At 44.5% G+C, this 576,716-nt stretch overlaps 2 protein-coding genes across 3 annotated transcripts; one reads left to right on the top strand and one right to left on the bottom strand.

The window, feature by feature from the left end:
- Positions 1-146,591: 146,591 nt before the first annotated feature.
- Positions 146,592-482,308, top strand: Frmd4a (FERM domain containing 4A). The gene is given in 24 exon segments (XM_028895108.2): positions 146,592-147,597; positions 295,790-295,855; positions 336,080-336,174; positions 346,483-346,575; positions 361,988-362,072; positions 377,909-377,965; positions 379,662-379,684; positions 394,557-394,640; positions 398,625-398,690; positions 399,336-399,393; positions 401,964-402,050; positions 429,039-429,115; positions 433,834-433,972; positions 440,642-440,713; positions 440,715-440,784; positions 454,868-455,001; positions 459,542-459,664; positions 463,117-463,345; positions 465,605-465,661; positions 468,924-469,167; positions 469,859-470,023; positions 471,031-471,914; positions 473,848-473,944; positions 479,164-482,308. Coding segments are annotated over 24 exon segments (3,174 nt in total). The 5' UTR covers positions 146,592-147,531; the 3' UTR covers positions 479,267-482,308.
- A 2,113-nt stretch (positions 482,309-484,421) lies between these two features.
- On the bottom strand, positions 484,422-523,166 carry Prpf18 (pre-mRNA processing factor 18). Of its 2 annotated transcripts, XM_028895085.2 has the most exons (11): positions 522,971-523,166; positions 518,743-518,820; positions 518,603-518,629; positions 516,057-516,161; positions 512,443-512,556; positions 509,396-509,542; positions 507,652-507,720; positions 505,892-506,032; positions 505,667-505,738; positions 503,378-503,533; positions 484,422-491,242 (listed from the first exon to the last, which is right to left on the bottom strand). In XM_028895085.2, exons 1-11 carry the CDS (start codon positions 523,034-523,036, stop codon positions 491,162-491,164), a joined length of 1,056 nt encoding a protein of 351 aa, XP_028750918.1. In that variant the 5' UTR covers positions 523,037-523,166; the 3' UTR covers positions 484,422-491,161. The 2 variants fall into 2 exon arrangements, with proteins under 2 accessions (XP_028750918.1, XP_028750919.1); XM_028895086.2 differs by lacking the exon at positions 518,603-518,629.
- Positions 523,167-576,716: the final 53,550 nt, after the last annotated feature.

The raw sequence follows: 576,716 nt of genomic DNA, 5'->3' as shown, positions 1-576,716 counted from the left end.
ACCATTTGAATGTTATTCTGCATTTAAAATTTTTTATTAAAATGGTGATAACGAATGTGCCAGGGAGGTGGCCTGGTTGGTAAACCGCTTGCTACACAAGCGTGAGGACCTGAATTAGGTCCCGAGAAACCAGATGAAATGGTGGGGTATGAGGTGCATGCATCCATCATCCCAGTGATCTGGAGATAGAGACAGGAGGACACCTGCTTGCTGGCCAGCCAGTGCAGCCAAATCAGCAAACCCCAGGTTCAGTACGACACCATGCATGTCAAAATACAAAGTGGAAAGTGATGGAGGAAGACATGCCATGACATCTGACCCTCATGCACATGCATGCTCACATACACGTGCATACACACAAATATACACCTGTACACACGAAGAAGTGGCAAAGAGCAGCATCATTCACATTCTTATAAGCTGAGAGTGGGCATGGGAAACTCTGACACTTGATGCAATGGCCGGCTACCTTGTCGGTGACCTTCCCTGGGTTATCTGCATGAAGGGGGCTCTGATTTGCCTAATCCATGCAGTTACTACTAATTTTATCATAGAACACAGCCTCCGAAGAAGAGCTAACATCACTCTGGGCGATGTGGTCATGAATATTATCCCCTTCCCGCTGGCAATCATGTAGGAATTGATTGGGCCCAGCGTGACTCCTCCTGGTACAGTGCACACCTGGAGATTTCACTGCATGAAGAGTCAGACTGGATGTTCAGAAATGAGCAAGTTTATTTATTATCTGAAGAGAGAGTTGGATAAATGGGGAACCTTGGGGAAATAATTTTTACAGGTAGTATTCAGCTTCAAACGGCTGTGGGGTCTCTTTGCTATTTCCTGATAGCAGCTAATTTTTTATGCAAAGGAAAAGGGGAGGTATTTTTTTTTTTTTCAGAAAGATTTACTATTTCGTGTCAATATGATTCTCTCCTAGGCATGGTTTTCTTGTTAAATTTCACTGACATCCTGGGCCAGATTCTTGAAAAATGGTTTCTGGTTCTTTTTTTTTTCCCTCTACATTTCTGATTTACAGGATTAAAATAGGTGATGTCTTTAACCCTTTCTGGACCTGTTTGCACAAAGGCAGAAATAAAAATGGCGACATCTAGCCTACATAAAAAGAAATGTCAAGGGAGCAGGGTAGATGATTGTTGATGTTATGGAAGAAGGAGGTAGCACACTATAGTACTAACAGTTTTCATTGTCCTCTTAATGGCCTCCCTTTGAAAGAATAAGGAGGACCAAGTGAGGAAGGGAGGTGATTTACTGCTTCAGGCAAGTGGAGGAGAGCGGCCCTTCTCCACGGCCTTTGTGTAGCTCATGGTTTCTAGCCCCTGGTGTCTGAACAGTCAGAGGCAGTATTGTAGTAAGGCCATAAGAAGTACAAGCAGAACGTCTGTTGGACCAAAGGGAAGCTTTAACATTTTATTTAAGAAGACACAAGAGAATTCCGAAACCCAAGATTTCAGAAACTCTATCTGTTGACTTCCCAGCTGGTAAAAGCCCCTAAAATAGAAATTATCATTTTTTTCTCCTTTTTTTAATTAAGAGATTTTCTATTCATTTTGCATATCCATCACAGATTCCCCTGTCCTCCCTCCTCCCACTCCCCAGCCTTGCCCCCTAACTCACCCCCCCATTCCCACCTCCTCCAAGGCAGGGTCTCCCATGGAGAGTCAGCAGAGCCTGGTACATTCACTATAGGGAGATTTTTGTGGCACCTTCTTCCCATAATGCTTTGTGTAGTCTACTGGAAAAAAGGGGGTTTAATAAATGGTGGATAAATAAGGATGTCATGTAATAGTGGATGAGTTAAGAAATGAATAACACAATGTCACCCATTTGGATTTTGCTTGTTGTTGTCAATAGTAGTTCACTGTAAATTTATAAACTAATCATAACTATGAAAATAAATAATTATTTCTCATTGTAAATATTATGACTGATTTATTTCTGTGTGTTTGTACACACAGACACACATGAATGTACACACGTATGTGAGGGCTTGTATATATGTCTAGAACAAAAGTTTTTGCCACTTAGAAAGTAGTTATTACTAGTTACTTCAGCTAATATTCTACTGTGAATATTTTCCCAGGTAAAATGATGCTAAAGATATGGCTGGATGCATAGTGACATAATAACATTTTCCTCTGGAGCATGAACATTTAAATCTTAATTTAAAAGAGTAACTATGACAATTTCCCTGTATTCAGGTATCTCCAGCCTGCAACCCATGGGCTGTATTCAGATGCATGAGGCCAAAGCCAGCTATCAATATAGCCCAACACATAATTATAAGCTTACTTAAAATATTATGAGATTTATTTTTTTATAATTATTTTTTGGAGCTCACTTGGATGAAGACTTTGTAGATGATAATGTGGTGTGCAATGTCAAAAGATTGGACATACCTGCACAGGATCTTTTAGACCATCTAAGCTGATTTCCCAGACATGGCAAGAAAGGAAAGCCTGTCTTCAGTGTCTTAGTTCTCTTTGACATATTGTCTCAATCTCTCACTTTTTTGGGGGGGGCGGGGCTATGTATTCCCCTTGTCTGTGAGTGTTTGCTTTACTGCAGGTAAGTAAGTTTACTGGTCCTTTGAGGAAACACAAATAGCCAGTTCTCTCTCCTAGTCATCAGAAGGGCAACAGGCAGGGAGAGGAACTTCCAGAAAGTTATGAATGAGAATCAGGATGTCTCCTGGCCAGGTGGTGGTAGTGCATGCCTTTAATCCCAGCACTTGGGAGGCAGAGGCAGGTGGATTTCTGAGTTAAAACTAGAGAATGAGTTCCAGGACAGCCAGAGCTACACACAGAAACTCTGTCTCGAAAAACCAAACAAACAGGCAAAAAGAGAGAGAGAGAGAGAGAGAGAGAGAGAGAGAGAGAGAGAGAGAGAGAGAGAGAGAGAGAATCAACAAAGTGAAGAATCACAGAGCAGGGTGGCTTCACTGAAGTCAAATTATTCCTGTTTGCAAACGGCGTGATCCTGGGTGACAGGAAAGCTAGACTGCTCCAAGAATGTTAAAACTGACCAGCCAGTTCAGTAAGTTTGCACGATATGAAATCAATTTCAAGAACTGGTGGTATTTGCATATATCAATAGCAAAATTACTGTCAAACAACCTTAATGATAGCTATAACAACAATGACAACAACAAAAACATATAAATAAATTTAGCCCAGGAAGTGAATTATATAGACAATGAAAATTACAGAACACCAATGAAAGAAACTACAGATAACATGCAAAATGGAAACACTCCATTTTATAGACTAATTAATATTGTTAACATGCCCATACTATCCAGAGTGATCTACAGTGGCAGTGCAACTCCTAACAGATGCTAATGACATTCTTCACAGAAACAGGAACAGGAAAAAAGCTTCTAAGATTTATATAAAGCCACTAAAGGCTCTGAATAGCCAGGGCATTCCTGAGCAAAACAAAGAAAGCTGGAGGCAGTATAACATCTCAGCCCAAAACACACCACCGAGGACATACACATGGACCAGTGGAGTAGAATAGTGAATGTAGATGAAAGTCCACATAATTATGACCCATCTGTTTTCAACAACAATGACAAACCAGCAAGAATATACACTAGGAAAACAAGTCTTCTCAATAAAGATTCCAAGGAAGACTGACTCTCGGTATGCAGAAGGATAAAGCCAGAGCCCCGTCTCCTGTGCTTTCCAGAAGCACGTATATGCAGAACATTCTGGGACATTGTGTGGGCAAAAAATTTTCTTTCATCCATGACCACCGAGAGCACCAGCTTCCAAAGTAAAAATGGACCAATGAGATGGCTGCCTTCTAAAAACTCCTGTGCAGCAAATGAAATGATCAAGAGTTAAAAAGACAACTTACAGAATGGGGGAATATTTGCAAACCTTTCATCCATCTCCAGAATAATAACCAGAATACACAAGTAACAAAATCTTAGCAGTGATGATAGTAGCCAAGTGAAAATGGGCGGACAACTCCAAGAGATGGTTCTCAAAAGACTTGAAAATGGCCAGTCGAGTATGAGGATGTTCTTAACATCGTGAACCATCAAGGAGACACAAATTAAAACCATGATGAGCAACCACACCCCTCTCTCTATGTGTGTGTGCATGTTTGTGCAGGTGCATGTACATGGATGCACATGTGTGCATGTAGAGGCTAGATTTTAACCTGAGGTGTCATTCTTCAGAAAATGGTGTCTCTCTGGCCAGAGGATTGCTGAGTAAGCTAGGCTGGGGCTGGTCAGGGAGCCCCAGGAATCTGACTCTCTCTAGCTCACTAGTTCTGGGATTACAAATATGTTGTCTTTGCATTTCTGTGTACATTGAATAAGTAAATAAATAACAAAAGCACATCCCCATGCTCCCCTTTTTAAATATGGCGTCTGAGGATTAAACTCGGGTCCTTGTGCTTGCATAGTAAGTGCTTTGCCAGCAGAGCCATTTTCCCAGTCCCAAGAGATCATCTTATCTCAGTTAGAATGACTACTACCAAAAATACAAAGACGGCACTCAGGAGGTAGAGGCACGCGGATCTCTGTGAGTTCAAGGCCAGCCTGGTCTACAGTGAGTTCCAGGACAGCCAGGACTGTTTCACAGAGAAACTCTGTCTTGAAAACCCAAAGAAAAAAAACTTTTTTTTTTAAAATTCTGGCAAGGATGTAGAGAAAGGGGAACTCTCCTACACTGTTAATAGGAATGCAAATTAGTACAACCATTATGGAAAACAGCATGGAGGTTCCTCAAAACATTAAAAATAGAGCTGCCATATGATCTGGCAATCCCACTCCTGGGTAAATATCCAAAGGAGAAAAAATCCAGCATGTCAGAGGAAAATCTACACTCGCGTGGTAATGCAGCACTAGTCACACTAGCCAAATGTAAAACCAACCTAGAACTCTGTCAGTGGATACATAAATGAAAGAAATGGAATCTTATTTGCCATAAAAAGAATAAAATTCTGTCATCTGCTGCAACACGGATGGAACTCAAGGATGTTGTGTTCAGTGACATGTCAGGCCTGAAAGACAAACACTGCGCATTCTCTTCAATGAGGAAACTGAAAGTTGATCTCAAGTCAAGAACAGTGATTTCTAGACCAGGGAATGAGGTAGAGACAGGGGTGATGGAGAGGTGGGCAATAGATTCAGGGGGTGGATTGGATAAGAGGAACAGCGTCTAATGTCTGTAGCACAGAGGTGTGACTATGGTTGGAAATAATTAACAGGTATGAGATATCCATTAAAACAGCTCATAAATTTTGAATGTTCTTAACACAAAGCTATGATAACTCTCTGAGGTACTTAGTGGCGCCAGGATTCTGTTGGTGTGATGAAAATATTTAGAGCTACATAAAAGGTCTTAGTTGTGCACTGTTAATGTGTGGAATGGTTAATGTGAGTGACATGAATTTCACTTCAGTTAAAAAGGGAGAAAATCCAGATGTATATGTAAAACTCAGAATCATCCTATGAGAGCTAAGGTACCTTGTATGGTGTATAGTATGCACCCGTGGTATAGCATGGGAGCTAAGGTACCTTGTGTGGTGTATAGTACCCACCCGTGATATAGCATGGGAGCTAGGGCACCTTGTGTGGTGTATAGTACCCACCCGTGATATAGCATGGGAGCTAAGGTATCTTGTATGGTGTATAGTATGCACCCGTGGTATAGCATTGGAGCTAAGGTACCCATGCAATATGGCATCAGCATGAGGAATAAGGTACCAATGTGGCATAGAGTACATACCTAAGACATCATGAAGGCTTGGGGCAGCTGGGGGTGGCGTAGAGGTAAAGCATAGGTGACAGAAAGAGACAAGTGAATGCAAGAACTGTCAGTGCCCTTGTGAACAATGGAGGTGGGGGTCATGTGAAAGTCCATTCCCTGGAATCATTCTCTGATGGTTTTCTGAAGGTTTTCAATACCTCCTTCTACACACACACACACACACACACACACACACACACACTGCATGTCAGTAATAATCAGAGTCAATCCTGAGTATCCATGGCAGTACCTCCAGCAAATGACTTTACAGAGTAGCCAGAATCAGAGCAGGTGGGGACTCCCCAGGATCTTCATCAAAAGGTTTCTGGCTTCTCTAACATGTGAGGTTAGCTACACACGACCCCAAGCCCTGGGGTTTCAGTTTCTTAAAACCCCATCTTCAAGGAACTACAGATAGAGTAGGAGTTGCCCTAGGTTGTACCAGTCTTGAAATAGGAGGACTTGCAATAAGCATGAGACACAGGTGGTAGGAAGTCACCATTCACAACAGAATTAAGAAAAAACATGAAGTCTTAGAAAGGGAAGAATGCATTTCCCTTTAAGCCAGTGTCCTGATAAGAGGACCTGGAGTTGACCCTAAAATATCACAGTGATATCTCTAAACACATGCTGTTTAAAAAATAAACACCCAAACCAAACCAAACAACAACAACAAAATCACTGCAGACGAAATATTAGTCTGTGACTACGGTGGTGTACACACATCATATTCCGTTTCTCACTAATATGCCGGTTTACCATAACTGAAGAAGAAGGTTTCTATTGTTCATTCAAATGGTGTTAAATTTCTTTCTTTGGAGTCCCAAGCCTTTATAAAGCCTCAGGTGTGAAGAATCCCGTTAGCTCTGGTAGAAGAGGCAAGATAGAAAGAAGCATAAAGAAGGGGCTATGTGACAGTATGGGACAAGCTACACCTCTCTGCACTGGAGTCTGCTTCTAGCTGCCATTATTCTTGCCTGTGTGGCACTAGCATTCAATGCCATCTGTGCCAACCCTTCATTATTCTGTCTACCCCCCAGCTACAGATTCTGCCCATTTCCACAAATGCACAGCACATACTGGAACTCAAAGCCTTTCTCAGAGGTCCCCTTTCTACCCAGCTGTCCACTGACTGCAGCCCGTGCCGTCTTCCAGTCTGGCATCACCTCACCTAGCTCCACAATCCAACTCTTGCCAGCTCAGAATGGCCCTTGTCTCTTCTTTATTTACTAAGTTTTAAGCTCCCAGAAGCCTGGTCCCTGCCATGATCTGCATTCATTCCTCCAGAGCTTCATTTATTCCACAAGTTTTTATTGTACTTTCCGTGTATGATAAGACAGTATAAGGGTTAAAAAGCAGCATAGTCCATTTCTGGTTTCTGAAGTTTTTGTTTGATATAATGAGATCTCTAGACATAAAACCACATAATACAAGTGTTTGGAGCCTCCATGACAGTATCAATGTGAGGCCCATCACTTGGTACATTATTCTTGATTGATGGGCAGATTAATTAAGAAGCAGCCTATCAGAGAAAAAGCAATGTACTGTTTCATCAACTTACAGTCTGTATGTGTTTAAAAGTCATCTACAGTAGAAGCATCCTTTTCATGTTCTTCCCCAGATCATAAGTGCCAGGAATCTTATTCAAACAAAAAAGCAAATTTAGCCATGTTTGGCCCAGAGTGGAATGTCTGAAGACAGTATTTAACTTGACCTAGATATTGACAAGGATAACAGTGTAGTGTAGTCCTTGATGATGAAGTCAGCAAATATAAGTTGTTCTTCTTTATTTCTTTGTGTGGTATGACTATCTGTGTAAATACATTTAATTCACACTGCTGACAAGTGTGGCCTATTGAGGTGATTATCAATGTAATATGACTAAGTCACCCTTCACTGACCCTCGAAGAAGAATGTGATGCAGAGAGGCTTCAAATCTTTCAAGTAGCTGATTGTGTTTTCAAATTGAGTAACCTGAAGGAGAGACAGGCAGAGCTTCCTGGAAACACAGAGGAATATTCACGTTGGTAATGTCGTACTCACAGATGCACTTGAACTTTTTCCTGATACTGTGGAGAGAGCAGGAAGGCTCTTCTCTGGAGAGCTTCATAGAGAAGAAAATAAAAAGTGTGAGGATCCCAGAGCTCTCTTAAGGAGAGGGGTTCAAAGAAGACTCTTTCATGCACAAGGTTGAGGCTGGGTAAAGATAAGCAACGTGGAGGAGCCTAGAACAAAGCAGCACACAAACTTAATGGGTTTCTTTTAGCAGTAATTTTTATGTGGATTTTATTAAATATTTATAATTTTCCCTTAAAACTAAATAGGTTGTACAAATTGCTGTTTCAACAAGCTAATCAATATCTTTTGAGTAAGTTACACGATATGTTTGATATTTGTGAGTATGCATTAAATGTGTAACATGATATATAGTTTGGTAGTGTGTAAAGATTGGAATGTAGTTCAATGGCGCAGCCTTTACTTGCCCAGCATGGACAAGGCTATGAGTTCTCTCCCCAGCATTGAGAAGAATATAGTTAGCTAGGTGAAGTCACTATTTACTGAGGTTTCAGCTCAGTGGTAAGGTAGAGTGTTTGCCTCACATGTGTAAGGCCTTTGGTTCTAACGTTAATACAGAAAAAAAAAGAAATAAATCTGAAAACTCTCTCTCTCTCTCTCTCTCTCTCTCTCTCTCTCTCTCTCTGTGTGTGTGTGTGTGTGTGTGTGTGTATGTGTGTGTGTGTGTATGTGTGTGTGTGTGTGTGTGTGTGTGTTATACTAAGGTAAAGATAATCCTGTTAGCAGTCTTCATAAAAATGGAGAATGAGATACCTCTTACTCCAGACTGAGAAGAGTGGCTTTGTGCAAAGCCTGGAGAAGTCAGTGAATTGGAATCATCTTGGTTGATAAGAGGATGGCAACTTCAGAGACAAAACGCAGGAGGAAAGTAACTACACCTTCCACTGAAATCCTGAGCTGGGCATGAGCACCTGACTAATGAGCTTAAAGTGTGATCATGTAAAAGCAATGGAGATGAAGTGCTGGATGCAGTCGTATCTGGGGCTGCCAAAGGAGAGTCTGGTAGAAGTGGACAGACAACCTAGTGAGAAAGGGATTTTAATTACGGAATCAGAAGGAAACAGGAAGCAAGAATAAAGCAGCATGAAGGAAATGAAGAAAGCATAGAAAAAATTATCCTTACTCATAAGGAGACCCAGCATTTACCAGAGGAGGAGGGGGAGGGGAAGGGGAAGTCAGCCAGTTGAGCTGAAAAACCCCATCTAAATGTGAAAGCGAGGTGTGTGTACTGGAGCTGGGAATATTCATCAATGTGTTAAATGTCACACATTCTAAAAATATGAGATAGATTTCAACAGCCTATAAAGACCGATGATTGGAATCTTGCTTCTATGATGCTATAGCAATTCAGATTGTTCTTAAGTCTCCCTGGCAACAGCCGATACTACTTTTTGTTCTTTTTTGAAGTCACATGACACCTGATGTAACACTTAAAGAGCAGAGAGAGGGGCAGCCAATTATATTTCCTAATTGGTGACACAGACACCGAGGGCTGCTGTGGAAGACTTTCCTCAGCTCCTGTGGATTATAGCTGTCAGAGCCATCGAGATGGCTTAGCAGGTAGACACTGGCCTCCAAACCTGAAGAACTGAGTTCAGTCTCCAAGACTCATGTAATGGAAGGCGAGAACCAGATCCTGCAAGTTATCCTCTGACCTCAGCATGTGTGCTTGGGCATGTATGTGTGAGCATAAACATGTGCCCCCCTCCCCCCACACACACACTGTAAAACAAGTTTCAGAAACAAAGCTATAACTCGTTGGTATGAGCTGGCACTTACCTGGGTGCTAACCTCGGTCTTCATTAGCTACTGCTCTGTATGAATGGTGGTGTGGTTTATGAATTGCATGTCCATTTAAGTAAGATCCTCTCAAGCTTCTACTTGTAACATCTTACTTGTACCACAAATACAGTAGGTTAACCATGAACAGCTTACCATTTGCACCTCAAGGTGCTAAGGATATACTGTCATATCAAGGTGAATGGGACAAGCCACTGAATTTGCCCATTTCTTGCTTTTCCTTCTATGGAATAGAAACAATCACCAATGCTTTTTTTCTTTTCTCAAAGGGGAAGGTCTATAAAGCATTAAGGCAAGTTTTGTCAAATGCTTTTGGGGAGTGTCTGAAAGAAACAACCATCTTAGATTTGCATGTGGATGTACCGAGATGCTACATATCTCAACCTGAAGTCAGGTAGAACATCCGGAAGCTTGCATGCATGAAGAAGTCAGAGAGGAATCTCCCCTGGGTGTTCATTAAGGTTACAAAGAAGGCTTCAATTCACAAAGCTTTTACCATTATCAGGCTGAGAGAGCAAAGATCCATAAACCCACCATGACTTGGTTCATTTTTCAGTGGAGTCAGAAGTTCACAGGCACTAGACTCAAACGATGAGGCTAGCACATGTCACTGCGGGGCACTTGTTACTGTCCCTCCTTATCTTTTCCTTTAGTATGAGAGGATTTCTAGAGAAAAGCAAAGATGGCCCACACATATTTCTCCTCTTCCTCTTCTTTAATTCACCCCACATGCCTGCATTCTGTACTTTGCTGTGGGGTTTAAAAGGTGAGACCGTGATACAGACATCCTCGGATGCTAAGAACATTCTAGCAATGCTATAGCAACAGCGTTGGTTGAAGCTATTAAGCTCTTATCTCCAGGCCACTGGATAGAGAAACAGAAAATACAGAGCTGGAAGGCCTTGTGCTTAAAGGCTGAAATGCAGTTGAAGGTTAAAAGATAATAAGGACACAAAGTAACCTGAACTAAATGCCAACTGTGCAGGATAGATGAACGAATGGGAGCTGGTTACTCAGAGAACGTTGCTGGAAGAGAGTTGATATGCTCTTAGAAGAGACCTAATATTTACTGAGTGCTTATGAAGTAATGGACATTGGGCCCTTTGCCTGCTTTTTCTCATGGATTGAAGGCTGGATTCTTGATAAGATAATGCACATGGAAAGCAATGATTGGTAGCATAGAATCCGGTTGTATAATGCATTTGTCAGGAGCATGGAAATCAGAAAGAGGATGCCAGATGATTCTCAAAGCCCAAATAAGGACTTCAGGTATAAGAAGAAGCCACAAACCATTTTTTTTTGGGGGGGGGATTCTTTGCTCCAAGCCATGGGGTTTAAGAGAGAGATACGCAAGACTGGGGAAAGCAATGTGATTGCTGAAATAATCCAAGCATAGAAGAAGCATAAATCAAGGATAAGGGCAGGGTGAGCTAGAAGAATGATTGCCATGGAGAAACATTTGAATGATATAAGGATGGAGGGCATTAGAGCAGTGCTTCTCAACCTGTGGGGTGTGACCCCTTTGGGGGTTGAACAACCTTTTCACGGGGGTCACATATCAGATACCTGCATATCATATATTTATATTATGTTTCATAAAATTAGCAAAATTATAGTTATGAAGTAGCAATGAAAATAATTTCATGGTTAGGGTCACCACAGTATGAGAAACTGTATTAAAGCACCACAGCACTATAGGAATGTTGAGAGCAATTGCATTAGAGAAAATAAAATTGGATTTGAGTTTTGCTTGTATTGTTTGAAAAGACTATAAGGCAAAGATTTTGCTAAAGAATATTCACAATCTGAGAACTGCCCGATGGGGGCTGCTGGGATGTATCCTCATCACGTTCTTCCCTGGGGAAACTGGGAAATAAAGCTAGCAGATACAGCTCAGTTACTTTTCTCATCGCTGTGACCTGACAGGAAGGAAGGAAGGTTTATTTTGGCTTGCAGTTTGAAAGGATATAGTCCATCATGGTGGGAAAGTCGTGGTGACAGGAAATGAGGTATCTGGTCTCGCTGTATCTGCAGTCAAAAAGCATAGAATGGACAGGAAGTGGCCTGGGCCCTCAAACTTTAAGTCACAGTCCAGTGACACACTTTATCTATCAAGGCTCCACCTCTTGATTGTTCTACAATCTTCCAAAACAGCTGAGGACCCACTTCAAATACATGAACCTCTGGAGAACATTCCACATTTGAATCATGACAACAGGGTCTGCCTCCCCCAACACATGCTATTTCTTCTCCTCTAATGGATCATGAAAGAGAGTGAACTCACAATGTCCACATCTACTAACTTCCAAATCCATCCTTCAGTATTTGTTGAATCCGTTCTATCACTTGCAGCCATGGCTTCAGGCTGTGTTCTTATGCACAGTTGAGGGTGAGGACAAAAATCCATTAGCTATAGGACAGCACAATAGTTTCAGAGCTAGTTCTCTAAATAATTGTACTGTAACTTCATTCTTTTGTTTCAGTACAGAAGACAGGATGTTGAAAGAGACACAACATCTTACTTAACCTTTTGTGGTCTTGGGAAAGTATCAAACTCTCTGGTACTTAACTTAGATGTAAAATGAGTGAGTGGATTAGGTAGCATATAATTGAACTACTATATCCTGTGGTTTTATATCATGTAGATAGGCTTAATGATGTCTTTAAGGAGTAGTGCCACTGCTTTTATGAGAGTAGGCTACATCTTGTTGTAGATAGATGTATTCCTGAAGTGTCAGCTTGTGTCCAGGGCCAGTCATCAGACACTGCAGTCTCGTTGCTGAATCTCCAAACCCAAACCCCAAAACTCTTGGGACTCAGATGAACCAATGCATTCTTGAACGATGCTTTCTTTTATCCTGAGACTACAAATATGGTTAAGAGAAGGCTGCTCAGCCCCTTCGTGGAGGTCACAGGAGTGAGACGGACTATAAAGGTATCAGGATCCGACACCATGGTGTCTCCTTTACCACACTGGTTCTAGCCTGCTCTACCAATCTTCAGTGTTCCACTCACCTCAGGCCTGGGTAGCTGACCCCACATTTACTCCTTTTGTTGCCTTTGAGGCAAGTGGCTCTGGTCTTGCTGCGCTCTTGTCTGATGCCTACACTCTGGCCAAGCCGTCTTCTGTGGAGAGACACTAAATCTGCCTCTGCCTCACTGTCATCAGGACTCTATCTTGCTCTCTGTAGAACCTGGCCACTGTTTGCCCTGCTGGATCCTGCCCACCCTTCAAATAGTCTGGATTCCACATCCCTTCTGGCTAGGTAGGTACCAGTCCTCTCTACTCTTGCCATAATGACTCTCTAGAACTGGCATTGATGCCCTTCCTCAATGGGGTTCCTGATAGGAGAGCTGTTCTGCCATGGATGCCAACTGGCTTCCACTCTGTTCACCTTGGCACCCTCTTGCAGAGAGCCTCCCTGATAGACACTAAAACCCAAGCCATGGCTGTCACCTGTAACACTAACTTTTATCCCAGCTCTCTTTCTCATGCAGTCTACTCCCTCTTCCAAATACTGTACCTATTTTTCCATCAGGAAGCATCTTTGCACTTTTAATGATCTGCTTCTGTTCTTTCATGGATTTCAAGAAGTATGCAGAAGTTAATGATCACTAGAAAACATGCATAGTGTGACAGAATTTGCCAGGGTGCTTGCGGCCTGTCTTTGTTGCAGTATTCTGATCTTCTTAATTCTTTTGTTTCTATTTCCTGAGACAGATCTCAAAGTATAACCTGGGCTGGCCTCAAACTCACGGCGATTTTTCTATCCCTACTTCCTGAGTGTTGTCTTATAGGCCTGTGCTATCCCCCAACTCAGAAGAGTGCTTTATTATTATTTTCACATGTGTATGTGTGTACAGTGTGTCTATGTGTGCATGTATATGCAAGCTCACATATGTGTGGGTACATGTGAATGTGTGGGTCCTTGGGCTTGTGGAAGCCCAAAGTTAACATAGGGAATTTTCCTCAGTTACTCTGCATAAGTAACTTCCTCGGTTACTTATGCATTGAGGCAGGATCTCTTTTTTGTTTGTTTGTTTGTTTGTTTTGTTTTGTTTTGTTTTTTGAGACAGGGTTTCTCTGTGTAGCTTTGTGCCTTTCTGGATCTTGCTCTGTAGACCAGGCTGGCCTCAAACTCACAAATATCCACCTGCCTCTGGCTCCCAAGTGCTGAGATTAAAGGCATGCGCCACCACTGCCCAGGGAGGCAGGATCTTTTAATTGAACCCAGAGCTCACTACTATAGGCCAGTCTAGTTAGGAACTTGCTTCTAGGATCCTTTCTCTCAACCGTTTGAGCACTAGAATTATAGGTGGGCCGCTCTGCCTTCCTGGATTCTGGGGGTCCAAACTCTAGTACTTATGTATATACAGCAAATGCTTTATCCACTGAGCCATCCCCCAAGCTTGCTAGTGGGGACTTTTATTCCCTAAAACCTGTCTCTAAATGTTGAGGTTTAGTGTCTCATCTATCTCTGAAGAATGATGGGGACTAAAGGAAAGAATGGGAGGCATCCATTGCTAAATCCTTTTTCTGGAGTCTCTCAGGAACAAAAGTCTTAGGCAAATGAGTCTTCCTGAATTCTTGAAATAAGCATGCAAATTAGACTGCCACAATGGCATTACACTACACCATATCATGTGCACAACAGGAAAGTAGGATGAAATGCTAATTCTCAGCTAAGTGTTTAGGAAACCTGTCCAGACAAGGGCTGGAGCGCAGGATGATCAACATGTGGAATAACCTTGGGTTTTAACAAAGAAATAGCTAAGTCAAGGCCTCTGGGAACCAGATCCAAAGCATTCCTCTCTCCTGGGCATTGTTTCCTTTTAGTCCAAGCTCTCTGGTTGCATAACTGTCTAAACACATTCTGACATGAAGGGCCATGCTCTGACCTCGCGGAGTGGTCGTGTTTGTTTACGCTCCACTCTTGGCTTGTACCTGCACAGTTGCATCCTGGCAGCCCCTGTCTAAGATGCTGTTATGGAAATCCAGCATTTCCTTTATAAACAGAAAAAGACAAAATGGGCTTTTGTTTCCAAACCTCTTCTCTTTCACTTCTGACATTTAGTTCCTGCACAGTGCACCTGGGATCCTTGAAAGGGAAGTGTCTGGAGCTCCTTCACTGAAAAGCTAAGGGAAGGCTGGCCTGCCAAGCTTGGGCATGCATTGATTGCTGCCGGGGCATAGGGCACCCCTCACGAGACAGGCACAGTGCCTTGCACAAAATACTTCAGACTTGATTAAGCAAGTGAATTATCTTCAATTTAAAATAGTATCCTTTGCACCTTTGAGTAGTAACTTTCCAAGTTTAAAATTTAATAGAATACAAAGTTGACTAAGAAAATTTTGGCATAATCATGGCCACTCAGCAAGCCAGAGATTTTAATAAGAAGGTTGAGGCATAAGAGTTTTTGTGATCTGCTTTTTAAAGGCCCAGTGCCTTTCCCTAAACTATGTCCAGTTAAGTCCTGCTTGGAAACCACACAAAGTTTTAAAATAGAGGGATTTTGCCCTATGGCTACCATCACACTAGTAATTTCTCTTGGTTTTATGATTAATTGCCAACATGTTTAAAATCAATACAATTCTCATCTTTAGTTTGATTCCTTAGGTTAAGGCTGAGGTTCTGAGAGAGGAAAATCCTTTCTTATTAGAAAGAAGGCATAAACATTTCTTTCCTGTGGTTGATGAAAATCCAGTCAGTTCAGTGGCTTCAGGCGCTGGGGCCTTTTTTTTCTGTTCATAGAAAATAACAGGATTGTACTTTCACTTTTAAGGGACACATTTAAATATCAAGGTAAAGATATTTTTCACATAAACAGAATTCATTCCAAGTTCTTGGATAAAAGGGGCCATGATAGTTGGTCTTCATCGACAGCTCTAATAGAGTTAGAATCACATCTCCCCATTTGTCTTTGAAGATGTTTCTAGGGGCTGTAACTAAGACGTGTAACCCTGAATAGTGTGGAATCACTCTGTGAGCTGGAATCCAGGACTAAATCCAAAAGGGCGAAAGGAGAGAGTCCACTAAGCTTGCGCATCTTCTTCCTCAGCTTTCTGAGCTACATAGATGTGAGCAAGCAGCCTTATGCTTGTCTCCACTGTCAGGAGCCACTCAAGATGCCACCCTCCCTCACTATGACAGGTTGTACCCTGAAGGTGCAGCCCAAATAAGCCTTTCCTGTCAGATAGTTGGTCATAACAAAGAGAAAAGCAATTCACCCCAATTCCCATTAATACCCACAATTAATGTCATTTTCTTGACTCAGTAAGAAATCCAATTGCACAATTACTTTCTTTTGTGCCTTCAGTTGAAACTGAGCAAAAAATTTAAGATTTAATAGTAGGGGGCTAGGGAGATGACTGAGCACTTGCTGATCTGGGTTTCGTCCCCAGCATCTACATGGCCACTCACAGCCTGTAACTCTAGTTCCTGGGGTCCAATGCCCTCTCCTAACCTACCTGGGCACCAGTGTGTATGTCCTATACATAAAACTTATGTAGGCTTGTACACCTACACTAAACAAATACTGCTTTAAAAGATTCAGAATTAGTTTGAAAAATTAATTAGATCTTATAAATAGTGCACAGAGAGAGATGTTTATTGTATGGAAAGTCATAATTTAAACCAAATTCCATTAGGTAATCCCAGTAGTTTAATTAAAGACCTTGCAAAATATGATACAGGATTTTTATTTTATTTTAACTTCTAAAATTAAATAACTTAAAAGAAGGAGCTTTTAATATAAAAGAATTTCCTGCAGTTTTTATAAATTAGTGCACAATTTTCAAGAGATTTCTAATGACGGCAAGAGAACCCTATTATTTCCTTCATATATGGCATAAAAATGTTTTCAGGTATTCAATGCAAGGTATGAATTAAGTTTTAAATTAAGAAAAATAGAGTGTCAAACTCTATGACCTGGAGGTCACTCATAAATCAGTACTCCTGAATCTTACTGCTTCCTATTGTTCTGAAATAAGATATTTTCTGCCAGGGCTGGAGAGTTGCCTTGGTGGTTAAGAGCTTCAATTCCCAGAACCCACATATGGCAGCTCACAACCTTCTGTAACCCTAGTTCCAGGGGATCTGATATCCTCTTCTGACCTTCTTAGGCACCAGGTATACACATGGTGGACATATATACATGCAGACCAAACACCCATAACCAAACGCCCATATAAAAAATAAAAAGTACATAAAATAAAATAATAATAAAGTAAAAAGAATTACAGACATTTTCTGCCTCTACTTTTTTCATAGAAGTTGTTCTTAGATCCTCTCTCAGCACCACAACTCCATCCCTCCATCATGACAGCCCTTCAGTCTAACAGAGCAAAGCCATCTTCACAGATGCCAGTGCGGTGTGGCTGTAGCTCAGAGGAAGAGTGTGTGCTTAGCGTTCACGAGGACCTGGATTCGATCTTCCGCACCCCCCTACCACAAAAGACTTGTGCTCTGTGTGAAGCATTAATTTCAGGGCAAATTAACCCCATTCCAGCCTTTGTTTCCACTCTCATTGTTGACCTCCGTCTGTTAGTTTCTGTCCGGCATAATTTGAACCATTTGTCTTAGCCCCTGGCAGCCCTAATCCTTGGAGTTCTTCAGAAACTGCAGTCACTATCCTTCATTTTGGTGGCCTCAGAACGGAGCCTGTGGCTGAACCTGACATGCCATAGTAGGCTCTCCACTCATCCATGTGGCTTGAGGTCAGCTTACAACATCTCAGAACCAAACTTAGGTGAGCCTAGTGGTTAATGGATCGTTTACACATCCCAAGGCTAGGCTAGGCTCATTGGAGAACTAAGTTCTTGTTCTGTTTATACAGCTGGAGGATTCTGAGAAGTTTTCAGAAACCCCAAGTGTGTGGATCCTCTCCATCTTAAGATTGCTACCGCCTTTTTTTTTTTTTTTTTTTTTCTTATCAACCTGGGAGTTTGGATAAAGATGGGGGCAATTTGGCTGTAGTGTTGGGATTGCTTCTTAGCAGGAATAGAAACACAGGTAGGAAAGTGAAACTTGAAAATGATTTATGTAGGCCTGACCATTCCTAAACATTTTGACAGACTTATCAAGAAAAAAAAATACTCTACAGTAATCATTTAGCAATGTATACATGTACTGCTGGAATAGCTCATTTATATCCCTTATTAATTAGCTTTTATTGTCACAGAATATTTGAAAACTTAAGGGAAGAAGGACTTATTTTGGTCCATGATTGGAGAGAATGTCAGTACACATTATCATGAGAGAGCATGGCAGTCTAGGCAGTAGGAGTATATAACAGAGGCTCTTCACATCTTGACTGACCAGGAAATGTAGACCTCAGGTGGGAACATGAAGCAGGCGTCACTCTCAATCCTGTTCCCAACAACTGCCTTCTGCTAGTTCGACAACCAGTTCATCTGCATAATCCTGAGAAGGGCACTTTGCATCCAAAGCATAACCTCCGTCTAACACACACACACACACACACACACACACACACACACACACACACACACACACTGTGTATGTATGTACACATTTTCATTTAACCAAAACAAAAATGTTTTCTTACCTAATGTCCTTCAGCACAAATTCTTGTTTGGGAATTTTGCAGCATCTGCCCCAACAGACACCAAAAGACTCAAACAATGCTCCCTTTCCCATCTTTCCCTGGAGCTGGGTGGAGAAGGCTAAGGAGGCATACCAGCTCCTGGTCTACCAGATGCCATCTCTCGGCTTCCTCTTCCATCATCACTTTCCAAATGTCTTCCGGGAAATCCCTGGAGCAACAGTCTGAGAGGCAACAGCTTCTGGGTTTCTCTGTTCTAACAAAGGCACTTCTATGGGAAGTCTTAAAGGGAAAAAAAAATTATAAATACCTCTTTTCAAAAGCTTCAGAAAAATCACTCTGTCTTTTATGTATTTTCAACAAACATGGGAGTAGATGAAGACCTATTTCCAGCTCAAGTTTTTATGATAACGACAAAAAAAAAAAAAAGCACTTCTATTTTCTCCACCGTGTGGCACTTTTTTTCAGAGAGATGGAAAGCACGGAAGGAAGAAGTCTCCTAGGGCTAGATTCCAATTAACTTCTGTACCAAGTGCTGATAACTTCAGGCAATCACCGTTCTTTAGAAAATGGGGCAAAGAATCCAAACAATCATAAAGGCAAGATGGCTGATCAACCAAGACCCTGCACTATCTCACTGTTTTCCCAGCTGGCCACAGCTCTAGAACATCATGAACAAAACACACTGAGTCCTGTATGAGGTAGTCAGTAACATGGAGGTGTTGGGATGTGTCTAGGGGTGCAGACTTGGCCATTTGGCCATGGAGACTCAGAAAACACTTTCACAAACACGTCGCCCATCGTTCCATACCGTGAGCTTGCCCGGGTCTGGGAGAATAGGAAGAATCTGAGATCTGGAGTTGAAGAACTACCTCTGGGGTTACTATTCTGGATCCACTCTGAATGTGCACTTGTTTACATACGTGAAGAAAAATCTTCATCTTAGTTTTTTGATGCAAGCTCTCACTGAACCTGGACTGATTCAGCTAGATTGTCTGGCCAGCAAGTCCGGGGATCTTTCTGACTCTGCCTGACCAGTACCAAAGTTACAGGTCCATAGCACCACACACAGCTTTTTATGTCGGATCTAGGGATCCGAACTCAGGGCCTCACGCTTACACAGTGAACATCTGACCCATTTGAGCTACATCCCTAGGTATATACTTCAGGAGCTCTGCGGTCTTGAGTTAGCCATTTAACCGATGAGTTGCAAAACAAACACAATGCCCAATGCTGTGTCATGGAGGCTGGGATCAGCTGCTGCTACGGCTAGCCTTGCTCATTTTCGAGTTGTTGGCTTGCTTCTAAGTCTATGGGTTCGACTCTCCCTTTGTGTTCCTCTTGGGATCAGCAGGCCTGCCTGGCTGTTTCTTCCTCATGGACATTCCAAAGCTTTCAGCATATCAGTTATCCTACTAGCTGAAGCAAGCCACAGAGCCACACGGAGAAGTCAAAAGACTGGCACAGTCACATGGCAAACACCATAGGTAAGAAAAAATGCATGGATAGCTGGGACCAAATGATGCTACTTACCACCAGCCTTCATTCTCCCCATCTCTGGTCATTATTGGGTAAGCAGGGAGGGATGAGGTATTTGTGAACAGAAAACCAGATGCCACTTAAAGGATCCCAGTGTAAGCCCTAGAAACATAGTTAAGGTTCAGTAACTACTGCTTTCTTTCACTTCCCCTCTCCACCCTTGTAAAAAGGGAAATTGATACCTGTCATACTGGATTGGATTGTTTATTGCAGTATTCTTTAAAGGGAACATATGAAAGCCCTTCAAAAGAACCTCAACTACTCTATAATTTTCATAAGGTAACAACTTATAGAATGTTTATCCTTATTCAGACACAAATAAATTCAAGTACTTGATTTTACTTCTGCTTTCACTGAGTCCTTTAGCAGGCGGTCAGTGATGGCTTCCCCTGTGACTCACTGCAGTTGGAATTATAAGCCTAAGCACATGCGTGTGGTTTAGGATGAGGGCCAGGGTTCCCAGGAAGGTGATTTGGAGCATATTAGTTAAGTAGCTCATTCAGTGTTACTCAAGGTATCTAGAACTCATCTGGAAAGCTATCATCAACCCTTGATTGCCCTAAAGCCAAAGTGTTAATGAGGATGTTTGTAAATACGAAGTAAGGACAAGGATAAAACCTGAACAATTGTCAGACCTTAATGAATGCAAAACTGTTTATAAAGCCAGGCATTGCAGGCCCCACATAATGAACCTCAATTGTTCAGTGAGCGGTGATCTCCAGAGACTCCGAGAGACATAAAGAAATTAACCTCAAAGATGGCAAGGTTGCTAAGGACAAAGGGTCAGTGTTTTAGCGTGGCAGAGACAGAAGCCTGACCTTCTGAGTGTGACATGCCTAATGGCCCTCATGACATTTACAACTGTTGCTAGTGTGGAGAAGTTTACTTTGAAGTTATTACCTGTCTGTCTGTCTGTCTGTCTGTCTGTCTGTCTCTCTCTCTCTCTCTCTCTCTCTCTCTCTCTCTCTGTGTGTGTGTGTGTGTGTGTGTGTGTGTGTGTGTGTGTGTGTGTGTGTGTTCCATATCCAAATGGAAACAAAGATTGACTCAAAGGACCGGCCATTGGCTAGAAGCTCCTGCACAGGGACATACTCTCTCCTCTGTGGGTTAAGAAGCCCTCCTCTCATAATGGACAGCCCTTTAGCCGATTCCAGCCGAGATTCTCTTTCAAAGCAGCACCCATTTAATTCAGGTTTTTTGCCAGTTTCCACATGTTTAACATTTCCTTGCCTGTTTCTCCTAAGACCAGGTCCACCTCAGATTATCAATATTGCCCTTCTGGAAGGTAGAGTATCTTTTGAAATGTGAGGCTGTAAGCAGAGAGCATCCCAGTTCCAAAACTCTGGCATGGAACTGGGCAAATTGTTACTCCATAGCTAAATATTTTTGAAACATTGGTCATTATCTAGATCATCGGTGTGCACTTATTGCCAGATTGAAGTAGTTTGTAAGTCTACCATAGCTGCTCCCACCTCCCTGGGTGTCCCTCCCCTCATCAAAATATTTAGTCACTTTATGCATTTCACATGAGTAACAGCCACTGATATTTAAAGGGCTTGGGAATGATGGGCAATAACTTGACATTGCATTTTATAAATAACTGCCTCTTTTGGAGAGAGACAAGAACTTTTGCTTGATAAGTGCCCTGGCTTGTGGTAGATTGTTGATGAATATTGGTTTCATGAATAAATAAATGGTTGAGGTACTGAATATTAATGCAGCAACTTAAAATAATAGTTTCTCATGCTTACTTTGCAACCTCCCACTACTAAAGAACAGAAAATAAATATGCTTTTAACACTTTGGATGTCTTAAATTGGTACAGAAAATTTTTTAATGGGATGAGGGGACCATTGTAGCAGGATTAGCCTCACTGTGATGAATATACTTCCATTAAATGTGTGACTTAGCTAAAACTTCTTTGAAGTGTGACTGAGTAGACTGTCTCCCCTAAGAGGGCAGAGTAAGAGTTAGGTGGGTTTTCTAATAACGGAAGATACTCAGCACAGTGTCTGGCACCAAGTTAGTGCTTAGTAGCCACCATCAGAAATGGCAGCAAGAGCAGCAGGGGCATCTGAAGCGCTAAGAAACAGGCTCTGGGTCCTTCACATCCCCAGAGTTTAGTGTTCTCTGTAACCGCACAGACTACAGGAGAAGCATGGTAAATAGAAGCTAACGAGGTAAGCTTGGTGAGTAAATGTTTCCTGTGCAAGTATGAAGACCCAAGACCCTAACACCTGTGCAAAAAAATGTAAGAAAGTCTAGGTACTGGTGGATGAGATTATAAGTCCAGTGCTAGAGAAGTAGCCTGGGCCTTACTGGCCAGCCAACTAGCCTAATAGATGAGCCCTGGGTTAAAGAAGAGAACCTGTCTCAAAAAACAAGGTGTGGAAGGATGGAGGAAGACAGGACATCAGCCCCAGGCCGTCACACATGCGCACATACACACATGAAATAGTGCAAAAGACGACATGGCGAACTGCCCCGGCCTCCAGGGACTTGGAGTGTGAGAAGCAGAGTATGGACAACCAGAAGAGTTGCATGCCTCTTGGAGGTGCTATCTATATATAGGAGTTTCAAAATTCCTTTCCAGAGTCCCTTCCTCTGGCTCTAGGAGGCTGTTCTGGTTCCAAAAACCATGCTTGGAGTCTGTCAGACACCAAGCAGCCCAAAAGAGGATCAGCCTGACTTTCCCTTAACCCACGACGCTGTTCCACCCTGTCTACCCACTTAGAACACTTGGGGAAGACCAGACAGTAACAGGAAGTGGCTATGCCAAAGCTAAAAGGTCAGGGAGAGAACTGGAAGTGCTGGTGAGGGGGTTCAAGGACTAGGAAGGGATGTAAAACAAAGCAGAATGTTCTAGAATAGATTTGTTTAGTGTCTAGTAGCAAGCAATGGATGTAGCATGTTCTAGTCATTGAGGAATCAAACACGATGGAGGTACAGTGTCGCACACTGAGGGAGGGAGTGACAGGGAAATCCAGCAAGGCCATGGTAATGTTCTGGAGAAGTTGGGGAAGTGAACACAGATCTTTTCCATGAATAAAGGAGAGGTAGTTTCTCCCCTGACACCCCCAAAATAAAGCTTGTGGGAAGGTAGAGAACAGGTATGGAGAAGAGAATGTAATTAGAATTAAGGATGGAGGCCAGGGACTGAACTCTTGTGAAGACAAGTCCATTTAGTTTCCTCAGAGAAAGCTGACAGTGATCTCCAAAAAGGAGAAATGCACACAGGTAGTAGTCCTTGAAGTTGAGTGGAGATTGTATGAGCAGATCTGCAATCCCGGTAACATGGGCAGTTTATATACAGAGTGAGGTCACAGGTGGGAGGGTCTAAGTGGTTGGTGGAGTCTTGTGTTACATCTGCTGCAAGACTGTGGGGGCCAAGTCTTAGGCTATACTGTCCCCACTGCATCTTTAGGAACAAGAAGAGGTCTCACTCAGTGCACAGCAGGTCTATTGCAGCTGTTTGAGGAATGACTGAAAAGAATTTATAGGAGACTCCAAATACTGGGATACTGAGTAAGACCAAGTGACATCTAAGGTAGTCATGAAGGAAGTAAGGTCTGGAAGCCCCTGGAAGTGGCAGGACTCTTTTACGTCAGGACAGGGTCTTATACACAGTATATCTTGATGATTTGTTAGGATGTTGAGTCTGGACAAAGAGGTGGGTACTTGGCTAAGTGAGAATGCAGTTTCAGCCTGGGACTTAAAGTTGAACTGCAATACACTGAGCATAGAGAACTCCTGTGTAGACAAAGAGGTCAGTCAGGGGTCAAGAGAGCTGGTATAGAGGTCAGTGGGGGGGGGTCAAGAGAGTTGGTATAGAGGTCAGTCGGGGGTCAAGAGAGTTGCTATAGATTCTGGAAATTCTTTAGCTCAGGGCCTTGAGCATTGGTAGAGGAAAGGTGGGTTAAACAAGGCCAAAGGGTGTCAGTGAAGGAAGAGACAGAGCATGAGAGTCCACCTACATCTTCCTGGGGATAATATGAGGATTGTTTCATCATGAAGATGTGTTGGGAGTTGGGTATAAGAGCAGCTGCTAAGGAGAGGGACAAGTTCCACTCCAGGGCAAGATACAGCTAGTTGGCAATAGCTATAAATCCCCTAGGTGAGTTCACATCTGCTGCATGTATCAAGTGTATGTACGAATGAACATGCCCTCAAGCTCTTGCAAAGACATGAATGTTCTTGGGTACAATGCAGCACTCATGCATTGAGAGACAGGTGTTGAATTCTGACCACACAGCAATCCTTCAAGCCAAAGGTAGCACATCTTTTCAAGTTCATTACATTCCAGTTCAGGTCTTTGGTATGTTTCTTTCATTGTCTGCTTTTTCTAAGAGACTGACAATGCTAAATGAGACAGCTAATCTTGGACAGTACCTCTCTCTCTCTCTCTCTCTCTCTCTCTTTCTCTCGCACACACACACACATGCACACCACAGGTGTGCACACTAAACCCTCACCATACCATAATATTTCATACATGCATGCATAAACACACATGTACATACCCAGATATGTACACATAATCCCCACTACAACATACATACTGCACATACATACTACCCACACCATGCACACACAACTCCTCATAACAAACACACACATAACTGCTATTACAAAACACACTACACATGCACACTATCCACACTATGCACATACACATACACCACACAGACACACGCACAACTCCTTATAGCACACACACACACATATGTAACTCCTAAACAACACAGCACACACACACACACACACACACACACACACACACACACCATACTTGCATGCACATATATACACATGCATATACACACACAGTTTAATGGTCAGCTCTTCAGGAATGGAATACATACATTGGAGAATATGTGTCCAAACATCTGGTCAAACAGCAAAAATTCCAGTTCACTGTCCAGATGTGTCTACACTGGATTTAACAAATCGTTATTTTGAAATATATAAGTGAGATGATTTCTTTCTCTGCTTTCGGAATATGGGCCAGAAAAACCTTCTGAATAGTGGTGTCAATTGGTTCTGTTACTGTCAGGACCCCTTTTTCTAAAACGAGAGATGGATGGGTGGGTGGATGGGTGAATGGATGGATGGATGGATGGATGAATGGATACAGCAATACTCTCACTCCCAGGAGAGCACACTGCCTGCCCAAGCTGGGAGGCTGAGACCATCAGGCGCTCCGTTGCATTTGCCTCCTCTGGTTTGGGTGAGCTGCCCTGTAGTTTGTTCAAACCACTTTTCTTGGCTCAAATACGATACCTAAGACAGAGATCATTTGTCAAGTGAGCATGGTACACGGAGAGCTGTAGGCAGATTATGGAAAGAGAGAGGGAGGAGAGAGAGAGGGAGGAGAGAGCACCAGAAAGAAGAAAGAGAGGGGGAAGAGGGCGAGGAGTGGAACAGACTTCTCCCCGCGCAGCGCTTCTCGGGCACCGGGCACCGGGCATTCAAGTTAGACTGCTCAGGGCGCAGCGGCGACACCCGAGAGAGCGGAGCCGCTGGCGGCTCCGAGCATGGCTCTTTTCATGTGGGATGCTTAAGGACGACACACAGACAGAGTAACTTGCAGAAGAGAGAAACTGGCATGAGGATTCTGCCAAAATGGAAGGGCTCCTATCTCCGATGAGGACCAAGGTAAGGGGGACTAAACCCCGGTTTCTTTGCATGCTCTTTGGCGGTTCAGAAAAGGCTCAGTGAAAGGGAAGATTGTGCGAGCTTTTGTCTCATTTCAGAACTAGGCTGGCGAATGCAACTGGACCTCTCAAAGAATAGCTTTGCCTCCAAGGCAGGGAGATTGCGATCGGCGGGAAGGGGAGAGCAGGGGAGAAGAGAGAGCCATCTGTCAGCGTGGACAATGGGAATCTTAGTAAATGAGTTTGCCTCTCGGTTGATTAGACAGCCATATTTTAGCAGGGTTTCCAATCATTCTTGCTTTGGGACCGGAGCTGCCTTCCCAGCTGTTAGTGTGCTCACAAGGAAGGCAGGAAGTACCGGTTTCTCTGGCTGCGCTGATGCTTCGCGGGATGGGTCCTGCATTTAAGGCAAAGAGCATGCCCAACTCACACCGGAACATCCTCTCGGCTCCTCCTCTGTTTCAGAGCCGGAGGATGGGAAAGCCTCGCTATTGAAAGTAGGTTAATGCATTCTGGAAGCCGTTGTGTTCTCAGAGAACTCGGCGACCTGCACAAGAGATTTCAGAGCAGCGCTAATCAAACACACCTTGAACTTGTTCCTGAAGCGTGTCGAGAAAAAGCTCCCGAGACTGATCCCAGCCTGGAGATGCCGAGCGATTTTTCTCCTTGGCTGGAGTTTGCTTTTTACTTGGAAAGGGCTGCCTTGAACATGGAATTTCCCATAGTACGCTCAGATGGAAAAAAAAAAAAGGGCTGTTAGACACCTACTGAATCCATGCATAACTTTGAATGGATGTTAAAAGTTTTAAATGATGCTAGCATTATTACTTTTCTTAATTAATTTTAAAATTTAGGAGGCAAATAGTTCTTGAAACAGGTAGCTGTGGTGAAACCATAGGATCAGGCTTTGATTTCCCTTGTTTCTTTGGTGTGTGGCTTGTGATTCAAACATAAATAGACTCTTTTGTCAACAAAGTGGTTTTGGTTGTTTTTATTGTTGTTGTTTTCCTTCTAGTTAAAGAGCATGACTGTGACATTTTGAGAGAACACTGGAGTGTTAGAACAGGGGTCTTGTGCATAAAAGCACGACATCATTGGGGGCGGGGTATTCTGAATCTCTGCTGGGTTCACCCATCCTTTGATAACCATCCTTATTAGAAGGACAGCCCCGTGACAGTTGGTTACAAAGATTCTAATTGCAGCCCCTTGGCTGGCTGGCTGGCAGATCTCCTTGGAGACCCCTGTGGTGGCCTGTTGTTCTTCCCTCCCTAGGTGAGGTCAGGTTGCTTGCAGACAGCTCATTCCAAATGCTCCTCTCTGGATGAAGCATGCAGAGATCATGCAGTTTTCATGGCTGCAGAGAAAAATGGCAAATGCGGTTGGCTTCTTATTTCTCTTTATTAACAAGCTGAGATCTGAATGCTTTATGGAATAGCTGTGTAATCTGTTCATTTGGCCAGCTTCTGGAATTACTGCCTCAGACAAACTGTACTCGGATTGACACTCTTGCTGGGGTTGAGCACATCTGTGAATCTGAGCATGTATATATATATAACCCCATGCAAGTCCAACTCTCACAGACTTCAAGGGGAGTTCCCTATGTAAATGAGACAGTGCCCAGACACTCCACAAATCATGCAATGAGCCCATTAAAATGGCATGCTAAGTAAGGTAGGGGGAGAAATGGATGTCTGTGGGTCAGATCGTGCATATATTATGTTTACCAGTTGAATTGACATCATGACTTGTTCTTTGGCCATCATGTTATCTAGTAAGCACTGAAACTAGAGGCTTAGGTCCTTCCAAAGTTCAAACCTAATATTGCTACATACCAAATTGACTCAAGTTCAGATCTTTTAGTTTCTAGGTTACAAGGGATTTGCACGTGTGCTTGAATTGCTCCTGGGAGTTCCCTTTTTATCTCTTTTATTTCTGACTCTGGAAATTGATACCTTCCCATTGAAAGTCAAACTTACATTTGAATTTGCTAAGTTTGGTAACCTTCAGTGAGCCCTGCCAACTGGGGGGGGGGGGACAAGACCTGACTGTGTGAGGCTCAAGAACAAGCCCCCCACCCCCTGAGTCTCAGCTTCCTGAATTGCTGAGTCCTGTGCTGTTGAAATGACCCAGTGGTTTTGTTTTTAATTCACCAGAGACTTACAACACTGACAATGTGTTGCCTTTCTTAAACTTTGATCACACTATGCCCTATTAAGTCTGTTCTGGAATGTTTTCCCTTGTTGATGAGGATTTAGCTTGAAGTTTCTGATTTCCTGGGATCATGGAGGAGCAGACAAAGGATGCCTCCTTCAGCAAAATGTTGGTGTGTTGTGGTTACTTAATAACTTACTGACAATTTAAAGCAAGTGTTGAGATAAACTGGACATCATGCAGTAATTTCATTATGCCATGTAATAGACTTAACCAGCCTAAATCATGGGTGCTTAATGCATTTTTATCTTGGGATTTGCATAATTGGCACATAAATATGCATGAGATTCACTGGAAGTGGCAAAACAGAATGGGCAAAATAGTCGTGCATGCTGAAATTAAGGCCATTTCTAGGAGGACACCTGAGCTTCCCCTGTCTCCTGGGTGGGTGCTTACACTTGACATACCTACAAACAGACAGGGTGGCAGCTGGCTTCCCGTAATCACAGTGATTGTCAAATACACAGGTCTCAAGCACAGCTCTGGCTTTTGGCTGTGTTCACTTGGGTCCACCACTCAGTCTTCCTTTTGTATACTGTAAAGCAATCTAGGAGAGTCATCGGGCTGTTGGGTGTACTTCTGACTGGCCTCCTAGCAGGTGATAGCACAGGATGCAGGAATATAGCGAATGATGTTTGCAGAGGCAAGGTGGGGAGAAAGAAGAGAAACCAACTGATTGGATTGTTTGTCCTATGAAGGAAAATGGAAATAATGTTATACTTTATTGCCCTTGTGTACCTTATAAATGTCTCTCTTCAGTTCTTAACCTTTTCAACTTCCCTCCCTCCCATCTTCTGAGTATGGCTTCCAGTGAATGAGGCAGGGAAACAGCCTGGTGTTCTTCATTTCTCTGGGTTCCTCTTTGCCTGCTGTAAAATCTGGGGTGATAGCCCTGGATAAGACAAGGAAACGCAGCCAAGCCTGGTGTTTGTGAATGCAAGCTGACAACTGTGGAATGGAAAGAGGACGAAGGGGGTGTGGCTTGAGAGGAGGGGAGAGGAGAGAAGAGGGTAGGTGTGGGGCGGGGAGGGAAAAGGAGGTGAAGCTAGGAGAGGGGAGGGGGGAAGAAAAGAATGCAAAAGAGGGGAAGGAAGAGGTGAGAGAGGAAAATGAAAATGGTGAGGGAAGGCCAGAGGAAGGAAGGAAGGGAGAAATGAAGAGAAGAAGAGAGAGTGGGAAAGACAGGGGGACTGGAGGAGGAAGGGGGAGAGAAACTGGAATGACTGGCCAAAGTCCATTACAGCTGTGTTTTGTGAAATGCTTATGAAATAAACAGAAAGTAGGTCCGAGTTAACCCCTCCAGAAAAGATGGGTATTAACTTTGAAAGCGTCACAACTATTTCATGTGCTAACTGAAGTTCTTAAGAATACTTATAGTGCTGCTGCCTTTAATATCTGTTCTGGTTGACAATGACCTAACTCCCCAGGGAGAGTACATTTTGATGTGTCTGGACCTGTCTTATTTCTGCCTCCAAGACAGAAAGACATTGCATCATTTTCTGAATTAAAGTCACTTTTTTTTTTTTTTTAAAGGGATGGCTTCTGATTTGTGGTATAAAATAACATTCTAAAGAATAGCCTCTGGAGTATTGAAAGGGATGTGGAAGCTGAGCTTCTAAAGGAAACAGGTCTGAGGGGCAGAGGATATAACTTAGTGGTAGAGAGAGCTTATGTAGAGAATGATCTGGGCCTAGGTTCAATCCTTGTACACACACATACACACACACACACACACACACACACACACACACACTGAAACTATTGCAAGGGTTATGTATCACTCGTCTAGCTCTCATTCTTCCAGGGATAAATGCTGCATATGGGCTGAAGTTAGCTCCATAAGCTGTCCTCCCCGGGTCATATTACAGTTTTGGAAATGCATTAAGGATATAGATGTGTAGCCGGAAATTTCTCCAGTCCCGCCTTCTCCAGCAGTCCTGACGAATCTCTCCCACCCTTGGTCCCACAGCTACTTTTAAAATAATCACTCAGAGGCTTATATTAATTACAAACTGTATGGCCTATGGCTTTCAGCTTCTGGTTAGTTAACTCTTTCATCTTAAATTAACCCATTCCTATTAATATATATTGTTGCCATGTGACCGTGGCATCACCTGTCTACTGGCATCTTGTTGATCCTTTGGTGTTGGCTGGTGTCTCCCTCAACTCCACCCTTCTCTCTGTCTCTCTGCTTGGATTTCCCACCAGCTGTAAGCTTTCTTGTCATAGGCCAATGCAGCTTTATTTATTATCCAATGGAAGCCACACATATTCACAGCATACAGGAAGAAAGACATCCCACAGCATAGATGTAAGATGGTAAGAATTCTAAAATTACAGACAATATAGACATCAATAAAAGTACAGTCACTCTGTGGCTCTTTGGACTAATTATCAAAGATTGTAAAATACTCAAAGTCATTTCAAATTATGCTAAACCTGCCCAAAACTTCACCAGGCCTCCACGGAGACTAATTCCTTAAATGATCCATTGTATTCCTCACACTTGATGCATCAATTCAGATAAAACATTGGACCCTCTCCTTTAAAGAACCCTATGAATCAGAAAACACAAAGAGCTGGGACATGGTTTAGCCTGTGCAGGATAAAACTGTGAAGACCCTGACAGGCGCTTTCAGCTCTGCTGACTACCACTATGCATAAGATTACATGCAAGCTAATGGCAGCCAGGCTTCATCTTAATGAGGACTGGAATTAAAGAGGACTTACTAGAGCTGAAGGATGACAGGTTTAGGTGAAATTTAAGGAAATGTTTGTTAAGAGCAAAATATTAACCTAAGAAAGGTTGAAATGTTCTTGAAAATAGAGGTCTCTGACGCCAGTCAGGAATTATCCTACCCAAGAACATATAATTCTGGGTGACAAGCCAGGAGGAGTTGATGCAGGCATTCTGTGCCTTTATGGTGCTGTCCATTCTCACCATAAGGCCCGACATGGGTCCTTGTGAAGCATGCATCAGGTCTTCCCACCCAGGGTTACTGTACATTACATGTTGAACTGCTGAACTCAATTCAACAAGCAAGACACAACCCTATTCTTCCCTAGAATGACCCAGTTAAAGGCTCTGTGAATTGTGGAAAAGAAATTGAGGCTATAGAACTACTCATTTGGTTAGATTTTCCTGTGATGGTCAGCCTTCCCTTACCATGACAAAGATCTGAGATGTTTGAACTTGTCAAGAGAAAAGGTTCATTTTAACTCATTGTTTTGGAGATTCTGTGACCTCCTGGACCTACTTCTCTTGGGACTGAAGCAAGGCAACCTGTCATGGTATGGTTAGAGAAGAGCTGTCCACATCATTGCTAGGACAAAAAACAGAAAAAGAGCAGGATCCCATAGTACCCTTGAGGACCTCCCCCAAAGTGAGCTAAAATCTTCCATTAGTCCTGCCTCTTAGAGGTTCCACCACATCCCAGTAGGACCAAATCTGTGACATGGGCCTCTTGGAGACACCCCAGAGCCACACTAATAGAACTTACTAAAGAGGTGATGGGCAGGGTGCTATAGCCCATTCCAGTTAGACCACCTGTATTCAGACCCAGCTGTTACCACCTACAGTGAGACATTTCTGAGTCTCAGTTTCCTTATGTATAAAATAAATGTGTTAATAGAATTTATTTTCATGCATACACCTATGTGAGTTTATGTGTGACATGTGTGTGTAGGTGCCAGCAGAGGCCAGAAAAGGCCATCAGATCCCATGGGGCTGGAGTTACAGGTGGTTGGGAAGTACCCATTGTCCATGCTACAAACTGAACACAGATCCTCTGTAAGAGCAATACACTCTCTTAACTACTGAGCCATCTCTCCAACTCTAGATACTAGGACCTATATCACAGACCACTGTGAGAAGCAAACCCATTCGAAAGCAGTAGGCTTCAGCATACCATGATAAATGTAAGTATTAATAGTAAGAATGCATGAGAAAATAAATAGGTAAATATGCACAGAAGTGCAGATCTCATGTTTGGAACGAGTTGTCCTTGTGAGAATGAGCAGGAAAAGCAGGCGATTTGTCTTCTGTATGATGTAACTGAAATGTAGAGAGAAGGCCTCACCTATCTGCAAGCCCCCTGCCAGGTAGGGTCTTCACCTATCACCTGTCAAGACTCAGCTCCAGGGCCTCAGAGAAAAGCAGTTGTCCTTGAAGCATAAACCAGTGCTCCTTACAATAAACCCTTTCTCAACAAATGATTATGGTGGGTGGGAAGTTTCAACACCGGCAGCGTCAGTGTCAGCCAGGAGATAGCTGATCAATTAACGAATGGCAGCTTTGCCTTTTCATGGTTTCAGTCTTAGAAGGGGAGACATGGGTTATCATGCAGTCTCCCCGAAGTCTCCACCCTGGAAATGAGTTCCCCACCCCCACCCTGAGCCATCTGTCCATCATTTGCCAGCACTCCACTGCCTGGAACCCTCATGAGAGAGTCTGTACCTCACCTGGATTCCCAGGTTCCCCGGGACTTGAGACCAACTTGCTTACTGTGTCCCATCCCACTTCGTTCTCCCTTGACATTTGCCACGAGCAGTTCAGGTTTCACTTAGCCCTGCAAATCACCCAAGAGTACTTTAATGTTTCCAGGCCTCACTTCCGGAGATACTGATTCACTGAATCCAAGGAGGTGGGGCAGAGGAATCTGCATTTTTGTCAAAAGGTTTGAGGGTTCTGGTGTCCTTCCATCCAGTATTAAACACAGCATTGCATAAGCTTTTGCCCTCCAGACACTAGAGGGCGCTATTGTTTCCAGCCGAATCTCTGCCTTTCCTTTCCTGTCCACCAGCCAGAGGACTCAAATTGTTCCTGTTACAGTTCAGAAGTAACTTCCACCTGGTGTGTCTCTGGAGCATGCTCAGTTTGCCTTCTTCCCAGCCTATGCATGCTCTGCAGAAGATCATGTTCATTAACTGCCCTCTGCAATGGACCATGAGCCTCTGGGCTGCCAACCTCACAGTATCTCCTCACTCCCCTCACACACAGAGCACACAGCTTAGCACACAAGGACTGTAAGCCCTTGGTGCATACTTGTTGACAAATAAGTGAGTGTAGAGCTTCTGTGGGTCTTCTAAGGGTCCCCAGGGGTTCCAAACATATCAATGAGCAGCTCTTGTGCCACCAAAATAACTGGTTAGATTAGTCTAGAACTATCTTTAGATAAGGTGGGCAGAATCCAGTGTGGGGTAATAGACACAGAATTTTCTGTGACAGGTTATGCATAGGTTCTTTCCTTCCAAGGTAGTAGTAAGACCCTGAGAGGTACTGAGTGGTTTAATGATTACTAAGATTATGAGATTGGCTGCTGGGGAAACAACAATGACCTTGGGGTGGGGGTGGGGTCACTGTCTGGACTTACATTCAGAACTGCATTCCAAAATGTTGAAAGGCTTTGCTTTTGTTTGCTAAAGCTAAGGGCTATTTCCTTGATAAAGCATAGCTACACTTACTCTAGGCAAATGGTAAAAATTGTTGTCTTGCCCCCCAACTTCTAGTATATCTCTATAGAGAAAGTTTAACAGCTAAAAACAGGAAAGCAGAACAGTGTGTGTGTGTGTGTGTGTGTGTGTGTGTGTGTGTGTGTGGTATCTTTGTATGTCTGAGATAGTTTTGTACTGCTGGGCTGAACCTAGGGCTGCATACATGCTGAGCAAGTACTGGTGCATTGACATGCGTACTCAGCCCTAACAAAACAAAATTAACCAAAATTTTGAAGATAGAAAAATTGTATATGCATATGATATGACAACACATAAATGATTCTTATGGTCACACTAATATATTAATATATAACATATTAATATATCAATGTCTCACATGGCTTTGAGAACTGATGGGGGAAAAATGGATTAACCCAGGGTTCAGAATATCAATAAAGGAAGCGTCAGGATGGAAGGCTTAGACCACTCCAGAAGAGAGAGGAAATGTTAGGAGGCATGAGAGCTACTGAGCTTCAGTAACCAGGCTTATGACAGGCCAATGAAACGCTGTTGGTTCAAGAGATTTCATGAGCTCTCTGGAAAATTTCTAGATAGATCCACGGCCATGGGCTTCCTTAAGAGGAGCCAGGAGGGCCCTGGGGGCCACTCCAGGAACTATCAGACCAAGCTACAAAGAACTTGGGAAAAGCAGGCAGGACCTTCTCCAAGACATGTTCCTCACATGGACCACACATGTGCTATGTAAACTGGCATGTGGACACAGCTCAGCATGGAACCCATCAAAATAGAGAGCAGGAGAAAGGAGGCTTTGTGATTTACCGAAAGATGAAGAGCTGATTTATTTGTAGTAATTCCATCTATCTTCAGGACAGACCCGTTTGCTATATCCCAAGCAGGAGAGAGGCAGCAAAACTGGCGAGTAAGGAAAAGGAAGGGGGGCCATTCTTGCAGCTCACTTATTTATCCATCCAGCAAGGACTTAATAAGTGTTCCTCTTCAGTGATCGGCAATCAACATGTTTCCTTCTGTCAAGGTGGCACAAACTACAGGGAAAGTGTTAACAAAGAGACTACAGCAAAACAAAGCAATGTCCCCTGGAGAACAAAGGGGGACATATGTCCTGGAAGCTGGAAGTGGGAAACAAGAGTTTGTCTCCAAGGCCACATTGCTTCTCAGGAAGTAAGACAGTTTTAATACAAGTGGATGATAGCAACTGGGAAAATTAACCCCCACACTGATATTCAAGGGGAATTATGGTAATGGTAATAACTTCGTGCCTTCAAAGGAATAAAGATGCCTTCAAAAAAATTCTGTTAGGCTCTCAGGGTCTCCTTTATCTTACACAAATAGCATGAACTCAGATCTATCTCAAAAACAGGAAAACTGAAACGCAGGCATTTCTCCAAAGATTTCAAAGCAACATACTGTATGTAATGCTAGCTTAGAAAACACAGGACAAGGCACTGTGGAACCTGACCAAGATGAAAGTTCTTTCTTGAAAAAAAATCCCTTGAGAATAGAATAACCCTCTATTATATTCATAGACATTCTGCTATTCTTTGCTATCTGAAGATTTTTAATTGGAGATAAATATATATATATTTAGTGTGTGTGGTGTGTGTATATCTGTGTGTCTGTGCTGGTTTATTGTTTGAGTCAGGGATCTCACTATGTTGCCTAAACTGACCTTGAGCTCAAATGATCTTCCTGCCTCAGCCTCCTGAGTGACAGAATACAGGTATGCACCACTAAAACTGGTGAAACAACTTTTTTGTTGTTTTTGTTTTCAAGACACAATTTCTCTGTGTAGTTTTGGTACCTGTTTTGGATCTCACTCTGTAGACCAGGCTGGCCTTGAACTCACAGAGATCTGCCTGGCTCTGCCTCCTGAGTGCTGGGATTAAAGGCATGCGCCACCACCGCTGGGCATTGGTGAAACATCTTTTAACTTATATACAACGTTTTCATGTTCCAAGTCATTTTTCAAATATTTTTCAAGCATGTTCTAAGAACATGAAATAAAAATAATTTATAAATTTTAAATCATAAGCATAATTAAAATATTGCACCATACTACTCTGTTCCATTCAGAACATGAGTCATGCCTTTGTCCAGAGTATTCACACAGTATATATCATCCACTTAGTAGGCATCCTGGTTATCAGATCAACTGTCGTTATATTATAATACCTGTATGTAGGGCTAGAGATTGTCAAGTTTCTGACATCCATTGTGTGTCTTAGAGAATATCCCCACAGATAAGAAGGGATTAGTGTACTTTCCAGACTGAGCATATAATGGACAGCTTTTTTTTTTTTTTTTTTTTTTTTGGCATATCTCTTAGGTAGATTTAGAGATTATCACATTTGGTCTAAGCCAAACATACTTCTATGCTGTGGGATGTTCTGTATGTCCTGTGGGAGCCCTTCTTGGGTTCTTTGTGGCGTTACCCAGCAGGTCCGCATAGAGGATGATTAGGACCATGGGCCTGAGTGCAGGTGTTTGAGATGGTCTGCACTTGGCTGTGCTGGGGGATGGTCTGTATGTCAAGTTGTTCTGATTGATCAATAAATAAAACCTGATCGGCTGTGGCTAGGCAGAAAGGATAGGCGGGACTAACAGAGAGGAGAAATAAAAGGACAGGAAGGCAGAAGGACGGACTGCCAGATGCCGCCAGCACAAGAAGCATGTGAAGATGCTGGTAAGCCACGAGCCATGTGGCAAGATATAGATTTCTAGAAATGGGTTACTTTAAGATATAAGAAAAGTTAGCAAGAAGCCTGCCACGGCCATACAGTTTGTATGCAATATAAGTCTCTGTGTTTGCTTGGTTGGGTCTGAGCGGCTGTGGGACTGGCGGGTGACAAGGATTTGTCCTGACTGTGGGCAAGGCAGAAAAAATCAAGCTACACTTCTATCTTGTGCCCTCATACGTATCCCTACCATTAAGTGTAGTTCAGCAAAAGGAGAAGTTCCAAATCATCATTTGCAATGGGGAGCACACATTAACCAAAGGTTATGTTCAGTTTTATAAACTGTATCCCAGGAACATCTGAGGGTTCTAGCAAAAGCAGCAAGGTGCTATTAAAATGTTTTCTAAGCAGAAATAGTTTTTATGTAAAGTAGCTAATTTGATTAAATATTTTATTTACCATGTTTCTAGTATGTAAGTCCATATAAAGAATACAGGCTTGTATAGGTATTCCCAGTATAAGAAATAAAACATTACTGATAAATAAAGAGACCTCTCCCCTTCCCTCCCAGAGGAAGCTACTATCCTGAACTTGATGTTTATCATCTCTTACGTTTATAGATATTTTATTATAAATGTTTGCAATAAAATAATATTATATATGTTTTAGTGCTTTCAAGAAATGGAAGCCTAAGTGTTTGTGTGTGTGTCCCCAGTGCATGAATCTTCTGCAACTTATTCATCTCACTCAATACTCTTGTGTAACAGTCATGAGTGTGGATATATACGTAGCTGAAATCCATTTGTTTTCCCTGCTTGAGTACAATATTGCCACAAATCATAGATTCATTCTCTAGTGGGCAGATGTTTCCATTAAAAAAAAATCACAAACTATACTTCTTTGACTGTACTTAGACACATTCCCTTGAGCACATGAACAAGTCTGTGAGTGTGTACACATGGGAGAGGAATTGCTGGCCTGTGAGGCATAGGCACCCTAACACTGAATTGCTCTCCAAAGACATCGATGGTGAAGATGTGTTCTTTGGTCCCTACATTGACACCTCTCTATTCACTGTTTTGTGGGGGTCCCTCTGTGCACAACTGAGATGATATCAAAAAAGGGAAAAGTGGGGCGGAGGAGACAGCTCAGCGCCTGCTTCACAATCTGAGTTCAGATTCCCAGGACCTACATAAAAGCTGAGCAAAGCAGCATGTAAAAGCAACCCCAGGACTGGGGGTTGCAGATAAAGACGGATCCAGAGGGTTCACTGGTCAGGCAGTCTAGCCAGTATGAGTACTCCTAGTTGAGTAAGAAACCATGACTCTAAATACTAAGTAAATGAATGAATAAGGTAGAGACTGAAAGAGGAAGAACATGTGTAGGCACCTCACCCCGACACACATGTGCACACACTTACAGAAAGTATAAGTACTTCTCTTTATGTACAACACATTTATTGTGCTTGCTTTATTGTGTCCTGAAAGTGAAAGTAATGATGCAGGTTTTACACCCCCCCCCCAAACCTCCATTCACCTCCACTCTTCTGTAACATTGGCTGGCAGAGTCTGTGCTCTCACACCCACTAGCGTGCGTGCTATTGTATGTAGTGTCGACTAGCAGGACCTGATCAGAGGTCACGAGTTTATTTCCTGTATCTGAAACTCAGAACTATGTAAAGAAACACGATAGATTCCATAACCCAAACCAAGCCCACATTTTTTCAGGGTGTCAGAAGATACTCCATCCAGGAAGACACAGTGGCTTATTCTCAGATCTCTTGATTCTTCCTTCTTATGACTTAGGTTCCCATGATTGCTCATTATTTATAGGCACCCCTGCCTGGCTGGGCTCAGGGGTATTACTAAGGTATGATTAATACTGTCTCTCAAGGTGCCTTGAAAAGCATTGGTATTTTATATTTCCAATATGATAATCTTAAAAATATAAAGAGGGCTGGTAACATGGTTTGGTGGGTAAAGGCACTTGCTACCAAGTCTGACAACCTGAGTTCGATCCCTGAGACCCACCTGGAGGAGGGAGAGAACCATCTATGAGTTGTTCTCTGATCTCCATACATGTGTCACCACACGCACACACACACATACACACATACACACACACACACACACACACACACCCCAAATAAAATTTGTATTTAAAAAATTTTAAATATTAAAAAAGGGAGGGTTTTGAGTCAGTTAAGGGCCACTTCATAGATCAATACTAGTCCTGTTGTCTCATCTGCCCTATTTATTAAATGCCAATGAGAAAAGACCAGAGGTTTATCTAATACAAATGACGCTTCTCTGCCAAATGTAGACCAAGAGAATCACACTGCATTATTCAAGAGTTTTCAAGTTTGGTTAGAGAAAATAATGATAGAGGAATTCACCCTCTACCTGAAACGTGATGACACAGGAATACCACATTCAGATGATCGACCAAGTAGAAGCCAGAAATGGATTCGTTTGAGTAGTGGTACCAACCCATCACGGCTGGGCTTCATCAGTGCTATTAGTTTGAATTGTATTCACTTTATGTATTTTTTTATTTGAACTTCATTGAACTGTATAGTTTTATAAGAACTTTAAGTATAAGGAAATTATTTTTAATGGTTATGCATATTTAAGGACCTATAATTAAGATAAAAATAAAATTAATGAACACTAGATGGGCTGGTAATTGGTTGTCTTGGAAGGGATCCACATATTCCTTAAGTGAGATCAATGGATAGAGCTGAGGCCCAGCTGGGGCAATGGGGTATGCCTTTCTAAGTCTCTGCTAGGGCAATCATGAGATAATTTACTCATCAACTTTAAATGCTTATGTGGCCCACTACTTGCCCCCTTCTTCAACAGAGACCCTGTTTTCTTCCATCACCATGTAGCTCTATCACAGCTGAGGAGAAGCTCAAAATTCTAGAAAGCTTTCTGTCTAGAGAAAATACCTCTGCCAGCCTCTCTAGGATCATGTCCAGGCATTTCCCAGACAAATATTTCATATCCAGATCTTTTAATTTTAGGTTATTCAAGTGCTGGTAGAGCTAAGACACCAAGAAGAAGAAGAAGATGGTGATGATGATGATGATGATGATGATGATGATGATGATGATGGATGATAGCAGGAAGCTGTGACCTCCAGTCAGGAAGGAAGGGTTCCAAAGGCAGAAGCCACAGCCATGTGTCTGGAGTCGGAATGAAGTAGGGATGCCGGGCAGGAGTTGAGTCTAGTAGAGAGGCAGCCCAAGAAGAGCAATTAGAAGCAGAGAAAGAGTCTCCCTTCTCACCTCCCTCCAACTTTCTCTCAGCACTGCCTTCTGGCAAAGCCAGATAGCCAAACAGTCTTGGAGTCACACTTCCCTGTGAGAAGAGAGGAACAGACACTAGATAACAACCTCTCCAAGATCCCGTTTTCTGGTCTAATGACCCTCTCCTTCTCTCAGACAGCTCACACTGGAAATGGCTGCTTAGACATACTTCCACACTCTTCACCTGGTAGAACTTTACCCAGTGCCAGGAAAGGCAAATGGCATTCCTGTTCTGTACCAGTTCTGATTGGCTGCTGCTGCTGCCTGGGGCCCTTGTGTGTATAGTTAGAAAGATTGACTGATCAACAGTATCTGTCATGAGTGCAGAGTGGGAGTTTCCATGCTTATATTTGGTATCCACTACCCCACCTTCTGCTCCATCAGAAGAACCATCCAGAAGGAAATACATAGAAGCTAGTTTCTGTATAGAATAGACATGAACTTTACCTATAAACCCAGGTGTGTAAGAATGTCCATTTCTTTATCATTAAAATTAATTAATGGGCATCTTAGTCTTCAACCTGCCTGACAAGGTAATTCAGTGAACCTGCTCTTCTTATAGGGTGTATGGGAAAAGGAAAAAAAATCTTGGTTTTAAGGTTACTATTGCTGTGATGAAACATCATGACCAAAAGCACCTTGAGGAAGAAAGGGTTTATTTCACTCACAGTTCCATAGGACAGTGCCTCATCAAATGCTGTGAGACCAGAACTCACACGGGGCAGGAGCTGAGGCAGAAGCCATGGAGGGGTGCTGCTTACTGGCTTGCTCAGCCTGCTTTCTTATAGAACCTAGGACCTCTGCCCAGGGATGGCACCTCCCACAATGCGCTGGGTCCTCCCCCATTTTTCATTAAATAAGAAAATGCCCTACAGGCTTGTCTAGAACCCAATCTTATAGAGACATTTTGTTTTGATTTGTTTTTCGAGGCAGGGTTTCTCTGTGTAGCTTTGGAGCCTGTCCTGGAACTCGCTTTGAAGACCAGGCTGGCTTCAAACTCACAGAGATCCGCCTGCCCCTGCCTCCCAAGTGCTGGGATTAAAGGCGTGTGCCACCACTGCCCGGTGAGACATTTTCTTAATTGAGGCTCCCTCCTCTCAGATGACATTAGCTTCTGTCAAGTTGACATAAAACTCTCCTTCACAATCTTATGCCACAGTCCTCCAGGGTCACCACTGCGGGCTCAGAGCCGGGCCTGCATACCAGAAGGTGGGTGACTCTCTTCCTCTGCCATCTTTGCAGAGCTCTATGCCCTCTATTCCCAGGAGGGCCGTGCTACCCTCTTCCCTTGGGTCTTGCTTTCTTCCTGGTGAGGTATAGATTCGTGTGACTCCCACCCTCTTTCCAGGCTTTCGGGTGGGGAATCTTTTCTCCCCTCATCAGCATAGAGGTTCCACAGAGGGAATCAGAAGTAAGTATTTGTTCCATTGTATCCTTTTTTTTAATCAGCATAACCAAGGTGCCAGTCAGACATCCTTTTCATTTTTTTATTTGCTTGTTGGTTTCAAATTTTATTTTTCAAAAACAAATATTACATGTCAAATATAAAAATTGACAGCAGCAGAACAGAATGATGATTACCAGAGCCTGGGGGGGGGGTGTTTAAAAGGGAAGCAGTCAGTATAATATTGTATTTTTTTCAAGTATGAGTATAGGGTAAGTTTGATTGGATATTCACATCTGTGTGCATGTGAGAATACAGATGTGCACATGCATGTAGAAATTTGAAGTTGACACTGAGTGTTTTCCTACATCGTTTTCTACCATACTCATACCTTATTTATTGAGGCAGGGTCTCTCAGTTGAACCTAGATTTTAAAGACTTGTTTATTCTGGCTAGCCAGACTTCTTCAAAGATTTAGCTTTTTTTTTATTTAATATTCTGCATGATCCTTAAACTTTGCCAATGGAAGTATGCAACTATGTCCTAGTTTGGCTTCTTATTCCTTTCTTTTCCAGAAAATTCTAGCTTCGCAAGGTATTCCGTAGCTGTCCCTTCTAGCTTCTCCCCATCCCACGACTGCTCTGTGCTTTGCTCAGCAAGCCCTTGAGCCTCTTTTAGGGAAGCCCATTGCTGAGGTAGGAAGTGTCTTGCAAACAACCTCTGCCTTTGGGCAACAGTGAAAACATCCTTCAGCTGAGGAGCACAGGGACCTGAAGTTTTCTTAAGGCAGGGGAAAAGATAAGGAAGAAATAAGGGAATAAACCATTTCCAGAATCCAAGCTTATGGGCTTCCTAAGAGCCATGCCCTGGGGGGCTATGGGTAGAGAAGGAAGGCTGTTCTCATGGTCCAGAGCCCTGCTCTTCCCGCCAGACCTTTCTTCCTCTGCAATTAGCAGAGACCCATCTATGTGAGTCTCTTCTGTATCCTGGTTGTCAGTCAATCCAACAGAAGAAATTAAGGGAGGGTGGGGAGGATTAGAAAGGATTGTTCTGGTTTATGATTGCAGAGTGCTGCTGTCCCTCATAGCAAGGGATGCCTGATGGAGTCACGTGGTCCTAGGTGAGCAGGAACACAAGGCTGAGCAGCTGTTCACACGGTGCCAACCAGGAAGCAGGGAATTCAGCAGAGACAGGGGTGGGGGCGTGACATTCAGAGGCTTGTCCCAGCAGTCTACTTTCCCCGCTACCAGAATCCATCTCCTGAAGGCTCCACAGACTTCAAAATTATACCGCAAGCTGGGGCCCAACCATTCAAATCATGAGCCAAAGGGGGACATTTCAGATTCAAACCATAACACCAGGCAGACTCAGGAGGCACCAGTAAATAGAAATAGCCACAACTTCTTTTATGGAACTTAAAAACTGGGCAGTCAGGAGATTGCCTGATCTTAGCCTCTCAGGAGAGTACACAATTTCTAGCCATGTGACAAATCCAACACGCAGACTGGCAGCTACAATTCTACACTGTGATTTCTCTAGATAAAAGCCCGGCGTCTGCAGATTACATGGTCTTTCCGTGAATGAGGATGGAATTGGTACCCTGCCTTTGTGGAGTAATTTCTAAAAGTGCTGATGTGTTTCTACCTTGTTTCATTAGCCAGCGCTTATTGGAAGAGGAGGTGGAGGGGATAGAAATGTGCAGTTTGGGGGTCCTGCCTGTGAGTGGGTTTCCTAGGAAACCACCTGCGATCAAGTGCGGCGGGCTCTCTGAGACACGGAGGAGGGAGAGATATGAAAGTGAAGGTATATAGAGAAAGAGAAAAATAAATCACTGTCTGAGCCCCCTAGGTCTTTAATTAATGAAGAACACACACTATTTTCAGGGAAATCCCTTGGAACTGCTGATGAGATCAAGACAGGGATGGTAGGGGGCATACAAAAGGGTGCTTCGGCTGCATATGGAAATTATCTAACACAATTTGGTCCCATCAATATGCAAAAAAAAAGCAACACATAAATGAAACAAAAGCGTCAGCCCCATTTCAGCTTGGAACAAACAAATGTGCCTCTAAGAATGAAGGTATCTCCATTTGCTCTCAGCAGGCTGTGGTTTGTTTTACAGTGGTGCCTGGTTTTACCCAGGGTGGTTTCCTCACCTTCATTCCATGATCAAGAGCGTGAACTTGGGGCCTGGAGGAAAGAGAGCTGGCTGGGGTGGGAGTGCCACTTAAGGATGTGACACATGTTCATTTAACTGTCCCCATACACCTGTGATCATCACAGCACCTCTTGCCTCCTTTCTGAGAGTAGGAAATCAAATGCTGATTGAAGTGTGCGGTTTCATTTGCTGTGATAAGATACTCTGGCAAAAGCAGCTTGGGGAAGAAAGAAGAAAGGGATCCTTTTCACTAAAACTCATAATCCACATAATAAGGAAGACGAGGCAGGAGCTTGAAGCAGGTTACCTGATACACACAATCAAAAGAAGCGAGATATGACTGCCCATCCTCTTTATTCTTATACAATCCAGGTCCTAGCCTAGGGAATAGTACTGCTCACAATAGGCTGACTCTCCCTATATCCATCAATAATTAAGACAATCCTCCTCAAGCCAACCTCAACTAGATAATTCCTCATTAAAACTCTCTTCTTGGGTGATTCTATGTTGTATCAAATTGAGGGCAAAAACTCTAAAGTGAGGCTTTAAAAGATTTATTGTTTTGCCTCTAATATAACCAATGTGTATATACAGTACTCAGCATATTACAGGAGATACAGTCACTTGATGGATCTGTAATTTATTTTATTAAAATTCATGTACTTTCATGACATGAGCATTTGGTGCAAGCAAAAGCCCTTGAAAGTGTGTGCTTGGACTGTGAATAGGTAAAGCTTGATGGATGTTAAAGTGTTTACTGTATAGGGCTTAGGTGTGGCTCAGTGGTACAGCACTTGCCTGGAATGTGTGAGTCTCTGGGCTCAATCCCCAGCGTGCAAATAAACAAATAGAATGTGGCTTTTGATTTCTCAAGGTGTTTGTGAGTTCCTGGAAACATCTTCATGAGGATTTGTAGCTTCTGGGCTCCGTTGTGTGAATTCAGTTTGTTTTCAGTTGTGCGTATATAATCACACATTGCGACTCATTTGTAATTACAAGTGTGGAGCCATCTTATACGTCTGGGTATGTATAGAGGAAGTAAAATCTTAAGACCAACCTAATAATTTACAAATTGCATTAACACCCTAAGGTCTTGCCCTGGGTTTTAAAGCTAAGTGTTTCTGGATCAAGAAGTCTTCATAGTAATGGGGGAGGGAGTTGCTTTAAAAATCAGCAAAGAAGGGCTGGAGATGTAGCTCAGTGATAGAGTACTCACATAGCAGATGGAAGGTATTGTGATTGATTCCCACCACTGCAAAATGGTGGTGGTGGTGGTGGTGGTGGTGGTGGTGGTGGTGGTGGTGGTGGTGGTGGTGGTGGTGGTGATAATGATATTAAAAGTTTTCAGTTTTCTCTTGACCCTAAATCCTTCGGAAAGTGTCTTCTCTATGTACTCCTGACATAGGGAAGCTCTGTCTGAGAGCATGGTGGTCCTGTTTCAGTCAAGCCTGGTGACAGATGAAATGATGACTTCTACAAAAGAGACAAAGACAGTAACATGGTTATCGTTTGTACCCAATGAGTCTGGATACTGAAGAACAATGCAAATGCTCTATCTTCTTTTTATATCTGACCCCCTGATGTAGACTCTCAAGTGGTAAGAGAGTTTGAGTGCCTATCAAATGCTTGGTGGGACTGAATTTTCTCCGATACCTTCTGGGTAGCTCTGTATCAACAGCCTAGTGCACATCTACACAGAGAATCTCTCTGGGGGGTGTAGCAGCCAATGCCATAGTGTGTTGCTCTGGGCAAAAATATAAGGTATCATTGTGTGGTAGTTTGAATAAGAATGGACCCCATAGGCTCATATATTGAATGCTTAGTCACTGGAGAGTGATGTTATTGGAAAGATCTAGAAGGATTAGGAGGTGTGGCCTCGTTGGAGTACATGTAGCCTTGTTAGAGGAGGTGTGTCACTAGGGGTCAGCTTTGAGGTTTCAAAAGCCCATGCCAGGCCTAGGCTCTCTCTCTCCACCACTCTGCTTATAGATCAGGATATAGTTCTCAGCTACTGCTCCAGCACTGCCTGCCACCGTGCTCCTCACCATGATGATAATGAACTAAGCCTCTGAAACTATAAGCCCCCAATTAAAAGCTTCCTATTATAAGAGTTGCCTTGGCCATGCTGTCTAATCACGGCAAGAGAACAGTGACCAAGACACACTGGAACTACATTATCTTCAAACACCTCCTGGTAGGAATTATGTTAACCATCATTTCATTAAAGAAAGTAGGGGTGCAGAAACATTGATCAACTAGCTTCCAACCACATAGAAAATGGGTGAGTCAGGATTTGCCCTGAGGCAGTTGTGGTTCTAGAGTCCACAGGTTTCACGAGGCTCTTTAGGATGTCTGGTCTCCCGTTAGATTTTGGCTCCAGCACGTAATAACACTGCTAGTCTTAAGAACAGAGTGAATACCCATCTGGCATAGCTTTGGACTGCCTGACCCATACATGACCCTCTGAATCTTGTTCAATTTCACTCATATATTATTCTCCACCATAGGCTGGCAGTTCTAGAAGACAGCATTCTTGGCCTCCTAAATCTCTAAAATCAGATCCTCTTTCAAAGCACCCCTCTGACCCTGACATTTGTTTATTTCTCATTAATACATGTCATTCTAAAAGGAATTCAAGTAACTACAATAAAAACATGCACACCTATGCTTATTAAAGCAAAATGGAATATTGCAAATGGAAACAGGAAATGAAGCAAATAGATGATTACATATTTGCTGTAATTAAACATTACATTTAGTTATTACTCTGCCATTCACATGTACTGATTGTGTACAGATCTGCATGTTTTTTTCTGACTCACATGCCTGACACGTACTATGTAACTTGGGCAGGACAAAGGTTATTAAGATGGAGATGTGAATGTGTCTCTCACCAAAGTGTAATACATGAGCCAGCAACTGATAATAACTAACTATACTATGTAGAACCAAGAACTGTGTTAGGTTGCTAATGTTATAAATACAGATTCTGGAAGGCAAAAATTCCAGACAGTTCTGGGAGTCCAAATCACTGTATTTCCAAGATTCTAAAATACATCAGTGACATCTTTACTGACCGTGGTCAGGAAGGAGGGGTTAGGGAGAGGTCACAAGGAGGTCAGAAGTAGAGCAGCAGCTGAAAACTGAACAGAAAGTTGATCTGGACAGTTAAATATTTGGGGCAGAGGAGATGACTCCATCATTAAAGTGATCACTGTACAAACTTGGAAGACCTGAGTTCAGCCCCAAACATCCATGTAAGAATCAGGCATGGCGATACATCCTATTATCCAGCACTGAGCAGGCTGAGACAGGAAGATCCCTGGGGCTCACTGGCTGGTTAATTTTTCCTAGTCAGTGAACTCGAAGTGGAGTGAGAGACCCTGCCTCAAAAGGTAAGGTGGAGAAGTAGGGATTAAACAGCATCTCCAGGGTTGTAAGCTGATGATTGGCTGAACTTCGAGTTGAACCTGAGCTTCTTAGATATAGAAAACATGTTTTCAATATTCTACTGTGCTGAGGGGTAGAAACTGACAAAAAAAATATTTGAGGGTATAGTCATCGTCTTTGGATACAAAGTGCAGGATACCTATCAGAGAGTAGACAGAACTTCCTTTTAAAAAGCAAGGTTATTTTTCATCAATAGGATAATAAAGTATACTTAGTGTCCCACAGGGTCTTGAAGGTAAATTTGTGATGATGTTTAGAAGTTTTTCATGACAACCCAACTCAGAAATGAAAGGGCTATCTCAAAAGGCTCAGTGTGTATGACCTCTGCTGCCTGCCCTGTGACCTTTGGCAAATTATCGAACATCTCTGTACCTCAATTTTCTCATTTCTGTGATGGGGACAGCAACAGGACCCACCTAATAGAGTTACTTAGACTTGCCTAATAGAAGGAGGAAGACACTGGATAGCATCCTCTAGCCTACTTGTGCATACACACACACACACACACACACACACACACACACACACACACACACACATTACTCAAGCTAGATATTGCTTTACTAAGTATCATACTGTGAGCTCTGTTCTATTGTATTATATCCTACCATCTCAAATCATTTCAAAAATTCTATTCTGGCTGCTACTTTTACTGCAGGAGATAACTGGTGACAAATTCTAAAGCTAATATTTATCAGGTATCAATTATCTCTTAGGCTGTTCTCACATACCAACCCACATACACTAACAAACATTCACAGGTGCAAGAGCAGAGTCCTGTTTGTAAATTATAGGGACACTCTGTCTCAGATCCACTTTTGAGTACTGATCCTTAAGAGGGTCCTAGACAATGACCAATGAAAACATATGTTCAAAAGATGGTTCAGGAAGGGTCAGCAATAATAGCACCCCTGTTTACATGGAACCAGGCTTTATTACATATACATGAACAGTTTTGTTTTGAAATGGGGTCATGTTTTCCACGCCTGGTTGATCTTAATATAGAGCAGAGAATGGGGTGTTTGATACAAGGAGGGTTAATGAAATGACTCTTCCTAAGTTACTCCAAGCCAGCAATGGAATGGATGGGAATTCTCCCTTCCTGTGGCTTTCTTGCTTCCTTAGCAATTTTACTTTGTGGCTGTTGCCCTCCTTGTGGGTGTCATTGATACTTCCTCCCTCTGTCCTTCTATGCCTGTGTGTATGCTCTGTCTTCCTATTTCTCTATATTTTATATATGTCCATGACAACCCTTCTCCAAGTCAGTCATAAGTTAGCCTTGAAGTGACTTTCATTCATTCCTTTGCTCTGCCAATCAACCACCAACAGTTTCTTTAGGGTAAATGCCTGGGGATGGAGCTTAGTGGCTGAGTGCTTGACTGTTGTACACAAAGCCCTGGGTTCAATCCTCCAGTACTGAAATACAAATACACATCATCGGTGGCATTATTTTGAGCAGAGACCAATTGAGGTTTAGTAATGTTTAATTTGTGGAATGAAAACTATCTATGATGCAAAGAGATAATTACCCACACTGTCCAAAAGACTTGCTTGCCTATAATATAGATTGCAGCAGAGACTAAGAGGAGTGGGGGCATTGGGAAGGAGTTTCTTGGTAAGTAGACCTTTGGCTTCACCTTCACTCTTCTCCCTTCTCTTCTCTCCTCCCTTTCAGAACCGGTTCTCAGAGGAGCCCCCAAAGACAAGTAACTGCGGAATTGTGCTGTAGCTCCAAGACAAAATGACTTATATGTTTTAAAATTAATTTTATGTGCATTGTTGTTTTGTCTGCATGTATTCTGTGCACCATCTGTGTGCAGTGTCTGTAGAGACCAGAAGAGGGTGTTGGGCCCTTTGTGACTGGAGTTACAGACTGTTGTGAATCACCACATGGGTGCTGGGAATGGAACCTGGGTCCTCCGGAAGGGTAGCCAGGACTCTCAACCACGGAACCATCTCTCCAGTCCTATGATTTGCATTTTAATGCAACTTCATGTCAAAAAGTTAAAATTCTAAGAATGGGATTTTAATTAGAAAATTTTAATGAGAAAATTGGGGGACCCTGATTACCTTAAGAGCAGAGGTAGCATCCCCCTCTCCTAACTCATATTACATTGCTCTCCTCTTTAGCATCTCTTTAACCAAGCATTTTATTTCGCCTCTTCTAAAGTCCCACCGCTTTGTCCCATGTCACAAAGAAGATCACATTGTATTAGTAACTTGACATTGCTGTGACAAAACACTGTCAAAGGTAAATTAAGAAGGGAGGCTTTATTTTGTCTTCAGTTTGAGGGGACACAGTCAGTCGTGATGAGGATGGCATGGTAGCAGGAGTCTAATGCAGCTGATCACACGGTGTCCATAGCCGGGAAGCAGAGAAAGATGAACACAGATAAATGCTCAGTTCACTTTCTCTTCTGTACCTTTTTAATCCAGTACAGGGCCCAGCACACATTGACAGCAGGTCTTCCTATCTCAGTTGAATCTCTCTGGAAATACCCCCATAAATACACCCAGAGATTTTTCTCCTGCATGATTATAAATCCATTCAACTTGACAGTCAAGATTAATGATCATGTCTGCAAGTGTGCTCCAGTTAATTTTTATTTTAATTGGAGAAAAACTAGTTAGCCTTCAATTTCTTATCTTAATCATTGTAAGTGTGTATTTAGTGTCGTTAAGAACAGTTGCATCAGGTGTGACCATCACCTTCTTCCATCTATTTAGTGAAACTCAAATCTTTGTACTTATTGAGCAGTATCCCGTGCTGAGTCTCTCCTCCACTTACACCTGGGCAGCCACCTTTCTGCTTTCTACCTTTATGAATTTGACTTCTTCAAGTAGTTCCTCTAAGTGGAATCACACAGTATTTGGTATGTGTCATTTTGTGAATGGTTCATCCCACATAGTATCATGTCCTCAAGACTCATTCACTTAGTAGTATATGCCAGAATTCCCTTCCCTGTCAAGGGTGGATAGTACTCTACTGTATGTCTATAGTGTCTTTGTTTTGCTTATCATTGAGGAACAGTTTGACCGTTTCTGACATTTGGCTATAGAAACAATCCTGTTATGAACACACATATACAAATACCTCTGTGAGCCCTGTTTTCAACTTGGGGAGTGCATGCCTAGTAGTAAAATTGCCAAATCATATGGTGGAAATTCTGTTTTAGATATTTTGGGGGAACCACCATTTATTTCCTATAGCATTTGATATTCCCTCCAACAAGGCACAAGTATTCTAACTTCCCTATATCCTTGTAGCATGGTGTTTTTACTTTTTCCTTTTCTCTCAAAGCCCCCCTAGTGACTGTGAGGCAGTATCTCCTTGTGGTTTTGGTTTGCATCTCTCCAGTGATTCATGATACTGTGTATCTTTTAATATTTGCAATCCACTTGTATATCTTCTTTAGCTAATTGTCTGCTCAAGTCTTCTGTCCATTTTTAATTGAGCTTTGAGTTTTTAAAATGTGTACGTGTGTGTCTTTGTATGGTCTGTGTGTCTACATGTCTCTGTGTGTACATGTACACACACATGCATACATATGTGTGTAGTGGCTGGAAGTCATCACCGAGTGTCTTCCATCACTCTCCAGCTGGAGCTCGCCAGTTTGTCCTGTCTTCATAATGCAGAGGTTTTAGACAGGTGCCACTGTGTGCTTTGTTTTACTTGAGTCCTGGGGATCTGAACTCAGATCCTCGTGATTGTGCAAGCACATTACTGACCAACCAATCTCCCCAGCCTTAGGCTCCACTGTTATTGTACAAATGATGCCCTGGCAGCCAACTGTAGGAAACGATAGGAGTCTATATATTTTAGGAGGCGTGACTTTTAAAAACTATTAAAATCCTACCTGGCCCTAAGTGCTTGTCTTTGCCTACCTGAACTCAATCTGCCTTTGTTGATAAATGAGGACATTAGATTAACATTCTCAAAATCTCTTCCAGGTCATAATTTCCTAGATTCTTAGAAAAATCAAGCATTGCTTTTGGCATATGAATTATCAGGAAATCCTTCAAATCAGGGTAGATTTCCAGATAAGAACGCATAGCTTGGTGCCTTGGTTCCTCTTCATTTTTTTTTTTTTTTTAGGTGTTTGATGGAGTTTTGACAGTATTCACAGTCTAAGAGGCAGTTACCATGAGATTGTACCTTCTACAGGGTCAGCATTTTACTCAGTCAGGTTTGTACTTAAGTCACTTGACAGCTTCCCTTAATAGCAGACCAGCCCGCTCTGCTTAGAAAACCCGTGCTCAACGGTTTACAGCCGATCACCAGCCCGTGTACGTAAATGATGCACACATCTTGAATAACCATTACTGTAGACGGAGAGGAAGCACACTCAAGGGATTCAGGACAAGAAGGCTGGAAAATTCCTGTTTAAAAAAAAAAAAAAAAAAACTTGCCTGTTTGTAGCACTTTTGTTTTAAAAGAAAGCGTTCTTCGTTCATTGTAATGCTTCGATCTGTAATGCTTCATCATAGAGTATTGATCCTAATAAAAACCGGTCACCCCAGCCTTTTTTATGAACCTTCCTTTTTTTTCAACATGATGTGTTAGAACAAATACACATTTTGTGATACTTAAGGGGAAATGAGCTTTTGTTTGTTTGTTTGGTCAATCAACCTTTATTGAATTCAGTTTCTGTGGCAGGGTCCAAAGATATAAGGAACTAGTAGTATATGTGAAACACACACACACACACACACACACACACTTTTTAAACTTGGCAGACCACGTGCTGAAAAACATTGTAGAGAAGAAAGTGGAAGCAACAGTTAAAAAATTCTGGAGAGGAAGGAAGCAATTATGACCTGTGGTTCCAGTCACCCGTGGGTAGGGAGAGGAGAAGGACGGGGGTGGTCACCAAAGGAGGCTTCACAGGACAAGTGACCTGTGAGGCATGGTATAGCTTCAGGGAGAAACAGCCTCTCAAAGGGGAGGGATTGGATGGAGGTGTGAGAAAGGGTGTTTGGGCCCAAAAGGCAGAGCAGGATGAAAATGTTCAGCATGCTTCAAGAGATGTCCCCTTAGGTGAGACTGTCACTTCATGAACCAGTAGCATCAGGGACAGGCAGTGCAGGGGAGCTATTGGTACAGGGGCTGTACAATGCTTCTGCCTCGTTTTCTTATAATGATAAATAGTTGCGGCTGCTATTGCAGCCCCCTCCTCCTCTTCCTTCTCCTCCTTTTCCTTTCCCTCTTCCTCTTCCTCCTCTTCCTCCTCCTTTTCCTCCTCTTATTCTTCCTCCTCCTCTTCCTTCTCTTCTTCCTCCTCCTCTCCCTTCTTCCTCAGCTGCTATAGAACTTAGATGCCACACCCAAAGTAACCATACAATTTGGGCACATACAGACTTCTCTGTCTTCCTTTATATCTTCTGGGTAGAGACTTTTCAAGAAACTTTCTCTACCCATTTTCAGGTCCATAGGCACCCAATAAAATTACCACATATCTTAAGCCCAGAAATCTTGTCTAATCTCCATCTCCTGGCTCCCCCTTGAATCTTCTTTCTCCTTGGCCTTTATATCAGGGTTTGTCCTCTCACTACAAACCTAGCTCCTCAGACTGCACAGTCATTTCCACTCCCATTGCCCTGGGAGGCTGAGACTATGCCATCCAGTGGCAAAGGCTGACAACTCACCTGCCATGTGGCCTGACTCAGGCTTCTGGCCGGACCTCAGCACACCTGGGTCCTTTTTTGTTAACTGAGAAAGAGGATGACAAATTCCTTGTTCCTTTAGAAGTTCAGTCTTGATTTTATATACATACATACACATACATATATATATGCACGCGCGCATGCGTGTGTGTGTGTGTGTGTGTGTATATATATATATATATATATAGAGAGAGAGAGAGAGAGAGAGAGGAGCAACAGCCTCATCCTATGTTTATCTCTATTTTCAAAGACAGTTATGAAAGGATTAAGAAATATGGTGCAATAGTCTTTCCTTCCCTTCTATGGACAAAGAGAGAGAAACTAAACCATAGAAGGACAGTTCTAAGAAAGAAGAAAATCAACTCAGGATAGCTGATGTTAATACCAAGAAGAGAAAGTACCAAGAGGAGACAAGGAGAAGAGTTGATGCTTATTTTCAGATATTAAGGATAAAGGACATGTAAAATTCTACATCTCAGATCTTCAAAATCCTTGCCAGTGTTAATGACACTGATGACATCCATCTTAAAAGCTTATAGTAAGTACCACATAATAACTATAGAATACTCCCTGATAGATGGCAGGTGACTCATCTCCAGTTAAAATAGATTTCTCTCATACTGGCTGTGCATTCTAGGTCTTACATTAAGATGTTTTCCAAAATAGTCATCCAATTTAACATGAATAATAAGAAAAAGGATTTATTTGTTTGAAGCTCTCTTCAGGGGACATTGTTTCTAAATTGTTTGGTATAACACGAAAACACATAAGAGGTCAAGGCAAAGGACTGTGTACAAAAATCATAGAAATGAATATTTCAGGGTTTTCTAGGAGAATTTGACCAATACTGCTGGCCAGGAAGCCAAGAGTAACAATCTCTTGTAAGAAATACTATTTGATAGAATTTTTAGTTTCCATGATCAATTGAGGAGAAAAAACAAAACAAACAAACAAACAAAAACACTGTTCAGTCCACATTTTCAGCCTTTTTTTTGAAGCTGAGTATCGAACCCAGGGCCTTGTGCTTGCTAGGCAAGCACTCTACCACTGAGCTAGATCCCCAACCCCTTCAGCCATTTTAAACACAACCCATTTAAGAAGTAGGATGATGTTATTTATGACATGACAGGCACATCTCTGATTTCCTACCACAGTCACACCTATTCTTTGACTACCAAATTTTAAATTTCCTTTGGCTTTGTCTATTTCTTCCTGTTCCTGCTATTTTTATGTAACAATAACACCAACAGGGTAATAACAAAAATGTTAACAGACAAAAAGCCTAAAGTACTCACTACTCAGAATGGTGACTTTAATTCTTGTGAGCAGGTTAAAATTTCTTGACCTTTGTTTTTTGAATTGGTCCTCTGTCAGAGTTAGAAAGATAATAATGCAGATTGTTAAGTTATTTTGCTATCCTGGCCATCAGACCTTACTACATAACTAGAAATGGATCTTTATATTTGCAGGAAGTTGGATTCAGCTGCCCACTGTGCTGTGAGATCTTTTGCTGAACGTTTTGGTATTATTAACATATGACCATATGGCTAGCCACAATGAAAGTGACCAATCAACGCTCCCGAATGAATGATCAGGTTTATCAGTTTCTTTGTGCATCAGAGCTAGGTGAAAACACAGCAACCCACTTTCCAGTTCAAACTATTCCAAATCTTTTGGACACTCAGTTTATCTGCTGGGTTGCTGAGGTGGTCTTTGTATCTAACAATTGACTTTTTCCCTTTCTTCTCTCTTCTTCTCTCCCTCCTCCTCCTCCCGTGTATGTGTGTGTGTGTGTGTGTGTGTGTGTGTGTCTGTCTGTCTGTCTGTCTGTCTGTCTATCTGTGTCTGTGTCTGTGTATTCATATGGAGGGTACATGCATTTGCATGTAGATGTGGAAGCAGAGGTCAGCCTCAGCTGTCATTCCCCCAGGACACTGTTCATCTTGTTTTTTAAAACAAGGTCTCTCACAGACCTGAAGATCGCCAATATAGCTAGACTGGCTGACCAGCAAGCCCAGAGACCCACTTGTCTCTGTCTCCTTAGTGATGGGATTACCAATGAGTACTTCACACTCAATGTTCTTTTCTTTGTTTTGTTGTTGTTGTGTGTAAATTGAAGCATGCTTGGCAAACACTTTAGCTTCTGAGGTATGTCTATACTCCATAATAGCCTCTTGTCTGGAAGAGCACAAGAGCACACAGGATTTCTTATAGAGTAACTCTGTTCAGAGTATTCTGGAACACCCAGCTCCAAAAACACTTCCTAGAGAAAAAGACACTTAAGGGCTTAAACCCATCTCATGAAATTGAAAGAAAGAAAGGAGGGGGAAAGGTGAGAATGAGCAAAATATTTTCAGATAGAAATAAAATCAGAGGATCAGGAAGCAAAGAGGCAGGCTCCCTTGTGGACTAAGAAGGGGAAATAATACATTCACAACTGATGGCTATGGAAGAGGGATCAAGGTGAGGAATGGGAGAGATCCTCACATAGGGAGAGGCTGTGGAGGGAGGCAATGGTGGGGTGTCTCTCTTCTATGAGAGCAGGTTTTCCTGGACATCACAGTGTGAATTTTTATTGTGCCTCTGTCCAACCTCAATCACTTTAACATTCGTATTAAGCAAACAGTTTCTTGATGTGGAAATCAGTATGCCCTGATAGCTTTCGAGTCACAAAGAAAAATTCAAAATGTAGGTGTCTTAATGGGAAAGGAAGGAAGGAAGGAAGGAAGGGAGGGAGGGAAGGAGGGAGGGAGGGAGGGAGGGAGGGAGGGAGGGAGGGAGGAAGGAAGGTGCCAAATGAACTTGAAGCCTCTGTTCAGTCCAGGGCAACAATGTCTTGCCTCTCTTCATGACTTCAAAACGCTTACATTCCATGGAAGAATTAAAAACCCAGCTCAAAAGGCTTGTGTGAGCACATGTAGACTGTGTATCTCATTTCAGAACTGGAATGCATCCTTCCATAGAGAATAGGGAAGTTATATCTGCAGAGAAGATGGGTTTTAACAGATAAAGGTCCATATATACTCCTTCCATCCCAGTTGATGTAAAACAAAGACCAAAAAAGAGTGTCTTTAAAAAACTGTGTCCTGGTGTGGTGGCTTAGGAAAGTCACAATAGCAGATCTTGATGATCTCACTTAGTGCCTAGCCCTTGTTGCGTAAGAATATTCAGAAGGTGATAGTCACTGAAGGGAGACATGTGAATAATATCAGTCCTGAGAACGTTATCTGACAGGGAGGTAGACAAAATACATGACTCTATAGGATGTTTGAATAATCTTGGTAACCATTCAAGACTTTCCCACACTTTCTCACAACAGTATTCTAATTAATTAGGGACATTTGAAACACACTGGCTCCCAAAGATTAGCTTAAAAATATCAGAAAGCCTTTGACAACCAGAGGAGACAGACCAGTGAGAAGCTCAAGGCCAGCCTTGGTGAGAATAAGGGGCCAGTATCTACAGCTCATCTTTGCCACCACATCTCTGATAGTTTGAAATGTATCCGAAATCTGAATTTTCAATGCTGATGAAGACAGATGTTTTCTTATTTTAAAAATAGTTTCCCATGAAAATTGTATGGAAAGTTAATATTTTATCTATACCTGTATAGTCTGAAATTTTTAATTAGTCTCTTAAAATCTCTTTGATTCCTCCTTTTTGGGGATGTATTTCTTTCTATGTGTGTGAGAGTTTTACCCGTATGTATGTCTAGGTACCACAGTGCTTTGTGGAGGCCAGAGAAGGTGTTGGATCCCCTTGGAACTAGAGTTCTAGACTGTTGTTAGAGTCCATATGGGTGTTGGGAATCAAACCCGTGTCCTCTGGAAAAGCAGTCAACTCTTTTAACTGCTAAGCCATCTCTCCAGCATCCATGACCCCCTTTATATTATTGGACTGGGCTGTGTATCCTTATTCCTGCAACAAAAGTTTATGATCATTGGTTTTTAACCTATATTGAGTCCTCCTCTTTTGTGATTCTTTTGTCTTTTGCCTCGTTTGTTAACTTCCAGACAATGGTATTTTATATTTTCCCCTCCCTCTAAGTCTGTACATCTATCCCTACCTCATTTTTATTTCTATCTCTGATGATCCATGCATCCACCCACCTAGCCATTCACATACTCACACATTTACCTATCTATTCACACATCCATCTATCCATTCATCCATGCATATATGTATATACATATAACCATCTATCTATCATCCATCTACCCACCTAACCAGCCATCCATCCACTCACTTATCCATCTATCTATCTAAAAGATCTCATGTTTGGGATTTAAGGAGATTATCTTTTTGAGCAAGCAGTTTATTGGAAGAGACACCAATGCTACTAGCAGACAGACAGATGACAGTATGGAAGGGACACTGAGGAAAGTTCGAGCCAATGAGGCAAAATAAGAGTTGTTTCTTAATAGACCTCAGAGGAGCCCACAAACATAGGTCTGTGCTTTCTCATCAGGCATCAAGAAAGGGAGAGGCACACGTCTTTTCCGTTGGTAGTTATCACCTATGGCCCTTTGATGTATCTGAATCTGTATGCTCACTTGGGAGCCTATGGTTTCAGGTACTTGGGAATCTGTTAGGAAGTTATAGACTCAACAGCTTGCTCCAGGAAAAGTGTTTCGCAGTAACTGTAATGTGAAGGAGAGAGGGAGAAGAAGGCTGCTGGAGGAATCATGGCCTGAACATCAGTCTAGTCTGAATTCTAATACCATACACCTTTCCCAAGCTTAATTCCCCCAAAGATTTCAATACACATTTTATTTAAAACAAACAAACAGATGAATGAACAGGATAGAAAGAAATAAAGAGGAGTGTACATGGTAAAAGACATGCCAAAATTAACTGAGTCTTCAGGAAAACTTACCAAAATCTCAGTGGCAGTTTTCAAAAGGTAGTTCATATGTGGCTCTAAATAGTCTAGCAGTCAAAGTACATGGAAGAAATTAGCACAAAGTAGACCAGCTACTTCAGGAGCGAGAGTACTAAGAGGTGAACTCAGTCTCCCATTCATCCCCATCTCCCACTTCCAGGACACTTGCTCTGCTCTCCTTTGCCCCCAGCTTTTCCAGTCTGTGTGGTGAACAACACGAAAAGGCTTGTGGAGTGCTCGGGGAACTCCCGCATTGATTGTGGGTTTGAGTTTTGTGCCCCACTGGTCAGGTCAATTGGCTGTGTGGCTGCAGACTAAAGGGTAACCAACAACCAAGCATAGGTCTTCAGCTGGAGCTGTGGAGGAGGGGGCGTTTGGAGCAGGAGTGAAGAGGTTATAATTATGGTTAGAAGAAAAAGGCAGAGGTGTGTGACTTCAACACCATGTTGCCAACAAGGGCAACTTCTTGCCGGCAAAGAAGGGCCTAATGTCTTGGGTCAGTGGACTACAGAAATTGCTCCCATGTAGCCAGTGGTGCTATATCGTCCCTCTGTCTCCTGAGCAAAGATGCTCAACTCCACATTCCCTCTAATCCAAACCTCTCAAAGTAGACTGACAGATGGGCCAGGGTGTCAGCCGAGAGCCCCAAAGATCCGTGAGGAGAGGTGGAGCCAGTAAACCTGGAGACAGCCACAGCCCTCAATGAAGCTGCTTGGGCATCATTTGGATCTGTGTCACAAAGTCACACTTAGCTGCATCTGTCACTAAGGCTGATTATTGAGCCAAGGTGACCCCAGGGAGCCACTACGGAGAGGAGATGGCAGGGTGGTTGGGGCAGTGGTTTAGGTGAACTGGCACAGGCCACCAAAATGTCCCCTGCCCCTCTGCTGCTGTCTCCCTCTCCCATCCTTCCGGTGTTCTTGCTGGTCTTGGTGTTGTAGGTGTAATAATTACAGGGAAGTGTGTGGACTGTGTAACTAACCATTTCCTTTCTTCTGGCAAGAGTTGAAATGGGGATTTTGTGTTGGGATGCAGGACACACGCTGCAGTTGGGAGTGTAGGGCATATCAGGACCAACTGTAGAAGAACATAGAGAAAAAAACAGGAGGAACTCTCCCTGCTGCTGCTAACTCTTTCTGAAAGAAAAGATCCCACCCTCCCCCTCCACAGGACCAGGCATGCAAACCAAGGGTGTTTTGATTTACCTTGGTGTATCAAATTCAGACTGAAGGTTGCATTCTAACTTAGAAAGATTGCATCTCATGTTGGAAAATAGGTCCCCAGTTTAACAGTTTTCAAAGCCAATGGGAGCCAGAAATTAAAGCGTATTGAAGTGAATTATACTGTCTTATTTTCATGTCACACGAATATAAATGTATTTGTGAACGTATGTATTTAGGTAGGTATCAATGCTTAGAGGTAGATTATCCAGGCTATATGCATATATCACTGTTACTTTTATACCACTGTGATCAAACTACCTGGTAGCACCTATTTAAACCAGGAAAGATTTATTTCCACTCACATTTGCAGAGGGTTCAGGCGATTATTGACAGGCTGTATGCACTTGAGCAGGACACCACAGTTACAGGAATGTATGGAGAGGACAGCTGTTCACATCACGGCAGACAAGAAGCAGAAAAATAGCTACAGAAATCATCCAGGGCAAAGGACCAAGCCATAGCGATCAACATTCTCCTGCGAAATTCCACCCCTAAAGCCTCCTGGACCTCCCAGATAGTGCCACCAACTGTGTACCAAGAGTTCAAAGCAGGAGCCTTTGGGGATCATTTCAGAGTCAAATAAACAGAAACAAAACTCTGAAGAAGAAACAATAATAGTCCTAGTGATGCTGGCCTGGAATCTCAGCTGCTGCAGAGGCTGAGGCAGGAGAATCACAAGTACAAACTCTGCCTGGGTTGAAGAGTGAGTTCAAGGTCAGCCTGGGCAAGTTAGTGAAACCCTGTCTCAAGATCAAAAGTAAAAAGAGGACTGAAGATAGAGCTCAGTGGTAGAGTGTTTGCTTAGCACATGCAAGGCACTATGTGCAAGCCTCAGTTCAAACGATATTGGAGAATAGGATAGGGTACAGAAGGGTACAGAAGGGTGGGGTGGGGTAATATAGGGTAGAATAAACAGAACAGAATAGAACAGAACAGAATAGAACAGAACAGGAGTGCAGCAATCTTCACAGAGGAAGTCGTCTTCAGTATGTTGGAGGACAAATGATCCTCATCTATAGGAGAGATAAGAACGGGAGGTTTCTCAGGGCAGGCAGTGGAGAAGAAGTATCGGTCACAGCAAAGCAAGTGTGTTCCCTCCACCTGTGTGCATGGCCAAGGTCTCAGGGAAAAGGAAAGTGGTCTGTAGAGAAGGGAAGGTAGGAGCCAGGTGGCTAGATAGCCAGCATCCATCGGCCAGACCACAAGCCTAAGAGAGTCGGGGGATGCTGTGAGCAAAGACAACCCTTGGGCCGCAGCAGGAGAACAAGGGGTAGGCTGTGCTGTGGAAGGAGCTGAAAGAGTGTTTGCACACAGCTTCAGCCATGAGAAGCCAGCTGCCAGGTGCCTGCAAGATGGAAAATTTGGCAGCATGTAGGCAAGGAGGTTTGCCAACTTCAGCTATCAAAGGCTGGCTTCTTTCTGTTGAGTGTTAATGAAAGCTATTAATATCCAGAGGTCATAGTTCCTCTTCTATACTCGGGACATTTCCCAGGAGCACTGCAAAGAGAAGAGAACAGAAATGTGTCCACCCAGCCAGTGAGACACAGAGCCAGTGACCCAGCAGGACCTGGAGAGTCAGTCCACTGGCATCCGTGTCAGGGTGACTCTTACTCCCAGTAGACAGCCATCTATCCAATGCTCGTTTCCGGGGCCACCTCCTGCCCACCATATAGGCCACCAAGGAATTTTCTTTCCTAGTGGAACGTTGTATAAAGTCAAATTTCTTCCCTGGGAGCAAATTCTCCTCTGGTATTGTCCCAGTTTTAATTGATCAAGTGTAAGCTGTGTTCTACAGTTTGTGTAATAATAATAACGCTCTTGGTATAAATTATTAGTAATTTTAAAGCAGTCAGTGTCTCCTGAGGCTCTCAGAGGGCTGTTTTGTTCTACTTTGTTTTACTGATTTAAATCAAGGGATTAAAGAAAAAACAATGCCTCCTTGCTTTGGTTCACGTTGTTAACGAGATTCACAGTAATGAACCAATTTTCTACAGTTCACCGTGGTGGAGAAAGAGAGAAAAGAAGACAGGCCCTGGGGCTGACCCAATGGGTTGTTACCCAACTCCTGGGCTCAGAGAAGCCATGAGAGGGAGAATAAACACGGCTTTGGTGGGAAGGCATCCCCACCATGGCTGGATACACTCGTCAGGAGACTTTTTCTCAAGTAGAAAACAAAATACATCACATAGCATTAGGTCTCTCCAGGACCAGTTGACTTTCTCTCCAGGCACCCAACAGTTTTTCAAGGTCTTTATCTCATCTGATCTCATGACCCAGTGATGAGGAATGAGGAATACAGGAAGTGAAGTGAGGTTAAAGAGGACAGCAGACAGTGTCATCTGTGAAAGCAATGCTGGGAGATGACCGTGATTGGGAGTGCTTATTATGCATGCAATGCTTTGTAGCCCATACTTCAGAGCTATGCATTTTCTCTCTTTTTACACAGAGCAGACGTATCTGCAGTAGTGTACAGGCCACTGTTTCAAAGACCCAAAAGCTTCTATTGCATATTTGCTAGGCAACAATATGCTGTGCAAAGCCATGTAGAAGCAAGCAAATTTCTTTCACTGTCACAAGAAAAACACACCAAAATTTGCATCAGATTTGAGAACTCTAGACTCTTGGGATATGATGGCAAATGAGGCTTACACTCAGCAATGTCATCTTAAAATGGAAAGGAGAAGCCAAGCCTATCTATAACCATGTATAACGAGAAAGCAAAGTATAGAATGTGATAGGAAAAAATTATGCAAAGTACAAAATTGGAGGTTAATTGAAGAAGGCGTTTAAAAGATTATTTATTTATTTGTGTGTGTGTGTTTGGATGAGTTTATGTGCACCACATGTGTGCAGGTACCCATGGAGGCCAAAAGGGGGTGTTGGAGCCCCCTTTTGGAGCTGCACATGGTTGTGAGCTACCCACGTAGGTACTAAGAACTGAACCCTGGTCTTCTACAAATAAGTGCCCTTGACTTCTGAGCCATTCCTCCAGCCCCAAAGAAGACTTTGTAGAGGAGTTTGAATTGGTTTTTGGAGGCTGGGTTTGATTTCAATTGGAGGAACACAGTGCTGTCCTTAAGCAGAAAATGTCATGAATAGAGATGTGAAGAAAAATGGGACCATTGAAATAACAATGAGTGGTGCTATCAGGATGTTGCAAGGGTAGAAGAGGGTTCCAAGTAACAAGGCTAAAAGGTAATGGATCCCAGAGTGAAGGCCCATGGAGGCAGACAGCCACGCTCATCCCAGTTTCCAGATGGGAAAATAGAGGCACATCCAGGAAATAAGTCCAAATAAGCTTGGCTCCAGGATTCTTTCTCCTCAACCTTTGTCAGCAGTATACTACTGGGGCACAGGCCACGGGTGCACCCAGACAGTTGTGAGTGTAGCAGAACACAAAACCCCAAACTTACTGAAGACATTGCATTTTGTTGCAGGTGTTTGTTTGTTTGTTTGTTTGTTTTTATAACTTGGTTGCTCAGTTTTGAAGCCCAAACTGTATAGATGACAGCATTGGCTTGCAATGTCAAAAAGTTGGACACACATCCTGGTACTAGGGCCTCTCATGGTGACCCTCTAAAACTTCTTTTCTGTGTAGCTTCCCCAGAGCAAGGAAGAGCTGCTCCCTTATGCCTAGGACTAGGAAGGGCTTGGAAACAGTTGCCCTGCCTTTGGTTGGAACCAGCCCTGACTGTGTAACTGGATACATTAATTTATTTATTCCTTTATTTATTTATTTAGTTAGTTTTTTCCAGACAGGGTTTCTCCATGTAGTTTTGGTGCCTGTTCTGGATCTCACTCTTTAGACTAGGCTGTCCTTGAACTCACAGAGATCCGCCTGGCTCTGTCTCCCGAGTGCTGCGATTTAAAGCATGCACCTGGCAACTGTGTACATTTACAATGTATGAATGTATAAAAGAATAACAAAAGAAGTGTGTGACATCGCAAGACTGGGAATGTGAAAGTTTGTCCAGAGTCAAGGCTGGTTGGAGCTAGAGTTTTCCTGCCTGGCCCACAGTCAGGACAAATCTCTCTCACCCGCCAGTCCCACAGCCGCTCAGACCCAACCAAGTAAACACAGAGACTTATTTTGTTTACAAACTGTATGGCCGTGGCAGGCTTCTTACTAACTGTTCTTATAGCTTAAATTAGTCCATTTCCACAAATCTATACCCTGCCATGAGGCTGGTGGCTTACCGGCGTCTTTTCATGCTGCTTGTCAGGGTGGCAGCTGGCAGGCAGTGAGTCCTTCTGCCTTCCTGTTCTTTTATTTCACCTCTCTGTTAGTCCTGCCTATACTTCCTGCCTATCCACAGCCAATCAGGTTTTATTTATTGACCAATCAGAGCAACTTGACATACAGACCATCCCCCAGCACAGCCAAGTGCTGACCATCTCAGACACCTGCACTCAGGCCCATGGTCCTAATCATCCTCTATGCAGACCTGCTGGGTAAAGCCACAAGGAACCTGAGAACGGGCTCCCACAGGACATACAGAACATCCCACAGCACTTCCCCCCCACCCCTTTTTTTTTTCAAAAAGGAAGGTTTTAACCTTAACAAAGTAAAATTACATATAATTTGGGAATTTGGGCGTAGCTTCTCTTACTACTTCCTGCTGGAGGGGGGCACTGTATCTTATGGGGATACAAAGAAAATTTAAGGATTATGGAATAGTCCATGAGGCTGTATCGTCTGAGCTAGTTGCTTTGAAACGATTCTGGATGTTGAATCATCTGGGCCATGATGTCATCGGAGACCTTTCTGGGGGTCTTGGCTGGTCAAACCTGATGTATCTTAATCTGGAACAAATCCATAGCCTTTGGCTTTCTGTGGGAACAAAAGCAGAGTCTCCTTTCCAAAGTAACACATCCTTAGACACAAATTTCGAAATTGAAATACCTTTAAAATATACACATTGATTTAACTGAGCAGTCTTTACAATCAAATGTCTTTCTGCAGTTAAAAATCCCAAAGACAATATAATCCAGACTCTCTGTGTGATATCCATCTTTACATGGCTTATTTTTTATATTACTCTTTCGGAGAGGTAGGACCACCGCAGGAGGAAGGGTAAGGTTTTAGCTCTGAGCTCTGATCTCTTGGCTTTCTTCTTTACATTGGTTCTGTGTTTCTTATTTAAGAAGACGGTTGGTTACATCTATAGCTGGTTAACTACACAGCCCAACAGTAACCCCAAAAGCAAAGTTCCTTCTGTCTCCCCAGTGTGAGGCTCCCCCATGGCAGCTTCCACCTGCAATCTCCCAACCCCCTTGACCTGGCCACCTTCCCCATTCAGCTCTCGTGTTGCTTCTCAAGAGCAGCCCTCCCTGTCCACCTCACCTCCAAGTCAAGTTCACCCTCTGAGGCTCTTCAGGACCGGGGACTGGCTGCTGGTGCTGTGGCACATGCTCAGCTTCTGTGCTCAGCACCACACGCTGTGAGGGACTGAACCCCGTGCGCTGTTGCTCACTATTGGAGGCCAGAAGCTCAAATCTACATCCGAACAATAGTTCCATGAGAGACTCAGGAACCCAAGAACCACAACAAATATGCAGTATGACAGATTTATGCTGGTGTCTTACTCTCTCTGGAGCCTTTTCTTCAAGGCAATGTGTGTGACTTTCTTTCCCGTTGTCCTTCCTGTAACATACACATTTCCTACTGATTGCTTTAGCCCCCAATTCCAGGGGATTGTAAGTACTCACCCACCTTGAAGCATTTCTCTGGCAACAGCTGTTGGCCCGAGAATGGTCCATGACCTAGCATGGTTCAAATAGACTGAGTGGGGGCATAGAAGAGAACTTTCTGGGCCAGATAGTGCCAACCAGACTAGTGGAGACCACTGTGCAGTGAGACATGAATGGAACAGACTGGACAAAATGGAGAGACTCCCTAGAAAGTAGGAAAATCAAACAGGCCTTGGTGATGGTGGGCGTTATATGCAGAAGGCAGAAGAATATTTTCTCAAGGAGATCTAGCTTTCTAGATTTCTGGACACCTGTGTAGATGGATGGAGGTTCCTGTGGCCAGGTTAGGAAACACTGGAAGAAATGAGAATTTCTAAGCAAATCTTTCATGGACCGTTCCACACCCCTCAGTTCATTAATTAAAGTGAGTGGAGACTCATCTCTGCCTTGTGATTGACTCTACAGCAGCACTTCGAATGCTGCTTGTTTGTCCTGCTTATCACAGTCTTGCTTGTGGCAGACTTATTTACTACTGGTCCCCCTTCCTCATCCCCAGCCTGCCAGCTCTGAGATAGCTGGAGCTGTTGTGTGCCCTTGCAGGTGTGGAGGTGAGTGTGTGATTGCATGTTCTGTGGTAAACTGTTGATTTGCCGCAGCAAGTGGTGGGTAAATATTTGCTTGATTTGTTGGGGCTGTAGCATTGTGAAGGCCAGATAGCCACACTTGGCAGGAAGGTTGCATTTGAACCTTGAAACAGGCAAAAGGTTTACCTCATCAGCTCTCCTTACTCTGATGATGCCTTTGTTTGGTGATTGCATGCTTAAAGAGTTCATCCCATAAGCTCTGTGTGTGTGTGTGTGTGTGTGTGTGTGTGTGTGTGTGTGTGTGTGTGTGTTAGTAATCAGGAGGCAAGGATTTTTATCTCCTGAGCCATCTTGCTGGCCCCCAGTGAGATTCTGGGTATAAGAAATCGGACCTGTGCAACCCTCCAACATGTACTTCAACTTCCTAAAGGAGGCTCCTTACCTTTTGTCTTCGGATGAATACACTGTCCCTTTGTCCTTGTTAAGTGGTTAACAATTATTTTGGCAAATTAAAATAGCATTTCCACAACAGTGGAGAAGCAGCGGGCAGGGACACTACTAGTAATTGTTTAATATTGTTATCACATTTGCTTACAAGAAAAGAGAGACAACGCGTCATCAATCAGGAAGGGAATATTCGTAGATGGAAATCATGGTGCATGCTTTGCAGTGTCATGGCAACCAACCCCCATCCCTGGACTTGATTACTTCCATCGCATTCCTGGTCATAGCTGAGCTGTTTCATTAACTGCACTTTCTGCCACCTCATTTGTGCAGGGGAAGCTGGGAAGCGGCCCTGTACACGGCTTCGTGTTCCTTGCTCTGCAAGATGTACATGAGCAGAGGAAGCTCTTCATCTCCTTTCCCTGTCCTCTTCCAAATGCAGCCAGTGATAGCACTCAAAGTCTCCCAGATCCCACTGTGTGCCACCAAGAGAATTACACACAATTGATACAAGGAATCCAGGAAAAGGCGGGTACTCCTGTTAGAGAGACCAGCCCCCCCTTCACATCCTGGTTCCATTGCTTACTACCCATTAAGCCTTAGTTTCCTCCTCTGCAAAGTGGGGATCCACAGAGGCTTTGCAGAGCAATTACAGCTCAGGCAATGTTCACAGGACCTGGCACTGAGAAAAAATGTTCAATAACCAGTCTAGAAATCACAAAAGGGGGTCAGTGAGATGGCTAAGTAGGTAAAGGTACTTGCCACCAAGTCTAACATCCTGAGTTTCATATCTGGAATACACGTTTTAGAAGGAAAGAATCGATTCCTGCAAGTTGTCCTATAACCTACACACATATGCTGTGCATACATGCACACACACATACATGCACATGCATATGCATGATGCACACATATTAAAATGTAGTAACAAAATAAAATCGCAAAAGATCCAGACATGGTGGTACAAACCTGTAATCAGAGTACTTGGGAAGGTTGAGGTAGGAAGATAGCCAAGAATTGAAAATGTGTATATATGGATAGGTAGGTAGGTAGGTAGGTAGGTAGGTAGGTAGGTAGGTAGGTAGGTAGATGGATGGATGGATGGATGGATGGATGGATGGATGGATGGATGGATGGATGGATAGAGAGATAGAGAGATAAGTAAATAGAGAGATAGGTAAATAGAGAGATAGAGAGATAGAGATAGGTAGTTTTGTCCACAAAAGAAGTTTAGGGGAAAGTGGACAGCCCGCATAGATCTCCTGACTCTGGTTTGCTAGACCATACTGCTTGGCTTCATTAAACTTTAATTAATCAGCTAGGGGCCTCTTAGATGAGAAGGTAATGTCTGATCATGAAGCAGCTTCAGAATTCTGTTCCTAGAGAGTAACACTGCACAAGTTTCAAGGGAACACTGGTGTGAGTTTCTGGCCTTTGGGTTAGAGATTTGCCCCAAACCAAGGTCTCCACAGTATATGTAAACGGAGGCTTTTCTTTGTCCTGCCTTGTCCTGCGGCCACTTGTAAATAATCACTCAGAGGCTTGACATTAATTATAAACCATTTGGCCTATTGCTCAGGATTATTACTAATTAGCTCTTACAACTTTAATTAGCCCATTTCTATTAATGACACATGTCTGTGGCATTGCTGGTCTGCCGGCATCTTGCTCCCTGGGAGGTTGCCTGGCTTCCCTCAGACTCCACCCTTCTCCTGTAACTCTGCTTGGATTTCCTACCTGGCTCTATCCTGCCTTGCCATAGGCCAAAGCAGCTTTATTTATTAACCAATGGGAGCAGCACATATCACAACATACAGAAAGACATCCCACATCGGTATGTCTCAATTCTCCTAGAAGAGACAGAGCACAGGTAAAGGGTTGTATTATGAGTTGCAATAAAATGTCCAGTTGAAGTGTATGTTCAGTGTGATTTCAATGTGAATGCCCTCCATAGGCACCTACATTTAAACACTTCCTCTCCAGCTGGTGGTACTGTTTCGAATGAGGTGAAGTCTCATAGGAGGAAGTTGGTCACTGGGGATGGGCTTTGAGGTCCTATAGTTGGGTCCCACTTCCTGTCTGCTCTCTGCTTCCTCTCTGAGGCTCTTGGCTCCTGTGCCTTCCCGACCTCAATGGAGTGTATCCCTTCAGAAACTGTGAGCCAAACACAAGCCTTTCTTCCCTTAAGTTTCTTCTTGTCAGGTGTTTGCTAACAGGAAGGGGAAACATAATTCAAACGCGAGCATGTGTAAGGCTCTGAAGGTGCGCCACAGCGCTATTGAGGGAAAAGCAAAGAAGAGAGACGATGAAAGGAAAAGAGTGCTAATAACTATGTGAAAGAGTGTGGCTTATTCAAATGAATATTAAAACTTTAATATAAACAAGCCTTGGTGACCATCGAGCATACATGCCACTATCACATTGGTGTTTAGAAACAATAATGCCTACTCAGTCCTAAACTTGGCTCCAGGACTACTCAGTTTACTCTTTCCCAGAAACAGGAGCCGCAGACTGGAAGAATCATAAAAGGTTCTGATTGACACATGGGGTTTCTAGTATATGTGCCACTGAGGAAGAGCTCTGTGTAGGACAACATGTAAAAGGGGTCCTCTCAGGCCTCATCAAGAAACAAATTAAAAAGAGCCCAAGGAAGTGTCTCCAGTGATCAACCAGAATACCCACCCCTGCTGGTGAAGTTTCCTGAGTCAAGAGACCTGAGAGCTTCCAGGTTCAAGGAACTGACTTTGCTTTCCTTGATGAAGCCATCCTTCCCAGCTGGTAAGAGAGATGGAATTGGATGCTGAAATGTTCAATCAGAAATCTAAAGATGCTGATGCCAATGAAAACCTTGCGGTAAAGCTAAAATCATGGGTATCCCAGAAACACAACCAACTTGAAGACTCAAAATGCCATGTCAGGATATTCCTGCTGTCTTCCTGCCTTGGGAACTTCTGAGAGTCTTGCAATCTTGGTATTGTTTCATCACAGCAAAAGCCATAAAGAAATCTGCCTGAAGACAGGTTTGCTGTTATTATGTTTTGCAAAAGCTACCTTTGCAGTTATGTGGTATATGGTGCTTTCTATGGATTTTCTTGTTTAATCTCTGAAACTAGGACCTTGATTTACATGCAACAGCTGGAGACAATGGAGTTAAAAGATACTAAGTAACTGAGGCAGAGGTATTAAGAGATAAGCAAGGGTTCAGCTGTGTCTTGGGTTCAGTTCTGGTCTCTCTCCTAATGCCAGCCACTCGCACGCTGTAATAATACAGTGTTTATGGATGATGTAACAGAATTATTTTGTGACAGCAGTAGTCATATATACATTAACTACATCCTTACAGCCATCCTCTAAGGGGATGGTACATTCATCTCCATTTAACTGAAGAAGAAACCGAGGCACTTGTGGGTTAAGTGGCTTGTTCAAGATGATGTAGTTTAAGTGGCTAGCTAGGCTGGGATGGCTCCCAGGTGTACACACTGGTCCTCAGTATGTGGCCTTTGCCCGGAAGTGTTATTTGAGACTTGTTAGACATTCTTGGGATTCTTAGGACCCAACTAGAACAACGGAAACACCCTGTGTTCTCGTGAGATCCACAGGCACCAGTCACACACATAGTGCACAGACAGACGTGCAGATAAAACATCCATACCGTAATTGTTTTTAATTTAAAAGAACCCCAGGGGTCCTATAAAGGCTGAGACCCACTGATACAGGCTTTACAGGGTGCCACACTACCAAGCAAACTGTCCTTTTGTCTCAGGACTTCCCAGATGGGGAGGAAAGGAGAGCTGCCCCGTGCAGGCCTTGTGCCTACCCTCAGTGCGCCAGAGAGGACCTTTAGCCCAGAAGCGCATGCCTCAGCTGGAAGGACTGCGTGCTTGCTAAGCCCCTCGAAGCTACTGTAATAGACAAACCCTCTATCTTAGTGAGTTCATAAAATGGATTCTTTCCCTCATTCATGTAAAATCAATCATCAAGGAAAGCTCTGTTCCCCATCAAACTAGACACGGTCCCCAGGACTCCCTTCATGCTCCACGGCCACCACTAACCAAAAGGAAAGGTGGAAAATACGTGCTCAGGGAGGGCTCCTGAACAGCCAGCCGTCACTGCTACAGTTGACTGGAAATGATTAGCACGCAATTGTTCATTTATCTATTCAATGAATTAATAATTGACTGAATAATGAATAATATCCACTTCTCCAGCCATGCATTCATGTATTCACTCAACAAATATTTATTAATGGTTGAAAGAGGGAGGATCTTGGACTAAGAAAAAGTGCTAATCTGGAGGGGTATACAGAGTGGATATCAATATGCCATGAGAGAGAGAATGAATATAAATATATGACTGTATCAGGCAGGAAGGGAGAAAGCTCCGGGAAGGCTTCCTGGAAGAGATGATAATGAATCCAGCCTCAACATAGGAAAGGAACAGTCCACTTCAAAAGAGAGTGGATGTGAAGATTCCCAACTTAAGACAGTGCAGAATGTGGAAATGATGGAAGAACTCAGGTCAGGAAGCAGAAATGTTGGGAGGCTGGATGGTGGAGAGACAGAAGGATGGGGACACAAAAGAATAAAATTCAAACCTGGCTGATTTGCCTGTCTCCTGGGAGGTGAGTGGAATGGATCCAGGATCTGCCTCATCCTGAGGAAAAGATGCAAATAGTTGTGTCCACGTCACTTTCCTTGGTCAGAAAAAAAAAAATGACACTGTGCTTCCTTTCTTAAATGCCCTTTGTAATCTGTGAGAGAGGAGGTGCAGGCTGCTTTAAATTCACTCCTATTTTACAACCCTGGAACAGCTGTCACCTGCTGTGCCCTGGGGAACTCATTACTTACAGAGGGACATGCAGATTTCACACATTCCCTCAGTCCTGCTTGGCCCTGGGCATTCCGAAAAACAGAGCCTGTGTTTTTCCGAAACTATCATGTAGAGTCCCCTCCTCTGATACGTCCTTTGTAGGGTCTGTGGGACAGGATACAAAAATCTGTCCTTCATAATTATGGAGTGATTAATTATTTAATTAGAGCAGATAACAGCCCAGGCAGTGTCACCTCCTCTCATTTGTTGGGCCCTGAGCCCCCATTCATCACAAGACAGTCTGAACTTGAAAGGGACGGACTGATGCAAAGCGTGCGTCGTAGCAAATTCACCAGTACCCACGGTCTGCTTCAAAAACACCACTGATATATCATCACAGCCAGCACCACCATCAGCAACCTGGGCTTTATCCCCCAGTGAGCATCTTAGGCAGGAGATTCTGTGTGTGTGCATCAAGGAAACGTGCTTCAGTCACTGAAAGGACTCTGTTTTCCTAATAAGTGGTGGCTCTGTCTGCTGCCTACAGGGACAATTTCTTCTATGAGCTTTGTTTGAAAGGATGATGCTCTCCTGTGGCGCTGTCTTCCTCTTTCGTTCGTGATGCTCCTGGCAGATACATTTCCAGCAGTTTTGTTCTCTGAAGTTTGCAGCAGGGCATGAGTCATGCACAGGTGTCTGACATCCTCTGAACTTGGGCGCTCACCTGCCTCAACCTGACTGCGGGCTGCTAGCTTCTAGATCCCTTCGCCCAGCCGTGGGTGTCTTCCTGAACTGCACACTCAGGTGGGAATGAAGCCCTCCTCAACAAAGATCTCCTTCCTTCATGTGAAGAAGCTTCTTGGCACCCCACTGCAGAGACATACCTGGCTGGTTATGGGGAAAGAAAATGTGTTGCAAGGGAGAGTACTCAGGAGACACAGAATGTCCAAGGGAGCCAAAGTTATTGGGATTCAGGATTGTATGGTCAGAGAATATGTGATTCCAAATCCCATGACTGAGCGAGCCCTATGAAGGTGCCACCACTTCTACAGCAGGCGAGATGCTGAGGCTCATACCACTGAGCTATAGCCTCGACCACACTTACCACCCTCACCATTATGACCGTGCTACTATCCAGAGCCTTGTGGTACCCAAGGCCTTACTCATGCCAGCAAGCACTACTATAAACACTCCACCCCTCAGCCAGATCCCAGGCCCCTTGTATTTTTGATACAGGGTCTTAGTATTGACTATCAAACTGATGGTCTTCCTGCCTCCGCCTCCTGAGTGCTGGGATCATGCCTGGCTCCACAGAGCTTCATCTTGAACTCCAGGCCTGAGGCCTTTGTTTCCGATTGAAAGGCCCAGCTCTGAAACCCACACCAAGGAGGAGGAATGTGGAGAAAGCAAGTGAGAACCTTGGAACTCCAGCCTCAGTGATGGGGACAATTGGCCCATCAGGGCTCACCGAGCAGGGAGCTCTCTGGTAGAAGGGAGAGAGCTGCTAGGTGGCTTCTATGGCTTCCCTCTATTGGATAGAGTAGGTTTAAATAGGTCAACACCAGGTACCTTGAAGTATCACCCATGTTTAGGAGACAGCACTTCCTGTCCCTGACAATGGGCAAGCTATCCTTCCCACGGCTTTGCCTTAGCTTCTGAACTACCTTCCCTGACTGCTGGCGGGAACTATAGGCTCTGACACAGAGAACTCCAGGGAAATGGCTTTGGGGTTGTTTCCATGTGGTCGCTATTGAAGCCTCTCTGGTGTTTCTGTTGCATCCTTGTTCTTTTACCTTTCATTTTGCTGCCAAGAATGGCTCTGTTCTTCCTAAAATTGCCAAGAGCACTGTTCTGGAGCTAATGTCAGAAATCCCTGCAATGTTCCTTAAAACCAAGATACCAAGATCTCAGTGCCAGAGCTTCTAGGCTGGTGTGTATTTGATTTAAAACAAGCTAGAAGTTGGGAGTGTACATTATTTGGCAATTTCAGTCTCTCCAAATATTGCCATTTGGCAGGTACTGTACAGTTAGAGACTTGGCGATTTAGGACACCTATTCCTCACTCTAGGCCCTAGAGACTTCCATACTTCCAGAGCCAAAGAGAGACATTCTAGATATATCTGGCTTCCAGTTTACCCTGAATGTTCTCCCACAAGAATGAGGGTGCACTCTAAGGTGAAATCAAGCTGTTGGTGGGTGCCCACATCATTCACGTTGAGTCCAAGCTGCTCTTTGGTCTCTACTTCTAATCTCCCCTCCTACCTGCTCATCACCAAGGCAACCAAGCTCTCTCACTTCTCTAGCTTCTGTCTTTATATGGGCATAGGGCTATCTGGATAGGGCCTTCATCTTTTGGCTCTACCCGGGGAAGTGAAGGTACCAGTTGTCTGATACTACTGAGCTGGAGGAAGGAAGTAGGCTGCTGAATTCTAAGTTAGAATCACAGAGACATCAATGGGTAAGAAAAACTCTTTGTGAACTTCCAGGAAATGGGGCTTCTGTTTGTTGGGGAATAAGGGAGGACAGTGGTCCTAAGAATAAGAAAGCTAGCAGAAGGTTACTTCTGGATTTTACGGAAATATTTATCTCACAGCTAGGGCCACCTCCTCACTAGTGGCTGAAGGGTCTTCCTTCATTGCTTTATTTATTCAGCAGCTATTACTTGAGTGCCCACTCCCCACTGGACTCTGTTCAGGTCCCATCTTGCGATAGACCCTCGCCTTTACCTGAGATCCAGGAAAGGAACCCAGGGCAGTCTGTGCCCTTCAAAAATGTGCAAGAGTTTTCTCGTAAGAATGCATGCATGGATGAATGCCGAGCAACTGGGAAATGGTGCCAGAGTGCTTAGGAGGCTGTGCAATAGCACCTCAAGTGAGGTGGTGGGGAAGTTGAATAGAGGCATCTTAGAGTACTGTGAGCTCCCAGGGGTGAACAAAACACTGGCGAGTACACAGATAAAGCTCAGCCAACAGGACTAAGCCAGCATCCTTCAGGAAAGGACAACCTTTTGTGTCTCTGTTGTCCTCTGTCACTGTGGGGAATAGTCCACAAAGGAAAGGCCTCAATGCAAGCACAGGCCTTGCTAGGTGAGTTTCAGCCTCTAGCATCAGGTCCTTAACTGATTATGTTCTGTGTCACAGGAGTTCTGTCCTAGGGCATTCCCTCTTCGCCACAGAACCATGCTTTCATCCAAAGGCAGACCAAGAAAGGGAGTTCCAGGAGATTTCACACAAAGCCAACACCAACGTAAGACTGTATTACATGCATCTCCCAGGAGCAGTGTAAATTGCTGGGTCACTGGCCATTTCCTCTTTTGCAAAGACAAAGAAGGATTGATGGAGAGTGATGGTATATTATGGCAGGTGCCAGTGCACATCCACCATCTTAGTCATAAAGGGCCAGTAATCTGGGCATGTATTTTTATGAGGGGACACTTGTTTACTGTCTGGTTTCAACACAGCTATAAATAGAGTACCTATGTAATAACGGCGCTGAGTTCCATGGCCCACTGGGCCTCCTCTTCCCCACATGACCCTGGGGAAGAGGCCTTTCTTCAACCCTTTCCTGATCGTGGATGCCAGAACTCCTCGATGTGTAGAATGGGAGCTCAGGGCATGCTGGTACAAGCAAGTGCTAGGCTTATTCTCCATATCTGCTTTCAGTCCCGGTAGGCAGCACAGGCGTCCTAACACTTGATTACATCTGCTCACCCCACCCATCTGACAAGTGTCCAATTGGATCTTAACAGAAGAATGAGCATGCAAACAGCCCTCCTGCCCTGCAAGGTGTGCACTTTTCAATTCAGTCCGAGGTGGAAAAGAAGCTGTGGTCTCGGTTTTCAGGTGTCCCTCACATGCTGCACACGTTTTCCGAGTGAAATGTGTCTTTTTTTTTTTTTTTCTATCAGCTCTGGTTCTTAATAGAACCGTGCAATGAGGCAGGACATGAAATTTTCATAACCAGCCCCTCCATTTACATACACAGAAGCCAAGATAGCCGGAGGAGGAAAACAACGGAGACACATAAGATCTGAAGTGGCTCTGAATATCGCGGCTGTTTGTTCAGTGCTTTGAAATTGATGTGTGTGGATGGCGTGCGCAAACTGTTTCTTCAGCCATTCGCTCAAAGCAATTTATTGAGCACCCATTATGGGCAAAGTTTTTCTTTTGAGAGATGCTAAAGGTGAAAGGTGGGGTAGAGAGGAGAGAGTTGGAGTGTTGTGCCAACATCAAGGAGGGCTAGGAGAGAAAGATCATAGACATAGTCTGTGGCAAGATTGGCAAGGTAGTCACCGTAGGATAGAATTGAGGGGTCTGCTGTTAGAATAAAATATATGACTGATTTCAAAGACAGGGCTGCTCTTGACTTGGAACTTCTCATTGTAGTCTTGGGACCTAGGACAATTTTTAGAATATAGTCAGTGCTCTAAGATGTTTGCTGGCTGGGTGGGTGGATTACCTACACTTCGTAGCTATAGGTAGGCAGTTGTTCCTTTTCATACTCTGTACACAGTCTTTCTAGCTGATTCATTCTCCCATAGTGCTTTAGAGCCAGAAGTTGTTCTTTAGCATTCAGCACACAGGTGGCTGTCATAGATCCCATCCCAACACCAATATGTGCTAATCCCTGTGGCTTATCTGGGGATTTTACAAGCTGTGACACCCAGCATGAGTCTGTGGGACTCTTAAACCCTCTGTGTTGGTTAGTTTTATGTGATCTTGACACAAAGTAGAGTCATGTGGGAATAGGGACTCTCATTCAAGAAATGCCTGCATGAGCTTAACCTATAAGCTGGTCTGCTGAGCATTTTCTTTCTTGCCTATTGATGTGGAAGTTCCCGGACCACTTTGGATAGTGCCACCTCTGGGCATGTGGCCCCGAGTTGTATAACAAACCAAGCTTAAGCTGATCCTCTGGTCATGGATTATCTTCCAAGAAAGCAGGCTGTGCAAACAATGAGGAGCAAGCCAGTAAGCAACATTCCTCCACAGCGTCCACTCCAGTTTCTGTCTCCAGATTATTCCTGTCTTTAGTTCCTGCTGTGACTTCCTTTAGTGATGGACTGTGACGTGGAAGTTTAAGAGGAAATAAACCCATTGCTTCCCAAGGTGTTTTCTCATAGCAAGAGAAAGCAAACTAAGACACTCTCTAAAGGGGGATTAACTCTGGATACTCACATTCTCACATTTCTTCCATGCTTTTTGATATTCATGTGTCTCTAAAATAAAGAAATACACAGGTAAATTGACCCTCCAAAGGCATTTGCCTGTTCTTACTTTTATCTTACTTGGAGAAATGGCTATCTGCCTACCATTTTGGCACAAAATCATCTCTCATTACCAAGTTGCCCAGTGGTTGTCATCTTCTGCCCTTTGGGTATCTACTTCTAAATTCATACTATGAATGAATGAGAACTGAGGAAACTAAAAGAAGTAGTCTTATTCTAATAATTATTTAAAAGTAAGAATAAGTGAGGCATTGATGGCCCATCCTATCGGTTGTAACCATTGGCTTTAGACCAAGGTTTTCCATTATTGACTTCCCTGGTGTTCATATTTTCCTAGTTCCAGACTCTTTTTGAGGTAGGTAGAAATGAGTTCCAGTTATAGCATAATGCATTATTGAGTTGTTCGAACTATCTGAGGTGAGGTTAAGATAGTATTTGACTAAGGCATTCAAGACAGACCTATACAGACCTCAAATGGCTGTCTCCAGGAGAATATATACATAGACAACTAAGAACTTCAAAGGAATGTTTCATTACTGGCTGTTAGTGGTTCCATGTCCTACCAAAGAGCTCTAGGGAGTAAAAGTCAGTCTCCTGCACAGACCCTGTTTGCCCAAATGAAGCAACCTTGAGTGGTGGAGGACCAAAGCACACTCAAAAGTTGTTCTTAAAGCCATCCTCACATCTCAGAAATAGGATAGGTCTAATGTATAGGCCAGAGGTCCTCCATAGAGAAAAGAGCCTATAGGAAATTAAAAACAGGAACTGGAAAGTGATGCACATCTGTGTATGGGAAGCCTGTCCAAGCCACTTTCTTAAATCATTGCTGGAGCATCAAATAAGCAACAATGAATGTGACTTTTTGTAATTTTGCCTTTTTTGCCCTATGGAACTGAGGACCAAACCCAGGGCCTTGTTCTTTCTGCACAAGCACTCCATTACTGAGCTAGATCCCAGTCTTAGGGAGAAACAGAACTTCTAAAGGAAGGTGTACTCAAGTGTGGATTTGCTTGAGCCTTTAAAGGTACCACTGAGATTATGGCTTGGCCACCTACAGGAGCCCCCAGCATCCTGCTGACAGAATAAGCAGAGTACAGAGCAGTGGAATGGCCTTACCCCACCAGGAGGCTGAGAGAATTCATTCCCAAATCATCTGGATGAGAGATAAGCAGTGAGAATGCTTTATTCAATAATAGCAATGTGTGTGTGGGTGGGAATAAAAAAGAAGAGGAGGAGGAGGAGAAGGATGAGGATGGAGAGAACAACATCACACATACATGCACATCCAACTAGAGTTTTACTACTCTTTGTTTGGGATAACTTAGAGAAACAAGCACCAAATCCTTCAAATGAGGCTTTATATATAATTGCATTTTAAAGAATTTTAAATATTAAGAGCGGTGAAATGAAAATTGATTCACTACCCAGAATTATTGGAGCTGGTCTCTACCTAAAGTATGCACTCTAGTCAGCTTTCTCTTGCTGTGATAAACACCTTGGTAAAGAGCAACTTAGGGAGGAAAGGCTTTGTTTCATCTTGCACGTTAAAGTCCATCATCAAGAGAACTCAAGGCGGAAATGTGAGGCAGAGACCGTGGAGAAATGCTGCATACTGGCTTGTTCTCTAGTTCCCTCGACTGCCTTTCTTATACAGCCCAGGCCTACCAGCCTAAAGGATGGTACTGCCCACAGTGGGCCGTGTCCTTGTAGTTCAAAAAGCAATTAAGAAAATGCCTCATGGATGTGACCATGGTCCAATCTAATCCAGACAGTTCTTCCGATGAGGTTTCCAATTCTCAGATGACTCTAGGTTTGTTTTAAGTTGAGAGCTGAAGCTGCCACCTATACATCTGCCATTTAAGGGGACTGGAGAATCCAGGCATGGAAGCACAGAACTGTAATCCCAGCACAGGGAAGAGGGGAAGGGGGATGGCATGTTTAAGGTCAATCTGAGATATTACCACAATACCCTGCCTCAGAAAGGGCAGTGAAATAAGGTTCAAATATACACTAGATTTGCAAGCTGCTCCCCAAGCCAGCGTGGTCACTAGGGGCTACTGTCTTTGTGAGTATTTCACAGTTAGCAAGTACTTAGCTAGAGTTAGTTTTATAGCCTCTGTCTGTCTCCATAATTATAACAGTTATACTCACTGAACAAAGAAGGAGCCGGAAGCATCAAACAAGCCTTTATTTTGAATTTGGAAAGAAATTAAGTTCAATGATTCGCTTCCCATAAGCCAAGGCTAGTGTGAAGATGGTGCGGCCCCCGTGGGCCAATTGTTCTCTCTCAAAAGCTCTTTCCTTCCTTCAGAATTATCTTAAAGCATAGATGTGGCCACACTGAACCACCACAAACTACTCTCCCATCCCCCACTCCCCCATCTCTGTGCTGACCAACTGCACACACCTGCCAGGTTCGCTCTCCCCAAATGCCACATTAATCATGTTTTCTCCAGCTCGCTGATCTTCATAGCTCCTAATTACTTAGCAGATTTCATTCCAAAGCAGACTTGACTGCCCCAGGCTCTCCCTGCTGCGTTCTCACATGGCTGACCTTCCTGTGGGGGCCCCTTCATTCTGGTCCTGTCCTCCAGGCAGGCCAGTCTGCTCACCATTTCTGCACTTATAAACTTCCCAGCACCTAGAATGTGTTCTCATTGTTCCCAAGGCCAGAATTCTCTCTCTGCCCTCCTCTCTTCCAGAATCACAGAGCACCTGCATGGATCAGAGCTGTGAGTGCTCCCCACTCCTCTTCCTGCCCCATGGGATGTCTTTCCTCTTCAGAGCCATACAACTCAACTTGTTGTCATGTATTTGCCAACTAGTCATAGACTCCTGCAACCACTGTGCTATCCATACTGTGTCTTCTCGGGGGTTTTGGAGGCAGGGTCTCACTGTCTAATCTAGACTGGCCTAGAACTTTATATGTAGCCCAAGCTGACCTCCAACCCATGAGCCTCTTGCCTCTACCTCACGAGAGCTGAGTTATAGAGATGTGCCACTGTGATCAGCCTTTGTTTTTAAAACAATGAAATATTCAACTCGGGAAGATTTAAAATTTCTTAGTACTATGATCATCACAATTGCTTTTTTTTCCTCTCCACACTTGGCGTATTTTGCCTGTGGTAGATATGCTCAATAAACATGTCTTGTACTGTGAATGTTCCTTGCATGGATGAATTAATTAATCCATAATTAAGTACTGGATTGATTTTTATTAAAATTCAGTGTCAAAGACTTCTGTACTCTGCAGAGCAGAGCTAGTCGTGATGATTCAGGCTTAGCTATCACTCCAGAGTAGTTGGCTGTGTAAGGGAGAGGAATCCTACGTCATGGCTTTGTCATTGCTGAGACAAAATACCCAACAGACACCCGATCCAGGAGGAAAGGTCTGTTTGCGGCTCACAGTTTCAGAGGGATTTCAGTTATCTGTGGAGCTGATGGCATGGCACCAGAGGCATCACTGTCAAGAGTGGTGGTGTGTGTGGTAGCAACTTCTTCACATAGTACACACCAGGAAATAGAGGGTGTGTGTGTGTGTGTGTGTGTGTGTGTGTGTGTATACGGAAGTGGGGAGGAAAGAGGATTCCGGTGTCCTGGCCTATCACTGTCACTCTGTGGGCTAAGCTTGGTTGTCAACTTCATTCTCCTAGGAAGAAAGAGCCTCAGCTGAGGAATTGCCTCCATCAGATTGGCCTGGGGCATGTCTATAGGTGTTTTCTGATCGCTGATTGGTGTGGGAGCCCAGCCCACTGTGCCTGCTGCTATTGCTAGGCAGACAGTCCTGGGCTGTATTAAAAAGCAGGCTAAGCGGAAGCTCACCAGCAAGCCAGTAGATAGTATTCCTCTCTGGTCTCTGATTCACTTCCTGCCTCAAGGCTCCTCCTTCCTTGAGTTCCTGCCCTGACTTCCCTCGGTGATAGTCTGTGACCTGAAAGTGTGACAGGAAATAAACCCTTCCCTCCCCAAGTTGTTTTTGGTCAGCATGTTTTGTCACAGCATGAGAGATCAAACTAGATCAACAGAGATCACACTCTCTGCCCTATTCCTTTGAGACAGGGTCTCTCAATGAACCTGGGGCCAGGCTGGTAGCCAGCAAGCCCTAGCAGTCCTCTGGTCTCTACTGGCCACAGTGTTGGGTTACAGGTGTGCATGGCATGCTCAGGTTTTCAGTGGATGCTGGGACCTGATTTCAGGTCCTCATGCTTGGACAGCTAAAGGTCTTACCCACTGAGACATCTCTACTGTGTCACAATTTGCCTTTTTAAAAGACAAATTTTAAATTTTAAAAATTTTTAAAATTGCTATTAAAAAAGTAGCAATATCCTTTCTCAACACACACACACACACACACACACACACACACACACACACACACTGCTGCCACCACGGCCAACAACAACAACAAAATAGATACACAATTCAGTTGTCCAAAATGTTCATTTCTGCATTCTCACTTTGAGTCATAAAAAAGAAAGAGCCTTACAAATCACTTCATAATATTTTAGAGACATTCTCATGCAGACACAGCTGGTCCCAAACTTACATAGCCGAGGGTGTCCTTGAACTTCTGATCCTCCTGCCTTCCCCTCCTCAGAGCTAGGATTACAGGTGTCTGGGATTGGAACCCCGGGCTTCCTGTGTCCTGAGCAAGCACTCCACCAACTAGCTCCATCCCAGCCCTCTTTACAATCTGTGAAGTCTCCGGTTTGCTGTTTTCAAGGACAGGACTGTTTCAGTGTTCTATTTCTGTGTTTGAGTATAGGCAACAAGGTTTTTTGATCTTTCTGGTGAATCCTTCCCTTCCTTTTAATGAACCAGTTTCTCTTAAGCCGGATTAAAAGTTCTTGGTGGTCTTTTCTTACAGTCTTCCTTACAGACTTGAAGTCAGGGCTTATGCCGCTTCACGTTTTCCCCACGCACACCTCGATAGTATTTTCAATGACTCACAGTAAAACACTTAGAAATAGGGGAAGGACATTAGTAAGACAGAAATAGTGAAAACTTTGGGGTACTTTTCATTGAAGAGTTTATGCCAGTTATTGATGAATGTTTCTTACGTGTAATCACAAGAAGAAACACATTGTATGTTTGGTTTTCTAGCAGTAGTATAGGTCCTACACATGCTTGAGCACAGTAACTGTAACATATCAAACTTGACTTTCTCTAAAAGAAGCAAATGCTTAGCTGATGGTGATGGCCCAGGTTCTTTGCCATCTCTGAACTCAGGAGACTACAGCAGAAAAATAGAGAACTCAAGGATAAACCTGGGTGACATAGGAAGTTTAATGCCACCCTGAGCGACCTAGTGAGAGCTCCCATCTCCAGGAAGCAGCTGTATTTCTGTTTTCTTTCTGGTAACATTAGGGGTTTTTCTTTTTCTTTGCAATGCTGTTGCTTTCTTTGCATTTTCATGACACAACAAAGCACAGCAGAGATGATGTTATGCTGGGCAGATGGCAGTGGAGGAGAGCAGAGGAATGGTCCCTCTTGGCTGTCCTACAGTGTGCTGTCTCCCCATTGCCTCTTGTGGAGCATCTTCATCTTCTGAAATGCTTTCAACCAATGGCATTTACGGATTCCACATTTTCTACTCCATCTAGGGATTGTTTGCACATTCCCAGGCTGAGAAACTCGATCATTCAAATGTTGAGGAGACTTCTTGCAATGAAGGCAGCGAGCCGGGGATGCAGCTCTGTGACGGAGCTGTTGGTGCCATGCACAAAGTTCTTCCTCCCTCAGAGAGAGGCAGGGCGGCAGTGAGGGCTAACATTCTCATACAGGTAACTCGAGGAGAGGGGGTAGGAGATTGATTATAAACATAAGCAGTAAGCTGCTAAAGTGGATGTGACAGACAGAGAACCAAAGTAGCCCACTCTCTCAGAAAGGCAGAATGTGAGAAGAATTACATGGCCTGCAAAGATCTAGAAAGATCCCATGGCACCCAGGGACTTTGGGTACATAGAGAGAGGTCTCTAGGAATTTTGCTCTTTTTCTTTGGTGGGGACAGAGGGAGGAAAATGCTCGGCATTAAACCCAGGGTCATGCAGATAGATGTTCAGCAGATGCTCTGCCGCTCTGACCTCAGCCTCCTGCCTTCCTGCTGGGTTTGTTTTTCCACCTACAGAGCTGTCTTGTGTGACCAGGCCATCTTCATTTTATTACTGCACTTTAGAAATTTATTGTATTTAATTTTTTGAGCCAACTCGGGGGGCATAACTGTGATCCTTTGTTTCTCTTCCTCATGGTTCTCTGTGGGGAAACAGGGGCTGTGAATGAACATACTCCTTCTACACCAAGCATTTCTCCACACCTCTTTTTGCTAAGCAGGGTGGCCTGATTTGATTATGCTTCCTGAGGAAAAGGTTTACGTTGGGACAGATTCTCATTAGACGTCTCAGTAGACATCTCCTTGGGTGTTCATCCAAGCACTGTTCCCATCTAGATGAGTTCCCAGTCTCAGGGGCTGTACTCAACTAAAGGTTTGAGCCTCAGACCGCACAGCACCTCTCAGGGGTACTGCCCTAGAAGGTACCTGGGACTTCTGGAAACTTTGAACAGATTTTACAGGCAGTATTCACAAAGATCTCTGGCTTGCTAGCCCAGGGTGTACTTCATACCACCAAACACTCTCTAAAAGTTGATACTAATTTATGATGCATAACCTAACACTTGTTTTAAAGGAGGCCTATCTGCAGATCTACTTGAAATATAAGAAAACTGTTCATCTCCCCTAAATAAGAAAAATGTAGAGTTCATCTACATTGAAAAACCACTTCTCACTACCAGAAGTGTAAAAATCAGAAGCCTGGCAATGACCTCTGTTAGTGTCAGGGAAAGGTTAAATCTGTTAAAGTTGCCGGTAGGAATGCAAAAATGGTATGGGCCCTATAGAGGAGCACTTGATAACATATTAATTAATAGCAAACGACATCTGTATTCACTCTTGAGCCCACTTCTAGAGGTCTGTCTCTAAGATAGCCTGGTAGATATATATCTACAAACAACAACAACAACAAATATAAAATTAAAATCTATCGTATGCCCATTGGCAAGTGTCTGAGTAGATAAACTGCAGAGTCTAACCATGCAAAGGAACATATTGTATCTCTACAAAGGAATGAGGGGTTAGCTCAGTTGGAACCTGAGTTCTGCAGGTTCCACATAAAAAGAAATAGGCATGTGCTTGTAATCCCAGTGCTGGGGAAGCGGAGACAGGCAGAACCCTGGGACCCACGGCAGCCAGTCAGCCTACTCAGCAAGTTCCAGATGACAGTGAGAGACCCTGTCTCAAACAATAAGGTGGACAGTGCCAGAGGATTGCAGCCAAGTTTGACTCTGGCCTTCATATGTTCACACAGGCATGCCTACCACAGAGAGAGAGACAGAGACAGAGACAGCGGGGCGGGGGGTGAACAGCTTCTCTTGGTACAATTGAAAGAAGGATACTTTTCTGGAAATGGAAGTGATGAGGAACCCCCAGAAACAAGCAATACGATAATACTCACTAGTCTTGATCCCTAGATTATGGCATGTGCATACCATTTCCAATAAAAGGAATCAACCTCTCTAAGGAAGTGCTCATGCCAAAAGCAAGGAGCCTGTGCATAACTAAGGTTACATCACACAGACCCTGAGGCCAGCTGACTGATTCTCCCTGCCAGAATCAGACATTGGTCACCATTAGGATAATAAGGAATGGAATGGAATGCTTTAGATTTGCCTAAGTACCACATTTTGTGCTTGGAGTAAATTAATAGATCACGTGTAGAAGATGCTAAGGAAACTATTTTGCAAATTTCGAAAATATGAGGGAATTTCTTATAATGGCTGCAGTTCCAACAAATATAGGAAGAGAGATTGATGAAATAGAAATGACATTTGCAACACTGAGAGGGTGAATGGAGTTAGGGAAAAATTCACTAACATAATGACATCACCCAAATGGGTGAATCAGACTTGCATGACCCTAAGTAGAAGGGAACACCACCAGTTATGGAATAGCCTCACCAGGATGTAGAGGAACAGAGGGATGTCTCAAACAAACCCCACCATGGAGCCCCAAAGAATATGAAGTTGAAATGGCAACTGACCTAGTCTGTTCAGCAAGTACACAAGGAAAACAGGAAGAGGCAGAAGGGCTCTCTAGACTAAAAGGGAATCAAGACATACCAGCTGATGATTGTTTATGGACCTTATTTGAATCTTGCTTAAACAAACAGCTTTTAAAAGATGCATACTCAATTGATTCAATTTATGTACCATTAGATAGCATTAAGAAATTATTATCCAATTGCATGAAAAGTGTTACGTTTATTTTCTTTAAGTTCTTATCTTTTAGAGTTATAAACTCCGCTAGGGCACATAGCAATATATGACTTTATATAATACTATTAAATTACCTATTTCTGGTACATCGCTGTCCAGCCATCTTAACCTACACAGAGAGTTTCAGGTGACTGAGAGATCCTGTCTCAAAAAACAAGGTGGACAGTACCTGAGAAGCAGAACAACAGACAGGACCACCATTGTTTCATTGTGGAGGATTGAACATAGGACCGTTTGTATGCTAGGCAAGTATTCTTCCACTAGGCTGTCTCCCCAGCCTCCATCATACATTTTATTGAAGACAATGAAAATACCAATCTAATACTTTGTGAACTTTAACATACGGATGGGGCTCCCTGTGTGAAGATCTGGAATGACCGGAGCTACTCACCAACTACAGTGCGGTGTGGAGCCATGTGAACTGAACCGCTGAGGGTCAACAGGGGCTGACTCCTGGCAATTTCCCATGTGCCGTTCTCAGCATGTGCGAGTCTCAGCACTCTGAGTGCCTGCACTTGGCCAACAGGAACAAGAATAGTCAGAGAAGTCTTGGCAGTTGGACTCCCTCACTTTTTCTTCTAGGTAGGCTGGGTTGATAGCAATTGGAATGAGGGGACCCTGAGCACAGCCACTGTGAATCCTCTGAGGTGGGGGGGTGGATAGAAGGTTCTCTAGAGCTTCTCTGTGTTAGACAGTTTCCTTCATTATCACAATACCTGAGATCATCTCCTCCAGAGCAGAAAATGGTTTATTTTGGCTGATGGTTCCAGAGGCTTCAGTCCATGGTCACTTGGCGCTGTTGTTTTGGGTCTATGGTGGTAGCACAGCTTCTTGTAGCAGGAACTCATGTCAGCCAAGTGTTTACTCCAGTTCACAGCAAGGAACAAGCAGAAGTCTATGACCCTTATCTATATTTGCTTGTTGATAGCTTAACAGGAATTGTCAGCTATCTACAATTCTTACAGGTTTTCTTGGTATTTATTTGAAATTTATCATTTCAATATAGTCTTTATGAAAATTGGAGTGAAAAACAAAAACACTTTCTATCTATTATTGTAGTGATGGTGGTGGTGGGGGACAGATGTAGAAACTGGTGGGGGGAAGAAGAAAAGGAAACCCCCAAATGACACGATCTACCTTAGCTTCTTGAGAAAAATCTCGGTTCTGTAGAACTAGCAGTCAAGAGAAGCTACGACTCGGACAGGCCGCTGGACTCAGCAGTTATGTTCTGGTTAGAGTCTGATTCTGTAAAGGCACTGTATGGGCCAGTTTGGTTTACATATGATAAACTAGTGCTTAGTAGCATTGTTAATCATGGCTCAATGAAGGTAGACTTCCTTTCCTCAATGGACCACAAGAAGGTTACTGGGGGGTCCCTTAGATGCTCTGTAGTAATCAGAGACCCAGACCTCTAAGAAACACTGCTCTACCACCTTCAGTTTATCTCTTCATATCCTCAGATGACAACTTGGGGTCCAAGCATCACATCTGGAGTCCCAGCTGCCGTAAGGAAGACAAGGGTACACCTCTTCTGTTGCAAGATCCTTCTGGTGGCACTGCACTGAGCCAGGCTTAGTTAGAGAACACATGTGAATGGGGCTGAGTGCGTACAATCTTTCTGATGAAACTGATGCACTGTTGACATGACTCTAATGCAGATCACAAGGGCATGAGGGATGATGCGGAAGGCCTCCATCACGGTAACCTCTGTGTATCTGTGTTGACCAACAGAGGTTGTGTTATGAAACCAGTCTGGCATGATACCCAGATGAAACAAACACACAAAACAAAATGCATGTTTGTGTTCCTCCCTCTAGGTATCTTTTTCCTTTATGTGTTAGTGATTTCCTGTGGGCTAGGTTCTGAATTCTAGAAAGTAAAGCTTCAGGAAGTAGCTCTGACAAGTTGCCCCATCTGAAATCTCCTGCGTACATAATCACTGTAGCGGATATAATTGGAGCTAATTTCATATTTCCTGCATATCATATTGGAAAATTGAGCTGTCATATCTATTTAAAAGCTACATGCCCAAATGAGAACACCCAAGCCTTGCTCTTCTCTGCATTAGGATTTCTTTTCTCGTAAACTTCAAGACTAGTACTAGAAGCCAACTTCATCTAATTGAGTAAGCTTTGAAGTTCATATACATTGTGTATAAAATTTAGAAAACTGACAGGGGACAGGCTAAGCAAGGGGGAATCACTTGGAGCTATCTTTGCCCATTACAAATCCCTGCACTCCCAGAGCATTCTAAATTGTGGGTAACAATAAGGCCAGTGTCTTATGATTGTGGGTTCAACTAGGTCTTGCTCATCTGCTTTCTGTGTGCCCTCTCTTACCTGTGTAATCAAAGCGTGGTTAATAAGAAATGATTGGGGACCTGTCAGTCTGTCCCTGGAGAGAAATTAAGCTACATGCTATGAATATATATCCCGGAAGATGGGAACATCAACCGTGGCACCTACCGATCATCTAACTTGTCGACTTCCACATTGTGTTCTCTCCCTATGGGTTTTTCAGAGCTCTTCTGCACCTTGTGTGTTTTCACTTTGGGAGGGAGGGAGGGAGAGAGAGAGAGAAAGAGAGAGAGAGAGAGAGAGAGAGAGAGAGAGAGAGAGAGAGAGAGAGAGAGAGAGAGAGATGATAGATAGATGATAGATAGATAGATAGATAGATAGATAGATAGATAGATAGATAGATAGGATACAGGTGTGTAGGCTAGAGGACAACCTCGGATGTTCCTTGGAAACACCGCCCACATTATTTTTGATATTACTGTCCAGGTGCTTAACTCCTAGGCTGGACTAGCTTGTCAGTCAGCTCCAGAAATCTGCCTGTCTCTATCACCCCAGCACTGGGATTACAAGTATTCATTAAAGACAGTTTTTTTAAAAAAATGTGGATTGTGGGGGTTGAATTCAGAACTCCATGCTTGCAAGTCAAGCTTTTTAAGAATAGAACCATCTTCCAGGCCTGAAATGTTCATCTCACAATCTCTAAATGCATGTCAGTCAGTGGTTGAGACTTAACTCCCTCAAGCCAGCTTGCTTTTCTCACTTAGACTCTACAAATAGCTGAGAGGTTGATTCTCATCAAACATCTTATGGAAAATAAATGGAATGGTCTTGATAGGAAATATCATGACGGAAAGGAAGAGAGTAAGGAAAGATCATACATCTTTGACTTTCCCTGGGAAGGGTACATGGTATTTTTCCTAAGGAGCAATGCTATCATCCCTGGAATTATAGGATGTGCTGTGTTGAGGGAGAGGCCAGACCTAGTAAAGGCAGCCGTTCTTAAGCTTTGGGACGCTGATGTAGGAACAGGTGCACTAGGACAGAACATAAAGTGGAGGGAAGGGCTTCCTCGTCATCTCTTTTCTTACCACTTTACCCTCCCTCCAATGTTCTCTGTGTTTGCTTCTCAGTCCCATTGTTTAAATCCCTCCTCTTCTCTGAAAAGGATTTCTTGAAAGCAATCCATCTGTAAGTTGTAATAGAACATAAATGAATGCCGTTGAGTTTTCAGTCAAAGGTGAGAATTGGAGGAAGGACCTTTTGAGGGGCAGATTGCATAGACATAGTTTACCTTCTCATCAGACTAGCCTTGCAACAAATATCTCTTAAGTAAAAGGCCTGAGAAATGTCTCAGTACAGTTCATTGATGCGGATCAATGAGGCTATTTTCATTGTCTCTGAAAAGGACAGGTGTAAGAACTTCTGAGAGATCCTACAGGCTTCATGAGAGGGACCAGTCACATGTTGCTAACAATGTGTCTTGAGAAATTTCATAATGTTGTGAACATTATAGAATGGATTTATACAAACAAACATAGAAGGTGGGAGTCAGTCATCCAATGAGGGACTCTTAATGCATATCAACAGATGTAGATGACATGTCCAAGGCTGTCGGCAGCATAACACAACACACAATATTACAGTAATTGTTTATAAGTTTAAAGAGTATGCTTTAAATTCATGATACAGAGTAAGCCAACAGCATAGCCATTTCTTGTATACTGTACATAGTTGGATGGGCTGTACACAAACCACATGCATACCTGTGACTAATGTGTCACACTAATAACACCAGAATGACCCAACACCACTGTCAATAAGAAATTTCATCTTCATTAAAATCTTATGGGCCATCACTGTAATCTATCCTCACGCAGCACATGACTACATTAACAAATGGAGGTGGATCCTAAGTGAGAAGCTGTCTAGCTATCACATAGCCCAAAGGTTTTCATACTGTCTTTGCTATTTTTGGAATATTTTAAAATAGGAAAAGCATGGGAATTCCTAAAATAACATCCATAGCAGATCAAGCTATTTCTGCAGAAACCTGATTAAAGGGCTGGAAGTCAGGATACAGAAGGCTTGCAAGAGCTGCTGAAATTTGGGCTGAAGTATAGACATCATGATACCACACATGCTGAAGATTCAGAAACATGGGCTTGAGCTGCTAAAACATGTGTGTGAATTTACCCAGCCAGGAAGGGTAGAGTGAAATCACATCTCACACTCCGCTAGTTCAGAGGGTTCCCACTAAATAGATAAATGATTCATAATCCCAAAGACATTTTTTTCTGACTATTAAAAAAATACTGGAAAGGAAAGTGCTGGTGAGAGGCGGGATAAGATCCACCTAAAGTCTAATCAAGCAAAAATAAATATAGGATCTATTCCTAGCATATGGTAGTCTTCAGTGAGCCTACCTTAAACCATCTGAGACAGATTTGACTTTCTTTGTGTTTCAAATGTCTGGTTTATCCTGAGACCAATGAGTATAGGACATCAAGTGTCTCAGGTGCAAGCTTTTTTCTGCATTGAGACAAATTTCTCTTTTTTGTAAATTAAGAAAAGCTAAATGTATAGTAATCTTCTCTGAAACAGACTTTCTTAAAACTTCTCTAATCTTCAGAACCAATACCTAGCCGGTCCTCAGACGTGAAATAGTGATGAACTTTCCAAGGCATTTTTTCCCTCATATCTAGATCTTATGCTCTGGCCAAGTTCTTAAGACTGGAGGCTCTCATCATTGAGGAAACAAATAACCAAAAGAGACCAATTCTCCCTTCCTCAGCAGCCATTGACTGCCTTTATTTTTTCATCTAGGGATGGGGTCTGGTGGTGTCTTGTCAGCTGGTGTGGTCTTTACAGGTCTCGTAGAGTCAAAGTTTAATGAAAGTTTAAGGGAACAACGTTCCATCCTGTTCAGAAGACACTCTGCCCAACACTCTGCCCAATCCATGGGCTCTTGGCCCCCTCTTCCACAATGTGCCCTGAGACTTAAGTGTAAGAGTTACGTCATAGATGTTCCACTGGGGGCTGAGCACCCCACTTATTCTCTGACATTTTAACCATTTGTATACCAAAGGTTGCTTTAACAGCTTTTCTCAATCTAAATTCAAAGCATAGTTGTAGTGTTCCAGTTTTTCATCTTTATTCCTGTTTCTCCTTAGTCTTCCATTTTATTGATTCATAGGGAATGGCTGTCTCCCCGAGTGTGTATTAGTCTTGTGGGTTGAGACCCAGGGTCTGGTGATGACATAGAAAGGTCTTGATTAGAAGGGACATGTGAGGTGCTTGGTTCATTGGCTCCTGCAGATATGGGTTTGATTCACTGTTCACCATAGAAACAATATGTAGAAATGGATCCAGAAAGTCACACTGGCCCACAGGCTGAAAGTACATTCAAAAGTGCCATATAAAATAATCCAGAGTGATCCCCTGTGATCTCCTTAGGTGCCTGTGTACTGCTCTATTAATAGTTCATGTCCCCATGGATAATTCAAGCATTCCGATTCAATTGACAACTATAAATTACAATACAAATGCCATCAAATCAGTGGATGGCCCAGTGCCAAAATAAGCCACCGTGTTTGTCATGGGGCAGATCTGTTCCCAGTGTGAGAATAATGTCTAGCAGGAAATATTCAGTTCGTTCCATGAAGATGCTTTTAAAACTTCAACTAGCTCCTGGAGCGAGATATACACTTTAGATGGAAGCCAGTGGTGGTGGTGGTGGGGGGGGTGATATGTCATGACAAGCTAAATGGCCAGTGCTGTCCTGAGTAAAAGAATATATCAGTTTCTCTCTCTCTCTCTCTCTCTCTCTCTCTCTCTCTCTCTCTCTCTCTCTCTCTCTCTGTGTCTGTCTGTCTGTCTCTATCTCTCTGTGTATCTCTATCTCTGTCTTTCTTTCTGTCTCTCTGACAGTGTCTCATAACCCAGTCTGATCTCAAACTACATGTGGAAGAGGGAGGTCTTGAACTTCTGGTCCTCCTGCACCACCTCCCAAGTTTGAGGATTACAAGGTACAACACTATGACCCAGTTTATGTGGTACTGTGAATCAAACCCAAGGCATTGTGCAAAGTAATCACTCTACCAACTGAACTAAATCCCCAGATCTCATAAAATTGTTGAAGTCATGGAATTCTTTGATGTTTCTTTCTTTTTTTCTGAACCAAAGCAGCTTTATCAAGCTTTTTAATTTTAAGTCATTAAAACTCACCAATTAAAGGCCACATACATCAATAAGAGACTGAATGTCATCTATCTCTTATTGTCCATACACATATTGCACACACAGACACACATGCATGCATAGTCATAGATATACAGCCATGTACACACACTTAAAAGCATACAAATGCCTTGATACTAGCATGCACAACACACATACAAATACAGCCAGGCATGCATGAGTGCATACAACCATGCATGCACACTTCATGACAGCAGCCATTGCATATCTTCAGTGTTTCCTTCTGTGGGGTAAACTGTGCTGATGCTGTGGCTCCAACCTGAGCAGTTCCCACCAGAGAGGTGCAGGGTGGATGCCGAACACAGCCAAGCTGAGCCATGCAGACAATGGAACTCACTGCATCAGGTCCCTGCCCCAGAGTTTTTTACAGTTTACTTGGGAAGGAGGCAGTATTTCCTTTGAGCATCATATGACCCTGGGTGTAGGCTGGCACTGCATTTAGGAGGAGCTCTGCCTGTTTGTTCACATTGAGGTTGGACTAGCCCAGGACAAACCTAGCGGTGAGGAAGAGTTGCACAAGCCTGCATTTCCATTCTAATTAGCACTCTCTCACTTCAGGAGATCACCGCCCCAGGGAGCCTCATTAGCAGACTTTTGATGTCTCGGGTGTACACAGGAACTTCTACAGTGGCCTGTCTTTCCACACACCCTTTACTCTATAACCCTGAAATCCACAAGGTGTACATATCCTACCATATCCCCCTGTGTTTGGTTCAAGCTGTGGAGCCTGCATGTCAGGCTGGAAGCCCTGCACAGTCTCTCACCAACTACTCAGACAACTCTTTCCAGAACCCTCCACTGGATTATGGCTTTGTTACCTGTCTTCCCTGGCTGGTGGGACTGCATTGTCTCATCAGGATTCTGTTACCAAGAGCCCCTACCCACCCTGCTTCATGACAATTTGACACTGAAGAACATCGCTGGTTAAAGCTTGTGAAGAGCATTTCCTTCCAAGCTATCCTTTCTTTCCCACATAAATTCACTAGGTGGCAGTGAACAGTGAGGGAAAGCGGGCTGCTTTTCAAAGGACAGTCAAAGGCAAGGGGAGTTAAGCATATCTAATCTTGAATTTTAAAGAATCCTTTCAGGAGCCACAGGCTCTGACAGACTTTGCTAATGGAAGCAGCTAGTCTTCATTACATGATAAAATGCCAGACTTTAATGTCAAGCCTCTTCTCAGCTCACTGCTGATCATTTCTAGGCCAGTTGTCTTCATATATTAAAGGTCAGAAATATTTATCTATTGACTATAAACATATTTTATTTACAGAATACGGTGTATACAAGTAGATCTTACTCATTTTGACTTCTCCCATTATATATGATTATGCAAATATATGATTGTGTGTGTGTGTGCGTGAGTGTGTGCATGCACACACAAGCATGTGGCACACTTTTTTAGAAGACAGAGAAGCCTCATTATCACATTAGGGATTTTAGTATTATTGTTCCATAGTTAATTCCTCCAGATGACCATCATTTCAACTAACAGCCCACCTTTCCTCCTACTAAACTTTGCACCATTGTGTCCTCAGCAGGCAAAGCTTAGAGTCTTAAGTGCCTCCTGCATGGAGAAGACATGACATCTCCTAAGACACTGACATCTTGCTGCATGCATTCTCACAGAGCTTTTTTTCATACATGTCCTGGGTTTAAACCTACAGGCACTTTGTTTGGTGGGGAAGAAACTAATTGTAAATCAACTAAGACAGTTTCCCGATGGTCTAAACCTTGTCTGTTCTGAGAGATCGTTTGTACCAGGTTCATTCAGAATGCTGCCACTGTCATCCCACAGCCTCCTCTTTCCTGTGCTTCCCATCCACTAGCTGGTCCTATCCTGAGATTCAGAGGATGCCATGCATGGAGTGGTCTTTCCTGCTAGGCATTTCTGCCCACGTGGCATCTTGTGTGGGTCATATTGTCACCAGGCCCTTGACCTTAGGCAGCAGTTCTCAGCACCATGCTTCTTCTGTGGCTGGCTCTTCCTCCATAACCAGATTATGTCTTTGCGATTCCCATGACCCAAGTCCTGTCTTGGTGAGGAACTATCTCATCTACTTCTGCTCTTGTCACATAACCTCTGTGACACTTAATCTCTGCTAACAGCTTAACTAGATTTAGAATTCCATAAGAGATTGAGGAATACCTCTGGGTACATTTGGAGGCCTTTCCAGAAAGGATTAACTGAGGGTGAACCAACCCAAATACAGATACACTGGCAGAAGGGGAGGGTGTACAAATGGAAAAAGGGGAAGACGAGCCAAGCCCCAGTATTCCCTTTTCTCTTCCTGGTATCTACCAAAAAGTGAAAAACAGCCTCCACCCCATGCTCCTATCACCAGGATGCTTTAACTAAGCACATGGGCCAAGCATATAGATTGGCCCCTCTGAGACCACGGGTCAAAAATAACCTTCTTTTTTAAATTGTTGTTGTCAGGTATTTTGTGACAGTGACAAAAGAAAACAGCTGTGACATACCCTCTAAGGTCTGAAGTTCTACTGTTATCCCAGGCTGGCCCTAAAATCTCACTGTCTGATGGCAGGCTCCCTCCTTCATTGCCAACCACACTCTTGTGGATTCTTGGATATTGTTAATCTCTAAGTCCTTAATAGTGTCTAATACAACACACAAGTCCATGTTGAAGCCACCCAATGAGACTTGCCACTGAAAAGCCATCTTTTCCTGATGTCTGACTCAATGAGCATTGATAAAGATATACCAAGCTCTATGGTAAGAACTGGAGTCAAGCTTACAGCCTTCCTGAAGATCTGTGCTCTACCTTCACAATGTCAGCAGCAGCATCTTTCACAGACATGCCTCCCCTTGGATAGGTTGGCCCAATTCTGTTGCAGCCAAGCCCCTTGCCTAGCTGGGCCCAGGGCGTCAGAGTGTACAGCTCCATCATGACTAATAGTCTTTCCAAAGAAGTCAACAGACAGGTGGGTGTGGCATTTATTCAACAGAGAAAGTGAATCTAAGTACTAAATGGCCATGCACTCACTTTATTGAGGGTCTACATGATCAAGTACCCCCAGCAGAAAAGACATGAGGACCCAGCCTGGCTTGGGGTGTGAGCCACTGAATCACTGCAACTCCACCTGGTTAAGTCACAATAACACAAACTAACATATCAGAAACATAAAAGGAAATGGACTCAGCCTAGCTCAGGTGGTGGAGGTGACAAAGTGATCTTGAGGTGGGGTTGATGAGAATATAAGCTACCCTTTGCTAAGTAGATGAACTCAACCAATGTCAAGTTTCTCTCTATGGAGTGCAAAGTTGAATTTTCTAGGAAAATCTGTGCTCTGGATGTCATGTTAATTATCTTATAAAGGAGTAGACTGGGTTGTTAAAACCACTGGTGATTCCTCTTGGGAACTTAATACACACATAATAAATCTTGCTGATATAGCCAGACAGCAAATGAGAAAAGGCCAAACTTTTCCTAAGGAAAGTGAAGACTCAACAAATCAGCTCAGGAAATAAATGCTAATGTAGACAATGGGATATTTATATATAGCTACTGTCTCCAAAATAGTTGAAGTATTTTTGAGGTTTGTTTTTCCTAATGCTGCACGGGAAATGTTTTTCTATAGTAAACATACATTCATCTGTGTATACTCACACACACACACACACACACACACACACACACACACACACACGTACACACACACACACACATACACACACACACACACACACACACACACACACACACATTCTTTATTCTCTTCTCTTGAAATCCTGCTCACATTTTGAAGTTAAAGCAAGTTTGATGCTGTTTGCTGTCTTGCTCGCTCATGCAGTGAGAGCCTTAGGACAGCCACTTCAATGTTAACTTTAATGGGTGCTTAATTTGGGTCCTTCTCTTTAATGAAATCTGAAACTAGTAGAGTTTGCCTATGAAATGCTCCAGTGGGCCCCTGTGTTTGAACTCGTAGCTAGTGGTGCTGCTTAAGTAGGCTGTGGAGCCTTTAGGAGGTGTGCTGAGTTGGAGGAATCGGCTCCCTGGAGGAGATAGTAGGTTTTGTAGAGTGACAGACAGTGGACTCTCTTCTGAACCAGGCTCTCTGCTTCCTAGTTTGTTGGGATATAACAAGCCTTAAAGTCTTGAACACAGTCTTGTGGCAACCCATAGAGCCCCAGCCACCATGCCTTCGCTGCAGTAATGGACTGTGTCCTCTTTAACTGTGAGCTCAGTAAATTCTTCCTCCCTCAAGTTCTGTCTTGCTTGCTATTCAGTCACAGCAATGAGAAAAGTAATAAGAAAGCTTAGAAATTCACACCAACAAAAGGGTGCATCACAAAGCACTGGACCTAGACCATGGGATATACTAGATGCAGTTCATAAAATTAAAAGATTTTAAGTAGTAGGAAAGCCTCATTGGCAGGGTGGTTCCCATGCTAACTATGGACCCTTGATCCCTAGGCAATTGCTGAAGCTTCAGATGATGCCCTCAATTCTAACCCCATCCCATTTTCCTTGACCAGGTTCTACAATTCCTGCCTGAGTCCTTCTCAGGTCCCTGCAAAGCTGTACCTTCACCATGACCATGCCACCTGCATATCACCAACATGCAGACAGTGGCGTTCTCAAGTTCTCAGCCTCCCACTAGGGAGCGTGTGGCCCTTCCTCCTGGGATTCTGCCCTAGCAGTGAAAACTGTATCAGACAGGTCCCTAAACACCCTACTTTCCACTGCCTACCTTTTCCATTTGTGTGAAGAAAAGCTGTAGGAGGTGTGACTGGTACATGGTCTGTGACTACTACAAATGTCCTTTCTTGGTGAACCTGCAGCTTCCAGGCCTCAGGCAAGGACAAGAACATTGCTTAGACAAGATGCCACCTTGGAGCCTCTTCCCCCATGACTACTCAGAAGGCTTGTCCTCCACAGTCATTCCTAGATCTCTGCTATAAATATTCTCCCTGCAGCCAGCAAAACATTACTATTTTACGCTTACCACGTGTCACGTAGTCACAGCCCCACCACCCACTCCAGAGACATATCTACTCTTCTCTCCCTCCCTGAGAATCTCACGTTTGCTCTCTCGGGATTAAACTAGACATTTATATGGAAGAGTCTATGTCTTACAAAGCAATTAGGAAATTGTGGGCACAGGGGCTGAATCCATGGTCTTAGGAACACAACACAAAACAAGTTTTAGAAAATACCTGAGTAGCTGACCTGTGAGCCCTGGCTCCCTGAAGTAGGCTGGTCCCATCCAATCAATCCACATTGTAGCCAATGGCACACCCCAAGGGGTAAAATAGATATTTTCCCAGCAGTGAAAACATTCCAGTAAAACTCTACCTTTTTTAAAAAAAATGGTTGAAAGGGTGAACTTTTTTTTTTCCATCTACAATAAATAAGGTGTTTTGAGGCCAAGACTGTAGTGAGATAATCACCTTAAAAGCTGCCACCGAAACTAGCATGTTTGAAAACACAGAATGCAGCTGGCCTGTTTCCCAGCATTCTGGGAACGAAGATGGGAGAGAGGGGCTTTGTCCTCCTTTGCAGGTGACAGCACAACCCTGGACTAGCCAGTTCTGGGTGGGAAAACGGGGCTGATAAGTGACCTCCCATGTGCACGCCCGGGGCTGGCTGCCCAGCCCAATGAGGAACAGTGGACAATGAGTGGGAAGCTGGCCCGCAGCCATCACGTTAGACACCCTTCCCTCCCCTGTGGAAATACCCTTCAGAGAGCCAGCACCGGAGCCTGTGGGAAACAGGTGACACTGGGAACAAACTGTGACAGTAAGATCAGCTGTGAGAGCCAGCAGATGCCAAGTGCTAGGGACATCCCAAGGAAGGGGCTTCGATGTGGTGATGATAAGACGGTGGAAGGGATGGGGGCTGGAGAGGTGGCTCAGAGGTTAAGAGCACTGACTGCTCTTCCAGAGGTCCCAAGTTCAATTCCCAGCAACCACATGGTGGCTCACGACCATCTGTAATGAGATCTGGCACCCTCTTCTGTATACATAATAAATAAATAAATCTTTAAAAAAAGACTGTGGAGGGGGAGTGAGCCCCCATGGCCCCCTTTCTCAGTTCGGGTTTCCTTACAGGTCTGTGATAAGACCACAGCTCCACCTTGCCTTTCATGTCACTGCATAGGGTTAGTGTGACCACCGTGACAGCAGCCCCACCCTCAGCCATCCCTGCATTGTGTCTTGATCTTCTATGTGAACCGTGAGAGCTGGAATAGTGATCTTTCCTGTAAGAAGCCTTCCTTCCCCCTTCTCCCATGTGGAAGCTGGTATCTTCACGGGACCTCCTAAAAGCAGACCCTGAACTGAGGGCCAGAGCAGAAAGACGTGCTCAGAGGAAGGCATGTTTCTATGAAGGAAGAGGCCAGGATCAGCTGTGTGAGGTCAGGTGAGGGTAAACTGCATCCCACAATAAGAGAACCTCAAGATTCCGTACTCCAAACAGGAAAGGAACAGGAAGGATGGTGGGATAGGAGTAAGCCCCTCCCCCACATACAGATCTCTCCCTGGGAGCCAAACAGCCCAGCACAAAGACAGCCCTTAGGGGAGATGTGAACACAACACAAAGAGAAGCTAGGGGATGGGCAAGCTGGAAGAGGGGAGCAAGGTGGGATACATACTGAGATGTCTGTGACTTCATAGCCCTGGGTAAATAGATACCTACAAGATGCCTACCTAGAGCCAGGCACATGGGGAATTCAGCAGATTTCTAGTTAAGTCTAACGGCCATCATGTTCACTGCCCAGTGTCTTCTCCTCTAGCCTGCTGGAAACATGGCCAGCCTCACTCTCCATTTTCAGGGTCTTTTCAAACATGCTGGTTTCAGAAGCAGCCTTCAGAGGGACCGTCTCATTCATGGGATCAGTCCTCTGCTCAATGACACTGTCGGGCAGGGGACACAAAGCCAGGCAGAATAGGTAATCTGCTGGTCACAGAATGGATTCTAGGGGGAACTGCCACAGGCTGGGAGGGCAGAACAAGCACGAGAGAGGAGAGATGTATGCATGGTCAGGAGCTAGGGACCAGCACAGAGGACCTCACTGTCAGGAAGCCCCGTGGTGTCCACACACAGCTGAAACCGTTAAAAAGACCGATGCTCTCTACCTCCCTGCACACTATCAGTTTACGAACGTGACAGAAGAAGGTCTTATCTTAGGCATCTGGTCAAGAGTGGCATGGCTGAGCTGGGGAGATGGTTCAGGTAGTAAAGTGCTTGCCATGGGTACGTGAGAACCAGAGATCAGTTTCCAATGCCCGGGGGAAAGGCTGGGCATAAAGCATGTGCCTGTAACCCAACTCTGGGGAGACAGGGATGGGAGGATCATGGAGGCTTGAAAGAAGCCAGTTCAGCCTTTCAGTGAGAAACCCCAAGAGGAAGGTAGAGAATGATGAAGGAGAAGACTCAAACCCCAAAAGGAAGGTAGAGAATGATGAAGGAGAAGACTCAGTGATGACTGTTTGCTTCCACATGCCCATTTACACACATGCATTTGCATCTACCCACATGTGTATGTACTCACACGCACATGTACATAAAGAAATGAGAAAGGGTCACATGGCTTTTGTCACTGTGCTCAGGGATAACATTAGCAATCTGGAACATTCTGTTTGGTGAAGAAAACTTGATTTTTATTAGGATGGAGCTGGAGGTATTTATCTAGAAAAAAAAGGATAAGAAAGATAGTCACAACAGCTATCTGGAGATATGCAAACATTTTCACATGAGAAAAGGGGTGAGGCTGATGAGGGAAGGTCTGCAGGGAGGAAACCGCATTTGAATTCTTGCCCTTCCCTACCATCAAAATGCTCCAAGGATGACTTGTTTTCCTGGAAGCCTGGCAGGATGCAGCCTTCCCTAACACCCACAGTGCTGATCCAAGAGCTGGCAACTGCAGACTCAGGCATCCATCAGAGCACCATTCCTTCCTGTAGGTGGGGAGAGATGTGGTGTAAGTCACAAGGCAGCCCAGAATGGATAAGTAGACAATAGGTAGTCAGACAAACAGTCAGGTGCCAGGTAGGTGATATCTTGATCTGTTTCCTCTTGCTATAGGAGACTACTTGAGGCTGGGTAATTTACAAACAAAAGAGGTTTGTTTACTGGGGCTCATAGTTCTGGTGACTTGGGAACCCAAGAGCCCAAGACTTCTATTTGATTCATGGTGGAAAGCAGAAAGGTCACAGACATGTACTAAAGTGAAGTTATGTAATGTAACTGTAATTCTTGCTTGATAACTGTTTTGTTATATGTAATTTTGCTATGTTGGAGTTGAAACCTTCCTTTTTGGAAAAAAAAGAAAGAGAGAGAGAGAAAGAGAGAAAGAAAGGGGGAAGTCCTGTGGGTATTGCTCTGTAAGCTGTGAATGTGTTGCTCTGATTGGTTGATAAATAAAATGCTGATTGGCCTGTAGCCAGGCAGGAAGCATAGGTGGGACAAGCAGACAAGGAGAATTCTGGGAAGAGGAAGGCTGAGAGGACATGCCAGCCCACCATCCAGGGAGCAGCATGTAACAGGCACACAGGTAAAGCCATGGAACATGTGGCAACATATAGATTAACAGAAATGGGCTGAGTTTAAGTGTAAGAGCTAGTCAATGGTATGCCTGAACTAATGTCCAAACAGTTTTAATTAATATAAGCTTCTAAGTGATTATTTTATAAGTGGCTGCAGGGTCCATGGGACTGAGTAGGACTGGAAAAAACTTCAGCTACAGAGTTACAAAAAGAAGGCAAGGGAGAGCCCAGGAACCTAACTTATGTTTATAACAGCCCATTCTAGTGATAACTGACCCAGGAGAAAGGCACTCAACCAATCACAAGGCTCCAGCCCTATAACCCAAATACCTACCATTGGGCTCCCCCTCTCGGCCTGCCTTACTAGCAGATGTCAGGGTAAGTTTCAGAAGAGAAAAACTATATTAAAGCCAGAGATGGAGAGATGCATGAACAAATGGACAGACATATAGATGGATGCAGAACATGGGGTATAATAGAAATAAATACACAATAGTCGGCAAGAGGACTCAGTGGCTAGAGGCACTTGAATGCAGACCTAAAGACCTGACCTCCATCCCAGATTCATATTCTCTCTCTCTTCTCTCTGAATTAGGTCTTAGCTATAGGTTGTATAGGGTCCAGGGCTAACCAAGGCATACTTCCTACAGACAGAATGGTCAGGCCAATGGGGGGGGGGGTGAGCAGAGCCATGGACACTTATGTAATGTGACTTCCTGAACACCCAGCTGTGATTGGTTTGCCCAGTCTTTGATTTTTTTTTCTTTTCTTCATAGCTTCTATTGTCCTTCCAGACACCAAGGGGACTTTATAAACATAGAGGAATCCTATTTCCCTCCTTGTAAATGGCAAACAACCCCCCACCTCCCCTTTCAGTATCCAACAGAAGCTACAGTAACAGGGGCCTTCAAAGGTAATTCTTAGTCTCAGTTTCTTCTTCCTTTTGAATAATGTGGCCTATGCCGTATTGTTGCTTAGATTAGTTATTGGTGCCAAGTGACTTTGAAATCTATGTGGGGTATAGACAAATTAAATTATGGTCATCCTTGAATGAAAAAGGCTTTCTGATTTGATGCCTGTTTCTAACAGAGGTAAACTGAGGCCCATCCACACAGAATTGCTGTCAATACAAAGAAAGTCAAGGAAGCCCAAGAGGAAAATAGTACCGATGAGTTCACATTGCTTTGTGCTTGTGGGCTGGATTGTGTGCCAACTGCTTCGCCAGCCTGCAGTCTCATGGCTGTCTCTACTCCAACGTTTTGAGCCTGGTATGAGAAAGACAAGTTGTACACTTGTCTCTCACCCCCAAACGGCATGCCCACTCCAAACCAACTGCTCCCAGTTTGCCTTGGATTTCCTCAGGGTTAGTACTAAAATTCCCAAGCCCGGAGGAGCTGCCTAAGTTCCAAGTAAACCAGAATGGTTTATTACTAGCGCGCGCGCGCACACACACACACACACACACACACACACACACTCCATAACCATCTGGAGCCATACAGTCACATCATTCTGAATGGTAGTGGTGGGGACTGCCAAGTCCCACCTAAGAAGTCAAGAAGCTGAGATTAAAATAGAGGAATCCTTTGTTTACCTCTAGAGACAGGGAGAGCCAGGCCTGTGGTTCTTGCATGCTCAGACAGACCAACAATGCCATTTGCTTCCTGGTTTCCTTGGGTTTACTTTTAGAGGTAGGGTCTTGCTATGTAGACCAGGCTAGGCTTAAACTTCCTATTCTCCTTCCTCAGTCTTCCAAGTGCTGGGATCACGGGAGTGTACCACCACCTCAGGCTATAGGTGCTTGTCTCTCTGGGTGCTCACTTGCGGTTTTAAAGAAACATATACATGTAAATAAGCGCTCATGGGGGTCCAGGAGTAAAGGATTTTGAAGATATGCTTTCTTTGCTGTTTTAAGCTATACCTGCTTAGGGAGGACTGAAAACTTCTTTTAAAAAATAGACCTGAAAAAAACATCAATCCATTAACTCCATGTTGAAAGCAGCCACGTACCTATGAGCTGAATATGAAGAGATTTATGGTAAAATCCTTTCTCACCATGGATTCTCCCAAATGCTATTGATTTGAGATAACCCTTTCTTCCCATTATGCAGCATAAAATGTCAATCTGGTGCTGTAACTTGAGCCTAGGTCCTTGCTCATACTGGGACTCACTCTACACTTTTGCCCTCACGCTTTTTGGTGGTTGCTATTTTTGAGACAAGACATTGTTCCATAAGTTGCTTAGGCAGGCAGGTTTTGAATCTGAGATCCTCCTCCTCAGCCCCCACATAGCTGGGATTACAGGTCTGCACTACCAGGTCTTGCTAAGCTGCAAATCATTAAAAACTGATTTCTTTTAAGAATAAGTTTTTCCATAACATGTGTTGAAAATGCATGAAAATTTAATCAACTCCTTCACATCAATGGGCTTGATATTCATATTAACAAATTTTGAGGCACCATTGGAAGCTGACTTATCACAGCTGACCACACGCTCTCTCTACTAAGGAAAACGTGAGCTAGTACAGTGCAAAGATAATTTCGTTTCCAGGATTCAAAACCACAAAGAGCTTTGTGTTTGGCCCTCAGTTAAACAAATAGCTAAATTAATCAGCATTCCCATTGCCCTGTTTACCTAATTAGGTTTTCCTTCTTTGCAAATAGACAGAATAGTATGCCATTTTGATTTATTTCCATGTCTGCCAGTGTAAAATATGAATGTACTACAACACAGGCCGCAGAGGATGAAGGCTTTTGATTTGAAATAGGATGGAGAACTTCAGGAAGACCGAGGCACACTGGATTTGCTGCTGATTATATTAAGGTCGAGGGCAATGGATTTGGAAAGAATAAAACAAAATAAAATAAAAGGGGCCACAGTGCTAATGGAAAGGCCCAACACCCTTACATGCAGGCTGTGGGCCAAAAAAAGTGCAAAATCTCAGAGCTGTGAAATGAATGGATTCCTCTTGCTGCAATGAACAGTTAATGCAAATTCCTCCAAGTTCATGAATCCCATTTGGGACCAGGCAGATGGTCCATCCCCAAAATCATGACTCCACCAATTTCACAGAGAGCAGGTTTTCACAGGACAGTGAGCACAAATGAATAGATGGAGAGAGAGCGATAGCTACCCACAGCTCACTCTGTTCCACTGGCTGGTAGGATTCCGTGCCATTGTGTGAGGCAGTCTGTTTTCCCAGCATACCCAGGGGCACTGAGTTGCAAGGCAAGCTCTCAAAGGGTGAGCTTCTGAGCCCTGTTCAATCTCTCTGCCGTTGCCTTTCTGAGGCTTTCTGATAAGGGAGCCAGCTCCCCACAAAGTGTCAGAGCCTCAAACGGAGAATGCTGAGTGACAAAATGGAGGCTTTGATTGTCTGGAAAGCGCAGCTGCCCAAAGCTACCCTGGGTGCAGGGCTGAGTGTGTGCTGGGTTCCTTCCACACACCATCTGCTTTGGGGCACGGTGGCACTGAGAGGGGACCACAGCACAGTAGCACAGTAGCAGACAAGATCCAGGGGCTTCTCTCTGTCACAGCATCCATCTACTACACCGCTACTTTATCCTATCACGATAAAAGGTTTCTTTTAGTAAGTTTTTCAGAAAATGCTTGGGAATTTCCTGATTTTCAGACAGGTGGAGGGATGACTAATAAAATTTAGGAGAACCAGGCACTTAGCAAGAACTTTTTTATATAGTGTTCCCAGAAGTTTTTATGCCATGCAGATATGGGGGGGGGGGATCAATAGATCAGAAAGTAACTGCCTTTGAAAGGATGGTTTGTGCCAGATATGGTGGCTTGGATCTGTAACTTCAGCACTCTGTAGGTTAGGGCAGCAGGCTTCAAGTTCAAGGCCAGCCTAGGCTATTAGTGAGATCCTATTAGGAAAGGGAAAAATGGAAGGGAATAAAAGGAAAGAAGGAAGTGGGAAGGGAGGGAGGGAGGGAGGAAGAAAGGGAGGAGACAGGGAAGAAAGGAAAAGATGTTTTGTTAGAGTTACCAAGAGGAGGCAGCATGCCACTCTGGATAGGGCTGCATGGGAACAGTAGGTTAGGAGGAAGGAAGGTAAGGAGGTTGAAGGAAGGAGGGTCAAACAGGAACATCTTTGTGGTCATTTTCATGGGAAGTAATGAAAAACAGAGTGACTGTCCCAGCCCAGAACTAGAGGCTTTCAGAATTTGGTGGGTTCCAAGCTACTGGGTGGGCCATTGTTCTCTGATACTCAGCTCTGTGGTTATTTGCAGTAGAGGACAGTATCTCATACTACAAGAGCTGAGAAAGAAGTCAGGTAGAGGTATGGGCCGGAGAGATGGCTCAGAGGCTAAGAGCACTGGCTGTTCTTCCAGAGGTCCTGAGTTCAATTCCCAGCAACCACATGGTGGCTCACAATCATCTGTAATAAGCGGGTAAAATCCCTCTGCACCTGCCTTTATACTTTCTCTCAGGATGACATAAACAGAAGCCACAGCTACAGACATTTATCTGGGGGCAATTTTGCCCGTGTTTGAAGTCCACTGCATACGAACTGCTCCAAGTCCTGGGGCTCAACAGTGTGCTCCTCTGTGTGCACCCTCTTATCAGTGCCAGCTATCCAACACTAGAAGCCTGTTATTGTCCCCCAGAAATTTTGTTGTGTCCCATCCGGCAAGTCACCCATCCTCTCTGAGCCTGGGGAGCCTGAGACTTGCCTTCTAGGAGTACTTCAGTGAGAGAAAGCTGTATTGAATAACTAGCCTTATGTGGTAGGTACCGTTTGTTAGTGTGTAGCTCCTATCTGTTTTTATTGCTGTTGTATGCGTTGTATAATTATACTGTGACATCCCTATGTAATTGAACTTGCTGCTGAATTGTCACTTATCAACACCTGTGAAGATGCATGACCGGCGCTTTAGATGCAAGTTAAGGTCCTTGCTGGGCCAGCCATGCTGCTACCCAATCCTGTCACTCACTGTATAGTGCCACCCCCTTCAAAGGATCTCCATCAATGGCGACTCTTCTGCCTGCATTTCTGTCTATCCAGATAGCTGTTTGCAAAACCCCCAGGTCTTACAGCCACCCAGACCCTGGGTGATGACTTTCATCCAGGCAAGACAAAAGATAAATGTCTTCTGACGTGATATTTGCTTCTAACGGTCCGTTCGTCTTCAGTGTATGCCTGAGCTGAAGGAAGACAGCATCAGAAACCACTTCAGCACAGACCCAAACTGACTACTGTGCTTTCAAAGGTCACAGAGAGGTTGTTAAAAACAAAATTGATAGCTCAAAGGGTCTCTGACAGGGAGAAGCCCCATCAACTTAATGGCACTTATGAATTTATGGGCTATTGTTACTAACTGAGTCATCTTGATACAAAAGCAGCAAGGAGCTATGACTTCATTAGGGTGATCATGGCTGTCTCTGTTTATAGAGCTGATGACGACCTGTAAGTCTGAGTGGCATGCGTCCCCAGAGATCGCCTCCTTCTCCAAAGCTGGGTACCTTCTTTTTCTCAAAATATCTGTCTCGTTCACTCAGCCCATTTATCTCATTGGAATCAGTTCTTTATGGTGATGGTCCAAAACCTGGCCTGGCGGACAGGTAGGAAGACAGCTCCGTGGTTAGGAAGCCCCTGTCCAAGCACTGGCCTGCGCTTCCTTTTCCAATCCATCGTCCAGCAGAGTCTCAGACTGAAGCTGAGCACCCTGCCCCCTCAGCTGCAAAACGAAGGGGCTGAGACTAGTGTACCCGTCCTCTGTGGGGTCATCCCTTTGCCCAGGATTTGAAAGTCCATCTGGCTCAGTAAACGGTTGGCAAAAAGCCCCTTGCCCAGAAGAACATGTCAGCTTAGCCCCATGTAGTAACTTGTCCTAAGGAAAGAGCTAAGCGCCAACGAAAGATGGTTCCCTGCTCGTCAAATTGCTGCTCCCTGGGAGTTGGGGAAAAGATGGTGTGGAGGTGCCAGAGGGCTTCCGTCATCACGGCAGGGTTCCCTTTTTTGAGTAACCTCTAGTTTAGCAACCTATTTGAGGAGTGTGTGTGTGTGTGTGTGTGTGTGTGTGTATGTGTACTTACCTATGGGACACATAAGAGGGGAAGGAGGTGTGCAGGTCTGATATTTCCTTAGATAATAAGTGAATGCTCTTGCTGGGTGAGCCATGGCATCATCACAAATGACTTCATTCAACATATCATAACGTCACAGCCGTCTCTTCCAGACCCAAGCCAGGCTGGCCCAGAGGCCATGCCCCCTGAGTTCTCCCACAAAGCAAAGGAAGCTACTGACAAGTTTGGCCTCTTTCTCCTACTTGAAACAGTCATACTGTATTCTATGCCAAGCCAGCAGGACACGGGAATGATCACATTGCACTCCGCTCCTTGTCAGATGGACAAGAAATACCTTTTACTCTAGAACCTAGGGCCTAGGTCCTCCCTCTTTCCTTTTTACACAAATAAGCTTCTCTACCCTGTCCCCTCCCCACATCTATGTCTTCACATAACTGGAGCTGAGTATGACAAGCGAGCACACCTATAGTGCAGACTGGTTTGAACTTCTCTTTGGACTTTGACAAACTTGCATAACTTCTTGGCGAACCAATTTCTCTGCCTGTCTTACAGATGTCAGGGCATCACCATGCCTGTTATGAAAATGGGAGATGTCCAACTGGCTTTTGGGTTGGAGCACTTGTTCTCTGGCTAGGGGCATTGCTTGGGAGACTTCAGGAGGTGGGAGGAGGTAGGTCACTGGGGACAGGCTCTTAGAGGCACATTTATCTCTGTCCAGTCTTGTCACACTTTGTTTCCTGGTCTGCCATGATATGACCAGCCTGCTCACTTGTCCATCAACACTGTTGTTCCCACTGCCATGCCTCCCCTGTCACTGTGGACTAAAGTCAACTGAAAGCATGAACCAAGGTAAATCTTCCCCCCCACACACCCCGGAGCTGTTTCTGTTAGGTCTTTTGTCATGGAAGCAATAGAAATAACAAAATACCTTAGCAGGTAAAGTCGTTGGAGTGAATGTGAAAACAGATGGCCAATTCTATGTAGTGTGGTGTGTGCAGGAGAGCACCTGTTACACAATAGTATTATTGTGCTTGATAAAGTATTATTGAAAGAGAGGATTTTTCACTCTGGCAATATATCATGTGAAACAGTATCTAAGGGTCTTCTGGGAGTGATGCCAACCATCTCTTTTATCTCAGATGTCTTCGGTTAGGTCCTTGAAACACTGAAGATAAATGTTAGATTTGACACAAGGGTAGATGACTTCAGGATAGCCTTGACTATGGTTCCCATTGGAAGATCAAGATGGTTCCTACCCCTATAGGTCTTTCCCTGAAGACAAAACAGAATGACTCTTTAGGTCCTCCTTACTATTAGAATTCCCAAGATTGGCTCTGAGAATGTTACAGCCTGAGCTGCACTCAGCTTTCAGCGGAGCAGACAGTAGAAGCTGAACCCATGGCCAGCATCTTGTGTTTATTATAAGTACTCGTTTATGAAAGTGGTCTCTTGCGATGAGCTGCTGTCTGCCTCTGATACCTCACAACACAGTCTTGAATTCTTGAGGCCAAAGTAATCATCATGTGGAGTGATGCTGAAATTATTCACTGTTGTGTAATATTATTCACAAATGGAGTCATTTTGTAATACCTTTTTTACCTTCTTTCCCTGCCTCTTCCCTGGTCATGTGTGAGTGAGTGCCCAAGAGCAGTGCCCACATGCCATATAACACACGTATCCTCCAATGTGAAGCAGGGACACTATTCAAGGATTGAGACTATTTGAAAATGAGGCCCTTTATCAGTATTTCAGAAGGCTCAATGTAGCATTTATGGCTCAATTATATATTCCTCTGGGAAATACACATAAAACCTCAATTCAGTCAGGTCCTTTCTCCTTGTGTCTGCTTCTAAAAATTAATGCATTCATGAAACCGTAACAAGAGGCTGCTCCACGTGAAGCATGTCTCACAAGATGCAATGTCAAATTACCGTGTGGTGACGGACCTCTCTGTACTGACATAAGTGACCTGCAGAGAGCAGAGTGAGGGAAAGACCCCACCCAGAGTAGCAGGGTGCAGAAACTGACACTTTGCTGCTTGTGATAATTATGGCTGCAAACAGATACAGTGCAGAATTTAGAAAACACATTCATATATATTATTCCCTAAGAGGCTCATAATAGCTCTGAGAGGCTGGCAAGGTAGGTGTTATTATTGTTCATATTAGTTATTATTTTCTTCATAGTTAATCTTGATTGTTAACTTGACTGGACTTAGAATCACCTGGATTAATAAAGCAACTGCTGAATGTTTGTGTCTATGGAGATGTTTCCGGATTCAATTAACTAAGAATCAACAGCACTGCTCTACTTGTGGACGGCATTATCTTATGGGATGGCAATAGAAAGTGTGGGTAGAAAGCCAGGTAGCTCAGCAGTCTGTCTGCTTCCTGGCTGTCATGAGGGGAGCTGTTTGGCTCCAGCATGTCCTCCCAGCCATGGTGCTTTGAAACGTCTGAAAACGTGAGTCTAGATAAATCTACCCCTTCCTTACGTAGTTTATGCCAGGTATTTAGTCGCAATGATTAAATGCAGTCATGGAAGTAAAGGATCTGACATGTGCCAGGACTGACCAGGTCCTAAGGGACTCTTTCTTCCCCAAACAGTAAAATAATCAGGCAAACAGGGTTCTACCAGAAACAGAAAGGTATATGGAAGAGAACATTGGTTGTAAAGAAATCAGCTGTTTTGCTGTATTTATGTAAATGCAGTTAGAGTTTGTAGCAAGCCTCATCTAGTCTCTGGTGATGCAGAGCCTTGCCTGGCAGTGAGTGCTGTGTCAGCATCAGAAACTGACCCAAGTTTTTGAAGGTTTTAATCCTTGAGGACATCTTTCTTCACCCTATCAAAGAATTTATAGACTGTCAACTAGTTTGGGTTAATTTGCTCCCCTTGCCTGCGGTATTTGGTGTTGTGTAAACTCTGTACTATCCCTCTTAAAGCGTGAATAAGAAGGACGGGGGTGCTTCTTCACATGCAACAACCCATTGCCCAGTCCCGTGCGGTCCATTGTGACGGAATTGTGTTATCTACTTAACTACCACCACGTTCCAGTTGTTGTGTAGCCACAAGGTACCTTGCCACCTAATCCCTCGAGTCTCTCTAGAGCTGTGGGCACTCAAAAAACTTAAGAAAAAAAAAAAAAGGAAATAGTTCTCTAACCAAATGGACATGCAGATAGAACCAGAGCTTGGGCTAGATAGTCCCTGTTCCCTGCATCCACTGGGCATGAACTCTGAATGCGTTAATCCCCAAGGGTGATGTGTCAGAGCACAGAGATCCTGCTGCTCTGCCCAGCAGTTAACAGAATTCCTACCAGCTCAGGTGCCTTTCAACTGTTGGTTTTGATGGTTGTTACTTTGATCACCCGCATAAATCCAATATCCAGCCATCGGCCAGTTGAGAATTCAACCCCAAAGCACTTGTATACTTGTACTTGTACACTCTCGTATCTGATGCTCAGTTGCTGGGGAATTGGAGGGCTGTGCAGCTCAGAGCCTGTTCAGGGAGATTTGAGGGACCTGTAGCATAGGCTTCCTCTGCTCCACTGCTATGTAATTCACTCCATCAACAGAGTGCCCTTTCTAGAATCTTCACCTTTACAACCCGCCTTGATCACCCTTGTAATCCTCTTGTGAGAACTTTATTGGCCCCTCCCCCCCTCTGATGGTAGCATCTGTTTAGTAAATCTTGGCCAAGGTACTGCCCACTCCATCAGCCTTCACGCCTGAGCTTTTTCCAATCAGGCACATCATTCAGGTAATGACTTCATCTCACAGTTATATTTTTGTTTTAGAGACTTTATCCAAAATCCTTTGTGTCTGGTTCCAACCACAAAACCAAACATACAAAGACTGTGGTTGGGGCCAAACAGAATTAATCACCTAGGAACTTGGAGACTGTTACATTTCCTGCAGACAACCCAACAGCTCTAATGTTTTACAGCCTTAAACCTAATGTTTCACACCCAAGAAGCTTCTGAGCATCAGTAGATTCAACCTGTCCATCAGCTCATCCTTAGCAACAAGAACATCCTCACTCCCCCAATCCTTCCCCAGCTAAAGGGACTGCAAAAAGTGCAGCCATCAGCAAAAGCTCCAGGAAGGGGTATGTGAGTGAAAGCCATTGCTTGGCACCAGCATCTGAGCCAAGCAATGGAGGCACCCTGGGTTGCTTTGGCAGCTGAGAAGGATGCGGTTTGCAGAATACCCTCATAGAGCAAGTATTGTTCTTGTTGGTTTTCATTTTTCAGTTCCATGTAATTACTATTTCTTTTATCTCCTTTCTTTGGCATTCTTTTTTTCCCTTCACATATATTGTAAACATATGTGTGCATTTTTCTAGAAATCTGCAGTGCTTGCTGTATTTTACTAAGGCTTTCATTGAAGAAACAAACTTCCTGCCTGAGGTGTCGGGCTGGGGGTTGGGGGAGGTGAAAGCTACTTTGCAGAGTATGTTTTATGACTCGTGTGACCCATGTGTCTCCCTCTCACCTCATTTGCCTTTAAAACTAAACATGTGACAAACTGAGCCATGAAGATCCGGGATCTCGGTGGGGAGTGAGTGCAGACAAAAAGCTTATTACTTTGGTTTCCTCTTTTCTTTAAAAAAAAAAAAAAAAAAAAATGCCTTTCCCAAAATAACTGATAAATGGTCCTTTGTGGGGATGGACAGGGTGCTGCTTCCCCGCTGCTGAACGCCCATTGGACATCTTAGTGAGAGTTAGCGTTGCATCCCAGTTCTAGCCCGTAAGCCTGGATGCCCAGGGTCTCAGAAGGCTAGGAGCTGGAGAAGACAAGCTGATTCCAACAGGAAGTGTTCATCTTTCAATCTTCTAAATTTCTAATCTTCCAAATTAAAATGAAGTCAGAAGGTGAAGGATCTGTGAACACTACATTGTGCTATTGCATAATCACGGGTGCTGTTTTGGTTGATTTTATCCAAGCTCCCCTTTACTTGGCATTTTGTGGATAGAAGTTACAAACTTTTCAGTTACTGAGACCCGCCCCTCTCACCCCACCCCCTTGTGCCTGAACTCAGCCCTGTGACCCTAAATTGCCTTGTGTCTCTAATCGGCTTGGCTGTCAACCTCTCATTGTTTAGCTGATCTCTACTAGATATCCAGAAGAAAGCAGCCTTATTACACATTCATCATAAAGGATGAATGGCTGATTGATTGTATTTTCCCAAGAGAATTTTGATTTAATAGAGTTGTTCACATAAACCAATGTCTACTGGGTAGAATTTCAGGTACCAACATCAACATTTATTGACAGTTTATTAAAAGTTGATCATAGTCCTCGATGCTTTGTGGCAAAGTTGACAGAATTAAATGAGTAACTTTGCAATACAAGGAAAGAACTCTTTCCTAACACCTCATTTTTTTCATAGCCCCTCTCATCCCAGCTACCAGCTCCCACTTCATCCAAGTATCCACTTATGGACACACATGGCCCAATTTTCTCACCAAATCTTATTCTCGTGTGTTCCATACTTAACTTGGAGAAGATGCCAATGAAGTAAAGCATTTTGCACTTAAATGTGGTCCTCTCTGCTCTATTACCACCAAATCCTAAACCGAGTGCACCCAGATCCCTCTCTGCCACCTCCAAAGAGGCAAGCTCAAAGGGCAAGAATCATTTGATGTTTATGGTTTTTTCCTTCCCATCCCCATCTCTTCATTTCCTAATTCAAAAAATGTCTTTTAGCCCAAAGTAGATCTTTCTTCCACACTCAGTTTTCCCTGCGAAGTGCTTTTATATGGTGGAAATTACCTTTTTTTTTTATTGGAATATATGTAGAAAACTGTTTCCATTTTCATTTTTTAGAATAAATTCATCTTTTTTGTTTGTTTGTTTTAAGGCAAGGTTTCCCTGTGTAGTCCTGGCTGTCCTGAAACTCACTGTATAGACCAGGCTGGCCTTGAACTCAGAGATCCACCTACCTCTGCTTCCCAAGTGCTAGAATTAAAGGTGTGTGCCATCATGCCCAGTTAGAATAATTCATCTTACGCTGAGGTTTTTTTTCCCATGTTCTGTGAATAAGTAGGGTTTACACAGGGGCTCTTGTTAAAGTGAACTATGTTCTTGTTTTGTTTTGTTTAATTTTTTGTCTTTAATTTGAAATTGTATTGGTTATTTTATCTTCTGTTTTCTATATTCAAGGCAGTCTTCGCTTTCAAGTGGCCTATATCTTTGTAAAAACATGTTTTTATTTATTATTTGAGAAAATACAAATGTATACAATGTAGTTTGATTATATCCACCATCATTCTTCTCCTACAGTCCTTCTCAGATCCCTCAGCAAGTTTCCCCTCCCAACTTCAGGTCCTTTAAAAAAAAATGCCACTGAGTCCAGTTGGTGCTTCCCTTGTGTGCATAGATGTAGAGTACAGGTGGCCTTCCAGGAACCATCCTCGTGAAGCCAACTCACGCTCTCTGAGTAATCATCAACCGCCATTTGCTCCTCAGCTAGAGGTGAGGCCTCATGGGCTCCTCCCCATCTTTGCTGGAATTTTAACTGGCTTGATCTTGCGCAGATTTTCAGTGGGCAACTATAGCTGCTGTGTGTGAATGAGGGCAACGGCCCTATCATGTCCAGAACTCGCTGCTTTGCAGAAATCCTCCCTGACCCCTGGTTCTTACAGTCATTTCACCACCACCACCCCCTTCTGCCATGTTCCCTAGTCTTGGCTGAAGGGGATGTGATATTGATGCCCATTTAGGACTGTGTACTCTACCATCACTTATTTTTGCACCTTGATCAGTCTCTGTAGTAACCTCATCCCCCACATAAAAAGGCTTCTTTGATGAGGACTTTAAAGTGCACTAATCTTTGGGTGTAAAGGTAGATATTTAGAAGATAGTTGGTGTGGGAGCCCACAGAGGCTATCTAGTGAGACCTTACTCAGGGTCAGAGAATCTGAGCTTGCTTTACTGAGCAGGATTGCATAATGGGATGATTTGGTCATGGATGTGTTTACTAGGTGTTTGGAAGGGTCTACACTTGGCTGTATGGTGTGCTTTGATCTAGCAAGGGGGAGGTCTTTTGCCTCTCCCCTTGGCATATTATAAAAAGCCCTTTTGAATAAACCTAGGGGCTGTTGGATATTGACCCAGGCCCTCTTAAAGCTATCCTGTATCTCTGTCTTTCTCCTTGTCATCTAGGTCTATCTTTCTACCTAATATTTTTTTATTCCTTTCTCCTCTACTCAAGGACCCTTGGATATGTGGAAGCAGGTTGGATCTGGTCTCCCCACAGACTACCACAAGTTGGATGCTGTGTCGTCCATTTAGCAAAGAACTGTAATATGTTCTCCCCTAGGGCCCATGACTTTCCCAGTCACAGAATTCTTGAATGTGGGGTCCCACAGAGGCTCCCTAGTAAAGCCTTACTCAAGTCTGAGCTTGCTATACCCAGCAGGGCTGCATAATAGGATGATTTGGCCATGGGTGTGGTTATCAGGTATCTTGAAGGGTCTACATTTGGTTGTATGCTGTGTTTTGATCTTGAAAGGGGGAGGTCTTTTGCCTCTCCCCTTGCTAGTGTATAACAAGCCCATTAGAAATAAATTTGAGGTAACTGGGTATTGACCCAGGGCCCTTCCAAAGCTATCCTGTGTCTCTGTCTTTCTCGTAGTCGCCATCTATATTTCTATCTAATACTTCCTCATTCCTCACTCCTCCCCCCAAGAACCTGTCAGGTCAGAGCTGGCCTTCCACACTTGAACATGCTTACTGTACCAGGCATGATTTCCATTCTAGTTTAATTTTTAAATTACCTTATAAGTTATGTGTTTCCTGTGGGTTTTCAGACATATTTGGTTTGGGTTGATCCTCTTCTACCCCCTTTTCTCATTGTTCCGTCTTTCATACCTCCTATCCCTTCCAACCACATAGATTCAGGACAGATCATATCACTCTTGAGTTTGCATATGACTGGCCTTTGAGAAACTGGGCTCTGCAGGCCTTCTTGGCAAATGGTCATGTGTAGTAGGGCAATGTCAAGTCACAAACACGAACATGCAAATATACATGGACATAGGCACTTTCCCTAGTAGGAGGTGTCTACAGTATTAGTCAGCTGTGAGAAAATACCAGATACAGTCCTTTGCTGTGAGAAAATACCATGTGGAGTGTCAGTTTTATGGAGAAGAGGAGACTTACTTTGCTCAGGGTTTTGGAGGTTTCAGTCATGGTGCCCTCCATCTGTTGCTTTTGGACCTGCAGTGACACAGGACATCATGATAGGAAGTCTGCAGTGGGGTAAAGCAGCTTACCTCACCAAAGACAGAAGGCAAAGAACTGGGGCAAGTAAAGGACAAGATACAGCCCCCAAGAACACACCCCCCCTTCAACTAAGTCCCACCTCCTGAGTTCCTGTTACCTCACACTAGACCATCAAATTAGTAATCAATCAATGGGTTAATCTATTGGTAAGGCCCCAGCCCCACGTATGGATATAACTGAACTAAGGACCAAACCTTTAGCCTTTGGGAGACTTTCTGGATGCAAACCATGACATTTGCCTTGGGAACATCAGTGACATCAGTTCAAGTTTCTCCCAGAGAATCACTACTGATGATTCACCAGCATGGAATTTGTTTGGAAGTTTTTTGAAACTGACTTAAATTTTGTAAGGGAATGATCTGCGGTGGGGAAGGAAGGATGCCACTAACATTACTGTCATCCTACATTAGTAAATTTAAACACACACAATTAAAATTATATATATATATATGTATGTATATGTATATATATATATATATATACATAATCTTTAGAGAGTTACTTTAACTTTGTGTAAAACTCTTTATAATTGTCTCTGTTTTTCACATGTTGTCAGGGACTAATGAAAAACTCCTTCACAGGACCCTAGTGTGGTATGGGGATCACTGCACCTGGAGCTAGAGAGGACAGTCTATTCAGGGCCCTAGTATAACCTGAAAGCCTCTTCCAAGGAGACAGACATGAAGATTCAAGCTTCTGTGTAGACTCAGGGTGTCTCTGGCTGGGGGACACCTGTGTGGCAAAACTGACTACATTGGTAGAAACTGATCAATGAATTCAGTAGACCATGCCATTGAGTTATTGCAGCTGTCTACACTCAATGCAGAGCTTATTGCTCCTCCGTACATGAATTAATGGTCGAACTCAAATTGCAATTGGTATGACCTAAGTCCATCACTTAGTCTAAGTACTTAACTATGCTCTGAGCATATCACAAAGTGGCCAGATGATACTTTTCCAGAACTGCAGAAACAGGAATCTCTGTCTATACCCCAGATGGGGGAGGACTGGGGTTAGGGTGGAGGCCCTGGAGACTGAGCCTCTGGAGAGAAAGAACAGCAGCAAAGCACTTTGACACTGAGGATAATACACCCACAAATCATTTAAGATGTTTTGAATGACAGGACCGACTAAATGAGACAATTTCCTCCCCTCCTACTACTTAGCCTGGGGTGAGGACAAAACCCATTAACCCTAATAAAATTAATCCCCTAATATGTGAATGAGCACAATGCTACATAGCAGGTCATGATACTATATGTCTGAGAAGTTTGAGCTAATGTGAGCTAATACATACAGACAATAGTAAATATAAGGTATTTTGGTTGCTTTACAATTTAACTAATTTCTATGAGAAAGGATGAAATAGATTCATCACAACCCCCTAAAACTTTTTCAGATTCCCAGCACAGTCCAAGGCTGGGCTAAAATGCAAGTATAATGAACTTCCTATAGGGAAACTGATAACATTTACTAGGTACTAAATAATTAAAGCTTTCCTTAATTACAATATTGTTTTCTACACACCACTTGTATGAAAAAGTGCACAATTAACAGAGAAACAAATAAATGTTAGGAGTCTGATATGTATGATCTTTCTTTAAAAATATTTATTTTATTATTTTCAGTTGTGTGTATATGTAGGGGGGAGCCAGATGGTGCAATAGGTATTGCACCCCTCCAGAGTTGGAATTCCTGAGCTTGTGAGCCACCTCACATGGGTGCTGGGAACCAAACTCACATCCTCTATATGCATGCCCTTAACCAGTGAACCATTCCCCTCTTCCCCATATTATCATTTCTTGTTCATACCTGAGTCATTCATTTATACATTCCCCTTAGATAAGGTGGTATAATCACTCAGAAAGCCATCAGAGAAATGGTACACAGCCCCATCTCCTAGCTGGAGCCAGATCCTCTGCTTTTCACTGGAAATCAAATCAGAAAGGTTGATTTCATAACATTAGCCCCCATTCCTGCTAAGGCATTAGTGCTTATTGGCATCACTCTTCCCTGGCATACTAATACTCTAAAAGATGACCCTAACAAGCACACTGTTGGTTTGGTTAAAATAAACTTGGAATGGTGGGGTGGCATATGGAAAAACATTGTGACAGAGAAGCTATTTGCATGGATAAAACTGTCCTAGTGCACAGTGGGTCTCACTGGGATCATCTGCCCGTTTCTCCTCCAAATACCGACAGCCTACGTGAGCCTCATTCAGCCAGATCCTTGGTCTGAGGGCTCTGAACTGAATTGTACTCCTCCTCTCACCCAGGTGCCCACAGTTGCCTGCCACCCCAGCCAACTGTTAGAGAAAGCGGGCTGAAGCACATAGCTTCCCACCAAACCCTAGAACAGTTCCTCCCTCCTAAGATGAATCTCCTCTTCCTCAGATGCCCAGAGCCATGCAGTTCTGATTCGGTTGAAGTCGTCGGAAAGCATTCTTCATTCTGTGTTGCTCCCAACCCCTGCTGTTACAGTCCACATGCAAAAGATAGATTTGTCAGAAGCCATTGGGCAACCATCATTCTCCACAACACACACACACACACACACACACACACAGAGAGAGAGAGAGAGAGAGAGAGAGAGAGAGAGAGAGAGAGAGAGAGAGAGAGAGAGCGCCACATGTGCACACACGTTCTTCTGGTGATGTCAGCAAGGAGAACTGGGGGCCTAGGACTATGGTCACCTCTGAGGCATTATATGGATAAGAATGTGTTATGACTCCCTCTTCTCATTTATTCGGACCTTGGCTCCATACCAAGGAATACCCAGGGAACAAAGTACCTTCTTGTCTTCCTTCATGACATACTGCTTTTTTGTTTCATAAAGTTAAGCATGGTTAGGCCATTGGTTTTGTAGCTTTGTGAATATGGGTATGTACTTACATGTTTGTGGTGGAGTGTGTGTGTGTGTGTGTGTGTGTGTGTGTGTGTGTGTGTGTGTGTGTTCAGTGCACATGTAAGTGCACTTGAGTGTTGTTTCTCAGATACCCTCTGCCTTGGCTAGTTCAAGGCTTCTCAATTTGACTTCCCTGGATGACCAGCAAAATCCAAGAATCCACATGTCTCCACCATCCAAGGGCTGAGAAGACAAGCACACCACATATAACATACCACAATACCAGGGTTTAAAAAGAAAAAGGTGGGTTCTGAGGATTCAGTGCAGGTCCTCATGCTGATCCCACAAGCTGTTGACTGAGTGAGCCATCTCCCCAGCCCGTATTTAGCATTTGTTTGTGGACATTTCTCTAGTTGTGTCTTCCCTGCTGGTTTAGTTGAAGGACTCAGGTGGATTCCTACCACCTTCTCTGTCTTGGGAATTTCAGTAGAAAATTTCAAGAGCCTATGACTGAGGCCATTGCCCTCAAAGTCCCTCCCACAGCTGGAGGAAAGGCAACCACCTTCCACTTAGAACTCTTGTGACTTGGGAAACTCAACACAGTGGCAGGTGTAGGAAAACAGAGCGCCCAGGAGCCCACTGAGTGGAGGTAGCATCCCCTCTCCTGCAAACTAGGCAACATGAGTGAAAGTGCTTCAAAGCAATGTAGTAGTTCCTATCTGTGTGGCCCCGTTAATATAAGCCACCCCAGCACTGCCGCTTTTCATTCTTAACTTTCCTCTGCTGTCAATTCAATGAATGAACTATCTCCACAGTGTCCAAAATACAGCACAGTTCTCTGAGTCCCGAAGTTCACAGGTCACTGACATCAACAAAGTGCCTTTAAGACTCATGTAAAAAGATTATGCTTGTGATTTTGCTAGAATAAGCCTTTAATATTTTCCAAAGCCTGTCCAGGTGGCTATAGTAGTGTAAGGTGGAGGAATTTGAGGTAGCATTCACATGACGCAGTTTTACAAGGAGAAATATTTCTGATGCTACAGGAAGTGGCCATAACAACAAGTCATTTAAACAGCTCCATGGAAGGAGCTGGGAACACACATTCTTTCAGCTAGGCTGTAGTTAGGGAAGACGCCAATATAAAAACAGCCTGTTTTTAGGGGCTCAATATCTCATCTGTAAACGCTTGTGAGTCATATTTTACAAGGGCAACACACTCAGCCTCTGTTGTTCTGCAGCTCCCAGCCACCTTAGGGGAAGCGAAGTGGAATTCCGTCAGTGAGCGCTTCCTGGCAAAATTGCTTGTGAGCTTTTGATTGCAAAATCGTTATACTTGGCATTGAGTTGAGTAGAGGAAGAACCTGACTTGGTTTTGCAAATCCCTTGGCTGATACAATGCTGCTCTTAAGCTTTTAAACCGCTCAGCTGGGCTCAAAAGTCTCAAGGAAGCTGTAAAATTTCTATTTCAGATTCTTAGTTTCTAGTGTGCTCCGCACTCCTCAGGCGGGATTTTAATGGCATAGATGTAACCGGAGACTCCATTCTCATATTTGGGCTGTGGCGTCTTCTTCACTGAGGCAGATAGATAATCCTAAGAGGTTACAGTACAAAGTCGAGAGGACACACGCCAGATGGGAGTCTGTGAAATCCACATACCTGGTGGTGTGGTGTAAAACAGTGATCCCAGACTAGCCTTGTGTGATTGGATAATATACAGATGGTGAAGAGAGAACCCTGTGTGCCCTATTCAATGAACCCTGCTGGCTTTCTACAGAACTACAGGGAGTGTCTTTAAATGAAGTCTATGTGATTCAAGTATAGGACATAATATTTTTGTTCTTAGCTGTCATTGTTTTTTTGGTTTTTTTTTCTCTTAGGTTGGTAAACAAAATAATGGGCTGCACCATAAGCTCCTCAGACATATGTTTTTGTTTTTTATAAAGATTTCTTTATTTATTATGTATACAGTGTTCTGCTTGCATGCCAGAAGAGGGCACCAGATCTCATTCTAGATGGTTGTGAGCCACCATGTGGTTGCTGGGAATTGAACTCAGGACCTTTGGAAGAGTAGCCAGTGCTCTTAACCTCTGAGCCGTCTCTCCAGCTCATCATACATACTTTGTCTTGTTGATTCTCTTTCTCTGTTTCCCTTCTTCCAGGCCCTGCCAACTCTCTGTCTTTTCTCAAGTTACATAAATTGTGTTATATTCATTTGCCCACCTCCTCAACTCTCCCTAAAGACATCTGGTTCCCTCTCTAGGTTCAAGACACACACACACACACACCCCTCTAAAATATACAATCCACATATGAAAGAAAGCATGCAGTATTTTTTTTAGGTCTGAGATATTTCGCTTAAGATAATTATTTCTAGTTTCATCGACTTTCCTACAAATGTTATCATCTCATTGTTTTCTCGATGGCTAAACAAAAACCCACTGTGTGTATGTAGTCTGTGTCCTATGCTCCATTCATCTGTTGATAGACACTCCTTGACTGTTCACAGCAGTGAACAAGGCTGTGCAGGTGTATCAGAGGAGAAACACAGAGGTCTGTGGGTAGCAGCCAGGAGCAGTACAGCTGTGTCACTTTGTGGGTGAGGTTTACTCTTGATACTTCTATACCAGTCTCTATAGTGGTTCCACTAGTTTGCAGTCCCACTAGTGGAAAGTCGGGGTTCCGCTCTCCCAACATCCTCGCCAGCATTTGCTGTATTTTGTGGTGCAGTAGAAAGAACATTAGCATTGTCACAGTTGAGAACTCTTGAATTTGGGGTACGTCCCTTATACTCCCTGAGCTTTGATTTCCATATCTGTGAAATACCCAGAGATAATAAGATCAACCCAATATCATCACCAAGAGACTGATGACCTCATAAATATAAATGGCATGGAAAACCTCTGCCTTCTCTTAATGAGGCTAATCAGGATTGTTTTGAGACAGGATTTTGGTTTGGATCCCAGGCTCACCTTGAACCCACAATCCTCCGCCACAGCCTCACCAGTGCTAAGATTACCAGCTGTACCTGGCTCTTGACTCTGTTTTGATGAGAAATTGACTCTCATCAATGCCTAGGAGTTACAGAAGCACAACACACACTTAGCATAGCACCCAGGAGACAGCCAGGACCAGTGTGCTGCTCATATCAAAATGAAAAGAACAGATTGATTTTAAAGAATGGAAATATTCATTGACTGCAGAATACATCTCCCTTTCCCATGCATAAAGCATAATCTTTGCTAGTGTTACCATGAAAAATGCTGTCAGAGAAACAAGAAACATGCCTTTCTTCCCCCTCCGCAGTGTTAGTCGTCTAGCTTCTGCAGGCTTCTTACCACTAACCTGAGGATACAGCCTACCCTGAGAAGACCATTGTGGAGACATGGAGTGGACTGAGTCTTTGATGATGAACTCAGTCAACCGTCCCCTGGGTCAATCATAGCTGAACCCTGACTCTGGACTGTGGTTATGTGAGAGGATCATTTCCTCATCGTTTCACATTAGGGATTCTGAAGCTGCCCTCTAAAAGCATCCCAGTAGTATCAGATGACACCTGCTTAGATGCACTTATTAGTTGCTCTTGCAATAGCTGTGACAAAATACTTAACAGAACCACGTTAAAGGAGGGAAGATTTATTTTGCCTCAGGGGATCAGAGGGTTCACTCTGTGGTCACTGGCTCCATGTTTTTGGAGCTCAGCCTTGCAGTGCTTTAATTTTTCACGATGCCAAATTGGAGCATAGTAATAGTCTAGAACCTACCTACTTCCTGGAGTTTTATGTGCTGAGTAAGTAAGTTAATTCATGCAAATGCTCAGAGTCTAGCCTCAAAGGAATAGTGTCACCAGTGTCTGCTACTGCTTAATCCTGGAGGTGGGTTATCACACTGGTTAAAGGCACAGATTCCAGAACCACTCTGCAAGAGTTAGAGTCCTTCTCTCCACATCTACTAATGAGTAATCTCAAGTTGCTACATAGCCTACCATGCCTCTGTCTCCTCATCTACAAAATGTCATCAGCAATAGTAGCACCTGTTTCATAGAACTATAATTATTAAGTCAATTGATGTGTAATACATAAAAAATAAATATAGTCACCTTTTTTTGTTATCCAAGATATTACATCATTTGAGTCCAGACAATTGCCGGGTTGAGCTAGAGAATATGGTGGAGGATGGCAAACGATGATGAGGATTTCCTGGGAGCTTTCCATCAGTGAACCACTCAGTTGAATAGGCAGAGCAATCACAAACCACCATAGACTGAGTGACTTAATCAACTGAAATTTATTTGGCTCAGTTCTAGAGACTGGGGAGTCTCAAGTCAAGGTACCCCATTACATGATTCCTGCTTAGGTTTCTCTTTTTTTAGCTTCAAGATAGTGGCTTGCTCTGTGCTTACATGGTCTTGCTCCATGGGAGAGGAGAAAGAGAAAAGAGCACCCAATAGTTTCCCCTTTTGTAGAGCATGTCTGAGTGAGGGTTTCTGTTTCTGTGGTGAAACACCGTGAGCCTAAACAACTTCAGGGGTAGTGTTTCACTTGTACTTCCGTATCACAGCCTACCATCAAAGGAAGCCACTCTAGGCACTCAAGCAGGGCTTTGGACCTGAAAGCAGAGACTAAAGCAGAAGTTATAGAAGGGTGCTGCTTACTGGCTTACTGCTCGTTGCTTGATCAGCTTCCTTCCTTATAGCACCGAGGACCACCAGCCCAGGTGGCCCCATCCACAACGGTCTGGGCCCTCCTGCATCAGTCACTAATTAAGAAAACGCACCACAGACTTGACCATAGGCCAACCTGGTTGAGGCATTTTTCTTAATTGAGGTTCCTTCTTCCCGAATGACTCTAACTTGTATCAACTTGACTTGAAACTAGCCAGCACAGGGCACTAATCCCATTAGGTCAAGGGTCCCACTCTTCTGATCTTGTTTAACTGTCACTGTTTTCTTAACAGTCCTGTCTCCAAATGCAACCACCCTGGGGGATTCCAATTTCCAAATATGAATTTTAGGAGGACAGTTTAGTCTATACCAGATACCTTCCAGAATTTCTGCCTCTAGCCTCACTCAGCACCCTGTTTCCTTCAAGGGGTAATAGATGGTGAGACATGTAGGATGTCTGCCCATCCCCTTCCAATCTGATTCTGGGAGAAGAGAGAGGACCATGAGAACCTAATTTTCTTTTCCAGTTTTCACCAGACTATACAAAGTGCAAAGTTGCACAAATAGGAACAGATTTTTTTTTTTTTTTTGTAAAAGATACACTTTTTAAAAACATTATTGAGGTAGGGTGGTGGTGGTGCATGCCTTTAATCCCAGCACTTGGGAGACAGAGGCAGGCAGATCTCTGTGAGTTCAAGCCCAGCCTGGTCTACAGAGTGAGATCCAGGACAGCCAGGACTGTCACACAAGGAAACCCTCTCTCAAAAAACAAAAAACAAACAAGCATCATTGAGATACAATCCACATATATAATTCACTTGTTTAAAGGGTTGAAACCAGCCCTTGTTGATGTGTTCAGAGTTGCGCAACAATCACTACAGTTTTAGAACGCTTTCATTATGGAAAGAAATTCCACATCCGCTGATGGGCATTCCCCACTTCTCCACCCCTGACTGATTTCCCCACTCTGGGCTCTCATCCATGACTTTTTTTAACTTTCTGCCTTTATATATTTACCTATTTTGGACATGTACTAAGTAAACAAATCTAGAGTTTCTTTTAAAATACCTTTTATTAATGCCTTGGACTCTCAGTTTTTGCCAATAATTTATTGGCCTAGGCCATGTACCTCAAAAATAAGTGTAGATAAGAGTATATGATAAGAAGTAAAGATTTTGGCCGTGCAGCAGTGACTCACGCCTTCAATCCCAGCACTCGAGAAGCAGAGGCAGGTGGATCTCTGTGAGTTCGAGGCCAGCCTGGTTTACAGAGTGAGATCCAGGACAGGGACCAAAACTACACGAAGAAACCTTGTCTCAAACCCCCTCCAAAGAGTAAAGATTTTGAAATGAAAAGTGTACTCTTAAACAAGATGACAAAGGGTAGTTTATCCTTTAAAAAAGCAAAGGGTAGGGAAGCTCAAATTTCAGATGAACCCTAAACTAATGAATTTTGTGTAAAGTTGATTTCAGATTAAAATAACAAAAGGCCCCTCAGTTGCCTATTCATATGGACTTGGAAAAGAAAGGCTCATGGGAAACAAGCACTTGAAGAGTTATTATGTTTGATAAGAAGAATTCCTTCCTAGCATTGTGCTGCTGCTTCCTTCTGACAATCCTGGACTTTTCTAATCATCCTCCATAAATTCTACCCCTGGGAGGAACCAGAAAATACACACATTTATGCCAGGCTCCACGAAAGGCCTGATGGGGATGAATAGAGGGTTTGATTCATGTGTAAATATTCATTATATCCTTGGCCAAAGCTACTCTTTTATTTCTAGGTGAGATTAATTGATTGATTGACTAAAATAAAATCTATTAGCTTATTCAAGCAAACTGAATTTAATTCCAAAAGAATTGAAATCTCATGAGAGAGTCAAGTGTATAAATACACAGTCCATGGGAAGAGGGGGGGGTTGTCTTCAATGGCCACACTACCCATTGACTTCAACACTTTTATTATATCTTGTTTTATTATGGATTAACTTATTTGTGTGTGTGTGTGTGTGTGTGTGTGTGTGTGTGTGTGTGTGTGTGCATGCCTATGTGGAGATCAGAGGACAACTTTCAGGAGTCAGTTCTTTCCTATCCCGCAGGTCTTGGGATGATTCTCAGGTAGTCAGGCTTGGCAGCAAGCTCCTTACCCACTGAGCCATCTCACAGGCCACTACTCGTTGGCTTTTGTCTTTCTGGATTCCTGTCCCCTTTGTCTTAAAAATTATTGGATTGTTACAACAGTGCAAACTAGCTATCGAGCACGATGCTCACTATTTTTTCTATTTGTCAATATGACATATTCTCATAAATCCAGCTCTAGGGTAGAGAAACTGAGTAGCAACTATATTCAGATGTGCTGAGGAAAGGAAATAAAAACCTTTGTCTGTTGCTCTCATTTAATTAAGAATGTCTGTGTGTTTGTTGGCATTTGAAAAGTCAGGTAGCTGTCTGTTCTCTGTTTCTGTTGCGGCAACCAAGAAACAAATAATTGCAAGTCTAGGAATTTATCGTAATAATATGCATTCCATCACTTCTTCTGACCCAGAAGCAAATACCTTAATTGCAAAGCTCTCTGAGGCCCCTTCTCCTGAGCCTGACTGAAGACAGCTTACAGTTTCTCTCATGTGCTGATTCTTAGCTATGACAAGCCAACGGAGATGTAGAACATGTCAGTCTCCTGACTAAGGCATCAGGGTCTAGTGAAAAGCATAGTCTGCCAGCCAGTAATGCCAAACAGAACCATAAAAATGAACTTGCTACTTGGGGAGATGCCTGCAACAACAGTTCTCAAAATATCCCATCAGCAAAAGCTCTTTAAAAATGTATTCCTTTAGTGTGTGTGTGTGTGTGTGTGTGTGTGTGTGTGTGTGTGTGTGAGAGAGAGAGAGAGAGAGAGAGAGAGAGAGAGAGAGAGAGAGAGAGATGTGGTTCTTTATGCAGGTGTATGCTCATGTGGTCAATGCTATGTATCTCTCTTGATCACTCTCCACCTTATTTTTTGTCTCACCAAACCTGGAGCTCAATAATGCAGCTCTGCTGACTGGCCAACATGTTCCAGGGATCTGCTGGTACCCATCTTCCCCAGCACAAATGCACAGACCTGCTCTGTTGTGCTTGGCTTTTTAGGTGTACTAAGGATCCAAACTGAGTCCTGATGCTCGCATAGCAGGCACTTTGCTGTCCAGTCCAGCTCTACAATCAGTATCTTTTATTTTCTTAATAGACAGAGAGCAAAGAGTCTATCAAGGTTGGTTTTTGTTGTTGTTGTTGTTGTTATTGTTTTGTTTTGTTTTGTTTTTTTCCACTTGAAGACATGGCGAACCAGCAAAGAGCTTAGTGATGCCTTTAAAATGATGCTAACGTGTAAATGAACCATAGCACATGGCCAGGAGGTTCACCTGGGTTCCACGGGCTTTGGGTTTGGGCAGACTGAAAAGGAATTAGTACTTTAGAGCCGGGCGGTGGTGGCGCACGCCTTTAATCCCAGCACTCGGGAGGCAGAGCCAGGCGGATCTCTGTGAGTTCGAGGCCAGCCTGGGCTACCAAGTGAGCTCCAGGAAAGGCGCAAAGCTACGCAGAGAAACCCTGTCTCGAAAAACAAAAAAAAAAAAAAAAAAAAAAAAAAAAAAAAAAGGAATTAGTACTTTAGAACTTAATATTTGTGACTTAAGATATTAAGGAGAATTATTGGAAGGAAAATTAGTGTGTATCTTCCTGAATCCAGAGGTGAGGCAGAGCAGTGGCTGGGGCAGGAGAGATGACCTCTCTAGGGTCACCAACAACAGAGGAGAGGCAGCCAAGCCAGAGAATTAAATAAACACAGCCACGGCCGAAGGACCTGAGTGTTTTACTGCAGACAGACCTTTTTGATGCTGTAACAACCTGGACATTCAAAACAAGTGTTCTCTTGCTTACAAGGCCCTGATAGGTGACTCCTAGGCCATAGGGGTGACAATTATAACTAGAAGTAAGCCCTCCAGGAAAGGAGTGGGGGGAGAAAGGGATTTGCCTAAATTGGAAGAAGATAATGAGGCAAAGGATTATGGGGAATGTTCTAAGAAAATAGTGACATGAAAAAGAAGACCATTCTGACTTCTGGTTGGGGAATTAGCAGGACTGGGCTCTGCTGGTAACAAGACGGTATGACAGACAGGGCTACGGCTGTGCAAGGCACTTTCAGCACATCTCTGTCCCGGTGATCTCATGTTTGAAAGGATCTGACTCAGGCGGAAGTAATTGCTCACTGGGATGTGACCTCCCTTTGGCACAGCTAATCAGCTGCACTCCGCCATTATGGATCAGTGGCTTTGGCTCTCTGCTAATATGGTGCTGTGCACATACACACCGCCCTCTGACCTCCATCCCTCGTAGCTGCTACTAGCCTGAGAGAAAACAGCAAGAACAAACTGCAGGGCAGCATTTATCCTGGCCCCACATTTTCTACAGGAACCCTTAAAAAATGTACCTACAAAGTCTGGGAATTCTTAGGAAGACGTTCTGACTGGCTATAAGGCGATGGTGCTTACACCCACACCCAGACTCTAGAAAAACACTGACTATGGTTAACAGTTTGTTATAAAGAAATATTCCAGTGGAGGAGATGCACAAGGCACTCAGACAAAGGGCAAGAACAAACATGGCTGTCCGGGTGGTATGCTCCACCCTGCCCTACCCTACTCCTGGGGTTTTGAAAAGGGTTCACCAACCCAAAAGTTCAGAGAACTCTGTTCTGTAAAGGTTTTGTCAAGGTTACATTGAATATCATGTTTGATTAAACCACTGGCCACAGGAATGGAGCTGATACCCTGTCCTCTCCCTGACTCTTTAATGATCTGGTCTTTGTGGTGAGCTATCTCCATCCTAATGATACCTGGCTCCCTCATTTGCCTCGCAGGAGACAATCTCATCAGCATATGACCAAGAGTAAGTCCCAAAGGTGTCTAGAAGCTCTATACCAGGAACCTGGAACAAGAACTAGGAACAAGCACATGGCACATGAGTGTGCCAACAATACCATATAGGCAGTGGAGGTCTCATCGGATCCTAATGGTGCCGGGAGATTCCCGAGTACTACAATGTGTATTTCAAGTATGTACTGGCCTGGTGTGGTGATGCACAGTTGTAAATCCAGCATTCAGGGGGCTGAGGCAGGAGTATCTCATGATCCATTTTTAGCATGTATCATACACTGGTAAACAATACTGTAAACATCTTTTATACCTTATTTTTATTGCTCCTTTTCTACATTTAGATATGGTTTGATTTTGAGACAGGATCCAATATAGTACAGGCTGACCTTAGACTTGCTTTATAGCCAAGGATGACCTTGAACTTCTGATCCTCTGCTTCGACCTCCAGGAATTATAGATGTGTACCACAACACATGATTTATCCAGTGCTGGGATCAAACAAAAAACTTCACACATGCTAGGCAAGCACTCCACCAACTGAGCTACATCCCACTCTTGGTATATTCAGATGACATGCACCCGTACCACTGTGTCATAGTTACCTTTGGTACTCAGTTCGGCAATGTACTATACAGACTTGTAGCTGAGAGCCGCAGACTTATCCCATCACATAACCTCAGTATGGAGCAGGCTCAGTGCCTAGCTTTGTCTAAGTAGATGGTGGCATGGTCACAATATAACCTCCTAACCATGAATTTTTCAGAACATATCCCCATCATGAAAGGACAGGTGACTATATTTATTTTGTATTACATCACAATACTAATTAGCATTCTCTTATGTTATTAGTTACTCGTTCGTCACCTTTCATAGCCTTTATATCAACCACAGCATCCCTTCATTTCTCTAAGCCTCAGGCTTACCATCTGTAAAGTGGTAGTAATATGTAGGACTTACTTCACAATCCTTGTGGGAGTTAAGAAGAGTTAATACCTGCAAAGCTCTCTAGGGCAGTAGCTCTCAGTCATAGGATGACGGTTCACTAAGTAGCAGCAGTCATTACTTAAAGTGACTTTGTGTTGTGTCAGGCAACTTTGTGTTGTGTAGTTTCAAGTGATTTGTGTGACATCAATTTATTTCATCTTAACAACTCTATTAGACAAATGCCATAAGCCCCATTTTATAGGGGAAGAAGTTGAGGCCTAGAGAAGTTATAGCACCTAACATTGTGTGATTGAAATTAGTAAGTGAATGAGCCAACCCCAGGCTCTAAAACCTCATTCTTTACCTCTACATCATTGGAATTCAGCAGGTACTTGTTAACAGGAAGATTTCATAGATAAAAGTATCAACTCTGCTGGATAAGACAACAGTAAAAAGCTAGTCAATGCATAAAAACAGAAATTCCCCAAATTTTTAGTCAAATATTTCTACAGTTAAGCTCAACTGACTAAAAAAAAAAAAAAAAAAAAAAAAAAAAAAAAAAAAAAAAAAAAAGGTGGATGGGATCCAACAGCTCCAAAGGAAATCAGGAAGGAAAGATTGCCTTCAAAAATTCTCTAAATTATGAGGCAGTGAAGGACAGTTTGGCCCTCCCCTCCTGCCCCCCATAAAAAGCATCAATAACTCTCCTGAAAGGGGGATTCCAGTTTTAGGTTGGAGCACACCTGTGGTCCCCTAAACTTCTTGAATTCTTGCAGATCCATGCTCCAACTGCTGGGAAGACACCAGCTGTGTGAAACCCTGCACCCCATTGCCCCCCAGTCACCTCTGCTAGCAAAGAGCTCCCCACTCCCAATCCTTACTGCACAGGCATCATTTTGATTACTCTAATTGCTCTGTTTACCATCTTTCAATTTCTTTGCTTTTAAGCAAAGAACTTCAGAAAGATTACCACCTCCTCTTTTATCTTACAGGTAACAAAACAAAGCTCCTATCTGTTGTATGTTGAGTGACTAGATGCTCGGCTAGGTAACACATGCCTTAAACATTTTTCATCAAATAATTAAAACAGTTCTATGAGGTAGGTTCCATTGTCCACATTGAGTAGAGAAGGAAGCTGAGACCTCACTTCAAAACTCTGCTCCAGGGGTCTGGGTAGATGGCTCAGGGAAAATGGCTCAGTTGGTAAAATGCTGATTGCTCAAGCATAGGATCTGAGTTCAGTTCCAGGTACAGATGTTTAAAAAAAAAAAAAACGCCCAGCATGTCAGTGCACACCTGGTTGTGAACTGGCAACCAGAGACAGGAGGCTCCCTGGGGCTGGCTGGCCGGCCAGTCTAGTTGAATCAAGAGAGTTCCAAGTTCAATGACTCTATCTAAAAATGGAAGGTGAAAAGTAATTGAGGAAGATAACTAATGTCAGTCTCTGGCTTTCATATGTACATGCATACACCCATACCCACCACACCTCCCAACATACACACACACACTCTGCCCCAGGCTGCACATGTCAAGGCAACAATGCACAAGCCCAGCTCTGCTCTTGCCAAACCCAGAGCCCCTCTCCTCTTGACTCATTGGCATTAAAACCCTAGAGTCACATCTTCCCATGCTTCGGGGTTGTAGAAATCCCTCAAAAAGAAAGACTTCCAAGACAGAAGGTACCTTCTGGGCCTAAAGCTGCACTTCCTCTTCTATAGCCAGTTCTTCTTTCTAGGTTCTGGAACATACAAGGTCTTCAGTGGGTTTTTAACACAAGGGAAGAAATGTTCAGGAATAGATTATCTTCCCTTTCCCATTACTGACAATCATCTGGGGAGCATGTGAGGATGAATGGATAAAAGATAGTTAATATCAACCCACCATGAAGTTCTATATGCCCAAATAACTGAAGTTGATTGAGAATCGACCAGGTTCTGGTCTGAATGACTGAATCAATATGGCAGGGTCTGTTTCTTTCTTTCTTTCTTTCTTTCTTTCTTTCTTTCTTTCTTTCTTTCTTTCTACCTTCTTCCTTTGTTTTCTCTCCTTCTGGTTTGTGTTTTGGTTTGGTTTGGTTTGGTTTGGTTTTGGTTTTGGTTTGTTTTGTTTTGGTTGTTGTTGGTGTCCTTTTCAGAAGCCTGAATCTTGTTGTCTTAGTTAGGGTTTCTATGGTTGTGAAGAGACACCATGACCACAGCAACTCTTATAAAGGAGAACAATTTAGCTGGCTTACTGTTTTGGAAGTTTAGTCCATTATCATCATGGTGAGAAGCATGGCAGCATGCAGGCAGACATATTGCTAAGAGAAGGAACTGAGAGTTCTATATCTTGATCTGCAGGCAGCAGAAGGAGACTGTGTGCCACATTGGGTATAGCTTGAGCATATGAGACCTCAAAGCCCGCCCCCACAGTGACACACTTCCTCTGACAAGGCCACACCTACTCCAACAAGGCCATACTTCCTAATAGTGCCACTCCCTATGGGCCAAGCATTCAAACACTTGAGTCTATAGGGACCAGACCTATTCAAATCATCACATTTGTTCATAAGCTAATGAATCCTTAATTCTTCTTCCTAGAACCACGCATACACATGTGTTGATATACTCTGGGTGAATTATCATAGAGGCTTGCCACTCCCCTCAGAGGAGCCAAATCTTTGTAAATATTATTAATCCTGTTTACAAAGAGATGCTCTTAAAACAATCAGAGGGTGGTGTTGAGGTCTGGGCAGTGGATAGTATGAATAAACCTTGAAAATTTTCTCTTCCCCTTCTAATCATTTGCAAGAACAGCATCAATTGACTCACTCACCTCTGGCCTAGACTCCCAAAGGTACAAGCGAACAATCCAAGACAACCTGTCGCTTTGTGCTGGGCAGATGAAGTGTTGTGTTCAAGGCCATTTCCAGTGCAGTTTTCAGTGTTCGTGGCCGGGACCTTCCACTTCCCACAGATACAATTAGCCAATACTGCAGCAGTCTTCAAAAGACTGATCCTCATGGTGAAAATCCTCCTCCCCACTGGGATCAGAGGAGAGCTATGAATGGATTATGTACTGGTAGATGGATGACGTCAGTTGCTTTTATGTTTCTATGTCCAAAATATAATACATACATTTATATGCATATATATATTTATATATGCACGTGTCACATACATACAAGTCATACACAAATATAAATACATATACACAAATAATTTTGACTTCCATTTTCTTTAAAATATTGTCAAATTGTGCCTTTGGGCTCAGCTGACATGGAATTGACTTTAAATGTCACAGAACAGTTTTCATTATGTCCTGCACCTTCGTGTATTACAAAGCATTCCTATTGCACAAGATGGAAGAGAAAATAGTGGCTCCTTGTATTTCATTAACAAATTTTCATCTCAGAGTCACACAGAACAAGTACCACAATCCCTATCATTATTCACTTTAGAGTATGGTGACTGTATTTATTATTTGGTGAATTTGAAGCAAATACTCATTATTTTAATATATTCATAGGCTGGGCCATAGCTCCATGGTAGAGTGCCCAGCAAACCCAAAGCTTTAGGCTCAATCCCCAGTACCTCAAAAGCAAACTGAGGACAAATGGTAAGATATACATTTAATAATAATTTATTTAACAATATTAGAGAAAGTAAGAGTTTGTGAGGATGAGGCTAGAGAGAAGACTCAGCAGTTAAGAGATCTTGCTGCTCTTCAGAAGACCCCAGTTTGTTTCCCATCACCCACATCAGGCAACAGTTCACAGCTGCCTGTAACTCCAGCTTCAGGGGATTCATCCTTCTAATGCCTTCATGGGCATCCACATCCATGTGCACATGCACACACATATACACACATATATGCACATATACACACATACATAGATCTAAATTAAAATAAATCTTTTTATAAAAAGAATTTGTGAGCACAATGGAATAAATCCAAGTTTGTTAACAAAGTGCCAACAGAGGGGATAATAATGGTATTAGTAACTTTTTTCATCACTATGACAAAAAATTACCCAACAGACGCAACTTACAGAAAAGGCTTTGTTTGGGCTCATGGTTTCTAAGGGATTTCGGCCCATCATGGGTGTAAAAGAAAGATAGAGAAAGTGGCTCTGTTGTTGCAATGGGACTGTGAGGAAGCAACTGTTCACACAGAATGGACCAACAAGAAGATAAATAGCCTAGAACCAAGGGCAAGCTGTAACCTTTGACTTCCCACAAACAATGACCCAGTTCTGCTAGCTAACTCTCTCACCTTCTAAAGGATCCACAGCTTTCAAACTAATACCATGAGCTAAGAGTCACATATTCAAAACATGAACTTGTGAGGGGTACATGTTATCTTCAGAACATAGCATCCATCCCTGGCCCAGTCAAGGAAGCTTCAAATACAGTGACATCATGTCACCTTGAAAAAAGGAGAACATCTTCATTGGGAAGAGTTCAGAGGCAAAGATCACAGCAAACTGCAAATGTGAGGAGGGAAGGGAAAGGGTGTGCTGGTGGGCAGCCAGGCAGGTGTTTCTGTGGAGCAGCAGCACATAATTCACATGAAGTTACAACAGCAAGGAGAGCAGAGACTGGAGCTGACTGGGGAAGGTATCAACTTGATCTAGACAATGGGGACACGGAGTGTTTCTGAGCAGAGAGGTATCATGGCTGGAAAGAATTTATGAAAAGTACATTGGTAGCTAGATAGCCTTCCTAAATCTGCCTCAACAAGGTATCAATGGCTTAAAACAATAGACATCCATTCCCCTCATCATTCTAAAGGACAGAAGGAGATCAAGGCATAGGTGGAACCAGGTCCCCTGTGAAGACTCTAGGGGCAAACTCACCCTAGTGCCTCTTGTCTTGGTTCTGCTGGTTGCTAGCAAACCTCATTATCCCTTGGCTCACAGACAGATCACTCAAACCTCTGCCTTAGACCTCTCCTGTTGTGCTCTCTGAGTATCAAAAATGCCTTTTATTATTAGGACATTGTTCACATTCAGGTTAGGGCCTAGCCTAACCAATAGTCTGAACTTGGTTATATTTGCATAGACTCCATATCAAAATAAGGTCACATTCACAGATGCTAAGTAGGCATGAATTTGGTTTAGTCAGGGATTGCACTGTGGGACCTCTTCTGTGCATTCTTAATTTTTCCTTACAGCTTATACACCCCAGCAAAATCTTTTAAGCAATATAAAAATTACAATGTGGTTACATTCTATTTTTAAGTGAATGAGTACAATGAATACAGGTTTTTAAAAAAGCATCATATTTTCCATATCCCTTACATGATTAAACATTTTACATATTACAGGTAAAAAACAAATTACCTCCAAGAACCCACTTACATTCATGTTCAAGCAACTTATAGATTATCAGAGTGTAAGCAAGCAAGATATTTTTCTCAGCCAGTTCTTTTATTGGCAGGCTCTATTTTATGGTTACAAAGAAAGGATCAATCACTTTATTATCTATCTCAACAGGTAATCTGTAGCTCGAATCCTAATTAGTCTTAATAATAAAAACAGGGAGCCAGATATCAGGATAAATGCTGAAAGATCAGAGAGACAAGGGAGCAAGCCACAGCCACTTCTTACCTGGCCAACTCCTCAGCCTGAAGTGGGGGGGGGGGGCGAGTTCCTGTCTCCATCCGCCTTATATTCCTCTCTCCATCCAGCCATATCATTTCCTGTTTCCTCCTCCCTAGTGCTGGGATTAAAGGCGTGAACTTCCACCACCTGGTTCTGTTTCTCTTTTAAACTGGATCAATCTTATGTAGCCCAGGGTGGCCTTGAACTTCAGATCTTCCTGCTTCCTCCTCCCAAGTGCTGGGGTTAAAGGTGTGTGCCACCACTGCCTGACCTCTATGGTTAACTAGTGGCTAGCTCTGCCCTCTGATCTCCAGACAAGCTTTATTTGTTAAAGCACAAACAAAATATCACCACAGTAATCTTATAAAAAAAAAAACTTAAAAAAATCAAATTTCTAAACATTTATATGTGAAAAACAGTCAGCTCCACTTTGAATCATGAACAGTCTTTTATATCAGGAAGCTGAGGACAGAAATGAGTACAAAGAATTAGTCATCACTCTTGATCACCAACTCATTCTAGCAGGAAAGGTATGTCAGCCTGCATAGCCAGACTGCCTTTGTTCCTGCTCCCTGACCTCAACGAGTCCCTTGTTCAACTATTAAAAGTGTGTCATTCTAAACTTTAAATTGTTCCCCCAAGATTTTCTATCTCAAAGCCATTAACAAAAACATCTTAACCTAACATTAAGTCTTTATTTAAAGCTTTGTTTTAGCTATGAGAGAGACCGAGATGAACACATATCCTAACACTAAGATTAAAAGAACTTGAGCTCGTCTAGTTTTTGGACCACAATTGTTTTTCTTAATCATTAACCTAAGCCACAGTCTATATGGCTCTTCAAGAGAAACTCATAAGTCCTAGCTGTATGACTTATTTTCTGTCCTCTGCAGCCCCAGGTTTATCAGGGGTGGATGGTGGAGGGGTGGGGAACGGACAACACCATATCCTGCCTTTAGCTATATTAATTTTCTCACTAAACTAAACTCTATCACAATCCCTTACTATATTTATTAAAAACCCTAAACATTCTATTTAAACTAACACTATTGTATAAAATCATTGCTTCAATTAAATAGTATAGCTTAAGAGAAAATCATCTTCATAATAATTCACAGGTAAGAGTGCCCAATAGAATGGGGTATTTTCATGAGATAGTCCCACTACATTAGAGGCAGTGGGGATTCCCCCACACCCATTCACTGCATACCAGATAGCAGAGAAAAATGACAGCAGTAGCAAGAGACATTCTGGAGCCAAAGCCCTCAGGGCCTTGCCTATCTGAGAATCACCCATCAGTGCCTTGCATTCTGGTGTGCCAACTCCTGGAGTCAGTTGCCACCTGCTGATCCTCTGACATGGCCACTGGCGGGGAATTGCAGTCATGGGGTAATCAGCAAGAAGTTCAGTGAATGAACCACTTAGGGTCTAGATTACAGTAATAACCCAGGGGTGTAGAGAAGAGGGAACAGACAGAAACAGAGCACAAGAGGCAGAGTCAGCTGACCTGATCAAGTGGCTGACTTGAAACTGAAGGAGAGGAAGCTAAGGATGACCCAAGATCCATGAGTGGGTGGGTGAATGCCTGGGTGAATGGTGGACCCAATCCAGACAGGGAGCTAGACACTGTAGCTGGTTTAGTGAGATTGGTTTAATTTCACGCTTCACTGTGTAATGCTAGGAGAAAGTATAGCCATCTGCAGCTCTTCAGAAGCTGGGCACTTGCTGCTCAAGTGTTGGCCAGAAGATAGAATAGGTAGTGGGGAGCCAGGGAAAGACTAGCTTAAAGGAAATAGAGACATTAACACCAGCATGGATGAGTCCTAGCCTGAGAGGATAGGAGAGGTAAAAGATTGAATCATGGGAAATAGGCCAATCATATGTCACATAGATGAAAAGGGCAGAAGAAAAACCAGCAGGAAGCCAGTGGACAGGGGATAAAAGTGGCGGATGGAAGGAAAGACTAGTTCTATAGATAAATCGTGTAATATAATCCTATTACTAAATACGAACATATGCACACATCAAATTTTAGATTTTCTTTAGGAATAATATGGAACAGAAGACTAACATTCATTTTTAAAAGTCCATCAGAAATACGTTTGCATTCAGTCCTCAGCAAGTTCAATGGCAGGTTGTCATAATTTTGATGAAGAAAATTTTGGGGAAAATGCTGCTCTGGAATGCCTGTTTGCTACCCACATGAACTTGTTTCCTTTGGATGTGCCCAGAATGGACTTAGTGTTTCCTGACACTCTCTCCCTCTCTCTGCATGTGTATATGTGTGGTATCCATGAATGTGTGTGTGTGTGTGTGTGTGTGTATTTCATGTGTGTGGTCATATGTGTATGTGAAAATGTGTGTTAGCAAGCATACAGGTGTGCACGGGGAGGCCTGAAGTTGGCATCAGGTGTCTCCTCCTTTACATATTGAAGCAGGCTCTCTAGATGAATCCAGACCTAGCAAACTCCGGCTAGTCTAGCTTCTGCTTGCTGGGATTCCAGGCGGCAGCCATGCCTGCCTGGCTTCTTACATGCTCTCTGGGGATCCAAACTGATCCTCATGCTTGCCCCCCAAGTGCTTTAACCACTGAGCTGTCCGTCCCCCAGCCATGTTGTTAACTCTTGTTTAAAAGTGCAGTTCAGGTAGAACGAGTAGGCTGGGTTTCCATTTTTCTGCAGAAAACAAGTGAGTGTAAAATGGACAAATGACAGTCGGCCAGGACTTTGGTGATGAAGTTCACGTGCAAAACGAAACCAGGAAATTTTGGACTGGGCGACAAAGCTGGGTTTTTGGAGAACACCCTAAGTAATGCTTTGTGAAAAAAGTGAGAAGGAGGTGAATTAGGCACCTCAGAAGCAGCTGGGGGTGGGGGGGAGTGAAGGACAGATGGAGTTCTGTTTTATTGGAGAAAGCAGAAGCGCTCTGATTGCCCGGTTCCAGCACAAGAATGAAAAGAAAAAAAGAAAACGGGAGAAAAACCAGTGTGAGTTGGTTTACTCTAGGACTTTTTCAATGAGCACCAGGTCACTGTTTTCAGAGCTTCCTTATGATAGAATTAGTCATCTGGCCTTTCCAAGAGGGATCCACATAGTTCTTCTAATTAAGAAGTAGAACCTTCTCTGGCTACAAAGGCCTGGCACCTGCTTCTTTGCAAGCCAGAGAAATCCATTCTGTCTGCTGCTGGGTAATAGACACCTTCCTTCTCCTGTGTGCTGTATATTTCTCTGTCAACAACTTTCCCACCAACACCTCGTTAGGAGGAACACCTGTGTACCTGAAGGCTGCAACCCCTACACCCACTGTGGGACTAGGCTCAGGCTCCATGGGACCTTATTGGCTCTGGGGAATGCATTTACAGCCTGGGGAAGGGCAATCTGAGCTTGTCTGGGTGTCTGAGGAATCCAGTTGTATTACTAGTGACTATGCTTGAGCCTTCCACCTGGGTTTCCAAGTCTTAATTCTGGTCACCAGCCTCATGTGTGGCCTTTTGCCAAGAGACCAAATTAGGCCAAATGTCCCCCAGGGCCTGTTCCCTATGCACAAGATACAGTCAGTCTCTTAGGCTGGCTGCCCTCCTCCCAGCTTTAAGCATTGCATCACGCTGTGTTCTTGTGCTCCGGCATTGACTCCAGCTAAATTCCTTTTGTCCCATTCTTGAAGCTTTCCATGGCACAATGGGCATGCTATTAAGATTATCGAAGAGATGAATACGAAACATTTTCCAGGGCTCCTCCCTCTTGGCCCTGCCACACTCTCTTTTTGAGCTGCTTTGCCACCCCACAAGAACTCTCTGTTTCAGTCCCTGGAAGAATGGTCTTCCCTCAGTGGCAGGGAGCAAGCGATGGCGCGCAGATCTGCAGTGTGGCATCACCTGAGCCCTGGGTAGTGGATGTGCCACGGGTTCCAGAATTGCTTGCATTCCTACTCAGACTCTACAGATGTGACTGTGGCTGGGTGACTAGAAGGAAGATCACCTGTCTGCACCTGAGCTCATTGATCTGGAAAAGAAACGTAACCTCAGCCAGGTGGTGGTGGCACAGGCCTTTAAGCCCAGCACATGGGAAACAGAGGCAGGTGGATATCTGTGATTTGGAGCAAGTTTCAGAACAGCTAGGGCTATACAGAGAAACCCTGTCTCAAAAAAATAGATAGATAGATAGATAGATAGATAGATAGATAGATAGATAGATAGATAGATAGATAGATAGATAAAAAGAAATGATAACCTTAGAGGGCTATGGCGAGGGTTAACTAAATTCATATTTGGGGGCCTAGGCAGATAAATAATTCTATAAAGAACTTACCTTGCAAGCATGAAGGTCTGAATTCAATTCTCAGAACTCACATATTTAAAAAAAAAGAAAATAGAAAAAAAAGGCATGAGCTGGGGCTGTATGTAGTTCAGTGGTTAGAGCACTTGCCTCTCATACACAAGGCCCTAGATTCAATCCCCTGGAGCACCAGGGGAAAAGGAAAACACAAATATTGTGATGTATGCTTGAAATAGTACTGGAAAGATAGAAGCAGGTGGGCAGCCAGCCTAGTCTGTTTGACAAGTTCCAGGCCAGTGAGAGACTGACTGTAAAACAGTGGATAGTCCCTGTGAAATGACAGCCACCTTGTTCTCTAGGATTTTGTGCTATTAGGTAAGCACTCTACCAACTGCTTCCACATGCATGTGCACACACATGCACACACACACACATCTCCCCCCACACACTATATATTATATATAATGTATAAACATAACCAATGGCTGAAGATTAGATAGAAGTGTAGGTAGATGGATGGATGGATGGATGGATGGATGGTGTGGAGGGAGAGAGAGAGAGAGAGAGAGAGTCATTCATTCATACACAGATGTTTGTAGAGAGAAATTGGAGAGATAAATAGATGGACTAGATAGATACATAGATGATAGCTGATACTTGAATAGATACCGATTGTCCATAGAACAACCAGTAAGATTTTACTTAGAAATTAGAAATACAAACTTAAAGTTGTGAAAGTCCTACTTCCTCTCTGGCACATATAGTCGACTATATAATACCTTCCTCATGTGAGCAAAAAGAATATTATGAAACAATACTATGAATAAGCAATCTAAATACAGCTTGCTTTCTGCAGAAGAGTCTTCCAGCAATTCATGACCCTAAGCATTTCCAGCTGCAGGATTAATAGGCTGGTGCTTGCAGAACATGGCAAAAATCACTACAACCTCAATGTAAATTCAATAGAAAACAGAAAGTTGTGTGAATATTTAATATGCTTAATTATATTATATTAATTAAATCAATTATTTAGTGTCTTGGCTGCTGTTCTGTAATGATTTTTTGCATGTCCAGGAAATTAATGGTGACCATACTGTCCCTTATGAAAAACATGCTCCAGTAATGTCCTGCTGGTTGGTGCTATTGTTTATCCAAATACTGCTGTGACCTTGGAGATAAAAGGAAGCTGACATGATTTGCAAGAGAAATAAAAAGACTCTGGTAATAAATCTAATGAGGCACCAGGACCAGGGTCAGCCTGACCGATAAAAGTCATTGGTGATGAGTCTCCATTCAGCCCAATCCTAGAGAAATCTGCAGACTCTTGGAGTCGTAGGGATTCTCGCACATCTTAGTACACTGTGGAAAGTCTAGGCGTCTTTGCTGGCTACAGACCTATCACTTACCAGATTCGTTCCCAGTTTGGTGAGTTAAACTTGGATGGCTGACAACAGTTATCAATGTCATGCAGTCCACATCTGATCAGGTGTAATGGTCATTCAGATTCCAACCCTTCCATGTGTTGGTAATGTCTCCTCAAGCCTAAAGGGAAATCTTACTAAGGGGAGTGAGTGTTTGAATGACTCACCCTTTGTGCTGGCTTAGTGTGGTTTTCATTTTCCATTCACCCTACCAGGTGTGCTTTGGATAGATAACACAGAAATGCATAAGGGAACCATTAATATGGATTTTATTAAGTTGCTTTTAAACGTGCGCTTTGCTGTGTAGATGGTTTTAGCATCTTTGTGTTAACCACTCACTTATGTACGTTATTGCCATATTTATGGGACACAGCTGGATCCATTTGACTCATGGAAATCTTAGTTTAGAAAAGAGAATTTGTGGGCTGGGATGTAGCCTACTTGGTAGCACGTTTGCCCAGGATGCACAAAGTGCCGGGTTTATTCTCCAGTACAGGGTAAAACCAGCCACGGCGCTGCACTACCATGATCCCAGCCCTCAGTGAATGGATTCAGGAAGACCAAGTTTTTCATAGACAGTCTGAGAGTTTAAATCCAACCTATGCTGCATTTGTATGAGGGAAGTTATTTAAGAACCAGCATTTTGGCTCATGAAAGGTATTTTTTATCCACATTGCCCAAGATTCAAAAGTTGCCATTAGGCTGTGTGCTGGTTTGAGAATATTGAAAGTCAAATGCTGTTTAATACCATGGGTGTGTACATTGGTGCAATCTCCATGGGGAGCCAGGTTAAAAATTATTTATTTTTAATGTACCCATGACTTGTAAGTCAACAGTTCCATTTTAAGAAGACTAGCTCAAAGACACATCTGTACATATGCAAATTCCGTTTTCTTTTTTATTATTTTTAAATAAATACACATGCTTCTCTATACCCACATGTGCATTTTTTTTCTTTGTTTTCTTTTTTCTTTACTCTTTGTGTCTTTCACATCAGGCCTCAAAATCGCACCCGTCTCCCTCCCTCACCAAAAAAAATAAAACAATATAAAATTTTAGAGAAAAAAAAATGAAAAGGAAAGAAGGGGAAAATCTTGTCATGGAAGCTGCAGTGTGACACAGTGAGTCACGCAGTTAACCCCTTTATCCATACATTTTTACATGGACTCTTCCTGGACACCCCATTGCTACCCCATGTCATGGAGATCCTGCAGCCCTGGGTCCAAAGGACTGAGCCAGCCCCCCCACCCCACCCCGCCCCGCCCCACCCCGCCTGTGGTCCAGCAGATCACAAATGGGGTGGATGTCAGGGTGGGCCAACACATAACCCCGGTTCTGGGCCTGGGTAGTTGCAGGGTTGGTCAGCCCGCCAGCTCTCCCCTGTCTTTGCCACCAGGGTGAGCTCTCTAGCATTGCCCTGGCTAGCTCACCTCTTGCAGTGATGAGCAAGGGGTGGGGCCAGTTCTCTGGCTTTCATGTCCTCAGGGTCGGCTCTCCCACACATGAACCTTCAGGGCCAGCTCTACTGTGTTGCCCAGGCAAGGTGTAGGGGCCACTCTCCTGAGTGCTGTAGCTGATGAAGGGCAGAGACAGCTCTTCTGCCTACCTCAGGCATTGATGGGGGAATCTGTGCCCACGCCCCACCCCCAATCCCGTGTCCATACTGCCACATGACAGATAAGTAATGGGGACAGCTCTTCCATGCTCACAACATCAGGGCTGCCTTACCCACACCACTGACAACAGGGTCAGCTTTACTGTGCTGCCCAGGCGCGGTGCAGAGCCTGCCCTCCCAAGCGTTGCAGCTGGTGGAGTCAAGGACAGCTCTCTTGCTCTTATAACCTCAGGGCCAGCTCTCCCCACCTGCCTCAGGCATTGATGGGGGGGGTGCAGGAGGGCACCTCTGTCCCACCCATGTCACCTCAAGACAGATGAGTAATGGGGACAGTTCTCCCCACATATATCCTTTTGAACCTAGCTTCTGCATATGAAAGAAAACATGGAATATTCGTCTTTCTGTGGCTAGCTTATGTTGTGTAACACAGTGATTTCCAACTCTATTTCCTTGCACCATCCTCTTGCTTTCTGATCTCAGCCACCTGCCCCTCACCTGCCTGGTAGCAGAGTCCTCCCCACCCTGTCTGTTGCCTAAGAGAGAGATATAGACAACAGTTTCTAGGGGGGTGAATTTACCCCACTTTAATCCCAAGCTCCACGTTTCTGCTAGACTGGCTGGCCAATTAGCCCTTGGTACCTGCCTGTCTCCACCATCTCACCCATCTGCTAAGTGTGGAGACATGAGCCACATGCCTGGCTTCTGCGTGGGTTCTAAGGGTTCAAACTCACCCTCACACAGGTACAGCAAACGCTGTATCCACTGAGCCATCTACCCAGACTCTCAAACAAGTATTTTTAAATACCTTACGCTGTCCTTACGCTGTCCTCAAATAAAGTTCATGAATAATAGGCACTGACATGCTAGCTCAGTGGTAGAACACTTGTCTAGTGTATTGGCACATCCAAGGTCCTGGACTGGATCACTCACATTTAAAAATAATCATGGATGTTTACAGCATATTTTTGAACTATTGACACAATTCTGCCATGTAAAAAAGAAGAAAAAGGGCATTAACCTATCACCAAATAACATTTATTATAATGCATGTGTATATGTATGTAATATGTATGTGTATTGTATGTAATATGTTTAATGTGTATAATGTATGTAATATTATAATGTAAATGTAAGTATATAATGTATTGTGTAATGTATGTAATATATTTGTATAATATGTATGTAATATGTATGTGTATCAAATAACATTTATTATAATGTATGTATGTGTGTGTGCATTATAATATATGTGTATAATGTATAAAGTCTATAATGTATGTAATATGTATGTGTAGTCAGCTGTACTAGAGATCATGGAAAAGCAATGGATCAGTTCATCACCATGACTACCAGAACTGCAAAAGTTACTGTCCCCAGCCTGCTTGTCAGGACTCGGCTCATCCTGCGACATGGCCGTTGGTACACTGCTGTTCTACAGCATAGCTCACCCTAGGGATAGTTCATAGAGCACAGCATGGCCACTCCTTGATCTTCATGACAGCTGCCTTCCCAGGAAAGGCTGGAAGCAGTGGAGACTGCAGAGCCCACAATCCACACTCGCCATCCACACACACACGCTACCCTCCTGCTGGCACAGGACTCTGCCCATCACCTTCCCTCATGTCTGTCTGCCGTCACCTCATCTCTTGTGGGGGAGGAGCATCCTTGGACTGCAGTAGTGATGGGAGGTGAGGGAGGATTCAGGATGGGAAGAAATATGGCTTGGGGTGTGTGTGTGTGTGTGTGTGTGTGTGTGTGTGTGTGTGTGTATGTGTGTGTGTGTGTGTGATGTGTGTGTATGTATGAAGTGTGTGTGTGTATGATGTATGTGTATGATATGTGTGTATGATGTGTGTGTGTGTGTGTGGTGTGTGTGTGTATGATGTGTGTGTGTATAATATGTGTGTGGTGTGTGTGTATGATATGTGTGTATATGTGTGTATGTGTGTGTGTATGATGTATGCATGTATGTGTGTGGTGTGTGTGTGTATGATATGTGTGTGTATGTGGTGTGTGTGTGTAGTGTGTGTATGTGGGTTTGTGTGTATGTGTGGTATGTGTGTATGTGTGTGTGTGTGCATATGCACATTTTGTACTAGAGAAGAGTAGTGGGAATCTCACACATTCTTTTCAGCCTTTTCAACCTTGCCTGTTGTTTCTGGACAAACCTCAAACGCAGGAGGCCTTAATAGCCAGCACATGCATCTATGATAGGAGTGTGCATCCACCCTTCTCCACTATGTGTCTGGGGAGTTTTGGCCTTCAATGGCATGGGCTCCCTGTTACCATTTGAACATTTTTTTTCATTTGGTCCCTAGGATCTCTCACTAAAAACAGTCTGGGAAGCCATACTGTGCACCTGTCTTTGCCAGGTGTGCATCAAAATGTCTTTGTTGTACTGTGTGTGTGCTGGTGTCCCGCCCTCCCCCAACAGAGCCTGGGCGCAGCAGTCACGTAGTGACAGGGCACATGATAGGCGATGAGCCCAAAAGAAGACCAGGCGGGTTATTGTACATCCCTCTCCATCAGCACCACAGCCAGTGCCTGATACTCATATCACCGTTGGTTTTCAGAGTCATGACATTCACACTTGTGAGGGAACAGGGCCTTGTGGGTACAGGAGATGAGGCGGCAAGCGGAGTCAGGGGGCATGTAGAGGAATGGACCCTTTGTGCTTCTCAGAGAAGCCATCAAAATCGAAAGTGCAGTGTGAATGGGGAAGACAAGGCTGACTGTGTAAGTCAGCTGATAGCCACAGTTGGGCATGAGGACAGGCACCAAGAGATCCCTACAGCCTGATACCCAGCTAGTGCCAGCCTGCGGAGTCCTGGAGACACAAGCCTTTAAATTGACATGTTTGTCCTCACAGAGAAGGCCAGAGCAGACAGGCTAGCCTTTATAAGCCCACTCAGACAGACAGATGTCTGTCTGGCTATCAGAAGAGAGCTGTTTTACTAATACATAGTATCTCTAGAATCCACTCACTGTCTGGATGTAAGGTGAGATGGACGTTGGACAGGTAAGCCATTAACAGACCGTTATATTAGTCACCTTTACATGTGTCATGAAGGACTTTCCCATCCTACCACAGTTATACAGGGATAATTATAAATATTTAAAATATGAGATTTACTGGGGCCTCTGTGTGTGTGTGTGTGTGTGTGTGTGTGTGTGTGTGTGTGTGTGTGTGTATTATCACACAAGCTAACTAATCTAACCATCATTTCATTTTGTTAATCTATTTTATTTTATTTTATTTAGATAGGGTTTGTACTTCCAACTTACTATGTAATTAAGGCCGATCTTCAGCTCTTGATCCTCTTATGTACGTCCAAAGTACTGGGGTTACAGGCATATGCTACCATGCCCAGCTTGCTCTCTCAAGGTCTCTCTCTCTCTCTCTCTCTCTCTCTCTCTCTCTCTCTCTCTCTCTCTGCTCTTCAAAGAGAGAGGAGACTTAAGTGTGACCCTCTCAGCCCATTTCAAGCATACAATGCAGCATTGTTAATTGTGGTCACACTGCTGACTTTAGGTCCTCAGAACTTCTTTATCCCACATAGCCAATGCTTTATCTGACTATCACTTCCCCACACTCCCTCCCCAGTCCCTAAAATCCACCATTCTACTCTCTCCTTCTACAAGTTTGACTGTTTGAGATTCCTCATGTAAGCGAGCCCATGCTGGGCTTGTCTTTATGTATCTATCTTGTTTCCATCAGCCTAATGTCCTCCAGATTTGGGGAAAGGATGATTTCTTCAATAAATAGTGCTGGAAACATTGGGTATCCTTGTGAAAAAGAATGAAATCTCACACCATATGCAAAAATCTGCTCAAAATGGATTAAAGGCTTTATTGTTGAGGGAAGTTATTATTGCAGCATATTCCAGGTGTGGAGTCAAACTTGAGTGATCAAGATAAAAGCCAGTGAGTTTACTTTTTAAAAATGTTAGTTTTTGCTCAAAAATTGGATTCAATTGCGACTGACATTCACTGATCCAGGCATAAAATGGTTTACTAGGTTACTTTTTGGACCAGTTCTGATTAGTCCTGTGGGAATCTGACACACTGGTTTATACTTAGTCTTCAAATAAGTGATCTTGAGAAGAAAATCACTGTTCTTGAGTGGACCGAAAGATGCTTCCAGTTAAATACATTTGTGTATTCCACTGCCTAGTGCCTAGGACATGCACACAGTTGTCCTTAATAGAGAAGAGTTGCTAGGAGCTGAAATGTGGTCTGACTGAATGGGAGAACCTCCACTTTATAGAACATTTAAAGTGAATGCTTATTTCCAGGAGTGAAAAACAAAACAAAACAAACAAAAGACACCAGAGCTTTCTAGAAGAGTGATTTTTTTTTTCAGTCCTAGGAAGAAGGACTGAGACCAGCTTTATGTCTAAATAGGGAGTGCAGCTAATTCTACCCTCACAAGATTGACGTTTTTTTTTTTGTTTTTTTTTTTTTTTTTTTTTTTTTTTTTGTCTGAGCAGCAAAATACTAAGCCTGGGGGAGATGTTTCATAGCATAGGAAGAAGAACTAAGCATTCAAAAGTCAAACAGAAACAAAATTTTAAGGATTACAGAAACAACTTAGCCAATGATGTGCTTGGCCGTATAATCATGAGGGCCTCTGTTCAACCCTTGGCACCTAAGAGGCGAGGTGTGGTGATTCATGCTTGTAATCCCAGAACTGAGGAGGTGGATGAAGGTAGGGCACCAGAGCGGTCCTCCCACCTTCCCTGGTATCCAGTGGCTACTTGCAGTTTCCAGCATTCCTCGTTAAGGCACCCGTGAATAATATCCACAACCCATTGCCTATTTCCTATTTGCATGCCAGGCTAACTCCCTTCTGATTAATTTCTCCCTCTTAGGAACTATTGCAGAGACATCCTCACCAGAATCAGGGTATGGCTCAGGGGCTAATGTTACCTGCCACCATGCCTGATGACCTAAGTTCAATCCTAGAAACCCATATGGTAGAAGGAGAGAACCAAGTCTAGCAAGTATTCCTCTGACCTTCATACATGTGCCAAGTGTCATGTATGCCATGGCCTGTACGTACCCAGTCGCATACACACATGTACACACATACACCCCTGAGACATGATTCTTAGGTCCTGCTCTAGAATACTAGGCACTTGCACACCTAGACTGTACAGACTTGCTTGCCCCTGATGTCTGCTGTTTCTTTCAAGCTCAAACAATTGTAGAAAACAGCCATGAAAAGCCATTGTTGAGACTGGGAGGTTGACTCCTTAAATGAGGAATATTAAAAATAATAAATTAAATAAATTAAAAATAACCAGTTATTCTCCATCAAGTAACCACTGGTCTATCCCAGAAAGTGGGCTGATGAAAATAAACTGGGATGTCTTTTGTGAATAAAAAAAAAAAAAAAAAAATACCTTGGAGGGCCAGGGAGATGGTTCAGTGAGCAAAGTGTTTGGTGTGCAAACATGAAAGCCTGAATTCCATCTCTAGAACCCACAAAAAGTGTTGGGCATGGAGGTAAGTGCTTGTAATCACAGAACCGAAGAGATGGAGACTCCCCGTGGCTCACTAGCCACCCAGGCAGCCTAGTCGATTTCCAATCCAGTGAGAAACCCTGGCTTAAAACAGACAAATAAACAACAAGAACAGTGAACAACTTCTGAGGAACAATGCTCGAGATTCAAGATTGACCTCTGGCCTCCATACATATACCCGGATACACATATGTACCCCAGCACTTAATTATATAATATACATGTACACACAAAACTAGGTAACTAAAGTGTGCCTTTTCCCAATTTAATTCATAGAAGAGTGGGCACATGAAAACTTGATTTGAACCTTTCCCTGAGATTTCTGGGAGACTGGAACAATATTGCATTGGTATAGACATCTGTCTTCCCTAACAGTCTTCCAGCGGCGTGGCCGATGGTGCCCACATCAGTGATTGGATTGGTGAGAGACACCTGGCCCCTTGAGCGCCCTTCTAGGCAGCCATAGTTTTTAACAAAAGCCTTGGGAACCCTATGAGAAGTAGAGCTGTAGTCAACAAAAGAAGGCCGACAAGAACTCATGTAGCAAGACATGTGACTCTGTTTAAACACAAGAAGTCATCTGTATTGAGTCTTTAGTTGCTGATGTGGCTCTAGTCACAGAATCAGTGTCAGATGCTGCGAGCACATTAGCAGATAGGAAGGCCCGAGAAGCCATTCCCCTGTCAGGGAAATGTGTTTTCTGTACAGTCTCAGCTATTGAAGCTGTCCATCACAGCAGCACCCCCCGCTCCTCTGACGCCACCGCTTAACAAGAGACACCTGTTGTGGCACCCGCTCTCCATCCCCCACCAGGGGCTCCAAAGCAGATTCACAACTGCAACGTGCCAGACCTTTGAGTGTAACCGATGACAGACTGTCAAGCTAAGCAAGTTTGACAGGCCTTCAAACTGCTTTTAAAACAAGGTTAAGCTTTTTTTTTATCAGGGTTTTCTTTCTAGTGGGGGAGTGACTTTATTTCATGGTGGCTCTGTTTAAATCACATGTACTGAATCTGTCTACCTCCATCTTTGGGAAAATGAACACTTGTGTGCAAACTAAACCCAGGAGTTTTGCTACTCTCCTTTTAGAGAACTGGGGTAGAAGGGAAAATACTCATGTTGCAGAGTGTGAGCCTCTTAGACTTCTGTTCCCTCCTCAGTTTCACATGGATTACCCCCTCTGACATGGGCGTTGGCTAGTAAGTGCTTCCCCTGTTTGGAATCAAGAGACTAGACATTTTGACTAGGGCTTGTGTGATAACTAGGAGGCTGTCTGGTCTTTCTATATTGGGGCTATGTCTGTTCGTACAGCCATGACACAAATGTCTACTATGGTCTTGACACCAAGTGTTCCTGGGAGATTTTCTCAGTTCTAAAAATGTGCCCAAAGTGATGTTATTTCTTTAGATATATGATTTCATCCTTAAAAAATAAGAGAAGAAATTCTGGGCTAGGGAGATGGCTCAGTGGATAAAGTACTTGCTGCACAAGTGTGAGGACCAGAGTTCAAATCCCCAAAAGCCACATAAAAGTGTGGCAAGCATGGTGGCCTGCCCATAATCCTGGTACAGAGGAAGCAGAAACAGGGAATTCCCAGGGCAAGCTAGCTAGTTAGATTAGCCAAAACAGCAAACTGTGAAAGACCCTGCCTCAATAGAAAGTGAGGAACAATCAAGGAAAATACCCATCATCAACATTGGACCTCCACATATATGTGCACACATATGCATGTGCAACTGTACACACACATATAAACACACATCACATATGCATATGTAGTCAAAAAAAAAGAAAATTCTAACACATACTTGAGGATGTTATGCTAAGTGAATAAGCCATTTACTAGAAGCCAAATACAGTATGTCCCTTATAGGGCCTCCCAAGACAAGGAAGATGCATAAAAAACAGAATGTAGGATTGTGGATCAGAGAGGCAGAGAGAGAGAGACATGGAGAGACATGAGGAGTTAGTGTTTCACGGTATTGTGGTTCAGTTTTACAAAATCAAAGTTTCCAGAGTTGGATGACAGCAATACTTCAACACACAACTGTGCAGCACATCATTGGACAGTGATGTGAAGTGCTTAATGGAACATTGCTGAATCACACTTAGCATAGTTGAGATAGAACTGGAGAAATAGCTCAGTGTATAAGAGGAGCTTCCTAAGAAAGCATGAGGACCTGAATTTAGATCTCCAGCAACCTCAATATGTGTGTATATACACACACACACACACACACACACACACACACTCACACACACACATATATATGTGTATAAGCTATGTTTGCCTGTAACCCCAGCAGGTGGGTAAAGGTGGAATGAGGGCAGAGACAGAAAGATCTCTGGGCCTTCCTAATCACCAGCCTAGCAGGAAAATATAAAATAACAATCTCTAGGTTCAGTCCTACCTCAAGGAATAGCATGGAACATGAGCAATAGAGGAAGACACCCAACATAGTCCACTAGCCCCCCCACGTGCATACCTATACATATGTGCACACACACATACACACACACACACACACACACACACCACTACAAAAGAAGATGAAGCATCACATTTGTGTCATGTATATTTTATTGCAATTTTTAAAAATGCTTGCATGAATAGAAAGGAGTCAAACTATAGAAACCAAAAAGGATTTCCAAGGTTTCGTGAATATTGTACCTGGCAGATGCTGGGGGAGTTGACACAGAGATGAAGCCTATTTCCGAGATGTTTATCTACTCGTGCATGATGGGGGTGTGAGGGGGAGATCGTATGGGATCTAATAATATTCTGGGGAAAAATTTAGTACCCTCCAACTTTCATTTCCTTGTTTTCCACAAGACTGTGTTTCTCTGTCGTGGTGCACAGAACAAGGTCTGATGCGTCCTCCACAAAGAGCCATTGATGGCGTGTCTGTGTGAATTGCCCTGGCATTGGTCACAGCCAAGTTCTGCAGGACCCACTGCCCCCATTCGACAATACACTCCACTGTGTGTAGCCATTTATGAAAGGTCAGAAATGAACTGAGAAATGGCTGGAGTCAAAAACATGTGGCCCTATAAATATCAGAGTCAGACGGCTTCATGAGGTTTCCCAGTCTCGTTCCTGCCCTATCTAGCTGTCTTCACATTCATCTGCTGCTGAGATCCCTTCCAGGTAGCGGGCACTTCACCTTGTGAAATTCTACAGAGGAGACTGCCTTCCTCACCTGGTGACCTTTGTGCCCAGTCTGGTAGCACAGAATCATTAATAAGAGTTTGGGTTTTTTTAAACCCTTTATCATTTCTTCTAGGGAACCCTGGCAGCCCGTCCTGCAATGCTCTGTTTTATTTTAAGAGTTCCCACTTCTCACTAGTGGCAACTTTGCCTGGTAACTGACTTCGACACCAAAGGTGTTCTGTGAGCAGAAGGGTTTGCAGCTTGCTTGTGGGGCCTAAGAGCGAACTGGGACATTGACCATGACTTTAGCTGCCAGACTGGATGACTTCGAGATGACCCTCGAGCACCTGCTCATGGATGTGTTTGTGAGTAAAAGCTTTTCATTTCCATGTACCAAGGTTGTCCTTGCCATCCCAAATAACCTAGAGATTGTGTCCCCCTAGTAACCGAGGCTTCTAGCTTGTCCCGTTTCCACACACCGTTGTCATGTCTTACTAATGTGCCGTGGGGGGAGCTGGGAGTGGGGACATTGTTCCTAAATGTCCAGTGACACAGAACTGTCCATATGGATTAACTGGCAGAGATGTGGCATTTTGAATCAAGCAACTTGCAGAAATCTGAATGAATGGGCTGGAGAAACAGAAAACACTCCCCAGGAGAGATCAAAACCACTTGGGTATGCATGCTCTGGGGAGACCAGACTTGTTTGTGGAAGTTATAGTGCTCAAAATACTGATCATTCCATGCCGAGAAATGCAGATTCCTGGGTGGCGTCACTGACTCTACTATCCACAGACTGTTTTCATACGAGTTCTCCAGGAACTGATTTGGTCAGATGAAGTTGTTTGATTTGATTTACTTTCCTCTAAAGGAAATAGCAGCTGACAGGGACCCCCCCCCCTTCCTGCAATGATTTTAGCAAAGCAATTCTGAAAAGCCCCCATCAACAGAGTCTCTAGCCCTGACCAACCACGGGGCTCCTTACACTTTGTTTGGGTTTGCTGCAGGGCACAGGTCTGCTCTCTCTGGGCTGCTGATGGTGTGGAGGGGACTGCCGGAGCAGTCTCTCGCAGGTGGTAAGGCAGCTGGAAGGTGTTGGCGGTGGGTGTGCTCCTTCCAAGAACAACAGTTGGTCTGCCAGGGAAGGCGGCTGCAGCGCATGCTGGGAGGGCAAACTAGTCTGGGTTTGGAATGAGGAAAAGGCTCCCGAGGATTGGCGCTCTTTGGCTATACATCACTAGGGCCCTTTCACAGATTTTACAATGAGTGGTGTATTTTGGCAGACAGGAGAGTCTGGAGCATTTCTTCTTATTAATTTATAATTTATCTTCAAATGGAGGCAACTTCATGCTGGCAGGATTCCCAGAGGGGCTTTCTTTTTTAGGAGGGTGTGGGGAGCTGAGGGACTTGAGTCCATTCTGAGCATAGGCATGCATTAGGAAGTAAACCTGGAGGTAGAGAGCATGGCAAAGAATGGACAGGGTTCTCCTGCATGTCTAGCCCAGAGTCATCAGTTCATAGAATATATGGTAGAGAGCAAAACAGGAAACTAGCTTTGATGGCCAATCCTCTCTGCAGGGTTGAGGTAGGCGGTGGTCTCCGTCATAGTAAAGGATCAATGAGAGTGTGATTATCTCAGAGGGAAAAAAATTAATCAGAAAATTGTTTTTCTTGAAGTACCCGAAGCACATTAATGTATCCCCCTTGTTGTCTTGACTCCCTAATTTCCTTTCTACTCCCTCTACATTCCCATGGTCATGTTTCCAAGCCTGGCAAAGTTCTTCACCTTCAAGGGGAAGAACTCTCATATGCCCCATCCTTTTTAATAATACTAATTATAATTTAATAATTTAATAACTACCTCTCACTTGATTACTCTATTTTGCTGGCCCCATTTGGAGGGCTTGATCACCCATTCTCTCAGGAAGGCCAGAGGAGAACAATGCCCTGCTCTCTCGGCCTCTTTCTCTTGGTGCAGTGTCTCTCCCTGAACCTGGAGCTAAGCTGCCAGGCAGAAGCCCCCACCCCCACCGGTACAACCTTCTGCCCCACCCCCCAGCTCCAGGGTGACGTGAGTCCAGTGGCCAAATATGACTTTTGACATGGGTGCTGGGCATCCGAACGCATGTTCTCAAGGGCGCCTGCCTCTAGCCTTCTTAGCATCCCATACGCTGTATTGACACCATGAGCTATCTACTAATGACTTGTTTTTAAATGCATATTATTCATTTCGTTGAAAATGAATTAATTTGGGTGAGACCATCAAGATGCAAAAGAGAATCCTATACTCTCTATACATTTTCCCATCTTCATTTTAAAATTTACTTATGTAGTGGGGCATGCATATGCCACAATATATGTGTGGAGCTCTGAGGACCTCCTGTGGGGGTCACTTCTCTCCATCTACCATGTGGGTTCCAGTGATCCAACTGAAAGTATCAGGATTAGCTGCAAGCACCCTTTCCTGCTGAGCCATCTTGCCGGTCCTCTGCATTTCTTACCAAATTATAGGACCTCTTCTTGACACATTCATGACAGAGGCCACCATGGTAATAAAAACTAAAGAAATCAGTGGATGGAGTGGGAGGAGTAGGAACTGTCTTTGTGCTTTGAATTTCTTATAAGGTATGTGAGTCATGCCTGGTGGTACAGACCTATAGTCCTAGCTACTAGGGTGGCTAAAGTAGGAGGTTTGCAAGTCCAGGGTAAGTCTGGCCTAGAGTCAGTTCAGGGCAAACCCTAGCAACTTAGTGAGACCCTGTCTCCAAATGAAAACTACGAAAAGAACCAAGGATGAACCCACCATAGAAAGGTACTTGCTTAGTGTGAGCATGGCTCAGGGTTCAACCCCTAATACCATCAACAAGCAAACAACAACAAAACCCACCACAATATAGGGTATGTGATACATATGTGAAATGCAGAAGGCGTCCTAAATATACCTGGAGTCTAAAGACTTGTTTCCAGAGCAGACAACCCCATGTGACCTGCACCCAGGTGACGAAGGATGCAATGGGTACTGTGGGTGCTTCATGGGTCTCTTCCAGATAATTCTTCCTCCCCTCTCCCGACTAGGTCTCCCTGACCCCCAACTTTTGTGATAAGCATTTTCTTGATGTTTGGTATAGTTTTTCCCATCCACATGTAACAATCCTAGAGAACATTAGCCATGGATTTTGAAGTCACACGCAGCTAAGTCTCCACCCTCACTGTAGAAGCAGTGTTTCAAATGTTTGCTCTTTCAGAGGATCTCTGTTCTCATCAGTAAAATGCGGCTCAGACTATCTGGTATACGCAACCACAGCAAAGGCTTAAAGAGGTTGGTGCCAGGCCAGCACCCAGGCCTGGAGAGTGCAGAGACAGCACTGGATATGTTTCTTCTTTCTTGGCTCTGTTGCTGATGGGAGATGAGCCCTAGAGAACCTCTGCTGGCATCCCCTTAGGGAGGGTGCTCTGAGCCAGATGACCTATGAATGCCTTAATTTTTTTTTATTTTTTTACTTATTTATTTTATGTAAGTGGGTGTTTCGCCTGCATGTATATCTGTACACCACATATGTGCCTGTCGCCTAAGGAGGCCAGAAGAGGGCATCAAATGCCCCAGAACTGGAGTTGTAGATCATTGATAGGCACCAAGATGGTGCTAGAAATTGAAAGAGCATTGAGTGTCTTAACTGCTCCAGTCCCTGGCTGCCCTTGCACATCCATTGCCCAGGAAGAATGGGGAAGAATGTCCGACAGCCCATAGGGATTGAGATTAATATCCTAAGTAAACAGAGGTCACTGGAAATCTGTAGGCTAGTGTTTTCTCTTCCGATTCTGCTAGGAACCACAGGCTTTCCCAAGTGAATCTAAATGTCTAGAACAAGTGTTCACATCAGAGTCCCATTACTCTTGCCTTGCCTCTATAGCTTTGAGCATGCTCAGTAGGATGCCATCCAACTATCTCCAGAATAGTGGTTCTACACTGACCTTTGCTTTCCAGGATTACCAAGGGACATTTTGGGTGGGTGTGCTTTATGGAAATGGGAGGTTTCTCATTTCCATAAAGATGAGATCATAGGGGCCTATCACATCTTTTCTTTCATTATACCTTGTTGCCACTTGGGGCTTCTCTAGCTGCAGCTGTCCAGCTGGGTTCCTGGGAGAAAACAGTCCTCACATGCTGGGCACAAACTTCCTCACTCAAATGCAGCGTACAACCACCTCCAGTTCCATGGGATCTGATGCCCTCCTCTGGCCTCCAAGGGTAACTGCACTCACATACACATAATCCCTACATGCACACCCGTAAAAATTTTTTTACTAAAAATAAATATTTTAAAAGAATGGCTAGTATAGAATTTGTTGTCTATGTCCTACTTCCAACCGTCAGTCTATCCACCTCTTATTTCAGAAAATGAGAGGCATGTCACTCATCTCTTACATCTCATCGCTAGTAGGTATAGCTAAGAGGCTCTGCCCCTTTCATGGACATTCCAAGACCTTCCCATAGACCAAGGGCACCCAAACTGAAGAAAAGGATAACAGGAAGCCAAGCAGATGTCTTGAAACATTCTTTGTTGGATTAAATAGCCTGATTATCTATTCTCAAATCTGTCCTTTCAAACGGAGGCAGATGCCTCCAGCTCTCCCCTCTTCTGCCTGGCTTCAGCTGCCAGCATTTCATGTGCACATTCTCATGGTCATCCAGGACCTCCTGATTATTATCCTGTTATGCTGAATCTTTCTTTGGCTCAAGCTTCCTGTAACATCGCTCCTTCTGTTTGCAGTTTCATTTTGATTTTTATCAACATATGTGCATGGCAATTTTCATGAACATAAAAGTTAAAGAACTCTAGAAGGCTTATAAAGAAATACTCCAGGTTCCAGTCCTTTCCTTTCAACCTCTGAGTCCCTCTGCCCAGGGGAAACCATGTTCTTCTAAATGTTGTGTGTACGCTGGTGCTTAGCTGTAGTTTTCTGAAAAAATATGTTGTCTTAGTTCCTGTTGTATGGCTGTGAAGAGACACCATGGCCACAGCAACTCTTGTAAAGAAAACATTGGACTGGGGGCTTGCCCACAGTTCCAGAGGTTAGTCCATTGTCATCATGGCAAGCAGCATGGCAGCATACATGGTGCTGGAGAGGTGCTTACATCTCAATCTGCAGGCAGGCAGACGGGCAGAGAGAGAGAGAGAGAGCCTGGACCTGTCATGGGCGTTTGAAACGTCAGATTCTACCCACAGTGAGACAGTCCTCCAACAAGACCATGCCTACTCTGGCAAGGCCACACCTCCTGATCCCTCTAATCCTCTTAAACAATCCCACTTCCTGGTGACAAATCATTCAAATATGTCAGCCGGTGGGGGCCACTCTTGTTTATATAGTAATTTCTTAAATACTTAATTTTGAGATTTTAGGCTGCTGCCCTGAGACATGAGGGTTTAACTCTTTGTGTGTGTGTATGTTCGTGTGTATGGAGGTGCACACACATGTGTGATATGTGTGAATGCACACTTATACATGAAAATATGCATGTAGAGGCTGGAGGGCAGGTGTTTTTTAGTCTCTCACTGGAGCAGGTTGGCCGGCCGACCAGTGAGTCCTAAGGATGAACCTGTATCCACCTCCCCAGTTCTTTTAAAAACAAAATGTAACTTGGGTTGGTTCCTGAGATTGAGCTCAGGTCCTCATGCTGGCAAGATAAATATTTTACTTTCTGAGTCATCTCCTCAAGCTGAGAGTTTTAACTCTTGTTACATCCCTACACACACACACACACACACACACACACACACACACACACACATACATTTCTCCCTTCCCCTGTGTCTTCTTGAGATACTGATGTTGCAGTTTAACATAAAATCTAATTTTATTATTCTAGCAAAATATTGTTTATACCTGAGAAATGGTGTATGTTATAATTACATATTCTGGTGGGCTTTACAACTTTATGTTTTTCCTGGAGTTAATAATTGCCTTTTTTTAATATTAGTTTAATATCCTATTCTCTCACCAGCTGTTTTCCTTTCAGATCTCCATACTAGAGTTATATGGCTTGTGTCAACTTGGAAACTTCATTACATGCTCAGTTCACTTCCATTTTTGCAGTGGGGGGCATCCTTTCTGAACTCTCCATCCTCCAACAATTAGATGAGCTCCTTTCTTGGTCTCCTCCATGACTGTCTTCTTGATGCTTCTTCTGCCCACCATCCTATCAGCCCCCTTCGTGTCTCTCCTGTGAGAAGTCCTCCTTTTCTTGGAGTTTGTGTTGACCTCTTTTTAGGCTCAATGTTCAACGAAAGTGCTGAAGAACACCATTTGCAATGTTCACAGGAAGTAAAGCTGTCCATTATTGAATGGCCATCCCATGGTTTTAATGACAGAACTTGTTTAGTGGTTGCCTGAGTGCCATTGAAAACCTACATGTTCAGGTTTGTCTCTTCTCTTAAATTCCATCTCAAACATCCAGACACCAAAACTGAGCATGCCCAGAGCCACTCAGCATCTTCTCAGACCTTCCCCTCCTCCTGTGCATCTATCATAAGGGTTAGGACCACCCTTCCCCTGGTTTCTTCAGAGAGAAGCTATAGAGAACAATATTCAGGGGCTATACTTCATCTTTTCCCATTTGAGCCATGCAATAACCTTTTAACTGCCTGGTTGTCCTCCATTCTACCATTCACCCTTGGTCAATCCACCTCTCAAAACTAGTATCACTTCCTTGCTAAAAGTAAGTTGTAATGGCTTCCCTTTGCTCACAAAATGAGGTTGTCTTAATTACTGTTTCTCTTTCTATGTTAAAACACCATGACTAAAAGTAACTTGGGGATGAGAGGGTAATTTCACCTAACAACTTGTAAGTCTATCATTGAGAGAAGCCAAGGCAAGAACTCGGGGCAGGAACTGAAGCAAAAGGCATGTAGGAATGCTGCTTACTGACTTGCTCCTGGAGGCTTGCTCAGACTGACTTCTTTTACAACTCAGAACCACCTGCCCAGAGTTGGCACCACCCACTGTGAGCTGGGCCTTCTCATATCATTCATCAATCAAAAAATACCCCCCAGGGTTGCTCACAGGCCAATCTGGTATAAGCAATTTCTCAGTTGAGGTTCCCTCTTTGCAAATGACTCTAGCTTATGTTCAGTTGACATAAAACTAGCCAGCACAAAAGTCTAAGATATACTGTTCCATAGTATTCCGGTGATAATCTGGCCTTAGACTCATTGCGCGTGCACGCGCACACGTGTGTGTGTGTGTGTGTGTGTGTGTGTGTGTGTGTGTGTGTGTGTGATATGTATGTGAGTACAGGCCCACACATGCCATAGAAAATCTATAGAAGTCAGTGAACAACCTGGAGTATGGATACTTGCCTTCCACATTGTTTCAAGCAGGTCTCTTAGTTGGTTTTTACTGTGTGTTCCAGGCTAGCTGTATAGAAAGCCTCACAGGATTCCCCTGTCTCCACTTCTTTCCATGGGTTCTGGAGATTCAGGCTTTTATAGCAAGTACTTTACCCACTAAGCCATCTGCCCAGCCCCGTGCTGGCATTGTTTACCACCCCTGTTCTCACACATGTGACTCGGTACCTCATGCAATTTTCACAACTTTTCCTTATGTTGTGGAGACTTCAAATGCAAACACAGTGGTGTAGACCCAACAGGAACAGAACCCTCTGTTCATCCTCATTTGCCCCTAAGAATTGCTCCATTGAAGGTATTTTACCCATTCTGGTCGTGAACTGGTACCGAGAAGCCCTTCGACATTTTGACTTACGGGTTAGTGGGTGTCTAGGGCATACTCAAAATAAACCACATTCCCACGGCGTGAGGTTCCGAGATGCCAGTCTTTCTAACAAGTTCATGTTGCTTTCTCCCTTTCCGTTGGGAAAATATGAGACTTCTAGGTAAGTGGGCAATATTTACCCGTGGTAGTAACGTATTTCCTGGACATGGAAGAGAAAGGAATCGTACACCATCAAGGAAAGACACTGCTCTCTTTTACAGCAATGGAAGGATTATTTCCACTATGGGATCTATTCTGTGGATGAAAATAACATGCTCAAGTTCTCTGCCTGGAAAAAGGAAGCATACAAATGGGAAACAGGTTTAAAAGTTGATCATTTTTCACCCAGCACTTAGCTAAGTATCTCATATGCCTGATGCAAGAGAGCCAAGCCTATTGAAGGTCAGAAATCAACATGCACCAGCTCTGCTTAGAATTACTCCATATATATCCAGCTAATTCTGTGAAGTCAATACCACAGATAAGGGCATTATTTATTTTGCCATTCCAGGTGTAATTACACGGTTTACCCTGTGCAAAGTGCACTTCATAAACATGGCAGATCAATGCTAGTTATCAAAATCCATCCACAGCTGACAGAACATGAAAAAGGGCTTTGCAAAATGATCTGGAAAGCCCATCTGCAGAGTCAGCCCCACAGGTCAGCTTATTACCTGCTTAATCACACAGGCATCCTGGCAATAGTATCGATTCCCCGGGACCAGGACATGACATCACTCTTAACGGCATGTGCAATAAGCTATTCCCGCCATGCAGAATGGCCATTAGCTCAGGCTGCAGCCTCTGAGTGTCTAGAGCGGCCTCTAGCCGGCAAGGGAAAGTAGGGTGCTGGTGGGGACCAATCATATCGAGGCAAGGTGTGAGGAGGTTTCATACAGAAGAATGAAATCCTCCTGCTGGAGCTAGAGAGATAGTTCAGCCGATAAAGCGTTTGCTTTGCAAGCATGAACACCCTAGCCCCATCCCAAGAACCCACGTAAATAAAAGCCAAGCATGGTGATGTGTGCTTGTAATCCAAGCACCGGGGAATGGGGGTGGAGGGTGGAAACAGACAATTGCCTGGAGCGCATTGGCCAGCTAGCCTAACTAGTTGCAATTTCAGGGCTAACGACAGACTATAAAAAAGTGCAAGGTGGATGGCACCTGAGAAATGATAGGTGAGCTTATCCCCTGGCCTCCATATAAAACACACACACACACACACACACACACACACACACACACACACACTTTGCTACTTGTGAGTAAGGCTTCTGTTTGTTCTCTGTCCATGAGTGAAAACTTAAACCATGTTGTCAGCAGACCAACAGCCTTGTGTTTGGTGATCAAGGCATGCTTAGACAGAATATTGGTAACTCTGCCATGACAGCACTAATATTTTCCACAATCTCTACAACTTGACCATTGCTTCAAAGATCTCAGGAAGCTCCAGGACACCCGATTATCTAGAGATTTCTCTGTGGCACACACTACATCTTCCCCTTTGGCCTGAAAGAGGGTGAGGTCTACTTCCATAGTGATAGGAAGCATGTCTGAGCTGATAGGATTGGGAGCCGTATGATGGGTGAACTAGTTCTCTTCTCCCATCACTGAACTGAGACCTACCAAACACCAAGTTTTCAAAGGGCTAAGAGACAGGTGGCTCGGTGAGGCACCCTTGAATGAAGCAGGACTCTAGAGCCAACCACACAGAGAGAGACAGAAGGATGGACAGTGAGGTCCACAAAGGCTGTTGTGCCTAAGGCCACAGGAAAATGTGTCCAGTCGTGATCCACAGCAGTGACACAGGGAGTAAGGTGGCCAGCCACTGACAGTGTGACCATGGGCACGTGACTCCCCCTCTCTGTGGCTTCACTGATTCATCTCACGCAGGGAAAGACGAGTACCTGTTTGATAAGACATTGGAAGAACTAAGTGTACCAGCATTTAAAATGGTCCCTGCAGGAGAATGATCCACCTGAAGGGGCTGTGTGATTTCATCAGACACTCAGTAAGGCTCCTGGTGCTGGATGAGGAAATATAAGCAATGAAAGGAAATAATAAGCTTGGTTTGGGCCGGGCCCAGGCCCATGTCATAGAGTTTGGTGTAGTACACAAGACAATCCCAGAGCCATCTCAGAAGCAAGTGGACCCGTAGCCTTGAGCACCACACCTTGTTCCAGCAGTGACAATAGGAATCAATCTGGGCAGATCCTCCCCAGATCCTTTATCTTGTCTGGTATCTCAAGGATGGGTAGATGTTAAATGAAATGTGGAATTCAGCCACTAGTGAGGGAAGAGACAGGAGGGGGGAGGGGAGGGGAGGGGAAGAGGGGGGGAGGGGGAAGAGACAGGAGGGGAGGGGAGGGGGAAGAGACAGGAGGGGGAGGGGAGGGGAGGGGAAGAGACAGGAAGGGGAGGGGAGGGGAGGGGAAGAGGCAAGAGGGGAGGGGAGGGAGGGAAAGGCCGGAAGGAGGAAGAGGAGAGAAAGTGAAGGTAAAGAGGGATAGGAAAGAGGAAGGACATTTATCTCCCCACTCAAACCAACTACGATTTTTTAATTTTTTATTTTTATTTTATGTGCATTAGTGTTTTTCAACAGGAGACAGGAAGTTACAGAGAGTTGTGAGCCACCATTCTGGTGCTAAGAATAGAACTCAGGTCCTCTGGAAGAACAGCCAGTGCTCTTAACCATTGAGCCATCTCTCCAGCCCTCCCCCCTGCCCCACCCCTCACTCCCCATCCCCACCCCCCACCACATACACAAAAAAAAAAAACTATGATACAACTATGATTCTTCCTGCAGCATCTCCTGAGTGACACAGGGGAATATGTTCTGTTCAAAGACAGCTACTTTGAACTTTGAAGAACAAGCCTTAGTTAAAACCTTAAAACAGAGGGACACTCAGTGCCTCACACTGATCCAGGGAGCTTAGCTTCTCCCAGTCCCAGGCATGTGAGTCTGCTTACAGGAGTGCTGCTTGATGTCCTGGTCCTGTTCTTAGGGATATCAGACTTTACCTTTGACCTCATTTCTGGACGCTTTCTTAATATACAGCCACTAGGCAGTGTGTACTCACAGGGCAAGGCAGGGGTCAAGTGAGTCAGCCGTGTTCGGAAGGGACAGGAAGGGGGCTGGGACTCTGCAGAAACTCCAGCTTCTCTCCCAGGACTCCCGTTCAGACTCTAGAACTCTTTAGACCTGTTAAGAATTTGCTTGTCTCATGGGAATCTTTCCTCTGATCTCCTTCTCATTTCATATGGCAACCATTAAGACCCCAGCTTCTTCCCCAGCTACAGCTTCTCCACCCCAGCTCAGAAGAGTTTGGGCCGTATCTGTGCTTGGATGTGGGGCATGTTTGCACCCCTTGCCTGTCACCCCACAGTAGCGCATCTCCCTTAGCCCCCAGCCCTTCCGGGATGAGGCAGGCAGAAGGACAACCAGAGGAAGCAGCTTCGTCTGCTCAGAGCTGTCCTGGCTGCCACTCGTTCCCAGGAACTGACCAGTGTTTAAACCCAACTTCGTCATCACAGGTACCCGGCTGTCAAAGGCCCGGTCTTCCTCCCCATCCCTGTGGCTGAGAATGTCTCCCATGGCTGACAATACCACTGACGTCCTTCTTTCAATTTGTCATCTACGGTGCCTCTCTCAGCCTGGAGCCCATCCCCCTGCCTCCTCCACCTGGGTTGGTTTGTTTCATGGTTGTTTTGTTTTTTATGTGTTTGTGTGTTTATTTTTACCCTCCATACCATATCAGAGCGCCTGGGATGCCCCAAGACCCCCTCTTAGGCAGATCCTAGCAAACCTAAGATCTAAGTGCCTCCCAGGTTCTCTTCATTCTGTCCCTTTGCGGCTCCTGCTACACTAGCAGCTCCCTGTCTGCCCCAGTGGACGTCCGTCACTCTGTAGCTCAGGCTGACCTGGAGCTCATGATCCTTTTGCCTCAGGCTCCTGCACTAGGATCATATGTATGCATCACCATGCCAGGGCACTACCATGCCAGGCTTCTCCCCTCCTCTTGCCCCTTCCTCTGCCTTGAGCAGCCTGGAAGATGAGGCCAACTTGCAGTCTCAGCCTTGGTTCCTCCCTTTTCAACCCTGATGGTCCCTCCAGGGCAATAAACAAGAAGGTGGCAAGAGTGGCTACCTATCTCCCTAAGAGCTCAAAACACTGAGAAAAGATCCTTTTTAATGTTGTGCAAAATGTTCCACGGAGTAACCACAGCTGAGGACGGAAGTCCAAAAGGGCGCATCTCTAGTCTCAGCTTTGCCGCAACCCTCATCCCCCGAGGTCAGGATTTTTCACGTTTGTAGAAGAACAGGAAGTGTTAGGGCTTGCGTGAGAAATGGCCCTCACAGACTCATGCTCTAGAACACTCACTCCCCAGCTGGGGGTGCTGTCTTGGGAGGCTGTTGAACCTGTAAAGGGTGTTGCCTAGCTGGAAAAGGTAGCTTGCTGGAAGCAGGCCTTGAGCATTATGACCAGGCCCCACTTCCGGTCCTGTCTGCTTCCTAAGTGTCCATCTGCCGGGGAGCCACCAGACATCATGCTTTCTGTGAATCCACTGTGAAGGACTGGATTCCCTAGACCCATGAGCCAAAGTAAGTTTTTCTCCCTTGACTTGCCTCTTGTAAAATAATAAGAAACGTAAGAAGGATCCCATATTCTAACTGATTGTGCAATTCTCACCCAGAAGGGCCCCTCAGCTCACCCCTCCAGCACCTTCCTCAGCAAGGTCCCTTGTTTCTCCGCTCAGCATGCCCTCAACCTCCAGAGCTTCCATTAGGCACCCCGTCCGCAATGTGCCCTCCAGCACCTTCCTCTCACAGAAGCCACTCTGCCTGCTGGCCCTCTTGCTTTCTCAGTGTTCTGCCAGAGGCACGGGACAGTAGAGGAGACAGCTCACCGAGGGCCAGCCACTTAAAGCTCTAAGTGAGAGTGTGCACGTGTGGGACTTGCGGGGAGTCGTCGGCGTCTCATTCGTCCTGGTGTAGCTTGTAGCTTGGACCAGTATGCTCATTGCTGATTTGGGGCTCTCTTTTATGCAACTGTGGGTGTGTGACATACAGACATACACAAATACACACACATATACAAGCACAGATATGCACTTACTCAAACATATACATAAAAATACACATACATTCATACTTATACATAAACACAACACATATATACACTCATATATGTGTGTATATACATATATCACACATATACATATCACACACACATATATTCACTGATACACACACACACATATCCAATGGGCTCTTCCCTTCCTCCTGTCTCTCTACACCATCTCTGGTGTCGTAACTGCTTTCTGTCCCACAAGCCTTGCCCTATCTCCTCTTTCCCACCCTGCTGTCAGTGACTTAGGACATGGCTTTGATTTGTTGCGCCTTGCTTTGGTGCATGGAGAACATTGATTTTTCTACAATGCAGTTCGCTTCATTCTCGAGCGGCTTCAGTCCAGACTGTCATGTAAATGGTTTCCTCAGGACTGGGAGGAAACGTTTCAAGTAAACAAACAAACCCTCCTTCAGCCAAAGAGCAGCAGGAGGATGGCTTCCCAGCACTCCAGACCCACACCCCTCACTGACACCTAGCCCATGGTGTCTTCCCTAGCTTGCCAGGGGCCCTCTAGACTGTTGCCTGAGACACAGGGCCTGGGGTTGCTGTGCCCTAGTGAAGACATGCACTCTCCAAGACACATGTGTTCCAAAGCCTTTCTCTTCGTCCTGTTCATCCCCATCCAGCTAGTCCCGACTTCCCAAGGTCAGTTCTCTGGTCCATTGCCAGCACTGGTCCTGCCTGGACCCATTGGTTCACAGAGCCTCTCCTCTCTCTGTCCTCGTCCCTCCTGTGTGACTGCTCATCTTCTCCCTGTCACTTGGCTGGCAGAGGACAGTGAAAAACTGGAGGCTGTCACTCCTCCTCATCGCCCCCTCCCCAGCTCCATCAGTGCCCGAGTAACCTGCCCACCTTGGCATCCGTGAGCTCCAGGCCTGCTGTAGGTGACTCCATTTCTGAGCTCTTCTTACTCTGCTCCTCCTTGAGCCCCTGAGGCAGGGCCCCACTGTCCCTTCCTTAGCTCTTTTGGGTTGTCTCTGACCTGCAGTCAAGCCTGGGGGACATGACGGCAGCAGGTCTTTGAAACTGCCCAGCTCACCGATCCTCTAAGCACGCAGCTCCAGCTCCCCTGTAAGCCCGTTAGGAGGATTTCCTTCCTAGATTGAGAAACTGCTACCAGCTGACAAAGCATCCTATGACAGCCGACAGCAGGCTAGGCCAGGTTAGACCCTGCACTCACACAAAGCTGCTTTGGTGTACATCTGAGTTCTTATCTGTCCATCAGTGCCCTCTGGTCATCTTATTCAAACCATATGTATGTCTCAGTTCCTTCACCTGAACTGACAACGGAAGTCATCTCATTCATTGAGATAGCCTTTGGAAACAAACCTCCCAGCTCTGGTGACTCAGTGAGCATCCATCCCTTCTCCTCCCCTAACGTGGTCACATCAGGTACAGTATGAGCGCCTGTCTCCTCCTGGGAAACATACTTGCGTTCTAATAAGGAAAATAAATAGTAAATATAAATGCTGTGGAAATTCAGCAAGGGACTTGAAATGTACAGGTTTCACATTCTATGAATAGACTCTCAGATATTTCTGGGCAAGCTGACTCCTCAGCCTTGAGATCATAAGGAGGAGGTGGACATTTACTCCACAGGGACTGGGGAGGGCTCCATTAGCGGGAGGAGACTCTTCTATTATAGAAAGCATGACCGTGCCCCGGCCACATTGGGGAAGGGGTGGAATGTGCCGGGCTGCAATGTGTGGGGAGTCTGGCCCCGAGTTATTTTGATTTCCATTAACATTCTCTTCTATACGTATTTAACCATAATTGAACACATGTGCTCCTGATTTATTTGCACTTAGTTCATCCAAGTGTCCCTTACAGTCTGAACTATACCGCCAAAGCCTTGAGTTCTTCAGTGAAACCTCCATTAATACCCCTGGGAAACAGGAAGTTGCATTTACTGAAATATAAATAAATTCAGCTCTCAGGGGCTTTGTTGGGGCCGGGGTCACAGGAGAGGCAGCCATCCACTACGTCCTCTCAGAACAAGCTGGAAGGACACAATCCCGTAGCTCTGGACAGATGAGTGTTTGGAAAATGCATCCGTCCTTTGTTCAAACCCCTAATGCCTTCAAGTGCCATTTTGGAAAAGCAAGAGACCCTCCAGATTTGGGTGACTAACTGAGTGTCAGTGCAGATTTATTCTCTGCTCCTGTCTACTTTGAATCCGGGCAGTGTGGGCAGGAAGAGAGGAGGAGGAGGACAGATGACTTGTAACCTAAAACCCCTGTCCAAAGATATCCACAGGACTCCTGCTCTCCCCGCTCTCCCCGCTCTCCCCGCTCGCTCACCCTCTCGCTCACTCCAGCAGCACACATGGAACCAATTATGAACAAAGAACGATTGTTGTCCATTCGGACTTTCCCACGTGGGCTCCTTGCTTTCTTTAACTGCCTCGTAGTGTGTGTCTGCGTGGGAGGACCCTGCCCACGGTTCCAGCCCAGCTCCCCAGCATCCCAGTGCCCCACTCCTCCGAGCTTCTCTGCTCCAATTCATTCTCTAGTAGCATAAAACCCTCCTTCCCTTCACACCCCACCCCCACTTCCTATTAGGTTTGTCTGAATAAACAGAACTTTCTTTTCCATCACTCTCAATAAACTGAGCTCTGGTTTGTGGAGAATAAAGGAAAACTGGTTCCCAACATGTCAGTAACATTAGGCTGAGCCTGAGATCCCCACAGAGGGAGCGACCATTGCTTTCATGAAGACCAACCAGGGCAGAAGATGTGGTGTGTAGAATTGTGTTCAAGAGCAGCAAAGAGATTTCCTTAGACCCTGGAAAGCTGTTACTTGTCATTTTTCTCTGCTGTGGAAGTGAGCTGATTGCTGGGGGTGCAGTGATGAGGGGGTGAGGGGGTAAGCTAGCGATGTGGCCATTACAAAATGCCACAGAAAGTTAAAACTCTGGCCCACTTGGACCTTCTATTGGAATTATACCTCGATTAGAAAAGAACTGGCAGATGTGGATGAAGCAGAGCTTGAGTCATTTCAACACTTTGTAAAATCTCACACAACTTAGCTGTGATGGCCGCAGACATAAAACGGAGTGTCCTAGGGTCAGTGAGATGTCTTGATGGGTAAAGGCTCTCGCCACTAAGCCTGAAACGTGAGTTTGATCTTTGAGACCAAAAGGTGGAAGGAGAAAAGTGATTCCTGAGTGTTGTCCTCTGACCTCCACAACCCTTCGGTGGCACTCTTCAAACCAACACCCCCATGCACGCTGGCACACACAACAAATAAATAATGTAAAGGTTTTAGACAAAAAACTGTTCTAAGCACATTTGCACGAGGCGGTGGCACAGGTAACTCCTTCGGCTTTGGTCTGATACATCTGAACCATGGATGTAAAGATGGCAAAGACAGTTTTCCTCCCACCCCTCCCCCACCTCTTCTTCCTGTGGACTGTATTCACATAATTAATTTGATGCATACATTTTCTGTTGGAAGCAGTGGTGGGAAAAACATATTCATGTCTTATGTTCAATTTCATAGAGGTAATTTATGAATCCAAAGAGACCCCCAACTCCCCTACGTATTGTTGCTAGTCTTCAAATATTTTTTTAATGTTAGGAAGAGAATGAAATCAGAATGCAGGATTTTGAATTAATCTCTGCTCCAGATGTGGGGGAGATTCCTCTTAGTCCTTTTAAGGTAAGCATGTGACCTACTGTACAGCCGAGGGGCTCGGGCGTCACGTGGTGCAGTGAATAATGCGTCTGATACAGCCTTGATGAGACAACTGACCTGGTTGCCATCTGCAGCCCTGAGAAGCAAAGTTGACATTTCTGGATCACTCTCCCTACAAGCACTGCTTATCCACTCCTGGGACAGCAGGTCTCGCTGAGCCAGCGATACAGGGACAGCCACAAGGAAGCTGAAGGTGCCGCTCCACGCAGCTGAAGTTGGAGAACTTGGGCTGTTTTCCTTTCTCCCCACCCCCCACCTCCTGACCAACCACATCTTGACTCACAGGGTCGAAAGGAAAACTCTTTCAGCTTTTCAATATTTGGGAAACCTCCCGAAGACCACAGCTTAGCTCTGAAAGAATCTAGCTCATCTCCCTCTTTGCTAGCAACACACACACACACACACACACACACACACACACACACACACACACTTGCTCACTTCCAGCCCCACACCATGGTAGTTCAGACTGCAGTGTCTCCAAACAGACCTCAGAGACTTCTGAAAATACCTTATGGATCTCTGAGAAGGCGCAGCGTGGAGAGGGTAAGCAATGTGGCCGTGGCCGGCTGTTTGTTTTCATTGAGCAGTTGCTACAGACATGGAGATGCTGATTTCATTGTGCTTGGAATTTACTGCTGCTACTGATGTTTTCCTGAGCAATTCGAGTTTCCTGGGGCTGCAGAGCTGTGATTCATTCCTCTCTCTCTCTCTCTCTCTCTCTCTCTCTCTCTCTCTCTCTCTCTCTCTCTCTCTCTCCCTCCTGACAGATAAGTATGAGACTTCTGAGATGGAAATGTCTGTCAGTTGCAGATGCCAGAGGGGAGATGAGATATGAGGGTAGAGCTGTGCTCCTGGAGCTTGGAGAGAAGTGTGTCAGGGTTGGGAGCCCGACTGCTCCGGTGTTCACTGAAACACACTCTCAGAGCAGCAGCGTCTGTCTCAGATTTCCTGTGCTGGGTGAAAAGGGAGGTGAAGGTGGTGTTAAGGGGCTTCGGAGCCCAGGCGATGTCAGTTGCGAAGCCGGTGGGTGAAAAGCCCCTGCACATCCTTATCTGTTTTGTTGTCGCTCTTTCAAACATATTGCTGTCCTTTGGGGTCTGTTGGTTCATAATCCTACTGATTCTGGCTGAAGGGATCGTTAATTTCCTGAAAGCCTGTGTGTGCCCTTCATGGTAGCCCCTGGCAGAGGGAGCCTATAAAATAATAATAAGGGTTTGTCTTTCTCTATAATAAGAAATACAATTTTGAGGGTGGCTGTCATGGATGTAAAATTGTCTGGAGGAGGTTGGCTCAACATGTGGGGATTGGTGCCTCTACCACCACGGGGCAGGATTATTCCGTGTGCCTTAGAAGCCCCCAGACCCCTGTTGGAATCCTGACAAGTCCTTCCATGAACTGGATGTCTACATCCATGTGTTAGATTAAGTACAGGCCATAACCAAAACCCAAAAGTGAGGTAGATAAGTTAACTGACCCAGCTCATGAAAGGGAACAGACCTTAATTCAAATGGCTTTCTGGCTGGACTACTTGGTAGTTAAGGGTATTTTTTAATTTAAAGAAAACCTAATTAAAGGTTCCGCATATGGGGGACTGTCTAGAATATCCAGGCAGAATTGAGTTTCTGGCTCTGATAAGTTATAATTTTTTCTGTTTGAATTTTTTAAAGGGCATTACCCATTCTGGTTGTGTGTAGGTCTTTAGTTTGAAGCACGTTTCTGTGCTCAGTATCAGTTACACCAATTAATGTGTAGTATGCACCTACTGTGTGCTCCCTTTTACAGCTTTGGAGCATGGGAACAAAAGAACACACAAATGTATCCATCATCTCCTTTGTTCGTCTGTTTCTTTGCTTTGCAACACTGTCTCACTCTACAGAACTCACCGTGTTGTCCACGCTTCTTTCCCAACTCATGGCAATCCTCCTGTGGCAGCCTCCCAAGGGCTAGGATCACAGGTGAAGCCAGACATCCCAGCCCCAGGGCATGTGGAATGTGATTTTCAGTTCTGATGAAAACCCTTGCCTCTGTGATAGCCAAACCCATGTAATATGCTTTATGATTGAGATATTTGTCTGTAACGACTCAAATATAAATCATGTTTCTCAGGGCTGGGCAAGGGCAGGGCATAGAGGAGAGTATTGTGCTGCTCCTTAAAGAAAGAAACAAACAAACAAATCTAGTAACCGGGCTGGAGAGAGGACTCAGTAAGAAAGAGCACTGGCTGCTCTTTCAGAGGACCGGGTTCAATCCCCAGAACCACAGGACAGCTCACAACTGTCCGTCATGCACGTTCCAGGGGATCTGACGGCCTCACATCCGTGCCCGTAAAATAAAATTAAATAAATTATTATTTTTTTAAGTCTAGTTACTTTGTAGCCTCTCTTTGTATCATTCAAATCTCTAGATGAGTATTTAATATTTAAATATAGATCTGCAAAAATACAGAGGTGTGCACTTACAACTTGGTTTTTTTATTTTTCCCACTGTTCACCATTTTAAGACAAATCAACAATACAGGAATTCAGATATGACCTATTGCATATCTGTTGGCATGTGTATTTACAAGTAAGGCATTACATTTGAATTATACAAAGCTTATTTCTTCCCTTAAGCATATGCCACGTTTCATGGACTTAGAGACGGGTCCAAGAGCTCTGGACCCTTCAAAGTAGCCTGTACTTCCCTGGAGCTTGGCTGTTACAGACAGATCTGTGGCCTCCCCATCCTGGACAATGGGATAGAAGTTAATTGGAATATATGGTAGCTTGTCAGGTCCAATTGGGCATTTAACACCACAGTGCTTCCATGACACTTTTAAAATGGAAGCCATATATTTATATAAAACGAGGGCAGTTAGGTGATAAACAGCTCCAGACCATGAAAGCTGACCCTCTTTCCTTGGGACTCCAGTACCTAACCTTTGAGACAGTGGAGAAGGTGCCAGACATTTGGGCGACTGTTATTGTCTGGTAAAGCTCAAAGGCTTCAAATTACCACAAGGCCTGTACTCCAGGCCCTTCAGACATATTTCCTCTCCTTACCATCCTGAGCTGCTAATGAAACATGGAACATGGGGCCTCTTCCCCTCACGCTATGTAAATAGAGAAACTAGGTACAGTAGGCACCATTGTCCCTCCAGACACATCAGTCCATGACAGGACTAAGTCCTGGAACTTAGTGTTGTCTGTCCTTGCCATTACAGAATGCCTTGCGGCCTTTGCTCTCTGGTGGCCATGTGGCGTGACAGCCTGGCTCTGAATAGAATTATCATCAACTCATCACCAGGACCTCACATAGAAGACATGCTTAAACCTGAGACATGAGGACCAGGAACATTGCATGATTTCAAAGCAATGAGAGTACACGCGTGTGTACATGTCTTTCTCTGTGTACGCATTGCACATAGAAGTCAGAGACCTACTTCATATGTCATTTCTCATGATCAGTCTCCTTGCTTTTTGTTTTGTTTTGTTTTGTTTTGTTTGAGATAGTCCCTCCCCTTGCTGCTTGGAGCTTGCCCATTAGGCTGGCCTCCGGGATCTACCTGTGCCCCATCTCCGGCACTGGGTTATGAGCGTATGCCACCAGGCTTGGCTTTTTTTCTTTTAACATGGATTCTGGGGATCGAACTGGAGCCCTTGTGCTTCGCAGCAAGTGCTTTACTGCCTCAGGCCCTTTGCTCCTACTTTTTCACAGAACACTGTAAACACATCAGTGAGCTCAACAGAATGGCAAGAAGTAGAAGAAACACAAGGACATGTGTCTGGCAGACTGGGTGAGATGGGCACGCAAGACTGAAATCAAACAATTGTAAGTCAATAAGCTACGTGCTAAGATTAAGACACAAAGAAGAAATGCAGGCAGTTTGGGGGTGATAGAAAGCAGCAAGAGGGGGTGAATAGAGCAGGATTTGGGAGCTGTCCCAAGAGACAGTCGCCTCACTAGCTTCTAATTTGTGACCTTGACAAAGTACCTCAGACTGCGTGTGTGCGTGTGCAAGCGCACGCGCGAGTGTGTGTGTGTGTGTGTGTGTGTGTGTGTACCAGAAATTGACACTGAGTACCTTCCTCAATCACTCTCAACCTTATTTGTTGGCACGGTCTCTTGCTGAACCTGATGCCCAGGAATTCATCTAGATTGACCAGCCAGCACGCCTCAGGGATCCTCCTGTCTCTGCAGCTCCTTCCCCAGTCCACCCCAGTGCTGGGCTTGCAGACTTGTACTGCAGCATCCAGCTCTTACTCGGATGCTGGGGTCTAAACTCGAGTCCTTATACTCAGGTGGTACCTGCTTTACCAACTGAACCATGTGTCGTCGTCCGTCTGTCCGTCCCCCCCCCCTGCGTCCCCTTACCTTGTATTGTCAGTAACCGATGGCATCTAACAGTTAATTTCACCTCACTATTGCAAGAGAGATCCTGAGAAAGCCAAACAAAGTTTTCTTTTGTTTTGTTTTGTGGTGATAACTTCCTTTGAACTCCCAACTTCCTGTATCATTCATAGAAAACAAGGTGCTCCGGGTTCCATGCACACAGGTGCCGAGTCCCTCAGCCTACCTGACCAGGAGCACCCTCACACTCTCATCCTTCTAAAGCAAGGGTCTTATTGCAGTGGCTGAGGAAAAATGTAGTAAGAAAACCTTTTATGTGGTCCAGTTTCAGGCGGTTTGAGTTTGCGATTTGAAATTGAGGTGGAGGTAGGTCCTGTAAGGTAGCTATTGCCACCTCAGTTCTCTGCTTTTGTGATAGCGACTGAGCAACGTGTATGTCTTCCCACCCAAAGATTTGATCTTTGATACCTCTGAACTCTTCCTTCAAGGACTTCTCCAGCTGTAGCCTGTCAGAGTTCATGCTCTGATTTCCCAACTGTGAGGGACACAATGCTTGGTGCCCTAGTGCCTGACCCTCTAACACATAGACCCACAGACCCAGAGTGCACTGGACATCTCTGTTCTCTTGACAGTCTTCACACCTTGAATCTAATGTGTCCAAAGTGGATTTCAGCACCCACTCACCACCACAAGCCTGCTCCCTGCCCCAGCATGAGCTAAGTATGATCAACCATCAGTGAACATGGATTCCACACATTCTTAGAAATGCATAGCCAGGTCCTTTCATTGTTGTGCCAGCATCATAGAGTGTACTCACACAAACCTAGATAGGATAGTCTACTAAATGCCTAAACTATGTGGTACATACAAGCCTGTACATTACAGCTTCTTACTCCTAAAATCCTAATCCTAATACTCCTAATAATGTAATATTAAATCAAACACAATAAAGTATAATGAAATGGGGGAAAGCGATAAGCATGAGACAGAGGAGGCTGCTGTTGGCATATCACAAGATATCCTTTTCTAGCCAATTATGGTGTTTTCATAATTAGAAAGATTAAAGTCTAGGATATTGATCAAGGGTAGTATAAGCCAGTAGTGTAGTCATTCATGATCACTGTTGAATGTCACGTACTGTGTAATGGTCAATGCTAGACTTTGATAGGATTGGCAGCGACCTAGAGTTGCTTGCAGGGGGATCAAGTGAATAGGACAACTCAATGCACTGTGATATTATGATGGCCACAGTGTCACTAGCTTTAGAAAAATGGTCAGCTCCCTCATAATCTTTTTTTTTTTCAAGACATGGTTCTCTGTGTCACTTTGGCTGTCCTGGAACTCAGTCTGCAGACCAGGCTGGCCTCAAACTCAGAGATCTGCCTGCCTCTGCCTCTTGAGTGCTGGGATTAAAGGTGTGTATTACCACAGCCCAATAAGATCCCTCATAATCTTGTGAGATCTTATGTGGGTCTGTAATTGACAGAAATGTTGGTATGGGGCATGTACCCAAACTCGAATCCAGGTGTCTTCCTGGTCTTTCCATTTCCTCTGTCTCCCTCGAACAGCCCCTGTGTGTGCTGACATTTCTGGTTTTCATATCTCTCTGTCATCTTGCAGCTCCTCCCAACTGCCAGATTAAGACCAAGGTCATATTGTGCCTGCACACTGTCTTCTTATGGTTTCTAGTCTTGCACCTTCTTCTGTAGTCTTTTCAGTTAGATTAGGGACAATTATATCACTGTGTACATAAAGCATTTCAGTGATTCTGTGCCTCAGGACGAGTACCAATGCCAGATTATAATCAGGACCCTGCTAAGGTCTCTGCCTCACTTCTTCCCCACTTACTCATAGACTGTACTCCAACCACACATGGACATATCCTACTACCTTTAGAATACCATTCTCTCGGTTGCATCAAGGCCTTTGAACATTCTTTCATTAACCTGAAACTTGCTGCCTCCTCCTCTCACCCCTCAATTTCCTATTCCCATCCTTTTGCATGAAGTTCATATCCTATTGGAAGACTTTCTAGATGTCCCACCTCCAACCAAAGTCTACAAAAACACACTTCCTGCAGGTTGCCTGCATTGAAGCTGTCATTTCCATGGATAACAAGCTCCTTGAGAACAAGTCACCTGATTCTTGAATAGTAGGAATAGTAGAAATATTTGATCTCAGACTGTTCATTCATTTTTTACATCAGTATGAAGACTCCAGATGAAATCAGTCAAGGCAGTCAGCCATGCCCAACACAGATCCAAGAGGCCATCCTATTCTTCCTAAAATAGGGAGTCATTGGCCTATTCTAACACAGTCTGCTGTAAGACATAAAATTCGAGCAGGGGAGATAGCTCAGTTAACAAAGTGCTTATCTTGCAAGCATGAGAACCTGAGTTCAGTCCTCAGAATCCCTGTTTTTGTTCTGTTTTGTTATTTAAAAGAGAGCCGGCGTGTATGGTGCACACTTGCAATCTCAGTGCTGGGGATTAAATAAATAGATAGGATATAATAGAATGTAATAAACTATTTCGTGGATATGAGAATGAATGAAATCTGGGAGTCCTATCATTGACATGCCTCATTCTTATGTCTTAGAAGTAAGACATAAATAGGAACAGCCTCAGTTCCCAACCTGACTTCCTGGAAGTCTTATTGTTGCTGGTGGAAAACGTGTTCACTCTCACGTGTTAACACAAACCGAGGAAACAAAATGTTCTTTCTTATTTATTCTGGACTCTAAGAGCTCACCAGACACCTCTAAGTGGAACAAGGTGGGAGCAACTAGCCTGACTCAAACTAAACGTCTTCCACAAAGTGGTATAAATTTGATGGTTTTATTGGGGGGAGGGGATGAAGCAAGCAAGCTTTCTCTTTTCATACAATTATTTGACTAGTGTAGGTGAAAAGGTCTTTTTCTTCTTCTTCTTGGAAACACTAAGATGGTGTGATATTTCTGGAGTGGTATTTTTAACACAGCATAAATTAAACCTCGTGGCACCCACAACATTCATTATTCGATGTGTTATTCCAGGTTGACATATTGCCAGTCTATTATTTTGCAAACCATTACATTATCCCAGCTGCTAAGCTGCATAACTTAGGGATCCAGAATACAACAGCGTCTCTGTGCTCGTGTATGTGGTGCTTACATTTTGAATGTGTTCATGCAGGGAAGTGTGAGACACTACCCAAAACACATACAGCAGACAGCTCCTAGTGGATATTTATTACCATTGAAAGCAGACAGCCAAGAACTGTTCAGACAGATCAGCGTAGTCACATATATTATTATCCAGCCCCCTCATCCAAGAACACTTTTGTTCTTTCCATAAATATTCCTCTCTGGAGAAAAAGATCGTGAACTCTCAGGGACTCCAATTCTCTGGTTCACAGAAGGCATGAAAGGTCATTTTCCCCTTGTTGTTAGTGATTAGGTTTAAATGGAAAATAAAAGTGTGTGTGTGTGTGTGTGTGTGTGTGTGTGTGTGTGTGTGTGTGTGTGTGTACTTGCATATGGGGGTGTCTGAGGAGGCCAAAAGAGGGCATTGGATCCTTAATTCTGGAGATAAATGGAGTTGTGAGCCGCTCTATGTGAAACCCCTGAACAATCTCTCTTGTTTTTGAGGCAGGGTATCTTACTGGCCAGGAACTTATCAGGTAGGCTAGGCTGGCAGGGAGGCTTGAGGAAGCCTTGGGAATACATCCATCTCTAGCTCATCAACTTTACATTGGAAAGATCTAAGAAGTCTTGTAGGCTCCCTGTGCCTACACTGTGCCCAGACCAGAGTGTATCTCAGTGGATGAGATCCAGGCATCAGGATTTAAACCTCCCAAGTGACTCTACTCAGCAGCCAACATTGAGAACACTGCCTCAGAGTGTGTGTGGTAAAGATGGATCACCCATGCCAACTTAAAGAATTCAGATAGTTCTTGTGTTTTATGATGTTTTCACCTGAAAGAGGACTGGATGTGTGGATGGGGGTGGGTATGTTTGCTTTTTTGTGGTAAGATGGTTAAATGCATGGTTCTTGATAACAGAAAACTCAATTTGAGCTTCTTGGGAGTTGACGCTATTCCTGGGACATCCTTGCCTATACTAGGCAGTGCTCTCTGTACTTTGAGTCTACTCTCTTCATAGTTAGACACAGCGTTTTGTAGTCATGGAGTGTGGAACATGCAGAACTTCTTTCTAGACAAGTCTAGATCCCAAACATCAGTCTGGCTATTCCTGCCTGCTGGTCTTCTCCAGTGAAGAGCTGTCTGTGTTCATCTCAGTCCTCTGGAATGAAGATATATTCACAGATCAATCAACTATTCTTAGGGTGTGTCTTATGAGTGTTCTGAAACAGCTCTTGGGTCCTGAGAGCTTAGGACATGTTCAAGCAGCTTGACTACTGTCCACTTGTGCAATATGAGTTTCTTTGATCATCTAGTTGAAATAAGTCCATTGTGTGTATCTTTGAGTGTGATATGTGCAAACGTGTGTGGAGGACAGAGGAGGCCATTGGATGTCCTTTTGTATCATTTGCTGATTATCCCATTGGAGCATGGTATCTCATTGAACTTGGAGTTAGGTTGGAAGCCTCAGTGGTCCTCCTGTCTCCACCTTCATGATGCTGGGGTTCCAGACACATGTGTGGCCACGCCAAGGTTTTCACATGGGCACTGATGATTTAAATTCAGGTCCTCATGTTTGCCCAGCATATCCTCTTGCCCACTGAGCCATTTTCCCAGGCCCAGAAATCCACTTCTTTTTGTATTGATTCATTGATGGGCTTCAGAGAACAATGTTGTGTTATGTACATAAAACAGTATGGAAGAATCTATGCCATGAACATTTGTTCTCAAATCTAGGAGTAGATGCACCACATATGTGGGATACTTCTCCGATGCCTTCCACCTCTTCCACTTCCTTTCCCTCCCCCTCCTCTTCCCCATCTTCATCAGTTTGGTCTGCCCTTCCTGGTCAGTTTGAACTGTATTCGCTATTTTTCTCATTGCTGTGACAAAGGCAGCTGAAGGAAGAAGGGCTTCTGTTGGATCCCAGTTCAGAGAACTGAAGTCCATCCTGATGAGGAAGGCTCGGTGGTGAGTCCGTGAGCCAGCAGGTCACACTGCATCAGCACAGAAGCAGAGAGAGATTGACGCTAGCACTCAGTTTGTGTGTCCAGAGATGTGTCTCCCAGGTCATTCTCTATCCCATCAGATTGATGATCAAGATCAATCATTGAAGTCCTGATACATGGGTGACCTGAAATGGTCCATGGAGAGAGAATTTATACCAGTGAATTGGCAAATATACAAGTTAGAGCTTTTGCTCTCTCAGAAAGTCTAGACCTAAACATTTACTGGCACATCCTGGGCAGATGGTTGAAAAAAATCACAGGACTATGAGATATTGCCTGAAGAATGTGTGTGGACAGATAGAAAGGCATGTCAGAGGACTGGAAAAAGACAGCAAGGAACAGTCAATGAGATAGAAGTAGAATTAAAGAGAAAGTCTGTCCTGTCCATATGGACAACTAGCATTCTTTCTCAAAGACATGTGATATAGACTACTACCTGAGAGGTAATAGACAGTTATCAGGAAAGAGCTGTCAGGAGGATGCTGGGAAGGGGAAACAGCAGGTAAAAGAGAGAGGCTCTCAAGACAAGCTTTACTTCCCCTAAGGGCAGTCCTGGACAGAGTAACTGGAGACCATGGAAGAGTCTAAAGGGGTCAAGGTTATAACAATTAAGATGGTCAGGAACCTTTTCCCTGTGGTACCACAGAAGCCCAGCACAGTGGCTGATATCCTTATTTGGAAGGGTCATGTATATATGTTCAGTGTTGGGCACTTGTCTGTGAGTGAGAAGGCCAGGGGTCAGCATCAGGTGTCTTGCTCAATTAGCCTCCACCTTATTGTGAAGGACAGGGTCTCTCACTGAACCTATGGCTCACTGATGCAGCGAGACAGGCTGGGCAGCAGCTCCAGGGATTCTCCTGTCTTCCCTAGTGCTGTGATTAGAGGCACATACTACTGCTCTTTCTTCTTCCTTCCTTCCTTCCTTCCTTCCTTCCTTCCTTCCTTCCTTCCTTCTTCCTTCCTTCCTTCCTTCCTTACCTTCTTTCTTTTCTAACTGAGCTGTCACCCCAGCCTACAGAGGTCATTTTAACTAGCACCTCTCTCACCTTAAGCCACTGCACTGAGCTCATCCACCCTCCCCCATGTTACTTTCAAAAAGTAGTCAAAGAAAGGATGGATGAAAGGCTTCAGTGTCTTACGGTGGTCACCTGTACCATGCCACTGTTCCACCCTCTTGTCTCAGTACCTTGGCCTCTAGCCTAAGGAAAAGCCCTTTTGTTTGGTTTTGGTTTTGCCTATGAGAAAATAGTTTTTAAAATGCCTTGATATAATCACGTGTCAGGGCTTCAAAAGCCAGCTGAGTCCCAGAATATATTTAGAAAGTATCATTTAGGGCCAAACCAGCCATGCAATGTCCAAAATGAGTAAGTCCTAGTTTGAACTCTGAATTTGGGCATTTAGACATAGTCTGTAAAAGAAAGTAGATTTGAACCAAATGGGAAAAATGTCCAGTCTTTGATATGAGAATCGGTGCTACTGGACCTTCATGGACCTTGTAGATGAAAATGTTCCCCTTCTGTGTCCACTGCGCTGAGGGAAAGCTGTGGCCAACACCGTGTGCAGATTCCACCCATAAGAAGTGTCCTCTTGGGGATGGTGGAGGCCTCTAGTTCCAACACCTTTAGTTCCCCTTCCCCTATGCCCTTTTTAATTTTCCTTTTTGATACTTCAAGTTCAAGTCAGTTAAAGATAAATTTAAAGGCAAACAGATGTGAGCCCTACCCCCCATCTGGGGCTGGTTTTGTGAATTGGTCCATTGCATACACGTTGCACACCCATTGCACACTTGTTGCATATCCTGGATCTCAGTGCAGCTGCGTCACCAGAGCTCTCAGATATGTTTTCACATTGCTGCCCTGCAGGGACAGGTTCATTTCATGGGCAGCTATGTGGGTGCTGGGTTCTAACTCACTACTAACCCGATAATCTATCATCTAGATGTTTGCACTTCTTCTCCTTTGTGTATGTTAAAATCCCAATCCCCCACCAGTCGGTGGTGGCTCACGCCTTTAATCCCAGCACTCAGAGGCAGGCAGATCTCCTCTCTGTGAGTTCGAGGCCAGCCTGGCTTACAGAATGAGTTCCAGGAAAAGCACCAAAAGCTACACAGAGAAACCCTGTCTCAAACAAAAAACAAAAAACCCAGTGGTGCTGTTATCAGGGAGCAGAATGTTTGCTCTCAAGACTGAAATTAGAACCTAATAAAATAAAAGGATTTAAAGGCTGGGGATGTAGCTCAGTTAGTAGAGTGTTTGCCTAACATGTGTGAAGTCCGGGGTTCAGTTTCCAGGACCACATAAACCAGGTGTGGTCTAGAATTCTAGGGAGGATCAGCATAGAGCAGGATCAGAAATTTAAGGTCACCCTTGTCCACACGGGGAACCGAGAGCAGCTTGGGATACATGAGACTCTGCCTCAAAAAAAAAAAAAAAGAAAAAACAAACTAAAGGAGGGGTATGGAAATGATATAAACATATATAAACTCATATAGAATCTCAAAAACAGAGATCTTCAAATTAAAAAAAAAAAAATAAGGCTCCAGTGAGCTGGTCATTTTCTTCCACAACACGGGGCCACAGTGAAATGTGCTATCGAAGAACAGTGAGTGAAGCCGGTCCAGCTGTCAAGTCTGCTCTCAAACCATGGGTGCCTTACTGTATTTTTTCCCACCTTATTTCTTGAGCCGAGGTCTCTCATTGACCCTGGACCTCGTTTTCCTAGACTGGCTGACCATCAGTCCCCAGGGATCTCTGTCCACTCCCCCGGTGCTGGAGTTACACAGTACTCCACTGGGCTTTTATTTGGGTGCCAGGGATCTGAACTCGGGTCCTCACGCTTACACTGCAATCATCTTAGCCATCGAGCCACCTCCCAGCCTTACCCTTTACTCTGTTTCCCTCTCTCAGCCTGTACTCTGTATTCCTTCTTGGCCAGTATCTGACCAACATTCCCCCAAACAAAAGCATCCTTTTTCTTTCCACCACATGGCTGTCGGATGCATGAGGAAAACCTAGTTAATGTGCCTTAGCAAAGGACCTTGCAGGATAAGAAAGCTCAATCTGTGGAGACCCACTCACCAGAAATGGGCCATGGACGAGTTTATTTCCCCTTGTATTGTCTCCACGGGGGCCCAATCCTTCATCTTAACTCTAGGGGCTGACTTCTGTCGGTGCCACTCACTCTGTAAGACAGGACCCCACACAGGCATTAGAGAATCAGGTTTCTATGGCCGCTGGTGGAGAGCAGGAAGGAAGGAACACGGAAACTGAGGCAGCTTCCTTTCAACTTTGCCACAGGGACGCTGAGCCTGGTGTTCCTATTTTCAGGGTTTTCCAAAGGAACTCTTGTGTTTTTGTATTTCTGGGAGCAGTGTATGTACGTGCTTCTATGGGTCTGAGCACATGTGCATGTAGATGCATGTGTGTGCATGTGTGTGCACGTACATGCATTTGTGTATATGTACCAGAGGTCAACACCGGGTATCTTTGTTGATGGCTGCCACACCTTATTCTTTTGAGACAAGGCCTCTCCCTCAACTTACAGCTCACCCATTCAGCTAAACTGGCTGGCCAGTGAGTTCCAAGAATCTGCCTGTCTGTGCCTCCCCACTGCTAGGGTTACAGATGTATACCACCACACCTGGCTTTTTATATGGGGTCCAAAGTCAGGACCTCATGTTTGCATGGTGACAAATTTGCCAAATGATGCTTGTCCTCAGCTCCTGTACTAATTTTTTTGCATTTTATTTTTTGTGTATGGGTGTCTTGATCTCATGCACATCTGTGTGCCATGTATATGCAATGCTCACAACATCCAGAAGAAGGGTGTCAGATCCCCTGGACCTAGAGTTGCCGATGGTAGTGACCACCATGTGGATGCTGGGAATTGGATGTGGGTCACCTTGAAGAGCAGCCAGTGCTCTTAACCACTAAGCCATTTCATCAGCCTAGTCCCCCTACACTTTTTTAAAGGCTATATCTTGTCATGTAGCCCAGACTGGCCTGGAACTTACTCACTACATAGCCCTGGTGGCATTACTTGGTTCTGGGATTATAGATGTATACCACGCCTAGTACATTTAAGGCGTCTCGTTATTATTGTTGTTGTTGTTGTTGTTGTTATTTCCCTTTGCTTTCTTTTTTCCTGTGCTAGGGATGGACTCCAGGGCTTTGCATATACTAAGCAAGTCCTTTACCCCTGAGCAATGTCTCCAGCCCAAATTTTCTAGTATTTAGGAAAAGTGTATGTGCGTATGCATGGCAATGAAAGCGAAAGAGAAATCTGCTATATACCATCTTTTGCTGCATGGGAAACATAGCCATGGCCTGCGAGACGCCCACTTTCTCCACAAGAAAATAAATACCAACTCACCCTAAGTGGCTGTGCACTCTCCCCATCCCCACAGTTTGGGAGCTCATAAAAAAAGAGAGAGCTCTTAGTATAAATAAACTAGTCTGGGAATAGATCTTTGGGCCTTCCACTGGAATTATATCATCTTACTGCTAAATTGGAATATTATTAACTGTATAAAAATTCTTTTGACAAGTCAAATGCAAATTTCTAAATACATTTACATAAATCGAATCATGTCCTTCAGCTACAGGAAGTGGGGAGGCTGCAGAGAGCAGCATTATAACCCTCAGGAGGATGAAAACTTAAGCAGCTGAACGTGAACTCCGGGTCTGATTATTGTCTGGTGGGGCAGGGGTGCTACCAGCCACATCCTTCTTTTGTTTGAGCCAGGTGTTTCCCCACTATCTCAGACAGGAGGCCAAAACAAACCATCCCATCCAATACGGCAGTCACCTAGCAGTGGATTTTGTCGCTAAGATGTTCAGGTCAGTAGTATGCAGGGCCACCACCCAAGAGGCTGCACCACAACCAAGCTGACATTTGTTTATGTCCCACATGGTTGACGGATAGCAACCATATGGAAACCTTTTCTGTCTGAGTCGTCTGCTTCCTGCTAGATGGGGTAGAATTCTGGGGGGTCAGCCAAGTCCCGGAGCAAGGACTTGAACGATTTACACCTCCTTTGGCTGGTGACAGCATCGGCCCAGCCACTGGAGCTCTTCAGCTTCCTATGGTGTCGAAGAGGAATGACGCTCTCCCTGACTGAGAGGACAAGTCAGGCTGCTGGAACGGGCGGGCTCTTTGAGTGTCAGCTCTCGCTTGTCATACTCATCGCCAGAGCGGAGATTGATCCCTTTAATTTTAATCTCAGAACATCCACCCTTCTGCCTGCTGCCAGATAAAGCAACTGGTAATTAAGCACCTTGCAGCAGTAGACCCTGCTTCCTGGGGACATCTGATACCCCAGAGAAGCCCATCAAGGACAGTGTCAGCCATTTATTACTTGAATGCCTTTACACTGTATCCTTATTAAATTAAACAATAAATATCAATATACCTAAGCCATATTTTCTCGGTTCCCTGTTGACATCTTTTTGGTGTTAAGATTTAATTCATCTTTATTGGGGTGGGGGGGGCTGATAGGTAATATCCTCTTGAAGATATGGAACAACAAATCCTGGACCACCAGTTGACCAGGGACAGGACACAGATGTGAGTGGACATCACTGACAGGCTATAAAACCAAGGGAAGGCTCCAGAATTTGCTGCTGGCCTTGATCTCTCAAGCACAGCCCACAGACGGACCAAGTCACAAGTTTTATAGATGCTGCTGAAGAAATTGAAACTAAAGCATGCAGGTAGTGTCCAGAGGGTTTGAGGAGAACAAAAATGGGTTCAGAGGAGGAGGAGAGACTGGAGCGTCCGCACACACTGACCAAGTTGTGGGCACAGACTGAACTAAGGGAAGGCAGTGATGGATAAGATGCCCCCTGCTCAGAAAGCCCACAGAAAGGGGCTGGAAAGATAGCTAAGTCAGAAAAGCGCTCACATGTAGGCATGGGACCTGAAGTAGATCCCCAGTGCCCATGTAGAAAGCTGGGCAGGGTGGCACACAGTTGTCATCACAGAGCTGGGGAGGCAGACAGGCAGATTCCCTGGGACTCCCTGGCTAAACAGTCTAACCTAATCAGTGACCCCCAGGTCCCAGTGAGAAGCCCTGTCTCAAAGACCAAAATGGCCAAGGTTGATTTCTGGACTCTACACAATGTACACACACACACACACACACACACACACACACACACACACACGCACGCACGCACGCACGCACGCGCACACACACACACACACACACACACACACACACACGCACATACATACACACACACACAGACACTCACCTGCACACAGGCACACACACACACACACATACATACACACACACACAGAGAGACACTCACCTGCACACAGGCACACACACACACACACACACACACACACACACACACACATGCATGTATACACACACCCTTGAAATCTTTTCAAGTGACCATTAAAGGCAATTGCTCCTTCTGTCAGTTGCTGTCCCTGCACACATTCCATCCCGTTAGTTCCTTTGAGAAAATAATAAGTATGTGACTCTGTATGTTTATGATTTTTTTACCTCCGCTGCTGGAAAATTTGAGGCTCAAGTCGAGACCTAAGCTCTGTAATGCCTTTTCACATCTATGGCATGCGTTTGCCTCACTTGTCCCTCTGCCTTACATTATCCTTGCTTCCTGTTTAACTCTTAGTTCTGTTTACACGGTTATGTGTCTTTATTGCCACTCCTTCCAGGCTGCGTGGGATCCTGCTGCTCTCTCTTCTCTGTGTGGGCTTCTGTTGGGAAAACTGACACAATGAAAACACAGTCCATTGAGAAGAGGGCAAAGCAGAACCGAGTCTACAACTTCCTTTCTCTTGGCAGAACGAATTGTCTCAGGTATATCGAAACCGCTCCTGGGTAAGCTGAGACATGGGAACACCACGGTCTGAACAAGGCAGTTCTTCTTCCCAGGACGGGATGCATTCATCCCGTACAAAGCCACTGCACCCCACCCCATTGTGTGCGGGAGGGACCTGGAGTCTCAGCATACCCTGACTTGAAGGGGTTCTCTAGGGAGATCACACAGTAGGTGAGGTTCCCATCGGCGTGGTGGCACGTTGGCATACAGCATCTCCCAGCACCCTGCTCCCAGGGCAAGCTACCATTCTCTGTGTGGTGTCTTCCCCAGATCTCACCCTTGCTGGCCTGAAGGCTGGAAAGTTGGTGCGATTTGACTTTTCATCCCCGTTTCCCCACCCCCCAGGATGCAGGCAGCCTCCTGTGGGTCCTTTTCAAAACTCCACACCTCTTCTCTTCTTTTCCTTTGGAATTTTTGCTGTCCTTGTTATCAGCTGCCCCCAACTATCAGATGCACCTCTCTGGGAAAAGCACACTGCCTTGTCATGTGAGCTGGGGCCAAGAACCAGAAGAAAGCCACGTTCACAGTTTTAGGAAAGTTGTTGTGTATGTTAGTGTCTGGGTGAAAGCTGTTCATTTCCATAGAGGTGCTCCGTCTAAATCCTTCCCCAGCAAAGAGCCGTTCACAGTTTTAGGAAAGTTGTTGTGTATGTTAGTGTCTGGGTGAAAGCTGTTCATTTCCATAGAGGTGCTCAGTCTAAATCCTTCCCCAGCAAAGATCCTACCTCAGTGTCTCCTCCAGAGGACAAGGAGTCATTAGTTCTGTAACATCCAAGAACCACCCATCCCTGGAACCTAGTATCTGATGTTGGTTCTCATGGGGGGAAAATGGGGACAAGAGGTAAGAGGCTAAGAGGCTTCCATCGCAAGGCAGGGTTACTCCGAGAGGAAGAAACAGCACAGTCCTGAGGGCTGATTCTGTTACCTGGCAGGTTCTGAAAGCCCCTGACCTTGAGATGTGAGCCGTCACTATCGTCACTGTCGTCACTATCGGAGCATTTCTCTACCTTGCCTGGCTGTTGGGACACTCCTGCCCCACTACTCAGTAGAGTGTACAGGAAGCAAGACAAGGCTCCCTGATGACTGTCATGTGACCAAGACACTCTGGCCAAGGATGAAGACAGACCAGACTTCCTGACTCCACTGTGGAGGGGCCTCACTGGGTGAACAAGGGTCAAGGATCAAACATCCAGTTATACATTTTCTGCCCTGCTTATCTAGCCCACCTCCGGACTTGTCCCCCCTGCCCCGGGGGTGAGTAAGGAGGGAAATGAATTCACTGGGCAGCAGCTACCCTGGTGGCTTTTTCCTCACTATTTCTCAGTCTCCTCACACTTCCTTCTGTCCTGTGTTCCCCTCCAGACTGATCAGAGAACATGGCTACCAGTAGATTCATACACGAAGGAAGTTACAAAGGTTCCAAAGACCTTGCCTGGATAGGAAAAGCCTAGAAAGTATAGGTGCTGATTTACCTGTTACTGGGAGGGGGAGCACATTTTGTTTCCTTTATGTGTGTATCTGATTCTCACACAGCCCCTAGAAGGTTGGCTGTGTTCACATCCCCCACTTTTAAAAGAAGAAACAGAGTCCAGAGAGAAGAAATCACTTTCCAGGGTTACTCTGGCCAGATTCTAGGTTCAAATCCAAGCAATCTGAATAGGAGAGCTCCCGGGAAGGAACTGGGAGGAGCTGACACTGGAATGAGACCCTTGGTGCTGAAACTACTGAGAAAGTGTCCTTTGGAGAGGAGTGGTGGGTAAGCGTGAGCAGATCTCAAATGACAGTGATGCAGCCTAAAGATACAGGCCTAGGATCCCATCTACCCTAGAGGCGGAGGCAGGACGATCACCTGGGTTACAGTCAATTCAAGGCTAGTCTGGGCAACTTAGTGAGACCCTGTTTCCAAATTTAAAAGGCAGAAAGAGGGAAGCAGTTGACCATTGGATGGTATGCACAAGGCCCTGGGTTCAGTCTCAATAGCACATACACACATGCAGAATTTGAATTATGATAAGGAGGAATGGTTTCGTGTATCTGGTGGTGTCTAGTAAAATTCCAATGGAAACTGCTGCCCCGTGTCTTCTCTGTGACACTATGGGGCCACTTCCATTTCTCTCTTTGTCTTATATTTTCTACATATTAAGTACCCCACATCCCTACTTGTTTTCTTACCCAGTCCCCATGTCCATTCCTGGAATCTGAGCTTGAACTCTTTGTTTTTATATGTCTGATTGGTTGGTTCTGTTTATTTATATTCATGTGTTCACATATTTTTTTTAGTACTGGGGATGTAAATCTATATTTTGATGCTGGGATGTGGGTCACTGATAGAAGGCTTGCCTAGCATGCTTGAGTCTATGTGTTCTAGCCCCTGCGTGATACAAGGGAAGGAAGGAAGGAGGAAAGGAGGGAGGGAGGGAGGAAGGGAGGGAGGGAGGAAGGAGGGAGGGAGGGAGGGAGGGAGGGAGGGAGGGAGGGAGGAAGGAAGGAAGGAAGGAAGGAAGGAAGGAAGGAAGGAAGGAAGGAAGGAAGGAAGGATGAACTCACAGTGGTGACCTCTGTCCTCTGGGTATTGGGGTCCCTGACACCCCCATAGAAGCCTAGGCCACTGTAACAAAGTGGTGGAGGTAGGATGTGCCACTAGGGGGCAGGAAAGATTCAGGCCCCTGGCCTCCATGCTTGTAGGATCTGTCTCTACTAAAGATACTTTTTTTGAGGGGTGGCAGAGATTGTAATAGCTAGAAGCAAAGTTACTGAAAATCATTACACTAGGCTGCTATGGTAAGCAGTGTTTCCATGTATAAGGAGTCACTCACTCGGAATCTTGTCAAATGCAGGTTTCTCACAGGTTCCCAAGTATCAGCTGATGCTTGGGACCAGGGAAGATGCTTTGAAGTGGTCAAGGCCCTAAAGTATCTCCAGGTCTGCACCTACTCACAGATTATTGTCCTCTCGCCCTCCATCACACACACACATACACACACACACACACACACACACACACACACACACACACACACAGACACACACACACACACACACACACACAGAGTGTATGTATACACAGATATACATGCATGTGTGTGCATATACATATGAAAGTCAGAAGACAACCTTGGTTGTCAATCTCAAGTACCATCTACCCTTTCATCTTGTTTCTTTTTGATATGGGTACTGTCACAGGCCTGGGAGCTATCACTTAGGCTAGGTTGACTGGCCAACAAATCCCAGACATCCATCTCTTTGCTTCCCTGGCGCTGGGATTATAAACATTATAAGGACGTCCACCACTCCTGGCTACTTTACATGGGTTCTGGGACTCAAACTTGGATCATCATCTTGCAGAGGAAGCATTGCTTGACTGATCTAGCTCCTCAGCCTTATTATTGTTCCTTTTCAACTTTATTCCAGAGATGGAGAGAAGATAGGTACCACTCTATGAAATCTCTATCCTTTATAGCAATCCACCCCATTCCCCCGTCTCTATCGTCTATCAGTTTATTATCTTTACCATGGTCAACTTATCTGAACATTGAGGCAAGTTCAGTAATGACTGTGTAACCCACCTCATGAAGAATGAAATCCATGATGTTGGTGGTCACAGGTGAGAAAGGAAGAAACTTAGCACCCAGAGATGGGCCTTCCTGAAATGCGTTACTTCTTGGATCCTATATACTTAAGATTATCCTTCCCTTTACAATGCTCTCTCCTTCCTTAGTGCCTGTCAAGGTCTAGGAGATGTTCACAGGTGCAAGCCAGGAAATCATACAGACCTAAACCATCCAAAGCCCTGAAAACTCTGGAGCCCTCAAGAGCAAATATGGATCTTTCTGGATTCTGTTTAATCCTGCAGAAGCAGGATTGGAAGCAGACTGTGCCTGTATGTCCAAAGATTATCTTCATTTCCTCTGTATTTTGAGAAAATATTAAATAGGCTTGAAACTGTACATTAGCAGGCTGTCAGATTAGCTCCTCCTTGCACCGTGTGTGTGTGTGTGTGTGTGTGTGTGTGTGTGTGTGTGTGTGTGAGGTTATAGACACTCCCATCCCAGCTTCTGTATGGATACTGGGGATTTGAACTCGGGCCCTCCTGCTTGTGCAGCAAGCACCCTTAACCACTGAGCCATCTCCATAGCCTTTCTATATCAGTTTCCATCCCATCTCCAGTAGACTTGTTTTTGTTGCTCTGAGAGCAGAGAAAGGGAGGGGAGGCACAAAGTGTTTGTTTTCCAGCCACAGATGAGGGTAAGTCCTCCTGCCTTAGGGTGTAATTCTTTCTTCCTCTTCCCTTACAGCTGTGACCTAGTTAATTGTAGGTGGGAAGCAAACTCTGAAATCATCAGACTTTTGACTTGGCTTAGGATCTTGCTCTGTGAAGTGGTAGGATGTCCTACTTAATGACAGGAAGTTGGGTCCCATGATCAGCAACATTCATGTCCTTTGTGCTCAGAGATAAAGAACTGAGTGTATAAGGCTGTGGTTTCCTTGTGGTCAGGGAGGAGAGGCAAGAGATAGATGAGTCCATGACCCACGGATGAATCACTCCTGTCTAAACAGTTGAAATGCTCCTCTGAGTGTCCTGGCCTGCAGTTCTTTAGTCCGCTGGGACAAAGGAGGGAGTGATTCATTCCTCATGGTGAGGAGTCTATGGGCCAGAATGTTATATCATTAAGAAGCCAGTTTAGGGCTCGGGATGTTGCTCAGTTGATAGATTGCTCACTTAGTACGTGTGAAGCTCTAGGTTCAGTCCTAGCATTGTGTAAGCCGGTCACAGCAGTGTATAAATGTGACCCAAGTTCATCTTTAGCTACATAAAGAGTTTAGGTAAGCCTGGGCTACACGAGATCCTGTCTCAAGCAAACAAATAAACAAAGGATGAACTGGGAAATAGCTCAGTTGGTAAGTATTTGTCATGCACACAGGAAGACCTGAGTTTGGTCCCCAGAACCCAGCTAAAAACAATTAAGCATGGTAGTATGCTCCTGTAATCCTATCACCTGTTAGGTGGTCACAGGCAGATCCCTAAGGCTCATGGGCCAGCCAGCCTATCTACTTGCTGAGCTTCAGGCCAGTGAGAGACTCCATCGCAAAAAAAAAAAACAAGGTGAACGGCTCTAGAGGAGGAGGAGGGCAGGTCCTGGAGGACACCTCCTGAGGTTTGCCTCTGGCCTATAACACACACACACACACACACACACACACACACACACACACACACACGACTATGCATACGCACATGACCATGAGAAAGAAATGAGATTCCTAGCAGGAACCTATTGCGTCACAAACAGGAAGGCTCAGAGTCATGTTTTAGCACAGCTTCCAGGTAAACTCTGACTCTGGCCACAGCTGACAGAGACTTCGGCAACGCCATGAGTTGAGAGGAACTCGTGTGACATACAGTGACCTCGAGATCGATCACAGAGTAAGTCTCTTCCTCAGCTGTGGGGGAAGGTGAATTTGTTTTATTTATTCCAAATGAGAGAAAGGGCCCCTTGGAAATTCATAGCTGTATCAGGCCTTAGGTAAAGTAAATTTATCACTTATAGGATCCTTACTGAGTTATCTCCCAATCCCTAAAAGCTGTATCCCAGTCTGGCTCCAAACTATGGTGTTCTGGTCTCATCCTCTTCAGTAATTTCTTGTCAGCATGCACCACTGTGACCCACTATGCATCTTTGCTATTGATTCATCTAATTTCTGTTCTTCTGGATTCATTATCCAAGGTACTTTGATTGACTGCTTTGAACTCACTAGCTTTGACCTTTGAATTATGAATGGTGTCTGTGCCGCTGTCTCAATATCTATAGTTTGCCTAGATGTTCAGCCCCAAGATAATTGGTTCTTCATTTTGCAGTCTTTATTACTAACTTCCAACCCACAGTTATCATCCTCAGCTAGCCATGGATTTCAAACAGATCATATCATCTATGGCCAGCTAATTTAAATGGTCCCAAAAGGCAGAAACCTAAATAAATATTTTAATCTGTAAGAATTCTTAATGAGAAAGTTCAACTTGAATTTTTCAGCAGAAGTCTAAACAGTGACTACATAATAACTCCAGCTTAAAACAGACCTGATTCTGTACATATCAAAGAATTCTGGTCCCGTCATACTTGAATGTACTATACAAAGTTTTCATTCATTGATAATCCAAATCCCCATTGACCAATTCAGTACAGATAATTCATGGTTGCTCCTTGGGTTGTTTTATTATAGTGACTGTTTGCCATTTCTATAACGAGAGGAAAATATGTTAAAATAACTAGCAATGCAATTTAGCATCTATAAATTTCCATCTGATTCCTGAGATTTCCCAATCAAGAACAGTTACCTCTCTGTACCATGGGGGATTTGTTCCTAGACCCCTGCAAATGCCAAAATCTATAGATGCTTAAGCTCCTCATATATAGCAGAATGCTATTTGCATAGAGCCTATATATATTTTTTCTATGTACTTTAAAATCATCTCTAAATTACTTATGCTATATAATGAATGCAAATGCTGTAAAAAATAGCTGTTATATGCATTATGTAAGGAAGAGTGGCAAAGAAAGTCAATACATATTCAAGGCCAATATCATTTTTAAAAAAATTTTGATTCTACAATTGGTTGCAGGTACAAATGTGGAGCCCATGGATATGAGGGGCTTGTTGAACAGAAATGTGATAAACTAGAATAAAGGAGATGCTTGGCACAGCCACGTCAGAATGGAGACCTGGAGAGCCAGGCGTGTCTCAGAGTTTATAGGAATCTAGAGTAGAGCACTCAATGACACTTTGACGCGATGCCTGGGGCTGACATCCCCTCACAATGCACATTTTGGGGCTGGGGATGTATCTTAGTGGTAGAGCACAATACATTGCCTAACACACTCAAAGCCCTTGGTTCCATGCAAAACACACACACACACACACACACACACACACACACACACACACACACACAGTCATCTGATGATAATTACATTCCTGTTAAGTTCAAGATACTAGATAAAGAAAACTTCACTGTTAGAAGTTTTAAAGACAACAGAGACTACCAGAAAACTATCTTACTTAAAACCAAAGAAACACCTTCCTAGATAGCTTATTATAAATAAGAGACTATCCCAGTCTGGCAAAGGAGTCTAAAGAATTGAAACTATAGATAAGAACTAAGTGTTTTTACCTCTTCTAAAATTCTATCTCTTAGAACGTCTACCTGCTTCTCACTAAAAGAACTTTCCTTTGCTGCGCTGTCCTGGTCCTCTTCCCTGCATCCAGACAAATCTGTCAGCCTCTTCTGGCTCCTTTTCAGAGGGAGAGTGTTTGATTACCCTCTAGGTGACTCTCCCAGGAGCTCAGTGCTCCTTTGTGGAAAGGAAGTGGTTCTGGGCTGCCAGGGCAGTTTCTGGAGCAAACAGCCCCTTCTCGCCACCGACTGGGAGACTCCCTTAGAACTTAACTACTGACAAGCCCCAGACCATTGCTCCTGTGAGCATTTGGAACCCCTAAGCAAAACAAGGCCTGTGGGGTTTGCTTTGCTTTGTTTTGTTTTGCTTCAGTTTTAGGCTGTGATTACGTAAACATATGCTTGGAAAATGTAATATACTCCAAAGCCATCTTTATTCCCCGAGTTCCATGGAAACCAACCAAGAAGAGATTAAAGCGTTTAATTTCTGATCCAGGCCTGGACTGATTTAATCTAGGGGGCCCTGATGGCTGTTTCTGTGGAGGCCTGGGGTGGATGTGAGAGTCTGCTTTCCTAACAGGGGGTAATGGGTAGATGACATCATTTTTACAGCCACAGGATCACTCCTATGATGGTTCTGAGAGCTTGGGGGAAATATTTCTAAAGATAGCTCTTGGCTCGCTGCTGCTGATTACTTAAGCCAGAGGGCAGCTCCTGCATCTCTCATACTTTCCCAGGGACCCAAAATATTTGTATAGACATAGCCAAGCATTTTTGAAAATCGTTCTCCTACATCTCACCCTGAGGACCTATAAGTTCCTAGCATTAACATGAGTGGGTCTTTGGGGTTCTGGGGATCAGAAACAATGGCGCCATGGTGAGTCCTTGTCAAAGCTGGGACATTTTCCAGACCCATATATGGGATTGCATGTGCTAATGAGCAGGCATGAGATTCCTCTGGGTTCCCAAAGCTTGTTTGGGTTTGGGTTTTGCAGTTCACCCACTCACTTAGCCAGGCAAGTGCTATTTCTAAATATCCCTTTCCCGAAGAATTGGAACAAGGCTTATAAAGTGACAAATGGTAACTTCCAGAAGTGTTTGGATTTTGTCCTCAGATGGTGGGTGTGGGTGAGACCGCCAGAAGGAGAAGTGAGTGGAGGGGGGCTGCTGAGGCAGGAAGGGGAAGCACTGGCATCCTGTTTTAACCTCGCCTTCCAATCTTGCCAGCGGCTGAGGCAGGAGCTAGAGCAGTCTGCCCTTCCTAAAGCGGCCCTCCCTGCCTCCACCGACCCTCGGTCATAAAACTGACTTAGGGAAGAGAGAAGCCATGTCAAGAACTTTGTTTAGGAAAGCCAGAATGCTACCACTTCACACGTACTAGGGCGGCTGGAACCGGCGGGAGGAACAATAGCAAGAGTGAAGTAGATGTGGCGAGACTAGCTCGGGTGAGAATACATCATGATGCAGATGCTTTGAGCACAGTCTGGTGGTTCCTAGGAAGGAGAGGGTTCCTGCGTGCCCAGTGGAGGCACAGACACCCTTCCGGGTAGGTACACCCCCAGAGAAAGGAAAAGTGTGCACCTGCACAAAAACATGTGTGCAGATGCTCACAGCAGCATGGCTCAGAAAAGCCAAGAACAACCTAACAGTCCGTGAGCTGAAAAACAAGTAAACAAGGCAAAATCACCCAAGGAACACCATTTAGCAAAGACAAGCAGTTTTGGTAGGGCAGGAGAGATGGCTCAGTACCTAAGAAGGCTTGCTCCTTGGGGTCAAGCCCTGGGGAGACAGAGACAGATGGATTTTTATGAGTTCGAGGCCAACCTGGTCCATCTACATAGAAAGATTCAGGCCAACCAGGGTTACGCAATGAAATCCTCTCTCCAAAAAGAAAGAACTTGCTGCTCTTACAAAGGACTCCCCTTGGTCCTCACAAGCCCCTGTAACTCTGGCTGAGTTAGCTGACAACTTCCTCTGGCCCCAAGGATGTTCACACACATGCATGCATACACACAAAAATAAAAAACAAAGCAAAAATAAATCTTAAAAAAAAAAAAAAAAGAATTGGTAAGTGCTACAACACAGGTGAACCAGGAAAACCATCACACCAAGTAAACAAAGGCAGGCACAAATATTAGATTAGTAGATGTCTAGAGTAGGTGACCCTATAGAAACAGAGAGTTTCCTACTAGTTGTCAGTGACATAGGAAGAGAAAGAAGTGGAAGGGTGAATGTAACAATTAATGGTTGTGGAGATTAGGGGGCAGGAGAGATGAAAGCGTCCTAAAATCCTATTATGGTGCTATATGTACAGATCCTGTGTGTGTACTGAGAACCCCTGAGTAACACCTCTGCTTTGTATTTTTCAAGGCAGGGTTTCTCTGTGTAGCCTTGACTGTCCTGGAACTTGCTCCGTAGCCCAGGCTAGTCTCCAACTCAGGGATCCGCCTGCCTCTGCATCCCATCCCTAGTGCTGGGATTAAAGGCATGCGCCATCATGCCCAGCGAGTAGCACATTTTTAATGGGTTGTCTTGGTATATGAATTACAGCCCAACAAAAGTGTGTGTGTGTGTGTGTGTGTGTCTGTGTGTAGAACACTATCCAATAGTTATAGGCCACCTTCATTTTTAATACAAAGCAAGGCTGGGGATATAATTATGTGGAGAGCACTTGTCCAGTATGTACTAAGGCCTGCCCTGGGCTCAACCTTCAACAGGGAAAGAAGGAAGGGAGGGAGAGAGAAAGGAGGAGGAGCTTCTAACCTTGTCTTATCCAGTATTTTATTGTATTTAGAGAGTTTGTAGCAAAAATATTGATGGACGTACAAAAGGAGTTATGCATTAATTTTTACCTCAGTGTCTGGTAGATGCCCTGTAGCCTGTGGGCCTAAGTTTGATCCCCAGAACCCTTGTCGTAAGCCAGGTGTGGTGATACACGAGTGTAATCCCAGCATGGGACATGTGGAGGCAGAATGATCCCTAGGGCCGCTGAGCAGCCAACCCAGTCAAATGAGCTACTTCCGGGCCATTGAAGACCCTGTCTCAGGAAAAGGTTTGATGGCGTACTGAGAAACGACATATAAGGTTGCCCTCTGGCCTCCACACACATGTGGACACACAATGCAAATGCACATACAAGAACACACAAGAATAAATAAATTGAAATTTCCATCTGAGTCCTTTGTCAGGAGGCAGAAAGAGAATACAGAATGAAGTGAGGATCTGTAGCTCAGAGCTGTGACGCCTAAGTGACACGTAGATACAATGTATCTGTCAAATGCACAAAACCCCGAAAGGAACTGCTTTCTAGAACACCAGCTTTCTGGAGATTTTGTGGATGGCATTGCTGCAGTCTTGTGTGGACTCGTTCTTTTCCTCTCACTGCCTCAGCCTCTGTTCAGAAGACAGAGAGCACTGGTCCCCTTCGGTCCTAAGAGAATGTATCTGACATATACTTGAATTCCTGATGGAAGTCTCTAGATATTGAGCTGCAGCTGGAGTGGGCTTTGATGTCCAACCCACCCTTTACCTCCAGGTCTTATCACTAAAAAGATAACCGCACACAAGCAGCACATCTTTGAAACGTCGCCATTTGTGCCTCCTGGGGACTCTCTGGACATCGAGGAGTTCTCCAGTCAATCTTTGGGCTGACATTTTCTCTGATAAGGTGGCAGGCATCATCACTAAATGACTTAGATGGGTTCTATTAGATTGCATTTGGGGAATATGTTTCTTTGGCTGCTATAAATAGACTTCTCCATGTCTGTGCTGTTTCCTGTATATTTATATATCTGCAAGTTTTATTCCTAATTACCCTCCACATTACTTTCAACTTCTTTTTTTTTCTGAGTTTTTTTTTTTTTTCTCAAAGCAGCAATGGCATCTTCAGACATTCCCAGCATCAGGAAAAGGCACTTAATTAGTTTTAAATTTTTTAAAGCTGATGTTAACAGAAAAGCTGTGTTAACAGAAGCAGCAGAGGGACAGGGGGAGTGCTGAGAGGTGGAAGAGGAGCTAGAGAGATGGGCCCATTTGTGTGCCACTGTGAGGAGCTGAGTTCGAATTCCTGCTACTCATTAAATGTCAGGTGAATATGGAGGCCTGTCGATGATCCCACAGCTCAGAGGGCAGAGACAGGGGGTCCCCAAGGCAGGCTGCCTAGGTAGACTAGCTAGATTGGTGAGCTCTCCATTCAAGTGGGAGACCCCGCCTCAGTCTGTGAGGTGGCAAATGGTCAGGGAAGACACCTAACAGCAACCGCTGGCATCTGCACACATTTGAACAGATGTGCACACACAGGCACACCCTCGTGTGAATGTGCACACCTCCACACCACACCCTATACAACAAAAAGAGAGAAGATGGAATGGCGGGCTAGCGGGCTGGCAGACGTACGAGGGTCTGGGTCGTGGCATATGGAGGGCCAGCAGCCACCCTGTGGACCATCTAGGTGCCCCCCTGCTCTGGCCCAAGGTGGGAGCTTCAGCGTTTCTCCCTGCATCAGGAGGCCATGGATTTAGGGTCTCCAGCCATGGAGTCTTCTCCAAACGTAGAACCCGAGGACCAATATGTAGCTCTTCCTTATTCTGTTCCCCAAGGTGTACAATAGGCCATCACTTGGCACCTAGTCCAGGAGGTCAATGCCTTCCATGTTTTGGCTCTCTTTACTAGCCAAAAAGCCCGCATGGAGGAAAGGTGACCCAGTGATGGTCTGTGAATGGCTCCACCTGGTGTCTCTATGCTGTTCCACATCCTTCAGGAACCTAACACCTGCTCCTCTGGCCCACTCCATTGCTTCTAAATCTCTGCATCAGCTATGCAAGCGCCTAGGCAATTCAAAGGAGTTAGGAGCTGGGAGGTAAGTCCAAGTCACAAATCCTGGTGTCTTGCTCCTGGCCCATCACCATTTTGTCCCTCTGCTCTGTGACTTCCTCCTCTGTAAGATGGGTATCTACATACACACAGAGAAACACAGAGAGAGAGAAAAAACAAACAAACAAACAAAACCAAGATGTACATGCATATACACTCACTGGTATATACTCATGTAAATACATGTATGCAGAGGGAGAGAAAAGACTTACATGCCTATATACACACAGATGTAAAAACACACACAAGCACAAAGACAGACACACAAATTAAGAATAAATTACTGTGAGGATTCAATGTCTCTTAAAAGTGCAGAGCAGGCAGGGTTGGGGACGTAGCTCAGTGATAGACTACTTGTCCGGCCTGCTCAAACCCCGGCTTTCACCTCTAGAACCTCCAATAAAAGGGACCGTACAGGCATCATGGTTGGCGACAGCTGTGGTGTTGGCTTGTACGTCAGCTGGAGGGCAGACAGGAAGCTTCCTTCTGATATTTTGTTTTTCCAACCTGAAGACTGAGACAAACTCAGGGAGACAATCCAAAAGCCTGGGTAGGAAGTCCATCAAGACCTACCAGCATTAGCCACAACAGCCCATCACCCTGAGCTTCTGGGAGCTCAGAGACAAGCTACTGTGAATAGGAGCAAGCCTCCAAGGGGATGCCCGCTAGTCCTCACAGGGCCAAAACCTTCAGGACCATCTGAGTCCATCTTGATTTTCTCAGAAATTCATGTTTATGCTCAGGCATCTAACAAATATTATGGCACCTTTATATTCTAAAAAATTCCCAGACCATATGCTAAATATATATTTAAGTTTTCTTGTGTGGTTTTGTTCTTTTACTTTTAAAGGCAATTATTTAGTGATAGAATAAAACAGTATCTTTGGAACTTCCCTGTTTCTTCCATAATTATATGCTTGGGATAAGAAGCTGGTTCATGGCCAAATCCCCCAGAGGGTAGGGAATCTTAGGGCGCACATGCAGAAGTAACCATCAGATAGTGAGTACTTGTTTTCTCTGGGAAATGGCGGAGCAGTTAGCTAATACACTTTACAGAGACACTTTCTGCCTACTGTGTCTTCAACTCATTCCTTTCTCCTACCCCCATTCTTCCTTCTCTCTTCCTTCCTTCTTGAATTCCTTCTCTTCCTCCTTCTCTTTTCTCTTCTTTCCCACTTTAAGTAAAACAGTGTCTCTTGATGAGTCTAGAAAAACATGCTTCTCTAGCACACCCCACTTTTCATTACAAAAATGGCAGATGAATGAATTATATGTAGGATAAACTCAAACATGACACCTTACCTGAGAGCCATTGTTCATGGATAGATGCTAAAACTCACCAAAAAGTAGTATAAATGAAAGCAATCTTCTTGTACTAATTAAACTGATGCATGGATCATAACAGGAGGGGAAAAGAGATTAAGCAAACATGACTTGAGAATCACAAATTTTGAAATAATCTCAAGAGTTTGTCAGTAACAAAAATTCCCTGAGTTACCAGAGCACAGTGAGTGCTGAACCCACCCACCGACCCCCATGCCCTGTGTTATTGGTGGTAAACCTATCACCTCATTTAATTCTCCAAACAGCCCAAAGAGGCACACAGTGTTTCCATTCTGCAGTTGAATGATTCCATGAAGACATTCGATTTATCCTGATTCCTACAGGAAATGGTAGAGCCTACTCCAACCTTCATCTACTCCAGGATACTCCAGTAGGTTAGAAGGTGATAATAAAGGTAAGAGCTGAGGAAATAAATAATAATGTATAAGATGTGCCGAAGAAAACTGTGCCTTAGTATCAACCAAGGTGTGTATGTGTTTGTTTGTTTGATGGGTTTTTGTTTGTGTGTTTGTTTTGAGAGGGTTGGGTTTTTCGAGACAGGGTTTCTCTGTGTAATAGCCCTGGTTGTCCTGTCCTAGAACTCACTGTGTAGACCAGGTTGGCCTGAAAACTCACAGATATCCACCTGTCTCTGGTCTCCAAAGTGCTGGAATTAAAGGTGTATGCCACCACTGCCTGGCTTTGACCCATCTCTTAATCATACAGATTATATTGTAACTATATTCTCATGTCCCTTACTGTCCCTTTCAGCCTTGGAATCTCACCTTTTGGTTTGGAATCTCTTGAATTAAAAAACAGGCATATTTCCGATATGGTGATGCATACTTGTGATAATTGTGCTCAGGAGGTAGAGGCATAAGGATCACAAAGTCAAGGGTAGCCTGGAACATATAGTAAGTTTTAGGCCAACATCTATCAAAAAAAAAAAAAAAAAAAAAAAACCTACACAAAAAATAGCCAATCAAAAGGCAATTAAGTTCACAAATAGTTGCAACACGTTTAATTGGTTGTCTTTCCTTTGCATCATTCTATGCATCATTTATCCATAAAACAGTCAGCACTTTTATAGATCGTAATGGAGAAAAATGGTACAAGTTGCCTTGACCTTCTTTCTCCATTTTCATCCCTAGTCGTGGATGTAGCTATTAAATCCATCAGATAAGCTTCCTGGCTTCTTACCCCAACCTAAATTTAGCACGATTCCAAGGAAAATGCCTGGTGCCTTAAAAGTAGCCCAGAAAAATAGCTCCAGTGTTGATTGAACTTTTGGCTTCACCATGCATAAACTCTTAGGTTCTCCAAGTTTTAGAGTTAAGAAAAATAGATGGAATGCCATGGGAATGCTGGCAGGGGAGGCTGGAGTCGCTTCCCTCCACTTTCTCACCCTGGAATGTCTCTGCCTTGAGCCCTTCTCTCAATTTCATCTGGACCTGCCAAAAGAGCCAGCCCCAGTGTGTAGGACTGTGGAAGGAGAGGCAAGGATGTGTGATTATCTGCAGGCCGGGGTTTATTCTTCCCTGGTGCCTGCAGGGTCCTCAGAGACAGGGAGCCTTGTGCTAATCCTTGAGGGAAAACAGTCTCTCAAGATTAGTGAGGGTACTGGAGAGGGTAGGTAGGGGAAGGAGGAGAGGGCGAGAGAGAGGAAGCGGAATTATTTTGACTGCATTTTTTGCCTTGTCTGATTAAATCTCAGTGCCATTGGGACTTTGCATTACTAAAAGAACACAGCTCTGTATGTAGGCCTGGGAACAGAGGGGCCAGGGCAGGACCTGGAGCTGACATGGCTGCAGGGCTGTTGGGCTCTGAGGAGGCGCCATGTAGCTGGGACTTTGCTTGCCGGGTACTAAGGACTTGCCGAGAAGGAAACCTGCAGCTTCTGCAGCTGATGTTAAGACCATGGTGCATCCCCAGGACTGTCTATCAGGTAGGACCAAACCTCACCCTTCTTTGCTGTGTTGTGGTGTGAGGCGGTGGTGGGGAGTAATAGGGGAGGGTCGTGAATGATCAATATCTATGCTTGGGACTGGGTAATCAACTAGGGTCTGGGTAACCTCAACAGAACATCCTTTCCAAGGTGCCTGGACCCATGTGAGATGCTTTAAGCTCAGTGTGCAAGGTGACCCTATGAAAGAGGTACATGTCACCGGTTGAAAGATGGGGTTATTGAAAAATGCAAGGTGTTAGAATCATCTATCAAGCAAATGACAGAGGCCAGTGACTTAAACTTCAGTATCTCTGGCTGCAGAGACTACGAATGTGCTTTGTGTGGGCTCCAGGTCCCAAAGCAAGGTCTGATGTTTTCTGAGTGTGTGTGTACAAGTTAGGTGTGGTGACAGACTTGGGTAAGGGACAGGATGTGGCTGTAAGCGGCAGAAGGCGTGAGCATCAAGGAGGAACACTGGGTCCTTCCTCAGCTACTTCTCCTTTTGTTTGCTAACACTGGTGTCTCTGGAATCAGACCCTTGGACACAGACCTCATCCAAACCCAAGGGAAAGAAAGTACTTTGCTACTGGGTCTTGGTTTGGTGTATTTTTATCTGGTGGATGGGACACTTATCTGTTTAGGTGTTCTTGTGTATGTAGATGCTGTGAGTGTGGTGTGAGTGTGAGTGTGGAGGCCAGAGGTGTCCCTCCTCAAGAGTTTTTCTACCTGTGTTTTGAAAGAGGTTCTCTCACTGGCCTGAGGCTCACAGGTTCACCTGGGCTGTGTGGCCAGGAAGCCCCAGGAATCTGCCTTTACCTCCCCAGACTTGGGGTTACAAGCGTGCTCCAATACCTAGCTTTTTACCTGGTTCCTGAGGCTCAAACTCAGGTCTCAGCGAGCCCCTTACTCACTGGGCAATCCCCTCAGCCCTTTGATTTCCTGTTTTGCCGCAATGGAGATGGAGCTCAGGGTCTCACGCAGGCCAGGCAAGCATTCTCTCAGGGAGCGACACCCCTAGCCCACAGAGGACACTGTGCACGAGGGGGTGATACTTCACAGACAGCCGTCTGGAAATGCAGACCACTTCCAAGAGGAAGACGAGAGTATCTGTTTCCCCTGGCCACCAACAGTCCAGATTGGTGGCATTAATCCACAGTCCCGCTTGCCAAAGAGGTGTCAAGTCCTCTCTGAGATCTCCAGCCCACCCCGAAAGGGACCAACCTGCTGGAGCTGGGGGAGGGAGGGAAAAGCGCACACAAAGGAGTGCAGTTCCTCTGGCTGCCTCTTCAAAGGCCACTCACTGGCTTCTCTTCGGCCAGACAATGTTTTGTAACCCAGTTTATTTCATTAAAGTCAACTCAAGCAGGCTTGGCCCTCTCTCCCTGTTCGCTGGCTCACCACACTGTTTGGCATGAGGCAGTCACAGCTGGATTTGGATTTTCTAGGTGTGATTTGGCGGTGTATAATCCTCTAATGAACCATGATGTTTAAACAGCTCAGGGCTTCGTGCTCCTCGCCCCATATACAATGTCTGAGGGAGCTTGCATCAAGGGACCGTTCCTTGGAAGCCAGGCCCCAAGTGCTGGGTGGCTTTCATATCTACACTGCTTCCGCCATCCTGGTCCCCTCTCTGCGTATAGGCAGACGGTTTCTGGTGATGAGCGTTCTCTAGGATTCTTGTCCTTGAGAGGGACATGCCTACAGTGTTACTAGAAACAGCACTAATAAATCACATATGGAATTTGAGGGAAATCCCCCCAAAATTGACAACCATCAGGAAAAAAAAACCTTAGTGTTTCCAATGACAAGTTATGAATCTGAAAGACATCTGGCAGGTGGGCAGCACAGAAACAGAACTTTCTGAGAGAGCCACGAGGAAGAAGGAGCACGGCCAGTTTACCCAGTTGAAGTTTTTCAGAAATGTTCCTTTCCAGTCCAGTGTCTCCCCTCCCCCAGCCTGGTATTTGGAGTGAGAACTTGGTCTAGGTAACATTGCCTCTGCAGACATTGCTGTGATTGCAGTTTGGGGACCTGGCTCCTGGTCCTTCCCCATCTTCTCTCACCCTTCTGTCTGCTCTGCTTTCTTACCAGGTTACATAAAATTGAACTTCAAAGGGCTGGGGAGGTAACTCATCTGGTGAAGTGTGAGGACCTGAGTTCAATTCCAAGATCCCACATAAAAAGCCTATTCAAGTAGCATAGGTTTTTAACCTCAGTGCTGGAAAAACAGAGGCAGGCAAGTCGATCTCGGCTACTCAGGGAGTCATAGGTCCTAGGAAGAGTCTCTGTCTCAAACACCAAGGTGAGTGGCTCTTGAGGAACAACCGGATTTTGACTTCTGGCGTCCACATGTGTATGCACACACATGTACTCTCGCATACACAAACAGGATTAAAAATAAAGACAAAATTAAACTTCAAAATCAAGGGAGCAGGGTAGCCAAGCCCCTCCCTCCCAAGAGGCTTTTTCCGGACTTCCATTAACAGCTGAAGTATATTGAAGAGAATATTGACTTATTAGCCACCAGTCCCAGGAAAACATTCCTGTGCAACCACAATTCAATGCAGTCCAATTCAACCCAGCAGACATTTGCTGAGCAGCAGTTATGTACGTGCGCCTGTGGGCTCTGGGGACTGGAGGGTTAGCTTTCTCCTTTGTCCCTGGCCCCTCCCTGTCCAAACTGAGCTGGTTGACTCAAGAGTAGTTGTTTCTGATCCACACAGCCATGTTTACAGCCTGAAGGTAATTCCCATGAGTGGGTCTGAAAAAGCCGTTGCTGGGAGAAAGGCTGGGGTGGCAAGTCCAGACTAGTTCACCAACCCCAGGCTAAGATAACAAGGGCCTGGTTAGTGCACTCCAGAGCCAAGCTGAGGCGGCTGAAAGAAGGAAGGGAAGCCAAAAACTTAAAGCCCGCCCTGGCCCCCGGGTGGTCCAAATGCCTTCTAGACAAGACTTGTCAAGTCCTGGCAACTCCTACCTGCCCCAAGACCTTCATGTCCACTGGCCAGCAGAACTGACTTAATGAGACCCTGAAAATGTATACTGATCATCTTCAAGACTCAAAGCCTTGTGGGAAATTACCAAGAACATGGTAATTTTATTTCATCAAAAAACAGCATTGAGAGACATTCAGAGAATTACTAACTTTACTCAAGGAAAGCACTGCCAAAATACTCTCCTGGTCTTTGTTTTCTCTGTTACAGGACCAGGGTAATAGCTTCATAGTGTTACAATGATGAAATAAAGTAGTGTGTGTGTGTGTGTGTGTGTGTGTGTGTGTGTGTGTGTGTGTATTTATGTATATATTAAGTGTGTTACAAATAATGAAGAATATACCAAAGTGAAGTGTTGTTGATTTTTAATGTACTGTGTTGGTAGTGCTATTTACCTTGGGAAAATTCATCATGAGTTGTAATTCATGAGCCATTTTCATGTGTTTTGTGTAAGTAACATTTCCATGGTTTTTAGTGTCTTCCTAGCTAACGTGATGAATTCTAGATTCACTGGCCTGTCTCTAAAGCACCCATGCAGGCTAGGAGGAGAGCTCAATAAAGTGTCTACACACCAAGCACCTGAGTCTGAGCTTGAGAACCCACACAAAAATCAAAATGCCATGTGGTGGCACTACTTATGATCCCACTGCCAAGGAGGCAGGGACAGATGGACAAGGACTTGCTAACCTAACCTACTGGGCAAGCTCCAGACCAGTGAGGGCCTGTCTCAAGAAAAGGTGCAGAGGGAAGATATTATATTGGAATGGATATTTTTACCAAATAAACCAAATAAAAAATTAAAAACTTATGTGGAAAAAATCTCTGACTTGATTTACAAAGGAAAATTGAGACTTCGTCAATTAGCAGGCATAGACCCAGCAGAAATTGTCGTACCATTAACTAAGGAGGACATTGAAAAATTATGGACAGAAAGTGAACCTTGGCAAAGAGCTTGCAGTAATTTTTTGGGAGAAATTAACAGCAAATATCCCAAAAGCAATAGAATTAATCTTATAAAGAGAGCTGATTGGATCTTGCCTCGAATTGTATGGCAAAAACCCATATCTGGAGTTCGTACATTTTATACAGATGCCAACAAAGAAGGAAAGGCAGGTTACAAATCAGAAAATTTAAGTAAAGTGGTTCAAAGTCCGTATAATTCAGTTCAAAAATCAGAATTGTATACTATTCTGTTGGTATTAATGGATTTTTCAGAACCTCTCAACAAAAGGGTAGACAGTATCTGAGGCATGCTATTTGAGATTGTCCTCCAAACTTCATAAGCACATGCACAAACATTTGTGCACACACAAACACACACAAATCCTACCTGTGCCTAGACCTGACTCCCAGGGGTTCTGGTTTAATCGGTGGGGGCCTAGGTGTTGAGATGTTTGAAAGACTCTCCAGGAGTTTCTGTTGTACAGTCAACCCAGACAGCCAGGGCTGAGGCGCCTCATCCCCCTGTCAGGTGGCAAGAAGATGCTTACAAAACCCAAATAGTTGCAGCAGCACCACGGCAGGGGTGTACCTTAAATGTCCTTGATTTGTTCAGTAGACATTGTATAGGGAATTACACTGCACCTTGTAAGCATGTTATTGGAATTGTAATTTTTTAAATTAATATAAAATTAGATGCTGATATCTATGTAAACAATCAGAGAAATAATTAAAATCATACAAACAGAGGCCAGAAGAAGGTGTCAGGTCCCCTGAAACTGGAGTTACTGATGGCTGTGAACTGGCATACTGGTGTTAGGAGCTGAACCCAGGTCCTCTGCAAGATCAGCCAGTGCTCTTAACCCCTGAGCCATCTCTCCGGCCCCTACACTTTTATACTCACGTATTTTACCTGTCTGCTCGCTGATCTCTTTTCAGCAGACTGTGATTTGGTAATGTATTCCACCAAGGGAAGAGAAAGATAAGTCAGTTCTTCCTTCAGCAAGGCACATCGACGTTTGTCCTTTCATTCCTGTGAGTTTAGGCGAGTATCTTTCAGACTCAAGGCTTCTCACTGGAAAGCTGTGCACATTTTGAAATTATAGAATTTGAGAATCTCCCTCTAAATTTCTTTTATAACTAGCCTATGGCAGAAGATACTTGATGTTTAGAATCAAGAATTAGAGGTTTTTCCCTCAGACACAGGCTTTGTGGGAAAAACCAATTAGATTCTATTGCCTTTTGTTTAAAAAAAAAATCAATGATGCTTTCTTATTGCAGGTATTGTCTGTTACAGAGAGTTCTGGAGGGAGAAATTGGGCTGGGGGTTGTGAGTACTGAACTCTCTGTAATTCTACAAAACTCTACAGACTGGCTTCTGGCTCTCAGCATTGGAAACATTATTTCCCTTCTGCTAGCCACCTATCTTCACAGCCAGGGCAGTAAGTCGGAAGAACTGTGCCCTTCCGTGGGTATCCCAGAGCCTGGGCACTGGGGACCTTGCACAGTCGCTAGCCATTCCTCTGCTGATGCAGTTCTCAGTGTCTTGGGTGGACGTAGAAATTGCCTGTGAACCTCAAGCATCCAGCTTTCTTACCCCAAACCAAATGTGTCTTCCTTCAGCTTCCTCATCGCATTCCAAAAATACCCATGGACATTCCATAGCTGCTTGATCCAGGGAGGACATCTCAGAGAGGGAAGTCAGAGGAGAGTCAAAATAGACAGGGAAATGAGTCATGACCAACGACGATTAAAATATTTCACTCTTGAAATAATGACTTCATGAGCACATGGCTAGAGATGCCAAGTAATGAGAATTCGTAAAATGTAAGCTTCCAGGTGGATTTTCCTCTGCCCCCTCCACATCTCTCTCTCTCTCTCTCTCTCTCTCTCTCTCTCTCTCTCTCTCTCTCTCTCTCTCTCTCTCTTTTCCTGTGTAGTTCAAACTATAAGAAAAACAAAATAAATGAGATGAACAGTCTGAATTATTGGCCCACCATAAATTGTTTCTGGCCTCAAAGACATGGAACACACATGTATGGCATATGTACATCTGTTTTAGATTACTGGGGACTGATCTTTAGTTGCATGCCATTGGGTTGGGTTATTTCTCCCCTAACCCTCTATTTGTAGAAACTGCTCCCTTCATAAGGGTTATAAACATTGATGCTTTTTTTTTTTTCTAGTGCCTGCTGAAAACACACCCAAGAGGCTACATGCCTGGTCCTCTTGTCTCCCTAGTCTTAGGACATAGGCATATCAGTACTCACGGGGCATATCTCCCCATATGGAAGTGTGATTTAAAGACATACTTTGGTATATAAAGGTTGTACTTCTAGAAGGAACTTTGGACCAGTAGCGGTAGTAACCACCCCACTGTTAGGAATTTGGGAGAGTCCTTTGTCTTTTTTTTTAATCTGGAGATCACTTTTGCCCAAGGCTAACACTGGCTCTTTCTGGAGCACATAGCCAGGCTGACAGTTACATACAACTCTGCAGTCCCACAGATTTTAAGGAAAACCAGCTAAGCCATGAACTTGTCTTAGCCACCTGAGTTGGGGTTTGTTGTCACAGAGACCAGCTTTGTGTTTTGGGAATAGGAAACATGTTTCTGGAGCATAGAGTTCCTAGAAACTCAAGTTTGTAAATTCAGGCTGGATGACTGCATGATTGGTTCTGATGTTGTCCCTTCTCGGAATGACAGACGATTTCTCTCCAGTGTGACGAGATTTCAGTCCTCATATGTATCTTCTGAAATAACTAACACAAGCAATCTGGACTGAGGGGGTAGACTGTGATTCAACCGAATGTTTCCACATGTGCAAACTTCAGCTTTGATTCCCAATTTGCTGTTTCTGCTGCTCCCTTTCATCATTTTGTTACGGCCATGTCGGCCTTCAAAGGGCGATGTCTTTTGTGCTATTTAATGCCTACATTTGGCTTGAACCTGCCCTTCTCTCCACTGATCTACAACATGTGCTGTGCATAAAGGGAGGGGAGGGAAGGCTTGCACCAAGGGAGACCTATCAGCAAGTTGATTCGAGCTCTTGGTCAAATCTACACATTCATTTGTTGCTCCTTCTCAGCCACGCCCTCAGACTGTGGGGAGCTGTGGGTGCTGTCGGTGTGCTTGCACCTCACACACCCTCGTCTTCTCTCTTGAAATGGTATTTTACAGGGTCAATATGGATTCGTGACCACATAGGGACTAAAAGCAAAACCAACCGTCGTCATTCTTGGATTTTTAAATTGACTCTTCCTTCGTGCCGACTGCCAACACTGCAATCGCTTCATTTTTACTGTGTGCATAAATGTATTTATTTCTTAATGTAACAGGAGAGTGTCTTCATTCCTTTGAATGCACTTTTCTTTGTTCTCGGGAGAAAATTACACTTCCTTTGGAGATTTAAAAGTAGCTTCCAGTCACGGTATCAGCCACTCCTCATTTGGGGGCCTGTCTCTCCAACAGTCAATATCTATTGCCAAAGCCTTTGGAAACAACTCAGCATCTTAGTTTTGGGGCAACTTCTGACTGCCTCCGCACAGGGGGTGCTTCTAAGGTGGTTAGTCTCCTGTATGGAAGGAGCCCAGCAACTGTCTTGTAGATATCTATTCAAGGGCCTCCATTAGCTATACAAGCTCTCATTTATTTGGAGTATTCTTTCAGTAAAGCAGTTTGGAAGATGTCTAGCAGCCAGGTGAAGTCAAGAATCCTATGTTCAATTTCTAGCTTCTACACTGAACCCAGGTATGGTGTATTCAAGCTTTCTCTGCTTGGCTTCTCCATTCAGAGAGGTACATTTGCTTGCTCATTCATTTATTCATTATGCATTTGTTCATTCATCTAACAAATAAGGAACACCTGCCGTATACCAGGCATCATGCTAGGTTCTGGAGATGGTGAACAAATATGACTGCATGTTCTTGTAGAGTTTACGTTCAGTGGAGATGGGACAGTCACTAACCATTCAACAGTACCATCTTGTAGACTCATGTAAAAGTAACATTGGAGGCCAGCACTTTAAGGACAAGGAGCCTGGCAGCCTGAGCGAAGGGTATAATAGGGAGCAGAGGTCTTCAGAATAGGTGGGAATTAACTAGACAGGAGAGGCAGATAGACAAGAATAACATTACATGCCAGCCCAAAGCTGCTATGACAGGCTGTAAGACAAGCATCTAAGCCTGGTGGGGTATGCTGTGTTTTAATTGTCTGTGCTGATATTGACTGGACTATTTGACACTGGCCACTCCCTTAAGCACTGTCCTTACCCACTGCTTTACTTTTAGGAAGCCAGCTGGACAATTTTGGAAGCTACCATCCAGCCTCAGATGGAAATTTCCTTCATTCTCAAGGGTATGAGCTCATTGCCATGCCAGATGGGTTTCCAGTGAATGATTATTGTGCAATCCGATTATTTTTATGTCATGTTAATTCCCTTTGAAAAATGGAAACAGGATATGTAAGATAGAAAAGAATTTTCTAGTGACAGCCACCCAACTGATCGAGAGAAGGCATGCAATTTAGAATGGAGTAGCAACTGTGGCATGAGGAATAAATTATTAGTAATAACTTTTTACTATGCAGTCAATTTTTATTATTTGGAACAACTTTTTTTTTTTCAATGTATATCCCTGGTTGACCTGGAACTCGATATGTAGACCAGGCTGATCTTGAACTCACAGAGATCCACTTACCTTTGCCTCAAAGTGCTAAGATTACAAGTGTACACTACCACACTTATGTTAGAGGAACTTTAGATCTGCAGCAGAATACATAGAATCAGTGTTAATTAATACAACAGAAATGTTCTCTGGTTGGCCAACAGCTGCCCACAGGATCACTCAATGTCCTCTGGTGACTCTGTCCTCTTCATTTATTCTGCTGACAAAGCCGGACAAAAAAATGGAAGCACACCAAGGAGAGATTTAATGAGTCAGCCCTCCATGTGGGGCTCATACCTTTTATTCACATCTCTTTTTTCCCTTTTTTCTTTTCTTTTTTTTTTTTTTTTTTTTTTTTTTTTTTTTGGTTTTTCAAGACAGGGTTTCTCTGTGTAGCTTTGCGCCTTTCCTGGAACTTGCTTTGTAGACCAGGCTGGCCTCGAACACACAGAGATCCGCCTGCCTCTGCCTCCCGAGTGCTGGGATTAAAGGCTTGCACCACCACCGCCCAGCTTCTTTTACTCACATCTTATTAGCCAGAACTCAGTCACATGACCACACCCAACTACTATACAGGCTGGGAAAGTAGATAGGTAGCCAGTTGGTCAGATCACCCCAAAGAGTCAATTTACACTGAGGCTAAGAGAAAGGGTACTAGAGGTAGTGAGTTGAGTGTACACTAGTGTTCTCTCATCATAGGAAGTATGTTCCAGAACCTCAGTGGATGCTTCAAATCACAGATAGTACCAAACTCTGTCTGCTATGTTTTTCCTATACATTCATGCATATGTATATACATATATACATACCTATAATAAGGTATAATTTATAACTAGGCAAAATAAAAGATGGATAACAACATCTAATAATAAAACACAGCAACTCTAACAGAAGACTGGGATAAAAGTTACTTAAATATATCTTCTGTTAGTCCCTAAATATCTTGATATCCTTTTCACTCAAAAACATACTTTACAGTTTCTTCCAGTCAGCCTCACTATCCTTGTACGCTTACGCCACTGCTAAGTAAAATGAGGGTGATTTGAACATAGACGCTGTGATACCCCGTCAGTAACTAGCAGGTAGCTAGCATATACAGTGTGGAAACGCTGAACAAAAGGGGTTTGGGTCCACCACAGAGCAAAGCAGGACAGGGAGAGATTTCATCATGCCTCTCAGAGCAACACACAATTTAAAACTTGCCTACTGCTTATTTCTGGAATTTTCTGCCTAATATTTTTGAACCACAGCTGACAGGAGCTAACTACAGACCAAGGACTAACACGTGAGTGTGAGTCCTGACTACTAAGGGGTGAGTCAAGGAAAATCACTTAGGCCTTTGGAATACAAATTTCTCACCCAAAAAAAATGCAAATCCCAATACTGTTTACCACCACATAGAGTGAGGGAGGACAAAGGGAGGCACAAAGCATAAAGTCTTAAGATTAATGTAGAACACTGTAAACTATTAGTACAGTGTTTCTCAGCCTATGGGTCATGACCCCTCTGGGGTTGAATGACCAACAGTAGCAAAATTACAGTTATGAAGTAGCAATGAAATAATTTTATAGTTGGGGGTCACACAACATGAAGAACTGTATCAAAGAGTTACACCATTAGGGAGGCTGAGAACCACTGAATTAATATCAATTAATTCATTTGTTACAATGTAAAAAGCAAACAGATGCCTGGATGATGTGTGTCATTTCTTCTGAAAAATGAAGAATAGTATATGACAATATAAAAAAAATATTCCCTAACTTTCAAAAACAAACCCCAGTTTCCCACATTAAGGAAAGGATTGTTATTATCATAACTATAGGGATTGCCTTTAAGTTTCTAAGGAATGCCGGGCGGTGGTGGCGCACGCCTTTAATCCCAGCACTCGGGAGGCAGAGGCAGGCGGATCTCTGTGAGTTCGAGGCCAGCCTGGTCTACAAAGTGAGTTCCAGGAAAGGCGCAAAGCTACACAGAGACACCCTGTCTCGAAAAACCAAAAAAAAAAAAAAAAAAGTTTCTAAGGAAAATTTAAGCAACTTTTAAAATCATTTACTTACTAACTTGTTTACTAGTGTGTGTGTGTGTGTGTGTGTGTGTGTGTGTGTGTGTGTGTGTGTGTGTGTATTGTGTATAATGGGAGGGGGGCCATCACATGCTATGTGCATGTCATGATCCAGGTCAGAGGACAGCTTTGTGGAGTCACTTATCTCTTTCTGCCCTTAGGTAGGTTCCAGGGATCAAACTTAGGTTGTGAGGTCAGGTTATGATTTCAGGTGGGGAGGTCAGGTGGTGAGGTTTGTTACTTTTTTCTGATATGCCATATCTCCTACACTTAGCAATTTTTTTTTGGATCAATAATTATTCCAGGAAATTGTAGGCAGATGGTTTGGGCATCTTGAGTAGCACAAGGCTGCTGGGGACTCCTAGCAGCATGAAGTCAGCCAGACAATGATTTCTAGAAGTAAAAAGGGCATTCTGTTCATTTGCCCTGTTCAGATCCAATCCAAGTACAAGCGCACAGGCTACTGCCCACTTACTGTGTGGCCTCATTTGTCCTGCCCTAGGCAGGGTTTGTCCTAGGCTAGACCAGATAACCTGCAGTGACTGCTCTTTGGGGCCCAGTCAAGGGAGTAGGACATCCTGAACATCTGACAGAGGGGAAGTGCCTGTTGGTATCCCTCCCCAGGGGTAGATTGCAGATGACACTGTGGCATAAGGATTCAGAATATCAAGTCTCACTGCATGCTTGAGATGGAAATTGGGAACACAACTGTGGTTGGTACAGCCTCATTCTAAGATTATGTGTTATATTTAATTTGCCTCTTACACCCAGGATCATCTCTTCAAATAACTGGCTCAGCTATTGTGACACAAATTGGCAGTTAAAGAAAATGTCCCTCTAGACAGGTCTCTGAAGGTTATTCAGTTTGTCACTTGGTGATGGAAAACCTTTTTTTTTTTAATTTGAAACGTTTCAGTTAATTATAGAATAGATTTCATCATGACATTTTCATAAACATATAACACATTAGATCTTATTTATACTATTACCTGCTCTACCTCCCCCACCAATCCTGCTGATCTCCTTTCTCTTCCTAAGTAGTTCCTTCTTCTACTTTCATGTCTGTTTTTGTGAATCTGCGAGTCTAATTGGTGTTATTTACAGGAGCATGGATCATTTCTGAGTGGCTACGTCATCGCAGATGACCAAACCCTCCTCCAGCGATCATTAAGTGCCTGGAGATTGTCAGGGATGGGTGGATCCTCTTGAGATCTTCCCTTTAACAGCCCTTAACTGCCTATAAATACACGGGGGAGGTGGGGCCTTGTGAGCCCCTTCCTCCCGCTCCAGGACAGGATGTTGACAGGCCCAGCCTTCTTCTTGTGCAGGTAATCACAGCTGTTTTGAGCTCATGAGTGCAGCACCCTTGTCATGCCTAGAAGACAGAAAGCTCCCAACACTCACCATTCCACCAGCTCTTACACTCTCTCTCTCCCCTTGCCTACCATTCCTTGAGCTTTGGAGGAGGTTGCAGTCAAAAGTTTTCCTCTGTCCCACCCAGTCCCACAGCCGCTTGGACCCAAGTAAACACACAGAGGCGCATATTACTTATAAACTGTATGGCCTAATGGCTCAGTCTTCTCACTAACTAGCTCTTTTATCTTAAATTAACCCATTTCCATTAATCTATGTTTTGCCACATGCTCCATGGCTTTACTGGTCTGCTGGTATCTTGCTCCTTGGGCGGCAGGCTGGTATCTCCCCCATTCTGCCTTTCTCTTCCTATCTCTCCCGTTGGAATTCCCACCTGCCTTTAAGCTGCCTTGCCATAGGCTAAAATAGCATTATTTATTAGCCAATGGGAGCAACATGTATTCACAGCATACAGAAAGCCATCCCACAGCAGGAGGTGATATAGCCATCCCATTTAGGAATGAGCATGTTGAGTGCATCTAGATAGCATCTCAGCTTCATTGTTAGGGGAAAGAGGAGTTTTACTGAGCAAGGAGTCTCACATCAGTAGGTTCTCATTGCTCACAATCCCACCAGCACCGTCCAATAAAATGTCCATATTTAAGCCACATAATAGAATGAAATACTTACTGTCCTGGGAATCTTGTTAATCCAGTGTTATTTCTTCTATCAAGGTCACAGCTCAACCAGCCAAGGAAATGACTTGTCCAGACTGGATATAACTGTAACTATAAAAAGTAGAGAGAAAGAAAAAAAAAAGACAAAAGCAGAACACTGGTGCTTATTGAGCACTTTGCATAGACTTTACATAGATCTTATAAAGGAGCTACTCTAAGTAATGGCCATTTTATAGACAAAGGAACGGAGGTTTGGCCATGTGGCACAAAGGCACAACTATAATAAATGACAACCATAGGCCATATTTGAATCCATTCAATGTGTAGTATGTGTGTGCATGTATGTGTGTGTGTGTGTGTGCTCACATGTGTGCAGGTTTGTATGTGTATGTGTGTATGTGCATACTCACATGTGTTCAGGTGGATTCCATTGTGTAGATATCAGAGGTCAATGTTGGGTATCACTCTCTGTTGCTCTCTGCCTTTTTAAAAAAAATTGTATGTCTGTAGGTAGGTAGGTAGATAGGTAAGTGGGTAGATATTTATTTACCTGATTGAGACAAGGTCTCTCAGTGAAGCTAGAACTCACCAATTCAAGATTTATTTGCTGCCCAGTGAGTCCCAGGAATCCCCCTGCCTCCTCCTCTTCTCTGTTGAGATTACAGGCACATATCACTGTACCTGGCTTCTCTTTTTTAAGTGACCCTGGGAATTCAAGTTCAGGTCTTCATGCTTGCTTATTACTGCAACCATTTTATCAGCTCAGCTGTCTCCGCAGACCCCTGGATATCACTCTTTTTAAAAAGTATATTTCATTTTTAAACTAATATTTTTATTAATTCTTTGAAAACTGTGTACATGCATACAATATATTTTACCATATTGACCCCTGCCCCCGCCCCCCAACTTCTCTCAGCTTCATGTGCTCTCTCTGGAATTGACTATAACCCACTAAGTCCAATTTACACTGCCCATGTACTGATGCAGGTAAGGCCATCCACTGGAGTATGGTCGCTCTGCCAGGGGCCACAGCCTTGCAGAAAACAGATCCTCCCTCTGCCAGAAGCTATCAACTGTCAGCGGTTCTCAAACTGGAGGTAGGGACCTGTGAGTCCCTCCTCCTCCAGGCTGGAATGCTGACTGGCTCAATCCTGTGCAGATCTTGTGTAAGCAACCACAGCCGCCACCGTGAGTCCTTGTTCAGAAGTCCTGGCATGTCCAGAAGACGTTGCTCCTCTGAAGTGTTCCCTGACCCCTGGTTCTTCCACTCTTGCCACCCCATCTTTCTCAATGGTCCCTGTGCCTTAAGGGGAGGGAACATGATATTGATGTCCAATTTGTGACCGGAGCTCACTCTTAATCCTCTGTGTTCAGCAAGTGTAGAAAACATCGATTTGTTCCCTGTGCGGTTAATGATCTCCCAGCAGGGCTCACTTCTGCTTCCCCAGCCAGAGAACAAGAGCTCTCTGCCTCAACCTGGCGAGTTTCTGATCTGTGGGGGCAGTGGTATATTTAGTAATCTTTAAAATATAATCGGCTGTTGCTCTCCTCGGACTTTGAAAACTTTCTGGATTTCCCTGGTTTCTTTGCTATGTGAAGTACCTAAAGACACGGACAGGGTCCTTCCTACTGAAATGTGTGGACTAGTAAACTCCAGCCTTTCAGCCAAGTTTATACTGCTTGGCTCTAGATTAGACCTCTCTCTCTCTCTCTCTCTCTCTCTCTCTCTCTCTCTCTCTCTCTCTCTCCCTCCCTCCCTCCCTCCCTCCCTCTCTCTTCCCCCCCCCCCGTGTGTGTGTGTGTGTGTGTGTGTGTGTGTGTGTGTGTGTGTGTGTGTGTGTTTGGTTGATGTCAGATATCTTCCTCAATTGTTCCATGCCCTATTTGTTGAGACAGGGCCTCTCACTGAATCTGGAGAACACCAATTCAGCTAGATTGGCTAGCCAGCAACCCCCAGGGACCCTCCACTTCTCTCACCCTGTTGTGTCTGGCTTTGTACGTGGGTGCTGGGGATGGGTCCTTAGCTTGTGCAGCAAGCTCTCTACTGACTAACCCAGCCCTAAGTTAGACACTCTTAGTAATGGCAGGTGACACTTGTCTAATGTTCAATCTGTGTGTACTTCACAAGTACCAAGGTGACCTAACAAAGAGACATCTCACTGTAATTTTATGCTTGAGACAATTAAGTTCTAGAGTGCTTTGACTCACAGGGCCAAGGTCACACAGTGACCTGTAGTGATAGAGCTAGGTCTAAAAGCCGGTGAGCTCAGCAGAGGTCAGGCCCAAAGTCTTAGGTAAATGCCTGGCCATAGGCACTCTGCGTGAGAAGTGTGCTGACTGTAACACTGTACCCATGCAGCCCGAGTGCTTTTCCTTCCTCTTCCAGCATCTTCTGCCGGTCTGTGTCCACAGCCAGGTTCATCCCAGCTTCAAGCATCCCGCTTCCTTTCACTGTCCTTGCTCTCTCCCATCAAATACACTAACGTGCTTGCTTCAGTGCAGAGGGTGTGGTAGGGAGATCCCATAGCTCTGGGGCAAATCTCAGTTTGAGCACTTAGTGATGTCACCGCTGTCTGTGACTTTACCTCGCCTTCTTCCACCGTGACACAGGGCTGGTTTTGTTTGTTGTTTGTTTTTAAAAGGCATGTTAGCATCTCATAGTCATGAGATTTTATATACAAAGCTCTTCCCATTTTCCTGAAAAGCCTCCCATAGCAAGGAGCCATTGCTGTAAAGGATATCACTTTGTAGCCAATCAACCAACAGTGACTGAAGGACACACGAGTGTCATGCTAAGAGAGGAACATGGAAGAGCAGGCTGTGCATTTACTACGACTTTCTAAGTAGCTGGGTAACTTGGTTAGTAGGGAAAATGTAAAGAGGAGCGCATGGCACTAGCTGGGTAACTTGGTTAGTAGGGAAAACGTAAAGAGGGGCACATGGCACTAGCTGATAGAGGCCAAGGGGAAAGATGGCAAACTATGGTTGGATTTCAGAGGAAGGAGGAACCAGTGCTCAGACAGGACTCCCACAGGAAGTTGGAGGACAGACAAGATTTATGTCGGCTGAGGGGGAGGGGAGGATTTCTAAACAGGAAAAGCATCGAATGGAAGGGGAAAGTGTGGGACTTAAAAGCAGTGATCATGGTTACACTACGCAAGCAACTTTCGAAGGGGCTTACAGAGAGACAGGGGTGCATATGGGGTGCCAGGAAGACACAAAGGCACAAAAGGAAGTGAAGGCCATGAGGAGAGCGGGTGCTAAGGATACGGTTTAGTGGTGAAGCACTGCTTAGCATGCAGGAGGCTCTCGATCACACCCCCAGCACAATCAGGAAAAGAAAAAACAGAGCAACAACACGTGTAACTGGGAAACAAAGGCAGAAAAAAGGGTGCAATTTCCCCAACTCCATGAATTAATATTGCAAGCAGACATAGCACCAAGGGTCCTCAGTTCCCTCCTAGATTCTGAATCCCAAGACGCTGCTGTTCCGGGAAAGCGGTGGTTACACTTTATTCATTTTGCTTGGATGCTGTGTATCCTGAGGTATTAGCTGCAACAAGAGGGCTGATTCACAAGACGCCAGCAGGGAGGAAGGATGGCCTCTTCAAGATGTCTGTGTCTGCCTATTTTTTCAATTTTTTGGCTTGAAGACAGACATTACCACCCAACACCACACACACACACACCCCTGTACTGTCCTAAAAGTCATCTGCTGGGGGAGGAAAGGGCTGTTCTTGCTCCTAACCAACCTTTCTATGACCCATGGTTTCAGAGGCCACTGACTTCTCTCATGGCTCCCTAAACCAGTGGTTCAACAAGAATGTTCTAGACAAGCAGGGACTCAGGCCTCAGGCCTGAGGAAATACTCATATAGGGAACTGGGGGAGGACTAGAATTGAATGTAGAACACATTGTGAATGAACCTCCAGTTCCAAAAGTGTTGGAAACCCGGTTGCAACCCCTCCCGGGCACTTAGGCAGCCAGCCCTCAGGTCTTATTTCTCAATCCACCTCCTGCTGCTCCACCAGCTCTTCATCCTGCTCTAACATTCAAGCCCGGTCTTCGGATCTTCAGCCTTTCCCGGGAATCTCCTAGTCAGTTAATGATGTGTTACACACACCGCTGGGGAAAATGGACAACCGTGGATCACAGTTACCTTCTTTGTCTATCATGAGGTCCCAGAGACAAGCTCTGGTGAGTTTACTGTCAGGTTGATGACTATAGGGGGACTTTTAGGGCAGACGTCTCAGCTTCCATAGCCCCTATAGGCTAAGTTCAGCCACTGTCCCAACTCACCAGTTAAAGAGACACAATAATGAACCGCAGAAAGGGGCAGTTTTATCAGTTCTCGGAATGGGAACAGATAAAGAGGTCTCTGGTGACTCCAAGTTCATTTTTAAGCTACTGATGTGCGATTTGGGTTTAACTCTAAGAGTTGGGGCAAAGAGCAAAGGAATGCATAACTGAACAGTCCTGGTTAAGGGGTGACCGAAGTTCATTGTCTCAGCTCAGCCCTAGTTAAGAAGTTATTAAGCTATCAGTGGGAGAGGGGACCGCTCCGTTCCTACAGGGTGACCCGCTCCAGAGTGCAGCCTCGCCACCATAGATAGCGATCAGCAGGAGTGGGCTCTGTCCTCAGAGGTTTGGCTGTTCCTGGAAACCTAGGTGCCTGCAGGTTTAGGACAATGACTTATCTCTGCCTCCTGCTTTGAAGGGGGAGGAGCTAGTTTAGCTAGACAGACAGCGATTAGATAATGCAGAGTCAAGCAAGAGTCTCTGACAGACAGATACAAACCTGAAGGCAGCGATGTCAAGCCTCCATCTTGTTTTTCCTTACCCTGTGCACCCTTGAAAGGAGGCAATGCTTTTTGTCAAAGGTGGTTTCTAAATAATAGGAGTCCAAATCTCACCCCACCTCACCCCCCCCACGCCCCCACCTCACCCTCTTTACCTGCTGCGTGAACCATCAGGCTGATTGGTTGTATTGAGCTTTGGTTATAGCTCCTTTAAAATGGGGTCACAATTTCATATGGGATTGTTCTGAGTACAATTCCATAGAGTAAAAGTATTTTACATACATTACCTATGTAAAGTACTCAGTGGGTCTAGTAACTCTCCCAGCATGCTCAGTGAAGGGCAGTTGTTTCCTCATTGACCCTTTGCTCAGCATGGAAACATGCCTGGGAATCCTGTCTCCTTCTTCCTAAGGCTCGTTGGCAGCAGGCTTTAAGATGAATTTGAAAGGGTTTAAAATAAAAACCACCTGGACGCTCTTTGCTTGCATCACCAACTTTGAAGCATGTGCGCAAAAGCAGGAAGACAGACACGTTCTGGGAGAGGACTGCTTTGTGTAGACCGTTCATGCCCTCCTCCCAGCATCCACTGCCCCACTTCCTTATGCTGCAGCTTCCTGGGAAGGTGGGTACCTCTACAGATGGAAAACAGTTTCTCTGTGGGGCTTGCTCTAAGCTAGAAATTCCAAAACAGAAAAGACCCCAGCAGGGCACTGGCTCCACACTGGCAAATAAGGCTACCATCCGGGCGCCGACCATGGTACTGCAGTGTGCTTTTAATTATGACTTCAAGGGATAGCTTCTCGCCCTCTGCAGAAGGCCTGCAGGGCATTGACATGGTTCATCTGCACAGCGCAGGTGCCCAGAGTCAAAGGGAACCTTCTCCATCTGGGTGATAGTTCCCCCTCAGTAATGTCTGTACTTTGGTAACTTGGGTCAGGAGGACAATGAGTCACCTAGCCAGCAAGCACTCAAGGGGAGAATTATGAAAATCAAGTCAGATGATAGCCTTCCCTTATGCAATTGAGAATGATGCATGAATTGCTAAGTTTTTGTGACATTTGAAAAATGGCACCTGTCTAGGGAAGAAAATTGTATCCATGGCTAAAATAATTGAAATAAGAGTCCGTTATTAGAAGGGAATCTAAATTGCTTTTAAAGATGATGTCCTGCTCTTTCTAACCTATCTATAATCTAAAGCATCAACAGTTAAAGGCATAAGAAGAGCTTTAATTGGGTTGGTGTGAAGACCCAGCCACCAACATGGGCATTCAGAAAGGACTGAGGTATTTTTCTAGCCAGTGTATCGGTGGTAATATTCCAGGGGCTACACTGGCAGAGCTTTGCTGATGATCCCCAAAATCACAAAGACAGCCAACAACCGGTGATTAAAATGTATTATCACTGTGCTGGGAAGATGGCTCAGTCCACACAGCGCTGCACTTTCAGGAGGACCTGAATTTGGATCTCTTGCCTTTGTGTTTTTAGACTAGTTGCATCTCTGTAATCCTAGTGCTGGGAAAATAAAAACAGGGTGATCCCTGAGGCTTGCCAGTGGGTCAGTCTAGCCAATCAGTGGGCCTTAGGTTCAAGACCAGGCACTGTCTCAAAAAAATAAAGACGGAGAGTGATTGAGAAAGATATCTGACATCAACTTCTGTCACACACAAATAAATAAATAAATAAATAAATAAATAAATAAATAAATAAATAAATGAATGAATGAATGAATCACTGTAGACTGTGAAGTAGGTTGGAGTGATCTGATAGCCCTGGAGGCTTCTTGCCTTGTGTCTCTCTCTTACCCAGCACTTTGAGAACCTGAGCCACTGAGCATGATAGGAAATGCTGATTGGAAATGGTCTAATTTCTGGTCTGTGCCTTCTCTGTCTGACATCACGGTCCAGTGCTGGATCATTCACATCCACTTCTGATCTGTCTGTTATAGAGAGACTAAGGACTGGTGTGTGTGTGTGTGTGTGTGTGTGTGTGTGTGTGTGTGTGTGTGTGTGTCACTGTGTATGTCTCTGTGTGTATGTGTTGTCTGTGTGTGTATATCTGTGTGTCTATGTATGTCTGTGTGTGTCTGTGTGTCTGTCTGTCTGTGTGTATCTGTGTGTGTTTATGTGTCTGTATGTCTGTTTGTGTCTGTGTTTCCCTTTTATTTATTTATGTCCGACCATGGGGCTTACACACTTAAAAAACAAAGACATTAAGGGGAAACTGGCTACACATTGTGGGAGAAAAAAAATCACACTTGCCTCATCTTGGAGCTGTTAAATTATACCAGATTTATGTAGCTCTAAAACAAGCCATTTCCTAATTTAAGACACATTTCTCTCTTTAAAGAATTATCCCTCTACTTACTTGTGTATCTCACTTCCTCATGCATCTACTCATTCGTTTGCTCACTTGTTGAACAGGTTTTTTCAAATGTATTGTATGACTCCCAGGGCCTTGTGCAGGCTAAGTAGGCACTCTGCCACTTAGCTATGCCTTTAAGGTAAATATACTAATATTTTAAAAACCTTAAAACCTAGAGAAGCAAAGAGAACTGATGCTCCCAGCTGCCAATTCTCCATAAACTCTTGACCCACAAATCCTGATCACTCTTAACATTTTCCTCATTGATTAGCATGTGCCCCCTCGAAAACTTGGCTGGAAGACTGCATCCATGCATCCTCTCCATCCCAGTCTCCTCCTGGAAGACTGCATCCATCCATGCATCCTCTCCATCCCAGTCTCCTCCTGGAAGACTGCATCCATCCATGCATCCTCTCCATCCCAGTCTCCTCCTGGAAGACTGCATCCATCCATGCATCCTCTCCATCCCAGTCTCCTCCTGGAAGACTGCATCCATCCATGCATCCTCTCCATCCCCAGTCTCCTCCTGGAAGACTGCATCCACGCATCCTCTCCATCCCCAGTCTCCTCCTGGAAGACTGCATCCACGCATCCTCTCCATCCCCAGTCTCCTCCTGGAAGACTGCATCCACGCATCCTCTCCATCCCCAGTCTCCTCCTGGAAGACTGCATCCACGCATCCTCTCCATCCCCAGTCTCCTCCTGGAAGACTGCATCCATGCATCCTCTCCATCCCCAGTCTCCTCCTGGAAGACTGCATCCATGCATCCTCTCCATCCCCAGTCTCCTCCTGGAAGACTGCATCCACGCATCCTCTCCATCCCCAGTCTCCTCCTGGAAGACTGCATCCACGCATCCTCTCCATCCCAGTCTCCTCCTGTTTCAGTAGCCTTCTCTATCCTTTCATCTTCAAAGCCTCTCTCTGTGGGTTTCCTCTGAGTCTGTATTCAAACTCACATCTTCCCACTGAGTCTGAAACAAGCATCCTCTTAACTTGGTGCATTCTCCAAGATGAGACACTATTCAATTTTAGATGTGAAATGTCCCTCACCAGCTCCTGTGGTTCCCCAGCTGGGAGGTTCTGGAGCCTTTAGGAGGTGGAGCCTAGCTGGAAGAAGTGGGTTACTGGGGGGAGGGGGGCGTGTATTTAGCAAGGTTCCAGCTCCACCCACCCAAATCCAGCTTCACTTCTCAGCCTGCTGATCCTATGATGTGTAACAGTTTCCAAGACCATAGACAGAGGGACCTAAGTTGCCACACCCACCCCAGCCCTGAAACTGTGAGCTAAGATAAACTGTAGCTTCCCAGAAGTCGTCTGTGTCAGGTGTTTTGTCCCGGGGATGAGAAATGCAAGTGTAATAAGCATACTCCTTCCCTCCCTGTCAGACATCAGCGGGCTTCCTTCCCAGGGCTCCGCATGCTCACCATCCACTCCTCACACCCTCACGCTCTTGGTCTCTGTCCCTGCTTCCCTTAGCTCACCAAGATCCACTCGGTTATCACAGTCATGCCGATTGCCCACCTCAACGTTTCTGGGTTTTAGTCGCCTTCTTGAGTGGAAGTGCTCCACCTCCCCTCCTCATCCCCAGTGTCCGGCCTCCCCCTCCCCTCCCCCTCCCCCTCTCATCCCCAGGGCCTGGCCTCCTGTGTCATTACACCCTTCTTCCTCCTTCTCTGAGCCCTTTGAGCTCCAACATGGGTCCCTTTGGCTCTCCATCCCACCGAAGGATAAATACAAAGATCAGTTCTCATCTGATTCTCCCCTCTCTCTACTCTCTTGAAATCTCAGTGTTTGAATTTCATTATATTCTTGGTCTAGTTTATCCATGATTGACAAATACAAGTGCGGTCACATTCTGTTTGGCCAACGGGATGCTAAGTAAACAAATCAACAAGGTAAAGCTGTCAGGAAGAGACTTTCTGACACAGTGACATCATTGCTGAAACCCAAATGCTGAAAAATAATAACCCCTGGTCTGTGTGTGGGAGTTTGCACGTATGTATTTGCATGTGTGTAGCAGCCAGAGGACAACTTTGTTGTCCCTCAAGTGCCATCGATCTTTCTATGAAAGTTCTCCGAGTATGCTAGGCTGACTTGGCAGTGAATCCCAGGGATTTGCCTGTCTCCTCAAGAGCAGAATTGCAAGCCTCTGCCGCTACCGTGTCTACCTCTTCTAAACATGGAGTCCAGGATCAGAGTCAGACCTCCATGCTTGCCACTTTACTGACCAAGCTCTTCCCTCAGCTCCCAAGCAAAGTTCTAAGGGGCAAAAAGCACAAGGCAGGATACAAAAAAAAGGGTAAAAATAAAAGAGAAAGAAGAACCAGTAGAGAAGTCCTGGGACAAAACAAAGGAGGCCTGCTGCGAGAAGAGAGAGAAGACACCTGGCTGGAGTGCCCTGAGCATAGGAGAGGGGAGAGGTCCACAAGGCAGATCCTCCAGGAGGGAGGGAGCCCCCGACCCCATCACCTGGCACCTTCTGCCTATGGTGGCATTATTCATATCACGTCTTCCTCCTCCTCTACTCCAGATACCCTGAACGAGAATGAGTCGGGAATCAACACCGTGTTCAATGCGTTACATTTCAGTGAAAGGCAGAGAATAAAGCAGAAACGCTGTGTGTGAAGATGGAAATTTTCCCAAGTTAAAGCTAGCCTTGGAGTCACTAAGACAATGCCAGAAATAACAGCACAAAGAATGATCAGTAACATTTGGTTACAATAGCTAAGGCAGGCGTCCCTTGTTTCCCTGCCCCCACGCCAGTCTGGGAGTTCAGTATCTTCTAAAGCTAGTCATCTGGGACAGGATTTTAGGGTGTGTGCGTGTTTGTTACCTCCCTGGGGCCAGCTGTGGCTGGAGGAAAATTCTTAACATCAACTAAGGTCAGATTGAATTAACTCAAAGACTTTCTTGGGGACATAGTCTCCATCTTGCGAAGTCAGTGATGCCACTAATTAAAGAAATGTTTCTCTGCGCTGCTGTGATCTGTCACAGGAAGTGTTGACTCTTGATGACATGCACACGACTAGCATCGTATTCCATGCATTCCAAAGGAGGAAATTCACAGATGTGAGTGGCTGCTTCTCAGGCCCGTCGCTTCTGAGACAAGATGCTGTGAGTTCCCTGCAGGTTAGGGTGTAGTCTGGAGATGGAGAGCCTGGGCTCAAACATCAGCTTGATAGCTTCTATAACCTAGAAGACATGGAATGCCACCTACACACACTGAACCTTAACATCTATGCTAGCCATCGCCTTGGCACTATAGCAGATGCTGGAGATAGTCAACTCACAAAGCTGAAAGGTTTATTTGGGTTCACAGTCTGGGATATTTTGGTCCATGATGGTTGACCCTACTGATTCAGGGTAACAGCAAAGCAGATCATCACAGCAAAAGCTTCTAATAGAGCAATATCACTCACATCATGACCAGGAATCAAAAGAGCAAAAGGACTGGTTAGGGTATCACAACCCCCTTCAAGGTCATTCCCTCCACCCAGCCCCTCATAACCTAAAGAGTTCCCATGAGGCTCTACCTTTTAAAGGTTCTGCCGTCCCCCAACAGCACCATGCTGGTTACCATGTCTTTATCACACAGGCCTTGAGGGAACTCTCCAGATCCAAACTATAATAGGATCCTTATCACATAAGACTAATTTATAAACATGTAATGGAGTTGTTTTGTAAGCCACTAAGCCTGACAAACTTACTTACTTAGTAAGTTCAAAGCTTTGAAAAATCTCAACAATATGAAAAATCTCAACAATATTAGTTCTTATCTTAATTATGCAGAGCCGCAAGAACAAAATATTCCCAGAGTTTCTTTTGATTAAGTCTGGTTCTAGACATGAGCTCCTAGGGCCTGTGCTGTATTTCCCAACTTGTGGGGTGGGTGGAAAGGGGATAAGAACACAGCGGAGACTCAACTTGGCACCATGGACTAATTCCCACATGGACTAAATTGCTGTGTAGTAAGCCACACTTACAAAGTGATGTTTTACCAAATGCGAGCAGAAAAATCTCCCATTTCCCCTGTCTCATTTTATCCCTAGAACATGATGATAGTTTCTCAGATTCCCCCAGGCCAAGGTCAACAACCTCATTGTCTGGGCATCCACAGCAGACATGGCTTTATTGAGTTCATCAATTTGAAAAGCAAAAAGTGATTATATCAGCATCCAAGACCATTCCATGGCATGTTTTGAACTGCATTCATTTGATTAAAAAAAAAAAAAATCCAACAAGTGCTTGCTGACCATGAACACATTTCCATTCCTAAGAGCCAACAAACAGCCACGCTTCAGGGGAGTTTGAACATCCATTGCAAATGTCATCGTGACATTTCAATGGTCAAATCAATTGTTTGTCTTCTCACTCTCTTTCCTTGCCCTCATCAGCCTGGCAGGCACCTTCCCTGTGGCTCCACCACCTCCTCTCTTCACATCCTTTTCACCCACCCCAGAATTTTGAGCTGCCTCACCTCTGCTCCCAACTCCTCCTGGCTTCATCCTGTGGTTCTCGTCTTCAGTCTTTTGCCAGGTTGGATATGTTATTTGTCTTCTAAGATATAGAAAAACTTTAGTGGCTCCTGATGACCCATGTCAGGACCCAATGCCTGAACAGAAAAACCTTTGTTAATAGAATCATATGCTCCCATAAGTTGGTAAGTAGATTTGAAAGTAGTATTTTTGAATTTGCATGGATTCATTTATTATGTACATGCCTGTGTGTTTGCATACAAGCGTGCCCGTGCACATGCATATGCATACCACAGCACCTGTGTGGAGGTTAGAGGGGTTAGAGGATAACTTATAGGAGTTGGTTCTCTCCTTCCACTGTGTGGGTCCCAGGGACTGAACTCAAGTCCTCATGATTGGCAGCAAGTCTCTTTATCCTCTGAGCCATCTCACCTGTCTGATAGTAGGGTTTCAACAGCATAAGTGCACAACATTTGTTTATTACAAGGCTATGGTATGAGAACCATATCTGGTTACACAATAGCAAGAAAATTCTGGAACTCTCTCTGAGGTTGCTGCCATTCAGTGAGGATGGACAGGCACATGCCTGAATATTTGCAAAGGCCAATGTAGTTTTTTCATGTTGACACTTGTTGATGTAGACAATAAATTACCAAAGAGATGCTTACAAAAATCTCACAGGAGATAGTGGAAGAAACTCTGGTCCTTTTTCTGTATCAAGGCATGCCAAGACCAGCAATGTAGGATTCAACACTGAGTGCTGCTACTGCTCTGTGTCTGTGTCTGTGTGGAAATGGAAAATACAGCGTCTTCTATGGTTTTAACCCTCTTTCATTGTGTGTTGGGGGAGAGGCTGATGAAAGCTAAATCCAGCCTTTCTAGAGTCCCCTAGACTTACCATAAACCACAGACATTAATCTGCTCAGACCTTCCCAACTCTGGTACACTGGTGTCTAGTAGGTAGACAGTGGAATCCACCTCCTCACATTTAGATCCAGACTGACAATTTCAGGCATGTGATATGTGGGCCATGAGGAGACCTCTGTGTCCTCTGTTTAGCTGGGGACAGTCAGTGACAGTGTGGAGGAACAGGTGTACAGAAGAGCACATGGTCAGTGCTGTTATTTCTAGTGTTATCACTTTCTTCTGGCACCTAACAAGCCTCCACTTCTGCCCCGTTTACTGTTCTCCAAGCCCTTGGCACACGCTCCTCTCTGCTCTCCGTCCTGAAGTTGCCAAAGCCTGGCCTGCTAAGGGCTAACACAGTCCTTCCTTTCCAATGACTGGAGGCTTTCCTATCCATCCTTAGAGGCATCCTGACATAAAGGCTGTTGATGAGGGCTAACACAGCCCATAGTGATCTCTTCTGAGGTTCTGGGGCTCATCGGCATTTCTGAAACCTCACAAGCTTCCTCATGTGGGCACTCGCTTTGTGTGTAATCATTTGTCTAACATCAACCTCCTCCTTCTCTGTGCTATGGGGTCCATGAAGGAGGGCCATGTTTCTGCTGTTAACTGTTTCATTTCCAACACAGTACAGCGATGAATGCAGTATAGAGAAACAGAGTGAGTGAATGGGTTATTGACTGAGTGAGTGAATGAATGGGTGAATGACTGTCAAACTTGGTTGACTGGCTGTCTCACCTAATTTAGCATGTACCCTACTTTGTCAATTCTTCTTATATGACAAATATAGAAAGTCCATGCTGATTTTTAACTAATTAAACTGTTTACTACCTGGTGAGAAAGCTGGTAAATGAACAGTGAGAGAAATGATGAGTGAAAGACACAACCAAATCACAACTGGATTGTGTTCCCATGGTAAAATACCACTATAAAGTCATCCGGGAGTCACCAGAGCTTGTAGAGTGACTGACCTGAGAGGAATGAAACATGTCCAGTGACTAAAAGTTATATCACGTGACTTGGGGAACCAAATTAAGTAAACAAACCTGTGATAGTTATACAGAAGAACCTGAAATGCTTTCTAGGGTGAGGAAACAGTTTCTTCTCTCCCAGGACTCTCCAGCATGCCCTGACATGCTGACAAGATGGTGGAGGTAGAGAAAAGGATTCTGGGAAAATACCAAATCTCAGCTTACTGGTTGCAGCTCAGCTTTCCACTCATCAGCAAGGATCCTTGTACTCAGGGTAGTGCCTAGAAAGTTCCACTGAGTATATTCTTCCAGCTCTTGGATATCAGGGACTTGTGCTTCTTCATTTTCTGACTGTCCCCAGGCACACTGAGTCAGTTGGAAGCAAACAGGGTCACATTCTTTGTTCTTTTTTATCCCACCTCAAAGTTATGGGGTCCCAAAGTTATTGACTCCTCGTCTACCTCATCATTTGGTGGCGAGTCCAGAGCTCAGACAGAGAAGGCCAACACAAGGGGTTGTGTACATAATGCTCAGGCTGTTTTATGGCCTTGTTTTCAGTCAGATGAAGGTGAGGAAGTGGCTTCTGACCCTGGTCAGGGCTGGCTTCTTCCTGGAAGTCTGGAATAATGCATAAGGAAATGAAGGATCAGCTGCTGGCTTTAACTGGATAAGAAGGATGGACCAAAAAAATGCACAATCGCCCCTCTCTCAGGGGAGGTGGCGAGAGTTCCTGAAGTGACCCATGCTGCATAATCAAGTGAGCTGTATTGGCTGCTTTGTCTGAGAGAACGTCCCAAGTCTCCCAGCCCAGTTCCTAGAACGAACTGTTCTCAGGCAGGAAGCAGTTCAAATTCGAACCTCTACAGAACCCCGCCTGGCAGATTTGTAGGCAGTGTTGCCCGTGAGACACCTTAAACTTTATGACTACGTATTTAAGCATTTATGAGACTTGAACTGTGTTTCATTAAAATGGAAAAAAAAAAAAAAAAAAAGCAAGGGGAAAAACATCCCAAGACTTGCAGCAAGAGTAATTAGCCCCAAACGTTTCATAAAGGGTTTGATAGCGTTCTGGTTTGAAGCTCCTTTCCCGGGGCCGTTAGAGAGAACAAGAAAGGAATGCGTTAAAATTTCACTATAGCTTTTTGAAAAACTGCAGGACCAAACCAAGCAGCTGGATTCGTGTTTATAAGGAGATTCAGTCTCAGCCTAAGGTAACAGATGAGAATTTTACTGGGGAGAAAATATTCAAGACATGCACTTGACTGTTTTCATCATACCCATCAAAGAAATTCCTGTCTTTATCCGATTGATAGGGTTGCTGTTAGTCTGGTTGGCTGAGTGCCTCCCTAGCCTCCCTCCAGGGAGTTTGTCTGTTTCCAGTCAGTCTCTTTCCTAGCTGCACCTCAGATACCCTTGGTGGTACAAGCTTTGAAGGCCAAGGTACCTGACAAGATGCGGGAGTCAAACCTGTGTTAATCTGCCCTAGTGATGCATGGCTCAGCTTGACCATTCAAACCTCTCCAGGGCAAGGGCCATACCAACAGCATCACTAGTATTTGGTTTCTAATGAAAATTATTTGCTCTAAAGGTACAAAAGAACATATTTGATTTGGGTTTATTTTCCAGCCAAAGTTATATCTGAATTTTGTGTTGTGTCTCAAACCTTTGCTATATGAAAGAGCATAAAGATAATATATACAAGTCATGCTTTTAGAACGGCTAAATAGCAGTTTAAAATTCATTATACATATATGTGTGTGTATATATATTCATTCATGCATCCTTATAGAATCAGAGATTTTATCATATAAACAACCACACATATTGTTTCTCTTAAAGAAAAGTAAAACAAAATACATTTTTAAAAGTTATTTTGGGGTTTACATGTGTGCGGAAGCCAGAGGAGGATGCCAAGTGTCTTCTTCTACCAACTTATCATATTCCATCGAGACAGGGTTTCTCACTGAACCTGGAGCTCACTGGTTTTTGCTGAGGCTGGCAGCCAGCAGACCCTGGTGATCCCCCTGTCTCCACCTCACTTCAGGTCTGGGGATGCAGAGGCTTGCAACCATGCCCAGCCTTTTTGCCTGGGTGCTGGCGATCCAGGTCCTTAAGCTTGTGCAGTGAATGCTCCTACTTGCCAAGCTGTCTCCCGGGCCCCCACATGTCCTTGCCATTCAGAAAGAAGACTTTCTGAGTTTCCATGAAATTTAGATTATTAAAAAGTAGTGCTAAATGGCTAGTCTGTGGTTTATACTTTTCCTGGGTATCTTAGTCGAAGGACACACAAGCTACAATGTGCTGTCACTGTTCTAATCCAGGCAGCCTCTGGGCCATGGAGGCTTCTCCCTTGATGAAGCTCTAGTTGGTGGTCCCTGGCAGATCCATTCAAGATGGATTCTCGGGAGGCTTCCTTTGCTCCTCATGTTCGTCTTCCATGGCTCTACTTCCTGCTCCCCATGAAAAGCACAGGGGCCTCCATGGCAGGGTCCTACCAGCGAAGCCAAGACATTTCAGGCATGAAGGGGCAGCTCTTTATTGCCTCTAATGAGCCTTCTCCAGTTTCATTTGCAGCTGAATCAGAAACTTTCTGACTCATTTACCCTGCCACAGAGCAGTCCTCGGAGTGAGTGACCAACCACAGTAGGACAGGCTTCTCTCTAACAGAAAGGCTGCCATGAAAGCTTACCCACCCGGAGCAGTGGTCCCAGTGCTTGCTGGGATCTGGGCACTGGCCTCTGCCTCTGCAAGCTCCCCAGAAGCACCTAGACAAAGAGCCCACGGCACTCCTGTCCTACCCTTTCTTATGACCCTCTGTTCGGTCTGTCTCAGGTCCATTGATAGGCCTTGAGCTGCCAGTGATGTCTACAGAGGTCACCCAAGGAAGGGAGAAGGATCTACCATTCTGGAAAACCCCAAGGATTGTTGCCACGGTCTTGTGTACATCGTATATTCCATTCAAATGCCCATAGAGACAGGGCTGTCTCAGGGCAGGGGAAACTGATCCCACTCCACAGCAAAAGAGGGTATCCTCACTCCTCCCCAGGGATTCTTAGGAGGCTCTGGCCACCTTCCTCCTAAATAACACAAATCCAATTAGGATTTCATGTACCTGAGCTTATAAGCAGCAGAAAAGCTCCTCTGGTTAGCCCGTCCAGCATCTTCTACCTGACACTCCTCCCGGCCCTTTGCTTTATGGCTTATCTTCCTTTCTATCTTTCTCCTGAGTTCCTTGGAATCCTCCCGTCCTGCTTCCTTTCTTTATCATGGAGTAGATGATTGATCCCAGCCTGGCCTTTGAGCAGCTGTGTGCTTATTGGCAGGCCCAACCACCTTGGCCCACAGTTCACAGAAAATTTGCAGTAGAAAACTAAAAAGCGCTTCCAAGCTGGAACCTTCCAGAAGACTGAGAGTGGGGTAGAAGGTCAGTGTGGTAGTCAGAGTCTTTGTACTGTGACAAATGTCTGTGAGAAACAATTTCAAAGGAGGGAAGATTTCTTCATGGTCATGGTTTCAGAGGTATGGGTGTGTAGTTGGCTGGCTTCAGTATTTCTGGAACACAGGTGAAGCAGAGCATCATGGCAGAGGGTGTGAGGGCAGAAGTGCTCTCTTCACAGTGGCCGGCAAACAGGGAGAGGAGGAGCGCATGCTAGTTGAGTCCTCCTTCTTCCTGCTTTGTTTAATCTTAGACCTTAGCCTCTGAGCTGGTACCACCCACTTCCAGGGAAAATCTTCCTCTCTTCCTTATCAGTCTCTGGAATGGCCAAGGATGTGTGCTTGGGACTACATGTCATGTCTCTCCACCCAGTCAAGCTGGCAGCGAAGATTCCATCACAATTAGCTGGCTTAAAGGATCCAAGTCAGACCTATCATGACGTTGTTGTTCTCTTGAGGGAGCAACCAGCTCCCTCCCCTTCTCAGCATCCCTACACCACCATGACCTAGGTCATCCTCTGTCTCATCCTCAGTCCTTTTCAAATCCACCAGGTAAGATGGGGCTGTTCCTGTTCTGGACTCACACCATGTATGTTGGCAAAGAGAAATACTTCCAGGCCAACAAATGGACATGATGCAGAAATCTAATTTTAACACAAGCTCATGCATTTCTTCAAATACAACAAAAATAATGGCATACATGGTATCAAATTAAATTCAAGAATTCCTGTGTTTTGAATATGAAATCAATACCTCTCACGGAAGTGAGTGAGGGAAGAACCCGCATTCTTGCCCATTCCCTCTACAGCACAGGTCATACTCTTAAATAGAAGGAGAGATAGCTCAGCATCCAAGAGTGCTTGCTGCTCTCACAGAGACTTAAGTTCCCAGCATGCATTTCATGCATTTCAGGCAGCTCATGACCACCTATAATTCCAGCTGTGGGAAATCTGACACCACACCTTTTTCTGACTTCTCCAGACACTTACACATACTTGACAGACAGACAGACACACACACACACACACTTAACCAAAAAAAGAAAGAGAAAATGCAAGGAAGACAAGGAAGGAAGGAAGGAAGGAAGGAAGGAAGGAAGGAAGGAAGGAAGGAAGGAAGGAAGGAAGACCAAGAGGACAGTCTGGCTGCCCACCTCTGAGAGGAGTCAAGCCACGACCTTGACCTCATTTGACACTGCTCTGAGTTCCCCAGGGAAGCAAGGCCACAAGATGAACTCCACTTCCTCCAAACACACATGGACTGTCCTCACACACACACACACAGCAGTCCTCACTCTAAGCCCAAATGGCTCCGAGTGGACAGGACAGGATATCAACACATGTTTAGTTATGTTCTCATATTTATTTCCATCAAAGTGCTATTTGAAACTAATGCCTTGACAAGCCTCCCAAGTGTGTGTATCGCTTCACCATTTACAAAATACTTTAACTGTCAGGGTGCAGAACCCTATTTTTTTTTAACTGAAGTGATGATCTGGGAAAACCTTTTGGCTGCCAGAAATCAGATTTAACATGGGCTGTATACCGGCCTTCCTTCGGAGACATTTCGAAGTCGTCGGAGGGAGGGTCTCGGGTCTGAGGCTTTGGTCTCTCCTGTTGTTGTTGGCTCCATAATGTAATTCCAGGGTTTTGTTCCGTTCTATATTTAGTCAGGCTTGCTGTTAAGAATACTTTCAAATCCTTGACCCTTGACATGTGGACATTTTTTTTTCTGGAGTGGGGGGAGGAAATGAGACATTTCAAACTTTCACATTAATGTTGGGAAAGAACAACCCTCAAAAATGTGGCAGTTCCTAAAGTCCGAGCCAGGAACTAACCAGCCAGCAGTTTATATTACAAATAAAGCCTGCTCATTATGCCAGGGAAGCATGTCAAAGGTTGATAGTTAGGCTGGCCAAGTGCAAATGTTTCCTGGAGAATTAGAATTCTCAACTAATGCATTCCAGCTGTTACCTTCGGAAACAGGGAGGCAAACCGGGTTGGTAATCTCAGGATAAAATAAGACAGAGATCCAAAATATAACTAAAATCATGTGGTGAACAGTGTTCCAAGCCTCAAATGATCTCCAGACTGGTTCCTCTCCTTAATCTCACCCTACATTGATTAATCCCACGAGACTCTGAACAATTTGAACCGCACGATTTGTACCAGGGTCGAATTCTCTACAGCTGTTTCACCGGCTCGTTTTCCCATGTAGCCGCCACTTCCTCCCAACCTGGAGTTTCTCAGTTTCGGTCTTGTTGACATTTGAGGCCATCCTGTTCATTGCTGGGGGAAAGAGAGGCTGTCCTCTGTGCTATAGGATGTGCAGCAGCCTCTCTAGCCTCTGCCTGTGACATCCCAGACATGCCCTCCAGTCGATGGCAACTAAACATATCTCCAGATGTGGCTACGTGTCCCCCAGGCACTGAGAGGAGGCAAACTTATCCCCCAGCTTAGAACCTCTATTAACCTCCCATGCCCAATTCAAATCTTCACCATGACTCAAAACAGCACATGCTGGATCTAGTGATGCTAATGTGACCTGTGCTGGGTCTATCTGTGCTAACTGATAGGACAAAACAAAAAGTAACGAGTTAGAGCCATAAGAGTGATTTCTGAACACCTCTGTCGGGGGGGGGGGGGGGGGCGCGCGGGGTTGCTTAATAATGGCATACATTCAGTACCATTCACTAAAGGTCTTTAAAAATTAGGAGACTATCTGTAGTGGGTGGTTTTAGGGGCAAGTTTGTAGTGCAAAAGTCCCTGTTTCAGAGTTTGATTTTCTGACTTTGACAGGAAGGATGAACAGAAAGGGGTGTGAATACACACAAATACAAAGGAACGTAAATCATTTCATTATCACAGAAGTGTTTCTCCCTTTTCTGATGAGCTAGGCATAGAGCGGGAAATGCAAGAATATGCTTAAACGAGAAACAGTAAAGAATGAAATGGAGAGATTAGTGGCTCACTCAGACCATATTATGACAGTTACAATGAAGTCATTTGCCTCCTGATAAATGTTTCTGAAAGCACGTGGTGCTAACTGCTCTCCCATCCTTTAGCTGGAAATGGAATTACACATTGAAGAGCTTTTTAAATTTTAATTTTAAGTCCTTTTATAAATTTCAATTTTATTAATCTCCACTATAAATCATAATTTATGAGCCCCAATGCTCCCAGGGCCTCGGGGTTCTCACTCACACAGGATAATGAATGTCACCCGGTCCTTCACTAGACGCAGCTTGAGCAGAGAAGGGCCTAATGCCATGCCACTCAACTGGGATTGAGTCTAAACCTACCAGACAAGCCTTGCTCTGTTACCGTATTAAAAAGAGTAACACAGGCCTTGGAAGGACTCCGTCAGTAACATACACTGCAAATAGGAGAACCTGCGTTTGGTCCTCAGAACCCACATGAGAAACAGCCGAGTGTAATGGTACACACTTATGATCCCAGAGATGGAAAGATGGGGGCAGAGACAGTCAGATCCCCGGAGACCAACTGACCAGTTAGCCTAGGGTACTTGGTGAAGCTTCCTGCCAATGCGACACTCTGTCTCTAACAATAGGCTGAAACTGCCTGACAGCTAAGACCTGGGGCTGTCCTCTGACCTCCACATACACACACAGATGTGTACCTATACACCCACACATCCGAGTGCTCGTGCACACACATACTGGTGTGTACCTCACACACATGCATGTGTATGAGCGCATGCATACACATAAGAGAACAGCCCAGGGCTAGAGATAGAGTACTTGTCAGAAGTAGAGTACTTGTCAAACGTTTGTCAGGATCTGGGTTCCATCCCTAGAACTATAAAAATAATCAGTAATAAAATGACACCGTAAATAGAAGTAGACTTTTCAAAGGTGGGGCATTGGGTTGGGGAGAGAGAGGAACTATAGTTTTGACCTTGTCAGCATGGGAAACTCTTAGCTGTCTCCACACAAGCCTAGACACCCCTCCACCCCACCCCCTGCAAGGCTCGCACCTCCATTTATCTATTCTTGTTTTCTGTCGTCCCTTCCTGCTTACTGAGTGCCTGCTCCCTGGGGCAATGACTGCAGGTTCCGTGGTGACTCCGTAATCACTGGGGGAGCGGCCTGGCTTCCCACATTTCTGTTGTCCTTCCTCTTCTCTACAGACACGCAGCCTCTGAAACCTCAAGTGTTTGGTGCTTTCCAGAGGTAAACCCTCCAAAAGGTTGACAGAAATGTCACCCCCTCTGACAATGTTTTATACCTACCATTTGCCACCATGAGTCTTTCTGTCTCACTGAGGACCCAATGTTCCTTTGACCAGCCCCTCCGCAAAGTACCACTGGTTCCTATCTTAACTGTTCACAGCAAAGACCTCCATGGCATGTGTTCGGTGGACCAGATCGAGCACACAGAGATGTCAAAAACAATTCCGTGGATGGGAAAAACTTGGTTCCCATGAGTGTGCTCCTGAAAGCAAGAAAAAATGAACTGGGTTCTTTTGTCCACACCGTCACGGAATCTTGGGTCTTTGGGACATAGAGCACACACAGGCACCCTTGGCTCATGTTCTCATTTACATTAGAGAGTATCTTAGTCCATGCATGCTACGGTAGCAGAAAGAATGTCATAGACCGGGAGGCTAAGAAACAGCTGAAATTATTGTTCTTGTTTCTGGAGGGTGGGGTTCAGGGTGGAGGTACCTCAGTGTCTATGAAGGCAGCTTCCTGGTTCATGGACGGTCAGCTGTGCACTGTGTCCCTGCATGGCAGAATGGATGAGGGCTTTCCCTGGAGTCTCTTTTACAGGGGCACTAATCTCATAAGTTGTCCACTCCCATGACCCACCTCCCAAAGGCCCTACCTCCTAATGCCATCACTTTGGGAGTTAGAATTCCAACAGGAATTTGAAGGGAATGCAAGCGTTCAGTCTGGAGCAAATAGCCATTCTTCTTGATCTATCCCAAGTGAGAAGTGAGTGACAGACAGACCAAGGATCCCAACAGGGTAGGAGAACTGCATCCCCAGACAATGGTACTGGGTCATTTGTCTCTCCACCACCTCTTGGTGACCTAAAAGAATGATTACTTTTCTTGCGTAGAGCAGGAGATTCAAATGAAAGATCTCCTAAGCTCATATATTGTCTGTCCCCTAAGTTTTTCTGGATCACACACAATTGTCTGAGGGTTGCTTCTAGGTCAGCACCTTCTGGACAGAAACTATATTCGTATTCTGTTCCATGTCAGTATAAGACCTTACATGTTGTTGGACACAACCCACTCAATGTGCTACATGCTGGACTGGGCAAAGGGGAACCTAAGAAATAGTTCTTCTGTCAAAACCAAGTAGGAGCAGGGAGACTGAGGAAGGAGAAACCTACATGGGCCATAGTCCTTGGGAATGCTGGATCCTTTACCTCTGTGTTAGGGCCATTAGAGAAAATTGTATGAGCAAGAGGCAGCCACTCTAGCCATGATTAATCAAATGTCAATCAAAATTTGTCCTTATATCCAACCTTCAAGAAAAACATTTTAATGTAGAAATACCTAACTAAAAAAAAAAAATCTGGTCATTCCCCACCCTCATTGACACAGTGTGTATTAGTGACGTGCCATCACAGAGAGGCTCCCGGCATCTATACTGCTTTGAAAGCCTCTGTCCTCTTGAATACAGTAGGAATATCTTTGCAGTACAGTGCATAAAGTCAGTTACTTTCCGGAACATTCCCTTGCGTAGCATGGTGTGTTACCTGCTGCTATTTTGTATGTATTGCTCTTATTTGCCTCTGATAGACTGTAGATCACTTGGGAAGAATCCTTTCTAAGAACACAGGCCAGGAACCGGAGAGTGACTCAATGGCAGATCACTGGACATGAAGCCTTAGGTTCTATCCTCAGCACTTCACATACGCACGTGCGTGCGTGCGTGCGTGCATGCATGCATGCATGCGTGCGTGCGTGCGTGCGTGCGTGTGTGTGTGTGTGTGTGTGTGTGTGTGTAATACATAGTGAATCTGGGTGTGGTAGCACGTACCTGTGATCCCAGACTTTGGGAGAGTTAAGACAGGAGGGTTTTGTGCACTTGAGACAGGGAGAAAAAGAGAAGAAAATAGAGAGATAATGAAACGAAGGAAGAGAGGAAGAGAGAGAAAGAGGCAACAGAAAAGGCAAACATGATAGGAGCTCAAGACTGGCCAAGAAAGTGGCCCAGCTACCAGCAGTTACAGAGCCAGTGGGATCCTGGGGAATGCTTGGGGAGATGGGAGCCCCGCTCCTGGAAGAAATGAGTCAGGCTGCCTGGCCTTTTCCGTGTCCAGCCCGTATGGCATCTGCAGAGTTACTCGCTAAATAGAACATTCTGGACCTATATAGTGTCTGCAGAAGAGGTCATCAGGGCATTGAGACAGTAGGAACTGTGTGTCATATGGAAAATGGGAGAAAAGAAAAACTGGAGGCATTTAGTTTGAACAAGAAACAGTGGCGGGACACGGGCAGTTCTGTTTTAGGCCCTTCACTGACAGGTCCTTCCATGTGTCACAGGCTGTGCTCAGTGTCAGGGAAATGAGAGCAAAGTTGAGGACCAAGCTTTCACAGAGCTTAGAACATTTCTGGATCCCAAGAAAAGGATCTCCTAAACTGCAATGGAATTCACGTTAAAAACTGTTTTCTCAACTGTAACAATAAAGACAAGGCTATTTGCCTTGCTGTTTCCCAATTCTTCATCTTTATGGGGTTATTTCACTGCCTTTTATTCTTATTCCCTCAAGAAGAAGCTATCACACGCCCCCTGGGAGATGGGCAGTCATCTAAGACATAAGGGGGCCCTGAGGCGCAGGGAAGAAGAATCCACTTGACAAGGTCAACACTAGGTGTGAGCTTGCAAACTAAGTCACCACACCAGGGTCGTTGGTATACAACAAGGCCCTTTGGGAATGTCCAAATGAGAATGGATAGTAGTTCAGGCTCTCACTGGCTAGAGCCACCCAGCACCACATGGGAGATGGAGGGAAATGGCATGGAGCCAGCGGTCAGGTGACCCAGATTCTAATCCTACCTTAGCCACCATCAGTCTCCGGGTCCTTGAGCAATTCACTGGTCTCTTCTGAATCAACTTCCTGTCCTGGCGATGTATTCAGACTGTATTGCCTCCAAACTACCTCTCGCCCAACATCCACCTGGTTCCAATACAACTTGAGTCTAAAGTTAAAATTTTAGGAAGAGTTCTACAGAGTAGTATAACTTAGGTTGAGATCAAATGCATGGGATCTCTGCCCCTGGAGTCCCATTTGCTGTCCTGCTTCTAATTCTGCACTGTGAGGTTGCTGTTCAAGCATTTGTTCCTTGCAAGGACACTCCTCCTGAAGCTGGAATCCATTTTCCCAGTCTCTTTGGAATTTCATCCTGTGGTCCTCTTTACACAGGACTGGTATTTACCATAGATTAGCACCATCTTCTACTAAAGACAAATCACGCCTGGGAGAAAAACCGTCCCAGGGCCTTGCTGCCCAGCTTCGTGGGCACTGCTGGGTGTGTGGAGGTGACATCGTCCTCCTGGTTCTTTAGATGGCTCACACAGAAAAACTCATTAATGTGGTTATCTAGTGTAGACCAGACTTATCGAACACTTAGCGGAGAGGAGAGATTGTGGCAGGAGTTTGCTCTGTCACTCAGCACTCCTCATAGCGCTGAGCCAGAACCACAGAAGCCGCCAAAGCCCAGAACTGCCTGTGATTTGAGCAGGGTGTGATAAGAAAGCCGCTGAGGTCAGTGCAGCCCCGTGCTCAGCTTTGCCGAGGGGGATTTGAAGCTGGAAGCCCTCCACAAACCCAGCAGAGTCCCTCTGCCTTCTCAGTAACTCCTAATACTGCACAGGCTTTGCATATCTCGTCTTTCCAGAAACCCGGAGCATTTTTCTCGTAGGAAAAGACAATCCACATTATATGTCCCGATACCAAATAGTTATAATAATTACAGCTAACACTTGCTGCCTGCTTATTATGGACTAGTCTCTGGGCTGTGTGTTCGTTCCCAGGATATCTCTTTGAATCCTCACAACAACCCTATGAGAGAGACATCATTGTGCTCATTTCATTGATGAGAAAGCTGAGGCTCTGAAAATTTGACTTAATTTTCCCAGACATAGAGCTACTGAGCAAAATTCAGACCCACAGAGAGGCTGAGCTCCCCCCCTCCCCGCGGGCCCCCCCCCCGTGTGTGTGTGTGTGTGTGTGTGTGTGTGTGTGTGTGTGTGTGTGTTGCATTAGAGTAGGAATGCGCACACGTGTGTGCATGCGGAGACATGGCATGGACATTGGGTGTCTTTATTATTCACCACCTCATACTTTGATAGTGTCTCTCACTGAACCCAGAGCTCACCACCTAGCTAGACAGCCTGGACAGTGAGCCATGGGGATTCATCTTTCTCTACCCACCCCTGCCTTAGCATCGAGACGCACAGCAGCATGCCTAACTTTTATGCGGGGGCTGGGGATCTCAAGGCAGCTCCTCGTGGCTGCACAGTAGGCACTTTATTGACAGCACTGTCTCCCCAGCATGTTTCCTCTTTAGCTCCATCTGCCTACTGAGGATTAACTATGCACAGGGATTATCTACCTACGATCTCAACTGGAAATGACTTAGAGCCAGTATTGGAAATAAGGCTGCAGGCCTTGGGACGTTGGTCCCTCTTCACCTCTATCTTTTTTTCACGTCGGTCAATGAGGCCAAGTCCCAGGGTGGCTGAGTTGTTCCGATGCTCCCAGCAAAGGCGCAGGGTGTGTGTGTGTGTGTGTCAATTTTCTTCTTTATGCACTGGTGTTCATTCTGGAAGTGACAATACTGTTCCATACCAGACTTCTCCATTTAAAGCCGTAAAGGTACATCACTTCTAGGCTGGGGGAGCCATGGTGCAGGTGGGCTTAATATCAAGGCTGTATGAAAGGTCTCCATGGGCAAGCTGTATCTGTACTTCGGGGTACTTGTCATTGAGAACTCAACCTGAAGAACACGTAGGAACCTTCCAGACTGCCTGCCAATTGTTCTGCAGAGAAAGAGGAGGAAATGGACAAATGGCAAATCGTGAGGCTGTCACTCTGGTGGTATGATTATGGAAATTTTACACTTTGTGTGTCAAATGGTAACTTAATTCAAAAATAGAAAATTGCTGCAGGCTGCCATCCATCCCGCAGTCATCTGAAGCATGCTGGGCAGCCCAGCACTCCTACAAATAACAGTAAAATACAATGTTAGCAGAATGGCTTGGTGTGGTGAATATTGTATACCCTAATAAAATTTGCCTGAAGATGAGAGAGACAAAGGAACAAGCCACTGCCACGTTTCACCTCACCAATTCCACAATCCTCTGGCTGAAATCCTCTGAGTCCTCACCTGAAAGGATCCAGTCAAAAAGCTCTAGCTGAAAGGGATGCTTCTGCCGAAAAACCTTTAGTTCCTGTCTCCTCACACCTTGTATACCTTTCTCCTCCCAGCCATCACTTCCTGGGATTAAAGGTGTGTGTGCTTCCCAGTACTGGGATTAAAGGCGTGTGCCACCACTGCCTGGCTCTGTTTTCTCTCCTAGACTGAGTCAATCTCATGTAGTCCAGGGTAGCTTTGAACTCACAGAGATCCAGATGGATCTCTGCCTCCTGAGTGCTAGGATTAAAGGTGTGTGCCACCACTGCCTGGCCTCTATGTTTAATCTAGTGGCTTTTTCTGTTCTCTGATCTTCATGTAAATTTTGTTAGGGTACACACTACATCACCACAGCTTGGCATGGGAAGGGAAAGGTCCCAAGCATCTTCCTGGACTTTTGGTCAGTTTCTGGTGTGCCATCAAATGCTCGATCATGTTTAGAGCAGACTAGAGGCTCAACTAAATAAAAAATTCCCTAAGACATTATTCCAAGTAAGAATTCTGTTTTTCATTATCTTGTTACACATCTCTGAACATGCAGAAAGATGGTCCTTCTTTGTTTTATTACTTTATTTGGTGTGTGTGTGTGTGTGTGTGTGTGTGTGTGTGTGTGTGTGTGAGAGAGAGAGAGAGAGAGAGAGAGAGAGAGAGAGAGAGAGGTATGTCTGTGTGTGTCTGACTGTGTGTGTGTGTGTGCGCGTGTGTGTGCATGTGTGTGTTATGTGCAGGTTTGCATGCAACTGCACATGCATATGGAGGCCAGAGGTGGTTGTCTCTCACTAAACCTGAAGCTCACCAGTTCAGCTTGATTGGCTGGCCAGCAAGCCCCAGGCTCCTGTCTCCACCCCCAACCCCACCAGTGCTGAGATTGCAGGCATGCACCACCCTGCCCAGCTTTTTCCATGGGTTCTGGAGCTTGAACCTAGGCCCTCTGGCAGCACAAGACATCTCTCTCTCTCTCTCTCTCTCTCTCTCTCTCTCTCTCTCTCTCTCTCTCTCTCTCTCTCTCTCACACACACACACACACACACACACACACACACACACACACCTCCTCCAAGCCCAACCCAATCGGTTGGACCCACCAGGCCATCTGCCCTGGCTGGGTGGTCCCGTCGGCCCATAACACTGAAACAGATTGAAGGGTGGTAGAACCTAGCTCCCAGGAGTGTCCCGTCTGGTACCCAACTACAGCTCCCTTTTCCTGACAGCTGCCCCCAGCCAGCACTGTGCAAAATGGGGAAAGGGGCACTAAAAGACCATGGAGGCCTTACTCATCTCTGTATGCAGAAAGAAATGAGGAAGAGCCACTAAGATAAAAAGGCAACTGCTCATCTCCTAAAAGGTCTTTATATTTTAATCCCTTGATTGAAAAACCAGAGAGAGAGAGAGAGAGCATTTAGATCATTTTCCAAGTGTAAATGTCAACCCAAATACTCACGGGGAAATTTTGATTTTCCTTGATTAGAGTTCAGAGTTCAAGATTTTTTTTTAAGTGGAAGAGAAAGAAAAACAGTTGTGAAATGAGTAATGATATGTCAAGTGTAATCATCTGTTTACTTCCAGCTAAACCTCTACTTTTTCCAATAGATTTCTGAGTTTGAATTGTGAAGTCTGAATTCAATTCGGTAGGATTGTAGAGATGGACTCCAAAAATATGCCAGGAGAAAATCAGTTATGGCTTTTAATTCCTCGGGCTTAATCTAAATGTTCTGAGAACTTCAGTCTCTTGAACTTTCCACACTGCCAACTACTTTAGAATATAGAGAGCAAATCGCGTTCACTTCCGTCAGTCACTATGAGATGGCATCTTTCTGCTCCGTATGAACAGCCTCTGCATGCTTCCAGGATCTATGGAGGCTTTTCATTCTTCCTGTTAACTTCACTTTTAAAAGAAGACAGCCCTGGGGGATGGAGAGAGGGCTCAATTAGTAAAGTGCTTGCTGCACAAACCTAAGGACCCAGGTTCAGATCCCCAGCAACCATGTAAAGGCTAGACACCGTGGTACTGGGCTGTACAGTGAGACCCTGTCTTAAAAAATAATTTAAAAGAAATTAAGTTGAAAAGGAATATGAGGATTTACTTACTTACTTAGAAAAGTAGGAAATGCAGGCCTCTTGCTCCTTTGCTCTCCAGGCCTGAGGCCATGGCAGCAACTTTCCAGAAGGCACTTGGTGTCTTGGCTTCTAGCCACAGTCCAACACACTTTCCCCTCCTCACTCAATAAAATACGAAATGGCTTCAAAAATTACTTACCAGGCGGTGGTGGCACACGCCTTTAATCACAGCACTCAAGAGGCAGAGCCAGGAGGATCTCTGTGAGTTCGAGGACAGCCTGGTCTACAGAGCAAGATCCTGGACAGGCACCAAAGCAACACAGAGAAACCCTATCTTGAAAAACCAAAAAAAAAAAAAAAAAAAAAAAAAAAAAAAAAAAAAAAAAAAATTACTTATTTATTTAATTAATTAAAATAAATATATGCATCAATATGGAACTTGCAAAGATTTTTTTTCTCACTTTTCTTCAAGCAATACAGTGTAAGAAGTACTTATACAACATCTACATTGTTGTACATAGCCCAGAATGATTTAAACCCTAGGCTCTTGAACTGTGAGTTGTGAGCCTGTGGTCCTGGGTATCAAACGAAGATCACCAGGGTAGCAGCAAGCACCATATCATGTTCTCGGTTGTTTGTTGCTGTTGTTTGTTATGTTTTGATTTGATTTTGGAGGCCCACCACCTAGCTCCCAAATAAATTACAGAGACTTATTCTTCTTATGAATGCCCAGCCTTACCTTGGCTTGTTTCTAGCCAGCCTTTCTAACTTCAATTAACCTGTTTCCCTTTATCTACCTTTTGGCTCTGAGCTTTTTACCTTTCTTTATTCTGTATGTCCTGCTTTCCTTCTTACTCCGTGGCTGGCTGTGTGGCTGTGTGGCTGGCCCTCTCCTTTTTCACTCTTCCTTCTTCTCTAGAGCCTAGAATTCTCCTCCTAGTTATTCTCTCTGCCTGGCAGCAGCCCCTCCTACCCTTTCTCCTGCCTTGCTATTGGTTATTTAGCTCTTTATTAGACCAATCAGGTGTTTTAGACAGACAGAGTAACACAGATTCACAGAGTTAAACAAATGCAACATAGAAGAATGCAACCCATCTTTGCATCATTAGACTAATATTCCACAGCATAAACGAATGTAGCACATCTTCAACTAATATTCCACAGCAATGTCCTTGACTCTTTTCAAAGGTTTTGTTGTTGTTGTTGTTGTTTAATGCCTAGCGTCAGGTAATCCAAACTCAATAGATAGCTGAGGAGTGTAATCTTGAACCCTTGATCCTCCTGTCTCTACCTCTCAAGTGCTTGAATTATAGTCAAGGGTCACCACACTCAACTAATCCAAACTGTTTGTGCTAGCACTCCCCAGTGTTAGATTACTGTGAACACCATATGTATACACTGCATTACACATTGTCTTCACGCCACACGGCACCCAGTGCACTGTGAATCACTGTCACATTGCAGGACACCCACAAACTCTCCCTGAAACTCCTTGGCTCAGATTTGAGACCCTTGCATATTACACGTTATAGCATTTTACAGTACAAAGTTCTGAAAGTTTCTCTTTCAGAAACATCATGTTTGATTTGCTCCTACTATCATTCTCCAGCATGCAACTGTTGAAACAGTACATCTTTCAACTGGGTTATGTTAGCATGTTTGATTTTTAAAATTGCTGTTTTAATGGCCAACTTGAGTTTTATAGAAGATGATTATTAAAGAACTAGGCTTGAAGTTAGTAAAGAATCTTCAACCATTTCCAAGATGCCTTTAAATGTAGTTCTATCATTTTGTACCACATATTTTTACGAAGTGGCAGTCTCAACAGAGATGATTATAATATTCAAATATTGATCAACTCTGAAAATTATAGATGCTCTGCATTTTGTAGTGTTAAATATGCAGTCCGGAGTTTAGTCCTTACGTAAAAATCAACAAGCACGCCCATCTCATTAGCCTTCACATTTGCTATAGTCATTCATAAGTGACAAAATTATATGTCTATCAAAGAATTGTTTTAAAATAAATTTCTTATCATATAATAAATGTTTAATTTAGATACCTGTTTTGTATGCCTACAGACCTAGGGTTATGTGAAAGTTTATTGGGTCAAAGGGGTCACGAGTGAAGAAAGCTTAAGAAGTCCTAGTTAAAACTGCATGTGAAGGTTTGAGAGATGGCTGAGAGGATAACGGCCACTGCCACCAAGCCGGGGTGGCCTGAGTTCAACCTCTCCTGGTCCCATATGGTGGACGGAGAGAACCAGCTTCCAAAGTCCATGTCCTTAACTCCACACATATGCCTTGATGCATGCAAACCTACACACACACAAAATGAATACAAAGAGATACAAAATACATTTTAAAATGCGATGAAAACTTTAAACTGTGTATGAGTATGTGTTCATGCTGTGTGAAAACACTACACCATCTAACACAAGGAACTTGAGCATCCACAGGTTCTGGTGCAGGAGATGAAGAAAAACTGTAACTGTGGTGAATGGACCCAGTGAAGACGGCTCTCTGGAGCTCTGAGAATCTGTGTTCAGGGCCTGCCACAGCCAGCCTAGGGCTGTTTTCTGATTCCCAGCTTCCCTTGCTCCTCAGAATTGTTTCTTCACATCACTTCTAGTTGATATGCAACATGTGAAAGCAGATATGGGACATATTTGGGATGAACGTATTTCCCTTCACTGTAGTTTTTAAATCTCTGAAGTCAAAAATTTCCTCTTAGAGCCACACATAATGAGCAGACACTTGGAAGCAGTAACCAGAAGTAGATTTCCTTAAGCGTCACATTTAAAAATTGTATTACATTTACATAATTATTTGCATATGTATGTACATGTGCGTGCTTGTGGATGTCAGAGGACAACTTATGGGAGTCAGTTTTTTCCTCCTGCCGTGTGGGTTCCAGGGATTGAACTTAGAGTGTCTAGTTTAGCAGCAAGCACCTTTACCTCCTAGCCATCTCACCAGCCTGAGGAGAACATTTTAACCACACATCCTATTTATTCAGTCAGGTAAATGTACTTATTGATCATGTAAGATTGCATGAGGTAAAAGGAATCTTTATTAAAAACCAACAAAAATCCAACCTTCCACTGTGACACACCCAGTGTTTCATTAAGGCATATCATCGTTCCCTGAGAATAGGGTTTAATGAAGGGAGAGGAACTGAAACCAAAGGGCATTAGCATTCTGCCTCTTACCTCAAAAGGACGCTTCTGGTTTATGATTTATTAAATATTTAGTTTTGATAACTCTTCTACATAGTCATAACCAACAACAGAATGTGGGAAGCAATCAGAACCAGTGAGGTAGGATTTTTGCACACACAAGTGAACTTTTGATTGCTGCTAAAGTTTGGCATTGGAGGGAATTCTGCTCAAGCTGGCTGTGTTCTCTTCTGGCTGAGTGGTGGAAGTTCAAGTCATCATTGAGCTCTTGCTTCCCAGAAAGGATGATGGGATCAAATGGAAGACACCAAGAGCAGAACCAAAATCAAATTCAGCCCCAAGACATTAAAAAAAAAAAAAAGTGGAGAAAGCTTTATTATCTGCAGCAGGTGAAGAGGGCTTTTCTTCTGGGAACCTCCATGTGTTCTGATGGGCAGGCACATTAGGTGTGTGCGTTCCTGGGCATGCTCAGTCCAAGGTCATAGTTCAAGAAGAAAAGGTAGAGACATTTGAGGGCATGCTTAGCTCAAGGTCGTGGAGCTCATGTTTGGAATAGTAAAATGGTGGATGTGAACATCTCTGGGCATGCTCAGCTTGCTCCAAAAAGCTTTAGCTGAACAAAAAGAAATGACTCTTCCAATGCGCATTCATAGAGGAATTAGCCAGTAGTGGTGCCTGCCTCACTTCATGGCTAACAGAAGGGCCTGTGCAGCCTTGCCAGCCATGCCCTCAGGCAGACACGCAGGCTGTGCTAATGCAGAGATGGCCTGGCTGCACACTCTGTTCGAACCGTCTTTCAAAAATGTCTGCCAAGCTCCTGCGCTCTGCCAGTCTCCTTGTCTAACCTAGAGCAGAGGATAAAGTATGCCCAAATCCAGTCTTCTGCAAACTTCACTGTGAAGGGACGCAAGGACACAGGAACAAAAACAGGTAGAAATCCGTACTGTGAGAGCTGACGGGCATGCAACAAAGAAAATGAAGCAATCGTGGAGGCGAGCTAGATACGGCAAGAGGAAGGGTACTGTTTCCAGTGGGGGCCGGGGAGGATTTTTCTTTGAGAGATGTCTTAATACACCAGGAGATGTCATCGGGGAGGAATTCCAGGCAGAAGTACAGTCTGCACAATGGCCTGGCGGTGGGAGCCTGGCTTGTCTAGTGAGGTCACTAACGGAAAAGGAAACGGGAAAAGGTGGGAGGGGCGAATGGAGAGGAGGTGATGGGTGAGCGGTGCTTTGAGGCTACTGTGTGTGCTTCAGATTTTACTCTTATTTCTCATTTGTCTCTAGGGGCCTCTTCCGTGTGTGTGTGTGTGTGTGTGTGTGTGTGTGTGTGTGTGTGTGTGTTTACATGCACATATGTGTACTTACATATGGAGGCCAGTGTCATTCATTGGGCACCACGCACCTTTTGAATTTTGAGTCAGGGTCTCTCGCTTGCCTGCAGTTGACTAGTTAGGTTGGGTTGACTGATGAGCAAGGCCTGGGAATCTGCTTGTCTCTGCCTCCCCTGTGCTGGAATTCCAAGCACACAGTACAATTTCTGGTTTTGTTTCACATGAGTTCTGGAGCTCGAACTCAGTGGGTCCTCATGGCTGCAAGGCCAAAGAGCAAGATTTTATTCTTAAGTAGATGCCTAGTGTAGTCTGGCTTATAATCTTAAAGGACCTCTCTGAGGCCTGGACCTCTGTAGCTCAAGTTGTTATGACCTAGCCCCTGTCTGGACAACATAGTTAGTCTGTTTGAGAGGCTGCCAATAATACAGACCGAGGAAATGACAGAGAGCCTTCCCCTAACTAAGATCTAGCTTCTCCTGTGTGGGTTTTTGGTAAGTTTGTCAGGCATCTACCTTTCATATTACAGTGCTCTGTGTGTGTGTCTGTATGGTATAGGCATCTACTGCTCAGCAGTGAACCATCCCTGAAGACTAGCTGTTACCTTACTCAGCTCTCCAAATGATGACTTACCCAACCTTCTGCATACCCCCTGCCCCAGGACTGGCACTGGAGGGCTTGCATGGTGCTCCTAGGAATCCATGGGTCCTGTAGCAAGCTGTTAGGACTAATTCAGACCAATGAGATGAAATGCTTTCCAAATATAAACAAACAAACAAATAAGTAAATAAATAACAACTAATATCCAAGATAGAGCAAGCATACCTTTATAAGAATCTAAGTAAAAAACAAATCTAAGGTTTATCAAAACTTGAGCTCAAGCGCGCACGTGTGTGTGTGTGTGTGTGTGTGTGTGTGTGTGTGTGTGTGTGTGTGTGTGCCAACCCCCATGCACATAAGATTAATGCTAAAGGACACAGCAGTGAGTGACGTGTGTGTGTGTGTGTGTGTGTGTGTGTGTGTGTGTGTGTGTGTGTGGTGTAGTATGGTGTGCTGTAGTGTATCCGTGTGTGTGTGTGTGTGTGTGTGTGTGTGTGTGTGTGTGACTATCTTTCTCATCACTATTATTATATACTATTATCACAGTATTATCACATACTATTTTTTGAGACAAGACCTCTCACTGAATCTGGAGTTCTATTTCAGCTAGACTGCCTGGCCAGGAAGCTCTAGGGGTCCTCTGTTCCTTCTGTCCCCCTCAACACTGGGATCATGGATACATCCTGCTAAGCCAGCTTTTACATGAGCCCCAGGGATTAGAACTCAGGTCTTCGTGTTTACTCGGCAAGCACTTTCCTCACTGAGGCGTCTCCCCAGCCCCTGTTTGGTTTGGTTGTACTGCTTCCTTGAGACAGGATCTTGTGTAGCTAAGGAGAACTTTAAATTCCTGATCCTCCTGCCTCCACCTCCCAAGTGCTGAGATTACAGGCATGTGCCACCAAGCATGAATGACATAACTATTAATGAAGCCTTATTATGGTCTGCCCAGCTTTGGGCAATTTGCTGATTAGAACAAAAACCACATGATAAACATGAGGTTATATCGACACAGACGTTGAACTCACCCCCTGGTTTGGAGATGTGCATGTGTGTGTGCGTGCACATGTGTGTGTGGGGGCGTGTGTGTGTGTGTGTGTGTGTGTGTGTGTGAACAGAAATGTCACCTTCCATTCATGAGAAGAAAGACCTGGCCAGCAGAGCTCAAATATAAAGTGTGACACCAGTAGTTTGGATAAGCAAGTGTCCCACTCAGGAGTCCCTGTATGGAGGCTGAGCTCTGCATGTTCTTTAGCAGTGTGTCTTGGCCTTGGGTTTTGTTGACATCTGAAAAAGTGAGCCATGTATCCACACATTCACTGGCTATTCCCTTAAGGTGAAAATTAAGTATTTAACTAAATATCTTCAAGGAAGCATATATGAATAGCCTTCAAAATTCACACATGCAGAGAAACCGAGCAAATAAACTTACACCTGGGACGTCTCACCTAGTGTAGCCTCTCCATGTCACTCTCCGCCTACCATGCTGTTTGCTGTGTGTCCAGGATTCGTATTCCTTATCATTTCTTTCAAGGAAAGTACATGCTTGCCCAGGGTTATCTGTATGGATCATCATCCCATTTTTCTCAATTTTAACGTACGATCCCAGTTTAAAGAATGAATAACTCATAGTGGGTTATAGCACAGAATGGCAAATCAATCCTGCTGTTTGAATACAGTCTACTTATTACTGACGATTACTGTAGGCTGAAGAAGTCATAAATAGGGCAGGCATGGCAGAAAGAGACGAAGTCTTTGTCATGTGCCCCATCGTAATGATTCCGTCCTGTTAACTGTGTCCTAGAGAGAGGAGAAGAATTATGGAGTGCTGAAATGGTTGGTTTCTAAACAATTCTTAACTGGTGTCATACAGTGTTGATTTTATGTCCTACTTGGGCCTTTACTAGTTGGAAGCAGTATGATCTGGTTATTAAAGTGGTAAATCTGGCACTTTACCCTCAGCTTCCGGTGGTGACTTGAGACTGAAGAGGCATTCTGCTCTTAAACAGAGTTCTCTTGGCTGATGGATGAAAACCGCTTTCTCTAGTCCCATAAAATAAGCAGCCATCTGCCTATGGCCTGTGCTCACTTTTGTGCAGCCTTGAACAGTAATTGGCTTTCTTCTGGAAAGCGAAGGGATTGCACCGGAGCTGTGTCCTGTCTCTATAAAGTTTTAACCCTCGTTAAGGGCCCGTGTGGCCTTGGGTCTTACAGACTCTAGCTGTCTGTTGCCATCATGTCTTACTCCTTTGTCTTACTCCATCCTCACCGCGTGGGCAGTTCAGCTGTCCCTGTCTTGTTTAGCTTGAGCTGCTAAAATAAAAGCCTGAGCGGCTGGAATGGAAGGTTTTCCTCACTGCTCTTGGGGCTGGGGGTTCAAGGTTAAGGTGCCAACAGATCTGATTCCTAACAAGGGTTCTCTCCTGGCTTACAGATGGCTGTTGTTGGCTTGTCCTCAGAGCAGAGTGAGCTCTGCTTTCTCCATGTTTTTCTCTCCCCCCCCCCCAGTACATTCTCTCTGTCTATGTATGTGTGTATGTTTGTCCGTCTGTGTGTCTTCATGCATATTCATGTGTGTGCATGTACATGTACATGTAGACCTATGTGTATGGGTAGCTATATGTTTTCAGGTGTGCACTTTCATAACAGTGTGTAGTTATGTGCACATGTGTGCACATGCGTGTGGAGACCAGGAGACACTCTTGGGTCATTTATCACAAGTCGGTTTACCTTGTTTGTTGAGACCAGGTCTCTCATTGGCCTGGGACTCCGCAGATAGGCTAGTCTAGCTGGCCATGAGCCTCCAGGGACCTGCCTCCTCTGTCTCCTAAGAGTGGGAATACAAGCACATGCCACCCAGCCAGCAGGTTCCTTTCACATGGGTTCTGGGCATGGGACCCAGGTCTCATGCTTCCAAGACAAGCACTCCACCAACTGAGCCCGGTCACCAGGCTCTGTTCTCTGATAAAGGCACAAATCACATCCTGGAGCCCCACCCTTAGGAGCCAAATCTAAATTTAGCCACCTCCGAAGCACCTACCCCGCCATACCATCACCCTGAGGTGAGATTTCAGCATATGAATTTGGGGTAGCACCAACATCCAGGCCATAGCCACAGACAGGAACAGAGAGACCGAGCTAACGATCCATGCAGTGTGCTTTAGAGCGCTTACTTCTTTTCATACTGCTGCTTACAGCCTCCTTAGGTGTTAAAAATGGAGCGGTTTTTACATGATGACTGCTATGTACTAAGTGTATCCCCCTCCAAAGTCAGGTCAAGGCTCTAGTCCCTCATAAATAGGCTCAGAACCCCTATGAAAGAGCCCCCCAAAAGGATCCCTTTTCTCTTCTACCATGTTGTTCTCTTCCTCCACAGCAGGAAGGCAGCGGCCTGCAAGTGAGAAGAGGGGTCTTATTAGAACCCGAGCCAGCTGACACCCTAAGCTCAGGCTTTCACCCTCCATAACCATCACAAGAACAGATGGCTATTTAAAAATTTTTTATTACATTTTATTTTTGTATTTGTGGGGTGTATGCGCCATGGAGCACAGTCAGAAGTCAGAGGCCAGCTTGTAGGAGCTGATTCCCTTCGTCCACCGTGTAGATTCTGAGGACTGAACATCGGTCACTGGGCTTGGCAGGAGGCACCTTTACACACTGAGCCAACTTGCCAGCCCTACGTGGCTTTTAGGACCCACCCAGCCTATGGTATCTTATTATGGCAGCCCAAGGAGCTAAGTTCTGAAAAATGGGATACATTGCCAGCCATGCTTTTAATTAAGCATTTATTAAATGCAAGTTGTCTCTCTAATATTGGCACATCTAGGCAGAACTGGCCATTTTTAGACCTGCAGAAGAGTTCAGAAGACAGAAATAAAAGTCAAGCTCTGAACATAGAAAGTGACTCCTAGACCCAAACAAACACATGTGTGAGAGAGATGAATGTACCTGTCCTGTCAAATGCGCTTGCACTTGAACCTGCTGGGGCATAGATTCAATAGAATTCTTTTAATGGCTAAGATTTTGGAATAAGTACTTTTCTCTTAATTGCTACATTATATTACATAGCATGTAGGATGCATAATTTTAGTCCTTTGAAGTGTTTTTCTAAACTCTAAGTCTAGTGATAGGTGTCTTTGACCTAGCTGCACCGTAGATGCGTTTCTAAAGGTCCTGAGGCATTTCTCTGTGTATTTTCTTCTCTTGGACTCTTCCTCTCCAATTGTTCATGCTGTTTCCACCCAGAAATAAAGTGAGGCATATAACTGGAAAATACAGGAGTCTAGTTACTCATTAACTCATTAGCGGGATGATGGATGAGCAGCCCTCTACGCGGAACAATGCCCAACTCGAGTGTAAACAAAGTCACAGACAGATGGCTCGTGTACCACTCATGACGCTGCAACAGGGCTGTTCTCCTCCGTCTTTTCTGCGGAGGGAACTCCCCCATCCCTTGAATGACATACTGGATGCCATCTTTGAAACTCACAGGCCTATGAAAATTGTAACTGGTTGGGAAACAAACGTGGGAGGGGGGCGGGTAGAGGATGATAGAGTGTCTTGCCCTCAGTAGAAAGTAGATGTCAGTTTGGAAATCAAGAACCACCCTAGGGCAGTGGTTTTCAACCTTCCTAATCCTTTGAGACTTTAATAGGACTCCTCCTGTTGTGCTGACTCCCAACTATAGAATTATTTTACTGCTGCTTCATAACTATATTTTTCTACTGTTATGAATTCTAATGTTAATATCTAATATGAAGTCCCAAGGAGGTCATGGCCCATAGGTTGAGAACCTCGGCTCTAAAGTCTAAAAAGGCCTCTAAAAGCAAAGGCATCTGGAATGGACTGTATGCGATCATATAACATGATTCGGGGATGAATGAAGAGTTAGGAAATATTGAAATCCTATCCAGCCCATCGTCCCTCTGCTTCCTGGCCGAATTCCCCAAATCCTGCTCATTATTCCTTCCCTCCATGGGGGACTTTGTCCCCCAAAACTCTGAGCCCAAAGGAACCTTTCCTCCCGGAAGTTGTTCCTGATGGGGATTTGATCACAACACCAAGAAAAGAAACTAATACAGCGCCCTAAGCTAGCCTTGAACCCTGCTCTCCAGTCTCAGGTTTCAGAAATTCTCCGATCCTGTGTGAGTGTGGGAGGCCAGAGTGGCCTGAATAGACCATAGGTGCCGTGTGCCATTCCGTCATGCACCAAAGACGGACTGACCTCAGTCTGTGCCTGGTATGAGTACTGTTCACAGACCTGGGGATGAGCAGAGAACAAAACAGATAAAAAAAAAATGTCCCTCTGTGGACATCCCTGTCTGATACAGAGAAAATACAATGTATGAATAAGTAACACTGAGTGTTGGGGGGACAAAATGAGGCAGAAAATACAGCTAGGGTCAGAGTGCTCTGTAGTTTGCAGTGTGTCCACGCTCTCTGTCCTGTTTCACTGCAGCATCAGTGCAAAACTGATGGGCAGAACTGGATTCAACAGCCTGGCTAAGGCCACCTACCCAACAACCACCGCTGTCTGGTTATGGCCCAGATTTTCCATTTTCTCTCTCAAGCCATGTGGAGAGTGTTGGTCTATATCAACCCTGCCAAGAGCAGAGTCACCCTGCCGCGGAGTTGGATGTTCATGGGTAGTGGTTGGTGGCCCTGGTTTCTCCCAAGGGATGCATAAATGTGTTGTTAGTAAACAGAACCTGTGGTCAGCATTACAGTGTCAGGGAGACCAGTGTGCTGCTGCTGGGTCTCCACCCTGCCAGCATCCCCACCCTGTGTCCCCTCTCAACAATGAGCAAACACACACAAGGAAGCAGTCAACAACCCTCTACTGAAAGCCTGGCATTATTTCTAGAGTCAGACTCGCTACGGTGGCACTAAGAGGGCACCTGGCATTATTTCCGTAAGGTGCTGGGCAGCAAAAAACAAGGGCAGAGCAACAATGGGCAACACTGAGCAAGGAACTAAGCCTCAGGTTCCTGTTCTCTAAAATGGGCATAAAACCTGCTCTTAAAGATCATTACAGGGATTGTATAAAATTTAAAATAAGTGTTTTTATGTTTGGAAAGGACAATCAATATCTTGTTGTTTAGGCAACGAGTGGCAGTTTGTTTCCCCATTGGATATTCCCTCCAGAGCAATAAAGGCAATGATCCCCAAAATCTAGGCAGGGAACAGGCAGGCCTGGGAAGAGTGAAGCCTAGGACCCCAGGAGCCTTTGGCAGCAGGACTGACTAGCATGGATAAGAAAAACAGAAAGTATGCCCAAGGCACACGGTCTAAAGTGGGGACCAGAGTGACCGGAGTGAGTGATCCTGGTGGCAGAGCTGAAGGACTCTCTGAGACACATCCCGTGGGGAGGAAACAGACAAGATCTCCTCAAGTCCTTCACGCTAAATCCATGGCTGACAGCACCGAGTCACGAAATCATAGGACACACAGGCTAGCTTCCATTTTAGAGAGAAGTTTTCATCTCCAGTTGACCTGATGTCCACGCCTCAGAAGTGGTGAGATTCGGACAATGTTGGGTTTGTTCTCGGAGGACAAATTACCAGTGTTGGGAAACCACAGCGTCTGAGCCAGCTGCCCAACTGGAGCCTTTTGTCTGCAGCGTCTGCTCTCTGACCTGAGAGCCAGAAGGGACCTCTGGGGTCAGGGGTCTAGGGGCCTCCAGGAAATCAGGGTTCCCACCGCAGCAGGGTCACAGGTGGCAAGGGGTCTGGACAGGAACTTTCCAGAAGGGGAGACAGTTTCCCACAGGAAGATATCCACCCGTGGCACCTCCGAACTGTATAAAGCCCTCCCTGCAGTCCTCTGTAAATCCCACTCCCGGGTACCTATTCCCCTTTCTACGCTGGTTCTCCAGTCTCAAACCAATGCAGAGAACAGCTCTGTGTGTGGCTTGAGATGTTTTTCTCTCTGTTGGGCTTAGGCCTTGGGAGACTAAACACTCCAGTCCCAGGACCCATCCAAGCTGGACCTGAATGTGCCCTAACCCTAACGGCTGTCACCTTGATATAACTGGATTTATAACACCCCACATACAGAGAGAGACACACAGCAAATGTAGTCCAGGAAACTCAACTCAGTGTAGTGCCTCAGATGCATTATAGATATCAAGGTCTTATTAACAGGTGGAATTGTTACCTTATTAACACACTGTGGCTTGTTCCATATTTTAATAGTGCATTTGGGTGTTGATCATATCATATTTTAGGCTCCTAGATTTTGGTTGATAAAATTTAAGTTCTTTAAAAAAATAATAACTGCTTTTCATCATATATATGTGTGCTTGGTTGAGTCAAACCTTCATATCACGCTGGCAAAAATATCATTTTCTCTCTTTCAATTGCTTCACTCTTTTTTTATACTCTTCTGTTTTGCCACATGAACAGTTTGACTTGTAAATTTGGCCAATGGCTTAAAGCAAATATTTATCAGTATGTAAACAGACACAGTCCTGTGGCACATAGAGACCAGTGGAGCTCTCTTTAGATGATAGCTGTTGTTATTGTTAAATTATCAAACTCCACAGACTGGCCTTAGTAATCAATCCCATTAAGTTACTCTGCTGTTGCTTTTGGGCACATTACTCAGCAGTTATTATTTTACATTATTTTGTTAATTGGCTCTTTCGGCCATTTTTAAGACAGTGTCTCACTATACAGTTCAGGCTAGCCTAAACTCATTATATAGCCCAGGCTAACCTCAAACCTACAATCCTCCTGCCTCTGCCTTTTGAGTACTAGAATTATTGGTGTGTGCCACCGCGCCCATCTTAGTAGACATTCCTTATATGTGGGTGTGCTGGCAGTTACAGCTCCCTCTATGGTAAGGCTATTGTTTTGTTTTGTCTTCAAATATTTCCTGAGAAACTTTATAAAAATCTCCTACTGAGATCAAAATATGTCCTTTTCCATAGTCCTACAAAGACAAGAGAGGTCAGTCTACCCAGTGTAGGTCAGTGTACCCAGCTTCAGACAACAGAGTTCGGGCTATTTATTGTCAAGAGGAAAAAAAAAAACACACACACACACACACACACACAGAAAGGGAGCATTTGGCCTAGGCCTTTTTTAAAAAATAAAAACAACTGCATTAATTTTCTTAGACCCTGAAGCTATCTGTTTTCATGCCCAGAGACTTGCACTCTGTTCCTCAGCAATTTGAAGACCCTTGAGCTGACATCAGCAGCAAAGATTTCCTGAGATGCTGTCACGTGGCCATTCATCTCTATTTAGATTTCTGCAGGTGAAAATATCAAAATGTGCATCTTCTTACATATGGAGAGTGAACTCTAACCCATCAGTCCAGAGCTCCTACACTCTGACTCATAACTCCATGTAAAGTTGTGTAGCTGAGTGTGAGTTGTTGTTGTTTTAAGTCAACAGTAAAAGGTTTCTGAAGGTCCAGGCACCACAACTCAATTAAAACTGAAAAGCCTACTGTATGTGCTACCCAGGTGTGTCTTCCTAGACTCACCCATGGAGTACTCTGTGACCTCACTGCACACTTGGTCCTGCTTTTTCTTGTTCTTCTTGCTTAGGGTTTGGATGGACAGATCTCATGCAGTGCAGGCCAGCCTTTAACTTGCTATGTAGTAGACAAGATACCTTAAACTCCTAGCTCTCTTGCATCTACCTCTAAGCCCTGGGTTTACAGGCCTGGGCCACCATACCCAGCCGTGGCCTTGGTTCTGCACATCCTGCATACACACTTATTGTGCATGCTGCCTCTGCACAGCACCAACAGATGCTGCCTGGACCACCTCAGCCCATTCATGACTGCTGCACCTTAGGAACCATGGTGTTTCCACTGTGTACACCAAGATGTCTGCTCTTACAGACATAACATTGTTTGAAACCAGGTGTAATGATGAGTGCCATTAATCTCAGCACTCAGGAGGTAGAGGCATGCGGATCTCTGTGAGTTCGAGGCCAGCCTGGTCTATATAGTGAATTCTTTAAAAAAAATAAAATAAAATAAAATAAAATAAAAAAGGAAGGAAATAACAGAAAAGACAGAAAGTTTAATTATTGGGAAAGAAAGACTTTTAATATTTCCCTATCATCATCCCCACATGTGAGAGAAAGCATCCATAGCTTTGCTTTGTACTGGTGAACTTCCAAAAAACTTTGTGTTTTTCCTCTGTATTTTGCCAGGCTTTGACTGAGTTCTTGGTCTATTTGTACTTGTTCTACCTGAAGGAAACTAACAGTTCATCTTGGCGTTCACAAACTCCAACTGGCCCTGGGTGAGGAGAAGGATATGCTCAGAATGCTAATTTTCTTTAAGTCACATTTTAGAAGAAGTTTTCTTACCTATTTCCTGAAAAAAGACAAGTTTTCAAACTAGATTTTTTTTTCATGAAACCCGCAGAGGTTTTTAAGTCTGGTTGGTGCTCTTGGTGAATGACGCAGCAGTTGCTGGAGTATGTAGGGGACAAAATCATTCAACACGGCTATGTATCTGTCACGGATGGGTGCCCAACTCTCTGTGTGATTAGTTATTGGTTTGGAATGATGTTCAACCCTCAATAAAACATTCACTGGAAAAAATCTATCTGTTATTTTCCCATCAAGCCTTTTGAAAATCAAGATACATTCAATAATTTCATTGTCATAAATGACATAAAATAAAGTAGGGAAGGAGGAAGCAGAGGAGAGAAACAAGGGAGGGGAGGAGGAAAAGAAGGAAAAGAAAGGAACTGCCATTTTGTTTTCTGTCTGATGGAGAACCAAGTGAGTCTGAGTTAATTCGTCAACATTGCAAAGCATAGTATCTTAAAGCAACCAGCATTTATTGGGATCGGTGTTGTGTATGCCCATAATTTAGGCTGGGCCCAGCACTTCTGGTCTCATGCATCTGGTCGGCTGCCAATCATGCTGGCAACTTTCAGGCTCTCTTTCTTCTCTGAGCCTTGAGTGAACAACCAAGTGAGGCATCTTCCCAGGGCTGCTAGCCAGTTCTCCAAGCCCTCAGTGAAGCGTGGAAGGCCTTTATTGGCCTAAGTTCTGAACTGGCAATGTTGATACTTCTTCCACATTTATTGACCAAGGGAAGTCAGAAAAACAGTATACATTCAGAAGTGGGAGGGCAGATTTTATTTATTGCTATCATTTCATAGCCTAATTACAAAAGGCATAGAGATACAGAGGAACAGGAGACTATGAGCACTTCTGCAATACACGCAACTTCTCGTGACTGTTCCAGAATGAATTAAGAACACATTTGAAAATGTACCATTTTGTTACATCCTTTGATCAGAGGGCTTTTCTGAATAAACTTGGATAGCTTCAATTATCTTTTGGATTTAAACTGGCCAAGTCTATAACCAAGGACTTTACCAAATTTTCTCTTTGGACGAGGACTTTACCAAATCTTCTCTTTGGACATTAAGTTTTATGTTTCTGACAATTGTGAAATTGATTTTGCAGAATGAGGAACAGAGCTGGGGATGGGGAGCCTAGGGCCCTATGCATACTAATCAAGTGCACTGCTGAGCTAAATCCTGCTCTGAAGGTGATTTGAAAAGGGATGCCATACAATTTATGGGTAGGTTTTCACTTTGTCATTCTTAGCCAGGACATCCTCCTGTTTAGTTGCATAAACAAATAGTTAAATAAGACGTGGTTTTGTCCAGATTTCTGTGACAGGTTTTATGTCACTATTGCAATAGTGGTGAATAAAGGAACTGTGTAATTTTTCTTTGTTTTCTTCCCCAGGAGACCCCATAGCTTTGGTTTGTTGGCAAGTCCATAATAACAACCCCACCTCTTAAATAAGCCCCAAGAACACACGATGCTGCTTATTAGGAATTCAGTGGTCAGAGTTCACGAGTGGTTATTTAATGTTTCATTCTGATCTCCGTGATTGTTTCTACACTTTAAATTAGTGCATTGTCAGTGGTGGGGAAGAAAAGATGCTGTGGCTGCGGGAGATGGGACTTTCAGGTGTTGCTGATGAGAGTGGAAATGAGATCAATCATTGTGAGCAACACATTGGCAAGACACAGACAATAGAGAAAGCAATTCTATGTCTAAGTAATTACCAATGAGAAACTCTCACACAATACAAAGGAGACTTACGAAGATGGCCATTGGATTCTTTCGTCCACTTATTTACTTACCCAGGACATAGTCAGTGAGAATGTGCAGAGCCTGATATAATGCTTTCCAAATTACATAAACAACGGGGGACGCAATAAACAGAAACCTTTCCTTTACAGAGTTTACATTCTACAGGAAGGGAATAGAAGGTAAGCAAAGCGAACAGGAAATGTCCTTACAGGTAAATGGTTGATAAATGGTTGATCAAATGAAGAAGAAAGAGAAGAAAAGAATATCAAATGGTAGGGGGGTTAAAACTTTAAATAGGACATCCCAGGGAAGACTCACTGAAACATGATTGAAGTCACAGATTTAGGGTGGAGTAGACAGCCCAGTAGACAAGAATGTACACTATTGCAGAGGACCCAGATTCTGTTCCCAGCACCCATGTTGGGTGGCTCACAGCCACCTGTAACTCCAGCTCCATGGGCACGTGCATTTGTGTGCACATACCCACACACATTACATGTAATTAAAAATAGTAGAGTTACAGATTTAGCAAAGAAACATATTAATCTCAAATTCTCAATGTGAAGTGAATCTTTGTCTTTGTGAGTATATTCCATATGATATGTGGGACATACTTATACAACTTTGTGAGTATACTCCATATGATATGTGGGACATACTTATACAACTCATTTACTCTTTGCTTTCCTGAAATTCAAGACTAGAGATACTATCAATTTCAGTGTCAAATGAAGGGCAACTCAAAGAAGTAACAGAACAGACTAAAGCCATGCTGAGAAGGTTGCTGGACAGCTGAGCAAGTGGTAGGCAAGTGTGGCAGGCAGAGAAGGCAGTGGACCCAAAGGCGGCTTACAAGAACTTGACTCTCAGTTAAAAAAAAAAAAAGCAGACATGAAGAACCTGTGTTCTGTTCTTTCGATGAAATAATTTACGCTATTATTGATGAATCTCAAAAGACATTTTCTTAAATGAAAACATGATTGAAGGAGACAATATATGCTGGCAGATGTTTTTGAACAGTTTATAAACATGAAACACTGTGCACTATTTATGCCTGTATATTTCTACGGTCAAAGGATAAAAATAAGTTTGATATTCACCACATTGGAGGATGGTCATCTTCTAGGGAGGGAGGCAGAATGGATGAGAGGTGTGGATTTAATCATCCTCTTCCTCCTGCTCTTCCTCCTGCTCTTCCTGCTCTTTCTCCTGCTCTTCCTCCTCTTCCTCCTGCTCTTCTTCCTCTTCCTCCTGCTCTTCCTCTTCTTCCTCTAAAGCCTAAAGCAAATAAGATCAAATGTTAGGCCATAATAGGAGTTGCATAGGAGTCCAATAAATCGCCTGTGCTTATCTGAATGCATGTAACATCTTATTGTTGAAAGGATTTTTTTAATATAAAGAGTGGCATGGAAATTAAAGAAAAGACAAGGCATGGTGGCATGCACCTGGAATACCAGCACTTGGGAGGTTGAGGGAGGAAGACCCTGAGTTTGAATACAGCTTGGGTTGTAACTGGGAGGGAGGAAGGGAGAGAGAGAGAGAGAGAGACTGAGAACTTTGGGTGCTTTTTGTATTCTAAGGAACTTGGCCCAGCAGGAAGTAGCCTCCCCCTGTGTACTTGTGTGAGCAGTATGGGCAGGTGACAGCTGTGGCCAGCAGTGTGTGTGGCTTCCAGAGGGAAGCTGGGTGTTCTCATTCTGAATGTCCCCAGGTTTACCAGGAGGCAAAGCCAGTCTAGGCGCTCCTCCCTGCCTGTTTCCTCATCTGGCATAGGCCTGTAACTGTCAGCGTGCCTCTGAGCAGTGACTAGGGAACGCCCCCCGATCCTGAGAGTGTCCTATGGGTTTCATTTTGTCTGATCTGGAATCTACCAGAAATGAAGACTGAAGTTTAAACAGTAAGACCACTTTCTGTTTTACTCCACGGGCTTTTCTGATGGTACTCAACTTAGTTCCAACGTCCCTAACACACTGGGGCTCCGTGGGACTTTCAATTCACTCACTTATTCGTTTAGTGACTTTGAACTTGTAACAGAAGTCTTAGCCTTAGAAGAAACCAGCAGGTCACACGTGGGTATGTGTATGCTACTGCACAACACACCTCACCTGAGGGACAGGGACACTTTAGGGGTGACGTTCAGAGTAAGTGTCCTTGTATATGTGGCGTCCACAGAAAGCCAACCCTGTTCCCTGATTGTTGAACAGTCAGAGGTCACTTAAGTGGACTTGAGTTCTCTTCTAAGCCAGGCACAGACAGGCTCACAGAACATTCTATACCAGGAGAGAACAGAGCATACTCAGGAAAGAAGGGAATGTAGGACACCATTATTTAAGCCTCTGATAATTCCTTTGACTTATTTACAGGACTTAACTCACCTGGGGTCTCGTTAAAACTCAGCACTCACATATAGGGTCAGAGCGAAGCATTAATAACTACTTGGTAGATGCCAGGGCACTGAATAAGGACAGGAGCTGCCACATTCCTTGTCCCCAAGTTGACACACATGTGTAAATAAGAAAACTAATAGCAGATCTTTTACAAAATACAAGCTTTGTTCCAAAAACTCTATATGCATTAGCAGTGTAATACCCACAGCCTACTCAGGAAGCTGAAACTCAGAACTCTAGAACTCACTAGCATAAGGGTACATGGCTAGTAAGGGATCAGCCTCTGGCTCAAACTCCAGCTTCTGTTACCACAGCCAGCACTCTACAACCTTGGTCTGGAAGGTTGTCAGCCTTCCTAAGGCTGCGGCCCTTTAATATAATTCCTCATGCCGTAGTGACCCCTAATCATGCAATTATTTTTGTTGTTACCTCATAACTGTAATTTTCCTACTATTATGAATCATAAATATCTGTTTCCCGATGGTCTTAGGTGACTCCTGTGAAAGGGTCATTCGACCCCTCCAAAGGGATCACAGCCCGCAAGTTGAGAACAGCTGGTCTAGACAATAGATTATGATACCAGTTTCAGCCTGCGTTGTAGACTGGTGAAGGATGCCCTGCAGGAAGATTTTAGTGGACCTGTTTAAATCCTCCTAGGGAAGAGACACAGAATTAGATGTGATAGCCATTAAGATTGTGTCAAAACAAGCTATAAGCAACTATATTTAAAACCTCTAACTGTGCCGGGCAGTGGTGGCGCATGCCTTTAATCCCAGCACTCGGGAGGCAGAGCCAGGCGGATTTCTGTGAGTTTGAGGCCAACCTGGTCTACAGGGCGAGATCCAGGACAGAGACACCAAAACTACACAGAGAAACCCTGTCTCAAAAAAAACAAAAAAAAAAACAAAAAAAAAACAAACAAACAACAACAACAAAAACTCTAACTATATAGACAGAGTTCATTGAGATGTACAGACTTTGAGTTTGGTTAATTTTGGCATGTGATGTTTATTTTATTTACAACTTCCTCTATAATAACATTTATTTTTAAAAAATTAATATACACCCAAAATGATGCTGTGCCACTATTAACTCACAAGGTGAGGGCCAGCAGTAGCTCAGCCCATCATGTGTTAGTCAGCATAAGCTGGCTCCATCCCCCTTTGGCTGGTGGTAAGACAGACATTATGGAGAAAAGGAAATGGCAAAGTGAAGCTGTTCTCCACGTGGCAGCCAGGAAGAAAAGGTCACAGACAAGACAGATCCTTCTAGGACATTCCCTCCAGGGACCCACCTCCTCCAGCTGGGCCCTGGTTCCTAGTTTCTGCCATTTCCCAATAATAACCATCCGTTTATGAATCCATCAATGAATGAAGGGCCCAACCTCATGATCCATGCTTCTCACATTTTCTTATAATTACACCTTAACACCTGGGCCTTCAAGGAACAACGCTAACCACTGACCTGTGACTGTTTCTCTGTGTCACTGTCACAGAGTGACTCTAGGCTTAAGGGAAAAAAGACTTCTTTTGGCTCATGCTTTCCGGAGGTTTCCAGGCCATCATGGTAGGGAATATATGATAGCAGGAACACGTCCGTATCTGGCGGAGGGAGCCTGCAACAATGGCTTGTTCCCATTGGTGCAGTCTGGAAGCAGAGCAGTCAGAAGCCGGAAGCAGATGTGATCTTCAAATGTCTACTTCTAGTAACCCAGTTCTACCGGCCAGACTCCACCTCAGAAGGTCCCACAGCTTTCCAGAGAGCGCCACAAGCTAGAGACCAAGCCTTCAAATCAGGAGCCCCCAGGGGAGATTTTTAGATTCAAACCACAGCCTGTCCAGAACACCTCCCGGAATCTGCAGCGCTTCCCTGGGGTGTGAGTGATTCTGATTCCTAGGCTGGCTGTCATCCAGCTTTATGCTCAGGCTTCCTGCTTCCCATCCTTTCCCAGGGCTCCACCTCCACACCCCATCCTCACTCACACTCTTGACTGACCCAGCTCTCTTATAGACATGACGATACAAAGAGCACACTCGGAGAGGGGGTGCCTGGAGACACTCATAGATCAACCCCACCTTTTTGTTGGTGTAGAATTTTGGCACATTGCTTAGTTTTTCAGAACTTTGGTTTCTGGTTCTGTACAATGAATGGGAAATGATAAGACTGTGTGGGGCCTCAGTGAAGACACAAATAATGTGCAGAGTGTGCCCTGGCCACTTGATAAGTAATAGATAGTATCATACCAGCGTTGAAAGTTGCTCACAGTTCAGGCTATCACCATCTCCAAGTAAGTTTTCTTTCTTGTTTCTTTCCTTCTTTCCCTCCCTCCTTCCTTCCATTTGTTTCTTCTTTTTTTCCTTTAGAAATTTTACTATAATTTAAATTTTAAGTTCACACAAACATATATTACGTACTGAATATATCCACCACCAATGCCCTTCCTTCTCAGTCCCCACTGTCCCCTCAGATAGCTTCATTTTCATGTCATATCTACCATGTATAGTTTTCTGTACCTATATAGAATCTAAGAACCATAAAAGACAGGAAGCATGAAGTGTTTGTCTTTCTGAGATGAGCTTAATCCATTCCATGTAGTATGGTTATCTCCAGTTGCATCCATGTTCCTAAAAACAAACAAACAAACAAACAAACAAACAAACAAAGCAGAATTTCCTTTCTCTTCATGGCTGGGAAGAACCCAGTGTATATACACACTATACACACCACATTTTCTTTCTCTGTACCTCTATTCATGGATACCAAGACTGACTCCACAGCTTAGCTGTCGTGAACAGTGGATGTTACGGCAAACATTGATGTGTATGTGTCTCTGTCATGTGATGATTTTAGAGTCTTTTAGGAGATACCCAGAAGTGGCATAGCTGGGCCATATGGTAGATTTGGTTCTAGTTGGTTTTTGTTTTTAACATTTCAAGTCTAATTATGTATTACTTGTCTGTGTGGGGGTGGGCATACGCCACGGTGCACATGTGGAGATCAGAGAAGAACTTCAGGACGATGTTCTCTCCTTCCACCACGTGGGTCCCAGAGACCAACCTCAGATAATCAGGCTTTGCCATGAGTGCCTTTACCTCTGAGACATCTCATCACCCCAGTTTTATTTTTGGGGGACTCCTCTGCACTGACTTCCACAGTCCCTGGACCAATTTATAGTCCAGCATCAGTCTCTGAGTGATCCTTTTTCCCACATCCTTAGCAGCATTTGCTGTTACTTATTTTCATGATGATGGCCATCCCCACTGTGAAGAGAAGGATTCTCAGTGTTCTTTGACATGCTTGATGACTAGTGAGACTGAGCGTTTGTCCATGGTTTCTCTCATTCGTATTTCATCTGTAGAGAAGTAGCTGTTCCTTTCATTAGTTCATTTACTCATTGCATTGTTAGATTTCTTGCTGTTTGACTTTTTTAGTTCTTTATATAGTCTAGATAATAATCCTCTTTCAAGTGTATAGCCTGAATTTTTTTTCCCCTCCAAGGGAATTTTCTTTGTAAAGAGCACAGAAGGTCTTCTTTGATGATCCATCTCCAAGGGACTCTCCTTTCCTCAATATGTATTTCCTCTTCCACTGAGAACTCAAATTCCTTTTTTGAGAAATGGCCTGTAAAGACTTCCAAAAAACACCAGTAAGTAAATAAGTACACGCAAGAAAAGCTTAGACTTCCAAAAACAAACCCTAGAGGATTTAGAGTGCTAAGAGGAGATGGGATGAAGTATTTCAAAACAGAAGTATCTTCTCCATGAGGAAGACGTTTACTTTAAGATTTCTTTTTATTTTTAATTATTCATATGGCTGTGTATGTCTCTGTGTGGTTATGGGCATGTGCTTGCAGTGGCCACAGATGCCAGGAGAGAGTATCAGACACCCTGGAACTAGAGTTACCAGTGGTTACCAGCCACCTGACATGGGTGCTGGGAACTGAACTCCATCCTGTGCAACAGCTGTATGCACTCACCCACTGAGCCCCAGAAAGAGTTTTTGTTGAGACCCTACAAACTATGTCACAGGTATCCCTGAAGAAGATAGCCTCTGGTATCAGCCTTGGAGCTGTTCCAGCTCACTTATGAGAAGTGGACTACAACTTCTTACAGCAGTTATATGGACTTTCATGTAAATACTGGTTAAAACTATTTCCTGCCACCCAGACAGTCATTGTTATTATTATTATTATTATTATTATTATTATTATTATTATCTGGATGGATTTAATTATAAAAATCTACTGGGTCTTACTGTGGAATAATGCTTTTGTACACTGGTTTAATAAAATGCTGATTGGCCACTGGCCAGGCAGGAAGTATAGGTGAGATAAGCAGACAAGGAGAATTTTGGGAAGTGGAAGGCTGAGTCAGGAGATGCAGCCCACCGTCCATGGAGCAGCATGTAATGGCACACAAGTAAAGCCACAGAACATGTGCCGACATATACATTAACAGAAATGGCCTGAGTTCAAGTGTAAGAGCTAGGCAGTAGTTAGCCTGAGCTAATGGTCGAGCAGTTTTAATTAATATAAGCCTCTGTGTGTTTACTTGGGGGACGCGAGTGTGAGAGATTTGTCCTGACTGCTGGCAGGCCAGGACACAGGAAAACTTCGGCTACAGGATCTAATTATTAAAAAAATAGCTACAACCTTTGGTCCAAAGAAAGCAATAAAACAACATTAACCATGCCATGTACAAAGTTTCACAGTTTAATGACTCAGAATACAACAAAGTTGTTAAAATAAAAACAGCATTATGGAGACTCTACCCACAAGGCATTCCCAACAAGGTGAAGAATTCAGAAGCCTGAGAAGATGCTTATGCTGAGAGGAGAGGGAGTAGAGAGCACAGAAGGGAGGCTTCCTGGAGCAAGGAGGATCTGGGCTGAATCTGAGGAGTGAGTGGGAGTCTGTGCAGCCTCACGTGAATGAGAAGAGCTCCAGCCACGTGCCCACCCATAAAGTGTGGCATAGAAAAGAAAGAAGTAAGGGGGACCTCTACAGATTCTCATTTCCCCAGATGTAAGACTCTGTGTGTGTGTGTGTGTGTGTGTGTGTGTGTGTGTGTGTGTGTACTCATATATATATGTGTGTGTGTGTACTCATATATGTGTGTGTAGTCATATATGTATGTGTGTGTACTCATATATATGTGTGTACTCATTTATATTTGTGTACTCATATATGTGTGCATGTGTTCATATTATATATGTGTGTGCATGTACGGTATGTATCTGTGTGGAGGCCAGAAGTCAACATCAGATATCTTCTTCAATTACTCTCAACTTTTTGTTTAACTTATTCTTTATCAATTTAATACATGTGTATACTGTATCTTGATCATATCCAACATAAATTGCCCCACCTTCCCCAGCACCCTCACTATTTTCACCTTCTCCCCTCTCCCTCCCTCCCTCCCTCCCACTGAGTTGAATTAGTGCTGAACATCATACATGAAGTCATACCCCAAAAGAACATGACCCCTTTCCCCAGCAGCCAGCAGCTGTGAGACAGGTTCTCATACTGAACCCTAGTTAATCAATTCACCTGGAGTAGCTGAGCACCAAGCCCTCGGGAGTTCTGTCTCTATTCCCAGGGCTATGGTTATAAGCAGACACCACCACTCCCAGCTTTTTAAGTGGATACAAGGGATCCAAACTCGGATCAGATCCTCATGCTGTGTGGCAAGTACTTTATTAACTGAGCCATTTCCCAAGCATCTCAATACAATGTCATTGCTAGCTTAAGATTTGGATTGATTGATACATCATCTGTGCAATGTTAGAAATTACAGTGGAATAAGGCATACTTGCTGATAATCTTTTCCATTTAGTTTCACAAATATCTCTGCCTCCATTGCCTATTGTAATGAATTGTCTATTGTAACAATAGTCAGTAAGTTCTACTTGGTAGTCACTAAGCCAGACACTAGAAAGGAGACAACCCTTCCAAATATGGGGCCATTGAAAGGGGACACAGCTGAGGGACAGGAGCTCTGGCAGCAGACTTCCTTAATGTAATTAAGTCACCCTCTCTGTAAGACCTGGTGTAACTGGCCAGACCTCGACACATGACTAAATCCCATCACCTATAAGTGGTGGTAATAGTAGTTCCCTATCCCAAAGGGCTATTGAGATGATTAAATGAGTTATTATATGTAATGAGTTGTTATATTGAAAGCACATAATCAGTACCTGGTACTGGGCAAGCATTAACTATTCACATTAATATATATTTCAGAGTAAATAAACAGAGAGAATTGTCCCGAAAGTCAGGCTTAGGTACTTGAATACGCTTGTAGTGGGAGCTAATTTCATACTGTGGTACTCACCATAATACAGCTGTTCCCTGGGGGCTCACCCTTACATTAATTAGCTCGTGATGTTTTGATTGATTCTTGTGTGTGTTTCTGAAAGACTTGCCTTGGATTTATGTTGTCCTGGATGGAGGCCATCTAAATCATGATTTCCACCCAGGAAAATGCTAAGCAACTATTGAATGTCCTGAGAACACGAGTTTACAGAAGCATCACTATTGGGCTGAAAAGATGAGAGCAGAAAAAGTGCTTGCCACGCAGGCCTGAGGATGTGAGTTCAGATCCCCAGCACTCACACAAAAAGCTGGGCACAGTGACGCACATATGTAGTCTTAGCACAGGGGAGGGTTGAAGACAAAGACTTGTCATCCAGCCAGTCTAGCCGATTGCTTAGCCCCAAGTTCAGTGAGAGACTCTGTCTCAAAATAAAATAAAATAAAAACAAAAACAAAAAAAAAAAGTGAGTCTGTGACAGGCACCCAATGTTAGTCAAGCCCTGCATTCTACACAAACATCATGTTCTCTGGCTCAGGCTAGCTCTCTGTCTCTCTCTGTCTCTGTCTCTCTCTGTCTCTGTCTCTCTCTCTCTCTCTCACACACACACACACACATCATGTACATATACCATACATACATACACACAAAACATAACTATTACAAAATGACATCATAATTTTATAAACTAATGAAACAAAACACAGCTGTATGATTACATCATACATACACCAGGAACCAGGGTTTTAAGTACTTTATCCTAGGCGATGAGAGAAGATGGAATTATTTTTTTAAGACTTATTTATTTTTTAATTTTATGCGCATTGGTGTTTTACTTGCATGTATGAATGTGAATGTGTCAGATCTGGAACTGGAGTTATAGACAGTTGTAAGATGCCATGCAGTTGCTGAGAATTGAACCCCGGTCCTCTGGAAGAGTGATCAGTGTTTTTAACCACTGAGCCATCTCTCCAGCACTGAGATGGAATTCTTAATGTTTTATACCAATGACTCATAATTGCCCTTTAATTGGTTTTGAAATGAGGAGAAACAAGGACTGGGTATAAAAATATAATAAAGTTCATTCAAAACCTGCCCTGCTTTTTAACCTGCTCCTGGGAGCTCTCTCTCCATTCTTACAACCTGGTTGAAATATGCAAGGAGAGTATGCTTGCATTGTTTGCTAGATGGAAAGAATGTAGACCTGAAGGCTAGTCCCTAAAAGATGCAGGTTAGGAAGTATGGGAAAGCACAGCAGCAGATGTATGGAGCATCTTCCAAAGCCATTCCCTGCTTCCCATCCAGGCTCCAAGCCATACTCTGCAATTCGTAGAGGAGAATCTGTGGCCACACCTCTGATAGCATATTCGAATACATAGAAGATGGTAATGAAGCATGGAAAATAAGAGCTCTAAGTCTTTAAAGGGCGACCCTGGTTAAAAGTGTGGTGAACAAAGGCATGTTGTGCATGATACTTGTCTTTTGAAGACTGCATCTACATGTGTAGAAAAGGAGTAAAATGGTCACCAATTTAGAGGAATCTTGTGATAATCAACAATTCTTCGCAATGTTCTTAGCACCATTCTGGGTACAGTACTAACAGCAATGGTACTATATTTCAGTGGGAATTGGCAGGGGATGTATGTAATGACATGCACGTGGCAGTCAGATGGGGACAGTTTTGGAGGGTTGATTCTCACCTTCCACCCTTGTTTTGAAGTAGGGTCTCTTACTCTTTCTGGCTGCTGTGCTGAGTACTCTGGGATGTGCTGGTCTGTGGGCTTCTGATAAATTCCCTCACCTCTGCTTCCCATCTTGCTGTAGGAGTGCTGGGATGCAGATACATGTTGCCACAGATGTCTTTTCACATGAGTTCCAGGAATCTGAACTCAGGTCATCAGGCTTGCATGGTATCTTAGTCATTCTTCTGTGGCTATGACCCAGACAGCTTATGAGAAATGGAGGGCTGGAGTACAGTTTCAGAATCTTAGTCCATTATCATCATGGCAGGGAGCATGGCGGCACACTTGGCACTAGAGCAGTAGCTGATAGCTAATCTGCAGGCCAAGAGAAGGACTAAGTGAGCCTGGTGTGGGCTTTTTGAAACCTCAAAGCCCACCCCCAGTGACATACTTTCTCCAACAAGGCCACACCTCCTCCTACAAGGCCACACCTCCTCCTACAAGGCCACACCTCCTAATCCTTTTCAAATAGAGTCACTCTGGACAACTAAGCATTCAAATATTTGAGCCAATGGGGGCCATTTTTATTCAAACTACCACATATGGAAAACAAGTTGAGCCCCAAAGGAAAGAGGTAGTTAGCTAAAGTTTATATGCTGCCTGGAAAGAAGGCTGAGATTCCAGAAGAAGATGGCACGGGTTGTAGGAGCGGGGAGGAGTGAAGGCCATTCTGGTCTGCAGCTAAATTCTTCAGTCTCGGCTGCAGAACGGCTTGTGGCTGATCAGAAGAGATCTCTGAGCTCTTTCTCTCTCTCTCTTTTTTTTTTTTTAACTGTGGTTTCTAGTCAAAACAGAGTCCCCTGGCATCTGCTGCCACCCTAACTCAGGTGCGCTGGTACAAATTTCATTCACAAATGGGCAAGTGGTGTCTAAGATTTTCCTAGGTTTCTTGGGATTGCCATTTCAAGATATACCAAAGAAGTCAGTTCCAAATGGGGCATACTCTGGGATCCTGCAAGTGCCAAGAGAAGTAGATGGGATGTGTTTGTGAAGAGTTCCAGAAGAGGCCACACTCCATGTGTGGAACCCAGAACTGGATGATAACAAGGATCTAGCCACACAGTAAGTGGAGTCAGGCCCGGATGGCAGCAGGAACAGGAAACAGAAAAGGGAAGGGAAGGGAAGAGCTGTCCTAGGGCAGGAATGAGACAGGAAGAATAAATGTGATGAAGACAGACAGGCTGAAGAGGAGCAATGAGCAGCCGGCACAGCCTCTAAGCAGAGCAGTGATATGACCCAAGTAGCTTCTGGAGTCTTGACTACTGGGCAACAAGGGGATGAATGAGCCCCCGGCATGCGTGGGGACCTGGAGGGAGGTTACAAAGTTGTGGAATAGAAGGGTGGCTGACATGCTTGTGGGATCAGACAACCGAAAGTAAGGCTGATGCATCAGAAGGTCCCCAGTCACCTGAATAAGCATACTCTTTATCAGCAAGAGCCCGGAAAGGTGCCAAGAAGTTGTAGGGTCCAATCTGACTTTTGGAAGAACTGATCTCACTTGTGTGGATGATGTTTGCAAAGCAGGAGAGATGGGAACCTGTTTACAACATCTGAAGACAGTGGTTACTCATTATAATACACCAATCCCAACTGGAGAAAGTTAGACAATGGTCTGCTTTCTCCAAGAAGTGTGTGTGTATGTGTGTGTGTGTGTGTGTGTGTGTGTGTGTTGGATCAAAGTTCAACTTCAGGTGTCTTCCTCAATCATTATCCACCATATTTGACAACTGTACATGCCTCACCTTTGTTTGTTGTTGTTTTGTTTTGTTTTTTGCATACCAGAGATCTGAACTCAGGTTTTAAACTAGATCCCAAACTCAGGACCTTATGCTTACACAGCCAGCACTTTACCTGCTGAACCCTCTGCCCAGGGCTCTCACTCTAGAAACTTCTGAGCAGCATTTTTTACTTCACGCTGTGTGATCCATGAATGTAAGGGAAGAAGGAAGGCAAGGGGACACCTGTCCTGCTCCTGGCTTGTGGTGACTGCTGTTTCAGTACAGGAGCAAACTTGGAAAGAGAATTTGCTAATAGGGGAGTCCATGGCATTGGAGACTCCAGGAGCCTAGGGGACAGAACGGCAGGGGTCTCCTCTAAGGATGCAAACGAAGTGTGGAAGAGAAATGTTACAGGCTTGAACATCAGGTTAGTTTTGCAGTCCAAACATGTTAGAACTAGAAATAGCCTGCTTGCTTGCAACTCAGTATTCCCCCTGGCATGTGTGAGGTCTTGAGTTCAGTCTCCAGCACTAAAAGAAAAAAAAAAAAATGGGGGGCTGGGCAAAGAAGAACTAAAACTGCCTCTAACAGTCCCAGGAAGAGAAGGGATGGCCTTCGCAGCAAGTGAGAGTTGAGCCTTGTGTTAGAACAGTCCTGAAACAAAATCTGATTCAAACCCAGTTTCCCACTCCTTAGATTTGACTCCTCATGTCAAGACCCACCCACTCTTGATCATATCAGCCTGAAATGAGACTAGTGGCCCTTAAAGTGGATCCTCAAGTCCCTCCATCCGCCAACAGTACCTGCAAAGGGTTCTCTTCTGTTGAGTGTGAGACCTCCTGCACTGTCAGAAATTCTCACCAGTGATCCTACGGAGGGGAGCATAGACATAGTGTAGGAGAGACAACAGGAAGCAAGCTGGGCGTGTGGCTCAGTGGTGGAGTTTTGCCTAGCGTGGTTTCACCCTCCCCGTAGATGCAAGGATTTGTTTTCTTGGTAAAGTTCATGAGTCTTCACTGCCTGGGGTAGCCTGGCAATAATGGTGCAGGCCATGGAATGTCTCCTTCCACTAGGGTGGGATGAAATCTCACCTCTGGCCTGGAGGGTAAATAAATGCATCTGGAGAACCAAAGAGGTGGGCAGGTACTGAACAAAGAGTGAAACTAGTGTTTTACTAAGTGAGTGCTTGTGCCCGCTTCTTGTATTTTTATCAACTGTGTTTTGACAATTCGTGGGAGCAAAAATGTGTCTAAAGCAATTTGAACTCGTCAAGCAGTAAACATTTAGACACACGATGTGAATTGAGTTATTGTTCTTGTGAGTTTCTTTTCTTTCCTTTTTTTTTTTTTTTTTTTGAAAAGGGAGCCCTGCTGGCTCCTTTGCCTCCCCCAGGTCTCTTGAAATGGAAGTCTCCCTCTCCTAGGGACATAGAGAATTCTTGACAATAGCCCTGTGACTAGGTTATCTTACAGACAGCAACCTCCATTCCCCAAGAGTTAAGGGGAGATTAACATTCAAGACAATTGTACTAGATCGAGAGGGGAGAGCTACGCCTCCAGCCATCGGATCTGCGTTCTCTGGCTCGCAGGGTAGGAGAGGGGCTCGTGTCGTGGGGGTGGGTCTGGGTGCGTTTGGGTGTCTTGTAAGGAAATGGGGGTCCTCCAGATCACAATCACCCACCTCAGCATCTCCGCGCGCGCTTCAGATGCGCGCAACCTCTCTGGTCTACAAGCTAACTTTGCGTCGCTTGCGGGTGCGGCTAGGAGCAGTGGGAAAGAAGCCAGAGGCAGCTCAGGGGGGTGACTTGGGGTGTCCTTGGCTGGACCGGGCGCCGGGGAGGCAGAAGATCTCATTGTTGTCCTGGGATCCAGTGGCGAAAGGAGGCCCTGCCAGCGGGCGCGCGCTCAGTCCCTGTTTTGCAAGGGATCGAACGGCCACCCCGCCAGGCTCCGGTGCCGGGCACCATGCGGCGGACCGGGCGCCGCGGGCCGCGGGTCCCCGCGCGGGAGAGGGGCGGGCTGGTGGCCGTGCGCCCTGGCGCTGGGCCAGGCTCGGCGTGAGCAGCGGCGCGAGCGGGCGATGGGCTGACGGAGCCCTGTGGCGGGCGCGGCGGGGACTGGGGTGGCGGCGGGGCGGGGACGGGGACGGGCGCGCCAGCACCGGCGGGGCGGCTGCGGGCGCCGCGGAGGAGGCGGAGGCGGCGCCGGGCTCCCAGGCCGCCTGGTAGGCCAAGGGCCTGCGCCCGGGACGAATGGGAAGCTGGTTTCCGTGGACTAGCCTCTTACAACCCGAAGTTCCTCGGCTCCTTTAGAAGAGCAAAAAAATAAAAGGTAACGTGTCTTTGTTTCCCGGTCGCGGTGGCAGGGGGGCGATTGATGATGCTGTACTTCTGAACCCATTTTCCGGTGCTGGGCTGGGCAGCAGGGACCTGCCACTTCTTTTCTGGGGGCTTAGAGGCTTTTATTTCGCGTCTGCTACATTTTAAAAATGCAAGCCCCACGTGGGGCAAATACGATGCTACCTTCTACCGGCCCTTCCCCCCTACACACACACACACACACACACACACACACACACACACACACACACACACACACGTTCCTTTGGCATCGCAACCCACACTGAATTTCCCGTGGAGAATGGAAAGGAGGTTTCTATAATAGGTGGGGTTTTTTTAAGCACACCCCCCCCTTCTGGAAGTGACAGGGTTTCTGGTCCTTTGGAGAAGGTGGCAAGAGGCTGGGCAGCCTCAGCTAGTGGAGCCTGATGAGATAAACCGGCCTTTCCTTTCCAGATGGCTGCAGAGAGTTTGATGCAGAGAAAATGGGAGCTGAGGAGGGGAGAACAGGAGGGACCCCCTGTTAGTACCTGCTTCTTTAAAAATGATTAAATGAGGTGCGTTTGTACTGCAGGCAGCTGCCCAGATGTTGGTGCACACTGGATTTAGAAAGGTCTCCCCGGCGCGCTGCTCTTTGAAAGGCGTGGGGGCTGCCTGTGTGTAACCAGCAACTCGCTGCCTTTCTCTGGTCCCTTGCTTATTAGGAGAGTAACTGCTCAGTCAATTCAGACAAATTTTGCTAAATTTCCAAGGGATGGCTGTTCTAATAATAGCTCCAACGGTGGCTCCTTAATAGACAGCCTCATTTTGAATGATGCAGCTGTGCCAGCTCTCTGGGAAGCGCAGCTTGCTGAGAGCTGAGATCCAATGCCGGGAAAAGAACTCCCTGACCCCACCATGAATGGACCAGGCGCTGCCTCCCCTATGAATGGAACATCCCAACAGAGGCTGCCGCTGCTGCTCCTGGCTCCTTTCAGTTGGAATCCTCCCCGAATCTGATGAGAGGGATGCTCAGAAAACCTAGACAGGCACATTTTTAAATATAGGATGGTCCCTGTTCAATTTTGGATTGATGAGTGCATTTAACTGCGGGATGGTCTTGAGCTGCCTCTACCCCCACCTCAGCACCGGTTAAGCCTCATCTTTTCCAAACCTTTTGATTGATGTGTGGGAAAACACCAGCCAGGAAACCCAGGACAAACTGCTGAGTTCATGCAAGGCAGCCACCACTGACTCTGAGGAAAGTACCTTTAGAGCTGGCTGCAAAGCTGTGTCCCTTAGATTTCATGAACTAGGACATGCATGCCAGTATCAAAGCATGCAACAGAGTGCCGGGGCCCAGTGTTGTATGCAGGGGGACACGTTTCATTGTTTCAGTTTCTGGTCTTTAAATTGCATCAAACTCATTCATAAACTTTGGGTCCCTGAAAATCAGAGCCTCAGATCAGCAGAAATCTGGTTTTAATTCTCTTAAGTGTTGCTGTCTCTTACAAACTCGAGTATCAGGAAATGGGCCAACTTGTACATTGTCTTATGCAGGCTGAGGGATCCATTCTGTTGCCTGTGAAGTTTGTCCAAAGCACAACAGGAATGATAATCCTGTGGCAATTAGATTAGACTGCATTTTATTCTTAGAAGTCACATAGCTTCCACTTACTTTAATTAGAGGTAATATTTGGACATGCTTTGAATTCAATGGTGTACATGGTTGTAGGTAGTTGAGGAATATAAAGTTGCCTCTAGAGAAGTGGCAAAGGAGAGAGGTCTGCTGTGGGAAGCTGTGTGTGTGGAGGTAATCTCCTATTTATTCATTTATTTATTTATTTATTTGTTTGTTTGTTTGTTTGTTTTTGGTTTTTTCGAGAAAGGGTTTCTCTGTGTAGTTTTGGTGCTTGTCCTGGATCTCACTCTGTAGACCAGGCTGGCCTTGAACTCACGGAGATCCTCCTGGCTCTGCCTCCCGAGTGCTGGGATTAAAGGCATGTGCCACCGCCACCCGGCCTATTTATTTATTTTTAAGTTAAGCTCTTCTTGGATTAAAGAGGGATGGTTTTAATAGACGTGAGGATCACAAAATTCTCCCCTCTCTTTGGTTTTAACCAACTGTGAGCTGCCACTGGTGTTGCTGTATTCTTTTTAGTATTTGTCTTGAACTAATTTGATTAATAAGACTTCTTTTTATGGCCCTGGGCCTCTTTGTAATTTTAGACATCGTTGACAAGTCCCCTGGTAGCCCAGCAGGTGGCTAGTGCCATTAGTATGATTTTGCCATTGGGGAAACTGAGTCCCCTTGAGGTTCAGCAAGTTTCTGGTTTCTTAATCCAGGAGATTTATATACCAGATGTGTACAGTAGTGATTTAATTGTCCAGCAAAGTTAGAGCCCAAGGCCAAAGAAAAGATAAGAGATGAGGCCTTGTCTGGGTCCTGGAGCTTTGGGGAAAGCTTTGTAGTAGGTAGGTAGATGTCAAGAAAAAGTCTCTTGAGTCAATCTTAGTTTGTGGGGGATAGCATTATCATTGTTTTATGCTGGGAAAGAGAAGAGTTGGAAATTTCAGGAAATCTACTGAGGGGCTGGGCCAGGTGGCTTTTGTCTTTAAGGAGCTGTGTGGGCTGGATGTTAGACTCCCCAAAGACCATGACTAACTTTGCTTCCTAAATACCGAACTTGTGCTCACATTGTTTATGCTGATGTCCATCTTTTCCCAGGTATCCTGAAAACCACATTCTTACCATTTACAAGTGTACACGAACCCTTTATGCATTTAAGCTAATGTGCTCTGGATGACTGAGACCAGAAATTTACACTTTAAACATTACAGTACTACAGCTTTGCTCTTAAATGTTTGGTTTTTTTGTTTGTTTGTTTGTTTTTTTGCATAAGTAAATTTCTCTCTCTCTCTCTCTCTCTCTCTCTCTCTCTCTCTTTTCAAATAAAGAAACAATATAACTTCTGGAGAAAATTCTAGTTCTGTAAGTTGAACTGAGAAAGAGGCCTGCTAACAGTTAACTAGCTTAGGAAGTTATCATAAAACATGCTATACACAGCATCAAAAAGTCTAAGTCTGGGTTCATCACCAATTTTTTTAAGCATCTCTGTCTGTCTGTCTATCTGCCTTTCTCTATCTCTTTCTCTCTCTCTCCCCCTCCCTCCTTACCTCCTACCCCACCGCGTCTCTCCCTTTAGTATTAGGGATTAAATCCAGGGCCACTTGCACACTAAGCAACATCACAGAATTCCCCAGGGATTCTGGGGAAACTAGCTACTAAAATCTAACTCCCTTTCACTTTTTTATTTCGAAGTAAGGTCTCACCAAGTTGCCCGAGCTACTTTGAACTCACTCTGTTTAGGGCGAGCGGGCCTTGAACTAGTGATCCTCCTGCCTCAGCTGCCAGAGTAGCTAGGATTGATTGTAGGCCTTCACGGCTAGTCAGGATAATCCTTTTCGTCCCTCACTCTTCTTTCCTTTCTGTCTTTGTTTCTTCCTTTCTTCTTGTTATGATCAGATGTATTAGTCAAACTTGTGCTAGAAACTCTGACTTCAGGTTTACTTGGGGACTATCCCAGCATCTCAGTTGGAGATGGTTTCTGGTACCCCATAGAAGGACAGAGGATGATGGTCATCCGGCGCCTATACAGCCTACATCCTAGAAACTCTGTTCTGCTTGTACTAAAGGAAAAAAGAGGGACTAGCTTCCCTAACTTGCTAGGCTCACAGATAACTCAGGTCTACATTGCCTGTGACATCCCTAGGATTCTCCTTCAGGATTCAGCCATTTCTCTACCTTGCCCATGTCTGTGCTGTGGACTGCTCTCTAAAGGTCCTGGACACTCTGTAAAGAGAGGCCTGCATCAAGAATAGCAAGAGGAGGAATCAACTATAAAGAGCTTTAGAAATTTCTCTACCGTGGGCAACATCATAGAGTCCCAGAGAATCTGAAGGAAGCGGCTTGCTGGGAAGAAAGAGATCTGAGTGTTCTTATCTCTGGCCACAATTAGAATGAAGCACATTGAGAACGTTTTGGTTTTCCCCAGAATAGCTTACCTTATGAGCCTGTACGGTGTCTCTGGCAGCTGTGGGCCACAGCATCACTATTGTACAGGAAGGTCAGGTGGCTCTGTTGCTCTCTTGGACAAGAAGTTTTCTGAATCAGCATAAACACAGATTGTCGAAACTCCTTTGAGTTCCTTAATTCTCTCTGCTGCCACCCTTTTCTCTGTCCCTAGGCTCAGCATATCTATCTTTGACAAGGACTGATTCAGATGCACCCTGATCTTGAAGGAAGCCAACTCCATTTTCAGAAGCTTTGTTCTAGGGTCCTTTTTTTTACAGAAATTAAGCAGAACTGTTTGTTAACTGTTTATCAAATGATGTGATTCTGGGTGCATGTGACTATATACCTTTTTGATTCTTAACGGTATTGATAGAAACTTGATATCCCACTCTCCAAAGAAATGTTTACCTGCTTAGGAATACAAGCCACGGTTGATGACAAGTCATAAGAGGAATGTGGGGGCCGGGCAGTGGTGGCACACGCCTTTAATCCCAGCACTCGGGAGGCAGAGGCAGGCGGATCTCTGTGAGTTCGAGGCCAGCCTGGTCTACCAAGTGAGTTCCAGGAAAGGCGCAAAGCTACACAGAGAAACCCTGTCTCGAAAAACCAAAAAAAAAAAAAAAAAAAAAGAGGAATGTGGGGGACCTGCTTCAGTCAGTGTCCTTATCACCACCAAATAATCAAATAAAAAAGATGAGTGGGTGGTCACAGCTTGAACTGAAAGAGTAATCTCCCTATGGAAGCTGATTCTACATCAGAGCTGTCTAGTATAGGATCCAGCTGTAAGGAAGTGCCATTTCTCTCCTAGATAGTATTTTCTGGAATTTTATTGAAACTGGTGGTGCCCCAGGTGTTCATGATGCAACAGGAACAAAAATTTGTTGGCCATGGTCAAGAGCATTGGCGGGCACACCATACTCTCTGGGTTTAACTCTGAACACACCTGCATGCTCCTTCTTACTCCTATGTTTTAGTATGTATTTGCCAATGCATGGCTCTTGCATACTCTGTTGAGGCAGAGGGAGCAGTCATAGGTGCATATGTAGGCCGGAAGACATCCTCAAGTCATTCATTCCTTTGGTGCCATTCACTGTCCTTTTGATACAAGATATTTAAATGCTTTGGAACTCACTAAACAGGCTAAGTCAGGGCTGGTTAGTGAGCCTCCGGGATCCTCCTTGTGTCCCTGTCTTCCCAGGCCTGGGAGTACAAGGGCATGCTGATAGGAATTCCAACCACACCCCCATGGTCGTGCATGCCCGGCCGGACACTTAGTCATCTCCGCCTAGTCATTTCCGGGTCATACGTCCTTCGTGACCCATGCCCTATGTCTATGTGGTCACGTAATCACGTGGATGTGACCATGTTGATCCATGCACATGTGTGGAATAGCCATGTAGGCCTGTGTGCACAGGTGCGTCCTGGCCTTTATAAGACGGCCCCATATCCCCCCCCCCTTTCTCACACATGTCCTTCTACAGGGCTGATCACATCCATCCCTTTCTCTTTGTCTTGCTAAAACTCTTGTTAGTGGATTCTGTCGTGTTTCGTGACTTTTCCTTGGGGGCAAGCGCGCCATACAAAACCATCACATGCCATCTTGCCAGGCTTTTGGTTTTGAAACATAGCCAGGCTTTTGGGATTGAACTCAGGTTTGTCATCAAACAGGGATAGCCCCTCCTGCATACCTTTTGTTCATTTAACATTGAGTGCATTTGCCTCACCACTGCTGATGGGCACCTTATGGGTCCTTGTTGAGCAAGCAGAGCATGAAACTATGATTTGGAGAGGCTTCATTAGAGAACTGAAAGATCCAGGGGGTGAAGTAAAACACAGCTTCTCAAACCATCCTGGGTCTAACCTACTCTTAGTCTACACTCTGGTACGGACCTCCTTTCTCAGTTAGTAATGTATCGCCAGACTCAGAACCAGGACTCATTATTATGATGCAATATACTAAGCCTTTAAATAATGTGGTTTTGTTTTTGGAACAGGGTCTCATTCTATAACCCAGATTGGCCTCGGGTTTGCTATGTAGCCTGGAGTGACCTTGAACTTGTAACCCGCCTGCCTCAGCTTCCCAAGTGCTAAGCTTCCAGGCATGACCCACTACACTTCTTTTGTTTGTTTGTTTTCTTTTCTTTTTACATCCCAAAGTTTCCCCTCCCTCCTCTTCCCAGTTCCTCCCCCATCCCACCCATCCACCCCTCCTCCACTGTTTCTCTTCAGATATAGGCCGGCCTCCCATGAATAGCATATATCCTGCACTTTTTTAGACAGCATTTTCCTCTTTGAATCAGCCAACCCTTCCCCTGTCACCTCACGCCTGTTACTCCACCATTTCCACCAGAATTTGTCTGTTCTTTTGATGCCTTGGCCTTTCTTTGTCTTTACTGAGTGAGAAATGCATGGAGGGAAGAAATGGTGTGTAATAGGGAGCTAGATTGATGCTGTAGGGTGGCAAATGGAAATAAGAATGGGAGCATCTCCGGGCTGTGCCATTCATAATCATAAAATGCACAATTACACTCTCCCCACACGCCTGTGAAGTGACGAGTCCAGACTGGGGACACAAGTAGCGGAGAGCCATCTGGATGTGAGTGACACACCTACCAATAGCTGGGGACCACGGGCCTGGCTTGCCTGCTTCCTGGCTCCCTCTGACGACCCCCCATAAATATCCAATATTTATTTCTGTGTAGCTCAGAGAGAGAGAGAGAGAGAGAGAGAGAGAGAGAGAGAGAGAGAGAGAGCAGAAAAGGGGGAGGTGGTGAGGACATGAAGCAGGCTCCGAGCTGAGCACAATGTGCGTCAGTGTTCTGTCTTCTCAATCCCCTTTTATTGGGTCCGTGGAGTGTTTGGTAACAGAAGGACTATAGAGTGGCTGGTGGCACAGATGTAGCCTGCAAGACTTGGCAAGAGGGAGGAGACATGTGCAGAAGGTGACAGAAGAGCGAGCTACAGCTCTGGGGGTGAGGGCTGCCGGCCGGGTGCAGCCAGGGCTCAGGGCCGCATGGGATTTGGAGGATCATTAAACATTTTGTCAAGGGGGCATTTTATCAATGAAATAAGTACAGAGGTCATTTTTACCGGGGAGGAGATGTTCACAGCCATCGAGGGGCCTCCCTAGGGTCCCATCTGCTGCACCAAGGCAAGCATCCCTGCCTTGTGATGGGTATGTACATGATGCAACATGGTATGACAAGCATGTTGTCCACCGTGACATCTTCTTCTCTGGGTTTGGTTATCCGGCCAGCTCTTCCACCTTTTAGGTGTGAGACCCATGATGAGTTGCTCAATCTCTCTGAGCTTCAGTAAGCAAAGTCACATTCAGAGAAGCACACGAGCTAACATCCTCGAGGCACCTAAAAGGTGGAAAGTATACAAGACTTTTAGACTATGAAATGTAGGGGTTGGTGAGATGGGTCAGTGGGTAGATAGGTGCTTACCGCCAATCCCAATAGCCTGAGCTCCATTCCTGGGACTCAGACTGAAAAGAGAGCAATAACTCCCATGGGTCTGCTGACCTTCACATGTGTGCTGTGCAGAGTGTATGCCCCTCCCCCATGCTAAAAATAAATAGATAAAGAAAGAAAGAAAACACTGAATTTCTAAACAAGACATTTTGTCTATGATCTACCCTCTTGACCTCGGAAGGCTCAACAATACTAACTTTGGAGAAATTTAGAACACATGTGGGGTCTAAGAAGAAATGTAGACAGAAATAAGTCATACATTTTCTCTTACAATGCTGAAATATCCCAGAGAGTAGTTCAGTAGGAAGAAGCATTAGCTGAGACGTTTGTGAAGTCACTCCCTCATTCTAGAAAGAGCCCCTGCAGGAAAACACGCAGCCCTGGCCATCATTGTTCCTGGGAACAGGGAAAGGTTTATAAGGAGGTAGTTAACAGAGTGGACCCAGTGATGTGATGGGGGCATGAGGCTGAATAACAAGGAGCTAATGAAAGAGCCTGAGGCTGTGTCTGGGTCTCAGTCCATTAGGACACATTAAAATGAAGGAGAGAGGAAGAGAAGAAGATGATTGGGGCTTTGGACTCGTGGGTTGCAGCCCCTTACCTTTATAAAATTCTTCAGTTCTCAAAAATGATCAGAAAACTCATAGACCTTTTATCTTGGAAAAAACATGTAGAGTAAAATTGAAAATGGTGAAGATTATATCAACTAGGAGTGTTATCTACTCACCATCAAAAGGGAAAAGTCCAGTTATAGGCCTGCAAGATGACTCAGAGGCTGAGGGCATCTGCAGCCAAGTCTGAAGAACCGGGTTTGGTCCTCCTGCCCCAGCCGTGGTAAAGGATGAGAGATGACTTTGATCTCCACGTGTATGATGTGGCACATGTGCACCCACACTTGAAACAAATAAATAAACAAAACACTTCAGCATTTAATAAGTAAACAGTTAAGGTATTGAGTTAATAGCAGAAACCATCTTACAGCTGAGAATACTGGATGCTTTTGGGAGCGTCCGGTCCCATCCCGTCCCGTCCCCGGCCCCCCCCCCCGTTCCCCACCCCCCACGCCCCGGAATTGCCAAAAACACTCAATCACACTGAAGATCCTATCACACTGAAGATCCTAGGATAGTATTCCTGCAATATAAAAATTCAGTATGCCAATTTTCCTAATATTTAACAAAGTGATCTGCACACGTAACCTTCTGCGTAAATGTGAAGTAAAACGAATCAGAGTGAGCAGTATCCTGCTTTCTGGTGACCAGTTAACTGGATGCATACAGACAGCAGACTAAAAGCGTTAAACACATGCACAAATGGGAAGTATTTATAGAACATTCTATCCGCTTGCTTCCAAGACTAGGCTATATTTGAGGGACAACTTATGGCTATCTTTTTGCCTAGACAGGGTGGAACATGTCTGTCATTTCATGGAGAAATTGTAAGCTGGTATTTATGTGTAGTTCCTGCCTTTCTTTATTGTGGAAAATACGGTTTTTGTAGCCCCAAAACAATTTGGTTTGTCTCCCTTCCTGTTCCCAAGGCTGTAGCTTGGTCAACAGAGGTCCCAAACTATTTTAATGCTGAGTTCTACAACTTCCAACTTGGAAAGATAGCCAAATATTCCGAGAATAATACCCCAAACACAGTCCTTTGTTTCTCGTGTAGCTAGGGTCCTGTCTTGTTGCCAATAGAAATGACCACACTCCAAGAGGAGGAGCAGAGAGTGGGCTGGAAAATTCGGTGAGTTGTAGATTTCACGCTGTGACGGCTTTGGGTTTTATATTAGCCGTAGGAAGAAATGGCTGCATGTGAGCTGCTTATTCGTAGGAAAAGTAGGATGGATGTGCCCCAGGTCCTGTGGTCTGCAGGTCTGGCTGAAAGGGGAAGATGATGCCACCAGCCTGGCCTTCCCATCGGATCCTCTTACACAGGGTCATTTGTCTGTCACACCCGCTTTCTCATGGCTGCTTCTGGGTGTTGCAGCTTGTCGATTCCCCATGTTCTCTTCCCCACCACCCTTGGATGGTGTTCCAAAGTTCAGCAGATCTCAGCTGCCTTCGTTCTCTTTGTTCCTGGGAGCCCCACCTGTGGTTTTCTGATTACTCCTCTTCCTCTTCCTCCTGAGGCTTTCAAATCGTTGTCCTGTGATGGCTGACTCACCAGTCATTCTCCCCACTTCCTCTTGGGTGCATAGTCTGGACTCCCTCTACTGAGCCTCTAACATTTATTATTTCCAACACCCCATCCTCCGTTTGTCAACCCAATCTCTCCAAGCAAGGTGTCTGCTCCCACAGTCTCGTCTCAGGACCCCCTCTCTCCTGAGTCGTTATAAAAACATCATAGTCCATCCGATCCATCCAGTCACCACTTTCCTGTCCCAGTCCCACTCATTCACACTCACACACACCCTCTCCTCTGCTCCTTGACCCCCTTCCCACCCCAGCTCCCTGTAAACCAATCTCCTCAGCACAGAACAAAAGGTCCTTCACACAGTCTAGCAGCTTCTTATTTCTTCAGTTTCCTTTCTCCCGTTGTCTTACACACACACACACACACACACACACACACACGCACACGCACACGCACACGCACACGCACACACGTACACAAGCACATGTAAGAACATGGGTATGGAGCCAGAGGTCAATCTTTGGATGTCGCTCCTCAGAAGCCATCCATCTTGTTTTCTGAGACAGGCTCTAGGCCTGACCTATAGGGCTTAGGTTGGCTGGCCAGGAAGCCCAGAGACCCTGCTCTTTCTAGCCCTCCTCCTCAGCACTGGAACTTCAAGCCTGCACCCCCACGCCCAGCTTTTTCCACGGGTGCTGAGGATCAAACTCGGGTCTCTGAATGCTTGTGTTCCACAGGCTTTGGCTTTGTGTTGTCCCGTCAGCCCCCACAGTTTCTTGAATGTATGTATCAATGTAGTGTTGCAGAAATTCTGGCACTAAGAAGAGGTTTCAGAATGCTGTACAACCAGAGATTAAATGAAAATCAAATGCCTAATGAAGAGGTGTTTCTGACAGTGCTCATCTATGTTACATCATTCAGGGTCACTACAGCCTTCACTCTAGACCCACGAGAGCACTTTGTACGGGGCACGCCCCCATCACATTACACACTGCCAACCAAGGCTGCAAGAACACCTTAGCTCAGACGCAAGGTTGTTGCATGAATCAGGGGTGGGGATAAGGATAGAATTTCCAGCAGTTTCTGAAATGACCCTAAACATGTCCTCTGCTATTCTGTATTACGTATTTATGTGAAGTGGTATTCTCAGCGCTGACAATTATAAGTTCAAAATATCTATCAACTCTAAAAATGCCGAAGATGCTCTCTCCCTACAGCATCAAATATTCAGCCAGAATTTAACTGTTTGTATATGAATTTAACTGACACATAAAACTAAACAAGCGCATCCAGCTCATTAGTATGCAAATGCTGTTGTCTGTAATAGATGGTAAAATTATATGTATACCACAGAATTGTTTAAAAATAAATTTTATATTTATTATCAGTAAATGTTGTGTGTGAGGTAGGTGTGTGTGTGTGTGTGTGTGTGTGTGTGTGTGTACATGCCCAGGGCCATGTAGAATTTTTTGGGGCAAAATGAGTCCTGAGTGGAAAGAGTTTGAGATTCCCTGCTCTAAGCAATTGGGTCCCCTCCCTTTCTCTACTAAAGTGTTGCCCTGGGACATGGTGCCCCAGCCTAATCTCTGAAGTTTCGATGTCCAGGTTGCATGTGTCTCCCACCTGCAGCTTTTGTTTTTCTGCACTTAAATGATTTGTTTTCTTCGGGGGGAGTGGTACCCTTGTGCCGCCGCACTTCTGTGAGGGTCGGAGGAGAACCTGCCTGAGTCTGTTCTCTCCACCATGTCGGTTCCGAGGACCACCCAGCTCGGGCTGGTAACTGCCTCCACCCGCTGAGCCATCTCGCCAGCACCCACCCACAGCTTTGGAAGGCAGGGGTCCTATCTGTCTTATTGTTGATTCTGCAGCACCCACTGCTGTTCTTGGCGTTTGCTAAAGTGCTCAAAAGTAAAGGAGACCTCAGAATGTGGATTCCCATTTCTTTACTTGTTTGTTTTAAATCTTCATTTATTTTTTCCTCCCCAGGCTCAGTGTCTAACACAATAAAAAGTCAGCTCCCTTTCCTGCCGCGCATCCCGCCCTTCTCCACATGCTGCTCTGTCAGAGGGCTGTGCATTAGGTTGGTGTGGTACCTATAACCCTTTCAATGAAAGGAATAGCCCTATACACCTGGAAAGATGGCAGAAAGCCCCGAGCCCCACAAAGGCATGCACCTTTGTATTCAGCCAGCTTCCCAGCACAGACCTGGTGTGTTTCAGCAGGGTGTTAAGGAGAACACATTTGCCCGGGGGCAGCTTGTGACCAAAGAAGAGGAAGAGGCAGGCAATGAACATAATAAATGAACAAATTGTATAGGATGCTGAGAGTGGCAGCCGTCATGGAGATAGATAAAGCAGTTGAAGAGAAATGTGAACTTTACTTTATTATCATTTTATTTTATCTTATATGTGTAGTGTATGCATGTGGATATGTGGATATGCACGTGTGTGTGTGTGTGTGTGTGTGTGTGTGTGTGTGTGTGTGTGTGTGTGGCGGGGGAGCTGTGCATTGCACGTGCATGCATGTTTCTGTAGAGGCCTAAGGTCAACATCAAGTCAGCGTGACTAACCCATCTTCCAAACCCTTACAGTGCAATTAACAAAAGGGTTGGGGCTGGAAGATGGTAGAGCTCTTTTCCAGCGTGGTGAGGCCCGGGGTCCAATGGAGGCAGCAGTGTGACCTCAGGGAACTGCAAGGCTCTGAGTGTGGCAGAGGAGAGCAAATGAAGGGCAGTGGAAGTCACATGGGCATGGAAAACTCGCGCACTGGAGGACACCACTGGTCCCTCTGAGGGGCTGCACAGGGATGGGTTTGTATTCCTGGGGGAGACTGCAGGTAGAGAATAGGAGCAAAGGTGCAGCTGGATGGCTGTGACCAAACCCCAGGTGAGGGACAGAACGATCGATAATGCCCAGGTCCTGGGTGACATCATGACCGGGAGAAACGAGTGAGGCCAAGCTTTGGGAGTTCAAGAACAGAGAACAGATGTGGAAGACGGAGTTGTTTTCTGTGTGGAAAGGTATGGTATAGGGAGGCCCTAGACCCAGGTTTCCACTTGGGACCTGCAAAGCTTATGCCATTTAATATGCTGAAGGAGTGGTTTTATGTATGATTCTATGATGCCGGGGTCAAGGAAGAACCCAGCTAGACATGCTAAGCTAGGCTTTATCCATGTTTAGATAATGTTAAAGCATGGTGGTGAAAACACACACAAAGAAAATCACCAGCTAGCATTTGGGAAGTGGAGGCAGGGGAGGCTGTGAGTTCAAAGCCAGCCTGGGCTACATTAAAGAGTTACAGGCTGCTCTGGGCTACATAGCAAGGTTTTGTAAAGAAGAGAGAGAAGGAGTACACACTAGTTAGCTCAAAGCTCGATTCTCCTGAATATGACAATGTTTGGGGGGGGGAAGTATATTATTTGAAAAACAAGTTAAGTTTTCAAAGGCCATAGCATCCTGTTGAGATGTGCCATAGCATCCTGTTGAGATGTGCCATAGCATCCTGTTGAGATGTGCCATAGCATCCTGTTGAGATGTGCCATAGCATTCTGTTGAGATGTGCCATTGCATAAATTAAGCGCCACCTTTCACTTGGTCTCTTTTTGATATGCAAAAGGTCTGTCTCTAACTCTCAAGTCTTCTGGATTTGTTGATATACCGTTGACTTGTATACTGTACAAATTTAAAATATACTGTTGGAAGTTAGGTGCATATGTTTTTTTCAGACAAGATGTCACTGTGTAGTGCAGGCTGAACTGGAACTCACTATGGAAAATTTTGGCATGTGCTCATGAAACCATTATCACCACCAAGAACTGCAGCTTCAGGACCAGTGAGATCGCTCAGTGGGTAAAGGTACTTGTTGCCAAGCCTGACAAGCTAAGTTTGATCTCTGGGAGCCATGTGATGAAGGAGAAAACTGACTCACACCAGCAGTCCTCTGACATCCACAAAGGCACCATGGCAGGTGCATGTGTAAGACACACACACACACACACACACACACACACACACACACACACACACACACACAATCTCAGCTTCATACTTCTAATCAGTTAATTTTTCTCTTTTTATTTATTGCTTTTGGTTATCATACAAACTAATGGGTTTCCTTGTGGCATCTTTATACATACGTATCATTGCACTATGTTCGTGTTATATCCATTCATCCATCACCTTCTCTTGTCTCATCTCCTGCCCCTGCTGTCCCCTTAACCAGTCGTCTTAGTGGAGAATCTTTTGTGTTTTAATATTTTGTGTTTCCATGCTAGGCATTAGGAAATATGTGAGACTGTAGTCACTGTCCTGCCACCCATGTTTGTCCTGCCTGGAAATTCTGGCCCTCCTGATATCACTGTCCAATTCCAGCCTCTTGTCCGGGTCTTCTTCATGAACACAGTGTGTTTGGATAGCCAAGGGCTCGGAGTGGCATGCACGGTAAACTATTTTAAATCAAAAGGAAGCAAAGAAAGCCTGTCATATTTAAACAGCTCTGACCTGGCGAAGGACTCTATCTCTTGTCTCTCCTTGCATGGAAAGGGCCCAAACAATAGGTAACTCTTTTCTGCATGTCATCAACATCATAATTGCCTCCTGCGGGAAGCTATGAGAAACCATTCGGTGTCCAATTAGAAATTTTGATTTGACTAGCAGATACAATGTAATGTCTTTATTTCTGGAACGGCATCCTAATGCTATGTGCCCTGCATAGTTTCAGCACTCCTGTCTGGTGTGACAATTGCTGTGGACGGCCCTGCAGTATTTCCAGTAACGGCAGGTCCACCTAGAGCCCGGGGACCTTGGAGTGAGAACTAATGGGCCCCTTTCCTCTCCCCTCTCCATTTCTCCTCTTTTACCCCACCCTGGTTCATCCCTCCCACTGCTAAATGATGGTTAGTGACAGTGGGGCGTCTCTGGAACTTTCATCTCCTTAGAGGTGTTGAGACTCAAGCAGGAGCCCAGAAGCAGGTCTAGGGTAGGGTGCTCCACAGGGCAGGCGGCCAGTGTGGAAACCTCCCTGAAGATGAATGGCGGGGGCAATCTGCCAGCAGAGCTCAGTGAAAGCAAGACGCCCCTGCCAATGGCATTCTAGTGGAACCCGTTCCAAAGAACTCAGTTATGTAAACACCCAGGCTGCAGGCTCCAGTCCAGATGGACTGCCCTGTACAGATGTCAGAGGAGCTGTTAAAACTGCTCTTGATGTAAGCACCGTGCCTTCCCAACTCTCCTGGTGCTTTTTATTGATGGCTGGGGGCTGGCTTTCTAACTTCTGGAGTTGGGGCCCAGGGACCACCCTACAAAAGGAGTACTTTGGGGTTCTGGAACACCAGAAACTTAATCCAATGGTAAGTGTTGCTGAGGTTGCCTGTGAAATACATGCTTCATGCCATGTATAGCAGGACTTGGCACTCAAGTTCTCGGGGCCCCTGCATCAAGCCTCCTGAGACAGGACTGGCTGTGGTGTCATATGCCTCTAGAGTGGGTTCTGCCAAAGCAGGTGGCCTGGTGGCTCACGGCAAGTCTTTGGTATTTTCTCCTCTATGCTTTGAGAGCCACTAAGGCCCCAAGTAGAATTTACAAAGCTTACAGATGGTCTAGAGTACTATTCCCTGCCCTGCACCTTGAGTGGGGCAATGGAAGGTATAATATATAAAGAAAACCATTCCCGAACCATCTCACCTGTGTGATAAGCTGTGTCACCAGCCATGAATGGCAGCTGATACTGATTCTTCTTGATGGTTGGTGTTAGATTCCTTTCTCATTGGTGTCATGGGATACCTGGCATGGACAACTGAAGGGAAGATCATCTAAGAGATACGGTCCATCATGGCAGATGAGGGCACGTCCATGGCACAGATGGCTTGTTCTTCTTAGTGTGAACCAGGAAACGGAAGTGAGCATGCCTATAGCTACCTCACCTGGCACACGCATCAGTGACTTACTTCCTCTAGCTAGCTTCCTAAAGGCTCCATACCCCCTCCCCACCCCCAAATGGGGACCAATTATTCAAAGATAGGGGCTTATGAGAGGTATTTTACATGCAGACCTTAATATAAAATCATGTGGGCATATGGACTACAAAGAATATATATGTTCCCAGACCTGAGTTTAGGGATGTTTCCTCAGAAAAGGGAAATTGAAATCTACCTCAACAAATGCAGATTCCAACCTATAAATCATCTTATGTCATTGCCCTTGAGCCAACATATAAAGAGATACGCAATTTAACTGTGTATTTACTAAATTATGCAAAATATATGTACTGAGTGCCTGTAATGGCAGTTATATTTTTATTACAGGCACACACATACTGTCATTTTAATGTCAATAAAATATTTAGAATACAACTGTGAGAACTTGTTGTTTTATGAGATCCACAGTCGTAAATAGTGCAGTATGACTTCCATGGATCACAATATAACCAAAAATAAGTTTGAATGTAAACAGAAATGAAATATCGACTTAAATATTGGAGTAAAGTCATATGACCAAAAAGATGTCCTTAGGATTTTTGGATATTGAACACATGATAGCTCTACCCAAACAATAGCAGTCCATGTGATGTTCAACACATAATAAGACAATAAAATAGCTTTTCTTGTCTTCTTTTACTTTTGGTGCTGGAGACTCCAACTCGGGGCCCTTGCATGTTAAGCAGCCATCCTATGACTTAGCTACACTCCCAGTCACAACATTTTTTTTTTAATTTTGTGAGATAAGGTCTTAGGTAGCCTAGGCTAGCCTTGAACTCACTATGACAACCTCCATCTTCTGATCCGTCTGTCGCTACTTTCCACAGGCCAGGATGGTAGGCATGCACCTCCATGGCCAGTGTCTGAAGTGCTGCAGTCACATGTGTTAGGTGAGCGCTCTGCTCAGTCCCCTCAGCATTCCATTTTAAATAGAGGGTATTTGATTGCACACTTGTACACAGAAATTGGAAAAAAACCTAGGAAGAATGTATGTGTTCATTGTTGTGGGGTGTCTTTCTATATACTGTGAATATGTGTTGCTCTGATTGGTTGATAAATAAAGTTGCATTGGCCTATGACAGGGAAGGATAAGGTGAGGTGGGACATTGAAACTGAAGATGGAAGAAAGAAGGGTGGAGTCGAGGAGACCCCAGCCCGCCACCCAAGGAGCAAAAAGATGCCACAGACTGGCAACGCCACAGCCACATGACAACATGTAGACTAATAGAAATGGACTGAGTTAAGTTATAAGAGCTAGCTAGGAAGAAGTCTGACCCATAGGCCATATAATTTGCAATGAATATTAAGCCTCTGAGTGATAATTTTATAATTGATTGTGGGACCTCAGGGCTGTGTGTGGGGGACTGGAGAAACTTATGGCTACAGTTCATGTCTATTAGTCTGGTGTGTCACTTTCTTAAAAAAAAAAAAAAAAAAAAAAAAAAAAAAAAAAGCTTCCGAGCCTAGTAAATAAATGTGTCTCACCCAACTGGATGTACCATTATTATAGGAAACAATAGTTATCAACCTATTAAAATGAAGACATTTTCTTGAAAATCTTCCTTATACCTGTGCACAGCTGCTCATTTCTTGTCCATCACAGTTTATCAAAGAGGGGAGGGGTAATCTTAGAGCTCCTCCCCTGAGCTCAGTAATTCATCTCCAGCCTCCCCGCCAGTCATCTCTTCTTGTCCCTTGTGACTACAGGATAACCAGTTCATTTTGAACAGTGACTTGCGTTTAACAAATTGTTGTTTTATTGAATTTGAATGTATCTTCTGGAACTTCTACCCACTGATTGTATTTCTTGCCCACCAGAGAAACAGTTCTTCTCTTTCTCCTGTATATCAAAGTAGGAATATCTCTCCTTCGTACTCAGGATGTCTCTGTTCCCTATCTGTTGTCTCCCTGCAGTGGACAGAGCCTTCCTGTGAACACGGGAATGCGCATAGGGAGATGATCGATTGCTGTTCATCCTACTCTATAGACTTTGATATCGAGGCTGTGTTTACATTTTCCCACCAGTCCTGGGAAGGTTTAGTCTCTGGACCAACAACTCATTCTTGGACTAACCCCAGTTTATTTTCTTTTTCTTTTTTTCTTGCATAAAATATTGTACTTGGAATTAGATACAGAGGCAAGAAATGCTTTGACTATACTGGAGTGTAAAAATGCCTCCTAATTTCCTCATTTCAGATGTACTGCTTTGGGCCCCAAAACAGAAAACAACGTGATTCCCAACTTCTGCACTCCAAGGCTACACTGAGCCCTCTTTGATATCTGCAAATTTGATGAGCCTGACTTCTGTGTGTCTTTACAAATTGCTGAGGAAAAACAGAGAGTTAGGGAAAGACAGCCTTTGTTTTAGTATCACTTTACCATTTTCCAAGTGTTTGTGATTAAATGCAAGCTGGACCCCGCCCCCTTCCAGGCTGTCCTCCTCTCTACATCAGTTAGATCAAACTGACCTGGAAAGAGTGTTCTGGGACTCCTTGCAGTTCACTAAGTACTTTCGACGCCCTTCCGTTCTTCAGCTCCTGGCTGTAGCTCCTTCTGTTCCTCCCCGAGCCGCACTCATCCTCCGGCTCATTGCTTGGCAGAGGTTTCTCATTCTGGGCTTCCTAATGTCGTGCTGCCTCTGCCATGACTCTAGTTCTGTGGATACTACCTACTCCCAGGGCTATCGACCAATTCACTGGGTGGGAGTTGGGGTCTCTGCAAAGGTTAATCATCAGAGACTGCCTGAATGAATGTGGGTGTGTTTCTAGAGAGGTAAAACTGGGAGATAAGAGACTCACTCTGACCATAGGGCCACCATCTCATGGCTGATGTCCTGGACTGAATAAAAAATCTGTGCTGTGCTTAAATCTTCCTCAGAGATATGTGCGCCTGATGCTTGTCCAAGTCAAAGCCCACCTCTGGGAGCTCTCCATGCCGATTCCGTGTTCTTGAGCTCAGCAGTCTCCACTTTCTTGTTTATCTCCTTTCCTATCTCCTTCTCTACCACCTTTTGATTTTTTGAAATCTGCGTCCTTTACAAGTGATGTATTTTTAGATCCACAGAATCAGCCTTGTTTCCTTTTATTCAACCTTACCTTTTTCCTGGCTAATTAAAACTGTCTTTCTGGGGTTGGAGATTTAGCTCAGTGGCAGAGCACTTACTTGTCTAGCAAGTGCAAGGGCCTGGGTTCAGTCCTCAGCTCTGGAAAAGAAAAAAAAAAAGTCAAAACTGTCTTTCTTGAGCCTGGGGTCCTGGTCTGACTCCCCTTTTCAACTCTAAACAGTCATCCAAACAAGAGGAAGCATAGATACTTGTGTTTGCCTTTGGGAGCAGTGGGGGTGGGGGGTAAGGGGGTGTAATCCCTCTGCATCCAAAAACAAAAAACACCAAAACAAAACAACAACAACAACAACAACAAAACACTCCTAAGATCTTGAAGCCAGAACTCCTGTGTCGAGGGAGAAGTATTAATTTCTTCCATCTTTCTTGTTTTAAGGAGAGCAGGGGGTGTTGGGAGCATATAAACAGCCTTTATGCTACTCTGTGTGTTCTGTACCTTTAGGGTTTATACCTCACTCAGGCACCCTTGCACATCTATAAAGGCACGTGTATTCTAAGATGTGCGTGTATGCACGTCTATGTGGATGCTATCATTAATAACTATGTTTGCATGAGTGTAAGAATGAGACCTGAGCATTTTCCCCACCCCGTGTCTTAAATAGCTTGTCTTCAACCAACTCTAATATTACTTTTCCTCGTGCGAGTGTGTGTGTGTGTGTGTGTGTGTGTGTGTGTGTGTGTGTGTATTCCTGTATGTGCAGGTTTACATATATGTACATGGAGGTCAGAGAACAACAGTCCTGCTTGCATAAGGTACAGGAGCAGCGTCAGAATCCAAACGGGACAGCCCTAGAAGGATCCTGGAGGTATCCAGCTGGTCAGAGAGGCAGGCAAGAAAATGCTGCTACCCACTAGGGGCTTGCAGACCTTCCTTGTGTCTGTCCATCACGCTGCAGATGGCGTTTTTGGTCCAGGTGCTTAGCATTACTCCCTTTTCATGCATCTGGATCTCCCCGTGTCCGTTTCTTCCTGACACTTCTCAGGGTGTTGGCTGACAGACGCAAGGATAACAACTCTCCACCTTGGTCCTTGGCTTGATGTGGACTGTGCAAATGTTGACCTTCCACATCTGAGATGCACCTTTACGACATCCGTGCTTACCAGCCTGGCCTCCCTCACTTGTGATGTTTTGTTGTGGAGTAAAACCTGTCCCCACATCCTGAAATGGCAGGTCAGGGAATATTGTAGAATGTTGTCCTCCAAGCTTAATAGCCATTATTATCTTAATCAGAACCACCTTGACTACCTGGAAGAGACTTTCAAGGTTACTAACGCTTGTTGACTTCTGTTAGAAGCGAGTGAGGAGGGCCATTAGACCCTAATCTGAGACTTCAGCTGCTTCCTCCAGCACATCCATGCCAGCTGTACATGATTCTACCCAGCTGCAACTGCTCTAGTGGTCTCTTGGTCTCAGGGAGTGCCAGAGAGGAAGTGTAACCGAGTAAACAACACCATCTCCACAGCTATGAGGAAGTCGTCATCCATACTGAAGCGAGACTTGACAGTGGGGCAGCTGTTTGGGGGTCACTCACCCTCCTGTAAGTAACCCTCACCCATGCCATGTAAGTAAGCCCAATAAACGCAGTGCTTCGCCGAGTCGGATTTTGGTAGAATCATACTTTGGTCCATTCTTGGTACCGTATCTGGGTTGAGTAGGCAGTTAGTTGATCTGCCCAGGAAAGTTCATACCATCACAGGTCTACTCATCTGTAAGATCCTTGCAAAGCCATCCGCAGGGTCTGTTGGTTGTACTCACCTCTTCCTTGTCTGGATCCATGCGTCATCTCTTAAACATTAGGCCTAGGCACGGGCTTTCCGAGTTTCTACTCCACCTCTGCTGCAAAGTTGGAGACGCCTAGGTCCTACACTTAAGCTGGGCACGTCTCAGTAAGCGTTTGTACTGTGGGCACAACGGTGAGTTAAAGTAAAGACGGGTGATGAGCGTTTCAGATCCCAGCAGGATCATGTGAACAGGACTGCCTGGTAGCATTGGAGGCTTCTGTTCACACAGGCCTCTGAGAAATTGTTCTCACCTCAAACGTAGCAACCTCAAGCTGTCCCCATGGCCTGAATGTGGTCTAAGACCCCAGGTCTTCTTTTCTACATTATCAGAAAACAAAAAACAACAAAAACAAAGAAAACCTCAACCCTCAATTGTTTTACGCTTCAGACAAATGAAGACCCAGGGGGGCAGGGATGTCCTTAGGATAGGCTTGCTGGAGATCCTCGGGGACACCCCTGTCCCCACTTAGAAGCTCCTTCCATGCAAATAGGCACAGTGCTTGCAATTGCTGATTCAGCTTGGCTGTCACACTGCTTTGTCATGTGAAGTCCCCTCTAACAGAACCGCTCGCTCACTCGCTAGCTTCCATCTGGGCTGTATGAACTGCAGCTGTGTGCTGCAGCCGAGGGCCTCCGGGGCATGCCTGCGTGCGCTCATCTAGATCCAGGAGCATTATATAATGACAGGCAGCACAGCCTGAGAGAGGCCAAAGCAAGGTAGGGACGAGGTTAGTCTCTGCGAATGAGTCTTCTGGTGGGCAGCACTTGTGTTATCTTTCTTTCCTCTATCTCATCTTACTGTGCTAATTCTTTTAGTGTGTGCATGTGTGCACATGTACATGCAAGTACACATGTCATGGATAGGTGTAATACACCCCTTTCTGATGTCCTTTAAAATACCACCTTACACGCCCACGCCCCCCTTCCACATGGCAGGCTGTTTGGCTCTAAGGCTGATGTCCATTGCTAGCAGTTAGAATAAAGTCGTTTAATCTCAGTTTGAGTTGGGTTTAGGTCTTTGGTCTTTCCCAGTGGATTCGAACACCCCAACACATTGATGCCATAGGTCGACATTGGACGTCTTCCTCTATCGCTCTTCATGTGTCCTTGAGATAACCTCTCTCACTGAACCTGTAGCTCACTGATCCTGATAGGCTAGCTGGTCAACGAGCATCAGGGGTCCATCTGTCTCCACTCCCGTAGCACTTGGGTGACAGGAGCCCACCACTTGCTGGGCCCTTGACATAAGGCTCTGTGGATCTGAACTCAACATCCTGGTGCTTGTGCGGCAGATGCTTTACCTGCTACGCTGTCTCCTGGGATCCAATATGCTAATACTTTTTAAAAGTGGATTCAGATAAGGGACAGTCCTAATAAAAATGGATACTGTTTCTTCTTTTACCTTTAGAAGCTCGGAGCAAAGGGGGCTTTCTGCCCACTACTGTTAGGTCACCTCCTTCCATTGTGCACATTTGACAGTGGGAAGGATGTTGCTAACACACTGAACTGCCTGAGTCTTTTGTCGTCTGTGTGTTCGCTGTTTGTCAGCTGGCCTTGCACGAGCTGCTGTGTGTCGCATGCACTGATCGCCTCGTGGCTGGGAGATGCTCCATGGTTATTGGGATTTTGTAACCTTGCAACCTTTGGATTCCTAACTCAGTCTTCGGTCCTTTCCTTTTCCAAAGGAGGAAACTGTAGTAGAGAGAGAGAGTGAAGTGAGGTGATGTTTTTGAGGTGACTCAGAAAGCTGGAGCTCCAACTGTGACTTGTGTTGGGAAGCTGCAGTCATGTCCTTGGAATTTCCTTCAGAGCCAGCAAACAGCCTGGGTCAAAGGTCGGCTTGTGAGGTGCTGGTGTAATGCATCCGGCATCCTTACAGCTAGTGGTTTAAGGGATCCTAGGAGCAGGACAGATGTCCGGTCCAAGTTCTGTCTCAGCTGCATGCTGTTGGACTTCTCCGTTTGGTGGTAAAGGTCTCAAGGACAGTGTTTAAGGCTGTTTCGAGACTGTTGGCGATTTCCTAAATACAACATGTCTCAAGAATACTGATTCTTACTTTATGCAATTCTCACAAGTCATTAATATTTCTCATTTTAGTGTCTCATCAACTGATCTTCTCAAATGCAAATGAGTCGCACCTTGGTGACTTTCTTTGGTTTTGGTAAAGAGACATTAGACAAGCAGTGTGCTGTAACTAGGTTACTGGGATCTGCGGGCCTGCGCATGTGTCCTGAACAGCTGCCCTCTCCTTGCCCATCCTCTTCCTCTCTTCCAGACTCCAGAATTCTTTTAGCGTAAACTAGCTTCAGAATACTGAGAAACTATAACATGTATTAGTTGACTTTTTTTTTTTTTTTAAAAGAGAAAGAGTAATAGATGGTATAGCCCAGGCTGGCCTCAAACTTGCTGTGTAGCCAAGGATGACCATAACATCAGATCTTTCAGTCTCTCCTTCCCAAATATTGGGATTATAGGTAGTATACACTACCATGCCCAGTCTTTTTCAGTACTGGAACTTGAACCCAGGGCTGGTGCTTGTTAGGCAAGAGGCACTCTATCCACCAAACAAAATCTGAAGCCCCGGAGTGACAGTCTTCTAGTTTTCATTTTAAACCACAGACCCCTTTTTCCCTAAGTTCAGGATGTGTTGCTTTCTCCAGGTTGGGTTACTGTTCACACGGGTCTGTTGCACGTATCTAAAATGGTAGAGACCGTGAAACTGGCACTGATGCTTCAGAGCTCTTCTGTGCGTGCACAGCCCATGGCATATGAATCATTAGTCGAAAGCCAAGGAAGGGGGAAAGGAGGTAGTAGGTAAAGAGTGATCAAAACAAAAAGGAGGGAATGGTGAGATGGCTCAGCAGGTAAAGGCACCTGCCTTGAAGCCTGGCGACCGGAGTTCAATCCCCAGGAGGTAGAGAAAACCAACTGAAAGTTGCCTGTGATCCCGATATGTCCAGTATTACGCATTTACATTCACACACACACACACACACACACACACACACACACACACAGAGAGAGAGAGAGAGAGAGAGAGAGAGAGAGAGAGAGAGAGTAAATAAATGTTTACAAAATAAGGCATGAAGGAAATGTGGTATGAGAGAACAAGGTGCTAGGAAGCATATGAAAATTGGGCAAATTGGTTTTGTATTGAGAAGAAACAATATTCACAAAAATATCTGAGATTTTCCCAACTCAAGTCTACACTCTCTGAGAAAAGGCTTTTTAGACCTCTATCTATTTATTCTGTTGCCTTCTGTGTCACTGTGTGGAATGGGAAGGAGAGCTTTTCCAGAGGTGCCATCTGGGACTGTCTCAAATCTGAACCCCAACCAGAAGAAGTAAATCCCTTCCACAAGCCAGGCACCCTGATCTCCCTGTAAAATACCTTGAAATCACCATTAAGGGGGTTATTGTTGTTGGTAAGTGACTCGTTTTTTAGTCATATCCAGAGGAGATGCCAGTGCCACATTTGAACAATAACCCCACCCAGTATCACCATGAGACCATGCTTTTTAGATGGTTGCTTTCAAACACAGGTGTAACCCCTAACTTCTTTGACACTATGCCTTCCATGAGTCACTTCTGGTCACCCATTTTTCTGCCTTCAGGGAAAGAAGGTGTCCATCCCAACATCCAGTCTTGAATACTATGGCCAATGGGGCAACTCCATTTGTGATTTGTAAATTACTTGTGTGTGTGCACATGTACACTTGTATATACATTGTGCGTGTATGTTTGTGTGGAGGGTTGTGCCTACCCATGTGGAGGGTGTGGGGTGTAGAGACCAGAGGACAACCTCAGTGTCATGCCTCAGGCACTGTCTACCTTGTTTTTTAAGACAGGGTCTCTCACTGGCCTGGAACTTGCCAAGGAGGTGGCACAAGCCCCGGGGATCTTCCTGGCTCCGTTTCCCAAGTACTCAGATTACAACTTACACTATCATGCCCAGTTTCTTCCCTGCTGGTTAATTTTGTTATTTAGCAATTTCAAACACGCCTAGAATGAATTCGGATTACTCTTCACCCCTTTATCGCCCCCCACCATCCCTACCAATCCCCTTCTCAGATTTATGACCTTCAGTTTTCTTTTGTGACCCATTTAATCAGGCCATATGTGTGACCATTGGGTGAGAACTATGCACGAGATCCTAGAGAGGTCACTGGAAGGGCCTTTGTAATGGCGTCTTTTCCATGGGTTCTGGGAATGGAACTCGGTCCCTTTATTTGCAAGGCAAGCACTTTATAAACAGCATTCCCCCCGCCCCCTGAAGTACTTGGTTTTGTGTTTAAAATCGGCACTATCAAACTGACTGGCTGAGGAGTCTTCTCAGCCCTGTTCCCTACTGCTAACCTCTAAGAACACCTTCACTTTTCTAGACGTTTTCTTTTTGCACCATCTTTTAACTGAGTTTTTATTGATACTTCAATGCTAGCATACAAAGTAATGAGTCTCACTGTGTCGTTGTTTGTTGTCGTTGTGTTTTGGTTTTTGAACAAGTTGTTAAACAGTGTATAGTACACAGCTGGGGCAGGTAGAGAGGACCCACCCACAAGCCAGGAGCGTATCACCTCCCATGTCATCGTATATCATCAGCTGTTCTCCTGAGCCCTGCCCCTGTGCAGGGCAGTTTTATTGGCAACTTTATAATACACAGACCATTTCATATCTGTCTATATTACCTTTCCTTGTTCATGAGTCTGGTCTTCATGAGTCTGCGTGTAGAGTATCTTAACAGCAAAGTTGGACACCTCACTTTCAAAATAACACTTCTTCAAGTATGCCTAAAACTGACGGAGTACTTGGCATGCCCATGTTACTATAGAATGTTTAGGCAGCAAAGTGATTTATGGTTGGAACCAGAGCCAGCTGACATCTATGCTCAGCCTCGCTCTCCAAAGGATTTCCTTTGAGGGTGATTGCCAAGGCTCCAATTGTGCCTGTGCAGCTGTGAAGGGGTGGGGGGGGGAGCAGTATTATTTTACAATTGTGAGGACTGAGAAGACATTTCAGGGTGCCTAGCAAGCCAAACAATGCTACAGATGTCTGCTCTTTGTATGCACCCACAAGGGTGAGCCTGTTTTGAACTGACGATGAAAACTGGGTACTCTGATCTTACTTGAGAAGAAAACAATAAACAGGTGCCCCTTTGAGACACAAACCACAGCGGTGCCATCAGAGGGGAGCTGTGCCTTCCAATATGATTCAGAGGGCTTCTGTTCCCACTCCTTTCCATGCCAACTTTTGTGGGGTTATTTTGCTTTCTGCAAGGGAAGCGTGGAGCACACTTGCAATAAATACTATGTCAACCTCTCAATACATAGTCACTCAATGTACTGAGCAGATAAAGTGATGTTATTTCATTTTAGTGAGAATTTTATTTTTCAGATGAAAACAAGATCGCAGAGGTAAACTTATAAGTCTGAACCTTATGTGCAGTGATATATTTTGATAAAGTGACTCCCCACTTCCTTTTCATAGCCAGGTGGTACATGCCTTTAATCCAAACACTGCAGAGGCAGAGACAAAGGCAGACTCTCTGTGAGTTTCACTCCAGCCGGGATTATATAGTGAGACCCTTTCTCAAAATAAAAACAAATTTTATTTGATACAGTAATATTTTTTCAGGTACCAATTTGTTTTCATAAGATTTATTAGGATGTGATTAAATATCCAAAATCTTGTGTATATGTTTACACTTTTACCATGGAATAAAGCTAAAACTTGGCCTTGGAGAGGTGGAAAGGACAAACAGTATTTCTTTTGCAAAATCTTTCTTGCCCTCTTCACTTTTGAGATAGGCTGTTATGTAGCACAGGCTGGCCCAGAAGTTGATAGAGAGCCAAAGATGACCTTAAACTTCCTGATTTTTCTGTTTATTTGTATTTGTTCTGTGTTGCTTCTTTATTTTTATTTCTATTTGAGATAGGGTCTCCTGTACCCTAGGCTGGCCTCAGTATCACATATAGCATAGAATGGCCTTAAACTCCTGATTTTCTTCCCTCCACCTCTCAACTGTTGGGATTATAGACATAGGTCACCTTCTCAGGCCTGTGATGAATGTTTTCTTTGTTTTTAAAGAACTTCAAAATAGCATGTAAGACAGTTATACCATATTCCTTCCTAGGACTCATTCATACACAGTGATTTTAATGAGAGCTGAATAGTTATAGTTCTAAATTCATATCCAAAGTGACTATGCCATGGCTTTTAAGTGCCCTGTTATTATTGGAAGTTAACATTTCTGGTGTGACTTTTTTGGATGAAAGAATCATTTCTACATGTTGGCATAACAGCATAGATTTCCATCTAATTTAAAGTTGTAATGACTTTCATTCAACTCAATAGGGAAGTGATTGAAGTAAAGATGGTTTTTTTGTTGTTGTTTTTAAATAACATCAGCCTGCTAGGATCCTCTGTGATCCAGGCTAATGGAGTTGCCTAAGACTCAAAGGCCAGAAGAGGACTTCTCATGGAGCCATACCCTGCCTGGGGCCACCTTAACTGAGCTAACATTTGCAAAATAGCAGCCTAGAGGCTGGTTTCCCCCCTATTCTAAATCTGTTTTGATCCATTTGTTGGGGTCTGAGTTATGTGAAATCTGACTGCTGAGTCATTGTCACGTTCAGAATCAAGAGCCCTTGAGATTAGCCGCATCCAGACAGCAGTGCTGTCTGCCTTGGAGTCCCAGCTAGAGAGCTGGTGGAGAAGGGAGGTGGCTGCCTTCTTTGGAGAAGAAAGGGCATTTTCTCATGGGATTCCATGACAGCTTTGGACGTGGTGGAATAATTCCAGGGGAATAAGACATGGTATCTTTTCCATCTTCCCGGAGCAAGGCGCTCTCGAGGACTTTGATGAGTGATAAGGCTAGGATCTACTTGAGTGCATCCTTTCACATAGCTGTAGCTGGTCCCTGGGGGGAAAGAACAGTCCTTACAGAGACTGCAGAGCGGTTCTCACCCTTCCTGATGCTGGGACCCTTTAATCTAGTTCCTCATGTTGTGGTGACCCCGACCATAAGATTATTTTTGTTGCTACTTCACAACTGTAATTTTGCTACTGTTATAAATCACAATGTAAATATCTGATATGCAACCTCTGTGAAAGGGCCATTCTATCCCCCCCCCAAAGGGGGTCACAACCCACAGATTGAGAACTGCTGCTGGTGAGTCATATAAGATACTGAGCTGAAAGGGGATTATAGATCAATGGAACCTCAATGGTGGTATTTGATCCAGCTAGTAAACTCCAACTGTACAGAATTTGGGGGTACTATGCATAAAATCTAGCCATTATCAAAATTAAATTTTGATAATTTTATTAAACTGAGTATTAGTTATCTTAAAAATAAAGGAAATAGTCAAAGTCTATGGACCCTAACTCTTACCTACCTTACCATTATCTATACTTTGTACATATGTGTCTATGGGTATGTTTGTGTTTATACAAGTGTGTGCAAGTACAGTCTATGTGTATGCACCCATGTGCAGGCCAGAAGTCTACCTCAGGTGATACTCCTTAACGTCCTATTTCTTGAGACAGAGTCTCTCAGGCCTAGGGCTTGTTAGTTAGACTAGGCCTTATTTTTGGAGGTCATCAAGGGAGACGATGAAAAGGAGGCCGAGATGGCATCCTGAGCTTTGACTTTTGTTGGTGGAGATCAAGATTGAAGAGTGACTACAGGTTGAACAACGCCACCATCCAGCAGTATGTTAGAGGTGTGTTTGCTAATTCATTTGACATCTGCTCCACGGGCTGTGAACACCTGAAGACACACATACCGTCTCATGTGCCACTGTCTAATGAACTCCATCATGCCTGTTGGTACTCAGAAAGGGCTCCATAAATATTTTCTGGACTGGCCAATAGTCCAGCCACTTCTTGGCATTATATGGCCAACGCCCAGTGAAGGAAGTCTCACCCAAGGGATGGAGCCTGGTGGAGTTCAGCCCACAGACCTTTGAAAACTTCATCCAACTGCTAGATTCTCAGTGCCCATTGTTTGTCTTCTTCTGTAGATGACGGAGGGCCGTCGATGTCAAGTACATCTCCTTGATGACAGGAAGCTGGAGCTCCTAGTACAGGTAGGTCCCTCTAGGGCCATTCCCCTAGCTGCTTCTGTGGCTAATGAATGTGCTACAGAGGTGGTTTTGGTGATGGATGGAAGGGGGTTGTCTACTGTTTTTCTATCTCTGTCTAGCAAAACCTGTGTGACAATAACTGGGACATGCCAAGGTGTTCTGTGTGTATGCTATTTTTGCTCATTCTATGCCTGTGTACAGCATGCCTCTGGGATTCAAGGCCAAATGTATATATAACCTTTTGTTAAGAACTTCTAGAAAAGGAATTTCCGCAGCTACCATTAGCTATTCTTTCTGCTTGGAAGGAGTTAACAGCATTGTAACCTAAATAACTCCCATATCACTAAAACTGACGCAGTCGCCCTCAGAGGGGAATGAGTTCCTTCTTTTCAAATTAAGCTTTCATAGTGCTTGAAGAAAGAAAAAGCACCTCTGTTCCCTGTCTGTCCCCTGAGGGCTAGCAATTCCCTTTCACCCCATGGCCTGGGTTGCTGCCTCTATCAATGGCAAACATTTGGAGAAACTGAGATGGGAAATCAGTGTGTTTCTCCTCAAACTGAGAGCACATATTAAAAAAGTCAGGAAGCCACAGATGCATCAGAATCCCAGACCCCAGCTGTGCTCCCCCGGCTCTTGAAAGGGCCATTGCTTTACCCAGAGCCTCGGGAATGATGGAATGATTCCAAACCTGGCTTAAATACCTTTGAAATCTGGTTCATTTCCAACTTTTGTGACCCTATAGGTTTGATATTCTCTGATGTTGTTCTTGGGATTTTTCCATCTCACACACACACACACACACACACACACACACACACACACACACACTTACATAGGCATGTATGTCCTAGGATTACAAACATGAGCACCAGGTCCAGCAACTGCAGGCCATCTTGCCGTGAAGATGTTTCAGTTCGTCATAGGGATGGAATGCTGCCTACGTGCTCATTCTCAGGGCATACAAGACATTGCAAATTTTTCATAATCAGATTTGTCTCTGTGGCCTTGGACTGCTGCTTGGACTTGAAAAATGATCCAATTACAAACTTTAAGAGTTAATGCTTTCAACAGGATTCCAATAACAAAGCCATTATAAATGTGTTATAGAAAATTGGGAAGACTCATAATCGCGTCTCACACACACAGCCATTATTATTCTTATGCTGGTGGGATTTCTTTCCAGCATTGTCTTATTTATATATGTTGCGTATCGCAGTTGTAACAGATGCATGTTGTGTACTTTATTTTCCCACATAGCTGTGTCCTTCCTAGCATTTCCTATGTCATGGCAAATGGTTATCTTTGTTAAGAGCTGAATAAATTCCACAAATGGATATATTATTGTTATCTAATCACTCACCCATTTAGGTGCATTTAAGGTTGTTGTTTTTCTGCCTTACAATTTTTCCCCTATTACAAATAAGTGTTGTGATTACCTTATTGTTGCGTGTAGCTTACCCACACTTTAGATTATATCCTTGAAGGCTTGATGCCACAGCCTACAACCTGTGCGTTGATTTGGGTGAGTGAGACAATACAGGGAAGATGGATACTGAACAAGAGCCTTCCACTCGCTGGCATTTGGCACTTTAAATTGCTTATAGAGAAGTGGTCTTCTAAAATCCGGGCTTGGGGACTTAGGAGTCACCTTCTGGAACAGGCATTGAGACCACAACTAGCGGCTTAGTTACTGCTGATTAGAAAGCTGCTCTTAGAAGAGGATGAATGGAGACAGCTGAGATGACTTGTCCAAGAAAAATGTAATTACTGATACATAATTTGAGAACAACTATTAGGAACCCTATAAAGTCAAAAGAATATTGAGCAGTCAGGAAACTCATGCTCCCCCACCCTTTGTGGGAAATGCTGTCCCATTTCATCCCTCTTCCTAGAACTTCAGCCTTCCTATATCTTGTCCCGTGAGCATGGCTAATTTCTGTTCAGCCTACCAACAGTTCACATTATGGAAGGCCTTCCCTATCCTCATCCCCAGTGGTTCTCACTGAAGAGGTTCTCCCTCTTCTCCTCAGGAGCCTATACTTAGCTGCTCCTGATCTGAGTGTCTCTCTTACAACCCAAGTCACACTTCATGGGTTTTGCTTGTGTTCTAAGCACTGTGTCCTTAGAGCCCAGGCCAATGTCTGGCATGTAGTGTCACTAAATAATTACTGTTGAGTGACAGAATGTCTGATCCTAAGGCATCTTCCTATTGCTTCCTTGGAGGACTTCTTGTCATAGGACCAACTGCTTAGGATATCTTTTAATACACACAGTGTATACACATGTATATGTGTGCATACACACACACACACAAAAAAAAAAAAATCCTAAACTCCATGGCAGAGTGGGCCTCGGTATAATTGGGAGAAATTAGTCTAAAGCTTTTGGACTAAAGCCAAATTTAATATTTGCATTTTTCCTCCTTCTCGCAACATTCTCTTGTTTGATGTTGCAGTTCTGTTCTCCACCTCATGTGGACCAACCTCTAGGTTGTAAATGGCACAGACATTTTAGCTCCATACCTTTGCATGTTCCTTTTATTAATGTTTTAGTTAGCTTACAAAACACTGGGTGTCTTTATAACAGTTTTATATCCACTCACTGTGCTTGTCTTGTATTTGTCCCCCACTGTCCTCCCTTATTCTTCTTCCTCCCCTCATGCCAGTCTCCTTGTTTCTCTAAGCATTCCACTCTGCATGTGCCTGCATGCTTGTGCACACACACATCATTAAATCTATGTTCTACATGTGAATTAAAATGTACAATGTTTTCTTGCCTGTCTCTATTACCCTCTTTTCCTCCCTCTTTAGATGACTGCTTCCTCCCCCATCCTATAGTCTCCATTCTACTTTCTTGTCATATATATTCAAATCTAGATCCTACATATGAGAGAAAATCTGGTATTTGCCTTTCAGGCGAATAAAGCTTGTTTCACTTAACATGATGAGCTCTACATCTACATGGCAGTAGATGTATCACCTACTCTCATGCAAAAGATGTGATTTGATTTTTTTATGGCTGACTAAAACTCCATTTTACATGTATACCACATGTTCCTTATCCATTCATCTGTTGGTGGGCATCTAATTGGGTTCTAAATCCCGGCTATTGTGAATAGTGCTGAAATAAACACTGATGTGCAGGCATCTCTGTGGTACTTTGGTTTAGACTCCCTGGTCATATTCTTGGTTTTGATACTTTATGTTCATAGAGTAGTAAGTTTAGACACTAAAATATAGAAATATTGAAAGCATTTTCATTTTTTTAAGAATAATTTTGGAATATTTGTCATAATCCCTGGACTAAGAAATACTTTTTAGAACGTTTTGGCCTGGAGTCCCAGAGCTGAAGAGTGAAAGAAAAAGGCATTTTCCAGGCCACTTTTACCTGGCAAGGCTTACAAGAGCAGGAATCGAGTTTGGAGGAATCACTTGTCTCTCACAGAGAAGCAAACAGGTTGACACAAGTTGGTCAAGCAAGAGACATCCGTGGAAGAAGCCGAAGTGTCTCTGTTAGTCAGTGGCTATTTGTGATGATCTCAGGAGTCCCTTCCGGCCTCATCTCAGTCTCCCAGAATTGTGTAAACCTGTAGCATAAATGTCCCAGAAGTAAGCTGAATTGACTTCAACTGCCCACTCTCTCTTGCTGGCCATCACCTTGGGGTGCTGGAAACCCACCTAAATAATTTCATGCAGTCATATATACTTGATCACTATTGACATGATGTTTCAAAAAATTGTGGCCACAATTCTGTCATCAGATGCTTAACCTGGAAAGCAGGTTAGCATCACTGAAGGAAATCTGTTTCAAAATCCCAATTGCCCTAGTAAATGAAACCTGACCGCTACGAAGGACGACAGAAAGTCAACAGAGTACCTGGAGCACCTGCCAGGAATTTATCCTAAATTCACAGGTACTTTTTGATACCCGTGTGGCTCTTTATGTCCTTAAATTTCCCTGGGGACAGCTGGAGAGGTGACAGGAATGCTCACCCACATCAGTGAGATGTGGGTACAGACAGCACCCAGGTCACCCTCCAACCTGTAGTGCCTTGCTCTGTCACCAAAACTTCCTAATACTGACATATTTACTAAAAAATCAAGCAAAGCAAAAAGACCTTCATCAGAGTAAGACCTTCACCCTCCTCTGGGTTTCTAAGTCAGTGTCTTCTTAAGACTTTGGCAGCCGGACTTGGGGCATCGGACATGTTTGTGTTCAGCTCGGTTTCTCAAGTCCTGTCTTCCTAGTGTTGTTCCTTTAAAGTTATTTTCTTTCTTTCTGATTGGAATGCCTGTTTGAAGGAGTATTTTGAAAGAAAAAAAAGCAGGGGGCACAGGGCGGGGAAGCTGGGCATAGTGATGCATGCCAGTAATCTCTGCATTCAGAGGGAAGGCACAAGAGTATCGATGTCAGCTTGAGACAAGCCTAGTTTACAGTGGCCAGCCAGGGCTTCTTAGCCAGATCCTAACTCAAAACAAAACACAGGCAATGTGTTTAGTACTGGTGAGAAGAACTTAAGGAGGACTTAGAAGAATTCCCATACATTATAAGCCTATTGACTGTTCCCAGGGAAGGTTCTGGATCTTTCCTCCTGGGTGTCTTAAAAATAGACTTCATTTTCAGTAGAACTGAATGGTGGAGGTGTGGTTCTTCCTAGCATGGTTCCCTGCAGGCTTAGGATACTGGACCATATCCCACTTGACAGGAAGGCAAGCTAACTCAAGAAAACAGACCTTTGCCTTCTTAGCCCAGACCGCCTCATTTCTCTGCTTTTCCCATCACTTTTCATGAGTAGATATTTTGCTCTGCCAACTTTCTCACCTCACATAATAAAGCTTTACACACTGAAGTCCTATCCGCCAGCATAGATGACCACCGCTGCCGCTGCTTTTGATTCCTGCTGTGTTTAGGAAGCTGCAGTGTGATGTGAGGCGGCATTCTAAGTTTAATTTGCCTGAGGATGACCATGCCTGTCCCCTCTAACCCAGTCTCTTGGTGGCTGGTGGCAGAAAAATTCAAACTGCCCATTTCTTGTGAACAGAGGAACACAGAACACCCACAGTTCTGAGAAATGGGGGAGACTCTAAGGAGTCGGTATTTCCCAACAGAAGTTAGGAGGAGAACTAGATGGTGCCGCCATTTCTTGTGCCTCTGATCTTGGAAAGGTCCCTAGGGCAGAAGCTTCTAGGGCCCTCACGCTTGTACGGCAAGCACGTTACCGACTGGTCTATCTCCCTAGCCCTTTCCTTTGAACTCAGTTTCTAATCTAGGGGTGCCCAACCTTTTGACATCGCGACACGTGGTGTCTTCTACAATGTTCACACTTGAGAACCTCAGAGCAGGCTCAGAGAAGAAGAAGAACCACCAACTCATAAGGTTTCACAGCCATCCTGAGATGCATTTGATGGCAGGGGACCAAGGGCTTTCATTCTCTGGTGTAGAGATCCTGACAGGACAGTAGCTGAGGTGACTGTGGCCATCCATGCCCTTGTCTGACAGAGACGCTGGTGTGTATTAGTCTCGATGCTTAAGGGAGTTAGTGTGGGCTTTAAATGAAGTAGTACGTGGAGGCAGAGTTGGCACACTGCCTACTGTGGACTAGACAAACAGGTGTATAACTTACATTGTTTTTAATGTCGAGACTCTAGGGCTGGAGAGATGGCTCAGCAGTTAAGAGCACTGGCTGCTCTTCCCTAGGTCCTGGTTCAACTCCCATCACCCACCTTGGAGCTCACAGCTGTCTGTAACCTCAGTTTCAGGGGACCTAACACCCTCATAAGGACATACATGTAGGCAAAACACCAATGTTCATAAAAATAAATAATAATAAATAAATTGATTTTTTTTAAAGTCTAGACTCTAATTAGTGATGCATAGAATAAATGATCAGACTTTGTGGGTGCGTGCCTACATACACACTCACCCTCCCAGCCACTTCATGGTTAACATTCTCTAAAAAATGTAAAAGGTTTGGTTTCTCCCAAGCAAACCAGGAATTCCCCCCAAAGCACATGTTACATGTTGCCAAGAAAAAAAAAAAAAAAAGATGAGTTGATTCCATGTCTTCTCAGCTGAGCAGGGTGGGCAGATGGTGTCTTCCGATTGGCTGGCTGGTCCGTCTGCCGAAGCCTGGGCCGTATCTGCCATCTGTCTCCTCCTGTGCTCCATTCACTGGAGTTCCTGCCTCAGCCAAAGGCTAAAGATGCACGCAGAGGCTAGGAGTAGACAAAAGGACTGAGCATCATAAACCTTCTGTCCTGGACCTCCCAGGCCACCTCATCAAGAAGAGCCAGAGGGGTGTGGGACAGCACTGTGGTGAGCTGACCTCTGCCTTCAGTGTGATTGCCAACATCATTTATTGAGCTCTGTTCTGTGAAACAGGCACAGTACCAAATGAGCAAAACAGATGTCTCTCCAGCCCCTGGGGGTGGCCAATAATATTTAACATCTTAAAGGCACATGGTAAAGCAAACAAATGTGACGATCCTGTATAGACAGATGACGTGATGGTAATTCCATATGTCATCAAAAGTTCATTTAACAGCATGGTGGAATAAGAAACAGTTTGTGAAGTCTGCGCACATGCATGAATAGTGTCCCCTTTGGGGAAGAGCAAGGAGATGTCAAACCTTCTTCTCTCCAGCAAAGACTTTCAAGACAATTCAGGGGGTGGTGGAGGTCAGTGAGCATCTCTTTCTGTGCTCGTTGCAAACAGAGGCAAAGCCCAGTCTCCCTGGGGTTGTGAGAGGGAGCAGAGTAGCAGGACGTATCAGATTGATGCTACCATCTGGGAACGCCCTCACACATACACGGCTCCAGAGCCAGACAGCCCAGCCAAGCACAAGAAGGGCAAGGGTGGAGAGCAGGCCATTTCAGCATCTCCAGCCCCAGGGCTGACAAGTCCAGGATGCTGGTTGCCTAGCAACACCTCTACAGAGCTCCCATTCCCCCATGCCCTCTTGCTTCCCCTCATACTGCTCCTCTGTGCCCCATTTCTCCCCTGAAGCCAATCTTAGTGTGGAGTGGAAATGCTCTCATTGAGCAGCACCAACATTTGGCTCAAAGCAGAAGCTGAAGGGAGAATGAGCAAAGCAAAGGAAGACGTAGTGAGTTCCCTTCCTTGGAAGCTCGCTAAAGTGCCTTTCTATCATTTTATCTTGGCTTTGGTTTTACTACTGGGTCCTTTCCAAAACCATTTCCACAGATCCTCTTGGGTCTCGCTATAAGAGAACGCATAAGGACCCTCACGAGAGGCCTGGGAACTACATGCTCCTTGCTAAGGAGGAATGAGAAGGGAAAAGATGAACTAAACAGGCTAAGCCCATAGCCCCATGGCACAGGTCAGTAGAATGTGAATTATCTTGCTGTAGAGGAAACAAATGAAACACACACACACACACACACACACACACACACACACACACACACACACACCACATGTGCACACCTTTAAGGAAGGTCTGGAAATGGACAGGAGAAGCTGGTCTTCATGAAGAGAATGAGTGACCAGAAGGAACCCAGAAGTTGACACAGCCAGGGTTGGTGCTGGCTTGCACCTGTAACTCTCATACTGAAATACTAGCTTACTGCATCAATGTCTGTTCTGCATATACTATGATGCTATGGTGATCCAGCTGCCCTTCCCTTTGAGCTAAGAGTCAGTATCTAGAGGGGACAAATGATTGTTTAGACCATGCCATGCCATCTTAGTTACTGCTCCATTGCTGTGAAGAAGCACCATGACCAAGGCAACTCTTATAAGGCATTTAATTGGGAGGTTATTTATCATTTTAGAGGGTTAGGCCATCATCATCATGACGGGAAACAGACAGGCATGGCACTGGAGCAGTAGTGGAGAGCCTTACATCCTGATCCACAGACGGCAGACAGACAGACAGAGAGAGAGAGAGAGAAAGAGAGAGAGAGAGAGAGAGAGAGAGAGAGAGAGAGAGAGGGAGAGAGAGAGAGAGACTGGGCCTGCTGTGGGCTTTTGAAACCTCCAAGCCCATCCCCAGTGACACACCTCCAACAAGGTCATTCCCACTACAACAAGGCCTTACCTACTAATCCTTCCCAGACAGTTTCACGAAGTGGGGACCAAGCGTTCAAATACATGAGCCTCTGGGACCATTCTCATGCAGACCACCACACTCCTTACAAGTTTCATCACTGCTTCTTGTTCCACAAATGGGCTGTGTTGTCACTGCTTACTCTATGGTGGTGGGGACAGCTCTCCTTTTTCCTGCATTGCTACCCATGGATCCTGTCCTCTCTGGTAAGGAAGGACGCTGGGAGACATGTGGAGGCAGGTGTACTCTTTTTGCTGGGGCTTATCACACCCAGCACAAAGTGGGATGGAAGTCTGATCCCCGAGGGTGGGGATGGGGAGGTGGACAGCATCCTCAACTATGAGAGGTGCTAGAGGAAGGAACAGAAAGTGGATCTTAGCCACTTGAGTGTTACTGGACTCTTCTTTCCTTGTGCAATAACTCCTTAACCCTTAAATCACTGTTTTCCCATTGCACACTCAGCACAGAGCTGAGTATTAAACCATCCCAGCTGTATGTATGAATTTCACATCCTACATAGGCCCCAGCTACTTGCAGGTCTCCACGACAGCTCATACATGTGGTGTGTCCAACTCCACACTCAACCCTAGTACCTAGACCCCTCATCATCAGATCTAGGTGGCATCTTCTTTCATCTGCTTGGCATCTTCTTGCATCTGCTCTGAGAATGAGCCCCAAGTTGCCAGTCAACCAAGCGCCTGCACTCTTATCTCATTTATTCAATACTACCCTCACCCCTACATCTTACCAGTAGATCCTCCTGATAGAGGCTTGGCCTTTTCTCTCCTTGGCAGAGGACACCCCATTGTAGACACAGTGCTCCCCACAGTCTTACTGTGACACAGTTGGCCTGGAGTCCTGAAGCAGTACTTGCCTGCTCCAGTGTGTCTGAGCACCACCAGTATGTCTTACACAGCATAACCAGGTATTTTTTTCCCAGAAGCTCTGTGACCTATTTCCACTCAAAAGCTACTCAATAGCTCATCTTATTTGAATTTCTCTTTGGGTTCTCAAGTACCTCCCAAGTCTCACCCACGCCCCATGAACAAGAGGCAGCATATTGAAGAGGTGAAGAAGAGGCTGCCCAGGGGCATCACAGTCGCTGCCTGAGGTTCCTAAAGGCAATGAATGGCTCTGTAATTAGGAGCAAAGATAACCGCATGACTTGTCCATAGTCTTAGGCCGATGGTTAAGCTAAGTTTCTTTTAGCTGCAAAGTCCTTTGTCTAATGTTCCATAAATAGAGGACGTTTAACCCCACAAATTTGTCCCTTGTCACTAATAGTCTTAACAGAGACTAACCCACGAGTTAGAAATTATTATTCTACTTAGACACAAGATGATAGAAAATTCAAGTGCCCTTTATGCAAATATATGCATTCATACATAGTTTAATACAAATTGATTTTTAATTGCATAAGCCATTTTTCAGAAGTTTTGGGAAATGGTTTGTCATTGGCTTATCATTATATTAGCTAATTTAGTTAGCTAACATTTATTTTTGTACCTGGTTCTATTCGAAGAGCTGGACCATCCGATCAGCCCCATCACTCTATAATATAGGTGACTGTTAGTGTTCCCATTTATCAGATAAGAAAATCAGGGCACAGAGAGCGTGTATAACTTATCCAGAGTTTCACAGCTAACAAATGGTAGAGAGCCAACTCAGAGCCATGCCTTCTGGCTCCAGAACACTGAGACCATGTCTGTTTAAACCTGAGTATGGCACTTAGTAACTCTATGACATTGACCAGTTAGATAGCCTCTTTGATTTTCAGTATCTTCCTCTGTAAACAGGAGCATTAGCTTCTAGCTCCTTTAATTCTATCATGAAATCAATGCTAATTTGTGTTTCATAGACTTCTGATTATGCATGAATGAATCTGAGCATGTGCTGTGCTCAGAATTGCCCTTAGCACTTGGCAAGCATCTCTCAGCTGACACCCAGAGCTTACATTTCACCATTTGGTAGCTATGACAACCTGGGCAGTCATCTGCCTTTCCTGCCTCATCTGTAAAATGGGGATGTTAGCCTTGGCTTTGGGGAGGGGTATGTAGAAGACAATGGGCTGTTACAACAATTGTAGGAGTGTTATTTCTAATTAATTTGTCTTCCATGTGATTGTGCTCAAGACTTCAAGGCATGTTTGTAGTGTTCAGCTAGGGTAACTGGACAAGTAATGGACTGACAGTCCACCAAAACACACGTTAACTGCCTGACATTATCACCTGGTCTTTTCACAGGTCCTGGTCACCATTGCTCATTCCCAATGTCACATAGAACTCACATGACAAGGTCATGAGATGGTGGGGGAAATTTATGTGCATGTATTTGTGCAGGATCTAGATAACCATCTAGAGGACTAGATTAAGTTTCATGCTCCAATGATGTCAAACCTGATCACTCATCATTCTTGGGGATAAAATAGGCAGCAAATGAGCTTGACAGTTGCCATGACAATACTTTATTAATGACGCATCCTTAGTACTTGGTGTTAAGTGATGGCGAAGCACACGCCTATATGGCTGGGTCATACTGGCTATGATCCGTGGGAAAGTTAAAAATCAAAGGCACATTTTCTTCCTTATAAGCAAGGCCGTGATTGGATTTCTCAGCCTATGACTCAGACTCGGGTTACCATAAGTTCAAGGCCGTGTATTAACTGCTATTTCCCAGGAGGCCTGTGTACCTTTCATAGAGGTTGCAGTCCCCTGACCCACATTTTATAGTGCACAGTGGGACGGGTGTCTTGGGCGTTCAAACACATTCCGCTGCACTGCAAGGCTCAGAGTCCTGTGTGACTAAGAAGGCTGCTGGAATTGTAGCAACGTCCCAGGATTCCCTGGAGAACCCTATTCCCCAAAAGAATGCTTCAGGGCCAGCACACACTGATTAAGGATTTTTTTTCCCTTTTAGGGAAGGCAGTTTTAAAATTCCTCTTGGAGTCCTTTGAGCGTGGTAATAGACCAGTATAGTGATCGTTCAGTTTTAAATTGTTGATGGATTGTAAGATATATTACTATAATAAACTGGGCCATATGTTGGGTTTATCAAAAATCCTGTACAAGCATTCTTCTACTCTGCCTTCCTTATGCTCATAACAGTGTCAGTGGTTTATAAAATAACAAAAAGAGCATCGGTAGGCTAATATCTCTATATTTCATACTAGGGTCATTTAGAACTGCAGTAATCCTCCAGAACACCTGGGAACGTCATTCCACTGTACCATATGTGAGTTATAGAGACACAGAAGCATGTCCAGGAAGTGGTTGCTTTTCACTCCCTTCTGGAGATGAGTCAACTGACCCAGAAACTAATGCATATCTTGGTATTGAAATATTGAAATACCTTCAGTGTTGTTGGGTCTATCAAATGCACACACTTAGCCAAACACTTATGCAAACGAATAACACAATACACGCATGCACTCACATACATGTACTTACACCCACATGAACACATTGACACTATTACAGTACTCACATGTATACACAAGTACACATGCATATAGTACACACATATATATATACCTATATATAAATACACATACATTTATACATACATGAAATAGAACAGTTATGTCCTACGTACCCTTGATTCACCAACACTTCTCTGACCAAACTGTACTCTTTTCTTAAGACTTTCTTTTGTATTTTAACTGCATGTGTGTCTGTATCTGTGTAACTATATGTGGGTATGTGCACATGACTGCAGAACCCAAGGAAGCCAGAGGTTATCAGATGTCCCTAGGGCTAGAGTTACAGGTGGTTGTAAGCTACTTGTCGTGGCTCCTGGGAACCAAACTCAGGTCCTCCAGAGGAACAACAAATCTTCTTAGCCACTGAGCCATCTCTCCAGATCCCAAACTATACTCTTGGATAAGATAAAAATGGCTGTCCTCCAACACAGTCTGACTTTTGGCTCAGTGATACTGGGTGAAGTTGATTCTAGATACACCCTGTAGCCCTAGCCTATGTCCTTGACAACAAGAATGAGTATATTGTCACAAGGCAGCCAGCCCAGCTATCCCACATCTCATCTCCTTGCAACAGCAGGAAGAGGACTCTTCACTGAGGGGAAAGCTTCCCAGATGGTCCCCAAGCCTGTCCTATCTTCCTACCCAGCCCATAGTGGCTCATAGTCTCACGTCTCAGCTCATCACTCACAGGGAAGTGGAATGAATATAGCTGTTTGAAACCTACAGTTCTTGAAGTGTGTTCCTAGAGGAACACCACTGGCATTGCTCAGTCAGTGTGGGAGTAGGCTCAGGCCATCCAGAACCTGACTGGTGAAGGTCCAGGGCAGCAGGATTTCTTGTATGATATTTTGTTTGTGTTCTGGCAAATGAACCTTGCCTGGAGATCAGAGAGCCTGCAGATCAGATCAGCACTTGGGAGGCTCACGCCTTTAATCCCAGCACACTCAGGAGGTGGAGACAGGAATATAAGGTGGTTGGAGACAGGATCTCGGGCCCCCCGTTTTGGTCTGGGGATTCAGAGAAGTAAGAAGTCACTAGTGGCTGCTCCTTTGCTTCTCTGATCTTTCAGGTTCTTACTCTGATATTTGACTCCTGGTTTTTATTGATAAGACTAATTAGGATCACGCTACAAGGATTAGAGGTGTACTTGGCCTGTAAGAGTCCCACACAGGAGACTACAAACTGTCTGCTTTTCTGGAACTTGCTTGCATGACTTATGAGTAGAGGCAGTGCAGGGGAGTGGGTCACAGACTCTTGGATTAAAAGGATTAAAAATTATAAAGATACATGGTTGACAAGTTCTATACCAGCGAGCTGCATCCTCAACTTTTAAAAATGTTTTGCTTTGCTTTGTGCTTTGTTGTTTATTCTGCTACAGCAGCTCACTTAATTACCTAGGCTGACCTTGAACTTGGGATACTCCTAGGCCTGTACCACTAGACCCCCAACATCCCCCTGTGTGTGTGTGTGTGTGTGTGTGTGTGTGTGTGTGTGTGTGTGTGTGTTATATTGGAACCAAGTGAATCAGGCATCCTGGAATAGTTCATTTTCTTTGCTAAATGGAGGTATAAAACAAATATTGTCATATACCCCAACCATTTATATAATAAAAAAGAAATGTACCCCCCAAAGGACATGAAACCAGAATAGAGGACAGTCTTTGGAATAGATAGCATTAACTAGTTTTCCATACATTCGTATTATTTTTCTTGTTTCACCATCAATCCAAGTACAAGGCATCCAGTTTTCGAACCACGGGGTTGGTCTTCGTGGTGACCGGCTTCCATTACAAGTCATTTCATTTGCATAACCTCAAACTCACAAATTCTCCCATTGGGGCTGGTGAGATGGTTCACTGGGTAAAGCGCCTGCCACTAAGCCTGATGACCTGAATTCAATCCCCAGGACCCACATGATGGAAAGAGAGAACAGACGTCCGCAAGTTGTCCTCTGGACCCCCTGTGTGTGCCATGGCATGTACCCCACTCCAATAAATAAATGTGATTTTAAAAATTATCTTGCTACTTGAAACAGTCAAGAATTATAATGTCAGCCCCCTAGGAACCAGAGACTATAGCAGTCAGATTCTTGGTTATGAAACAACAGCTATGGCTAGAATGTAGCTCTGTGGCGGCGTTCTTGTCTACCATGCTTGAGGTCCTGGATTCCATTCCCAGCCCTGCAAAAACCAACAAACAAAAACCATAGCTAAAGGTCCAGGCATCCAGATCTCAAACTTTGGTTTGAAGAGAGTACTAGTTGAAACAAGATCAAAGTGAACGTTTAGAGTCCACTTCCAAGCATGGACTTGGATCTTAATCCATTTTTGTAGTGCTACTGAATCAGGCACACTGGGCGACTGCAAGAAAGTGCCACCACCCAGGTGGAGGGATTAAACGTAGAAATGCATTTCTCACAGTTCTGGGGGAGAAGGCCAAGATCAGATGTAGGCAGGGTTTAATCTCCCCAGAGACCTCTCTCCCTGACCTGCAATTGGCTGCCTTCTCTCTGTCTTTGGTGGCCTTTGCTATGTGGCAGTATCCTTGACAGGCAGACAGCTATCCGTCTGTCTGTCTCCCCCCACCATCATTATCTTCCTCTTCTTCCTTCTTCCTCTTCTTTCTCCTCCTCCTTTTTCCTTTCTTCTACTTCTTCTTCTTCCTCTTCCTCCTCCTCCTTCTTTCTTTTTGACATTGATCCTGTTGGATGGGGACTCCACCCCTATGATCTCATTTAATTACCTCTTTAAAGGTAATTTCAAAATCTAGTTACTTTCTAAGGAACCATGATTGGGATGTTAACAGTGAATTTGAGGGGCTGAAGAGATGGCTTGGAGGTTAAGAGCACATACTGCTCTAGGAGGGACCCAAGTTCAGTTCCCATATCCAGCACTTACAACCACCTGTGACTCTAGCTACAAGGGGTACAGTGCCCTCTTATGACCTCCTTAGGCACCTGAACGTACATGCACAGACACACACACACACACACACACACACACACACACACACACACACACACAATTTTAAAAACACTTTTAAGAAACAGTGAGTTTAGAGAGGGCACAATTCAGCCCATAACCATGACCTTGAGTAAATGACCTCTTGGAGTCTTAGGATCTGTTTTATTGTTTAATGTGTAAGGAAAAAAATGATCAATAATCACACATTGAAAAGTAGCTGGGAGGCCAGGACATAGCAGTGAAGGTACCTACCAGCGTGTCCTTGGCATCGCTGAAGCCCTGTTCCATTGTTTTTATAAGGATATAGTGGTTTGCTGCCCGGAATGAGCCATCGGCTTCTCTGTCTGGAAGTCACCATTTCCCAGGGATGGGCTTCTCTGTTCTGGCTCTGAAGGCTACAGTTGCCTTCACATCCGATGCCTCCAGAGCAAGCCAAGCCTCAGCTGGGTTTAGCCCTAGCCTTCTCAGACCTGAGTCATCACTGAGTTAAGTTTGTATCACCCCCTCTAACACTCTGTCGCAGCCACTGTAAGATGTGGCTAACGACTCCCAAGTCTCCCTCCTCTTCTGTGGCCACACACAGCAAGTCTGTATGCCTGGGACTCAAAGACCCTTGAGTTGGTTTAGACTGGCTTTCTTTGACATAACCATGTGGAAATCCAGAAAGCCCATATGCCTAAGCTGTCAGGCTGCTGGGCGCTCACAGAACAAAAGACCAGGGTGCTAACTATATCCAACGCCAAATTGACTGCGCCACCACCAAAACCCAAGAACTTTACAGTCACACCAGGAGTTCCTCTTGGCAGGCATTCTCATGTGTGGCAGGAATCCCGTTGGCTGAGCTTTACCACTGAAGAGGCTCATTCAAAAGTTATTTCCTTACAAATAGCTTAGTCTTACATCCACATGAGTTACTAAATAAGTGGTAGCCTCCCCAAAATGCCTCCGGAAATGGCGATTCTTCCCACCCAGCCCAGCCCAGCCCTGAAGTTACGTTAGTCATCATCGGATGCCTATTCTTCAATGTCATGGTTATGAACAGTACATTAGGCTCTATACTGAAGGAAAACAGCCATTGTCCCCATCTCCCAGGAGCCTACAGTCTAAAGAGAGAAATGTCAGTCAAGTCAGATATATAGAGAACAATTTAGAAAAGAAGAAACACTGTGAACCGAGAGGTGGAACAGCAAAGAGATAAGATTATTAAATCGGCCACCCATACATGGTGTGTTAGAGCTCGGAGTCTTTCCCCAGTGAGAGTAGAAAAGGCCTGCCCTGTTTTTCACAGAACCTCTCAGCCTGCTGTATCTCTCCATCATTTTCAAAATGTTCCCTGAGCAGGTTCCCATGGAGACCACCAGATTCTCAACAGCTATGACGTTGTAGGAAACAGAAAGAAGAACATGAGGGGTAGGCACAGAGGACCCTGTGTGGTTCTGTAAATGGAGGTGTGTATGTTTCACAAGAGGAGTAGAATTCAGATTTTGAGATAGGATTTTACCATGTAGTTCTAGCTGCTCACAAACTCATAATTCTCCTGCCTTGCCCTCCTTAATGCTGGAATTAGGGGTGTACAAAACTATCTGTCTTCCCTCTGTCTCTGTCTCCCTTCTGTGTATGTGTGTGTGTGTGTGTGTATGTGTGTGTGTGCGCGTGCGCACACGTGTGTGTGCACACGCACGCCAGACACCCTTAGATACCATTCCTCAGTTCCCGCCCACCTTGTATTTTTGAGACAGGGTTTCTGGCTGGCCTAGAACTCACCCAGTTGGCTAGGCTGACTGTTCTGTAAGAGCCAGAGATCCACTGGTCTTTGATTTCCCAGCACTGGGATCGCAATGGTATACCACCGTCCCTGGTCTTCTCTTTCCCTATTGGGATGCAAGATTGACTGCAAGAGGCGGAGCACCTGGGGACCTATTGGTCAGAACAGAGAGATGAGCTGGACCTTGCCTGACAGCATTTTTCCAGTGGATGAGAGCCTGGGAAATTCCCATTCAAACTGACAACATACGGTGACTGAGAACTTGGCCCTGTGACACTTTGTAACTGTTACACATTGCCACCTGCTGACTCCGGGTATTGGAAAGTTAGAATCAGTGTCAGTAAACAAGGTCAGAAGGCTTGACTGAAATCCTTGACTTCTTGGTCACAGAAGAAACTGTGACTCAGAGCTTGTCCTGTGCTGTGCATTGTGAGACATTTCTTTCCATATTAGTGACCATATTAGAGAGGGAAGAAGGGTGGCAGTTTATTGGCTTTAATGTGCATTGGTGATTTTGGGTGGTCCTCTCAAAGATAAACCCTCTGAGGAAGCATTTTCCCTCACCTTCCACGCCCCCAAAATGCCCTGCAGAGATGGTCTGCATCAAAAAGTGAAATATGCTTTACACTGTTTTCCCATCTGAGGTGTGGCAGGTTTACCCTGTAAGACTCTGCCAGGGAGCCCTACAGTAAAATCTCTGGATGCTTGCCTGCCTCCACAGGCTCTCTGGACCATTTAAAACCCTCCACAATAGATCTGGAATTCCTTTGGGGACCCACAACTTCTTAAGGCCCCTAGGAATAGGGCTTGGTGTAAAAACACTCCAGGAATCGGCACATCTGGCTCTGGGGAGACATAGCCTACCGCAGCTCTATTAAGAGCCAACTGGGGGGCTCTGAGCAGGCCGCTTAGCTTCTTTGTGTTTTGTCATCCAAAAGTGATGGTTTTACCAGGTGTAATTTCAGCACGCCCGGGGTGGAGGCAGGAAGATCCCAAGTTCCAAGCCAGCCTGCTCTAAATAGTAAGTCCTAGTCTCAAAAGGAGGAGGAGAGAAGGAAAGGGTGTGGGGAGAAAGAGATACTCTATACCTCTGGCCCCCACATGTACACACATGCACATGGACATGTGCACACATACCCTCACACACGTGAGTTCATGGGGGGATGTGTGTGTGTGTGTGAGTGTGTGTGTGTGTGTGTGTGTGTGTGTGTGTGTGTGTGTGTGTGTGAGCGAGCTAAATGATTTCTCTCCAGCACTTCCTAATGATCTTCATCTTGGGCTCTGATACTTTGGGCTCTGTTAGATGATACCTTGGTGACATGTCACAGGAAAGTGTCTGATTGTCTGCAGGTCCATCAGCCAAAGTAAAAGGAAGAGGAGAGGCAAACAGTGAAGAATTTCAGAGCCAAGAGTGAGGTCTTCTACTGTTTGGGGAGGGATGTGGAGGGAAGTGTCAACCCGTCATTTAAATCGCCAGTTCACTGTGTCTCCAGGACATTTAAATCACTCACTTGCAATGGTTTTCCTGGATACAATCCCTGCATCCATGTGGCCTGTCTGGGTGTCCACCCCTTCTCTCTGGATGTCTCTCATGATCCTTGAGACTGCCCTCCAGACCGGAAATTTCAGGCTCATCAATCTAGCTTTCCTAGTGCCCCAGGAGATGAAATTAGTCTCTTCAAAACTTGACTTTCCATGTCAGGCGCTGAGTTCTGATGCCCTTTGACTATTCAGAACTGAGTACTTAGAGGAGCTGGAAGGAGCCCCAGGGGTAAGGGGTCTGATTTTACCCATTCTTCTTCCTCTTGGAGCAGAGGACCCGGGGCTGAGCTCATGTCTGCAAGCAGGGCTATATTTTAGGAAAGACTGAACTAATTTGTGTCCAGAGACTGGTTGCTAGCTGGGATGGGGAGGGGGAGGGTTCCCCTTTCATCCTGCACTGGCAGTGCTGGGGATAAAACCCAGGGTGTCCTGGTAGACCAGTGTTCTTTTGCTCAGCTTGCAGCCTCCAAAGACCAGCTGGCTTTGCTAGCTGGATATTTGGTCTTTTTAAAACTAATTCACATATTCTCACCAATGAGAACCTTTTTCTGTGGGTCCAATGAGACATGGACACTATGTGTGACAGAGAGCATCTATCTTAAAGTCCCCATAAGTGATGACAAGGGCTGACAGGCTTACTATAGACTCCTTTAAAAAAAAAAAAAAACTCAATTTGGTATGGGGAGAGGGCAGGGAGAACAGACAACATCTTGTGTAGATCAGGCTGGCCTCAAACTCTGTATGTAACTGAGAATGACTTTGAACTTATGATCTTCCTGCTTGTACTGGGATTTCACGTGTGTACCATCTGAGCCAGTTTTAGGAGGTACAGGAGATGGAACCCAGAGTTTCATGCATGCTAGGCAAACATCCAAATGAGCTGCATCCTTAGCCCCTCAGCCTTTGAAATTTGAACACAACCAGATACCACCTTTTTGTTTCAAAAAGTCTTTTAACAGTTGTTTTGAGGCATAACTAAACTTTGTAAAATTATATACGTTTTGCTTTATTTTATTTAAAGCATAGTCTCACGATGCAGCCCAAGTTGTCTGTGACACTCAGTGTACAGTCCACTCTGACCTGACACAGTTCTCTTACCTCAGCCTTCTGAGGAAGGGAAGTACAGATAGGCACCACCGCAGGTGGCCTGCTCTGCAAACATGTAGAGCACGCAATGTGCTTGTCTTGACATGTGTGTGTACCTGTCAGCATAGAAAGGCCTCTAGCTAGTTCTGCACCTACAGCCACTACAAATGTCCCCGAGGCTGTGAGACCCTGCCCTCCCCGAGACACTCTGTGTCTTTGGGTGGAAGCCACCGGTTATTACCACAAGGTGACCCATAGCTAGCTGAGCCAGCAGTTGGAGTGTTCACAGGATCCAGGGAAGTTTCCAGGAGCACTGGGAGGAAAGTCGGGTGATTTTGTTTCTTGCTTACCTCTCCATGCCTTTACCCAGATTGCAAGTCTGGTTATATTGGGACAGGAATGCACCACAGGACATTGTCCCAGCCCTGAAGAGCTTTCAGGAACAGTGAGAGAAAGCTGTGTTGTGCTCATATGAACCAGACCCAGCTCACGGTTCCTGGAAAGTTTTACTTCTTCTTGGCACTAATCCAGAAAGACTGAGTAGGAAGAGCCCTGAGACCTGTTTTGTTGTTGTTGGCTTTTGGTTAGTTGCTTGGGTTGGGTTTTTTGGTTTGTTTGTTTGTTTTTTCAAAAACTAAATCTCAACACAGTGCTGAAGAAGGGCACTGACCCTGAGGGATGGGAGGCAGATTCGTGGGTGGACAACAGAGCGGGTACCCAGGCAGGAATGTGAGCTGCTAACCTTTCAGGAGAACCTGTGGATCCCTCCCCGATCTCTCTTTGTCTTGGGTTTTTGGCAAATACTTCACAATCAGCTTTGAACTCCGGAGAAAGTTTCCTGTTGTCCTCCCAGGTGTGTAGACAAGAACCCCAGAGTAGGCAGAGGTCACCGGGGTTCTGGTTTTTCTCAGATGTTGGGTTATAAAAGTTTCCTTTCAAACTCATCCACCTTGTTGGCTTGCCTGCAGAGGCAATTATCTGAAATCGAAGAACAAAAGACTAGAACATCTCTCTTGTGGCTCCAACCCAGCAATGAGCAGTCCATGTGGCTTTCTTTATGTGGACAGATATGTAAACACATAGAACGAACCCACGTTATGTCTCTCTTACTCCAGGTGCCCACTCTGCATTGCATCCTGGGAAATAGTCCCTCCACGACCATGATCTGTGGCTTACTCTCAATGCCACGGGGAGACGTGTGCACCATGACACCAGTTAGGGCAAATTCGAGAGTCAGATATTTTGCAACATTCTGTGCCACTTAAATCAGAGAAAAAAATTAGTGTCTTATAGTCATGAAAATCGAGACATGTTACTTCAAATGACACATACATGACACAGGCTCCCAATGTAAGCCAGGAGGAAATGAGCCACATCTCAAATCACTGAAATGTCCTTCCTAGACTAGTCTTGAAACAAGAAAAAAAAAGATTAATTAAAAATAAAACCCTGAAGTTCTAAGTTATATAAAATGTGTGGATTTATCATCCCTGATGGGGTTATTTTCCAAATGCCAATGGTTCAGATTGCACGTGAATGACTGTGTTTTTGTGACATCACTAGATATTTGTCTCTATTGTCTTTATTTCTTATGTTTTTAATATGTTGTATTCATGAAACATTAAAGGATTGGGCAATAAAAGCGGGCTAAGTGGTAGCATTATCAATTAATAGTATTGAAAGGGCCTGTGCACACACGGGCATGTTTAAATTCCTTGCTCAATTCTGAAAACGTCACTGATTTAAATTTTTTTCTTCGATTGTATTTAATGGGTATAAAGTGTCACTTTTGTGTAACAAATAGTTCTGGATATTGGTTGCTCAGTCATGCAGCACATCCTGGGTCACTTATTTTTTTAAAAAAATACAACTTCTGTAAAATGCAGCTAGTGTCTTGAGTCTGCTTGGAAAGCATTTGGGTAGCCAACACCTCATTAATAAGGAAATTGGGTTGGGTTGGGTTGGACATTGCTAGGGATAGAACATGGAACCTGGTCATGGTAGACCAGCATTCTTCCACTGAGATACCCCTGTGTCTGTGTTAATAATTCACGCCTTTAATCCCAGCACTCGGGAGGCAGAGCCAGGCGGATCTCTGTGAGTTCAAGGCCAGCCTGGGCTACAGAGCGAGATCCAAGACAGGCACCAAAACAACACAGAGAAACCCTGTCTCGAAAAAACAAAACAAAATAATAATAATAATAATAATTCTCAAGAATTTCATACTGTAGCCTCTTTAAAGGGAAAAAGAAAGAAGTGCTGAATGTGCCCATAGACTGTGTTCATAAGGAGACTTAAGCAGTAACTCACTTAGCAGCATTTCTGACGTCTGCATTCTCCAGAGGAAAAGGGGAACGAGGTGGTACCTCAAGGTACTGAAAGCCCCATCTTTCTTCTAGACCATCCAGATGTGAGATCCAGGTGTGAACACCACCCTCCTGCAGCTTGGCTAGGTTACTAGGGCTGTAGCATAGCCAAGCAGGATCTCCCACAGAGAGGAGTGAACAAGTCCAGGGGTAGAAGCTTCTGTTTAATCTACCTCTTCTCTTCCTCATTCATTCTTCCCCAGGAAAGCACAGAAGATTCCTGCTAGGTATTGCTAAGGCTGTACTCTCTGGCTTTCTGGAATGTTCTGCCCCATATGAAAACTCATACACAGCTGGTGAAATACCATTCAGCCTGCTTACCACCCAGATGGAACATGGTGACTGTTTTTGACATCTCCCAGAGATAGGGAGTGATATGACACAGTGGTTAAGATGGGACTCCGAAAGCAGTTGGCCTGAATTTGTCCGTGAAATCCACCCCATCACCACCTACAGTCACTTCAGCCTCCCATGCACTGGGATTACAGGCATGCATCACAAGATCCAGTAGCCGGGTGTGGTGATACACACCTTTAGTCCCAGCACTGGGAAGGCAGAGGCAGGCAGATCTCTGGGTTTGAGGCCAGCCTGATCTACAAAGTAAGTTCCAGGACAGCCGAAGCTATTACACAGAGAAACTCTGTCTTGAGAAACTAAAAAAACAAAACGAAACAAAAACCCTTACAAGTTGTGATACTGAATGTAAACATACACATATTCACAAACACACAGTGTGATATTAGACATGAGTATACATGGTAAATCGTTCCTTTCTCTCATCATCTTCCTTTGCTTTCTCTGGGAAGCAGGAAAAGGCCTCTCAGGAAGATTAGATGGCCATGCTGGGATTGTGCTAACTGAGGGCAAGGGCTGGTTCTGCTGGGGTAAGACTGGGTTAAATGAAGTCCATGATGGCAGGCTGTATGTAGATCACATCTTTACTGTACTTAGAGCTGCAAAATTCTTCAGGCCATGCTGGCACAGGCCTTTAATCCCAGCACTCAGGAGGCAGAGACAGGTGGATCTCTGTGAGTTCGAGGTCAGCCTGGTCTACAAAGTGAGTTTGAAGACAGCCAGGGCTATTACACAGAGAAACTCTGCAGAGAGACAGAAAGAGAGAGAGAGAGAGAGAGAGAGAGAGAGAGAGAGAGAGAGAGAGAGAGAACTGCAATATTCTGAAGTTAGTTGTCTTAGTTAAGAGATACCATGACAACAGAAACTCTTACAAAGAAAATATTTAATTGGGGTGGCTCACTTACAATTTCAGAGGCTTAGTTCATCATCATCACGACGGGAAGCATAGCAGCATGCAGGCAGACGTGGTGTAGGAGTTGTAGCTGAGAGTGCTATATCCTGCAGGCAACAGGAAATCGACTGAGACACTGGGCGGTATCCTGAGCATAGGAAAGCCCGCCCCCAAAGTGACACACTTCCTCCAACAAGGCCATACCCACTCCAACAAAGCCACACCTCCTAATAGTGCCCCTCCCTGTGAGATTATGGGACCAGTTGCATTCAAACTACCACATTAGTGGAGTTGGGATAAGAATTTTGATCTCTGCTGTTATATGAGGGCTCTTTTCCTGATTGTTGATGTAGGGGATAAAACCCAGAACCTTGCACGTGGTAGGCAAATGCACTATCACTGAGCTGTGTCCCCATGTCCTCACAGCTTTGGAGGAAGATGTGTTTTCATTGTTTTCTTTTAAACACATCCTTGACTTCCTGGAAAGTCAGAGAGGCTGACTGAGAGGCTGGGAAAGGCAGCTGTACAGACAGTGACATCTCCTTTGTGTCTGTGACTTGGGCCACAGTCTGACCTTTCCTCCTCCAGATGAAGGGGTGAGAGGTGACAGCTCCATGCCCAGTGGACACTCAGCCTGGCAGCTGATGACACTGGCTGCCCCAGGGTCATAGCCTGTGATGATTTTCCTCTTACAGGCTGACACACTATTATGAATGCAAAGCCTATTAACTCTATTCCAGAAAGGAGAATGTGAGGCCTCAAGAGAGCAAGCAAGGCCAGCTGAGGAAACTCACAATGCAACTGCAGATGAGGTCATGGCTAGGCCCCAGTGCTGGTGACAAGGAGGGGTCAGAGGGTCTGAGGCATTGCATGGGAACCGTCTCATTAAGAGTCTTCCAGCTGAATGTTGCAGAGTGCCCTGCCAGCCCGATATAGTTAATGAATTGCTTAGGACAAGAAGAAACAGGGAGGAGATAAAGGCAGAGTGGATTGCCTGTCTTTATCCTGGGTCTCCTTCCTTCACACTGGTACAGCTTCTCCAGTTCACTAATGGGTGGAATGCAGTAGGGTCATATGCGGACAAGACCGTGTTGGTTCTCAGTGCTGGGTTCATAGCTGAAGAGTCCCAATGAATGAGGGGAAATTCCCAATGGTTAAAGATACTTCTGTGGACCAGCTATGAGGACACATCCCCGTAACCTCAGAACTTAATAGGCTGAGTCAAAAGGATTGTGATTTCAAGGCTAACCTGGGCTACATAGCAGGATCATATCGATTGAAAAGAAATCAGTGACTGGGAATATAAGGTGTAGCTGAGTTGTCACGGGCTTGCCCAGGATGTGCAAGCCGAGTCCCATCCCAAGCACTACAGAAAGGAAAGAAAGAACTGACTGAAGGAAGGGAAAGGGGAGGGGAAGGTGGGAAGGAGAGAGGGAGGAAGGGAGGGGGAGATAAAAAAGATACCTCCCTGAGCCCTGCTAAGTAAGAGTTCATCAAGGGGCTTTGGGAGATTCTGGACTCGGCACGAGGTTGGATCTGAACAGGTAAACTGGCCAACAGCTTCCAAGAGGCCTGAGGGAAGAGAACCCAGGCTAATGGGGTTTTGATCAGTCGAAATCTCCTCCCGTCTCTCCTTCACCACCCATCCGATCGTCCTGCGTTCATTCATCAGTCCATGCCCAGTCTGCAGTCAGTCCAGCCTGACCACCGAGCTCTGTGGCCATGAGGAGCTGTGTCCGTCCGTTATCGAGTTGCTGTAACAAAGACCTGACAGAAACACGTCAGGACAGAAGGGTTTATTGGGCTCACACTCAAAGGGAACAGTTTCGTATAGGAGAGCATTTATGGCGGAAGAAGCTTGAGGAAGCAGCCTCTGTGCACCTACAGTCAGGAATCAGAGAGAGCTGGAGGCAGGCCCTCAGCTCGCTCCTTTTCCTTTTTGCACGGTCCTCTGGAACCTCAGCCCCTGGAGTGGTACCATCCACATTTAGAGTGGGTCTTCCCACCTCTCTTAACCTAGAACTCCCTCACAGAAATGCCCAGAGGCCCGCCTCCCTTTTTCTAGATCATGTCAAGTTGACAAACAATATTAACCCTTACAGGTATACACAAAGTCGGAAACACGTTGGGGCACATGCCCCAGGCTGACGGAAGTAACTCTCTGCGGGCTCAGTGAGCCCAGCCATACAGCTGCTGGGTCAGTTGGAGCAGGTACCCAACGCTTGTGTGCAGACCAGCCTTACTCCCACAGCGTGGCTGCCAAGCAAGGTCAGGAGTTAAGGAGCTGTTCAAAATAGAAAAAAGAAGGGAGGATTCATCAAAAGAAACAGCTCTAGAGAGGCTAAGAGCGTTATGAAAGAGCAGGCCATCAGAAGCGGGGAGTAGAGGGAATCCTCTGCCCTCTCCTCCACCCCTGCCTCTCTCCTCACCGTGGGCCTCTCTTTCCCACACCTCTGGTGTGCTTGCTGAACTGCCCAAGAAGAAAGTTCAAAGCTGTCCCCGTTCTCCTGCCAACCACACCAGCCAGCATTTCCAATCCATCTTCAGGTCCAAGGGTGCAGGGCTCCATTCATCTGCTTTTGCTTTCCTGAACGTGACTTTCTGCACATTCCGCCTCTCTTCTTACTAGTCTGCAGAGGCTGTTTCGCTTTGCCCGAATTGGGACTGACTTTGTGTTTTTTGCACAGTTTGGTTTCAGGATCAAGACAAAATGCCAGTGCCACTCAGCTTAACAATGACAGACACAAGCACATGTTTGACCCCTGATTAAACTCTGCCTCCAGACTTTCTAGCCAAACCCACTTCTCTCAATAGCCAACATCAAGACTCTTCCAGATATCACACTAGGTTTCAGGAGACTGTTTGCAGATCTGTTCTGAGGTGTGAGGACTGTGCACAGAGAGCGTGTGTGCTGGACTATCCGCACAACTAGACTAGAAGCTGATGGATCATCGGCTGCAGTTCTGTTTATCCCAGAAACCATGCTGAAGACATACTCTCTTGTGTCCCTTTCTTGGCTCCACTTCCGGGAAGAGGCTTGCCTGACTGGCCAGCAAGCCCCAGAGGTCTGACTGTCTCCCTCTCCTCACTGCTGGAATTACGGGTATGCACCACCATGCCTGGCATTTTTATGTGGGTTCTGGGAATCAAGCTCAGGTCTTCACGCTCATAGGGCAAGCACTTTACTGATTGAGCCACCTACCCAGATCTTTATTGTCTTCTCTTAAAGCTCATGTTTTTCTCTACACATTCAGACTTGGTGCCCAGCAGTAAGAATTACAGTAGTTTCCCTTATTATATCATGAATACCTTGCAAAGCCCCCAGGATATACTTAAAGCTACCAACAGTACCAAAGGCTATATACACCTTGTTTTTCCCTATGCATACACACCTATGATGTTTCACTGATAAATTAGGCACAATTAACAACCAATAATAAACTAGAATAATGGTAACAATGTACTGTTATGAAAATTATGTGATATCTTGAAAGAGTTAAGGCAAGCAGGCACAGTAGCACATACCTGTCATCCCAGCATTGGGGTTTCTAAGACAAGAGGGTTATGAGTTTAAAGCCAGTGTGTGCTACCTGTGTCAAAAACAGAAAGAGTGAGGGGAAATGTTACTATTCTATTATTATCGACATTAGCATTTTATCAATATAAATTCATACTTACATTAGTGCCATAAGTGCTAGTATTTTATCAACATAAGTTGTATTGATATCAATTTTTTTAGCTCATTGTTCACTGTGTATAATTGGAAACACAGGAAACAGAACTATGGATAATGAGAAACTACAGTGATTTTTCTTATCTTAACCATGTTGGTCTCAATCTCCCTATTTTATACTATTTAAAATTCTATAAACCTCTTGTAAATTGTTTTGAAATGAATAGAGTGTAGGAAAATAATTAATTTTTTGCATATTTATGTGTGTGTGCATATGTGATCGTGTGTTTACATGTGTGAGGGCAAACATATGCAGAGGTGCGTGAGCACATGTGGAGGTCCAGTGTTGACAGCTGGTGGTGGTGTTTTTTTTTTTTTTTTCCTCAATTACACTCTCCCTTATACATGAAGGCAAATTCTCTCACTGAGATGAGAATGTTTGGGTTTGTCTGGCTAGCCCGTTTGCTCCAGGGTGTTTGATCTTGGCCTCTTGTACTCTGGGGTTACAGGCAGGGCAGCACACCCAGGTTCTAGACATCTGAACTGTGATCCTCACACTTGCAAAGCCAGTGTTTGGCCCACTGAACCTCTAAAACAATAGATTTTATCCAGGCACACGTTTACCAAAATCTGGCCAAAACCACCAGTGTAAACATCTAACATCGGGTCTCACCCTGAATGCCCCATCTGTGTTGAGTTGACTGTTTATAAACCTGCTTCAGGATGTGGCATGGTACAGTCTTCCATCACCTGCTCCTGCCCCTTTAATTGGCGTACCGGAAGACAGTGGGAAGGGTGCACTGTCTTTGCATAGCTGTTCTTCAGAAAAAAATATCGTTCAGCTTTAAATTGGTCTTCCCTTCCAAGCCTCCTGGGGATCCAGTACTTGTGGACTTTTTCATTATTCTCCTGGCCTGGTGAGGGTGCATTCTTAATTGTATTAAAAATGACATCAGCAGCAGAGCAAAACGCATCTCTCCAGCACATGCAGTATGTACCTGCCAGCAAGCCGCAAGAGCTATCCACAGGGAAGATCGTGGGGAGAGCACTCAGGGACCTTCCAAATTAAAATTCTGATAAACATTGAAAAGCCATGCAGTCTCTAGGCATATTGCTGGAGACCCCCCCCCTCTCTCTCTCTCTTTGTCTCTCTGTCTCTGTCTCTGTGTCTCTGTCTCTGTCTCTGTCTCTCTCCCTCCCTCCCTCCCTCCCTCCCCTATAAGTATAATTTTAACTTTACAGAAGCAGTAGGCTGGGGCAAGTGTGCCTAAGGTGTTTTTAGCAGTGAATGGGACTGGTATTCAGCAGTTCATGATAGGCAAGGGTGCTATTCAGGGCCAGGCTTCAGGAGGAAGTTCAGGTCCAAGGGAAGCTGTCTGCTTTCTGTTCTCCTTACTGTCAGGATTTATTCATGGTTTCCAAGACGGAGGATAACAGTTCATGAAAAAAAGGACTTAGCCTTTAATAGCTAAGTTCCTTGTCAAAGCAATGAGGGACTGAGGGATTCTTGTGGGGATTCAGTCTCTGGTTGAAGAAGAAAGATGAGTCCACTTTTACTGAGCACCTGCTGTGTACCAGGAACTTCAAAAGCGATCACTTATTGACTCATCACCAAAACTTTAAGAGGTAGTTATCACTGTCCCAGTGTTTAGTGGCTGATCAGCGAAGACTTCATAATTGAGTTTCAGGGCCCCCTGGTCTGGATCACAGATTCATAGCCCAGGTTTGGTCAAAGGGGTGGTTTCTTAAGAGGACTCACTCCTATATTGTTTTTACCCCCCTCCAAACGTCTACTTCTGACCAGCAGTATACCACAAGGCAAGTGACTCTTATCAAAATGGCGGCAGCGAAGCCACACTCTCTGAGCACTGGCCATAGCCTAGGCAAAGGACATTAGGTGCACAGAGACCTTATGTTTGTTGCTAGACAGGGTAGCCTAAAATGATCCCACCTTTATTCTTCATCTCTACCCTTTTGCTGTACACACCCTTTAATAACTCCTAAGTTCTGGACACTCTTAGCCACCATTAAGTATGACAACGACCATACAAATACCTTGACCTTGTCTAAGACTTCCTGACCTCCACACATGCTGTGGAGAGCCAATTTTAAGACTCCAATTTTAGTGGCTGTTCCCAAGTGCTGGGACAATGTCCTCTTCTGCAATTCCCTGAGAATAAAGCAAATGGATTAATTGTCAGAGCTTCGGGGTACAAGCCCCAGCTTGGAGAGCCCCAAGAGACCAGGCATGGCCTCCCAGCCCCAGTATGCCAATTAAAGAGATTAGTGATGGTGAAAAGCAGAGAAGAGAGGTTTAATCTCAATCTCTCTCTCTCTCTCTCTCTCTCTCTCTCTCTCTCTCTCTCTCTCTCTCCCCGAGAGGAACAAATGAAAGGGTCCAATGACCCTGAGTCTATCTTTGGGGTACCGACATGAGCTTTAGGTTCAAACAGAGGTGGAAATGGGGTAGGGGCAAGAGCAGTGCATACTGAGGCAGTCTCAGCCAAGGTGTGGTTCCGGTAACCATGGCCTTGGTTCTGGTCTCACAAAGTGGCTTCATGCTGATTCTCAGGAGTTGTGTGCTCCGGCTCCAAGGTACAGCCTTGTCATCATGAACAACTGCCCTCATACACGTGATGGGTCGCTCCTGAGAGGCCTGGATGTTCCTAGAATCTAAGGTGACTGCAGGTTTGGGACAGATCTTTAGGTACCTCATAGAGAGCTTGACCAGAACATTCTAAAAATCCAACAGTAAGATGCCTCTGCTACTGTGGTATTTGCCACCAGCCTTGGTGAGAAAAAGATGGGTTAAGGACACTCCGTGGTTAACAAGCCTATGCGCGGAGATGTGCAGGTAGCCCAAAGTAAAGGAGACGGTAAAGTGAAGGGAAAGATTCCAGGTTTTCATCCTGCTTTTTAATGACTTTGCACCAAGTAAGGAGTGAGGTTTTTTTTTGTTTTGTTTTGTTTTGTTTTTGTTTGTTTGTTTGTTTGTTTGTTTGTTTTTTAGCAAATGCAGCCCCTAAAGCCTGTTAGATTGTAATTCAGTGTGCTATGTCATGAGGACTTCCAGTTTGAATGGATCCTGGTGCCCGTTGTTCAAGGAGAAGTACATACAACAATCCTCTAATGTGTTTTATCACACCTGATCTGGATGAACTCTAATGTGTTCTTTGATCTTAGAGGACTTAACTTCATTTCCCAGGGAGTGTAGGGATGTTTACATCCAAAGAAGTCATCTGTATTCCCCATAGTTCAAGATAAGGGCAGCATCAAATATGCAGAGCAATTGTGTGTGTGTGTGTGTGTGTGTGTGTGTGTTCATACCTGGTGTATGCATGTATATGTGTCCATGTGCACAAGTGTAAGCTCCACAGATCCTTTTTTCTCCACCTACCCAGTATGAGGATCATAGACACATGCCATCATACCATTTTGTGTGGGTACTAAAAATCCAAACTCAGGTTTTCATACTGGTTTAACCAGTATTTTACCAATAGAGTCAGATCCTAAACCCAGGCATCTTAAAAAAACAGCAACAAAAACCTATTTATTTATTTAGTATTTGTATGTGTACCTGCATACATTTGTTACAATGCCCACAGAGGCCAGGGATTACCAGGTCCCCTGGAATCGGAGTTACAGGCAGTGGAGAGTCACCTGATATGGATGCTAGCAACCAAATCCAGGTCTTCTACAAAAAAAAAAAAAGAAAGAAAGTAGACTCTCGTAACCACTGAGCCATCTCTCTAGCTCCCAGGCATCTTTTTAAAGAGAAAAAGTGGAGACAGTAGTTGAGCTAGTGGCAATAGCTGAAGCTTGCCATCCCAGGATTCAACTCGGGTCAGCATCTCCATATTCTCTGGAAATATCCCTTAATTTAGGCTGTGAACTTGAGAGCCCTTTCTGGCACAGGCAAGCTGAGGACTGGGGAACAGCAGGTGTTTCTCCCACCAAAGCAAATGTATTGTTCCCTCACAGTCCTGTGACATCACCCTGAGCAGGCCAGAGTCTGGGGGGTAGCTGTGTGAATGCAGAGGCAGGAGGGGTCCCCTAATGAACACCTGCCTGCCTTCCAGAGTCCCTGGGGGAAATCCTGTGTAAAGCAGGCTCCCCAGCCAGTCGGGGAAGCTCTTTGCATTTATAGAGGAGCAATTATTATGTCTGCCCGTCAAAGCCTTCATCGGGCATCATTTAAGTCCATGAGGAAGAAAGACTCCCTCCCAAACCCTCATCAGCCCTGGACTTTCCTGATGCCTGATTCAGGCCATGCTGTATGTGAGAACAACATGGATGAAAGTATACGGAAATAAAAGGAAGGGATGGATCAAGGGAGGAAAACATAAAAAGCAAGGGGGTGGGGCAGCTGAGAGCTTTAAAGTGTTCCCAGAGAGACCTCATCCCCACGGTGAGTCTCTGGAAGATGTGCAGAGAGACGTTGAAAGGAGCCCGCCACGATTGTAGTTGGTTTACAGAGAAGTCATGGGGAGGGTCCAACTCTGCTACCGACTTAGGAAAGGGGACCCAGCACATCCTCTCTTGGGCATGCAAGTGTCATTGCAGTGTGTGTCTGGAGGTGTGTGATCTGACTGAAACCCAGCAACATCCATTCATGATTTGCTGGAAGAGGAGCCACAGCATGCATGCGGAGGTCGGATGGCAGCTCAGGGGAGTCTGGTTCTCCTTCCAGCACGGGGATCCCAGCATCAAACTCAGGTCATCAGGTTTATCTTTACCCACTCTGCTATCAACTCTCCTACAACGCCGCATCTGCCCTCCCTAGCTGTGGGGGAGGGGTGCCACTGCCTAGCCGCTCTCTGCTTCCTGTTTGCCTCTAAAGCCGGTCTGTACAACCGCCTGTGCCTGTGGTCTGCTTCCAGGCTCCACCCTTTCATCTGTCTCACTCTGCCAATAAAAACCTTTATTAAATGGACCAGGGAGATAGCTCAATTTGTAAAGTGCTTGCCTACTAACATGAGGGCCTGAGTTGCATCTCCCCCCAACCCCACGTTTTTGGGTTTTTTTTGTTTTTGTTTTTGTTTTGGTGGCGGTGGCGATGGCAGTGGCAGTGGTTGTGTGTGTGTGTTTTAATTGAGGCATGGTGACATCTCATGCCTGGGGAGACAGACATGGATTCCCCATGGAGAAAGACCTCTCCTACATATTGGAGAAGAGGCCAAGCCCTATTGTTCTTATCAGTCTGCATAAAGCAAGTGGCTTCGCTGTGTCCCCTGCCACAGAATACAGGGCTCCCGTCTGGGAGAGGTTAATCATCAGAGCCCCTAGGGTAGGAGGGGCGGGGCAGCCGCCATAAGCTGCTGTGCAGAATCCACAAAGGATGACCTCATGCACTATTCCTCCCCCCCCCCCCCTGGAATCGGAGCGGCCAATGAGCCTCTGTTGGCCTTAGTGTGGAGGGTGCAGGGGTACAAGGACAAGTCCTTGCTCACCCATCCACTCCATTCAGGCTTCCCAGGGAGAGAATCCCAGCCCCCGCCGGCCAGAAAGAAGGGGTGATGATATGACATCATTTCTACCCACTCCTGGAAATGACCTTTTCTGCTACCTTACTGCTGTGACCACCCCTAAAGAGTAGGAATCACCCGCCCACTAGGTCTTGGGGTCCCCAGTTCCTTGGTAGGCAGAGTAGGTAGGCAGGTGAGCAGGCAAAGCTGGACATGAGTGCCTGTACCTGTGTCATGAGGGGGGGCAAGTCCCCATTGGCTCAGCAGACAATGCCTACCTCATAGTAACAAGACAAGAATGGCCCTGGCAATCAGACCTGTTGGCATATACCTATAATCCTAGTGTTCCTGGAGAGACCCTGAGTATCCTTTTGGGGGGATCCTTAGTCTCATTAATAAAAGATCTTCAAAACAGACTCTCAAGGAAGTTCGGGAATGGTTTTATTGAAATGGGAGAGAAAAACAACAGGGCAGGTATGCTGAAAATCTCAGCGGCTGCCAGGAAGGAATATGGAAGGGGGGGAGGGGGGGCGCGGTTTTCCTTTGAAGTCACACACAGAGGTTAGAGAGGTGGTGAGAAAGACCAGCTTCAGGGAAAGCATGCTCAGGGTGAAGGCCAGTGCTTGAAGGAAAGGGAAAGACGTGCTTGGTGGAAGGCTGTAGGTCTGCGTTGCAGGGGCTCCAGCTTCCAGGTTACTGCGTCCCAGGGCAAAGGCCTGCACCAGGGATACATGGCTGGAAATAGAGAGACAGTGTATTAAAGGAAAAGCACTCCCAAGAACGAGAGCAGCCTATGAACTAAGGAAGGAGCCAGAACCATGGGGTCTGGGGACCCTGAGTCTTTACAGGGCATTTACATAGCACCCTCCACGCCCGTGTGTGTTTTGTGCATGCTCTGTTAGTGCATGATCCCTGGTGGGAAAGAGTTTCCGGTCCTCCTCTTCAAACTGGCTTTGTTCATAAGTTAATCTCCGTCTCTACTCTCCAGTCTCCCAGAGAGTGGGGAGAATGAAATAAGGGGATTCCAAGTTCAGGGTCATTCTGGGGGCTACAAACTGAGAACCCCATCTCAAAAAACATAAATAAATACAAATAATAAATAAAAACCCTAGACAGAGAATGACTGACTTAGTCTTCAGACACCAGTCTGATTTCTCCTAAAGTATAAGGAAGAGCGTAGTTACTGTTAGATCTTTTTTTTAATGCAATTAACCTAGACATGACAATTCCCTTGCTGTTTAATGGTGCCCCATGGGGATAACAGCTTAGAGGGAAGAGTCCATTGCTGAGATGAAGCCACTTTGCTGCTAACCACTAAGCCAGGCTTGGCTCCCCTGCCTTATGCACTGGGTGACATCAGAGCCAGTTTCTAGAGGGACTCAGGCCCCAGATCCTAAAACAGACGACCTCCAGAGCCTGTGCTTCCTACACACATGTATTCCAGAATCTGGGGTCCCAGTCTAGGGAGAGGTGCTTCCTGGGGCTGCCAAAACAACTAACAACAAAGTTGGGGGCTTGAAAGGGACCGGACCATGTCTCTTAAAATCCCAGGGAGGGGGGAATCATTGGTTGCAGCCCCTTCCAGCTTGATTGACCTCTGTGCTTCCAGGCAGCCAGCCTCGGCCTCTGGCTTTATGCCCTGTTCTATATGGTCTTGTTAAAGTCTGTCTTATAGGAAGATGTGAGATGGTATTCAAGCCCCCCCCCCATTGTAGATCTGGGGAGATGACTTTGGATGGATAAAGTGCTTCCCCCCAAGTTATTACAGGGTACAATAAGTTACATCATATGTACCTCCCACACACACACACACACATAGAAAAGCATCCATGCTAAGGGAGAATGAGGCACGTTTGGAAAATTCCACAGGAACTGGATGAGATGGTCAGGGAGAGCTTCCTTGAAGGTATGGGCTTTGGGCAGGAATGAAGTTTTGAAAGGGAACTAGATGAAGGTGAGGTGAATATGAAAACTGAGACTCCTATCAATTATCAAGATAGCGTTTAGGCCTGGATTTTATATACATATTCATGTATAAATATAAATACGTATGTATAGCCTGTGTATTTTATAAGTACAGTAATGAAGAGCTAAAATGACAACGGACATGTGTAATATTCACTTTATGCCACACGCTGTACTTTATGTAAGTCATTTAACCCACAGCCTTGTGACGTGGGTACAGTCCTTATCACCTTGCAGATGAGGAAACCAAGATGCAATGAGGTTAAGCAACTTGCTCCAGGTTGTATAAGAAAATGAGATGTGTTAATAGATAAGATTTACTAACCAGGGAAGGTGCCAGGGCTGTGGGAGTTTTTGAATGAGCATATACAACCTTTCCGGGGTGGGGGCTGAGTAGTTTGTCGGGGAGGAAGCAGTTTGATTTGCTAAGAGCATGAAGAAGAATATTCTAGAATCCTTCATGGCATTAAATCCAGCCCATCATTTCACAGAGGGAAAGACAGAGGGCAGAGGTTTTATCGTTTGTTCAAGGTCATCCATCTGGAGCGAGTGCCTGTCAAGTCCACAGTGGGCGCTGCCAATAAAATTAGCATTTACAGAAGGATCATGGTTACATGGACAGTGCCTAGAGCTCCTTACAGCTTACAAATGTGCTCTGTGTGTGTGTGTGTGTGTGTGTGTGTGTGTGTGTGTGTGTGTGCCTGTCCATGTGTGCATATGTGGAGATGCACATGCATGTGTGTGGGCCTACATGCAGAGCCAGAGGTTGACACTGAGTGTCTTCCTCAGTTGCTCTCCACCATAATTTTTGCCACAGGGCTTCTCACTGAATCTGGATCTTCCCAATCAGGCTAAACTGGTTAAAGACAAGCCTGGGATGTGTCCACCTCCCCAGCACTGGGGTTAGAGGTACATGCTGTCATATCCACTTTTACAAGGGTGCCAGGGATCCAAACTCAGGTTCTCATGCTTCTGTAGTAAGCATTTTACACACTAAGCCATCTTTCCATCTCCAAGTGCTGTTTTGATCATGGTGGTCACGCACATCACCTGGAAGAAGTAGGGATGTGCTGGAAGTACATGGGACATGAACTGATACTTTAGACTAAATATGGCAAATATGCCCATGGATTCCCATAGGAGCCAGCACCTTCAGGACCTCACATGAGCCTGGTGGTGAAGTCAGAGTAGCAAAGCCCCCCCCCCCCCAGCCCTCTCTCTTGTATGTGGTGACTGTGCAGGTGTCCAAGCTTAGTTTTGGAAAGTCATATTCTTAGCACTATGGTGGCTCCTGTGTGCAAAGCATGCTGGGAGGTAGGGGGCATTTGCAAGGAAATTTGTTATCCAGGTCTAAGGAGGAAGGCAGGAGAATAATTTGAGTTAAAGAGGGGAAGACAGAAGCCAGTGAAAGAAGACAATTAATTACAGGTTGAGAGAAAGCCCATCTTGTTCATTGACATCCGCCACACCAGCATGGCCAGTGACCCTGAAGAAACTGGCATGACTCACCAGGGACACACAGGGCTTGCTTTGCCCATGATGCCTTCAGGCCCCTACCCTGTTTGTCCCATCAAACTGCATGGGGCTACAGACCTCTTTCTTGGCCTCTCTCCCAGCCAGATCCCCACAAGGATCCACAAATGTTTACAGCACGAGTGATTGGCAAATTACAATCAGCAGGATTCTGTAAACATCCCTTCCAAGTGTATAACAGCCAAGAGCTTTCTGCTTACCAGGCTACTCACTCCAAAAGGAACTTTCAGAATACTGTAGCTCCTCAATCATCAAGGTAGACTATCATCTTCCTCTGCAAGATTGGGGAAATCCAGATGTTGATGCTATCAGTGGCCCAAGCCTTAATGGGGAGACAGTGCCGGAGTCAGGCAGGATGCACCTCTGCACTGTGCTAGCAAATGACCCTGCTGTCTCGGCAGTACAGACAGTGAGGTGTGCCGGACTTCGGCCGCTCTGACTCTTAGGGACGAAAGCAGTCAGAAGCTGGGCTGTTGCTGGTCACCTCGAAAGACATGCATAGGGTTCTATGAGGATTTAAGATAGAGTTGCAACCTCCATGTCTTCCAGAATCTTCTGTCATTTTCCCCATCACTGACTTGATTCCTCTATTTTTATTCTTTATCATATTTCATGTGTGTGCTTATGTGTATAGATGTATGTGTGTGCATGTGGAGCCTGGAGGTCAATTTCCCATGCCATTCCTTAGGCACCTTCCACATTTTTTTTTGAGACATAGTATCTCATAGGGACTTGGAGCTGACCTGGCCGTCTGGCCTGGAGCCCCCAGAAATCTGCCTGTCTCTGCCTTCCTAGTCCTGAATTACAAGCATGCACCACCAACCATACATTCCCCCCTCCATTCTCTCATGGCTACTGCTTTCTATTTTAACAGGGGAGAAATTAGTTCATTACATACAGCGGACATCTCAGGGTGTCAGGGTCTGTTTTCCTTGCTGAACTCCCATTGGTTAGTGTGACTCTTTTTATTATTATTATTAAGTTAGTTACCTGACAGTTTCATACATGTATCTAATGCATTCTGGTTACTCTCCCCCACACTTCTTGTCTTCTAGAGACTGAACTCAGAGCCTCATGGCGTGTGACACAAGTACATTACAGGCACTGTGTCCCCCCTCCCCCAGCTCTGGTTCCTTTGTTTTTAAATTGGGGGTACCCTGAGGTGGGCTTTTCTTCCCTTTGGTCTATCATACTGTTCATGAAAAGCAGTTGATGTTTCTCCATGTTTCAGCAATTATTTGCCCCCAAGGGTATGAACAGAGTTCACCAGAGAGGGACAATTTTGTCCCCATCCCTCTGCCCCAAGCTGGGGCTGCTTGCACTGTTTAGTTATTCAGAGTAAAATTTCCAATATACGAAGGGTCTGGGGAGACAGGTGAAATCGGAGGAACATGTCATCTTGAAGGGGCCAAAAGTCAGTCCCTCCAAGGCTCTCAAAGAGCAGCGGTTGTTCAGTGTGTCAGGACGTCTCTAAAGCTTTGAGGCTTGAAGATCGGAGGACGACTCGTGTTAATAAGTACACCGTGATGAGGTATAAATCCGGATGTCAGCATACTGACTCAGCATTATAGCCCTAGACAGGCCCCTCAAGACATGGTGCCTGACCGCTTACCCAGGAAGAAGTAACCTCAGGCATAATGCAGAGGAAGGTGACCACTTTGAGACAAGCTAGGGTTTATATTTTGTTTCTTCTTTTTAAAACTGGGATAAATATGCACAACATAAAATTTACCATTTTAACCATTTCATATATATACAATTCAGGGGCATTAACTGCATGCACAGTGTTATTGAAGGTTCAACACTGTTTCCAAAATTTTGTCAGAATTGGAAGCAGAAATTCTGTAACCATTAAGCAGTAACACCTCGTCCTCCCCAACCCCTGGTGACCCCTGTGAAATCACATGATCTTAGTTACTTATACAAGTGAGATGACAAAAGCATTTCTTTTTTTATGGCTCCTTTCAGTTACCATGTCATCAGTGTTCATTCATATAGCATAGATCTGAATTTTGTTCCTCTTTAGGGCTGAGTAATATTCCATTTTGTGTGTCCAGACCTTGTTTCCAATTCTGGCTTTGCTGAGGGTGAGAACAGCCTGTCTACTGACTCTAAGTTTTCACTGGCAGAAGAATAGTTTTCTGTCATTTAAATAATGATATCATATATAGAGGCTCTCAGAACTGTGTCTGGGATAGAGTAGCAATGCCTCAAACAGTCCTTTGTAAGAAATGGCATTATAAGGCAGATGTATGGGAATGTGGCACAATCAACTGAAGTTGTTCATGTGTCCCTTTCTGTAATTTCAAAGGTCTTCACTGGGTGAAGAACACAAATATCCAACACCTGTTAACCATGCTCCCTGCCCTCCACACTCCCTCAGCTCTCTTCCTACACCCCACCTTGCATTTCCTCCCAACCATTTCTGTAACTAGTGAGTATCTTCCTGGATAAATATATACATCTCCAATGGTATTTGTTCCTTTTCCGTTGCTGTGATAAAATACTCTGACAGGAAAAACAAAACAGAAACAATTTGGAGAAGGAAGAGTTCATTTGGGCTTCTGGTTCCAGGCGGTACAGTCAGTCCATCATGGCGGGGAAGGTACGGCTGTGGGAGCGTGAGGCTGGCCTGGCAGTCACGAAGCAGAGACATGACAATTATATACACACACAGGAAGCAAAGAAAGAACAGGAAGTGGTTACAACACCTTAAAGCTCACCTCCAACGACGTGTGCCTCCAGCAAGGCGCCACTTTCTAAAAGGTTCTAACCTTCCCCGACAGCACTGCCAGCTAAGGACCAAGTGTTCAAATATGTCTGTCTTTGGGGGACATTTCTCCCAAGTCGCCACACTGAGCAAGGGTGTTCAAATATCTTTAAAATGGTATTCCCAAAGAAAGAGAAACCTCAGTGCTGTCCTTCCAAGAATGGGTTAGTTACCTCCTCATAGTTCATAGGAGCCCACAGTAACTACATCTTAGTCACACCTCATTTTCTAGTACCAGATTGACCCAGTGAGACCACACACTCATTGTCTGTCTCCACTCACCAGACTTGACCTCAAGTGACTTTCTACCCCCACCCACTAGGCTTGACCTCAAGTGATTTCTGACATTTGCAAAAGATCCAGATCCATTCCAAGTGCTGGAAGAGTTCTTGTTGGCTAGGGTGCTAAGTCTAAAACATGCTTCCAGGGCAAGTCAAAAAGATAATCCAAAATTGAGGGGAAAAAATGGCATTAAGATATGGTCTCGTTGTGTATCACAGGCTAGCCTTGAATCCCCATTCCTCCTACCTTAGCCTTCTAAGTGTTGGAGTTACAGGTATGTCCTACAGTGCCCGGCTCAAAATACTTCCAGAAACAACAAGCATCACAGATACACTGTGGCTACTTTGAAAGAGATGGCAGTCATTCTGCTGGATAAATTATGATCCGCTACATTTTTAAATGAGCCTGCGGCCTCATTACAACCCATAAATCACATGCAGCCCAGCATCTTCTGGGAAGAACAGTAGCATGGGCAGCAGAGCCTGCAGCATCCCACAGCATGTGCTCAAGCTTCAGAACTCAATCTTGCAGCATCTTTCCTAATTCATTTGCAAAATTCTAAGACGTGCCGTGTGCATCCATCTGCATTCCCATTGCAGACTTCTTCCTATTAACGAAGGGATGTTTGACTTCGAGTCCTGAATTTCCTGCTGGTTTAGCCTAAGGTTGTATACTGTAACAGGAATAGAAGTAGAGAGCATTAGATGCCATTGGTTCATCAAAGTGGAATTTCCCATTGATCACTAATTACCAAGGAAGGAAGTGCTACCATCGCTACAAACCCATGTGGGTCTAGGTGGTTTTCACTGCAGAGCTGATGGTCATAGAGGCAGGAGGAGGCAGAAACAGCTGTCTGATCTCTGGGCCTTTTTCTGCCCCATACGATAGACAACCTCATAGGATTATGCGGGTAAAGGATGTGTAAAAAAGTGCTTAGGACAGTGCCTACCACACAGCAAATACACACAGTTCCTAAGTCACCATGGTTGGGCATAGGGATGTTGAGCTTGACAATGGTACAAAAGCGATACACATTCAGTAAAAATTATACTTTGAATTTTGCACCTGGCTCTTTTCCCTGGATCAGGCTGTGTGCTACAATCTCCTCTAATGATGCTGAAAGCCAAAGCCTCCCAGTTATCCATGTGACCAACCACCAGACAGAAGCAGCTGGACTGTGGCAGGTGTGTCCAACCTTTCAATGCAGTAAGGCAGGGTTGTCACCCACCAAGCCCATGCTTACAGACTTGCAACTTAATTATAAAGTAAATCTCATGGTGCAAAATGTTTCCATTTTGTCTTGGGCTCACACCTGTAGCACTGTGTTGCTAAGCTCTGGTACTCGTCTTAAATGCATTTGGATGTAACAGCATCTTCAGATTGCAATGGGTAACCTCACCTTAAGAATAGGAGGGTCTGCCTGTGTTCGCTAAATAGATCAATTAAAAAAGACATCTTCCTGTCAGTATAGCATAAGGTGGGGAAGGAAAGTCACCAGGCTGGACAGCCCCGCTAAAGACCCCAAAGTGCTATTTGTTGACAGACCCAACCTTACAGAGCCTCCATCTGTTACCTGGGACTTTTGACTTGGTTGTTTTATACAGCAGTATCCTAGTGTTCTCAGTCTCTCCCTCCCTTCCCCCTTCTCCCTCTCCCCCTTCCTCTCTGTGTGTATGTATGTGTCTCATGTAGCCCAGGCTAGCCTCAAACTTACTATGTAGCTGAAGATGATCTTGAACTCCTCATCCTCCTGCCTCCACTTCCTGTGGCATTATAGGCACGCCCCATCACAACCAATTTTATCCTGCACTGAGAATCAGACATGAGGCTTTGCGCATGCCAGGACTCGACCAACTGAACCGCATCCAAGCCCCTCTTTGGATTTTATGAAAGTCACTTGTGTTTATGGAGTGTGCCTGAGTTTTCAGATATTACACAGAGAACATGCTAGAAACCCAAGATGGTGGCGCGATTTAGTGGAGCTCTCTCGTGACTTAATCTTTTCCCTTTGTGCTCTTCTTCCAGCCCAAGCTTTTGGCCAAGGAGCTTCTTGACCTCGTGGCTTCTCATTTCAACCTGAAGGAAAAGGAATACTTCGGGATAGCGTTCACAGACGAGACGTAAGTGCTGCCCAGAGCCCACAGACCCCGAACAAAAGAGCAGGACGGGAAATTGCCCTCTCTCAGCTGTGCGCAGCAGAATCAGCTGCAGGCCACTTGGGTCCCGTGGGGGGCTGGGGGGTCAGGCCAAGTTCACCATCTGAATTTCAAAAGCCGGTGATCATGCCTGAAGCAGCCAAAGGATATAATTAGACAGATGCTAATATTATGAAATTATTAGGTCAACGTTCTTATAATCAAGCAGATTCGTGTTCAGACCGAAATGTTTATTTTATTTTATTTTTCAGTAGATCTGTGTGGGTTTGGTTTTCATTAAGGTTAAATGAAAACTTCTGGAAAGTAAATGTTTCTCTCCAGTATTGGTGAAACAATAACAGGAAGTGGAGTTGATGATAAATTCAGGGTAGAAAATGATAGCTGGTCAGTTTCACATTCTAAGCTGAAATCAAGAATACAAAAATCAAAGTTCATATCACCCGTCTGATGGAAAAGCGGGTTTGCTTTCGGCAGCCTTCCAGTTTGGGTCATGTTTTATAATAAAGGAAAGGATAGGTTCATTGAAATATTTTTTTCCCTCTCTTAGTATATTGTTTCCAAAAGAGTTTGATGAAGATCAGCCCAAATTCTTAGATAAGAGTAAACAAAAGACTGGGGATGTAATTGAGGGGTGAAACGCTTTCCTAGACGTGTGCAGCCCTTGGTTCTATATTAACAGGGGGTGACTGTAATTGTCTAAGGGATGCCGATAGTTCCCCGGCCCAAAGAATTGAAATGAGCGGGACCAGGAAAGACAGAAGACGAAGCCACAGAGAAAGGGAAAGTAACAGCTGTATACTTTCAGGATGGGAGAATCCCAAGGCTGGAAGTGCATTAGACAGATGCCAGCCTGGGTATTGATAGGACTCCTGGGCCTGCTCCTTTCCCTCACTGGACCTGTCTAGATACTCTCCCCCATGTCTTTCCACTGTTTTTTCTCTCAGTGTTTTCTGGGAACAAGAAATATCTGTCTCAGAGAGTCTGCCCTTACCTTCCCTGTCTGCCCATGTTTCCTCAAATTCTGCTTCCCCATCCCCTGCACCAGGAAACAAAACAAAACAACCTACTTTAAATCAATGTTCCCTAAGAAGTCTCCTCTGTGTGTGTATTTGTGTTCACACACCCCTCCATGCCTTTAGGATTATAGACATGGTTTCCTAAAATGCTCATAAGTCAGGGTGAGGTCAGTGGTTGGGTAGGACAGTAGAGTCCAGGCCAGACCCAAGGAGTGAAGTGGGACCATTAAGGTAAGATGGCTTCTGAAACAAGAATAGGCAACCTCTGTATTGGTCAGTGGGAGAGTGACCATATGCATCTGTATATGGCTGTGGTTGGCCTTGCGGATCTATGAGTTGACAAGGTATCCATAAACAAGCATGAGGACCTAACTTAAATCCCCAGAACTTAGGTTAAAAAATAAAAGCCAGGTTTGGTGGACCACATTTGTAATCCCAGCATGGGGAAGGTGGTGACGTTATGGATACTCTCAGCAAAGAATCAGCTGTGCACTCAGAAAGACAAGTGAGCTCTTCTTTGTTTAGGAGGAGGCAGGAACTCAGGCTAATGCTTTGGAAAGGCCTAGCAGCCCTCTACAATTTCTTACAGCCTTTATAGGTCAGGGAAGAGTGTGGCCACCTGAGAATAGTCTTTGAGTCTCGTTCCAGACAAAAGGAGTTTCTGTCACAGTTAGACATGCTCACAGCAATAGAAACTGTGGACATGAACATTTTACAGATAGATGTTTTGCAGCTAGCAATAAAAGCATACAAACATTTGAAATGGCAATAAAAAGTATCCTTTCTTGCTAGATATAGTGGTGCATGCCTTTAATTCCAGCACTCGGGAGACAGAGGCAGGCAGATCTCTGTGAGTTCCAGGCCAACCAGTGTTACCTAGAGAGACCCTGTCTCAAAAACAAAAATAAACAAAAACAGTAACAACAAAAATCTTTTCTTAGCAGACAGGATCTACAGTATAACCTTTGACCAGATAGCTGTGCCAGCTACTGCTTAAGGTACTCCAGCAGGTATTTACCTTCCCGGATAAAGAATATGAACAAGCTGGCAGAAACTGGAATACTTACATAAAATTTTTAACTCATTTTACTTCTGCACAATCCTGTAACTTTTAGGCAAAGACTTTTTTTAGGCTATCATAAAATAAAGTAATAATTTGGTTAGGTTAGCTGTATATACAAGCACACAAACTATATATTCATATCATCTCTCCAGAGACAAACTGACCTCTTAGGCTCACTGTCCTGCCCGCCCACCTACCCTACTCAGCAATGAGAGACACTGTCTCAAGAAATATGGTGGGAGACTGGAGGAAAAGCTCAGCAGTTAAGAGTACTTGCTGTTCTTCAAGAGGACCTAAACTTGGTTCCCAGCACCCACAGAGGGTGGCTGACAATCACCTGTAACTCCAGCTCCAAGTGTTCTGGCCTATACAGACACCCACACATGTATACACACAAAAGTAATAAATCAATAAAAACTTTCCAAAAGAGAGGAAAAAGTGAGCAGCAGCTGAGTAACAAAACCCAAGGTTATCCTCTGATCTCACACGAGCACACATGTGCACACCTGCACACACACGCGTGTACCCCACATACAAGTGACGTTTGGGGCAGTGGCTGTATAGAAGTGGTGGAAAGTGTGAAGCATCCTCTTCCTCACACATGCAGCCCACAGGGCACTGAGGTGCAAGGCAGGCTGGCTGGCCTTCTCTGGTCTAGAAGGACCTCCACCCACAGGTCAGGAGAGGTGCGGCCAGTAAAGCATCTGGCAGGGAGTAAAGAAGAACCTCTTCAAACAACTGCACATCTAGACAAACTGACTTTCACAAACATAGACGTTCTCGACCCTCTCGGTCAAGAATCCCCACGAACCCCCTAATTACTCCCCATGCTGTTCCCACTGATTGGAAGGAAGCTGTAAGCCTCAATCAATCACAGCCTCATTGTTCCCATTTCCCAAGTAAGTTTACTCAATTCCAAGAGTCCATGAACTCTGGACGGTCCCAATTAGACTTCCCTTCGGAGTCAGTCAACAAGAGTCGAAAAATGAGCACGTTATCTTGGGTCAGGGAGGAAGAAGTCTAAGTGCTGAGGATTGCAGACCACAGCCCTGATAGCCCTAGCCAAGAGCAATGGATCGGAAGGATGAAAAGGTCGAAAGCCAGTCTTTCCCCAAGGGGGGAGAGGGACACGAAGGCCACATATCAAAGCAGGGAGGTGCACACCCCGAGTCTAATGGGCCATCCTATAGGTCTATGTAGTTGGGAGCTGAGCTCTCCTGATTCTCTGCTGGCCTGATAACCCACCTGGGTGTGTGTCCATTCGTTCACGTATGCCTGTGTGTAGAGGGCACTCGAGAGAAGCATCATCCTCCCCATAGTAGGTCTCACGGCACCCTTCTGGCACCACCCTTCCTCCTGGATCTGAGTGGGAGGGTGTCACCAGCCAGGGCCCACGAAAAAGAGCTGAGCCACCTGCTGGTTCCTAAATAAGAACAGCTGTGCCTGGTGCACTAGGGGAGAAAGAGCAGGTGTCAGCCCCAGAGAAAGTCAAGCCTCTGGGAGGCTAGCACAGGAAACAGACCAACTGGACAAGGACAAGGGTGACTTAGGGAACAGTCCTTCATGGCCTAATAATACCTGGGTGGACATACATCTCTGGGCCTCTTTGGTAATCTGAACATTTGTCCTTTTCCTTTCAAGAAAGGGAAGAACAAAGGTTGTCCTTGGGACTTGGGCCTAGAGGTATGACCTGCTCTGGGGTTGGTGATTCCTATGTCCCAAAGCATGAACCCAGCTTTTCTTCTGCTTCTGCATGCCAAGTAACAAACACTAACATGACATCCCCCACCGTGTGTGTGTGTGTGTGTGTGTGTGTGTGTGTGTGTGTGTGTGTGGTGTTATGTTGCTGGAAATCAAACTCAGGACCTCTTGCATGCTAGGCAAGTACCACAACAGCTGAGCTACATTCTCATCTCAACATGAAACATTTTAATAACTGTGTTCAGATCGGACATATGTGCCCCCAAGGTGTTTATGGATATGTGCACACTCATTGGTTGTCATTGGTCTGTGGCAGCTTGTGGTAAAATACAGGAATCTGCCTGTTACCCAATTCGAATCAAGCAAGATTCAGACCTGCAAAGTGGCTACGAGCTGTAAGCCACTCTGTGTTAGGTGTCACCTGGCATGGAGAGACAGAGGAAAAGCTGGGTTAGTGCTCTGGACACAGGAATCACCAACGCAGATCAGATCACGCCCTCAGGCACATGTTCAAGGGGCAGCACTGGCCTTCCCAGGAGGAGCAGCAGGGGGTTTGGTCGAATGTATGTATGGTTCTTAGGTAGAAGTTGTCTGCCATCCTTCAGTTTTAATCATGGTGATGACATTTTGTGGGGCCTAGATGGAACCCTGAGGAAAATAAATAAATAAATAAATAATGCAGACAGGGAATTGGAAGTTTCCCTAGCCTTCTGTGTCCCCCATAATTGGTATTTATTGATAAAGTATCAGAGACAACAGTGTAATACTTTACGCCTGAGAATATACAAGTTTGTTGGTAACCAGCGGTTGCCGCATTAATACAAGTTCTTCCTTCTCTGTTGTCAGTTTATTTGGAAGCTTTTTATTTGCAAATAATTGTAGAAGAGTTACAAAGACAACACAGACTCACCTTCCACCCAGCTTCCCCCATGTCAGCATCCTGCAAACCCTGTGGAACATAGCAAAACTATGACACAGCACCAGGGCTAGATGAACTAAGCCCTAGGCTTTCCTCAGATCTCACCAGGTTGCCCATGATTTTTATTTCCTGCTCTAGAATTCAGTTGCACTTGGTAACTTTTGATTTGTACTAACTCTGTCCAAATAAAGAGAGCTGCAGGTGTCTTTCAGTGTTCCCAGTAGTGATGAACTAGGCAAGTGAGAGCAGTTTGGACACCTTTGACACATTCTGAAGCAAAGGCCCTGGGAGAAATTTGATATTTACATAGTGCTTTAGAAATTAGATGTAATTTTTTTTTATTTTTGTGTGTATGAGTTTTTCCCTGCGTTTGTATGTGTGTGCTACATGCATGTAGTATCCACAGAAGTCAGAAAAGGGCATCAGATCCCCTAGAAGAACTGGAGTTACAAATAGTTATGAATTACCATGTGAGTGCTGAAAACCAAACCTGGGCCTCTGAAAGAGCAATACATGCTCTTCACCACCTGGCCATTTCTCCAGCCCATTAGAATACCCATTGACAGGCGGCTGGAGCCAGGGTGCCCTTCCACATTGGTGACATATCGGAAGGACCCAGGACACTTTAAATTGAGTTCTTTCATTTGTCTGTTTTTTCTTCAAAGATCCCCAGTTTGTCTTGATGTACAGCTAAGTTCAAAAGTCCTGTTCCAAGACCTCGAATGTCAGAACCAATCTCTTCCTGCCCCCTTGACTCATTTCCAGGAACGACCCATTCCACTTGATCTTGGACTATCAGGGACTGATAATGTCTGGCATGTCCCAGGGGTCTTAAGACACTGCAGAGGGCTGCCTTCCAGACACCGATCCTAACAGTGTGAGAATCAGCTCCTGAGTCCAGATTTAGTATCCCCCTACGTATAGAGACTGTAAACTGAGGAATGAGGGCACGAAGGTCAATGGTTTAGCTTGAGTACTTCCCTAGCGTGCCGAAGGCTATGGCTTAGACAGCACCAGAAAAAACTGAACAAACAGCCTAAGATTTTCATTTATCCAACATGGCATCTGTTTAGAGAGAGTCGTTTTTACATTTTATCTTTGAAATACTTGCATTACTATTTTAATTCCCAAATTTTAATGTTTTTTAAGTTAATAACTGAGAGAAGACGAAGGACCCCCTGTCAAAAGCCAAACACTAAGCAACTTCAGACAGAATAAGCAGTCAAACATACCACAAGTTGAAGTAATGATTGTCACTGCGATTAAGTTTGTCTCCTGTCCCCAATATTGTGAAGGGCTCATCAGATGGTATAACTGAATATCCATGTCTTAAAAAAAAGAAAGAAAGAAAGAAAGAAAGAAAGAAAGAAAGAAAGAAAGAAAGAAAGAAAGAAAGAAAGAAAGGAAAAGAAAAGAAAAACTTTTAAGAAGTGTTTAGACATTTGAGGGAAAAAACATGTTAGCCATTATTGTGCAAGCACAGTTAGGATGTCCTTTCACATGCCAGTTAAGAAAATGAGGGGCTCTCAGCCTGTTATTTCATCACAGATCTCTTTGAAATTTGTTAGCACTAACATTCCTTCCCTTCCACAAATGTTTGCATACAGAAGTTTTGCTTAAGTTCTAGAGGGGTCACGGGCACCATGAGGCCACAGTCCTCGTTTGAGAACATAAAAGGTAGTCAATTAAGGACCGTTACTCTCAGCTTCCTGTGCCATAGTTCTTCAGGTGTGTGCATGTGTGTATGCACATGTATATATGTGTGTGCATATGCATGTCTGTGTTGGCCCAGAGGTGATCTCAGGAACGTTGTCACCTGCTTTGAGGCAAGTGTCATTGGCCTAGTGCTCACCAATTAGGCAAGAATTGATACCCAGCAATCCACAGGGACCCTGCTGTCTCTGCCTCCCCAAAGCCGGGGTTACCAGCGCACCCCATCACACCTGCTTTCTTCTGTGGGTGCTGTGGATGGAACTTGGCCCTCATGTCTGTGTGGCAGGCGTTTTATCTGCTAAGCTGTGTCCTGGTGCCTGCGTCACAATTAATCGAGTTCCTTGATCGGTACCGGTCCAGGAGTCAGAGTTAGCTCAATGATGAGTGTCTTGTTGGTCACACCTGTGACCCATCGCCAGGCATGCTGGGTCCGAAAGTGTGCCCGAGTCTGCTTTGCTCTGTGTCCCGTCTTATGCAGAGCACACGGCATTGGCTGAGGCATCCACAGAGGCCAGCAGAAGTCACTAGTGTATCTACCATTTAAAAATGAAGTTCAAACGTGATTTCTTATCTTGGGAGCAAAGGCCAGCAGTCGCCGCTCTGGGATCGTAATTTACTTAGAACTGGGCTTGTGGTTTCCACTCATTAACTCCTAGACGGCAGGACAGCGAAAGTCAGTGGCTCCAGCCCGCCGTGCCTGGGCTGTCATAGCTGCTTCTGGGAACTTGACATTCAGTGCTCATGACAGCCTCTGAGACGAGCACACCCCTGTCACACATCACAGCAAACAACAGCACCTTATGTCGAGTGGACCAGAGAAGTACTGGAGCGTGACTTTATGTATGTGTAGCTAAGATAAATCAAAAAGAGTGGTGCCGTTCCGGCAGGGGTTAGGCACTTCAGTCATCCCTGCCCACCCCCACCCCCAGCCCAGTGCGGATGATACTGAAGAGCCTGGGTCTTGTTCTAGGCGAGCAGAATGAATTCCTCATACCTGGGGCAGGAGCATTGGCTGTACCTGGTGACAGTCACTGAACCTATAAGAAAATGGATGTCAGGGCTGGGGAGATGGTTCACTGGATAAAGTGCTTGTTCCACAAGCATGAGGACCAAAATTGAAATCCCCCAGAACCCAAAACTGGGCAAACAAGGGGACTTTCTTTCTGCCCAGCACTTGGGAGGCAGAGGCAGGGGAGCCTTGGGGCAAGGCGGCTAACTAGACTAGCTGGAATCAGCAAGCTCTGAGGGCAGCTAGAGAGCCTCTCTCAAAGTGGAAAGCCCTGAAAAAAAGACATCCAACATCAACACTGGGCATGCACATGCACACATATGAATGTACCCACACACGTGTGAGCTCACATACACACGTGAGAACACACACACACACACACACACACACACACACACACACACACACACAGAATATGGATCTTTGGAGCATATTGTAAAATTGATGCATTTGTTTTCTTTTTTAAGATTTATTTATATATTATGTATACAGTATTCTATCTGCATGTATGCCTGCAGGCCAGAAGAGGGCGCCAGATCTCATTACAGATGGTTGTGAGCCACCTTGTGGGTGCTGGGAATTGAACTCAGGACCTCTGAAAGAGCAGCCAGAGCTCTTAACCTCTGAAGCATCTCTCCAGTCCTGCATTTGTTTTCTTAACAGCAACAAAATTGTTTTTAGCATCTACTGTCAGCCATGGGAGATGCATAAATGACTGGCCTTTGGCGCCTGCCAGTCTCTCACGTGTGCTTAGAAGATAGTTAACAACACACAATATAGGAGATGCTACAAACCAAATCAAGAGGCTGGAGGTGGCCCACGGGAATGCAAACATCAAGGCCAGAGTTCAGATCCCCGGAACGCATGTAAATGCTGGGCAGTCACCAAGGCCCTCCAATAATCCAAGGGCTCAAGGGGTGGAGACAGGATCCTTGAAGCAAGCTAATAAACTAGGCAAACTACTGAGCTCTGGGTTCATGTGTGAGAGAGACCCTGTTGCAATATAAAAAGAGGCGAGTGTTCAAGGAAGACACAGGACATCAACCTCCGGGCTACACACCCACGCACGAACGTGCATTTGCATCGCACACGTGTGTACCCCTACACAGTCTAATACACATACTCGTACAGACACCCCACACACATACATATGCAAAAAGCGAAATTTTGGAACAGTCTTACAACAACATATTGGAGCAAACAGTTTTGTATTAATAAAAAAGCAAAGCCAGGTTCCACCAGAATCGGCAGCCCTTGGTTTGTAAGGTAGTTTTCCCGGTACACACTCTGCTTGACTCTCTCTTGTGGGAATTTCTAGAAAAATCAATATTCCTGGACCATCCTTGGGGATTTGTTTACTTAGGGAATCCAAGATATTAACTGGCTCCACATTCTCCCACTTAGAGCTCCCAGTCCCACCCCATGCCCGGCCCCACCCCCTACCGGGGCCCACTCCCTGCCCGCGCCCCCCCCCCCCCCCCCCCCGCCGGCCCCACCCCTGCCCGGCCCCACCCCTCCCCGGCCCCACCCCATGCCCAGCCACATCTATATTCATTTCAGGCTCTGGGAATGGGTCAATCTGTGAAGTGTGACAGCACGTGATAGAATGCATTTATAGTCCAAGCATAGTGGAGGCAGAGAGAGCAGGACCCTGAGGCTGGCTCTCCATCCAGCCTAGCCTAATGGCTGAAGGGTAACTAACGTAGACAGAAGATGTCGTTTTCCCTCGGAAGCAGAATTCAATTTAGGACTGCTCCCACCTTCCTGCTCTCTTTGCTTCTAGCCATTTCTGTACTGTGGTTTCCAGTCAGTTCATTGCTAGATAAATATCAACCCAAAGCAGGGCATTGTGGAAAATGCCTGTAATCCCAGCTTTTGGGAGGTCGAGGCAGGAGGATCAGGAATTCAAAGTCATCCTGGATTATGTAGTGAATGTAAGGCCAGCCTGGGTGAGACCCTCATATTTTTTTTTTCTAATCAAGCCAATACTTGGCCAACAACACAGCCATCAGCTCTAAAACATTTCAACATGAACCTATTTCCTGCAACATCCCTTACCCCCAGTCCGTTTTCAGGAGCTGAAGATTGATTTGTAGTTTTCTAGAGTTTTACATAAATGGGATTGTGTCATTTATATGCTTTTTTAAATCTTTCATTTAAAACTTCCTTTGTTCGACTTCATTATTTTTAGGAATAATGAAGCAATAGCACTTTCTCTCTGTTGCTGTGTAGTATTCCGTTTGGAGATCATGCCATCATTCACTCATTCTTCTGCTGGTAAACCTTGGGATTGTCTTAAGTTTGGGCCATTCTAGTGTCTTTTCACATACAGCGTCTTTGAACTCATGTGTAAGAGACCTTGTGTAGACAAATGCCTCCTTTTATGGGGAGGAACTGTGAATGCCTAGAAATAGAATAATGGCTTGATCGTGTGTAGGTTTGCGTTTAAGAAAATGCGGTTCATGTGGCATCCCAACCGCTTCCAGTAGGATGATGTGAGGATTGTTAGCATGTTACTGAAGAGTGTTCTGAGCCCTATAGGGAAAGCACATACCCCGCAAGAGTGGAATGGAAACTGAGGCTGAGAGAGAGAGAGAGCTGTGGTTAAAGGAAGCAGGCATCATCTCTCATCCTGACTTCATGATTCATGTCCTGTCCCCGCCAGACAACAGTTCTCTCGGGAACTCTTTCCCCCGGATAATTCCTGAGTGTTCCTCCATTGCTGAAATACCAGGAAGGATTCAAGATCCCCTGCGTGCCTACAACCCAGTGGGTTCTGCTCCAGGGAGACCCCCGTCTCCAAACACCTGCACAGTCCAACAACCTAACCAGCTGCCTCTCCTTTCTCCAGGGGACACTTGAACTGGCTTCAACTAGATCGAAGAGTACTGGAACATGACTTCCCCAAAAAGTCTGGGCCTGTGGTTCTGTACTTCTGCGTCAGGTAGGTACTCCTGGAATTCCTACTTTGGCTCCTTTGTTCTTTATCAGAAAAGTCTGGAAGGATGGAGAGACTCAAAGGAAAAGGGGAATCACGTATCTCTTGGTCTGTGGTTAGGGGTAAAGGCCATAGTACAATTGCATTCCAAGAGGCTGAAAACTCAGGTATGACTGCTCGGGGCCCATCAGTGTGTGCACTGGTCACAGGCTTGCACGCTTGTGTGTGGAATGGAGGGAGAGAGTCGTACATCTCAAAGTAAACTGAGTCTTGTATTGTGTCACAAGTCCTGGGATCTGTTTTGGAGCCCCTTGATGCTCCCTAAGAAGCCTCTATGGCCGTTGCCTCTGTCCTAAGTGCCACTGGAGTCCCTTGAAATATATAGATTTATCTCAAATTGGGCTGATTGAAATGCCCTCCTAGCAGAAAAGAAGAAAAGATCAAAAGATGTCAGAGGGCTGAGAAGATGGCTCAGTGGATGCAGCGCTTGCAGTTCAAGTATGAGGACCAGAGTTCAAATCCCCAATGTGTGTGTGTGTGTGTGTGTGTGTGTGTGTGTGTGTGTGTGTGTCAGGCATGTCACTTGTCTATAGTACCAGTGTTCAAGAGGCTGAGACACGGAGTCCCTGGGACAAGCTGGCTAGTTGGACTTGCTGAATACTAATGAATTCTGAGATCAGCAAGAGACTGTGCCACGGTGGAGAGCAATCAAGGATGATACTCACTGTCAACCTCTGGCCTCCACACTCTTACGGACACATGAAAATATGCATACGCACATTATACACATACACAAAAAGAAAACTGCAATGTGCACTTAGCTGTTTGAACACATTTTACTCAACAGTTGACGTGAGAACTGCATTTGTGATGTAGTGCTGTGATTTTGTGTGTGTGTGTGTGTGTGTGTGTGTGTGTTTGTGTTTACATGCATGCGTGTGCACATAGAAACCAGAAAACAACCTCCTGTGCCATTCCTCGGGCACTGTTCACCTCTTACTTGAGACACAGTCTCTCAGAGGGCTGGGATTCACAGTGTAGGCCAGGCTGACTAGCTGGCAAGCCCCAAGGAGCCACCTGTCTCTGCCTCCCAGTGTTGAATTACAAAAATGTGACACCATGCCCGGATTTTTAAAAATCTGAGTTCTGGAGTGCAAACTTACATCTTCATGCTTGCAAAGCATGCACTTTCCTATTGAGTCCTCTCCCCAGCCTCGTGGGACACGCTTTTTTTAACTTTATTATTGTTGTTGTCATGTGTATGTGTGTTTGATGTATATGTGTGGACACACACATGCCGCTGCGTCCATGTGGAGGTTGGAGGACAACTTTTTGGAACTGATTCTCTTCTTCCGTTTCTGGGGACCACATTTTAGTCATTAAGCTTGGCAAGTGCTGTTAACAGGCTGAGCCATCTCACCTGCCCCAGTGAAGAGCTTTTACATTCTGCCCTGTCTTCTGAAGACCCCAGGACTGATCACATCTGTTTGCAAATGGATATGGGAGGCCAGAGGAGAGTCAAAATGAAAATGAGCAGCCAAGGCAGGAGCCAGAGCCCCCAGACACAGCAACACTGAGCACCCAGCAGGGGAGCCATGAGGAGCACTCCTGCTAAACACTGGAATCACTCTTTCTAAAACAATCACTCTTGCAAACACTGGAATCACTCTTTCTAAAACAATCACTCTTGCAAACACTGGAATCACTCTTTCTAAAACAATCACTCTTGCAAACACTGGAATCACTCTTTCTAAAACAATCACTCTTGCAAACACTGGAATCACTCTTTCTAAAACAATCACTCTTGCAAACACTGGAATCACTCTTTCTAAAACAATCAGCTGTACTGCAGGGGTAGGAAGGGCTGGATTTGAACCCAGGACCTTGAGCTTGCTAACAACCACACTACACCCTCAGTTTTCAAATGAAAATAGCCACTTTGCCAAGTCTACAAATGGTGTTCCTCTTTAACACGCTCACGGAAGTCACGAGTGGGATGCAGAGGGCTTGCAGCTCATTTCTCCCTGAAGACCCGGGATAGGGCTGCAGGTCTATACTTGGCGGTCCTGACTCCACAAACGCCATCCACCAAGTCTCAAGCAAAGCGCTAAAGGGTCCATTGAACAGGCTGGAGTGTGTGTCTTTACCTCAGCTGGTGGAGTAAATTTCAACTCGTGGTTAATGCCTTTTTGATTTGCTTAACAGCTGCAGGGATATCAGAGCTAATCTCGGCTATTTCCATTACTGATGGGAATGATTTCAGTGCCATATTCTCTCTAATGGTGTCTCAGATGAATGGGAAATAACCTTATAAAACAAAGACTAACAATTCCAGTGAGAGGGGAGGTGGGATTAGGCAAGAGTTGGTTCATTAACCTATAATCGTAGGTGGAAGCATATATACTTGGCCACATGTGGGGTGCCCCCTCCTTGCTACAGCTTTTTTTTTTTTTTTTTTTTTTTGCCATGATTGAGATTTTATTGTTAGTGCTGCAAGTTGGTACAAAGACATTTCAGTGCGTGCACAGTTTATTATTACTGCTTTTATTATCGTGCGTGTGTGTGTGTGTGTGTGTGTGTGTGTGTGTGTGTTTGTGAGTGTGTGTCACAGTGCATGTATGGTCAGAGGACAGAGGACAACTTTGTGACTCACTTCTTTCCTTCCACCTTTAATGGATTCTAGGGATCAATCTCAGGCTGTCATCCTTGTTCGGCATAGTGAACACTTTCCTCAACGAGCAGCTCACCGGCCTGATCTGTGAACAATTGCTAACATATTTACTAGAAATCTGTGTATTGTGATTCATTTTGAAATAATTATTCCAGCAACTTTCCAGCTTCCAATCTGGAGGGAAATCTCCCCAAAGTGGCTCTTCTAATACAAAGGTCTTCAGACATTAATGAGCTGTGTATAAGTCTGACCAACCTGCAGTTTAATACCACACACATATGTGTTCAAATTGTCGGTCTCTCAAGCACCTTAACAGCATTATTAAAAAACCTAACTGCCATAAGGAGACCCAAGAGTTATTTATAAAGGCCTCACAGTTGCAACAACCAAGGAACAGCGTAGAAATAGGATTTAAAGTGTTCAAGATCTATTTAATGCACAACCAGGACTCCAAATTGCCATTTGAGATGCTTTACGTTGTAAGCTATAAAACTGACCCCCAACCTCTAGAATGCTAAAGTCACCCCCAATAAAGCATTATTTTTATTGTACCGAAAAACAACCCCAGTTAGTAAATTATTTCACTAAATTATTTCTAAAAAAAATATTTATGGTGGGGCATGAAGGTGCATGCATTTAATAATCTGCTGGGGAGGCAGAGGCAAGCGAGTCTTTGTGGGTTCGAGACCAGCCTGGTCTACACAAGGTTCTAGGCTAGCCAAGGATACATAGTATGATCAGTCTCAAAAGAAAGAAAGAAAGAAAAAAAAAAGATGTGTATGGTCGAGGAGAGAGCTCGGTCGATAAAGCTTACAGGACCTGAGATTCCCCAGAACTCCCATCAAAATCCTGGACATGGTAGCACACTACAGAGAAAGAGATAGGAGAACCCTTGGAATCCCAGGCCAGCCAGCCAGCCTGCTTGATGATCTCCAGACCAATTTCAAAATGACCAAGGTGGGCAGCTCCTGAGGAATGACACGCAGGTGACCTCTGCCCCGCCCCCAGAGGCATGCATGTGCACCTGCACACCTGTAAACATTCAAACGTACAAACACACCAAATCATTTTACACTTTAAAACTGGGGTGAGGCGAGGGTGCTTCATTCTTTAAGCACCATTTCTTTTCCTGGCTCTTTTTTGTCAACATTATTAAAGCACTGGGCTTGGCTGCATGCCAAGGGCATTTTCCAAGTGCCTGGACAGCCCCCAGTTGTCTGTAGGCCTGAGGACTCAAACCCCGGTAGCAAAGCATTGAGTTTTGAGGTCCCTTAGGTTGTACAACCTTTCCAGGTCACCCCCAAGCTGTTTTCTCTGCCTAAACTCAGTGACGAGGAAGCTGGACACATTCAGTGCACGTTAGCAGCAGAAAGAACTGGACATCAGACTGACCAGAGGCTGCACAGAATCCACTTCCGGTCTGCAGCCGGAAACGATGCTCCTGCCCATGGTACTTTCGGTTGTCCTTAGCAAGCATCTCGGGGAATACTCCTTAGACGAAAATCTCCAGTGTGAGTTTGGTGGTTCACCCCTGTACACCTGGCACTGGGGGGAAGCTAAGGCAGGACGATCGCTTTGAGGTCAAGGCCGTCCCGAGCTGCAGTGTGAGATTATGTCTCAGGAAAATAATTCAGGCTGGTGGGGCTGGCTCAGTGGGGAAACAGCTCGCTGAGCCAGCATGGAGACCTGAATTCCGACCCAGCACCCATGTAAAAGCCTGGTGTGAGGGAGCTCTGGGAAGAGGGGCCAGACACAGGTGGTTCCTGGGGAGTCAGAGCTGAAATGGCAAGTGTCAGGCTCAGTGAGAGACTCTGTCTCAAAAATAAAGTAGAAGTGATTGAGAAAGATACATGGAGGTGACTGCTGGCCTGTGTGAGTGCTCACACCGGTCAATATACACATGCCGGTATGCACACGTGCACCTATGAACCCACATGCGAAAATATTTTCGTCTCCAAACTCCATGTAGGATTAACCCCTCTCTACTCTTATTTGTGTGTGTGTGTGTGTGTGTGTGTATGTTTTGGTCTGTATACACACTGCATTCAGGAAGTGCCCTCAGAGGTCAGTAGGCGGCTTTGGATCCCTTGGAACTGGAGTTACATGTAGTTGTGACCTACCGGCCATGGGTCCTGGGAACCAAAGCTGGGTTCTCTGCAAAAGCAAGTACTCTTAACCACTGAGCCATCCTGTCAGTCCTTCTCTGCTATTCCTGTATGCAGGTCAGACAACAGAACATTCCTTTCTTTCCAGCTCCTAGCCAGTGGATCTTTCTGGAAGGTAGCATGTTTCTATGTTTAGTTTCCTCCTAGACAGCCAGGCCTGAGTGCTTTGTACTCATCGGGTCCAAAAAATATATACTTGACCCATTCCTCCTCTTTTCTCCCCTAATCTCCACGGAGTCTGCGCCATTATTCATCCTCCTGCGTGGACTGTAAGTCCTGAGCTCGCCCGGCTCCTCTTCCTGTCTTTAAGCACACAGATCCTCTATGGCAAAACCTCTCCTCTTTCCCCCCTGGACTCAGGCCCTTGTTTACTGTCCCATCAACTCTTGCATCCATGTCTCCAGGTGGCTGTCATCTTGTACTGGCTGTAGGAGTCCAGCACATTCTGGGATTGAGTTCCCACTTTTTGGCTTGCCCACACAACACCCTAACAAACCAAACCTGGTGGCCATTTATTTTCTCTGAGAGAAAATGCAGATTCTCTTCCCCGAGGTGCACTCCATGTAAGAACACATTTGTCCTTCTGTGCTCTTCTAACCATGTCCCCTTCGCTGGGAGAGGATGCTGTCACTTAGGGTTTGTCAGAGACAACAAAAGCCACATGAGTGCACCCCATTAGCCTACTTCTTCTCTATTGGCTTCATCTTTGTAGATTCCTCTAGCCTCTGCTGTACACACAAACACCACACACACACAAACATGCACATGTACAGTGCAGACACATAAACACACACACACACACACACACACACACACACACACACACACACACACTGGTAAAACACACATACAGATAAACACAGAGAGAGCTAGAGGCATACACCCACAGACACACATACCTAGCCACAAATGCACAAATACATATACATACACATGTATATGCATACATACACATGTATACACACATGTTCATGCATACACGCACATCCCTCTGAAGAAGAGTGACTCTTCATCTTTCCGTATTACAGAAGCCACGAGCGCTTCGGTTCCCCCTCAGAGCTCTTTACCTCACAGCTACCTCACCCTGGCTCTCTCCTCTTCAAGACTACATGTTACCTCCGTACCCGGAGGACGTACTCTCCTGTGGTGTGCCCACCTTTGCTCTCTCTCTACTTTGTTCATAGTAAATGCTCAGCAATATGGGCCCCTGCTTGCTCCCTTCCCCACGTTTCACTGCATTCTCGGTGTGTGGCCATCCATCCCTGCTTCCAGGACACCCCGAGGTCCCTGGAGGACTCTACCTACAGATTCCACAGATGCTCGCTCACTCGCTCTGTGGTGCCGCTCTGACGTGGCACACTGTGGCTCTGGCTGCCACCGACCGCGTCCTGGGTGAGTGTTCAGGTCTGTGGTTTCTGTGAGGTTCTGATCCAAATCTTCCCCCTCTGTGCATGGCTCTGCCCTCATACTTCCATGTTGTGTTTGTGAGGCCTTGCATCTCTGTCTCCTCTCCCCCGCCCCCCTCTCGGCCCCCGCTCTTCCAGCATGTGAGTTCATACTCCCCCTCACTTCGCTGACAGCTCCACCCTCACCAGTCCTGAACCCCCTGTTTCCAGGTCCTTCCTGCTACAGACGTGCACCCAAATGTAGCCCGAACCCATTGATGTCGTTACTTTTCCGCCCTAACACACATGTTGTTCAATGGCAACTCGTTATCCCTGGAACTGACACACACTCGTGGACCTCCCCTGCCTTCCACAAGCCAGATCCCCAAGAGTCAACCAACAGTACCTCCTCTTTCCCACCGGTGCCTTCCTCTCTCCTGGCTACTTTTACTTCTTCTGCATCTCAGACTCACCCCTCACTCACCCAGCACGCTCCATTGGCTGTAGTGCCGGCCTCCGCAAGCCCCTCCCAGACTTTCAATCTCCCACTTAAGCTCTGCTTAGGATCTTGGCCCTCTTCCTTTCTCCGCTGTGTGCTGTTACTGAGCACCTCTCTAGAATGTTCAATGCTAATGGTTCCCCCATTTTCAGTAGTGTGTTCCCTAAGGTCTGTCTACCTCGACCTACCTGCTCGGCTTCACTTCTGCCTTCTCCCCTCTCATTACATATTAATCACTATATGCGACCAAGAGCTCCGCCAGCCATTGTTGACTGCTGAAAGGCAAGTTCTAGCAGCTTGAGATGGAGCCTAATAAGTGGGTCAAGAAAAAAAAATTGAGAGGAAAATGCAGCTATGTACCTAAGGAAGTCTATGCATTTTGTTGGCCTGGGTTTGTGCTTGGAATAACTCCTACAGGGCAGTTCCTTGAATTGTATATTCGGCTAAACGACCCCACTTAGCCACTGTGTCTGTAAGAGAATAAATAGATTAATCGCTTCCAACCTCGAGTTTGATAAACCACAAACTGAAATGAACAATAGGGAAAGCGGGAAGCTATTCTCTAGAAGATGATCCTTTGGCCCCGAGGATGTCTCTTTCCCTGATTGAGACAACAAGGGGCTGCTTCCTGTCCCTCGCAAGAACAATGGTGGCCTGGATCTTAAATGGGGTGCCCAGCTAACCAGAACCTGCCTTAATTCAGCTGGGTCCGCAGTTAAGATTAAAGCCTCTGCAATTCTAAACACCAGAGGTACTTGGCTGTCGAATTCACAGCATATTACTCTCCTTATTATCGCCCCCTTTTGCCACTAAAAGTCAGTGTTCCAAATGTGGCATTTGTGTTCATTACAAAATGAAACCACTGGCCCGTTTAATTAACACTTGCTGTAAATACTCGGTGATTCCCAAGTGCCAAGAGGTGGCTGCGAGAGGCAGGCAGAGGGGCAGGGGCCTGGCAGGGACCTGGCTGATGTCATCTGACTAGACAGTCACTGTGTCGCCTTCAGAAGCCTCCATGAGCTAAAGAAGGGGAGCAACTCCCCAAGGCTGCAGATCCTGATGCCCAATCATCCAATCAATGAACTTGGAGCGCATACCCCCTCTTCAGACTGGGATAAAGTACTCTTGAGTAGCAGGTCCTTTGAGCTACTGTGCGTGTGACAATGGCTCTCGGGGCTTTAGAGACATCTTGGCTTTGACCTCAGCCCGGAAAGCTGTCCCTTTCCGCTCAGAAAGGAGCACTCAGATTTACTCCAGTTAAATGTGGGAGGTAACTTATTTGAAGATACACATTTTGTGGGTTGGAGAGGTAACCGGGGGTAAGGCTGCTGTATAAACTGACGACATGACCATAACCAGGTATGGTTAAGGGGAAGGTTTTTCTTGTGGGTGTGAGGGAGAAAACAGCCAGAGGCATCTGGGAGAGTCCAGCGCAGAGAAAGTAGTAGACAGGACTCGGCCAGCAGACTGGACTTGACCGTGAGGGGGTGGGGGAAGAGTGAGTGATAAAGAGAAGAAGACCAAGAGAGAGCAAAAGAGAGGATGGGGAGGGAGGGGGAGAGAGAGAAGAGAGAGAGAGAGAGAGAGAGAGAGAGAGAGAGAGAGAGAGAGAGAGAGAGAGAGAGAGAGAAGCTGAAATAGCAGGAGTACAAGGAGAAATGAGTAGCTGTGGGGAGGGATGCCCATGAGTTGGAGAAGTATTTTGTGTTGTGTTTTTCCTTTGTGGGGGAGGGCGTGGGAGGAGGACTGAGAAGAGCCAGAATGCCAGCATGGACTCTGAAATGTGTAACAGGTACTTGTGATACTGAGGGAGCCTGGAGGCCTGCTCCCGCTTTGGTATGCTGCTAGGTGCCATAGATAGCCACTTGTCCCTTCTTGAGCCAGTGATAAGGGAATGGCTCCTTTGACAGAGGGGAAACAGCTTCACAACTCCTCAGTTTTGTCTGACCACCAGAATTTGAGGAAATGGAGTTTCCTTTGGACCTGACAGCTGCCAAGCCTGAAGCTGTGAATTCTGTCTCTGAAACCCACGTGATGGAAGAAGAGAAACAACTCCATCCAGTTTTCCTCGACCTCCACACACACATTGTGGCACACGTGTGCATTTGTACACAGGTGTTTATTTTGTTATTCAAGCCAACAGCGTGTTGACAGCCTGTAAGGCAAATTCTAATTGGTCTTAATCATAAAAACCTGGAGTCAGATATTAGGGTGAAAGTTGAAAAATCAGAGAAGCAGAGCAGCCAGCCACTAGAAAGAATTCTTCCCTCTAGGAAATCTCAGACTGACAGGGAGCCTGGGCTCCTGTCTCTTCCCACCTTATATTCCTCTCTCTGCCCAGCCATATCACTTCCTGTCTCCACCTCCCTAGTGGTGGCATCAAAGGTGTGTGCCACCACTGCCTGGCTCTGTTTCTCTTTTAGACTGGATCAATCTTGTGTACCCCAGAGTGGCCTTGAACTCACAGAGATCCATCTGCTGGGATTAAAGGTGTACACCGCCACTGCCTGACCTCTATGACTAATTAGTATCTCTGCTCTTCAGGCAAACTTTGTTAGATCACAAACAAAGTATCACCACAATAGCCCCCAAGAGAAGGGATGGTGCCACTTGGGGCTGTGTAGGCAGGGGCATCTGGGAAGGTCAGGGGGCAAAAGGGGAGGAGGGGGAAATGGGCAATATCCTCTATTATGGTTTCTAGGAAATGCAACTGATAAAATAGGTAAGCAGGCTTGGGCCTAGCTAATTTGAATGATTCTGATTCTGATGGGCTTTCAAACCTAGGGACTTTTCCATGTCATCTAGAATATGTCTCTGGGCAGAAGAGTAGGAGACCATGAGAGGAGAGACAGGGGTGGCACATGAGAGCCGATAGAGGGGGAAGCATGGCTTTGGGCCTGTTAGTCACATATGAGACTTAGAGTCCATTGCCATGCATCACTTACGATCGCTTACTTACTATGAATTGGCTGACTTTGGAGTCGGCAAGCCCAGGCGTTCATGCCTTGTAAAGATGCGGTTAACACAGAACAGACTTGGGCTTGCCTCACAGAGCCGTGCAGTGGAGAATCCGTCTTTCATTTCCCTGGGATCCCTTAGGAACCCAGCATGCTCTTTGTAACCGTCCGGGGGACAGTCCCTTCCTTGCACGTGCAGTCAAGGAAAAGCAATAGTGCCACCTACTGCCACAGAGGACCCCAAGCAGGGGGGGAAAGGACAATCTCAACTTTCCATGCCAACCATCAACTGCCCCCATCTCCCCAGAAGTCTCCTCGACCTGGTGCCTGCCCAGGGTGTGAATGGAGATGTCTCAGGTCTATTTTTATCCAAGCATTTCACTTTTAGATGCTTCCTAGCACAGATAGAAAGTTCAGGATGAATTAAATGTCCAAGATTCTGAACGAAAACATGACAGGCCCAGAGCTTCCAGGATTTTCCAGGCTGTTGTCTTGGTGATAAAGGTTAACAGGAAACTGCTTTCCAATTTCTGTCAAGAGGAGGATTTTTCCCCCTCCATCCCAGAATATGCTTGTTATTTCTACAACCTCCTCGGCCTCTCCTGCCGGAGAGTCGAGATCTGTGAAAATGGATGCCGACGCCAGAGACGGCCACGCCGCTGCCTCGTTTATTTCTCCTTTACTATAGCACTGAATTTCATAAAATATCCCTCTGGAGGAAACGGGGGCTGAGGGTGGGGGACACGGAGAGCATCTTCACACTTTAGTTGAGGTCTAAGGCAAATGGGATGAAGACACGGGACTTAGAAAATAGTTATCTCAGACCCTCTGGATTTACACTCAAAATTACTGTGGCAGTAAGCTCTGTCAGACTCTGGCGGTCACGGGTAATTTTTTGGTATGAAGACTCAAGATTATCAGCAGCCTAGCTTTAACTGCTTTCCATGTGAACAGTAAGAGATGGGAAGTAGCATGATGCCGGGTTGTGTGGGGTGTGAGACGGACCCCACGCCTAAAATGTCATGACACTCGGATGGCATTTGTTATCTCTTTGTCCTTACACTTACACTGTGATGTGGCTTAATCCCCAGCCCCTCCCCAACACACAAACATGCTGCATCATGTGTTTGGACATGGAGCTCCAGCTGGTGCTGCTGTGTTGGGGTGTGGGAGGACCTTTGGGACATGGGGCTTACCTAGCCAAAGCAGGTTGCTGGGGGTGAACTCTGCAGGGTACATTCACCCCCAGTTCCAGCCTGAGCTCTCGGCTTCCTAATCCAGCCAGCAAAACATGAAAAAAACTATTCGGGAAGCGCCCTCAGCTTCCCTGCCATGCTGGACCAGTGTCTCCAGACATTGACTCCGAAAGAGTACTTCCTCCCTGACCTCGTTTCTGTGAGGCATTCCTTCATAGTGAATACAGCTACAACTAATATAAGTACCCCTTAGGAACTCTAATACAGTTGCCCTTTAGGAACTCGAACACAGCTACCCCTTAGGAACTGACTGAGAGGGGATGAAGTAGAGAAAAGCCGAGCATCAAAGTTAGCAGTTGTACCAGGTGCTGTCTTGTTCCCGAGGCACAGGCACGAAGATAACAGTGATACGCCCTAGCCCTCCTCCAGGGGGTGGCAGCCTAATGAGAAGCCATCCTGGCAGTTAGTCAGAAATGACAGGGCTATGTGAGGTGTGCTAAGCAGTGTCCCCGGAGAGGGCTTTGGGGGCGGGGCTTGGCTGTGGAAATGGTCACTCTAGGGCCCTTTCAAGCTGAGGGACGATTGAGAGGGTCCTTTGAGGGACGGAGGTGGCTCTCTGTAGAACGGCTTGTCAGGGAAGCAGGTCGATCTGAAAGGCCACATGTACACGTTGTCAAGTGATTTCTCAGCCCTCGTAACTTCTGGGAGTGGAGTCTCAGGTCCACAAAGCCAGGCCTTGCCACACTGCCACTGTGTCTCACTGTTAAAACAGAGAACAGCTAAAGTCACTGTCTAGTTTGTACTCTAAGTACCAGAAAAGCAACAGAGCCCTCCTAAGGCTAACAGTGACCTTTCCACTATGAAACAACTTTGAGTCTAAAGGTGTAGAATCGGAAATAGCTTAGTGCTCAAAGCATTTCCTGTCTTTATCACATGTATTCTCCTTTTCCCCTGGTTTTCCCTCTTCCCTTCTTCCCACTTCCTGTTATTCCGATGCCCCTTGCCAAAGACTCTGTAAATGATGGAGATTGAGGGAACCCCCTCCCATAGGTGTCCTCTGACTTCCGAATGTGCACCATGTCAGGTGTGCATGCACAAGCACACATACACATCACACGTCATTTTTAACTAGAAAATAATAAGCTCAAAGACATGGCTCAGTGGGCCATCTGCTGCCAAGAATGATGACCTGAGTTCAATCCCCAGGACCTACACAGTAGGAGAAAATTGACTACGTAAGTACTCTGAGCTCCACGTGCATGCATGTGAACACACACACACACACACACACACACACACACACACGTACACACACACACACGTACACATGCACACGCACGTGTGTGAGCCTGCACACGATTAACGGATGAATACCTAGACTTTAAAAGTAATTTAACACGCTTTCCTTCAAGAGGTAGAATCCCACTGTGTTTCAAGTTTCCATTGCTCAAGTACTGACAGTTGTGCACCTTCAGCCTTCCCGAGACCATCGCACAACTACTACATGGAGGCCCCGTGATCGAAGCCACCTGCTCCCAAAGCAGCAGACAGGTGTTTCGGGGACAGGGCAGCTAGAGATCAACCAATGCCCTCTCACCGGCTTTGCAAGTGAGGACCATTTTTTAATCCTTTGGAGTTTTGTAAGTTTGATTTTGTAACAGACTGCTAGTGTCTGTTCATGGAGGGGACCTGCCCATCTCTGAGTGACACCATGGCAGGCTCTTCACACATTTGAAAAATGGTAGAAGATACCATTCACTTAGTATATGAACAAGAGGGCTGTGAGCCTGGCCTGCCTAGCCTGGCTTTGTCAGTTGTAAGGAGGGTTTTTTGCTGTTTTGTCTCTTGAGACGACAAGATTTTGTGTATCCTAGACTGGCCTCGAACTCTTTCTACGTAGCTAAGGATGGCTGTGATCCCATTCCTTCTGCTTGGACCTCCCACAACTGGGGTTACAGGTGTGTACACTAAATCCCGTTTTGACTTGTTCCTGCTGCTGTTGCTGCTGGTGGTGGTGATGATGATGATGATGATGATGTGCCACAGTGGAGAAGGCAGTGGCAGCAGGTGGTGGATGTTTTAGTTTAAATTCATTCCCAGTATCTAAACATAAAAGACTTCTTACGTGGAGATCCATTGAGTCCCACTCTGCTCCTTCTCCTCCTCTTCCTCCCCCTCCTCCTCTTCCTCCCCTCCTCCTCTTCTTTTAATTTATCCTTCTCTCATAGTTTACATCCCGACCACAGTTTCCCCTCTCTCCACTCCTCTCAGTCCCCTCTCCTCCTCTTCTTTTACAGTTGGAAAAAGAGACTCTGAGTACAGTCGGGTGCCATGTCCTAAGTCACACGGAGCTGAGGTCACATCCCTGGTCCCTGACTTCCTCCCCAGAATCCTTATCAGAGTGTGTCACGGTGCTGAGTGGCCACAGCACTTGCTGCTTCCTCTGCCCACCTCACCCTCCGCACCCTCCTGCCCGTTCATGTCCTGAAATCCCGCCAGCACCCTCCTCGTCTAGTCTGGATCTTACTCCAACAGCCTGACTTCATTTCCTCATCCAAAATCGCTCCATCCTTAGTGCACTGGTCCTTAGGCTGAATGGGCACATTATCTGATTAAAGAATTTAATAAACTCCGAACTGATGTGCAAAGGCATGTTTAATGTAAATTTAAATACTGTCCACATGTTTCATCTTGAGAGAAATCCATATGCTCCCTCCGATAGGAATTCAATTCTCATTTGGCTTAATACGAGTGAATGTCACAGCCTTCAGAACACTTATCCCAGCCCGGGAGTGTGCTGAGAGGCAGTCACACTTCATCACCCTCAGGGAAGCGTGTAGGAAGTGGTTGTGAGGGCCACGTGACCACCACCTGCTGCTCCATTGAACAGAACAAAGTCTCTTCTAAAAATCTAGCTCAACAATGATTAGGATTTAAAAAAAAAAAAAAGTAACATGAAAAAAATAGCAGAATGAAGAATTGGAAATTGGGTGAGGGAGAAGAAAGTAGATGGTCAGCTAAGAGTCAGAGAGTCATAGTTAATCCAGGTCTGTGATAGCCACACTCAAGGTGTCTGTGGAGACTTGGCTCCAGAGAGCTTGGAGAGAGGAGTAGGGATATACCTGAGAGCCTTCTGGATGTTTCCTTTACAGCTGGAGCACTCTGTCTGGCCCAGCTCTGGGGCTGTGTTTTTATCCATCCTCATTTTCATATGACTGTGGGTAATTCTTTTTTTGCCACTTTGAGTTTGGGTATATTTTCATGGAAACTTTGTGCAGGTTTTCCATGTGCCATTGTTGGAAAACCAAAGAACATGAAACCCCGAAACGTATAGCACTTGTACTTGTTTGTTAGTACTTGTTAGGTTCACACACACACACACACACACACACACACACACACACACACACACACTTTTTTTCTCTTGGGTGTGTATTTTAAAGGGTTTTGCTTCGGGTTTTAAATCAGTGCCGAGGGCTGGTGAAACAGTTCTGAAGAGCTTTCCACCTGTACAGGCAGGAGGAGCCGAGTTTGAGCCCCAGAACCCACATAAAGCCAGGCATGCTTGCACATGCTTACAAGCCCATCACTGGGGTTGGAGGGGCAGAAAGAGACCCTTGGGCTCACTGTCTAGCTACCATAGCCTGTTTGGTGAGCTCCAGGCCAGAGAAAGGCCATGTTTGTTTGTTTTTAAATGTGGACAGTTCCTAAGAAACTGTACTCATTTGTCCTTTGACCCCCATATGCTTGTAGACATGTGAATACATACACTGCACATATATATGTAGGAATACACACATACACTACAATCAATGCCAAAAAAGGCATTATAGTTTGTAAACTCAATTATGTCCTGTATCTTATTATCATAATAGCTTAATAGTTAGAACTGCTTTGTCCTTAGAGGTAAGACTGTTGTTACAGTACCCAAGCTCCTGTATGTGTCATAAGACTATATATTTCCAGATTTATTTGTGTGTGTGTGTGTGTGTGTATGTGTGTGTGTGTGTGTGCACCTCCATGAGTTTATGTGTGCACCGCATATATTCAGGTGCCCACAGAGGCCAGAGGGTATTAGGAGGCAATTGTGAGTCATCTGATTTGGGTGCTGGGAACTGAACCCAAGACCCCTCGCAAGAAGAGTAAACACTCCTAGCTGGTGAGCTGTCTCTCCAATCCCAATTCTAAATCTTTAACTAAGTTGACTTTGCCATATAGAAAAACAGAAATCTTCGAATCTTAGAGTCACGTATGTCAATATCTCATTAGGCTTATGATTTGCATTTTCCGAGGGCTTGGTGATACCTGGAATGTATTCTCATATGCTTATTGGCCTTGAAGGTATGTTGAGAAAAATGCCTACACAATGGGCATAAAACATGGTGTGCCCTCAGAGAAGGCAGCAGAGAAAAGACCGATGGTCCCTTTGTCTTTTCTTTCAGCACAGGAACTGCAATCCTCCTCTGAAGCTCAACGCAGTGGTTGATTTTCACTCCCCCCACCCTCCCCCACCCCCGTGCCTCACGCATGGTTTTTCTCTTGCAGATTCTATATAGAAAGCATCTCCTACCTGAAGGACAATGCTACCATAGAGCTCTTCTTCCTGAATGCCAAGTCCTGCATCTACAAGGTAGGAATGTGCTCTTCCCGTTCAGTTTCCTAACATAATCAAAAACATCAAAATGTTGCCCACAAGGTAGTTTTATTGATTAGGAAAAGTCATTTATAAATTAATTGCTATAAATGAATGAGAAACTGCATGTAAGGGAAGCCACCAGCTAAACAGCATGGCTTCTTCCAATCCCATCACTGTTCTGGCTTTACAGATGTGTTCCTCATGGTAGAGGGGTCAAAGCAGCAGAGAATCAACTAGTCGCATCATATCCACAGTCCAGAGCAGGGAGGAAGGACTGTGCGCATGTGTACTTGCTGACCTGTGCTCGGTACTGTTTCTACACATCATAACCACAGTCTAGAGCAGAGAAGGACTATGTGCCATGTGCAGTTGCTGACCTGTGCTCAGTTCTGTTTCTACACATCATAGCCACAGTCCAGAGCAGAGACGAAGGACTGTGCGCATGTGTACTTGCTGAAGGACTATGCACCATGTGCAGTTGCTGACCTGTACTCGGTTCTGTTTCTACACTCTAATACAGTTCAGGACCCCCTGCCTAGGGAATGATACCACCAACAGTGGGCAGAGCCTTCCCATGTCAATTAACTTAAGTAAGACAATCATCCACAGACCAACCTAACCTAGACATTCCCTCACTGAGACTCTCTTCCCAGGTGATTCTAGGTGTGTCAAGTAGACAGTTAGAGCTGAACCAGCCATCATATACTCATCCTCTGAAGCTCACATGAAGCACAGGCTTGGAGCTTTATGTGAATTGCCTGGATCCCCACATCTCTATTCTGTGAGAAAGATGAGTCACAGGGAGACGTACGTATCTAATAAACAGCAGAGTCACTCTTTTGGTTCAGGGAAACCTAATTCCAATCACAGAGTTGAGCTGTGGCCATGCTGTGTTCACGGAGGGCACACTCTCCTTGCACAGTGTACCCAGAGAACTTCAAATGTGAGCATGTCTCGGGTAAAGCGGCCACCGGATGCTTTGGGAAAATTCCAAGGAGAACTCCTGGCATGTGGCTTTATATATCGGAACCTCTGTTTTGGAGTACTGCAGTGACTTACCAAACTTGAAAACAGGAGAGCTGAAATTGAGTGATGGCTGCTGCTTTGCCTTGGGGGAGTTCTTTTCCTGAACTGTAGAGGACAATTCCATCATTCAGAATGGAGGAGGGTCTGGTGGAAACCAAGCCCAACTCTGCAGAAAGACCTCACTTGGTGGTAGCTGATGAGCCAGGACATATACCAGCCTGAAACCCAGAGCATGCTGTTAGAGGGCTTTAAGTTTTTGCTGACTGGTGGGAAAAGACGTTAATTGTAGTTCCAGGTGCTTTCAAATTTCTTCTTCCCTCTAATCCCTAATTATCTCAATATAAAGTGGAAAGAATAATTCTATCCAGATACCTTACAAACCATAGGGGCACCTGATGGTTTTTTAAATAAATGGGCAAGCACCATTTTTTAAACGTTGAGAAATAATTTAAAAAAAAAAACAAAACTGAGCACTGTCCACAAGGTGGCAGACTTGAGCTAAAATAAACGGCTAGCCCTCAGCCTTTTGAAAGGGCCTAACCAATTAAATTAGTGCTTGGGGCACACCCGCTCATAAAGGGGAAAGAAGCTGTTTCCTGGAGTTGCTGGGTTCCACTTGGTCATACATGCTGAGCTTTCGGTGATCAAGGAGATTAAGTCCTCAGAAGTAAATATTGCAAATTCCCCAAGAGGAGATGCAGGTGGCCGTGTCTCCAGAACTGGCCACATTGAAAGTCCAGATGACCTCAGCATCAGCTGGCTTGCCAAACGGAACATGGAAAATATTCCAGAGCCCTAGCTCCCTCTTCTTAAAATCCATTCTGGAACATGGTTACAAAAGTGGCCACAAATGACCGAGGATGATCTGAGACACAAGGATGAGCTTGTGTAGACAGACTCTGAAGACCACCTGTTTAGCTCAGTCGTCTAAATATTCTCATTTGCAAACACTGACAGATTTTACTAACAGAGCTTGTAGGTATCCATTTGGAGCCTCAGAACTTCTGAGGAAGGTGAAAGTTTGCCAAGGAGGAAACTGGTGTTCACAAGAGCTGGAAATGACCAGACAGCAGTGTGCCTGATGGGCCACATTTAACAACATGTAACAATAATGGAAGTCCACACAGTTGTAGATATTTAGGTTTTGCTGCGACAGACTCCGGTTCCCGTACCAGCTAAATGTGTCTTCCACAAAATGTCTCCAAGCTTCATTTTCCTTTTTGACTAAACAGAGATATTGCAAGATCTGGCCTACATCTTCTAGAACATACTCCTAAGACAAGGCGTGGAAAGGACTTAGCACTGTGCCATGCCCTTGATCAAGTCACTTGGATTCTGATACATTTTCCTTGGCTACAGTTTTCTGTGCCACCCACCTGGCCCCAGGTGTATGATGGGACATTAGCCCAGAAGGCAGGGTGACTTAATAACTAACTTGTCACCTTGATGCAGCCCCAAACATTGATTTACCCAGCAGTTTGGTATCAGGTCCCTTGCTGTTTTCTTGGAGGTTGACTCTTACAGGGTTTTTCCTTCCAAACTTGCTTGCTTGCATTTTGTAGACTCCAAGGTGAGCATAGGGCCTTACATGTGTTACACGAGCACTCTCCCACTGAGCTATATCCGGGCTCTCTATTTTTCATTTTGATACAATGTCTCACTATGTTAGCCAGGCTAGCTTTAAATGCTCTATATAGTTCAAGATCCCCTTGAACTTCAATTCTCCTGCCTTGCCCCCCTAAATAGCTGGAATTACAGGCCTACACCACCACACTCAACTCCTATGGTGTTCCAGAGCTAAACTGTTCAGGTGAAATAAGCTGCTCACCCCTGCTTTTTTGCAGACCTATTTCCATTGATATTTTAAAAACAGTGTGATCTATTTTTGACAGGGAGCAGGGTAGCTGGAGAGATGACTTAGCAATTAAGAACACGTGCTATTCTTACAGAGGACCCAGGTTTGATGCCCAGCACCCACATAGTGGCTCACAACTCTCTGTAACTCCAGGTTCAGGAGATCTCATGCCTTCTTCTGACCACCCTGGGGACCAAGTACCCACGGGGTACACATACATACATGCAGGCAAAACATTCACATATACAAAATCAAAACAAATAAAATATATTTTTAATGTATTTTTTTAAAAAAGCGGGGGAGGGGGGACTGGATTTAATCAGAGTGTAACTCAGCCAGAAGAATCTAGCTAGCATGTGAGAGGTCCTGGGTTCAAACCCCAGCACAACAGAAAGTGGGAGAGGGTTATTGTTACTGTCATAACAGGGGACAGCTTAAAAGGAAAATGGGGGGAGGACAGTAAGAAGGCTCAGCAGGTCAAAGTGCTGTGGCCAAGACTGGCGAGCTGAGTTCGACCCCCAGGACACACAGTAGGAGCAAAGAACCAGTTCCCACGAGTTGTCCTCCGACCTCCACACCTGTTCACACATCTACACACACTGTAATAAAACAATTGAAGTCAAACGGTTCTCAGAGGCTTAGTATGCAAGTGTATCCATCTCTTCCGCTACACATGTCCTGCCCTTTTGAGTCATTTTGCTGTTCCTTCTCCTATTTGCCTCTTTAATTCTAAATAAATGGCCCAGTTCTTCCTTGATGTGGCACCTCTCAATTTATTAAACTCTTCAGAAGATAGACAGGATTGGGGTGTCCTCTGTAGCACCTGCACGCTCCCTCCCCTAGTTTTCTCGGGGTAATATCGTACTTCTGGGTGGAAGCCATAATCAACATCAGCGTGACAAGACTAATTCAGCCATTGTCCTAGGGCTGTGATTCCTTTTTTTAGACAATGAGTTGTTTTACCTACAGGGATTCGTTACTTTGTTTCCACTTGTTTAGTTTCTGTGTATCTGGCTTTTTGCTCACAACTCCTACAGATTCCCAGATACATTCTAGTATTCAGTTCCAACTGTGAGGGCAATTCATCAGCTCTGGTTTGAGTTTGTGACGTCTGCTGCTATTGATTCCCCTAAGACCTCCCTTCTGGAACCCTCTGCTCTCCTGGTCCATGAACTTGGCCAGGTTTCTGCTCTCTTCGTGGGAGGCCGCTTGCTTTCCTGTCTGGGTCTTTCCCCACCCCCGCTCTGTACTGGATCATCTGACTCCTGAATCCTGGCTTGGTTGGTTGGTTTTACACCATTTTTTATACCATGTTTTCCTGGACAGCATTCCTAAGTAAATCTAGGGAAGGGACACCCCAAAGTAAAATGTTTGGGTCCTTGTGGGTCTGAAATGTCTTTACCCCCCACTTCACGTCTACTTAGAAGTTTGATTAGCTGTAGAAATGCAGAAAGACATCTTCTTTATCAGCTGTTGTTCTAGAAACGCCCACTGTCTGTCCCTGTCCAATGTATTGCCACCCCTGTGCCTGGGTCTTCGGGGCTTTCCTCTGCCTTCCTCTTACCTAACATTTCAGCAGAGCGGTCTTTGTAGACACATTCTGCCAAGGACCTGCTGAGTGGATACTTTTATTCTGGAGACTGTTTCTTCCTGAATTATTTCTTTGTTATCTTCTTCTCTTCTGTCCCCAGCCTCTCTTCTTGGAAGTGCTGGAAGTCTGAAGCAAGGGCAGGTTTGTGTCCTATTTTCCATTTCTGGCTTCTTACGTTACTTTCTGGGAAGTTTTTGTCAGCATTGCCTGTCACTGCACCTTAACACACACACACACATACACATGTACACACACATGTACACACACATACATGCACACATACATGCACACACACACATGCACACATATACATGCACACACACATGCACACACATGCACACATATACATGCGCACACACATGCACACATATACATGCGCACACACATGCACACATATACATGCACACACACATGCACACATATGCATGCACACACATGCATACACACACATGCACACACACACATTGCTTCTAAGAATACCTTTGCATTTCTGTTCTCTCTCTTTCTCTCTTTTAAAATATTCTATTTTAGGGTCTGGAAAGATGGCTCAGCAGTTACAAGTGGTTTTGTTCATGGAGAGGACCCCAGTCTGGTTCCCGTCACCCACACCAAGGAGCTCACAATTGCCTGTAACCCCAGTTCCAAGGGCTCCAACACCTACTGACCTCCATGGGCACATGCACATGCATGGGATACACACATAAGCATAAATAAAAATAAATATTTGAGATTGAAAGACTCCTGGTGTCTATCTCTAGCCTCTACATTTACACCCATAATTTTTAATTTAAAAAAAAAACATTTTTGCTTTAGGAATATACTATCCCATCATTTTGATTGCATTAATTACAGTGTATGTTCAACTTCCTTCCTGGTTCTTCTGTTTGTCTTTTTCTATCTTTGCTTTTTCTATAGGGTGACATCTCCACCTCCACCCTCCAGCCTCCCAGCCTCCTAAACCACACCCTGGTCTCTCTTGATATGTATGTGTGTGTGTGTGTGTGTGTGTGTGTGTGTGTGTGTGTGTGTTTAGGTCAGAGGTCAGCCTCCACTGTCATCCTCAGCTGCTTTCCACCTTGGGTGGCCTTATCTGTTGCGGGGAATCCTAGTCTGTCCATTCCTGATTACAAGGGAGCCAGGAAAACTAATGAGATGATCTGAACACATGGGTCAAAATCCTGTCTCAGTGTCACTGAGGAAGGGTCCAATGGGCAAGCTGCTGTTTCCATGGGGACCTGAATATCAGTCTTTGGGTGAGGGACGTACACTCCCATTTCCACCTGTGCCATGCCAGTTTCCATGGCTTAGGAAGAAAAGTGGCCTCGTTTTGGGATGTAAACTTTTTGCTGCAGCTTGCATCCGTCTGGAGAAGCCTCTTCTCATCTCTCTTTCAGCAGGCAGACAGGAAAGGTGGTTTTCTTTTTATTTTTCTAGAGCTACAAACATGGTTTTCCTTTCCTTTCTTCCTCCCTCCCTCCCTCCCTCCCTCCCTCCCTCCCTCCCTCCCTCCCTCCCTCCCTCCCTCCCTCCCTCCCTCCCTCCCTTCCTTCCTTCCTTCCTTCCTTCCTTCCTTCCTTCCTTCCTTCCTCCTTTTACCAGGAGTGAGAAACACACAGCAACAGTAAATTTCTCTCTCACTTTCTCTTCCTTTACACCCTCGTGATTTCTACAACAAAATCAGGGGGAAACAGTCATCATTCCCCAACTTGCGGAGATAAACTGTGGGAGCAGGACTATCACTACACACTTCCGGTGAGACAGGAAAAACTGTAGCGTGGACTTGCTGACACCTCGTGTGGTCTAACAACACCTATGTTATAACTGCCTACGGTGACGGGTGGGCAGTGGGGAAATATTTATGTTCAGGAGACCAACAAACGTCTTTTAGGACTATGTGTTCAGTTCCACCGAAAATTCCAACGAGATGCTGTGTTTCCTGGGTGAAGACTTGTGAGCCGGCAGGATTGTCCTGCCAAACCTTTCCCCTCTGGTCTCCTCCCTCCTTGAATGTGACTTCTTATGACGGCTGGAGAGGTCCATCAGTCACCCTATAGGAGGCAGCCCACCTGTCACACACAGCTGGAGAGATTTGGTAAACATGGCCTCTTGCGTTCTTCTTCCGCATTCAGACTGTGAGGTGAATCCTACCTTCCTCTGAGTTCTACACTGACAACTGAAATCACTGTCAGAAATTAGTTTGAACCAGCCAGGCATGGTAGCACACCCTTTAATCCTAGCACTAGGAAGACAGAGGCAGGTGGATCTCTGTGAGTTCAAGGCCAGCCTGGTCTACAAAGTGAATTCCAGGACATCCAGGGCTGTTACACAGAGAAACTCTGTCAAAAAAAAAAAAAAAAAAAAAAAAAAAAAATCAACCGGTGTAGTAGTACTTAGAATCCCAGTACTGGGGAGGCCAAGGTAGGAGGATCATTCTAGACTACATAATGATAGTCTATCTGAAAAGATTATAGGCAACTATGGTACAGTGCTGGTCTAGCATAAACAAAACCCCAGGTTCCCTTCCCAGTACCATATAAACCAATGCAGTGGTGTACATTTGCAATTTTAGCATTCCGGAGGTAGAGGCCGGAGGATCAGAAGCTCAGAGTCATCCTCCACTATTTAGCAAATTTGAGGCCAGAAAAAGGAGAGAGGGAGGGACAGAGGGAGAGAGAGAGAGAGAGAGAGAGAGAGAGAGAGAGAGGGAGGGAGGGAGGGAGGGAGGGAGGGAGGGAGGGAGGGAGGGAGGGAGGGAGGGAGGAGAGACTGAGAAAGTTTAAAAACTAGTCATGGAGAGATGGCTTGGCGGTTAAGAGCGCTGGCTGCTCTTGCAGAGGACCTGCTTTTGGTTGCCAGCACCCACTTGGTGACTGACAACCACCTCTAACTCCAGTTCCAGGGGACCCAGCACCCTTTGCTGACCTCCACGGAATCCTGAACACATGTGGTGTGGTGCACACTCAGATAAATGTATACACACAAAATTAATCATTTTTTGAGGCAGGGTTTCTTTGTGTAACCTTGAGCCTTGGCTGTCCTGGAACTAGCTCTGTAGACCAGGCTGGCCTCGAACTCACAGAGATCCACCTGCCTCTGCCTTACAAGTGCTTGGATTAAAGGTGTGTGCCATCACTGCCCAGCAAAATAAATAATTTTTTAAAAAATTAGTCATCGCATTAACCTCTCTACAAAATTTAGATTGTAAATTGATGTCTTTTTAAAGTTTTCTTTTTAATTTTAGTATTCAATGCTATATTTATTTAATATGTTTAATGTTATTTTAAATTTCATCATTTAGAAAGAACGATTCCCACAAATCTACAGATCCTAAAAGTACAAAGGAAATTAGAACGTTTTTTATTTAACTTTACTTTTAATGAGCTTCACACACAAAGCTGGGGAGAGATAAGAAAATTGGCTCCTAAATCCAAAGAGCGTCTATCCCAGCTACCCAGAGGAGCGGTTGGTAGTTATTTGCTGTGGGTGGGGTGACCTAAGTTTTGTTACTCAGAATGCCTGGTGTGTCGTTGTAAATCTCATAGTCAAACCCTGTAGCTTTCCACTCTTTGTGTTCCCACAATTAAATTAGACTTCATCTCAGTGCTTATCACATCCAATCTTATCGGAGCCCCAAACCCCAAGGTCTCCATCTTCAGATGGAGTGAAATATGCTTCCTTGGGCAAGAGGAAAGTGACATGCCCATTTTTTTTTAGAGTGGATTTTTTAAAGATTTATTTATTAATTATGCATACAGTTTTCTGCTGCCATGTATGCCTACATGCCAGAAAAGGGCACCAGATCTCATTATAGATGGTTGCTGGGAATTGGACTCAGGACCTCTGGAAGAACAGCCAGTACTCTTAACTTCTGAGCCACCTCTCTAGCCCTGGAGAGGATTTTTATGATTACCTTCCATTAGCTGTAACTGACTAGACCCATGACTGATGAATAGAAAACTGCTTTTTATTGGTGACTTTCTGACCCCACCTCATTTGGTTGCTTGTGTGTAGACATCCAGAGCAGATGGTGACAGAACAAGGCAGAGCTGGAACCAGATGTGATGGTGCATTTCTATAGTCTCAGAACTTGCAGATGGAGGCAGGAGGATCAGGAGTTCAAGGTCATCCTCAGCTGAGTAGCAAGTTGAGGCCAGTGTGAACTCCGTGAGATCTTGTTTCAAATGCGGAAGAAAAAAGGAATCATTAGAGAGGGAGAGGAAATTGGGGATACAAAAAACAAACCCCGGCTCTATGTGTATTGAAAGGTCTCGTCTAGCCTTTTTTCTGAGATGTCTGCCTTGATCCTGGAGCTTCACATATGCATAGTTTAACTAATTATTCTTGGACTTCGTTGGCCTCTGAAGGTCCAAATGCTGTCGCTCTTGTTGATACTGAAATAAGGGGTCTATATTGAAGAGCTTCAGAGAGCTGTGTTAATAGACCTGCAATGTCATTTCATCTGTAGGTGGGAGGAACGAAGCCCAGAATCCAGTCCCACAAGATGAGGAACCAACATAAACATTAGCCTCAGACTCCCGGGATCCCCATCCTTATCTCTCATTTTGGCTGATGAAGATGTCGTGCATGTGCTTACATGACCAAGAGCATAAAAACAGGGACGAGGGAGGGCTCTCCTTTTCAGCCTTTCAGAAATGAGCCTCTTGACAGTGTGTAGCAGACTTTGAAAAGAACAGCTCCTTAGGACGCTAATGTGGGCTGTCGACAGTGAGTAGCACAAGAGACCCCAGGGCTGGGAGGTTCCAGGGAGAATGCATGTGAATGGCAATGCGCTTCTGTGGATCATGAGACCGACATGACCTATCTTGACTGCTGAAGACCTGGCAAAGGGCTGGCAAAGGGGAACTCTCCAAGTTCTCAGGTCTTATCCGTGCCCAGACACAGCTCCAGAGATTCATTAAGAGTTGTGCAACGAGGCATGGCAACCACACAGCCACAGGAAGGTAGCCAGGGAGGTCACCTACATACGACCTCATCCCCAAGTTTGACGCCATGCACCGTGTTAGTCAGGGTTCTCCACAGGGACACAAAGGACCCTCACTGTGTGGGGTTGGCCCGTGTGACTGGAGGCTGAGAAATCTGGGATATGTCTCCTGCAAGATAGAGCCCAGAAAAGTTGTGACTCAGTCTAGAGGCCTGAGAGGCAGGGAGGCCGGTATTGCGAATCTCATCCGAAAGGGCAGGGGAAAGTGAGATGGGAGATGCTAACTCATCCAGTGAGTCATGAAGTGGGTGTGACGGTGCATACCCGCAGTCTCAGGACATGGGAGGCTGAGGCGGAAGAGTCATGAGTTCAAAGCTGCTCTGAGCTACATAGTCAATGCTCGGCCAGCCTCAGCAAGACCCTAGGCCAGCATCCCTCTCCAAGAGCGTGGGAGGGGGAAATAACAGGAAGTTTGATTTTCCTCTGCCTTTTATTCTCTTTGGGCCCTTAAAGAATTGGGTGGCAGCCACTGTCTTTCAGGAGGGCTAAGTCCGGTGATTCAAATGCTAGTCTCACCTGAAAACACCCTTTAAGACATGTCTATAAATACTATTTAAGCCGGACACTGAGATAAATCCAAGCAAGACGTAAACGTTCATATTACAATGGTAATAAAGTACAACATTGTCTGCATGGGGACCAGTAGACACAGCACTGCTCTAAGAAAGTTTACTAAATACGACCATCAATACCAAAATACACCAAAGAGCAGAGGCAAAACTCTGTGGTTTGGGCTGTCTATCAATACCGGTGAGGAGAAATAAATAACACCGAGCTAGCATTTCCAGTGAGTTTGCAGTTCCTGGATTGCCTCTACATTTATGTCTCACCAAGTTCGGCAAGAGAATCAGAAAGCTCGTCCTTCATGTTTGGTGAGGAAGTAATTGAAACACGAGGAGAACGGTGATGTTGGCTGTTTCTGGGCTGTTGGGAGTCAGGGTTAAGACTAGAAGTCATTCTCAGGTAAGAGTAGTGGTGACCTTTAGGAAGACTGCCAGACAAGATCTTCTCATGTGTTGTGGGTAAGAATAAAGGTGGTGACTGGGTAAGGATCGTGAGGAAAGCCCTTGGGGTGACCAAGTAAAGGATTCTGATTGGAGTTTGTAGATGTCATCCTCACTTCCCTATAGTTGCTCCTCATGGTTTTTGTTTGTTTGTTTGTTTGTTTTTCCAATTATTGTCTTCATTTCTGTTCCTGTTGCTGTGATAACGCATTCTGACAAAGGCAACTTTAGGCTTTATTCTGGCTTACAGTCCAAAGGTTTGTGATAGAAAACACCCCGCACCCCGACCCCCAGTAGTGGGTAACTCTACCAATGCAATAAGCCATCCAAGCCAAATTAATAAGTTCAAGTTTAATAAACAGAGCAAAGCAACTCCCAAGTGACCCTTGGAAAGGCAGGAGAGAACATCACATGGCAGGTCTGGCGACCAGGTCTTAAACACTCTATAGGCGTGGTCTTGAGCAGCCCCAGGGGAGGAGCTGACCCTTGGCGGGCTTCCTGAAGGGCGGAGTCTGGAATGGGTGGAGTGAGACTGGAGCAGATTCCCAACAGTTTGGTCCAGCATAATAGGGAAGGCCTAGTGGCAGAGGCTTGACATAGCTGATCACATCACATCCATGATCAAGAAACAGAGGGATGGATGCTGCCCCCTTTCTCCATTCATCCAGTCCAGGGTCCTAGCCATGGAATGGTGCCGCCACAGAGCTGGCCTTCCAACCTCAACTAATATAATCAAGATAATCCCTCACAGACATTCCCAGAGGCCCATCTCCAGGGCAGTTCTACACTCTGTCAAGATGGCAATCAACACTAACTATTGCAATCATCTCATTTGTTATATGAGAACGTTGGAATTTCTCATCCTAACCACAGAGAAATCTCCATTGAGATTCTTGGTACAACATGAAAAGTACCAGCAAACCCTTCTGAACCATGGGCCAGGAAGAACTGGTCCATCTTCTCCATCCGCCCTCTGAGAACACACATGTGCATGCCTGGACACACTGGCAGATAGCTATGTTTTGTCTTCCTATACCATTTTCCAGGGACCAAAAGATGTGACACCAGCCATTCAGTAGTAAGGGAAACAGAGGCCCAAAATGCATACATCATGGTCCCAGTAGCCAAAAGATACAACATTCCCTCTCAATGTAAAATTACCACATGTCCTCCACCACCCTAGATTCCCAGGCAAGGTTCTAGCTCAGTAAATGACCCCGCAGAACCCCCTCCTCAGACAGTTCTGGAAACCCCAGGGCTCCAGCACAGAGCTGTGGATGGGATAAGTCCACAGAATGTCACAGCACCAGCCTTTGCATATGGCCAGGTGGAAGCCACTCAGATCTTTCTTGAAGAGCCTCCTCCTCTCCTCACACATCCCCATTTTGCCTTCTGTCAAAGGAAAGCACAGAGCCTGAGGAAAGTTTAGGGGGGCGGGGCTTGTATAGTCTTTGTTCTCTTGGTCAGCCAGTTTGTTTTCTCTGCTGGAAAAGCACATGAAAGGGGCCACCTCTGGCTTGCCAGGGAAGCCAGCTGAGGGAAAGGTAGAGTCATATTTGATGTCATGTGGCAGCTGAGACCTGAAAGGAAGATCTCTAGGACCTCTGCTAACTCCTCTACAGAGAACTCGGCTTTCAGGGGAAACTCCAGAAGTGAACTGAAAAATCAAAGGCTTTGTTTCATTATAGAAAAATCTTAAAAATGTAATCACCTGGAAGAAATAAATGCAAAGGAGATTATTAATTGTGATTTAAAAAAACAAGGATATTAAAAGATAGCGAAAGAACTATGCAGAGAGGGCTTAAGGAACTGAATTAAGACTTGGAGAATACAAAAGTCTTTTCTCAACAATCAAGAACTTGTCTTCCTCCTATTCCATTTGGTTCTTATATACTCTCTAGACTGACTCCTCTGGGGACATCCAGTGATTGTTAAATTTAGTAAATATTAGCTAGGAGTCCCAAGAAGTAACAACACAGCCTTCTCCATCAGATCTGTAGTGTGTGCAGAGTCTGGGGCATCTCCTCCTGCTTCTCTTTCCTCTGTTTTGAACACATTCTGACTCTGGGTGTTTTATAGTCTCTTCACCTGAAGGGAAAAGGAGAATCCACCCTAGTTAGAGACATTCGTTTCCACTTACCCTAAGGACAGCTACAGTGAGAGAGAACTTGCCTAAACCAGGCCAGCCATTTAAACTGTGTTGTTGGAAGCTTCACTGTAGCTGGTAGAGCACTGTGGTTAATATTCACCTACAGGACCTCCTGGGACTGCATATCAGGTTGTGCAAAAGAAAAGGCCTTCCTTCCTGTCCCCCACCTCTCCTTCCTCACATAGACACTTACATCTAGCAAATGATTCAAATTATCAGTCACACAGTATGCTCCTGCAGAGGGCTGTCTGCCAGCAGTTGATTTTGAGTTACACATGAGATAAGCCTCCCAGATGGTGTTAACCATTAGCCCACTGTTGACCATTCACCGCATCATAGGTGTAAATGTTTAACAGAAGGGCTCACATGCACACACACACACACACACACACACACACACACACACACACACGCACCATTATGCTCTCAAGTACTGTGTGCTCTTTAGCAAGCTGATCAGTGGGAACTCTGGACAGAGTTTCTGTGAACGCGTTTGTACACTGTTGTATGACTTACATTTTGAAGGGAGCTGGTAATCCCACAACTGCCATGCAAACATTCTCCCACATCCCAGCTCTGACAGGGCAGATGAATTATGGAGGTCATTAAACTCCCGTGACTGGTTAAACATAAAGAATGGTTGTCCCTCATTCTTCCATATGGTTGTTAGATGGTTGTTGGTTCTCTTGAGCCATACTTCTGAAGCTGCTCAGTAGCAACCGTCCTTATCTATTTGGAATTCCTTGGCCTGAGAGAACAAGAGGATATCCCTTCTTCAAAAGATGCAATACTGTTTGAATATATTGCCATGAGTTATGGCAGACAATTTTGGATGCCCCCCAACTAATTAAAAAAAAACTCCATATATCAGAGTTTGGCTTGTAGTTCAGATAACTCTTAATTTAAATCACTTCTTCATGCTAACTTCAGTTATAAATAATGTTCTGAGAATGTGCTGGCTGAAACTGAGACCTTATTAACTTGGGAGGGGGCAGGTCCTAAATGAGGTCATCTATTAGAGAAGTGTGGTTCCCAGCACAGTAACGGCCATTGTGGTCCTCATGACTCGAGGGAAGCCACATCGTGGTTTTGGATATCCACCCTCGGTGAAAAGCATGGGGTCAAGCTACTAGTCTCTTGGTCTCTCTTAGCTTTTCCTCTTGCCAGCCACTCACTATCAGACCTAGAGATACGAGGGAATAAAAAATGAAGATGTGCTGGGCAAGGCGGCTCATGCCTTAATCACAGCACCTGAAAGGCTGAGGCAGGAGGATGGCCATCAGTTTAAAGCCAGCCAGAGCTCTAGAGTGAGACCCTATTTGAAATAAGAAAAAGAAAAAGAAGGAAGTGATGAAGACAGAAATTGCTCCTCAATCTTGACAATAGAAAAATGACATCACTTTACTTCCTGTTGCCTGCTAATGGATCTAGATTTGTCTACAACCCTACAGGCCATATATAACATGGCATCATTCACTTAAAAGTTCATTAAGAGGGTGGGGCCATGTCAAGTGCTTAACCACAAAAACAGATATTCTGGAGGGTAACGGACAGATGTATTGTGGTGATGGTGTCTCACGTGTGCAGGCCTGCCTCCAAAGCCATCAAGTTGTATATGATGAACACATAGACTTTTGCACATGTTTTAATTAGTGCCTCAATGGTGCTGTTTTTACAAACATAGAAATTCAGGCCCATGTTGCTTCGTGGCAGGGAGTACTCTGATAGATGTGGTAAGTGGTTTTATTGTTGTGCAGGCATCGAGTACATTTATACAAACTACAGTGACCATGACATCACTAGATGATGTCATCTTGGACCACTGGAGTAAACGTATGCTGGCATAGATGTGAATGTTCCTGCTTAGAGTCTAATTATGTGTGTGTGTTGACAAAAACATACATTGGATTTTTTTTTTCAAAAACCATAAAGTTTTTTATTCTTTTAAGGCCACACTCCTAGATTACAACCATTTGGTGAAGTCCTGAAAGAACAGAAGAATACTTAAATTAGACACCGGACTATCAATGACTAATAGAACCTTCGTTAAGATGGAAACATTATAGATCTCTATTGACATGCTAGCCGCTAGCTGCCCCGAGCTCTGAGCACATGAAAGAATTGTGCTGGGTACCACTGAGGAATCACACTTTCAGTCTTGCTAGTTTACCTTCCAATCAAGTCATGACCCCATGGGAACATTTCTTTCCATGAAGCCGCACTACGAGTACTAAGGCAGAGATTAAAAAGAGACTGTAATGGGGCTGGACATGGATGGGAACCCTTCAGTCACAGCACTTGGGAGGCAGAGGCCAGTCTGAGCTCTGGGCCACCCAGGGCTACACATGAGACCCTATCTCAGAAAACAAAAATAAAAAAGTGTAATTTTCATTATTGAGCAGCTCTATTCTTATGGCTGATAAGATGAACAGGTTTGGGGCTAGAGAGATGGCTCAGTGGTTAGGAGCACTAGTTACTCTTCCAGAGGACCTAGGTTTAATTCTCAGCACTCATATGATAGCTTAGAACCATCTATAACTCCAGTCTAAGGGGATCCAGCACCCTCTTCTGGCCTTGAATATGTGTCTGCACAGAGTCTCTCTCATCCCCTCCCTCTCTCCCTCCTTTCTCACTCCCTACTCCCCCTCTCTCTTTCCTTACACACACACACACACACACACACACACACACACACACACACACACACACCCTCCTTCTTCATGCATGTGATACACAGACATACATGCACATAAAACACTCATACACATGAAATAAAAATAAAGATGAGCAGACATCTGCAACGCTGGACATGGTCCATCCCTACTGCCTCATCCAGATTTGAAGACGATGCTTAGGCTTCTTGAAAAGATCTTGGGGAGTGTTCAGGATGGAGTCACTTGGAGAAACTGTCTAAAGAATCAAAGACACTCTAAATCACAGTATTTGTGATCCTGGGGAACTCCCAAGAAAGACCAGGTCTCTTCCATGGGAGCTGCTGTAAGGAAGCTGTTTAGTACCAAATTCCAAAGAGTTCAGAGACACACACCTAGAATCTCCACACTTGGGAGGCAGACACAGCAAGGTTGTGAGTTTGAGGCCAACCTGGACTACACTGCAAAATCTGTATTTTAAAGCTTTTAATTAATTAATTATTCAAAACTAAGTAGATATAAAAGACTCAGCTTCATTTTTTTTCCTTTCAGGAGCTTATTGATGTTGACAGTGAAGTGGTGTTTGAATTGGCTTCCTATATCTTACAGGTAAGTTGTTGTATATACACACAAAAGGAAATGTAGCTGCCATCACACGGAGCAGCCACCTTCACTGCTGGACTTTCTAAGGTTTTCTAGCCACAGATGAAGGAGGTATTAGGAATGCTGATGCCATGGCCGTAATTAGAGTTTTGTACTATTCCCAAATTTCAAGACAGTATATCATATGACCTTGGGGGGAAGTTATGGGTTTAATCTGCCTTTGTTTGATCCTCCAACCCCACACAAAAGAAGGTACCCCACTTGAGTTTGGTACCTTCTTTTGCCCTAAGAAAAACCAAATGGATACCTAGAAAGAATTACCTCCTCTCCCATAATAAGGCAAAGTAACAATCTTTAGTTTGAGACAGACAGACAGATAGGAATGTCGGCAGCGCAAATCCTAATTAGTCTTAAAAATAAAAACCGGGAGTCAGATATCAGGGTAAATGCTGAAAGATCAGAGAGACAAAGGAGCAAGCCAGAGCCACCTCTTATCTCGCCAACTCCTCAACCTGAAAGGAGTTAAGCTCCTGTCTCCACCCACCTTATATTCCTCTCTCTGCCCAGCCATATCACTTCCTGTTTCCTCCTCCCTGGTGCTGGCATTAAAGGCATGTGCCTCCCAAGTACTGGGATCAAAGGCATGAGCCTCCCAAGTACTGGGATCAAAGACATGAGATCCCAAGTGCTGGAATTAAAGGTGTATGCTACCACTGTCTGACCTCTATGGTTAATTAGTGGCTAGCTCCACACTCTGATCTCCAGGCAAGCTTTATTGTTAGAGCACAAACAAAATATCACAAGCATCGTCTATAACATTGGCAGGATGAGTTGAAGCACTATCATGAAGTTATTCTTTTAACAAGTGTTTATTGTGTGCTGCTGTGTCCAAGATAATTCTACCATGCTCACTGATGTCCACATGGGCTCTGGATTCCAATTCCAACAGTATAATTAGGAAAGAGCTCACTATTCCAAATGTAACAAAAGAAGTAGACAGTTGTAGCCTGGCACAGTGGCATGCACCTGTAATCCCAGCTGCTTTGGAAGTTGGGCCAGGAGGGCAGACTGCAGATGTCTGGAGGGAAAGGAAGGGAGGGTGGAAGGGACTGGAAGAGAAGGGGCTTAAAGGGGGGAGGTTTAAAGGAGGAAATAGAAAACTGAAGAGAGAGGGGGGAAAGAGAGTGGGGAGGAGGGAAGGAGAGAAAGGAGAGAGATAATTTGTGTATGTATGAGGAAAGGAGAGAAAGGAAAAAAGGGAGGGAGAGAGAAAAAGAGAATTTTATCCAGATATGTGCTCAGTTTAGAAGTTTTAAGCCTCATTTAGCTAGACTGGGGCCTTGAAATGTAAACTTATATATAAAGTTTGTGAAGTTTACATTGTGTCTCTTATTCGGGTGGCGTATGTACATAGTCTCCCTGACTCTGACCCACCAGATAGAGTCTCACTATGCAACCAAGGCTGATTTCAAACTCAGAATCCTCCTCCCTGAGCATCCCAAGTGCCGGGAATCACAGTTCCGGAAAGTTCTCCCACACCTGGCTGAGCGTTCCTCATCACTGAATCCAGAGAACAGGGTGGACAGCAGTAGGAAGCTTGTCTTAGCTTATTCAGCAGAGAAGTAGCCTTGATTCCAGGATGTGAGTTTTCATTCTTAACCATGGATCCATCCTGTTTCACTTGTTTGTTTTTCTTCCACAGGAAGCAAAAGGCGATTTCTCTAGGTGAGTCCCCGAAGTCATTCTCTTATTGGCTTAAAAATGTATTTGTTGCTTTTTCATTTAAAGAAACTACCTTGCACGAGCCTTGTAGGAGTGCGGCGCATTAATTGGTGAGATCCAGCTGTTGGACTGCCAGCTGAACAGGCAGTCTGGTGGGGCGCACACAGTGGTAGTGAGGACAGTATTCTTACCAAACGAACCTCCTTTGGGCTACTGAAAAGCTGAACTCGGAGCCCAGTGTTTCCAATGGCCATTGTTCTCAGGTGTCTCTGGGGAGCCGGGAATCGCTCCTGGGATGTAAATTTGGTTGCATATAACCGGACAGTTCTAACGAGGAGATGGAGAGATGCACATCTTTTTATCCTCTCACTTTAGTTACTGACTTTCAAGGGGGAGTATTAACAGCACAGAAATACCACTCCTGTCTGCCTTTCCATGGAAAGATGTTATGTTGAGAAAAAAACAAACAGACTTAACTGCTAAGGATAGCGTGAGTAATCCTGTGCCACGACTGGCTTGAACCTTCATTCATTGAGCACCATACACAGCGCAGCGCAGCTGAAATCGTCCCCCGTCTCTCATGTGCTACGTGGAGCCCCCACAGCACAGGGGATCGTAGCTAGCCCTCGGCAGAACAAACTGTGCATAGGCAGACATTTCCCAGGATTCTGGTTTATCAACATCTTCTGGGAAAAGCTCAGGATGGCCCATTCTTTAGGATCAAGATTTTCCTGTCAAAGGAATGACTATATGGCCAAGAAAGCAAAATATCCAGCCATATGGTTTCAAGAGCTGGGACTTAGAGCTCAGAGGTAGGACACCCCTGCCTGACAGATGTGAGGCCAGTTATAGCCCCCACCCCCACAGGGGGTGAAGAAAGATGAAAAGAAAAAGGTACAATGTTCTGGCCTAACAGGACAAAGGCAGAAAATTAATGTCAACAAGAAATAGACGTCAGATCTGGGGAAATGGTGCAGGGGATGAAGTGTTTACTATCTAGGCACGAGGACTTGAGTTCAAAGCCCCGGCACCCGTTTAGAAAGCACAGTACTAACTGTGTGTCCGTACCTCCAGTGCTGGGGCAGAAAGAGACAGAGACAAGAAGACTTCTAGGACTTGCCTGTCAGCCGGTCAGTCAAAGTGGTGAGCTCCAGGTTCAGTGAGAGACCCTGCCTCAAAAAGAGTAAGGGAAGTGGTTGAAGAAGCCACCTGAATCTGCTTCTGGTCCCTAGACTCGCCCTTACAGGAGGATGTTCCTGCACACTCACAGACCAAATCATATTTCTTCCCCATCAAGAGAACATGCATCTTACTATCTTTGAAGGTTTTTTTAAATCTATAAATGTACCCTGACCAGCCTGAGGTATGTGTTCTCAGTCAATTATCTCAGCTAAATGGAAAGGGATATTTTAAAATCTAAAATGATAGTTGGCAAGCTTTCTATATAAAGGACACATACCTGGCTTTCCCAGGTCACATGGTCTCCACTACAGAAATTGCACCTTGTCCAAGTGTCAAAGGTGCCTCATGTGGTAGGAGAATTAAGAAACATGGTTGTGTTTCAATAAAAATTTATTTAGGGAAACAGACATTTGAATGTTACATAAATCCTCATGGACCATGAATTTTTCTTCCTCTCCCTCCTTTTCTCTTGTTCTTCCTTCCCTTTCCTCCTCCTCACCTTCTTTATCTAAAAATGTAAGACCCCCCTCTTCATTCACAGGCCATACAAAAACAAGAGCGGATGGATAATGTGAGCCTGTACGCTAGAGTTAGCTGACTCCTTGTTGGTCCAAATTGTGGCCCCTTATCTCAGTTTGGGTGCTTTCTGTAAAGAGAGCTCCATGCCTCCTTTATTTGGGTTTCCCAAGTCTTTGGCAGGAAGTAGAGAGAGTCAGATTTTCACTATCTAACAGGTGTGGGAGGCCTTAGCCGGAGACCTTGAACTTGGCAAATGGCCAGTCCTCATTTACTTGTTGAATGAAGTTCATCTATTGAATGAAGCTTGCTCAGTTTGTAGACACTATAGCTTGTAATCTGCTCTTTGCTTTTTTCTTATGACCTGAGTTTGGGATTAGAATTGAGGGTTTCAACAAGTGCAAATCCACCCACTTAAAAAAGATGTCTGCAGTTCTGTGAAAACTGGTTGCAAGGCCACAAATCCAGGGGAGGCCTGTGTCCAATGTACTTACTCTGAAGAAACGTTTCCATTGGCCAGCTCAGAACCCACACATAGAGCACCCTGACCTGAGTTTTGTGTGTGTGTGTGTGTGTGTGTGTGTGTGTGTGTGTGTGTGTGTGTGCTGGAAACAACCTCTTCTGTCCCACAGATCCTGGGAGTGCAGCCACACAGGCTAACCACCAGGGAGGAAGAAGAGCAGGCCCCATAGTCCCTCACAGCCCCTTTGTCAGCTCCAGCCCACCGGTGTGTTAGTTGAAAGTAGATATGCAAAGGCTGTTGCATGGGTCAGAGCTGGCTAGCGGCTTCTCCGTAGCTGCAGCTGTCTAGAGAGAGAAGTAGCTAGCCGCCAGGAGAACTGGAGATCAGACAGTTCATGCAAGGTCAGTTTGTCTCATCCCAAAAAATCCACCCCACAGCATGCAGAGGTGAGCCATGACATGCCAATCCCGGACAACACATTGTTTTCTAAGGCAGGCTCAAGATCGGTAACTCTTGAGAATTCTCAGGGCCACTCTGCAAACATGGACTGTGGTTCAGCACACACACAGCTGAAAGCAGCAATGTGTAACCCCGGCACTGTGTGTCAGTATGCGGACAAAGACAACAGGATTCCCCGGTGCTCATCAGCCAACCAGCCAGGCAGAACTCAAGTACAGACTCAGTCAGAGACTGTCTCATGACAATAAGGTATAGGGCAATCAGAGAAGCCCCCCGATGCCAACCTCTGGTTTCCATATACCCACAGGCACATGTATTCACACCCATGGGAACACATCAATGAAGTGCACACATGAAAAGAAATAAATAATAAAATATTAAGAAAAATAGTCTCAAGAAAGTAATATATGCTTGAATTTGGGAATAAGACACATCATTTCTTTCTTTTTCTTTTGTTTTGTTTTTCAAGACAGGGTTTCTCTGTGTAGCTCTGGCTGTCCTAAAGCTCTGGAACTCACAGAGATCCACCTGCCTTTTTCTCCCAGGTGCTGGGACTAAAGGTATGTGCCACCACTGCCCAGCTTGATGCTTTTTTTTTTTTTTTTTTTTTTTTTGGTTTTTCGAGACAGGGTTTCTCTGTGTAGCTTTGAGCCTTTCCTGGAGCTCACTTGGTAGGCCAGGCTGGCCTCGAACTCACAGAGATCCGCCTGGCTCTGCCTCCCGAGTGCTGGGATTAAAGGCGTGCGCCACCAACGCCCGGCGATGCTTCATTTCTTATGTGTGCCTCTTGAGGGCTACTTCTAAGAAGATTCTCCATACCCAGGAGTTCGCCATACTGGTTCGGTAGCTGAACAACAGGCATTTTAGATTTGCCGTTTGCATAGTTAAGTTTTGTAGAAACTAGATTTTGACACTAGTCATTAATGCATGGTTCTTTTACCTTAGTTCGGTGTGCAACTGAATGGTTTTAATTTGTAAGCATTACCTGCCATAAATATGTTTTCCTCCACAACATCAATAAATAAATAAGCTTAGAAATATAGACCTTCGGAGAAGACTTTTGTATGTTTAGTCCAGGATCCAAGGCTTAATTCTAAGATGGCATAGAGTCTAGGTGGTCAAATAGCTGTTTAAATTAATGACCTCACACGAAAACCAAAGTAACCCTGGGGCTGGAAAAATGTCTCAGTGGTTAAGAATACTCGCTTCTCTTCCAGAGGACCCAAGTTTGATTCCCACCATCCACAAGGCAACTCCCAATCATTTTTAACTCTAGCCCCAGGGCATTACACACCCTCTTCAGACCCCCAAGGGCACTGCATTAATATGGTGTACAAGCTTACATATTAAAATAAAGTCTTCCCTAACCTGAGGGTCTTGAATCTGTCCCTTCCTAAAAGCCTACCTTGCCCTGGGCACTGCCTTTCTCTATTCAACAGTTCATCAAGTGGGATTTGACTCTACCTGTGGAGAATGAGTATTAAAAACCATACAGAACACACAAACCATAAGAACACCTTCACTGAAGCATGAGAGAAAGGAGGTTATGTTTGCCAGGGAGAGAGGCTGGAAGTGCTGGCAGAGTGTCCGTAGGAAGAGGCTGATACAGGGACAGCCCTGAACAAGAACAGCTCTGCTCTGCCACTTCCTGGCTCTTCTGTCTTTGCGCCCCTTTTTCTTGCTCAGCACATCCCAAAGAGTTTTCTTTCATATTTCTCTTTTCAGTTGATAGAAAGGCTCACAGCCTCTTCTTCGAGTTCTTTGAAATAGGACCTCTCTATATATCCCTGACTGTCCTGAAACTCACTATGTAGACCAGGCTGGCCTTGAACTCACAGAGATAGGATTTCCTCTGCCTCCCGAGTGCTAGGACTAAAGGTTTGTGCTCCACAACCAGCATTCTCAATGTGATAATGAAATGTTGGGTTAACAATGCTAAAAACCAATGCCTGAGATATAGACAGTTAAGTGAATAGTACCCATGATAGTGAGAAAAAATGTATCATGCGTGTTGATAGTCTGACACGGCGTAGACAAATTTGTATGCTATCATTAAAGGGTTAGGAAATAGTCTTATCTAAAAATAATGTTTTCTCACTTGTACTATTTTCCTCAGCACAGCACAAATAATCTTGCTTCATTTCCTGATGTGTGTTCATGTTTAAAAACAAATCGCATGTGTCACCGTTCAGGAAGTGAGCAGAGTTGGCATTTCTGTCTGAAAACAATTGAATAGCCTCCAAGCTATCAACCAGGGCAGCTATAGGAGCTAATGTTAGGTGGGGTGGGCCCAATACAGAATAAAACCCAAAAGTCTTCATGGAATCATCATAGATCAGTGTTAGTCAACTAGCAGATATTGCCTACAAACAAGGTTTATTCATTACAATGTCCCAGTTTCTTGACTGTTCAGCCCATATATGTATGTATGTGTGAAGGCACATGTGTACATGTGCATATAGACACCAGAGGTCTATATCAAGTGCCCTTTTCCATGCTCTCCACCTTGGTTTTTGAGACAGAGTCTCTCACTGATTAGCTGGAGTGACTGGCCTCTGAATCTCTGCAATCCTGTCTCCTCTTCCCAGCTGGGATCCCAGACACATAGCACCATGCCTGACTCTTTTCATGGGTGGTGGGGATCTGAACTCAGGTCTCATCCCTGCACAGCAAGTAGCTTAATCACTGAGTCACCCCCCAAACCCCTCTTGGGATAGTTTTGTTGTTGTTGTTTTGTTTTGTTGGAGATAGGGTTTCTCTGTGTAGTTTTGGTGCCTGTCCTGGATCTTGCTCTCTGTAGACCAGACTGGCCTCAAACTCACAGAGATCTGCCAACATCTGCCTCCCAAGTGCTGGGATTAAGAGTGTGCACCACCACCACCCAGTGGGATGTTTTTATTTAATATCTTTTTTAAAATCCTTGAGCTACTATAGAAAAGTAGTATCTATTTCTTACTAAATCATTGAAAAAAAAAAAAACACTCATTGAATCAATCTACTGGGAATCCAAACTTTCAAGTGAGATTCTAATTTGAGTTAACAGGAGATAATTACAGTGTTGCATTAAACAAACCATTATGGACAATAACTTGTTTTCATTTTTGTTTGGGAACATTTTTTTCATAAAGAAAAGTTATTTAGACACACACACACACACACACACACACACACTCTGACCCATCTCTTTATACTAATCTTGAGAATCATCACGTCTTCACTTTCAATAGCTCTTTGGAACTTTCTGGAAATATGATAGAAACATCTTTTTAAATAATTATTTTCCACTGGTCATGGAAGCTCGTGCATGTAACCCTGGCATCAGGGAAAGCTGGAGCGGAAGGACCTCCATGAACTTAAGGCCTGCCTGAACTACACACAGCCTCGAACCTAAGGCCTGCCTGGACTACACACGGTGCTCCAGGCCAACCTGGGCTACAGAGTGTAGTACTCTGTCACAGAACAAAAATTATGATAATAATCTTAAACATTTTTCCAAGTTGAAACACCATTAATCACTGATATCAAAAACCACAGCACCCCTGACATACAGAATCCTCAGTGCGCTACAGGCCAGAAGGACGCATGACTCATGAAAGAGGCAATAAGGTTGTTACTTTCTTTTCCTCTCTAGTTTCCATTCTGTTTTAGTTTTCCTTGTCTTTTTTCACGATAGATAAGTGAATAAAGTGTAACTGATAGTGAAATTGAAAAACATGAAGCTAAGCGTCGTCACTTCAGAATGGCCGTTAGAGCCACACGGAACAAAATGTACTGAGGTGTCCCCAATTTGACAAGTGTTTGAGTGGCTTCCTTAAACTAGCTGTATGGTGTTTTTATTTGTGATCTGATTAGAGTAAAGTAATTTTTACGGGGGGGAGGGGAAGAGTCACCTGGGACAAATGAAAACATCTGTTCCATAGAATGTTTTGGTAACAAGCTTTATTAAAACAGAATTACCAAAGCTCTGCTGCCCTGGGCTGTCTACTAGGACCTGGAAATACCTTTGTTACAGAAGACTAGAGGAGCTGATGTTAATCACTACAGCAAGTTCCCGCAACACAAGCTGTGTTAGCATCCATAAGCCAACTGGAAAAGACTCATGGGAAAGAAATTCCATTTAAAGGTCCACGAACTACACTATGTTCATCTGGTGGACTCTCCATTTAGCAAACTCCTCCACGCACTGAGAGGCAGGGAAAGATGGGAAGCCCTAACAGGCCCAGCAGTCCAGAAAAACGCAGTCCTGAAAGGCGAAGAAGGGAGATTTTGGTTGACTAGCTGGGAGTTAGCGTATAGGATGTTGTTACCAGTTCTTGTGCTCCTGTGACTGAAATACCTGCACAAACAACCAAAGAGTGGAGGGACTCATCCGGGCTCACATTCCAGAGGGTTCCATCCATGGTTGTCTGGCCTCGTGTACTGGTACAAAACATCATGGTAGTAAGTGTGTGTGGTGGGAGGAAGTGTTCACACCTGGCTTAAAGGAAGCAGAACACAAGACAGGAAGTAGCCTGGGTCATTTACCTCCTAGAACCCTCCCCCAGTAGACAACCTACTTCCTTCAGCTTGACTCCACTTCCCAAAGTTTCCAGAAATCCAAGATAGCACGCCCACCCCCATCTAGGGACCAAGCATTCAGAACATGAGCCTGTGGGGGACATTTCAAATTCAAACCATAATAACATCTTACACAAATAAATGCTGGTCTATGTGAGAGAATCTGAGCTTATGGGGCCAGGGGTTAGTGGTTGGGAAGAAATCTTACTGTATCCCTGAGATAGCATCTGTGGGGTTCTATTATGTTTCTTTTCAAAAGGAAACCCCTGCTTTTGGAAATAAAGCCATGTATTGCTCAATCGATAGAGACAAGCAGCAGCCCTCATTAACACAAGAGGTTGATTTTCAAATGAGGAGTTGCAGTGTTTATTTATGCTGAAACATTCCCACTAACTCCCAGAAGCCACATGTTCTTAGGTCCCTGGGAGAGCAATTAAAAGCAAAGAGCATAATGACCTTTTAATATTTTATCTCCTATAAACCATGGGACTGTATGGTCACTAGTCTAGTGAGAAAGAAACTTTGGTGAACAAAAAACAGTGTTCTCCTGAGGGTTTTTTGTGTTTTTTTTTTTTTTTTCTCTTTTCCTTTTCACTTATGAAATCTGGTCTGCCCCCTTTGAAAGTGCATAGTAGTTAATGTAAATTAAAATGGGCTTACTAGTCTCTAACAATTCTGGGCTTTGAAGTCTTTCTAGTCAAGCCAGAGAATGCAAGTCATGGGCTTGCGCAAGTATTTTAGAAATTCCCGGAAACGACAAGAAAGATCTCATTTTCTTGTACACATCTTTGAAACATGATATGCGCATTCATATCAATGGCTAGCTTTCAAAAGATGAGATAGTGTATCTCCTTGCCTACCTTCTAGAGTTGAGGGCTGATAGCTCTAAACAACACTGTGATGTTGCCTACTCTTTCGTTGCTATGATAAAACACCATGACCAAAAGTAATTGAAGAAAGAGTAGTTTATTTTGGCTTCTGGTTCCAGACAGATAGAGAGGCTATCATGGCAGGAAGGTATGGCATGGTGAGAGGATCAGGAAGCTGACTGTTCACATGTTCATCCACACACAGGAAGCAGAAAAAGAGAGCAGGAAGTGGGTCAAGGCTAGAAACCCTTAAAGCCTACCCCCCCCCCCCGTGTGTTTTTCCCAGCAAGGCTGTACCTCCCCCAAACAGTCACCAACCGGGGGCCAATTATACAACACCATGAGCCTATGGGAGATGTTTCTCATTCAAACCACCACAACTACAAACCAAAGTTTGCAGATTCCTTAAGCCATAGCTTTTCATTTACACGAATGATTTGCATCTAAGTCAGCAAATTGATGTATTATAAGTCATTATTAGACATTTTGATCATCTAGTGTCTATTTTCATACAAATGGATATGGGGGAGGGATGGGGAAAGTTGTTATGGGGTCTCACTCTATAGTCCAGGCTGGCCTGGAGATCAGGATCCCCTGCCTCAGCCTCCTGAGTGCCAGCATTACAAACAGGCACTGTCATACCTGCCTCCTACAATTTTTGAATGGCCATGAAAGAGAAAACAGTGGCCACCCTCTTCGGGCTGGAGAAAGAGGTTTGCTGAGACATTTTAGGTAAGAAGTGAAGACAAAGACACAGATATTTATGTTAGTAATGGCTTACATGTAGGATACAGCTTTCATAACCCAACGAGTTCTATCAACACTTCAACATGTCACTTCCCTTAGTGAAGTTTCCCAAGGGGAAAAAGGTGTCATATGTTAGACTTGAAGCGTACTTCTCATCTCAGTGAATTGAAATTAATATGATTCTCATATATCCGCTTGTTTGAAAAGAGAGAGGTGTGCGTGGAGTTTTCCCATGATTAGAAAATGTCCCGGAGAGTCACGAGTAATCGAGAAGCTGCAGGACTCTGTCACACCAGTGGCAGCTTCCAACAGGAACAGAATCTGAGAGTTTGGAGTGAAGTGTTCACACAGAAAAGCTATGAGCGTTTCCAGAAAGCTTTGTTTTGTGCAGGGAAGTCCATTTGAGCTTTTGGGTGTGTGATTTACATTTCAAAGCGCAAAAATACATTGCTTTTTTTTTTTTGCAAGTTGATACCATTCAAATCCTATGGGAATTGTTCAGCTATAAAGGGAGGAGGGAACTTTATGTTGTGACTCTTTTGTTAAATATGGATTTAATCTCGGTATCACATTTTGAGAGAACTCTGAAGAGCACAGAGGTTCATGGTCATGACACTGTGTCAAATTTTCAGAGTTGAGATTCCCAAGTTAAAGGCGGACATTGTGGGAGTAATCAGTTGTTTTCTCTGTCTCTTTGAGTGGAATTGTTTGCCTGAAATCACAGGCTACAGAAAGAAATCTTAACTTGTTTTGCATTTTATGCATTTACAACTAAATGAGAAGTTCACAGGAATTTCCTTGAAGCCTAGGAAAATTAAATTCACTAAGAATACCCATATAACTGAGCAATTAGCATCAGAAATGAAGGATAAATAATTCATGAACGTGTTAAGATGTTAGTGTTAGCCCATGGTACATGTCCAAAATCCAGAAACCCATGGAGAAAAATAATCTCTGAGTCTCCAGATGTTTTCCTTGGTCTGCAGATGTCATGTGCAAAGACAAAGATTTCACATTATACATGAGCCCCGAAGTGGAAGATTTTGATGACATCTTCTAAGCCATCAGCTCCCCTGAACCTTCTCCCCACATCTGGGCAGGCATGTGGTGGGAAGGAAATGAGCATGTGTGTGCTGGCATCCTTTTCTTTGTTTTGTGTATTATAATCTCGGTGTTGCCTTGCTCACCGTCAGAAAACAAAGGGGTTTAGAGAGGAAGAAGAAAGAAGTAAAGATAAGAACTGTTTCTTGCACCCTTCTTGAAAATCAGGAGAGGATCAGTCTATAATTTCACTTCTTAAGCATCATGGGGTTTTCTAGGTTCGTTGTACAACTGAATAAAGGAATGCTGACTGGCAGGGCATACCTGAACCCTGAGGTTCCCAGGGCTTCCAGATTCAGACTCTCTCGATTTAGAATGTCTCAGATCCCAGACAAGTGATTAAGTGCTGGTCCCAGGCGGGAATTAACACCCTGACCAGGCAGGGCTGGCATCAAAGAGATGGCTCTCCCTGAGCAAAAACACAGATGTTGCCGGAAGCGGCGGTGTGTGTCTGTAATGCCAGCATTTGGTGGTGGGGATGGGGTACGGGGAAGAAGATCAAGAATTCAAGGTCAGGGACTGGAGAGATGGCTCAGCAGGTAAGGACAGTTGCTCTTGCAGAGGACCCAGGTTCGAGTTCCAGGATCCACGTGGCAGTTACAGATGATTGTCTCTATGGTAACTCCAGTTCCAGGAGATCCAGTACCACCTTTGTCCTCCATGGGCACCAGGCACACATGTAGTACACAGACATGCATACAGGCAAAACATCTATACGTATTAAATAAAGATAATTTTTTTTAAATTTAAGATCAACCTTGGCAGCATAGGGAGTTTGAAGCCAACCTCAGCTAGATGAGACTGGACCCTGTCAGGGGTGGGTCAGGATAGAGAAGAAGGAAGAAGGGGAGGAGGAAGCAGGAAAAGGAGGAGGATGGGGAAGAGGGAGGAAGAGAAAGAAAAAGGAAGATGAATGTTTTTACCAGGTAAAAGACATAGTAAAACATGCCCTTGAGTTGAACAGATGGCCTTGCCACCAAATAGGTTAAGAAAAGTTTGTTTCCTGGAGGATTTTGGTTTTTGGAAATGTGTGCAAAGGGTTGTATAGTCCTATTCAAGAACATTCTTTCCCTGGCGAACCATAGCTTCATGATAATGCTCATCAAATACGCAGAGTTTAGTTGCTGCTCACATAGCATTCTGGTCTCACCGTTTCTGAGTTTCTGATGATTCTCTTGTGCTACATTAGGTTTATTTTTGAAACAGTGATTTCAGGACAGGTTCTCCTGCCCTAAACATACCCCAGAGACCCTGGGTTTCTCCTCCAATGTATGGATATCTCATTTGGCCCAAGGGGAATTTCCTGAAAATGTTATTTCCAAGATTTTAAAAAAGATTTTGTTTTTATTTATAATGTGTGTGCACATGAGTGCAGTGCTCGTGAAGACCAGAAAAGGGTATCAGATCCCCTAGAGCTGGTGTTACAGGTGGTTATGAGCTACCTGATGTGGGTTCTGGGACCAAACTCAGGGCCTCTGAAAAAGCAGTATTGACTCTCAGCTCTTGACCTCTGAGCCATTCTCCAGCTCCTTCTAGACTTTCCTTTAAGGAAAACACATGGTAGATTTTACCAACCCTTTCTGGTGCCGAACTTTGTCCTTGATCATTTTATATATCTTGGCTAAATATGTTTTTCTGTGATGTAACAAGTTCTCTATTTGTCATATTGCTAGAGATCTTTTTTTTTTCCTCCTGTAGATCACTCTCACTTCCCATGTTTTAGGTAGCCGACCACAAGCACATTATCTCAACGTACCTCCTCCCCGAAAAAACCAGCACAGCCTTGAAATACCATTTCTATACTGGCAACAATAACAGCTACCTAAACTTTGTATGTAAAATCTAGATAATATTAAAAATAACACTGGGCATTTTTTTTGTAAACAACTGATTGTCTAAGAGGTTTCTTTTTAATTTTTTGGTTTCTAAAAACAGAGTATGACCGTGAACTGTTTTACAGTATGTTTTAAGCTAGTGTTCATCAGTCATACTGAACTTGGGGATAATAGCATCATGAAGAAGACTGGAACTTCCAGCATGTGTTAGGCTACAGCCTTGTAGAGTCCCAAGCAGGCACCTCTCCCATTGGGGTGACTCTTTCCCACCCTAGTACTAACCAGGCCCATCATTCTTGGCTCCTAAGGGCAGAGGCACAACCTGGCTATAGAACATTAAAGCGGCTTTCTTATTTCCAGCTGCACATGTTGCCCAGACTGACAAGGCTGGACACCTCTAAGTGACTGCAAGTGTTTATAAACAGCAAAAAAGGCAGAGCATGTCCACAGACTCATCCTCTGGGGATGCCTGGGCGTCATGGATCCCTTCCAGAGTTTAATGGATTTGGACAGGCTTCACGCCCTGGTGACTTCTCTATATACGTTTCTGGGTAACCTTGCCCTGGAGGAGAGCAAGAGAATCCATGGCAAGCCTCGGCAAGGAAGGGAAGCCTGTGGCTTTCATCAGGAATGTTTGTTTGCCAACAAACCTGTGGTTGGTAGGGAAAAGGATCTCTTCCTCCTTGGGTTCCTTCCCCAAATATACTTTAGATGTGATGAGAGAGGAGCCCGAACTCAGGTTTCAGCTCCGTAAAGATACTACTCATTGCTTCTCACAGTTCCAACAAATAAAACCCTACCTGGCAAAAGAGCCTATTGACATTTAAGACATCACCCTTAGCCCCAATGAGCTGTTGAGCCAAATTTCCGTGTTCAAGTATCCACAGTTAAGGGGGCAGATAAGACCCTCGGTCCACCCCTACGGATTCTCAAGTGTTTGGCCAACTGAATGTTGGCTTACCTTGTGCCTCCCTGGCATGTAATTCTAAGACAGAGTTGATAATCTCATTTTCCTAAGCACCAGGAGTTTCCCTCTTTGAAAATCTCCTTGGACCTTATTAAGCTATCATTGAAGGTCCTCAAAATTCTATCTTTTCGGTCTCATTGTCCCTTACATACGAGCCACACTAATTGAGCTCTTCCAATCAAGTTACTCAGCTGCCTTGATGGTAAATCCGAGTTCTGTACCCCTTTTCACACAGGGTCATCCCCAAAGCCCACTTTTATACCAGACCCAAAAAAGGCCTTCATTTTCTTGAAACTCTCGTATTGCTTGTTTAAGTTAACATGCTCTAACTTTATTCCTCTACGCACACTGCCAGTTATCTTTGAATGAACGTCTCTCATTGTCTCATCCACCTGGGAACACTTGTTGGGTGTGGACTGTGTTCTATCCCATCTGCATCTCCCCCGGTACTTTCTTTTGAACACTGAGGACTCTAGCTTATTGGCCAGTAGATGACACATCCTTTCATTACTGAGCACTTGGATACATTGAGTCAAAGCATTCCAAGTTGAGAATTCCCTTCTGATTGGCTGTTTGAAGATGACTACATGAACATTCCTGTTCTTATTCTTAGTAAATTTGGAAAATGCCAGCAGTTCTAATGTTATTAAACATCTGGATGATTCCTAGACACCACTGAAATGAACCTGGATTATTGGCATGGTTTTCCCCATTTGCATTTGGTGATGGAGCTGCTGATGGCATTGCTGTTTGGTGGTGTTTTGTACTCGGGATACGAAGAACTTCTGATCTTTAGGTTGACAGCGTAGGTTTAAGGGTGACTGCTTTCCAGTCACCCCAGGATATTGGTACCTGTATCTGTGGCCTTCCCATCCCATTCCCCTTGCCTCCTCCTAATTTTTCCTTCTTTCCTATTTACTTATTGATCTCCTGTTCATTGCTTGTATGTGGTAAAGTCCAAGCTCCTGATAGCCAGTGTTTACCCAGCTCTATATGAGCAACACAAAAAGCTACCAGTATCCCAGGTTAGTGCTATGGATCTAATGCAAGTCTCCACAAGATGAACCCTGGCAAGCCCAGCTGGTAAACTTGAGGCTTGGGAGTAGGCCAGTTTAAGGAAACACTATTTAGATACCAGAACCATGTCCAAGTATATACTGTTAATAGCTCTAGAAATTGAGTGTGGGTATAGACAGCAGGGACCCCTAGCATAAAGGGGGTACTGAACTACTAAGTGAATAGGCACAGGTGTGTATAACCCTTAGACTATGAGTCACATAGCCATAAGAATAGCCCAACACAAAAGAGTAAACTTACTTAGAATATTAAGAGATGTATTGAGACTATATAACTCTGACTACGTAGATCAGTATGAACTTTGTAGATGATAAAGTCATTGTTCCATAGTGCCAAAGGTTGATCATGTTGGTGCTCTAGAGGGTAATTAGCTATCTGAAGAAGGTTGGTTGAACCAGCGGAGTTTAAACTATCGTCAACCCCGAGCATGTGTGATTTTATGGGAGATGACAGTTCAGTTCCAGGACCAGCTGCATCAACCCTCCTCAGAGTCCCAGATCATCTGCCTCACACTTGCTAAGTAGTCTCCAAGCTTGTCCAAAGGAAAGGTTATTTATGTATCACACTGACGAAACAGTTTCCAGCAGGAGGTGAGTCTAGAGAGGCCAAAGGTGCTTCGGGAAGGAGGAGAGAGTCTGCCCTTCTTGGAATCTGCACCCAACTGCAGGGGCCCTGGAAGCTTCTCCTGGGATCCACCCCCCTGGGATCCTTTTCTTCCCACATTCCTGCCCAGTGCTGCTCAGAACCCAGCACACAGTCAGGGTCTCTGTGAGGGCAGCAGTTGTGAGGCTGTCAACGTGTGTATCCCTGGCTCTGCACTGGAAAAGGAGGCCCCTCAGCTTGTGTGTCCCATGTTCTTTCCCCTCTGTATCACATAAACAAAAACAACCCCTTCACCTGTCACTGGAAAAGGAGACCCCTCAGCTTGTGTGTCCCGTGTTCTTTCCCCTCTGTATCACATAAACAAAACCCACCCCCTCACCTGTCACTTGCCATTCACTATAAGGGAGCAGATGTCAGGCCTTCAGTCAGTCACGTCATATGAAGCAGGGTGATTATTTTCTCAGAAGGTGATGTGTTGTTTCTTGACTGTCTCTTTCAGCAATGAGGTGGTGAGGAGTGACCTAAAAAAGCTGCCAGCCCTTCCTACCCAAGCCCTGAAGGAGCACCCCTCCCTGGCCTACTGGTAAGACTCCCCATCCCAGAACCTTCTCACAGACAAGTCTTCAAGGAGGGCACAGGCTTCGGACCACTAAGCCCGACTCTATCAGCTCCCACAGGCCTCGTGGACCCCCTGCTGTGTCAGGGAACTTAGATGTTCAGAACTGCTCTCCGAGTCAGAGGTAGTGGTGTATGCCGATAATACCAGCATTTGGGAAGAATGGGGCAGAAAAATTGCAAGTTTGAGACCAGCATAGGCTACACAGTAAGTTCCAGGATAGCTTGGGCTAGAGTAAAACCCTGTCTCGAAAGGAAGGAAGAAAGGAAGGAAGGAAGGAAGGAAGGAAGGAAGGAAGGAAGGAAGGAAGGGAGGGAGGGAAAGGGGAAGAAGGGGAAGGGGAAGGAAGAAGAGAAGGAAGGAAAGAAGAGAGAGAGAGAGAGAGAGAGAGAGAGAGAGAGAAAAAGCCAGAGACCATTATCTGCATATATTTTCATAGCAAACATGTTAGATCTCACTGTTAATAATATTTTTTATGATTTCACTTTTGGAATGGTACCTCCTGAAGAAGCCTTCCCTGTGCTGGTCCAGTTTCATGTAGGAATGCTGTGATGGATGACAGGATGTGGGAGGTCTGGAGGGGTGAGAAAGGCCGGGGCATCGTTTCCTTGGCAACAGAAGAAACGGGTTATTTCCTTTCTCCTTGGTGTTTCCTATATCCCGATTTAGCCCATTGTAACCTTATGCCATAGTTCATCAGCCGAGGCCTGAATTGCCTGATTCCACGTGATTTAGGCATTTGCGGTTGGGCTGTGGTGGAGCGGGACTCGCATTCCTGAGGAGTGTGTTGGAATCCGGCTGGGTACTTACACACTGCCCTCTGCCCTCCGACAAGGACAGGGCTGTATCCCGGTGGTCCTTCTGACCCTTCTTAGAAAGCAGTGTGGCAGCTCATAGTGAAAGACATCGTCGTCATGGCAGGACACCTGATGGTATAGGCCTGCAACCCCAGCTTCTCAGAGGGCTGAGGCAGGAGGATTGAAGATCTCCCTGAGCTACACAGAGTAAAATCAAAGCCAGTAACTTAGTGAGACCTTGTCTTTAAAAAAATGTTTAAGAGTTGGAATGTAATTTAGTGATACGATGTTTGCTTAGCATGTGTGAGGCCCTCAGTACAAGAAAGAGAGGGGAGGGGAGGGGATGGGGGAGGGAGGGGAGGGGAGGGGAGAGAGAGAAGACAAAAAGCACTGAACAAGTTCATCCTAGTAAACCACAACACAGAGCTCACTTGTAAATATATTCTAAAGTTTTTGAACCAGTTTTTCAAGCAGTTTTTCAAGCAGACTTGAGGATGCCTTCAGATTGGGTAGCTCGGGTCTTACATAATGCAGAGTTCTTTAGTGAGATGAAACCCACACTCAGAAATCACTTTTCTCAGAGAAGCCCTACTCCTGAAGAGCAGGACTCAAAACTGTGAGCGCCTACCTGTAGACTGCCCTCCCCCGCTCCACCTCAGACCCAATCCATTACCATTCTTCCTTTGGGAATGTGTCTATAAATAAAGAACAGGCTTATGCCAAGGACTTCAAATTTAAAACCTGTCCAGGTGATATTTGTGAGTTGAAGGCCAGCCTGGGCTATCTAGTGAGACGTTGTCTCATTAAAAAAGATTGATGATAATGCCTGGAGAGGCCAATAGTTCTCACATGCGGGATGACTTACGCTCGAGAACTGTAACTTGGTAGACAGTCTGGAGTCAGAATTGCCTTTGACCTAATTCATCCCTCAATCATGTCTTTATTTATTGTCTAACATTGTTAATCCAACCCCCAGGCCAATTGCAGGGCTCCCTCTCTCCGCTCCCCCTCATTCTGGATCATTCTTGCATTGTCTCCAATGCAAGATCCTCTGTGTTCATGTTATTAGTAATGGAGAAAGCCTTCCTTCTGGCTCTGCTTTCTGCCTTTTATCAGCATGACTATCTCTCTTCCTGAACAGCTGACCCTTAGCCATCTTAACAGTGCATCCTTAGTCACGTGACCAGGCCCGCCCTTTCCTAAGGCCTCCCCCAGACCCATGAGCGCACAGTCCACTGTCGAACACACTGGGAGCGTGGCAGGATGGGGAAGCCAGATGCCTTCAGGGACATACCCAGCCGGGAGCAAATCAACATCAAGGACCATCCGGGTGCTCAAAGAACCCATGGCCCCTTCACTTTGTCCCCACCTTGCTGCTTTGTACTCAGCTGCTGTGGTCGGCTCTGATTTTTCAACCTGTTTACGCAAATTTCCAAGAAGCAAAGAGAGTTCAATTTTCTGTAGCTTGCGAGTTTCTCATTTTTCTTCTCTCTGGTCCTTAGACGGGTCTGAGGTATTAGGGTCATGGTCTACAGGGCTAGGAACACCTAACCTTTCCATAGGCTCCAGAGACAGGTGGGAACAGGATGAAGCGGAGTTGGACAGGCTAGATGAGTCCCCAGCTGGCATTGAGTATGTCACCACATGACAGGCCCCTGTTGACTTAATGGGAAGAAGGAAGTGGGAAAAGCGGAGGCGCGAGGAGGTCGCCACGGTGGCTTACCCAGCTGGCTTTAGATAGCAGGCGGCCAGACAAGGTTGGAGGTGGCTGCAAGTTTTGCAGCTGTCGGGCCCCATGAGACCTTTAGTCAGGCCAGTAGAACAGCTGCATGTCAGTGTTTGGGACTCGGTGTTGTTGATGTTTCCTAAGCCTTGCTTATGTTCACAGCAACATCGTAATGGCTTTCCGTCCCCACCCCCACCTCAGGGATGCTCTCGCCCAGAGCTAGAAAAGAAATAGGCTTGAGTCTCCATTGGTTGGCTTGACCACAGACCTAGGAGTTGACCTCATCGGATCACAGCTATGCAGTAGCAAACGTGTCATTGTAGGTGTTATCTTATTAAATAGAGGCCCTTGATAAGCAGGAAAACAGAAGAAGGAAGAGAGGGTTCCACCTAACTTTGGGGGTGATGCATTAACAGTGGGTGCCCAAGATCAGTAAATGAAGTCTTGAGGGTACAACCCTTGTATCACACATGCTCCCCATCATGATGCTCTTATACAAAACTAAAGGAGTCCTCTTGTTGATGAAATAACAGGTGGGTCAGTGGGAACCAAAGTCAAACCTGTAGGACAGTTATGGAGGATGAAACTTTTAAGGTTGTCCCTAGGAGTGGGACATAAGACTTTTTGCCAACAACTGTCCCCCTTTCTTTCTGTGGGCTGGGGCTGTGACCCTGGAAGCTGCAGTGGGAGCTTCCGTTGTTCCCACCTTTCCTGGCACCAGTCACTACGCCAGGAAGACTGTACCATTACCCCAGCCACACTCCATTCTGTCAGAGAAACATTGGCTAGCCATTGTCACCAAGGGCCCATTTAATCTCCCGGTAATTTTAGATGTAAAACCTCAAAAGGTAAATGAGCTGTAATCTCACTCTGTTAGCTAGTGTGCTGCTTTCCCAGTGTGTCCCTGGGACTTTTATTAACCAGGCCCAAATTCCAGAATGTTCTCTCTTCCTTGGAAGCCCTGAGTCTTTAACTGCTCAGAACAGTTTGGCCCAGAGCACTGGGTGGGAGCAACATTACCCCACTGTCCCAGATCCTGTGTTGACGGGACCTGTAAATGAGGAGGTCAGAAGGGAGAGAGCGCCAAGCAAGTTTAGCCACCGCATCCTCTGTGACTGGTGACAACTGCTTCTTCATGTTTTCCTAGTCCATGGCATCTTGCAAAGAACAGCGCCCCTCCGCCCCCAAACCTAATATTATCCAACTGATTCGCAGTCAGTGGTAAATCCTCTGAGGAGAAAATGGGCTTTTCTATCCCCGCCACGTCTAAGAGACTTCACTTGAGTGGCACATGTCATTTCAGGACATGGTTAGTTTCCAGCTCAGCTTCCTCAGAGGTTCTCAGGAGGAGGGACAGTGAAGTCTTAGCTTCTTTGGGGGGTGGGATGCTCAACCTCTAATACCAGAATCCTTTCCTTCTGATTCTAGTGAAGACAGAGTCATTGAGTACTACAAGAAGCTGAATGGCCAGACGAGGGGCCAAGCAATCGTGAAGTAAGTGGTCCTTCTGAGTACAAACTAAGATTGTGTTTGGGAGCTGGAGAGACACCCAGTCAATAAAGTGCTTGCCCTGTAAGCAGAGGGACTCTAATTCAGAGCCCCAGAACCCACATAAAAAACAAAACAGGCATGGCAGTGTGCATATAATGCCAGCACTGGAAGGAGGAGGCAAGCAGATCCTCAGACCTCACTAGCCAGCCAGCCTAGCTGATTCAATGAGTTCCATGCCAACTGGGACCCAGTTTCAAAAAATAATGTGGAGAATAATAGAGGAAGACATCCAACGTCAACTTATACATACCCACAATTGTATTTGCAGATGCGCATATACATGAACACATACACACATATATACAACACAAATGCGCACACACACACACACACACACACACACACACACACACACACACAAAACTGTGTTAACGGGACATACATCAAGGTGGTTGATTTCTCCTTGGAAAGATGTTTAGGGAGAGGGATGTTTCTACTAATTTCCAAGTTAATAACCACTCCAGAACTTCATTACACACAGCTATATAGATGATATGATATGATATGATACGATATGATATGATATGATATGACAGCACTTCTGCCTAATAGCCCTTATATGCATTGTTGTATGTGTTGTCTTCACAGCTACATGAGTATCGTGGAGTCCCTCCCAACCTACGGTGTTCACTATTATGCAGTGAAGGTAAGTGAACTCAGTTGCTGAAGTCTACCCATGCTGTCCTAAAAAAGCAAGCAAGCGCCGGGCGGTGGTGGCTCACGCCTTTAATCCCAGCACTCGGGAGGCAGAGGCAGGCGGATCTCTGTGAGTTCAAGGCCAGCCTGGGCTACCAAGTGAGTTCCAGGAAAGGCGCAAAGCTACATAGAGAAACCCTGTCTTGAAAAACCAAAAAAAAAAAGCAAGCAAGCAAACAAAATTCTCTTATTTTTTTTTTTAGTCTGAAGGTTTTGAGGGGAATAGGAGTTGACGAGGTTGGCTTGGTCAGAAAGATTGCTTGACAGGGGAAATTGAGCAACTGAATTTTATCCCCAGGGTACCAACACTTGATAGAGTAACACTCCAATACACTTTTATTTTCTTTTGTGAAGTAATGTAATAAATCTCTTCTTCCCTTCAGTCTCAGAGGAATCCTGGGAAATCAGGGTTTCAGGGCCTCTCACTAGAAAGGCTCCGTCAAATATAAGAAACTAGAGAGACCAAAAACTTGTGGCAGAATGTGGTGTTTCTCTTGGGGGGTCTGATGCCACATAGTCAGCTTTCCGAGGAGAACTGGGAGCATTTAAAGAATCTGAGACTGTGTTCTTGAATGCGGCATCGTCAAATCCAATGTGGCATTAGCTTCACCCTAAATTCTACTTAGTTCATCCACACTGTGCCACATTAAGATCTCTTTCTGATGATAAAGATTCACACTTTTCTCAAGCCTAAGTTAGTGTCGAGAGCAGGACCACCCAGCCTCTGGGAACTTCTTATGTTCCAGATGAGGAGGGTGAATCCCCTCAGAAGTCCAGCCCCCCAGGCAATGTTGTATAGGAGGATGTGGCCACTGACCCCCAGAAAAGGGACTTGGAATCCCCCTGTGCCAGGGTTCAGCACCCTGACCTCACAGTGTCACTGAGTTTCATCTTGTTTTATTCAGTAAAATCAGTGCCATGCACAGGTACCCCCCAGAGACAGCAACAGGGAGCAACATAATGATGTTACACTACATGTAACTGTCTGTCTGTCTGTCTATCTATATATCTAACTATCTATCTGTCTATCATCTACCTATTTATCTATTCATCTATCTTCCTAGCATGCACAAGACCCTGAGTGCAATCCTCCATGCTGCAAATAAATGAATAAATATTTTTTAGAAATGGGGTGGGGTAGTTCAGTGGTAGAGTCCACATTAAACACATGTAAGGCCATGAATTCAATCCCCAACACCAAAAGAAAAGAAAAGATTGTAAAGAAGTCATATACCCCTGGAGCTTTGAATCATTTTTTCTCCAAAATTTATTCCTTTTGTCTTTCATCTTTTTGCTTACCTTGAAATAACTCCTTCTGGCAAATATTCGCAAACTGCCATACTCGTTTTGAGTTTCCAGGACTCTTGTGATGAAGACATTGATTAAGTCATTCACACATGCAGAAATTAGTTCAAATCTTGGGGAAAGGCTGCTTGCTGTGCCTGGCGTAAAGCCTTAGCATTTGGGAACCACTCAGAATTATCCTCAAGAGAGCTACGGTTCTCACTCAGGTGATAAGGAGTCCTATAAAATGTATAAACAGAGGGGCCCACGGTTTATAATCCAATCCTACTAATGTTCTGGCTTCAGTCTTGCTATGTGAGTCCTAAAAGTCCTCATTCAGCTTTTTTCCTGGGCGAGCAGGAAGATGGCATCCCTTAGTCACTGCTGCCACCGGCTCAGTGTAGCTGGGAAGGTTCAACTTCCGTTCAAGTTTGAGCATTCAGCTTCGATACCTTTGCCCTCTGAAGGGAAGAAGCCCCTTTCTGTGGTCTCCTGGGTTCTCTCTAGGTCTGACAGGCAGTGGCAGTTTCTTTGATCAGAAAGTCATTCATTTTCTTCAAAACATTAAACATATTTCATGTTTTTCTCTATAGCAAGTGAGAGGCTCAGCCTAGCTTTGGAGGGGGCAGGGGACAGGGTACTTGGACTTGTTCACTAAGAGGTGAAGATGGAGGCTGGGGAGATGGTCAGTTGGTAAAGTGCTGTGTAAGCATTAGGACCTGAGTTCAGATCCCCAGCACTCAAGTAAAATGTCCAGCGTTAGTGAGGCAGAAGTAGGGGGAACCCTAGGGCTCTCAGAGCAACCAGTGCCAGCCACTCAGTGAGCATCAGATTCAGGGAAAGAAGGTATCTCAAAAAAAAATAAGGTGGAGAGAGAGTCGGGGCAGGGGAGACAACCGATGCCAGCCCCTGGCCTTCTCATGTAAGGCCATGGATGTGTATGCACACCTGTACACACAGGAACAGGCGTGCATGCTAACACCAAATAAATAAATACAGGTATCCTGGCTGTGTTTCTGCTTGGAAACAGAGCCAATTGCCCAACTCAGGCTTGGTCCCCAGCGCCGTTCACGTAACTGAGCATGCATCCACAATGTTAAGATACAAATTAGGGAGGGCTTCCTTCCACTCCAGAGACTCTGCCGTTTCCCTTGTCATCAGCTGAGGCAGGGAATCCCTTGTTCTGTGTTTATCTTCTCCAGCCCCATGTTGACCTATATTCCTTTAACATCCTAGGACAAGCAAGGCATACCATGGTGGCTGGGACTAAGCTACAAAGGAATCTTCCAGTATGACTACCATGATAAAGTGAAACCACGCAAGGTAAGGGTGCCCTCTTCTGTGGGCTTAAGGCTTTCTTTTGAGAGAGGAATGGGGTAGATGTGAGTTAACATTGATAGCCTGAGGGCTCACCAATCCCATGCTAATGCAGGTATATATAAATTGCTCCACAGTGATCCTTTCTGAGTTTCCTGGGTAAATATTTTTCTCTCCCAGTCTCTAAGGAAACAAAGTGTTATAATTACTTAAGGAAGGGTGTTTGGCTCCATTCTCCAAGAACAGATGGGCTGAGGAGCTATTATATATGTTCCTTTTTTTGGGAGGCTGCATGTTTTGGTGAAATGAAGGAACCTTAACTCCCTTGAATCCTGAAGTCAATCTGAGTTCTTCATGATGGTTTTTGGAGTAAGATCATAGGTCAAAAGCGTGTACAAGTCATGGAGAAATGAAATATAAAAAGTTAGAAAAAGTCTTGAAACTCTGGCAAATACCTTTATAGCATCATAGAAGTGAACAGAGACTAGAGTTATCTGCCCCAGAGAAAGGGAGTCAGGTCACTGGAAACACAAATGTGTTTGAATTTTGTTTTCATTTGCATAATATTTTCCAAACCAGAACAAATTGAAAACTTAAATGGCAAAATTTTGGGGTAAGAATATACTTTTGCACATCTGGGATGATCACACTTTATGCACATACCTGGGCTGACTACACTCTATGCACACACCTGGGCTGGCCACACTCTATGCACATCTGGGCTGACCATATTCTAAGCACACACCTGGGCTAACCACACTGTATGAACATCTGGGCAAACCATACTCTGTGCACACCTGGGCTGACCACATTCTATGCCCACACCTGGATTGGCCACACTCTATGCACACCTGGGCTGACCACATTCTATGTCCACACCTGGGCTGACCACACTGTGTGAACATCTGGGCTGACCACACTCTGTGCACACATCTGGGCTGACCACACTCTATGAAGTAAACACCGTCCTCTTAGTCACCTTCTTCATTAAGTTGGTAGTGGGAAAATGGCCTGTGGTGGGAAGAATTTTCCCTTGATTGACCAGTAAATCATGTCATTTCCATGTGAAGCTGGTGAACAGACGATGGAGTTGTTCCCTGGGAACGATGCAGCAAGAAGTGGGGGGGGGGTAGGGGGGAGTGTGTTGCTCTGTATGGTGAGCTCCAAAGCCTGTTTTCCACTTGCACTTAAGAAGTGACGAGTGCCCCAGGTTCCTGCTTTAACCCCCTTAGTGTTCGGGCTGGAGACCTGCTCCTCTTCTGTGCTGTGTCTTTGTTTCCCCTGGTATTTTCTCCACTGGCCTTTCTAATTCTCCAAGTTCCCTCTCCACTCCCTTCCTGCTTCTCTTTTACCTCACCTCTTCTCTCTTTCCAACCAGCCCACGTGATTTTTTTTTTCTATTTACAAATGACAAACACACTCCCAGCACCTTTCACAAAGTCCTGCTTGCAGCATGTGCCGCTCTGCCTTGCCCTCCTCGGGAGGGAAAAGCTGGGAGGACAATATAGCTTAGGACATTCACAGTTGTGGGTCCCATGGACACCCAGGGAACTGTGGGGAGTAGGCACTTAGGTATTCAGTTGGAGCTTAAGAGTGTCAAGGATTTCCACAACATGAGTGAACCGAGGCCAGTGTGGCTAGCTGGGGCCCACAGCAGGATGCAATCTTTCCCTCTAAACTATATGAAAGGCATGCCAGCTATATATGAAACTATATGAAACTTCTGCCCATGGTGTTCCTGTGTAGGTGTTTTTTCTTAATTTCTCTTAAGTATAGTTCTAACGAAAGTAATAAGATCGCACTTGGTACATGTAAAACACAAGATAGACACACAACATAAATTAATCACTCTTAGTTAGACCTGAGTTTGGCTTCTAGCATTCACAGAAAGTTCTTTTTTTTAAAAAAAAAAAAAAAAAAAAGGAGGAGGAGGAGGAGAGGGAGACAGTATCAACAGAGAAGGAAGGATAGCAGTTGGGTCCCCAGAAAAGGCATTCATGAGTGGAATTTTTCAGTTCTTGGTCATAGAAATCTCTGGGAGACAGCCAGATGCTGCCTTTCTGGGCTCATGTACAGTTTGGGGGTCCCTGGGAAATGAGTACACAAGCTGAATATAAAGTTAGGAACAGTCGCTGGGTGGTGGTGGCCACACGCCTTTAATCCCAGCCCTCGGGAGGCAGAGCCAGGTGGATCTCTGTGAGTTCGAGGCCAGCCTGGTCTACAGAGCGAGATCTAGGACAGGCACCAAAACTACACAGGGAAACCCTATCTCGGGGGAAAAAAAAGTTAGGAACAGTCCTTGCAAACCCCCCTCCGGCCAAGTGATGCTTCTGCTTCATTAGCTTTGAGGGGGTCTATATGTCTGTCAAAATGTTAATGGGGCTGAAAGACAAAACCGAGGAGTGAATGAAAGCCACAATTATGAAATCCCGGCTGCTGGAAGACTTGGGGAGGAGTCCTTTTTCTCTGTACCCGACATCATTAGCATCACAAACCCCCTTTTTTGTTGCCTGTAGGAAATAGGAGAGGCTCTGAGCAACTCAGAGCACTGGAACATGTGCTGAGGAGGGGCACAGACCTGGCAGAGAGTTATCATTGCAGGCTTGCTTATAAAAACTCCAAGTCCCTCCTAGGTACCTCCAGACCAGTGGTTCTTAACCCCCACTATGTGTCAGAAACTCCCAGGAAGATGGAGTTCACGGCTGCTTTCCTGGGTCCACCTTGTCTCCATGACTCTCCACTATGCGTGTGGGAAGTATTACAAGGATATTCACGTGGGTCTGGAGATTGGCACCATCACTCATGGCCATCCGTGCTTCCCGCACTCAGACTTGGGGAAAGTTGGCGGGGCGTAGCTGGCATGGCTGCATTGTCCCTGGGTACTGAGAGCTGGAGTGTTCCCAAGCACAGAGGATGAGTGCGCTGCACACACGTGAGGGATGTCCTCCAGGTGGTAGCACGCCCTCCTGGCACTGGGGCCAGGTACATCTCCAGCACCTTGAGCCTCCAGGGATGCTCAGGAGATGATCAGTGCCCAAATCTAAGTACGTGGAGGCACCTGTGGCAACAACTGCCTCTCCTGCCCAGGCAGCTCTTCCCACCCAGCAGCAAGCAGAGGCCCCCGCTGACACTCTGACCCAGTTATGCAGCTGCCACATGGTGCATAGTACTAAGAGGCAACCTTCAGGTTGAGGCGGTGGCAAGCTGAGCTCTCCCCCTTCCTTTGAAGGGCTAAGGGCTCATCTCTGTTATACCACCTGTGACCATCCATACAAGTGTTCCCATAGGGCTCGCTAAAATGTCTCCCCAAAGCCGGGCGGTGGTGGCGCACGCCTTTAATTCCAGCACTCGGGAGGCAGAGCCAGGCGGATCTCTGTGAGTTCGAGGCCAGCCTGGGCTACCAAGTGAGTCCCAGGAAAGGCGCAAAGCTACACAGAGAAACCCTGTTTCGAAAAACCAAAAAAAAAAAAAAAGTCTCCCCAAATCCCTAAGAGTCCAGAGCTGATGGCCGTCTCAGATCAGACAGGACAGCAGTGTGGTCCTAGTTCTCTGGATGAGAGGCAGCTTGGCACTCCAGTTTCAGCATCTACCCTGTGCAGCATCTACCCTGTGCCACTGAGGCCCACTCTGAATGGCTTTGGAAAGGTCGAGTGCAGAGTAAGATGCCTCCGAGCTTGAGTAGGAGAAAGAATTACGCTTCCTGCTGATAACACCCTACAGTGTACCCCTTGGATCTCTCCTGCAAGCAGTTCTTCTTTCCCTAAGTACAGCTCTCAATACAAGCTATGAACTGCATTTCAAACGGTTTCTGGAAAAGCCAGTTGTTATGAGAAGGCCTGTAACTCCAGCACGCTGCGCTATAGGCAATACAGGTCATCCTGGGCCACATAGCAAGATCTTGTCTCAAAAAAAAACCAAAAAAACAAAAACAACAACAAAAAAAACACATAAAATGACAAAATTTAAATTTAAGGAAGAGGCAGGGGTATCTCATGAGTTTGAGGCCAACCTGGGTCCAGGACAGCCAGGGCTGTTACACAGAGAAACCCTATCTCAAAAATAAATAAATAAATAAATAAACAAACAAACAACAATTCAGTTTAAAGCAGAACAAAAACTTAGGTTTCTTTTCTTGCTTTTTTTTTCTCCGCCCCTCAGAGTATGTTTTATCAGAAACAATAAGACATGTGGGGACTTTGATTTTTGTCTTTTGAATGTGTTCAAAAGAATTCAGAAGTTCTAAATGAAAAGAACCAGGGGCTGGAACCTGGAGGCAGGAACTGAAGAGGAGGCCCTGGGCGAAAGCTGCTTACTGCCTTGTTCTCCATAGCTTGCTCAGGCTGCTTTCTTTTCTTTTATATATATATGTATTTTATTTTACAATACCATTCAGTTCTACATATCAGCCATGGGTTCCCCTATTCTCCCCCCTCCCACCCCTTCCCCTTACCCCCAGCTTACCCCCCATTCCCACCTCCTCCAGGACAAGTCCTCCCCCGAGGACTGCGATCAACCTGGTAGACTCAGTCCAGGCAGGTCCAGTTCCTTCCTCCCAGACTGAGCCAAGTGTCCCTGCATAAGCTCCAGGTTTCAAACAGCCAACACATGCAATGAGCACAGGACTTGGTCCCACTGCCTAGTTGCCTCCCAAACTGTTCAAGCCAATCAACTGTCTCACCTATTCAGAGGGCCTGATCCAGCTGGGGGCCCCTCAGCCTTTGGTTCATAGTTCATGTGTTTCCATTCATTTGCTCAGCCTGCTTTCTTATACAGCCCAGGACCACCTGCCCAGGGATGGCACGGCCCACCATGAGCTGGGCCTCCTTTACCACTCATTAATCAAGAAGATGCCCTACAATCCTGCCTATAGGCCATCCAGAGGTGGTTTCTCATCTGAGCCTCCATCTTCCCAAATAACCCTAGCTGGTGTTAAGGTGACAAAAATACTAACTAGCACAGATGCCAGCACAGATTAGTCCTCCCAAGGCCCTGGAGCGGAAACAAGCAGGATTTTAAAGTGAACGCACTCTATCATAGGTGTACACTCCCCGCTGCGATGCCCCGGCTTGTATACATGATAGTTTCTGAGAGCACATTATACCATGTTGTATGAGCCTTTACGGAGGCCCTCCATGCACTCTGAGGGAATACTGCTTACAGCCTTCACCCGGTGAAGTTTTCCCTCCTAGCCTCAGCCTGCCTCCCAGATTCTCAGCTCCTGTCAATACTCACATACCACATACCGTAGCTTAGAAATGGCCCTTTGGCTGCTGGTCCTCTCTTTGCTCAGTCCGCAGTAGTCCTGTTCGTCTTTACATACATTAATGTAGAATCAGAGCAGGAGGGGATCTCTCTCTCTCTGTCTCTCTCTCTCTCTCTCTCTCTCTCTCTCTCTCTCTCTCTCTCTGTCTCTCTGTTTGTCTGTCTGTCTCTCTCTGTCTCTGTCTCTGTCTCTCTCTCTCTCTCTCTCACACACACACACACACACACACACGCACGCACGCACGCACATGCACACGCACACTTCTGTCTTAGTTTAGCAATGAATAACGAATGGGAAGACCATGGTGGCCAAGGAAGAAAAATCCTGCTTCTCCGTAGGTTATTGTCTCCTGTTTCATCCCAGTTGCTGACTACCTTTAACATGTGTGCACACCCAGTTGCCAATCACCTTTGACATGTGTGCACACGTGTGTAGAAATAACTCACTGCCTAGGTGCTCATGTCCTAAATTAGAACCTTCTTGGCCGCAGGGATTGATGGAATAGTACCCAGTGGATGCTTGGGCCCTTGGGGTCAATCTCAGGTTACATCTTAGTTTGCACTTGTGGTCAATCACTGAGACTTAGTACATCAAATCCTGCAAACTGCCCAGCAGCCACGACATTGGCTGTCCTACACATTCTGCCAATTATGCTAGTACGAGCAAGAGTATTTTGTCTCTTTCCTGAAGCCTTTGAATGCAAAGTAAATGTCATTTACTGGAGGGCCCTACTGAGTCAACCTGAGAGAACCAGGGTCTTACAGCGGCACCTAACTAGATCTGTCTCACAAGGGGCTCCCTCTGTAGGGTAGGGCCCCACATTCCTTAGATCAAAGCCTGAGGAAATAACAGCTGCTTTAATCTCTGTGACCATCATCACTCCTTCTCTGTCAAGGAGGTGTGGGTGGCTGTCTTCCCTACCAGGGTGACTCAATTCCCTATCAGTACCAGGATTCTGGGTGAAATCCGTCTGTTTTACAACCTTCAGACCTGTGGACAGACTGACCAGTCTGACTTCTGGTCATCAGAGGCACGATAAGCAGAAAACAGAAAAAAAAATGCTTACTCAATGGGCCTTTGAGAAAGTTAGACCAGCTTGAAACGTGTGACTCACAAGGACCTCCCAATAGAATCTTGTTCAATATCCATAAATCAGCACTCGGCGTTTCTACTCCCAAGCTAGCTTGGATTGAATGAAAGCTATCCTTTGGGAAGGACTGTTACACATTCAGTAGGCAGCATTTCTTATTTATTGGATGTGCACTTAGGGGGCCTTTTATGTGTGCTTAGATGTACAATTAGGAGTGCTTTAGCATCCCTTCTGAGGCATTAGGAAAAGGAACCAGAGTAACTGGCCAGCCTCTGAGCAGCTAGTGTGGCTTCTTGATTCCTGAGAGTATTTCAGAGACAGGCCAATGGCTCCAGAATTTGATGCATTCCTGTCACCTCCCCCTGATGAGTAAAGACATTTTTTTTTAATTCTATGAGATGATGAGACAGGAAGGGAAAATAATATTTACAGGAAATGTTCCATTAACTCTGAGCTAACTCCCAGCGGCATGGCCCTACTCAATTACTCAGTGCGATAAGAACGCTGTTCCTTGCTGACTTGGTCCAGCTTCAGTTTGGGCACCTTTGACTCATTTGCTGGCTACAGAGCCCTCTGACTTGCCTGGCCCTGGCTGGGTGCCTCGCTTCTTCCAGCTTGTCTGTTCTCCTTGGAAACCACACCCTCTCTCCATGCCAGAGGAAACGCTACTTAATGTGTTTAGCATTCTTAGCATTTTACAGCCTCTGCTCCTTGGTGGTACAGGATCAAAGAACCACCTCTTAGCACTCCTTCAGATCACAATGTGGGATGAGTGGAGCTGCAAAGGTTCAGTGCCTGTGGGTGACAGGTCCTTGCAGAGGGTCCTTAATGCTGGGGAGCAGGTACTCGGGGCGGGGATGTCAGAAAAGAGCACAAGAAGTTACCAGAATGACTCCCCAGTCTAAGCATAGTGGATCATGCCTGTAACCCCAGCTGAAACCTGGAGTTCCAGGCCAGCCTTGGCTATATAGCAAGACCCTGCTTCAATCAAGGGCTGGAATGTAGCTCAGTAATTGTGTGCTTGTCTGGCATGGACACACACACACACACACACACACACACACACACACACACACAGTGCTTTGTAAACCAGTGACCTCCATATCCACTCAGAGCTCCAAAGTAAAGGGTGGGAATTTGGATGCCGTTTGCTCACTCCTGGTGGGTGGCGGGGGTGGGGAGGCTGTGACATATTTAACCTCTCTGCCTCTCTTTTTATCTGTGAAAAGGAGACTGACAGACAGACAGGATGGATATAACTTAGTTTTCTCTACTTTGAGTAAGTTCACTCCTCCAAGAGTCTCCCTCTGTCAAGATAAGAGAGCATCTGCCCTTGACATAGCCAGTATCATTAGAGTCTTTTATACTGAACGAGAGAGGCCGAGGAAGCGCAAACAATGTCCCTTTGTTAAGAGGAGGTTTCTTCCTTGGTTATTGAGTCTGGGAACCCAGGGTCCCTCTGTTCCCACAGGTTCCTGGGGAGACCATTCTGAGCATGCCAGGCTTTCAAGGGCACGAGCTCATATTCCAGTCTCTTCTGGGAATCTCATGTTCCTGTCAGACTGTCACCTTTGAGGAAAAGCGCATTTGTCTGTGAGCAGGGAAAATCAACACTGTATCACATAGGTGGATGATTTTGTTTTGTGTCTGTTTGTTGTTTGTTTGGAGGTAACATCTTACTAGATAACCCAGGCTGGACTTGAACTCAACTGCATAGGCCAGGCTAGCCTCAAATTCTAAATCATCCAGTCTCACACTCCCATGTAGCTGCGATTACAACCTTATTCCACCAAACCTGGCTCTAGGGGTGTGTGTGTCTGTCTGTCTGTCTGTCTGTCTCTGTGTCTGTGTGTGTTTGTGTCTGTCTGTGGGGTGTGTGTGTGTGTGTGTGTGTCTGTGTTTGTCTGTGTGGGGTGTGTGTCTGTGGGGGGGGTGTCTCTGTGTGGGGGGGGGGTGTCTGTGTGTGTGTCTGTGTGTATGTGAGGTGTGTGTCTGTGTCTGTGTGGGGTGTGTGTCTGTGTCTGTGTGTGTGTCTGTCTGTGTGGGGTGTGTATCTGTGTGTGTGTGTGTCTGTGTCTGTGTGGGGTGTGTCTGTTGCTGTGTGAAGTGTGTGTCTGTGTCTGTGTGGGGTATGTGTCTCTGTGTGTGTCTGTGTGTTTCTATGTGTCTGTGTGTTTCTATGTCTGTGTCTGTGTGGGGTGTGTGTCTGTGTCTGTGTGTGTCTGTGTGGGGTGTGTGTCTGTGTCTGTGTGTGTCTGTGTGGGGTGTGTGTGTGTCTGTGTGGGGTGTGTGTGTATGTCTGTGTGGGGTGTGTGTGTGTGTGTGTGTGTCTGTGTCTGTGTCTGTGTGGTGTGTGTGTATGTCTGTGTGGGGTGTGTGTATGTCTGTGTCTGTGTCTGTGTCTATGTGGTGTGTGTGTATGTCTGTGTGTGTGTCTGTGTGTGTGTGTCTGTGTGTGTGTGTGTATGTCTGTGTCTGTGTCATGTGTGTGTATGTCTGTGTGTGTCTGTGTGTCTGTGTGGTGTGTGTGTGTGTCTGTGTATGTCTGTGTGGTGTGTGTGTGTATGTCTGTGTGTGTGTGTCTGTGTGTGTGTCTCTGTGTGGTGTGTGTGTGTCTGTGTGGTGTGTGTGTATGTCTGTGTGTGTGTCTATGTGGTGTGTGTGTATGTCTGTGTGTGTGTGTCTGTGTGGTGTGTGTGTGTATGTCTGTGTGTGTGTGTACATGTATGTGCCAGAGGACAGCCTCGGGTGTCATTCCTCAGGCACTTAGCCTTTTTCTTTTGAGTCAGAGTCCCTCACTGACCCAGAATTCCCCACAGAAGCTAACCTGGCCCGCAAGCCTTGCCTGCCTTGCCTCCACACTGCTGAAATAAGCGCGCACTACACTACCACACCTTGATTTTTTTTTCCACATGGGTGCTGGGGATCAGACTCAGGTTCTCAGGTTTGCCAGGCAAGTACTTCAGCAAACCTGCTATCTCCCCAGACCGAGAACACCAATTTCCAGACAGATTGGCCCCACATCTACCTTTAACTGTTCTCCACCTGAACCAGTGCCCAAGCCAGATCTGATCAGATGGCCGGGGCACTTTTCTTCCCCAGCTCTTACGTCTGTTGTGGCATGTGTCTTCCTGACTTCATCCTCTTCCTACGTCTAGTCTCCCAGCCATCTTTTCCTCCCTGGCCCTATACAGTGCATGCTCCAACACTCAGAAAGGCCATATAAATAGCCACATTGATGGTGTGGACAGTAGGGGTCAAACGGGACACTGGGTATTTATAACACTCAAATAAACACCCAGCCCGACAACATAGCAGCGCCCTTGAGACGGACGAGCTTCTGAAGAACTCTGCAGACTGATTCCCACTACTCTAGGAGCCCTGTTGACCCTGGATGCAATTTGAAGAAGTAAATCAAAACCAAATGCTATCGTTGGCTCCCAGATCGTTGCAGGGGAGCATTCGGTAGCCCCACTCATGCCAAAAGAACCACAAACCAGTAGTAACTCCTGAACTTTGTTTCTCTGGCTTCAAAACCAGTGACTTTTCATGGAACAACAAGAACATCAAACCCACAAGGGCACAGCTCTTTTATCTCACACCATTACTTTGTGTGTCTTTTCTGCCCCTTGATAAAGCCGCAGGCAGCCTCAGGCTCTTCTGGTCATTCCCACATAGTCAAAGTCACCCAGCCACTTTAAACAGCAAAACAAGATTCTGTCAAGACAGTAATGGGACTGGAGAGATGGCTCTGTGGTTAAGAGTGCTTGCTGCTCTTGCCCAGGACCAAAGTTCAGTTCCCAGAACCTTGTCAGGTGGCTCACAACCACCTGTAACTTTAGCACCGGGAAATCTCTTCTGACAGCCTCTTCTGACTTTCCCAAGTACCCACACATATGCACAGACATAGACACGCAAACATAAATAAAGTAAAACTGGTGTTTTTTTAAAGGAATTAGCATGTTCAGTCTTAAGAGACAATAGAAATTGTTTGTCAGCTTTGGGGTATTATAACAAAACACCTAACATTATCAACTTATAAAGATGAAAGGTCATTTGGGCTTACAGCTTTAGAGGTTCTAGGCCATGATCAGTTGGTCCTTGCTTTGAAACCTGTTGCAAGACAAAAACCATGGTAGGAAGTACATGGCAAAGCAAAAAAAAAAAAAAAAAAAAAAAAAAAAAAAAAAAAAATCAGCAACCTCATCCACAAGAAACAAGAAAAGAAAGAGAAAGGGCCAGGATCCCAAAATCCTCTTCAGGGGCGTGTCCCCAGTGACCTAATGACGTCCCATAGTATTTCCCCTTCTAAAGATCTCACAGCCATCTTCCCAATGATACCACCCTGGTGACCAAGGCTTTAACACATGGGCTAGTGAGGGACATTCAATATCCAAAGTACAAAGCAGGTGAGGAGGCTTAGTAGATGAAAGTGTTTGCAACCAAGTCTAATGACCTGAGTTCAATCCCCGAGACCTACATGGTAAAAAGAGAGAACTAACTCTTGTAAGTTTCCCTCCCTCTCCCTCTCTCTCTCTCTCTCTCTCTCTCTCTCTCTCTCTCTCTCTCTCTCTCTCTCTCACACACACACACACACACACACACACACACACACACACACATAAATAAATTAGTAGAAAATAGATACATGAATAAATAAAATTTTAAAAACATAAAGATCCAATGTATAGTAGCTTCAATCTTGACGTTCAGTCTCCACCCTCCTCTACTTCACCTGACTTCTGACGGGGACCCTCCAAACTCTCCAGGTGATTGTCATAAGCCCTGACTCTCTAGGTTTGTGTAGATGGGTGGGCCTTTCTCGCCTGCTCCCTGTGGGAAGCAGACTGCTCACAGCACGTCTTTCTCCCAAGATCCTCCCCTGTAATGATGTTCTCTCAGTTTCTACCTGCATGGCACACTGCAAACTGTGAGTAAAGAATTTAAGGATCATCTAAGCATAAGATTTTATGTGCCATTAATATGTGTGCGCCTGCTTGTACACATGTGCATGTGAAGGCTGGGGAGCAGCTTTGGCCACCCCCTTTGAGGTAGATTCTCTTATTGGCCTGGAACTCACCAGTTAGGTAAGACTGGTTAGTCAATGAACCCCAAGGACCCCCCTGCCTCCGTCTCCCTAGCCCTAGGATTTCAAGTGTGCATCACCATGCCTTGCATTTTCTGTGGGTGCTGAGAATTGAACTCGGGTCCTTGTGCTTTCGAGGCAAGCACTATCAACTGGGCCATCTAGCCTCTAAGGTCTTAAAAGTTCCAACAAAATCCGTACAACACAAGTAACTGTGTTGCAGCTTTCATTGCACAGCTCAGTGTGACCCGTCTCAGAATTCTTCCTATATTCCAGACCTAGGACTTCATACCCATTTCCCTGTAGGGCCCTGTCTCCTCTCCCGGAGTCTCCGGCTGCCATCTCTCCACTTCTATCACTTCGACTCCTCTGGTTGGTTGCCTGTAGTTGTCATTGGGTGAGCATACCAACCCCAGAACACACTTCAGAGTGAGAAGGGGCCCCGGGTAGGTAATAATTACGCCACGATGTCAGAACCAAGGCCCATGTCACCCCACTGAGCCTGTGGGTGACCTTCCTACCCAGCTCGTGGCCTCTCCTGTCTGTGGCCTCTCCTGCCTGATGATCAAATCACGAGTCTCTTATGTAGGACAGCTCATCTTGAAGTCTCAGGAGGGACTTTCATTTTACTTATCCTTGGTTCTAGGGTCCAGTGGCCAAGGTTACTGCAGATAGTAAAATCTAGGACAAGCCTGTGTGGGGTTAATGACTGGAGATTTCTAGGGGCTCTGTCCGGTGAAGCAGACTATTTAACAGCCTGGTTATCCCCCCCTTAGCATTGCCCACAGGTGCCTCTGCTCCCTAAACCTCCCCACCAGTCCTCTCGATCATTCTGGAAGGTGTATACTGGCATCTTTTAGCTCACGTGCCCCTGTGCCCGCTGGTATGTACCCAGCCTGGTTGTGGTGGCTTTTTATGTTCTGGCCTTTAACAAGAGGGCAAAGCACCAGGGGGGCTCTGGACTCCAGGCTCCGGAGGTGCTCACGTTGGACTGGAAACCCAGCACCGGCCCTACCTTAGGAAGCCGTCAGGGTCACAGCTGAGTGAGATTCCTGTGCACCTGTGTGTTTCTAATCACCTAATTGACTTTATGTTTGACATTTGGAAACCCATTGAAAATCAAAAAACAGAACTGGTCCCTGGCCAGACTTCTCACTGGCAGGGTGACAGTCGTGAGCTGCAGAGAACAGCAAGTACCCGGAGGTGCTACTGCCCTGGTTGCTCAAGGGCTCAGGAAGGTGACTCATCCATAAAGTCCCCCCAGCAAATGAGAGAAGGGGATCCCCACAGCAACAAGGAAAGATTCTTATCGAAAAGAGGCACTGCCAAGAGTAAGGGGGTTCTAATTGTTTGTTTGTTTGTTTGTTTGTTTGTTTGTTTGTTTTGAGATAGGGTTTCTCTGTGTAGCTTTGGAGCCTTTCCTGGAACTCTCCCTGTAGCCCAGGCTGGCCTCAAACTCACAGAGATCCGCCTGGTTCTGCCTCCTGAGTGCTGGGATTAAAGGCGTGCGCCACCACTGCCCAGCAGGGGAGCTTCTATTTTATAGTGAGCTGCTGGGTCCTTTCATGCAATTAGCCTTATGGAGGTCTCACACACACACACACACACACACACACTACAGTGCATTAGACCTAGGGCTTTCTCCATGCTAGACGAGTACTCTGAGTCTATGAGCTACATTTCCAGCACTCATTCATCCTCTCCCTCTCCCTCTCCCCCTCTCTCCAGTCCTCCCTTCCTCCCTCCCTCCCTCCCTCCTTCCCTCTCCCCCAGCTTTAATATGGGTGCTGGGGATCTGAACTCAGGTCCTCATATTTTCCCAGCAAACACTTTACATTACCAAATGAACAAATGAACCATCTCCCCAGCCCAGGAGTCTATTCCTTTTTATAGCAGAATGATATTCTTTGGCTGTTAATTCTGCACTGGCATACAACACACATACACACACACACACACACACACACACACACACACACACACACACACACATACACTGTGTATGTGTGTGCATACAGATGTTAGTATCTGCTCAGTCCTTCATAGAGCTCATAGCCAGCCACTTTTGTAACGGTGCCAACACTTCTCCTGCCCCCTCTGCTTGGGTTACATTTGTCCCTGGGACCTGTTATCCTTTGACTGGTTGTGCCCTGTGGTTTGTGCCCCATGGTTTGTGTGTTGATTTCTTATTTGTTTACCTCTTGCCTCAGAAAAATACACAGGCCACTTATTCTACTAGTACTTCATACAAGTGTCTGATGGGCAGCAGATACTCAACAAATAAAAGATATTGAACACCATGCCTGATAGCACACCTCTATAATACCAGAACTTAGGAGACTGATGCAGGAGGATTGCTGTGGCTTCAAAAGTCAACTTGAGCTACATAGTACCTGGCCAACCAGTGCTGCATGATAAGACCCTATCTGGGAAGGGAAAAAAAGTACTTGGAGTAAAGTATCTAATAGTGTGTTGCAACACTGCTAATTTTGAAGACATCCTAGCATGCATGTGTACAGTAGCCTAATGGACTTCAGTATAAATAGGATAACTCTCATGGAAGGGTTTCAAGCACTCACTCCAAGTAAGCAGTGAGACATTTGCAAGGGACAAGAGTCGGCCTGTGACTTTTTATTATATTTGTAGGTAAGAAGAAAGAGAGAGAGAGAGAGAGAGAGAGAGAGAGAGAGAGAGAGAGAGAGAGAAGAAAGAAAGAAAGAAGGAAAGAAAGAAAGAAAGAAAGAAAGAAAGAAAGAAAGAAAGAAAGAAAGAAAGAAAGAAAGAAAATTAAAAAATGGCTTCCATCTGGATTTGCCTTTGATTTAACTTTTGTCTGTTGGAGCAAAAAGAAATTTAGAGCTGGTAGCACCTGGCTATCAAGATCGCCCTGCGGGGATCATTCAGACCGTTAGACACTTGTGGTTCCTTGGACTCTTTCTCTGTTATAGAAGTGGGTGTGTTAGATTGGGGGCCCTGGTGTTGAGTTCTGGTGAACTTGTCGACACAGGAGAGTGTAGCAGCTTTCCTTTGCTGAACTGTGCACTGCTGGAAAGATTGTTTTTCCAATCAGCATGGTTCATGGGGGAAACCCAGGGTGCTCTGACCTTCCTAAAAACTGCTAAACCTGATAAACACCCAACTCCAGCACAGCTGGAACCTGACAGACACAATTCTGCCCAGCAGGTAGGGTCAGAGCAACAGCTCCTGCTGATGGGCCACTGAACTCTACTGCAGGGACCCACCCTGCCAGGCCATACTGACAAAGAACCTTGAGCAGACAGAGGCAGTTTCTACACAGGATGAGCTGTTCAGTCCAAGTGGGCATTAGAATTCCAGGGCTCCTGGGTTTATGGACACCCCGATTCCTTTTGGAATCCTGCTGTGTTTAAATAGAGCTGCTCAGGACTCTGCGAGTTCTTAATTGGATTCCTCCATTCTCCGTCCTTCATCCTGCCCTAACGGCTGCTTCCCCATGGCCATGAATAGTTTAGAAATGAACTTGGGTTGGGGAGAGGGTGGTCATGTGTGTGCATATATGTGCATGTGGTACATGTGCATGTGGAGACTGGAGTCCAGAGGTCATCCTCCAATGGTGTTCCTCGGGTACCTCCCTCCTTGTTTTTGGAAAGCATTGGGCTGAGGCTTGCACATTCAGCTAGGCTGGCTGGCTAGCAAGTCCCAAGGTCTTCCCAACTCTAGAATGGTATGTTCGTGTCACTATACATAGGTTCTAAGGATCAAGCTCTGGTTCTCATTATTTCTCACCAGACACTTTTCTCGTGGAGTTATCTTCCTATCCCTAGAACTGTACCTCTAAAAATGCCCAGGCTCCTGACTTTGTGGAAGTAGCCTGAATTCGAGCTCAGATACCCGCTCCCGTCACACACCATCCGTATGACCTTGCACGCATCTGAATTGCATTTAACCTTCTTCCTTCATTCACTCAGTCCCCAGTTGTGGAGTAACAGACAGTAACTGATTTGCCTCAGGCATTGTGCTCCAGGGTGGGAAAAAAGATATAGTACATTCCAGAAGCTTGAATGTGGTGAAGACATCTGAGTAAAAAGACAGCTACAGCCCAGGATGATGATGGCGGCTTTGGTAGAGGGACGGGTGTAGATATCTGGGAGAACTACCCAGGCCGGGCCTGGGAAGTCTGTGGTGCCAGGAGCAGCCCTGATGAGAGGATGTGGCTCGGGGTAGGACGCTGAGTGCTTCAGTTGCTTTCCCCTGCTGTCTCCTTCCTCCTCCTGTAAGTTCAGGAATCTTCACACTGACCTGACCACTTCAGAATTCCTTCAGGGGAAAGGGAGACACCAGAGCTGGAAAAGTAGGACCCGTCTTTCTGGAAAGACAGGAATATGGGAGTTGAAGTCTTCTAGGCCTCTAGAACTCATCATCTTTCTGAAGAAGGCTTTGCTCCAGCAGGGAGATCCATAAAGGAGTAGCGGCCAGGACAGCTGCTGTAGAGAGGGTCACTCAGCCCAGCCCATTCCTTGCCTTGGAAAAGCTGGGCAGTCAGATCTTCTAGCAAAAAACCCAGGCCAACTTACCTGCTTCCTGCTCTCCGCTGGCTGGTCACAGCTGTGGTGCAGGGCAGCCTGGGGGACACAAAGGCTTCATCCTGTGACTGGCCTGAAAGAAAGCTGCAGATCCGCTGTCCTGCCACCTGCCCACCAGCCTCAAACCAGGCTCCCTGTCCCAGTAGAGAGGTCTAGAGCTCACAACTGAATTCTCAGCAGCATGCAGGAGTCTCCCTCTCCCACCCACCTGGCCCAGGTCTGCAGGAGCTGGAGATGTAACTGAGCTGGTAAAGCACTCACCTAGCACTGCATGAAACAGGACATAGTAGTGTACACCTGTAATCCCAGGACTTGGAAGGACAAGGCCAGGGGACCAGCAGTTCAAGCACATGAGATCCAGTCTCAAAATAATAAAATAAAACCACGCTTGGTATAGTGGCACAGGCCTTTAATCCCAGCACTCGAGAAACAGAGGCAGGTGGATCTCTGAGTTCAAGGCCACACTGATGTACAGAGTAAATTCCAGGGCAGCCAGGGCTACACAAAGAAACCCCTTCTCAAAAATCTGATAGATAGATAGATAGATAGATAGATAGATAGATAGATAGATGATAGATAGATAGATAGATAGATAGATAGATAGATAGATAGAATCATCAGCAAGAAGGGCCGTTCTTGAAGCACCAGGGGTATGAATGCACAAACCAGCTGCTGTTAAAGAGTGACCCTGAAACAGCCCTTGTCACCAATCATGCTGCCTTTGTCCCTCTGGGTGACGCAAGGGTAGAGGGTTGCTGCTTGACCGTCTTTAAGCTGAAGAGCTTTGTAGTTACAAATGAATAGCTGAACTCCCTTGTAGAGTCTGTTGTCATCATTTTCTGCCATCCACCTCAGCTTTCCCTAGGGTCAGATGACCTCCGCAAGAGGGATAGGGATGTTGTGATAATGCCACATCCTTAGATAGAGCTCCTGGGTACCAGCAAACTGACGTGCTCACCTCTAAACAAATAGAGAAGAACAATGTCTCTGACTAAGCAAATGAAATGGCCCATTACAGTTTTCTCTTACATGTACTGCATACTTACCCTCTTACACTATGTACTGAAGATATGTACTCTCTAGACTCTTTCCAAGTATTAGTTACTTTCCTCATCCTTGTGACAAAGGCGAGGAAGGGTTGATTGGGGCTCACATTTTGAGCATGGTGGCAGGAGCATGCAGGAACTGGTCACATTGTCTCCTCTCAGGAAGCAGAGGGAGACAAATGGTGATAATTAGCTTCTCTTCTTTCCCATGTTATTGTCATGACCCCAACCCAGGGAATGGTGGTGCCCATATTCAGGGTGGGTCAACTCAGATAAACTCCCCTAGAAATATCCTAGCAGACATGCCAGGGAGGGACTGTGTCTCCTAGGTGATTCACAATAGTGATTAACCATCATACCTACTGGAGGAAGTCATATATATATATATATATATATATATATATATATATATTACTTTTATTGATTCTTTGTGGGTTTCACATCATGCATTCCAATCCCACTTATCTCCATGTCCCCTCACATCTGCCCTCTGCCCTTGCAACTTCCCCCCAAAACAAAACCAAATTTAATAGAAAAATCAAAATCAAACAAAGCAAAGAACCAAAACAAAAACAAATCAAAACCAAAAAGAAGAATCTTGTGGAAGCTGTAGTGTGGCCCGGTGAGTCACATAGTTTACCCTTTAGTCCATACATCTGTACTTGTGTTTGTTACCATGAGTCATTGGTCTGGTTCAGGCCTCTGGTGTCGGCTACACCACCAATGATGGGCTCTTACTGGGGCTCCTCTTGGATATCCTGTTGTTGTCCTGTGTCATGGAGATCCTGCTGTAGGTTCATCCTCTTCACATGCTCCAACAGTTCATAGATTTGGCGGATGTTATGGGCCAACTCATAGCCCTGGGTCTGGGTGGTAGTTGGGTTGGTCAGGCCGCTAGCTTTCCCTCATGGTCACTATCCAGATGAGCTACTCTCCAGCACTGCCCTGGCTAGCTCACCCGATACAGCCTACTGCAAGGAATGAGACTATTTCTGCTCTCAGGCCCTCAGATCTGGGTCCCCCTCACTCACATCACCAGGGCCAGCTCTACTGTTTTGCCCAGACAAGATACAGGGCCCTCTCTCCCAGTTGCTGTAGGGGTGTAAGGAGAATCCACTCTCCTGCTCTTACAGCCACAGGGCTAGCTCACTTGCATCCCAACAAGAGGCTCAGCTCTGGTGTGCTGCCCAGAAGGGAAGCAGAGGGATGCTTTCTCATGCACTGCAGCTGGTGAGGGTCAGGGCTAGCTCTCCTACTCTTGTGACCCCAGGGCCAGCTCCCTCACCTGCTGCAGGTGGCAATGGAGGAAGTCTTTGTAAAGGAAGAACCGATGCAGAGAAGTTAAGCCACACAGCAATGGGGCATAAGTGGTCGCTGCAAGGAAATTCAGTTAGACCCGGATATTGTGCATCCCCAGGCAATGACCCCATTCATCACTCACTCCCCTTGCTTCCCAGAGACTCACTCAGTTGAAGGGGGGCAGGTAACATCCTGAAGAGAAAGGAAAACACAATACCTTCTTAAAGTAATCATGTTTGCCAAAGCTTCATGATAAAGTCGTCTGCAAGAAAAAGCTGAAGTAGAGAGGAAAAAAAATCACAGAGACAGGTCCTCAGGGAAAAAAGATAAGCGGAAATTAAATCCAGTGGGAGGAGGGGGAATCAGATGGCCTGTTTCTCTCCAGGCTCTGTTAAGGACTTATTAACCTCTTTCTCTCTTTTCCTAATGATTCTTAAGCCAAATGAAACTAAAAGGTTTTTGATGGGTTAAAAAGAGACCATCCATTAAAGGGTCAGTGCTTGGTTCTCTGGGCATCTGTCACTGGATTAACCATATTAGTTTAGAGTTCCTGATGTCTGACAGTGAGAAGGGGGAAAACTATCTGGAGAAACATATTGAGTCCATTAGGTCTGGCTGCGGAGGAAAATTAGCCATTGTTTTAGTTGCTGGGTTTGTGAGCATTCCCAGGAGGAAATAGATGCCTGCGAATGCTCAACAAGCTATAGAGGACATGCACGCTCCACTCACTGCCTATGGTCGTGGTTTGTACACTTTGCAGGGCCTAATTTGGTCCCTGTGGTGTCTAAATCCACTGGTTAATACTAAGTCCTATTATAGGAGAACATTTGATTTTTAGGATCAATGTTTCGAGATTAGAAGTCATAGCAGAGAAATGGTCAAAATGGACTCTGGTCAAAATTACAATGAGATTGGAGATGTAGGTCAGTAGAATGCTTGCCTGGCAGGTACAAGGCCTGGGTTGCATCCCTGACATCACAAATAGTAGATATAAATGGTGTGGATGACATGATAGAGATGATGTAGGGATAGAGTTATACATCAGCAGGTGAGGGGGTTGGCTAGAAATGACTAGGAACAAACAAGCCCAGAGAGAACATCTTGAACTCTGCCCAGCTAGAATGAAGAACCCTAGGTTAGGCTCACAGTGAGCTCACACGCATGCTGACAGTGTGAGAAAGTCAGTTGGACAGATAGTATTTGGACAAGGGTAGGATGGCTCAGTGAGGAAGGGCACTGTCACCAAGTCCAATAACCTGAGTTCCATCCCTGGAACTCATGTGGAAAAGAGGAAAACTGACTCCTGCAAACTGTCCTCGGACCTCCATGCATGTCTTGTGGTGCACGCGTGTGCACACGCGCGCGCACACGCACAAATAAATAAATAAATAAATAAATAAATAAATAAATAGACATAAAATGTGTAAGGACAATATTTTAATGCCCTTGGTGCCATATTCATTAGCTTTCAAAGAAAATGGTACAAACCTGAACTTTAGACTGACACATGATCAAACTATCAAGAACTTTTATGTTTTACATTAAGAAGAATAGTAGCAGTATAATCAGTGAAGGGGAATGGACATGAGAGCAGCTAGCAAATGCTGACTAGGTACCAGGCACTAAGTTAAGGCACTCAGTACATATTAATACATTAATTCAGTCGCCCTATAGGAAAAGTATTGTCATTCATAGCATTATTTCTAAAGTGAATAAACTAAAGACATAAATTAGATCACTGAAGATATGTAGCTACTAGATATATGGTAGAGAGTATGACTTTGAAAACCATCCTTTTAATGAGTATTGTTTAAACAATATTACCCATTAATAGGTATTTACAACAAGATCATTCATTTTAAAATTCAAGAGAACAGTGTTGGGATGTTCTTTGGAGTTTCAATGCCAACTCTGACCAATGTATGGACAAGGTATATGAATACCTCATCTTGGAGATTCAGATCTAAAAGGCCTTGCAAGTTCAGGGCCAGAAGGGAGAACCCCTTGACCTTCAAGCCAGGGTGATTGCTCCTTGTGCCGGTTAGGTTTTGTCAACTTGACACAAGCTAGTGTCATCTGAGACTAGGGAACCTCAGCTAAGTAAATGCCTCTGTACCTGTGGGCATTTTCTTGATCAATGATTGATGGGGAAGGGCCCAGCCCGCCCCACTGTGGGTGGTGCCACCCCTGACAAGTGGTCCTGGTTGTATAGGAGAGCAAACTGAGCAAGCACGGGCAGAGGGGGTGGGGAGAGGCAGTAGGCAGCATTCTTCTATGGCTTCTGCTTCCGTTCCTACCTCAAGGCTCTTGCTTTGAGTTCCTGCCCTGATTTCCCTTGGTGATGGAGTGTGACCTGAGAGCTGTAATGGAAGCTGGCCCTCATTGTCCATGGTAAATTAGTTAGTTCCAGAACCTTCAGTTGGTAAACCCCTTACATAAAATGATACAGTATTTGCATATACGTGTGCATTTATGGCCCTATCTAGACTATCATTTCTTTTAGTTTTTGAGACAGGGTTTCACTGTGTGACCCAGGCTGGCCTGGAACTCTCTACGCTAAGCATCCTAATCTGCACTCAGATTGGTAGCAATCCTTCTGCCTGGTTTTCTTAAGTAGTAGGATTATGGATGTGTGCCAACCTGCTCAGTTTCCCATATACTTTACTTTAACTCATGTCTATGAGATTTGCAACACCCAATACCGTGGAAATGCTATGGAAGTAGTTATGACATGGTGTAGATTTGGGAATCATGACAAGATAAAAACAGTCTGCATGTTTGTGTTCAGTACAGACCATTTTTTCAAGTATTTTCAACTCCTGAGTGGAGGGACAAGCAGATGCACACACTGTGGGCTGGAGGGATAGCTGTAGAAACACACTAGGCATCGTAGTCTTCCCCTTGCTTATGAGCACAGCCATCCATATACCATAGACATCCACCAATGTGAATGGATGAAAGAGACTGGAACCGGGGGAAATTAGAGCTCAACCTAAAACACAATGCCTTTGCTTCTCTTTTCTCTATAAATAAAGTAAAACACATTGGACACCCACAGAACTGTTTAAAATGGACATGTGGCCCCAACTCTTTTTTCCACATTTATATACCTACTTCTGTTGCCCCCCAGACTCTTCCCAGATGCCCATGACCAAATCCCCTGCGTGCACAGCACTGGGAGTCTTCTGTTGCACCTCCGTTTGCCATCTCATTTTTTAGGTGCTGAATGTAAAGGTAAAGCCAGGGTATCACGAGTGGTAGTGTTTCAGGAAAGGGGAAAGAGCAGAAGTGAAATTAGGAAGTGGATTTTTTTTCTGTCTGTTTTCTTCGGGGCTTGAAGACTCCTCCTATCCGTGAGGGACATTCTATTTGAGAACGCCTTGCCAGCATTGGCGCATGCGCGGCACGATTCAGATTGCCAAAGCTAGTCTGTTGAAGGATCTGAAGCATCATTGTTCTCACTCGTCATCGGGAGTCTGGGGCATAATAGAAAGAGCGCAAGACAAGAAGTCACAAGGCCTGGGACCCAACATCAATCACATACTTAACCTCTGGCAGCTCTTAGTCTCTGTCCACCGGAGCAGCAGCATCTGTAAAAGGAGGAGGAAGACCAGATGGCTGATGGGATTCTGTATAATGGTCCCTCTGGATGGAGCAGGAAGTTACTCATAAGGAGGTCATTCAGGGGCTCTATGACTCAGCCTCGGGGACAGGAGGAAGACAAGGCTCCCTAAAGTCTTGGTCAAGAATCAGAGCCACCAAACCTAGCTTCCTCTCAAGTCTTTATTCCTACACCATCCTGACAGCCCGCCGGTTCCTCTGCTTGCCACCCCACAGTGCTTCATAAATGCTGGCTGGAGAGGAAGTCCAGTGGAGCTGAGGCCTCTTCCTCTGCCACAGCCTTAGCCACGCACAGGATATGGGGATCTAGCAGAGCGGCTAATAGGAGCCAGGGCTCAGGAGGTCGCTGCTCATTAAGGATTTACAGAGCACACCGTCACATTCAGGGCTCAAAAACGATAGTTATTAGCCACTTTTGTTTGCTCTGTGTGGATAAATGTTTCCCATCTCAGTTTTATACATGAGGGCACTCAGGTCCAGAATGGGACAGTAGCAGATCTGTTACTACAGGAAGGCTAGATCAAAGACTGAGAACTCTTATCTAGGACCATTAGGGTCAAACACCATTTTAGTAAAAGGCCTTACTGATGGTTGCTCTAATTTTTTTTTTTTTTTTTTTTTGGGGGGGGGGTGTCCCTTAACTCATTCTTATTAGTAGAGATAGGGTCTTTATATATATATATATATATATATATATATATATATATATTATATATATATATATATCTGAGACTGATTCTCTTGCCTCAGCCTTCTGAGTGACGGGCTCACAAGCAAGAGTCATGGTGGCAGGCCTCTTAAGCTTTTATTTCCCGTGCAAACCCAGTCCTCAGGCTGTTCTTATCATGGTGGTTGTTGTTTCTTAGTCTTTGACTAAAGCCGCTGATTATTAAGGCAGTTGCTTTGTAGAAGCTGGATGGAGCTAGGTCTCCAAGAAAAGAAAGTAACATGTATTATTATTGACAGTGTGAAAGAAAAGCAAAGGCATCCTGTAGGAGAGGGGGAAAAAACTTGGTTGGATGCGGCCTTCTCGCAGCCACATTGTTGCTCGTTTGTGAAAAAGCACTCCACTTGTAAAGTTAACCACCCATTAGTGAGTAGGAGCAGTTTTCACTAATTGGTGGACTCCTGGGAACCGCTGCAGAGTGAGTGGCTGCAGTAATGAACCAGGTGCCCTTGACTTCTATTTCTGGTTCCTTGAGAAACTTGTTGTGTGGCCCTAGGCAGTTTGCCCTCACTTCTGTGGGCCTTGTTTCTTCTCCTCCATGCTCAAAAAAAAAAAAAAAAAAAAAAAAAAAATCCCACTTTTTCTTCCTTGGGGGAGGGGCTGCTAAATGAGCAAAGAAACCGTGTCTGTGGAGCTTTGTGGAGATGCCTAGCTGAAGTGCCTTGATTTAACAGGTATTGATCAATAGAATCCCCGATTATTGATAGAACTACATAGTTACGCTTATAATTAGCTCCTTCGGCATATAATTGGCCATAGGAAGTTGTTGAAGTCCAGAGCGAGCCAGCCCCGTGTTTGCCACAATTATCTACTGTCTGGTGTGTCTTTGTGTGGGGTCTCAAATCACACTGGTGACTTTACAGGGATAGCTTGGATCTCTGGAAACCAGGCCATAGAGGCTCCTCTGGATTGGCCCCAAGGATGAGCTGTTACCAGCATCCAGTAGCTCATCCCTCCCTATTTACAGGGGGACGCGAAACCAGGCATCTTTCCTTTGCTTATTTCCTTGCTGTTTTTCACTACTCCAGCCTGAAAGCTGAGTGTTGAGCAGCCAGGGGTTCTAAGTGGGGTGCAGCAACACATGAACAGAAAGGCCCTAGACCCCCACAAAGAGCATAGTGCCTTCAGCTTGAATGACATCCAGCCCTGCTGCCAGCAACAGCTGTCCCTGCCCTCTCCACCCCACAGCCTTCCAACTCCCCCACCCCACCCCAGCCATCAGCAGCCTGCTGGCTCCCTAGCTCCACCCCCCCCCTTGCTTGGGGGAAAAAAAAAAAGAGTGGCAGCCAGTGTAGCTGCCTATGTGTGTGTCCTCATCTATTCCTCTGGGATTCTTATGTCCCCAAGCAGCCATCAGATCTAGAAGAACTACCCACTCATTTTCTCTACTCCCACCTTTCCTGCTGAGTATTTAACTTGCAAAATAAAAACCAAGATAAAGTTGTGCTAAAAACAGCTATCAGGGAATCCACTGTTCTGCCCCGGCTACAAAAATTTCTACAGAAAGTACATCACCCCAGGGATGCACCCTGGGAATCAGGACTCCAGGGTTCACCCTCCAGAGCAGGTCTAAGGCAGAAGGCCCTCCCCTTTCCCTGGCCAGCCACCCTGGCTAAGATGAGGGGCTGCAGCAAGCCCAGATGGTTTTGTTTGGGCCCTTTGGCAGACACACAGATCTCCACACTGCACGGCATCAGGGACCACTTAGAGGAAAGGCATGGTTTGTGTTTTATATTTTTGCAAGGAGCTGGGGAAGAAGAAGTTGCCAGGAAACCGACCCTCAGAGCATTGCGCTCCAGGATTCTTTATCGGGCCTGGAGGCACTTCCCAAAAAAGGCCCAAGTGACACTTACTTCTGAGTGTTCATGCCAGGTGTAGCTTCTCTTCCGCCTGGGGAGGGGTCTACCTTCTCTAGTCTGTACATCAGATGTAGATGGGGCCCCTAACTCCCACCCCCACTCCACGCTACTGAGACAAGGACCAGCTATATCGTTGGGAGGGTTCACGCAAAACAGATGAAAACACATTGGAAATTTCAAGATGGCAACAGCAGGTGCATGACCCTCTTGAGCAGGGGTCAGTTGAGTCACACATCCATGAAGCCAGCCCTGTACGAGGATCCACTTTGCTTGGTTAGGGTGGATGTAGGGTAGGGTCTGAGAAGGGCATCCTTTAGAGGGAAGGAGGAAGGGAGGGAGGGGGGGAGATAAGCCTTTATACTTACTGTAAGATTTCCAGCACACACACACAATCTAATCTAATTTTTTAAGCTCCAAGTCAAGACTTGGGAAATGTAAGAAAAATTCTGGTGGCTCTACAGTTATTCTCTCTCATTTGCTAGAATCTGGAAGTACTAAGAACATAAGGAAAACACAGTGAGGTCCGTGTTTGTTGACTACTTATTTATACCATTGCTGACTTCAGGATCTGATGCTGCTAAGATCGATCACACAGGAGCCGTTCTTAACATTTTACAGATAGGAAAGTGGATGCTAAAGGGATTGCTACGAGTTAAAGGCCAGCGAATTGGAAGGAGGGGAGCCTGGATTTAAACAGGCTTCAGACTCTAAAGCCTGTGTCTTGCCATGACATTCTGTGGTATGGCAGGTTGTGTGTAAGGCCAAGGTCATAGAGTCAAGTAGTTCTAGTGCTTACATGGCTCTGGTGAAGTTATCTATAGGTGATATCTATACCCAACAAGCGGGTATCAGAGACTCAAAGGTCTGCATTGAGGGATTCATGGAAGCAGAGTACCCATTGCCTAAGACGTAGTTCTTTGTATTTAAGTGACTAAGGCAGGATGGACACAGAGCCATTTGAGCCAATGCAAGCAAGATCATTTGCGTTCCTTGCAATGTCTCTCCACTCACTTGAAACTGATTCCAGAGCGACAGAAAAGTCTCCTCTTTGGCTTCAGAGTGAAATGCGCTGTGGATGAAGAGGTGGCCCCTCGCCCTTTAGGCTACCCATGTGGACAAAATAATTCTAGAATTCCACTGAGGAGAGTGTGAAGATGAAAGAATGTAGCCACTCTAGAAACCGGTTTTAACTGCAGCCCAGTTTTACTTGGGTGGTAAATCCACCGGCCAAGTATTGACTAACTGCATTCTGGGCCTGGGGAAAACAGGGCTTATGGAACACAGGGAAATGGCCTTCCTATCTGAAAAGTGGATGCTGTAACAGAGAGCTGGAGACTCGGTCTGGAACAAAACCTAAAAAGCTATGCCCCCATATGGAGGAGAGAAACAGGATTGCAGGGAAGAATCAGCCATTCTTCCAGGCAAAGACAAGATCAGGCACCCTGCTTTATTCTTGATCAAAACAAACTCACATTCTAAGTGCACAGAAGGAAACGGAAGGGAAGCTCCGTGATCATAATAGATGCAAACGCGGGCGCACAGAGCTTTAGCCTCTGGTGACATTCCCTAGACCGCTAAGTAACTTTCACTTTCATCCAGAAAAAGGCACTCCACTCCTAGAGCAATCAGAAGCAGCCCTAATTGCTTCCCAACCTCAAGATCGGCTTTTTTCACTCCTGGGGTTCTCTGGACCTTCTCTTGCTGGCAAGGCAAGACTGCAGTATCTGTACCGCGACAGAACTCTTGCTCCCCCCCCCCCGCCCCTTTGTGTTGAGGAAAAACAAAAAACTAGCATGACAAGCACACACTGTGATCATGAGTCGCCTGCCCCCAACTATGGTCGCAACAGCCTCCGCCCTCCAGCGAGTGAGGATGTCTGAGCCTCCTGCACATTAGCGGCAGGAAGTGGAGTCCCGAAGGGAGGCTGGGAATTTGAATGCCTTCCCATTTCAGCACTGGAGGGGAGGAAGCGCTGCTCAGCCCTCCGCGTGCACAGATGGCTACCGCTCCCTCCTGAGCGCTGTGTTCCCGGCTCCGATCCTCTCCTCCCTCCCTCCTCTCATCTCCCCGCCCCCACCCCCTCTGCCTCTCCTTGGAGGGAAAAGTCTGCGAGCTGGGAACTGTCTTGGAGAATTCAACAAAGGCAGGAGCCAAAGGGGAACAAACTTGAAAAAGAACTTGTTTTGTTCCTGTTAAGGAACCTGCAGGAAAACTCTACACCCACTGGTGTGTGTGTGTGTGTGTGTGTGTGTGTGTGTGTGTGTGTTTGTTTCAAGCACTAGTAGTGGGTAGGCTACCCGGAGGAGGCACCAACAACTGTAAGGTCTCTGCTTTGATAAGGAAACTCTCAGCTGTTGAAAAAGTTAATCAGCAAAGAAGGGACGGACGGAGACCAGGGAACTCACCACTCCTGAATTTAAACTGCGTTGTTTTCCGTCCAGATATTCCAATGGAGACAGCTGGAGAATCTGTATTTCAGGGAAAAGAAGTTTTCCGTGGAAGTTCATGACCCCCGCAGGTAAGCCTGAAAAGCCTTTTTCTTTTGAGAGTGTGTGGCATGCTATTTGTATATCAGTTTTGTGTTGTCATGGTGGTTAATGTTTGTGACCAGTTTGGGGTGAGGGGAGCGGATGGTGAATCGTGTAGAGCAGAGCAGAGTTCACATCAGACGGTAAGAAGGTAAAGCTTGTGTTGATAAATGCAGTGTGTGTGTGTGTGTGGCAGTTCTGTGATATTTCACCTGGCTACATGTTGCTTTGTGTGTGTGTGTGTGTGTGTATGTGTGTGTGTGTGTGTGTGTGTGAGAGAGAGAGAGAGAGAGAGAGAGAGAGAGAGAGAGAGAGAGAGAGAGAGAGAGAGATGCTGGAGGAAGCATTGTGGTACTTTGGAACAACATTGACTTACATGGGGGCAGTGCCCTTGTAACAGACAGGAGACCAAAGGCATCCTTGCTAGAGGTGCTGAGCCTATTTCAGGAAGGATGGTGGAAACTGAAAGGCATCTGTCACCAAAGTGGTTAGGCTCATTTATTTTGATCTGGGAGCTGTGATTTGGGGATGTTAGCATTGTGGGTGGATGTGAAATAAATGCAATTCTTTTTCCTTCCTCCTACATTGTACCCCCGAGAACACCAGCATTAAAAATCTGTGTTCCAAGTTGGATGCCAAACAATAGGGTCCCAGTTTGGAGTGCAGAGACCCCTGAAGGGAAGGAGTCTGGGCACCATCTACCCTCTGCTGGCAATCCTCTTTGTCTGCTGGCAACTCGAGAGTTACCAGCAGCCCATAGCCAGCAGCAGCATTCCCTACGCCATACCTGACACCTAAGAATAAATTGCTGTCTGTAGGTCCAGACCCATATTGATAAGAAGGCAGACCTGGGAAGACCCTAAATAGATCAGATGTGCTCTAGGAGCCCAGGTGGGTTTCAGGTGCTGTTGATCCTCAGCACTGGACTTAGGAGGAAGTGCAGGCAAGCAACCTTGCCTTGCACAAGGCTTCTGAGCACACAGACAAGCAGCTGGGCCCTCCAGGGAGCTGGGGACTCAAGATGAGATATTGCCTCCAAGGAGAAGGCCGAGGTTTGTGCAGAGGCCTTCATGCCTGCTGCAGCTGATAACCCAGCTGCGTTGTGGACCTCCTTGTAATCTATGTGGAACAGCCTCCCTCCTGTAGGTAAGAGTTTATCTGTGCCCCTCAGTTACTATGAGATGAGCAACTAGAGAACAGAAGGTTCTAGACTTTCTGAGTCTCTGCATTTGGGTGCAGAGGGTGCTATTAAGCAGAAGGATGGCTTGTTCGTTGGTCCTCAGGACCCTGGGATGCATTGCATGGTCTAAGCACCCTCCTCCACAGAGCACAGACCAAGGAGGGGCAGGTGGATGCCAAAAATAATAATCCAGCCAAGGAGAAATTCGCTGCTATTTTTCCAGGTGAACTTATGTCAGACTAAGATTCATAGACATATGAGAGAAAGGAAATCTAAGTGCAAACAGGGTGAAATGAATTCTACACCGTGGGTCATATACAGAAAGGGGATGCTTGGCAGAGCGAAAGTTAAATAAAAAGATGGACCACCTGTGGGCCTGAGCCCAGGGAATAGACAGTCTCCATGCCTGTGCTGTGCTTGTACCTGGGGTTAATCCTTCCACTGTGTCTGTCTGTGTGCGTGTCTGTGTGCATGTCTGTGTCTGTGTGGTACATACACATATGTATGTCCCTTCTGTGTCTGTGATCTCATTAGTGGTATGATTACTAAATTTTTCTCACTGTCCCAAGGTCTAGGGATATAGGAAAAAGTCTAACATCATTTACTACCACATAGTGGGCTTTTGGCTTATTTAGCAAAAGTGATCCATCTGACGCATATTTTGAGAACTTCTGTGTTCTGTGTAGACGTGGTTGGTTATAAAAGAAAAGCTGAGTCGGTATCCTCTTCCATTAGGAGCTATTAGCAGAGTCGGAGACACCAGCGACAGAAGTAATTGGTGGGATTTGCCAAGCATAGTCACTGTTTTGATACGGACACACATTTGCTCCCTGGGTCCTCACTATGACCTGGGAAATACACCGAGGTACAGGAATGGACTGTGGATAGCCAGTGTATGGTATAGGCTAGGTTTGAACCACAGAAGTCTGAGGCCAGAGCTCATGAACTCCAGTGCCACACTGTGTGCCAGGCAGAGTGTACTGTGCCAAGTGGTAAACACCAAAGTGCTGGATGATGTGGACACCAGAGGCCCAGCTGCTCAGGTGGTGCTTCCTGAGGAGAGATCTGAGCTGAAACCTCAGGGGTGTGGACAACTGGCGCAGTGAGAGGCAGGGGAGGGTTTTCTGTGGACAGAGAAACCCAAAGGTGGCCGTCTGAGCTCAGCGCATGACCATCTTCCCTGAGGAAAAGCAGCCCCGAGTCCACCAGGACGGGACAAGGCTGCTTTCTGGGCGGAACGGGACAGATACAATCCTAGCTGTTCTTTCCCCGCGGTGCCTGCTGCCCCCGCCCAGGACGCAGGGTCTATGGTAGATTTTACTCTTCTGTTTAGTCAGTTCTTGCCCCCTTTGTTTCCATCATTATCTGGGGTTAGCAAACACAGATCCACTGGTAAGGGTTAGGTGAAGCACCAGGTGAGGTGGGGAGGGAGGGCTGAGCAGAGCGATGAGCAGAGGAGATAAGCTCCTAATGGGGCAGGAGGAAACCCCAAGAGTATCTGATGTAGATGTTCCCATGAAACTTGACTTCCCAGACCCGAGGAACCACCCAAGCCTGCCTTCCTCGTGTTACTGGAAAGCTGTGGTGCCTGGATTTTTACAGCTCTCCCTACCTTTACAAACGTTCATTCCAAGTTGCTTTCTCTGCCTCTTTAGCTTTCCTGGGGGCAGGGGATAATTTTCATTTACTCCCAGCCAAACTAGGAGTTCAGATGACAGCTACCGTGACTCCCCAGAGGCCTGTTGGGGGACCCTCCTCACTCTTGCTATCCCGTATTCGGTTTCTCCCGACAGAGCTGCTTTACGCCCTGATATTTCTTTTCTCCCTTAACTTTTGTTTAAACCAAATTGTGTGTGTGGGGGGGGGGTTGCTACCCAACCTGTCTAGCATCAGGTTCCTAACCACCAGATTTGAATTTCCTTTTAAATGTGGGCATGAAGAAGCCTCCCTGTTAAATCTTTAGCTTAAAGAGTAAGACAATAACAGCAGCTTTAAATTTTAAAGGAAAATAGGGTTGGGGGGGATGCTATTATTCATAAGTCCAGATGAGTCTATGTTTCTTCCAAATTATATATTTTCTTTTTAAAATCATTGATATTTCTTCTGACACACAGATCAAGTGCTCTAGTTATACCCCAATCTGCCATCAGCCTCCCCCCCACCCTGCTTCTTCTACTTTGGTATGTATGATGTGTTGTGAGTGGGGACCACGGCACACACATGAAGGTCAGAGGCCCTTACCTTCCACCTTGCTTGAGACAGGTCTTGTGTTCTTTGCTAGTAATGCCAGGCTAGCTGGTACAAAAGCTTTCCGGTCCATTGCCCTCCCTCTGCCTCCCGCCTCACCACAGGGGCACTGGGATCACAAATGCACACGCCATGCCTCCAACTTAATGGGACATCTGGGGGTCCAAACTCAAGTCCCCACACTTTGTGGGTTAAGTGCTTTGGCCACTGAGCCATCTCCCCAGGCTCACTCCACTCTCTCTGCCCTCCCTCCATCCCTCTCTCCCTCCCCGCTACAAATACTTTCATTTGTTCCCAGACTTTAAACTATTTTAAAATATCTAATTACATTTATTTGTGTGTATATGCACAGGTGTTACCTTTGTGCACATGTGTATATGCATGTGTGCGTGTGCTTGTGCACGTGCGCGTGCACGTGCGTGTGTGTGTGTGTGTGTGTGTGTGTGTGTGTGTGTGTGTCTATGTGGCAGAAATCAGAGGACAACTTGCAGGAGTCCTTTCTCTCCTTATATCGTGTGGTTCCAAAGGATCAAACTCAGGTTGCCAGGTTTGGCAACAAGTCACGTCTCTGGCCCTGTTCTCAGATTTAATCGATGTACCCTATAGAATATACTTCGCTGAGACTATGGCCCCATAAATCTTTCCTCCCCAACCCAGACACCATGAACATGTTGAGACTGGTGCTTCCCGTTTTTACTCTTAAGCTCCACTTGCCTGTCTCTACTCCATATATTAGAACTCTAAGTGTGCTCACAGAGTTTACGGGAGTGGCTGGCTGCCCTTTCTCTGCCTCTCCTGATTCTTAAGTACCTTTACGCCCTGGGAATGGATCTGTGCTGGATAACTAGACCTTTCAAGGAACATCTTTCGAGTCAGAGCAATGCTGGGAGTCCCACGATGTAGGAAGTATTCAGGCCTGTGGAGAGGAGGAAAGAACTCACCCATCTTCGCCATAGGCAGCAATGCCTGGCTAATGAAGAGCAATGTCAGAGGCTTTTCCTGGCTCTGAGATTTGTCTTGGCTCCATGCCAGGAGCTGAAGATCAAAAAGGACCATCAAGTGACCTAGAGTGACCCATCGTGTCCTAGAGCTAAAACTCGAGGCGTCAGTTCCTGCACAGGGCATGGCCACGTGAATACTTCAGTGTATGTGTACCTGTAGACGTGTGTTTCTGTGTCCTTCACGTCCCTGGGCTCTCACTTAAACAAAGCTGTTTGGTGCACGGCTCCTCCCCATCCCTGAATGAAGACTGAATGAAGCTTGGGATTCTTGTTTTTCCAGGGCTTCGGTGACCAGGAGGACTTTTGGGCACAGTGGCATTGCTGTGCACACGTGGTATGCATGTCCCGCGTTAATCAAGTCCATTTGGGCGATGGCGATTAGCCAGCATCAGTTCTACCTGGACAGAAAGCAAAGTAAGGTAAGTGACCTTCCGCCGCCAGGCCGGGCGGGCGCTAACTGAGCCTCCAGGCAGCAGTTAGGGATGGGAATCAGACGGAGGGGAAGGAGGGCCTGCGTCCTTGGCCTGAGCCCCATCTGGGTAAGGGCTGGCCTCTTAGGGCTGCAGGTAAGAGGAATGCCAACAAATCCTTAGGGGGCCGCGCTGGGTGCTGCTCCTCAGGGGCTCCAGCCCAGGCCCCACCAGAGGTGCCCAAGCCTCAGGTACAGTCACGTGAGGCCCTTAGGAGGCATTCTGAACATACTTTTGGGGGCTCTGGAGGCTCTCTTAGGAGTGAGCTCTCAAACTCTTACTGATGTTTAGACAGTGGCATATTGTTTTCTTGGTAGTGGGGCAGATAACCGTCCTCAGCTAATAGAGGCGACCAACCCAGCCCATTTAGGGAAATTGCTGTGAAAAGCCCTTCAGGCTTTTCCAACTGCCAACTCTGTTTTTAAAATGTAAAACTGGAAAAGTGAAAAGGAACCCCAAACAAAACAGAAGCAGCACCAGCCCCATTTCCCTCAGGTAGACCTGGAGCCTGAGGCGTTGGGAAAGTGCCATCTCCAAGGCTGCTCCTCACCCACCCCCGGCCCAGACAGCCAGCTGTGCCTCCTGGTGGGTGGGAGAATGAGGTGCTCTCGGTTCACACACAGCTTATGGCAACACTCTGGCTTCCCTTCCTCCTCTTCCAGGGACCCCACAGGCCACTCCCACTCCAGGTATCACAGCCAGGCCCCTACAGGGGTAGATGGCTAAGTTTGTGTTAGGAGTCTACAGGCCTCAGGTGATGATGGGAACACTGAGCAATCCCAGCCGGGACCCCTCCAGTGGCTCCCACCATCCACAGGAAGTTGCCTCCCCTTGTGTGGGTTCTTAGGGACTAGTGGCATTTAAATGACTCGAGATGTACCCTCTTGGCTCCTTGTCCCTTTCTTGTGCCCTGCCCCCCACTGGAAGAGAAAGTGGGAGCTGAAAGTAAACTAAGCACAAGACAGTAAAAGGAAACTGGCGGGAATGAAGCCATCCTCCTGCCTCAGTTCAGGCCCCAGGCAGGGTCTGTCCCATGTCACAGCCACTGTCTGCTTCGTAGAGTATTGAGTCTTTTTCTGAGTCTTCCTGACCGTTTTATTTTGGGGGTGACAGAGTCTGGTGTTCATGCGGCTGGAAATCATGAGAGTATTCCACACTCCTTGAGTGATGATGGGCCTTGGCACAGGCCTTTGAAGCTTAATTAGATCAAAGGAAACAGGGCCACCGGGGTTTGACTCATGTGAGAAGTTGAGACGGAGGGGGCTGGTGATCTGCTCACCAGGGGAGGAGTTGGAGGTCGACACCCACAAACATTGATTTCATCCTGTGTTGCTTGCTGGTGGGTAGCAATGGTCGAAAGGCTGAACATTTTCCCCAAATCCCACTGCCAGTGACTCTTGAGGGCAGAACCCTACCCTACCCCACCCCCACTCTGTGACCAGAGTCTGCAATGGGAAGAGGAAGTTGCCATTTCACCCACTGGACAGTGCAGTATCAGCGGCGGCAACCCTCCTCCCCAGGCTGGTGTTTCTTGGGTATCTCAAGTAGCCTATTCTTGGGGTTCTTTGAAAAAAAAAAAGAAAAAAAAGCTCACATTTGCCTATGAGAAGTCTTGTTCAGCGGACTTCCAGGGGGCCGAGGATTCAGTAAGTGAAGCTTGGGGGAAAATAATCACCAATCACTCTTTAGCAGGAACCATTATTTTAAAAAACAAACTGAGGGCTGGAGAGATGGCTCAGTGGTTAAGAGCACTGGCTGATCTCCCAGAGGACCCAGGTTCAATTCCCAGCACCCACATGGCAGCTCCTAACTGTCTATAACTCCAGTTCCAGAGGTCTGACATCCTCACACATACATGCAGGCAGCACACCAATGCACACAAAATATAAATAAATAAATAGATAAATAAATAAATAAATTGTTTAAAAGAGAGAGAGAGAGAGAAACCCAGCTACGGGAGGTGGCAGGTGGCCCATACCTGTAATTCTAGCTCTTAAGTGGCAAATACAGGGAGAGTGTTGCTTCAGGGCTAGCCTAATCTATATAGAGTTCCAGGCTAGCCAAGGCAACTTACTTAATGAGACTGCCTCAAAAAAGAGAAAGAAAGAAAGAAAGAAAGAAAGAAAGAAAGAAAGAAAGAAAGAAAGAAAGAAAGAAGAAAGAAAGAAAACAGAAAGAAGAGGCAAAAACCAAAGCCCAAAAGCATGAGGAAGCTCTTCGCTGTCCTTCTTAGTAATTCTGAAGGACAAAAGGAAACAGCCAAATTCCCAAGGGGAATAGAATTTTACCCAGGGATCTTTACATGGCTGCAAATGTCCTGGAGGCCTAGATACATGTCAGGAAAAAAAAAAAGTTTGTCTTCTTGTGGTACTAGGAATTGAACCTGGGACATTATTCCTAAGCAAGTGTTCCACCGCTGAACTTGTCCTCAGACCTGGGATTAGGAGCCAATTCTTTAACATTACAGACAGGCGAAGACCAGGTTCCCCTGTTTGGATTTTGGACAACTGTTTCCCAGCTCAGTGACCTTGGGTAGGCGTCTTATCACATGCCCTTTGCTTTCCCCAACTGGAGAACAGAAAAGGAACTTCCTGACCCAGATTTGTACTTGCTGAAATGACATGGTGTTTGTGAAACTGCTTTAGGAAATTTGTGTTTTATTAACATCGTGGTTAAGTTAACACGTTCCCCTGTTCAATGCTGCGTCAAGTTCAAATTGTCTGAGAAGACCCCACTTTAAAGCTGAGCTGGTGAAATACTGAGTCGGAGTTACATTACAGCACAGTTCATTTCTGGGATGTCATATGACCCATCTTTGGTGGGCAGCATGGACTCTGCAGTGATTGTCAACAGGCCTAGGATAGAAAGCTTCGCTTATTTCTGGACAGCCAGTGTGGGCTGGCATCCTGGCAGGGCTTCGCATTCTACTGTATGGGGCCATGCCAACCATTCCTTTCTCTGAAGTGCTCCCAGCCCAGTTCAGGCCTCCCAAGTGATGTTTATCAAGCCCAGAGAAACAAGTCCAGTCTAGCGGTTTGAGTCAGTGAGAGCAGGAGCCAAGACAGCTCATGGGCCTCCTCCCTGGCACCCAGAGTACCTCCTGGTCATTGTGCAAATCATTTAAGAAAGCCTCCCAGTGGTGGCACACACCTTTAATCCCAGCACTCAGGAGACAGAAGCAGGCAGATCTCCGAGTTCGAGGCCAGTCTGGTCTACAGAGCGAGTTCCAGGACAGGCAGAGCTACACAGAGAAACCTTGTATGAAAGAGAGAGAGAGAGAGAGAGAGAGAGAGAGAGAGAGAGAGAGAGAGAGAGAGAGAGAGAGAGAGAGAGAAAGGAGGAAGAGGAGGAAGAGGGAGGGAGGGAGAGAGGGAAGGAAGAAAGAGAAGTATCCTCTCTCTCCCTGTCCTCTCTCTCCCCATTTGCCCCCTCTCTTCCTCCCACTTCCTCTTCCTCCATCAGCTCCTCAAACATGTACACGAAGGAAAACTTGCACCATCACAAACAGAGCGGAGGGAAGCTGGTTCTCTGCAGTTCACTGAGTAGGAAGCTCTGCAGACATCCACTGTAACTGATCATTTATATCTGCTGTTACTAAAGTTCAGCAGTGCTGTCAAAAGGATTCAGTAACCTCTGCATCCTGGAGCCAGAGTGACTTTCAAACTTCAGGGGCAAGTACTAGAAAGCTCCCCTTGTTTAGAGGAACTAATGGATGCTTCTCCTCTCACCTGAGAGTGGTGCTTTCTAGAGTTAGCCCCAATGCAGACATCTTTCCTCCTTATTCTCTCCTTTTTTTCTCCTTTCCTCGTCCAATCTATTTATCCCTTCTAAAATCAACAGCATGATAGAGCAATTTAGGCTTGCTCCCAGAACATCCACACTGACACCGAGTGGTCATTTGGGATGTTTAGGGACTCCAGGGCTGGCCCAGAGACCTAACATTGCAAGAAGAGAATTTCCTGGGACTGTTCATTGTATTTTTTGCTGGTTCTCATCCCACAAGCAATCTGTTGGGTTATTGTGATAGGTCCATTCCAGAAAGTTCTTAAAGTTACCAGAATCTAGAGTCCATTAGAAAAAGGCTATCTGTTGTTCCTGCTTCTGTAGTTTGGTTTTCTGCCTCTGGGGTTGATGTCTAAGCAGGACGGGAGGGGACTCCTTGGAGGACAGGTTTTCCATGTGATCAATGGAATCTTTACAAAGCCAAGTAGAGCCATCAATCTAACGTCATTCACAAATTACATCCAGGTCCTAAATTATACCCCACTCCTATTGCAGTGGCCTGGACATACAGTATTCACCCTGGTCCTCATCCCAACTCTGTGATCCCCATGTTACAAGCAGGCATCTGGGGACCAGAGAGGTCAAGGGCCAAAGTCTAACAGTGACTGATGAGGAGGAGCTCCAGGCCCTAGCCACTGTGTTATGTGAGTTCCATGAGTTGCTGCTCTGTAGCCATTTAAGTGTGGGCTTCTATAAAAAAGGCAGGACTTGGTCAAATGCAGTGTAGAAAGAGAGGAAGTAATGGATTGTGTGCACCCTGCTTGTCTGAAGGATAAAGCACAGCCAGATGGGTGCTGTAGATATGTAGGGTCCACATGAAACAGAAAGGCCTTCCTGTTTCCTGAGGCAGCCAAAGGCTGCCAGGCCTGGCAGCTGGCTTTGTTTATGAACACAGGGGCCCTAACCTGAGGAAGCCGACCTGGTACTGTACCTAAAGAAGAAAGAGGGGCTTGGAAAGGAGACCCAAGTCAAAGTTCCAATGGTAGAGGAGGAGAGGAGGAGGAAGACAGTTCACATCAGGTGAACAAAACAAAAGCAAAGGTCTCCGTGTTTCTTCTGGCTAGAGACGCTCATTTGTTAAGAGGAGGAAAGGACGCAGGGCCGGAAGTCACTGTCGTCCATCAGCACAGGCAACAACATCTGAGGCCAGAGGAAGGGCAAGGCCTGAAGGGTCCAAACAGCCTTTGTGGGACAAATAACAGCTCCTGGGCAAAGGAGGAGGCCTGTAAGTCAGGAAGAGGGGACCGTGGTGTGCAGGCCTCTCCAAAGCTGTCAGCATCTGTCTGGAACCTTGTGGGTGTGGAAAGACTTCCTCTCCTGTAGCAGCCACCCATGGAACTCACCCAACTCCACCACAGAGAGCCAGTGTGTGCTTAGAGTAACATTTGCTGTGTTTTCATGATGCTTATGAGAAAATTAAAGAATTGATTTAAAAACAATAGCAACAAATGGCAAAATGCCAAATAATGTCTATAGGAAGAAAATACAGCACATTTCCACATTACCAAAGGTGTCACTAAATAATGCAGGTAGCCTTACTGAAGAAGCGATTACTTTTAGAGATAGAATTGTAAACACAGAACAAAACCGTTCCGAGATTCTCCTCACCTCTGTAACTATAAGCCCAACAAGGTCAGTTGATCTCCACACAAAGTGGACTGGAGTTTGAACTCTGAAGCCTTGAACTTTGGAGCCTTCATAGATTTAGTCAATGAAAATTGAAGCAAATCTCCAGCTAGATGCTATTGGTGGGAACCGAGTATCCCAGAGGTTTCTGTCTGTGTATAGTCTTTGCAGATGTAGGATGCCAGTAATTCGTCATCTAAACTTTCCCTGGTCACACAGGTAATAACTGAAGATATTTAATAACGTCTAAATGTATTGATAGTTCATGAATTTGTTCCACAAATCTCATCTGTCATCCATAAAGCTAAATTTTTTTTCTCCTCTTTGTTTAAGCATAAAATAAATATCGTCACAACTATGTATGTACAAGTGTGTGTGTGTGTGTGTGTGTATGTGTGTGTGTTACTAGGGGTTGAACCCAGGATCTTGTACATACCAGAGAAGTGATCTACCATTGAGCTATACCTACTTATTCTACGTTTTATGTTAAGAATGGATCCCTCAAGTGGGTGGCAGTGGTGCATGCCTTTAATCCCAGCACTCGGGAGGCAGAACCAGGTGGATCTCTGTGAGTTGGAAGCCAGCCTGGTCTATAGAGCGAGATCCAGGACAGGAACCAAAACTATACAGAGAAACCCTGTCTTGAAAAACCAAATTAAAAAAATGGATCCCTCACTAAATTGTTCAAGCTGGCTTTAAACTTGCTCTTTGGCCCAGGCAGTCTCTGTCAAGCAGAGAAGAAAGGAGAGGAGGGGAGGGATTAGAGAGAGAGAAGGGGATGTCCTACACACAGCTTGTCTCTTTCAACTCCAGCTCACCCTTCTGTGGTTGGTAGTTACTTCCCTAGTTTATATTTGGGAATAATAAGACACAATAAGATGAAATACTTTTCCCAAAATATAGATTGCAAAGATCACACTCTTTGCACTTTGTTTGTTTTTTGTTTGTTTGTTTATTTTTGTTTTTGTTTTTTTTTGTTTTGTTTTGTTTTTTGCTTTTTAAGCTGAGGATTGAACCCAGGGCCTTGTGCTTGCTAGGCAAGCACTCTACCCACTGACTAAATCCCCAACCCTGCACTCTGTTTTATAGCCTGTGGAATCCTGGGCTGTGAGTTCCGGTTTGTGTAGCTTATGAGCCACCTGACTTCAGGACTCCAAGTAGGCAAGTGTTTTCTGTTCCCTCTTTAACCTGTACGCCTTTCCTTTCCAGTCCAAGATCCATGCAGCACGAAGTCTGAGTGAGATCGCCATTGACCTCACCGAAACAGGGACGCTGAAGACCCTCGAAGCTGGCCAACATGGGGAGCAAAGGGAAGATCATCAGCGGCAGCAGCGGGAGCCTGCTGTCCTCAGGTAGGGCCTGTGCCCGAGGCACCTTCCACAGAACGGCTTCCACCCAGGGAGGTAGGGGACACCATCCCATGCTGTCCAGACGCTGGCTTTAGTTCCCAGACCAAGCTTTGGAGACAAATGTGGGTTTAAGAAGTTTCCCAAGATACCCAAAGGGGCAGAGGGAGATGACCATCACTTCACAGTATGAGGCAAATTGTCCGAGTTTCTGCAGGTACCTCACAGGGATTTTTAGAATGCTGACTGACCGGTGTCATCAGTAACTATCATCAGAAACGTCAGCTCCAAAGGCAGAGAGTGGGGTTTGCTTGTGTGTTCTTAAGAGGGGGGCTGAACTGGGGAAGGAGAGGTCAGGGTCAAGCTGCTATATTCTGCTTCCAAGGAGACATCTGAGGCTTTAAAAGGTAAACGAGACAAGGAGAGACTTGCTGTCACAAGAGATGGCTGAATGAGTACCCTTTGTCGCCACCCAGTTCTACTGTCTATCTCTGTGAGCATCAGGCAGGTGGTTTTACCATTAAAGATTAGGAGGGCCAAATCAAAATTATTTTGGCTTCAAGAGTGGAGATCAAGGACCTAGTTCATTGGTAGAGTGTTTGCTTAGCTCCCACAAGGCTCTGGGTTCAACCCCTAGCCCCTGAATTAATTAGAGTGGGAATGCCATTTGCTCAAAGGACAAGAAGAGGCATGGGTTAACGGCGGGCTGAGGGAGAAAAAGACAGCCATTGTTCAGAAATATGAGCCACGTGTGACTAGTCAATGCCTCTTCCAAAGCTGCGTGTTTAAACGCCTGATTAATTTAGGTGGCTGTTTGCTTGCTTCCTGTCGCTGTGATAAACATCATGACCAAAAACAACTTAGGGGGCAAAAGTGTTTATTTCATCTTACACTTCCAGCTGTCAGTCCATCACTGAGGGAAGTCAGAGCAAAAACTCAAGGCAGGCATTGAAACAAACCACAGAGAAACACCGCTTACTGGCTTGCTCTCCCAGGCTCTTATTCCTCTCCCAGGCTCTTATTCAACCAGCTTTCTTATGCAGCCCAGGCCCACCTGCCTAGGGATGATACCACCCACAGTGGAGTGCGCTCTCCTACATCAGCCATCCGTCAAGACCGTCTCACCAGACATGACCACAGGCCAATCTGACCTGGGCAGTCCTGTGCTTGAGACTCAGACAGATGACTCTGGGCTATGTCAAGATGATAGATAAAGCTAACTAGGACAAGAGCCATGTCACCTTGCCTCTGAGCTAGGAAAAGAAAAGATGTCTCTACCTCCTGTCTGTGTCTAGGGCCAGTGCTATAACTACATACAGTGACTGCAAACAAGGGTAACAACCAAAAAGGGAAAGACAGAAGAAAAAGACGAGCTGACGTGTGTTAGCTTCTGGGCTGGTGGTGTCCGCTCATAGGCAGAAGTTCAAACTGAAAGAGCTAAGGAGAGGAGTATGTACACTGGACCTGGAGTGAGAAGTGGGTTTGCTATGGGGCTGACAGAGTGTGAACTCAGGTCTCATGTTGGACAGGCTATGGCCCTACTTCTCAGAGACCTAGTAATACGTTCACACGCTTGTGAGCTCTATATAATATGCTGTATATTGCTTGTCTTAAATGAACTGTCAACATTATATAAGCTTCGGGCTCATAAAAGCTGGGTCTGTCTCTGCCATACCTCTATAGGGTTGACTTTAACTCTAACTCTGCCCTTGCCTAGAATTCTTCAAAGCTGTTTCATACAAAAGGTATGCCACATGGTCGTGACTTCTGAGGCTTAGAAGTTTGCAAATAAAACTGTAGAAAAAGTCTTTTTATATCAAGATAAGACCATTCAAAACCTAAACATCTCTCCAGGGCTATAGCCCCTGCCAGCCTCCCACTGAATGGGCAGAGCGGAGCCAAAGGCAACACCATGTTTGTCTCTTAGATACAGCATGCAATGGTTTTCCTAATTCCTGTGAAATGGTCTCAGATAAGAGCCTGGATCTATCCTACCTGCCTCCTTCTCTGGTTCCTGAGAATCGAGCCTTGCTCCACTCTGGATTCTTCCAGCTCAGGGTTGTAGGAGTGCAATACGACCATTGGTTTTCTCCTCATCCCACAAGAGTCTGTAAGTCTGCATGAGTCCAGGAATGAGTTTATGTTTCTACCAAGTTCCCAGATCACTCTGCGGCTGCTGGTCCAGGGACTGTGTTTTGAAGGCCACTCTTGTTGCTAAGAAGAGACTGAAGTGGTCACGTAGCTTAAGATAATGACACCCAGGCTTCTCCACTTTCAGCCTATGACCTGGTCCATCTTCCTGGGCCCCTCATATCTCTAAGGCAACCTCTAAGGGCATCAAGGCAGATGCCTATCAGCAGCTGTAGATGAAGTTTCTAAGGTGAGACTTAACCCACATAACCATCAGGAATGGCATTTAAGCATCTTTAAAACCAGAATGCAACTCATTTCTATACTGTCATCAGATTGGCATTAATCACCAATCCAAGGGCTAAAACATAAACCTCAAGAAAATCTTCCTGCTGAATCCATGCCTATGTGTAATGTGCAAGCATCGTCCTCTTGGGTGAGATGCTTAGGAACTGATAAATGCAGCTGAGGCACTTATGGCTCATACTAGTCCCTAGCTTCAGCCACTCAGCTCTTCTGATGTTGCTAAGCGAGAGCCACATGAGGAGACCAAGGAACATATCAACCTCTCCCAGGCCATACAAGTTTGAGCCTGAAAAAATGTTTGTGAATGCCAGCTGAGGTTCCTTGGGGATCCCCCACGCCCACCCTCATGACTTAGGAAAACAGCTGGGACAATGGAGGGAGGGACCAGAACAGGATGCATGCCATCAGCGCACAAAGGGAATTTCTAGGATATATGGATCTGGTCCTCCCTCCCATGGAGGTCGCTGCCTGCTGCCTCTCATGATTGCTCTGGGAAGAGGCAGCCCTCACCTGGGGAAGGCCATTGGTAGCTCTACCTATGACGGGCCAAGTTAGTATCCCACTGTGGAGGAATTTAGTCCCTGGTCTAAAAACCGGGGCAGCTGGCTAGTCTCCTTCCTCTTTCTTTCTGTCCTCTTGTCTGTAACATGGTCTCACATGCTTGCTGTTACAGGACAGCTCTGTCTTATTGTGAACACTTCCCAGACCTTCCATGCTAATGTTCACTCAGAGAGGAGACAACGCAGCATCCACTTGCATAAACTGTTTCCCCCCACCCTCCTTAGTATGTGGTATCTAATAAATGTTCCTTAAAAGCATACTGAGAACCTAGTCAGTAAAAGAAAATTCCTACTCCATTGTCCAGCATCCAGTAGCTACTCAGGAAAGTATCAATAAGAAGTTTTAGAGACTAGCAGAAAGACCTGCTGTGTGTGGTAAGAACCTTCATGTTTCTGGAACATGTGGTGTCTCTGGCCTCACAAAGAGTTCTCCTGAGAATCCCCAAACCTCTAAGGTAAAAAGTGATCCCACATTGATCATTAGGAATGACATCCAAGCATCTTTAAAGCTAGACGGAACATCTCTGTGCTGCTGTCAGGCTGACGTTCTCTGTCACCCTGGTGTTAGACCTTTTGAGGTTCACTTGCATCGGCCCCTCAGCCCTTTCCAATGTTGTCCCTGGGGCAATGGTGGCCACCTCTTATTGTTTCTGCTCATTGCCTTCTACACTTCCCAGTGCCGCAACATCATGCATAACCAAACCACATAACAATGCTGTCCTATTTCCGTAATGTAAACATTCATTTTGACTCCTAAGAGATGCTAGCTTATGCTTTGATTTTGATCATTTGGGTCCGCTGTTGGGCACAGCCCTCCCCACGCACCAACGCCGGGCGTGGCCCAAGAAGTCGGTGCTGCCGAGGTTTGTTTATACTGGACTGTGGAACCTTGAGTGCAGCAAAAACCTCCTCTGCTGAATGGATGTTTCTGAACTCAACTGTGCAGGGCTGGCCCGAGCCAAAACTAGGGAAGGGGGTAATATACAGAGCATTTAAAAACACATAGGCCTCTCTGAAAAGAGTTTGAATATTGTATATTGATACAAAATAAAATAGTTCCAAGCTATTAGTAACTTAAAAGGCAGTTTTCCTACTTAAGGATGTAGGAAATTGCCTTTAAAATTGCCGGGAAGTCCAGTTCTTGGTATCCGAGGCCTCTAATGCTAAAGAAATGAAGGAATGCCATCATTATCCATTACAAAAATCGGAAGTCCGTGCCCACCGATGACCTGAGTCATTAGTATGAGCCGGGCAGGAGGGGTGGTGACTAGCATTTCCAAATGAAAAGCGCACATGGTTCTGTGATGAAGTTCAGAGTTAAGACATTTTACACAGGGGCCCCCAGGAGAATGCTGTAGGCTTATATCCTGGTGGAGACCCACAGGGTGATGTCCGTCCCACCCAAGTCAGAGCTACAGGTCTGTGTCGGTCAAAATCTACACGTGTAGGGCTTCAGGAAATCTGCTGATGGATCACCAGAAAGGGAGAGAATAAGCGGGACACTTAGTCACAGTGGCCCTTATCAGCCTAGATATTTCCTCCAAATTTGGAGAGAGCTTTGGCCATGGTGTTTTGTTCACTTGGGCTTCGAGTAACAAGTTGTTAAGATGCTCAGTACAGTTTGAGAGAACAGCCATAAATTCAAACCATCCATTCAGCCGAGCTGTTTGTAAAGCTTGTACTTTCTCTCTCCCCAGCCCACCTCCTCTCTTTCTACATGAGCTGGGGTACAGCCCAGTGGACAGAACACTTGCCTAAGCCCTCAGTTCAATCCCCAGCACCGCACAAGAAAGAAAAACAGAAGGCCCATCCCAGATCTTCTGCAGGCTCTTCAAAGGGTTTCTTCCCCTTCCCTTCCCCCATTCCTTGAAATGTTAGAGGGACAGGGATGAGGGGGAGGCGGAGGAGGCGTAACAAAACAAAAACAACCAACAACTATTCTTGTGTCATTGTAGCCGAAGACACACGGCCTTTGCTTTGCTTGTCTGGAAGTGAGAGTCTAAGATTGGTGTCAGCATTGTTTGGGGGATCTGTCTTCACACAGCAGTCCGGACTTCAGTGGAAGCGTAGGCGCAGTTGGGATGATTTTCGCTCTCAGGCTATTTACAACAAATGGCACAAGCCCACTTAGGAAATACCCAGAATTCTGCAGGGCCCCACGACTTGCTGTATTAGCCACTCAAACCAATATATTCTCTCTCTCTCTCTCTCTCTCTCTCTCTCTCTCTCTCTCTCTCTCTCTCTCTCTCTCTCTCTGTTTGACAGGGAGAGGGGAGAGAGAGAGACTTGATATTCCTTCTTAAATGGAAATACAAGACACTGATTTTTTTTTTTTTGAAATAGAATAAAGGAGCCTGAAGTATCCCTTTACCAGCAAACGAAATAGTATAATGAGTAAATGGATAAGACTTTGGCTGTGTGGTTAATTCGGTGGCAGCCGAGTCTTCTTCCACTTGATCCAGCAGGAGCATGACAACTATGATAACGGATCTGAGGTTTTAAACGTACAGCCACACCCAGACCTGCATTCTGCTGTCATGCCACAGCTCTGACACTTTTCATTCTAGGAAAAACATGTTGTGCTCAACCCTGACCCTGGCCTTCATTATTAAACAATTCCCACATTCTCCTTCTCTGAATGCAACCACTTCCGTCCATTGTAAGGACGTTTATTAATAACCAGTGTAAAAATGACAATACCAACGATTGGACATCTCTCCCCACGGAGAGGCGCCTACCAGCCGTGTGCTTATAGCTGTGTCCAGCTCACACCGCGTGACTCTGCGCGGGTATAAATCATGCAGTGTTTCTTGTTTAGGGTTTTTCTTTTTGTCTCTTTGGTCAGTCTCCTTCCAGGATCTTTCTCTGGCCTGGTAGAGTTTTCTATCAGCTACGTGGTGCCTCTCCTTTTAGGTCCAAGATGAACTGCATTCCAGAGGCCTTAAATTTGGTCATAACCTCGGCTCTGCTGTTGGGCACAACCTCCCAGGCACTGCCAAAGAGGTTGTTTATGCTGGACTGTGAAACTGGGCAGGCTGCAAAAGCACTGTCTGCAGAATGGATGTTTCTGGACTCAACTGAGCAGGTCTGGCCTGAGAGGAAAAAAAAGTGGTGGCCCCTTCCGCTTCTATTTGGTAGAAGGTGGGGGTGACAAAGTCACTTTGGGGGCTATATTTTGTGTCCTTGGGTGTTACTGGTAAAGGTATACTTTCCTGTTAAAAAGAACTTAGACTGACACCATATAGTCTTAGCGAACAGTTTTTGGTGGTAAGGATTTAAACATTGGAAGAGAGAGCTCCCTGCGACCTCCCAGACACATCACTCTGTTTCTACTTAGCCAAACTCTGTGTTCAACGTTCCCATCTTTGCTGAGAGCACAGAATAAGGATCATTGAGATTTGCAATTAATCTCCAAACCTCCATATTACAATAGACCAACAGCCCTGGAACCAGCAAGATCAGTTCCCTGGCTTTCTGAGCTGAGGAATGAAAATCATATGCATTCCTCACAAGCTATGGTTTCAATTAGATATTTTACCAGATGCATTAACTTTTAAATACTGACTGTCTCTCTGTTTACCTCCTTCCTTTCTTCTTGCCCCAGAGCATGCCCCCTTTTAAATGGCATTTATAGTCTTCCTTTTTGGCAAAAAGTGCCACTGAATCTCCCCAGAGAGCAAAGCCATCCCAAAGACTCCTGGTTGCTTTTTAAAGAACTTCAATCTCACTACTCTCCGAATTAAACTATTCCAAATCTCCAAGGCTGATGAAAAGTTCTCTGGGCACGCATGGTTCATGTTGGGAACGACAGTGAATTCAGAGATGGCCCATTGAGATAACACGTTGGTCCTGCCATCTCCCATGTGGCATTATTCCATAGGGTCTCCTAGGACATCTTTGATGCAAGGAATTCATCCTTGAGGATTTGTCTTGGGAAATAAATATCTCTTTATCATAAAGGGGAGCCTAACCCTTTTCCCCATATTTATTCCTGGGTATCCGCCAAAACTTTTCCTCACAGCTTCTACAGATCTGCTGGGACTTGGCTGTCTTCATTTTTTTTTTTTTTTAAACTTTTCATTTTCCCCCTCAAAGGCCAAAACAGACAGTCATTTCCTTTCCTTGCTTTTACAACAGCAGATTTCTTAAGCGGGGAGTACTATTTGTGTTAAATTTCCCCTCCTTCCAAAGAGGAAAGCACCCCTCCCGCCTTCTGGATTCAAGGGGGGCCGGTCATCAGCATTTGTGTGTGAAAACAGATGCACAGGTCCCTGTGTATCCTCAGCAGGATGCGAACTCATATCCGGTGCCGACTGGCTTGGGATCTTTGGAATGACTGCAACAAATTCTCCATCACAGCTTAGTGAGGCGATCCTTCCATATGCTCGTCAGAGAGCTGCGGCTTGCTCCGCTGCCGTTCCACATGTGGTCTTTCCATACACAGCTGCCACCAGTCTGAAAAGTGGAAATCAGTCCCAAGTCCACAGTAATGTCTGTGATGTCAACTGGCTTCCTCCGAAGATCCCCAAGTACCCACTGAAAATGACTTTCTTTGAGCAACAGTTTTCATCTAGCCATATCTGTACAAGCCATATCTTCCTGGGACTGGGGGATGTCGCTCACTTGCTGGAGCTCTTCACTAGCACACTTAAAGCCCTAAATTCATTCCCAGCACCATATAAACCAAGTGTGGTGACCTTCACCTCTTTAATGCCAGGACTCAGGAGACAGAGGCAGGAGGATCAAGGTCATAGTCATAAATATAGAGTCCGAGGCTAGCTTGAGCTAGAGACCCTGTCTCCAAATGTATTTACATAAACAATATGTCTTCTTCTCTTTGTCCCACCAGTCACCTGGTTCACTCAAATCCTTCGGGTTAGGAGTGAAATGAGATCATAAACAGTTAAAGTGCTGTATTTTACTCTTCTCTCATCCAAGTCGAGACTTGCTAAGCACTAAGATTTGCTAAAGAGCTTACCTGACAGTTGGTTTTCTCAGCAGTCAATCAGAGGGAGGTTGAACGTCCTCAGGGAATCATCTGGTGGCAGTGGTGGTGCACGTCTTTAATCCCAGCACTCTCAGGCAGATCTCTGTGAGTTCCAGGCCAGCCTTGTCTACAAAGAGCATTCCAGGACAGCCAGCCGGGGCCATATAGAGAAACCCTGTCTCAAAAAACCCCAAAAGAAACAAACCAACCAACAAAAACGAGAAGCGATCACCAAGAAACCAGGCCAGTCCCTCGGGGGTCCCCTGTGCTGTGGGTGCCTTCTCTGGCAACCACAGTATCTTCCATCCTTGTTCATTTGCTTCTCTGCAACTCCTCTAGGGGGCAGTACCGAGGACTGCTGTTGTACTGGGAGATCGGAAGACCCCCAATGGCTTCCTCCTTCGGCCTTCTCTTGCATTTTGAGATCAGAGTATGCAGTGCAGTGGGAAGAGCTTGCTGGGGAAGTGGATGCATGGAAATGCAGCTCACAGCGAGGCTAGGGCATCCTAGCCGCGAGACAAACGTTCCCACCCTCATGGAGTTTCCATTCGCGGGACAAAACAGGCCACACAGAGCAAAGCTTGAATCCAGCCCTGCTTCCCTAGACCACCATAGCCTCCCCTGTGAATGCGGAGATGTTTCTCGGAGGATATAATGAGGTGTAGCCTGTGAGAAGCCCCTGCTGGGTTCTGTAAGAAACCCCGCTTTCTTTCCCTTCTGCCTCCAAGCTTCCCGAACTGCACCTACATCATTCTTCATTTCCTTGCTGGTCTACTCCGTGCGCTCTCTTTACAGCATGGAACATTCTGAAATGGAGATGCCAACCCGCGATAAAAAGCCAGGAAGCCTTTTTAATAAAAATAACTAATATTCATGTGACTTTTAGTATGTTCTAGGTTTTCTCCTAGTATCTTCCAATCATCTCTTTTCATCTTCCCAATATTTGAAGAGCCCTGTTTTCATTGCCTAGTTTATAGGGGAGGAAACCAAGACTCAGAGAAGTTCTAGAACCTGCCCCCCACCATCCCAGAGCGAGTCAGCTGAAACACACACACAGCCCTGGTAACCCCTCAACCTCTAGACTGCAGGCTCCTGCTTTGTTATCCAAAGACTATTCTGAATAGCCTTTCCTGTAAATCTGAGTGTTGCTTGACCCACCAGAAAGGGCACTCATGTATTACCCCTGTCTTTCAAAAATACTCATCTCACCTCGGCTTCTCATCGGCCTACTACACAACTCACTATTTCCTTCATTCCTTCCCAGGCAGCCCTTGGCCACTGTTTTTTCAATGTATAAATGTTGAAACTTCACTCTTCTGGGTACAGTAAAGATGCTCCATCCATCTCTTTTTTGTTTGTTTGTTTGTTTTGTTTTGTTTTGTTTTTCGAGACAGGGTTTCTCTGTGTAGCTTTGCGCCTTTCCTGGAACTCACTTTGGAGACCAGGCTGGCCTCGAACTCACATCCATCCATCTTTTTACTTCATCTTAGGGACAGCTCCAATTTAGGTCTTTTGAGCATCCAGAGTCACAGATATTTGCTTTGGCCTCTTGCTGGAGGAAGAGGTAAAGCCTTTAGGCACTTGTGGGAATCAAGCATGCCGCCCCCCAGCACCACCTCCACAAGGAGGCAGCAGCAGCAGCAGTGAAATGATCAGAGATGGTGGAATACTTGTCGTTCCTAGAGGTTTGAGTGGTAAAAGGAGGAAGGAGGTTGTACTGTATCTAAAGTTTCTTTGATAACATTTGCAGAGGTGAGGGCTAATGGCTGAGAAGGAATCTCCTGAGTTAGTTGTTTGTTAGGTAATCGGTGCTTCAAGTTTGGAGGCATTTTTTGAAGATGGGTGAAGTGGTCATTTCATAGATAGGCCTACGACGGTTCTCAGAAGGTTGAAACTTCAAAGCTTTATATTGTTCAACGGTGGCTATGGGATGACAACCCCAATGTCTTTTTCAGTCACTATCCCTTTCAAAGTCAACAGATTTATGTGTTTTTGTCAGTTTTACATGCTTAACATATGACAGGGAAGAGGTCTTGCAGGTGCAATATGTATGGGTTAAAATAATTGATAATGGACAAATCTTAGTGCCAGACTTCTGCAAGCCCAAATACAGACTTGAAATTATTTTTATCAGCTGTGTGTGTGGTGGTGCACACCTTTAATTTCAACACTTTTGAAGCAGAGGCAAGTGATCACTGTGAGTCCAAGGCCAGCCTGGTCTACATAGTGAGACTCTGTCTCCAAACAAACAAACAAAACTAGATGGACAGGGTAAAGTATCATTTATTGGTGTGTCTTAAACTTTTAGTTTGAGAAACTCCCCTTGGCCTGAGCTCCAAGACTCTCCCCTGACTCAGTTTCCACTCCTTAGGTAGTCAACCCAAAGAGCATCTCTGCCCCGTGATTTCCTCCTGGTTTGCTGGCTTCCTTTCCTTATCCCTTTTAAGAGGCAAGAGCTTCATTCAGGGAATGCCTCATTTGTGGAGGCTGCTCAGCATCACAGAGAACTATGGGCCTCTTCTCCAGGTGCCCTTTGAGAGGCTGTCGGTGGGCTTGTTCAGTGGCACCGGGCCAGTTGGTGGCTGTATGTCCTAGTTACTGGTCACAGCCACAGGCTTAGATCAGATGAGCTCTCACACAGAGAAGCCATCAGCTCTCCTGCCTCCAATTAGTAGATTTCCCTTCAAGACAGGACAGCAATGGAATCTCTTTCCAAATGCAGCAGGTTCACGTGGAACCACCTTAAGCTTGCAGAATATGGAATGGAGACCATGAGGGCCCACTAAGTGTCCTCAGCCACATTGCCAGCTTGGTCTGCAGTAGCGCCAGAGGCAGATCTGCAGTCTTGGTGCTTAGGGAACCTAGTTTAAATATACTGCCTTAATCTGCCATTGCATCTATCTATAGATGGAGCTTTGGAGTCCTCACCCTACCCTGAATTGTTGAGTGGAGTTCTTACCTTTGGTGGGTACTTCATTGAAAGGGGGGGAGATAATTTCAATGATTTCTCTAAGTCTACACCACCTGTGGTAAACCAACCCCTATGTGAAACATTTACCTGGTCCAGGCATAGTGCCAAGAGATAGACGAGCAAGTGGCTGTTCAATAGCCACCTATCTAACATCTAACAAATGGCTTAGACTTTATGAAATTCAGATGTTTTCCATCTACCTGGCTGTCCAGCTCCCATTAAAACGGAAGCCTGTGTGTCCAAAATAGCCTAGTTCAGTTATTTGCAGAGGTGCGAGCTAGTCTCCAGGCACTGTATTCCTGCTAAAGGAATTTCCAGGTGTGCAGCAGAGCTAGCCAGCATTTGGGATGCCAGCTACACACAGCAAGGAGACTCAGGAGCCATCGAGCCTGCCAAGGCTCTCTCGCTCATCTTACGTGGGTTGAGATTTAAGTTAATTATTAGGAATAATAATTTAGGTAGCGGTAATGAACCCTGCTACTCAAGGCCAAATCTTTACTAATCCTATAACAGCAGACTAGTCACCCACAAATTATATGCTTGCTTCCCGAAATTTAATGTTGTGGTGAGTTTTGCTGTTCCTGAACCTTGCGAGTTCTTCGATTGGACTCAATAAATCATCATTTCCTATTGAAAGGTTAGGCAGGGGTGGAAGGGAAAACGATGAATTTTTCACTCATGCTAGAAATTCTTTAATCTTTTTGGACTCGAGTTTTCCCCAGGCCTGTTTTTAAAGTCTGACTTCCTTCCAGTATCATTTTACATCCTTATTAATTTTTTAGAGGATGGAACAGAGAATGCCTCATTAAATTTTCCTGTCTTCAAATGGGATTGACGACGAGTACTAAGAGGCCCAATTAAGATTCATAATGATTTTTCCAGGTTGCATTAGATGGACACAGCCTGGAGAGGGTTTAGAGTTGATAAGCACAAAGTGGTGAGCCTAGGGATATGGAAAACCGGAACCACTGGTAAAAAGGGGGAGCCTGCAATAAGATCCAGTGGTGCGATACCTGAGAATGGCACATCTGGATTCAGTCTATGAGAACCATGAGGTAATGGAGTCTCAGCAAGGATCAAGTGTTTGCTGCAGTTTGCTATTGAATTTGGACACCTGCAACTACAGGAAGTCAAAAACTCAGGAAAGAGTTACAACATGATTCAAAACTCAGAAGGTAGCTTCCATAACGGAATGATATACAGGCCATGGATTATTATTGTTGTTTTTTAACTAAAATGAGATACAATTTAATTATAGTACCCAAGTATACAACTGACAATATTTATTTGTTCCTGGGGATGCATAAAGATGGTTTGTTCTTATGGTGATAGATGTCTTCAATTTCAAGCTCAAATGAGCCAGAAAGGGAAGAGAACAAAGCTTAAGCCAGAGTCAAAATGTACTTAGACACTGAGAATTCTTCTTTATTAGGATCATAGGAATGTGGGAGAATAGGAATGAAGGGGATATGGGTGTCCTGATCAGAGACCTTGAAGAATAGAATAGCATGTCTGTCCATGCTTGGGTCTTTCAGAATTGTTCTGTGCAAAGGCACAGAAGTCTTCTAATGTCTTGGGATTCTGAGACATCTTTACCAATCAAGTCAGCCTCCAACCCTTTGCCTGGTCACTGAACTATCCAAACATTTAGTTGTCTCTTATGGAAATGCAGTTCCTAACTCCCATCACTACCACCACCCCACCAACCCCGACCACCACAAAGTCCTGCTGGGATTTTTATTAGGATGGCATGTGTTATATTGTTTAATTCATGGTGGAATCACCAACTGTAAAACATTAACATCTGGATCCAGGTCCACAGTAGTCCTCTCTATTTGTTTATAGTTCTAGCTGTTCCTAGCAAGGTGTTACACTTTCCACGGTAGAGATGGTCATCTTTAACTATGTCAATCTAAGTCTCTGAACTGACTTCCTGTAGTCCAGGCTGGTCTTGAACTTGTCTTCCTCCTGCCTCAGCATCCTGAGAAACTGAGGTTACAGACCAACATCCAGCTTTCTAGGCATGTGAGATGATTGGATGCTGCTGCTGGTGGTATGTTCTGAGCCCCCTTGATGCATATTCAGTAATATAGAATATTATTTCTAATAGTTCTGCTAGTGTGGATGTGAGAAGAAGTGCAGCCATTAACCTGGCTTTTTCTAGGACATCAATATGCTTCCCTACCCTATCAAGGTAGAAAGGACCACTAACCTCACTTTACAAGAAAGCTGCTCGAGGAGCCAGACACTGAGGCCTTGAAAGTATTCTTTTGATCTACTCTAAATTCCTCCAGTTGGCATTTTCAGCTCATTTTTCTTTTGTTTGGTTCACAATGTTGCCTTCTAAAAAGTTTTCATATCTAACAGCCTGCTGTTTGAATCATCATGCAGATATTCTAGCCAGGAAAGCATGGAAAATATGTATAAGTCTTTTGAAAACTATGCACCCCTCTATATTATAGTCCCTCCATTAGGAGAGACTTTTCTCAGGATACAGAACTAAGATAAAATAGTAAACAAAATACTAATTCGTTCACGTGTGTGTGTGTGTGTGTGTGTGTGTGTGTGTGTGTGTGTGTGTATGTATGTATGTGCACATGTGTCTCTTGGGGGAAAGGCCAAAAGAAAATACATAATATGAGAGTTATCTCTGGGTGACTAGTTTATCAATTATTTTTATACCTGTCTATATTTTCAGATATTTTACTATGAACAGATATTATCTTTGCACTAAGCAAAAATCAGCATCTTCCAGTAGACAAAAGAAATTTTAAAACCTGAATTGAAATCACTTTTACTTAAACTTTCCTCCCCCTCCTTCCTCGTATAAAATGTATTAAAATTGGCTGGTGAGAGTAACACAGGTATGTGACATGCCTCAAGATAATCAGAAATGACAGCGTTCTTGGTCAAGAGCGTCAGCTTTCCTGCCAGTCCTCTAAGTAGCTCTATATCCCATGTGGTATTGGAATTCACCCCCCATGCTTGGAACACTGCTGCACACCTGACTCATTTCATGCTCCTTGATTCCCGGGGTAAATCCCATATCCGCGGTGTGAGCTCCAGTGGAATTCATTAGTGGTCCAGATGTGTGTCCCCTGTCAGTCGCCTAGTAACCCTGCTGTTTATTGACAGGTTCTCAGGAGTCGGATAGCTCACAGTCGGCCAAGAAAGACATGCTGGCTGCCTTGAAATCCAGGCAGGAAGCTCTGGAGGAGACACTGCGCCAGCGGCTGGAGGAACTGAAGAGATTGTGTCTCCGGGAAGCTGTAAGCAATTAAGTCTGTGTTGTTTGTCATGTCATACATCTTCCGTATGGACAAAAGACAGGGTGGAGACAATACAGACTAACACAAGCGCTCTCCCTCCCCAGTGTTGGCAACACCCTCACCTCCAATGATACACTTTGTTAGAAGCAAGCTATCAAGAGAACACCAGTGTCAGTTAAAGCAGTCACTAGCTGAATCTTATGTATGACACACACGCGCCCCGAGGCTAAATGACGAGTCACTTTAACAATCTCAAAAACATGCATGGCATACCACAGTGTGCAGGACATGTCCTCACAGGACGCTGCCTCATTCTATGTTTGTTCTGCCACTGTCTTGCTTTGCAGGGGCTTAGGCCTCAGTTTATTGCCCGGAAAGCTTCTGCTTCTTCTGAGTTTGTCTTTGGACACAATGTAGCATCACCAGAGGTCAACAAAGACAGCAGGATGTCACCTGAGACACACAGTAGTCACTTTAAACCTGGTGATCTACTGTTTCTTTAGCTCTTTCCTCTTGAGAATGAACTCTCTTCCTAGTTTGGGGGTGGTGGGGAGGTGGTGGTAGTTTGTTGCTTGTTTTTTGTTGTTGTTTTTGTGCTACGGGGTATTGAACTTATGGCTTCTTGCATGCTAGACTAGTGTTCTTCCACTGAGCTACATACCCAGTGGAGTGATTCGTTTATGTCTTATGTGAAGCAATGCTGCATTGGGCTGGAGAGATGGTTCGTGGGATAAAGTACCTGTTTTGCAAGTGTGAGGACCTCAGTTGAGTCCCCAGAACCTAGCTAAAAGCCTGGCCGAGTAGAACACGCCTGTATCTCTATGGTCTGATGGGAGACAACCAGCCTAGCATACTCAGTGACAAGCGACAAAAGAGACCTGGTCTCCAACAAGGTGGAAGGTGAAAGCTGATACCCAAGGGCTGCCCTGTGACCTCCACATGCGGCCTATCACACGTTCACACCCCCCACTCCCCACACAGAAAATGTCTCCTTCAGCCTGTTTTGGTGAGGTTGGGTCCCAATTTCAATAAGTTTGTAGAGGCTCCCGCAATCCACTTCAACATTTATTGAAATGTTCATTCCTGGGGGGGCGGGGTGGGGGGAGCTGGAGAGATGGCTCAGCGGTTAAGAGTACTAGCTGTTCTCCCAGAGGACCCAGGTTTGATTCCCAGCACCCACATGGCAGCTCACAATTGTCTGTAACTCCAGTTGCAGGGATTTGACACCCTCACACAGATACACGCGCAGGCAAAACACCGGTGCACATGACATAAAAAAAATAAAGAAATGTCCATTCCTCCCTTCTAATGTTTATTCCATAACTCTTGGTTAGCAGTGCTTGTAGACATCACTTCTTAGTGTACCATCTACAGTCATGCATGTGTTCCACACGCACACACATGTGCATGTGCCTCACATGAGCACAATGTGGGGTGGCTCTCCTGGAAGAGGCTGTGCTCCACAGACCGTAACCAAAAGCTCCTCGGGTAAACAGTTCCGAATGGCAAGTGTAAAGAGGGTCCCTAACTAAATCCAGGAGGCGAATTCCCCTCCCCCCAAATAATAATGCTTTGCAGCAGAAAGAATGAAACAGTGGGCCGTAGAGTGAGATCACATTACATTTCAACTTGGCTTAATTATGTCTGGATTGATTTAAACCGGAGCTCGCTCAAGGCAGAACCACATTAGCACAAATCCATTGCAAATCAGGGAAACCATGGGCCTGGCTGGGGGGATGTGCTATGTGATACTGTAAATATTAGCAACATTTTTTATAAAGACTATGCTTGAAGGAGAGAGAAAAAAAAAAGTATGGGTTTTGGTGTCTGCCTTTTATAATTTGTAAAGCCTTGTTTTGTATTTAATAAAAGAAGTTCCCAAACCAAGCAAAGAATATTCATTACAGCATGTAAGAAACATGTCAAGGCAAGACCAGCATGTACCATAAAAGTTTCACAAACTCAATATAAGGAAAACAAGAACCCCTGCTTCCTATAACTTTGAGAACAGAAAATATAACTTAGGCAGAAGTAACCCACAGCCAGACCTTTGTGCACACAATGTGTTTATTTCCACCCGAGTCTCTGGAAACAGGTGAGATAAAGGCCCTCTGAGGGCCTCTGCTAACTCTCTGCTCGTAGACCCTCCAGGCTCTAGTAGCAGGAAGTGCCGTTTGACCCCTTGGGAGGGGAGCAGCTAGAGTGAGGCGGTGTGGGAGCTCTGGTCTTCTACAGCAAGAGGGCCGGCAGCCATGTGTTAAAATACTTCCCCACCATGCGGCTCTGGTTACCTATGAAATCAGATTGAATAGCTGGAGAATGGAGACCTTGACCTGGCTGCTTTCAGGCAGATGGTGGAAAATCAGTAGCCTCGTTTTAAAAATATAGACTGAAAGCACAGACACTTTAGAGGTATAAATCCATGGCAATGTTAACAACCTCTCTCTGCCTTTTTATACGTTTCAGAACAGGAAGTCCTGACAGTTTGTTATTTAGATATGTTAAAATAACAATCTTAGCAGGTTGTTATTTGTAGAAGGCCTAAGCAGGGAACAGGTAAGAAATCACAGAATAAACAAATGAGAATCTGAGAAACACTTGAACCCCCCCCCCTTTTTTTTAAAGAGAGAATATTGCAGAGGCAGCCATCCAAACAGGGGGACCATCCTGTTCTTAAATTCTAAAATGCCTACGTAAGGAAAAAAGGTCCAAGGAGCCATATCTAGTGCTGTGAACACAAAAGAGGCCCAGGCAGGGGTTGCTTGTGCACACACATACCACATAGACCCGCATGCTGGTGTAGTCAGCCAGCCACAGCACGGGAAGAAGGGCTGGGGGGGCCTCCTGTGAGCTGACTTTTCCTGCTGTGGGCACTCAGGCCTGGACTGCGGAGCACAAAAGTTCTCCATGTGGATGACGAATTTCAAGAGGACACTTCTGAGCTCTTCCTTGTCACAGCCTGCCTTGCGGCATCCTGTGGCATCTGCATTGACTGAGGGCCAGAGAGCCAGAGCTCACAGAGATGTGCCTGCTGAATGCACAGAGTGGCGTCTCCGTCCTCTGTCCTCTTCTAGTGTTGGGCAGTGACTTCTTGCCATTCTATCTGGCTTCCACAGTGTGGGGTAGCTGCAGACTTAAACGGATCCTGATTCAAGTCAGATGTAGCACACTCCTGCCCAGCCTTCTAATTCTGAGCTACCCTTCAGATCGTCTATGCTGGCCAGGGTCACTGTTGAATCTATCATCTACTCACTATCATTGTGCCCATGACAGAATTCCAGAATGTCTTTGATATGTCTATATCAAATTTATATATATATATATAGATAGATAGATAGATAGATAGATAGGTAGATTATAGATATAGATATAGATATATCCTCTGTTCAGGGTTTTTTGTTTGTTTTTTAAACTAAAACTCTCACATAAAAGTTAGGGTTTTTTTTGTTTTGTCTTTTTAAAGATTTATTTATTTATTATGTATACAGAAGAGGGCACCAGATCTCATTACAGATGGTTGTGAGCCACCATGTGGTTGCTGGGAATTGAACTCAGGACCTCTGGAAGAGCAGTTGGTGCTCTTAACCTCTGAGCCATCTCTCCAGCCCTTTTTGTTTTGTTTTTTAAGACAAGGTCTTACTATGTAGCCAAGACTGGCCTTGAACATCACACCTGAACAGGTCTTTAAGGTCAGCCTGCTGTTGCTGAGTATGGGACCAGCGTCGAATGGTGGTTGGCATATCCAGTCTTTTTTAGATAATGCAGTGTCCTGGCATTTGCCATACAGATGGCACTGCACATAAGAAAACTCATTTGGGAAGAGAGAAAAACAAAAAATAAAACAAAACAACAAAACCCCTTAAGTTTCCAAGAAGGATTATCTGACCCACATGCAGAGAAGTTGTGTCCATTGCTACTGTAGCCTTTCTTCACATGTAGTAGGTTCACAGGAGACACTGGCTAGATCAGCAAACGAATGAAAACGGACTACTGTAAAGTCCAAGAGAAGCTCATCTCCTTGACAGAAATTTATCTGGGGAGGGGGAAGCGCAAAGCACATCTGCTCTGTAGAGGAGGGAGTGTCGTCTGCCCTCAGTTGCTCACTCTCTTTTTTTTTTTTTTTTTTTGGTAGAAGCTAAATTTCATAATGTGAACTCTTCCTCCTGCCCCCCCCCCAACACTGGGGATTGAACTCAGGGCTTCATGTGTACTGCGCAAGCAGGCTACCACTGAACTCTATCTGCAAATCCTTTTGAGGAGGGCTGCTTTGTTTTGGAGAGGTCTTCTGAGACAGGGTTTCATTAGTTGGCCAGCCTGGTCTTGAACTTGTGACCCTCCTACCTCAGCTTCCTGAGCAGCTGGGCTGCAGATCTCTACCATCAGGTCCAGCTGTATCATAAACTCTTAGTTAGGCATAGTGCTGTGGCTAACGGGTCTCACATAATCATCAGGTCTGTACTTTGGATGTGTGTTCTGGAACAAAGACAAGCGTGTCCCCTGATGATTTACAACCTCTCTTAATGCTCTTCCGCACATGCAGGAGCTCACAGGCAAACTGCCTGTTGAATATCCCCTGGATCCAGGAGAGGAACCACCTATTGTTCGGAGAAGAATTGGGACAGCCTTCAAGCTAGACGAACAGAAAATTCTGCCTAAAGGAGAGGTATGTTCCTCTGGTGATGGAGTCTTTCCCATTATCCCTTTTGCATTATCCTTATTTGCCCCACTTGCTGGAGCTACTAGGTTCTGCGTAATTTCTTCATTGTTTCCGGTGGTGCACACCTTTAACCCCAACACTCGGGAGGCAGAGGCAGGCAGATCTCTGTGAGTTCGAGGCCAGCCTGGTCTACAGAGTGAGTTCCAGGACGGTCAGAACTACACAGTAAGATACTGTCTTGACAAAAATAACAGACAAAGCATCCAGCCCTCATTGAAGAGAAACAAAAAGCCAGGTTTACCTTCAGGCCTCAGGTCTTCCCAAATTTCTTTCTGACTGGAGTTGCTGATTAATGAGCTAGTAAATAGAAGACTTAAGACAAGTTCAGGACTCAAAGTACATTAGGTACTTGTCTTGTTGCGGGGATAAAATGTCCTGATAAGAGCGGAGGAAGGCAAAGGGGGAGGGAGGTCGGTTTCCTTTGGCGCACAGGTGAGGACGCAGTCTCGGTGGGGAGGCATGGCCAGGAGCTTGAGGCCGCAGGTGATGCTGCCTCTGCAGTCGGGAAGCAGAGAAGGATGAGCGTTGTGCTCCGCTCGCTTCCTCCATCTGTGGACCGGTGTCACTGACATTTAGGGAGGGTCTTCCCACTCCAGTGAACCTAGTCTAGGAATCCCTCTCAGACACTTGACAATGAAGAGTTACCACCACAAAGGGAAAGAAAAGCAAGGTACTTTTAGCTTGTTAAGGAACTTGGAGAAAGACAGTCTCCTAAAACAGGGTCAGTGTGAAGGCGGAGGACATGCGTTCAGGCCCATGCCTGAGGCCTGTCGTTACAGATTCTCTGGAAGTCTGCTGGGCACACCCGAATGCTTCATCCAAAGTGATACCTAATCAGGCCGCTTCCTCCTCCTTATGCTCAAGTTCTTGGTGCTGAGTTTTCTGGGTTATCACTAGGATTAAATGAGCTAGGAGAACATTTCACTGGATACTTAACACATGCCTGATGCTCAGCAAACAGCTGCTGGAAATAGAGATGAGATGTCAAAAGAGGGGCGTGATTTAGAGCACCATGTGTCAGCTGTCTTCCCGAGCTGGATCGTCATCACAGCTTGAGCTTTAAGAAGAGCACCCCACCTTAAATGAGTGTCCTTCCACGCCTGGATTTCCCACTGTTGTATTGCAGTCCTTCCTACTTTTCAAGAACGCTGACTCCAGAGCTCTGAGAAATCCTTGCTGGCCCCTGTGCATCTTTCTGAAATTCGTAAGAGGAAGCAGATAGAATTCTGCAGAGCTTCCTCCGGACAGGAAGAGGCTCCCTCTTGCTCTGTGCTGCCCCAGCTCTCTTGGATCCCCTATTGCTTTCCTAGCCATATGACCATTTCCACAGACAAGGCATTCAGTCTTGTCCTTGGCTCAGTTGAAATAGCAAGACTTGTTCTGGACGCCCGCAAATCTCAGGGTCAGTGTCTTGGACCAGAGTTATCATAACCGCCCAGGGACAGCTGCTTCAGGGAGCCCAAATTTACAGCCGAGGCTTTGTCCCTGTCCCAAGGCTCTGGGCAGGAGTCCATGTTGATATCCTTCTTCCTCTGAGAGGACAAGTGTGGCCAGCACTGGAAGGATCTGGAAGGAGTTTATTCTTCCTCTAAGTGGTTCCTTTTAGCTCTTACTTTTTCCTCCCACTCCTGGTTCCTGCCTCCTCTAGACTTGGAGTGCTCAAAAGTCATTGAAATCAGGCAAAGAGCATTTCCTTAGTAGACACCCCCGCTCCCTGCTCTCCCAGTCTGGCCTGTTGTGCTCAGAGGCACCCTGTCGGGCTACCATAAGAGGAAGACATGTGGAATCCAGGAAACACGCAGTCTCCTCTTCCTTAGTTTGGTCAGTCCAACTTTAACATAACTGCAAATCATCTAGGGCAAGATATGTGGTCTCCAATGGCCACGTGTGGGTACTGGGAAAGAGAAGCCACTGTGTGGTCATCATAGATTTATGTAGTATGGGCTTTATTGGAGTCCATATCTCCTATGAGCTCCCAGAATGCGCCCAGGCTGCTAGTGCCCTTGCACCCACCAGATACTCAAGCTCCAGAGTGACTCTTGCTGCTTAGAGCCAGCTTTGATGAAGTAGTTCCAATGTAAGTCAGCTGACTGTCTTGACACTATGAGGAAATGCCTGACAAGAGCGACATCCTGGCCCGTGCTTTCCAGGACTATCATTTTACCATGGAGGAGAGCCTGGAGGCTAGAGCACTTGGTGAGCCTTGTTAAATCTTGGCAGCAGCCGGGCAGTGGTGGTGCATGCCTTTAATCCGAGCACTTGGGAGGCAGAGGCAGGTGGAACTCTGTGAGTTCGAGGCCAGCCTGGTCTACAGAGCGAGATCCAAGAAAGGCACAAAGCTACACAGAGAAACCCTGTCTCAAAAAACAAAACAAAACAAAAAAATCTTGGCAGCAGTAGGAAACAGAGAAGCTGGGCAGCAGGCGGAGTTATCAGTCCCAACCTCTCCCACCCCACCACATGCCCAGTCACCCTCCTTCTTCTAACTGGGACTCGCTTCCTCCAGGCTACACAACTTTCTAAACCAGTGCCAGCAGCTGGTAGCCAAACACGAGGGCTAGTTTACATCCAAAGCATAAAAACCAGGGAAGAGAAGAAATAAAGAAACGAACTGCTTGATATTTAAAGGGATTCTGCATTCATCCACAGATCATAACACACATACATGATCTGCCTCCACCCCTAGTGTGTATACATCTGCAGAGGAGACATCTGGACACTAGACCAGCAGCAAACGTTCCGTCCAGGGCACTATCTTCTGGGTTCTTCCGGGCAAATCTGGCATCACAGCCTCATTTCTCCCAGGCCCAGATCACAGGGGAGACTCATCTTGATAGAAGGGCCAAAGGAAGTGAGAGAGATACGAGGGAATTACAAAAGAAGGCAGGAAGGGAGAGAGTCCAACACCTACCCAAGGAGCAGGGGGAAACTGGTTTCACTACCCACCCCCACATCATCTTTGCCTCTTAGAGGGCCCGGAAGGGCTTTTATGAACACACAAGTGTGAAAAGAAGAGTTAGGGCTTGCAGAAAGAGCTTCCAGAAGTCACACGGGTGAGTGGGGATGTGTCCTAACATGAGACACACAAAGATTGTATGACAGAGGGCATGCGTGGGAGGATCAGGAGAGGTCCACGTATGAGCAAATCCTAGAGGACAGTAACAGAAGGCTGCTCCAGAAGTCATGCTGTGTCTTATGCCCCAAGTAGAAAGAAAAGGATAGCAATGGGGGGTTCTGAATTTCCTCTAAGGCTTGGTCTTCAACAGACCTTGGTAGAGGTGGGAGAAAGGAAGATCGGAAAAGCTGGAGCAGAGGACTGAGCTAAAGGCGGGCAGGGTAGGGTCTTGTTGGGCAGCAGGATCTTTGGAAGCTGTAAGCATTGATTTTACCTCCCACAGGAAGCTGAGCTGGAACGTCTGGAACGAGAGTTTGCAATTCAGTCCCAGATCACCGAGGCTGCCCGCCGCCTAGCCAGTGACCCCAATGTCAGCAAAAAACTGAAGAAGCAGAGAAAAACCTCTTACCTGAACGCACTGAAAAAGCTGCAGGAGATTGAAAATGCAATCAACGAGAACCGCATCAAGTCAGGGAAGAAACCCACCCAGAGGGCATCACTAGTCATTGACGGTCAGTGCCACCCACAAACTCCTTCCCTGCTGCTCCCCGACAACCAGGTCCTTGCAGGATCTAAATAGCCTCTTACCCATGTACCTTATCATCCATCCATCCAGGAAAGGGAATGGGTAAGCCCGACAGTCCATCCTAATAATCAAGTCATGTGGAGGCACGGATGAAAGAGACCATACACAGAACCTCCATGTCACTTATTGCCCTGGAGGAACCTGCAGGGATGAGCCAGCTCTCTTTTCAGATGTCACCATGAACTATGGAAGTTACTGTGCTAGCCCAGCCCAGCCTCAACATAGCTGAAACTCTGCAGTGCTCAGAAACTGAACCTCTTTTCCCAAGACTAGAAAGGCAAAGTGCACAGCTAGGGTATTGGAGTGAGTCCTTCAGGCCACCACCCTGTCCCCCGTCTGTCCCCCTCTACCCAATCCTATTAGCAGGAGCTTCTTATCCTAAGAACTGCAGTGTGAAGTATTAGACTGCCCCTCGTGGATTGTCTGGAGTGCGTGTTCTGATCCGGGCTCAGGCATTGTGTTGAGTGAGGATGGTAAACTAGAAGGAAATACCTTCAAATCCACCAACAAGCATCAAGTTTCTCCCACTGTTACCATCTTTCCTCTAGTTCCTCGAATTCTTGGTAATGTAGGTTAGTACTCTCCCAGAGGGTACATGTCTTGAGAATACCTTAGTTCTAGGAAGACAGGAACTGATACAGGGGTTTCTGAGAGCTTTGTGGTGGTGGGAATGGGTGAGTGCAAGGTTTCTAGTTGGGAAAGGAAAGCCCTAATCCAAGGAGAAGATGGGTGGTGGTGCGGTGGTGTAATCATGTTGGTGTACTGAAGGCCCCTGAACACTTACAATGGGGAAAATGATAACCTGTGTTATATATAACATGTAGATATAGATCTGTCTCCTGAAAACATGGGGATACTAAGGAGGCTGTGGTGGATTGGAGATTACAAGATATCAAAGTCAAAGCCCTCTGTCTCCTTGGAGTTCATCTATCAAATAACAGGGAGAAAGTGAGTTCCTAGTTGGGAGGGATAGAGCTGACCAGAAAAGTCGTCCTTTTGCTCTAGGAACTCAGGAGTGCCCATCTTTCTGTATCTTATTCTGTCGTCCCTTGCCATGAAAGTGGAACTCTCCCCCGCTTCCTAACAGGGCTACAGTGAGTCAGCCCTTCTCTGTCATCACCTCTTTGAGGGCCTCCTCAGAGGCATTTGAACTTCCCTGCTCTGTGGAAACATCTAGAAGAACCATCAGAGCTATGGCTGGGAAGAGCAGCCTGGGGGTGCCTATCTCACCAGGTGGCCTCGGGGAGCCCATTCTGAGGCCTGCCTGAAGGAAGGCTATTCTCTTGGGTCTGGCGGCAGCACTGGCATCTAAACCACTACCCGTGCCAGCTCCTGATCCCTCCCATGCAAGCCTCCAGCCATGTTTGGTTAGCTGCTCGAGAATCTGCCTTCCCCTTTGCTGCCACAATGGAGTAATGTTTTCATCACAGAGGCCCATCTGCGTTAGAAGCGAGGGAGTAAGCACCTTAGATCCCCAGCAAATGTTTCATCTCAAGAGTTGAACGATACACTCAGAATCTGAAGACTTTGGACCTTTGCTGACGTTTCCCAGAGAGTAGAGTCACTTCAGACAAACCCCCTCTTTCCTGGGAGTACCTCAGTTTCCCCAGTGGGAGAGAGGATTGTTTTACTGTGCCCTCTCAGGCATGTTCTTAATTGAATGGTGGTGACTATAAAAACAAGCTTTGGAGAGATGGAGTCTGTAGTTAGCATGCTTGTTTTCTCTGCTAATGACTTAAGTTCATTGAGAAACCATTTATTACCATGTGAGCAAAACTAAGTTCCCTCCCCTGGTTTCGGATCTGTTGACTAACAGCTGCTGACTTCTTTGGTTTGGCTGGTACTTGTCCCGAGTTTGCTCCAGGACAATGATGTGGCTTAACCAGGCCCCGCCACCTTTCTAGGGTTGCTAAGCCGCAGTATCTGGCGAACAAGAGCATAAGCACACAAAGACTAGGACCCCTTGCAGAGCTGGGGTGGGGAGGGTGTGCTCGAAACCCACCACAGGGACTGTCAAAGGAAACACCCAACCATGTCTTTCTTTCCTGGCTTCTTTCCTTGCCGATGCAGAAAAGATGGGAGAGCGTTGTCAGGATGGGGGAGGAGGCAGGCTGGTCTTTCCTGCACACAGGGCTTTGTTTCCAGAATGTGTTAACCCTGGAGACTTTCACTTTTTGTCTTCTAGATGGAAACATCGCCAGTGAAGACAGCTCCCTCTCCGATGCCCTTGTTCTTGAAGATGGTAGGTTTTTCCCATTCCCTGCTCTTAAAAGTGGACTCCAGGTTAAACCGGATTATTCTGGAGGCAGCCTGGGAATGGCTATAGACAGGAAAGAGGCAGGCTCCTCCCCCCCCCCCCACAAGAGTCACTGTGGGGCTCATAGTGCATGCTACATTGACACCTCCTTCCCAGGGTTATCCAACCTGCAGCCCTTGTGTTCCAGTAGCACAGAAAATACATATATGCATGCCCTGAGAACCTGTGGGCCATGGGTTGGACACTACTGGAAATGTATGGCCTAAGAGAATTATTGTTTGTCCAATATGGCCCAGATAAGCCAAAAGGCCGGACCCCCCGAGTGATAATCATGAAGTGGAATTTTGTTTTTATAATAGCCAAAGAATATTTTTGGCTGGCATGGTAGCTTTAATCCTGTAACCCCAGCACATGAGAGGTGGAAAGAGAGACGGGAGGATCAAAAATTCAAGGCCAACAGGAGCAATAGAGCAAGAGCTTGTGTCTAAAAACAAACAAGGGCCTGGGAGTAGAGTTCAGTGCTAGAGCACTTGCCGGAATGCAAGGTCCTGGGTTCTGCCCTCAGCACAAAAAAAAAAAAAAAATGGGAAAAACAGGTAGAAATTTTTATGTAAGCAGAGTCTTCATCACGTATATCTTCCTTTGGGCAGTCCTGACATACAAGGAAAGAGGTAGCCATTGATTTGGGTTACACAACAAAGCTTGGAACCTACTGGGAGAGTCTGAGCTACAGGAAGGAGCTGGCCTATGTGCTCCTCTCTGAGACAGAAGATATGCCCCTTTAGTGACATGGACAACCTTCGAAACTGTTTATTTCCTATTGAATTCTCAAATCTGGCAATTGCCAGGATATTTTCTTGCTCAGGTCTTAGAAAATCAGAGTTGAAAGCCCCTCCTAACCCTTCAGCAGAAGCAAGCATTCCAAACTTAGAACCATTTCTAAACTATTCCTGTAGTTGCTAAACCAAAACATTGGACGATGAGGGCACTAATTATATGGAAATCTATTAACTGGCAGTTAATTTTTTTTGCCCTCTAGGAAAACCTCAGGCAGCCAGTGGTAAGTGGCTATTGAGACAGAAAACATAAAAGGCCTACCCAAGTCACAGTAATCATCATAATTGCCACAATAATAACGATTGCTCTTGATGTAGGGGAAAGCCTGGGGAGCTAGTTACCCAGTTGTCTTGGCCTTGCTATAAGAAATCAGATTGTCGAATTTTACTGTCTGCTGCATTAAGTGGATGGGGAGGACATGGTGTTCCGTGAGAACACAGAAGGCTGTTTGGAAAACGAGACCCCCCCAGTCCCACCATTGATCTCTGCCACCCTGGCCTGCTGAGGAAGGAACAAGTTGACAAAGTGCCTTTGCACCAGGAGTCTCCAGGGCTGTATGTAGTCCTTAGCTAATTTGGAGACATCGTGATTACAGCTTCGCCCCCATGTCCTAGGCCTCCGACAACCCCACAGCCGTAACTGCCTCCTCTTGTGTCCTGTGTTCCCACTTGAGGCTCTCACTTGCTAGGGACTCCTCCTGTCTGATTTGAGGGACAAGCAGGGGTAGACCAGAGCAGATAGCTGGCCTTTGAATTTTGGGGATTGAGAATTAGGCTATGAAAAAAAAAATCAAGAGTTGAAAATGGATATAGGATCTCATGAATGGTGGTGGGGCTTTCCCTGTAGCCTCCCACCCCCTTCCCTGTGAGCATTCCATCTCCTTCCGACGCCACCGCACCTCAGGTTCCCATTACCATATCTCTTCATAACCCCCCTTGTCTCTCCTGTCGCTTTTCCCAGGGTGAAAATTGCCAGAATGATGGCCTGTAAACAGTATTTTCACCCATACATCTATGCTTGAGTTAAAGTTTTCCTTGTAACTTTTAGGCCAAATCTCAACTCCTTATCTGGAATTCAAGGTCTTTTGCTATCTAGGCTCACTCCAATTCCTTCCTCCCTCCCTCGCTCACTTGCTCTGCCCTCTCCCCCAGCTGAGTGGCACCTCCTGCTCATAACCATTTCCTTCACCTCCATATTTCTACTTAGTTTCCTTCCTTATCTGCCTGCCCATAGCTCATTTCCTTCCAGATGACCCTTTTTGTTGTTGTTTTGTTTTTCTGAGACAGGGTTTCTCCATAAAGCTTTGGAGCTGTTCCTGGAACTCGCTCTGTAGACCAGGCTGGCCTCAAACTCACAGAGATCTGCCTGCCTCTGCCTCCTGAGTGCTGGGATTAAAGGCGTGTGCCACTGCTACCGCCCAGCTCAGATGGCACCTTTTGGTTGGGGATTGTTTTGTTTTGTTTCAAACTGGACCAGGTCCTAGGTACCTCAGAATGGTATTGAACTCGCTATGTAACTGAAGCTGACCTTGAGCTGCTGATTTGCCTGTCTCCATCTACCAAATGCTGGAATTACAGGCAAGAGTCACTATGCCTGGTTAGATGTCTCCTTTGACTAAAAGGATTTGCTTCCTTTGGAAGTCATCCAGCCCATTTATTGCACCCCAGAGATTGCAGGGGTAGGTGCTATTTATTGGGACTGGGACCCTCTTTCCCCAAAACACCTTGATCAGCGCTGAGGATGTAGCTCTGTGGAGAGCACTTGCCTAGCATGCATGAGGCCCTGGGCTCCATCCTGGTATCACAGAATTTAATATGCCAGAAAAGACTATACAGAGTTTAAGTCGCTTGTGAGGGAAGCGTGGCTGGTAGAGAACCAGATCTGCCAGCATTTAATTATACTTGACAGATATACTTTCATTTTTTTTTCCTCCAACAAATATTTATTGAGTACCTACTGGGTGCCAGCTGTCATTCTAACCCTGAGGACACAGTGATTAACAGAGCTGATAAAATCCTCAGGAAAGTTAACTCCTCCCCCCAAAGCAAACGAGATCTGTCTAGTGTCTCTTCAAACATAAATTATGGCACAGCTCCATGCTAGAGCATTTGCTTAGCATGTGTGAGGCTCTGGGTTCATTCCTTAGCACCAATTTAAAAAAAAAAAAAAACATTAAATACTACGTTTGCCAGTTTAGTATGAAGTGATCAATTCTTCCAATTCAGACTTTATTCACACTTAACTAAAAGTGATACTTACTGCCCTGTTTAAGGCTCTGTAGTCAAGGCAGGGTCAGCAGGGTCATCGCACATATTTTGATGTGTAGCTCCAAGGTGCTGATGTGGTCTGGGGCAAATCTCTGGGTGTGTGGAAATGATGACTGATCAGTTCCTCTTATCTGTCTATGCAGAAGACTCTCAGGTTACCAGCACAATATCCCCCCTACAGTCTCCGCACAAGGGACTTCCTCCTCGGCCACCATCATCCTCGCACAACAGGCCTCCTCCCCCACAGTCCCTGGAGGGCCTCAGGCAGATGCACTATCACCGCACCGACTATGACAAGTCACCCTTAAAGCCCAAAATGTGGAGCGAGTCCTCTCTAGATGAGCCTTATGAGAAGGTGAAGAAACGCTCCTCCCACAGTCATTCCAGGTGAGTTGGGTAGGGACACCCAAATGAGGTCTCTGGCTGGCTTGAGCAGAATCGAAAGGTGGCCCCACCCATCACGGTATTCCCAGAGGATGAGTAGTTCAGCTTTGCTCACAAAGCCCTCTACCGTCAGCCTCCCAGAAGTACAGATTTGTCATCCAGAGGGAAAATACCAATGGCTTGGCTCACAATCAACCTGTTGGCAGATGGCGCTAATGCCGTTAAATTCCACAGGAATTAATTAGGAAATTGTAGCCAGCAGTATTCCAGAATGCAAAGGAGAGTCCAATCAGAGGCTCCCCAAGGTGGTGCAGAACCTAAGCCATCTTCCAGCCGATTTCTGGAGCCAAGCTGCTGCAATGCAAGATGCACATTAGCAGCTCATTACTAGGTTAATATCAACATCGTAGAGATGACTTGGAAGACATTTCAGGTTTGCTTCTGTTGTTGCCATTTTCCATAATCACACAGCCCCCAAGAGGGTGCCCGAACAGGAATTTTGTTTCTTGGAAAACAATACGCTGTGCTGACTGCAGAGGTGGAGGGGACAAAGCCCCCTCCAGTGGGACAGTGAGAGTTGGAGTCCTGGGTAAGCTTTCCCTACAGTCAGATTCACTGTCCCACGCTAGTCAGCCCCTACCACTGGGGAAAGGTGCCACATTATGTGACCAGCATGGCTTTCCTCTGCTTGCAGCAGCCACAAGCGTTTCCCCAGTACAGGAAGCTGTACTGAGGCAGGAGTAAGCAGCTCCCTGCAGAACAGCCCCATCCGAGGCCTCCCACACTGGAATTCCCAGTCTAGCATGCCATCCACCCCAGACCTGCGTGTCCGGAGTCCCCACTACGTTCACTCCACAAGGTGAGTCTGCTGGGCCTTCAGACTACCTGCCTTTCTGGTCCACACCTTGGTACAAGGAGACAGTGTAGCCCCAAGAACAGGTGAGCTAGAGTCAGATTCCATCCTGCCTACTTTACCCTGGACACTCATACAGCCAACTGTCCAGTCTCCTGGAGAGAGCTAATAAGGATCCTCGTAGGAGAGAGGGCAGGAAAACTAGCCCAGTTAATGTGGGAAGTGCAGCAGCCTCGTATACCCCAGGCTAATCTCTGCTCCCCATTCCTCAGAGACCTTTCTCGTGAGGCCTGCATCTGTTCTGGACTCATCTTAATGTCTCAAGGCATACATTTAAAATGATCAGAAAATGGCTTCACTGAATCACAATCCTTTTCTAATGTTGTAAAGCCAGATCATGGAAGGTCACTGGTAAGGGCTATGTACTTCTGCCTGTATGTATGTAGTCAGGAGTCGCTAGGAATATGCATATGTAGTTCTAGCATTTGGTACCATTATCTATCTCTTGTTGATTGATATTGGTGGGTCGCTAGGAATATGCATATGTAGTTCTAGCATTTGGTACCATTATCTATCTCTTGTTGATTGATATTGGTGGATGAGCAGAGTGGCTCAGAGGCAAAGTCTTGATACTACTGGTAGGTGTTTGTATCGTTCATGTTTAGGGGTTCCATTTTAGAGTCCTTATAAGAAACAGCCATTGGCATTCATTTCAGAGTACTATTTGGTTCAATCAGAGTAGAGCCTCTGTTAGACATTTTGTTACTGATTTTGGTCAACACTTTTTAGAGGAAACCCTGCGCGAATCCTAGGTGTACTTCCACTTCCCTGGCTCTGCCTCCAGGGACTCTTAGCTCCCTTCCTCACCTGGGGCCTAGGGAAGTACCTGGGTTTCCAGGGCAACCCGTTGGCTAGATGCCCTGAGCCTCATAGGCTTTTACACTCCAGTCCTATGGCTTTCATGGGACCCTTTGACCCAGAACCCCAAGACTAACCCTGCGGTCTCCCCACAGGTCGGTAGACATCAGTCCCACGAGACTGCACAGCCTCGCACTGCACTTTAGGCATCGGAGCTCCAGCTTGGAGTCCCAGGGCAAGCTCCTGGGCTCAGAGAATGACACCGGGAGCCCCGACTTCTACACTCCGAGGACTCGTAGCAGCAATGGCTCGGACCCCATGGATGACTGCTCCTCGTGCACCAGCCATTCGAGCTCAGAGCACTACTACCCGGCACAGATGAACGCCAACTACTCAACGCTGGCTGAGGACTCGCCATCCAAGGCGCGCCAGCGCCAGCGGCAGAGGCAGCGGGCAGCGGGCGCCCTGGGCTCGGCGAGCTCCGGCAGCATGCCCAACCTAGCAGCACGCAGTGGGGCTGCAGGCGCGGGCGGCAGCGGCGGCGGCGTGTACCTGCACAGCCAGAGCCAGCCGAGCTCGCAGTACCGCATCAAGGAGTACCCACTGTATATTGAGGGCAGTGCCACACCCGTGGTGGTGCGCAGCCTGGAGAGTGACCAGGAGGGCCACTACAGCGTCAAGGCGCAGTTCAAGACCTCCAACTCCTACACAGCTGGCGGTCTGTTCAAAGAGAGCTGGCGCGGGGGTGGCGACGAGGGCGACGCAGGCCGCCTTACACCATCGCGCTCCCAGATCCTGCGGACTCCTTCGTTGGGGCGCGACGGCGCCCACGACAAAGGCTCTGGCCGTGCTGCGGTATCGGACGAGCTGCGCCAGTGGTACCAGCGTTCCACAGCCTCGCACAAGGAGCACAGCCGCCTGTCACACACCAGCTCCACCTCCTCGGACAGCGGCTCCCAGTACAGCACCTCTTCCCAGAGCACCTTCGTGGCGCACAGCAGGGTCACCAGGATGCCCCAGATGTGCAAGGCCACGTCAGGTGAGCAGAGTGGCGGGACTGCAGCGACCTGGGTAGCCTGTAGGTTGCCTAGACTTTGCAGCCAAGAAAAGGAGTCATTGCTGTGGAATGTGGGAAGCCCGTGGCTCGCATGCCACCACTAAAGTTGCTTCCTTCCTTAACCGGGGCACAGAGCAAGCTTTCCGTTAGCCTTTCTAGTTAAGGGCGGAAAGCCATGTGATGTCAGGTCTCGGGGTTTATCCTGCTAAGGGTGCGCCTTTTTCCTGGTGAAGAAAAATTCTAGTACGTTAGAGACCTGAGTTATAACCCTGCCAAGAAAGGCTGGGTTGAAAGTGGGGCCTGGATCTTGAGGTCCTAGGGGAAGAAGTGTTTACTCTCTGAACCTGACAGCTGTCCTACATAGGTAGGTAGCTTGGCTGCTCCTGGCTTTTCTATTCCAATGATGTCATAATACCATCACAAAGTAATTTCTTTTTCACAGAAATCACCAAGGTGCTTTCAGTATCCTTGATACTGTGTCACACTGAAGTTTGAACCCAAAGCACTGTGCAGTGCCAAATTAAGCAAAAGATGGGAGAACTGTCCTTTCCCTTAAGAAATGTCTCTATGAAATAACAATGCTAACAACCAACATTAGCTTAGCATTTACCTTTGCTACATCAGTGATGCTCACTTGTATATTCATACCACTTAGAGAGTGGTAAAAACAAACAAACAAAACAACCCCACTACAACCCTTCCCTCTAGTAGGCAGAAAAAGAGGGAGGATTCTGAGACAAATAGTAAGCAGTACAATAAAACCAAGAACTGGGGATACATGTCATCTGAAAGGTAGTTTGGAGCCTGGAAGGAAGAAGTAGTACATTCTGCCTCCAAATCCCCACTGCCCTTTTCATTAGGGCATACACGCCAAACAAGTGCCAGAGACTAGACCATAAGTGATCTAGGCAGTCCTGGGTGCACCATAGCCTATAGGTCCTACACCTTCCTCCTGTTCTGTTTATTTATTTAGAAACCAAGCCACTGGCTTCCCAGCAAGATTCTGAGAATGGATACGTTATGCATAGCATCAGAAGGTCATGATCACTTCTGGTCCTCTTAGATCCAGTGGTTAAGTACCAATGGCAAAAGGATAGGATTGTTTCATCCTCTCAAAATTGCCATTCATGGGGATATGCTTTACTAAATGATAGCGGGCAGTTATTATTACTAAATATTTTAGTAAATTGTATCTGAGGTTGACAGAAGAAAAGGATTCCCCCCCACCTGCCAAAATGCAAAAGATGCATTTAAGTAGGATTTATTTGGTGCTAAGTTCTCCTAACTAGATTTCTATGTGTTCACTGATGGTAGAACACCTACATTTGGATGAGCTGTTAAAAGCTCTGTTCATAGCCGGGCGTTGGTGGCGCACGCCTTTAATCCCAGCACTCGGGAGGCAGAGCCAGGCGGATCTCTGTGAGTTCGAGGCCAGCCTGGGCTACCAAGTGAGCTCCAGGAAAGGCACAAAGCTACACAGAGAAACCCTGTCTCGAAAAACCAAAAAAAAAAAAAAAAAAGCTCTGTTTATTTAAGGGTTATTGAAGTAGCAGTTGGAAAATCTGAGACAGCAGAGGACTTTTTGGAGGCCCTTCCTACAATAAAGCATGATCCTCACATAAGGGCCACGTCAAAAATGTCACGAGGCAGCCCTCCGTGCTCAGGTCTCCACCACAGGAACACGGGGGCTTCCCATTCTCAGTCGGCCTCAGTCAGAATGAAGGAATGCAGTTAGGAGGAGAAAATACATTTGGGGGTACCAAGGTATTTCCCCACTATGTCATGGGGTCAGAGACGCCGCCTACAAGGCCATGTCTGGCAATGATAGAAGGTCTGCCACGGGGTTTGCCACTGAGTTATGAGCTCCTTCATCTCACCTGTCTTCCCCTGTTTTTCCCACACCAACTACATACAGCTGCCTTACCTCAGAGCCAGAGAAGCTCAACACCGTCAAGTGAAATTGGGGCCACCCCACCAAGCAGTCCCCACCACATCCTGACCTGGCAGACTGGGTGAGTTGTCCTTCAAAGCGTTGACTTGGTTCTTCTGGGCTCTCAATTGCACTAGCTGGGAAGACCAGCAGCAGCACTGAGCTCCTAGGGATGGAAGGATGCATCGGCAAGTGAGTGCCAAGGCGGCTCAGGCTTCCTTTCAAAAGAATCTCCCCATATTGCTGTCACCTTCTCCCCAGCTGGCCTACTGTCTTTGACGGGGATGAATTCTACATGGTTCTATTTAAAAGCAGGTAGTGATTTCCTGGGATGTAGGAAGGCAAACAAAGCAGTGGATTCAATTCCAGGCAGTGTTGGGTTTTTCCAAGGCCAACTTGAAATGCCTCACAAAATTGTCAAGGGTGGGAGGAAGTACCCTGAGCCAGATATCACACATGCTGCTCAGTGTGGTCACTGTCTTAATATCGGGATGCATCTGGAGAAAAAAGGGCTCCTGTCTAGGTTAAGCAGCAGTTCTCCATCAGCAAAGGGGATCCTGTACCTTGAGCCCTTTAAGGAGAGGCTGCATACAGCAAAATAACTGACACTGGAAGTCAGCTTTTGTTTGTAGCTGTAAGTGTGGATTTTGGGCAGAAGCAGCAGTGGCCGGTTAGGATGCTCTGACCTGTCAGAGGGTCAAGCAGACACAAGTATCCTGCTTTGTTCTTATCGCACACTGTCACTTTCTACCCCGTGCCTTTCTTCTGTTGACGCCTCTCAGATGTTACATTCTGTCAACACCTGTTGGTTACTGGAAATGGGCCCCATATCCAGCTCAATCCACAGCTTTTGCTGTTGGGCATTGGTGGGCATGTCCGGGGAAATCTGACAGCTGTGAGCTGAATTATGAGAAAGCCACAGTCCCACAGCTGGTTCCGCTGACTGCTCAGGCTCCCACGCTTGGCATCTTTACTCCTCCACATTTATCTACAGAGAGCTGACACCAGGCCTTTTCTGGAACCTTCACTTTTAGTGGAGAAGAGGAGAGCTAACCCTGAGTGCTTACTCGAACACAAAGGCTGACAGCTTTTCCAAACATAAATGAGTTTCATGGAATTCTGTCTGCTCCCTGGCAAGGGAAGGATCCAGATCTTTGGGGTTTACAAGTGAGACAGAGACAATGAGTCATATACCTTATGTTTTTCTGGTAGGTTCTAAAATGTGGACCTTAGGTCAGCAGTTTGGGCTCCACCTGGGATCTTCTTGGGCCTACCCAAAACTGAATCAGAAGCTCTGGGGTGGGCCCATTGGGTGTATTTAAATGAGCCCTCGGGCCATTAGGATCAATGACCGGACACCCACTGAACCACTCCATGCGGCCTCTTTACTCTTTTCAAATTAAGAAAACACACAGCCTACAACTACAGTGTTTCTCATGTCCACTCCTCAGTGTGGCTTTTGCCAGTAGCTACCTCTCTGTTTATAGTACAAGTCACTGACAACACTTGCTCATACCTTCCTCTCTACAGCTGTAGGCTCTGAAGTCAGACAGCTTCTTGGCTTAGTCTAAGAGTCTCCCTGGATTAATTTATACAAGAGTGACACATCTGTATACCTCTAATGGCTAAACCATAGCATCCAAATAGGACTCTTGGAATCCTCTGTGGACCCTGGCAAGTTCCTGGGCCATACCCAGTTTTATCTGATCCAACTATATGACTGGATCACTTGACTAATAAACAGGCTCTGAAACTTACAAGCATCCATCCCACGTCCACTCACTCAAGTCAGCCCTTGTACATGCCTCCTTTATCACATGTAGCCAGTGAGAGCTGGAAACAAACTGGAAACAAAAAGATACTGTCCTTGAAGTCCAGTGTTTTGCCAGATGGTGAATTGTTCGAGAATAATGTGATAAGAAAACAAGACAATGGGTAAAAATTGCCACCACCTGCCTTCCTAACATAACTAATGAGGTCTTGTCCCTCAGTGACGAAGACTGAAAGTTCTGCATGCCTCTTACTGTGTCGGATAACCAGTGGGTCTTTCCCGGGTGTTAATAAGCTACTAATCGTGTGTGCCGGTTCTCCTATGTAACATGAACTCTCTTCTCTTCCTCCTTCCGCTCTCCTCTGTTCAGAGAAGCAACAGAAAACTCTCCCATCAGGGATGGGTCTGAGTCTCCAACTCACCAAAGTACTGATGAATAGAGGTATTGTAAGGGAACGTCTTGTTCTTCCTGCCCACGAGTGTGTGATCCAGATGTCCTGCATATGTGCTGCTTCTGCCCATGTCATAGTTTCCAGTAGGAAATGTCTGAATGGTGTGGAAGCTATTATTTTTATGTTTTATTTCTAGATACATGTGGAGCTCTGTGTTTGGATGTGTGTTTTTACATCAGATGTAGAATAGTCCACATTCTCCTTCCCAGAAGAAATCACCATAGTATAGTTAGACTTTCTAAGCTTTAAATACAAACAAAAAAATAAGTTGTGGAGGTTTGTTGTTTACCAGGTTTGTAAGTAGTATCTATGAAAACAGCATCACTGTTGTTTAAAACAAAATTGAGGCCCGAGTAAGTATTTAGTGCTTACATAGAAGTATTGAGTGCTCTACAAATTTAAGTCAAAATGCTAAAAAAGACCCAGAGGCGAGAGATGCCTTTTAGTTCTCACACACACTTCATGAGCCTGGCTTTGAAGAACTACAGTAAGGCAGAGAAACCATCCCAAGAGCAAAAACCACAGGTGTGGATCCCAGCAGGGCTTGGGAGAAGAGCAAAGAATCCCGTGTAGTAGTAAAGAGAGAGGAGCACTTTAGCCTGGAATGCAGGACAGGACAAGACCATGAACAATTTTTACAGTTGGCCAAATGGGGATTAGGAAAGCAGGGGAGGAAGGTGGACAGCTCGTCCTCTGGTGGCAGTGAGGGGACTGAGAGACAATGATGGCACAACATTTTCGAATTTGAGTTATTTTTCTCTTCCTATATGAAGGGATTAAAATGTGCTGAGTGATGGTAGTAGAGACTTAAACAGTTCATGTGGGAATATGGTTTAATCAGTTCAAAATAAACTAAAGACAATACTGCTGGGTAGCAGCTCACACCCTGACCAGCGGAGTCATGACATAGAGGTCTCATTACCCTGGCTTTATGACCACTGGCCTACAGCACTGTTCACTAACTAACCAAGTATGTCCAGCCCATTGGTTTGGTATGTTAAAACCCATATCTCAATTCACAGTGCACAGGGAGATATGGCATCATTCAATATTTAGTTATTACTTGCTTTTTAAAAAGTGATTTAACTCCCGACTATTTAGGATCCAACATACAAGAGATTCAGATTTGTTCTATGACATTAAGCTGTTTGAGATGGTGTTTTCCAACATGTGTTCTAGAGGTGTGAACAGTGATACTGTGTGAGACACTAAGTGAAACAAAGTAACGCATGACTTCTCAGAGCCTCTGGTATGTGCTCAGTGTACACTATGATTGAGCCCACATCACACTGTATCAGAAACAAACTTCTAGAAGTTTCTAGGAAGCTGTACCAGTATTTGCTGCACAGGAAAGAGACGCCAACTCGATAAGCTTAAGCAAATGAACGTGTATAAGCTGCTAAGCTGAGGCAAAGCTAGAGCCGAGCTCCCTAGCTGTTCCATCCCCACATCAAGGAAATAAACATCATGTTTTCAAAGTCAAGGGCCATCTCTGAACCAGTGAGTGTAGCTGGAGAACCTAATGGGCGGTCCTAGGTCACGTGTTCCCCTGGTAGGCGTAAGAGCACTAGGAAGGGAACGTTCCCTGGAGCCATGCACGTCTCCAGCAGAATCCAACCACCTTTCCCATTAAAAGTTCTTGGTTCTTTTGACACAATTTACAAAAGCCAGTTTCGCAGTGGCAAGACATTGTTTGCAGAATGAGTATAATTGCATCATCCACTCATTTACCCCCAAAACACAGATAAAAAGACGCCCAGGACCAGTGTCCTAACTAAGGCCTTGCCTTTGCTTCTAAAGCCACATTTCATCAGAATTAAGCTCATGGACTTCCAGTGCTCCAAGCACAAGGCTGTCATGGAAACCGACCAGAATACTCGGAGATGGCTTGGGATTTTTCCAGCTTTCATGGACTTTGCTAGGTCCGCTGAGGGATATTTACAAAGTATTAAATACTCAGTGTATTCCCGGAGAAGTAAGCAAATCAGGCAGTAGTGAGAGTGCTGGTGGTCTTCAGGGAGGCTTTTTGAGATTCTCTTTAGAAGAGGTCGGCATCTCTTCCTGGTACCCATCCCCTGAGTATGCCCCTGGCCCAAGGCACGGGAACTGAAGGGTAGCTTGGGGACAGTTAGGACTCCCTTTAAGTAGGGCTGTAGCCACTCACCTATGTGAGCACTTGCTGATTCCTAGGAATCACCCTAGGCAGTAGGGGATTAGTAGGTTAGAGGAGCACCCATCTAACCTACTAATAATACTTATCCAAAGAACTTTCTAATTTCTTCCATGTATACTTTTCTCTGTAGAGAAATAGATTTTTATTTTATACTATTTTTTGGTGCTGAGCATTAAGCACAGAACCATTATATGTTAAGCATGCTTTCTACCACTGAGCTACAGGCCCAGTCCCTGTATGTTTTTTAAAATACTTTTATAAAATAACAACATTATTGATTTAAAAAGCATAGTCAGGTGGTAGTGTCACACCTTAATCCTAGCACTCAGGAGGCAGAGGCAGGCTGATCCCTGTGAGTTCAAGGACAGCCTGGTCTTTCAGGACAGCTAGGGCTGCACAGAGAAACCCTGTCTTAAAGAACAAAAAAACAAAACAAGGCTCACGTGTTGACTGTTCTTCCAGGACAGTGATAACTAACCACAGAAGTGCAGTTATCCCTTGGGTCATCAGACTTACATCAGTAAGGCAACCGCTGACTGTCATGTAGAAAGTTATCCTGAGGAATACAGCCCCAGGGGCTCCTCAGCTGGCTTCATCTGAGATCATGGATGGGACTTTCCAAGTTCCCAGTAGTGCACTCCCCATGCCAACCTCAGCATAGGCAGGCTCAGGCCTGGACATGAGCAGTTCTGAGGGTACCACGTGACCGTTGTTAACTTGTACTTCCTGAGGTTTCAGAGGTCCCTTTATGTAATCTTGGTCTCCGAACGCCTCCCGTACACCAAGTGCCATGGAGACTGCCACGTCTCACCATGTGTGGAGGGCACGTCACTCCACATGTACCCTGAACACAGACCCACCTCTACTACTCTCTTCTAACTCATCGTCTCCCTTTGGGTCCACAGGAGCTACAGTGATAGCTGCTTCCTGGATTCCTCCCTCTATCCAGAGCTAGCTGATGTCCAATGGTACGGGCAGGAAAAAGCCAAGCCCGGGACCCTCGTGTGAGCCAGCCCGGCCTCTTCTGACCGCCGCACGCCATTCTGAGTCACCTCACTGCCTCTCAGTTGCCTTACCCAGACACACTGTCACCTGCACCAGCTTCGGCCCTTGGCACTTTTTTTCTCCTGTCTCCATATCCCCTTCACCCTCAAAAACCTGACTGAGGAGACATTCTGGAAGGTTCCGATCCCACTGTGTGTCCCCTGGCTCTCTTACCCAGAGAGCCAGGCAACAATCCTCAATGGCACCGTGGTGGTTTCCCTCTGCCATGACAGCTCCAGGCCAGGAACTGTCAGGGAAGCCAACACATGCAATTCCTGTGGAAGAGAAGCATTGGTAGAGAATGGAAAACAGACCTACCAGTGTGCAGAGACCGTGATGCTGCGTCCAGCTGCCATGCCACCTTAGGCCAACTGAGCGCGTCAAGAGGAGGATGCCTCCCGGGGATATGCAGTTTACACCTGACATGTTCTGTATTCTGTAACGAGACAGCCTGCAAGAGTACCTACGGGGAAGCGTGAGAAAGAAGACCAGCGCTTCGGAGACGCATCGGAGGGTCACAATTGGTTCTATGCTGCCAAAGATTCGACACATTCAACAATAAACAGATACGAGGGGCCAAGAGGAATACACTGTTTCTGCAGTGAAATTTCTTTTCAGTTCTAAACTGCTTCTATGCAGCACAAGTGAGAAGTCCACCATCTGTAAATCATGTCCTGTCGTGACCCATCTCCTGTCTAGTCCACTTCTCCCCACCCGAGAGCCTGCAAATGAACCTAATGGGACCGTGAAGACGGAGGAGGCTTGGCTGGCAGGCACAGAATCTGTCTGTCTGGACACGAAGGAGGAGCAGGGCACTGTTAGGACCGCCTGATACAGGGGCCTCCGCCTACGTCCCCAAAGCTGCTTTCCTTTTGGGATTGGTCAGAAGCTAAAGGTGATCATTGCCAAAAGTAGTCCTCTCTCGTGAAAACAGCCAGTAAAAGTGTAACCTTTCCTCTTTGTACAAGGCGTTTCATTTTCTTTTTTATGGGAAACCAAGGGAAAAAGCACATTGCAGTCTATTCAAGTGTTTTACTGTCGTGGCTCATTTTGTTTGTCAACACTTGTGTGACAAAGAACTCAGATGGACCTCTCCTGTATGTCACTTAGTCAAAGAACCCAAGTATGCCCTTAGGTAGGAAGATTGCTTTTTTAAATGTGTCTACCAGCCGGCAGGCAGAGTTGAGACAACTCAGCTCCCAAAGGGCCCATTCACCTCCAGCAGTATCCATGACCTTGATTTACCACCTCTGTCCACAGATACCAAGAGGAAAAAAAGAAGGCAAAAAAAAAAAAGAAAAAAGAGAAAAAAAAAAGCATGCATGCAAGCTGCCCGTTTACATGTGTTTTGAGCTATGCTTAACACACAACCAAAAAGCCATCAATCTTCAAAGGCCTCAAAGTTTTATAATAACTAACCAGTGAACAGTCTTAGCTGGGTTACCCAAGAAGGCACAAAAGACAGTTTCCGTGGAGGTAGTACATGTTACTATACGTGGGGCTTGTGGGGGTCACCTTTGGAAGGACTTCCTGTGGGAAAGGCATCCAGGCAGAGGAGCCAGGGTAGGAGTACTTCTGTGGGAAAGCAGATCTAAAAGTTAGCTGTGGCATCAAAAGAAAATCCCTTGTTGTTCGTGTAGGTGAATCCAAGAACAATAGACTCCACCAGACGAGGAGGGTAAGAAATGGACACCAGAAAGTACTATCCCTGTTGCTTACTCTGCAGTGGTTTGGAAAGCTCTGGAAGCCACCAAGCGGTGGCATTTACACCAGGCAGAAGCACCCATACCATGCGGTCTTAGGCCTCCTCTGCCATTTTTCTATGGCCCATTCAAGGCTGGGTACCCCAGAGCTGGGCATGGCTGGCTTGATGATTCAACTTTCAGAAACAGCACTCTGCCTGGACACTTCAGGGGTAACCCTGTAGATTGGTGGGAACTGGGTAACGGTACAAAACGAATCTGAGGCTTGACAGAGATGGGGGCTATCGGTTTGTTTGGTGGGTTTTTTTTTTCCTTTCTCCTAGTATGTTAATCAGATCTGCAAAAGGTTTATTCGGGGATTTTCCCCCCTACCTTCCCTAAAAGGAAATGTGACACATTGGGTCAGTGTCCCCCCCCAAAAGGAGATGCCTGAATAATTAGACTGAACTATGGTGCAACAGGAAAAGTCCAAAGGGAAACAACGAACAAGACAAGGTTACATAGTTGCAGGTTATAACACAGACCTATAACATAGTTTGAAAATCAGTTCTGAATTCCGTTGGATCAATGAGAGAGGCAGAAAGAATCTAAAATGTAATACATTTGGGAGCAGAGAGGAATTGTATGGGAGCTATGAATACCATCAGGATAGTCTGGTAGTGAGGACAGAGATTAAGTAAAACAGGTTTTACTGTTTAGCTGTGTTCAGTTAATACAATGTACATAATAAGCATTAGTCCTTTGAGACTGACATGATAAATGGTCAGTGTGGTGGTGAACTCTAGGTGTTGTATTCAAGCACCTGCAAATGCTTTACAGATCCCTATTTCTTTAAAGGAAGATGAGCTATGAAGCCCCCAGTCTGATCTAAAGCCCCTATTGGATTCTTTGGGTACATGTAAGAAATTGCCTGTTTCAACCAGAAGACTATGTTGTGAGCCAGGTTGGTTTATTTTGTTATATGCAGGTGAGTGTTGAAACTGTTAAAATCCCAAGTTGTTTTCATTCAGTATTAGTTTAGTTCTAAATATAGCAAACCTCATCCAGGTGCTATCAGATGACCAATTACTGCTTAGTTAACTAGGTGTAAAGTTTTACATATCCATTCATGTCAATAGTTTATTACAAGTTGTGTAAAATGGACTCTAGTTTAATAATGGGGGGAAAAGATTAGGTTGCTCCTGAAACTGACTGTAGAGCATGTAAAATGATTTTACTGGATTCTGTTCAACTGTAATCAATGAAAAAGATGTATGTTGTAGACAAAGTTGCAGAATTAAAAGAGAAATCTGCTTTTAATTTATTCTTTTTGTATTAAGAATTTGTATAGTACCTTTACATTTTGCAGAACAGTGTTGTCAACACTTATTAAAGCATTTTCAAAATGAAAACACCCCAGGCGCCTCTTGGACACTGTTTGTTTCTAAATGATAAATGTGTAACTATGCTCCAGAAAGCTGTATGTCAAGTGCACTGGGCTCTTTTTTAACACACACACACACACACACACACACACACACACACAGTATTCCTTTTGGTTTGGGCTTGTTTTTTAGATACAGTCTCATTCCACAGTCTGTGCCAGCCTGGAACTTACCATATAGCCCAGGGTGGCTTTGAACTCACAATCTTTTTGCCTCCAGCCTGAGTGCTGGTATGTACCACCACAACCAGCTGTGCATGGTATTGTTGGCTTGCCAGATGAGGAAGAGACGCTTGTTGACTTGGTAGAGGCTAGTTTTCTGTTAAATTATCTACCCTCTAAATCATACCACTGAAGCAACAGCCTATGGCATTTACAGAAGTACCCTAATTAAGATATATGGCTCCTGGCTTACTTCAGCCAACTGCTGCAATTGTATCTCTGACCCCTAACCTGACAGACATCTCTTTCCTAGCAGGAAACTAGAAGTCTAGCCTCCAGGAACACCCTGGATGGAAAGCCCTTCCTGATCACTAGAGTAAGACTAAAGCTTGCCAAGAAGAGTAACAATGCACCAAGAAGCTGGACCTGTCTAAAAATGAGCTAAAGGGACAGCTGACAACTTCCTGAACTCTGGCAACTGCCTGGGAAACTTCTTAGGGGAGTATCAGAGCATCCCAAAATAATCTACACTTGAAAAAGAAAAGGCCTCTTGTAAACATGCATAAAGATGCCAGAAATGAGGCTACGCTCTAAGCCCCATCACACGAAAACAACTGGAGCCTAGGAAGATGGCACTGTCTTATGCTTCCTGTCCCTTTTATACACGCATGCACACACGTAGGTGTGTGCACACGCAAACACATACACACACGTACACAGTCCTTCTTCCCCTCACCTTATATCAGTCCTTCTTCCCCTCACCTTATATCAACAAGATAATGCTAGTTTCTATTTTGATTCCCAGAGAACACAAAGTAAACACCCTAATCCTGCAGAAAATACTAAAAATATCCAGCCCTTGACTTCCCAGAATATCTGTTAAAAACACTTACACAAAACTATCCCAAGAGGAGTGTGCAGACCCACTTGAGGACTGGTGGGTAGACAGCGGCCTCCATCAAGGCACTGCACATTGGTACAGAACCCATGTCCTCTAAAGCTCAGGGGTTCACGGATGAGGCAAAGAAGCACAGGATCGATATTTAACGGGCAAGGGACTCTACCACATTAAACTGGGAGGAGATTTGGCCAATTCCCAAGGATATCAGAATAATCGCTACATAAACAGGAGCTCTCTCACTCAGACCTTGTTCAAGGAGTTGGCCTCTTTGAGGGCAGGAGAAGGTGGAAGAGGCACTGAGCTCTAAGCACTAAGCCAAGCTCCCAGCTTAGTCACTTCTACTCAGCCAAGATCAGAAAGGTCGACATTACAATACTGCCGCTAAGTAATTGATAAGGCCTAGAGTTGTACACACACACACACACACACACACACACACACACACGCACGCACGCACGCACGCACGCACGCACGCACGGGGGGCTGGCGGTTGGTTAAGGAATTTTTTTTTAGTAGAAACTTTTAAGAATCTATCCCCATAAGCTAGTAGGTTCCTTTTGTTTCTCTTCTGCATGCCCATTTCCCCTAAAACTCAGTCCAATCATGCACTCATCCCCTCCACTGTACCCAACCCAGTCATCAAGATGGACTCCTCATGATGCCAAATGCAATAGTTAACTCTCTTTTTGTCATTTTATGGGACTTACCAGCAGACACTGGATGCAGGCGATGCTCCTTGCTTGACTGAAAGGCCTTCTTCACGTGGACCATATTCTCCTCTATCACAGTCCAAAGCTCTCCTTATCTTCATCTCCCTGACCTTGAAGTGTCCCACAGCTTTGTCCTTAGACTGCCTTACTCTCGACAATTACTTTATTTGGCTTCCTGTATTTTCTCACCACTATTACAAAATACCTGAGATAAACAACCTGAGGGAAGAAGGCTTTATTTGACTCAGTTTTAGAGACTTCAGTCCATCCTAGCAGGGAAGGTGTGGTGGCAGGTCCTCGAAAGGATAGGCATCTTGCTTCTTGGCTGACCAGAACAAAAAGCAATACTGGAACAAGAGGCAGACATAAACCCCAAAGACCACCCCGAGTGAACTTACACCACCAAGGCCCCACATCCCAAAAGCTCCATGATCTCCCAACAGAGTACAACCATCAAGGGACCAGGCGTTCAAACACATAAGCCTGCTGGGAACACTTCAGATTCAAACCGTTAACACTCACATCTGACCTCAGGTTGCTATGCCACCTTTAAGCCAATGGCATCAGTATTTTCCACCCATCCTGGACCTCTTCCCTCAATCTGTACTTGCTAGTGCCTCCTCAGCAGCTAGATGTTTAACATGATCAATGTACAGAAGTGAACTCTTGACCTTCCCCTCTAAACATGCTCCAATGGCCTTCCTCCTCGATTTAAAGGCAGTTCCATCCTCCTAGGGCTCAGGCCAAAGACCTTGCAATCATCCCTGACTGCTCTTTTTCTTCCCACATCTGCAGTAGACAAAACAGATAGGGATGCTCATCCTGGGAGATTTCTATTTCATTGTGGGAAAGGGGAAGAAAATAAAAACTAATCATTTACCAGAGTGACAGGAAGGCAGGGACACAAGATTCAGCCTATACAAAAAAGGCAATACCATTCATTTCCTCCAAGTCTAGTGAGAAGAAATGCCAGGAAGCTTGCAGATAGCGTTCTTAAGACTGCTTCCAAATTCAACTGGTGTGAGAAAAAGATGAGGCCACCGCTCCATAAGACAGGTAAGAGGGCGTCAGGATACAGCAATCTCAAAGCATTCTAGTAAATACACCTGTGAGCCCTAGAATCAGAGATTCGGCTCAAAGGGATAGAATGCCCTCTTCTGCCTCCACAAAAGTGCGAAGGTGTGCATGCTCCCACACAGGAGAGCTTACACGCAAACACACAGAAATAATCAAATAATAAAACACCATGATTTTACAGAAAATACAAACATTCACACACAATTCCCTCTTCCCTCAAATCCTATGCTCTCAGGAATGCCACCATTAAACTAGAGAAAAAAGTGACATTCAAGCTGACATACTGGGCTGGGGACGGCCCAGTGGCTAAGAGCACTGGCTACTTACTCTTACACAGGACCCAGATTCAGTTCCTAGCACTCATGGCAGCTCACACCACCTGTCACTCCACTTCTATGGAAATATGACTTCCAGAGGCACTGTCCAAATAGAGTATGCTTACATACATGTTAGCAAAATATTAACATAAAAATCAATCTTTTATAAATGCTTTTAAAAGAATGACATATGACTTGATTTTTATCACACAAAGATAGCTGAAAAGATTGTATCAATATCCAAGCTGGTCACAAGATTAGGTCTCTCCCATTAACAATTATTTAGCACAACAGTCAGCCTCACCATACCTGTGCCTAAGAGAATGTCTTAGACATGACATGAAGTCAGTCAGTCTTGGTAAGGGTCTTCATAAAAGGGATTGTATAAAGGGCCTTTAAATGCAGGAAAGAGGTACTCAACTGAGTTACTCACTGGGCAAAGGCAAGTTAAATCCACCGTGTAACACTATGCTAAAATGAAAGTTACAGAAGACATTTCAAATGTGAACAGATGTAGAGAAACTAAACTCTCAAATCCCAAAAGCAGGAGCATACACTAGTATAAATGCCCTACATTGACCTTGGTATAGTCTCTATAGAAATTTATATTCACCAGGAAATGCATACACAGAGTTCATGCAAAATGGAACAACTCCCATAAATCACAACTATATAAAACAGTAAATACTAGAAACCTAAACTTTCACTGAACAAGTCAAACATAGGAAATCAAGCAAAGAATATGATCTCCGAATTAGGAAAACACACAAATACAAAACCAAGCAAATCTAACTTACCTGAGACTTATCAAAGTACTCAACACTTTACAATCTGCTAAATTTCATATCAACCCTAAGAGCCAAGTGTTGCTTGTATATTAAAGAGGAGCAAACTCCTTTTGTTCTAAGTTCACCCAACAAGCGGTTTCCTTCCTTACATCAGCTGATGATTCCTTTTATTAGTAGTTTTCACAATGTATTAATAAGCTGCCAACTAAGAGGGCCACAATCAGCATGTTACTCCAGAATCACCAGGGCTGGAGAGATGGGTCAGTCAGTAAAAGCACTTGATGCACACACAATCCTGAGGACCTGAGTCTGACTTCCTAAAATCCACACATAAGCTGGACACACAGTAATGCCAGCAATTACAGCACTCCTACAAGAGGATGGAGAGGGAGAAGAACTCCCGGAACCTGCTGTGCCTGCTACCCCAGAGCACGCACGGGCAAAACAAGAGATCCCACTGTCTCAAATAAGGTGGGAGATAAGGACTGACTGAAGCTGTCTTCTGAGATCTTCACATGTGCACACACACACACACACCACCAATTACCACACACACCCAACCACCACCACCATCAACAAAACACCAAAAACCAACCAACAAAATCCAGAACAGGAATACATATTGCCTCAGACATGGCCAGGCAGAGCTTGTTCCAGTCCTCTGTAAGGGTGTCTGTGTGATGCTGGGTCTGAAAGTGTCAGAAACACTCCAAGCTACAACTTGAACTCCTTCACAGGACAGGAAGTCTCAGCCAAGCCCAAGCTGTAATAGCTGTAGGTCATAACGTTTTCCAAGCCTTCAAAGAAGAGCTCTGAGGTGCAAAGGCAATTTGGTTCTGGCAGGTTGTAAAACTGCAGCTGCAAGCCTGTGGGAATGACTTAGCTGCCATGCAGGAAGCTTGGTGAATGAGGCTGAGATCACTAAATAACACCCCCCACCCCAAAAGAAAACGCAAACTCCGGAGGTGCCGCTCTCTTTTGCGTGAAGGTATGCACTAAGCTTGGCCACTGAGGGGGGACAAAGGCGGCTGACAGTTATTTCAGAGCAGGGCTTAGGGACAAGGAAGAAACCACACAAAGAGAAGTGGCCTAGTTAAAATACAGCCACCATCGGCAGGGCAAGGATTAGTTCAAGCATGCTGTGTAAAATATCCCAGTTTAAAGTGTGGAAAATACACAAATAGTCAATAGTTTAACAGTAAACTATTTTGGCCAATGTATAAACCTTTTTTTTTGTAATGAGCACAACTCCAAAATCTTGGCTGTGGTTAGCTCACACACAGCTGTCGCTGCTAGCCAGCCACATAGAACTCCCTCGTTATCCCACACTGCCAGAACTTGCTTTTAAAATTTCAAAAGACTTTAGGCTATTGTTACCATTAAAGTTCCAGTGGTTAAAATTTAGTCAGTGCAACTGCAGAGTCTGCGATGAAAACCAGTTACCATAGCAGTTTCCCAAAGTGACCCTCTGGAGACTTGTGCTGGCCTCGGCTCTCTGGACAGCTGGAAACGCTTCCATCAACACACCGTGAGAAAGTGCTTTCCAGCTCAAGATTCTCAAAATGATGCCATACCATAAATTTCTAGAGGATAAAGTTATGCTTTCAGGGGCTTCGTGGGAGAAGACTGCAGCAGAGAGGAGGTACAATCCATTAAGTTATCTGCTCAAGATGCCCAGACAAAAGAAACTTAAAGCTCAACTCAAGATTCTCTTTCATTCAGGCCTCCCTGCTGTGGTGAGAAGCCTTTCACCGTGGGCCTCGAGACGAAGTAGACAGGAATGCCCACATCCAAAGCCCACAAAGACCGAGGAAACATGTCTCATCTTTCCCAAGCTGTTTATTTCCAGAATTCCTTTTCAACAGCACTAACAAAGGTTTGCATTCCGAAATGATTTACTGGGGTCACACTCCAGAGTGGTTAAAGTACTGAACTAGGTTAAATCGTACCAGAAGGAAGGGCTTCAAACTACATACAAGTCCTACCACTACCGCCCGACTTCCCAGTCCTTGCAGGCCCACAACAGATCCCCCAGTTCTGTTAGTGACCACTGCCGGCCTTGTTCTGCTCTCCCAGGACCTTACCCTTCCTCTCTCAATATCTAGACAAGGCCGCTGCTTTATCTCCTTAGTCCCCAGCCCGCAAACACTGAAAGCCTCCCTAGGCTCTGACAGTGATGAAAAGTCCTGTCAGTGGACAGTGACCCTCCTAGGAAATGAGATGCTCTCCAGTTACAAGTTCTCACCTCACACCGTGTGAGAGCAGAAAGCACTCAGCAGAAACTGGACTCGGGACCACTAACTTGGGGGTCTCTTCCTCGGCTAGCCACACACAGTGGAATCCTCTCCTGATGCTGGGAAGTGGTCCCTCCACAATGTTCCCTCAAACTTGATCTTCAGAGAAAAGACTGACACTAATCTATAGCAGCATACAACATTCAAAATAGTACATCAACTTCAATGCTTTAGTATAAAAACAGGCTCTGTGATGGATGGCTTTACCTAGCCACAGGCTAATGTAAGTGTTCCGAACACATTTAAGACAGTTTAGGTCAAGCTAATTAAGTAGGGGTATTAAATGCATTTTCAATGTACTGTGTGTTCACCTATATGATCAGGACTAATCCTGCATCCAATCAAGGAGCACCTGCATTTACTTCTGAAGAAAAAAAAGGTTTTTATTAAGTCTGAATATAGAAAATCCCAGTTCTTGTGAATGGAAGGATAGAAAGGCAGGAAGGGATATAGCTAATTAGAACTGTGACTGTTTAAAAGGAAAAGTATATATTTATTGTTTTAAAAAATTGAAACAAAAATATACAGTATATGCAGAAGTAAAATTTCCATGACTTGAATGAAAGATCATTTTTCTACATATCCCAGGAGTTCCTACATCACTTCTTTAATTTCAGACATCAAAACTGTCCTGAGAGCGCCACATATTTGAACAAGCTTCCCTCCATTCAAACTCAGAATGGCTAAAGTCACAGATAAAACCCCTTACACACACACAAACACACACACACACACACACACACACACACACACACACACACACACACACCAAAAAAAAAAAAACCCAGCCCACACTGGCCAATTTTAGGAACTACTGAAGTCACATGATATAGTTTCTTCTTCATGTGGAATATTAACAACAGAAAGGAAGACAACATAAAATCACTTACCATGCTGTGACCTGACAGTGGCTGAAGAATAAGTGATCTGGGCATTATCCAGTAATATTTATAAAGAAGACCTTTATAACAAAACCACATGTCACAGGTAGGGGTTGGCTGCACATCTCATGAAAGTTTCTCACTTGTCAAATAAATCCCCCAAAGCTCTACCTAATTTAATGACAGGAAAAGACTTGACAGTGAGAGGAACGCCTCCCTGCAATAACTGGTGGAGACTGTCCTATCTCTGCACAGCCTTGGATCCCAAGCTGCCAAAAGTGGCCTTCACTCCTTCTTCTCAAGAGGGACCAGAATAAGCAACTGTGACACCAAGCTACCTCTAGCAACCTCAGGCTCCCATTCTCTGCACTTCTGGATTTGGACCTGGATGCAAGTAAAGACAGGAAAAACTTAATGATTCCATCGTTTACTACTACTGCTGATAATACAGTCATTTTTATTGTTGTTATTGCACAAGTACATACTATCCCACTGCAGCCACAGGGCAGGGCCCATAAAGGCCCTTGGTCTACAGATAATAAGAATACATGCCAAGCAATAATAATGATCTCTTGTCCTCTACCAGGCAGCGGGCTCAGCATTTTACTTACACAATAACAACACAAGGTGTGTACTCTTATCATCAACGTCAGCTAAGGAAGCCAAAGCCCTGCAAGATGAAACCACTTGTCCACCGCTGTCCTGTTAGTGCACGGAGCCGAGGAGCTGCCAGTCCTGAGGGCCACCCACTCTTGCTTCTCTGACACAACCATTCAGCTTGTCATGGAACAACCCGATCCTCTCAGCACTGCAGCAGTGAGTGGTCCCGATGATCAAAGAGCAACACTTTGAGACCAGAGTGAGGACTGAGTGTGGCACAGTGAAGCCAGGATCTCCGCCCTCTTCAGCATCCCCATGAGGCTGGCACTCTCAACTGGCTCCAATGCCCATTTCCTCACCCTAACCTGGATGCACTAATGTGAACTTGCGCTTTCCAACCTTCTACCTATCAATTCTATCTGTCCAGAAATACGACAAATACTAAGACGTACTCCACTTAGAACCAAACCAAGTCTGAAACACAAGAAAAATAACACTTAACAGTAACATTTACATCCTACTGCAAGATGGCAAAATTCCAAAAAACTTTTAAGAACTGTAAAGGAACATTTAATGGTCCCACACTTTTGTTGAAATACAAAAAATATTTTCTATAAATACCACATAAGAGAAAAATGTGCAAATCATGATAATTTATAGAAAATTTAAACCTGCCCTCAAATGTTTCTAGTTATCTAATGACACATTTTGGGTCTTGGGGAGAAAGGTCACCTCAAATCCCCTTCCTGCTGTTGTCTACACATCTGTCTACACTATGGATAACAGCTTTAGGACTTAATTTTTCAACTGATTAAAATGAGAACAACACACAAAAACTTGTTTGCAATCCAATACCATATGAAAGTCAACAGTTCTTAAACCCAACAAGAAGTACATCCGATGGAACTCTGTGATGGAACTCTTCCTTCGATGCTGTGCTAAGGCCAAAAGTCCACATGCTGCTTGCTGAGGCTTCTTGTTATGTCCACACCGTACACAGACCTCACAGTGCATTGTACTCCACACATTTTGATGGATCCGTAGGAAAGTGCTTTTGGCAAATTGTCATTAACCTCTTCAGTCCCTAAGAACATAAAATGAAGGTTTGTTATGACACAACCGAACTATTTCTAGAAGCTTTTCTCTGTAGTACTTAGTTTGTCAATGTCCCTATAAAGTAAAGTATCGCCACAATTCCATTCAAAAGGATAAATGTGTATCCATGAGCACTGCTTATCACAACATCATTAGTGGAAAATACGTATTCACCAGGGCTGTGATGTTAACCCTTCCAGTTTGTTAGAGAGAAGCATATTCAAAGATGTGGCTCTCCCAGAAAAGTCTTCCATATCTTCAAAGTTAAAGAAGCGATATAAAAACTCTCAGGATAAATGAAAAATGACCTCATCCGTTCAAGTCATGGAAAGGTTACCTCTGTATATACTACAATTTTTGGTTTGAAACTTAAAAAGCAAAAACAAAACAAAAAACAAACTAGAAGGATTAAAGTAACCTAGAAATAATATAGTTTTCCATCTGTATTGAATACATGAACGCTCTCACCAATGGAGTACTTAGAGCAGAAAAAACGCACTAACTCTAGCCCCCTAGTAATTAAGCCCTCCTCAAGCAGGTTCCAAGAAAGAATTAAGGATAACCACTGAAGGTGGTAGCATCTCTCTTTCGACTTCTCCTTTGGTCTGACCTTTCCAAGTGCTTAGCTGGCCATTAGACTGTAGTTCTTTTTCTTAGCTTTCTCACCAAGCACTAGGTGAAAAAATGCCTTCCAAGCCCATATACAAATTCTCTGTATCCCTTAAAAACAGGTCAAGGACAATGGCAGAGGCTTGCTGCAAGCCCCATAGATTTTTCTTGAGAATAAACTAGAGAGGAATTTACAATCAGAAAAGAATCCCATTAATTGTTTAATCAATTTCCAAATTACCCTGTTTAGAAGGAATGTTTGTTACAAGCCTTATTGAAATCTTTATAACATTATTGACTAGTTATAATACAGCAGTGCTTAATTTCAATGATCCTAACCCATACCAATTTTTAGCACAAATTGTTTTAAGGTTCTTCATTTTAAGTTCACAAAAATTAAAACCACCCAGTTCCTATCACAGTAAGAAAAATAATGTAATTTAGGCCTAGAATAATAACATTGGCTATAAAAGAACATCTAGCATATTGCTTGGTATTTTGGTTAGTATTCTCCTCAAATTTACTTTCTTCCCTCAAAATGGCATGCTAGGGCAACTTTAAACAAAAGATTCATGACCCAGTGGGAAAGAACCACAGGGCTGCAGTTATACAAACCAGTAACAGAAGAAAACAGCTGGAAATCCAGGAAGAAAGCATTAAAAATAGCACTGGATACCTAAAATTCCATTATTTAGAACTCTGAAACTCTAAATATTCAAACAACTTTTTTATTTTTGCTTTTGTTTTTTGTATATAATTTTAGACAGGGTCACACAAGCAGCCTAGGCTGGTCTGGAGCTCCCAACTCAATGAAACCATCAAAAACAAACTACATCAGTTTGTTTCCTAGTAAAAACTGGTAACATAGATATCAACTGCTGTGAACGGAGCTATGATCTAATAGATTCAACATCAGTGAAACATGACGTTAAAATAGTTTAAGTCCTTTCCAGGTCCAAACATTGCCCACATTGAGCTGTCTGAGAATCAGCATGTGCAGAGGTAATCTTTCCACTGACTTCTAGGATAAAGTGCTTCCCAGCAGTGGGAAAGAAGAGCATATAGTTTACTTTGCTCCGTATTATTTCTTCCACGATATAGCCAGATACTTGTTTGAGGGTCAAGAACTTCCCTTCCATACTCCCAACTCCCCCTGATGTTAAGTTCTAATCACATGTGTGCAAAATCTGAAGTGTAGCTATGGAAACACACATTGCTGATTGCATCTCTAAGTGTCCTGAAGGACTAGATAGAAGAGAGGTGCAGCTAGGAAAGAGGAGACGCAAGGGCTTCAGTCAGCAGCCAAACACGTCATGAACTGTTCTGAACAAGGGGATGGCTGTGGGCATGTTCCATAACTAGAACCTTAGCACGCTGCTCTCGGAGAAGACATTGATGAGGTGCCTTTACACTCGGAGTCTAAGAACAGCCACAGTCACAGGCCTAACCAGGAACACTACTACAAATCCTTGTAATAAGGATTGACAGGTTACCATGGATTTTCAACAGTGTGTCATTCTCAGGACACGTTTTGTTTGTTTGTTTTGTTTTGTTTTCCCCAAATGGAAACAAGTCTTTTTCCTTTTTTTTTTTGTTTTTTGGGTTTTTGTTTTGTTTTGTTTTGTTTTTTAATTTTTAGGTCTATATTTTATTGTATGGTTACTTGGTCTGTATGCACACCAGAAGAGGGCATCAGACAGTTGTGAGCTGCCAATGTGGGTTCTGGGAACTGAACTTGGGACCATTGGAAGAGCAGTTAGTGCTCTTAACCACTGAGCCATCTCTCTAGCCTGGAAACTAGAACCTTTTCAACTAGAACCTTTTAGCTTTCCATTTCACATTGCTGTGGGTGGGTAAGCAAGACAAATTACATAATAAGTGTAACTCATCATAACACAGCAAACAGCTGAGAGCTAGTGATAGTTTAACTGACTTTTTAAAACATAGGGTCCTATTTGACAGCCCTGGGCTCAGACTTGCAATCCTCCTGCCTCAGCCTCCTCCATAATGACTCTACAGTCATATGTACCACCTAACTGACTTTATACTTTTAGAAAAACATACTTATCTGAACAACTGTTTAAGTAGTGCCTACTGTAGACCAAGCACTGTGCTAAACTCTGGAGATACAAGAAAAAAACAAAGCCAGAGGGAAAACAACGAGAAAAACCCATCCTGAGTAATAAGGCAAGACAGACAAGATACATCCATCCACTGGTGATAGATGCTGTGGAAACAGTGAGCAGGGGAGGGATATGTGTGGCTGCAAAGACTTTTGACACTGAATTAAGAGAGCTAGTATCATACCGAGCAACATACACTGTATTTTAACTGCAACAGTGAAGGTGCCGAAGAGAATCCAAGGCAGCTGGACAAACTCAGAGGAGACGCAGCAAGAATCCACACAGAGGCTGGTGGCTGTCCCAAATGGCAGCTGGAAAAGGACAGGCCCCAGATCTTTCAACACAGAGTCATGAGACTGGAAAACAGAAGTTTACGAATTGTGGCAGAAAGAAAAGGACAATCCTGGGTTTGGGGTCATGTTGTGTAAGATGACATGGATGGGACCTAAAGTGACAGTGCTCGTCCGCCTCATTCCTTCCTGTCCCCAACTCCACTCCACAGAGGCAACCACTGCCACACCACTCAAGAGACTGTCCTGCTGTTTCTGGCCACACTTGGAAATGTCCAACTCCAGCCCTTGGCTCTTCTCCTTAAAGATCATCTACTGACTTCTGACTATGAAATTAGGAGGATTTAATGGGCTTCTGTCATGTCCACTGGCCCCACGCATGTATATTATACACTACATGTTTTCTTCCTCACCCCTCAAACCACAGTTCTAAGAGAAAACTACATTTCGTGAGTCTCATAAAGGTTACACACGAGTCCTTTATGCAAGCGACGCTGTATTATGATGACCACTCCTTATGTAGGTCTGCTCCCCTTTAAAAATCATCTCTTCCCCCTTTTCCTGGATAGTCTAGTCCCTCCAGACCATGCTGACCTCTTCATGCATTGCTCCCACCAGAACATGCCCTCACTCCAGCCTTGGAATCCCTCTTACCCTAGGCTTCATTTCCATTCCTGGATTGTGGGGTTTGCGTCCCCTGTTAGTGCCAGCTGTCCTCAGACAGAAGCAGTACACTAGCAACATAGGGAAGACAGTCCAGGCTCAACCCAGTCCCACTTCTTAGCAGCATGTGACTGAGAACATGCCCGTCTCAGTGCCCATGTGTCCAAGAGAAATGGTAGTATCCTCCCATACCGCTGCCTTCTGTAAGCACTGTGGAAGCTGTGATGAGGATTCCAGGGCTGTGTATCAAAGGTCACATTGGCGAAGTCCTGCCTGTCAGAAATATCATTACCTAAAACTCCACCTTTGACTGAGAATTCAGGAAACTGAGCTGGAAATGGCTTCCTTTGTAATTGTAGGAACTTCACCCCACCCTAGTGTGGCACTCCTAATGAAAAGTGGTGTGCTGAGACTAATCCTGAGCTGCTGTAAGTGATCTGTCCTCTAATTTAGGGGAGGATTTCATGTATACAGTCATCAGGTTTTTACAGTGGAGGTTGATCTAGTCTTTTTCCTCTCAGGAATGTGGTTGAACCTGAGATTTGATGGGGTAAAACATCTACTGTTTCCTATCATCTGAGCTGCTGAAAGCAACATTACACAGTTTAGATCAGCATGCTAGTATCCCGTGGTATTAAAGGGCAACACTGTGTAAAATGCCAACGTGTGTTTTCTTCTGAAAATGCAGTGTTAAATATACCAGAAAGTACGGCATGAGTAGGTACTTCTTACCATGCAATAACTTACCACTTGAAAATTATTTATTTCAGCCAAGACTTGGAGGCTACAGCATGAAGCCACCTGACCTGCAAATGTGTCATGTATAATTTGAGTAATAACATATGAAGAATACTCACCAATAACTATACTGTTGTGTGTACAATGTATGAGTCAAGCTGTGATCACTTACTGGAGGAATGAAAGTTGATGTTATACTAATTTTGGCAATACATGAGAATATTGGAAATATATAAAAATGTTCCATAAGGCTGGCCAATGCTTTATAGATAAAATAGCCTAAGCCTGAGATAAAATTTTAGGATACCAGGAAATTCATGAATTTAAGATTACTGAAAACTTGCCAGAGGGTCTTGGGGACATCTGTCCTTGTGTGATGGCAAAAGCTTAAGAAAAACTTTTTTAGGATGACCATCTGTGTGATGAGTGCACATATTGTTTTTCCATATACAGCAGAAAGGATACCAGGAGGAAGCAAAGCAAAAACTCAAACATAATCTGATGGGCTGGTCCAAGGACTTCACAAAGGGCTGGCAAAGCTTAGGGCCAACAAGGGGATATAGTACAAGAGCCTAGAGTTGGCCATCCTGAGACTGTGGCCAGGCCACGCTCTAAAAGGGTATGAGACAAGAATTACTGAGACAGAGAGAGCAAGTGTTTAGAGACAGCCACTTGGGGGGAGTAATGGCCTGAGGCAGAGGGGTACGCAGCAGGAAAATAAACACCTGAAACTTGCCCCACTACAAAACAACCTTCCAATTCCTTCATTCCTGCCCCATAAGATGCCACAGGGAGAGGAGGCAGCCAATGCTCAAAGAACTCGGGGGAGGAGGCCGTCTGAGGAGGAGCTGTCTGGGGAGGAGGCCGTCTGGGGAGGAGTTCGGGCAGAGGGGACCCGTGCTGTCACTTCCCTTCTCTGTCTCCTTCCGGCTGTCGTCTTTTCAGACAATACTGTCCAGAAGGTCTCTAGAAATGACCCAATTATAGTCTCTAAATAATCAAATTTCTATAATTTGTGTAAAAGCAGCTTTCCCAACATCTGAGCCAAAGGTTTCCTCTGTATTTGGCAGAATGAGCCATCCTTAAAGTTACTACCAGCAATTTAAACCTAACAAGTAGACTTAGGTGAGCTAATAAGCTATCCAGCTTTTGTTTGATCTGCCTGGTGAGAAAACTCCCAATGGTGTATTTAATCTTGTGAAGAACTGAACATTTCAAACAACTTCCACAGTTGAAGTCTACAGAGGTTTGCACAAAAGCCAGAAGATGAAATCATGTTTCAGCAAACAGCCTCTTGAATTGCTTTTCATCACATTTCATAAAACACGTTATACTAGTATTTCAAAGAAAAATAATAATTTCACACATTCTAAGTTTCCATTTATATATCGTTCAGTAACAGGCAAAACCAGGAAAGACTCTAAGTCAAGAGTAGCACTGACGAGGGACTGGAGAGATGGTCTAGTGGTCAAGAGCACTGGCTGCTCTCGCAGAGGACCCAAGTTTGGATCCCAGCACAACAGCTCACAACTGGACCTCACAGACATAAAATATAAATCTTTTAACAAGAAGAGTAGCACTGACTGAGAGGAGCAGGGTACCTAGGTACAAGGCAAGCATGAAGGAATCTGCTGACTGTTATTAGAAATATTCTGGACCCAATCTTTTTTTTTTTTTTTTTTTTTTTTTTTTTGAGGCAGGGTTTCTCTGTGTAGCTTTGGAACCTGTCCTGGATCTCGCTCTGTACACCAGGCTGGCCTTGAACTCATGGAGATCCACCTGGCTCTGCCTCCCAAGTGCTGGGATTAAAGGCATGTGCCACCACCACCCGGCTCTGGACCCAATCTTAATTTTTTTTTTTTTTTAAAGATTTTATTTATTTATTACGTATACAGAAGAGGGCGCCAGATCTGATTACAGATGGTTGTGAGCCACCATGTGGTTGCTGGGAATTGAACTCAGGACCTCTGGAAGAGCAGTCAGAGCTCTTAACCTCTGAGCCATCTCTCCAGCCCCCGATCTTAATTTTTAACATGGCACATGTTATCCAGAATCATTGGGCTGTACAATTAAGATTATAAACTTCAAACACTGTATTTTCCTGAGGTATATTTTAAAAGAAGTAATTATCAAATGATTTTCACATGGTCTCCTTAGTAAATATCTTCATGCAGAAGAAGTCTAAGTTATACATTTACCAGGGGCCACAAATTGATCCACAAAACCACCTTATTCTTCATACTGTCTCCGGAATTCAGCCACTGGCTGCTGGTGAAGTTCACTGAGGCACAAACCTACTTAGTAACTGACCCTTAAAAAAGTAAAAAGGTTTACCAACCCCTGATTTAAACTTCAGGCAACATGTTGAAAATGATCCTCTCAGAGGATATTTTAAATCAACCTTTCACCAAGAGACCAAAGTTACAAGAGACATTATATGCAACTAAAACAGCAGGTACTATGTACCTGCTGTGGTACTGTGTACTCAGTCTGTTTAACCTGCCTTTAAGAGAACACTGTAAGCAACCTTACTGTGCCTTGGATTTCCCATGCAGTCAGCCTTGACAATCTAAGGTACAAACATAGCTCTCTTCTTAAGTTACACACTGTTCCATACCCCTGACCCTGGAGAGGGGTGTGTGTGTGTGTGTGTGTGTGTGTTCATGCTGAAAACATGTGGATGTAGGTTGGTAATGCCTATCTGTGGTGTTGAGTGCTATTCAGAGCCAGCAGGGGTCAGTAAAGTGGCTTCGCTGTTAAAGATAATATAAAGATTCCCCCAATACTTTCTCAGCTAGGGTTTCTGTGCTGTCCAAGCCCTTTGCTATACAGACTCGCAGTTTCAGAGGCACAACACACAGGAACAGAGACAGATCATATTCACAAAGCAGACTACATACGGGCCAGTAACCAGAAGATACAGGGAACAAAGTTGGGAATTCAAATTTAGGTTTGCTATTGGTCAAATTAATCGAAGCAGAAGCACATTGTTTTTATTGCTTAATGTGGCATCCACACATTTTGATATCTCCTCAGGTTGTCTTTAATGTGTTAAGAACACATGACAATGTGCGTGGGAGTTCCCAGAGAAAACTAAGAAAAAGAGTGCTGTGGATATCGTTCTATATAAATAAAACACTGATGGCCAGTGACCAGACAGGAAGTATAGGCAGGACAAGGAGAGAGGAAAATTGGGGAAACAGGAAGAAGGAAGGAGGGACACTGCAGCCACCGCCAGGACAAGCAGCATGTAAAGACTCTGGTAAGCCACCAGCCACGTGGCAAGGTATAGATTTATAAAAATGAGTTAATTTAAGATAAAAGAACAGTTAGCAGGAAGCCTGTCACGGCCATACAGTTTATAAGTGATATAAGCGTCTGAGTGATTATTTTATAAGTGGATTGTGGGACTGCGGGGCTTGGGGAACCTGGAGAGAAGTCCTCCAGCAACAAAAGAGCCTCTTGGAACAAAGGTAAAACTGTCCTAAAGGCTCTAAGCTAGGGGGAGAAGAGGTAAGAAGGAAGAAGCCTGCTAGCTAATGTAGGCATTCCCTCCTTACTTTCTAAAGTAACAGTTCTCAATTTGTGGGTTGTGACCCCTTAGGTAAACTTCTACCTCTGAAAATGTTTACATTACTATTCATAACAGTAGCAAAATTGCAGTTATGAGGTAGCAATGAAAATAATTTGATGGTTGGGGGTCACCACAACATGAGGAACTGTGTTAAAAGGTCACAGCAACAGGAAGGCTGGTTCTGTTCTTTACAACAGAACCACTGCTGTAAAGCCTTTGAAACTGTGAGCCAAATAATCCTTCCTTCTTCAGATTTTGTTACTTAGGCATTAGTCACAGTGACAAAATATTTGACTAACACAGCATCCAAGTCAATCAGGAAAATACTAAAAAGTCACTCGACCTGTGCCACTAACATCTGCCCAAGGAGAGACATGGACCCATTATTATTTAGTATTCCAAGGCTTCCCTCATCAACAGGCTGAATCCAAAACACTGTGTCTATTCACAGCAGTATTATTAGTTGATCCAAATCTCAGATAGCACACTCACCAACTTTCCCTAACCATCTTATAGGTAACAGAAAAATTCTCTGATTTTGAATCAGGGTCTCACTATTTAGGCCCGGCTAGCCTTAAACTCAGGATGCAGTTCTGACTCATCTTAAAATTCACAATTCCCCTTAGCCTTCCAAGTGATGCAATTACTGGCATGTGCCATGAAACCTGGCTGAAAAGGAGACTTAAACAAGAACAAAATGTCTAGCTCACTCTGAAGTTCCCGCTGCCCAAGCATGAGAACCAGAGTTCAATCCTTAGCATCATAGTTAGGCGTGGTGGGGTGCATTTGTAATCCCAGCACCGGGGAGGTCAACACAGGAGGATTCCTGGGACTTGCTGGCCAGATAACCTAGCCTAGTCAGGTACCATGTGAGAGACCCTGTCTCAATAAACAAACAAACAAACAGCTGGGAGCTGGAGGGATGGGGCTAGAGAGATGGTGCAGTGGTTAAGAGCACTTGCTCCTCTTGCAGAGGACCCAGGTTAGGTTCCCAGAACCCAGAGTGGCTCACAATTGTAACTTCAGTTCCAGGGGATCAAATACCCTTGTCTGGCCTCCATGAGTACAAGGCACACATGTGGTATACATACTCATATGCAGGCAAATATTCATACATGTAACATAAAAATATTTCCTTTTTTAAAAAGGTGTGGATAGCTGTCCTGAGAAACAATTATCTGAGGCTAGCTTCTGGCCTCCACATACAAGTGCACATCTGGGCACATGTATCTTCCACATATATCTTCCATATATAAACACCCACCCACACAGTCATTCATACATACACATTTTTTAAATGTATTTTAAAAATATCAAACTATAATAGTTTTTTTTTTGGTTTTTTTTTTTTAAATTTTTCTAAAAATGTATGAGTGCTCTGTCTTCATGTATACCTGCAAGCCAGAAGAGGGCAATAGATCCCATTTTAGATGGTAGTGAGCCACCATGTGGTTACTGGGAATTGGAATCAGAATCTTTGGAAGAACAGCAGCCAGTGTTTTTAACTGCTGAGCCATCTCTCCAGCCCCAGCCCCCTTCTAAATTTTATTCATATAGTAGTTTTATTTAAATGCCATGATAAAAAACATAAAAGTTTATCCAAAGAAAGTATCTCAAACAAGACAAAAATCAAAGAATATTGTTACAAAGGAAGGTTGGAGGACTGACAGACAGGTCATTACATAGCTCCAAAATAAACTAGAAATCCTCTAAAAAATGATACATAATTATTGATATATATATACAAATATACAGGGAAAGACATGTATATAGATATATAGATATGTATCTATATATATGTGTGTGTGTGTATATATATATATATATATATTTTTTAAATGAGTCTAGGAGAAGGTAGAAGCCACACCATTGTCTACAAGAAATGCTGTCTTTAAAATTATGTAACTGTATGAACTTTTAAGCATTATAATGTAGCCATAGTATAAATAAGCATGATTAGTAAATGTAATCCTTGGAAATCATATTCAATTTTCAAAGAAAAAACACTCTTTTCTAAGTCAAAGCTTTTGCCTTTTCTACCGCCATCTGTGGTTATTAAGAAATGAAAATGAGCAGCAAGATGTCCAGCAGGCAAGGGCACTTGCAGCCAAGCCTAACGACCTGGATCCCTAGGACCCACGGAGAGGTAGAAAGAACTAATACTGACCTTTACATCAACACCACGGCATGCATGTGTCACCCACCCTACAGACACACACAATCAAAGCAGAATTCTAAAACTTAAAAAATGGAAATGTCTTTTCAAGTTACCCAAGTGTATTGAACTCTATGAACTGCACAATTCACATTGGGGAGTCAGGTTGAAATATTTTTAAATGCTAATGTATGTGAATAAGGCATAAAGTATGCCACACAAATTAACATTCAGCACTTGGAACTGAAATCCAAACAAAGATAATTCATGAATATGGTAATAACTCTTCTCTGGCACAGCATCTGAATGCACTTTATGCTTTGAAGCACATTTTAAGTAAACTTCCAAAGCTCATCTTCAAGTTTAAGAACTGCCACCCGGCAAGTCGTTACGCACAATCTGGGATTTGTGACAGTTTGCCAAAGCTAGATTATAGTTAGTTTTGTTATTTATTCACATAAAGTTTTTAGAGCCTAGTGCCAACAAGTTTGTATGTGGCAAGTATAACTTCAAGAAACTAACTATAAATACTTCAGACTTAGTCACGTAATTAGAAAAATATTTTCATATGCTACTTAAAAATAATCATATACACTGAAGCCAAGACTTCACTTTCCATACCTTCTTAGGTTAGCATACACTTAATCCACACTGCAAGTCACATTATTATAAAGCATCCTAAATTGGTTGTCTTCACTAAACTCCCAGTTTTCTCTTATGAACTCATTTGATGTACTAAAGAAAAAAAAAAAAAAGCAAGGTGAATGTGGTTCATATCAGTAACTCCAGCTCTCGGATGGAGGTTTGAGGCTAGCCTGGACTACACAGGAAGCCCCTGTCTCAAACCAAAGCAAATTTCAACAGTTTTGTTTTAGTGGTAAGAAAATTAAAAGCATAATGGTTTCCCTCCTTTTGTCATGTGTGAAAGTCGCTGGCGTGCGTCCTCTACTCCATGAGACTGTCGTAAACACAAGTGCTCAGCAGCACTGAACTTTGCCGCACACTCCTCTGCTGTGCCCTGCTCACTGTGCACACTTCCCTCACGTGGGGTTTAGTCTCCACACTCAAGTCACCTTTAGTCAACCGTTACCATCATGGCTTCTTTCTTAGGATCAGAAGCTCAACAGTAGCCGCCATTATCTACTCACATGACATGGCCTACATCACCAAGCTCACTTCATCTTCTTATGCAGAAACTGTACCTCACGTTATCGCAGAGTGATCAGAGGACCACACTGTTACTGGGGAGGCCACAATCAACAACTAACATTACAGAAGATCGTCACAACTGTCCTTTTTCCTAAACAGTTATTAACAACCTTCCTCTTCTGCTCCTCCTCCAATTATAACAATCTCCCCTACCTCCTCCTGCGTTTATGTTTGTCTGAGACATGATCTCCCTCCCTCCCTCCCTTTCCTCTAAGCTTCTTCTAACTCCACCTATTGAGTCTTGGGATTACAGGTGTATGTCACCATGTCTAGCTTGTGCTATTAATTTCTTACTCAGCCTAATTAATAAACTAACTTTTATCACAGTTAAATATGTATCTGGGCTGTGAGGTAGTATGTATAGGGTTCAGTATTGTCTAACATTTCAGGTATCCACTAGAGGCTGTTGAATGCACTCCCCACAGATAAGGGAACTAGAGTCATCCTTTTCTTACATCTTACCTTTTTACAGTTGGACAACTAATGTTGGAGCAGGCTTCAAGATGGCTTGATAAAAGCAATTGCTGTGCAAGCCAGAAGACCTGAGTTCCGTTCTCAGAACCCACGGTCCCTAAATGCAGACAAGAACTAACTCCACAAAGTTGTCCTCTGACCTCTATATGCATGCCAAGACACGTGCATTCCCATGTGTATGTGTGTGCACATGTGTGCAAAGAGAGACAGACGGGGACGGGGACACACACACACACACTTAGAAAAAAAAAGATCGTTAGAGCAAATCTTGTCCCTTAAAGCTGCTTACCTGAATGTATTTCCGCTGGGTTTCATCATTTAAAACATGTGCAACATGCTTGGAAAAAATCTTTTCCCTACCAGTTCTGGCATGGATGCCAACCATAGTGACACCAATAGGCCAGGGAGCATTTCCAATGGCCATCTGAAGGTATGCATCATTCGCCTGAAAGGAAAGTTTAAGAAATCAGAAAGGCCAAAAACAAACTGATTCAAATGTTTATTTCAAGTATTGCATAGTCCTTCCTGACTCTCTTTTTATCTACTTCTTGATGAAAATATTGTTTCATTGCTCAAATCGAGACATTAAAGTATGGGGTGACTTACTGCCCTGCCCAGAATACAAACGCCTGTGAAAAGAGAAGCCAAGGCTAAGCATGTGAGAAAGACAAACACCCTTTCTAGCCGTTGGGCACTGGAAAGCAATGCATTTCTGACTGGAAGAGCAGGTAGCTAACTTGCCCTGCTAACAGAAACTCTATCTTAGATCCAGTCTTCACCACACGTGGCTGGGAGGTAGACACGAGCTAGCTGGCCTTCCACCATCCAACCTGCAGTCACATAGCAAATTGCAGCACATGGGCTCGGGAAGCAGTACCTATTGGACGGGGTGGGTACTCTATCTGCTGGGACAACCACATGCAGTCCGTAACCGACAGATGGACAGACAGGACACTGGCTTACAAGTCAAACAGATGAAGCATGTGAAGTATAAGAACAAGTACGCTTTTCACTCTGACCCCCAAATTTCTCACCACCCCCAAGTCTCCCACCTGCCAAGAGCCTTAAAATAAGAAGGATGAAAAGTCAAGACAGAAAGCAGCGAAGACAAACGGCTCGACTTTACAGTCAGGTCTGGTGAGCTGAGAGAAAGGAGGGGAACAGAACAAAGAGCAAGCAACTTCTACAAGACCCCCAAGGACTTCAGGCAGGCTTCATCAGGACTCTAACTTCAAAACTCGAACTGGGTGACGTGTACAGTGGTGAAACCACACAAGCACTACAGGTAACCGTTTGGGAGGTCACCGTCCACCCGCCCTGCAATACACTTTACAGGTTGCAGTTGAAAGGGAATTCTGCATGTTTTTAATCATTGGCTCTCAGGTGTAACTTCAACACAGGACTTTAATAAAACTTCCAATTTTCAGCGTTTCTAAAATTCCAAAGAGAATTTTCCAGCACATTATTAAAATTTACTGGTTCTTTCTCTCATTTACACAAAACAAGCTCTCCCCTGGTTTTGATACACACCATGAGAATAAAATAGTGGAAAAGGTAGGTATCCACCAGGGCAAGCAGTGATTATAATGCTTATTAAATGTCATGGAACTGGGAGGAGGGAATATGATCAAAACATGTAGGAAACTCTCAGAGAACTAAAATTTAAAAAGCCATGCAACTAACAAGAACTAAGAATGAAATAGGAAGTATTTTCACGGAAGCAGCTGGCTTCAGTACAAGTCAAATCGCTTCGGTAACCCAACGTTCTAACAGGCAGAGCAGTGGCGCCAGCCGAGAAGGCCAGCATCCCTTCTCCCCTTTCTAGTGCTCTAGCAGGGCCGCTGGGATTCCAGAGACCTTCACTCCAGGCTTCCTGGGAGGCTCAGCCATTGGAAGCCCCTCCTCACTGGTGCAGCGTCAGGACCCAGAGCCTTTCTCTCCCTTCTCCCAACTGACTTCCCCCCAATGCCCCCTTCCAAACTCTCCCCAGAGTCTTGGATTCTAGGGTGCTTTCCCCAGCACCTCTCCCAGAGCCCATTCAGGAGCAGACACTGGAGTGAGTAAGAACAGCCCTCCCAGCAGGCACTCTGTGATTCCCATAGTACTGTGAAGGCCGAGAAGAGTCCCGGCAGTCCTCCATACTCCATTTCCCCACAGAAACAACAAAACACAGGTGCATTCCACTGACTCAGCAGTACAAGTTCAGCTACATTACAGATCAAGTGGCTTTTGTAGCAGTCTGAAGAACCTTGTTCCTATGGGAGGATTCGTTCTCTGCCATAATCAACTATTTATACACTGAAATTCAATCCCATCCATAAAATGAGCACTGCCTATATACAGCACATGCTCTGAAGAACCTTTTAACCCAATTTTACAATGACTAAGAAAGTACAGCTGTGGTTTGAAGTTTGTTACTCCATGCCAAGAGAACAGAGAGATTTTTTCCTACTAGCCTGTTTCACATTCTTTCTTAAATGTGCTATGTACACTCCTTCCCATTCCAAATAACCATTATACTATGACCATAACCTAGACACATATGGTCACAACAACTGCAATACACAGTATAATTTACCTTCACATATTCTCTCTGTAACATGAATTTAATAATATCTGTTATTGATTCTTTAATATCAGCAGGAAGATTCTGAAAAAGAAAAAAAAACATAAGTTTTGGAAGCTACTGTATGTAGTGAAAACTACTTATTCTAAATCTATATATTCTGATTTAAAAAAAAAAACAAAAACAAAAACAAAAAACAACCAAACATGTATTTAAAGTATTTTCCAGAAACCTCACCCTTTTCCGGAGCTTTCTGAAAAGTGGTCTGAGGTAGGACTCGGTCTGCTTCTGCGTAGCACTGTTCAGTTTGCCCTGCACGCTGCGTTTCACATAATCCTCTCTGGCATTCAATTCTTTAGCCCAAACGCCAAGAAGAAACTGTTGACAGAAAAAGTTAAGGCTGCAATGCCACCCAGTGGTTTGGGTGGAAAAGCTCCCTCACACAGCGATGGTACACAATCATCCTTCCTTACAACATTGTCCTTGCTGATTAAATTAGTGTCAAATAAGATTTCATTAACAAACAAGTTCTGTTTGTTTTATCATGTGTTTCAAAGTAAGAAACACCGCCAGTACTACTACATTGTGAAAATGATCCATTTCCTCAGAAAAGAGATACAAATTCCTTAATGACCGGATTAAACTTCCACTGTATTTTTACTTGTATCCATTACACATAGTTCAACTAATCTAGAGTTGTCCTCTATACCAGTGTTTCTCAACCTGTGGGTCTTGACCCCTTTGGGGGAGTTGAATGACCCTTTCACAGGGCTCACTTATCAGATATCCTGCATATGAGATATTTATGATTCCTAACAGTAGCAAAATTAGTTATGAAGTAGCAACAGAAAGGATTTTACAGCTGGGAGTCACCACATGGGGTTGCAGCATTAGGAAAGTTGAGAACCACTGATCTACATTATGCACACTTTGATATTTGATCAATGTTTGAAGTATCTTATATATATCTTGGACTTTTTACCTACCAGAACAGAAAATTCAATTAAAAAATCCCATCAACACACCCAACTAATGGTGAAGGGAGAAAAAAAGGAACAAAAATAAAACTATGATCCAGACTTCTCACTCCGGGTTTAACTGGACTCTCCTTCCAGAGGCAGGTGACAGTGAGGACAAGGGGACACGGCCCTCTCTGCTGCAACATGAGGACAGACTATCAAAGAGGGAAAGTGTGCTGCTGCCTGCACTGTCTAGTTCCCACCGCAGCCTAGATATAGTCTAGAACCTTGACAAACAGACGCTGCATGCCAAACAAATACTTTAGCTGGCCGGCAGTGGTGCACGCCTTTAATCCCAGCACTTGGGAGGCAGAGGCAGGCGGATCTCCTTGAATTTGAGGCTAGCCTGCTCTACAGAGCAAGTTCCTGAACAGCCAGAGCCACACAGAGAAATCCTGCCTTGAAAAACACCGTAAAAATTTAATAACAAACTAAGTAAAATAAAATGTAAACACAAATAAAAGGCCTCTCTGCACTAAATCTCCCAGTACGCAGACAAATATTGAAGTGAATTTAGGATCTGACCACATTCTACCTAGATGACTCAAAAGAAAAGCTGACAGCAAACACAGAACCAGTGATCCGCAATAAGAAATACACACAGAACTCCAGAGACGGGCCTTGCTGCAAAGTTAAGGTATTGATTTTTGCAATGCCAATGCCCTTCCTCCACCCTCCCCTGACAGCCTTGGGACCGCCTGTATGGCACTCACTTCTCTCTAGGGTAGTTACAGAGAATTCTACAAACTTGGTGTTCACTTCGCTGCTGCAATCATTTGCTATGGAAAGTCCCACAAGAACGCAGACACTCATTAACCACTGCATGAACAGTGATGGGGACTCCAGTGGCACAGCCAATGAGTACCAGGTACTTACACAACAGTACAAACGCTTGACAATTACCCTATCCAAACATATCCACAAACGTTAAGACTGCTTCTTCCATGTCCACAATGCTCTCCCTCCCTAAGTACACACCTTCAGGAACTTGGTGATGATGTCCATGTCCTTATGATCGTCACCTTTCCCTAAGGATTCCCCCAGTGCCTGAAGAGAGAGAACAAAACTTCTGTTCACTAACACAGAACAATTTTTAAAAAGGTGTATCAGAGTGTGTGTATGACCGACAATAGGTTAGAAGACGTTTATCACACATATTGACAAATTTTTATTTTGAAATTTCTAGACAAGTCACACACAAACAAAAACCCTGACTGCACACTTATATTTGGACACTGTGCTACCTTTGACAAAGAGAAGAAGAGTCAGCACAAGGGCTCAGAGGGTAAAGGCAACTGCTGTCTGATGGTGCAGGCCGGACAACCTGAGTTCAGTTCTCAGAACCCAAGTAAAGGCGGATAGAGAGAATCAAGTCCACAAAATTGTCCTCAGCGCTCCACACACGTGCAGTGGCCAAAGTCCCCACCAAACATCATGTGCACACCATATATATCCACAATAATGGTTTTAAAACATCGTAAAGGCTTTTATTATTTTTAGCTATGTATCTGTGTTTGGATATGTGTTCACAGAGACCAGAGTTCAACATGGGTGCTGGGAACCAAACCTGAAAGAGCAGTGCATGGTATTCTTAACAGCTGAGCCACCTTGCCAGCCCCAATTTTGTAAATTTAATATAAAATATCAGTGAGTGTTAACAGATCTGGGCATTTCTCCTAGGTAGGTAAAAACGGCCAAAAGTCAGATTACGCTGGTGGCAAAAACACCCTGTGGATATATATTATAAGCCATTCAATTGTATACTTTATTTGGGTGAATTATATAGGGTGCAAATATCTCAACATTGTTTAAAAAAGAAATAGCAAAGGAAGGGAGAAGAAAGAGAGGGAGGGAGGGAACAAGCCTGACTGACAAGTGACTGCTCACTCCAGTTATTTAGGTAAAAGTTACACACCACCTTAAACAAGGGATGTGATCTCAACCATGATCTCCAATGAGATCACTACATGTTCAGGAGCCAGAAACTAAAGAAAACAGAAATAAGAGCTTATGTTGTATTCAATATTAAAAAACAAACTTTAAACTGTATGTTACATGCTAGACACTTACATGACACAATATTGTTTCTTTATGAAGATTACACATATCATTCCACATGCAGCACACGTGACAGAATCAGGAGGCTACATGGTGCCAAGTGTTGGCAGGAAGGCAGGAACACAAGCCCCTCAGTGCTACTTGCAGGGTTACACACCGAGACAGCATGGCTGAGAGCAGCTGGGCAGGACTCAAATATGTCCGGATAAGCCCCATAATTCTGTTTCAGTCCATGTCTGTGGCTAAGGAGGAGCTGAGGGCAGCCACGCTGTCCACTATAACAAGGAAACTAAAAGTAAAATATAGGAATGCCGTAATATATGGCCAATTCAAAGAAAAAAAAAACATACAAATGTGGATCTTAACAGTATGAAATGGGGGGGGGGCAATAAAATAAAGATTACCACAACACAGTATTACTTTACATGCACATAAAAACTGCAAGCTTTACAAGAACATCACAGCAAATAAAAGAATGCACATCAAACATTACAATGATTGTTTATGAAGGTAGGAAATACAGAAATGTGAGTGAATGAGAAAAAACCAAGACCTAAAACAAAAAAGTGCCTTCAGCAACAAAGGAGTATACTGTGTAGGGACACTGCTCCTGAGGAGGAAGGGATGCTGGGGAACAGGCTGCACTGGGCAGAGAGTACCTCACCTCTAGCTCTTCAATGGTGGTGTTTTCCTCATGAACTTTCAAGTCATTCTGTGTGTCCTCCTCTCCAGGTTCCTGACCACCCACAATTTCATTCAAGTACTGCTGGTCAATCTTATCCAAAGCTGCTTTCAGATCATTCCTTAAGCCCTACAGAAGGCGAGAACAAGAAAGGCATCAGTTAGGAAATTTCACCAGGGTGTGATCTGTGATCTTTCATTAATATCAAGTACATTCCAGGCTGAGATGCAGCTCAGTTAGCAGAGTGCTTACCTAGCATGCACAAAGCTCCCCAGTACTTAGAGCCTGGGCATGGACTAATAAACACTTGTAGTCCCAGCACTGGGAAGGTAGAGGCAGAAAGACCAGATGGTTCAGTTTGGGACCAGCCTGGGCTACATAAGAACTTGTCTCAACCTTCCCCTCCCAAACCCCACCCCAAAAAGTACATTTCATGTTAAGGGCTTGTCAAAACTAGGGACTCAAACAAATCAATTCATTATACTAATACTAGCATCACTCAAAAGTTAATTATTATAAATATATTTAAAAGAATGTATGCACATTGTCCAGTCTAATGCTAAGAAAGAGAAAACAGACCTGAGTTACAAATCTAAAAATTGGTATCAGCAAAGCCATTATGTTCTAATAATGAAGTTTAGTGAAATTGACGGGTCTCCCCCAGAACTACTCCCCCTCCGTTTACTCTTTGGAGGAGAGCAGCCCTCAGAAGAAGACAACAACCACTTCCATCTGATCGCAATCACATGAAGACCTTAGGCAAAGGACTGCCTAGCTTAGCCATCAAATGTCAGAACTGACTTTGTCTAGTGTCATTAAAGTTACAAATAACCAAGAAAGACTTGAGATTAATAAATTGCTTCATAACATCAAGTTTTGGGAAGGTCTGTTATACAGCCACAGAAAACCACACATACTTTTCATTAATGAACAGAGTAAGTAATAAAACGTTAATGAAGCCCCAGAAGAGCAGACCAATCACAGCCCTAACTGACATGTGTAGAACCAAACAATCAAAGCAAAATCACAGCCTTTCAGGAATGATAGAACGGACCAGATGCTGAACACAAACACATGACCAGAGCCTCCCACCTAAAATCTACAACTGCTACTCCTAGAAGAAAACACAAAACATCTCTTCAAATCCTTCACATATGCAAAGAATTCTCAAGCAGAACACAAAAACCAACAAGCAAAAGAAAAATTTTAAATTAAATTAAAAAACAGTCAATTGGGACTTCATCAAAATTGAAAACGTATGCTCAGCAACACTCCATAAAAAATAAAGTAAGTAATTCACAGGCTAGGAACAAATCAGTCAAAAAATCCTATCTGTGTACATAACAAAGGGCTTATATCCAGCACATATAAGCAGCTCCTAATTAATAAAAAGACATTAATAAAAGACAAGCAATTCAATTATTTCAATGGTGGTGTTTTCCTCATGAACTTTCAAGTCATTCTGTGTGTCCTCCTCTCCAGGTTCCTGACACTTACATGATACAATACTGTTTCTTCATGAAGATTACACATTTCATTCCAGATGCAGTGACAGAATCAGGAGGCTACATGGTGCCAAGTGTTGGTAAGGGCTTTTCTAAACTTGGATGGTTAATCTTGTTGATGGAATTTATAGAAGCAAATCTCTGGGTATAGCTATGATCATCCAGACTGGGTTAGTTGAGACTGGACACCCACACTAAGTGTGAGTGGTATCACCCCATGGCCTGTGGTCCCAGATGGAACAAAGAAGAAAAAGAGCCAAATGCCAGCACACATCCCTCTGTTCCTGACTGTGCTTGCAATGTGACCGACGACCTTCTGCCTTCCTGCCCAAACGAACAGTATCCCTTCAAAGTGTCACCCAGATAAACAGCTGACCTGAAGCTGCATTTGTTAGGTACTTCTCCCAGCAATGACACAAGACAGACATTGGACAAGGGAAGGGAAGGATGAAAAGATGCTCATTATCTCCAGTCATCAGGGACATGAATAAAATCGTGAGATTTTACACATACAAGAGAACGGTTTAAATTCAGGAGTCTAACAATACCATGTGCTGATCTTTAGAAATGTCTGACACTTCCTATAAAGCATGCACTTATTCTTACCATTGAGTAACGCTACTTGTAGCTATTACCCTGAGAAAACCTATTTACTCCGGAGAGTGGGGAGACTATATACCTACTCCTCCTCGAATAATTGCATATGAGTATTCATGATAGTTTTATTCACAGTAGCCCAAAACTAGAAACAAACTGTGGTACAGTCATATAACTAAATATAACTAAGCAATAAAAAGGAAACTATCCACAACAGCATAGATAGCACTTTTAAAAATGTCATGCTGAGCAAAAGAAACTAGATATTCACTCTTGGGTCTATCCATATGAAATACTAAAAATGTTAAATACCAAAACAGGAAGTAAAACTTAATTCACGGTGTCTTAATTCAGAAGGCAGCTGCCTCGGAGCAGAGAAGTGACAGGGGCACTGGGTGATGAACATATTCTTTATCCTTATATGCTCACATGCATTTGTCAAAATAGATCGATTGTTATGCTTATGATACATACTTCCCTTACTATGCCGGGCGGCGGTGGCGCATGCCTTTAATCCCAGCACTCGGGAGGCAGAGCCAGGAGGATCTCTGTAAGTTAGAGGCCAGCCTGGCCAGTGACAGGCACCAAAACTACACAGAGAAATCCTGTCTCGAAGAAAAAAAAAAAGGTAAAATTACTTCACCAGCACTAAGATGACACTATTCTCCCATATTTGCCTATAAAAATGCAGCGAGTCAAATCCCACATTACTCCGGCTCACGAAGTACTGTCCTATGCTGACCCTGTTCCTTGTATTCGCCTACAACAATGCAGTTAGTCAAATCTCACGCTATTCCAGTTCATGTAGTGCCATCCTATGCTGACAGTTTCCCATATTCGCCTACAATAATGCAATCGGTCAAATCCCATGCTACTTCTGATTATGTGGTGCCATTCTATGTTCTTAGCTTTGTTCTGACGTCTCACCTTGTTAACTTCTGGTGTAAGAATCTCTATTTTTCTTAAACGCTGGAAAGCGTCATAATCGGTTTCTCCAAAGAGTCTAATTGGTTCTCCTCTTTCTCTCAGTCTTCTGATGACCTATGAAGATACATAAAGGAAACTTCAAAGAGGGGAAAAAAACCACTAAATATCTCAAAACAATGTGCATATTTATCTTAAACTGAAACTTAAGGTTAATAAGCATAATTATGCAAATAAATGTTTCTAAGTAAAATATAAAATTCTTCAATTTTTTTTTTTTGAAAAATGTATTTGGGTGGGCAGTGAACCATGAAGTGTGTGCAGTGGTCAGAGAACATCTTATAGGAGTCAATTCTCTCTGCCCACCACGTGGGTACCAATTCAGGTCGGAAGGCTCCACAAGCAAGTACATTCACCAGTCAGTCAGTATGACAGCCCCAAGATCCTTCAAGTAAGTTTGAGTCATCTATCTCATAATAGATATTTGTGAATGAAAGGGGAAAATACTTTAGATAAAGTACTATTTCGACTCAAGTATCTCATACATTCTTTTACTGAATAATTCCTATCAAGTTGTTTGACGTATGAATCTATAATGCAAATCTGAAGCAAGCCCTTCATGTCAGCCATCTAGATTTAGACACACAGACATAGACACACGTACACTTGTCAGGACACAGTGTAAGTGACACACTGTGGGCCCTCGTGTCAGGTATTAGGACTGCTTAGTCCTTTTTAAGCATATGTTAACACATATGTTAGTGTCCAAACACTATTTTGAAATAAAGATTTAAAAAAAGAGCCAGGTGGTGGAGGCGCATGCCTTTAATCCCAGCACTCAGGAGGCAGAGCCAGGAGGATCTCTGTGAGTTCAAGGTCAGCCTGATCTACAGAGTAAGATCCAGGACAGGAACCAAAACTACACGGAGAAACCCTGTCTCAAAAAACAACAACAAAAAAAAAATCTGTGTTTGCACCAGGCAGTGGTGGTACACACCTCTAATCCCAACACTCAGGAGGACGCACAGGCAGGTGGAGCTCTGGGAGTTCGAGGCCAGCCTAGTCTACAGAGCGAGTTCCAGGACAGCCACAGCTGTTACACAGAGAAACTCTGTCTCAAAAAACAAAATAAAAAAAAAAGCAAAAATCTGTGTTTGCTCTTCCAGGATTTCTTATGATAGACATGCTATATGTTAGGATGACACTTTAAGCAACTAGTAGTTTACATTTACATTAAATGTAAATGTCTTTACATTTAATCTTGTCCACAAGTAGACATGTTAAAACACAGATATATTTATGAGGCATCATAAGAACAAAAGATCACTGAGTTAATCAAAACTTAAAAGAACCTAAAATAGAAAAAACTGAGCTTATTACTTTAAAACACTGTTTCCAACTGGAGACTATTAACAACAAACGAAGTAACTATAAATTATGTAATACTTCTGACATCTATTTAAATAGGGAATTCCCATCTATCCAGGATTATAACACAGTGGTTATGCCTAAAAGCAAGCAATAAACTAACTGTTCTCAAAATGTGTAAGAATTCCATCATTCTAAATTATTAAATGAGGAGACGTGGGGGCCAGTGAGGTGGCTCAGTGGGTGAAGGCATTCGCCAGCAAGCCTACCACCCAAGTTCACCTCTGAGACGCACATGGAGGAGAACCAACTGCTGCAAGCCATCTTCCTCCCCAAGTGCGAGCAAGACAAGCACTCTACCAACTTCGATAAAAGGCACACCTGTACAGTCGCGCCTGTGAGGAGTGGGAATGGAAACAGGAGAGCAGAGAGGACAGAACACACAATGTATGGAAGTCACGTTCATTTAGTTTTTTAGATTTACTTATTTTCTGTATGTGAGTGCTCTATCTGCAAGCCAGAAGAAGGTATCAGATCCCATTATAGATGGTTGTGAGCCACCATGTGGCTGCTGGGAATTGAACTCAAGACCTCTAGAAGAGCAGCCAGTGCTCTTAACTGCTGAGTCATCTTTCCAGCCCCAAGCCATGTTTATTTTATGCATTCTTTAACATATAGTTTGAATTCTTCATGTCATCTATGTTCATTTGTTAAGTAAAATAATAGTTGAAGCAGATCAGACTGTGGATAAACACTATAGATCAGACTATAAACTAGAAAACATGTTACAAATGTCTACAAAACCATTTGATAACATGCATTTTAAACAGACCTTTAAAACACAAAAAGTCAAAGCTGCAGGGATGGCTCAACGGTTAAGGGTACTTGCTGCTCTTGCAGAGGACGCTGGTTCAACTCCCGGCACCCACATGGTAGCTCACAAACATCTGAAACTCCCATTCCAGGGGATCCAATGCCTTCTTCTGACCTCCACAGGTACCAGGGACACACATAAGCACACCTACATGCATGCAGCCAAAACACTCACACACATAAAAATAACAATTAAAAAATAAAAAGTATGTATGTATGTAAACTAAAAACCACCAAGAACTTCATCTGAATAAATTTCCAAATTTCTTACTAACTTTCACATGGTAGCTGCAAGAGTGTTTGCCCTAAAAACCATACTTCTAGAAGCCTTTCCAAGGGACATAATCCTAATTACATAAGCAATAATGTCTCATTAGGTGTCACTCATAAGGAAATGCTGAACCAATCTAAACGACAAAGAAAAGAAACTGTTTAAAAGCATAGTAGTAAAAATCCAGCCCCCGGGAAGGGGAGGCAGGAAGATGCGTATCATGAGGCAGACTGTGATACATATCAAAATTCAATCCAGCCTGGGCTACACAAAACTCTGCCTAAAACAACAAAAAAAGGAAGAAAAAAAATCATGGTGCAAATACATGAAGAGAAATTATACAGACATTAAAAACTATGCAGCACTAAAGAAAAAGAGGGGGGAAATTATACAGATCTATGTTTTAATCTGAAAAAACAGACCAGAAAATAAGAAGAGATGAAAACAGCAAAACAGTATCATTGTATCATTTAAATAATTTAGATAATAACAAGTACAATTACTTAGATTGTGTAAATTTATGCTTATTTAAAATACATTCTTTGAAAAAGAAAGACTACTGGCTGGTGGAGCTGGCTTGGTGGGTAAAGGCATTTGCTGCACAAGTCTGGTGACCTGGATTTGATGCCTGGAATCCATGGAGAGGTAGAAGGTTGAAAGTAATTGCACGTGGTTGTCATCCACGGATACATCGTACACTCACACGATAATGATAAAGTGTGTGTGTGGAGGGGGGTTATGTCTGTGTTTTCCCTGCATGTAGTCTGTGTACCACACAGGAGGCCAGAAGAGGGCACTGGATCCCCTGAAACTAGAGTTACAGAGTGTTGGGAGCCATCACCATGTGTGTGCTGGAATCCAATTCTGGTCCCCTGGGAAAGCAGCCGCTCCTCTTAAGCCCTGAGCCATCGCTCCGGCGGCTCCTGTTTTGTTTTGAAATAAGAATACTATCAAAGGAAGCAGAGATTTACAAGTTCGTGAAAAAACTGTCTGGCTACCCTAGATTTTTAAGTCAAATCATCGTATTTTGGAAATAACATAACTTATGTGAGTACAGTGCAAATTTTTTTCTTTCTGGCTATAAAAGACTCAAATATAACCTTACCTCTTGCCTAGAAAGAGTCATGGGAAGTTTTTCCTCTGCCAGTTCAAGTTCCAACACTGGATTTGATGACGTTAGTGGCTTCTGGTCATCCTCTTTTGGCTGTATCTATATTAATAGCCCAAAGAAATAAAATTTAAACTTGCCAGCATATTTCTATTCACCATCTATCACCTTAGCTGTCCACATGAAAGAAGAGTGTTTATACTGAAGGTCTAACTACCTGTTCCTCTGAGCAAAGGCTGCAGAGTAACCGTGCATGCTTTCAAGAGCTGATCAAACATCCATTTCAGGAACATGGCACGTGGAAAGCATGCACGTGGGAGAGCGCATTCTTGCTCTAAAGGAGTGGCAAGACTACAGCCATTTCTGAAACAAAAACTCAACAGTGCCGAAATCTGAACTCAATTTCTCCCCAGATGCTAAAACAGCCCACATCTCTCTTGAAAACAATCCATTTGCCTCTCCTCTGTGAGAAAATTATCTCGAGGGTTAGCCAATTGCTGCTTACCTTTAAAATGAAGACTAAAGAACCACTTCCCAACAGAATCTGTGAAGCAGCAAGCTAGACCTTCTCTATTTTGCTTCTTCAGACATATCACTCACCTTAGATAAACCACTACTAGGCATGCTGAAAATGCTTAGGGCTGGGCACTACTGGATGACAAGATGAGCTGCCAACCTTGAGGAAGCAGAATAAAGACTGGAATGCCATCCAAGGAGTATGGACACCTTTGCTCATATGAACCTATGGGGGAAATGTCTTCATCTATTTTTTCGTATCTGGGCAGGAGTCACAGTCAGAGACTGGGAAAACTGAGTCTGGCAATTTATAAGCCTGGAAACATACTCAAGTGTGGTTTCCATTCAACCACAAACTAAGTTTAAAATTCAGAAGTAGGAATAAGATTCAAAGAGACAAAGATCTGCTTTAAGAAACTACTGTCCCATTAAGAAAATCTGTACAATAAAAATCATGCAATTCATGATTCTATAGCTTAGGTTAAAGGTAAAGTAAAACAGAGATTAAAAACTAACTTTTTGAATACTTACACAGGTCGGACCAGCATTAAGCCTTCAAAATGGAGTCTAGCTCCTACAAAGGAGTAAAAGCAGTACACACTATCCTGCCGCGACTCCAGGGAGGGAGGGTTGTTAAAGAGCAAAAAAGTTACCATTCTTTTTAATCACATAAGCAGGTATTTCTCCCATCTAAGAGCTGATGCATTTTTAATTATATAATGGCAGCTGGCAGCTCTGGGACCAAGATCCAAGACATTTGGTCAGTCAGATTCAAGGCTACAGCACTACTGCCATAGAAATTATTTTGCTTCACCCCTTCTCCTTATATAAGAAAAAAGAAACAAAAAACAAAAAAATAGAAAGACAAAAACCCTGCTCACATCACCAAAAGGATCTACACAAAGCAAAAGCTGCACTATATTAAACTATTTTCCTCCCTTCTCTAAAGGTAGCAAAGGTTCACACTTAGAGACAAAGTCAGCAAAGAAGTGCATGATAAAGGAGTCTTACTCCAGGCCAAGCCTAGGCATGATGCTGGGCAAGCAAAGCATGAGAACTCTTCTTTCTGCATATCTGCTCAATGGTTATTTACACAGAACATCTTTTACTGTCCTAAACTAGAAGCAAATGAAGTTGGTATCTTTACAGAAAACTATCAAAATAAAAATATAAACTTTTAAACTTCTATCTTTAAAAATATTTCTTTGATACTTGCCTTTTTCCAACAGTAAAAAAATAAAGCCAAATGCATACAGAGTGCATCTACATTCTTCATGCTTTCCTCTACAAATGCTATGCTATATAAATTAATTTCCAGAACTTCCTCCATTCCATGCACAGGAGTATTATCAAGTGTATGATTCAGTGTATTTCTTCAGACCCTGTTACTTGGGAGCTAAGAACACTAAACTAGTCCGCTTTAAAACAACTGAAACAATTTCTCCACCCTCCCAAGAAAAACCCCAATCATCAACTAGGCAATGTGACATAGTGTTTCAGTCATGCATCTAAAGCACACAAAGGAAGCCTTTCAGGCAGTTCACTTATTTCCAAACTCTTCTTCTAACCAATAGACTACACAGCATCACAAATGCTGCCCCATGTTTAAAACAAACAGAAGCATACAAAGGGCTGAGTACTCTGTTGCAGGCAGGAGTACTGGGCCTAAGAGGCATTATCAACAGATCTAACAGAAAACCAACTGCTTAAAGTGCTCAGGAGGAACCAGAGACAATCCTGCTGCCAGTACAATCAAGGCTGAATGAACAGTGTTTTGAGTTCTTTCAAAACACAGTATTTTACTGGGAGAGGTGGGGGGAAGAGTGGTGGAGATGAAGATGAGGCAGTATCAGAACCAGGGCTTAATTAAAGAAAAAAATCAAGCTTTGATCTCAAGCCAGTTCATGCTGTCCACAGAAAGCCAAACCATTCCAAGCCAAAAGTCATGCATGTATTTTCCTGAATTCAAGATCTGTTTTTTTGTTTTGTTTTGTTTTTAAAGCCAAACCAAAACCAAAAATTCATACCTCTCCAGATGGCTTCTCATTTATAGGCTAATGTGTAACATTGATAAATTGAACAGAGATCAATAATTTTGTTATTTAACAACAGCTATATAAATTTAAATTCAGAAATATATGACTTAGATAAAACCTTGAACTTATACCTTGTAGCCACATCTTTCAAAATATGCTTCCTCTTCCTTTTTTGCAAGTTCACTCCGCTTGAAATATTTTTTATTTTCCTATCAAAGAAAAAAAACAGTAAGTTAATAATGTATCCTTGGCAGAAATTCATGCCCCACAGTTATCAAGTACTCTTAGAAACCTTTGAAAACACTTCAGCTTTCAAGAATTTGGTAATGTTTTTAGTTCTTGAGACAGTCACACTGGGCCCCTGTATGGAGGCCCCTCCACCAGAGGGCCTGTGTTCTGATGTGTGATAAACAGTATTCTACTTGAACTCTAATAGGAGTTCTCACAGCAGAGAATACACCACAGTATTTTCAAAATGTTTTTGTTTTCATTCACTTTCCTGACATCTAAGTTCAAAGATAATTTCTACAGACAGATTCACTAGGAACCTTTTGTTATTTTCTCCTAACCAGAACAGATATTACGGCATATAGAGCCAGTTCCAAAAATCTCATCAATACGAGCACTCCAAAAGAATGTGTAAGGCCTCCTCACCTGGAATCAATCTTACCATATCAATTCTGGATTTCGTTAGTTATAACTCCTCCTTTGTATCAAATGAAAACCTAATTCAAAATGTTCTTACAATGACCAGTATTAAATGAAAGACCATAAACTTTTAGAAGACAGCACCTTTACAATTTACTCAAATGTCTCAAGCAAGTAGAATGCTGGCTGGCTCACATGCCAAATAGTCACTTAACTTTTAAGAAACTGCCCATCTGTTTTCCCAACTGGTCACATTGTTTTAATCACCCAACAAGACACAGAAAACAACACACCATTAAAAAACTGACAAACTGAAGATAGGTACATGACTGCAGCCCCAGCACTTGGGAGGCTGAGGCATCAATTCAAGGCCGACTTGGATGATCTAGCAAGACTGTGTAGCAAGAATTGAAAGAAAGGAGGAGAGGGAAGAGGAGGGTGAGGACGAAAACAAACAGTGCTCTATCAAAATCCAAAGCCGCTGGTGATTTCCATCTGGCTGAACCAAGCAATGCTCACCAGGCAGTGGTTGTGGCGAAGGTCTACAGGATCACATTCCTAATTGGTGGCCTGGCACTGCTACCTCAAGGTTCACCCTGACACCATGGTGGACATTTTTCTTCAGAAGTTGCCACCAGCAGCTACAAGATTCACTAACAGTTTCAAATACTTCTATCAGCTGCAACCTGAGATGCTGCAGAGGATTTATGATGGCAAGTTTGTGACCCAGTTGAGGGCCCCCATCTGGGAGGAAATCTCAGACATCAAAGAGGAAGGGAACCTGGAAGCTGTCATGAATGGCTCGGATAAGAGCACAGGGAAGTAAGTACCTTGAAGACCCAGTGGAATCCTACAGTACCCTACTTCCTGCAGCTCTGAACACTCTGCAGTGCCTCGTACAGAATCGGAGGAGACCAGGCACCAGGAGCTGGCTGACGCCATCCTGGCTGAGAGCAGGCAGGTCTAGGACCACCAGCACCCAACAGGCTATATACAGAGAGCAGGCGGAACAGCCGGCTGACACCACCCTGCCCTGGTGCATGCAGGTCCAGGTATACCAGCATCTGTCATCTATATAGCCTATATAGGGAGAGCAAAGGAGTTACTGTCAGCTCCGAGGGCACCAGAGTGAGGAGATGGCTGGGATCAGAGCAGAGCAGAGGGTGGTCAAAAGTTGAGGCCTGTGGTCAACATGCTGGGCCTGGGAGAGTGTTTTCGGGTATCACTGAAATAGTGTAGGGTGCCTAAGTAGTAACGAAGTCCTCACCACTGCCACTGTGCTGCTGAAGACATGGACACACGGGGACACGAACACGAACAAACATGCAAGCATGCACACACCCCTTCTCAGATTCCTGGTGCAATGTTTTCTCTCCTGGAGTTTTAGCTAGCATCTATGCTCATCTCTCTGGTTCCTGACCACCACCACCACCCCCATACACACCCTACCTGGCTGTTTTCCAATCTATACTGATTGTCTTGTTGATAAGCCCAAGAGCCCCTGCCATGCTCTCCCCCATCCATAAATATAAATGTCCTCTGTTACACACACACACACACACACACACACACAGCTTTTACTCATCAAAACGTACTATTAATGAAATAACAGATAGTCCAATCTGGAAGAAAATATCCAAAAGACATATACTTATGAAAGAAAGTGGTGAGATATATAAAGGAGTCCAGATAATCAATTAAAAAAAACTAACCTAATTTAAATTTGCAAGCTGTTTTAACACTTCACAAAAGATACATAAGCATCTAAAAAAAATCACAGAAAAAGTACTTAATATAATTTATCAGGAAGATGTAAATAAGAACCGCACAAATACCTCTCCACTGAGAAGTCTGGCAACATGAACTGCTGGTCAGAGTGCAGACAGGCCAACTCTCCGACACTGCTCATGGATATGTAACATGGTACAGCCAGTGGAGCCGGGCGTTGGTGGCGCACGCCTTTAATCCCAGCACTCGGGAGGCAGAGCCAGGCGGGTCTCTGTGAGTTCGAGGCCAGCCTGGGCTACCAAGTGAGCTCCAGGAAAGGCGCAAAGCTACACAGAGAAACCCTGTCTCGAAAAACTAAAAAAAAAAAAAAAAAAAAAAAAAAAACACGACAGTGGCATGTTTACAGCTAGGCATACATGCACTCTATAACCTAGCACTTCCAAAGAGACATAAAAACAAAGCTTCCCAAAAGGTTCAGAATTTGCTCAACCAAATCTTAGAAACGGCTCAAATACTCATCACTAGGAGAATGGGTAACTGGATCTATTCAGAGAACAGAATACAATTTAAGAAATTAAAAAAAAAAATAAATGCAGGAAAATGAGTAATACTCTAAAAGTCGATTGTAGCACGAACCTAAATTGTCTTATTAATAAAAAACAAACACGGAGCCAGGTATTGGGTTGAACGTTGAAAGATCAGAGAAGCAGAACAAGTCACAGCTAACTTCACCTCGCCAATTCCTAAGCTGATCTCGTTTCCTCAAACTGGAAGCCTCTGTGTCCTCATCCGAATGGATCTCAAACGAACTGGTGCTAAAAGCTTAAAAAGCCGCCAGGCAGTGGTGGTCCACGTCTTTAATCCCAGCACTTGGGAGGCAGAGCCAAGTGGATCTTTGTGAGTTCGAGGCCAGCCTGGTCTACTGAGCAAGATCCAGGAAAGGAGCAAAGCTACACAGAGAAACCCTGTCTCGAAAAATTTAAAAAAAAAAAAAAAAAAAGCTTAAAAAGCCTTTAGTTCCTGGTCCTCGTGCCTTATATACCTTTCTCCTTCCTGCCATTGCTTCCTGGGATTAAAGGTGCCTGGCGGTTTCCAGGGTGGCTTTGAACTCAGAGATCCAGATGGATCTCTGCCTCCAGAATGCTAGGATTAAAGGCGTGTGTGCCACCATTTTCTGGCCTCTATGTCTGTCTAGTGGCTGTTCTGTTCTCTGACATCAGATAAGTTTATTAGGGTACACAATATATTGGGGGACACAGTATCACCATCTGATCAAACGAGGCTCCATATAAAAATGTACATCCTGCTTATGCAAAATTCTAGAGCAGGCAAAACCGAGGAAGGAAGACAACGGAGCAGTAGCTGCTTTCTTGGCTAATTCAGGCAGGCACCGATTAGAAAAGTGGAAGGTGCTATTTTAGCTCCTCGTGGAGACAGGGTTACACAGGTGTTTGCACTGGTCAAAAATCACTGAGCAATAAACTTAAGATCCATGTAGCCCTTCGCACGTAAATTTTTGCGCAAGCGCGCGCACTCACTCACTCACACTCACACACACTCTCTCTCTCTCTCTCTCTCTCTCTCTCTCTCTCTCTCTCTCTCTCTCTCTCACACACACACACACACACACACACACACACACAGGAACAAATAAGGACTGAACTCCATAACGTGTGCCAGACTGCTTAGGAGTAAAGCGTGCTGACTCTCAGCCACACGATTTGGAATGTCTAATGACCCCTAAGTTGTTTTCTTTACTCTACCTGCAGCTGGTATTGGTTAGGCGAGTAAGTGACTCAGACTAGGGTTCAAACCCACTCTTGCTAAGCTATAAGCTAGCAATTTGCCCCAGGACAGTGTGGCAGAACTGTCAACCCCACGCCCGCCCCAAATCCCCTCAGTACCCTCGCCCTCACCCCAACACCCGTCCACGCACAGGAACCCAATCCTCGAGCCCCAAACGCCACAGCCAAGGACCCTCACCACCAGCAGGTTCCTGTCCTCCACCAGCTGCCGCTTCCGCAGAATCTCCGACTTCAGGATGTCCATCTCGCTGCCAGTGTCTATGCTCCACCTTGCCGCTCCAGCTCCTCGGCGGTCACCTCACCCCGCCAGGGGGGACGAACCGCCGCACTACCGGAGCCCAAAGAGCAGAGAACAACAACTGCCGGGGCCGCTTCCGGCGGAAGTCCAGATGAACGAGAGGACGGGAGGGAGCGGCCCCACCCCCCCCCCCCCCCCGCTAACTATTGTTGCCCCCTAGCGGCGCCCTCCGGTTACTCACCTGTGATTTTGGTAGACAGGTAGAGAAAAGAACAAAAGCCAGGCGTCCATGTCGGTTTGTCTCCTTTTTAATGGTTATTGTGCCCGGTTGAACCTGCTTGTTAGCTCCTGAAGCCTCTTTGTAGGGCATCTCAATTGTGTTGAGGCGAGATCTTCACTAGACGTTTGCTTCGTACTTTCTCAAGTTACGGGCTTGCCAAGAGGGTAAACATACTAGAGAATGAGAAAAACATGAATAATACTAGTTTCAAAATGGCAGTATTCATTAATGTACTTGTCTGTTCAATGTCTGAAAATTTGACATAATGAATTGTCTGTTCAAGGTCCTGTACATTTATGCTGCTTCCTGGTTATGTATTCAGCAATATTGGAGATATAACCATTCTTTCTTAAAACCCAGTCCAAGAAAAAAGTATGCTGAAATTGTTTTAATTTTGATTGTGATGCAGGGACTCACTATATTGCCTGGGCTGGTCTCAAACTCCTGATATCAAAGGAATCCTGCTGCCCCAACTTCAGAGTGCACCACCATACTTGGTAGATTTTTTTTTTAATTCTAGAACCATTTATAATGTATCTATTTCTGGCTCCATGCCACCAAAGCATTTTTATTATTAGTTGTCATAATTCAATAATACTTTGTTACTTTTTCCTATTCTAAAAGGAAAGAAATACAATTTAAACTTGACTATAGGTAAGATGGTTTGTCAAAATAAAAACTGAAAGGATGCTCATTTTCAATTTAGAAATTTTATTTTGTGTGTGTGTGTGTGTGTGTGTGTGTGTGTGTGTGTGTCTTAATAGGGTTATATTTCACCTAAAAGAGAGCCAGCAAGATGACTGAGCAGCTAAAGGCACTTGCTGCCAAGCCTGATGACCCGAGTTCAATCCCTGGAACCTACATGGAGGAAGAAAAGAGCCGACTCCCAAAGTTGTCCTCTGACCACATCCATGTATATGCACACAGGTGCACATGCATGCAAATGCACAATAAATGGATAAATGTGATAATTTTTAAAAGGTAAAAGATGCCTGACCTCTGCCAGAAATAAGCCAGCATAGGAAGATGACTCATACTCTGATTTAAAATGCCTTGTTGATTTTTAGAGTTTTTAAAAACTCAAGGTACTTCACAAAATAAATGTCCTTGGATTAAACATGCTAACATTCTTGTATGAATATTTGTTGCCATGAGTCAAACCATTTATCAGCATCCTTCTGATTTAGGAACTAGAGATTATAACGCCAAAACCTGAAGTGTTGGCGTGGCTGAATGCTATCAGAGTGAGAGTTCACAGAGGACACAAAGTGACCGGGTGAACTATTGGTGTACTAGTTAGTATCAAAAGTACTGCTATCCAAAGGTACTAGTTCCTTTTCAATTTCCAACTTTGATCTTTATGTTTATGCAAATGTGTATTAAATCATGATGCGGGTCTCAGATCAAATAATTAAAGAGGTGAATACTTGAAGGAGCAAACCTATGAACAGCTTAAACTACAGTACAGAAGAATGAGGGAAAGGTGGCCAGGACCGCTTAGAAGCAGTCCAAGGGATAGATCAATCCTGCTAGCTAGAAAATATGTACAACATTGCACCACATATGGTACTTTAAAAGTGAGACATTAGCTATAAATCAAAGTTCCTAAATTGGGGAATGGCTAAATTATAGGCCATAGACACAAATGAATAACATGAAACTACATTTCAAAAAATACTGAACAATAGCAATGCTCATAATAGGCTTTCTTCTAAGTAATGAATGTGTAAGTATAGCCTGTAAGACCAGCAAGATGGCCCAGCAGGTGGGTGTGCTTGTGCGTGGGCCTTCCAAGCTGACTTTGACCCCTGAATCCTACAGGGTGAACAACTCTAGAGATTCATACTTTGACCTCAACACACACACACACACACACACACACACACACACACACACACACACACATACACACACACAGCATGGCACACACTTGTCCCTTCACAAACACACAAATAAATAAATATTTTAAAATGTAAGTAAATGTAACATGTAATCTCTAGTGTATAACAAAAACACAGAAACAAAGTTATTAGAAGGAAATATGCCAAAATGAAGTTGTTACATAGGCAGCAGATCCACTGGTAAGTATAAGCACCTTCTTTATGCTAGAATTTGGTACAAATTCCATAATTTGGATAAAATTCAGTTATCAGTCATCTCCTGTTTTATTACTGAAATTTTAATAGTTTCCCCTATCTCTTTTTTTAATTAAACATGATAAATTTTAAGTAATTCCTATACAAGACAGCAAGGGGGTAGGGAAATAATATTTCAGAGTAGTCATGACCATTCAATTGAATCCTCCAGTCTCTGATACGACCTCTCCACTCCTGTAAGAGATATAGCCCAAACCAAGTCCCAAGGCATAGTTCCTGTCCACGAAGAAGGTCCTAGTGAGCTTAGAGAGCACAGAATAGGCCCTGGAAGCTTAGATATTGTTAGGTTATATGATATAGTGGTGCATATGGGCCATAGTATTCACAGAACTTAAAAATAGCCCTCTTCTGAGAGATGAAGTAGTATAAATCAATACATGGTTGATGAGATTATTCCTTGGAAGGAGCAATGCATCCTAAGAAATTATCTGTCAGTTATGGAGACTGGAGGGAAATATCAAATGTTATCAGGATGATTTGTTTTGTTGTAATCCTAATGGATAAAATATAACTTTATAAAAAGAAGGGATAAATAATCATATACAGTGGGTCTCAATCGTTAGCATCTCTCATAATAACCTGTTGGGTGTTTTTAATCATAAACTACTGGTTTCCACACTCTAGGATTTCCAAGTGAGGCAGATGCTGCTGATCCATGGACCACACATAGAGAACTGATGGTCTATTGCTTCATAATCTCCCTATAGGAAAAGGGTAAATCAGAAACAGTCCGTGTCCTATCTTGAGGGATAGAGGACAGGAGGAAACATGTATCTGTGTATTTATGTATTTGCAACATTGTCATGGGCACCATGTTAGGGTCCTACCTCCTCTCCAGTGAGATTTCTGATGACCTAACAGGAAGGGAGCAGGCTCCCTTTGGGTCCAGCCACATTTACATGGGTGTTTTGTTAAATGTGACTATGGGCAGATACAAAATTCAATCCAGGGCAGAGGCCCCTCTCCCTTCTTTAGGAAACAGAAATTGGAATTCCATCAGTCTCCCCAAGAGTCAGGAAATAAACATGTGAATTTGAAAATGATAGATAGCCATTTCTGTGGCAAGAACCAGACTGGTTGATACCAACCCACAAGACATTGTTAAGGAATTTTGTGAATCAGTTGTTAAGCATAGCTCTTATTAAAAATTAAATAAGTTTATCTACAATTAAGTATTATAAGTGAAGGTAACAAGTACACAGAACCTATTACCTACTTGTGACTTACTATCTGTGCTCTTGGGTTTTTGACATCTGTATCTTTGTGCTTGATGAGATCATGTTAGTAGTTTCAAATCAACCATAGGCCAGAGTAGTCTGTGTTCTCCAGAAGAACAGAAGCACCAGGATACATATAGAGAGCATCAATTTTCTTCTAATTACAAGGAGGCTATATCCTGATAAATACACTGTGTTAGTTCTCCTTCTTGTTCCTGCAGCCAATGACCTGACAAGAAGCGATTTCTGGAAGAACAATTTTATTTTGGCTTACAGTTTGAGGGGTCACACAGCTCACCGTGTACAGAAAGCATGGCAGTGAAACCACGGAACAGCTGGCCACGTGGCATCTGCAGTTAGAAAGTGAAGCAAGATGAGCACCAGTGTCCAGCTCATTTTCTCCGTGCATTGGCACTGCCCACAGCCAATCTACATCTTACCTCTTCACTTAACCCTTTGTGGAAACAATCTGATGGATACACCCAGAGATGTGTTTCCATGGTGATAATAAATTCAGTAAAGATGATAGTGAAGAGTATGCATCACAGTCATCAAGAATATCATAACTTGAAAATAAATTTTTGATTCCTACCCTCACAAATACCTGCTTAGCAGCATGCATACAGTAAGCACACTATAGAAAACTGATTGCCATCCAGAATCTCAAGATAGTATCTTACCAGGTATCACTAACCTGGGGAGAAGGTCAAAATCCCAAGGACGATTTCTACTACATGTGTATTGCTTTTGCAGAATTGTCAAAAATGTTTAAGTCTAACCATTGCTACTATAAGAGACTCATATAGGAATTGGTTTACATGATTATGGCAACCTGAAAGTTTCCCTTCCATCTGCAAGCTGAAGAACTAGGAAAGCTAGTGCTAATTCAGTCTGAAGTTTTGAGAATTTGGGCAGGGCAATAGCATGGTATGCTGGTTAAGCCTCGAAGGCCAAGGACTGAAGAGCCAGGAACTCTTGATGCTCGTTAAGAGCCCACAGACATATCTACAAATAATGTTTTAGAGGCTGTTTGGGCCTCTCATAGATCAGGCAAGTTGACACATAACACTAACCACAGTGGGAGTACGTATGCCACAGAAATTGGGAAATATTACAGGTCAATGCTTAATCTAACATTTTGTTGCTGGTTTATGTCTCAAACAATAAGGTGGTGAGTGATAGAAATATCTGACATTGACCTCTAGTCTCCACACACAAGATTCCCCCTCATACCCATATATACAAAAATATGGATATAGTATTAATAATACAGGTTAGGATTTCTCAAACTTGGCAACTCTTCATCATGGGAGGGAAGTCTCAAGCCCTTGCTCAGTAAATGGATCAGTAGCATGCCATTCTCTAGTTATGACCAACAAACATGTCCTGGTCACTGCTAAGCATTGCCTGAGGAGCTAATCTCATTTCTCTGCAGTGGAGAACCATCGATACAAAATAAGTTAAAAGACGTGGTGTCTGTAGTCATCACTTATAAACAAAACAAAAACCTTTAAGAAATATTCTTCAGAGTATTTTAAGACCATTGTCTGATGCAATAGTCTCTCATATCATTGACAAATAAGTGTAGTTCTGATATGCATCTTCATTGTTTCACTTTTGTCTTATTCATTCATCTAAACAAAAATATCACCCAGCACTCGTGTGAGAGCTGGGCTTCTTCGTCAATTACGACCATATGTTAGCTCAGGACACAAGAGTTCTGTGAAAATCAGTGGAAACATTCTGCAAGAATAAACTGGATGTATGGAATTTACAATAAAGACTACCACATGTTTTGTTGTTATTTATAAATTGTGTCCTCCACACACTTTGCATCAGTAAAACATTGTATGTATATATGTGCACACTTCTGCAGAGAGAACAAATATTTAAAGTTTTACCAGCATGGTACTAGACATTATCCTCCTCTCCTAATGGCGTGGTTACTATACAACTGGAAACAGTTTTGCTAAAGCCAAGTTAGAAGTCAAAAAAGAAGAGTAAGATCATTTACAAGAAAAAAAAATTGAATGGCAGGCAGTGAAGGGCAAACCCTGGGGCCTCTGAATTGCTAATTTTCCACTCCGATCTTCCTAGTCTATGGCTTGCATTGGCTTCTGAAAACTAAGTCTTTATGCTGTATTGTTTCTGAAACTAGGATGCATCCTACAACCGATGTGTTTGTTGTGAGTATTGTGGCATTTTGCCCTAATTCTCTCTTCAGATCAAAGCATCCCTCTTCCACCTACTGGGAATACTTGTTGAAGGCACAGCAGCATCCCTTACAGGGCATTGCCCCGGCCCTCAGGCACTCACTCCTCACACAAGCCATCCCAATCAATAGCTAGTGTGGAAATGTAAAGGCCTCACTTCAATGCTTCAACTTGAGAAAATCTAACACGTCTTTCCAGCTCTGTGTAGACTTTCCCCCAAGGATCACGGGTCTCAATGCAACCTCATTCCTCTGCCAAATCCCGCCTTCCTCATTTCCTCCATGAGGTATTCCAAGAGCACTGCCTGAGAAAGGACAGCCATTCACAAGCAAAGTGAAGAAATGCTTTGACCAAGCGACACAGGAAATTAAAAAACTGGCCTTCCAGTTTTTAGATCAGTCATGTTTGTGGAGATTGTTAGTGAGAATTATCCTGGAGTCCAATCCGGGGCTGGTAACAAGATTGAATTAAAGAATGTTTAAGAATGCTGGAAGTTGAGAAGCAGGAGGGGGCTGGAGAGTCTACAAATATCCGTCTTCCTTGCTAAGCCCACACTGAGACACCTGCTGACGGGTCTGGTGCCATGTTTTTTCTTAAATATTCAAAATGGTCACTGAAGGGCAGCCTATAGAGAACGGGCCACCCTTCCCTTCCTAAGCAGTTCTTGTCTGCTAGTGTCTCCTGTTCTCTTCATCCAAAGCTTCTACACTGTTCTCCTAGCAGTGTGTTTGCCATCAATTCAATAGGGAGTTAGAGAAAACTTCAAGGTTAGGAAGAGGAAAGGGGCAGTAACCAGAGCTTCTAAAGAAGAAGAGGGAATCTCCTGTAGCCTACTGATCATAAACTTGGAAATCTTGAATCGGGCAAAGTTATGAAACTTGATAAGATAAAAAGGTAGATTATTGAATCTACTTTTAAAAAGGAACTACTTAGGCTGGAGAGATGGCTCAGAGGTTAAAAGCAGTGGCTGCTCTTCCAGAAGTCCTGAGTTCAATTCCCAGTAACCACATGGTGGCTCACAACCATCTGTAGCGAGATCTGGTGCCCTCTTCTGGCCTGCAGGCATATATTCAGGTAGAAAGAACACTTGTATACATAATAAATAATTTTTTAAAAAATGAACTACTTGTTTTAAACGCTCCAAACCATAGAGTAGGCACAAAAAAAATTAAAAAAAAAAATCTGCAGTGAACCATGACCACACCTAACAGTGACTTTGAAATCTCCAAAAAGATGTTGGGATCCCACAATGATGATTCCACATGGACTATGATAAAGCCATTAAGCTGATTAATACCACCCAAAGATCGGCTTTTGACTATAAACTACTCAGGACAATTTCGAGATGGCTAGCTGAGATGATCTAGATTCACAGACTACTCAAGCAAGGACTTGAGACAAGGCATACATTTTCCCATTATGCAGAAACTGGACAACAAATGATACAGCTATCTCTCCTATGACTTGACAATTAATCCAAAATTTTTCTTATCAGGATTCCCCTAAAGATGCCTTCACCCCCAGAAAGCAGGAAGTAATTTTAAGAAAACAACGCCCACATTCCCAAGAGGTGGAGTGGGTGGTTTTTGGTTGTTCAATGGCTTATGAATAATTGTCATTGATTAGGATGGTTGGTTACAAGTTGTTATTGTTAATGGTCAGGAAAAAGACTAAACAAAGGAGATAAGATTCAGAGTTCTTGTTTTAAAAAAAAGGAAAGAGAAAAAAGGATATAGATAAGAGGTAGATTATTGAATCTACTCTGAAAAAAAGATAGAGAAATAACAGAATAAAAGGGTAGATTATTAAATATACTCTGAAAAGAAAAAGAGAAAGATATATAAATGATAAAAGGTAGATTTTTAATCTACTAAGAAAAGAAAAAAGAGAGAATATGGATATGATATTATAAAAAGGTAGATTATTGAATCTACTTTTAAAAAGGAACTACTTGTTTTAAATAGGATAAGTAATGAAATTTTTTGTCTGAATTTGTGAAATGTTAATGGACTGGACATTGCTAATGTAATTCTTGACTGTATATATTGTATATATTTATTGTATATACTTTTTCTTATATTAGTTTAAATTTTTATTTTAAACAAAAAAAGAGGAAATGTGGTTGATATATTGTGCACCCCAATAAACTTATCTGAGGGTCAGAGAACAGAACAGCCACTATATTCAACATAGAGGATAGGCAGTGGTAGCACACTTCTTTAATCCTAGCATTCTGGAGCCAGACATGGTGGCACACACCTTTAATCCCAGCACTTGAGATCTCATGTCTTGCTTGGGAAAGACACATGCCTTTAATCCCAGGAAGTGATGGCAGGAAGCAGAAAGGTATATAAGGCATGAGGACCAAGAACTAGCAGCTTTTTAAGCTTTTAGGCTTTTGAGCAGCAGTTCAGCTGAGATCCATTCAGGTGAGGACTCAGAGGCTTCTAGTTTGAGGAAACAGGATCAGCTGAGGAATTGGTGAGATTGGATGTGGCTTGTTCTGTTTCTCTGATCTTTCAGCATTCATCCCAATACCTGGCTCCAGGTTTGTTTTTATTAATAAGACCTTTTAAGATTCGTGCTACAGAAACTGACCAAGCAATTACAACAGCAAAAGAAAGAATGGTGGTTGAGACCATATTTTTCACTATTGAGACTGACATGATCTTCAACAGGTAACTTTAACATTAGGTAAGTCATTTGTTCTTAGACTTCCTAATGTCATACACTCTTTAAAATATTGATGACTTAAAATATTGATGACTTCATAAAAGTTTTGTTTATATGAGTAGAGCTATCAAGATTACTATACTAGAAATCAAAAGAGAAATTTAAAAATTACTTCATTTGGAAATATAACAAAAATATTACATGTTAGTGTGTAAGTATATAAAGTATACATATAAAGTATAAGCATATTTTTTGAGAAATAACTACATTCTCAAAATCTCAGTGAGCTTAGTGGTCCCGTTTCATATTGTTTAAAACCTGTTAAATGTCTAATAGAAAAAATTGAATTTCACTTCTACTTCTGTATTCAACCGAGTGTAATATCTTATTTTGGCTAAGTGTCTCAAGAAAATCCAACCTCATAGAGAGATGTAATTGGAAAGAGGTAGAGTATCTTAAGTAGGTCCTTCTGGCCACTCTCTCTGATAACACTCCCCAAATTAAACAGCAATAGTTTTTCAAAAGTTAATTGCAGGGCTGCAGAGATAGCTCAGTCTAAAAGTGCTTGGCATGTAAGCAAGAAGACCTGACTTCACACCCCGGAGCACTCTTCACTCTTTTTAAAGCTGGGCATGGCAGTGCACACTGTAATCCCAGTGCTGGAGAGGCAGAGGCAGGCAGAACCCTGGGGCTCACTGGCCAGCCAGCCTAGCTTCCTTGGTGGTTTCCAGGTAAGTAAGAGACCCTGTCTCAAAAAGCAATATGGGTGCTACCTAAAGAATGGCACTCAAATGTGCCTGCTAGCCTCCACACACACCACACACACACACACACACACACACACACACGTACACACGTACACACGTACACACACACAGAGACATGCACACAAGCACACACACACAGACATGCACATATGCACACACACAGACATACACACACAGACATGTACACAAGCACACACACAGACATGCACATATGTACACACAGACATACACACACAGAAATGCACACATACACACACAGACATGCACACACAGACATGCATACATGTACACACACAGAGACATGCACACAAGCACACACACACAGACATGCACATATGCACACACACATATACATACACACACAGACATGCACACATGCACACACACACATGCATGCACACACAGAGAAAGGCATGCACGCATGCACACATGTGCACGCACACACGTACACACATCTACACAGTTAGTTGTAGTATGGAATCTGAAACCATGCTGATGAACTCCTATTCATTCTGCTACATTAAAAACCTATTAGTTTATCTTGAGCTTTGAATGGAATTTTTTCTCATTCATGATTTTGTGGCATCATACATTTGGAAAATATTGGTTCATTGATAAAGGTAGATCTCACAAATAGTGTCACTTTTGTTATACTATATTTTGAAACCATATTCACAAATACCACCATTTCTCATCAAAAACTCTGCCCCCCCACACACACACATATGTAGAGTTGTAGCTGGAAGTTTCTGGCCTGCCCAGTCCTAGCAGTTCAGTCCCCAATAAACACACAGAGTCTTACACTAATTACAAACTTTTTGATCTATGGTTCAGGCTTCTTGCCAGCTAGCTGTTACCCCTTAAATTAACCGATTTCACGTGGCCATGGCATTATCAGTCCGCTGGCATGTTGCTTCTTCGGCAGCACTCAGCACTGAGCGTCTCCCCTGATGCTGCCTTTCTCCTCACTCTATCTCTGTCCTTGGATGTGTTCCCCCCCCCCCGCACCCCCCCCTCTAAGCTGCCTTGTCACGGGCCAAAGTGGCTTATGTACTAATCAATGGCAGCAACACATATTCACAGCGTACAGAAAGACATCCCACACATCCCATAGAGTCATGTGGCCCAGACTGGCTGTGAACTCTGTGTGTACAGAAGGATGGGCTGGAACTTCTGAGCTTCCAGCTTCCAGCTCCCAAGTGCTGGGGTTACAGGTGTGCACTACCACACCCCATCTCACACACGGCTGGAGATGGAACCCAGGGCTCTGCACACACTAGACAAACACTCTACCCACTGAGCCACATCCCCAGACCCAGACAAACTCTTTAATGACTAGGAAGACGTCAAGCTCATAGAGGCAGACACAATTTTCCAAAACGCTCATTTCACACATGGCTCACATTTTATGACCAGTCACAAATATTGGCAGATGCTTAAGTGACAGGCCCATTTTGTTCTTTCGCAAGAAAACATTGGCCAAATATCCAAGTTTGAGAGCTGTAGTTTTCCATTGGTTCTTCTTTCTGTGAGAAAAGAGGCTGTTCAACATGCAACTGAAGCTCATGATGCTTTCCCTAAGGGCATTCATCATGCTCTGCTTGATCATTCAGAATATTGAAAAAGATGCCTACTCAAGTGCCAAGATTTAATAAAATGAATAAATCTTACTGCTTTATTAAAGCTTTTTAAGTGCAGCTAGATTTTTATCTTCCTTTGTGCACATGGCAGTGAAGAGGGAGAGCATTGGGAGAGCTATGTGAAGGGGTTGCTCATGTGCCTCCCATGTGAATGTCAACAGAGTGAAAAGGGCAAATTCTGTCCATTATTGTAAAACTAGCTAGGACTTCAGCAGGCCTCTAACCCGGTCACACTTTGAAAGATCACTGATCTGAGAAATCTTCCAGACTATAAAAATTTTTTTGAAAGCTCTCTGTTGCACTTTATGAAACAATTATAAACTTAACACTGATGTGATCAAGAAAAATGATGCACCATGATTGCATTTATGGATGTAGATTAGAAAGCAGTTTATAAAATATTAGCAAAGAAAATTTAGCAGTATATAAAACCACACCGAGTAGAATTTATTATGGGATATCTACCTAAAAGTGATTTGCATCAACAAATAAAACAAGAAATAACAAGTAATTACATATCTTTAAACCCCTGAGAAGACATCAAATACAATTTAGTGGTCATTGTTAATAAAAACTCAGAGTAAAGTAAATAGAAGGGAAATCATGTAAGCATGATAAAGATTAAAGAGCAGACACAGTTGTAGTTGGTAAAATGTTCAGATGGCAAGATACCCATCATCACTGTCATAATTCAACTTTTTTGATGTTGTGTGAAAGAAGTAAAGCAAATGATAGGTGTTGTGTTGTCAACCTCTACATCTAAGGCTCAAGGAACATTGTGGAAATGGGGCAGAGAGATTGTAAGAACCAGTGGACCAGGACATCTGCTACGAGATAGTCTTCTGTATTTGGCAGGGAGCTGCATGCATGCAATATTAACAATATGGCCACCTAAACAAGATATGCACAATGTCGCAGTTGCTGTATCAAAGTGGATGGAGAAAATCCCACAAAGCACCCATGGATGAGAACTACAGGCGATTAGTTGTTGCTAAGAGGGAGAATTGGTCTTCTCTAGGGATGAGCCTCCAAAAAGTTATCAAATCTCAAGGGACCAGTGTAGCTAGAGTTTTCCTGCCTTGCCCACAGTCAGGACAAATCTCTGTCACCCGCCAGTCCCACAGCCGCTCAGACCCAACCAAGTAAACACAGAGACTTATATTGCTTACAAACTGTATGGCCGTGGCAGGCTTCTTGCTAACTGTTCTTATAGCTTAAATTAATCCATTTCCATAAATCTATACCTTGCCATGTGGCTGGTGGCTTACCAACGTCTTCACATGCTGCTGGTCATGGCGGCGGCTGCAGTGTCTCTCTGCCTCCGCCTTCTGCTTCCCAGAATTCTCCTCTCTCCTTGTCCCACCTACTTCCTGCCTGGCCACTGGCCAACCAGTGTTTTATTTATTGACCAATCAGAGCAATTTGACATATAGACTGTCCCACAGCAGACCAGTCATATATATATTACACTAATGGACTAAATAGGCTCAGCAGGATATCTATATATCTGTATCTACACACACACACACACACACACACACACACACACACACACACACACACCTGAGTGGGTATGTAACAATAATAATTAGAAGAGAGAGGTGAAGTTGAAATGGAGAGGAGGCATGGGTGCAGTTGGAGGAGGATGTATGAAGAGGAGATTATGTAAATACAGTATTCATGGACGAAATTCTCAAAAAATAAAGTAAGTGTGAAAACGACAGTGTCGGCAGGTCAAACGGACTCCGGATAACTACTCCTGTCAACCAGCGGCCTAAGTTTTCCTGCCTACTGCCTATTCCTGAGGGAGGGATCTCTCTTCTTTCCCGGGTCTTAGACCTTATGCCTGGAAGTTTCAAATGTATATCCCAGATGAATTTTCCCTAAACTCCTTAACTTTACCTTCTCTCTAGTCTATCTGCTCCAACAGATTTCAGATCAACTGCAGACTGCTCCAGCATCAGCTCCATATGTTCCCTCAAAGCGACTAGCCCAAGGTGGTCGAGCATCACAAACTGCTTCAAAATAAAGCCTGTACTTTCCTAGCCCCAAATGACCCTCCAGAGCCTGCACAGTAAGTGAAATCGCTTGCTCTTCCCTAACATGACCAGCATTCTAGCTTCCTTGACCCATCCCCCAACAACGACAACCCAATGTCAATGTGAAGTATTCATATACAAGATTACCCATGAACCCATATCATTTATTATCAACAAAAGGCTAGGATGTTAGGTTTCAAACCTGGGACAAAAGGCTAAGGTGCCTATTTATCATAGCAAAGTGGATGCTGGCCTCCAGGCTCTCCCTCCATCCCTACCTGTTACAGGGCCCTCCTGGCTGGCATACCTCGCCCCCTACCCTGAACTCTCCATCCCAGGGGGCTGGGCTGTTCTTCCCTATATAATCCAACTATTTTGGTTACCCACTTTCTTTGTATTTTGGGCCTCCTGGCTGCTGCACCTGGTTCCTCTATTTCCCCCTCCCCCCCCCCACCTCTCCTCACAGGGCTCAGGGACATGTCCACTCTGGACTCTCCCGGATGTTCCTGTCTCTAACTACACTCTCCCTTTTATCTACAATAAACTTTCTCCTCCACCATACCTAGGAGCAGTAAAGAAGAGATCAAAGTATTATTACACTCTTTACATAATTATTTTCCAGAAAACCCTACACTCATTGACTTTCCACAAAGAAGAAGTAACAAAAAAATGTGGTAAGACAGACATACTCACAGCAAATTTAAATGAATTTTCCTGTGGGAGCCCATTTTCAGGTTCCTCTTGGCTTTACCCAGGAGGTCTGCATAGAGAGGATGATTAGGACCATGGGCCTGAGTGCAGGTGTCTGAGATGGTCTGCACTTGGATGTGTGTGTGTGTGGGGGGATGTCTTTTGCTCCACCCCTTGGGCGTCTCTATAAATAACCTGGAGCAGAGACAGTCGGGGCTGATTAGAAAAGGTTCCAGGCCCTCTCGAGGCTATCCTTTATTTTCTATCTGTTTATCTCCGCAATATAAATCCTTCTATCTAATATTTCCTGCTGCTCACACTCAAGAAAACTCTGGGGAGCTGTGGGGTTGGTGGGTAAATACCCCACATTTTCCTATATATGAAATAATGGAATGAAGATGGAGATAAGGAAACGATTCATTCAAAGGTACAAAAATCTTAGAACTAACTTAAAGTATCCTGAAAGTATGGTTAAAGATTTATAAGAGACTGATGAAGGACGGAGAACAAGATTCAGAAAAAGAAATAGGAAGAGACGTTCTTGGTGAAGAAAGCAAAGCGACATAAAATTAGTTTTGGAGATGATAATAAAGCCCACACTTCACTTTCCTTTTATGGAATAAGGTATTATAAGAAAAATGACACTCAAAATCATACAAAAGGGGGCTAGAGAGAGAGAGGGCGCAGCAATTATGAGCACCTGTGCTCTCCCAGCGCACAGAGGTACCTAGCATAGTACCCAGCATCCACACAGTGACTCACAACCATGTCTAACTCCAGTTCCGGGGACGCAATGCTTTCTTCTTACCTCCACAGACACCAGGCACTCACGTGGGGCACACACTACATCCAGGCAAAACACTTATACATATAAAATAAATGAATCTTTAAAACTCATACAGAAATGTACATTTTGAATAATATTCCTAATGATAATGAGAAAGCATGATTCTTTTTTAAACATGGGGATTGAACCCAGGACCCTAAATGTTTTAAGCAACTACTCCATTACTGAGCTATGTTCCCAGCCCTTCTATTATATTTTATTTTGAGACAGGGTCTCACTGAATTGTCTAAGTTGGCCTTAAATTTTTAATCTTTCTGTTTCTACCTTCCAAATAGCCAGGCAGGGTTTCCCTGGCTGTCCTGGAATTCACTCTATAGACCAGGCTGGCCTCCAACTCAGTGATCTGCCTGTCTCTGCCTCCCAATTAAAGGTGTACGCCACCACTGCCCAGTTTATAGTGAGTTTTTAATCACAGAGCACTACCCACTATAAGAGCCCACCATAAATAACCATAGAAGAACGAGAGAAAGGCAGGGAGATGGAGGAAGATAACACAAAAAGACGTGAAACAACTATTTTCCCACACTGTGTGACAAGCAGCAGGACTATGGTCCCTGAAAGAAGAGTTGTAAATGGGATGAGCCCTCAGCCTGGATTACCACCAAGGCAATTTGCAGGATACAGTACATGTAGGGGAAACTCAAACAGGAGTTGTAACTGTTTACAACTGTCTAGTTGTAAACAAGCATTTTGAGGAAAAGAGAAAGTGAGATCTCCAGAATTAAACAATTGACTGAATTTTGATCTGTACATTTGGGTATAAAACTCCCCATATATCAGTAAGCCAAATAAAACCCAGAACTTATACATGCCCAGTAAATGCCAGGTATAGGATGGAGTCCTCTAATAGAAATTACCTAAGCAGTGGAGCTAAATTAAACTACAGGCGGCTCTCACTCACCCTACTCAAGTTCAAAAGCAGGCTTCAAAATAATCCAACTGATTGTATGTGTTTGACTACATGTTAGATAAAAAAAAAAAAACTGTTTTTTTTAACTATTATTTTATGTGTGTACCACATGCACGCCTGGTGCCCATGGACCAGGAGAGGAGGTCAGAGCCCCTGGGACAGGACTTCCTGTTGTGAGCCACCATTTGGGTGCTTTGGAAGAGGAGCCAGTATTCTTAAGTGCTGAGCCATCTCTCCAGCCCCAAAGGCCAATGTTTTTAAAGCAATACAACAGAATCCAATATTCAATAATGTAAAAAATCTGTAACATCCTGAGATACGAACAAAATGATCAGGCATTCAAGGAATATAACCCATAAGGAGAAAGAAAAAAAGATCAAATAATGGAAATAAACTTGGAAATGACAGAGATGATAAAATAGGAAAGCCTCCAGAAGAACTAACACAAATGTGTTTCTGACCCTCTGGAGCAATGGTTCGCAACCTTCCTAATGCTGCGAGCCTTTAACACAGTTGCTCATGCTGTGGTGACCCCAACCATAGAATTATTTTTATTGCTATTTCATGACTAATTTTGCTACTGTTTTGATTCATAGTGTAAATACCTGTGTTTTCTGATGGTTTTAGGTGACCCCTATGAAAGGGCTATTTTCTCCCTGTAGGTGAACTTTTTTTTGTTGGAACCCACAGCTCCCAGATTGTGGGGGCCCACAGAGGTTTCTGAGTGAGATATGAGCTTGCTTTACCCAGCAGGGCTGCTTTAGGGGGATGGCTTGACCACGTGTGCGGTTACCAGGTTCGACAGTCACTTTCTTTTGCGTTCTGCTTGTCCAGTTTGGACAGCATACTGTCAGCAGTTGAGGCAAGGGCAGTTTCTTGCCCAAATGGCTAGCTTTTGCCATGAAGAAAGCAAAATCCATAAAGAGGTTCTTTGATGCCCAACATCCTTTTATGAAGTAGATTGGTGCTGCCAGGAGCAGACATGTCTCACTGTCATGAAAAGCCCTATGTTATTAAAACATCAAAATGCCATATTCTGTAGGTCTCTGAAGTGTTTGGAGACCATCTATCTATTTAAAATATGTCTCTGATTGACCTTGAAAATATACCTAACATGACTATAAGTTTGATTGCTGTTGATGACTATGAACCTATATTTCTTTACTATCGTAAATAGCTTTCAAGGACTAGAACTTTACATTACATTTTTAAATGAGCTGCATAGGTACAATATCATAAGCAAGAAATAAAAACATATAATACAGTATAATAAAAATAACCTTAAATTTGTATCAATATACAAAAGTCTATACCAATGTAAAATATTTCAGACTAATAGTTGTTTCTTTAGTTTGAAAGTAGATACAATAATATACTCATATCTTATCATTTCTGTATCACCTTTTTCTTTTCAAAGTGAGGTCCCTGAATCTAATCCCCTTTCCTTAGTATCCTTCCCAACCATGACCAATAACATCTTGTGACCAACTCCCCAAGTGATGACAAACATCCATCAAAGGACCAAAAACCACCCATTCCATCTCTTGGGAATGTGAGCATCATGTTATTAAAATACTTCCTGTTGTCTGGGGTAATGGCATCATTAGGGGGCCCTGAGAAAATTAGGATAATGGTCAAGTCCTGGGAGAGCTAGCTGTATCATTTGTTGTCCAGTCTCTGTGCAATAGGAAAGTGCAAGGTGTATCTGAAGTCTTGGCTGGAGTAGTCTGTGAGGTTGGACCATCTCAGCCAGCAGCATTAAAGCTGTTCTGGATGCAGAACTCTGAGGAAATTGCAGCAGAGGCACTCTGAGAGGCTGGATCACCTGGGCTATTCATTTTCATGGGTGTTTGGTCCCCTTGCTCTGTCTTATAGTTTTTCTAGGTTTATTTCTTTATGTCTGTAGCCAGAATTTTGGCCATGTAGCTTTTTATTAAGCCAATCTGAGTGACACATCTTCATAGTATACAAAAAGATTGTTCCATGACAGCTCCCCAAAGGGGTCATAACTCACAGGTTAAGAATCAATGCTCTAGAATGTAGAGGATGCATTCTCTATGTAATGAGTACTAAACATAAATGTCATGTATGTTTAGTGTGAATAAACATAGGCATAATGGAGAAAGACTCAAAAAATATGTTCAATTATTATATTCAAATTTAAATACATTAAAATATTAAAAAGAACCTTTGAAACCATGATGAATGGAAAAATGAAAGAAAAACAAATGTAACACAGATTTTAAAATATCATGTGAGGTGAAAATGACCCTGGATATGCTATTATTAGCAACACACAAAACATAGCAGAAGAAAATATGACTGAATTTGAAGACAGAATGGTACAAGTGATCCTAAACAAACAATTGTTGTTTTTATCTAAGTTGTTCTATTTACCAATAAAGATTGGAAGTCAGATGTTGGAGTGAAAACCTGCTGGATCAAAGAAGCCAAGAAGCAAACAGCTGACCTTCCTTTTCAGCCAGAGACCCAGCAAGAGAGTGTCTTTCCATTCATACCAAAACAAAAAAGCCTGCCAGTCTCTAAGTCCCTCCCTACTCCTTCCTGTGAGTCTCTCTATCCATTTTCCCAAGTCCTCTGTACTCTCTATGGCTAATTCTTGTCAACTAGTTGCTGGCTCTGCCCCCTGATTCAAGGTTAATTTTATTAACACAGTCTTGGAATTTCACAGTGAAATCAAATATCCCACAACAAGAAATAGAGAAAAGCTCTCATTCATGTCCAGGCTGTTCATGTAGATCTCATCCATTTCTCTGTCATTGGGTGATCTCTGTGTCTTTCTTGGGGTCCTGTTTTCCAGGTAGCCTCACTGGTGATGTGAGTAGCAGTCCAGAAGGGCGAGGGTTGAGGGAAAGAGAGCGGGAGATCCCAGCTGGATCAAGAAAAGAGAGGGAGAACAAGGAATAGGAGACCATGGTAAATGAAGACCACATGAGAAAAGGAAGAAACAAAGTGCTAAAGAGTCCCACAGAAATCCACAAAGATACCCCCACAAAAGACTCCTGGCAATGGTCGAGAGACAGCCGGGACTGACCTACTCTGGTGATGGGATGGCCAAACACCCTAATAGTTATGCCATAAACCCCATCCAAGGACTGAGGAATCTGGATGCATACATCCACAGCTAGGCCCCCGGTGGAGCGCTGGGAGTCTAATTAGTGAGAAAGAGGAGGGTTTATATGAGCGAGAATTGTTGAAACCAAGGTTGGATAAAGCACAGGGACAAATAGCCAAACAAATGGAAACATATGAACTATGAACCAAAGACTGAGGGGCCCCCAACTGGATCAGGCCCTCTGAACAGGTGAGACAGTCGATTGGCTTGATCTGTTTGGGAGGCATCTAGGCAGTGGTACCAGGTCCTGGGCTCGTTGCATGAGTTAGCTGTTTGAAACCTGGGACTTATGCAGGGACACTTGGCTCAATCTGGGAGGAGGGGACTGGACCTGCCTGGACTGAGTCTATCAGGTCTATCTCAGTCCTGGGTGGGGGGACCTTGATCTGGAGGAGGTGGGAATGGAGGGTGGGCTGGGGGAAGGGGAGGGAGGGGGCAGGAAGGGAGAGAACAAGGGAATCTGTGGCTGTTATGTAGAACTGAATAGTATTGTAAAAAATAAAAATAAAATTAAAAAAAAAAGAAATAGAGAAAAGATGACAAACAGTAAATATGGGAGCATCATTGACCAGTTAGCCAGGATCAAGTGTCTAACTTATCTGTAATAGGAGCCTCATTAGGGACATAGGTAATAGGAGATTTTAAGCAATCTGGCCACTCTTTTCCAAATGTGATGAAAATGAGAAGAAACATGGATCCAAGAAACTTATGAACCCATAGGAAACTCCATTAGGGTACATCCTAATGAACTTAGTGAGAAGCAGCAAAAAAGAGAGCACTCAATGATGCCTTCTGAAAGTCACCATATAAACAGGAGCAAAGAATGACTGTGGACTTCCTCTCAGTATGCAAGTCACAAGACAAAGGAGTGACATGGTTAAAATGCTAAAGAAAAAACCTTGGCATCCTGGAATTCCATTCTCAGCAAAGTATCTATCAAAAGGATAGGAGGGAGGGAGGGAGGGAGGGAGGGAGGAGGGAGGGAGGGAGGAAGAGAGAGAGAAAGACTGCTCAAAATGCAAATTACCTAAACAGAGCATCAAACTGAATTTATAAAAGAAAATCTATCCAATATAGTGACAAGAACTCTGTCTAGGACACAAAGAAATGCCATAAATTAAAGGTAAAAAGGTAAGTAAATAAGGTCAAAGTTGAGGCAAAATACTCCTCATGAAGCCATTAATGCAAATTTAGAATAGCTACATTAATATCAGAAAAAGTGGCAACTGCCTCTGTCCCCTGTAACAGCGGGCTGTCCGTCACGGTCAACCGTACCATTTTCTCTAACACTATTGATCAGCCCTTGAGCTGCATCTAGCTGTTTGCAGACTAACGTCCAAACACAATGGAAAATGTTTGCGCTGTGAGTACCAAAGAAAGAGGATTCGGTTACAAGGATTTCTGCTCTATAGAATTATCCTAGGATTTGTGTGCCAGTGTGCTGACGTCACAGGCCATAGCAGCACTAGTAGCAAGTCCATCTATGGGAGAAATCTGATGAGAACTTCATCTTGAAGCATCTACAGGTCTTGGCATCTTGTCCATGGCGAATACAGGACCAAACAGAAATTGTTCCCAGTTTTTCATCTCATTGCCACGACTGAGCGGTTGAGGGGCAAGCCTGTGTTCTTTGGGAAGGTAAAAATGGCACGAGTGTCCTGGAAGGCAGGAAGTGCAAGGCCAGCAACAACCACCATTGCCAATGGTGGGCAACTCGGACACTTTTGATACATTTCACCACCAGAACATCCCTCCCATAGTCAGGAACATGCACTAAGGAATGTTTTTGTTCTGGGGGACATTAAAAATATTAATACATCTTAAAAATTAAAATCATGCCATGTCTGTTCTCTAACAATGAAATTAATATACAAGTCACAGAAAGATGTCTGTAAAAATACCCCAATATTTGGAAATTTGAGTAATAGCCCTCTAAAAATCCCAGAGAGTCAAAAGAGAAATCACAACTGGGTGCAGTTATACACTTATAGTCCCAGCAATTGGAGGTGAGGCTGAGGCAGGAGGATCTCAAGTTCAGGATACATCTGAGTTGCACAACCAGATTCTGCATTCAAAAGTAGAAAAAAAAATGGAAAGAAAGGAGGGAGGGAAGAGAGGGGGAGAAGGGACGGGGAGAAGGAGGGATCATTTCAAACTGGAGAAATCTGGAAACAAAGCATGAACTCCACAGGATGAAAAGAGAAACTTCCAGACTCTGAAAGTCTCACTGAAAAGCTACCAAACATTCACGGGAGCATTGATATTGATTTGCACAGTTCCTTCCAGGAAGCTGAAGAAGGGATGCCGCCCAACTCAATTTTCTAAGGTGAATATTCCACTGCTGCGAACCAAACAAAGGCAGTACAGAGAAAGAAAACCGCAGATCAACGTCTCATGAACTTACACGTAAACCCTGTCTACTGCACACTGGGTGGGGGCACACGGGATCTGCTTTGGTTTGTAACAGTAAGTCAGCAGAGGTGAGGTAAGACTCAGTCTAGAGACCTCCAATTCAAGCACTGGACGGGAGCCTGGATGTTCTGTTGGAAATGAACAGGCAGGAGTCCCCCGTTAGTTGAGTCTGAGGAAGCGCAGTTATTCACAGGAAGAGCTAGAAGAGGGTAAAAAGCAGGTCTCACGACCAGCAGGCGGCACCAAAACTGGAGCTGACAATGAGGTGGCCTTGCCCTTGGCTGGTACAAGAAGTATGGCTGAGTAGTTAGGGCTTGAAATTGGGTGACTGGCCACAGGGCTATCATGAAATCCAGAACTGGCTACAGTGTCACCAGCAGGCAGGGCCTTCCACTGAAATGACTTCACTTTTCTGTATTTCAGTTCCTTCATCCGTACAATGGGGAATCATTGTACCTGTGAGATAGAATTAGTGTGCTGATTTAAAAGAGATACTGCAAGCCAGGAATGTGGCACACGCCTTTAATTCCAACAGTCAGGAGTCAGAGGCAGGCAGATCTCTGTGAGTTTGAGGCCACCCTGGTCTATAGAGAGTTCCAGGACAGCCAAAGCTACATAGTGAGACCTTGTCTTGAAAAACAAAAACAACAAACCAAAACAATAACAAAAATAGTTCTGCATACAAAAGGATAAAACAGAGTTGGGCATACAATAACTACCGAACAATTTTGTATATCAGGACAGCTGTATTCCTGTTTTCCAATTCAACTATCCATTCTTGTGTTCTTTCAACAAACGCTTATTCAGTAGATCTGCTAGAAGCTGTAGTTGATTGTATTTTGTTGCTGTTGTCGCTGTCTTTTTAATTCCCTTAGAAATGGCCAGTGTCAGCCCCTCAGCCACTCCTCCTTACCCTCTCTCCTCTGGTTTATTTTTGCTCCATAAGCATCCCAGTTAAGCAAGGAGTTCAAAGTAGGGTCAGAGACTTAGCATTTACATCAAAGAAATAACATTGGCTTGTCACATAATATCCCAGATTTTGGCCTGCCAACGGTGATCTAGAAAAATACAAAAGACTAAATAAAAGAGCTTTTTCACTGATGAAGTTACAAGTCTCAAAATTTGCAATATGTGTGTGTGTGTGTGTGTGTGTGTGTGTATTTAAGATAGCAATACTGAAAGGAAACATACGAGACAAAAATATGTCAAAATGCATTGATTTCTGATGATTTTCATACTTAAATCTATTTACAGGGCTGGTGAGGCACAGCGGGTCAAAACGCTGGCTCCCCAAGCCTGACAGCGTGACTCCAATCTTTGGTACCCACCTGTGTGACAGCTTGCCTCTGTAATCCCAGCACTTCTGGAGTGAGCTGGGAAGAAACTGAAGGCCGGCTAGTCTAGAATTCACAGTGGCAGAAACAATAAGATTGCTGCCTCAATAAGGTGGAAGGAGAGAACGGACCCCAAAAGTTGTCCTCTGACCTCCGTATGTGCACACACACGTGTGGAAGCTGTACACACGCATACTGCACAAATAAGAAATGCAAATAACTTTACATATCTTTACATAAGAACTGCCTACTAATGAACTCCTAAATTCCAGTCTCGGGTTTCTTGAACAATCTAAGGGGCAGAAATCACGTATTATTTCAAGTTTAAATTCCACTTTAATTCCATTGGGTTAGGGAATTATCCAAGATTTATTAATAGGTATAGTAGTTAGTAGGTTTAGATTTGCATTTTTTTTTTTATTTCTAAGGGCTTCATCTTCCACAGAGGACAATATTCACAAAGACCAGAGGTCCCCAGGCCTGCTCACTAATGTTAACTGGGAATACCTGAAAATGACTAATTCCCGGGCGTAACCCCCAACCTCTGAACATACCCACCCTGGAGTGAGATGGGAAGAAACTGAAGGCCAGCTAGCCTAGTTTGTGACACTACCCTTTTTGACTTGCAATATTCTGTACTTACCTAAACTGTCTTAAAGAGTGTACCTTTCTGGGGACTGGAAAGATGGTTCATTATAGTAGTTTCAAAGTTTCCTGGGGACAGTGGGGTGCATCCAAGTGTTGAGACTCGTAGAGAGTTAAAGGTTGGTTGTGTTGAACGTCACACAGGTACTCAGTGTGCTGCACAAGCTTGGCCTCTGTCCCTGGGTGGCTGAGTGCCTGTTCCTTGTAACACACAGTACTAAATGTCAAATGTCACACTGTCCTTTCGGTGAAGTGCTCTCATTTGTACTTTCCTTGCTGTGGTTAATAGAGTAGCTTGTTTTATAGCTATTTTTGTTTGTTTGGGTTTTTCATATTTGAGAATTGGTCTTGCTGTGTAGCTAGTTTCAGCCTTGAAATTCTCCTTTCTCCTTAGTCTAGGAATTACAGGCTTGTGACACTACCCTTTCTGACTTGCAATATTCTGTACTTACCTAAACTGTCTTAAAGAGTGTCCCTTTCTGGGGGCTGGAAAGATGGTTCATCAGTTAAGAGCAGTTGCTGCTAAATTATGAGGACCAGAGTTCAGCCCCCAGCACCCACAGTCAGACTGCTCACAAATGCTTCTAACTCCACCAGCTCCATAGGACACACTCTTCTAGTTTCTGTGGGACACACACATAGCTATATACACATGCATAAACTAGCATTTTGTTAAAGAATATTTCTTTCTTGGATGCAAAAAGAAAAAAAAATCTACTTAGGCAGCGTCTAGTGGCAGTCATTTGCTATTGCTTTAACCTTAGAATTTGACCTTGGGATGACCCTGTCTCTCACCTTTCCCACCTTCACACCTGATTGATGTACATCTTCCTTGTGAACATCACATCTTTCTTTCTCCTTTTTCTCAGAGCTCACCCGAACACTTTCTGTTCTTTGTGGAACTCCATTTACCATTTACGCTCATTGTTTTTAGGGTTCTGCTCCCCCAAATACTACTTGAGCATCTTTCCAGTTCTTCCTTATTTTCCTTCCCTGAATTCTCACCCTTTCCAACTTTCTCCGCCTCATCCCTTCATCTCATCATCACTTTTCTTTTAAACGCCCCCAGACAGGAGTGGCTTTACTGAAAAGATCCAGCTGCCCATTGTACAAATTTGTTGTTGCTGTTATAAAACACCATTACCAAAAGTGACTTATGGAAAAAAGAGTTTATTTTCATTTACAGTTCCAGGAGGGTCCATAATGCAGAGGGAGGCATGGCAGCAGGCAGCTGGAGCAGAAACTGAAAGATCACAACTTCAACCACAAAAAACCCGCACACACTGGAAGTGGGGTGAGGCTGTTATCCTCATCAAGCCAGAGCCCAGTGATGTACTACCTCCAGCAAGGATGCACCCGCTCCCCAAACAATGCCACCACCTGGTTACCAAGTGTTCAAATACCTGACCCCATGTACACATTTCTTATTCAAAGCACCATACCCACAAAAGACAGATAGTGTCCTAAGGACCATAGTTTCTGGCTAGTGTTGGGTAATGTGGTTGAAGGAAACCTGGATCACTTGTGGGAAGAAGACTAATTGTCCCACAATAGCAAGCAGAGTAGCAGATTAATAAACTAAAGACAATAAGAGTCGTTGTCAAAATACCAAGCAGAAGAGTTACGGCAAGAAGAATGACCCCAAGTTCCTGGATCCATCCCAGAAGAAATAGAGTCAGGGAAAGATAAAGAGAGAAATAGGTGACAAGACACAGGGATCAGGACTATGGGTGACACAGACATATGTATTATTATAGCTACCTAGTTTTATCAGCATGTCACGCCGCTTTTGCATGTGTGTGTGTGTGTGTGTGTGTGTGTGTGTGTGTGTGTGTGTGTGTTTGCTTGGTTGGTTTTGTTTTGTGGGGGCTGCATTTTTTCAGGTACTGAGCAATTACACCCAGGGTCTCACACATGCAAGGCAAACATGTATCATTGAACTATAAAACCAGTGCCCTTTTTAATCTTTAAACGTTCATATCTGCTTTCTTAATCTGCTTCACAAGAGACCTTTTCCATCAATGTCACTAGATCAGGACTTTGTGAGTCAGAAGAGGAAAACTTGCTATGGTGCTACAGTCCTTGCAGCACAGTGGACTTACAAATGATTGTTTTATATGTGGTGCTTATTAATGTGGCCAGGCCACAGAAGGTAATGCCAGATTCTGCAAGGAATGTGATGCACCAGAAAGAAGTATTGACTTAGAAAGGTAGAAAAAAGGCAAATACAAGATGCTATGGACAGAAGTCAGAGGCTGGGCCTAACGAATGGCAATTGGAAGTATAAAGTAAGCACAGAGCCATAGGAAAGAGGTCTAAGATCCAAAGCCAACAGGACCAGAACACCGTTCATGAGTCAAAGTGAAATCATGAAATAAACATTTCATATTGCAGGCTATACATAAAATATCAGAAGAAGAGTCCATTTACAATGAGCTTTGAACATAGGTACTAGGAGTAAATGGCCAATTTAGAGATAGAGGGTGAGGTTATCTTCAATATGGCCCTCCTGTCAGAACAGGATAAGCCCAGTTTCCCATCTGGATTTTCTTATCAGAAGGCAAAGTTAACTCTCCAAGGAGCATATAAATTATCCTAAGAGAATTCCTCATCCATGCTCCTCCTACTGGACTAGACTTGGTCTTACGGTTGTGAGCAATATCAACTTGACTCATTATTTACCTGAAGACACACTTGAGATCGTTGGAGTGAACCCTTCACTGTGTGACAGAAGACAGGTGCTAAAATTTGGGGGTGGAACAGCATATATATAAAACCAACCCTAAGAAGTAAGAAGAACTGTGAACTTTGTAGCTTAGACTCTGGCACAGACCGCTGCAAAACAGGAGAGGGAAAGCCAGGGGGCCGCCAGGGAAATCCTGCTCCCTTGCTGGTCGGCACCTACTGACCATGGCCTTGTGTTACAATGTCTCTTTTGTTGCTAGAGGGAGTCCTGAAGATAATCCTGGGACATCTGATCTCCTACACCTTCTTAGACAGTAGCTGTGTTCACAGAAGTTCTGGATATTATCAGGAAGATGTGATAGAGAAGCCATCAACACCACAACATGGAATAGTCCGGAGAGGTGAATTCAGAGAGCTGATATACGTAAACACAGTGGTCATTTCTGCACTACTTACCTTCTCATCCTTGTCATCATGAAGGGGTACAAGAGCACACCACTTGCCAGTCTCGTCAGAAATTGTTCTGCCTTCCTCTAAGAAAATTCTGCTGCAGAATATCTCCATTCTGGGTGACAGTAACTTCCAAACTGTTGTAGAAAAGCCAGCCATGAAGACTGCATTTCAGATCAAGCTGAGTGGTCAGGAAAAAGAGCCTTTTTCTCATATCTTTGCTCTGTCCTTCCTGAAGGAGGGGTGCATTCAGAGGCCAGTATCCTTCTCTATCCTTCTTGACTTCCCTTTGAAGTCACAGGAGAAAAACAACCTATCAACATGTCTTCCTTGGCCTTGTTCCAACCAGCTGATAACACTACAAAGTAAGTAACTTCACCCCCTGAGCCAGCAGAGACATGGTAGTTAAGTAACCTTCTCGGTCACATAGGTAAAGGCAAAGGACCCAGATTTGAACTCCGGTCAATCTTTTCCCATAGCTATGATTTTATTAACTGAGTTAATACCACCTCAAATCACAGATAAAGAACAGTATTAGGGGACAAAAAACAGTCATGTCCATTAGATAACAGTTGAGGCTTGTTGATTTTAACATTAACTCCCACTACAGACAACATAAAAGGAGAATATGAGTCCAAATTAGGAGCAAGCCCATGGTAGTCTGGAAGGCGCAGGGGCTCAGCTCTGCTTAAAAATCAATAGAAAGCCATGGTGCGTTTCAGTATTCAGATCCCCTTTAGGGTGTGTAGTGGTTTGAATGAGAAATGTCCCCCAGAGGCACAAGTCTTTGAACACTTGGTCCCCAGTGGATATCGCTAGTTGGGGAGGCTTAGAAAGTGAGGATTTGGGGAGGAAGTATGTCACAGTTTTGAGAGGCTATGGTCTCGCTCTGCTTCCAGTTTGCTCTCTTTGCTTCTACTTGTGGTTGAGATGTGAACTCCCAACTTCCGGCTCCCACTGCCATACCTCCCCGCTGTGATGGACTCTTACCCCTCTGGAACTGTAAGACAAAATAAACCCTTCCATAAGTCACTTTGGTCATGATGTTTTATCACAGCAACAGAAAGTAAGTAATATGGGATGCCTAAAAACAAGACCTGTTTGCTGTCACTTTAATTTTTTTTTCAAAGGCCAAATCTGCTTTTGGTGATTAAGTGATGATTTCTCAAAATGTCTGTCTGAACTCTCTTTCCAGGGAAGGGAGCTATCAGTACACCAATTGACTTACCAAAACGATGGCTTAAACTGGAATAGGAAGAGTTTGAATCTGAAATGTCCCTTATGGACTCACATGTTGGGGGCTTGGTTCCCAACCTTAGTGGTACTAATTTAGGAAGTTGTAGAAACTTTAGGAATGGGGTCCTAGCTAGACAAAGGTGGTCACTGGTTTGGGGGGTATATTGTCTCTGGCTCCTGTATGTGATTACTTCATAAGGTTCTGCCCAGGCACATGGGATCAAGAGAACATGTAACGAGCCCTGTGAAACTGTGAGGCAAAATAAAACCTTTCTCCTCTTAGTTGTTCACTCAGGAATTTTGGTCATGACTTTGTAATGCTATCTGCTACAACCATATTATAGGGAGTTACAAAATGAAAAAGCAAAATCACACATAATTCAATCTCTATCCAGCAAGCACTATTACCATTTAGTACAATTTATATATACTTTTGTAATATATTTATAGACTTTGTAACAACTCACAACTGAACATATATTTTGTATCTTACTTTAAACAACAAGACCACATCTATTAGTACACACTTTCTTGTTTTGATTCATAGCCTCTGAAGTAGTTTGTTTAGTTATATAATATTTCATGAAGTAAACTTTATTCAAATTATTCCCCTCACTATTGGATATTTAGGTAACTGAAAGCTTTTGCTATTATAAATTATTCTGCAGTACACATCTTTATGCAAATAGCCTCTTATTCACATAAAGTGTTTTAGATTAATCACTTCTTATGGTTACTACCTAGGCTAGATTGTAGGTATCATATATCTCAATTAATGGATTAACATGCTCGCCAGTCTCTTCCAATTTTATCCACCCTGTATAAAGAGTAGGAGATGGATCGTCCCATAGACCAATTGCATGATGCCATCTTAAGATGTCCATTGTGCTTATCTGCCCATCTTTCATATGGTATGAGAGTTGTGCTCTAACTCTTAGGCTTAAATGTGGAGCCACCTGGGCCCTACATGAAAAGGGGATAAACTAGAACCAAGGGGACTGAAATTAGAACACTCCATCCCAGACATAGATACTGGGACTCAAGATGCATGTAAATGTTTTGACCAGAACAGCAACAACAATAAAACCTTAGGTTTGTTCAAGTTACCTGAGTCCCATCCAATAAACGACAGCACCACATCAATAGTCACTGGGGAGGGATGACACACATAGGCAGGACCAGAGTCAGGGCCCAAGAGAAGGTCATCCCAGCTGAAAAAGAATGTGCACTGTCAGCTGCTGTGGGGCCCAGAGTCAGCAAGACTACACAGCATCACAGTTCAAACAATCATGCCTGAGTGTATGGCATGGTGTATGTCAAGGAGCCAGAGCAGAAGCCCAGCTGCACCAGCTAGGTCTTCATGTAAGCAGTGGGCAATCTTCTAAGAAGTCACTATTTGAGGGAATTAGCAACATTAAGTTTCTGGTTTAAAGTAAGAAGCTGGATCTAGAATTAGTGGACCTGGTTTCTTAACTTACCAACCACACAGTGAGAAAATCCATTAAAGCAGGGCCTGGAGAAACAGCCTGCTGGAAACCTCCTGTGTGTAGCTGGCAGAGACTGACTTCTAAAATGACCACCAAACTGAAAACAAAATGAATAACAAAACATGCATACACATATGTTGAATCAACTGCACATTTATAGCAGCCCAACTCCTTGAACACAGTTCCGTTTCCTGCAGCTTTTCTTTTGATTGAAGTTATTATCCTTGCTGCAAGGCATGTAAAGGTCTATCAGCTTAAAGATGTGGGTTAAAGGTTGGGAGGAGGCAAGAGGGTTTCAGACGTGGTCATGAGCAATTAGACCTCATATTAGTCAGGTGTGCCAGAGAAACAGGACGTGTGTGTGTGTGTGTGTGTGTGTGTGTGTGTGTGTGTGTGTGTCGTGCGTGCGTGCGTGCGTGCGTGCGTGTTTCAACACTTTCTCAAAATATCTGTTTAAACTCTGTGATGGGTATTCTTGTTTATCAACTTACCTACATCAGAAACTAAAACCACAAAACAGAGGGCACACCTATAAGGAATGTTGCTTAATTGGAAGCAGGAAGATCCACTGCTAATCTGGATGTTTGAGTTAGGAAGACATGCCTTTAATCTGGGCCACAGCTTCTGCTGGAAGCCTGTAGAAGGACATGGAAGCAAGAAGCTTTTGCTCTTTGCCTGTTTGCTCTCACCTACTAGCAAGTCCATTCCTTCACTGACATTGGAGCCTACTTCTTTGGGATTCCAGCATACACGGAAGACCAGTTGAGACATCCAGCCTTGTGGACTGAGCAACTACTGGATTCTTGAACTTTCCATTCACAGGCAGCCATTGTTGGATTAGCTGGACTGCAGTCAGTAAATCATTTTAATACATTCTCTTTCTCTCTATCTCTCTTTCTTCCTATCTCTCTTTCTCTCTATCTCTCTTTCTCTCTTTCCCTCTATCTCTCTTTCTCTCTATCTCTCTATCTATCTATTCATCCTATAAGTTTTGTTACTCTAGAGAACCCTAACTAGTACAAACTCTCATTATAAATATAGAGAAATTACAATTATATATAATTATATCATAAAGCTACAAATATATTTTAATTATATAAGCTATATAATCATGTATAACATAGATTATATAATCTATATGTGTGGTGTAAGCTGTATATTATATAACTATACAATTATATTTATGTATAATATTTATATCAGTACATAATTACATATTATATAATCTGATATATGGATTATATTGTAATATATATAATTGGAGAGCTGAGTAAGGGGGAGAGAGAGAGAGGCAGAGACAGAGGGAGAGAGAATTTTTAATTTTTAAGGAGTCCTGAGGGGGCCTAGCAAAGCTAAAATCTGCAAAGCAGCCTGCAGGCTGGAGACCCAGAAAAAAAGTATTTTTGGAGCCAAGTATGACATCACCTGGAGTCAGAATTCTGTCCTTTTCAGGTGCCTGGGCCTTCTTCTCCGAAGGTCTTCCTCTGATTACATGAGGTCTACCTGTACTAGTGCTGTAACTTCCTTCAGCCAATCTTCTTATCTGGACGTTAGTCACATCCAAGAATTAACTTCACAGCAACATTTAAACTGCTTTTGTGTTAAAATTAGATATTGTAGCCGAAACCTGGCACACAAAATTACCTCAATCACAAAACCAGTCACGGTCCCCACCCTCTGAGCATAGAGGATACACAGGGACCAATATCTTTTGTCCAGACTTTTCCCAAATTGTATAACCAAGTCCAAATTTTTCCTTATATTCAAGGACTTACTTCTCACAAGTCTTGAAGACAAACATGCGCTCAAGGAACATGCTGGCTTTTCCTCCTGTTGGCTAGCGTTCACCAGCCAACCATGGCAGACCTCCGCTCTCATGAGTCCTGGCCCTCTGCAGTTTAGCCCACCCACTTCATCAGGAAAAAGCTCACAGTGATGCTTCTCAAGCAAGCAGTGTGTGTGCTCAGACCTTTTCACTTACGACTTCCGCTGAAGAAAAAGATACAATGAGACGTCAACAGAAGGCATACGAAAAGAAATGAAACCTGGACCCGCAGCTTCCCCTCTACGTGTTAGTTAACCTGAAAGAAGACTAGCTGTGCTGAAGAGTACACTCGAGAAGCTCTTCCCCATCTGCTTGAAATGCTCAAGAATGTGGCAGGGACAGTTTCTTCTCAAGGTTACAACATTGATTTCTATCTGCTCTTGCTTCCTTTTAGGTTTTCAGTGTTGTATCAAGTATTGACTATAACTAAATTAGCCAACAGATGATAACAAAGAGTTGGCGTTTATTATTGAAGTAAAATTTACATATAAGGAAATGTAAATGTAGAGGTTTAAATGAGAAATGTTCTCCATATGCTTGGGCACTTTGAAAACTTGATTTCTAGTTGGTGGCACTGTTTGGCTAGACTTAGGGGGTGTGGCCTTGATGAAGGAAGTATATCACGTGGAGTGGGCTTTGAGACTGTACAGCCTCAACCTGTTTCCAGTTCTCTTTTCTTGCTTGATGTTTGTGGTTAAAAAGTGAGAGCTCTTGGCTTCCTGCTCCAGCTGCCTACCTCCTCACTGTCTCTGCCATCATGGAATCTACTCCTCTGAAACCATAAACCAAAATAAAATAACTAACGAATTTATGTATGTAGAAATGCATTAAGTGTACAAATGAGTTTTCATGAATATATGCATATATACACACATATATATGTATATATAACCACCAACATAGTCGACATATAGTCTAATGACTGTAAGTTCCTTATAGAATTTATTTTTATATTTCTTCTTAGTTAAAAATTTAGCTTAAAAGTCTATTTTAAGAGCAACTTTGAGTTCCCTTTATCCCCTTCACTCTCTCTTCATCTCCTCTTTAAGTTACATATTAGTGTAATTAATTTATTTTAAGTGATAAGTTAATGTGGTGGTTTGAAAGAAAATGGCCCCCTAGGGAGTGGCACTATTAGGAGGTGTGGCCTTTTGGAGGAAGAGTGTCACTGTGGGGATGGGCTTTGAGGGCTTATGTGCTTAAGTGTGGTACACAGTTCACTTCCTTTTGCCTGTGGACCAAGATGTAGAACTCTCAGCTCATTGACTAAGACAATTAATATACACACAACTAAGCTTATACTTTACACAGTTACTTAATGGCTTTTGGCAAATGTATCACATACCCAAAGCTACAGTTTCATACAAAATATTTCCACTGCCCTAAAATTGCCCATCTTTCCCTTTCTTCTGACCATTGATCTTTCTTACTGTGCTCACATTTTGCCTTTTGAAGTGTGTGGCATAATTATAATTATACAGTATGTGGCCTTTTCAGAGTTCACTTGGCAATACATAAGGTTATTTCATGTCCTTTTTATGGCATGAAAGAAAATTTCTTTGATCATTAAAAATCCCATTGTATGGCTACACCACAGTGAGTTTATCCATGTGTCTACTGAAGGACATCTTGTTGCTTCCAGGTTTGGACAATTATTAAGAAAGCTGCCAAAAACATTGTGTGCAGGTTTTTCTGTCTTTTTTTTTTTCTTGCTTATTTTGCAGTACTGATGGTCGAACCTAGAGCCTCCTTAATGTTAGGCAAATAAGTACTCTACCACTAAATTACATCCCCAGGCCTAAGTGCAGGCATCTGCATGGACATTCATTTTTAACTCACTACAGCATATGATAAGGGTATGTTTAGTTTTGCAATGAACAATTGAGCTGTCTTTTAAACTGATTTATTATTTTGTATTCTAAGCAACAATGGATGGGAGTTCTCATTTCTCCACATCCTCATTAGTATTTGCCCTTGTCAATGCTTTGGATTTTAGCCATTAAAATGGGCAGTGAGGGGGATCTTATTGTTGTCTTAGTCTGGAATTTCTCAATGGCATGCTTTGTACATCTCTTCGTGAGCTACATGCCATCTTTGTCTGCTTTGGTAAAGTGCCTGCTCAATCTCTCTTCCTCTTTTATTTGGGTTGTTTTCTTAGGGTGAGTTTTCAGATTTTATATCCCAGATGTCTCATAAGATATATTCTGTAAAGATTTTTCTCTCAGTATTTGCACTGCCATTTTATCTTACAAAATGGTGTTTTTCATAAAACACAAAGCTTCACCTTGGCAGAATTTGCTTTTGATGTTACATTTGAAAAGTTATTGTCAAACCTGAGCTCACCTAGATTTTCTTCTATATTGTCTTCTGGAAATCTTACAGTTAGGCAGTTTATATTTAGGCCTAAGGTTTGAGTTAACCATTATGAAAAGTGTCTAGAATGACATTTCTACTTTAATGTCCCGTTGTTCCAGTCCCATGTCAGAAAAAGCGATCTTTTTCTGCTTGTCTTTGTTACCTTGACAAAGATCAATATAGCTATAGTATGTGGGTTTCTTTCTGCCCTTTCTATTCTTTGGGAATGCATTGAGTCTACAGATTAAGACAAAGAAAATGGCCACTTGACAATATTGAGTCTTCCTATTTATGTGCATAGAAGTTTCACATTAGGATACTGCTACTTCTATAAAGGGTTTTCTGTATTTGAAATTGTGTCATCTGTGCATAGACCCAGTTGCAATTCTTTTCCTATCTGCTTTCATTTCATTGTCATTCATATTGTGAGAGACCTCAACTTGAATGAGAAGGAGTAAAAAAGTCAGACAGTTTTGTTGTCTTGATTTCCGTGGGAAAGTATTTGATGTTTCATTAAGAACTGTAGATGTTCTTTATCAGATGGAAGGTATGCTTTTGTACTCCTACTTTGCTGAGATTTTTTATCTAGGTTTGATTTTATATGTATGAGTGCTTGGGCTGCATGAAGCACTATATGAAGGCACTGTTTTCATGCCTGGTGCTCCTGGCAGCCAGAACAGAGCATCAAATCCCATGACACAGCTACCCTGCAGGTGCAGGGACCTGAACGTAGGTCCTCGGCAAGAACAGCCTGAGCCATAGCTCCGGATTCTCTCAAGATATTTTTAATCATGAAGCTTTCTCAAATGCTGTTTCAGTCTCTTCTGATACGATCATGTTTTTCAAATTAATATTGCTTACATTGATTTTACAATTGCATTTCCAGTAGACACCTCATTTGTCATGATCCCTACCACATTTGATATGTTTGCTAATAATTTTTACACTTACTTTATGAGGCCAGGGTCTTTTGGTTATAATTTCTTTGGTGTTGGTATTAGGGTAATATTGGTCCCATAAAACAAATGTTTCTTTCTCCTCTAACTTTTTAAAGATTCAGTGTATATTTGGTATTACTTCTCCCTTAAATATTAAGAAATTCACTATTGAAATTTTCTGGGTCTAGAATTTTCCTTCTAGGGGGATTTTTAATAGCAAATTCAGTTTATTTAATATAGGGTTGTTCAGGTATTTTTCTTAGTTTTTCAGCTTTGGAAAATGCTTTTAAAGAACATATATAGTTTATCCAAATAATCAATATATTGGCCTAAAATAGTTCTTTAAAAAATTTTTTATTAAATTTATTCATTTTCTGTGTATTTTGACTGCATGTCTGTATTTGTACCATGTTTGGTGCCCACAGAGGTCAGAAGGCAGACTCCTTGGAACTAGAGTTATGGATGGTTGTAACCACCATGTGCATGCTGGGAATCAAACCTGGGTCTTCTGCAAGACCACCAAGTGTCCTTAACCACTAAGCCATCTCTCCAACCCTAAAGCAGTTCTTAACATGCTCTTACTTGTTTGATGTCTGTAAGATCTACAGAGCTCTTCAGCACTATTCTTATTGGAGTCCATTTAGATTTCCTTGTGGCTTTAACCAGCAGGTCTGCAGAAAGAGGATGATTGGACCACGGACCTGAGTACCAGGTGTCTGAGATGGTCTGCACTTGGCTGTGCTGGGGGGAGGCCTTTTGCTCCACCCCTTGGCATTCCTATAAATACCCTAGGGCAGAGACAGTTGGAGCCCAATGGATTAGGACCCAGGCCCTCCTGAGGTTATCCTGTGTTTTCTGTTTCTCTCCCCTCTAAATTTCTAATATTTCCTGCCGCTCCTGCTCAAGAGTACTCTCAGGAAGAGTGGGGGTGGGATGGCCCCCCACATATTCTGAGTTTATTCTGACAGTATTCCTTCTATTATGAAGCTTTTAGGTAGCACACAAAATGTCTCTCTTCGTCCCAGCTACTGCTCCCTCTCGTCAATTCAATTTTGATATAGCCATTCCAAATTCTTTATGCATTTGCTTTCCATGGCCTTCTTCTGTTTCCTTCTTTCAATTATTAGTGTATTTGTACTTACCTTGTGAAAATGTGATTCTTGTAGAGAACATAGGTAAGTCATGCTTTTCTATACAGTCTGACAACCTCTGCCTTTTAATTGAAATTTTTAGTTAACATTCATTTAATATAATTATCTGTGGGTTGGGGGTATATACTTTGCTATTTGTTTTCACTCATCCAACCCACTCTGTTTCTTCTCTTCTTGCTTCATTTTGGATCTTTAAAAAATATTTGTAAATACATTTAATTCTTTAGTGACTTTTTAGTGTGTTTTATGACTTTGTGACAGTATGTGTGGTGTGTGTGTGTATACATATGCAATGTGTGTGTGTGTGTGTGTGTGTGTGTGTGTGTGTGTGTGTGTGTAGGCCAAAGTTCAGTATCAGGTCTCTTTCCTCTGTCTTCCTTTTTTTTTTCTGAGACAGGGTTTCTTACCGAACTAGTAGCTCACTGATCCACTGACTGCCTGGCCAGCAATCCCCCAGGGGTGCTTCTGTGTCTGCCTCCCAGTGCCTCCCAGTGCTGGGGTTACAAATATTTTTATATGGATGCTGGGGTCCAACCTGAGCCAGCACTTTACTTACTGAACCAGTCCCTTTATCTTATTTTTTAAATAGTTACTATAAGGATCTCAATATACATCATACAACTACCCATGAATTTACATTGTGTTAGTTCACATGAAACACAGGAATCTTATTCATCTTATTATCCCCTCTAAATTTTATGAACTTTCTTACAAATTTAGGACTATTTGTTATAGACCCACAATAAAGAGTTATGAGTTCTATTATATAACACTGATTTTTCAAGTCATTTTAAAAAAGTAAAAGCATAGCCTTACATTTACTCAATATTTACTTCTTTTGCTCTGTATTCTTCCATTGAATCCAAGTTACCTTATGTAGTACAATTTCCCTCCACCTTCTTGAATTCCATTTAATACTTTATGGAGCACAAATCTGCTGGTCAGACACATGTTCTCAGCTTTTGTTCATCTGAAAATACCTATTTTACTTTCTTTCATGAAAGATAATTTTGCTGCACATAAAATTCTGCCTTGAAACTTGTCATAATAGCCAAAGATGTCATGTAATTATTGTCATGAGTCGGGTCCTGTGAAAGAAAGACTCTGGGATGTAGGTTCATCCAGCATAATGTTTACTAACAAGTGTCCTTGACATCAAAATTGTAGGAAGGAGAAGGAATCAACAGTAGCCAGGAAAACAAATTTTCTTCTTTCTTTTTATTCTCTCATACAATACATCCCAACCACCATTTCCCCTCTGCTCCTCCAGTTCCCTTCAGAAAAGAGCAGGCCTCCAGGGACATCAACCCACCACAGAATAACAAGATAACGATACAATGAGGCACAAACCCTTTGCGGCAGTTTGAATGTAATTGGCCCCCCATAATAGAGAGTGGCACTATTAGAATGTGTGGCTTTGTTGGAGTGGGATTGGCCTTGTTGGAGAAACCTGTCACTGTGGGGGCGGGCTTTGAGGTTTCCTACGCTCAGGATACTATCCAGTGTGTCAGTTGATTTCCTGTTGCCTACAAGCCAAGATGTAGCCAGCACACCTGCCTGCCTGCTACCATGCTCCCCTCCATAATGGACTGAACCTCTGACACTGTGCGCCACCACAATTAAATGTTTTCTTTATGTGAGTTGCCATGAGTATAATGTCTCTTCACAGCAGTGAAAATCCCAACTAAGACACTCTCTTATCAAGGCTGAGTGAGGCAACCCAGTAGGAGGAAAAGGGTTCCAAGAGCAGGTGAAAGAGTCATAGACACCCCCACTCCAACTGTTAGCAGTCCCACAAAACACCAAGCTAACAACCATAACATATATGCAGAGGAACTAGCACAGACCCACGAGGCTCTGTGATTTCTGCTTCAGCTTCTCTGAGCCCCTGTGGTCCTGCTTAGTTGATTCTATGGGCCAGTGTTCTTCTGGCGATCGCCACCCCTCTAGCTGCTACAATTCTTCCTCCTCTTCCACGGGAGATTTCTAATTTGGGTGTTCTTTCTCTCTGTCTAATATTTGGCTGTGGGTCTCTACATCTGTTCCCATCAGCTGTCAGAGGAAACCTCTCTGACGATGATTGAGCTAGGTACTGATATATGAGTATAGCAGAATATCATTAGGAATCATTTCAGTTGTTTTTTTTTTTTTAAATATAATGCTTGTCCTATACCCCCAGCTGATCCCAGAGGGGATATGGCACAAGAATGGCCCTTTAGTGTTGTCTTGTATCAGATCAAGGGGTCAGGCCTTCCCAGCACTGAATGATCACTGATGGCAGTTACCTCAGGAAGGTGCATGGCTGGAATGAGGTAGCTCTCCATAGCTGAGGCCACCTATGCAGGGAATGACAGCTGAAGGTTGTTAGCTAACAGCACTTCTCACGGCTGGGGTAGTTCTTCACTGGAGATTTTTACCTGGCTGTGCACCACAATAGCCTGCTGATGAGAATATATGTTAGTTTTCTTTGAGTAATGTAGTGTTTATCCCCCAAACCACATGCCTTCTTAGCTTTGCCTCAGACGGCACAGTGCACTGAAGAGAACATTTCTTAGCATTTGTTCTATATTGTTCACTAACATGTGATCTATAAGTTGGTTTGGGGGACTATGTAGCTATTATTCAAATATTTTTCTTTCCCCATTTCTCTCCTTCCAGTAGATCAATTAACATGCTTGGCATTTTGTGTTATATATCGCAATTTTCTGAGGATTTACTCATATTTAATTTTTCTCTTTCCTTGAATGTAAATAATTCCCATTTGATCTATTTTCAAATTATGTTCATGTGCTCTACAAACAGCAACTAAGTTTATCAGTAAACTTTATATTTTGGTTACAGTATTTTTTCATCTAAAATTTGGATCTTTTTATTTCACTGCAACTGATTTCCACATATTTTCCAATACACTTTAAAAAAATAACTATAATGGCTGAAGTCCCTTTTTCTAAGTATTACCGAAGGTTGGTAACCACTATTTTGTTGTTGTTAAACAAATCCATTCTACCGTGTCTTCACATGGTTGATCATGTTTTACTACAGACTCTATAAATGGCACATTACAGAGTCTGGATCCATTATATTGCTTAGCTTTAACAAGGTTGGACTCAAACTCCTGAGTTCTCCCTGCTTTTTTGAACTGTAGCTGAAATCTCTTGATTAATTCTCTTTCACTTGGTTTTTCTGATGATGCTTCTTCCAAATGCAGACATGAGTGTGAGTGTTTACATGTGTAATTAATGCTCCTTACCCCTATGCTGCCCCTGTTTTTAGGGTTCCAATCCTTCCAGCTGCTCTGGTCCTCAATACTGTTCTCAGACACTGCAATCTACTGTGACCAGGACATCATCCTGAGCTGCTAGTAGGTGTCTGTGGTCAGAAAGTAAAAACCAGAAGTCACATTGATGGAACACTACTCTTTTAAAAGTCTATTTACTTACAGGCTTTGCTCACTTATAGTTTCTTCCTGGTGTCTTCAATTTGTCTATTTTTTATATTTTAATTGAGACATTACCATTGTTATCTTAGAAACATTAGGCCAATTAATTTATCCCACATTTACCAGAAGCCAAATGCCCTGCAATCACTGTAGCCCCACTTGCGTCTCACCTCTAGCCCCAAACTTTCCTGTGTTAGTTAAGAGCAAAAGTGTTCTTCTATTCCTTCATGTAAGTGCTAACTGGTCTACAAGTTCTAACTCATTACCTTGCATCAGAGACATGAGTAGGAAGAGCCATATATCAGGGAAACAGAAATGACTCTGTGTAGTCTAAAGGAGATAGAAACGAGAAAATAGGGATCACCTCCCCCATAGAAGAGGAGATTCAAAGCAAGCATCATTTAGAAATAGACCATTGACCCTCAAGTGGAAGCACTCAAACGGGTGGCTCTCAAAACCCATCTAGAAGTTTCCAGGAGTCTCACATCTATTCATAACGCTGACTCCAGCTGACTGAAGAATGAGTCCTCTATCACAGATGGGCTCAGGTGTTCCTCTTGTGGACAGACTATATAGCACATATAGGACAGACGGCATAGCATGTTCTGAGGGTGACAAGAGACTTTGGTGAGCAGTCATGGATTTTCCTCCTCAGAGCAGAGGAGACCTTAGAAGAGGTTGTGGTCATGCTGAGTAGACAAGAGGTGACCCAAGACAAATGTCCCACATTAACCAAAGGGTGATGAAGGGAAGGAAGCTAGAGAGCTTCTGGAAAGTTACTTCACAAAAACTAAACAAAAAGGACTCAAGAACAGTCACTTTCCATCTTGATGCATGTCATGTGAGTGACTCTTGGAACTGAAGCATAACCTTGTGAGCTTGAGAGGAGACACCAAACCCAGTGTCTGCTCAACCTGGTACATCTCACAGGAGAATCAATATATTGACTCATTTCACTGAGCTTTTCTCTTATCTATTCCACATTGTATGACTATTCATTAGTTTTGTTACAGAAATATTGATGTTATATCTGAGAGTGAGTCTTCACTGATGATATATGATGTGGAGCCCATAAGCCTATGGTTCCTTTCCCAAAAATTGTCTATGTAATAGTTTTCAGCCCACATATTCTTCTAGAATTTTCAAGTCTCATCCATTAGTGAGGTCTCATTCCTCTCCTGCCCGAAACTAAGAGTGACTTTTACTGACTGCCTTAATGAATATCAGAGAGAAGTTTGATTTCCAAGGCTAAGTTGTGAAAGGTCCTACAGATTCTGCTTATTTTCTTTCAAACTGCGTGCTCTAGGAACCTAGTCATCATATTGTGAGGAATCTCAGACTCCATTACCATCATGTGGAGATGTTCAAATCCACAGTCCCTGCTAAGGTCTCCATTACCATCTAGCACCACCTATCTGACACGCCATAGAGTAGGAATACCTCAGGGGATCCCTCCCCTTAGCACTCAAGTATCCCATCCATTGGCCCAGTGGGGCAAAGAGAAGCCAGGATGATCCAGATAGCTCCAAAATGCAAATTAACAAGAAAATGGATGTTTGGGTTTTTAAGTCACTACTATATTGGGGGGTAAGGGATGGGGTAACTGTTAATGTAGCCATACTAACTAGAATACCATCATATTACCTTGCTATAAAAGTTCCAAATTCCAAAACCCAATAAAGGTTTCAGATAAGATTTAGGTATAATAGTCTTGTGTTTTAATATATGGTTTTAATGGAGTAAGAAATCCTTTGTGGGTAAGAAGTGAGACTCTTCATGCTGACACTCTCAGGGATACTATCTAAGGTTTGATAGATCCTAAAGACATGTTTGTTAATGTTCAATGAACAGGAAAATACATATGATTCTATGGAAGTCATTAGAAAGTTTTTGGAGATGAGTATACTTTTACTAAACAAAATTCACCAACTAGAAATAATTTGGAATGTCTTGTTATAATTATTTTCAGTTTATGAACTATAAAACTCATTAATTTTCCTCTCGTTCTTACAAAAATGTGTCATGATTACATATATTACCTATCAAACTATGCCCCAAATCACCCTTGATTGATTACAAGAGACAATGTATCTTTAAGGATGAAGATTTTCTATTATTGAGAATAACCAAAATAATTTAACAGAAGGTAATTTCAAAGTAAGAGATTACTGTGTTTTGAAACAAAGCAGTGTCCGAAGGCAATGTAATGCAATGATGCAGCCATAAAAATTTTAGCATCCATGGTAACATCTTTGAACAAGGAAAATTCTCACCAAATTTGGAGTCTTAGTTCTATTTTGCATGACAAAAATATAAGTTTATTTTTCTCCTGGTCATACCTCATGTCACACACACACATATTTAACTCTATGAAGACAAAGGGAAGAAAGAGGCAGACAATCCATAATGTCATAAAGACATGAACAGGTAACGCCCATTTGTTTTTTAGTGTTCCTATCAGAAACAAGTCTTTTCATTCTTTGCAGGGGATGTTACAGTGATGGAAGAAAAGAGACAACAGCTTCACCACTTCACTGCCCAGCATTTGTTTGATCAGAATTTAATAGATCCTTACCGTCCTGCTTTCCTCCCGCCTCACTCTGTGCCAACCACGGAAAGGTGAGTTGCTTCTAGAAGAATCTCAGCTTAACTCACACTCAGAGGAAACATCAACACGACAGCAGAAAGTCCTTTCCATAAATATACACACTAACAGAGTCAACAGTGCCAAATGGGAACAAACCCTACAACCCACAGCAAAATCTCACTGCTCGTCCCACATGTGTCACAGAGCCCAGTGGGAACGATGCCTCCAGACACCCTTCATTCTCTTCCTGTTTCTTCATAATCATCCTCTCGACCACCTCTATACCTCTTTCGTACATACACTCCTCCATGCATACACATACACACCCCGTTCTACATTCCACCCCACTTCATCTACAGAATCAATTCCTCATGGGCATATTCTGACACCTTTTCTTGCCAATCTAGACTAGCAATTGAAAATTGTTAGGTATCTGGGGTTGGGGATTTAGCTCAGTGGTAGAATGCTTGCCTAGCAAGTGCAAGGCCCTGGGTTCGGTCCTCAGCTCCAAGGTTAAAAAAAAAAAAAAAAGAAAATTATTAGTATAGACTGCCTCTGGAAACAAATGGATGCAGAGAGAGAGACAGAGAGAGAGAGAGACAGAGAGAGAGAGAGAGAGAGACAGAGAGAGACTAAGCATATGACAGTTTTTTTAATTTAGTCTGTGAAAACAGCAGGGTCAGACATAGGCAGTCTAGAGCATGAAGATGCTTAAGCAGCTGAAAATGATTCACTGGTACAGTACAAGAGGCTAAGTCAACTTGTCCTTAAAGATCATAGGAGGTTGTGGCCTTGTAAAAATTCACTTGTCGCCGGGCGGTGGTGGCGCACGCCTTTAATCCCAGCACTCGGGAGGCAGAACCAGGCGGATCTCTGTGAGTTCGAGCCCAGCCTGGGCTACCAAGTGAGTCCCAGGAAAGGCGCAAAGCTACACAGAGAAACCCTGTCTCGAAAAACCAAAAAAAAAAAAAAAAAAAAAAATTCACTTGTCAGCAAATGTGTACAAACAAGCCTAATTCCAAAGCCAAACACTTGTAAGAATATTTGAAAATCTGAGGAAAATCTACACTACCAAATTGAGAAAACATGTAAACTAAAGATACAACAAAATGTACACTAACCAGGAAAAGGAAGAGTTGGGAAGGACCCCAGAGGTAAGAGGAATGCTCTTTTGAAGTTGAAAGACACTGGCAGAGACGGAAGGGAAGGTGAGCACCAGAGGAGATAAGCAGGGTCTAATGATTCCTGCTTTTAATTCTCACTCTTGATGGTTCTCATGAAAAAACAAAAAGGACCCTCATCCTAATTCTTCACAAAGATCGAGGCTCTGACAGTGTAGCTTCATGTGACTCGTCATCATTTTATATGCCCATATGGAGTATATTTCTATTTTACTTGCTCTATAATCATAAGTAGAAATTAAAGAAGTAAAATTATAGGAGGTATGTATCCATATAGATCATTGCTTCCAGAAAATCAAATTACAAAATCAGAAAAAATCACCTAAGTTCATGCCGTATTTCTTATTTGTGTTGCTTGCCTATTTTTAAAAACTAAATTACTGCATAAGATTTAGCTCTCATCAGTGTTTCTGAGCATAGATTCAACTGTAAATAGTTCTGCAGAGGAAACAGTCATCCCTGGTCTCTGCAACAAGAATGCCATAAGGATATAAGGATAACCCCACTACTACAAGGCCAGTGGCTCTATATTCTCAGCTGTAGCCACAGTGGGTACTGAGTGGTTCAATTTCATTCTCTGCCTACGGGAGAATTTTCTAGAACTTTGTCTGGTCCATTTCTATAGCCTTTCTCTGAATGTTTCAAAGTCTTTTATGAGGAGCTTACTCTATTAAGGCATATATACCTGATAGTTTTCCTGGAACTCTGGTCTCAGTTGGTCAATCCAAATCTTGTCCCATTTCTCTGATGACATGCTCTTTTGGGGATGTATGGGGATGCTGTGGAAGTGTGAATCAATAAGAGCTGTGAGAGCGAAAGCAGCTTCTCTAAGGACAGAGATAGGGAGCAGAATATGGTGGGCAATGAAGAAGCAGACGCTTCCACAGCTTTTGATCGAGTGGGAGCAAATTTACCCTGCTTTATCACTGCTCCGAGGAACTCCAAAAATCCTTTCACATCTTCAGTTCTCCTCTTCAAAGGGATGTTCTTTTGCTGACATAAAATGCGGAGTAAGTCAAGTCCACAAAGAGAGGAAATTAACCTCTTCTTACCTGCTCTCTTCCCAACAACTTCCTCTGCCACTCTCTCTGTGCACCCTCAACTGCTGACCTGTATGAATTGCACTCCCATCTTGTTTAATGTTTCAGAAGTGACAGCCTACTACAAACACAGCAGATATTCCCTGCTTTATTTTTATCACAGTGCAGAAAATGGAGCACAAGGCCCCATGCATGCTAGACTCTACCACTGAGACACATGCCCAGCCTCTTTCTTGGGTTAGCTTGCTAAAGTACCTACCTCCTGTGGGCAGCTGTCCTTCCAGCTCAGTTCTATGTATCTCCTGTAAGTCTTGAGACCCAGAACAAAGATTAAGGATTAAGAGACTGAGTTAATCAATACACTCTCCAAATAGCTAGCATTTAAAAAACACCAACAAGCCCTGTACTGCTAGTCTCAAAAAACAAAACAAAATCAAACAATAACAGAGAGAGTCATGCCTCACAGTTCTCACACAGATGTCATTAGAATGAGATTGGCATGCAGAGTCAGGGAAGAGTGTACTAGACTTCAGCCTCTGCAGTTAGTCGTTTGGGGCCCTTCACCAGCATTAAATTCGCATAAGAAAATGAGTGAAAGTTCTGTCAACACATTGTACTCACTGAGGAAAAGAACAAAATGAAATCATATTGACAAAATATGGACTCGATTTTCTACAGAGCTGTTCACTTAATCTTTATGTGAAACCTTCATTGACATGATTAACCAAAGACTGAAAACTGAAGATATGAGACATGAAAAGCTATTTGATTGTCTTATCCAATTTTTAGACCACCTGTACAATTACACATTTCCAATATTTTTTTCTAGAAGTTTGTCTAATCCATTTCTAATAAACTCTAAACACAGCCTTTTGGGGAGATGTTTATTCTGATTAGACACTTCTTATGTACTTAATAGTTCTCCTGAAACTTTGATTCCAATTTGCTTCATTTAACTTGCCCCACTATGCTTAGTTAGATCCTCTTCCCAAGACCATCTCATAGAAGGTTTTGCATATTCCCTTTTAGGACTAATTTAACCACACTTCACACACAGTAGCTGGAATAGAGTGTATATGGTATAAATTACAGAAAACTGCGATGTGTGAACACATTCTGTAGTGAATAAATTAAGGCAATAATTTCATATGTATCAAACTAACACTTTTTAAATTTGTGGTTCCTGTGGTTTTCAGGACTAGTTCTGAAGTCTCCGGTATGGGGGAATTAAATGGAAGAGATTAGTCTCAGACTACATTTCAAGGCTGGAGATCAGCCAGCCACTCCTAGGAATATTTAAAAGTAAGCTTAACATGGACGCCTTGCAAAGATTTAAGGGGATGTTGGAATTCAGACAGGTAAAAAAGATTGAGTTTAGCACCTCGTCAGATACAATCAGCACTAGTCTAGCAGTTAAGGGAGACTAAAGGTACCAATTGGGAGAGGACGTTAGCACCCTCTATATATGTGCAAATGGATGCACTGATTGGAAGTGACTGAAGAACCCCAAAACTGCTTACAATATGAAGGATTTTTTTCTTTACAAGAGAAATTCAAATTTAATGATGTTCAAAGGGAACAGTTTCTGATTTCCATAACTGATGCAGAGCGGCAGAATAAACATGAAACTGCCACCAATGTACACACACAGGGGGGGGGGGGAGAGAGAGAGAGAGAGAGAGAGAGAGAGAGAGAGAGAGAGAGAGAGAGAGAGAGAGAGAGTCTCTATAGAACAGGCTAGTCCCAAATTTACAGTGATTCTCCTGCCTCAATCTCATGAGTGCTGTAATTAAAGGTGTATATACCATGCCTTTCTAAACAGTGGGATTTAAGAATTAAGTTTTAAGTCGCTGTTACCAATTTCATTTTTCAAAAATACTTTCCATTTTTCTTACTATTTATCACTGAGCCAACATTTCCCCGTACTATTTATTCCCTATCTCATCAAACCTATTGTCTAGAATTTTAGCTTTGAGGATGGAAAGTTTGTTCGATGTTCTAATTCATGTTTGTAGACCCAGGCTTTAGAACATCATCTCACCCAAGGTAGGTGTGCTGGCTAGTTTTATGTCAACTAGACACAAGCTGGACTCATTTCAGGAAAGAGAACCTCAACTGAGGAAACGCTCCCATCAGACTGACCTGTGGGCAAGCCTGGGCCAATTTTCTTGATTAAAATTATTGATATAGGAAGACCCAGCTCATGGTGGGCAGTGCTATCCTGAGCTGGTGGTCCAGGGTGCTGTAAGAAAGCAGGCTGAGCAAGCCACGAGGAGCAACCTAGTAAGCAGCACCCCTCAATGGCTTCTGCCACAGTTCCTGCCTCCAGTTCTTGCCCTGAATTCCCTTCACAATGAACTACGAGATATAAGGTGAAACAAACCCTTTCCTTCCCAAATTGCTTTTGGTGATGGTGTTTTATTGCAGCAACAGAACCCTAACTAAAATAGTAGGGAATCAATAAATATTTTAAAGAAACAAATTCGTGTATTTGATACTTATTTCTCTATAAGAAATCAAGCTTAAAGATATAATATACACAAAAAAGATAGAATATACATTTTCTGCCAAAATGGCTAAAGAATTTAAAAAAAAAAAAGTAATTCATAACTACAGAAAGAAGTTCCGCTGGGCAGTGGTGGCGCACACCTTTAATCCCAGCACTTGGGAGGCAGAGCCAGGTGGATCTCTGTGAGTTCGAGGCCAGCCTGGGCTACCAAGTGAGTTCCAGGAGAGGCGCAAAGCTACACAGAGAAACCCTGTCTCAAAAAAAAAAAAAAAAAAAAAAAAAGAAAAAAAAAAGAAAGAAGTTCCTTAAACTCACAAAGGTAGGATTTGAGATGGTATGAACCCTTAAACTAAAAAGTGGGAAGTATGTAAATAGGATTATCTTATTAAGGGTGCAAAAGATAATGCTCCACAAGCACAGGAGTCATGGTTATCACTTCTTTTATACAAGCTTGTAACATCGGCTGGGATAAGGTATTAAGAGCCAAACGGAATCGCAGACAGAAACAAGCCAACCAGTAGACTATGCTACACATATTAATTTATGTATTCTTTATGCACTAATTCTATGTGGGAAGTACAATTATTATCTCCAATTGTCAGGTGATGAAATTATTAAATAAGAGCACGTATTACTACCAGTGATGGTCTTCAATGATGGTCTTCCAGCTCTAAATCTGCTCTTTGTCCTTTGTGGTCCTGAAGCTGCAGGATGCTTAGCTCTGTCAACAGAGGGCACCAGAGAGATGTCTGCAGGGCCTCCACTTTCAGAGGACCTTCTTAAACAGACACTCCTCCTCTGCCCTAGTCTGCCTCCAAGTCTGGAGTAGAGTGGCCATCTTGGAAGGGTTTCAAATGTAGGCTCAGACCACTCTGTCCTTACAGGGAGTTGTCATCCCCACTTAGCAAAGTCTTTTGCTACCAGCACTCTAAGTGTTCTTCAAAAACAAAAACAAAGTCCAGAATCCCAGTCTTGGAGTGGAATAAGGGCCCTATTTCTACTCTTTAGTTCCTTTATTGTCTACTTTTCTTTAGCCAAAAAGCAATGGGTACTTTTTTTTTTTTAATCTGCTACTGACAACATTTAGATACCACTTTATTTACTCAGTTTTATTTTTAATTTATTTCAGACAGGGTCTCAGGGTTCTTTCATTAACCCAGGTGGCCTCTGAACTCAGGATCTCTGCGCCTCTACCTCCCAGCCTTCAAACCTGTTTTGTTTTGTTGTTGTTGCTGTTTGTTTTATCCTGCTTAGTAACTAAATACCATCTGTGAGTTGTCAATCTCTTTACATTAATTTTCCCTAGATATAGTATTGTTAGGGTACCATATCACATTAGACCCTCATCTGCCCGACTGTGCCACTGGGAAGCAATAAATCTGAGTTTCAAATCCAGGTAGTCTGATAACAGAATATTCTCTAAACTACTATGCATGTTGCCTGGCCTCCAGCATTTGGGATAGCAGTCAGATTAACATTCACTACCACCTGAACACCTCAAATGTGGAAAGATCCAGGGCTTTTGTTCAATAGCAAAAATGAGACCTATAATTAAAGGGTAAATAAGTAACTTCATCCAATCTTCTCATATATGGCATGAATTGACACTGTCCAATCTTCAATTTTTACTTTTCAAATTACTTTCACATGCAGAATTCATCTCAAAGAAGTCTGTGATGTTGGTATGGTGTAAGTAATTGTTGCTACAGCAAAATCAAGGTTCACAAACATCAAAACATCCCACAAATCTGTTGTGTGCAGGTCGCCTAAGTCCTGTTGAGAATTCTGGGAGTCTCATCAGTCCTTTGCCTTGAAGTCTGTTTGTTCCAGAAACAACATGCTTGGGAAGATGGAAAAATCAGACCATTGACAGATCTTCCCATCCCAATCTTCAGAACCAATGAATGTTGCCTTATGTGGGAAAGAGAGGTCAGGTATAACCAAACTAGGGGCATTGTAAAGGGAAATTACTGAGTTGTGACCTAAATGTTATCCTTACAAAAGACAGGCAAAAGTATATGGGAAACACAAACTGGATCTGACCTGTTTTTAAAAAGAGAGAGCTGGGGTGGGACACACGGTTGGGAGGGGGTAAGTGGATCCAGGAGGTGTCAGGGGTGCATACGATAAAAATAAATTGTATGCATGTACAAAATTCTCTGCTGTGGATATCGCTCTATATAAATAAAACACTGATGGCCAGTGACCAGACAGGAAGTATAGGCGGGACAAGGAGAGAGGAGAATTGGGGAAACAGGAAGAAGGAGGGAGAGACACTGCAGCCACCGCCAGGACGAGCAACATGTAAAGATGCCGGTAAGCCACCAGCCATGTGGCAAGGTATAGATTTATAGAAATAGGTTAATTTAAGATAAAAGAACAGTTAGCAAGAAGTCTGCCACGGCCGTACAGTTTATAAGTAATATAAGTGTCTGAATGATTATTTTATACGTGGATTGTGGGACTGCGGGGCTTAGTGGAACCTGGAGAGAAGCCCTCCAGCAACAATTCTCACTTAGTAAAAAAATGTATTTTAGAAAATTGGCGGGGGAGAATTATAAAAAAAAAAAAAGGTGGTGTGAAGACAGAGGCAGAGAGATCAGAGTTCATACCACCATAATCCAAGGAAAGCCAGCAGCTCCAGAGTTGGAATGAGCAAAAACAGATATTCCTCTGGAAACTCTTGATGAAGCTCATCTTTGTACAAACCTTGATTTCAGCCTAGTAGTATTGATTTTAGATTTCCATCCTCTAGAAATGTGAAAGAAAAAGAAGTTATTGCCAAGTTATGGTGATACATTATGGTAGCCACAGGAAACCAATATGCTGAAAAATTAAAGTTTAAATGGAAAGTTTATGTGGTAGAAGATAATATCTTAATATGTCATAAGACTTAAAAACTCAACTTCATTAAAGTTAACACCATTAAGAATAAAAATAGAAGATACAGATTTGGTGAGGCCATTTGTAATACAAACATTCTACAAGATTTCTATCCAGAATATAGAAAAAACTTTCAAACTAATAAAAACAGCTATCACACACATACATACACACATACACACACACACACACACACACACACACACACACACACACAAACCCAGACACCTGCATAACGAATAAGCATATGAAAATTTGCTCAACATCACTGGTTAGTTACTGGGGAATGTAAATTAACATCCCAACAAAACAATATACCACTACCTCCGTACAACTAAAATAAAGAGTTCTAATAGTACTAAGTGTTGCCAAAGATACAGAATAACTAGAACTCTCTCACACTGTTAGTGGAAATGCAAATGAAAAGACTACTTAGAAAAACTGCAATTTACTAAATCTCAAAATATGCATATACTACAGTTTAGCAACTCTATTCATATATATATATATGCTAAAGTATGTTTATATGCACCAAAAGCCATGGCAAAAAATGAATAATATCCATCAACAGAGTAGAATGGGTTTTTCAAAGTGCTGTCGTCCTCTAATAAAACAATGTACAACAGCAAAGCAAGGAAATGAACTACCAATCACAGCCAACAAGAGGAGTAAATCTCTGGGACATGTTAAGCAGAAGCAGCAAGATCAATACAGTATGTAATACATGATTTCACAAACATGAAGTTCATTAATAGGCACATCCAAGTTACGGTGACAAAAGTTAGAACTGTGGTCTCCTAGGGTGGGGGTGGAAGTACTGAGGAGGGTCTCGGGGGAGCTTGTTTGCATGTCTAGGAAGTTCCATGTCTTCATTAGGGTGGTGAGTACATGAATATTTATATTAGTAAAATAAACTGAAATGTCCACATAAGCTTTGTGTTAAGGAAAAAAAAAACAGAAAACTTTAAAGACATGGGACAACGATAGGCTAATCTTCACTTGCTAAGATTTTGGAAACTGGACTGTCATCCTAATATCACCAAGGCAAAATGATCTTATGAAACCAGATTTTCTTTGGTTGCAAAACTGGGGCAGTAATATAACCAAACATGGAGAATGATTCATGGAGCATTAGATCCAATATAAATACACAGAGTTCCCAAAGAAACATAAACATAAGGTAACACTTTGAAACAAAGGTCCCCAAATCCCATCTCACTGATATAATCTCTTATTAATACTTTCTCCATTATTTTAAATTACCATCACTAAAAGTAAACTAGAATGTGAACTTGTATGAGGCCAAGAATAAAGTAAGAAATATGGGGCACAGTAGAGTTATCTATTCTGTCTATAACTCGTAGGAAGAATGACTGTCATAAAACTGAAAAGCTAAGATTGATACTAAGGATTCCCAGAACCTATTTAGGAACTATATTTTCAGTTCCAGAAAATCCAAAGAAATGAATAGCTCAAGCTTGACGATGATGTTTCACTCATTTCTTTCTGTGTGAGGGTCACTGTAACAGTTGAAGGGTTAACCATGTTGTAGTCATATCTGTATACACAGCCAGTTCAAATTTTGCAGTTCCTCTCATTATAAGTTGTCCGGTAAGGTAGCCACTGATGACCTGAGGCTATCAAGCATTGGAAGTTTATATAATTTGAATTGATTTGTTCTCCAAGTACTAAATACACCTCACATACCAGTTTCAAAACTTTGTACAAAAAGGTTATAGAACATTACAAGAACATTCTACTGATTACATGTCAAAATGATAATAGTTTAATGGTTTCAGTTAAGTAAAATGTATTAATGAAATGAATTTAATTTGATTATCCTTTAATGTAGTTAATACAAAAATCCAAATTATACATATGGCTTGTGTTACATATCTTTTTGGACAAGAGAGCTCTAAATAAAATTGAAAAATTCATAATGCTATTTATTTCTCTTGGGACAGAGTTTTCAGAGAATTTTAAGAATTTATGTTATTGTTATTTAATGTTATCTGACCAAATTACCTGTCTTTGTCAAAGATTAAAACCTATGCTTAATCTTTATAAGCAACTGGCTTTTGGAATGGTCATGTAATAAGATGTTTGGTCTGCATGACATCATGGAATATTTGCAGTCTTCCCCAGCTCCAGGAACATGTAAACCTGTAGTTCTGAAGTTTTTGGGAACTTGTAAGTACTGAGCACAGCAATGGCCTTACAAGATCTAAAGGGTTTGCCAGGACACCTCAACTCAGACACTATATTCAAACAAAACAAACACTTCTGATCCTCAAAATCCTTATGTTGAAGCTCCAACCCCTAATATGACGGGATATGGAGATGGGGTCTTTAGTTGATGATAATTAAGTTTAGAAGAGGTCAAAAGGGCAGGGCTCTAATGCAATAGATTCCGTGGCCTCTATTAGATTCTTTTTCCTCAAAAAGAGGGCTGGAGAACTGGCTCAGCAAGTAAGAGCACTGGTTGCTCTTGCAGAGGACCCAAGTTTGATTCCCAGCACCCACATGGCAGCTCACAGCCACCCATAACTCTGGTTCTGGGGGATCTAAGGCCCTCTTCTGACCTCTGTGGGCACCAGGCACACACATGGTGCCCATATATACATCCAGGCAAAAAACTTATAAACATAAAATAATAAAATAAAACTAAAACTTATTTTTAAATAAAAGGGAGACCTGCCTACCAGTTGAGAACACACAGCAAAAGAGGCAGCAATTTACAAGAAAGGAAAAGAGCCCTTCCCAGAAACACACTGTTGTTGTTGTATACTATGTGAAGATGTATTGCTGTGATTGGTGTAATACAAAGCTGAATGGCCAATAGCTAGGCAGAAGGTATAGGTGGGATTTCCAGGGAGAGAAAGGAAGAGGAGGAGGAATCTAGGCATGCAGGAGATACCAGGAGATGTGGAAAGGAAACAGGAGGTGCAAGATGGAAGAGAGGTAATGTCATGTGATAGAAGGCAGATTAATATAAATGGGTTAATTTAAGTTATAAGAGCTAGTTAGGAACAAGTCTAAGCTATAGGCTGAGTTTTCATAATTAATAAGAAGTCTCTGAGTCACTATTTTGGGGCTGTGGTCCAAAGATAGTCTGATAAGAAAGCTTGCTACATACCGTATCAGACCTCGATCTTGGACTCCGTGGAATCCTCGCAGTGATAAAGTAAACTTCTTGCTTAAGTCAGGCAGTCTGTGGTATTTTATTAAGTTAACCAAAGCAGACTAATATCAATACCTACCCACTCAAGGCAATCCCAGTTTAATATTTCTTAATACTAACTATAGCCCTATAAATTTGTTAGATAAAGCCACAGTGGTTTGTACCAAGTAGAAAATAAATAAAATTTGTTGATTTTCTCTAAAATTTAATATGACAGGTTGTTTCATATCCTTTACACATCAACCATGTTCAGAGAGTTTGGTCAAAAGGGACAAGAAATAGTTACTACTGTTTTTAGATATCCCCTTAAAAATATTGCCTTAACTTTATAAAGAATATTCCCTTCAGCAGGCAGAATTCACATTTCCACTTGTACTTAAAGTTGATAATTTGTTAATATCCTCCTTAGGGATTTGCTTCCTGGGATGACACCTTCAGTGATTTCATCATATTTCAAGTATAATAAAATCTTATTTTATGCTCCAAGGCATGAACAATACTCAGCATTACTCTATCAGCATAGTAGTCAGCCTTGTGGCTGTTGGGATAAAATTTGACAAGGGAACACACACACACACACACACACACACACACACACACACACACACACACGACTGGGTCCCAGATGAGGTGTAGAATGTTTTCTTACTTTAAAAACATCTCGGACATCTTCAGGTTTTTTAAATCCTGGTTTTATAGGGAGGTGGTGGGGGAAGAACCAAGTGGTATAATTGCTTAAATCATTATCATATTAATCCCTTTACCACCTCTTAGAATTCTAAAGATAACTAAGAACTTCACCAAACACAATTTCATTTCTCCTATACACTTTTCTGGGAAAAGGACTCAGCCTCTATATAATTTCAAAAGGAGTCGGTTAAAAAAAAATCTCTTAGAGAGATTTGTTTTATTGAGCTGAACAAAAGCCCTAGGTCGCGACCCCAGGACAGCAGGTGTAACTAACTTTGCCATCCTATGTCTATCTTGTCTCCAGTTGGTTTGCTGATCACTCGTTCCTTGGTTTTATTCCCAGGTATGTTTGCACTGGTTCCTTCCAACATTCCCCCTCCCTTGGTAGTCCTGCTCTTAATGTCACTGTTACATCAGAGTGGCTTTTGAATGGCTGTCTCATTTGAGAGTCACTCACCTCGTTCATTAAGACAACCCCCCCGCCCCCACTTTTCCTCTCTACTCTTTAGAGCAACCTGACCTTACCGATGCTGGAGCAGCAGCCCATCCCTTTATTCCCTTTGTACTTTGGTCTAGAAACCGTAGATCTGGAGGCAGTACTTTTCAGCGTGTCAGATCATGTTCCCGTACTACCATTCCCAGATGATATAAAAATCTTTTCCATTCCCGCTTAAAACACGTTGTAAGAAATGGCGCCTACGGTGAGTGCACTCTCAGCTCCTCAAGGAAGAATATTACATAAAACTACCAACAGCCATGTGTGGATGTCAATTATTTTGGTATTTGTGCGTCAAGTGGCAGAGTCCCCTGCACCTGCTATGACCACTGTTTCCCTAAGAGCCTGTACCCCTTGTGTTCCTCATCCCTTGTACTCCCCTCCCCCAAACCCCATTCCAAGCAGACCCCTAGCATGTAACTTCCTCCTACAGCCCCCAGGATGGGGGTAAAGAATCGAACTTCACTCTTTTCCCATAGTCTTCTCAGCAGCACATTCTCAAATCTCTTCCCGTTTGCTTGCAAAACGCGGATGGGTAAGTTCTTCACCCCCTACTAAAAGTTGCCTAAAATCGGTGTCCGGCCCTGGCACCGC

The sequence above is a fragment of the Peromyscus leucopus genome, chromosome 5 (assembly GCF_004664715.2).
Source record: "Peromyscus leucopus breed LL Stock chromosome 5, UCI_PerLeu_2.1, whole genome shotgun sequence".
In the NCBI taxonomy this organism is placed as follows: domain Eukaryota; kingdom Metazoa; phylum Chordata; class Mammalia; order Rodentia; family Cricetidae; genus Peromyscus; species Peromyscus leucopus.
The sequence above is the reverse complement of the archived record's forward strand: the minus strand, read 5'-3'. Positions and strand labels throughout refer to the sequence as shown.

Bases quoted from the DNA above. Each gene is read 5' to 3' on its own strand.
- Prpf18 (XM_028895085.2), bottom strand. From the start codon at position 523,036: ATGGACATCCTGAAGTCGGAGATTCTGCGGAAGCGGCAGCTGGTGGAG. The intron at 516,162-518,602 runs GTATGAATTTTT...CTATTAATATAG, and splicing joins ATGAGAAGCCATCTGGAGAG to ATACAGCCAAAAGAGGATGA. The intron at 512,557-516,056 runs GTAAGGTTATAT...GTATCTTCATAG, and splicing joins TGACTCTTTCTAGGCAAGAG to GTCATCAGAAGACTGAGAGA.